Source organism: Pungitius pungitius, chromosome 10 (genome assembly GCF_949316345.1).
Source record: "Pungitius pungitius chromosome 10, fPunPun2.1, whole genome shotgun sequence".
Taxonomy (NCBI): Eukaryota; Metazoa; Chordata; class Actinopteri; order Perciformes; family Gasterosteidae; genus Pungitius; species Pungitius pungitius.
The window spans coordinates 4,103,406-4,668,925 of record NC_084909.1 but is presented as its reverse complement, the minus strand read 5'-3'; the positions used below and the strand labels follow the sequence as shown (position 1 = coordinate 4,668,925).

The 565,520-nt window shown below is 47.0% G+C and overlaps 23 protein-coding genes, 1 long non-coding RNA gene and 2 other non-coding genes across 40 annotated transcripts in view; 15 read left to right on the top strand and 11 right to left on the bottom strand.

The window, feature by feature from the left end:
* The first annotated feature begins 1,464 nt into the window (after window positions 1–1,464).
* ttn.1 (titin, tandem duplicate 1) lies at window positions 1,465–149,053 on the top strand. Its single transcript, XM_062564885.1, has 214 exons — window positions 1,465–1,641; window positions 4,758–4,861; window positions 5,089–5,292; window positions 5,732–6,019; window positions 8,103–8,188; window positions 8,482–8,690; window positions 9,023–9,251; window positions 10,915–10,977; window positions 11,058–11,316; window positions 11,496–11,583; window positions 11,730–11,945; window positions 12,383–12,525; window positions 12,661–12,794; window positions 12,934–13,161; window positions 13,244–13,485; window positions 13,569–13,801; window positions 13,890–14,054; window positions 14,143–14,311; window positions 14,469–16,162; window positions 16,251–16,529; window positions 16,928–17,194; window positions 17,513–17,785; window positions 17,870–18,133; window positions 18,760–19,020; window positions 19,118–19,378; window positions 19,855–20,118; window positions 20,199–20,459; window positions 20,650–20,910; window positions 21,038–21,298; window positions 21,459–21,600; window positions 21,722–21,890; window positions 22,614–22,845; window positions 23,064–23,348; window positions 23,541–23,660; window positions 23,758–23,946; window positions 25,280–25,780; window positions 26,046–26,662; window positions 26,781–26,811; window positions 26,955–27,005; window positions 31,612–31,890; window positions 32,114–32,680; window positions 32,881–33,162; window positions 33,238–33,516; window positions 33,598–33,879; window positions 33,960–34,238; window positions 34,322–34,609; window positions 34,740–35,018; window positions 36,734–37,024; window positions 37,649–37,948; window positions 38,281–38,406; window positions 38,612–38,894; window positions 38,982–39,165; window positions 39,398–39,478; window positions 40,081–40,348; window positions 41,072–41,143; window positions 41,415–41,471; window positions 42,140–42,283; window positions 42,622–42,711; window positions 42,911–43,207; window positions 43,376–43,453; window positions 43,684–44,934; window positions 45,285–45,365; window positions 45,513–45,605; window positions 45,740–45,802; window positions 45,972–46,010; window positions 46,152–46,256; window positions 46,700–46,735; window positions 46,817–48,433; window positions 49,518–49,568; window positions 50,847–51,245; window positions 51,593–51,871; window positions 52,344–52,613; window positions 52,718–52,857; window positions 52,970–53,096; window positions 53,241–53,507; window positions 53,620–53,886; window positions 54,210–54,473; window positions 54,566–54,705; window positions 54,793–54,919; window positions 55,237–55,503; window positions 55,589–55,855; window positions 56,050–56,316; window positions 56,505–56,644; window positions 56,727–56,853; window positions 57,389–57,531; window positions 58,879–59,002; window positions 59,167–59,433; window positions 59,917–60,014; window positions 60,104–60,272; window positions 60,546–60,815; window positions 61,160–61,426; window positions 61,524–61,802; window positions 61,917–62,325; window positions 62,552–62,676; window positions 62,764–63,030; window positions 63,265–63,534; window positions 63,644–63,943; window positions 64,028–64,330; window positions 64,421–64,608; window positions 64,746–64,860; window positions 64,932–65,219; window positions 65,693–65,844; window positions 66,133–66,280; window positions 66,641–66,818; window positions 66,897–67,018; window positions 67,321–67,608; window positions 67,773–68,069; window positions 68,297–68,483; window positions 68,573–68,688; window positions 69,520–69,819; window positions 70,396–70,695; window positions 71,085–71,190; window positions 71,363–71,559; window positions 71,641–71,949; window positions 72,025–72,303; window positions 72,533–72,832; window positions 73,550–73,852; window positions 73,936–74,129; window positions 74,205–74,388; window positions 74,800–75,102; window positions 75,395–75,694; window positions 76,039–76,157; window positions 76,237–76,414; window positions 76,677–76,961; window positions 77,308–77,601; window positions 78,049–78,348; window positions 78,449–78,633; window positions 78,906–79,035; window positions 79,115–79,305; window positions 79,642–80,071; window positions 80,383–80,688; window positions 80,987–81,168; window positions 81,350–81,479; window positions 81,570–81,721; window positions 81,809–81,956; window positions 82,090–82,255; window positions 82,487–82,638; window positions 82,802–83,098; window positions 83,259–83,558; window positions 83,860–84,174; window positions 84,258–84,406; window positions 84,492–84,642; window positions 84,728–85,009; window positions 85,109–85,411; window positions 85,710–86,012; window positions 86,106–86,387; window positions 87,038–87,225; window positions 87,341–87,452; window positions 87,895–88,197; window positions 88,502–88,810; window positions 88,926–89,207; window positions 89,306–89,605; window positions 89,858–90,151; window positions 90,255–93,224; window positions 93,331–93,651; window positions 93,962–94,246; window positions 94,371–94,676; window positions 94,793–94,956; window positions 95,139–95,376; window positions 95,624–95,899; window positions 95,986–96,285; window positions 96,394–96,696; window positions 96,805–97,104; window positions 97,248–97,535; window positions 97,652–97,954; window positions 98,684–98,986; window positions 99,108–99,413; window positions 99,885–100,172; window positions 100,530–100,820; window positions 100,904–101,191; window positions 102,597–102,879; window positions 103,028–103,335; window positions 103,437–103,541; window positions 103,949–104,146; window positions 104,233–104,529; window positions 104,643–105,230; window positions 105,364–105,666; window positions 105,785–123,121; window positions 123,219–123,515; window positions 123,735–124,322; window positions 124,437–124,739; window positions 124,865–125,161; window positions 125,252–125,539; window positions 125,632–125,937; window positions 126,109–126,411; window positions 126,499–126,804; window positions 126,934–128,697; window positions 128,801–129,094; window positions 129,218–129,502; window positions 129,611–129,910; window positions 130,002–132,068; window positions 132,231–132,533; window positions 132,613–132,918; window positions 133,064–133,354; window positions 133,463–133,762; window positions 133,880–134,185; window positions 134,312–134,614; window positions 135,031–135,312; window positions 135,434–136,027; window positions 136,234–136,521; window positions 136,683–136,982; window positions 137,086–137,388; window positions 137,546–137,848; window positions 137,935–138,519; window positions 138,618–138,920; window positions 139,103–139,402; window positions 139,544–140,119; window positions 140,203–140,508; window positions 140,651–141,256; window positions 141,366–146,234; window positions 146,331–146,596; window positions 146,676–146,829; window positions 147,020–147,286; window positions 147,783–149,053. The coding sequence occupies exons 2-214, from the start codon at window positions 4,771–4,773 to the stop codon at window positions 148,073–148,075; spliced, it is 83,934 nt and encodes a 27,977-aa protein (XP_062420869.1). The 5' UTR covers window positions 1,465–1,641; window positions 4,758–4,770; the 3' UTR covers window positions 148,076–149,053.
* Window positions 149,054–150,559: 1,506 nt separating this feature from the next.
* On the bottom strand, window positions 150,560–161,497 carry LOC119228968 (bone morphogenetic protein receptor type-2-like). 2 transcript variants are annotated; one of them, XM_037489021.2, is made up of 19 exons: window positions 160,956–161,497; window positions 160,053–160,201; window positions 157,781–157,969; window positions 157,499–157,708; window positions 157,073–157,180; window positions 156,893–156,984; window positions 156,364–156,594; window positions 156,005–156,119; window positions 155,504–155,664; window positions 155,277–155,424; window positions 155,054–155,190; window positions 154,795–154,931; window positions 154,259–154,451; window positions 154,083–154,167; window positions 153,903–153,976; window positions 153,725–153,829; window positions 153,451–153,642; window positions 152,107–153,166; window positions 150,560–152,005 (listed from the first exon to the last, which is right to left on the bottom strand). In XM_037489021.2, exons 2-19 carry the CDS (start codon window positions 160,177–160,179, stop codon window positions 151,716–151,718), a joined length of 3,654 nt encoding a protein of 1,217 aa, XP_037344918.2. In that variant the 5' UTR covers window positions 160,180–160,201; window positions 160,956–161,497; the 3' UTR covers window positions 150,560–151,715. The 2 variants fall into 2 exon arrangements, with proteins under 2 accessions (XP_037344918.2, XP_037344919.2); XM_037489022.2 differs by lacking the exons at window positions 160,053–160,201; window positions 160,956–161,497 and having other exon boundaries at window positions 157,499–157,730; window positions 157,781–157,822.
* A 6,352-nt stretch (window positions 161,498–167,849) lies between these two features.
* On the top strand, window positions 167,850–184,372 carry mylkb (myosin light chain kinase b). Its single transcript, XM_037489024.2, has 19 exons — window positions 167,850–168,442; window positions 174,388–174,504; window positions 174,832–174,891; window positions 175,650–175,697; window positions 177,096–177,223; window positions 177,650–177,803; window positions 177,995–178,185; window positions 178,259–178,370; window positions 178,615–178,647; window positions 178,732–178,822; window positions 178,904–179,107; window positions 179,219–179,436; window positions 179,693–179,816; window positions 179,944–180,096; window positions 180,189–180,312; window positions 180,534–180,624; window positions 180,706–180,834; window positions 181,335–181,447; window positions 181,553–184,372. Exons 1-19 carry the CDS (start codon window positions 167,995–167,997, stop codon window positions 181,685–181,687), a joined length of 2,673 nt encoding a protein of 890 aa, XP_037344921.1. The 5' UTR covers window positions 167,850–167,994; the 3' UTR covers window positions 181,688–184,372.
* On the top strand, window positions 171,032–173,213 carry LOC134132817 (uncharacterized). The gene is made up of 4 exons (XR_009956996.1): window positions 171,032–171,303; window positions 172,311–172,553; window positions 172,783–172,875; window positions 173,117–173,213. It is a non-coding gene; the product is annotated as an uncharacterized LOC134132817 (long non-coding RNA).
* A 1,400-nt stretch (window positions 184,373–185,772) lies between the features above and the next one.
* Window positions 185,773–190,204, top strand: ube2g2 (ubiquitin-conjugating enzyme E2G 2 (UBC7 homolog, yeast)). Its single transcript, XM_037489027.2, has 6 exons — window positions 185,773–185,925; window positions 186,685–186,720; window positions 186,840–186,885; window positions 188,332–188,450; window positions 189,307–189,447; window positions 189,560–190,204. Exons 1-6 carry the CDS (start codon window positions 185,883–185,885, stop codon window positions 189,670–189,672), a joined length of 498 nt encoding a protein of 165 aa, XP_037344924.1. The 5' UTR covers window positions 185,773–185,882; the 3' UTR covers window positions 189,673–190,204.
* Window positions 190,205–193,031: 2,827 nt separating this feature from the next.
* LOC119228972 (thrombospondin-type laminin G domain and EAR repeat-containing protein-like) lies at window positions 193,032–202,602 on the top strand. Its single transcript, XM_037489025.2, has 15 exons — window positions 193,032–193,124; window positions 194,022–194,086; window positions 194,173–194,334; window positions 194,414–194,646; window positions 195,046–195,136; window positions 196,310–196,463; window positions 198,244–198,375; window positions 198,827–198,944; window positions 199,027–199,141; window positions 199,319–199,499; window positions 200,093–200,151; window positions 200,282–200,458; window positions 200,969–201,147; window positions 201,664–201,765; window positions 201,931–202,602. The coding sequence occupies exons 1-15, from the start codon at window positions 193,049–193,051 to the stop codon at window positions 202,082–202,084; spliced, it is 1,998 nt and encodes a 665-aa protein (XP_037344922.2). The 5' UTR covers window positions 193,032–193,048; the 3' UTR covers window positions 202,085–202,602.
* Window positions 202,603–205,251: 2,649 nt separating this feature from the next.
* On the top strand, window positions 205,252–221,172 carry si:dkey-230p4.1 (trichohyalin). Of its 2 annotated transcripts, none has more exons than XM_062565056.1 (27): window positions 205,252–205,401; window positions 205,988–206,158; window positions 206,380–206,517; window positions 206,595–206,672; window positions 206,763–206,833; window positions 206,920–207,085; window positions 207,172–207,278; window positions 207,716–208,657; window positions 208,828–208,924; window positions 209,157–209,296; window positions 209,483–209,548; window positions 210,269–210,323; window positions 210,489–210,566; window positions 210,865–211,011; window positions 211,122–211,210; window positions 211,326–211,467; window positions 211,541–211,734; window positions 211,817–211,944; window positions 212,300–215,754; window positions 216,072–216,539; window positions 216,609–216,689; window positions 216,817–216,969; window positions 217,045–217,194; window positions 217,285–217,341; window positions 217,422–217,484; window positions 217,568–219,175; window positions 220,734–221,172. In XM_062565056.1, exons 2-26 carry the CDS (start codon window positions 206,018–206,020, stop codon window positions 217,793–217,795), a joined length of 7,434 nt encoding a protein of 2,477 aa, XP_062421040.1. In that variant the 5' UTR covers window positions 205,252–205,401; window positions 205,988–206,017; the 3' UTR covers window positions 217,796–219,175; window positions 220,734–221,172. The 2 variants fall into 2 exon arrangements, with proteins under 2 accessions (XP_062421040.1, XP_062421039.1); XM_062565055.1 differs by having other exon boundaries at window positions 212,300–215,775.
* Window positions 221,173–225,695: 4,523 nt separating this feature from the next.
* Window positions 225,696–236,395, top strand: ccdc141 (coiled-coil domain containing 141). 4 transcript variants are annotated; one of them, XM_062565057.1, is made up of 17 exons: window positions 225,696–225,833; window positions 225,911–226,084; window positions 226,184–226,348; window positions 226,420–226,542; window positions 226,924–227,130; window positions 227,624–227,773; window positions 227,925–228,050; window positions 230,532–230,672; window positions 231,003–231,191; window positions 231,262–231,445; window positions 231,835–231,947; window positions 232,015–232,092; window positions 232,180–232,328; window positions 232,452–232,680; window positions 232,911–233,188; window positions 233,548–234,594; window positions 235,286–236,395. In XM_062565057.1, exons 1-17 carry the CDS (start codon window positions 225,831–225,833, stop codon window positions 235,494–235,496), a joined length of 3,567 nt encoding a protein of 1,188 aa, XP_062421041.1. In that variant the 5' UTR covers window positions 225,696–225,830; the 3' UTR covers window positions 235,497–236,395. The 4 variants fall into 4 exon arrangements, with proteins under 4 accessions (XP_062421041.1, XP_037344912.2, XP_062421043.1 ...); XM_037489015.2 differs by having other exon boundaries at window positions 225,778–226,084; XM_062565059.1 differs by having other exon boundaries at window positions 225,778–226,348; window positions 226,475–226,542; window positions 226,927–227,130.
* Window positions 236,396–238,833: 2,438 nt separating this feature from the next.
* Window positions 238,834–399,538, top strand: ttn.2 (titin, tandem duplicate 2). 6 transcript variants are annotated; one of them, XM_062565048.1, is made up of 220 exons: window positions 238,834–238,972; window positions 241,009–241,112; window positions 241,378–241,581; window positions 242,573–242,860; window positions 242,944–243,026; window positions 243,668–243,879; window positions 244,239–244,314; window positions 244,407–244,571; window positions 245,341–245,577; window positions 245,655–245,741; window positions 246,368–246,610; window positions 246,884–246,943; window positions 247,449–247,707; window positions 248,155–248,224; window positions 248,308–248,511; window positions 248,921–249,063; window positions 249,155–249,303; window positions 249,392–249,619; window positions 250,008–250,249; window positions 250,333–250,565; window positions 250,649–250,813; window positions 250,931–251,099; window positions 251,183–252,879; window positions 252,957–253,238; window positions 253,315–253,581; window positions 253,878–254,150; window positions 254,232–254,495; window positions 254,571–254,831; window positions 254,981–255,241; window positions 255,504–255,767; window positions 255,850–256,110; window positions 256,271–256,531; window positions 256,831–257,091; window positions 257,445–257,589; window positions 257,665–257,833; window positions 258,175–258,406; window positions 258,728–259,012; window positions 259,100–259,225; window positions 259,544–259,732; window positions 261,527–261,577; window positions 277,069–277,347; window positions 277,663–278,226; window positions 286,762–287,043; window positions 287,667–287,945; window positions 288,053–288,334; window positions 288,438–288,716; window positions 288,887–289,174; window positions 289,282–289,560; window positions 289,706–289,987; window positions 290,337–290,615; window positions 291,194–291,481; window positions 291,744–292,031; window positions 292,169–292,459; window positions 292,666–292,953; window positions 293,068–293,178; window positions 293,355–293,640; window positions 293,719–293,902; window positions 293,996–294,079; window positions 294,333–294,600; window positions 294,813–295,067; window positions 295,459–295,668; window positions 295,782–295,859; window positions 295,954–295,980; window positions 296,615–296,671; window positions 296,801–296,848; window positions 297,525–297,581; window positions 297,908–297,979; window positions 298,188–298,256; window positions 298,373–298,450; window positions 298,544–298,615; window positions 298,791–298,892; window positions 298,994–299,236; window positions 299,409–299,501; window positions 301,477–301,527; window positions 305,145–305,216; window positions 305,347–305,436; window positions 305,535–305,630; window positions 305,863–305,907; window positions 306,234–307,814; window positions 308,225–308,275; window positions 308,354–308,749; window positions 308,836–309,114; window positions 309,446–309,715; window positions 309,796–309,935; window positions 310,024–310,150; window positions 315,388–315,530; window positions 316,597–316,720; window positions 316,956–317,222; window positions 317,604–317,701; window positions 317,789–317,957; window positions 318,457–318,726; window positions 318,970–319,236; window positions 319,786–320,064; window positions 320,243–320,651; window positions 320,741–320,865; window positions 320,958–321,224; window positions 321,550–321,819; window positions 321,905–322,204; window positions 322,292–322,594; window positions 322,703–322,890; window positions 323,066–323,180; window positions 323,301–323,588; window positions 323,668–323,819; window positions 323,912–324,059; window positions 324,176–324,475; window positions 324,622–324,909; window positions 324,986–325,282; window positions 325,418–325,604; window positions 325,695–325,810; window positions 325,893–326,192; window positions 326,267–326,566; window positions 326,646–326,751; window positions 326,973–327,169; window positions 327,250–327,555; window positions 327,638–327,791; window positions 327,943–328,067; window positions 328,152–328,270; window positions 328,355–328,535; window positions 328,621–328,923; window positions 329,007–329,588; window positions 329,670–329,972; window positions 330,167–330,323; window positions 330,408–330,550; window positions 330,677–330,795; window positions 330,891–331,068; window positions 331,200–331,484; window positions 331,577–331,870; window positions 331,953–332,252; window positions 332,337–332,645; window positions 332,725–332,951; window positions 333,029–333,343; window positions 333,644–333,758; window positions 333,837–334,145; window positions 334,241–334,422; window positions 334,497–334,626; window positions 334,703–334,854; window positions 335,247–335,394; window positions 335,475–335,695; window positions 336,141–336,237; window positions 336,318–336,614; window positions 336,705–337,004; window positions 337,091–337,405; window positions 337,481–337,704; window positions 337,972–338,122; window positions 338,209–338,490; window positions 338,568–338,870; window positions 339,226–339,531; window positions 339,613–339,894; window positions 340,039–340,226; window positions 340,438–340,549; window positions 340,630–340,768; window positions 341,092–341,255; window positions 341,341–341,492; window positions 341,585–341,741; window positions 341,838–342,119; window positions 342,310–342,609; window positions 342,777–343,070; window positions 343,241–345,245; window positions 345,331–346,018; window positions 346,132–346,396; window positions 346,492–346,818; window positions 346,919–347,203; window positions 347,309–347,608; window positions 347,688–347,990; window positions 348,086–348,361; window positions 348,450–348,749; window positions 348,828–349,130; window positions 349,283–349,582; window positions 349,675–349,962; window positions 350,037–350,339; window positions 351,003–351,305; window positions 351,385–351,690; window positions 352,163–352,450; window positions 352,617–352,907; window positions 353,071–353,358; window positions 353,440–354,027; window positions 354,202–354,306; window positions 354,407–354,604; window positions 354,692–354,988; window positions 355,068–355,655; window positions 355,763–356,065; window positions 356,180–373,273; window positions 373,368–373,664; window positions 373,771–374,358; window positions 374,442–374,744; window positions 374,821–375,117; window positions 375,245–375,532; window positions 375,623–375,922; window positions 376,056–376,207; window positions 376,292–376,442; window positions 376,537–376,836; window positions 377,060–378,826; window positions 379,221–379,514; window positions 379,593–379,880; window positions 379,964–380,263; window positions 380,365–380,699; window positions 380,877–382,608; window positions 382,699–383,001; window positions 383,156–383,467; window positions 383,703–383,993; window positions 384,079–384,378; window positions 384,485–384,790; window positions 384,877–385,179; window positions 385,452–385,733; window positions 385,827–386,420; window positions 386,505–386,795; window positions 386,888–387,187; window positions 387,350–387,652; window positions 387,737–388,039; window positions 388,164–388,432; window positions 388,507–388,822; window positions 388,944–389,249; window positions 389,335–389,634; window positions 389,745–390,320; window positions 390,468–390,773; window positions 390,862–391,244; window positions 391,337–391,547; window positions 391,643–397,672; window positions 397,766–398,062; window positions 398,280–399,538. In XM_062565048.1, exons 2-220 carry the CDS (start codon window positions 241,022–241,024, stop codon window positions 398,570–398,572), a joined length of 82,431 nt encoding a protein of 27,476 aa, XP_062421032.1. In that variant the 5' UTR covers window positions 238,834–238,972; window positions 241,009–241,021; the 3' UTR covers window positions 398,573–399,538. The 6 variants fall into 6 exon arrangements, with proteins under 6 accessions (XP_062421032.1, XP_062421033.1, XP_062421034.1 ...); XM_062565049.1 differs by lacking the exon at window positions 277,663–278,226; XM_062565050.1 differs by lacking the exons at window positions 277,663–278,226; window positions 286,762–287,043; window positions 287,667–287,945; window positions 288,053–288,334.
* Window positions 399,539–402,896: 3,358 nt separating this feature from the next.
* enox1 (ecto-NOX disulfide-thiol exchanger 1) lies at window positions 402,897–436,563 on the bottom strand. 4 transcript variants are annotated; one of them, XM_037488658.2, is made up of 14 exons: window positions 436,300–436,563; window positions 419,567–419,645; window positions 418,890–419,060; window positions 418,538–418,744; window positions 418,064–418,297; window positions 416,625–416,837; window positions 408,823–408,929; window positions 408,017–408,146; window positions 407,646–407,854; window positions 407,073–407,180; window positions 406,635–406,688; window positions 406,192–406,294; window positions 404,405–404,490; window positions 402,897–404,297 (listed from the first exon to the last, which is right to left on the bottom strand). In XM_037488658.2, the coding sequence occupies exons 1-14, from the start codon at window positions 436,462–436,464 to the stop codon at window positions 404,166–404,168; spliced, it is 1,998 nt and encodes a 665-aa protein (XP_037344555.2). In that variant the 5' UTR covers window positions 436,465–436,563; the 3' UTR covers window positions 402,897–404,165. The 4 variants fall into 4 exon arrangements, with proteins under 4 accessions (XP_037344555.2, XP_037344556.2, XP_037344558.2 ...); XM_037488659.2 differs by lacking the exon at window positions 436,300–436,563 and adding an exon at window positions 426,637–427,397; XM_037488661.2 differs by lacking the exons at window positions 419,567–419,645; window positions 436,300–436,563 and having other exon boundaries at window positions 418,538–418,802; window positions 418,890–418,982.
* Window positions 436,564–439,874: 3,311 nt separating this feature from the next.
* Window positions 439,875–442,788, top strand: lacc1 (laccase (multicopper oxidoreductase) domain containing 1). Its single transcript, XM_037489285.2, has 5 exons — window positions 439,875–440,499; window positions 440,663–440,841; window positions 441,117–441,282; window positions 441,598–441,823; window positions 442,110–442,788. Exons 1-5 carry the CDS (start codon window positions 439,914–439,916, stop codon window positions 442,270–442,272), a joined length of 1,320 nt encoding a protein of 439 aa, XP_037345182.2. The 5' UTR covers window positions 439,875–439,913; the 3' UTR covers window positions 442,273–442,788.
* Window positions 442,789–442,893: 105 nt separating this feature from the next.
* Window positions 442,894–450,122, bottom strand: lmln (leishmanolysin-like (metallopeptidase M8 family)). Of its 2 annotated transcripts, XM_037489283.2 has the most exons (16): window positions 449,492–450,122; window positions 448,900–449,003; window positions 448,765–448,795; window positions 448,283–448,365; window positions 447,788–447,905; window positions 447,195–447,373; window positions 446,199–446,304; window positions 446,009–446,103; window positions 445,683–445,800; window positions 445,217–445,324; window positions 444,930–445,117; window positions 444,709–444,841; window positions 444,423–444,582; window positions 444,191–444,321; window positions 443,847–444,057; window positions 442,894–443,574 (listed from the first exon to the last, which is right to left on the bottom strand). In XM_037489283.2, the coding sequence occupies exons 1-16, from the start codon at window positions 449,606–449,608 to the stop codon at window positions 443,480–443,482; spliced, it is 1,977 nt and encodes a 658-aa protein (XP_037345180.1). In that variant the 5' UTR covers window positions 449,609–450,122; the 3' UTR covers window positions 442,894–443,479. The 2 variants fall into 2 exon arrangements, with proteins under 2 accessions (XP_037345180.1, XP_037345181.1); XM_037489284.2 differs by lacking the exon at window positions 442,894–443,574 and having other exon boundaries at window positions 443,853–444,074.
* A 900-nt stretch (window positions 450,123–451,022) lies between these two features.
* LOC119229310 (TGF-beta receptor type-2-like) lies at window positions 451,023–457,996 on the bottom strand. Its single transcript, XM_037489580.2, has 8 exons — window positions 457,878–457,996; window positions 455,317–455,470; window positions 454,324–454,535; window positions 453,366–454,108; window positions 453,011–453,148; window positions 452,795–452,936; window positions 452,279–452,406; window positions 451,023–452,205 (listed from the first exon to the last, which is right to left on the bottom strand). Exons 1-8 carry the CDS (start codon window positions 457,930–457,932, stop codon window positions 451,864–451,866), a joined length of 1,914 nt encoding a protein of 637 aa, XP_037345477.2. The 5' UTR covers window positions 457,933–457,996; the 3' UTR covers window positions 451,023–451,863.
* Window positions 457,997–459,513: 1,517 nt separating this feature from the next.
* Window positions 459,514–476,569, bottom strand: itgav (integrin, alpha V). Its single transcript, XM_037488634.2, has 32 exons — window positions 476,232–476,569; window positions 475,433–475,560; window positions 471,566–471,657; window positions 470,195–470,309; window positions 469,977–470,038; window positions 469,844–469,892; window positions 469,033–469,155; window positions 468,899–468,943; window positions 468,478–468,521; window positions 468,338–468,394; window positions 468,099–468,151; window positions 467,457–467,532; window positions 466,903–467,032; window positions 466,659–466,756; window positions 466,432–466,525; window positions 466,043–466,088; window positions 465,733–465,840; window positions 465,232–465,287; window positions 464,997–465,151; window positions 464,678–464,815; window positions 464,474–464,541; window positions 464,209–464,353; window positions 463,894–463,986; window positions 463,704–463,783; window positions 463,422–463,502; window positions 463,179–463,284; window positions 462,889–463,047; window positions 462,514–462,636; window positions 462,057–462,170; window positions 461,872–461,979; window positions 461,520–461,639; window positions 459,514–461,083 (listed from the first exon to the last, which is right to left on the bottom strand). The coding sequence occupies exons 1-32, from the start codon at window positions 476,396–476,398 to the stop codon at window positions 460,991–460,993; spliced, it is 3,126 nt and encodes a 1,041-aa protein (XP_037344531.2). The 5' UTR covers window positions 476,399–476,569; the 3' UTR covers window positions 459,514–460,990.
* Window positions 476,570–483,448: 6,879 nt separating this feature from the next.
* Window positions 483,449–484,375, top strand: LOC119228885 (olfactory receptor 6N2-like). Its single transcript, XM_037488869.2, has one exon. The coding sequence runs from the start codon at window positions 483,449–483,451 to the stop codon at window positions 484,373–484,375; it is 927 nt and encodes a 308-aa protein (XP_037344766.2).
* A 2,765-nt stretch (window positions 484,376–487,140) lies between these two features.
* Window positions 487,141–487,250, bottom strand: trnal-caa (transfer RNA leucine (anticodon CAA)). Its single transcript has 2 exons — window positions 487,213–487,250; window positions 487,141–487,186 (listed from the first exon to the last, which is right to left on the bottom strand). It is a non-coding gene; the product is annotated as a tRNA-Leu (tRNA).
* A 301-nt stretch (window positions 487,251–487,551) lies between these two features.
* trnal-caa (transfer RNA leucine (anticodon CAA)) lies at window positions 487,552–487,660 on the bottom strand. The gene is made up of 2 exons: window positions 487,623–487,660; window positions 487,552–487,597 (listed from the first exon to the last, which is right to left on the bottom strand). It is a non-coding gene; the product is annotated as a tRNA-Leu (tRNA).
* Window positions 487,661–488,445: 785 nt separating this feature from the next.
* Window positions 488,446–491,984, top strand: dhrs12 (dehydrogenase/reductase (SDR family) member 12). Its single transcript, XM_062565037.1, has 8 exons — window positions 488,446–488,572; window positions 488,875–488,957; window positions 489,240–489,332; window positions 490,345–490,426; window positions 490,751–490,890; window positions 490,972–491,062; window positions 491,348–491,485; window positions 491,706–491,984. The coding sequence occupies exons 2-8, from the start codon at window positions 488,889–488,891 to the stop codon at window positions 491,816–491,818; spliced, it is 726 nt and encodes a 241-aa protein (XP_062421021.1). The 5' UTR covers window positions 488,446–488,572; window positions 488,875–488,888; the 3' UTR covers window positions 491,819–491,984.
* A 421-nt stretch (window positions 491,985–492,405) lies between these two features.
* On the bottom strand, window positions 492,406–497,529 carry wdfy2 (WD repeat and FYVE domain containing 2). Its single transcript, XM_037488952.2, has 12 exons — window positions 497,224–497,529; window positions 496,784–496,851; window positions 496,611–496,684; window positions 495,925–495,979; window positions 495,611–495,761; window positions 495,336–495,448; window positions 495,094–495,220; window positions 494,864–494,969; window positions 494,634–494,735; window positions 494,339–494,469; window positions 494,161–494,269; window positions 492,406–493,869 (listed from the first exon to the last, which is right to left on the bottom strand). Exons 1-12 carry the CDS (start codon window positions 497,358–497,360, stop codon window positions 493,840–493,842), a joined length of 1,203 nt encoding a protein of 400 aa, XP_037344849.1. The 5' UTR covers window positions 497,361–497,529; the 3' UTR covers window positions 492,406–493,839.
* Window positions 497,530–499,486: 1,957 nt separating this feature from the next.
* ints6 (integrator complex subunit 6) lies at window positions 499,487–511,570 on the top strand. The gene is made up of 18 exons (XM_037489300.2): window positions 499,487–499,988; window positions 500,078–500,155; window positions 500,645–500,794; window positions 503,683–503,772; window positions 504,046–504,229; window positions 504,461–504,586; window positions 504,668–504,813; window positions 505,052–505,204; window positions 506,715–506,847; window positions 507,351–507,445; window positions 507,527–507,637; window positions 508,126–508,350; window positions 508,454–508,580; window positions 508,975–509,117; window positions 509,196–509,382; window positions 509,529–509,963; window positions 510,508–510,601; window positions 510,840–511,570. The coding sequence occupies exons 1-18, from the start codon at window positions 499,878–499,880 to the stop codon at window positions 510,931–510,933; spliced, it is 2,682 nt and encodes an 893-aa protein (XP_037345197.2). The 5' UTR covers window positions 499,487–499,877; the 3' UTR covers window positions 510,934–511,570.
* A 257-nt stretch (window positions 511,571–511,827) lies between these two features.
* serpine3 (serpin peptidase inhibitor, clade E (nexin, plasminogen activator inhibitor type 1), member 3) lies at window positions 511,828–514,668 on the bottom strand. Its single transcript, XM_037488868.2, has 8 exons — window positions 514,413–514,668; window positions 514,109–514,300; window positions 513,374–513,619; window positions 513,059–513,257; window positions 512,870–512,970; window positions 512,209–512,295; window positions 512,045–512,128; window positions 511,828–511,930 (listed from the first exon to the last, which is right to left on the bottom strand). Exons 1-8 carry the CDS (start codon window positions 514,666–514,668, stop codon window positions 511,875–511,877), a joined length of 1,221 nt encoding a protein of 406 aa, XP_037344765.2. The 3' UTR covers window positions 511,828–511,874.
* Window positions 514,669–517,278: 2,610 nt separating this feature from the next.
* On the bottom strand, window positions 517,279–522,430 carry LOC119228883 (protein FAM124A). The gene is made up of 3 exons (XM_062565218.1): window positions 521,739–522,430; window positions 520,735–521,596; window positions 517,279–518,856 (listed from the first exon to the last, which is right to left on the bottom strand). The coding sequence occupies exons 2-3, from the start codon at window positions 521,443–521,445 to the stop codon at window positions 518,143–518,145; spliced, it is 1,425 nt and encodes a 474-aa protein (XP_062421202.1). The 5' UTR covers window positions 521,446–521,596; window positions 521,739–522,430; the 3' UTR covers window positions 517,279–518,142.
* A 6,072-nt stretch (window positions 522,431–528,502) lies between these two features.
* Window positions 528,503–531,721, top strand: tsn (translin). The gene is made up of 6 exons (XM_037489607.2): window positions 528,503–528,718; window positions 529,244–529,337; window positions 529,409–529,505; window positions 529,618–529,733; window positions 530,033–530,112; window positions 531,163–531,721. The coding sequence occupies exons 1-6, from the start codon at window positions 528,653–528,655 to the stop codon at window positions 531,382–531,384; spliced, it is 675 nt and encodes a 224-aa protein (XP_037345504.1). The 5' UTR covers window positions 528,503–528,652; the 3' UTR covers window positions 531,385–531,721.
* A 1,106-nt stretch (window positions 531,722–532,827) lies between these two features.
* si:dkey-91i10.2 (uncharacterized protein LOC555224 homolog) lies at window positions 532,828–552,661 on the bottom strand. The gene is made up of 8 exons (XM_037489051.2): window positions 552,353–552,661; window positions 544,567–544,658; window positions 541,535–542,981; window positions 540,008–540,236; window positions 539,190–539,394; window positions 537,839–538,428; window positions 536,403–536,548; window positions 532,828–535,468 (listed from the first exon to the last, which is right to left on the bottom strand). Exons 3-8 carry the CDS (start codon window positions 542,863–542,865, stop codon window positions 534,640–534,642), a joined length of 3,330 nt encoding a protein of 1,109 aa, XP_037344948.2. The 5' UTR covers window positions 542,866–542,981; window positions 544,567–544,658; window positions 552,353–552,661; the 3' UTR covers window positions 532,828–534,639.
* A 2,078-nt stretch (window positions 552,662–554,739) lies between these two features.
* On the top strand, window positions 554,740–557,538 carry eaf2 (ELL associated factor 2). Its single transcript, XM_037489404.2, has 6 exons — window positions 554,740–554,957; window positions 555,405–555,499; window positions 555,601–555,737; window positions 555,818–556,032; window positions 556,130–556,366; window positions 556,530–557,538. The coding sequence occupies exons 1-6, from the start codon at window positions 554,741–554,743 to the stop codon at window positions 556,571–556,573; spliced, it is 945 nt and encodes a 314-aa protein (XP_037345301.2). The 5' UTR covers window position 554,740; the 3' UTR covers window positions 556,574–557,538.
* An 869-nt stretch (window positions 557,539–558,407) lies between these two features.
* The window catches only part of LOC119228466 (sterol 26-hydroxylase, mitochondrial), an 8,651-nt gene continuing 1,538 nt past the window's right edge, over window positions 558,408–565,520 (top strand). The window contains exons 1-7 of the mRNA XM_037488044.2: window positions 558,408–558,654; window positions 561,381–561,626; window positions 562,450–562,640; window positions 563,265–563,464; window positions 564,109–564,306; window positions 564,623–564,786; window positions 565,420–565,520. The exon at window positions 565,420–565,520 is cut by the window's right edge and continues 66 nt beyond it. Coding sequence (XP_037343941.2) covers window positions 561,384–561,626; window positions 562,450–562,640; window positions 563,265–563,464; window positions 564,109–564,306; window positions 564,623–564,786; window positions 565,420–565,520 — 1,097 coding nt within the window. The 5' untranslated portion in view covers window positions 558,408–558,654; window positions 561,381–561,383. The remainder of the gene's footprint in view (window positions 558,655–561,380; window positions 561,627–562,449; window positions 562,641–563,264; window positions 563,465–564,108; window positions 564,307–564,622; window positions 564,787–565,419) is intronic.

Genomic DNA, 565,520 nt, shown 5'->3' with positions numbered 1-565,520 from the left:
CAAACATCTGACCTGAACCCGATAGAATGCCTCTGGGACATTATGTCCTGGTACGTCACTGCTCAGACTTTATCATTTTTTCTCTTTGGGGTTTAAAATGAAGCCCTCTGTAGAGTGAAACTACTATTTCCATCAAAAAAGTGACATCCTTTTTGAGAGATCTGATGCACTTTCAAAGTGTTCCCTTCAGTTTTTTTAATAATAATTTGCAATAATAATTTGATCCCTCAATGATTGTTTAAGGTCGCCACGTGATTAAGAAATGTATGGCCTATCATTTTACTGGTAGATTTATTCCAATAGTAAGACACAGAATATAACTAAAAAAGTGCTTTTGGTCCTGAAGTTCAGAATTTATCTTCTAGTAGCTGTTCTTTTTCCGAAGAATAATAATCATGGAAAAGCTTGTTTTCAATTGAAAACAATTTTAGTCTTTTAGTCTTTTGCTTTTCTACTTTTCAAAGAATCTTTAGTTCACACCGAAACACATACTTTCCAGGGTTTTCTTGTCACGGTTTGGTTCTCCTTCCTGTTTTATTTTGTAGTTTCATGTCTCTTGTGTCTCTGGGTGAGCTTCACTTCCTGCCTTGTCCTGTGATTGCCTGATTGTTTCCACCTGTGTCCAATCACCTGCACCTCCCTAGTGTATTTAAGCCCTGTGTGCCTGTTGTCCCTTGTCGCGTCATTGTTGAGTGTTACTTGTCGTTGGAGCACGTCTCGGCTTCGTCTTATTTGGACTAAAGAGCACTTTTGTAATCCTGCGTTTGAGTCCTGCTTCAAACTGCACCAGCAGCAACTACGAACCCTGACACTTCTACTGCTGTTTTTATGCTTCATTATTAATAGCAATGTTATTAACTTTATCCATGCAGCCTCAATCAGTGGGCTGCAACCGTTTTCACTGAAGCTGAATAGTTAGTCATAAAGAGTGAAGGAAGAGCAGCTGATTCAGCTGCTGGTTTATTGACAGTTGGGTGATGGTTACGGAAGCATTTTACCAAACCACCAAGCAGCTGTAGGACAGCATGCTTGAATCAAAGCTGTAGAAGAAGAGCAGTGTAAACAGAGAGCTGGTTCCTGTGTTGTAACAGGGTGGTGGGGAGGAGGGGGGGGGGGTTGAGTGACAGGAGCAGCCTGGGCCTCCTTATGGTCAGCAGCTCTAAGGACTCAAACCAGCGTTTCTTTGAACTTCTCTGACTCTCTGACTGATTTCATGATCCCACCAGAGAGACTTCTCCCAGATCTGATGGCACGTGTTCACAGATACATACATACACATCAGACCCTCTGCCGGCCCACCAGCAGGGTGGAGGTTGCACAAATGGCTGCCATGTTCCATCATGCCCCCCTGAGGGGCAAGGCCGGCCAATGGGGAGCCTCGGAGCTCTGATGATGCTGGTCTTCCCACCCGGTATAAAGGCCTACGGCACCAGGCCGGCCCTCCTGAGCAGTTGCAGCCTCGGGTGGAGGGACAGCACGGAGGGAAACAGAACTGCACCTTCATAGTGTAGTTTTGTTTGAGTCGGGGGGATTCGAGGCTCGACTGTTCTCATCTCGGATTTTGACCCTCTTGGTGGATAAGAAGCGGCTTCCTGTCAGTTGGGCTCCGTCCCAGCCGTGTGAGGCTCTTCGGGGCACACGGTAAGTACACGGCGGCCCCCGTCACTCGGGTTCTTTGGAGTGTTTTGGGGGTGAATCTGGTGTTTGAGTGTGTACCCCTGTGTGGTGCATTAAGGCGGAGGCCTTGTGCACCAGCAGACAGGAGGACGCCCAGAATAGCTGCTGAGAGTACCAGAGAGGAACGATGGCTTTTTAAGGAAATCAGCTGCACACGTATCAGATGTTGCTCAGTTATGTGCCACATGGTGGCTGTCAATCAACCAGTGGGGGGGGGTGGGGGGCAGTATATTTCTGACCACTGCCATATCTGACTATCCCTGTAAATAGAGCTCATCCACTTTGTGGCAGCTTCAAACTGTTTTTATCGCTCCATTCCATTCCACCACGTTTCTTTGGTGGCTTTAAGAAGAAGCCAATTAAAACACACACATGTATTATACATATGTGTACTGATCGATCAGAATAATCGTCATCCTCATGTCGCTGATGACGCAGAATAAAAAAGAAGCTGTCCTTGTGATACTAAGACCTGAGAGAAGGAAAGAAATCACCAATAACTCTTTTTGATCATCAGCTTGTTGGAACACATTCAGATCTTGCATAAACACTAAATATAAATATAGCGTATGATTAATGCTGCTTCCATTACTTACTAATATTTAGTCATGTTTATTTACAGGCTCATGGTTTTGTCTTCTTTTAACTGTCTTGTATTATAGTTTATTTATATCTAACAATCGGATTATTCTTCACTTAACATTTTTATTTCAATCATTCGATCATTTAATACCTTACATAACTAATAATAAATAGCTCTGAACATGAATAATAATCAAATATTAAAGTAGTGAAACTTCATTTCTCCTGTTGATCCTGTCTGAATCCTGGAATGTTTATTTAGTAATAATTAATACTAAATTAATGCTAAAATGCAGTACTAATTAACAGGTATAATTCGATCAGATTTTTTGTTTTGTTAATAATACAACTTTAAAAATGAAACTCTTTAGATAAAGTCTTAAATACAGAGATATCAAAAGTGCACTACTGTTTTAATTTACCTACATATAGCACATACATTTCTGTACTGCAGCATTACAGTATAAAATGTGTAAAAACAAAACAAAAAACGGTCAAATTTCCACATAAAAGCATTTAGAGCAGGGGTCTCAAACTCATTTCAGGTTCGGGGCTAGATGCAAACCACTTCGACCGAATACGGCCCAGACCAGTACGGTTGAGGGGGGTGGCGGCGCTGATGGTCCGAACGGTACGGCAGGCGTACCCCTCCCGGCGGCCTGACAGAAGTCGTAGTTGTTCAGAAGTCGCAGAGAAGTCGAAAAGACCTCGTACAGATAGTGATGAATTTGTCTCTTTTTTTCACTTGAATTGTCAGAACAGAATCAAATACCAAAAATCAAGTTTCTTTATTTAGGATTTGAGAAACCTTATTCAAATAACTTCATGGTCAACGGAAACATTAAAAATACATGTATTCTAAAATACATAAAGCAGGATCTTCATGACATCATTATAGATTAAGGAAACTAAATACAATTTTAAAATTGGCACGTTTTTCGAATGAGAGACGTTGAATTATTTAAAATCACTCAGATTTTATGAAGGAGACGAATGAAAACAAACTTCTACATTTGTCTTAGAGCAGTTAAGTTCCTCGTAATCAATGAAGAGTTATTGATTACAAGTCAGAAATAATTTCATATTAAGATCTTATTGTTATTTTATTGGCTGTTTGTTTTCAGTTAAACTTCCTCTTCTCCTTCTTTGCATTCTTCCCTATATTCTGCTTTCTCACATTCTTCTTCAAGTTTCCTTTTCATGTTGATTAGTTTGTTGATAAACATTTCCAATTATGCTCTTTTAAATATGAGAACATATTCTTTTCATTGATTAGTTCGTATTGATTGTATCATTGTGTTTGGTGGACTTATTCACACCAACAACCCATAAAATGACATCTTGTGTTCTGATGACTCCGACGGACCTTCAGCTGCCGCTGTCCGTCAGCGTCATCTCCCCTTCTACAGACCCCGCCTCCTCACATTTATAGCTCCGCTCTCTCTTTTTTGAAACTGAAACCTGCAGAGACACTCAGCACATTCCCATTCAGCAAATGGTAAATCTGCACAACAAAAAACTTTTGGTAAAATCTTTATAGTTGTAGATGGTTGAGGTTGTAGATTTTATAACTCAGTGATATTATTGAATGAACAGATTAATCATTCTTGCTGTTTTCTTGAGGAGAGGAATTATGGGTCATCAATGTTTGTTGTTGAGAAAATGAAGAAAAGACAACAGGATGTTTCCTTCGGATCAGATACATCAGTTTACAACACTTCCCCTCACGTAGATTACATCACATGTCATTTAGCTGACGCTTTTACCCAAAGCGACTTACAATAACTGCATTTCAACCATAAGGAAACAAACTCAGAAGAACAAGAAACACGAAAGTGCAATTTTATCAAATAAGCTGATTTACAACTTGTTATAGATAAGAGCCATTATGAATACAATTTAAGGTCTACAGTGTGTTAGTGTTTTAGTGGAGGTAGAGTCTGAAGAGGTGTGTCTTTAGTCTGAAGATGTAAAGGCTCTCTGTGGTCCTGATGTCATCACAGAGCTCCTTCCACCATTTAGGAGCAGGACAGCAAAGAGTCGTGATCTAGTCGAGTGTTTTGCTCTCAGTGAGGGAGGAACAAGCAGCTTGATGTTGGGATGGAGGGTTTGACCATGTCCTGGATGGAGACTGGACCCCATCCATTCACAGCATGCTACGTGAGCACCAATGTTTTGATGTTTTGGATGCGGGCAGCCACTGGTAACCAGTGAAGAGAACGGGCAGGAGGGGAGAAGTGTGGGAGAACTTAGGAAGGTTAAAGAGCAGTCGAGCTGCTGCATTCTGGATGAGCTGCAGAGGTGGAATGGAGCAGGGAGACCTGCCAGGAGAGAGTTACAATAGTCCAGGAGATGACAAGAGCCTGAATCAGTACCTGCGCCACCTTCAGAGAGAGAAGGGGTCTTGTTCTCCTGATGTCCTGATGAGATGAGGCATTGAGACTTGAAGCTGCAGATTCATAGTAGTTTATTTGTTTATTTGTATTTGCTGTCTGCAGGGTCCCGACCAACATGTCAACACGGGCACCGACGTTCACGCAGCCGCTGCAGAGCGTTGTGGCACTAGAGGGAAGTGCCGCAACGTTCGAGGCTCAAGTTAGTGGTAAGAAAGCTTCCTTTACATTTTGCTGGGACACAAACTATCTTGTCGTAGTTTCCTTGGATAAGACAGTTTGTGAGACAAAATGTTAACTGGTATTTAAATGAAGGCAATGTGATAATTAGGTCTTCAATTTGACTTCAGGGAAGACTTGAGTACAATCTAACTGCGTCTCGGGGGCCTGGAGGTTCTTAGGTTTTTGTTCTTGAAGGTCCGTTTCTTCTCTGCAGGTTCTCCACTTCCTGAGGTGAGCTGGTTTCGTGATGGCCAGGTTCTTTCCGCCGCAGCTTTACCCGGCATTCAGATCTCGTTCAGCGAAGGCCGCGCTGTCCTGAGGATCCCCGCTGTGACCGCCGCACACAGTGGGAGGTTCTCAGTCAGAGCCACCAACGGCGCTGGACAAGCCACGAGCACCGCCGAGCTCCTGGTCACAGGTGAGACAGACTTAAACAAGCAGAGAGAGAGATTTGAGTGGAGACAGCATCAACATGTTGTCAGCTCAGAAACGTTGATGTTATATCTTCTAATACAATTCAGTGTATATAATGATGATACAAAAAGTCGCACTGGAGACAGATGCAAAAGAAATGTCCAACAAAAAGTACAAAAATAGTATACGCAGTATAGATAGTCAGAAAGTATTATTACGTTTTATTTGTATTTACTTTATTTTGTAGTGCATCATGAAACCTGCTGAACAATGGCTAACCGTTTGATAAGATCAAATTCATTATAAAAGAGTTAACCACATGCAGTTTACTATGCTATTTTCATTTAGATATTTATTTTTTCCAATATGGCACCGTTATTCAATGTGCGCTACTGATTTCTGATCTCAGTTTGCAACAACAGTGATAATCTGTTTCTCTGCAGCCGAGACAGCCCCTCCAAACTTCCTCCAGAGACTGCAGAGCGCCACAGTGAGACAGGGCAGCCAGGTGAAGCTGGACGTCCGGGTCTCCGGCATCCCGACCCCTGTGGTGAAGTTCTACCGAGAGGGAGCCGAGATCCAGAGCTCGGCCGACTTCGGGATCCTCCAGGAGGGAGACCTGTACAGCCTGCTGATTGCCGAAGCCTTCCCAGAGGATTCTGGGACGTATTCTGTGACCGCCACCAACAGCAGTGGACGCGCTACCTCCACCTCGGAGCTGCTGGTTCAGGGTGAGGCTGATTTAAAGTTTCTGCTTTCCGTAACACCGTTTTCTTCAGAAAAACGTCTTGGATGGATCTTCCCATATTCTGACATTACAGTTAAAAACTCACAGAAAGAGGTACCTAAAGTGCTTTGCATTTTCACCCCCCTTGGACTTCTCTGCATTTTATTATGGTATAACCACAGATTCAAATTTATTTAATTGCGACACAGAACACAGAATAGTCCATCATTTGGAAGTTGAGGGAAAGTTTACATGGATTTCAAATTAATTTACAAATACAGATTTAAAAAGCGTTGAGTGCATATCTATTGGTCCCTTTAATCTAAAAGCCCTCAAACCAATTACCTTTATAAGTCACATAATTATTAAATAGGGTCCACCTGTCTGCCATTTAATTTAATTAAAATGTAAATAATTCAAAATTTCTGTGGAGGCCTCAGAGTTTGTTAGAGAGCATTAATGAAGCAGGGTTAGCTTGTAAAAGAATATCCCAAGCTTTTAACATTCTTAGGAAGCACCAGAACATCCATCATCAAAAAATAGATAGAATATGGAACAACCACAAACCTACCAAGGCCATGCACTCAAAGTGGACAAGGAGAACATTAGAGGCAACCAGGAGGCCCGTAGGAACTCTAGAGGAGCTGCAAAGATCCACAGCTGATGGGTAGAATCTGTCCACAGGACGACTATTAGAAAGACGTGGTTGAAACCAGAGGAAATCCTGTTTGAAGTTTTCCACAAGCCACTTGGGAGACACAGCAACATGAGGAAGAAGGTGCTTTGCTCAGAGAAGACCTAAATGGAACCTTTTGGCGTTGGTGCAAAACGATGTGTGAAGGAAACCCAACACCACCCATCACCCTGAGCACACCACCCCAAAAGGAAAACCTAGTGGTGATAGCATCATGCTGTGGGGATGCTCTGCAGAAGACTTGAGAATGGGGTGCAGCTTCATCTTCAAGCAGGACAATGACCCTAAACATACAGCCAGAGCTACAATGGAAGGGTTTAGATTAATGTTCATGTGTTAAAATGGCCCAGTCGAGGCACACATCTCAATCCATTTGAGAATATATGGCTAGATTTGAAAGTTACTATTCAAAGACAAACTCAATCAAATCTGACTGAGCTTCAGCTTTTTTGCTAAGAATAATGGGCAAACATTTCCATCTGTAGTGTGCAAAGCTGGTGGAGACACTTCCCAAAAGACTTTCTGCCGGAAAAGCAGATAACGGGGTTTCTACCGAGTATTGACTATGGGTGGGATACTTAATCAATTCAATTTTATTTTGCCCAAATAACAAATTAGCCTCAGAGGACTTTACAGTCTGTACATATGCAACATCTTCTGTCCAGAAACCCTCACATAGCACAATAAAAACTCCCCAAAAAATGAAAACCCTTCCATGGGGAAAAAAAGGGAAGAAACCTTAGTGAGAGACAGAGGAGGAACCCTCTCATGGGAGACAGATTACAATGGATGTCATTTGTACGATATAAAATATGTACAATACATTCAATTCCTATAACAGAAATGATTCAAATAATTGCGAGTAGTAAGCCAGGTGTATGGCAGGACCACTGCAGGGACAACCACCATCAGATAGAACCACAATTCACAAAGGCCTGTGGGGAGGGAAATCATTAAGACTAGGAAAGGGTATTGTTGGATGACAGTAATAGTAAATGTATTATAATAATAATAATGATGATGATAGCAGCAACATGTGTTAGCAGAGCTATGGCAGGGGGCAGGAACTTATACGTCCAACAGATCTCAACTTTTCTGTTCTCATTAGTGTTTGTTTCACAATAAAAGTTACTTGGCACCTTCAAAGAACTATGAACGTTGGCTTGATCAAATGGCAAAAAGTATTTTTGAATTCCAGTTTGTAACAGTACAAAATGGGAAAAAAGTTCAAGGGCTGAATACTTAAGCAAGGCACTGTTTATGACATTATGCTAATAAATATATGAATTAAATACTTTTTGGATATTATGAACTTTTTGAGATAATTGTTTTAGGATAATGTTGCTCTAATTTATCAGTTTAAATGCATTAAATTAAACATGTGTGTGTTCAGGTGAAGAAGCCGTTCCAGCAAAGAAAACCAAGACTGTCACTTCCACATCTCAGATTTCACAGACCCGTCAGACCAGAATCGAAAAGGTACAATCTACAAATAAGATGTTTATTATATGTGATGGTGGCGCATGGAGTGGTGTGATGCGCTGGGAACCGCAAGGTTGATGGTTCAAATTCTGGCTGCTCCATGTACTATGTTGAAGTTTCACTGAGCAAGACACCCAATCCCTAATTGCTCTCCAGGCAAAATGTAAACCCTGGGTTATAGTACAATGCAAGTCGCTTTGGATAAAAGCATTAGTCAAATGACATGTAATATCTTATTCATACATAAAGCTTTTAATGTAATCTCCTCTCTCTCCCTTTGTGGTTTTCAGAGGACAGAGGCAAGTTTCCAGGCCAGCGCCATGATGGAGATGCAGGTGGAAGGACTGGAGCTGACTCACAAGACTCCACCCAAAGTTCCTCCCAAACCCATGTCCAAGTCCCCAAACCAGTCCTTGTTGGTCACCAAAGTGACCGGTGGACGCCAACAGTCGCCGTCACCCGTGAGACATGTGAAGGCACCAACGCCAACCCCTGTCAGGTGGGTGAAGCTATAAGTGGTACCTTCAATCCACGTTCCTGATTGCTGTGTACATAACGAACAACACGACAAAGTCACAATATATTTAATGGATGCAGGATTTTTTCCTATAGAGTTGTGAGCAGAATAATGATTGGAAATGTATGACTTCTAATAATACCAATGGATAAAGTACAACAGTGATAAATAAAAAAAGAGTAATAGAGTTTTTTGTTAAATTGGCACTGTAGTAGAAAAGAGGTTAGTTGTGAACGTCAGTGAGCGGGGCGGTGATGTTACTTGAGGTTGGCCCTTTAAAGGCCTGCAACGAGACCTCCATCCCCCGTCTTCAGGCCTGCCTCTCCCACTTCAAGATTCTTAGTCTCCCCCATCAGGCCAGTCAAATCTCCCACCACTGCACGCAGGCTGGCAACTTCCTCTGGCGACGTCCTGCCACCTTGGAAGCGGGGAGACTTTGTGGCCGAGACCAGCTACACCAGCATGACCAGTATGAGCAGCAGCACCTTCACTCAGTTGGGTCAGGAGGAGCGCTGGGAGCAGCAAGTCACCGGGGTCAAAGAGGTGAGTTAAGCTCACCTTATTCTGAAAATGAGAATATAGAGTCTACCTGAGAGGTGAATTACTAGAGGTCAATAAATAAATAAAAACGTTTGTTTAAAAGAAAAGCTGAAAAAAATCTTTAAATCACCCAACTTCTAAATAACTAATTAATGAACAAGAAACTGTATACAAACTTACAAGAAACAAGAAAGTGCAATTTCATCAAATAAGCCAATTTAAGTGCTACAGTTTGTTAGTGTTTTAGTGGAGGTATAGTCTGAAGATGTGTGTCTTTAGTTTGAAGATGTAAAGGCTGTCTGTGGTCCTGATGTCATCAGAGAGCTCCTTCCACCATTTGGGAGCAGAACAAAAAAGAGTCGTGATCTGGTCAAGTGTTTTGCTCTCAGTGAGGGAGGAACAAGCAGCTTGATGCAGAGCGGAGTGTGTGGGTTGGGATGGAGGGTTTGACCATGTCTTGGATGGAGACTGGATCCCATCCATTCGCAGCATGGTATGTGAGAACCAATGTTTTGAACTGGATGCGGGCAGCCTCTGGTAACCAGTGAAGAGAGCTGAGGAGCCATTATGAATACAATTTAAGTGCTACAGTTTGTTAGTGTTTTAGTGGAGGTATAGTCGGAAGAGGGGTGTCTTTAGTTTGAAGATGTAAAGGCTCTCAGTTTAACGTCTATCCCCTAAACCAGAGGTCACTAACTTGCGGACCGAAGTCCGGATCTGGACCCAGAAGACGTACCATCCTGGAACCAGACCAAAAGCTATAAAAAGACGGTTGTGATTTAAACGTGACAGTGCACTTTCCGACCGGCGCAGCTTTGGTCGTCTTTACAGTAGTGGCTTAAAGCACAGACCAATAGCATTCATGTTAAACTATCCCACATTATAGTACTCGACCAATCAAGTCTTTGCATTCCAGGCAGGATGATATTGTCTCCCTACTGCGGACAGATGAGAGCGGTAGTGGCAAATTAAAAATCAAAAGACGAAACATAGCGACGTTTGAGAAGAAGATGAGTAAGGCAGAGAAAGAGATGGCTGAGATGAATAAGGAACAAATTGACAGCGAAAGTAGAGCATTTAATCCATAATGGACGGACTGGTTTCTTTTCATACTACCCACAGCAGCCCTACACCAGTGTCTCATGTGCTCAGAACCTGTTGAAATGTCATCATGAGGCTCATTGAGGTCCTCCGGGTGAGGTGGAGAATGGCCCTGATGCGTTCAGGTACAGGTTTAAAAACCTGGCAGGAAAAACTAGATATTTCTTACCAAAAAAACAGTTAGCATGGTTGATCAGAAACTGACGAAAAATCCTGATGAGAAAAGGAAGGTCAGATAACTAAAACGGAAATGAAAACTCAATGTCGATTCATCTCGACTTCCACCAGCCCCCATAGGAGTGCATGGTGTGTAATCTTCCTTTTCACCCGAGCTTAAATCCTTGTATTTGGAATGACCCTTTTGATAAAAGGTCCCATGTTCTCAACCTTATTGGCCTGGTTTAAAGCCAGGTTTTCTTGCTCAATTGACGACCTAATTCTAACCTCTTGAGCCCATTCAGCCTTCCTCCAATCCTCCCATCTGTCATCTTGTCTGTGTTTAACGTTTAAGAGTCTGGGGTCTTCTCCCGTGTGTTTGCTAACCACTCCATGACTGTTCCTTCAGGTGATCGCGGCAGAAGCCATACCTTCTGCAGAAGGAGCCGTGACTCCGGCCACGCTGGTGTCGGTAAGTTTCCCCTAAACCCGCTAAATGTACTTATGCTCCTGTGGTAAGATAACATCACTTAATTACTGTTTTTTGTGCAGGGTTTAAAGAACACAAACGTGACGGAGGGTGAGTCGGTGACCCTGGAATGTCAGATCAGCGGACACCCTGAGCCTGCCATCATGTGGTTCAGAGAGGACTACAAGATCGAGAGCTCCATTGACTTCCAAATCAGCTACGTGAGCGGATTCGCCCGGCTGGTGATCCGCGAGGCCTTCGCCGAAGACAGCGGACGCTTCACCTGCACTGCCACCAGCGAGGCGGGAACCGTCAGTACCTCCTGCTACCTGCTGGTTCAGGGTCAGTACAACTAGCTAGACAGAATGGCAGTCATTCAGCAATAATTAATAGGCATTGTTCCATATGACTCCAGTAAGACCTTTCTATTGTGCTCTGAATGTGCAGGTCTCTTTTGTTCCCACGTTAGATCTGATCTTTCTATAAAGAATACAATGTGTATAAATGTCTTTCTCCTCCAGTGTCCGAGGACATCGAGAGCAGAGAGGAGATTGGTGAAGGGGAAGCCTCCGCTGTCGTCTCCAAGAAAGTTGATGTGGCTGAAAAACTGTGAGTCGATAAGGCCCTCTATAAGAATATATTTAGATGTATTAACATAGTCTGAGTGAACGTAAACTCAAGAGTCTTGTCTTCTAATCTTTGGGATTTACAGGTGCGTTATAGCTTGGTGGTTCTAAAAGACGTTTTATTTTCAGAGTAACCGAAGAAGGGGATGAGGAGACCATGTCTCTGTTGAGCGGGGCCGAGCCCGACACCGAGACCGAGACCGCCGCACCCTTCTTCATCAGGAAACCCACTATCCAGAAGCTGGTGGAAGGAGGAAGTGTCCTGTTTGAATGTCAGGTTGGAGGAAGCCCAAAACCTCACATCATCTGGAAGAAAAGCGGCATACCGCTCACTACCGGATACAGGTTTGTAATGCCTTCAAACAGTACCAGCCAGATTTTCATGGTTGGAAGAGTAACATTCATATTTGGTTTATTAATGATTGTGCACATTTGCTTTTTACTCTCTTGATTTTCATATTTCTATTGATTTGAATATTTAGGTGTAAGTTGACAGTGTGGATCAAGATTAATCTAAAGTGAACGGAAAGGGAAATTTCTGTTCCTATATTCCGTCAATAGTACGACATATGATTTCATAGTAACTCATACTGTGATAGTCTTCCATTTTTCTTGTATTGCTGCTAAACGTGTGCTAAACGTTTCTCTTGATTGACCCTCAAGATAAATATTATATGATAATGCTGTAAGGGAAGATGAAATGTTTGAATCTTAACAGAAATTAACTCTAAACAACATCTGTGTTGCCTCTAAAATCCTATTTCTTCCTCATGGTCCATCAGATACAAAGTGACTTACAAAAAGGAGACCGGTGAATGTAAGTTAGAGATCTCAATGACCTTCGCCGATGACGCCGGAGAATACTCTGTTTTTGTCAAGAACCAGCTCGGAGAGGTCTCGGCCTCCTCCAGTCTCCTGGACGAAGGTACATTGATATGTCCATAGTTGAACTCCACCATATGCATGAACATGGTGGACAATGGACATGCTTTTTCATGTCAGTGTAGATCCAGTCAAAGAAGAAGCCTAGGTTACACTAAATGCTTTGTTTGCCCGACAGATGACTATGAAGTCTACATGAAGAAACAGGAAGCAACCTTTAAGCCCGAAGTGACAGCCATGGGAGTAGGAGACGTTCCTCCTGTTGTCGTTACGACTATGGAGCAGATGACAACGACCGTCATTTCTGGACAGGTACCAGCATCAAGGACAAACTTTGTATAGATGTCATGTTATCAGGGTCGAGTTGTTTATTCACGGTTAGAACAATTAACTACCATGGAACTTCTGAGTACCTGAACATGTCATATCAAATGTTTCATTTTAATTTCAGGAATTTCATCTTTCTACCATTGAGCAGAGGATCTTGCATGAGTATGAGCTCTGCATTATGAGGGTTACATACAGAGAGCTAGTGACAGAGGATGGGGAGTTGATGGTGACTGCTTCCTCTGCCGAGGCTGTGATGCCCACCTTTGACACGCCTGTCAAAAACTACCGGATCATGGAGGGAATGGGTGTAACTTTTCACTGCAAGATGGCAGGAACGCCCCTCCCCAAGGTGCTTCATTTTTAAAGATTGAACTTGGAATTGTTAATGCGTATCCAGAGCGGCCTGATAATAACCACATGTCATCTTGCAGATTGCTTGGTACAAAGACGGCCAGCGTATCAGAGCCGGCGACCGCTACCAGATGGAGGTCCTTCAGGATGGACGAGCCAGCCTCCGCCTGCCTGTGGTGCTGCCAGAGGATGAGGGCGTGTACACTGCCTTGGCCACCAACATGAAGGGAAATGCCGTCAGCTCTGGGAAGCTCTACGTGAAGCCGTCCAATGCCATGATTCCTCAGCAATACACACCGCAGCCGGCAATGCAAAGGATCAGGTGAGGATTAGGTTTTGGACTGGAGTCTTCCCTGTGCTCAACAGTTTCTATCAGACCTCAATTCTGACAACTCTGTTTCTCAGATCCACATCTCCTCGCTCTCTGAGCCGCTCACCTGGACGCTCCTCCAGTCGTTCCCCCGGACGTTCTCCGGCCCGCCGACTGGAAGAGACTGATGAGGCTCAACTGGAAAGACTCTACAAACCCGTGTTTGTCATGAAACCTTCTTCGTGCAAATGCTCCGAGGGGCAAACTGCCAGATTCGACCTGAAGGTGGTCGGCAGACCGATGCCTGACACATATTGGTTCCATAATGGTGAGTAAAACATAGTGACTCTTCATTAAGGTGGTGCAAGAGAGTTGTTAGCCTCAGAATAAACAAATTCTGCATATTATCTCCTAAGGACAACAAGTTGTTAGCGATTATACCCACAAGATTGTGGTTAAAGAGGACGGAACCCAGTCCCTGATCATCGTCCCCGCCCTGCCACAAGACTCCGGAGAGTGGACGGTCATCGCTCAAAACCGAGCCGGACGGACGTCGGTCTCTGTAACTCTTACTGTTGATGGTACGCAGCTCACCGTGGAATTTCCGCGAACTTGTACTAATAAACGCACTGACTTTGGGGTTTTAATTTCGTTCCATCCTTTTTTCAGCAAAAGAAACCTTGGTGCGGCCGCAGTTCATTGAGAAGCTGAAGAACATCAGTGTGAAGCAGGGCACTCTGGTTGAACTGGCTGTCAGAGCCATTGGAAACCCGCTTCCTGACATTGTGTGGCTGAAAAACAGTGATATCATCTCCCCACACAAGCACCCACACATCAGGCATGGTTCCATTTCAGTTGGGCTAGCAGTATTTATTATTTGATTCTCTGTTGTGCAAACTATTTTTAATTAAATTACATCCAAATTTTATAGATCCAAAAATCTCCATTACAAGTAAAAGTTAAAATATTGAACAAATGACATATTCATCTTCCAGGGTTGAAGGAACAAAAGGAGAGGCCAAATTTCAGATTCCCTCGACAACCGGCTCAGACAGTGCCTGGTACACTGCAACAGCCATCAACAAGGCCGGCAGAGACACCACTCGCTGCAGAGTCAACGTTGAGGTGGACTTTGTTGAACCTGAACCAGAGAGGAAGCTCATCATTCCCAAAGGAACTTACAAAGCCAAGGACATTGCCCCTCCCGAGCTGGAGCCCCTTCATCTGCGCTACGGCCAGGATCAGTGGGAGGAGGGCGACCTCTATGACAAAGAGAAGCAGCAGAAACCACAGTTCAAGAAGAAGCTGACCTCTATCAGAATGAAGCGTTGTGGTCCGGCTCACTTCGAGTGCAGACTGACCCCAATCGGTGACCCCACCATGGTGGTGGAGTGGCTGCACGATGGAAAACCCCTAGAAGCCGCCAACAGGCTGCGTATGGTCAATGAATTTGGCTACTGCAGCCTCGACTATGAAGCCGCTTACGCCAGAGACAGCGGCGTTGTTACCTGCAGAGCCACCAACAAGTACGGAGTCGACCAGACCTCGGCCACCCTGGTGGTCAAGGACGAGAAGGGTCTCGTCGAGGAGTCGCAGCTTCCCGAAGGCAGGAAGGGAGCACACCGGATCGACGAGATTGAACGCATGGCTCACGAGGGAGGACCATACGGAGTCACTGCTGAGGAAGATACAGATAAAATTAAACCTGAGATCGTACTCCTTCCCGAACCAGCAAGAGTGCTGGAAGGCGACACGGCGCGATTCCGCTGTCGAGTGACCGGCTATCCGGCCCCCAAGGTTAACTGGTACCTCAATGGACAACTGATCCGCAAGAGCAAGAGATACAGACTTCGATATGATGGCATTTACTACCTGGAGATCATTGAAATCAAATCCTATGATTCAGGAGAGGTTAGAATATTGGCCGAGAACAACCTGGGCTCGGCCGAACACACAGTGAAGCTGGAGATTCAGCAGAAAGAGGATTTCAGGACTCATCTGCGCCGTGCCCCGGAGGGAAAGGCCATTGAGGTAGCTCCGGAACCAGGAAAGGTACAATTTGATGTAGTAAAGTCTGAGACGCCTCAAGATGACTCTCAGCTAAAAGAGGTGGTCAAGCTGAAGAAGGCTCACAGAATCGTCCGTGAGAAAGCCACGGAGGAGTCGGAGGAGCTGAGGGGCAAGTTCAAGCGTAGGACAGAGGAAGGCTACTACGAATCCATTACTGCTGTGGAACTCAAATCACGTAAAAAGGACGAGTCCTACGAGGGACTGCTGAAGAAAACCAAAGAGGAGCTGCTTCACCGGGCCATGGCTAAGGAGGAGGCTGAAAAGAAGAAGGAAGAGGAAAGGAAACTCACAGCTAAAGCTGCTAAACCAGAGAGGGTCAAGCTCTCAGCCAGCATGGAAGCTCCCAAGATTCTGGAACGAATCACCAGCCAGACAGTCGCACAGGGCGACGAAGTCAAGTTCAGGGTCAGGGTCATCGGCAGGCCCGAACCTGAATGCCAGTGGTTCAAAAATGGTGTTCTGCTTGAGAAGTCTGATCGCATTAATTGGTTCTGGCCCGAAGATCATGTGTGCGAATTGATTATTAAAGACGTCAGAGCCGAGGATTCTGCTAGCGTCATGGTTAAAGCAACCAGCAATGCCGGAGAGACTTCCAGCCATGCTTTCCTGCTGGTGCAAGGTAACAAACCTGGACTTCCAGCAATGTCCTTTTAAGTCTACGCTTGAATTGTATGTTTTGTAACAAAGGATTGATGTTATTGTTGCAGCCAAGACGGTCATCTCCTTCACGCAGAAGCTGGAGGATATCAATGCAAAAGAGAAGGACACCACTGCCACCTTTGAGTGTGAAACCAACGAGCCTTTTGTCAAGGTCAAATGGCTGAAGAACAACGTGGAGATCTTCACCGGAGACAAATACAGGATGCACTCTGACAGAAAAGTCCACTTCCTGTCCGTGCTGATGATTGACATGAGGGATGACGCAGAATTTACCTGCATGGTGGTAGACGAGGACGTCAGCACTACGGCAAAGCTCAATGTGGAAGGTGGGTCAACTCATGAGTGCCTGCAGTAAAAGAAGACCATACCTACCTTGTGCATTTCTGCTTCACGGATGAAGGAGAAACACATAGTTTCGGATCTGTACACTTGCTGCTAACCTTAAATTGGTCGTTTACATTTTGAGGTTGAGTCAGATACAAACAGTTGAAACGTGTGCAACCGTTTGGTTATATACATCCACACCAAGCTTTCATCTCTTTTTGCAGTAAACACACACATATATATATATTAAAACACCATTGAAAGACAATCACACAAGTGAACTGAAATAAAGTTAATCTTCTCCGTGCTGCATTTGCTCAGGTTGGATAAGGCGTTCTCCAGCTGTGTGATGGCCTTTTCCTTAAACAATGATGTAACATCTACGTTATGTCGTAAACAGGAGCTCCCCTGGAGATTCTGAAGCAGCTGGAGAGCACAGAGGTTCCCGAGACCTACTCTGGGGAGTTTGAGTGTGTTGTGTCCCGAGAGGACGCGGAAGGCAGCTGGTTTCTTGGAGAGAAGCTGCTCTCTCCCAGCAGCAAGTATGTCATGTCCTCCCGTCGTGGAAGACATTCCCTGTCCGTCAAGGACGTCAAGAAGGACGACCAGGGAACGTACGCCTTCAAAGTGGGCAGTTTCAAGACAAGTGCATCGCTGAAAATGAAATGTGAGTGATGGAAGTATGTTAAAGTTTTGCATTAAGTTTGGAGCTTTAACTGTCAAGCAATCTAAAAATGAAAATACAGATTGCCATATATTATGCTATCAGAGTTCATGATCCCCTGAAGGAAACCCCCGGTAGGTGAAAATGTAGGATCATCTTCTGCCAAATTGTCCCCTTATGAGTTTGAACATTTCTTTATTTTAGTAATAATGTAAAAAAATTATATTGTCTTTTTTTATCCAATAATTCCATATATTGGAGTGTGAGGACCACTGTTACTTATACGGAACTCCAGTCTGACTTTTATTCTGGTTCTTTCAGTGCGTCCCGTGACCCTGATGCAGCCTCTGACTGATTTGACCATCTGCGAGGGCGACATCGCTCAACTGGAGGTCAAGTTCTCCCAGGAGAATGTTGAAGGAACCTGGATGAGGAACGACCAGCCAGTCTCAGCCTCCAACCGGGTGCACATTATTATTGACAGACAGGCCCACAAGCTTCTGATTGAAGACACCAACAAGGATGACGGGGGCATGTACTCCTTTGTGGTTCCCGCTCAGTCAATCTCAACCTCTGCAAAGCTTCTCATTCAGAGTAAGGCTCCATAGATGTTTTCTAAGAACTTAACTTAGTGTTCTTAACCAAAGTGTTTCATAACATGTTGATCCCTTGTGGTAGCCATCGGCATCTTAATCCCACTGAAGGACACAAGTGCAGTTGAGGGCACCAAAGCTGTCATAGAAGCCAAGATCTCCGCCCAAGACGTCATGTCGGTCAAATGGTTCCACAACGACGAGCAGCTGAAGGCCAGCGACCGAGTGCAGATGGTAGCAAAAGGAGCCAAGCAGCGCCTGGTCTTCAACAGGACCTACGCTTCAGACGAGGGGCGGTACAAACTGGTGGTTGGCCTTGCTGAAACCAGCTGCACACTTGCTGTTCAGAGTAAGAATGTGTCACTACTTACAGCTTAAACACTAATCCTAACCCTAACCAGCGTGAAAAACACAGTTTCTGCTACATTACAAGATTAAAAAAGAAGAAGAGACATTTGTTAGATTTATGCAAAATTGAAAATAGAAGCTTAACATCGGGACACTACCGAACTTTAGAAGCAGGAAATTGAATCCTAGTATGTACTGTGAGTTTCTCTGCAGGATCCTTCAGCAGTGGAATATCCTAAAAATTATGATCTTGTATTTTATTATAAATTCCCAGAACCCAAAGAAGATGACAATAATACATGTTACATTTGCATTTGGTGCCAGTTATTACACTGTGATTCAAGAGGGACTTCCATACAGACAGAGAAGATTGAAATAAGACCTTTATCCTTGTTTAAAGAAACAACTTTACTGGTTACATTTTATTTACGCGACTATCATTGCATGGGATACAAAACACCAGGGAAGCAGATAGGGGTTATGTGTCTTGCTCAGAGACACTTCAACATGGGACATGGAGCAGCCAAGGTTCGACCCCTAATAACCACTCTTTGTTAAGCATCAAAGATGTGAAAAAGAACGGGTTGAGCATTAGTCAAATGAACTGATTCTTCTTCCATCTCTCAGCGGTCCAGATTGTGAAATCCATCAAGGACAAGGAGTGCTCCGAGTCCGAGAACATCACTTTTGATGTTGAGGTTTCTCACCCCGGCATCGACGCCTTCTGGACCTTCAACAGGCAGCCGATCAAAGCTGGTGGGAAGTACAAGATGGAGTCTAAGAACAAGTTCCACAAGCTGACCGTGATGAACGCAATGAAGGACGAGGAGGGCGAGTACATGTTCGCCGCCGGTGAGAAAATGTGCAGCGCTTCCCTCACCGTATCAGGTAAGCTGGACTGTGCATTAATGAGGACTTCTAGTAGCAATCAATCGACTGCTAATTGGATTAGCGTTAACTGACTGGAACTACCTCCCGCCACTAGGTGGCGCTATCAAGAAGCCGTTGCAAGACTTGGTGGTGGCGGACTCGCAGACGTCTGTGTTTGAGTGTGAGGTCGCGAATCCCTCCGCCGAGGGCAAGTGGCTGAAGGACGGCCACCCTGTGGACTACAACGAGAACACGCTGAGCGAGGTCAAGGGGGCCACCAGGCGCCTCATCATTGTGATCACCAAGGCCACAGACGTGGGGGAGTACACCTACCAGGTCGCCACCTCGAAGACCTCTGCCACCCTGAAGGTGGAGGGTAGGTCCCGGTTCAATGAGAGCACAAGCCACACTAAACACGCTGTAGTTGGTGATTAAGGAGCCGTTAGAGGGCAGAAAATTGTGGAACTCATCTAGTTTTGTGTATTTATTAGTACTTTGTTATATATCCAGTTAGAAGAGTTTGGTCTACATTTTATTTTTGTATTTTATTTAAACCCTTATTTAATCAGGAAAGTCCCATTGAGAAATCTCTTTTTAAGGGAGACCAGTAGGGTATTTCACAAAACCAGGATATTTCAGTTATCCTATCAGCGATTAAATGTTGACATTGTTATCAAATTTATCTCCCAAAATGTTTGTATATCTTCAAGATGATTAAGTAAAAATTAAAGTAAATCTTTCTCAAATCCGATCAAATTTTTGCTAAATTCCTCTGCATAGCAGTGGCTGCGTACAGGTGATAAAGAGACAAAGAACCAAAAGCTTGATTACAAACTACGTTTGTCTCCGCAGCTGTGAAGATCAAGAAGACCCTGAAAAACCTGAACGTGGTGGAGACTCAAGACGCCGTGTTCAGCCTGGAGTTGACCCACAAGGACGTGAAAGGGGCGCAGTGGATCAGGAACGGCATTGAGATGCTTTCCAGCGATAAATTGGAGATCATAAGCGAAGGCACGGTCCACACCCTGAAAATCAAGAACTGCAGCACACAGGACGAGTCTGTTTATTCTTTCAAGCTGGGAAAACTGTCTGCAAACGCCAGGCTGAACGTAGAAAGTGAGCGCTGATTCTTTCACTTTTCCAAAGAAAAAACATCAACACAGGAAAATCTTAACTGTACAGCGTTTTTCCCGCAGCCATCAAGATCCTAAAGAAGCCAAAGGACGTGACGTCGCTGCTAGGTGCGACTGCCGTGTTTGAGGTGGGCATTTCGGAGGACGACATTCCTGTGAAGTGGATGTTCAACGAGGCAGAGCTGAGGCCCAACGGAAACTACAGGATGCTCTCCGAGAAGAAGAGCCATAAGCTCATTGTCCAGGACGTGGACGGCAGCAAAGAGGGGGAGTATACTGTGGTGGTGGGCCACCTCCAGTGCAGCGCCAGGCTCATCGTGGAGTGTAAGTGTTAGTATAGCACGGCTCATTAAGGTAGCACTACACACTGGGAATATACAGTGTATGAATGCTTTGAGTTGTTTACTTGTTTTGTTAGGGTTCGTCCCTTATTTTATTATCCTTAAAGCATTGATGAGATGCTTTTCGTCTGGTAGCTGGATGAAACGTGTTGAGACTGTCTCTTTCTCTTTAGCCCTGCGGGTCACCAAACCCCTGAAGAGCGTCCAGCTCCCAGAGACCCAGGTGGCCACGTTGGAGTGCGAGGTTTCTCACTTTAATGTTCCGTCCACCTGGCTGAAAGACGGTGTGCAGATCGAGATGAGCGAGAAGTTCAGGATCGTAGTTCAGGGGAAACTTCACCAGCTGAAGATCATGAACACCAGCAGGGACGACTCTGCAGAGTACACCTTCGTCTGTGGGAACGACCGAGTGTCAGCAACGCTCACTGTCAGCCGTAAGCTCCTCCCCTAATCTGCCATTACTCTTGGCAACACCCGATTCATTGTGATTAATGGAATCGCTTTTCCACAGTATTTCCAGTGGAACGTTATCAATTATCAAGATTTGTTGTTGTTTTCCAGCCATCCTCATCACAACAATGCTGCAAGACGTGAATGCTCAGGAAAAAGACACTGTCACCTTTGAGGTGAACGTCAACTACGAGGGAATCACGTACAAATGGCTTAAGAATGGCGTGGAGATCCGGTCCACGGACAGATGTCAGGCTCGATGCAAACAGCTGAGTCACACTCTGAGCATCAGGAACGTTCACTTTGGAGACAGCGCCATGTACACCTTCATGTCAGGTTCAGCAGTCGCTACAGCCAAACTCGACGTGGAGGGTAAGACTTGAACAAACTGTTTTCCTTTTAGGTCAGGTGGATAGACTCGTCCAAGTAGACCCTTCCCGATGACCACTAATCTCTTGCCAATAACCCTTAGAATGCCCCCAATGACCAAAAAAACTCAATTTTCTCAACAAACCATTTTGATGTTTTTCAGCCCGCGTGGTTGAATTCACAAAACACCTGAAGGACCTGAAGATTACAGAGAAGAAGAGAGCAACCTTTGAATGTGAGGTTTCTGAACCGAACATTCAGGTGATATGGATGAAGAACATTCAGGAGCTGGAGATGTGTGACAGGTACAGCAGCTCGTATTCAACTGTTAAAACACCCTTAAGAATTACACCGATGAATAAAGAAAACCGACATATCAAGAAAATGTCTTCATCAACCTCCTATGTTGTCTTCTGTTTTCTGCAGATATAAAATTACCTCAGATAAGTATGTGCACCGCTTGATTCTGCCATCTGTCCGCCTGTCCGATGCCGGAGAATACTCCGCCGTGGCCGGGTCAAGCATGTCCAAGGCCAACCTAGGAGTGGAAGGACGAGACATCAAGATCTCAGAGCCTCCGTGCCGAGACATCACGGTTAGTGGTTATGATGATCCACACGATTACCCTTACATTAAACCTAGGACTACAAATGATCACAGATTTCTCCTCATGACTCTCCCCAAGATTTTAACCACATAACTCCTGATTATTTCTGGCAACTATTATTTGTTTTCAGTCTTTGAGTCGTATTGAGCTGCAGACACGTGACTTTATTTACCGAAACCACTTTGTTTCGGTCAAAGAAAGAGTTACCGCCGACAAAATACGTCCAGTCTATTAGTTTAGAATCAGTTCTACCCAAGGAAGGTGTACTTACAGTCACTAAACCTGACTAACAGATGGCAAATCAGAAAAAGGAGAAGACTCGAAGGCATGCAGCTACCTCAGAAGTACAACTAGTACTTACTTCTTCTACTGCTAGTACGACTAGTACCACAATTACAACTATAACTAGTACTAAACTTTATATTACTACAAAAATGTATTTTTTAATTCTCAGCTTTTCCTATTTCTATTCTTTCAGCAATGTTTAGAATAATTCCAGCTTTTTTCATTTCTGTACTTTACTGCAACTTTCTGAAGTTAATTTCAGCTTTATGCATTCCAACGCATTTTCAGCAGGAAATGCATTTTCTGGTGATTTTACCCTTTAAAATAACACATTTTATCCACAAAAAAATTTGATGTTCGTTCCTGAATGTAATTTTTTTTTTGAATTATTCTTCCTGGTATTTAACCGTAGCATCCTCTTTGCAGGTTGTTGAGAAACAAAGAGCCACCTTTGAATTTGACGTGAACGAGGACGAGGTGGAGGGCCGCTGGCTGAGGAACGGGGTGGAGATCCAGTTATCGGCGGAGGAGAGGTTCAACTACGTCACCATCAAGAAGCTACACCGCCTCACCATCTCCGAGACCTACCGGAGTGACGCTGGCGAATACACTTTTATCGCCGGCAAGAACCGAAGCACTGTGAACCTCCTCGTCAGACGTAAGCGATAAGCTGACTAGCCAGTCCGCTCTTCTTTTCTTTATCCATTTCATCTTAGCCTCAAACAGTAATTTGATGCTTGTGTTTAGGGATAATGAACCAGAGGAATGAGCTGACAAAAAGTTAAACATTTAGGATGAAATCCTGCCGTTCATAAAGCAGCCAAAGCAGATATGAACATTAAAGCCACAGTCTAAACTTTTCTCCTCTGCCTTCAGTACCGGAGCCGCCACAGATTGTCCGTCAGATTCAGGCCCAGGTGGCGACTTTGGGTCGATCGGTTCGCTTCTCGGTGAAGGTGAGCGGCCTCCCCAAGCCTCAGGTGTCCTGGTACAAAGATTCCCAGGCACTTTCCACCAGCTACAAGTGCAAGTTCCTCCACGACGAGGACGAGCACACGCTGCTGCTGCTGGAGGTCTTCCCCGAGGATGCCGCCATCTATAGCTGCGAGGCCACAAACGACTTCGGAGAGGCGATAAGCTCTGCCCCTCTTACTGTGGAAGGTACCGATAGACAGATCTTAGGCAATGAGCTTGGATGTTTAGGCTTGTTTCCATCTTTACTCCTAGGCGGATGTTCCGATTATGAAGCTCAGATTTATTTAAGGTTGGCAACTGCAAGCTGGTTTTATGAACCAAAGAAAGGATACCTATATGGCCATTGATTGTGTTCTGGTATTTTTGTCTGTCCAACAGTCCCTGAGGTGGTCGAAACCGCTCCTCGTGTGACCGCTCCGGTCCTTGAAGTTCCCATGCGGGACATCCTGGTCACAGAGGGACAGCCTGCCCAGCTCCAATGCACTGTCTCTGGAGAAGGTAGCGACCAGATGTTTGCCTTGACTCAGCGATAATTTATATGACAGTTGTGGTACCAATGATGTCGACGACTCTGAGTTTAACTCTTTGCCTCCAGATCTGCAGATATCTTGGTTCCATGGTGATAAAGAAGTCCAACAGTCAAACACGTTCAGGATATCTCGCTATGGCAAAACCTGCCAGCTGGACATTTCCAGAGTTCTCCTGGACCACGATGGAGACTACTTGTGTGTGGCTACAAATTCAGCAGGAATGGTCAGATGCTCTGCCACTTTGAATATCGACGGTGAGAAATTCAGAGATTGGAACATTAGCAGCTAAACACCTGACATGTTAATCTACAATGAGGCGGTAAAAAGAAAACCAGTGTCGCTTTTCATTAGAAAAAGAACCTGGAATTTTGCGTTAGCCTGCCTGCTAGTGATATAACCGACTGATTTCACCCCAGAAATGCTAATCAAAGCACCTCGAGAGATAAACCCCAACACAACCTGTCAAATATAAAAAAGAAGCATGTTCTAAAAAAAACCTCAAAGAAGCAGCATTGCTGATGGGGCACTGGCGAGGTTTCAGACCTTTGTGTTAATCTACTACTGCTTAGACAAACTAATATGTCCTCTTGTGTTCTTCTCTTACATAGTCTGATCATTTTAGTTTAACTTAGCTCAGCTAAAAATGGGGGAAATTCTGCTTCTAAAAATAAAGCTAAAGGTTTCTCATTTACAGACTTAACAATCTTAAGAGCTAATGACATCACAAACATGCTCAAAAATGGTAACTATCCATGGTAACTATCAAGCTAAAATACCATGAATAATCTAAAAGTTTGATTCTGGATATTAAAAATGATTAAAATCCTATAACCTTTAATGGTATTAACATCTGATTTTAAAGCTCACTGAACAACATCACGGTGATATTTGAAATATTAAAGTAACGTGTTCAGTCACAATGTCTGAGCTGAGAGTTGGCTATTAAGCTCATCACTGTAAAGTGAAAGAACACTGGACTGATAATGAGACACATCTCTATATCTTTGTTGAAGTCTATTTTGAGTGGCTTATTTCTGTGCTTCTGTCTGTTAAAACGAAGAGACCTTTCTTTCTTTACGTGTCAACATCATCTTTGTAAAACTAGCCTCCGTCTTCATTTTGTTTTTAACCACTAGCAGTTCAACTGACTGTTAACATTCGTGAGCATGCTGGAGGTAGCTTTGGATTTTGTTACGTTACCCTCATCTGCAACTTAGGTGTTAATGTTACATGTTCCTTCAGGTGAAGCATGCTCTTCTCTTCCGACATGAAGAGCTCTTCATGTGATGAATCTTTACTTCAGAGGAATACAGCATGGGTCCAAACCGAGCTGAACTCTGGAAACGTAGCATTTCCCAGTACCTCTAGTTCAAACCAATAATCTATAGCAGATTTCTTATTTTGAATTTTGGCTCCAGTCACGCTTGCATGATTGCCATGGGAAACCAGCCACTGTCCCCTAGCTTGCTGATCAGACTGATCTTCAACGCTCCACTCCAGATGCTCTCTTGGCAAACAAGCTGTGAGCTGAAGAAGTCACCATAATGATGTGTTGACCTAATTCTTCTACTCTTTTTTACTGCCCAGATGAAAAAACCTTAGCTAGTGTCAGAAGCACCGGGGCTGAGACTAAACTCAGTCAACAAAGTCATCTGAAGGCTCAGACTGAGACCTTCAGGTCTGTGTCAGTGGGGCAAACAGAGTTTTCTGAGAGGTCCTCTGTGTCTTTGAGGACAGTTGAGGATCAGATGGAGAGCGTGAGCTCTGTGAAGACATTCTCCCAGAGCTTTTCTGACCTCAAACCCCCTGCCGGCCCCCAACTGCTGACGGAAATGAGCGACGTCCGGGTGAAAAGCGGCGACAAGGCGGAGTTCAGCTGCTTGTTTAAGGGACAGCCCTTCACTGTGGTGAAGTGGGATCATAACGGCCAGAGTGTGCCGGAAACAGACCGGGTGAGGAGCTCTGCTACGGGGGGGCTGTTGTCCCTGGTCATACAGGGAGTTGTAGTGGCGGACCAGGGTGTGTACTGCTGCACCGCCACCAACCAGCACGGCCACAACCGCTCCTCCGCCCAGCTCACCGTTGAAGGTTAATCTTTGTTTTTATCAGTCTGTTTCTCCATCTGGTCCATCCACCTCACCTGCTCTTCCTGCTTCTTTCCTTTCTCTTATACTTAATATGTCCTCAGCCTGTAACTCGTTAGAATGTAATTGAATAACATACAGTAGTCTATTCGTCTTTCTTCTGCCTCGCTAAACATATTCCCCCATCCTACTAACCCCTTGAGTGTTGGGAGTCATATCTTTATTGACTCTGAGCGCTAATTCCTCTCCCTAACTTTATCCTCACCCAGCAAAAGAAGCGAATGTCAAAGCAGAAACCCCAATCCCTACCGACTCTGTGCCTAAAGTGTCTCAGACAGACAGGGAGACCTCTAGAGGTCCTCCCGACCAAGACCAGCGGGAGCCCGCAGAGAAGCCGGCACTATCACCTCTATCTTCCCGGAGAACCCACAGCCTCATCAGATACCTGTATTTCCCCGACGTGGTGCCTCATGAGCAGCAAAGTCATTGCCTCTCCAGCTGTCCCGAGTTCCTGGTCAAACTCCCCTCAGAGCTGCTGGTCCGGAACAAAGACGGCAGCTCCTTGAGTTGCCCAATGAAGTGGGCGCCCAGTCCTTTGGTCATTTGGCTTTACAATCGGTTGAATGTTGAGGATTCCATTACTTACTCTCTGAAACACGACGGCCCCCTGTGCCCCGTAAAAGTTAACAGTGTGGGACCCGGACAAAGGGGCTCTTACTCTTTCAAAAATGTCTGCTCAGCTGGGGATGCTGAGGGCAGCACGGTGACGTCAGGTTGGCATCTGCATGCTTCTGGTCATTCTGCTCACTCAAGCTCATTCTCACTGCTTTCCCACACAGCCAACAGAGGCACACTCCTTCACACAGGGACACAGCTTCTTCCACAGGTTTAACCTCTGCGATTAGGAGGGGGCGCTCACCTCGGTGTCCTGCTTTACTGACTAAAAACAAGGGAGGAGTTTAAGAGAACACTAACATTACTCAACATTTTCCAATCAACCACAGGTGCTGCACATTAGGGATCAAAAGGATGCATGTGACAATTCCAGTTAGGAGGAAACAGTCAAAGCAGTTATATGGATGCACGACTTGTCTGATTCTAACAGTCTTGCACCATATGAAACTTTTATGTGCAGTTCTAAGTGGGTTTTTAATTCATAGACGTTTGTGTCTTTACAGTTACGGCAGTGGAGCAGGAACCTCTGACTCAGGTCCAACAGGAAGTGAAAGGTAAATAGGCCTATTTTGTGAATACGTCATTTTATTGTTTTTACTTTGTATTCAGATTTTGGTTCAAGAACGTTTAACTGGTAATTGGGTTTACCTTCAATTCGAAAATGTAAATTCAAAATCATTTTATGAATATATACAATCTGATGTGTCTGACAATGTTTCTTTAAACTAATGAACCACTTGTAACTTCCTCCTGGCAGTGTTTATTAGTGGACACAATAATGTTACAAGAAAGACAGAAATCATAAACCCTGTTTCATGCAGAGCATTGTGGTTGATTGACTTTTCCTTGCAGTCAAATACAAATGTGGATGTTTGAGTCATTCTGTATTCAGGGTGCTTGTCTCACTATGATTGTTCCACTCAGCCATGTCTAGCTCATCGTTCGCAGTGGAGGAGGCGACCCAGGACTCTTACTACACCGGCGTGAAGTTAGCAAATAAAACTAGAACACTTGAACTCCAGTCAGAGTCGAAATGCTTCTCCAGCTCTTTGGTAAAGCAAGAAGAAAAACCACTTTTCCTCAGCAAACTTTCTACCCTGGCCGTGACTGTCGGAGAAATTGCCACGTTTAGTGTCGTGGTCTCTGGGTTCCCCAAACCCGCTGTTCAGTGGTTCCATAATGGACAGACTATTGCGAGCTCGTCCGTTTACACCTTCGTTCACGAGTGGGATGAGTATAGCTTGGTCATTCACAATGTCCAGAAGGAGTTTGAGGGAGAGTACTCGTGCACGGTCAGCAATAGGTTTGGCCATTCAACATGCACGTCGTATTTGCATGTTCAGGTGAAGGAGTCAGAAAAGAATCAACAAGTTGCGAAGGGGACGTTGGTCTTGACTGGAAAACCCCCAGAGTTCACTCAAACTATTGAGTCCCTTGAGTTGTTTGAGGGAGGTCAGGCTTTCCTCAGATATGTTGTGACAGGAGATCCTCTCCCTGAAGTTCAGTGGCTCAATGGTAGCTTTCCCATTCAGGCAAGTGGGTTTCTGATCATTGTGAGCAACCCAGATGGATCAGGCTTCATAAATATTCTGAGTGTCAAGGAAGAGCACAATGGGCTGTACACATGTAAGGCCTCCAACCAACATGGTGAAGCCTCCTGTACTGCCGAACTAGTGGTGTTCCCTAAAAAGGTCCCGCAAGAGCAGACGTTCGTAAGGAAAACAAAAGGTCCGAAAATATCCCTGACCGAAGAAACTACGGAATCCAGATTATACCAGAAAAGAACTCTGTCTGATCAGATGATTTACACAATCAGCACTGGGGACCGGCAGATTATCCCCAGCGAGGAGGTGGGAACCCTCACAGAGCTCGACATCTCTGCCGCCACCCTGCAGCGTGAGCAGCTCACCCACCAGGCCGCAGTCCTGCAGGCTCATGAAATACAGGAAAATGTTTCTCTGGCTTCCTCTCATCCACCTCAGGTCTTAGCCATTCCAGTTAAACAGCTTCACATGGCCACGTTCTTATCTTCGGTCCAGGAGAGACAAAAGATCCCTGAGCAGCACTCTGAGCGCATTCTCAGCCCCGAGGTTATAGAGCTGCGGTTAGCAACAGAGCAGGTATCTAAAGTCATGTCGGCCACTTCTGAAGAGGTCCTCCCCTTCGGCATAGTGAGGGTTGAGGCTCTGACGGACCGGAATCTGAAGCGTGGGAACACACTGAAGGAACCTAGGCAGCTTGTTAGTGGTCACCATGTTAAGTCCACTCTGTCGATCCTCGATGCCGCTTCAGATGTAACCCAAAGGCCAGAGGAAGAGAGGGGTTTCAATGTCAAAGAGGGGGTCAGGATTTTATACTTGGCTCAGTCTGAAGGGCAACTAGCAATCACAGAGAGACACTCTGAGCCTCTGCAGCCTTTAGATACAGCCACCCAGCCCCTGATTGACAAAGAGCACTCCAAACCGGCGGTAGCACCAGTTAGTGAAACTACAGTGTCATTATCCAAAGAGCAGATGTTTAAAATACAACGACCAGAGCAGGAAAGGATCTCCTTTCAGAAAGACGTGTTTTATAAGTCAGCTGTAGCTGCTGAGGAGAAATACAAGCTCCAAGCTGAACAGGCAGGACACCCCCCAGGTTTAGCCACTAGTATGTGTCTGGAGCCTCAGCACGAAGAGGAAAGACTCTTGAATCTGCAGGTTATCAGTGAACAGGATGTTTTACAGTCTGAGGGAAGATTCAGCAGCGAGAACCCTTCTGCAGAGCAGGCGGAGGGCAGGATGAGTCCCACTCTGTTGCATTCGGTGACTCAAGAAGAACAAAGAACTACAATTTGCGAGGCAACCTCAGAGTTCGCAGCAAAAACCGAAGCCACAATGGTTCGGTTGAAGAAAGAGTTAGCGCCGACAAAATACGTCCAGTCCATTAGTTTAGTATCAGTTCTACCGAAGGAAGGTGTACTTACAGTCACTAAACCTGACCAACAGATGGCAAATCAGAAAAAGGAGAAGACTAGAAGGCATGCAGCTACCTCAGAAGAAAGGAGGGTGATTGCGGCAGATTCTCACAAAGATCTGCATGTGTCGGTACCCGAGGTTTGGCCACAGTTTCGCACTGAGCCCAAGCCTTCGAGTATCCCCACGGTCTGCTCGCAGACAATGCAGCTGCAGAAGGAGACACCTTTCATTATTGATGTCCAGCAGCAGCGAGCGGTGGTCCAGCAAGAGGACTACTGGAACCTCATGCATTCCTTGAATGTTACAGACACCCATAGCCTCGAGGAGGGTCACGCTACTATCCTTAAAATCGATGAGAAAATCCAGTTTGAGACCAAAGTTGAACCTCAGCTTCCAAAAAGAACAGTTTTTATAGAAAAGAAGGCTATTGCCAATGAGAGCTGCACCATTTTAGAAGCCGCAGAACAGGACTTTGCAGTCCAGATCCAGGAAGGCCAGTCAGTCCGGCAGTCTGTGCTGCTTGAGGAAAAGCAGGTAATTATAGGAGAACAGTCCAGTGAGATACATAAATGTGGCGGCTCGACTGTCAGCATTGTAATGCAGCCCAAAGAAATTCTGTCTGTTCACGAGTCTCAGGACACTCTGACTCTTCCTAAAGAACTCCACTTTATAATGCAGATCCCCAAATTGTCCAGTGTGAACATCCGCCGACAGCTCAGAGATGCTCTTCAGTCCGCCGTTGCCAGGGATCCACCGGTGTTACTAGCCAATGTCGTGGGAGGGTTACAGGCAGTGGAGGTTCAGGAGGTTAGGGTTCAGAGAGAGCCCAGACAAGCCACGGCCACATATCTGATCACAACCCAGGGAGCCCCTGTGGAGATCACTCTGTCTTTTGAAGGCCAATACCATCAAACAGCAGGCCTCAGGTCTGAACTCCAGGCAGCTTTACATGCAATGGTTTTTCAGGAGCAACCAAGTCTTACATTGGAGCTCCCGGGCACTATGCAGAAGGACCAGCCTCAGAGGGCACTGCTCGGCTCAGCGCCCTCCAAAGAGGTACTGTCATCTGTGGTAGAAACCAAGATGGTGGCAGAGACTGCAGTTGTGTTTCCTCCTGCTGAATCTCAGTCTGTGGTATTCCCAACTGTGACGTCCTTCCAAAGCGCATCGGTTCATAGTCGGCCTGAGATCTGTGAGTCCAGGCAGGTGAAAGGGAATACCGGGGCTGCTGAGGTGACTACCATGGCGCCTGTGGTTGACCTTCCTGTTGAGCATTGTGTGGACATATGTGTCCGCAGCGAAACCAGAGAGGAGTTTCTCTCCGACAAAATCATGATCAGCGAGTCTTCTGACTGTCTGGTAGATTATCCTGCTGTCATTGATCCTCTGCAGGATGTTTGCACTGAGGAAAAGAGCATGGTCTATTTTACTGCCACAATTAAGTACGTCACCGAAGTCACCTGGCGTTTCAATGGCCAGCTGGTGACATCTGGCAAAGAGTTCAGGTGTTCTAAAGATCAGGACACATTCACACTATTTATCGACAAAGTTGTGAAGGAGAGGCATCAAGGAGAATATGTCTGTGAGGCCGAGAATGAAGCCGGTAGGACGACAACGTCGGCACAACTCACTGTGGTCTCAAGAGGTTTGATAATGGACAATTCTTTGATATCATCCACTAACCTCACACCTTGTTAGGATTCTGATTTCTGCAGACCTCAACCAAAACCTTAAACCTTAAATGTTCTTGATATAGAATTGTTGTGTTGAATGTGCTTGATATTCATCATTGGACAAAAATAAAAGAATGTCTTTTAAGGCATCTTTACTTATTTTTAAAGCTAAATAAAATTTTGATGTTTAAGGTGTTGTGGCATCCACTTCCTTCAAGTTCATACATTCCTCCAAATGCACATCTCCCCTTTATACATCCCTTTGACTTCATATCTTTAGATTCCATCTCTTATCATTCCTTGTCCTTTGGTTCTTTGCATGCTTTCTCTCCTTTTCTTACCACTCTTTCAACACCTAAAACCATTTTTCTCCTCCACAGCTACATCAGAATAACTCTGTCACTTTACATCCCAGGTTCACTCCTCATTTCCACCTCCAGCAGAAACATTTCATGTTGCTTCCACTTCACCTACTTCTGTTTATTGACGTGGTCTTTTCTCCTTTCCTTCCCTTCCCCCCCAACACACAGTAAAACCTGTGTTCAGACACCGGATCGTCCCGATAGAGATCAACATTGGCAACAGAGCCAAGTTCGAATGTGAAACTGAGGACGCTCCAAATGTGAGCTTCAAGTGGTTCAAGGACGGAAACCCCATCAAAGATGGTGAAAAGTATAGGATCATCAGTCGCTTCAGTGCTTCCTCACTGGAGCTTCTGAGCCCAAACAAGGACGACAGCGGTGAATACACCTGCAAGGCATCCAATCAGCACGGTGATGAAGAATGCTCTGCCTCTCTCAGCGTGACAGGTAGGAGCAATGCATGTTTTCTTTGTCTACGCTGGTTGTGTTGGGAGCTGTTTTTGGTTTCTCTTTCCTTCATAGGATCGTCTTCTGCTGGTTAAAATGTAGTTAACTTAATCTGTTTGTTTGTGAATTGCTGGTTTGTTTTGCTGCCGGTTTCTCTTTAGTTAAATCAACAGGGTACAACATATTACCACTAATGTGTCTCTGTTTTTCTTAACTCTCATAGAGCACTGCCCACCTGCCTTTATAACTAAACTTCAGCCTCAGATTGTGTATGCTGGAAAGAGGGCAATAATACAGTGTGTAGTAACAGGATCTGCTCCACTGGATGTTGTCTGGCTCAAAGACAACCAGGCCTTACCCAAAGAGCCTGCACACTACCAAACCTCGTGTGACAAAAATAAGCACACTCTTGAAATCCCCAAAGTCAAGCCGGCCGACGGGGGGCTTTACGTGTGCAAAGTTTCAAATAATGTTGGGACCACCGAGTGCAGCGCGGAGCTGCGTGTCATTGACCAGCCCAACTTTGTGAGGACCCTGGGTCCCGTGGCGGCCGTGGTTGGAGCTCCTTTGCAACTGAAGTGTCAGGTAGATGAGGACACTGGAGTGTCTGTCTCCTGGATCAGAGATGGTAGAAAGGTCCACCAGTCTCCAGACTGCAAACTGTCTTTTGAGGATAAGATGGTCACTCTTGATATCCTAAAGACCACACTGAAAGATTGTGGGAATTATGTGTGCACAGTGACAAATGACGCTGGGAGTGCAACTTGCTCCACCTCGGTGAAGGTTCAAGGTAAGAGCTGTTTAGTTAATTTTCCTTGCTGCTGCAGCATTTGAAGACTGTAAAGCAGTACTGAAAATGAACGTAAAATTATTCTGTCATTTCTCATTATGGTGTAAATGCTGCTTCATCTTTAACCACTTCTCTTTCAATGCTGGGTTAATCTTTTCTTTGACTTCATGCTAACTGTTCTTAACCACACACCTCTTCAGAGCCGCCAGTCTTTGTGAAGAGGCTCGAAGCCTCCACAGTGTGGAAGCAAGGCAGCACTGCCCAGCTCCAGTGCTCCATCAAAGGCTCCCCCGAACTCCACACCTGCTGGTTCTTTAACGGCAGCGAGTTGTCTGCCAGTGGCAGACATGAGATTGGGCTAAAAGATGGTGTCACAACTCTTGAGATAAAGGATGTCATGTTGAGTGACAGTGGGACCTTTACCTGTGAGGTTCTTAATGAGTCTGGCTGTGAAAGCTGTAGCACTAAAACAACAGTGAAAGGTGTGTAGACTTAGACCATTAGGGTAGAGAGGCAAACATTCAACCAGTCTAACTGAGCTGTGTGTTCCCCTTTAGAACCGCCTTCTTTCACAAAGGAGTTAACCTCCTTAGAGGTGGTCAGAGGATCTATAGCTCTACTGGAGTGTGAGATTGCAGGCTCTGTGCCGCTTAAAGTGGTCTGGAGAAAGAATAAGAAACACCTGTCTGCAGATAAGAAGTACAGGATTGTGTCACAGGGCTCTCTGACCTCTCTGGAGATCCACTCATTTGAGAGTGCTGACATTGGAGAATACGAATGTGTCATATCAAATGAGGTCGGGTCCGCAACCTCAAAGTCAGTGACTAAACAGAAAGGTTAGTGTTCAAAGAGATACAGGACATTAGATCTTGTTCTACTCCTGCCTACTGTTTACATTGGTATCACTGTGGTTTCAGAGCCTCCTGTGTTCTCAAAGAGGGTCGAGAGTGCTACGGCAGTTTTGGCTAATACAGTGAAACTACAGGGGACCCTGAAAGGCTCAGCTCCCATCACCATCAAATGGATGAAAGACTCTGAGCTGCTCAGAGATGACGATCCTAACGTCAAAATGATATTTGAGGGCAACGCGGCTGTAATGTTATTCTCATCTGTCCAGATAAAGCACGGCGGCAAGTACACTTGCCTTGCCATCAATGAGGCTGGACAACAGAAATGCGAAGCTGTCTTAACAGTTCAAGGTTAGAACGTAGTCATCTTTGTAAGAACTCTTTCTATAATGTAGACGTTCCTAACCTCTAAAATTCCTGTTTTATTATAGAACCTGCTAAGATATTAGAGAAAGCAGAGTCAATCAGTGTGACTACGGGAAATTCTGCTACGTTGGAGTGCAAGATTTCTGGAAGCCCAGACCTTAAAGTGAAGTGGTTGAAAGACGGCAAGGAGATGATCAGTGGCCGTAAATACAAGATGACCGTCAAGCAGAACACTGCCGTCCTAAAAATTCTCTCAGCAGACAAAGGAGACACTTCAGAGTACACAATGGAGGTGTCCAATAAAGTGGGGAAAGACCTGTGCACATGCTCAGTCACTGTTATAGGTTAGTTTGAGCCCAGGATACATTTTTATTAGCACCCTAGAGGAGCGGCTCTTGGTTTATGTTGTATATATTTCATCTCACAGATCGAGCCATTCCACCATCCTTCACTCGAACTCTAAGGAAAGTGGATGCGAGTGTTGGTAGCAATGTTATCTTGGAATGCAGAGTTGCTGGATCTCAGCCGATTGTGGTTTCGTGGTTCAAAGACCAACAGCAAATCCACAGTAATGGCAAATATCAACTTGATTTCAGTGAGATCACAGCCTCTGTTTCCATAAGAGGCCTTGAGCAAAGTGATGGTGGAGTTTATACCTGCCGGGCCTCTAACGACGCTGGAGAGAAAGAGACCAGCGGTACTGTGTCCGTCAAAGGTCAGAGGGGTTGAAATGCCTAATCTTTCATCTGAGATCAATTGGGAATCTAACGGACATATCACAAGTGATCAGATGTTATTGAGAGGATTTGTACATGAATGCTGTTTTTCTTCCCGAACCACTCCAGAACCTCCTGTCTTCACGATGAAGCCTGAATCCCAGGACGCTTCACAGGGATCAAATGTTGTCCTAAAATCAGCCTTTACAGGATCAGCTCCTCTGATTGTCAAATGGTTCAGAGAGGAGAAAGAGATCACAAGTGGAGGCTCATATTTCATAAAGAAAGATGCCTCTTCGAGTTCTCTGGAGCTCAACTCTGTGAAACCCAGTGATTCCTCCGAGTACATTTGCCAAGTGTCCAATGATGCCGGGAAGGTGGATTGCACCGCGGTCCTCTTTGTGAAAGGTGCATTTCATTCTTTCTCTTTAAATAAGCTGAAGTGTTGTTTTCTTCACTTAAACTCTTGTGTTTACTGTACCGGTTCATTTACAGAAGCCCCAACATTTAAAATGAAGCTTAAGCCTTCACAGCTGCTGAAAACTGAGCGACCTCTCAAGTTGTCCTGCAAAGTGCAGCGAACCCCAAATTTGAGCGTCAAATGGTTCCAGAATGACTCTGAGATCTCCTCAGACCTCAAACACACAATGTTCTTTGATAGCTTGATACCGAGTCCCCAGGTAGAGAACTGCTCTGTGGAGGATAGCGGAGGGTATGTCTGCATAGTGTCCAGTAAGGCCGGCACAGACCAGAGCAGCAGCTCAGTTGAAGTGAAAGGTCGATGATTCCAACTGTCAAACACATTCAACATCAACCTAACTGGTCGATTAAACTTTAACTCTGAGAGAACAAAACATAGAAAGTACACAAGTATTAAGTATAATCACTAAGGAGAAACTTCTGACAATAGGACGTATTGCAGAGAATGACACTTCAATTTCTCTGGGGTAAAGCCCTCATGCCAGAATTTATGTTGACATTTTTCACCACCGTGTTCAACTGAGAAGTGCAATACAGTGGAAATAGTCATTATATTTTTAGACTTGCGGGCCAATTAAAAATTGATGGCGGGTCGCAGTTGGCCTTTCGGGCCGTAGTTTGGACACCCCTGGCCTAATGAGACCAAAAGTAATCCGCTTATCTGGTTCACCCCCTTTTGAAATCAGCTGCTTCCTCAATAAAAAGCTGATCACTAGCATCAAAAGGCATAAGATCAGTGTTGAAAACAACACCGTCACTCTCCAAATCTCATGCTGTGAGACCGAAGACGCCGGGTGATGCTAAAAGTGAACAGTCAAAACAACACTTACATCCAAGGTTATTTTTCGACAAGTTACCCGGTTGTTTGTGTCTCCTGATCCCTCACTGGTTTCTTTTCCACTTGGTTTCTCTTTAGTCTTCCATCTGCATTTTTAAGAAAGCTGAAACTTGTACATATACATTGAGCTTTAATGTCCACATGACCATTTAGATCATGCGGACAGTGGAACTGTGTGAATCGAGAGGTATATAAATACTGCTGGCCTCGACTGGAAGGAAGTGATCAGTGTCCCTGGTTGTACCTTGTGAATGAGAAGCTGCCTGGGAGTGCGGTGGCACTCTCCACTTATCAAAACTAAGCCAGTGATATAATCAGGGATCCATCACTTTTGCATCTAACCCTTGTCACAGAAGCAGCCCGCTTCATTAGAAAGCTGCAAAGCTGGCGTTTATATTCGGGTTTGCCGGCATCCAAAGACTGAATGTAAGCTGGAGGAAGGACGGGAGGCCCCTCTGGGCCAGTTACCAGTACAAGGTGAAGAATACAGACTGCAACAGCGTCTTGCGCCTCGGTTGCTGTTTAGGACTCTACACTTGTGAAATAATGGAGAAGGCGCTGACTTCTAGACTAGAGGGTTAGACTAGAGTGTCTACGTAGAAGAAGGAAAGCAGAAGGAAGGGAAACGAGGAATTCTTAGAAACGCCAGTTTGTTCAAAGTGAGGATATTCTGTCTGTTTGCTTTTGGCGGTTTCAAATGTTGTCTGGCAGTCTTTGATGTTCCGCTGCAGGGACAAAGGCCCGGTGGCCTAGTGAATGAAGTCCCAACCCGGCCTTACTCTTTTCTCTTTGTCCCCACTTACAGAGCGCAAAGTGCCTCCAAGCTTTACCAAAAGGCCGTCTGAGTCCATGACGGTTTCAGAGGGTAAGACAGTGAAGATGGAGGGCCGGGTGTCCGGCTCCCAGCCGCTGGAGGTGACCTGGTACAAAGACGACGAGGAGGTCCGTGGTTCCGACAATTACGAAGTGAGCTTCACAGACAACATGGCGGTGCTGAGCGTCAGAAACTCCAGTTCCTCAGATGGGGGCGTTTACACCTGCAAGGCCTCCAACGAAGCTGGAGAAGCTTCCTGTCGGGTCTCTCTGTCCATCTCAGGTATGAGTGGAGGGCTTTTCTTCTTCAGCAATGCTAACAACGTTAGCATCTCTGAGTTTGATTTGAAAAAAAGACTTCTGTGAGCTCGGCTCACAGAAACCAGAAAACTCCAGGTGTTGACTCCAGGTTTTGATAAATATTAACACACTAATTGATGACAAAAATTAAGATTTGAACTGATTGATAGAGGAAGTCTACTTGTCTCACAGACCTTCTGCTGAAACTGGATATTCCTCCACAGAAACCATTCAGATGTGAAGTCACAGGAATTTAAACCACGTTGCTAGGCATCCATCAGAACTGGTAGTTAATCTGTGAGGTGGATGGCTCAAACATAACAGCCTTAAATGAGCAGTCCCAATGTGGTGTAGAGTTTTAATACATTAACCACATGATATGTTTATTTACTTAACATCATTTATAACGTATTTCAGGCAAGATGAGGTTGAATCTAAGAGGTTGAGGTTATTTCTGCGAGAGCAAGTTGCTTTTGATGAATTATTGTAATTTTCATTGAACTTTTATGAATTGTAGTTTTTGCACCTCTGACTCTAAAAGCTGATGTCATTGAGTGTTAAGGTCTAGAGAGCAAGTGTCTATAGCTGCTTCCCCTCCTCCTTTCAGAAGCAGGCCAGCCTCCTGTGTTCGACGTCCCTCTGGAGCCTTTGACGGTGAGCGAGGGTGAGAAGTTGAGCCTGAAATGCGTGGTCAGCGGTTCTCCTCCTCTCACCATCCAGTGGATGAAGGACAGGAGGGAGCTTAAGTCCAGCGGAAATACCAAGATCATGTTTGAGGGCGGGGCAGCGTGTCTGGAGGTCAGCCCGGTGTCCATGAGCGACGGTGGAGATTACCTCTGCAAAGCCAGCAACGCTGCCGGCAGCAGCTTCTGCAAGTCCAGGGTCATGGTGAAAGGTGACGGAAAAGGTACCTTCTTACATTAACAGTTTTTTGGGCCACTTTTTTGCATTATAGACCCGGTTATACCTAAAGAGAAGCTTTTGGCTTATTTTAGCTTTTATTCAGATGAACTCTGCTCCTCCAGTTGATGTTCAGACCCAATGAGACTGATACCATCAGACAGAAAGTTTAATTCACTTAATTACATCTTGGGAGAAGCATCTATATTTTGAGCTCTATCTGAGCCAACAAATGGAGTTTAGTTTGGTACTTTTTATCTTTCCTTGTTGGTGTTGGGTCAGTGTTTTTTTTTATCAGTGGTATTGAGCTACCGGACTCACCACCATGATTTGTTTCAGATAAAGTAGCAAAAACTTCGCCCAGCGAGGCTGCCGCTCCTGTGGCCCCTGCTGCTGTGGCTCCAGTCAAAAGGCTCGACAACCTCTTCTTCATCGAGGAACTTCAGAACATTTCTGTGACAGAGAGTAAGTTGACCACTGGAGGACGCATGTCCTGGCTCATCCGTATATGTATTCCTTAACTCATCAGAGAAAGCCGTCAATCATCACTGACTCGATCTGGATCTGAAGTTTGTAAAGTTTATTGTGTTATTAAAAGAATAAGGAGCATACAAGTTGAAGGACATGAGGTTCACTCAGATCACATGTGGCTCTTTTTCTTTCTCCGCAGAGGGCACCGCAACCTTCATCGCCAAGATTGGCGGTGACCCGATTCCCAGTGTGAAGTGGATGAAGGGGAAGTGGAGGCAGATCACCCCCGGCGGCCGCATCTCCATAGAGCACAAGGGCCAAGACGCCAAGATGGAGATCAGGGAGGTCACCAAGTCCGACTCCGGCCTCTACCGGTGCGTCGCAACCAGCAAGCGCGGAGAGATCGAGTGCAGCGCAGAGGTAGATGTAACCAAGAAGGAAGAGGCGGCCGGAATGGGAGACATTCGGACTAGGCTAAAGAAGTAAGACGGAGACAGAGTTCTTGGGTAGATTTTAGGGTCTTTAGGAAGGATGACACCGGATCCGATCATCTTTTTTGTATTCATCAGGACTCCATCGAAGCAGAAGAGTCCCAAGAAAGATGAAGACCTCAACATTGTGGAGCTGCTGCGAGGTCACGACCCCAAAGAGTATGAGAAGATCCTGCAGGATCACGGCATCCACGACTTCCGCGCCATCCTGCAGGCAGTGGAGTTCCTCAAGAGGGAGAAGGAGATGGAATCCGGAAAAGTGGTGAGAGAGAGAAACCGCCGGAGGTTTGACCGATCCTCATGATGAGGGACATTTATTTAAAAAGGTAGCTGTTTCCAGTTTTTATGCTCAGCTAGCTAGCTGGGTGTATGTTCCTCTTCACACAAGTGTATAAATTAGTTTACTGTTTCCATGTCATAAGAGGAAGCATACTGTAGTGTTATTGTTGGACTGAGGCACAATATTGTGAGCTAACATGGTTTTCCCGCTGCAGGAGGTGGAACATGGCGGCCGGGTGGAGGAGGAGGACATGACCCGACTCCTCCGGGATCTGGAGGGACGCGTCTGCACAGAGGTACCCGACAATGTCTCACCATCAACATTCAGATCCTGGATCACATCCTAGATCCTTGACAGGGAGCGTAGAGGCTCATTTAGGGTTGCTTCCATCACGGGGGGAAAAGACATAGGAGATGTAGGACGTCTGTCACAAGGGCTTTAATGTCCACAGACAACAAACTGTAGTCCCTCCCTCATATTTCCTTCATGTCCTCTTCATATCTGATTCATGTCCCCTTCATGTCTCATTTATGTCTCCTTGATTTCCCTTTTCATGTCCTTGTCATGTCACGTACCCTTCATGTCTTCACTGTCTCATGTGGGTTTTATGTGATTTGAGATGCAGACCTGCAAGTTGGGGCAGAAGAGCTCCTCCACTTGGTAGTCACATGTATCAGATGGAGACTTATGGCACAATGCTCTAAACAGAACCAGAAGTGGGCTATTTTAACTCCTGGGTGGCTAAATCCATGCACTGTGCTTTAAAAGAGTCCTCCTCCTATTATAAGGTTAAAATGACTGAATATGATTTATTTATACATCGTGAATACTCTCATTTATTTTCTTTGAGCCCCTCAGTCTCCAGTCTGGAGTTTAAATCGGGTCTTGAATCCTCAGCCTGTCTCCGTGATCGAGGACATCAGCGACCAGACGGCGGCAGAGAACCAGATCGCCGCCTTCGAGTGCCGGATCCGGATCAACTACCCGGAGATCAGCCTCACCTGGTACAAAGGCACCCAGAAGCTGGACGCCGGAGACAAGTACGACATCAGCAGCGCCGGCGAGCTACACTGTCTGCGCATCAAGAGCTGCCAGGCAAAAGACCAGGGTAGCTACCGGGTGGTGTGTGGGCCGCACATCTCCAACGCCAAGCTCACCGTCACAGGTCAGTCCGTGTGTCCTCTGTGTCTCTACCAGCTACAGAGACCTGTGACCTCATAGAACCTGCTTGTTCTGTGTTTCTCTCACTGCTCCGGCTCTCGGTGGGTAACCCTGACGGTCTGCTCCTAGCAGATCACATTCCGCTCACTGAAGTCCATGCCATTGTCTCGTGGTACAAAAACTCGCAGGAGCTCAGGGAAAGACCCAAATATTCTTTATTATTTTATTAGATAAAACAAATTAAATTGACATGAGCACATATGTGTGAACCTTCAGACGTCACAGACTCGTCGCTCCTTTTTCAACAAGCTTCTGCTGTCGAGGCAGGGGAGTTGATGACCAAACCATAAAAGGCAGGAGTTCATGTCTGTAAATAATGATTTACTCCTAACGCTTAATGATTCAGATTTTAATGTCAACGGTAAATTAATAACAATATTCTCATGGAGTCACTACCCCTCCTGCGATTTATCTTCATATTTTTTGGTCCTTTACGATTTTATCTTCATAAGAACATGTTGGTCCCTGATGGTTTTATCTTCATAAGAACATGTTGGTCCTTCATGGTTTTATCTTCATAAGAACATGTTGGTCCTTCATGCTTTTATCTTCACAAGATGTTGGTTCTTTTTTAGTCCGTCTCGTTGCTGTGTTTCTTCACTAACATTGTCTTATTTGCTATGAATTTCCTTCGTTCCTCCTGTCTCAGCTCACTTTTGTTCCTCAGCAGAAGAGAGAGAACCTGTGGGGGAATCAGTAGAGAGGACTCAGGTGCAGACCATAGAAAAAGTCCCAGCAGGTACAAATGCTCGTCCCTGCTACAGATCAACGCTGCTTGTAGGCGGCATGTTTGTTTCCAGCATAACTGCTTCTAGGAGCTTCTTTTTCTGTGAAACTTTATATGTTTTTCCTGTCTCGTCTGTGTCCCTCATGTTGATGTTTCTTTGGCTCTTCCTCTTATTCTTCAGCTCGTAATAACCCTCAGCTTTGTGTTTGATAGTCGGAAGTAGAAAGTAGGAAGTAGAGCTCAGCCTTCAGAGTTCTAATGTGAACTTTCTTCATCTTTCAAGTTCCTGAGGTTTACAGGAGTCCAGATGGGAAACCTGGGGCTACGCCTCCCGTCACAGGTATCTGCTCACCTCTTCTTCTTGGCACCACCTCCTGTTTGTCCTTGATGTACTTCCTGTTTTGTTCTTTTATTCACGGACCTGAATGATGACGGATTCTTGATGTTGTGGTCAAAGTGACCTCCATGATAATATTTTAAAGAACCTCACATGAAGAAGCTGCATCTCAAAGAGCTGGTCCACACCAGAAGAAGAATGTCATGTTCATATCAAAAGAAGAAGAACGTAACGTTCATATGAAATTAGATTATTATTAATCTTACAGTCATTATTGGCCCACATTATTTATTCTTCATCAAAATAAACACAGATGTTTACAGTCTTTATATGTATTTCCTATTGTCTCAATTTTCATGAATACTCCAAGAATTTATAGGATTCAAAAGGACTATTTACACAATATTTCCATAGAACATTAGCATACTTCATATGCTTGTAATGCAGGTATTTTAGATTCACATTTCTCTTCCTGTCTGTTTACTTTTGTGTCTTAAATCTTAGGTGAGCTCGCTACGATCGAAGCAAGTTTTTTCTTTTCATCTTTTTCGTCTCTTTCTGTTTTCTTGTCTTTTGCATCATCTTTTTTGTCTCTTTCTGTTTTCTTGTCTTTTACTCGCCTCTTCGAAGAAGCAGTGCTCTTGCTGACTGACAATAACATTTCTCTCCAGTTCTAATGAAACCAGAACTCGAACAAGAGAAAGTGAGGGTTCATCTTCAGCCAAAGACTGAGTCAGTTCCCCAGAAACAGAAGCCTGAATTGATGCCTGAACCCGAGGCACCTCAAGTGGAACCTGCAAAGAGAAGACCAGCAGGTAAAGTAGTTCTGCTAGAAGACACCTTCTGTTTGTTGTTGTGTTTCTTCTCTACTAACCTCTTCACACTTTGTTTATTGTATTGTATTTTCTTTGTATCTAACCGTTTAAAGGTTCACAGTGTTTGTTTTACATTCAACTGCTCAACAATCTGAGTAGTACGATAATGCTGCACTGTAATAACAATAATCTTATCATGGATGTAAATGAAAGCTTAATGTTGTGTCTCATCTTTTGGTCTGTGATGACACGCGATATAAACCAATTGGATTGGTTTGTACTGTTTTAGGCTTAGTGGTTACCAGCAAGTTATTAAACATGTCCGATGCTCTTTAAAGCTTTAGAACTACCAGAACCAGAAGAACCTGTACTTCAGCCGACAGCACCACAGGCTACCCCACCCAAGTCTGATGCTGTTCCAGCTGAAGGTATTGCAGCCATTCTCCTCAGGTTTCTTTGTTCTTTGGTTGTATGTCTGTGCAATGTTTTGTTATGTGGAAAGTAATCTTTCAAAAATATCTTTGAGGAACATCTTCAAGCATGTAAGCACTTATTAGAGTGTGACTTGCTCCTTTGGTTTTGATTTGTTTTAATATAGTTAACCATGTACATAAATGTTCTTCAAAGTTGTCTCAGAACCAAAGACATCTGAGCTTGCAAGAAAACCAGATCTGGTAGATAAACCTGAGCCAGAAGCACCGAGGTCTGAGACGAAACCCCAAAAGGTTCTGGAAGAAGCAAAGAAGGCACCAGAAGTGCCAAAGAAGGTAGCAGAAGAGCCAAAGAAGGTACCCAAAGTGTCGAAGAAGGTACCAGAAGAGCCAAAGAATGCCCACAAACTTGTGACTGAACCAACAGCTGAAACAAAGCAACCAGTGCAGAGGCACCAAGCTCCCACACCAGCTGAAAAGCCTTCACAACAAGGTAGCTACATCTGAACATATTTTTGTAACTATTCCTTCTACCTCTTAATCTTCTAATTTACACTCTAGATCTTTCCTTCTTAGCTATCGAGCTAAATCCTCCAAAGTTTTGATGTCTGTGCTGTCGTGTATATTGTCTGTTCACTACATCGTGTTAATGATCAAACAGTAGAGCACAGCGAGATACAACAGGAAACAACTTCTAATGCAGCTAATGCACAGCCGGAGGCGGAAAAACCCATCAAAGGTATGCTGCATCTTTCTCAGGTGCTTTCAGAAGTCATTTACTTATAGTTTGATGAACTGCTGCACAGTTGAGAAGTAATGAGTCTTAATACATTTTACAACTACAGTCTAGTTGTAAAATTAGGTTCACGGTGAAATCTGTGTTTTTCTGTCTTGATGGTTTTTATTTTGTCTTTTCTCTTGGCCATCGCTTCTTTGTGCAAATCTTCAATGTTCTTGAAATGAATCCAGTTCTCTGCAAGACCGATCTTAAGCAAACAACAGCAGTGCTTGAAGACAGCAGGGAGTCGACTCTAAGGACGAGCATTCCTCTGTCAGAAGAAGTTGGACAAAATGAACAGAAAGTCAGTTCTTATGAAAGGGGAGAAGAGGTCACTGAGTCAACTTCTAAAAGGGAGATAAGACAGCAAATGGTTTCGACATGGTACGGTGGAGATCTGAAGATAGAGGACATTAAGCCAGCAAACACTGAACATGAGGCCAAGCTGCAGGACACCCAACCTTATTGCGTAGAAGACTTTCCAGAAGACAAAGCAGTGGACTCTTTGAGGTTCATCCCCCCACCTCTTAAAGAAGCAGACCTTCTTCAATTAAATAGAGACATCGCACCTGTACCTGAAAAGACTTATCCCACAAACAAAGAAGTTCCTCATCCAGACACCGGGTTCACATCCCAAAAAGATCTAGCCTTAAAGATAACTAAAGAAAAAGTCAAGAAACATGTGGAAGCTGATATTCCTTCAACCTTTGCCAAGCAGAGAGACGTCACTGAATCATTTGTATTGGTACTTCACAACAAAGTACTTCCAATGGATGATCTCGTTCAACATGAGATATCTTCTACATCTAAAGAAATCACTGTAGAAGAAAAGTCAAGAGTTCATGAAGAAATCTCTCTCTTCGAGCGAGCCAAGTCTGTTAAAGAGGAAGATGTTCCATTCATTAGATCCATAACTCCTCCACCTGAAAACTTAACACAAGTTCCTCTTTTTCATCCAATGACAAAGGTTTCTCCCAAAGAACAAGTAAAAATCCCTAAAAAGACAGATTCTACAATGCTGAAATCTCCCAAAGCTGCAGCAGAGATGTATGTTAAAGACATAGTACCTTTGGAGGAACCGACTCTTGTGTTTCCTGAAGAAGACCCAGCAACAACATCTAAACCAGCACAAAGTTCTTCACCTGAGAAGAAAGTATGTTCTGAAGACGTTTTACCACCAAAAGAACCTGTTCTGCCTCCATTGAAAGCCTTTGCCGAAGCCAAGGTTGCCCCAACTAAAAGATCTCAAGTTCCCCTGCAGAAGAAAGCTCTGACCCCTGAAAAAGAAACTCTTCTTCCAAAGCAGTCTTCTGTGGCACAAGACGTTATCACAACTCAGGTGGATTCACCCAAAGAAGTAATTACACCTCCAGCAACAAGAGAAGACGACAAGAAAGCCATGAAGGGAACACAGGAGATGCGACTGCAAACTCCTCAGAAAGGTATTCTTTGTCTTTGATAATAGAGCCGTGAAGGCTCCCAATGGTCATAAGATCAACCACTCTTTGAAAGACCCCTCTGTTTAATGTCACTTGCACAGCTTCGCTCTTAAATCTGCTCCATTCCACACTAATTTTCACAAGTTGTTTTCGTCCATTCTCTTTGAACGTGTTTAATGTCAGTTCTCCATGCGGTACGAACCGCATCTTATCATTGCAAGTTTTTGTTTTTCTGAAGTTTCTTCACATCTTATTCTTCTTGTTTATGCCTAGAATTACTTTCTAAATCATCTGTTGTCTTGATTGACCGCGTTGTTGTCTTGGTCTTTATCTTGGTGTCTCGTATTTTAAAGGGTCTCCTCTGGAGGAAAAGGTACCAACGGCACCAAAGCCTTCTGTTCCTGCTGCTGCAGCCAAAGTAGCTCCTCCTGCAGGTAGTCGGTCTGATCTTCATCGGCTCATCAAGAATCGTCCATGTTGTCTGTTTGTGTTCTTTGTGTCTTACTTGCCGCGTTTCTTTCCGAGTCACTAGTAACGTCCTTTTTTCTTGGCTGTAACTTTAATATCTTGTTTTCCCAAAGTTTCTCTACCTGAGGAGAAGACAGATTCTGCACCAAAGCCAAAGTCTTCACCTGATCCTCTTGCTCCTGCAGAGAAATTTGCTCTCCCTGAAGGTAGTTTCTTCTCTTGGTTTTCATCTCGTTGAAAAGTAATTGCCTTTTTTTGCCGTCTACTGTGTCCTCAGTATGCCTCTCTTTATTAATTCATGTTGTTGTTTGGGTCGTGATCTTGGCATCTTGTATTGTAGTGTCTCGTCCAGAGGAGAAGAAACTGGCTGCACCAAAGCCTTCACCTCCTGTTGCTCCTGCAGGTACTTCTGCCCCCTGAAAAACATGTCCTGTTTATGTTGTGTGTTCTAAAAAAAATCCCTCCGTTTTGTTTTGTTTTGTTGTTTTTACAGAATCTTTTCTTGTCATCACACTTAAAGTCTTAATCTTAATGTATTCTCTTGGTCTTGACCGTTGATATTATGTTCTTAGTGTCTCCTCCAGAAGAAAAGAAACCAAATCCTCCTGCAGGTAGTGTACTCTGTTTGTATTGTTTAGCTTCCTCTTTTTCATTCCTCCCAGGAATCTGTTGTTGTGAACTCTTCAAGTTGTCTTTCTGTTGGTTGCTTGTTTATGATCAACTATCACATCTTTGCCAATCATTTGACCAAGTTGGCGTTCTTGTAGCTCAAGTTGCTCCGGTGGAGAAGAAACTGTCTCCAACAGTGAAAAAGCCTGAACCTTCTCCTGTATCAGAGACAATGTCTCCGCCCGAAGGTAACACATCTTCTGTAGCTGTTATTAATGTTTCTCACTTCTAACCGCTCCAATCTTCGTACAAAGCAATCTGAGCTTTGATCTTAGAAACGTAGTGTCCCGTTCAGTCGGAGTCTGTTGGTCTGATGTTTGTATAAACTCGGTTTTATGTCCTCTAATCCAATTCATGAGTATTCCCTTCTAACGGTATCTGTTGAATGATTCCAATTAACCATCAACATCTCTTGATACATCTGGAGTTTTTAATGCTACGCTGTAACATCCTGTTGAACACCTGATGACATCATTGCATCCTAAAACATTTTCAGTAAAAATAATCCTGGAAAATAGAAACCAAAGCATGCCAAACTTTCTTAACTCTTAACTTGTGACCAAATGAAAACCAACCTCTTCTTTTATTTGTATTGTGTGAACTCATGTTGATCTAATTTAAATTCCTGCAGACAAGGGACCGGTTTCAGCACCTGGACCAACTAAAGGTATACAAATAGTGAATCCTGTTTTGTTTCTTATATATCTCTGTGGGTGTTATAAAAGTGTATCTACTACCTCAAACACAGCACAAGCTCTTAGGAAAATGGGTCAAATCCCAGTCCAGGACGCAAAAAATACGAAATCACCAAAGAAGAGGAGTAAGTTCAGCAGCTTACCCAAAGAGACGGATCCAGTACCAGAGGTTGTTAAGCTGAAAAAGGTTCCAGTGAAAGCTACAGACCCTGAGGGACAGGTTAAAACTCAGAAACCAGAAGGGACGAGGCGCCAAGATGAAGAACTAGCGGTAGATCGAGAAATAATAACTCTTGGAAGAACTGAGCGAGTCGTCACTGCAGATGACGAGAAGGCCCAGTTGGGCTACTTTGAGGAGGCTGAAGAGAGAGCAGGTTGCCAGTTCCCTAAGCTTGAAAAAAGAACAACCAAACTGACAAAGGTGGATGAGCAAAAAGACTCAACCAAACTAAAACCATTTGAAAAGTCAGAAAAACCAGAAAAAGAACAAGAGAAGCTCAAACTGAAAAAGCCCAAACAGGAAGATGTAAATTATAGAGTTGAAGCAACGAGGCATTGTGATACAGAAATGACTGTTCAGAGTCTGCGCATTAGACAGAATCATGAGGTTTTAACGCTTGGAAGTTTTACTGCAGCCGACAAGGAATCCAAAATGGGTCTTTTGGAGGATCATGAAAAGCCCAAGGACGAAGATGAGAAATCAAAATGGAGTCAAACTCCTAAAGAGCCAAAAATTCAAGAACCTGAACCAGATTTAACAAAATATAAAATAAATAAGATGCCAATGAAAGAGGAAGAGCTGTGTGTTGTGACACTTAAACCATTTGAAAAGCTTGAGAAACCCGTAAGAGCCGGACCTGCAAAAGCTGAGAACGAGAATGAGAAGACACGGTATACAGATGACAATACATTTAGGAGACTAGAGATGCCTTGTAGAGACCAACCAACTTCTACTATAACACAAAAAAAAGACCAAGATGCTCCATTTAAGAGTCCAGAGGTAACACCTGAGTCCAGCAAAGACCAGAAAGATATACCCAAAGTCACCAAGTCTTTAGAAAAGCCACCAACAAAGGATCCTAGTCAAGCTCAAACTCCTAAAGAACCAAAGGAGCAACAACTTAAGGAAATCGAAAAGACTGCAACACATATAGAAAATACAGAAAGGGAGATCCCACAAAAAGAAAACAATATCCCGAAAAAGGGGGTTGAACTCAAAAAGACCCCTTCGCCTCAAGTGGCTAAAGACAAGGCGGAGGAAAAGAAGCCCTTCAAACCATTGGAGCAACCGAAGAGGATTGAGCTGAAAAAGACTATGTCATCATTATTTAATGAGCAAAGACCTAAAGAAATTGAACACATCCCCACTGAGAAGAAACCAAATGAACAGATTTCGGCAAACGACTCGGTTGAAGCTGAGTTTCCGAAGAAGCCGTCGCCAGAGGTGTTTTTTCAACAAGAACAACCTGGGAGAGCCAGGGTTCCTCTGGTGAAGGAGGTCTCTCCTGGAGCAGTGCAGATGAAGAAGCTGCCCACCCAGCCAGAGGAGGAGGCTGAAGGGGGCGAGGAAGAAGAAGCCTGGGGCTGGGAACTGGTTCCCACTGATGACTGGGAAGGCAAAGCAGATGATGCGGCGTTGGAGACTCCAGGAATGCCCGGCGGCAAACGAGGTGAAACATGTCTCACCTCGTGAACGTCTAAAAGCCCCCCTCGCTCATCCATCTCAAAGCATTCATCTAATCTTCATCTCCTCATCAATAAATCACCTTATCCATCGGATCATCTGGAGCTTCAATCATGTTGTCCATCATGTGTCCGTCCACCCACTGAGATGATTTCATGTTGTCCATCATGTGTCTGTCCAACATCCACCCACTGAGATGATTTCATGTTGTCCATCATGTATCTGTTCAGCATCCACCCACTGAGATGATTTCATGTTGTCCATCATGTGTCTGTCCACCATCCACCCACTGAAAGGATGTCATGTTGTCCATCATGTGTCTGTCCACCATCCACCCACTGAAAGGATGTCATGTTGTCCATCATGTGTCTGTCCACCATCCACCCACTGAGATGATTTCATGTTGTCCATCATGTGTCTGTCCAACATCCACCCACTGAGATGATTTCATGTTGTCCATCATGTATCTGTCCAGCATCCACCCACTGAGATGATTTCATGTTGTCCATCATGTATCTGTCCAACATCCACCCACTGAGATGATTTCATGTTGTCCATCATGTATCTGTCCAGCATCCACCCACTGAGATGATTTCATGTTGTCCATCATGTGTCTGTCCACCATCCACCCACTGAAAGGATGTCATGTTGTCCATCATGTGTCTGTCCACCATCCACCCACTGAGATGATTTCATGTTGTCCATCATGTGTCTGTCCCCCATCCACCCACTGAGATGATTTCATGTTGTCCATCATGTGTCTGTCCACCATCCACCATGTCCTCTTGTGTCCTCCACATTAACCATTAAGTGTTTCACTGATTTTGTTCATGACAACTTCTAGTTCTGTGCTTTGTTTTCCATCCGTTCGTCCCCTTTTTTTAACTAGTCACACGAATCTGTTCATCAGATATTCATCTCCGTCTTCATCCTCTTTTTCTCAGTGACGTTCCCTGTATTTTCTCTTGTGTTTGATTCATCATTTTAGCATTGCTCCAATCTAGGTTGTGATTTCTGCTTAAATACTCAAATAGATAGACTTAAAACTCATCTTATTTTTTGTTGTTCAGATGGAAAACCAACTGAAGACCCACCTAAAGGCAGAGGCCGAGGACTTGGGGGTATGACATCATCCAGAGCTTGCGTGTATTAATGGTTTGCTCTTTGTGTTCCTTGTGCTAAGTAACGTCTGAAGCTTTTTCACGAGTGTCGTATTCTTGTGTTATCCTTCTCAACAGATATTTTGTGTTAAGCTTTGCCGAAAGGTTAGAGGAAGCAGAAGAGCTGGGTATCGAACCTCCAGCATATCTTTGATCTTGTTGCTATTCAGGCAAAATTCTTTTTAAGTTGGAGAAATAACTAAACTGTTGTGTGTCAAGACTAAACCTAAGTTGTTTTAAAAAGTATATACCCAGATCTTGTCTACAGAGAGTCTCTATTCCATCCAATGTAAGCACTCTTTCTTTCTGACATCAGCACGCTTTTCTTAGCGGTATGTCTATTCTGGGACCTCAGAGACTTGTTGAGGGAAAATGTTTCTTATTGTCCAACATATATTTATGTTGTAATCAACTTTAAAGAAATTGGGTAAGTAGGGATATAACGGTATTAATATATCCCTGAAAATGAGTCACAATTCAACAGAGGAAAGGGAGAAGCTAACAGAAGGCCCATAGAGAGCTATAGTGAGACGGCAACTAAGCAAGGTATGAAAAGCCAGGAGTCATCGTGACACCGGGGATGGCAAAAGGTTTAGGACAATATATTGTAGAGACACTATTGTAGAGATCTGGGACAATGGTCTCATGTGTGTGTATGTAGACACTAGGAGAACGGGAGGGCCAGCAAGATAAGGTCAGCTGACCAGACTGAGTCAGTCTAGCATCCACATACCAGATAGAAGGGGCTAGTGAAGGACAAGAAGAAGAATAGTGGGACGACACCAACAGGAGGAAAGTTACGCAGGTAGAATGAAGGGGAGGGCTTCACGCAAGCGAATATTAAAAACCGATGTGTTGAATCATCGAATCGTGGGTGTCTTTCCGGAAAGAGCTTGGTTTATTCGAGGTTTGGCGATCTGTCTGTTTTGTTGTCTTCATCTTTATAGCCGATGGATTTGCAACATCTTTCCCTCTGTTGTGATGTTTGTGTGGTTTGTTGTTCGTCTTTCTTCAGAGAATACTGATTGAAGATCATAAAGTGACTTTGCATGTTTCTATTCTTGACAGAATCTTATGTTCTAACCTTGTTTAGAACATACATCTTTTTAATGTGTCATTACCTCGACTAACTGACTGCCCATGGTGGGCACATGGTCTTAATAACATCCCATAGTCGAATGTCTGACTCTTCTTCACACTCCATCCTCTCTGAAACTAAGTTGATGAGTTTTTCTGCAGCGAGACAGACCCCGTCTCCTGGTGACGGAGGCCGGGGCCGTGGTCTGAGGCCTGGAGGAAAAGGCCCGTCGCCGCCGGAGGAACCCTTTGGAGGATTCAAACTGAAAGCCGTCCCCCTGAAGTTCATCAAGAAGATCCAGGACATCGTGCTGCAGGAGGCCGAGTCCATCGGCTCGTCCGCCGTGTTCGAGTGCGAGGTCTCGCCCTCCACCGCCATCGCCACCTGGATGAAAGACGGCAGCAACCTGCGCGAGGGCCCCAAGCACAAATTCACCTCCGACGGCAAAGACCGAAAGTTGAACATCATCGACGTGCAGCTGTCCGACACCGGCGAATACACCTGTATCGCAAAGAACGCCGGCAAGGAGATATCCTGCACAGCCAAGCTCATTGTAGAAGGTAAACTAGAAAATGTTTGACGGTAACAGTTGTAGGTGGAATGCAGGGGACAGGGGGAGGGGCCTGAGAGATACAAGAAGAAAAGGAGGTATATCTCTAAGTCTTAGTGTCAGATTGGGTTAATTAGTACTAATACCAATCCCCTCTGTAAGGCAGGTAGACTAGACTAGTCGCTAGTCTGCATCTTTGTAGCCTCCATACGCCTTTGCGGTAGACCTGGGCTGGTCCTTCAAAAACTCCTAGGCTGAACCGAGTGCTTTTCTACGGAAGGAGAATGAGAATGGAGGTACCCAGCTTTTATTTGGAGAGCATATGTGGTTCTTAAAATTACTTTTATCTTCATTCAGAGCTGCCTGTGAAATGGCTGAAAGAGCTGGAGCCAGAGACTTCCTGTATGAAGGGTCAGCCCATGTATCTGATCTGTGAGCTGAACAAAGAGAGAGACGTCATCTGGAAGAGGAACGGCGCCCTCCTGAAGAAACTAGCTGGGAAAATAGCCATTAACATCATTGGCATGCAGCATGCCATCACCATTCAGAACGCCACAGAGGAGGACGCCGGCGCATACACATGCGAAGTGGAGGGAAATGAAGATGTCAAGACAACCACCAATGTCAAAGTCATCGGTAAGCAGTCACATGCAAAATTCAATTCAATTCCTTTTATTTTGTATTTCCATTACTAATAATGTTGTCAAACCAGGTTACATGTTCTACAATAATAGGATCGGGAACAATAAGCTAGTTCAGGACCAGTGTAGAGCTGCTAATGCTTTTTTGTGCTTCCTACGTTCTATGATGTCGTGGTTAGTTCTGTCATGGTTCATGCGTAAAATAAGGTACGTCGTAACTGTGGAGATAAGCCCTTCTTCCTTTGCCAAAGAGGCTTGTGACTGTGAAGGAGGAAAAAACACTCATTTGGCAACCTTTAGTAGTTAGTAACCTTTAGTTTATCTCTAACTAAAAGCTCACACAATTGGTATTTGCAAACATGAGAGCTCTATCTACCTCAGACGGAGGTATCCTCATTGTTACTGCTGCTCCAATGCACTCTGTAACCGGATAACCTTTAAAACTCTACCAAACTCTACCTACTCAGAAATCATCAAAGACTGGCTGGTTAAGCCTCTGAGGGACCAGCATGTGAAACCAAGGGCCAAAGCCACATTTAAATGTGAGCTTTTCAAGGACACCCCCAACTGGAAGTGGTTCAAAGGAGACAATGAGGTCGCTCCTTCTGACAAGGTAGATATCCACAAAGATGGAAAGGACGTGACGCTCACCATCAACAACTGCCAGCCCAACGACGTGTCCGACTACACCATCGAAGTGGAGGATCGCAGATACACGGCCAAGCTCACTCTGGGAGGTTGGTGGAATGTGTACAGATCCTCGTCAAATACCATGTGACCCAAAAAGGTCTGTCATGCTGTGGAGTGTTGTGCTGTTAACAACTTTTTTGTGATGTTTCAGAGCGTGAGGCTGAGGTCCTGAAGCCCCTCTCCAGCGTGGAGGTGGTTGAGAAGGAGGAAGCCAACTTCGACACTGAAATATCTGAGGAGGATGTGGCCGGCGAATGGAAGCTGAGGGGGCAGGTGCTGATGAGGTCTCCGGTAAGATCTCAGATGCACCTGATCAGACAGCAGCTTAACAAACAATCTCATTGCTCAACGAAATGCCCTTTTCGTTCCTCCAAAAACTCCATATTTGTTCTTATTATCTCAGAGCTGTGACATCAAAGCTGAAGGCAAGAAACGTTTCCTGACGTTGAAACACATCCAGCTGGATCAGGCGGGTGAAGTGTCCTATCAGGCCCTGAACGCCGTCACCAGCGCCATGCTCAGTGTCAAAGGTATGAATCCGTCGTGGATACACTCTTTGTACTTTTTCTGTTGGTGCCGCGCAACAGAGGAGTTTCAGAGGGAGAACGGTAAGAAAAAAGACTGCTGTGGTTCTGCCTTAGTGAATAACTGACCCCATCATTCGCACCTCCCAGAGATCGAAATGGGCTTTGTTGACCAACTGAAAGACCTCAAGGTGCCTGAAAAGAAACAGGCCAAGTTTGAATGTACTGTCACCAAGGAGGTGTCAAAGGTCATGTGGTTCAGGGGAACAGAGATTATTACCCCGGGCCCCAAATATGAAATATTGGACGACGGAACTAAACACATGCTGATTGTAAACAGCTGTGAGTTTACCGACGAGGCTCAGTACACTGTGGAAGTGTTGGGACACAAGTCGTCCGCTCAGCTGGCAGTGGAAGGTGAGTGGGCCGAGAGAAACACTTCATGCTTGCTGTCGTTTTGATGTCTGTGGCTTTAAAGTGTCTGACGGCCACCAAACCGCTGTGTGTCCATCGACCTCGTTTATTTCAGGCATGAGGCTCAAATTTGTGCAGCAGCTTCAGGACCAAACTGTGAAAGAAGGTAAAGCAGTTCAGTTCGAACTGGAACTGTCACACGACAACGTGCCAGTGGTTTGGTACCGAAACGAGACGAAGCTCCATGTGAGCCGAACGGTGCTCACGAACGTGGAAGGAAAGAAACATACTCTAGAAATAAGGATGTTGTCTCTAGATGATACCTGCCAGATAAAGGCAGAGGCCAAAGGGATTTACTCCACAGCAAAGCTCAATGTCATAGGTAACAGTACTCTTCCTGTCTTCTCTGCAACTGCACATTCATGTCTTTACAAACGTGCTGGACTCATGTCATTACAAGAAGAAAGATACAGTTAACATCTGCGGTCAATAAAATACTTTGAAGATGTTAATGCCGTCACATGGCTTAAACGATCATTCTGGTTGTTGCACACTTTATTCTGAGCCACACCATCAGTCTTACAGGTTCCTTTTGTAATGCTGAGGATGACTCTCAATGGAAGTCTTTCCATAGCGTCCAGGGGTGCAAACGCACGGCTGGGAAGTCAACCATAGGGGACTAACTGGGTCCCTGTTCTGTTCTAGAGGGCGATGCCGTCTTCGTTGTGAAGCTGCAGGATTACACGGCCACAGAGAAGGAGGAGGTGAGTCTGGACTGTGAGCTGAGCAAAGACGTGCCCGTCATCTGGTACCACAGCGAGAAGGAGATCATCGCCTCCAAGTTGATTGTCATGAAGTCGGAGGGAACTCGAAGGTCTCTGATTCTGAAGAAGGCAGAGCAGAGTAATAAAGGACAATATGTATGTGACTGTGGAACGGACAAGACCTCGGCCAACATCAACATCGAAGGTATACATGGTGAAACTGTTCTTCATGTTCTGAGCATGGAGGTGACACTTCCTATCTAAAGTCTTCTTCTACGTTTCTTTTCTCACCTACAGCTCGAGACATCAAGGTGGTCCGGCCGATTTATGGTGTGGAGCTTTTTGACGGAGAGACGGCTCGCTTCGAGGTGGAGATCTCTGAAGATGACGTCCACGGCCAGTGGATGCTGAACAGAGAAGTCCTCAGCCCTTCTTCTGTGAGCGTCTCTGCAGCTGGGTATTCATTAAATTCACTCACAGGCTTCTCTGTTAGTAACGGTAACGGCTTGTTTGTTATTGGACAGGACGTGGACATCATTGAAGAGGGCGGCAAACATACGCTCATTCTGTACAACTGTAAGCTCTCCATGACCGGTGAGGTGGCGTACACCGCTGCCAATGCCATCTGTTCTGCTAACCTAAAGGTCAAAGGTGAGCCAGCGCCAACGTTACCTCATCTTTTCTCTTAAAGGAATATAAAGCAGCGCATTATTGTTTAGGAAGACTGTGGAATTTGTTTCAGTTATCAACGATTCTGTTATCAGTATCAATGGAACATACAGCAATTCAGTGAAAAGTTGTTCATTGAAACCTTTTAAAAATGTTTTAGTCTTTTTAGGGCACAATAATTGACAATAATATCTACATAAAGAGTATACCTCATTTAAATAAGAATTTAGTTCCCCGCATTAGGACTTCATCTGCCCACTGTATCAAAGAAAAATCGTCTCCTTGTATTTCTTCCTCAGAACTTCCTCTGAACTTCCTGACATCGCTCAGTGACGTTCAGGTGTACGAGAAAGACGAGGCGAGGTTCGAGCTGGAGCTGTCCAGACCCCCAAAGAGTTTCCGCTGGCTGAAAGGTCCTCAGGAGCTGCAAAGCGATGACAAATACGAGATGATCCAAGAGGGAAACATGTATGCTCTGGTGATCCGATTGGCCGCCTACGACGATGAGGCCAAGTACATGTTTGAAGCAGAGGACAAGAGGACGACGGGCAAGCTTGTCATCCAAGGTAACTCTGGTGTGCATCTACAGCTCTAAAGGAACCTTTAAAGGATAAGGTTTTTTTTCATGATGCAATGAATCTTTGATTGCAGGTATTCGCCTGGAATTTGCTAAACCAATCAAGGACGTGACTGTGAAGGAGCGGGAAACGGCCGAATTCAGCGTGGAGCTCTCCCACGACAAGATCCCGGTGGTCTGGTACAAAAACGACATCCGCCTTCACCCCAGCAAGGTGGTGCACATGTCGGATCACGGAAAGACCCATGTGCTGGCCTTCAAAGAGGTCACCATCGACGACACGTCCATGATCAAAGTGGAGGCCATGGACAAAAGCGTGACTGCCATGCTCACCGTGCTCGGTCAGTGTTGACTCTTTAGTAGCTGCTAACCCGTTCAGCTTTTTTCTAAAACGGGTTTGTCTGTTAAACAGAAATGTACTTTTGATACAGAGAAGTCTGCTGTTGAAGAAATATTAAGTGTCTCAGTTTGGAAACTATTTGAAGATGGTTTCCTAACAGGTGACTCCTGGTTTTTGACTATAACTCTTCTGCAGAGGGCGATCTCTATTTCACCACCAAGCTGCAGAACTATACCGCCGTGGAGAAGGATGAGGTGAAGCTGGTTTGCGAACTGAGCAAATCCGTTGCTGATGTGAAATGGTTCAAGGACAGCAAAGAGATCATTCCCTCTAAGAACATGGCCATCAGCACCGACGGGAAGAAGCGCATCCTAACGGTCCGGAAGGCAGAGAAGACCAACATCGGAGAGTACACCTGCGACTGTGGCTCAGATAAAACCACAGCCAACCTCAACATTGAAGGTAAATTGGTACATCAATGTCGACATTGAGGTTATAATCTGCTGCATGAGGGAAAGCATCTTCGGAATAGTGTCGGAGGTTAAAGCAGCTGAAAGTTCACTGAAGCACAACGAACAGGAGTTAAATGGTCTGTTTGACAAGGAGCTTTGATTTTAGTCTTATTATCAATATTCTTTCCCCCCACGCAGAGCGCGACATCAAGGTCGTTCGACCACTTTACAGCATTGAGGTCACAGAGACGGAAACGGCCAAGTTTGAGACAGAGATTTCAGAAGAAGACGTCCATGGGAATTGGAAGCTGAAGGGAGAAGCTCTGCACTCGTGTCCCGTAAGTCTTGTGAGCATTTGACCCACCGGCAGTGTTCATAGTGAGGGTTGTTTCATCATTGCTCCTCTTCTTCTTCCTTCAGGATGTGGAGATTAAGGAGGAGGGAACCAAGCACATGCTGATCCTCTACAACGTCCGGATGGACATGGCTGGAGGCGTCGACTTCTCAGCAGCCAACGCCAAGTCCAATGCTCAGCTCAGAGTAAAAGGTGAGACTCTTCTTCACCTTTTCGTCCTCAACTTTTTCAATGAAATACAGAAAAAGCTCAGATTTCCTTAAAGCTCCACATAGACATCAACTCAAAACATTTCCATGTGATTTTGAAGCAATTCTGAGCTCGGCCAGATCTTTTTACTCTATAATATATAAGTAACTATATATGCATTACTCAACATTTCTGGATACAAAACAGTTTGTTTAAGGTTGTTCTGAATATTTTCCCATTAAAATGTTTAAGGGGGTTACTCTATAAAGTTTGAAAATTTGGTAGATGAATAAAACTTAAATATTATTATTTAAATCCATACCAAAGAGTCAAATGGGCCAGTTGAAGAATTACAAGAATGTTATTCATCTGAGAGGGTGTCTGAGGTTCATATCTCATCTTCTAACTTTACATTTGCATTCTAGCCAATCAGCTGCTGAGCTTATTTTAGATGTTCTGCTTTATCTCAAGTGAGCGGGTACTCTCTGATTGGAGGAGGTGGACTTTTAACACATGTCTTCTTCTTGTTCTCCTCCAGCTCGGTCCATTGGTGTGCTGCGTCCTCTGAAGGACGTGACAGTGACGGCCGGGGAGACAGCAACCTTCGAGTGCGAGCTGTCTTACGAAGGTATCGTGGTGGACTGGTTCCTGGGGGGTCAGAAGATGGCGGCGAGCGACCGGGTGAGTAGTTTAAAATATAAATTGTACTTAACTTAACATTTATTAAGATTTCATCAAACTTGTTATTGTTTGAAAAATGTAAAAGGAACTAGATTACGTAGGACTCATATTATGTAAAACTAAGATATAGATGTAGATACCATAATTAATTAATACTATAGGTATATGTGCTTGAAAGAAGTTATTGAACAAAAGTAAATCCTGAAACAAGAATGGAAAGGTTTTTAAGGGGCTGGATGTATTTTTTAGAGCGTTAAAGCAGCAGTTAAAAATAATCTTTTGTTATCTTGAACTCCTTATAAGCAGAAAGAGCTGCAGGTAGCATTAGCATGGTAGCATTAGCATGTTAGCATCGGTCTGCAGGACCTGAGCGACGAAGGGACCTCTTGTCACAACAGATGTTAAAGCCTTAAAAAAAAAAAAATGTATTGATTAATTTAATGCCAGCTAAATGATGTTACAAAACCTAACAACAAAAGGTAAGATTCAATTCAGAATGTTAAATAATATTGCACAAAAAATGAAAAAAGTGAGAATAAAACTTCTATACATTACATACAAGTACAAACAAGACATGCAACCCAGTGGCTCTCAAGGTGAACACACACACAGCCAAATAAAATGAGGGATGACTTTGTAAAAACAGGAACATGGACTAAAAGCCGGATGGTGCTGCAGTTGTTAAGGAAAGAAGAAAAAAGAAAACATCTATGTCAGAGGCACAGAACATTAAAGCATTTAGAGTATGCGGAATACAAAATTTGGTCAGACGCAGCCCGGCAACAACAAACGAGACGGATGCAGGTTGACGAGCATCGACCGACAATTTCTACAATGCTGTAGTGGTTTCAGAGTAGTGATCAGTGCAGTCTGGGTATCCAAGGTAGGCACTGAGTAATTCGAATTTAACAAATGTTTGTTAAATAATTGTATTTAATAAACTTGTATTTGTATTTTGGATATGTATTATTGTGATTCATACATGCAATATGTGTGTTATTCCAACTGTTTAGACAGTGACAAATGTAGCAGTTACGCACAATCAAATACAAAACAAATGGTAGAATAAGCAGTGCTTTTACTGTCCATTCATTGCAGACGACAAACAAAAAAACATGTTGCTCAGGCTCACTTGGATCCTGTATTTAAGCCGTATTGCCGAATTGTAATACAATTTCAATAGTATAGTATAGTAGTTTTAAGAGTATTTTGGTCTGATTTATTTCAGACGTTTATCAAACAATCTCAGTGAGAACATCACTTCATAAAAACAACAGCAACGTAAACGCAAGCTGATCCATAAGCTGATGGGTTTGAATATTAATGATATGATTTTTGCGTTCTCAGGTGAAGACTCGCGTGGCGGGAAAAGTTCACACCCTGACCGTCAGAGAGGTTGCGCTGTGCGAGGCCGGAGAAGTCAAACTCAGCACCAAAGACTTCCAGACGCACGCTAAGCTCATCATCAGAGGTGAGGACCCTACTGGTTCTACTGGTCTTTACTAATTTTCCTAGACTTTGAGGGCCCCACTAGTTCTAGTAAAGCTGGGCTGTGTTGAAACCCTTTTCCGTCCTTTGAGACGAAGGCTTCACAAACAGAACCAAAGAAGCGTGTGCTTGTCTTGACACCTGCAGAGCCGGCGGTTGAGTTCTCCAAGCCTCTGGAGGACCAGACGGTGGAGGAGGAAGTCACCGCCACGCTGGAGTGTGAAGTCTCCAGAGAGAACGCAGAGGTCCAATGGTTCAGGGACGGACAAGAGATCAGGAAGACCAAGAAGTACGAGATGATTGTAGACGGGCGCAAGAGGGCGCTGCTGGTCCACGACTGCTCTCCGGACGACTCCAAGACCTACACCTGTGATGCCAAAAGCTTCAAGACCTCCTGCTTCCTCAATGTGGAACGTGAGTAAAACTGAGCTCTAAATCAGACTTCAGAGTCTCATAATGTTTGATTTAAAATGTTCATGATTAAATGACAAATGAATCATGAACATACATGATGTTGTGTTTAGATGTTATTTTGTATTATCTGAATAAAAAAACTCAAGTTACGTAAATGAGTTAAAAAGTCATTCTGCACTATTTATCCTCCTGTGTGGAGGTTAGTTTTACATAAATAGTGCTAAGTTAAATCTCTCACAAAGGTTAAAATGATCAGTAAATCAAGTATTTACTGCGTAACTGTATCACATCATATGTTATAAGTTATGAGGCCATAATTTATAGAAACTTTATTTCTTATTCTTTACTTCATGTTGAGCCTTCGTACTTTTAAAAGTACTCTTAGCCTCTGTACTTAAAAGTCTACAAAAAGTAAGCAAAGTGTACAATAATCTGTTGAAGCTTTAAATAATCATTAATTTGTCATGTCTTATTCCTCCTCAGCTCCTCAAGTGGAATTCACCAAGCCTCTGCAGGACGTGGAGGTCAAAGAGAAGGAATCGGCTAAGTTTGAATGTGAAGTGTCCCGCGAGATGGCCAAGGTGAGAACCCCCTCCAATCAGCAGCCGGCTCTGCTGCCGCTTGACATCCCGAAACCTCAGGGCTGAGAAATGTAACGTGTGTCCTTCAGGTCCGCTGGTTCAAAGACGGCAACGAGATCCGGAAGAGTAAGAAGTACGAGATCCTGGCTAAGGGGGTCCAGAGGACCCTCGTTGTCCACAAGTCCGCCTTCGACGACGAGGCTGAGTACGAGTGTGACGCAAGAACCTCAAAGAGCTCCGCCATGCTCACAGTCATCGGTGAGGACTTCCTGCTTTATATATAAAGACATGTATGTGTATTGTATTCCTTTGGGCCTGTGGTTTCCACACGTTTTCTGTCCCCTCTTTCCCTCTCTCTCTTTTTCTCTCAATGCCCTTTTATCAGTCTTTGTTACGCTCGTGTACCCTGAGCCGTACCCGGGCAACGCCGGTTTTGCTTGCTTTTTTTTCCTTTCATCTTCGTTGCTGTGTTAAAGCTGGTAATCAGAGTCAATGATCAGGGCAGATTAAACCCTTTTTATCCGGTTCCAGAGGAGGCAGCCCGGTTCACCAAGAACCTGTCCAACGTAGAGGGCACAGAGACAGACAACGTGAAGATGATCTGCGAGGTCTCCAAGGCCGGCGCCGAGGTCACATGGTACCGGGGGGAGGAGGAGTTGCCCGAAGGAGGGCGCTATGAGCATGTGGTGGACGGACGCAAGAGGATCCTTATCATCCAGGACCTGAGGATGGAGGACGCCGGAGACTACAACTGCAGGCTGAGCACCGGTATCAAGACCTCTGCCACACTCAAGCTCAATGGTAAGAAGATGACCTGAAGGACCAAATATTGATTAGCTTAGCATAAAGACTGGAAACCTGAGGGACAGCTAGCCAGGCTTTGTTGAAAAAAAAAAACATCCACTAAAGCTCACTAGTTAACTCGTTTGAGTTGACTTGTGCTTTTTTACATTGAGTTTTCGGTCTTCATGCTAAGCTTCATGATTTGTGAACAGACATGAGTATGGTGTTAGTGCGATGATCTCAAAGAGAAGGATGTGGTGTTTTAGTTCCGATCAGATCAGTTTGATTTGACCTAATGTTATAAACAGTATAAACACTATTTTTTCACTTTGACTCCTCCTTTCTCGTCTTTCTCCCTCCAGAGCTGGCGGCAGAGTTCATTGCCCGTCCTGAGAACCAGGAGGTGGTGGAGGGCGAGAAGGCCGAGTTTGCCTGCTCCGTATCCAAGGAAACCTATGAGGTGAAGTGGTTCAGAGGAGACAAGGAGGTGGAAGCCGGGGACAAGTACACCGTGATCAGCGAGGGAAAGAGGAGAGCTCTAATTGTAAAAAGCTGTGAGATGAAAGACGAGGGAGGTTACGTCGCACACATTGGTGGTGTGAAGGCGTCCGCCGACCTATTCGTAATTGGTAAGAAAAATGTCCTTTACCGAGTCTCGTCTTCCATATCTCGCTCTGGTGATTTCAGAGCGACGGTTCGGTTAACAAAGTTTGCTTGTCACTGCAGAGAAACTGAGGATCATCACACCCATCAAAGACACGGAGGTGAAGGAGGGAAGTGAGATTGTGTTCAACTGCGAGACGAATGCAGAGGGAGCAAAGGCCAAGTGGCTGAAGAACGAGGAGACGATATTTGAGAGCGGCAAGTACGTGATGGTCCAGAGGGACAACGTGTTTTCTCTGAGGATCAGAGACGCCCAGAAGGGAGACGAGTCAAGCTACACCATCACCCTGACCAATCAGAGGGCGGAACACGCAAAGAGCACCGCCAGCGCTAGAGTGACCGGTAATGACAAGGATGCCTTTCACCTCAGTCAGAGTTGAACACGCCTTTAATGTCTACATGGTCTCTAATGTTTTTCTTTGTTCTGTCGATTGTTTGCGTCCTCTCTCTCCACAGCGGAGAAGCTGAGGTTCCTGGATCCCATCGAGGACGTGGAGACCCAGGAGAGGAAGACAATCAGCTTTGTGTGCAAGGTGAACCGGCCCGAGGTGACGGTGATGTGGATGAAGGCTGGCCAGGAGGTAGTGCTCAGCAAGCGCGTGGTCTACCGGGCTGACGGGCTCAAGCACACGCTGACCGTCAAGGACTGCACAATGGAGGACGAGGGCGAGTACACCGCCGTCATTGGGGACGACAAGTGCGCCGCCGAGCTGATCATCAGCGAGGCGCCCACAGAGTTTGCCGCGCAGCTCAAGGACCAGACCATCACCGAGTTCGAGGACGCGGAGTTCACCTGCAAGCTCACCAAAGAGAAGGCTGTGGTGAAGTGGTACAGGAACGGACGGGAGATAAGAGAAGGAGCGAGGTAAAAACAACACTAAGTCTCAGAGTTAAACATTACTTGCCTTCGATCTTTTTGAGATAAATGTGACTGAGACTGAGGTGAACAGGCTAGCTCATATGAGCCTGTCAGACGTGACCCAGGGCACAAGACCGAATATCTCAAGGAGAGATGACGACCATACATAACAAACGCCTCCTTCGATCCGTCAGTAGATTACCTGCTCAGTGACTTTTGACCCCATCTGCAGATATCACATGGAAAAAGAAGGCCGGACATGCAGACTAATGGTGAAGGTGTGCAGACCGGATGATGAATGTGAATATGCCTGTGGTGTGGATGAGATGAGGACCAGGGCCAGGCTCTTTGTTGAAGGTAAACTCTTGTTCTCTTCTCAATATTGTTGCATTGAGGCAAATGTTCCCCTTTTGAATCATCAAAAATTTGTCTCCACCCCGGCAGAGACCCCGGTGGAGATCGTCAGACCTCCTCAGGACGCGTTCGAACCTCCGGGCTCTGACATCGTGTTCGAGGTGGAGCTCAACAAGGACCGGGTGGAGGTGAAGTGGATGCGGAACAACATGATCATCGTCCAGGGAGACAAATACCAGATGATTAGCGAGGGTAAAGTCCACAGACTGCAGGTCTGTGAGATCCGACCTCGGGATCAGGGAGAGTACAGAGTCGTCGCCAAAGACAAAGACGCCAAAGCCAAGCTGGAGCTGGCAGGTGAGTATCTGCTGAGATACATGAGTCACCAATGTAGCACATTTAGGTAGTTTCTCTTTAAGTTCACTCACCATTTATATAAAATATAGTCTTGTTCTGAAGAGAAGTAGAAAAGGATTTGTGGAAACTAGTTGGAAAGAACTGTCAGATGCAGTGACTTAAGGGCTTCAGGTTTGAGGTGCCTCTCTGGTAAGAACCTGAAACCATTTATTGAGTATTCTATCTCCTGTGCAGCTGTTCCAAAGATCAAAACCACTGACCAGAATCTGGTCACGGACGCCGGTAAGCCCTTCGTCATGAGCGTCCCTTATGACGCCTACCCTCGTGCCGACGCCGTGTGGTTCCTTGCTGGCACCGCACTGCCGGTCCAGAACATCGACACCTCCGCCGACAAAACAGAGTTCCGCCTGAAGAGCCCCAGCAAGGAGGACCGGGGCAGGTACAAGGTGGTCATCAAGAACAAGCATGGCGAGGGGGAGGCGTTTATCGACCTTGACGTGATCGGTGAGTTTGTGGATCAAACCATCGACGATGGATATCTACTAGCTTATGAACCCAGAGTAAACCTGTGAAAGTCAGAGCAGTTTTTAAAAGTCACGTTGGTCGTTTCCAGACGTCCCCGCACCCGTGAAGAACCTGAGAGTGGTGGACACTTCTGACGGGGAGGTTAGTTTGGCCTGGGATGAGCCTGAGAGCGATGGCGGAAGCAAGATCGTGGCCTACGTGGTGGAGAGGCGTGACTTGAAGCGGAAAACCTGGACGCTGGCTACAGACCGCGCCGACACACCCGAGTACTGCGTCAGCGGCCTCCAGAAGGACTCTATGTACCTCTTTAGGGTCTGTGCTCGGAACCGGGTCGGCAGCGGACCCGTCGTTGCCACCACGGACGCCGTCCAGGCCAAGAACAAGTTTGGTAAGAAAGGGCTAAAAACCTCTCGACTACACTCGTACGCCGTCTGATCTCTGATCCCTCATGAGGTGTGTTTTCTATCCTCAGATGTTCCAGATGCTCCGGAGAACGTCGCTGTCGGAGGGGTGAACAGGGTTGGTGTCACCATCACCTGGGAGCCCCCCAAGCATGATGGTGGCTCCGAGGTCACCGCCTACGTGATTGAACTACGCGACAGGACCGCCGTAAAGTGGGAGGCGTCCATGGTCTGTAGTGCCAGCGACCACTCGGCCACGCTGAGCGACGTGGTGGAGAACAAGGAGTACATCTTCAGGGTCCGGGCCGAGAACAAGGCCGGCATCGGCAAGCCCAGCGCGGCTACAAAGCCAGTCAAAATCATGGATCCAATCGGTAAGAGAAAACCAGTTTGAACCTTTGTTTTCCATCACGCCTTTAAATATTCAGATCTAAGTTCTTCTGCCTCTTGTGTTGTCCCTTCAGAGAGACCGAGTCCACCTCTGAACCTGAACTACTGCGACCAAATCAAGACGGCCGTCACACTGACCTGGGAGACACCCACCAGCAACGGCGGCAGCTTGATCACCGGATACGTGATTCAGAAATGCGACGACGGTGCCGACAAGTGGCTCCGGTGCAACGCCAGACTATGTCCTGACCTCTCCTACAGGGTACGGAGCTCTATCTTCCATTTAAGATGGATTTAACCTCTGATTCTATTTCCCCACCCGTGATCTCTCAGCTGTGATGGTTCACTCGTTCCTTCAGAGCTGACAGTTGTTTGTTCCGGCTTCCTGTTGTCCTTCAGGTGTCCGGTCTGAAACCTGGTCAGAAGTACATTTACAGAGTTTGTGCTGAGAACGCCGCTGGCTTGTCTGATCCGGCCGAGCAACTCGGACCACTTCTCGCCGATGACCCTCACGGTACGACTTAAACAGCAGAACATCATTGGCGGTTTATGCAAACTAGATATTAAAAATATCTCTCCTGGCAGTTGGTCCGACCTTTGACCTCAGGGGCTTCAGGAACGGCCTGGAGGTGATCGTCCCTCAGCCTCTCACCATCAGAGTCCCCATAACCGGGTACCCGACCCCCGTCGCCAAGTGGACCTTTGGGGAGAAGGCACTGACCACGGAGGACGAACGCGTCTCCATGGTGACAAAGCCTACGTTCACGGAACTGACAGTGACGCCGAGCGTCCGTCCTGACAAGGGCACATACACCCTTTATCTGGAGAACGACGTCGCGTCCATCTCAGGCGACATCGAAGTCAACGTCATCGGTAACAACGGCTTCTCTTTCTCTTTATAATACAATGTTTCAAACGAATTGTTAACAACATAACTACAAAGTATGTTGAAACTCTTAATTGGTCAGATGGTTACCCTCGTCAAGATAAATCCATCACCCAATGCATGCTGGGTAAAGCCTCCAGTCAACATCTCTATTTGTCTACCTTTCTTAAAGCACCTTTATGGGCGACTGTGTGTGAGTGGGGATCGCGGCCTCCTCCAATCAGAGGGTTGTCGGTCTGGTCCCAGGCCCGGCTAACCTGCATGTCAATGTGTCCTTGGCCAAGACACTTAACCCAAACATTGCTCCTCTAGCAGTGTGTGAATGTTAGTTACTGATGGGCAGGTGGCTCTGTGTATGGTAGGTCCTGTCATTAGTTTATGAATGGACAAATGACATGAAGTGTTAAAACGCTTTGAGTTGCCATTAATTAATTTACTTTCTTCCACCTTTTTTTCCCAGCATGCCCTAGTGCTCCTAAAGACTTCAAGGTTGCCGAGGTCACCCGACATCACGTCCACCTGATGTGGGAGACTCCGGAGCATGACGGAGGAAGTCCAGTTACCCACTTCCAGATCGAAAAGAGAGAAGTTTCTCGCAAGACTTGGGCCAAGGTACACCTGTTTTTTCCTTTCATGGTGGTGTCAGAGAACGAGCATGGTCCAACTTTAACTTTAGTTTCAAGAAATTTAGTATTTAAATATTCCTGTTCTTGTAAAAAAAAAACATTATGAATAAAAAAGAATGAGAGGATTGTGTAGCTTTAGAACCAAATTAAATCAAAATGGCAGGATTCCATTCAGTTTGAGGCCACAAAAAGTGTAAAAAATGTGTTATTTTTGGAATCAACAAGCCATGTGTGTCACCCTGTGTTCATTCTTCTCACCTGATGTTTTGTCCAGGTGGCCACTGGCATCCTGGACCTGGAGCACACCATAACTGATGTGATTGAGGGAAAGGAGTATCTGTTCAGTGTCACCGCCTGCAACAAGTGTGGACCTGGAGAGCCGGCGTACATCGACGAGCCCGTCAACGTCGCCTCGCCTGCCAGTGAGTACTTATTCTTCCAGTCCGAGTGGAGCCGGATTCATGACATCGGACCCGTGTAATATTATTGTTATTATAAATGACTGAGAATAGGGGAAAGTACGAGAGTCAAATATAAGTTTACCAGACACCAGGAAAAGTGGTAGAGAAGCAACATTGGACCCATATTGTAAAATCAATTTAATCCCGGAATAAAATAATCCATTATCTATAGAGAATTTACACCTCACGAGGCTCCAATTTTCTTGTTTTTTAATGAAACCAGATTCAAGTTTTCAATTCAATTTTATTTTGTATAGCCTTAAATTGCAAATTACAACCAAGATTCTGACCTCTGTACCATCTTTCCTCAACCCCCCCCAGCCATACCCGATCCTCCAGAGAACCTGAAGTGGCGCGATAAGAGCGGAAAGAGCATCTTCCTGTTCTGGGAGCCTCCGAAATACGACGGCGGCGCCCCGATCAAAGGCTACGTGGTGGATAAGTGCCAGCGTGGTACCGACAAGTGGGAACCTTGCGGAGACCCCATCCCCGAGCTGAAGTAAGACCTTGTAGTTTGACTCCACTCTCAGTCAATATCATGGGACAGGCTGGTATAAGACATGTTCTGCCCTCACAGGTTCCAGGTGAACGGACTCATTGAGGGTCAGTGGTACGCCTACAGAATCAGAGCTTTTAACAAGCTGGGAGCCAGCCGGCCTTGTAGGGCCACCGATGAGATCCAGGCCGTGGACGCCAGAGGTGAGAAGCTACCGGTCCTTCACACTAGATCCTGGCTCATTATGAGGAATAGGAATACTCATGTATTGTGTCGGTAACAAGGTTTATCGCACCTCAATGAAGAAATGAGATGGGAAATTAACCTCTAGAGGTCTTTAGTCAAACACATGAGGCAAATTAGACTCTCAGCCTTCAGCTTTAGACCTCATCATCAGTGATATCACAGGCCTTATCCCACTCCCATTCAGCACCGTGCAGGAATATATTGGGATTCAACTACCATTTGTTTTCTCTGACATTGTACCTCTAAACATCTCCCACAGAGCCTCCAGAGATTCAGCTGGATGTAAAGCTGCTGGCCGGTCTGACTGCCAGGGCCGGAACCAAGATCGAGCTCCCGGCCGACGTCAAGGGGAAGCCGGATCCCCGGGTGAAGTGGACCAAGGCCGATCTGGTCCTCCGGGCGGACGACCGCATCGCCATTGACACCCAACCGGGACACTCCAAGCTGACCATTGGCAACACCACCAGAGGAGACACCGCCACCTACATCATCGAGGCGGTGAACCCCTGTGGGCGCGCCACCGCCACCATTGACGTCAACATCCTGGGTAAAGATGCTAGTGTACTGTCGGCCCTGTAAAACCATACCTCCACCCCAAACTATAGTGGTGTTATCTTTAGCCATAAGGTCCAGTTTAACATAGCATCAATTGAGCAACAACCAGCTTGTCAACTTCAAGATCTTTTCATGTCATGTCTCCTTCTTCTCCAGACAAACCCGGCCCTCCGGCCGCATTTGACATCTCGGAGGTCACCAACGAGTCGTGCGTCATGGCGTGGAACCCCCCCAGGGACGATGGTGGCTCGCCTATCACCAACTACATTGTGGAGAGTCGCCTGACGGAGAAAGAAGAGTGGGTGAAGCTGTCTGCCACGGTGAAACACACCACCTTCAAGGCCTGCAAGCTCACCGCCTTGAAGGAGTACGTCTTCAGGATCAGCGCTGAGAACCAGTACGGCATCGGTGCGCCTGCAGAGCACTCGCCCATCATTGCAAAGTACTCCTTTGGTAAGTTGTTATTTAACTATCCAGCTACATATATTAAGATATAACAGGTTATACAATATAATTGATAATAATTCTTCAAAATGAGAACATGGATTCATATTCATCACATTAAACATGAAATAAAAATCTATGACATAATATGCCTTGTACTTTGAGAATAAAATAAATCAGGTTTGAATAGCAATGGATTTCTTTTACTGAGCTTGTTCATTTCCCACTGGTCTCAGATCCCCCCGGTGCTCCGACCAGAGTCACTCCCTCCGACATCGCAAAGGACGCCGTCACTCTGACCTGGTTTGAGCCAGACGAGGACGGCGGCAGTCCCATCATTGGCTATTGGATCGAGAAGTTTGATCCAGAGAGCGACAAGTGGATCAGGTGCAACAAACTGCCCCTCAAGGACACAACCTTCAGGTAAACCACCAGTGCCGCAGGAGATGAAAGGTGTTTGTGTGTGAAGGACAGACGCAGAGTACGTTTCTCACTCTGACTTCGTGCTTCAGGGTGAAAGGACTCCCCACCAAGAAGAAGTACAGCTTCCGGGTTTTGGCTGAGAATCTGGCCGGATCCGGAAAACCCAGCATTGAAACGGATCCGATCCTCATCAAGGATCCCATTGGTACGTCACATATCCATCAGGGCTGATACACAAACCGCTGTGATCCAGAGTTCATTTTGCTCTTTTTGATTTAGTCTTAGTCTTTTAGCCAAAAATGTTTTAGTGTAGTTACTGATGTGTTGTCTACAGCATAATAGTCTAGCTTACAGTACTTAAGTTGTCCGTTAGATATCCCTACTAGGATAGGTCTATAGCGGGGGGGGGGGGGGGCAAACTTGACTCGTGGGCCACAATTGGTTCTAAAATTTGACGCAGGGGCCGGGCCAGGAACAAATGGAGGAAATGTTTGTGTGAGCTAATATAAATGTGAAAAATGATTACATAAAAGGATTTTGCTTTTAACAAGTAGCAAACCATTATTTGCAAGGCAATTGAACAAATTTACAAGTGTGTAAAAGCTCCGCCGACCAGGGACCAGGGATCTAAGCAATACTTTTGACATGGCCAATGAAAATGTTGTGGTCCTTTTATTATTATTTCAACTGTGAAATTGCTGGTCCCAACAAAAGAGACCCATTAACCGTCCTACAATCGGTGCAATACATTATTTTTTGGGCTTGATCTCAACTGGAACCCCACTTTCTATTGAACAGTCTTTTCTTTCTCTTTCGCTCCTCTTTACTTTTTGGTTTCATGACCAGTCTTTTTCTCCTGTGTTCCTTCACCTGAACTGAGCAGCTCCATCAAAAGCCTCCACCTCGTCACGTGTGCTTGCGCGTCCTTTGTTGCTTAGTAACGGTCCCTGGAGTTCTCTTCAGCCTGCTAACAGTTAGCTACACTGAGACAGCGGAGCGTAATCAGATGTTTATACTAACAATGAATCCTCTCCAGATCCTCCATGGGCTCCCGGCAAACCAGTCATCAGGGACGTTGGAAAGACTACGGCCCTGCTGGCCTGGACCCGGCCGGAGCACGACGGCGGGGCAAAGATCGAAGGCTACATCATCGAGTTACAGAAGACCGGCAGCGAGGAGTGGATCCGCATCGCAGAGGACGTTCCTCAGATCGAGCACCAACTGCAGGGCCTGATGGAAAAGCAGGAGTACTCATTCCGGGTCAAGGCCGTCAACAAGGCCGGCGAGAGCGAACCCAGTGAGCCCAGCGACCCCGTGATCTGCAAAGAGAGACTTTGTAAGTTCACAATGGACGGCAGTGAGGGGTTGAGCTGCACTGTTAGTTGGTTAGTTAGAAAGAATGATCAAAACACACAATATGATAACCATGATTTAATACTTTTAATAAAAAAACTTTCAAACGTTGTTTAACAGAAAGACTAGAACACCGAACAGTGGCCCAAACTAATTTAAGGATGCTATACAAGGAAATAATTGTTTATTATATAAGAGTGCAAGTGTTATTTAAATAAGAGTGCAAGTGTTATTTAAATAAGAGTGGAAGTGTTAATGTTTTTAAACTGGCACTCAAGTCTTAATTATGAAATTTCTAAAACAAGAAAACAAGTAAAGAAAGAACTTACAAAAGCAAAAATGGTTAATTTCCCACTGGTCTCAGACCCCCCCGGTGCTCCGACTAGAGTCACTTATTAAATTCTATTTGTCAACCAGAAAAATAGTTTGCACTCTTTAGTAACATTGTGGATCGATGCTGCTGCATCACATTTCTTCCTTTTATCTGGTCGTGTAGGTTAAGTAAATCACTACATTTTGCTGTACATCCAAGTTTCGATCTCCTTCCTCTACTCAACAGATCCTCCGTCGGCTCCTCAGTGGCTGGAAGTGGCCAATATCACCAAGATCAACGCCACCTTGAAGTGGCAGCTTCCCAGTACCGACGGAGGTTCACCCATCACCAACTACGTGGTGGAAAAGAGGGACGTGAGGCGGAAGGCCTGGCAGGCCGTGGACACCACGGTGAAGGAGCTGAAGTACACGGTGACGCCGCTCAACGAGGGATCGCTCTACGTGTTCCGCGTGGCCGCCGAGAACGCCGTAGGGACAGGAGAATTCTGTGAGCTGGAAGACGCTGTGCTCGCCAAAGACACCTTCAGTAAGTTCTCAACAATTACCTGCAATTAACAAGTGGAAACATGCGGTACTGAGAGAAGAAGCCAAAGGCCCACGTGGCATAGACAATTACTCAAATGGCCGCTGGAGGCTCCAAACAAGAGACTAAAGATAAACCAGGTTTGTTTTACATGGTATTGGTGATTTGAGCTCCACGTTCATGACAACTTCAACAGGAACTATTTTTATTCAACTCGCCAGTTTGGATTATGTTGAGGCTTAAACTTAGGCATAGTTAAGGACATGAGTTAATCACCTCAAGGTCGGTTGTTGCTGCTTGGGGGGATTTTTATCCTAATTTCAAGACCATGCAGAGAAAACATTCAGACAAACTGTTTTTGATATTCATGTTTGTTGTGTACTTGTGTGCAGCAACTCCTGGACCTCCTTATGCCCTGACGGTGGTGGAGGTCACCAAGAGACACGTGGATCTGAAATGGGAAGCTCCCAAGAGCAACGGTGGAAGACCCATAACCAAGTAAGACTACAATCTGCCTTAACTACTGTGTAGACCGACGTGAGGTAATGTTCATTATAAGTGAGATGGGACTGTGTTGAACCTATGAATGTGCTTACCAGAGATAGTCTGGGTTCAAAGGCCATGAAACAACAGCTATGAGACCGTCCACACTTTGTAACCTGCTCCACAGGTACGTGATTGAGAAGAAAGAGAAGCTTGGAACTCGCTGGCTGAAGTGCTGCAAGACTGCGGACAAACAGACTCAGTTCAAGGTGACGGACGTAGATGAAGGCTCCGAGGTTCAGTTCCAGGTCAGAGCTGAGAATGAGGCCGGGGTCGGAGATCCCAGCGAACCCACCGAGATCCTCACCATCGAGGACGCAACCAGTAAGAGACACAGTCATGTGGGTTTGTTTTTTTACTCAGAAGCTTTCAGAGGTAAACTCGGACCTCCTCCTCCGTTTACAGGCGCTCCATCTCCTCCCCTGGAAGTGAGCAGTCCAGACGCCAGCAGAGAGCACATCAATGTCACCTGGAAGCCTCCGGCCAAGGACGGCAGCTCCCCGATCACCGGCTACCATGTGGAGGTGGCCGAGGCCCGTCCGGAGCTCAAGTGGCTTAGAGTCAACAACCGGCCCATCAAGGAGCTCAACTTTAGAATTGAGGATGGAATCAAACCGGAGAAGAAGTACGTCATCAGGGTCCGTGCCATCAACTCCATCGGTGTCAGCGACCCCTCCGAGCTTTCTGACAAAGTCTTCACCAAGAATCCCGATTGTAAGTGTCAATACAACTCAACGTTAACAGTTCAAGCACAAGATTTAAATCCCAATCCTCTCCTCCATCCCCAAGGTGCACCAACCATGGATCTGGCGGCCCAGGACATGGTTGTGGTTGAAGGTGAGAAGCTACACCTGAAGGTCCCCTACCGGGCGATACCTACACCCAAAATGCTCTGGCAGAAGGACGCGGTGGAGTGTAAGGCCGGCGACCGACTCTCCCTGACGGTGGAGATGAGCAACGCTCACCTGGAGCTGCTCAGGTGCACCCGTGCCGATGCCGGCGCCTACGCCATCACCCTGGAGAACAGTCTGGGAACCGCCAGCGGGAACGTTAACGTCAAAGTCATCGGTAGGCCCGTGCTTCGTGTAACTGCTCTCTGTTGATATAATAATACTTCATTTACAGGTTGTTCAAGTTGTGCAGTCCAATAACGACATCTTATTGTAAACCAGTGAGATTTCACCAATGAAGTCCAACACGTTTCACATTCAACACAAATACTCTGCTGGACTGCATGACTTGGAACCTTTGTGGACATAATTTAGTACAGACAGACGCAACGTTTTTTTTATTCCAGGCCTCCCCGGTCAGTGTAAAGACATCGTCTCCGGCGACATCACCAAGAACTCCTGCCAGATCACCTGGGAAGCCCCCGAGGACGACGGTGGCACCCCCATCCTGAGCTACACTTTGGAGCGCCGCGAGGCCTCCAAGAAGACCTACATGCCTGTTACCTCGGGAGAGAGCGCGCTGACCTGCATCGTCAAAGACCTCTACGTCAACTGCGAGTATTACTTCAGAGTGAAGGCTATCAACCAGGTTGGAGCCGGACAATACCTGGAGCTACGGAACCCAGTTGTCACGGAGGACGTCAAACGTAGGTTCACAGCTCTGGGACTTCAGAACATGATCAGTTATCAGTTATTGGGAGCATGTAAGCAACCTGACATTAGCATGTATCACTAACTCTGTTAAGGATAAATACAGAGAAAGGATAAAGACCTGAGGTTGCATTCAATTATCCAAATCTTATCCAAAAAAAAACGTTTTTCTTAGGGCTCATTTAGAAGTCACTGTCTTATCCTGGTTAAGGAGTGCAAGGTCAGATGGCAAAAGCAGAACGTGCCAACCAGGCACAGGTCTGATAAGGATGAGAGACCTGCTCCTCCTCAACGCCAGTTTAGTGCCAATAGAAATCGTTTCCTTTATATCTAACAACAAGTACAAAACGTACTGTTCTTCCTGATGTTGGTCAAGTGTTCTTCAGGCCGACAGAACTGCTCCTGCCTTTGCAAACGCAGCGCTGATACTCAACCTGTGATCTGACAAATAAATCTACCCGAATGAGAGAAGTCATTTGGCTGAATTCTTCCAGACGTCCCCAACCGGGCTTCACATTTTGATCACGTTTTTTCACTTATCCATGTTACGGAACATTATGCTTATCCTTCCAGGCATTTCCAAATCATCTGATAGCAAAATACTATTAATTAAATGAGAAGAAACTTAATGTATATATTATGTCAAACCATGTTGTCTTGGGTACAGAAGCAGCTCAGACATTTACCATCTGTTCTTAAAATCGCTTCCACAGAGAAACCGGACCCGCCCATCCAGGTGGAGGCTCAAGACCCAACATCCAAGTCCATCAAAGTCACCTGGAAGGCTCCGGACTTTGACGGCGGTTGTCCCATCCAGGGTTACATCCTAGAGAAGATGGAGAAAGATGGCGACCGCTACGAACGGGTCTCCCCAAGCCTGTTGCCTGGTCTTTCCCACGTGGTGACGGGCCTGACGGAGAACGTGGAGTACCAGTTCAGGGTGCGGGCCGAGAACGCTGCCGGAGTCAGCGAGCCGTCCCGCAGCACCGAGCTCATCAAGGCTGCCGACCCCGTCGGTAAGACAAACTCTTGCATTAATGCGTTTGCGATCCCAAGAAGTCAGATAAGAAGTAACTACACTTTAAAACCTTTTTTACAGAAAAACCGAAGGTCACCCTCCACGCCCGCGTGCAGTCCGGTCTAAGCATCAAGAAGGGTGCAGAGATCCGCATTGACGCCTTCTACTCTGGCTCGCCGTGCCCCACAGTCAGCTGGCTGAGGAACAACGAGGATGTCACCAAAGAGCCCACCAAGAAGGTGGTGGCCGTGGTCAAAAAGAAGAAGAAGACGGCGGTCAGTGTCCTCAAAGCGACCCAAACGTTTTAATGCTTCACGACATATTACTAGTTAATACATGTTTCTCCTCAGGTTCCTGAGCCAGAGGAGGAGTTTGTGACTCCCTTGCGTGAGCGCCTGGGCCTGGATCAGAACACCAGGGGTCAGTCTGCACTGATGATCCGCGACGCCGTTAGAGCCGACCACGGCACGTTCACCGTCCAGGTGGAGAACACCCACGGCGTGGCCACCGCCTGCTGCGTGGTCAACGTCCTTGGTGAGACTTTGATCCCACTTTTCCTCTGGATTCCTCTTATTGCCATAATATGTCAGACATACATAAGGGATTTGACTTGGCGGTTGGTGCATGACGGCGGACAGTACGACAATGGACAACAAGACGAAATAGTGCAAGAGGAATAAAATAAAAGATTACAATATATTATAAAATAAAATATAATAAATCATGTACGCTTTAACTGCTAAATATAATTAAAAGGGAAAAAACATCAAATCAAATCCACTACAGTTCTTTTTATCAAATAAGGTGACATAAGTTTGTTTGTGAGTTTTGTCTAAATTTTAAAAAATCAAACTTGTTGGTTTAATGAGCCATAAAAGATCACATTTCCATACAATTTGAACTCTACTCGTCCCGGGACTAATTGTTGACTCCGTTCTACCGCAGACAAACCCGGCGCTCCGATCAACTTCTCCTTCAGCGACATCCGGAACACCTCGGTTGTGTGCAGCTGGGAGCCTCCGGAGGACGACGGCGGCAGCGAGATCATCAGCTACACGCTGGAAAAGAAGGACAACAAAAACGAGGAGATTGGCTGGATCACCATCACTTCCACGCTGAAGGGCACCCACTGCCCCATCACCAAGCTCATTGAGGGGAAGGAGTACATCTTTAGGGTCACCGCCGAGAACAAGTTTGGCTGCGGCCCGCCTTGTGTCTCCGAGCCGCTTGTTGCCAAGAACCAGTTTGGTAAGAAAGAGCTGGACAGGCTCGAAGAAATCTGACATAGAACACTAGATATTACATCAATTTAATGAAATACATGCTGTTAACTCATCCAACACTACAATTGTACAATTTATAACCTGTCGTATAGATATTTACAACCAATTTATCTTTCCTTTTTATCACAAATCTCAATTAAGGATGATTTTTATGTATATTGCAATGGTTTAAAAGAACTTAACCAGTTAAAACCCAAATGTTTATCTTGGTGTACATGTCTCCCTTTGTTAAGTCACTTGCTCGTCCCTTCTCTCAGATCCCCCTGACCCTCCCAACACCCCCAGAGTCCACGAGGTGACGGCCAGCTCCGCCCACATCTCCTGGCACGAGCCCAAGGACAACGGCAGCCCCATCCTGGGCTACTGGATCGAGAGGAAGGAGGTGAACAGCAAACACTGGACCCGGGTCAACCGAGCCCTCCTCAACTCCCTGGACGTGAGGATCAGTGGTCTCATGGAGGGACTCACCTACATCTTCAGAGTAGCTGCCGAGAACCTGGCCGGGCCCGGGCCCTTCAGCGAGCCCACCGACCGCACCGTGGCCATGGACGCCATCCGTAAGTTCTCGGTCCGGACCCACAAGCTCATGGAGCAGATGCCCAATAAAGTTTAGAACTAGAAATGTTCTTCTATTTGTTTTCCCTATCAGAAGTCTTAATTGATATTCTGTTTAAACTCATCATGAGTAGCGGCTCCGGTCTCATTGTTCACGTCATTCATCCTCACAGGAACAGATGTTTTAAATGAAAGATGAAATACAAAGACAGATAACTACTTGTTTAATGAATATACTCCTGAAGAAGCACACAAAAGTTACCTTCATGTAGTCCATTCAAATATCCTCTAGTGTGATGGATTCAGATCAGTAGGATTAATCTAACTCTACTCCTTCCCCACTCAGTGCCTCCTGGCCCCCCTACTCCGTGGATCGTGGACACTGGAAATGACTCGGTCCTCGTGGCCTGGAAGCCGCCTCTGTACAACGGTGGCGGGGACATCCTGGGATACCACCTGGAGAAGGTGCAGGGAGCTTCTTCACTAGCTTGTGCCCCGTCGAGGGGTGGACCCGGGGGGTTAAACTCTGTTCTTCTGATCCCAGGTTCTGGCCGGAGAGAAGGAGTGGACTCGCAGCACCGAGTTCAGGTGCAAAGAGCTGAGGTACACCGTGACTGGTCTGACCCAGGGAGCCGACTACTACATCCGTGTCATCGCAATCAATGACGCTGGACCCGGAGTGCCGGGTGTGACAGAGCTCGTCACCGTGAAGGAGCCCGAAGGTACGGACTGTTATTTACTTCACCTGTTCATGTCAGGTTACTTTATAGATATCAAAACAAGAAGAATGGTTAGTTGTTTCAATCTAATTCATCACCTCCTACGTCTGATTAACAGTAAAAGCTTTGAAATCAGGGGAATAGCCTTGTGCTTTTACTGCGAAAGAGCCACAGGACGCGTGACACATTCTGTCACATTCTGTCCATCCTGGAGATGTTTGATCGATTTCAACGCTGAGCCTTTCTGCTGTTTCCTGTCGTTCAGAACCTCCCGTTGTGGACTTTGACTCCTCTGTGAAGAACGGCGTCATCATCAAGGCCGGCGAGCTGCTGAGGCTACCTGCCGTGGTGACAGGCCGACCGCAGCCTGAGGTCAAATGGGCCAAGGACGAGGCCGAGATCGACAAAGAGCGCATGGTGGTGGAGACGGAGGGCAAGAACACCACTATGTTAATCAAGAAGGCCGTGAGGTCGGATCACGGGAAGTACCAGGTGTCCGGCACCAACAGCAGCGGGACCGGGACCGCCGTGACCAAAGTGGATATTATGGGTCAGTGTTGAATGAATCCACAGTTTATCTTTTGTAAAGTAGGAGGACTAACTATGACTGAGACAGAACTGGTTCGTAGCCAGAAGAGAGCAATTGCCATGTGATCTTCAGAGGTTTGCTGTTTGCTGTACAGATCAGAGTTGGACACACTCAGTAATAATTGGTGGTGATTCTTCTTCATATTGGAGGAACACAAGACTTCAAGGTGACAGGAAATCTGTGTCCACGATCCATCCAGAGAACCACTGAGTGACTTAGCTGAGCTATTGTGAAGGATTGCAACAAATAGATAGGTATTGGAGGAAGCAGTATGAGGAAACATGTTTACTTTTCTGTGTATCCTCAGACGTCCCCGGACCGGTGGTCGACCTGAAGACGGTGGCGGTCACCAAGAAGAACATCACCCTCACCTGGTCCGACCCTCTGGACAACGGAGGCAGTGAGATCTTCGGCTACGAGGTGCTGAGGAAGGACGCCAAGATGAAATTGTTCCGCCAGCCCATTGAGACGGCGTCCTGCAAGTGTGACGTTCAGGGCCTGCTGGCCGGTGAGGAGTACGACTTCAGGGTCATCGCCAGGAACAAGTACGGCGACGGAGCTCCAGCGGATCTGGGACCCATCCTGGCAGAGGACCCCAAAGGTAAACCACCATAATAAGACTGACCTTCATGGTGGGAAAAAGAATATCAAACACTGAAGTTAAGGACCTTGAGAAAAAGTTCATCTTTGTAGTTTATTCTTCTATACGCTGAGTCTCAATCCTCACACAGAGTGTGATGTCCGTGGGGGGGACGAGCAGGATCTTAGTCATTTATGAAGGGCCTGGTCAAACACCTGCTCTCCCATTCATCTCCTTCTCCAACACAGATGTATTTATCAAGCTGACAGGACCCCCCTTTATTCTTCATCTTGTTGGAAAAGTGGATTCCTAAAAGTTGAATAGAAAGGGTCAAACAGGAAGAAGAGAAAACTAAAAATAACTAACAGTGATTTTTTGCAATAACACATTTGTGTTATAAACTATATGAAAGACATGGTAGACATGTCATCTGTTCACTGTTGACTGAGCTCCTCCCCATCTTTCCAGCTACTCCATCTGCTCCTGAGAAGCTGCACTACACCGACAGAAGCAAGAGCACCATCACCTTAGCCTGGCAGCCACCTCGCACCGACGGCGGCAGCCCCATCCTCGGCTATTACGTAGAGAAGATAAGGTCGGATGGCAGTGAGTTTGAGGTGGCAAACCGCAAGCTCTTTACCGAGTGCTGCGGGACCATCGAGAACCTGTCTGAGAACCAGGAGTACCAGTTCCGCGTCAAAGCCGTGAGCGAGGTCGGGGATGGAGATGTCTCCAAGCCGATCACCGCTAAGATCCAAGATGATGAAAGTATGAAGCTCTCTCTAAAAAACTTGATTTGTTAGACCGATCTGGTTAAGCAAACCTATCAAAGGTGAAAAGTTTATTTACAGATGTTGTTTCTCCACAGTTTCTCCAGTCATAACCATTCTGAAGTTCTTCAAGAGCAACGCCATCAACGAGAAGAAAGGTTCAGCCATCGACATCCCAGCAGAGGTGAAGGGACTTCCCCTACCGACGCTACAGTGGATGAAAGATGGCGTGGTGATCGAGAAGCCCGAGAACGATGACAAAATGACAATAGAGACCGAAGAGGTGAGAACATCTCAACATCCACAGTACAGATCACTCACGCAGCTTTTGAACTGGAGGGGTGGCCAACTCGGTTGACATCGTGAATTGACCTTAAAGTTAGAGACTTCTACTCAATGTACACTCTCTGGAGTGTCTGGATGAGCGCTGACCTCTGTGTTTCTTCAGGAAAGTTTCAAATTTCAAATATACTTTTCTTTGAAGCTCTCCATGTTTGTAAAGCAGTTTTACTGCCTTGTGTGTGAATCAAGTAATGCTTGCCCTCTCGTCTCCAGGTGACCCGTACCACCATGCGGACTAAGATTGCTCTCCAAGAAACCATCAGACAGGACAAAGGCAACTACAAGCTGGTGGCTGAAAACTGCTTTGGCAAAGCTGAGCACGTCATCCACGTCGAGATCCTCGGTGAGAACATCAAGTTGTTTGATTTGTTTTTTATCTTTTCGCATGGAGCATCTCGTTAACACAACCCCTGCCTTCTCAGACCGTCCTCTTCCCCCGAGGAACGTCGTGGTCTCGGACATCAAGGCCGAATCGTGCTACCTGACCTGGGACGCACCTGAGGACAACGGAGGGAGTGAGCTCACCAACTATGTGGTGGAGCGCAGGGATGCCAGCAAGAAGAAATCTGACTTCGAGGTTCTGACCACCAACCTTTTGGACAGAAGATATGGGGTGAGTCGCTGGCTCCTTTCATCCATTCATGGTGACAACACGCTAAGAAGGTTCATCATACCGTAGGATACACATTGGTCCTGAAAATCTAAATCTAAATCTTCAGTTAATTATAATTCATCACATAGTAAGTTTTATTGTAAGAGGTATTGTATTCAACCTTCTAAAACCAAACAATTCCAGGATAACTTTCTTTAAATGTATGGATTGTGGGCAAGTAAGATCTCAAAGGTTTTCAAATAAAGTTTGTCTTGAAATCTGGATTTCAACCTGACTGGGTATTTTATTAGTATAGACCAAAAGACACAGACCACTGACCTGGTTCTGATCCTTCAGGTCTACAAGCTGAACCTGAACGGACTCTACCAGTTCAGGATCAAAGCCGAAAACAAGTATGGTCTGAGCGACGGCTGCGACTCTGAGAAAGTCCAGCTCAGGGATCCGTTTGGTCTCCCCGGACCTCCTCGGAACCCCAAGATCATCGCAGCCACGGCCACCACCATGACCCTGACTTGGGACCCTCCCCTGGACAATGGCGGCTCCACCATCCAGGGCTACTGGCTTGAGAAAAGGGAGCGCGGTGCCGTCTACTGGGGCCGCGTCAACCGGGCCCCTGTCACAAAGCCCTCGGTGAAGGGCCTGCAGTACACGGTGCTCAAGCTCATCGAGGGATCCGAGTACCAGTTCAGGATTGCTGCCAGCAATGCTGCGGGTGTCGGGCCGCCGTGCGAGTCCAGCGAGTGCCGCTTCGCCCTGGACCCAAGCAGTGAGTGTTTGAGGCGAATCAGAGCAGACCAAATGGCACTTTATTTACCACATGGTGTAAAGTGTTTAAATGCAATGTCACCTGCAGGGATGTAGTAAATAGTATGATTGATGGTCAAACTGTTATTTTAACTGCTAAAATCATTATTATTATTACGATTCTCTCAGATGCTGTCTGACTTGGGGAATTATCCTTTTGTCTTAACTAAGATATTCTAGATGACGTTGAAACAAAGTTTTGGGGTATTTTAAATAAAATGGAATGAGAAGGTTTTTCTCTGGTTCTTAAGTTGGTCTCCCCCCTCCCCTTAGAACCTCCCACCTCTCCCGGATACCCCGAGGTCAAAGATAAGACCAAGAGCAGCATCACGCTCACCTGGAGTCCGCCAGACCGAGATGGAGGCAGCCCCGTCAAGGGTTACATCGTCGAGGTCCACGAGGAGGGCTCTCCCGACTGGAGGCGGGTGAACCCTGCCGACAAGCTCCACCCCTCCACCGAAATCACCGTGCCCAACCTGAAGGAGGGCAAGAAGTGCAAGTTTAGGATCTACGCTGTGAACACCGCCGGAAACTCAGAGCCCGCCAAAACGGGAGACATCCTGGTTCAAGACATTCTGAGTAAGAGAGCAGCTCCAAGTACAGAAACCTGATGGTTCTTGTGAATAATTATCATTTATTATTGTCCTCAGGCCTTATTTAATCATTCATCGTTTAAGAGCCTGAACCAGGAGCTCCAAGAGATTCACATCTTGAGCTTATTGATTTTTAACCAGATGAATCTTTAACTGGGTCCTAATGCATCTGGTTCAGAGACTAAAGACTAGTTTGGATGTAGTTTGCTCTCAGTAAACCTAAACAAACATCTCAGAGCACGTCTTTTTTACAAACTGGTTTTACTGGTGTCTGTTTTCTCCAGTCGAGCCCTCTGTGTCTCTGGACGTGACCGCCCAGGACCTCCTGAACTGTAGAGCCAGAACCCCCATCAGGATTGCTGCCTGCATCACAGGGAGACCCGTTCCCAAAGTCACCTGGACCTTCGATGGAACCGCAGAGACCGAGAAGAAGAACGATCTTCACACACTACCAGTCGACTCCGAGGTCAGATGGATGTTAATGTTACCTTAAGCACCAGCTCTTTGCTTCTACCATATCTACATTACATCACATGTCATTTAGCTGACGCTTTTATCCAAAGCGACTTACAATAAGTGCATTGATCGTCTTATGTCTTCATAAAGGGGTTTTAGAAATTAAACATATGAAACGTGGTTCCTCTTAGATCCAGTCCACAGACACAACTTCGGTTGTTCTGATCCTTGAGAGCAAATTGAGCCACAGCGGCCGTTACATCATCAACGCAGAGAGCATCGCCGGACACAAGGTGGTCAAAGTCAGAGTCAACGTGCTTGGTACGTAAATCATGTTAAATTGTGGGTACTCCAAAGGGAAAAACGATTACAAAACCCGATTGGAAACCTGTTGTTGTTCTCCGCCTACAGACCTGCCCGGAGCGCCAAGAGACCTGAAGGTCACTGACGTGACGAGGGGAACATGCCGACTCACCTGGAAACCTCCGGAGAGCGACGGAGGAGAGAGGGTGAAGAGCTACTTCATCGAAAAGAAGACTGTGGATGGCAAAGCCTGGACCAAGGTCCGTCCCCCCTTCTCCAGGTTTCACATTTGTCCTCTGCTCTCTGAAACAAAAAACCACTAACAATATCTCTGTTGGTGATTCCAGGTGAACGTGGCCTGTGCCGCTCAGTCCCTGGTGGTTCCGGACCTGATCAATGGTCAGGAGTACCTCTTCCGCATCCGAGCTGAGAACCGCTTCGGCTTCGGTCCGCTAGCCGAGACCGACGAGGGAACCAAGGCCAGAGATCCAATCCGTTAGTCTGATCCGATGATTTGTGACCATTTATAACTCTTTTCTAAAGCATTCCTCCAGAGCAATCTGTTCTGACTACCTCAACCGGCAGAAACCGCACTTCTTCTCAACACCTTGTCTTCTTCTGTCGGCAGATCCTCCCGATCCTCCTACCAGGCTGAAGATCCTGACTGTGAGGAAGGGTGCTGTGAAGTTGACCTGGAAGGCGCCGAAGAACGACGGTGGTTCCCCTGTGACACACTACAGCGTGGACCTGCTCTGCTGGGAGGCCAGCAGCACCCAGAAGGAGTCCTGGAGGAGGTAAACCTTTACCCCTCGAGGCCTACATGGGTCCACTGGGGGGGATTCTTAGGACCAAGTCCAAGATACAATAAGTTGTGGCTTTTTGATTGGTTTAGTTCTGATCGGGTCTGCTTTAGGGTAAATCCATTAGGATTTTGTTAACTTGTCCCAGATTGGTGGACAAATTGTCTTCCCCAATCAAAAGCCATTCTGGAGAAGTTTTCTGAGAAGTTTTCTGTTTTTTTTCAGGTGCAACCGGAGGGACGTGGATACCACCAGCTTCAAGGTGGAGGACCTGAAAGAGGGAGACGAGTATGAGTTCAGAGTGGTGGCGCACAACGAGGCCGGACCAAGCCGACCTTCCTCCACTGTGGGACCCATTGTCATCCAAGACCAGACCTGTAAGACCAGCCGCATTGTGAGAGATGTGTCCAGCTGCTTTAATAGACACTTCTTTGTTTTCAATGTTTCACTTCAGCCCATTACAGCAACACTTAGCATCTTATCACTGTTGAACTAGTTGAACAACATACAGTGTAAAGCCCCTCCCCCTTTGTGCTGCAGGCGCTCCGTCCATCGAGTTGAAGGAGTTCATTGAGGCAGAGCAGGGCGCCGACATCAGCATTGTGGCATCTGTCCACGGCTGCCCCTTCCCAACGCTCACCTGGTACAAAGCTCCGCCGCACAAGTCCGAGGACAAGACCGAGGTCCAGTACGATGAGCACATCAACAAGATAGTGTCCGACGACAGCTGCACACTGCTCATCCAGCAGGGGAAGCGTCCCGACACCGGCCTCTACACCCTGGTGGCCTCCAACAACATGGGCAAGGCCTCCAGGGAGATGAGGCTCAACGTGCTTGGTAGGAACGTTAATCTCAATGGTTAATGTTTGTTCATTAATCTTAGTAACGGATTAGAGATCCCGGCACAACTCATCGTGTTCATCTGTTCCATTCAATATTAAGTGTTCTTGACCCCGGAGGTCCGATTAACCCCCCGGTAACCCTGTTCCCTCCTCAGGCCGGCCTGGTCCTCCCTCTGCCCCCATCAAGTTCGAGGAGATCGGCGCGGAGAGGATCACCCTGTCCTGGCTGCCGCCCAAGGATGACGGCGGCTCCAAGGTCACAAACTACGTCATCTGGAGGCGGGTGGCCACCAGGAAAAACTGGGTACCCGTCACCAGCGAGCCGAGAGAGCGGGTGTGGACGGTGGAGAGCCTGATGGCCGGGCACGAGTACGTCTTCCGCATCATGGCCCAGAACAAGTATGGAGTTGGAGAGCCGCTGGACAGCGAGCCCGAGATCGCCCGGAACCTCTACAGTGAGTTCTTTATACAAACCCTGCCCCCGTCTGCCCTCTCCTTCACCTGAGACCAATGACACCAATCATAAATAAGCAGTCAGGAACAATATTTAATCTCACCAATGGCTACAGTCGGATGACTTGCACTTGCTTTTGAATGTAATTAAATATGTCCTTTAGTTAGAAAGGATCGCTACTCCAAGCTAAGCAAGCACTACCAAGTTTTCCCGCTACCTTCCGCGCATGCGGGCTGACACGGCGTCATTTATTTTCCAATGGTGGGCGATCTAACTGCCTTTGACCTTGACCCTTCCTGCAGCCGTCCCAGGTCAGTGTGAGAAGCCCACGGTCTCCGGCGTCACCATGGACTCAATGACGGTCAGCTGGGAGGAGCCAGAGGACGACGGCGGCACACCGATCACAGGCTTCTGGTTGGAGCGCAAGGAGACCACAGGAAAGCGCTGGACCCGTGTCACCCGGGACCCCATCCGCCCCACGGGGATGGGCGAGTCCTTTGTGGTCAGCGGGCTCATCGAGGGCTCACAGTACCTCTTCAGGGTGTCCGCCATCAATGCCGCGGGACCCGGGCTCGCAAGCCCCCCCGCAGGGCCCATCTTCGCCAGAGACCCCATCGGTAAGGGTTTCACGCTGAAATCACACAGGTTAATGTTATAACACACAGAGCAGGAGGGTTAACCGTCTGTCTCACCCCTCTAGCTCCGCCCTCTCCTCCCACACCGAAGGTTTCCGATTGGACCAGGTCCTCGGTGGAACTGGAGTGGATCCCTCCTCTTAAAGACGGAGGCTCTAAGATCCTCGGGTACTGGGTGGAGTACAAGGAGGAGGGCACCGAGGCCTGGGTCAAGGTGACCTGATTTTACCATTGTAATTGGTCAACCGGAACCAGTTTTAGAGGGAACGACTTCCGAAACTTTTGTTTTTGTTTTTCAGGCCAAGGAAACGGAAATCCGAGGCACCCGACTGGTGATCGCCGGTTTGAAGACTGGCGGCAAATACAAGTTCAGGGTCACTGCGTTTAACGCCGCGGGTACCGGCGAGCCGGGAGAAGTCCCAGAGGTGCTGGAGGTCAACGACAGAAACAGTGAGTTACGAACTCATCACCTGATGTTCATGAGCGCATTGATCCTGTGCAATACGGGCTGTAACGTTGAGTTTCCACCACTAAGTTGCCCCCGAGGTCGACCTGGATGCCTCAGTGAAGGAGCGGATGGTGGTACACGCCGGCGGCGTGATCCGGATCATCGCCTATGTGTCAGGCCAGCCTTCCCCAGAGGTTACCTGGTGCCAAGACGGAGCAGCGCTGCCCCCCGACGCCAAAGTGGAGACGACGGCCATCAGCTCGTCCTTGGTCATCAAACCCTGCACCAGGAAACACGTTGGCGTTTACACGCTTACCGCCAAGAATGCTGGAGGGGAGAAGACCAAGAACATCACCGTGGAGGTTCTGGGTAAGAGTTTGTTTTTGTGTCAAAACGATTCTTGAGACTCTTGGTCGTTTTTATTCTTTGAGTAAAACCTGTGTCTGTGCACCCCAACAACCCACCCAGACGTGCCTGGCTCCATCGGCATCCCCTTCACCGCAGAGAACCTCACCAGCGACTCTTGCAAGCTCAACTGGTTCTTCCCCGAGAATGACGGCGGTTCTCCTATCAGCAACTACGTCATCGAGAAGCGCGAGGCCGAGCGCAAGGCCTGGACCTCACTGCACTTTACCGCCAGCCGACAGAACGCCGTGGCTCACGGACTCACCATCGGGAAGTCCTACTTCTTCAGAGTAGCTGCAGAGAACGCCATCGGTGTGGGACCCTTCATGGAGACCGCCGCCGAGCTCATCATCAAGGAACCCATTAGTGAGTTTAAATGCTGCTCTCTGTGGTTCTGGATGTTCAAAGTTTGTTTGAGTATTACATTTATGTGATAGAAACATTAAGAATCTTCAGAAGTAATAGTGGATTTTAAAGTAAAAATAAACAGACAATAAAGTAAAAATATGTCTTCATCTTGAAGGTAATGGCTAGAATTTGAATTTGGGGATTTATTTTTCTCAGCTGTTTTTAACTTAGCCCTCACATAAGAAATGAACATTATCGTACAAAGTGAACTGTATCCCTTAACGATCACCAAAGTAACCATCCGTGCTCGTTTCAGGTGTGCCCGACCGCCCCGAGGAGCTCGAGGTCACCAAGGTCACCAAGGACCTGATCGGCGTCACCTGGAAGGCACCAAAGTTCGACGGCGGCTCTGAGATCACGATGTACATCCTGGAGGCGCGTATGATCGGCAAAGACAAATTCACCAGAGTGACCAAAGAGAAGCTGATGGAGAGGAAGTACAACTATGACGGCCTAAGGGAAGGAGACAGCTACGAGCTCAGGGTCATTGCCGTCAATGAAGTCGGACCCAGCAAGCCGTCCTTCTCCACCAAACCCATCACCTGCAAGGACGAGCTGGGTGAGGACCAACGCTTTTCTCTGTTTCGTCTTTAGAGAGAGTCTTCGTTGTGAACTCCAAATTTGATTTTGTTCTCGCGTTCTCTTATCACAGAGCCGCCCACCATTGAGCTTGACTTCCGCGATAGGATCATCTTCCGCGTGGGTGAGAGTTGCCTGCTGCAGGGCCGCTACACCGGCAAACCTTCTCCTTCCATCACGTGGTACAGAGACGACGAGGAGCTAAAGGCCGACAAGCACGTCATGTTCAAGAACACGCTCACCACCATGTCGCTCGGCCTGATGAAGGCGGAGCGGCAACACAGCGGCAGATACGTGGTGGTGGTGGAGAACAGCACTGGATCCAGGAAGGGACTCTGCAACATTACGGTGGTTGGTACGTGGGAAAAGCTTGTATCTTCTGCAAAGAATCATGCAACTATAGAGGAGGATTCAGCAACCAAGTCTTTTAAGTAAATGGTGAATAGGTACCATCCAAGGAAAACAGTGTCATTAGCAAAACACAGTAATCAAATCCAATCTGTTTTATTTATAAAGTTTAAATCAACACAAAGGTTCCCAAAGTGCTGTGCAATAATAAACACAATGAAACATAATAAATAAAACATCTGTGCACATAAAATCAACAACCTACGTTGTGTTAGAAGCCAAAGAAAAGAGGTGCGTTTTACAAAGAGTTTTAAAATTAGACAGTGAGGAGGCCTGTCTGATGTGCAGCGGCAGTTCGTTCCATAGTTTTGGAGCTGCAACAGAAAATGCTCGGTCCTCTCTGAGCTTCAGGCGTTTTTGGAACCCTCAGGAGCAGCTGGTTAGCTAACCTGAGACAGGGGTGCAGAAGTTCAGAGAGGTACGGTGGGGCAAGACCATTTAGAGATTTAAAAGCAAATAAAAGAATTTTAAAATAAATTCTTGAATGCACGGGTAAACAGTAGATGTGTAGGTGAAGATCGAAGACGTCTGAAATACAAATATTGCCCGTTGTTTGCAGTTAACTTCTTTTTCACAATGTTTTCTTAATCCCTGCAGACCGGCCAACTCCTCCTGTTGGCCCAGTGGTGTTTGAGGAGGTGCACAGGGAGTACATGGTGGTCTCCTGGAAGCCTCCTCTGGACAGCGGCGGCATCGACGTCTCCAACTACATCATCGAGAAGAGAGACACCAACAGAGAAGCCTGGACCACGGTGACGTCTGCCTCCACCAAGACCATATGCAAGGTTGGTTCAGCTGGATTGGCCATGTAAATTCTTGAGGAGTCCAACAACGTGTACTTTAACCAAGGAAGGTTTTTCTGAAATTCAGAGATGCTTACATGTCATTTGTTCCTCTCAGATCCCAAAGCTAACGGAGGGCAAGGAGTACATCATCAGGATCTTAGCAGAGAACATGTACGGCATCAGTGACCCTCTGGAATCCGAGGAGATGAAAGCCAAAGATCTCTTCAGTAGGTTATGTTCATGTTTCACTTCTCCCCAATGCTTTTCAGGAGATTTAGTTATCGATTAAATTTAATTGGAATTGCAATTGAGTTTAATTTTATACTTAACTTTAAAAATCCCATTTCAACGAAATTATTATTATTATTTATTTTTTCAACTTAACTAACCCATAGCTTTAGATCACTAACCCATAGCATATATTTTTATCTTATTCCTGCACTATGTTGCACATATGTTGCTGCACAAACCGCCAAGTCAAATTCCTTGTATGTCTGACACATGATGGCAATACATGTTTCCTGATTCTTGATCCTGAAATTGGACTTTATTGATCTAATTCAACAATTTACTAATACATGAATCCAAAAAAGATAATGCTTTAAATGAACTGTACATTGTACAATGGGGCTAAAGCGAGCTCTGATAACTCTGTTTGACCCCTCTCAGGAGTTCCTGAGGCCCCTGAGATGCCAACAGTCAGGGAGGTTTACGCCACCAACGCTTTGGTTCTGTGGAACCGGCCTCGCGACGGCGGGAAGCCAATCATCAACTATGTCCTCGAGAAGAAGGAGCCCAAAGCAAAGAGGTGGTCCAGAGCCACAAGGGACCCGTTGTACCCGGTCACTCAGTACAGAGTCCAGGACCTGGTGGAGGGGTGCGAGTACGAGTTCCGGGTGATGGCTGAGAACGAGCTGGGAACCGGAGACCCCAGTGTTCCCTCCAAACCCATCCTCGCCAAAGACCCCATCGGTCTGTGTTTAGTCCTTTATTTGTAGCTTATAATCTATTTCATATTTAGAAACCAGCTTTTTGTATGTGCCTAAATATATTCATTTGGCATTTTCATTTAGTATTTATTATTATCTATAATTACGTGATGACCATATATCTTCATTAATAACTAAAACAGCATAAAAGAGACATATATTGATATTTACTGTTTTATATATTGTATAGAAGCTATCACCATATTTTAGTACTAAAAAAAATATAACGCTACATGAAAACCCACTCCTACTTTAAATTCAAGGTCTCTAATGTGTTCTCCTCGCAGTGCGCCCCAGCCCCCCAGTGACCCCTGAGGCCTACGATAAGACCAAGGACTCGGTCAGCCTGAAGTGGAAATCTCCACGCCACGACGGGAAGGGCCGTATCTTTGGCTACCTCGTTGAGTACCAGGCGGCTGGTGGCGTGGAGTGGATTCTGGCCAACGAGACCCCAGAGCAGTGCCCAGACCTCTACTACGTGGTGACGGGGCTGGCCGATGGACAGGAGTACAACTTTAGAATCTTTACCGTTAATGCTGCCGGAAAATCCGACCCTGCCTACGTGAAACAGACCATCAAAGTCCATGACAGACTGGGTAATGTTTCAACAAATTCATCTTTGTGTTTGGTTAATAATAATAATCAACATTCTTAGAAATGGTAAATGACACTTACCATAACTATTTGTAAATCATTTTTCTCCCTTTGCAGAGGAGCCAGAGTTGCTGCTGGACGCCAACATGGCCCGCGACCACCTGGCCATGCTGGGCACCGATATTACCCTGAGCGCCAGAATTAAGGGTGTGCCAACACCCACCATCAGTTGGAAGAAGAACGACGGTGACGTTCCTTCTCACATTACCGTTGCCGTCACCCCCACCGGTAGCAAGGTCTTCATCCCCAAGAGCATTCGGGCGGACTCAGGCAACTACACCATCACCGTGGAGAATGCTGCTGGAAAGAAATCAGCAACCGTTGCCGTACTTGTTCTGAGTGAGTGAAACAACACTTTTTTTTGTCCTGGATGAAAGAAAAGAATTCTTAGGTTATTTGAATTTGGAAAAACTTGAACTCTCTTTTGTTTCTACCAGACAAGCCATCTCCTCCCAGAGACCTGGTGATCTCCGAGGTGACCAGTGAGTCGGCCTACCTGACATGGAAGATTCCCGAGGACAACGGCGGTGCCGTGATCTCCCACTACGTTGTGCACAAGAAGGATGTGGCCGCCGAGCAGTGGGTTCCCGTCTCCCCAGCCAATAAGAAGCCGAGTCTGATGGCTATGTACTTGATGGAAGGAATCCAGTACTTGTTCAGGGTGGCTGCTGAGAACCAGTTTGGTAGAAGCGACTACACAGTAACCCGGACACCCATCAAGGCTCTGGATCCTCTCTGTGAGTAAAATTCAATGCAATGTTGTTAAATAAATTAACCATTTTGATGCTTCTCAATCACAATCCTTTCTCAAGAATCTGTCTGCAATTATAAATGGGTCCATAAATCTCTGGGAATAGTAATAATGACTAATAATGAATGGGTTTTTGAGATAGTTCTGTGCCCTCACATTTCCGAAAGTGTTTGTAAGTTGGCTAATATATATTTTTCAAATATCAGCAATCATTTGTTATACCCTGGACATGTTTCAGATCCTCCTGGCCCCCCCAAGAACCTCCACCACACTGATGCAGACAAGACAGAAGTGTGCCTGGCATGGGAGTTGCCTGACCGCAACGGTGGAAGTGAAATTACCGGCTTCATTGTTGAGCACCAGGAAGAGGGCCAGACCGACTGGGTCACATTCAAGACCGTCAGCAACAATCATGCCCACGTCACCACTCTGGTGGAGGGCAAGACTTACCGCTTCAGAGTCAAGGCTCAGAACGCCATCGGTGTGAGCAGTCCTGACACCAGTGTCCCCATCACCTGTCAAGAAAAGACATGTAGGAAACTCTATTGTTTGTTTGTCATTAGAAATGCTTTTTCTGCTCTCATGCACTAGCGTCAAAAATATCATAACAATGTTTTTGTTTTGTTCTCTTTCAGTGCCACCAACTATTGACGTTGATGTGAAGCTTATTGAGGGTCTTGTTGTAAAAGCCGGTACTGCTATTACGCTTCCAGCCAATGTGACAGGCATTCCCATACCCACAGCCAAATGGATGACTGATGGCAAGGAAATTACATCTGAGGGCCGCTATCACATTGAGACGGCTGGAACCTCTACCATCCTCAGCATCCCTGAGACCCAGAGAGGAGACACTGGGGAGTACATTCTCACTGTGGCCAATCCTTCAGGCAGCAAAACCGTTGCCCTGCATGTCACAGTGCTAGATCTTCCTGGTCCACCAATTGGACCCATCAATATCTCAGAGGTCACCCCTGATTACATGATGATCCAATGGAGAGCACCCAAGGATGACGGTGGCACACCCATCATCAGCTACGTGGTGGAAAAGAAGGATGTGAAGAAGTCATGGGAGCCCTGGTCTGTTGTTAGCTCCAGTGGAACCAGTACCAAGGCCAAAGTATCCAGGCTGGAGAAGGGCCGTGAGTACATTGTCCGTGTCCGTGCAGAAAACAAGATTGGCATTGGCGCAGGGCTCGAGAGTCCCCCCACTATTGCAAAGCACATGTTTAATCCTCCTGGTCCACCTGGCCTGCCAGAGTGCTCTGACATCACTGAGAATGCCGTGACAGTGGAATGGACCCTTCCTGACTATGATGGAGGCAGCCCCATCAGCGGATATGTAATTGAGCGCCGAGAAATGACAGGAAAGTGGATCCGTGTCAACAAAACTCCTGTGCTGGACCTCAGATACAGAGTCTCAGGCCTGTTTGAAGGAAACACCTATGAATTCAGGGTATTTGCTGAAAACGTTGCTGGTATCAGTGGTCCTTCTCCTACATCAAACCCTGTCAGGGCAACTCGTGCCATCACCAAACCTGGACCGCCTGGCAATCTGAAATTGAAAGACTGGAGCAAGTCCTATGCTGATATCTGCTGGACGAAGCCGGCAAGAGACGGAGGCAGTCCCATCCTGGGCTACGTCGTTGAGTTACAGAAGTCAGGATCTGCCCAGTGGGACAGAATCAACAAGGACCTTATCAAGATGTGTGCATATAGAGTCCCAGGCTTCATTGAAGGAATGGAGTACAGAATTCGCATCAGAGCAACTAACAAAGTTGGAGACAGTGAACCCAGGGAGCTGTCTGAGACCATCTTGGCAAAGGACATCCTGGTGCCCCCTGAGGTTGTTGTTGACGCATCCTGCCGTGATTCTCTGACTGTGAGAGCAGGTCAGATCATAAGTTTGATCACTAGGGTGAAAGGCAGACCAGACCCAGAGATTACATGGACCAAGGATGCCCGAGCATTATCCCGGGACAAGCGCACTGAGATGAATAACAACTACCCCCTGTGTGAACTGGTCATCACTGAGGCAGTCAGGTCAGACTATGGTAAATATGCTGTCAATGCCAAAAACAGCAGTGGACAGGCCCAAGCCACAATTATTGTCAATGTCCTGGACACACCAGGGCCTTGCCAAAACCTGAAAATGGCTTATGTGACCAAGAACTCCTGCATGTTTTCCTGGGAGAACCCTGAAGACAACGGAGGAACTGAGATCAACCAGTACATTATTGAGTTCCGTCAGCCCAGCCAGAGAGCATGGTCTGTGGTGTCCAACGATTGCACCAAGCGCTTAATTAAGGCCCCGCTAACCGAAGGCTGTGAGTACTTCTTCCGTGTCAGTGCGGAGAACAAGATCGGTGCTGGTCCTGTCACTGAGACCAAGACACCCGTGCTGGCAGTTGATCCGATTGAGAAGCCCGGTGAACCCATTGACTTCCAGATTTCTGAGATCGGCAAGACGTTTTGCTTCCTCAAGTGGAGGAAGCCTGACTATGATGGAGGTAGTCGCAACCTGGCTTATCATGTTGAGAAGAAACCAAAGGAGGCTGAGGAGTGGGAGAGGCTTCATAAGGGTGCTATCAAGGAAACATACTTCATGGCTGACCGTTGCATTGAAAACCAGATGTATCAATTCAGAGTTCAGACTAAGAATGAGGGCGGCGAGAGTAACTGGGTTACCACACCTGAAGTCCTGGTTAAGGAACAGCTTGTTGAGCCTGAAATCAAGATGAAGCTGGATGCAACACTCGTTGTCAAGGCAGGAGACTCCATTGCTATTGAGGCAACAGTGAAGGGCAAACCCCAGCCAGATGTCAAATGGACTAGAGATGAGAGCACAGCGGAGATAAGGAGGGGCCCCAGGCTTAAGATCGAAACTGGTGCGGACTTCTCCAAACTGCTTCTTACCAGCGCCAGGCGCACTGACAGTGGTAAATACATTGTTACTGCTTCAAACAGTGCAGGAACCAGATCTGCTCATGCAAACGTCAATGTACTGGATAGACCTTGTCCCATCAGGGACCTCAACGTGTCCGGGATCACCATCGACAGGTGCCATTTGGCATGGGAAGTCCCAGAGGATGATGGTGGCTGCGACATCTACAACTACATTATTGAGAAGTGTGAGACCAAGAGGGGAGTCTGGTCAGTCCACTCCAATGCCGTCATCACCAACAAAGCCAACGTCACCCGGCTCATTGAGGGCAACGAGTATATCTTCAGAGTTCGTGCTGAGAACAAGATGGGTCCTGGCCCTGCGGTGCAGAGTGAAGCCATCGTAGCTGGCACCCAGTTCAGTGTACCCGACGCTCCGCAGGCACCAGAGGTCACCAAGATTGCAAAGGTAGAGATGACTGTGCAGTGGTCAGAGCCCGAGAAAGACGGTGGAAAGCCAATCACAGGGTATCTTTTAGAAAAGAGGGAGGAGCATGCAGTTAGGTGGTCGCCCGTCAACAAGGATCCCATCCCTACAACTCGTTTCACGGTTACTGGCCTCCTACCTCTCCATGACTACCTTTACAGAGTCAAGGCTGTCAATGAAATTGGTATTGGAACCCCAAGTAAACCTTCAAGGGCCATCACTGCCAAGGACACAGTTGGTATGTAACCATTATTCATAGTCTTTACATGTTTGTGAACAATTGTAGCTTATGGGGCAATCCGCAAAAACCATGGCTCAGTCATCAAATCTTTGTCTTCTTACAGAGCCTCCTGCGCCACCTACTAACATGAAGGTCCTTGATAGCACCAAGTCAAGCATCACCCTGGGCTGGACCAAGCCAGTGTCAGATGGTGGAGCCCCCCTCATTGGCTATGTTGTGGAGATGAAGGCACAAGGGACTACCAAGAAAGGAGAAGACAGCTGGAAGAGGTGCAATGTTGCAGCTCAGCTGGTCTTGTGCGAGTTCACCGTCTCGAGTCTGGATGACCAGCTTGTGTACGAGTTTAGAGTATCGGCTCAGAACCAGGTGGGTATGAGCCTGCCCTGTGACCTGGATGGTGCTGTGATCCCCAGGGAGATTCTAGGTGAGCACTTTCTTACATTTGCATCGCAATTGTGATAACCAGTTCATATTCCAATCAATTCAATGTAAATCACTCTATTTTTTATAGCCCAAAATCAATCATTTTGGTTTATGATGACAGTAGTAGTAGTAATATGAATAATATAAATAATAATAGCAGCAGCAGGGCCATGGCAGGAGGCAGGACCACAATCTTAGTCCTAAATATGGTGTCTTAGCTGGTTCCATGATGAAATGGGGAAAGGATTGACGTAAATTTGTGATCTGTAATCGCAACATCAAACTGACGCCTCCACTCTTCCCTCCAATAGAGGCACCAGAGATTGACTTGGATGCCAATTTGAAGCAAGGCCTGACGGTAAGAGCTGGTTGTCCCATCAGACTGTGCGCCACCATCCGGGGCAGGCCGCCTCCAACAGTCACTTGGAGGAGGATGGGTATCGACAACGTGGTCAGGAAGGGAAAGGTCGACATCATTGACACCATGACTTTCCTGGTCATCCCCGACAGCACTCGCGACGACTCGGGCAAATACTGCCTGGCGCTTCGCAGTGCTGCTGGAGAGAAAGCTGTCTTTGTCAGCGTTAAGGTTCTTGGTCAGTCCTGGTCTTCTTTTGCTGGTCATGCATATATTAGTTCAATAATCCAAAAATATTATTAGGCTATGTAAGTGCTGAATCAGAATGCAATACAAATGTCATGATCTGTTCATCTTGACAGACACTCCTGGACCTGTAATGAATCTGGAAGCGACCGACATCAAGCAGACATCTGCTATGCTCTCCTGGAGTTCTCCGGATGTCGATGGTGGCAGCGAGGTCACTCACTACATTGTTGAGAAGCGCGAGATGGACCGCAAGACTTGGGCAACTGTTAAGGCCGAAGTAGAGAAGGATAAGATTCCCTTCAAAGTCAGCGGCCTCGTACCGGGCACCGAGTATTACTTCAGAGTCACAGCTGTCAACGAGTATGGTTCTGGGGTTCCTAAGGTGTCACCCACTTCCTACCTGGCGTCGGATCCTGTCAGTACGTATCATCTACTCGTCACACTATGTCCCACCAGAACTCACCCGACCCTCCTTCTTTTTCCATCCATCCATTGCTAGAACCACTTGAACACACCTGCCCGTTTACTTTTTCAGGCAAGCCAGATCCTTGTGAGAAAATTGAAGTTCTTGAGATCACCAAGAACAGTGCCACAGTCGGCTGGGTGAAACCTGCCAGAGATGGTGGTGCCAAGATTGATGGTTATGTCATTGAATATATCGACGTCAAACCTCCTCCAGAAACTCCAGCACCTGTGGAGGTTTGTCTTGTGTTCAAACTGATTTTATTTAGACTGCTGCAAATATTTGTTCATTTGACTTTAAATGATAGTATTTAAAATGTTTTTGCTAAAAAAAACGTCCTTTCCATTTTACAAATATAATCTTATAGAATTATATGAGGCTATTTTTGGTTTTACTCTTCAAATCTCAATTTCCACAGGTACCGGAGGGAGAAGAAGCTCCTCCACCACCTCCACCGCCTCCAGTGGAGGAGGAGGAAGATGAAGAACCTGAAAAAGAAGTATGGAACTCCTACACTACGGTGAAAGGTTTGACAATCAGTATCAGCGGCCTGAAGGAGGGCAAGAAGTACAAGTTCAGAGTGGCTGCTAAGAACATCATGGGCCAGAGCCAATTCACTGAGACAAGGCAACCAATTGAGATCAAGGAGCAGATGTGTAAGTTATTACTTACTTCAGATTGATAAAAGAAATTTCATTAAGAAATTTTTATCATGATTAGGATTCTGTGTATCATTCTTTCTTTTGTTGTTCAATTGATAAACCAAAAATCCAATAAAAAAACTAGCCACTGGCCGAAATTTGTGTTGAAATCTGATGTACAGGAATAGATTTGAATATGGTGACTAATTCCAAGCTGCTCTCAGCTTCCTTCAATAATATCTCGAAATGTCCATATCTGCAGTGGATCCAAAGATCGTCATGCCGGAGACGGTGAGCGCCAAAGCCGGAGCCAAACTCAGAGTGGAGGCGTTGGTTTCCGGAAAACCCACCCCGACTTGCAAGTGGATGCGTGGTGACGACATAGTGGTCCCGTCCAGCCGCCTCGCCGTGCACCAGTCAGGCAGCATGTGTGTTCTGATCATCAAAGGCGTGTCGAGGACCGACAGCGGAGAGTACAGCCTGGTGGCTGAGAACAGCTCCGCAAAGGTGATCGAGACCCTGAAAATGGTCATTAGAGGTGAGTGTTTCGAGATGAAATTACTGAAAAAAAGGACTCGATGGTGGGGATTCTTCATATTTAAATCCGACTTTTATATGTGTCAGACATCCCCGGCCCTCCCGAAGGCCCTGTGGTAGTCAGCGACATCGACTCAGATGCCTGCTCTCTGTCCTGGCACAAACCGCTGGAGGACGGCGGCAGCAAAATCACCAACTATGTGGTGGAGAAATGCGACGTGAGTCGAGGAGACTGGGTAACTGCAACCTCTTCTGGTCAGAAAACTAGCTGCAGACTTGGGAAGCTCATTCCCGGTAAAGAGTATGGATTCCGTATCCGTGCTGAAAACCGCTTTGGGTTGTCGGACCCTATTCAGTCCGACCGGATGGTCGCAAAGTTCCCCTTCGGTAAGTGATGTCACCATTAGAATATTTGATTAACTTCAGATATAAACATCTGGCTAAATATGACAGGTTTTATCATAATAATAATAATGGATTTCTTTTTCTCCCCAGATGTTCCTAGCGAGCCTCTCAACTGTCGTATAAACAAGACCAACAAGGACTGTATGTTTGTTGCCTGGGACAAGCCTGAGACAGACGGCGGCAGTCCCACCACCGGTTACTACATCGAGCGCAAGGAGAGGAACAGTCTGTTGTGGGTGAAGGCAAACGACACTGTTGTACGCACCACCGAGTACCCGTGTGCCGGCCTCATCGAGGGCCTGGAGTACACTTTCAGGGTGTCTGCCATTAACCGCGCCGGCCAGGGAAAACCGAGCAAGAAGACCGACTTTGTCACTGCTAGAACGCCTGTTGGTATGTTTGTCACTGAGACAACAACATAAAAAAAAAACAAGAAACACCCTTTGTTAGTCAGTTAATCCTGGTTCCTTAGTGTTGAACATTTGATTCTGTGTTTTGCAGACACTCCAGGTAAACCTGAGATCCTGGATGTAACCAAGAACTCAGTCACTCTGGTTTGGGCCCGTCCCAAGAATGACGGTGGGAGCAAGATCATTGGCTACTACGTTGAGGCCATGCGGGTCCCAGGAGACACCTGGATACGCTGCAACACCAGCAGCCAGAATGTCCCCAGAGAGGAGTACACAGTGACCGGACTGGAGAGAGACCTGCAGTACCAGTTCAGGGTCATCGCCAAAACCGCTGTTAATATCAGCAAACCCTCCGATCCCACAGACCCTGTGCTGGTCTGTGCTGAGAATGGTGAGAGGTTTTGATTTTACACTCCTGAGCGGGCTGATAAACCAATCACTGCCATGTCAACATTTCTGTTTGTTGAACTAACCCAAAAGGTCCCTCACTGATCCAGGTCTTAACACTTCTTCGTCTTGTCTTGTTAAACGCAGTTCCTCCGAGGGTGGAGCTCAACGCTAAGATGCAGAAAGGCATGAAGGTGAAGGCCGGATGCACCATCCTCCTAGAGGCTGAGGTATTCGGTAAGCCGATGCCCAAAGTGACGTGGAAGAGAGCTGACGACAGCCTGAAATCAGGTGAAGGCCAGATTCTCAAGCACGAAAGGAATCACTTTCAGCTGGAGATGACAGCAGTCACCAAGGATCACACAGGAACCTACACCATCTTGGCCGAGAACACTAGCGGCTCCAAGACCGCAGAAATCCAGGTCATTGTTCTGGGTAAGTACTTTCTATTATTTAAAGTCTATTAGCTGTATTCACGTCAATGCACGATGGAAACACATCATTAGCAGAGTGCTCAGTTGGGGATTTGTCATTGTTTTGTGTCTCCTTAGATGTGCCTGGCCCTCCTGCCACTGCCAAATGCTTCGAGGTGTTTGCTACAAGCATTAAGATGTCCTGGGAGGCTCCTCTGAAAGACGGTGGCGCTCCAATCAGCAACTACATTGTGGATAAGCGTGAAACGAGCAGGGCCAACTGGGCCCAGGTCTCCGCCAAGATCAAAGGCGATGTCTTTGAGATAAATGTGGAGAAGCTGATTGAGGGCCGCGAGTACCAGTTCAGAATCCGCGCAGAGAACGCTTGTGGAGTCGGAGACGCCCTAATCACCGGCCCTGTCATCGCCAAGAACCCATTCAGTGAGTCATTACCACCATTTTCTCTGCATGTTGCATTACAACATCAATTATAGCTGTTGGCGATTCAAACCCTGAGATGCAGATTTAATGTTGGACACACTGACTGTACTGTTCTGTACTGATTCCAGCATACAGACTTACAGATGGCTAAACAGATGGATAGAACTATGCATTAAAAGATGGAGTTTCTGAAATAAACAGAAACAAATTACAGAACCGAATATTTGGCAGCAGTTAACCTTTACAAAGCAGTAATACACTTAACAATCTGGCGCGCTAGCCAGATTAGCCACTTAGCTCAACGTTGGAGTATTATTTGAACGGCTATGTAACAGAACCAACACTCACAGTAACACCTACAGTTAACAAACTTATCAAATTTAGCAGGTAAGTACAGAGTTGAAGTAATGACTTACATTGTCAATGACGAATACTACTTACTATTACTACTGTCCGTGTTGCAGAGCATGTACTATTCGCACAAAGTTTAAAAAGCATGTGCTGTCAAAATAAGATTTCAAAATAAAAGTGTCAATATTATCTCTGTCAGTAAAGAAACATTAGAAATCAGTGCTGCAGTTTAAAGTGGGTCTCATTCTGTGATGTAAATTACTAACATCTGAACCAAACCAGCTTTCTGTCCACATCAAAAGTTTCTCATCACAATGAGTACAGACTTTGTGGCTTGTTTTATACTTGAACACTAAATGTAATATCTAAACTCTCTAGCTGTCCCTGGCCCTTGCGAGGCTCCAGTGATCACCAATGTGAACAAAGACCGTGTGACGGTGAGTTGGAAGGAGCCTGCCGATGATGGAAAGTCCACCATCCTGGGATACCTTGTGGAAAAGAAAGAGACCAAGGAGATGAACTGGACCAAGCTGACTAGGAAGCCAATGACAGAGAGGAGCGTGGAGGTCACAGGCCTCACGGAGGGAGCAGAGTATGAGTTCAGAGTCAGCGCTGTCAATGTGGCAGGGGTGGGCAAACCCAGCGAGCCTTCCGCTGGCACCACGGCACAGAATCCTATCAGTGAGTCCTCTAACCTCAGAAAAATGTGGCCAATTATTTTCTCTTGAATAAAATCAAATAATTGTTGCTCACAAATGATACCTATGTTCAAACTAACATGTGTAAATATTCTCTTCACCAGATCCTCCGGGCCCTGTTGTGAACCCTAGTGTGATAGACACAACCAACAGCACCATTAGACTCACCTGGACCGCCCCCGCAAACGATGGTGGAAGCCCCGTTATCGGCTACCTGGTGGAAAGCAAGAGGACAGATACCACGGACTGGATCCGCTGCAACGTCCCCAGGAACCTGCAGGAGACCAGCTACACCATCCAGAACTTGATCCACAAGGCCGAGTACCAGTGCCGCATCACTGCTGTCAACAAGGTTGGCTTTGGTGAGCCGGCTGAAGTACCCGGGAAGCATGTTGCCAAGGACATAATCAGTAAGTATGCTTTAAATATTCTCACTTGCATTCATTTTGAAGTAGAACAACGTATCATTGACATGACAAGGTAAACACAATTTTCTACTGTCCCACACCTGTTGAATTTTCGCTCATTCATAGTAAGCTGGACTACGGCCATAACGTTAGCCCGATCACGTGGACCATCTTTGAGTAAATTTGTACTACATCACTTGAACAAAGCATTGTCTTCTCATGATGTTTTTTTTTATTATAAAAGGGCACATAATGAGCTTTTTTTTGCTCCATTTTCAATCTCAATAGGAAATATCCAAGGCAAGACAATTTTATTTGAGTAGTACACTTCAACATTAAACATCCAAACATCAAGTAGAGTAGAGTAGAGAACAGTTAAAAAACATTAGTTTCCGAGTCTCGGAAATGGTTAATTAAAGAGAATAAGATGAGACCCTTACCTCACTCATGAAACTGTTCTCTTTGCGTGCTCAGTTCCTCCAGAGGCAGAGCTGAGTGCGGAGCTGAAGGAAGTTCTGGAGCTGCGTGCCGGGGCCACCATGAGGCTGTATGCCACCATCAAGGGCAGTCCGATTCCCAGGAGCACCTGGGCCAAGATGAACACCAACATCAAGGACCGCCAGGGCGTGGTCATGAAGTCCACCAACACTGACTCCCTGGTGTTGGTGGAGAATGTCAACAGATACGACGCTGGCAAATACATCCTGAGCCTGGAGAGTTTGGCTGGCATTAAGATGTACACCGTTGTTGTCAAGGTTATTGGTGAGTGAACGCATTCATCTCAGTGCGTTTGCATTAATTGTTCTCCGCAGAAACTGACTGACACCCACCCATGGTTTTAAGAGACCGTGATTATTACAAGTCATTTAGCTGACGCTTTTATCCAAAGCAACTTACAATAAGTGCATTTCAAGCATAGTGATACAAACTCAGAAGAGCAAGAAACAAGAAAGATTTGATTTCATCAAATAAGCTGATTTACAACCTAGTATAGAGCACACTTACAATGTAAAATTTAGTGCTATAATTTGTTAGTGTTTTAGTGGAGGTATAGTCTGAAGAGTTTTGTCTTTAGTTTGCGGCGGAAGATGTAAAGGCTCTGATGTTGTATCTATCCAGATACTCCAGGACCACCAGTCAACCTGATGGTGAAGGAGTCAAACAAAGATAGTGCCTCCATCTACTGGGACACCCCTCTGATTGACGGTGGCTTTGAAGTTACCCACTACATCGTGGAGAAGCGTGACACTGAGAGAAAGGCCTGGTCCATCGTCTCCAACAACTGCACCAAGACATCGTTCAAGGTTCCAGACCTTGACGCCGGCCGGTGTTACAGCTTTAGAGTGTCGGCAGTTAACGAGCTTGGAGCTGGAGAGTGCTGCGAGACATCCGACTCAGTCAAAGCATGTGGTGGGTTTGATGTTTGCACAATTGCTGCTCCTTTCATTTTCGGTTCTTGCATATACTGACTGCACTCATTCAAAATATTTTAGAGGAACCCGGGCCCGTCTTGGACTTCAAGACACTGCTGGTTACCAAGTATTCATGCACTCTAAGTTGGAAGAAGCCCCTCACTGACGGTGGCAGTCGCATCATCTGCTACGTGCTGGAGGTTCTCAACGGTGACGACAAGTACAAGGAGCTAATGAGGTCCAAAAACATGCAGTACAGCGCCAAGGATCTGGTGGAGGGAAAAGAGTACCACTACAGAGTCACGGCTGTGAATGACTCAGGAGAGAGTGCTGCCAAGGAGCTGAAGGTGGTGGCCAAGGATCAGCTCAGTAAGTGACAGTTCATAACAGTTACAGAGAAATAACTAGTCAGAGCATAGAGGTCCCAGCGGATCTCACCATGGCGACGGCTTGCCCATGGCATGGCAGCTACCCAGGTAGCCAAAATGACCTGGACCAGAATTTTATACATTATTATAATATATTACATTATTTATGTTATACTATGATACAATATTTTATATTATTAAAATAAAACAGACCCAAATGTTACAGTGAATTTGTAGAAAGTCCATTGCTAAAAATGGCAAATTATATTAAATTAAAATAATTAAAACTCTACTGCGAAACAAGACCACTGGTAGCCTTTGACTGAAAGAGTTGTGAGATCTCACAATTTAGAAATCAATTATGGTAAATCTATCAATAGTATTACAAACCATTTCTCCCTCCTAATGCCAACCACTGTCTGGAAGGAAACAGTTTGGTTCTCATCTGACAGCGCATGGTAGCTCGCTTAGCCTTGCAACTGATTAGCCTCAGTGCCTAACGTGGTCCAGTTGCCACTCATTACGGTTTGCCCTAAGTAAACAAAGACGAACCTTGTAACAGGGATTAAAATATTATTTTTAGTTATTTTGGAAAGCCCTCCACCAACGTCCACCAAATGGTGGAGAAAGAAGAAAAAAAGTGTGAGTATGAGGTCCGTTCCTATTTATACAAGACCCACGTGGTGGCTTTTTTCTTTTTAAAACATTCACAGAGCCAGTTTACAATACTTTCTTTATTGTGTGGGTTTATATGAGAAAGACAACTTTGAAGGAGGTTATTACACACATGCAATGTAATAAAATAAACTTCATTCAAATGGCTGGAACAGATCTTTGGAGATGAGGTGGGCTTTGAGTTGTGCAGCAACAAAACAGGTGGGCTCGTGCTGACTAGCAATGTGGCAGGCACCACTGTGGCCCGAACCACTAGAGATAGCGGGCTAATACTCTTTTGAGCTAAGTTGAAAGCTTGCCAGATTTGGCCCATTTTCGGCAGCCATCAACGGGCCAGAACCGGTTTCAGAACCGGTGGCCGATAATGCTGGCTGCCATGTTTCAACCAGAATAAGCCCAATTCTATAATGCCAGATTTGGCCCACATTCGGCAGCCATCAACGGGCCAGAACCATTTTCAGAGCTGGTGGCCGATAAACCTGGCTACGATGTCTCAACCCATTTAGGCCCGTAATAGGGCCGAGTCCACTGGCTGCTTGGGTAACAGTGTTTACTTGGGGGGGAAATGGAGGATGGGCACAACGCTCTTATGACGATTTCATTGATTGGGAGGATTAGTCCTTTCTATCAATCATTGATGACAGTTCTTTGATGAGATATTGAAGATCTACATTTTCTTTAGAGAACCTTTTAAAGAACAGTTTTGTAAAACTAGTTCCTTATTTCTGCAGTTCCTCCAAGCTGTGACTTAAGGGAGCTTCCCAACATGTGTTACATCGCCAAGGAAGGCAGCACCGTCCGTCTGAAAATCCCAATCATTGGCAAACCAACTCCCACGGTCTCCTGGAAAAAAGGAGAAGAGGAGAACCTGACGGACACCGGCCGAGTGTGCGCCGAGTCTTCCGCAGTCAACACCACCCTTCTGATTAGGGATTGCCAGAGGAGTGATGCTTCTAAGTACACCATCACCCTGAGGAACAGCGCAGGAAGCAAGGAGTCCACCATCTTTATTAGGTAGGAATCAAACTGTTACAGGGCAGATTGGGCCCAGATTCAAATAAATGAACAAGAACAAAAACTTGATATCATCATTTTATATTACTGGCTGTGTATTAAATAAGGAAGGTAGAAATAGATTTCCATCTCTCGTCTCTTCTTTCAGGGTGGTGGGTAAACCTGGCATTCCTGTCGGACCCATAAAGTTCAAAGATGTTACGGCCGACGGTGCAACGCTAAAGTGGATCACTCCGAAGGACGACGGTGGCTCCGAAATCACCAACTACATCCTTGAAAAGAGGGACTCTGTCACAAACATGTGGGTGACTGTGTGCTCCTCTGTGGAGACCAACACCATGAGGGTGACTGGTCTCCATGAGGGCACAGAGTACATCTTCAGAGTCTGTGCTGAGAACAAGTACGGCGTTGGAGAGGGACTCAAGTCCGAGCCAATCATTGCCAAACATCCATTTAGTAAGTGACTAAGATGAACTAAGATTCTAAAAGAGTAATGTTTAAATGTTGAACTTACAAATTGAGCTTGTCATGCCTAAAATCTCACTTTTTTTCTTCAGATGTTCCTGATGCTCCACTTCCACCTCAGATCATGAGCATGCGCCACAACTCTTGTTACCTGGCCTGGTCTGATCCCAGAAAGACTGGCGGGTCTCCCATCACAGGTCAGCTTGAACATTTTCACTTACCTGTCTCTTATATTAATTTACATACATTTATTCTTATGTCACTTTAAACCAAGGGTTATCATGATAAACTAAACAAGCCAAATATATCAAGAAGAAAAGCAAGATAGCAGCTTGTCAAAGGTTTCAGTGATGAGCAATGAGTAAATTTGCTGAATAAGTGCAGGGAGGTAGCCCAATTATCACAATCTCTGAATTAAATAGTTTGACTGTTTCTCATACTGCATCGACAGCCACTCATTTCCTTCTTTTTCTAGTCAGAGCAATTTGATACATTCATTATTTCTACGATGTAATGAGAATTTCAACAAGATTACCAGCCCGATCTTAAATGTGAAAGTAAGCTTGACATGGATTTTGTTTTCTCCGCTTGGTGCATCATTCAGGTTACCATGTTGAGTTCAAGGAGAGGAACAGTATGTTGTGGAAGAGAGCGAGCCCGTCTGCCCTGAGGATGCGGGAACATAAGGTCACCGGACTGACGGAAGGTCTGGAATACGAGTTTAGAGTTATGGCAATCAACCTGGCTGGCATAGGCCGACCAAGTGGTCCCACCGATCCACAGGTTGCCCTGGATCCAATTGGTAAGTATAAGAGTGGCGGTTAGAAAAATGACATATTCTGGAATGTATGCACCGATGCATTAATGTATTTGTATCTGTATCACTAGATGCCCCTGGGAAACCTGAAGTGGTCAGCATCACCAGAAGCACAGTGACCCTCGAGTGGACCGAGCCACAGTGCGATGGTGGCCACAGGCTGACAGGCTACATCGTTGAAAGACGTGATCTGCCCTCTAAGATCTGGGTGAAGGCCAACAACGTAAATGTTGTGGAGCCCGCATACACTGTGACCGAATTGCAGGAGGGCTGCAAATATGAATTCAGAATCAGGGCAAAGAACTCCGCTGGCGCCGTCAGCCCGCCCTCCGAGCAGACGGATACTATAATTTGCGCTGATGAATATGGTGAGATATAAAACTAGCACTAAGATGTTGTCGTTCTCACATCTTAATATACCTTCAATTATCATGTTGGCCCGATGCATGATCAATTAAGTCCTTCCTTTTTCCACCAACAGCTGCCCCAACCATTATTATTGAAGCTCAGGTGAAGGAGGGCCTGACTGTGCGAGCTGGAGATACTATTGTCATCACGGCCACAAGCATTTTAGGCAAACCTGCTCCAACCTCATGCTGGTCGAAGGGAGGAAAGTATTTCAAACCCTCTGATCTTGTTCACATTGAGACCACTGCAACTTCCTCCACTTTGTCCGTCAAGTATGCCGGACGAAAGGAATCTGGGGAGTACATCATCACCGCCAGCAATCCCTTTGGAGTGAAGGAAGAAACTGTTAAAGTCACAGTTCTGGATGTTCCTGGAATTCCTGGACCCATCGAAACCAGTGGAGTCTCCTCTGAAAAGGTGACTCTTACCTGGACAGCTCCTGCCGAGGACGGAGGCTCTCCCATCAAGTATTACACCCTAGAGAAGAGAGAAACCAGCCGCCTCCTCTGGACTATTCTGGAAGAAAAGGTCATCGACTGTCACTATGTTGCGCACAAGCTCATCCAAGGCAACGAGTACTTCTTCAGAGTCTCTGCTGTCAACCAGTACGGTGCCAGTGAGGCATCGCACTCTGATGCCGTCAAGATGATTGACAGATTTGGTATGTGCAGTTAATTCAAGTTTCTCAATTCATCTCACATCCTTATGTGTATTTGTGCTTCATCTACATACAGATAAGAAATGTCTCAGACTATTTTAAATCGTGAATGTGTTTTTTCTAATTATGTTTGTAGGTCCTCCTGGTCCACCTTCTAAACCAGAAGTGGAGAAAGTTGATGGACATTCGGTCACTGTGACCTGGAGGAGACCGGCCGAGGATGGAGGAACTGACATCACAGGTTACTGTGTTGAGAAGAAGGAGAAAAGGGGCATGAGATGGGTCAGGGCATCGAAGAAATCCATTGCTGAGCTCAGCTATGCCATCAGTGGTCTTACTGAGGGCTTAGAGTACGAGTTCCGTGTTCTTGCTGAGAACAAAGCTGGCTTCGGAGAACCAAGTGAACCATCTATGCCTGTCAGAACAATAGTTGCTGCTTGTGAGTAAAAAGAGCTAACCGCCTTAGTCCAATAACACATGCATTCTAATGATACAATTCTGAATATTGATTCACCACTGTTTTAAAGAAACCTAACCACTTATTTTATGCCTGACAGATGTGCCTGGACCTCCAATCAATCCAAGAGTCACAGACACAACCAAGAGCACTGCCACTCTGAACTGGGGGAAACCTCTTGATAATGGTGGACTTGAAGTTAGTGGATATGTGATTGAACACAAGAAAGAAGGAACCGAAGACTGGGTGAAGGACACCCCTTCATCTCCACTTAGGATCACAGAGTTTGTTGTTCCCGGGCTGGAAACTGGTGCAAAATACCACTTCAGGATTAGCGCTGTGAATGCTAAGGGGGCAGGAGAACCTGCCGAAACTCAGGAGCTGTTTGAGATCGTAGAGCGTGCAGCTGAACCAGATTTGGAGCTGGATGTTGAACTGAGAAGAACCCTTGTCGTCAGGGCCGGCTGCTCCATTCGTCTCTTCGTGCCAATCAAGGGACGCCCTTCACCTACTGTCACCTGGACAAAGGATTGTGGTTCTGTCCCACGTGCAGTCATTGACAGCACTGAATCATTCACTATGCTGATCATCCCTGAGAGTTCAAGGATTGACGTGGGTAAATATACGCTGACCCTCGAAAACTCTGCTGGAAAGAAGAGTGCCGATATACAAGTGAGAGTACTGGACTCACCTGGACCTCCACTTAACCTAAAACCAGTCAAGATTGATAAGGAAAGCATTTCCCTACAGTGGGAGATGCCTCTTGTCGATGGAGGAGCTAAGATCACCAACTACATCATTGAGAAGAGAGAATCAACGCGCAAGGCTTTTGCTACCGCTATTACAAAATGCCCAGCCACTTCGGTTAGGATTGGTGATCTGGGTGAAGGCTGTGAGTACTACTTCAGAGTGTCTGCTGAGAATGAGTACGGCATTGGTGAGGCAGCTGAAACCGCTGATCCAATCCGTGCATCACAAGCACCAACTCTTCCAGAGAGCATTATTCCCACCGATATCACCAAAACCTCTGTTAGCCTGGCCTGGACCAAACCAAAGCATGATGGTGGAAGCAGAATTACGGGATATGTCCTCGAAGCCCAGAAGAAAGGAACTGATCAGTGGGCCCATGTAACAGCAGTTAAGACCATGGACTTCACAGTGAAGAATCTTAATGAGAAGGAGGAATACATCTTCCGCGTAATGGCTGTCAACAGCTCAGGTAGAAGCGCTCCACGTGAAAGTAAACCAATCATTGTCAAGGATTCCACTTTGCTGCCACAGTTTGACCTCCGTGGTGTGTGTCAGAAGACTGTTATTGCCAAGGCAGGAGATGATATCAAGGTTGAAATTCCAGTTATGGGACGTCCAAGACCAACCGTCTCTTGGCAAAAGGATGGCACGGCACTGAAGCTCACACAGAGAACCAATGTGGAAACTACGTCGGCCACTGTTGTACTCAGCATCGGCGAATGCAACAGAGCTGATAGTGGTCTATACACTTTAATAGGAAAGAACATTGTTGGTTCCGTGACGGACAACATCATTGTCAAAGTACATGATGTACCTGGACCACCCAAGGGGCCGGTCAGTATTGTGGAGATAGCTCGCACCTATTGCATTTTTGCATGGGACACTCCTGAGAATGAAGGAGGTGTTCCAATAAACAATTATGTTGTTGAGATTAGAGACACCACTTCCCAAACATGGACGGAGCTGTCGTCCACGGTCATCCGTACTATATTCAAAGCCATTCGCTTAAACACTGGATCAGAGTACCAGTTCAGAGTGAAGGCTAAGAACAGATATGGGGTCGGACCTCCCATCACCTCATCGGCAGTGGTGGCTGCCTATCCTTTCAAAGTCCCTGGACCTCCTGGTACTCCTGGTGTTGCTGCATTTACTAAGGACTCCATAACAATAGGCTGGAATGAGCCTGTGGTTGATGGTGGAAATGAAGTAATTGGTTATCATGTTGAGAGGAAAGAGAGAAGCAGCATCATGTGGCAGAAGATCAGCAAGAGTCTTGTGAAAGGAAACTTATTCAAATCCTCAGGCCTTGAAGATGGAGCCGCCTATGAGTTCCGTGTTATGGCTGAAAACATGGCTGGAATCGGTAAGCCCAGCAAAGCCTCAGAACCAATACTTGCCTTGGACCCTGTAGACCCACCGGGTCAGCCTGAGCCAATATTTGTCAGCAAGAATGTCATCACCATTCAGTGGACAAAGCCTGAGTATGACGGTGGCTTCAAAATCACTGGTTACACAGTGGAGAAGAAAGAACTGCCTGCTGGGCGATGGATCAGAGCCAACTTCACCAACATCACTGAGACCACATTCACAGTTAGTGGACTGACTCAAGATGCCTCTTATGAGTTTCGTGTTATAGCCAGAAACTCATTGGGGGCAGTGAGCTTGCCCTCTGAGTCCTCAGACCCAATTACCTGCAAAGATGACATAATTGAGCCACGCATTATGGTTGATGCCATCTTTAAGGATGTTGTTCTACTGAAGGCAGGAGAGTCCTTCAGGCTTGATGCTGACATTGCTGGTCAACCAACCCCATCTATGGCTTGGACCAAGAATGGAAAGGAGCTTGAGAACACGATAAAACTAGATGTGAAGTTCACAGAACTAACAACTACTGTGACCAACAAGGACTCTATTAGATCAGACGGAGGTGAATTTGTTTTGACTGCCACTAATGTTGGTGGATTTGCTAAACATATCTTTAATGTTAAAGTGTTTGATAGACCTGGACCACCAATTGGACCTCTTGAAGTGTCCAATGTCAACTCTGATAACTGTGTGATCACCTGGGCTCCACCTGCAGATGATGGAGGTGCCAAGATTGAAGGATACGTGATTGAGAAGCGTGAGTCAAGCAGACTAGTATGGACCAATGTTGTTTCAGACTTGCAAGTTACACAACATAAGGTAACCAAGCTGCTCAAAGGAAATGAATATATCTTCAGAGTTATGGCAGTAAACAAATATGGACTTGGCGAGTCTCTCGATTCAGAACCTACTATTGCAGACAACCCATATGTGGTTTCTGATCCGCCAGGGAATCCTGAGGTGACAGCTATTACTAAAGATTCAATGTTTGTTATGTGGCAAGTGCCATTGAGTGATGGTGGAACTCCTATCACCAACTACAACATTGAAAGGAAGGACAAAATAGGCCTCCGCTGGGTCAAATGCAACAAGAGGAAGGTCAAAGATTTACAATTCAAGGCAACAGGCCTTGTTGTCGGACATGAATATAAATTCAGAATTGTTGCTGAGAATGCTGCTGGCCTGAGTGCTCCAAGTATCTCGAGTCCCTTCTACAAGGCCACTGATGCACTGTACATACCAGGGGCCCCGTGCAACCCAAGAATCTTGGACACAACCAAGTCTTCAATCACTGTCGCCTGGAACAAACCTGTATACGATGGTGGCTCTGAAATCACTGGCTACATTGTGGAGACCTGCATCCCATCTGAAGAGGAGGAATGGATCATTGTTACACCCAAAGAAGGACTAATTGCCACCTCATTCACAATTCTTAACCTGAAAGAGAACCAGGAGTACAAAATCAACATATCTGCCCTCAACAGTGAAGGAGTTGGAGAGGCAGCATCTGTACCTGACAATACCAAGGCAGAAGACAGGCTTCTGCCACCTGAGATGGAGTTGGATGCTGAGCTCCGCAAGGTTGTAAGTCTTCGAGCTTGTTGCTCACTTCGCCTGTTTGTGCCTATCAAAGGTAGACCATCTCCTCAGGCTACATGGACCAAAGGAGATGGTGAACGCATCGAGAGGGCAACCATTGACAGCACAACATCATACACCTCACTTGTAATTGAAAATGTCAACAGATTTGATAGTGGAAAGTATAATCTTACGATCGAAAACAGCTCTGGATCCAAGACAGTGACAGTTCAAGTCAGGGTGCTTGACACACCAAGTGCCCCTCAGGCTCTCAAAATCACTGCTATAACAAAGGAATCTGTCACTCTGACTTGGGAGCCACCTGCTAATGATGGAGGAGTTAAGGTTAAAAACTACATTGTTGAAAAACGTGAGTCCACCAGGAAAGCATACGCCACAGTCAGTGCTAACTGCCATCACACCACCTTCATAGTTGACCAGCTCTTAGAAGGATGCAACTATTATTTCAGAGTTTTGGCTGAGAATGAATATGGCATTGGCCTGCCTATTGAATCTGGTGAATCTGTTAAAGTATCTGAGAAACCACAGCCACCCGGCAAAATCTCTCTGAAGGACGTTACCAAGAGCAGTGTCACTCTCTCCTGGGAGAAGCCCGCGCATGATGGTGGCAGCAGGGTGGGCTGCTATGTTGTTGAGATCCAGCCTAAGGGTGTCGATAACTGGGCCCAGTCAGTGATTGTAAAGGAAACTGAAGCAACTATTCAAGGACTTAATGCAGGTGAGGAATACATGTTCCGTGTCGCAGCAAGGAATGAGAAGGGAACAAGTGACCCACGACAGATTGGGGTACCTGTGGTTGTAAAAGATCTTGTGTTTGCACCTGTTGCCAAGATGTTGTTCACCACATTCAGTGTGTTAGCAGGAGAAGATCTGACAGTAGAGATTCCTTACGTTGCACGTCCCAAAGCAGATGTCTCCTGGGTAAAAGATAGTCAGCCTCTAAAGAGAACCACCAGAGTAAACTTTGGCACCACAGAAACAATGCTGAACCTCAAAATAAAAGAGGCTACCAGATTTGATGTTGGACAATATCATATTACCATTAGTAATGCAGCAGGAGAGACAACAGTGGATATTGGCATCGTTGTACTAGACAAACCAGGACAGCCGGGTGGTCCAGTTAAGTTGGAGGAGGTGACTTCTGACAGTGTAACCATCTCCTGGAACCAACCAGAATATGATGGTGGATGCACAATCAAACACTACATTGTGGAAAAGAGAGACACATCCGCTTCTACTTGGATGGTTGTTTCTCCTAACCTTGCAAGGACTAAAATAAAGGCAGGCAGGTTGAAGACTGGTTCTGAATATCAATTTAGAATCACAGCAGAAAACAGATATGGAAAAGGCCCAGCGCTTCTCTCAGAGTCCATTGTAGCTCAATACCCATACAAGCTCCCAGGACCACCAGGTACACCGTCTATTGCAGTCTGCACCAAGGACAGCATGGTGGTGGCCTGGAATGAACCTGTCAATGATGGTGGCAGCAGCATCTTGGGTTACCATCTGGAACGCAAGGAGAGAAACAGCATCCTTTGGGTCAAACTCAACAAGTCTCTTATTACCGACCAAACCTTCAAGACTGCTGATCTTGAACCAGGCATGGAATACGAATACAGAGTTTACGCAGAAAATATTGTCGGAACCGGCAAAGCAAGCAAAGTATCTGAGGGAAGATTTGCCAGAGATCCATGTGACCCCCCTGGGATCCCAGAGGCTACACATATCACAAAGGAATCCATCACCATTGTATGGGAAAAGCCTGAATATGATGGTGGTGCAAAGGTTACTGGTTACGTGGTGGAAAAGAAGGAGCTTCCTGAAGGTCGATGGCTGAAGGCCAACTTCACCAATGTGATTGAGACCGAATACGTTGCGACTGGACTTGTGATGAACAATCAGTATGAATTCCGTGTAATTGCCAGAAATGCTGCTGGTGTTTTCAGCATGCCCTCTTACAGTACCGGCCCTATAACTGCCAAGGACGAAATTGAACCACCCAGCTTCAGCATTGACCCAGAGTACACACAGACTATTTTAGTTAATGCCGGAGATAACTTCAAGATTGATGCTGATGTTCGTGGAAAACCATTGCCCTCTATCCACTGGATGAAGGGAGAGCAGGAGCTGGGCAACACTATTCATAGAGAAATCAATAACACACCAACCAAAGCTTATATATCTGTCAAGGAAGCTAAACTTTCAGATGGAGGTCAGTACACTATGCTGCTGAAAAATCCGGGCGGAGAAAAGGCTGTACAGGTCAATATTGTTGTCCTAGATAAACCTAGCGAACCACAAGGACCTTTTGTTGTCACAGGAATAACCAAAGACCGATGCTGCCTTGCATGGAAACCACCACTTGAAGATGGTGGCAGCAAGATCTCTCACTACATTGTAAAGAGAAGAGAGACAAGCAGGCTGGTCTGGACTGTCGTTGATCCAAAAGTGGAGAACATTTGTTTGAAGGTCACAAAGCTCTTGGAAGGAAATGAGTACATCTTCAGAGTCCAGGCTGTCAACCAGTTTGGAGTTGGAGCAGCACTTGAGTCTGCACCTGCTGTAATTTCAGATCCATTTGCGGTGCCTGGAACACCTAAGAGCTTGGAAGTTTCAGATATTAAGAAGGATTCAATGGTGCTCACCTGGGAGGCTCCTTCTGAAGATGGAGGCAGCCCTATCACTGGATACATAATTGAGAAACATGACAAAGAAGGTGTAAGATGGACCAGATGTAACAGGAAAACAGTCAATGACTTGACTTTCAAGGTCACTGGACTAATGGAAGGCCATATTTACGAATTCAGAGTTGCTGCTGACAATGCGGTTGGCGTTGGGGAGCCAAGCTCCCCAACTGTGTTCTTCAAAGCACTTGATCCCATCTTCAGGCCCGGCCCACCACATAATCCAAGAGTCACTGACACAACTAGGACATCAGTATTCCTGTCATGGAGCAAGCCTGTCTGTGATGGAGGCAGTGAGATTCAGGGATACGTGGTTGAGTGTTGCCCTACCACAGAGTCACCGGTGCCAGCAGTGGCTCCTGATGAATCCCTGGCTGAAGTCCTGGGTGCCGAGGCACCCACCCTAGGTGCCCCTACCGAGGAATGGAAAATGTGTACACCTCCAACAGGTGTCAAAAAGACCAAGTTTGAAGTTGTAAACCTGAAAGAAAACCAGGCATACAAGTTTAGAGTATGTGCTATCAACAAAGTCGGAGTTGGTGAGAATGGTGATGTTTCTGGAGCTATTGTTGCCCAGGACAGGGCAGAGGAGCCAGACCTTGACATTGACCCAGAACTGCGAAAGATTGTGACCATCAAAGCTGGAGCATCCCTTAGGCTGTTTATTCCTGTCAAAGGAAGGCCCGCTCCTACCATAAAATGGGACAAAGATGAAGCTGAACTTAAAGAGACAGCCCAGGTCGAGGTGACCAGCAGTTACTCATCCCTTGTAATAGACAAGTTGAGCAGAAATGACAGTGGAAAATACACAATCACAGCAGAGAACACCAGTGGAACCAAATCCGCATTTGTGGTTGTCCGTGTTCTTGACACACCTAGTGACCCTGTCAACTTGAAAGTGAAAGAAATAACCAACCAGTCGGTGACACTTGTATGGGAACCACCTCTGTTGGATGGTGGGTCCAAGATCAAGAACTACATTATTGAAAAGAGAGAAAGCACACGCAAGACATACGCAGCTGTTGTAACAAATTGCCATGCTCTTTCATTTAAGATTGATTCTCTCCAGGAGGGTTGTAGTTACTATTTCCGAGTTCTTGCCGAAAATGAATATGGTGTCGGTCTGCCTGCGGCAACTGTCGATCCTCTTAAGGTGTCAGAGGTGCCCCAATGTCCAAAGACCTTGATTGTTACAGATCAAACTCAAACAAGCATTTCTTTGGCTTGGGAGAAGCCTGAGTATGATGGTGGTAGCAGAGTTATTCAGTACCTGCTCGAGGTGCAACTCAAGGGCCAGGAGAAGTGGTCTGGTGTCAACACATTTAAGACAATGGAGACTACAGTAACTAAACTGAACCCAGGAGATGAGTATATATTTAGAGTTATAGCAATCAATGATAAGGGAAAGAGCGACCCCAAAGTCCTTGCTGGTCCAGTGATGACCAAAGATTTGGTCTATGAGCCAGATGTTCGACCAGCATTTAGCAGCTACAGTGTAAAAGTGGGAAAAGACCTCAACATTGACATTCCCTTCTTTGGAAGACCTAAACCAACTGTCTTATGGACAAAAGATGGAGCCTCTTTGAAATTTACTACCAGAGTCAACATTCACAACACACTAACACATACAACCTTGAGCATTAAGGAGGCAGCAGGTGATGATGGTGGCATGTACAGTATACACGTTGCTAACTCAGCTGGACAGAAAGACACAACAGTTGAAATTATTGTTCTTGACAAGCCCAGCCCTCCATCCGGACCTGTGAGGTTTGATGAAATCACAACACAGAGTATCACTCTTTCGTGGGATCCACCAAAGCACAATGGTGGATGCCAGATTTCTAACTACATCGTACTGAAGAGAGATACGACTTCAACAACATGGGAAAATGTCAGCCTCAACTATGCCAGAACAACCATTAAAGTGCCTAGACTGAAGGCTGGAGCCGAGTACCAGTTCAGGATCATTGCTCAGAACCGCTATGGCAAGAGCCATGGGCTGGACTCATCTAGTGTAGTGGCTCAGTACCCATACAGAGAGCCAGGACCACCAGGCACCCCCTTCATCTCGTCTCTGTCCAGAGACCACCAAATTGTTGAGTGGCATGAGCCTGTCCAAGATGGAGGCAGCACAATTCTGGGCTACCATCTCGAAAGGAAAGAGAGGAATAGCATCCTCTGGATCAAGATCAACAAGACACTTATCCATGAGACTGTTTTCAAGAGTCAACCCTTGGAAGAGGGTGTTGAGTATGAATACCGGGTTTCTGCTGAAAACATTGTTGGCATTGGCAGGTGCAGTAAGGTCTCTGAGGGCTTTGTTGCCCGTGACCAATGTGATCCTCCTGGCACACCGGAGGCCATCCATGTTACCAAGGACACCATTGTTATCCACTGGACCAAACCTGAGTACGATGGTGGCAGTAACATAACTGGCTATACTGTGGAGAGGCGTGATCTGCCAGAGGGAAGGTGGGTAAGGGCGAACTTCACTAATGTGATTGAGACCAAGTTCACTGTCACTGGTCTGACTGAAAAGGCACAGTATGACTTCAGAGTCATTGCTAAAAATGCAGTAGGCACAGTCAGTAAGCCGTCCTACAACAGCGGACCAATTACTGTAAGTGATGAGTGGGAAGCACCCAAATTCTCCATTGACCCAGCATTCATCAAGACCATTACCATCAACGCTGGAGAAACCTTCAAGCTGGATGCTGATGTCCATGGCAAGCCGCTACCTACAATCCAGTGGTTCAAGGATGAAAAACCAATCGAAAATACACTCAGACGAGAGATTAAAAACACAAATAACCATGCTATGATTGTCATTAAGGACTCTGTTAGAATTGATGGTGGCTATTACACACTCCAGCTTACAAATGTGGCTGGCAGTGAAACAGTACCATTCCAGGTTGTGGTCCTGGACAGGCCTAGCCAATGCGAAGGACCCCTCCACATCGCTGCAGTAGCTCAAGATAGATGCACACTGGTATGGCAAGCCCCTCTTCATGATGGAGGTAGTCCTATTAAGCACTATTTAATCGAAAGACGAGAGACCAGCCGTCTAGCTTGGACTGTTGTTTGCAACTGCTGTGAAACTACATGCTACAAGGTTACCAAACTACTGGAAGGCAATGAATATATATTCCGTGTCATGGCAGTCAACAGTTTTGGTGTAAGTGAGCCACTGCAGTCTAGTGGAGTGGTTATGAAGACTCCATTCCTACCTCCTGGTCCACCTCATATTGAGGATGTATCCAACATTGCTCATGATGGCATGACAGTTACTTGGTCCGCCCCGGACACTGATGGTGGCAGTGAGATTACCAATTACATAATTGAAAAGAAGGACAGAAATGGAATAAAATGGACAAGATGCAACCGACAGAAAGTCACTGATCTCTCCTTTAGAGCTACAGGCCTAACCACCGACCATGAATATGAATTCAGAGTGTCCGCTGAGAATGTAGTTGGAGCAGGAGAACCAAGCCTTCCAAGTTCATACTACAAGGCCAGTGATCCCAAGTATAAGCCTGGTAGCCCAACATATGTGAATGTGATTGACTCTACAAATAGTTCCATTACAGTGTCATGGGGTAAGCCTCTGTCTGACGGGGGGTGCACCATTCAAGGGTACATTGTTGAAGTCTGCAAAGCTGAGGAGGAAGAATGGACCATGGTTACACCCGCCACTGGACTGCGCGTCAACAAGTATGAAATTACCAAACTGACTGAGGGTCAGGAGTACAGATTACAGGTGTGTGCTTTGAACAAGCTGGGGGTTGGTGAGCCAGCAGCTCTCCCTGGAACAGCTAAGCCAGAGGAAAGGTTGGAGCCACCACAGATCCACCTAGACTCAGAGCTGAGGAAGGGCATCACAGTGAAAGCTGGTGGATCTGTTAGAATCCATGTTCCCTTCAAGGGCAGGCCAACCCCTGAGATTAAGTGGACTAAGGATGAGGGAGACTTGACTGAAAAAGCGGTGGTTGAGAAAGCTCTCAACTTTACACACTTGTCCATTGACTCATGTGACAGGAGCGACTCTGGAAAATATACTCTGAGCCTGACCAACAGCAGTGGGACTGTATCTGAGTTTGTTGTTGTCAAAGTCCTGGACACACCTGGATCACCACAGAAACTTGTGGTTAAAGAAGTCAAAAAGGACAGTGTCACTCTTGTCTGGGATGCACCGCTGATTGATGGAGGTTCCAAAATCAAAAACTATGTCATTGACAAACGTGAATCAACCAGAAAGACATATGCAAATGTGTCAACCAAATGCACCAAGACCACATTCAAAGTGGAGAACTTGGTTGAAGGTGCAATGTACTACTTCAGAGTCATGGCTGAGAATGACTATGGAATTGGCCAGGCTGTTGAAACAAAGGCAGCTTTCAAGGCCTCCGAAGTACCACTGCCTGTTGGAAAAATCTCCGTCACTGATGTCACCAAGGCAACTATCTCACTAGCTTGGGAGAAACCTGACCATGATGGCGGCAGTAGGATTGGAGGCTACCTGATTGAGATGCAACCCAAGGGTACAGAAAAGTGGGGAGTTGCAACAAATACAAAGACGTGCGACGGGACTGTCACAGGCCTCACCGAGGGAGCAGAATACTTATTCCGAATCATTGCTTACAATGAGAAGGGCAAGAGTGAACCAATGGCACTGGCTGCACCGGTTGTAGCCAATGACATATCCATGGAGCCCAATGTTACCATGCAATTTAACACCTACAGTGTATTAGCTGGAAAGGACTTGAAGCTGGAGTTCCCTTTGCTTGGCAGACCCAAACCTAGAGTCTCCTGGTCCAAAGACGGTCAACCTTTAAAGGTGACATCCAGAATCAATGTAATAAACAAGCCAACAACAACTGGAATTCATATTACTGAGGCATGCAAGGACGACTTTGGCAAATATTCCATCATAGCAACCAATAGTGCCAGCACAATCACCAAGGATGTGTCTGTCATTATCCTGGACAAGCCTGGTCAACCAAAAGGTCCAGTAAAGGTTGTTGAAGTGAGCAACACCTTTGTTCATCTCTCCTGGGAGCCACCTGTGTACCTGGGTGGATGCCAGGTAAAGAACTATATTGTGGAGAAAAGGGACACCACCACCCAAACATGGCAGCCAGTCACAACACAGCTTGCTAGAACAGCTTTCAAGGTCACCAAGCTGAAGACTGGTGCAGAATACCAGTTCAGAATCATAGCTGAAAATAGATATGGAAAAGGTGCACCTCTTGACTCCAAGTCCATCGTTGTTCAGTATCCATACAAACCACCAGGGCCTCCGGGAACACCATTTGTCAAATCTGCATCAAAGGAAATGATGATCATTGAATGGAATGAACCAGTAAATGATGGTGGAAGTACTGTTATTGGCTATCATCTAGAAAGCAAGGAGAGAAGCAGCATTATGTGGAACAAATTGAACAAGATGCTCATCAACGATACTCAGTTCAAGATCTCCAATCTAGAGGAGGGTATTGGCTATGAATTCAGAGTTTATGCTGAAAACATTGTTGGCATTGGCAGGTGCAGTAAAGTCTCTGAGTCCTTTGTTGCTCGTGACCCATGTGATCCTCCTGGTCCTCCTGAAGCTGTATCTATTTCTAAGACCATAATCAAAATTCAGTGGACCAAGCCTCAGTATGATGGTGGCAGCAAGGTGAATGGATATATTGTGGAAAAGAAAGATCTTTCCTCTCCTGATGGACACTGGGTAAGAGCTAATTTCACCAATATCATTGACACTGAGTATACCGTCACTGGCCTGACAGAGAATGAACAATATGAATTCAGAGTTATTGCAAGAAATGCAGCCGGAGTCTATAGCATGCAATCCGACAGCTCTGGACCTATTACTGCTACTGATGAAATTGAACCACCAAGAGCTTCAATGGATCCTAAATACAAGGATGTTATTATTATCAATGCGGGAGAACACTTGCTTCTGGATGCTGACATCTATGGAAAACCAATTCCTGATGTCACCTGGCTAAAAGAGGGAAAAGAAATGGACAAAGCCCTACGCATTGACGTCAAAACTACACAGAAACAAGCAGCCATGACCATTAAGGATGTGACCAAGCTTGATAGTGGCCACTATGACCTCGTCCTCAAAAATCTAGGTGGTACAAAAACCTTCCCTATCACTGTCAAAGTTCTTGATAAGCCAGGTCCACCTGCTGGACCCATGAGAGTGACAGGAATTATGGCTGACAGGTGCGTCCTTTCCTGGGCTGAACCAACTCTGGATGGCGGGGCTAGTATTACTCACTATATCTTGGAGAAGAGAGAGACTAGCAGGTTGTCCTGGACAGTAGCTGCACCAAATGTCAAGGGTTTGTACCATAAAATTATGAATTTGCTTCCTGGAAACGAATACATTTTCAGAGTAAAGGCAGTCAACAAATACGGTGTTGGCGATTGTCTCGAGAGTGAAGCCATCACTGCACGCAATCCTTACAAGCCACCCAGTGCTCCTGGAACTCCAGAAGCAAGTCAGATCACAAAGGAATCCATGCTTCTGTCGTGGACGGTCCCAGAACAGACCGGCGGAGCTGAAATTGAAGGCTACCACCTTGAAAAACGTGACAAAGATAGTGTGAGGTGGACCAAATGCAACAGACAAAAGCTGACTGACAACCACTTCAACGTCACAGGTCTGATGACCGACCACTTCTATGAGTTCCGTGTCGCTGCTGAAAACAAGGATGGAATAGGAGACCTTAGTGAATTGTCCATGCTTCATAGAGCTTGTGATGCCACAACACCACCTGGACCTCCACACCACCCTAAAGTGACGGACTACACAAAGTCTTCTGTGTCTCTGTCCTGGGGTAAACCCGACTTTGACGGCGGTGCCTATGTAAAGGGCTACATCGTTGAAATGAGGGAGTATACACCAGTGCCCGATGAAGCAGAGGAGGCGGAGGTAGCACCAGCAATAGATGCACCGGTTGAAAAGAAATGGACCATGTGTACTCCACCTACTGGTACACAAGCCACTAAACTCACCATCACAGACCTGAAGGAGGGCGGAGAGTACCAGTTCCGCGTCTGTGCGATCAACTCTGAGGGAGTGGGGGAGGCCGCTAATATCCAAAGCACAGTAGTTACTTCTGACAGAGTGGAAGCACCAGAGATCGAGCTGGACGCCGATCTCAGGAAGGTGGTGTCTCTCCGCGCAGGTGGAACTCTGCGTCTCTTTGTTACCATCAGGGGGAGGCCGGAACCCGCTGTGAAATGGGAAAAAGTTGATGGTACTCTTACAGAGCGTGCTGGAATTGACACTACCAGTTCATATACTATGCTTGTTATTGATAACGTTAACCGCTTTGACAGCGGTAAATACTCACTCACACTAGAGAACAGCAGTGGGGAAAAATCCGCCATTGTTGCAGTTAGAATTTTGGATACACCAAGTTCACCTCAAAAGTTTTCTGTAAAGGAGCTTAAGAAGGATTCAGTGACTCTTGTCTGGGATACGCCGCTTACTGATGGTGGTTCTAAAATCACAAACTACATTGTAGAGAAAAGAGAATCTGTCCGGAAGGCCTATACCACTGTAACCAGCAACTGCTTGGTCAATTCATTCAAGATTGAAGAGCTGCCTGAAGGTGGAACTTTCTACTTTAGAGTCTGTGCCGTTAATAAATATGGCCAAGGACCGATGGTTGAAACCAAAGAAATTAAAGTGTCTGAGGTTCCGCTGCCACCAAGCAAGGTTCGGGTTGTAGATTTGACAAAGAACAGCGTGACACTGACATGGGACAAACCTGCTCATGATGGTGGAAGCAAAATTATGTGCTACAATGTAGAATTCAAGCCCAAAAGTGGAGATAAATGGGGCACAGCATGCACAGTTAAGGTAACTGAAGCAACGATTCCTAACCTGACTCCTAATGAAACCTATTTATTCAGACTTGTTGCAATCAATGAGAAGGGAAAGAGTGAGCCAAAGGATCTCAGTTTGCCTGTGGTCACAAAGGATGTTACGATTGAACCATCGGTCAACTTACTCTTTACCACATACAGTGTGAAGGCTGGAGGTGACCTTACTTTTGAGGTTCCAGTTAGAGGTAGACCTAAGCCTGTTGTATCCTGGAGGAAGGATGGCCTTCCTTTGAAACAAACATCCTCAGTTACTATCTTAAACAGTCTGACCATGTCCAAAATTATCATCAAAGAGGCTGGCAGAGAACATGTTGGCAAGTATGAGATCACCCTGGCAAACACGGGAGGAACTGTCACAGCAGATATTGGAGTTGTTGTCCTTGATAAACCAGGTGCACCTAAAGGTGTCAAAGTCGATTCGGTGACATCCGACAGCATCACACTCTCCTGGTCTCCGCCAGATTATGATGGCGGCTGCTGCATCAGTAACTATATTGTGGAGAAGAGAGACACAAATAGCCAAGAATGGCAGATGGTGGGAAGTAATGTTGCCCGAACGTCTTTCAAGGCTGGCCGCCTGACACATGGAGCAGAGTACCAATTCCGTATTTATGCTGTCAACCGTTATGGAAAGAGTACATATTTGGACTCACCTGGAATCACTGCTCGGTATAACTTCAAACAACCTGGACCTCCTTCCACACCTATAGTGAAGTTGGCCACCAAGTCCTACATGTTGGTGACTTGGAATGAGCCAGTCATTGATGGTGGAAGCCCAGTTCTGGGCTACCATCTGGAGAGGAAAGAGCGTACTAGCATTCTCTGGACAAAGATTAACAGAGGAATGATTAAAGACACAGAATACAAAGTCAATGGAATTGAAGAGGGCATGATGTATGAATACCGTCTCTATGCTGAAAATATTGCTGGTATCGGTAAATGCAGCAAGGCCTGTGAAGCTGTGGCAGCTAGAGATCCTTGTGACCCGCCAGGCACACCAGTGGTCACTAGTGTCACCAGAACATCTGTCTCCCTGTCTTGGGATAAACCAGAGTATGATGGTGGAGCCAAGGTTTCTGGCTACACCATTGAACGTAGAGACCTTCCTGAAGGACGATGGACAAGGTGCAACTTCACCAACGTGCCCGAGACCCACTACGATGCAACAGGCCTCACAGAGAACAGTCAGTATGACTTCCGTATTATTGCTAAGAATGCAGCTGGATTGTTCAGTGAACCATCCGACAACACTGGCCCCATCACGGTCAAGGATGATGTGGATCCACCACGCATCATGATGGATGTCAAGTTCAGAGAGACATTGTTTGTAAAAGCAGGAGAAACTCTGAAGATTAATGCGGACCTTGCTGGACGTCCCGCCCCTGTCGTTTCCTGGACCAAGGACGGCAAAGAGATTGAGCTGAGAGCCAGGATCCAGATTGTTTCCACAGATACTAGTACTTCTGTCATTGTGAAAGATAGCATCAGAACAGATTCTGGACAGTACGTTCTGACTCTACAGAATATTGGTGGAGCAGTTAACATGCCAATAAACTGCATCATTCTTGATAAGCCCGGACCCTCAGCAGGACCTCTGCAAATCACAAGTCTCACAGCTGACGCGTGCACTCTGTCATGGGGTCCTCCTCAGGAAACCGGCGGTGCTGACATCACACATTACATTGTTGAGAAGCGTGAAACCAGCCGTTTGGCATGGACAGTGGTGAAAGGAGACGTCACGAAAACGTACCTCAAAGTCACAGGACTGCTCAAGGGCAACGAATACATCTTCAGGATTTTGGCTGTCAACAAGCACGGACCTGGGGAGTCTCTGGAATGTGATGCTGTAAAGATAACAGATCCATACACGATTCCCACTGCTCCGACTAACGTGGATGTCACTGCCATAAGTGGTGATTCAATGACCCTTACCTGGCTCAAGCCAGCCAGCAATGGAGGCAGCCCCATCACCGGATATGTGATTGAGCGCCGTGAGAAGACTGGTATGCGCTGGATCCGTGTGAACAAAAATCCAGTTGCTGAATGTACCGCAGTCGCAACCAAACTGCGAAAGGGTTGTGAGTACGACTTCAGAGTCTATGCAGAGAATGTGGCTGGTTTGAGTCCTCCAAGTGAACGCTCTGCATCATTCAGAGCAATCGATCCTCTGGTCGTTGCTTCACGCCCAACAAAGCCAAAGATTGTCAGCTCAACCAAGGACAGTGTGTCCATTGTCTGGAAACAACCCAGACATGATGGTGGTACTCCGATCCTTGGATACAGTGTAGAATATAGAGAGTACATCTGCAAACCAGAGCCAGAGGTTGTTGAAGAGGGAGAATATGAGGAGGAGGAGGAGGAGGAGGAGGAGGAGGTACCAGAATCACCCGAAGAACTTGCAAGATGGGTTGAGGCAGTCCCTCTTACCAAGAGCATGGAGTTCACAATAACTGGACTGAAGACAGATGCAGAATATGAATTCTGTGTCATGGCAATAAACAAAGTTGGCAGCAGTATGCGTAGCTTATGTTCAGACGCAGCCACAGCAATGGACAGAACTGCAGAGCCATCATTTGATGTTGACATTGAGATGCGTAAAGTACTTATTGTCAAGCATGGCACAGCATTTACTCTCAGGGTACCATTCAAGGGCAAACCCGTTCCATCGGTGGCCTGGAGCAAGGAGGCCGTTGATTTAAAGGTCAGAGGAACCATCGAATCAACAGAGTCAAGCACTTCACTGACTATTGAAAAGTCAACCAGAAATGAATCTGGTGAGTACTGTGTCAGCATTGAATCACCACTGGGAACCGCGACACTGCCCATGATTGTCAAGGTGCTTGACTCCCCCGGACCTCCTGTCAACGTTAAAGTTTCAGCAGTTACCAGGGATTCGGCAACCCTCAGTTGGGAAGCGCCAGAGAATGATGGTGGTGATGCAGTGAAGGCCTACCATGTTGAAAAGCGTGAGGCCAGTAAGAAGGCATGGGTCTCAGTGACCAGCAACTGCCACGCATTGACCTTTACAGTGAAAGACCTGCAGGAGGGAGCCATGTATTACTTCAGAGTTATTGGAGAAAACGAGCATGGAGTTGGTGTCCCTCAGGAGGCAAAGGCCGGAACAAAAATTACAGGTAATATATGAACTTTATATGAAGTTTAAAAACATGTTACACAATCTTCAACATTTGAAAAAATTGTCCAAATGAAATGTCCCACTATTTCTTCCAGAGGTACCAAGTATACCGATGAAACTTGGAGTGGCAAATGTTACCAAGGACAGCGTTACAATTGCCTGGACAAGACCGGAATACGATGGCGGCAGCAGAGTCACTAGTTACCTCATTGATGCCCTGGAGAAGGGACAAACCAAGTGGGTGAAGTGTGCCACTGTGAAGACCATGAACCACACCATTAAAAACCTGAGGGAGTGTGCAGAGTACTATTTCAGAGTCCGTGCCGAGAACCATGCCGGACTTAGTGAACCAAAGGAGATGATCATACCAGTTATCGTCAAGGAAATACACGGTACTATCTTTTGACTTGTTGAAATTATTAATTATTTATGTCCCCAGAAAACAGGAGTTTATGCACAAATAATATTATTGTATGTATTGTTTTCTAATTGATTTTCTTCAAAGGTATACATATTAAATAATGTGTGAGAATTTTGTATTACCATGTATTGTTTATGTATTGGTCTTAAAAGCAATGGAATTTTAACCTTCATGTTTTCTTTTCAAACAGAGGCTCCTGAATTTGACATGAAGAATTACCCCAAGAACACAGTCTATGTGAGAGCAGGATCCAACCTTACTTTTGAGATTCCTCTTACTGCCAGGCCCATGGCTAAGGTCACTATGTCCAGGAACAATGTTGTTATCCAGGGATCCAAGAGGCTGCTAACTGTAGTAACTCCAGACAGCCTAATCATCACTCTAAATGAGAGCATTGCAACTGATGCTGGCAAATATGAAATCACCGCCTCTAATGCCGGAGGTACCGCCAAGGTCTTCCTAATCTTTGTTGTGATGGACAGACCCGGACCTCCCATTGGTCCAATCGAGGTTGGTGAAGTCGGAGAAACCACGGTACATCTGAAATGGGCGGTTCCAGAGTATGATGGTGGCAGTCCTGTTACCAACTACATTGTTCTGAAACGTGAAACCAGCACTCCCAACTGGGCAGAGGTGTCAACTAGCATTGCCAGAAGTTCAATCAAGGTGACTAAGTTGACCAAGGGAGAGGAATATCAGTTCAGAATCAAGGCTGAGAATCGCTTCGGTGTCAGTGACCACATTGACACTAAGCCAATCATGATCAAGCTTCCATACAGTAAGTAATTGTGAAAGGAAAATTGTGTGGGTTTTTTGCCCCATGTAAAGCATCTTTGGGTATTGTAGAAAAGCGCTATATAAAAGTTAAGTATTATTATTATTATTATTACAGCTATCCCTGGGCCTCCATCCACACCATGGCTGGACTTTGTATCCAGAGAGAGCTTCACAGTCTGCTGGAATGAGCCGGTCAATGATGGTGGAAACACTGTGATTGGATATCATCTCCAGATGAAGGAAAGGAGCAGCATCCTTTGGCAGAAGGTCAATAAGACACCGATCTCAGGAAACCAGTGGCGAGTTACAAACATCTGCCCTGGCCTCATCTATGAATTCAAGGTGGCAGCTGAAAATGCCGCCGGTATTGGAAAGTTGAGCAAGACCTCTGAAGAGGTTCTTGCTATTGATGCCTGCGGTAAGTGTTTTTAATGTTAACACTTTATGTTATGGTGACCCATAACATTAACATTAAATAATATAAAAACGTCCACAACTAGACTGTTTCACTAGCATTGAGTCTTTCACACTTTCATTTTGCAGAGCCTCCAGCAAATGTCCACATCTCAGAAGTCACCAAGAACTCAGTCAAACTGGCCTGGCAGAGGCCTCCATATGACGGCGGCAGCAAGATTACCGGCTACAGTGTGGAGAGGAGAGAAGCTGCCAGTGGCAGATGGGTGAAGGCCAACTTCACAAACATTATTGAGCTGGGCTTCAAGGTTTCTGGACTGAACCAGGACGAGACTTATGAGTTCAGAGTATACGCCAAGAATGCTGTTGGGTCCGTCAGCAACCCATCTCTCATCGCTGGCCCAGTCACTTGTGTTGACGCATCCGGTATGTATTTGTATGTCATTGTATGTATCTCTTTTTTTGTTTCTTTGATTTAAATATACATTACTTAAGTAAATATCTTGTGTCCCACAGGTGGCCCTGTCATTGACCTTCCTCCAGAGTATCTGGACGTGGTTCAGTTCAAAGCTGGAGTTTCAGTCAAGCTCGGAGTTGGAATCATCGCCAAACCTCTACCGACCATTGAGTGGCTCAAAGACGGAAAAGAGCTTGTGACATCTTCTCAACTGTCTGTTGAAAGCACCACTGACTCTTCTGCTGTGCTGATTAAGGATGCAGCTCGCTTTGACACCGGCTCATATGACATCAAGATCAAGAATGTTCTGGGCTCAGCATCTGCAACTATCAGGATTGAAATCCTAGGTATTTACAAATTCTTGCCTCACCTTTTCATATTTCCATAATTCTGAACAGAATGATGGTCTTGATTAATTCCTATATCTTATAACCCTTAGACAAACCTGGACCCCCTGCTGGCACGATTATATTCAACTCGGTCACAGAAGACAAAATAACCTTCAGCTGGCAGCCTGTGCCCGAATCCGACCAGGGCGGTTTCAAGGTGACCCACTACATCGTTGAGAGGCGTGAAACCAGCCGAGTAGTCTGGTCGACAATTTCGGACAAGCATGAGGAGACCTACGCCACCGCCAGCAAGTTGTTGCGTGGAAACGAATATGTGTTCCGCGTGATGGCCGTTAATAAGTACGGCGTTGGAGAGCCACTGGTGTCTGAGCCTGTCATCGCTAAGAATGCCTTTGGTGAGTTATGGGTTCTAGGACGCTGTGGGCTCACAATGTGAGAATTAAGTTAGAGGAGATTTTATGATTGAGTGTCTACAGCTTTACGTTCCTTTAAATGTCTGCATTAACTAAATGCACTACTCTGCAGTCCTTATTATTTCTTAATGTGTTTGATGTACATTGCTATAGTAACTCCTGGACAGCCTCGTACTCCTGAGGTCAACACCATAACCAAGTCCACCATGGTGGTGGAATGGGACAAACCAGGTGTAGACGGAGGGAGCGCCGTGACGGGCTACTACCTGGAAAGACGGGACAAGAAGAGCTTGCGCTGGATCAGAGTTTACAAAGAACCCGTCACTGGCATCAAACAGACCGTCTACCATCTGACAGAAGGAAACGAGTACCAATATCGCATCTGTGCCATTAACAAGGCTGGAGACGGACCATTCTCTGATGCGTCAGACTACTACAAAGCTGCAGACCCAGTTGGTAAGTGGTCCAACATTCACAGATTTTCCAGCATAACGAGAGATTAATACGGTACACTTCCACTGAGCAAACACATTCTGCTTGCAGATCCACCGGATGAGCCTTGTAAGCTGAAGGTGATGGACTCCACAAAGACCTCCATCACCTTGGGCTGGTCCAAGCCAGAATGGGATGGAGGCAGTGAGGTGATCAGCTACATGGTGGAGAAGCTTGTAGAGGGAGAAACAGAATGGGCCATGGTTACCTCCAGGGGAGAGGTCAAGACCACAGAATACACAGTCCACGACTTACAACCAGACGTCAACTATTTCTTCCGAGTTTCTGCTGTCAACTGTGCTGGCCAAGGAGAGTCTCTGGAGATGATTGAGCCAACACAAGCCAAGGATATCCTGGGTAAATCAATCATACATATTGAAATTGTGAAATGTGTTCAGCATGTGACATGTATGTCTAGTTGGTTTTAACATTGTTCAAATATAATAGTCCCTGTGTGACGATAGGTATTTTTCATTCACTTCACAGAGGAGGCCCAGATTGACTCAGATGTAGCCATGAGAACACACTATATTGTGAAAGCCGGCAAGGATGTGGAGCTGTCAGTTCCTCTGAAGGGGAGACCTGCTCCCAGTGCGTCCTGGAGTAAGGGAGAAGAATGTATTAATCATGACTCCAAATACGAGTTCCACCACTCAGACACTGCTACGGTTCTCGTCATGCGTGAGGTGACCAAGCTGGACACCGGAAAGTACACATTGAAGATCGAGAACGGTGTTGGAGAGCCGAAGTCGCTAACCCTGCACGTGAAGGTTCAGGATACTCCAGCTCAGTGCAGGAACCTGGTCCTTAAGGATGTAACCCGTGGACTAGTCACTCTGTGCTGGGAGGCTCCACTTCTCGATGGCGGTGCTGAGATCACTAACTACATTGTTGAGAAGAGGGACTCCTCCAAGAGATCCTACTCTGCAGTGACAACCAAATGCACGGACACAACATACACCATTGAAGACCTTTCAGAGAAGACATCCTTCTTCTTCCGCGTGTTGGCAGAGAATGAGAACGGCGTTGGAGATCCGTGTGAAACACTTGAGCCTGTGAAGGCCACAGAGACTCCAGGACCAGTCAAAGACATTTCTATGAAGGATTCATCGAAGACCTCTGTTACTCTGCAGTGGCTTAAGCCTGATTACGATGGCGGCAGCATCATCTCTGACTATGTCATTGAGCAGAAGCTCAAGGACGGGGATTGGTCAATGGCAGGAACGAGCCGACAGTGTGAGTTTGAAGTCAAGAAACTCAAGGAGCACTCAGAAGTATTATTTAGAATTGCTGCAAGGAATGAAAAGGGTAAGAGTGACTTTGTTGAGATTGGGCCTATAAAGGTTATTGACTACATCATCACACCTGAGGCAAGCCTTGCCGAGTACCCAAGTGGCCGCCTCAATGTTCGCCTGGGTCACAATGTGCACATCGAGCTGCCATACGTAGGTAAACCCAAACCTTCTATTCTGTGGCTGAAGGACAACCTGCCTCTGAAGGAGAGTGACGTAATCCGCTTCAAGAAGACAGACAACAAAGCCACTCTAATTATCAAGAATGTAACCAAGGAGATTGAGGGTAAATACACTCTGACTCTTGACAATAAAATCAGTAGGAAATCATTCCACATCTATGTCGTCACACTTGGACCTCCATCAAAGCCTGTTGGACCCATCCGCCTGGATGAAGTGAGAGCTGAGAGCATCATGATCTCCTGGGATGAACCCAATGACGACGGTGGTGGAGACATCTCCTGCTACGCCGTAGAGAAGCGTGATGCCACCCAGTCCAACTGGAAGATGGTCTGCTCCAGTGTGGAGGATACTCAATTCAAGGTCCCCAACTTGATTAAGGGTGTCCAATACCAGTTCAGAGTTTGTGCTGAGAACAGATACGGAGTCAGCGACCCTCTCATCTCTCAGATGGTCATTGCCAAGCACCAGTTCAGGCCTCCAGGCCCCCCAGGCAAGCCCGTAGTATACAACATCACCAACGATGGCATGACCATCCAGTGGGAGCAGCCCATCTATGACGGCGGTACCCCTATCCAGGGCTTCCATGTGGAGAAGAGGGAAAAGAACAGCTTCATGTGGCAAAAAGTTAACACTGTGCTAATCAAAGAAACCGATTTCCGAATCTTGGAGCTCATAGAAGGTCTGGAGTACTCCTTCAGAGTCTACGCACAGAACGATGCTGGCTTCAGCCGAATGAGTGATGAGAGCAAGCCAAACATGGCTGTCAGTCCTGTTGGTGAGTGCAGATTTTTTCTATTTCATAAGAAAAATAGCCAGTTTAGATTTGGAGTAGAGTGAAAGTGCTAACATTAATCTAATAATTCCCTGATGTCCTGCAGATCCTCCTGGTCAGCCCGACTACACGGATGTGACGAGTGACTCGGTCACTCTGAAATGGGACGCTCCAAAACGCGATGGTGGTAGCAAGATCACCAGCTATAACCTTGAAAAACGCCAAGGACATGGACGCTGGTTCAAGGCCAACTTGACCGACGTACACGACTGCCTTTACACCGTCACCGGGTTGGCAATGAACGAGCGCTATGAATTCAGAGTGACCGCCCGCAATGCAATCGGGGTTGTTAGTCCTCCGTCAAACTCCTCTGGTTTGATTGTGGTCAGAAGTGAGAACGGTGAGTAAGAAGAACTTGGAGGGAGGATGAATATTAGCAGTTTAACTATTTTGTTAATTGTCTTTGAGTGGCAAGTTAAAAACAAAATGCTGTACTAATCCATGCCCTTACCCTTTAAACTAGCTTCTCCAAACATCGAGTTTGGCCCGGAGTACTTTGAGGGTCTGACAGTGAAAGCAGGAGACAACATCCGGCTAAAAGTGACCATCACCGGACGCCCCGTTCCCAAGGTCGTTTGGTTTAGAGATGATGTTGAGGTCACAAAGAAGATGATGGACATCATCAACATAGCTGGATCCAGCACCCTGTTTGTGAGGGACGCCGATCGTACACACAGTGGCTACTACACTGTGGAGGCTACTAATGGATCAGGAAGCAGGAAGGAGGGCATCCTTGTCCAAGTTCAAGGTACGCAGAATTGAAATATTTACTCTTTATAGCGCAGTGAAGTTGTACACCACTTTTTATTTTTATTTATTCATGTTAACTTCAACCTCACACTCCCGTGTGATGCAGACACACCTGGGGAGCCGGTTGGACCCATAACTTTCAGCAACATTTCAGAGGGTAAATGCACCCTGACTTGGAACCCACCTGAAAACGACGGCTGCTCCGAGATCACGCATTACATTGTTGAGAAGCGTGAGACCGCCAAGATTTCTTGGTCTCTGGTGTCAGACGATTGTGCCGAGTGCACTTTCAATGTAACTAAACTCATCAAGACCAATGAGTACCAGTTCAGGACTTCAGCCGTTAATAAGTTTGGTGTTGGTAGACCTTTGGAGTCCAGCCCAGTCATTGCACAGATGCAATACAGTAAGTGCAAAGTTTCATTTTTTTATATGCATTTTCTAGTTTTCTATATTTCGCGAATAATTTACCAATCTAACAAAATGTTTTCACTCAGCTACTCCTGATGCTCCCGGCACTCCTGACGCCACTGAGACAACAGGAGAGAGCATTACACTGATGTGGACTCCTCCAACATCTGACGGAGGAAATCCCATTCAGCATTACGTTCTGGAGAAACGGGAAAAGAAGACTGTCCGATTCTACAAGGTTACAACCAAGAAGCCCATCGTCGAATGTGCTCACAAGGTTCTTCACCTAACAGAGGACATTGAATACGAGTTCCGTGTCATGGCTGTGAATGACGCTGGTGTTGGAGCTCCAAGCAGCATCTCTATGCCCATCAAGGCTGCTGAGCCTAAGGATATTCCTTGTGCTCCATCTGTGGTCTGCGTGTCTGACTCCACCAATACCTCCATCAGCCTGGAATGGTCCAGGCCCGCAGACGATGGAGGCATGGTGGTCATGGGCTACATCGTTGAAATGTTAAAGGGAGAAGAGACTGAATGGAAGAGAGTAAACGAGGAGCTGGTGGCAGAAACAAATTACACGGTGACTGGTCTACAGACAGGAGCCGAGTACAAGTTACGCGTTGCAGCTGTAAACCATGTAGGCAGAGGCGATGCCACGGAGATTCCCGAGCCAGCTCGGGCTGCTGACAGACTAACACCACCACAAGTGGATCTGGACGCCACCTTCAAGCAGACACACATTGTCAAGCCTTCAGGCTCAGTTTGCCTGGGCATCCACTTCAGAGGAAAGCCAGTTCCCAATGCCACATGGGTAAAAGAAGAAGGCGAGCTGGGTGTCATGTCAGAGGTCAACACTACAGATGGCTACAGTTCTTTAACAATTGAAAACTGTTCAAGAAATGATACGGGCAAATACACTGTTAACCTTGAGAACGCTAGTGGCAGCAAAGCCGTTACATTTACCGTAAAAGTCCTGGACAGTCCTGGACCTCCACAAGCTGTTGCCTTAAAGGAGGTGTCCAGAGGCTCTGTCACACTTATCTGGGAGCCTCCTCTCAATGACGGTGGAGCACGAATCCATCACTATATTGTTGAGAGGCGTGAGGCCAGCCGTCGCACATGGCAGCAGTCTGGTGGCAAATGCAAGCAGCAGTTCCTGAAGATACAGGACCTGTTGGAGGGAGTGCCTTACTTTTTCAGGGTCTCAGCCGAGAACCAGAATGGCATCGGTGAGGTGTTTGAGCTCACTGAGCCCGTCATTGCCACCGCAGAGCCAGCATCGCCAAAGAGATTGGACATCCTGGACACCACAGACAACTCTGTTTCGCTGGGCTGGCTGAAACCCGAGCACGACGGCGGGAGCCGCATCCAGTGCTACATCATCGAGGCCAAGGCAAAGGGTACAGACAAATGGGTAGTGGTTGCGAACACCAGTAATCTCACCTATGTGGTTGAAAAGCTCAACAAGGGCAATGAGTACGACTTCCGTGTGAAGGCCAAGAATGAATCAGGTTCCAGCACACCCAGGGAAACTCTGGCCCCTGTGCTGGTCAAAGAGCCTCATATTGAGCCTGCTGCTGACCTCAGTGAGATCACCAACCAGCTTGTCACATGTAATTCTGGCAAAACCTTCATCATTGATGTTCCCATTAGTGGTAGACCTGCTCCTAAGGTCTCCTGGAAGCTGGAAGAGATGAGGCTAAAGAACTCAGACAGAGTCTCCATCCAAACAACAAAGGACAGAACCAGCATCTCAGTCAAGGAGGCCATGAGAGGCGATGGTGGTAAATACTACCTGACTCTGGAGAACGTGGCAGGAACCAGGACCTTCACTATCGAAGTTAATGTCACTGGCAGACCCAGTCCTCCAACCGGACCCATCGAAATCTCATCCATTACCTCGGAGTCCTGCGTCATTGACTGGCAAGCACCAGAGGATGACGGTGGCACTGAAATCACCAACTACATCGTGGAAAAGCGGGAGTCCGGCTCCACTGCCTGGCAGCTGATCAACTCCAGCGTGAAGCGCACGTCTCTCGATGTTGGTAACTTGACCAAGTACATGCAGTACACATTCAGGGTCTCTGCTGAGAATAGATTCGGTGTGAGCAAGCACACTGAGTCGGAGACTATTGTTGCAGAGCATCCTTTCAGTAAGTACAACTTCCAAAACCTTTTCACAGAATTTTATAGAATAGATGCAGATTTTAAGCATTTCTTCCACTGTTAACATTCATAAAAAATATTTCACTGAATCAGGCTGGCATTAAAGGGACCGTAATTTTTTTTTACAAATTATATTTTTTTCATCACAGCACCTCCTGGACCTCCTACAAGGCCTTCGGTCTTCAATGTCACTTCCAACACAATGACCCTAAAATGGGAAGAGCCCTATCATGATGGCGGAAGCAAGGTAACAGGCTACTGGATCGAGAAGAAAGAAAGGAATAATATCCTGTGGGTTAGGGAGAACAAGATCCCTTGCTTTGAGTGCTACTGCAGTATGGAAGGCCTTGTTGAAGGCCTAGAGTACCAGTTCAGGGTTTACGCCATGAACAGTGCCGGGCTAAGCAAAGCCAGCGAGGCCTCCAAGGGAGCAATTGCTCAAAACCCAGTTGGTGAGTATTTACAGTTTAGGATAACACTATCTAGAGGTGTTTTACTCCATAAATCTGACATGTCTGATCTGTTTTTCAGATTCACCAAGTAAGCCAGAAGTCACAAATGTCACGAGAACCACTGTGTCCCTGAAATGGTCAGCTCCACTGAACGATGGTGGTAGTCCGATTGCAGGCTACATCATCGAGCGTAAGCCCTACACATTGACTGGTGAAGGCCGCTGGCTCAAGTGCAACTACACAAATGTGATAGACACTTTCTATACGGTTACCGCCCTGGGAGAAGGAGAACCATATGAGTTCAGAGTCATCGCTAAAAATGCCAACCAGGTGTTCAGCATCCCCTCAGAGTCCACTGGCTCTGTGCAGTGCAAGACCGACTTTGGTGAGTTCAACCACTGAGATTACATACCATACAATACAAACAATAACATTGACATGAAAGTCTAATCTGTCCTGCAGAGTGTCATCAACACCTTAAGGCTTAAGCATATAGAATGAATTCTAATGTGCCTTTTCCCACCCAATAGAGCCTCCAAAGGCCCAGCTGGACAGCAAACTCCTGACTGAGACTGTCCAGGTCAGAGCCGGTTCAGACCTGGTTCTGGACGCGGCTGTGGGAGGCAGACCGGACCCCAAGGCTTCCTGGGCAAAGGGAACCAGGGATCTAGAGTTGTGTGAAAAGTACAACCTGCAGTATACCGCCACCAAGGCCATGGCCATCATCAAGTTCTGTGACAGAGATGACACCGGAAAGTACATCCTCACTGTCCGTAACGTAAGCGGAACCAAGACTGCTGAGGTCAACGTCAAAGTGCTTGGTAAGATAGATCGCTGGCAGTATACACTCAAAGTATTAGTTGACTTCAAGTATAAGTTTGTCGTAGTTATCTGAATGAGTGTCAAAATTGGTTTATTTGTTTTTCCAGACACCCCCGGAGTGTGTGAAGGCTGCATTGAGATCAGCAAGATCACAGAGGAGTCGTGCGCACTGAGCTGGAAGCCTCCTCTCGAAGATGGCGGCGACGAGATCTCCCACTTCATTGTAGAAAGGCGGGACACCAACAGACTCAACTGGGTCATCATGCACCCCGAGTGCAAAGAGCTGACCTGCAACATCACGGGCCTGTTCAAGAACACAGAATACCTGTTCAGGGTCCGGGGAGTCAACAAATATGGAGCTGGAGTCCCCCTGCAGTCCCAGCCTATGGTCGCCAGAAACACTTTCAGTGAGTGATTATTGTTAATAATATTTCCAAAATCCAAAAGTAATAGACCATTAGACTTAAAGAGTGAATTAAATACTCATATCGTCCAATGCTTTAAACCACCTTCCCTCTCCCCAGCTGTCCCGACCCCTCCTGGTTCTCCAGAGATCTTGGTGTCAGGACAAGACTTTGCCACCATTGAGTGGCTGAAGCCAGAGAGTGATGGCGGCAGCCCGATTGTTCACTACCTGGTGGAGAGGCACGAGAGAAAGAGTGCCCGCTGGGTGAAGGTGAACAGGGACGGAGCTTTCCTGGACACCACGCTAAAGGTTTCTGGTTTGACCGAAGGCAACATCTACCAGTTCAGAGTGACGGCCATCAACAAGGCCGGAGAAAGCGAACCCAGCGAGGTCTCTCTGTACGTTGTTTGCAGAGAGCCAACATGTAAGTCAGATCTTTATAGGTCTTTTGTCACATGACTAATAGGTAACAATGTCTATGAACACATTAGTGGAGGCTTAAAAACATTGCAGACCAATTAATCATCATTCCTGTATCCTCTGTTCTCAGGCACCCCTGCTCCTCCTTCCATCCCTCGTATCATCGACACTCATGCCGACAGCATCAGCCTAGCCTGGTCCCGCCCCGTGGATGACGGAGGAGCTGATGTGATGGGCTACATCCTGGAGATGCAGGAGGCCGGAGATGAGGGGTGGAAGAAGGCCCACGAAAAGACATTACGTGCTGCAGAGCACGTAGTGACTGGACTTTCAGAGGGAAAGAAGTACTGCTTCAGAGTGGCCGGCTTCAACATCAACGGTACTGGAGACTTCAGTGAACCATGCGCTGAAACTGAGCCAGTAGAGAGAATCGGTAAGGAAACTGGAAAAACAACAACATCTGGTACCTTGATAGAGGGATGAGAAAATATGTCCCTTAATACTCAATAGCTGCACAGCAGATATACATTTGGTTTACATTACATTACATGTCATTTAACTGATGCTTTTATCCAAAGCGACTTACATTGCATTATAACCCATGCGTTACATTTTTGGCTGGGGAGCAGTTAGGGGTTGGGTTTCTTGCTCAGAGACACTTTGACATGGGGCAGCCGGGATTCGAACCACCAACCTTGCGGCTCCCAGCGCATCACACTACTCCATGAGCCCCCGTCAACCATTTAAACTTTGTTTAATAAATTAAACATAATAACAAAAAGTATTTAATAGTTTATTAGCATTTTGTCTGGAAAACATTGGAAATAACAAATTCATTATTTCCCCCAGAAATTCCTGACTTTGAGCTTCATGATGACCTGAAGAAGACCATCTGCCTGCGCGCTGGTGGATCCCTCCGCCTGTTTGTGAAAGTTAGCGGTCGTCCCGCTCCCGCCATCACTTGGAGCAAACCAGGTGCTGATCTCCACAACAGAGGCTTCATCGACATCACCACCGGATCTACCACACTTATCATCGATAGGGTTCACCGCTACGATGCCGGCAAGTACACATTGGTGGCCGAGAATTCTGCCGGGAAACAGGAAGTCAACATTCTGGTGAAGGTGTATGGTAAGTCAGTGAATCGAATTGTCATTCATACATACATACATGGGGCTTTGATTTGTTGATTTGTTGTAGAACATTTACATAGCTTTTGGAAATGTTGACAAACTATTATTTTTATTGTTAGATACTCCTGGACCAACTGGACCAATTAAGATCAAGGAGCTCACCAAGGAGTCTGCAACCATTTCTTGGGAAGCCCCAACTGTCGATGGCGGTGCTCCTGTTAACAACTTTATCATTGAAAGGCGGGAGGCCTCTATGAGGGCCTACAAGACAGTCACCACCAAGTGCAGTAAAACCTCGTACAAGATCGACGGCCTCATGGAGGGCATGCTGTACTACTTCCGGGTCCTCCCAGAGAACATCTATGGCATCGGTGAGCCGTGCGAGACTCCCGACGTCATCCTGGTTTGTGACGTGCCCTTGCCGCCACGCAAGCTGGAGATGATCGACGTCACCAAGAGCACTGTAATCCTGGGCTGGGATAAACCCGAACACGACGGCGGTAGCAGACTGACAGGCTATGCCATCGAGGCCAGCAAAATTGGCACCGACAAGTGGATGAAGGTGGCCACGCTGAAGACCACGGACTTTGAACACACCATCGAGAAGCTGAACGAGGGCGAGCAGTACTTGTTTAGAATCAAAGCAATCAACAGTAGAGGAGCCAGCGAGCCCAAAGAGCTGGTTACTGCCATCACTGTACAAGAACAGAGAGGTAACAACGGTTAAACACTGCCTGTTTTACGCAGAAACATTTAGTAAAAACATTACCCTCTTTATGATCAAGGTGATGTGAAACAGGAAGAGAGAAAAATCCAGGCTTATCAAGAAAACTGTGTAGCTGCTACGTTGGTCTCTAGAAATCTGCAGATACACAACAAGTAAAATGTAAACTAAATTTCCATCCTTTTCCTTTTCCAGTAATGCCCATTGTGGACTTCTCCAGTATTCCTCAGAAGGTCTTCAATGTTGTGGCCGGCAAGACTCTAGAGTTGGACTTGCCTATCGTTGGCAGGCCTCCTCCCGTCTGCTCCTGGTACTTCAGAGATAACAAGATCAAAAACACAGATCGCATCAAGATCAAGAGCACCGGCAAGTTCTCTAAGCTGACCATATCTGAGACCACCATCGATGACTCCGGTGACTACGTGCTGGAGGTGAAGAACGTTGTCGGCGTCATCACCGAGGTCATCAAGGTCATCATCCTCTGTAAGGAACCAAAAGGAACATTTTGTTACTTAGTTTGATTAATCATTGCCGATGCTCATCAATGCTGCTGCTTGCAATGAATTAATTTCTAAATGTACACCATTAAGGTCAGACCACCATGTTGACTATAACAATCGCTCCTGTAAATTGCCTTTTATCAGCTAAACCTGATGAACCAACCGGACCGTTCAGGATTGATGAAATCGACGCTACCACCGTCACCTGCAGCTGGGATCCTCCAGCCAGAGATGGCGGAGCTCCCATCAGTGGCTATGCAGTAGAGCAGCGTGATGCTCACAGACCTGGCTGGGTGCCCGTCTGCGATTCTGTCAGCCGACCCACCTTTAAGTTTGAGAAACTGATTGAGGGAGATGAGTACGTCTTCCGTGCAGCTGCCATGAATCGCTATGGCACTGGAGAATTCCTTCAATCTGAGATCATCACCTGCAAGAGCTTGAAGAGTAAGACTTTCTTTTTAAAAAGGTTACAGAAGTAGCTACAAGTATCATAGACACTGTGTCAACAGAGGTATGGTAACGTGTTTCTCTTTCTCCTCCCCCGCAGATGTTCCCGGACCCCCTGGCCGTCCAACCATCTTCGATGTTTCTCGTGACGGCATGACCGTGGCCTGGAACCCACCAGAAGAAGACGGTGGTCTTGAGGTGTCTGGATACATTATTGAGCGCAAAGAAGTCCGGTCAGACAGATGGGTGCGTGCAAACAAGAATCCCATCACCATGACTAGATACAGATCAACAGAGCTCATCGAGGGCCTGGAGTATGAACACAGAATCATTGCCATCAATGCTAGAGGACACAGCAAACCAAGTCTGGTCTCCAAACCAGCAGTGGCAACAGATCCCATCGGTAAGACAACCTTTTCAAAGACAACCTGATTTGGATCTTTGCATTAACCTGATTACAGTGGGGTGGTATCTGAAGTCTTAACAGCGATGGCACATACTCACTAAATTTTTTTGTAGCAGTAGCTAAACATACTGACAAGCTCCTCTTCTCCGCTCAGATCCACCTGGCTGTCCTCAGAACCCAAGGATCACAGATACAACCAAGTCCTCTGTGTCACTGGCATGGAGTCCTCCAGATGATGAGGGAGATGCTAGGCTGGATGGTTACCTGATCGAGATGCAGAAGGTGGGAACCATGCCTTGGATCAAGTGCAACACAACGCCTTCTTTAATTTGCGAGTACACACTGACCAAAATGCCTCAAGGAGAGGAGTTCAAATTCCGTGTGATGGCTTGTAATGCCGGCGGCTCCGGAGAACCTGCTGAAGTTCCTGGAACTGTGTCTGTGACTGAGATGCTTGGTAAGAATTTAGTGTTACATTAACTGCTGTCACTTGTACTTCAAAAATGTGTCGAATTAACTTTAGTAACTGTCATTGCCCTCCAGAATCTCCTGACTATGACCTTGAGCTGAAATACAAAGACGTGTACGTTGTACGCCACGGAGGTGTGGTTAGACTCTCCGTGCCCATCAAGGGTAAACCTCATCCATCCTGCAAATGGTCCAAGGATAGCGGCGCGGTCTCCACCAAGGCCATGATTGCCTCTACAGAGGACGCAAGTGAGTTAGTGATCAAGGGAGCTGAGAGGAGTGATTCTGGAGTGTACGACCTCCTGTTAGAGAATAGGGTTGGCAAGAAGAAGGCCCAAATCAAGGTGAAGGTCATTGGCCGCCCATGTGCACCGGTGGGACCGTTGGTCTTTGAGGAAATTCAGGCCAACTCTGTCAAGGTCACCTGGAAGATGCCTGCAGACAATGGTGGCTCAGAGATCCTGGGTTACATCGTAGAAAGACGCGAGGCGGCCAGAAATGCCTGGTACACCGTGGACTCTAGAGTGACCGACACTCAGCTGGTTATCAAGGGCCTGAAGGAGGGTACCGAGTACCACTTCAAGATCACAGCCGAAAATTCCTTTGGTATCAGCGCCTCTTTGAAGTCAGAGCAGCCACTGGTACCCAAGACTCCTATCTGTAAGTCTTTCACTTCTTCATTCTTAAGTTTCTTTTGATCAGTATTAGAAACCATTTAGTAGAGACTAAAAATAAAACTCACCATTGTTTTAAACTAGGTGCCCCTGAGCCTCCAAGCACCCAACCAGAGATCCTGGACGTCACCAAGAGCTCTGTGGCATTGGCTTGGTCCAGACCAAAAGACAACGGTGGTTCTGCCATCACTGGCTACTTTGTTGAGTACAAGGTGGTATCGGCTGAAATGTGGTCCCGACACCAGACCAAGATTGCTTCCACCATGTTTACCGTGCCTGGGCTCACCCCGGACGCAGACTACCAGTTCCGCATTGTTGCTGTCAACAACATCGGTGAGAGCGAGGCTGGTCCTGTGTCTGACCCGGTCACATGCAAGGATCCATTCGGTGAGTTTCCACAAAATTAAAAGCATCGCTATATTTAATGGGATATTCTCCAATCAATTAGTCAAGTAAACCTATACTGTCTCTTTCTCTCAGTAACATTTTAAAAAAACAGCATCACAATGAAAAAGAAAAGGGGTTGTTAAGTCACAAAATTGAAAAATTACTTTTGTTTTTCCTTCCAGACAAACCAAGTCAACCAGGCGAAATCGACACAGTGAACGTGACAAAGAACTTCATCACCATCCGCTGGCAAGCTCCAGAGTGCGATGGTGGAAAGGAGGTCATGGGCTACTGGGTGGAGTACAGGAAGTCCATTGAGAGTACCTGGAAGAAGTCCAATAAGCAGAGGCTGAAGGAAAAGGAGTTCACCGTGTCTGGACTGGCTGAGGCAACAGAGTACGAGTTCAGAGTGTTTGCTGAGAATGAGACCGGAATGAGTAGACCTCGTAGGACTGCCACGTGCATCAGGACCAAACTGAGTGGTGAGTACACTGAGATATAACAGGGGAATATTTTTTATAAGCATTTCCCCAAACTGCTCTTCAAAAGTAACCTTATCTATGAGACATTACAAAATGAAAGCACACTTTACCAAAATATTCATCCCGGTTTTGTATGTACAGTTGAAACTAAACCAGGCCTGAGAAAGGAAATGGATGAAGTGACTGCCAAGCTTGGCCAACCTGCCGTCATGAAGTGCCAGATTATTGGCAGACCTCTCCCCGATATCAAGTGGTACCATGCCGGCAAGGAGATTGTTGAGTCCCGCAAGTATGAGATGAGCTCCGACGGCCGCAACCACTCGCTTTCTATTATGACGGACCAGCAGGAAGACGAGGGTGAGTACACCTGCAAGGCCATCAACGACGCCGGAGAAGCCGAGACCACGGGCACTCTGGTGTTGGAGGCTGCAGCGTCCTTCCACCCTGATTACCCGCTAAAGGAAACCTACTTCGCCGGCCTGGGATCCACTTTGCGTATCCATGCCGTCTACATTGGGCGTCCTGAGCCAAAGATCATGTGGCTGCATGGAGCAAAGACCCTGGAGAACACAGACGACCTCAATATCGAGACCACCGAGCATTACACACACCTGGTGATCAAAAATGTGCAGCGCAGAATTCACGGCGGAAAATACAGGATTAGACTGCACAACCACTTTGGCAGAGCTGATGCCACATTCAATGTCGAGATTTACGGTATGTTGGTGTGTATTTATTGAAGTAAGTGCCTATGAGTGATAGAGTGCTAGATTTATAAATTACATCAATGCTGTTTCCAGACAAACCTGAGATGCCTCAGGGTCCCATTGTGCTGGATGCTCTCTTGAAGAACTCCGTCATAATTAGCTGGAAGCCACCGCAGGACGACGGCGGCTGCATGATCACCAACTACATCGTGGAGAAACGGGAGGACAAGGAGGGCACAGAGTGGGAACTAGTGTCATCATCCATCAACGGCATATCTTGCCGCGTACCCAACCTCATTGACAGCGCAGGGTACTACTTCCGTGTCTATGCCCAGAATCGCTATGGCAACAGTGAGCCACTGGAACTTGCGTCCCCAATCCTTATCAAGAGCCAGCTTGGTAAATAAATGCTTCAGAATACTTAATTAAATAATTGAATGTTTTACAATGTGAGCTTTAAGATGCAATACACTGCATCAATCTGCATTTTATGAGAAACGTTCTGAAAATAAGTTTGTGATTTATATATTCCGGTCCACAGAGAAACCATCACCACCTCTGTCACCAGTTGTTTCTGGAATCACCAAAGACTCCTGCGTGGTTTCCTGGAAGCCTCCACTTAGCGACGGCGGCTCCAAGATCAAGAGCTACTGCCTCGAGGAGAAGCACAAGAAGGACAAGAAGGAATGGAGCAACTGGACTCCAGTGACCACTGATGAGATCAAACAGACTGTGATCTCCGTCAAGCATCTGACCGAAGGCGCTGAGTGCATCTTCCGTGTAAAGTGTGAGAACCTAGGTGGGCAGAGCAACTACAGCGAGGAGACTGCTCCCATTGTTCCGGCCACAACTTTAGAGATTCGTGCTCCTGCTTTTAAGGAGGAGCTCAGGAACATGAGTGTCAAGTACAAGAGCAACGCTACCCTTGTCTGCAAGATCATAGGGCAGCCGAAGCCTGTGATTAAATGGTTTAGACGAGGAAAGGAGATCCACTCTGATGGCAAGAAGATTAAGATACAAGAGTTCAAGGGAGGCTACCACCAGTTGGTTATCATCGAGGCAGATGAGGAAGACTCCACTGTGTACCAGATCAGAGCCACCAATCAGGGAGGCTCCATCTGTGCTACAGTCTCTCTGGATGTTGAAGGTAAGCTCACAGATACCCATCTTTTCCAATTAGATATTTTCTAACCAATACCAAAACTAATACAAAAATATTTGAAAGATCTCAGTTAAACAATTTCTCTCATTTCCAGTCCCTGCCAAAATTCACCTGCCAAAGAACCTGAAGGACAAAGAAGCCATCCCTGCCCTGCGTGGAGAGATGATCAACATTAAGATTCCTTTCAGCGGCAAACCAGATCCTGTCATCACATGGCAGAAGGGACAGGATCTTATTGACAGCAATGGCCACTACCAGGTCATTGTCACCAGATCGTTTACCTCTTTGGTCTTCACCAATGGAGTCGAGAAGAAGGATGCCGGTTTCTACATTGTCTGCGCCAAGAATAGATTTGGCATTGACCAGCAGACGGTCGAGCTGGATGTAGCCGACGTTCCCGATCCTCCACGTGGACTCAAAGCCAGTGATGTCTCCAGAGACTCGGTCACGCTGAACTGGGTGGCCCCGGCCAACGACGGAGGCAGCCGGGTTATCAGCTACATCATTGAGAAGTGCCCCACCACTGCCGAGAGGTGGGAGCGTGTTGCTCAGTCCCGTGACACCCACTATACAGTGATCAATCTCTTTGGAGGAACAAGCTATCAGTTCAGAATTATCGCTGAGAACAAATTTGGTCAAAGTGCTCCATCTGAGTCCAGTGGACCAGTGATGACCAAAGAGGACAAATCAAGAGTTTTGCTCTACGATAGGGAGGTTGATAACAGCGACCACGTCCCCAGGGGCAAGGTTCACTCTGAGGCCAAGAACATGCACAACAAATATGCCATTGCAGAGGAATTGGGCCGAGGTCAGTTTGGCATTGTCCACCGCTGTGTTAACATCAGCTCTGAGAAAACATATATGGCTAAATTCTTTAAGGTGAGAGGTGCCGATCAAGCAATTGTCAAGAAGGAAATTGCCACATTGAATCTTGCCAAACATATGAACTACCTTCTCCTCCACGAGTCTTTTGAAAGCCCCGAGGAGCTAGTGATGATCTATGACTTTATTGCCGGCGTTGACATATTCGAGCGCCTCAACACAGCTGATTTTGAGCTTAATGAGCGGGAGATTGCTAACTACATCAGGCAGATCTGCTCAGCGCTTGAGTTTCTGCATGCTGAGAGTTTTGGTCACTTTGATATCAGACCAGAGAACATTGTGTACACAACTAGAACCGGCTCTAATGTAAAGATTATTGAGTTGGGCCAGTCCAGGCACCTGACTCCTGGAGACCAAATAAAGATCCAGTATACCACTGCAGAGTATGCTGCCCCTGAGATCCACCAGTCTGACATGGTTAGCACCGTCACTGACATGTGGTCGGTTGGTGTCCTTGCCTATGTGCTCCTCAGTGGACTGAATCCATTCACAGCTGAGACCAACCAACAGATGATTGACAACATCTCAAACGCAGCTTATAGCTACGACGATGAGTCCTTCAAGCAGGTCAGTGTTGATGCATTAGACTTTACAGATCGCTTGATGACAAAGGAAAGAAAGCATCGTATGTCTGCTGCTGAGGCTCTGGCACATCCATGGTTAACCAGACCCGTGGAGGAGATTGGCACCAGGGCCATCCAGACCGTAAGACACAAGAGGTATTACCAGACAATGGTGAAGAAAGAGTGGAAAACTGTTGTCTCTGCAGCTCGTGTGGCCAGCGGAGGCTCCATCAGATCCCAGCGTGGCGTCTTCATCTCCAAGGTGAAGATCGCGCCGTTTGAACACGGCCCTGTCGGGGGCCAGGTCGGCCATGTAGTGGCGAATGAGGGAGACAACGTGAAATTCATTTGCAACATTGAGAACTACGATAGCACGACTGAAGTGACCTGGTACTGTGGCGTCAGGCAGCTTGAGGCTGGTGACAAGTATGAAATCGAGTATGAGGATGGCCTGGCTGTGATCACCATCAAAAAGGTCACAAGAGCAGATGACGGCACATACAGATGCAAGGTCGTAAATGAGTATGGTGAGGACAGTGCTTATGCAGAGCTGTTCGTCAACGGCGTTAGATCTTACCGTGACTTCTTCACCACCCGAGTCGTCAAAAAAACAAAGCGCAGAGTCGACACTGCCAGAATGCTTCAGAAACCACCGGAGTTCACCCTTCCTCTCGTCAATCGCACTTCCTACATTGGTGAGGATGTGCGCTTTAGTGTAACCATCACCGTTCACCCTGAACCTCGTGTCGTCTGGCACAAATCCGGACAGAAGCTCATTCCTGGCGAAGATGACAAAAAGTACACTTTCATCAGTGACAAGGGTCTGTACCAAATGATTATCCACAAACTTGAGAATGAGGATGATGCAGAGTACAGCGTCGTGGCCCGTAACAGGTTTGGGGATGACAGCTGCAAGGCCCGCCTTACCGTTGTTCCTCGACCTAAACCGGCAGACCTCACTCTGAGGCCCATGTTCAAACGTCTGCTCGCAAATGTCGACTGCAAAGAGGGCCAGAATGTACGCTTTGAGATTAGAGTATCAGGCCATCCCGTTCTGAAGTGGGAGAAGGATGGCATGCCTTTACCCTTCGGACCATCAATTGAGGTTGTGCACGAGGGTCTGGATTACTTCATCCTTCATGTGAGAGATACTCTCTGCGAGGACTCTGGTGTATACAGAGTGACTGCGACCAATTCGGCTGGATCTGCCAGTTGCCAGGCAACACTCAAAGTAGAACGTGTCAGCCATGTGAAAAAGGAATACGAACCCAGTGAAAAGGAGAAAAAGTTAATGGCTGGGAAGATGGAGTTAGACAAGAAAGTTCGGCTGTCACAGATTTTGGCCGACACCGTCTTCATACCTTTACCATCGGCAGCAGTGCAAGCTGTCAGGGAGGCAGCCACCATGTTCAAACCCGCTGTGACAACTAAGAAGGGCGAGAAGACCGAGGCTGAGATACAGAAAGAAAAACAGGAGAGGAAGAAACGAGCAGATGAGAAGAGGCTGCGTATGCCCTATGACGTGCCGTCTCCTCGGGTCATAAACCCAGCGGCTCTTGAGGAGGACGTGGAGATAAAACACTTCCAGCCACTTTCTGACATGAAATGGTACAAGACGCTGCGGGATCAGTACGAGTTTCCTGAGCCTATGGATAAAATCAAGCAGAAGAGAATGAAGCGTATCCGCCTCTCCAGGTGGGAGCAGTTCTATGAGGTGCCCATCCGGATTAAGGACCATTATAAGCCTAAATGGCACATCTCGCTGTTGACTCAGGATGACTTGGAGATTGTAAGGCCTGCAAGGCATCGCTCCCCTTCCCCTGAGATGGAGACCTACCACAGGATCAGAAGGAGGTCCCTGGGTGACCTGTCAGATGAGGAGCTACTGCTACCTGTGAATGAGTACCTGTCCATGAAGAGAACTGAGGAGGAGAGGCTGCGTCTGGAGGAAGAGCTGGAGCTTGGTTTCTCGGCTTCTCCACCGAGCCACAGTCCTGTTCGCTTTGAGCTGTCCGCCCTGCGTCCTTCCTCTCCGAAAAAAGTCTATAGTGATGACAAAGAGGGAGACAAAATCTGCAGATATGACTCCTACCGAATTCCGTCAAAATATGACGCCGGCACAAGTTATGTTGACCTCCGCCAGCGGCACGACAAAGCCACATACAAAGCTCCAAGGCAGAAGCAGAAGGTGTATGATGAGAGGGAGGAACAGGAGCTGCTGCGGCCACATAGAACCGCTCAGAGAATGTCCGCTTACAAGAGTGAAATCAAGCGCATGGAGTTTGAGGAGAAGACTCGGACATTAAAAAAAGAATCAACCACCATTTTAACAACATACTCTAAGGACATTGACTCCGAGCACCTGACATCTTTCACCTCTGAATATGTTCCTAAACCAATCAAGAAGCTCCAAATGCCTGAACCCGTCAAGAGAACGCAAACCCCAGATCGAGCTGAAGTTGCCCTTCCTAAAGTGGACTTTGCCTCCAGGTACGAAGAGAGAAAGCAGGCTCTGAGATTGGAGAGAAAATCCGTAGAGAGGACCTTTGAGGCGGGGACACAGTCTCCATTCAGCCTTGACCACACCCCACGTATTACAATCAGGCTGCGATCTCACCGAGTACCCTACGGCTCCAACACAAAGTTCACCCTGAATATCCAGGCCAAACCAGAGCCTCAGGTCAAGTGGTTCCACAATGACAAAGAGATCCATCAGACCAGCAAATACCACATGACCAACATCAGTGGGGTTCTGACTCTCAAGATCAGCAACTGTGAGACTGAAGACTCCGGCACTTACCGCGTGGTTTGCAAGAACACCAAAGGAGAAACTTCTGACTATGCCACATTGGATGTAGCAGGAGCAGAATATGCTGCGTTCTCTTCATTCCACAAAGACGAGGAGCCTCCATCCTCCCACTTGCCAGAAATGACCAGAACAGAAGTCTATCACGTCTCCTCCTCTCAGACAAAGGTTATGGAAAGTTCTACTGAAACTTTGAAAAAGACCACCACTGTTGTTGAAAAGCCAAGTGTTCCTGCCAAGATCCTGAGCAAGCCCCGGTCCCTGACTGTGGAGGAGGGAAGTCTCGCCAGGTTTGAGTGTGATGTGGATGGCGAGCCAGCACCTTCCATCACCTGGCTGCACGAAGGAGCTGTTATTGGTTCCTCGGTCCGACATCACATTGTCTCCACTCAGTACAACTCTTCTTTCGAGATCTCAGCTGTTGAGGCGTCAGATGAAGGCAGCTACACACTGCTGGTGGAAAATGCTGGAGGCAAACAAGAGGCCCAATTCTCTCTGGCCATTCGCAAGTCTGACTCCAAGGAGAAGGTGGTCGCCCCTCCCAGGATCACCTCCCCAGAGGCAAAGTCGCCTCTTACAAAGTCCCCTGAACCAGTGAAATCTCCTCAGAGGGTCAAGTCTCCTGAACCAATTAAGTCACCTCAGAGAATCAAGTCTCCGGTCTCACCAAAGTCCCCAACTCCCAAATCCCCAACTCCAACCACTGTACAAGGTAGGAACACACTTGCTGGCTGAAGCAAATAGCCTTAACAAAGTAAAATAAAATAAATTGTTTCCTAACTCTTCCATGTTTTTCCCCCTTCTTCAGGCTCAAAAAGCTGCATTAGCACAGCTGAAGTCTCAGAGCAAGTCATGAAACAGGAAATAGTCTATGATGAGTTCCTGTCCTCTGTGGAGGAGGAAAAGGCCTGTTGTCTGTTCGATACCACAGACGTGTCTGAGCACTCGGACGCACCACAGATCCTGGTTCAGCCCAGATCCCAGAACGTCAACGAGGGGCAACAAGTCAAATTCACGTGTGAACTTGCAGGAAATCCATCCCCCAAGGTGGAGTGGTTAAAAGACAACATGATGGTGAGTAGTGTACTCCTGAAAGTTATTTGTGGTCTATTTATTGGGTAATTGTATTAAAATTGAAATACTCTCTTTGCAGATATCTGGGTCATCCAACGTGAGATTGAGCAGATCCCTGGCTGTGCACACTCTGGAGATCTGTGAAGCAACGCTGGCAGACAGCGGGAAATACACCATAAAAGCCACCAATCAGTTCGGACAGTGCTCCGCCACGTCCTCCCTCAGCGTCATCAGTAGGTTTCTGCTGTGTCTAAACTAACACAGTTACACACTCTGTGTCTAACATGTCGCTTGGCCTACACTAAAGAAACCCTTTATATTCCACCCAAAGATCAGAGCTTGAGCCCCCTAGCTTGCGCTCTGCCCGTGAACTCGTGCACATTGTGATGTGAGAAATGTGTTTGTCCTTTTGCATCCTTGCAGCACTTGTCGAAGAACCGACACAAATGATAATTGTGGAACAAAGAGTTTCTGCTGCAAGCATGCAGGAAAGTTTATCGAACTCTTCCGTTCTGACGGAGGCAGCCGAGTTCTCGTATCAGAGCATGTCTGCGTCTAGCATGTCGGCCATGACGGCTGAGTCGGTGGTGTCCATGAGCTCCAGCAACCAAGTCATGGAGATGTCTGCTCATTCGCATGCCGATGTCTCTTCCTCCTCTGCATCCTCCTCCTCACTGAGGCTCAAACGAGGTGAGATGCTTCCATGTGTATGGATTCTTTGGTTTGGAAATACAGGATGTACAAATGTTTGTGAGTAAAGACGTCCTGCAAGTTTAATACGTCTGGTATCAACTGGAGACTTTTGCATTAATGTAAAATAAAGGTTTTGAAAATACATTTTCAGTGATGGTTATGAAGAATTATAAAAATAACCGGTCATCTGCCAATGAAGTAGATTATGGACTCATTCCACAAGATGGGACTCAAAGTGAGTTGATTTATTTACAAACATGAAGTTATGACAGTTAAGATTGGACGATACTGGTCTCCAACAAAATGACCGCCAGAGGTGACGTAATTACTTATTATTATACATTACATGTTCAATTATAGCATTGAATAGTAAGCTGATAAGACTACATTAAGCGGTTAATAATCATCCTTTTCTTCGTGATTTTTTTAGTCAAGCTCTCGTTTACACATTTTAATTCTCGACCTCTGACCTTGTCGTCGTCCTCGTCTCCAGGCACCCCCCCGAAGGTTGAAGCCCTCCCGCAGGACGTCAGCACCAAGCTGGGCCAGCCCCTGAGCGTGGCTGGGTTCTTCTCTGGAGATCCCGCACCCTCGGTGCAGTGGGTCCGCTCAGGGAAGCCTCTCCCTGACAAAGACGGGCGGTGTTGCATCGAGACCGGCACCGAACTCTCCACCCTGGTGATCTCTGCAGTGAAGGAGGCCGACGGTGGTGCCTACACCCTTCGGCTCTCCAACGAGCTTGGCTCTGCCTCTGCCACTGTCAACGTCCACGTCCGCTCCATGTGAACAAAAATAACAATTTATTATCCCCCCCTTCCCTCCCCCCCGTTTTTTCTCGCTCTTTCAGGACTTTTTTATTTAGCGAATTAGCAATGACATGGTAAAGTTCTGAATTCCTGTTCTTGTAAATATGAACTATTTTTGCACCAAACTTGACATTAATTTATGCCAAACTAGACTCAAGTCTAACGTTGTTATAAAATGTGCCATATTGGACGATTAAGACTTAAGATTTTTAAACAACTTTTCTGTGACATGTACATAATGTATATAGCCGAATTGAACGGTTATGGGAAATGTATGCATTGTTATTTATGACAATAATATATGAACTGACACTAAGTGAAACTAAGTGTAGTTTGACGGGAGAAAGTTCCTCGAGGAACGAATACCCCGTCAGACGGAGAAACTAAACTCTGTGCCTCAACCACGCGTTGAAGTCTGAAGCTGCCTCGGCGGGTCGAGAGGCTCCCCGACGACGTTACACCACGACAAAGGTCCCCATGAGCTCCCCCCGCGAGCGACACACATATTTATTACAATTTCCTACGAGTTGCACCGCCAGTTTTAAGGCCCCGGGCGCCGTTTGCGTACCCTCGCGTTTATGGCCCCTTGAGCTCCAACCGGCTGACATCAGGACGGCGGCGGAGCGCGAGCGGCACGAGTCGCTCCGCCGCCGTCCAGCAGCGGGTTTATTTTTGTTTTAGGGAGCGCCGCTTCCTCCTGGCCTTAATGAGTAAGAAGTGAAGAGGAAGTGGCGCTGCCTCTTGGAGGATATCTAGCTAGCTAATGTTGAGTTTGTGTGTTTAGAGTGTTTTGCGTGTGTAGCTTTTAGTGGTTTCAGGGTAGTCTTTATTCTCCACGGCAACATCATCTCCTGAGAAAAGACGAGAGGCCCTGCACTTTGATTTATCTGAATATCTGTACCTCATCCTCCTTGAGTTTTATGCATTTCTGATTTAATAAAGCATGATTTCAGCACCACTCTCCTCCCCTTATCGTTCTGTGTTGTAGTCCTTAAATGTGTGGGGTCTATCATTAGAACCAAAGCTCAGCTCCCTTTTACCTTTGCACCCCCCCAGAGGTGAAAAGTCAAAAGAATCAACTTGATTTTAAAAATTAAAAAAAATATTTCATAACTTCCAGAAACAAATACAATTACTAAGTAATATGCGGAAAGAATATAATATTTAGGAAACATTTTCTAGAATTCCTAACTGTCACCACAGCAACGTTAGTATGAAAACATGTAGCAGGCTAATGCTAGCTAACAGATAAGTGAGTGAAACGATTATCTGAGCGCTTCATGTTCACGTTGTTGTCATCATGGTGTTCACATAACTTTATTAAATTACTCGAGATGTCAGGTATACTGCCTCACTTCTACTGCAACAGTGTGGTTTACATAGCTCTCTGGTTCTTAATACGGCTCTGGCAGCAGTTTACAAAACGTGTTTTTTAGAAATTTGTTGCCAGATTTGTATTGGAGCCTATGGGGCTTGAGACAGACTTTGTCTCACTCTCGGGCTCCTTTTAACACATTAAAAGGAACACATCAAACCCAGGCTAGCTGCAAAGAATAAATCACCATGGTTACTTGGCTGGGTTTAATTTAACCTGCTTTGATGCAAACAAGTCAGAGGTAAATTCATCCAGGATAACGTGAATATCCCGGTTTAATCCCTTACCCTGGTTGCGTGCAATACCCCTATGCCCACTAATTACACTCTCTGATAAGTACATATTTATTAATGAATATTATATAGTAATATGATCAAGCAGCTTCGAAGACAAAGACACATCAGAAATAAAATACTCAAATGTGATAACTACAGTTGACATGTAGTCCTCTGCATTGATGACTATGTGAACTACAGGCTGTGAAGGGACTATCCAGACCATGTATATATATATAAAGGCTAGATGTCTCGTCCGCGCTGCCGGCCAACAGAGTCGAACGTCCGGCCATCTTGTTAAAGTGCACTCGCTCACCCATAACATTGTGTTGGTAGTGATCTAAAATAAGTACAGGATGTCCTTTTACAGATATATCTATGATCCCGACCACTCACTAGAACCAGTTAACAGGAAGCTAAATGTGACCACATACAATATAGATTTGGGATTGATCATATCAGAGATATGAGCACGTTGCATACTTAGTTAGCATACATAGCTATTATTCTGCACATTGACCTCATGGAGGAAATGTGAATCACTCTCAATTAGAACATCTGATCACACGCAAAATTCTCAAATTGTACTCTGATACTGTGAAACATACAGCTTCCAGAGCAAGACTGGCAAAGGCTTGGATAACTGAACCAGGGCTAGCTAAACATTGACTAGATCAACCAGAGCCAGCTAAACCATCATTTAATATACATATATATAATACTAATTATTATTATATAATACTAATTATTATTATATATATACAATATCTGTATTTGCATGTTTTAAGGAGCAGTTAGAGGTTTGACACATAACTCCAGAGGATCAACTTAGAATTTATTAAATCAGCCATAAAAAAACATTTCAGAACATAAATATAAAAATGCACCAACTTATTTCAGTCGAGTTCATTTTCTCTTTTTTTTATAAAATATCAAGCCCAACTCCATTAAAACAGATCTGATATTGTAGAAATCTGCTTCTAAATGTCTTTATAATAAAATAATCCCAAACAATCCTAAGGTTCACGGATCCACTTTTCAAAAAGAGAATCACTTGTTTCGATTTTAATTGAAGTAAGTTGTTTAGGTAGAGCCAGTTTACAATTTAGTTATGAATTAGCTGTATGTATAATGTAATATATGAGTGGTTTAACTCGGGGGTTCATCGTTTTTATTCTGATATCGTCTCATCTTTTCATACACTCTAAATAAAGATAAAAACATGAGAGCGCTCTTGCCAAAGGATCCTAAGCACGTCACGCAGGTCACAAGACCGATGGAACGTGGCTCATCCATCTTCTCCACTTGCTTTTTCCTCTCAACAGGTGAAGAACGTGGTTATACATCATGAGCTTACTGCATATAGGAAAGCTTGAAAGCAACAGATTCCTAAATAAATAACCAAATTAATATAGCATGGTTATGGTTAGGATTAGGGGAAACTTATATAATAATAATTCTAACTTTTAACTGACTTTTTTTGCTAGCTTTTAGCCGAACATCTACCTGGGAGGAATCTCCTGGCCCGGGTTACCTGATACTATCAGGGTCCAAAATACAAGTCGCAGTATTTGGCATCCCAGGAAGGCTGAGTCCGATGATTTGACTCTGACTTTCAGCTTGGACCCCGTAGCGTAAAGGTCCATGATGTCCAAGAAATGCTACTAGGCTGCTGTTGCTAGTGGGCGTGGCTTACTGGCTCCAGGTAAGGCCTTGACCCTAGGGAAAAACTTTACCCATGAGGACCATAAGGTACGTTTCTCTCTCGTAGATGTTGGGCCTCCTACTGCAACCCAGTGTGTGGATATTTTATCCCGATAGGTTGGTCTGGATCAGTTAACAACTAAAAAAAAGTCCCAAATCTCTTCCCGGTGAAGCTTCCAAAACTAGAGGTATCCTCCACCCTCAATTTCCCACCACAAAATAGAAGGAAAGAAGTAAAGAAATTTAAAAAGAAATCTGCTCTCTTTTCAGAAGCGGGTCATTCCGTCACGGTCTGAGATTGTGGTCACCTGGGACGCCGTAGCCGCTGTGCCTCCGCCTGCCACCAGAAACACTGCCATGCTGGATTTGGACTGATTTATCTTGGGGATGCTTCCTTCTCCGTGAGGATCGGAAGGTAAATGGTAGAACTCGAAATCCGGTCCGTGAGCCGTGTCTGTGGAGACAAACCAGGAGGAGGGACGCCATTTCTTCAGGGTGTACGGAGTTTTGATGCGACGTTTTATTTTCTCTCCCGAAGATTTCAGACTTCCGTCATCTGTCGGGGGAAACGCAACATGAGTTTAAGTCACAGGTAGAACACGTTTAACAAGGGATGTGAGTAACTAATTGGTTCTTCAGTACTTCCTATGGACTCACCTGAGGAGATGCAGGACAGGTCCAGGGAACAGGGACGATCACGCCTCTGGGCTCGGGCCTTTCGCATCTGGGTCCACAGCACATCTGGAGTTTCTGGATCCAAGGTTGGACTCTGTGGAGCCGCAGGTTCTGGGATTTGAACCTCTAAAACTAAAGCTTTTGGATTCACTACTGGATCTTCCGGATCTGAGACTGGAGGTCTTAGGTCAAGTTTTGGACCATGGGTAAAAGCAGTTGGAAGCAGAGCTGTTGAAGATGAGGTGTTTGGGTCTTGTGAACTTGGAGATCCCTGGGCCTCTGGTGCCTGCACTGGAGCTGAGCAAGAATCTTGATTTCTATGGTCTGAAACCAGTGCAGTGGCAACCAGGTGAGCTTCTGGGCTTCTGGATGACCCAAAGCTTGGTGATGGTTCTGCAAAACAGGCCCTCTGGACACATGGGAATGCTACATCCTGTGCTCCATCCTGTGCTTTTGGCTCAAGGTCCGCTGAAACAAGAGACTCGTTCATTTGCTGACTTGCTGGACCTAGCTCTGGTTTTGGACCTTGACGGACCTCTGAACCAATCATTTTCTCATGTGTGACCTTCAAACTCTGGATTGTCACATTGGATCCCAGGGCCGCACTATTGTTGTTGTTGTTGTTGGAGTTTGAACCTTGGCCCGACCCTACGATGCCCGTTTGTGAATGATGATGACGATGATGGAGAGGAAGAAGCTCGCTCTCGGCCGGTGGATGCTCTCTCTTCAACAGCGGTTCATGTTCGTCCAAACTGGAGTTGAGCAGGTCCAGGTTGTCGCATCCGATGATCCGGCCCTGTATCTTGTCTTCCTCCTCCAGCTGTGGACCGGCCGGGTTGGTTTGACCTCCTCCCGTCATGCCGCTCGTCACCAGGGTGGGAACACCGGCGCTGTAGCTGTTGGTGGTCTGGTCCAACTTAGAGTAGACCCGACCGCCAGTGTTGCCTCTCACGCTGATGTTCTTGGTCACCGTGGTTACCTGAATGGGTGCTACAGGCATGGCAACCATCACCGTGTTCATTTTAGCAACGCCTGTTTCCACCTGAAATACAGAATGTTATGGATTAGTAACACAACTAAATATAAGGTTATTATTATAAAATATTGTGAAGTTATGATTTTCAAACAAAACAAACTGAAGGCTTAAATAACTCTAGAACTCCAGGAAGGTATAAGGAACTGGAATTCTAGTGTTATTTTTTGAGTTTGACTTTTCGGTTCAAAGCTTCATGTATTAAAGTTTCATCCTCTCTAGTGACCCTAAAGGGGGTGCTTTTGGGCGGGGCTACATGCTGATTGACAGGTCTCTAGTAGACCCTCCTGTACCTGTCTGTGGTATGACTTAAGCGTTCCCAGGTTCCCAAGTCGAGAAGAGGCGTCCCTTGTTCTTGGGAGGAGCTGGAGACTGGTGGGCCTGTGAGGCAGGGTCTGCTGTTCGGAAAGGGGCTGAAAGGAGGGGGGAGAGTCGACCGAACCCACAACCTCCTGTTCACCCTGGAGATCCAGAAAAGAGTTCCCCTATATGTAGGACAGGAGCAATGTTACCTGGCACATTCAGAAAGGTATTAGTACTAGTACGAGTAGTACTAAGCCTCTAGACCTGACGGTGCGACAGTCTGTAAGCCTCTTGCTCGGTTGGAGCAAACTGCTTCTGTGAATGCTCCATTCGGATCTCGTCAGAACCTTCTCTCAGGTTTTTCTGGACCTATGGAGACAGGGCAAGAGTGTAATGCATGTGAGGACACCTAGCTTGCTCAGTAGACCATGAAGATACAGACCTCCTCTGCCTTCAGTTTCACAGCATCCAGGTCTTCTTCGGACAGACGTACCGGAACTTTGGACCCGGAGAAACCTGCATCAGGGACACGTTCAGTTCCTGAGAAAAACGTCCATTCTAGACTAACAAGAAACACCCATGTTGGTGTGTATGTATGCACTTTGTTGTGTGTGTGACTTACCAAACTCGAAAATGGAGCAAAGGTTGGTGGCAGGTGGCAGGGTGGTGCTGGATAACACATAGATATCTGATGTGGACGTTCGAGTCTGAGACAGAAAGAGACATATAATAAATAAAGTTAAATATAGTTAAAGATAATTATATATATATATATATATATATACACATAGGTGGTACCTGTGCCTGCTGTCGCTCGTAGTTGATGGAGTTTCGGTTGTTTTCACAGCATTCTGCTGCACTCATGGTCGTCTTGACCACCGCTGCTGTGTTGCCGTCCCCTGGAAGATTCTTGGCCACGCCCACCTGGAGATCCTCAATGTAGGTAGAGGCGGAGCCAACCGGAGAAGGCCACCGGCCCTGAGACAGATTCCTGAGAGGGAAATCAGTTTTTGTGTAGTGCGTGCCTTTGTGTGTATGTCTGCGTGTACCTGTGGTTGTGTACTGCGTCCCTTTGTTGTATATCTGTGTGTACCTGTGGTTGTGTACTGTGTCCCTTTGTTGTATGTCTGTGTGTACCTGTGGTTGTGTACTGCGTCCCTTTGTGTATACAGTATGTCTACATGTACCTGTGGTTGTGTACTGCGTCCCTTTGTGTGTATCTCTGCGTGTACTGCGTACCTGTGCGTGTATGTCTACATGTACCTGTTGTTGTGTATGTCTGCGTGTACCTGTGGTTGTGTACTGCGTCCCTTTGTGTTTATCTCTGCGTGTACCTGTGGTTGTGTACTGCGCTGTGTGTAGTCAGCAGTGTGAGTTCACACAGTCTCTCCTCAGCACACTGAGCAGTGAGCCGAGCATCAGCGTCTTGATCCCAACAATCCTCCATGGTCGCCTTCAGGGAGCGCAAGGCCTACGTACAAGACATGTGAGCACAGGACAGGACAGGTGGGCACAGAGGATAGAAAAGGGAATGTAAAGACAGTTGAGCACAGGGAAGGACATGTGAGGTAAGGGGAGGACAGGGACACCCACCAGGCTGTTCTCCTTCCAAGCCTCAGGGAATCTGGGTCTGAACCGTTCTCTGCCGACCAGAATCTGCATCTCTTCCAAACTGGGATGGTTCCCGAGCTCCTCCTGGAAGGCCAGCTGGTACTCTGGTACTGGTTCACCTAAGCACCCACAAGGTACAAAGTAATGTAGTATTGACACTACACAACGAGTACTTGTAGTATTGTGTTGTGCGGCCGACACTCACCTTGGAACAGGTGAGAGCACCTCCTGAAGCTCTCCCAGTAGAGGAGCCCCAGAGCGTAGACATCCACCTGCTTCAGCGCCGACTCGCAGTCCCTCAGGTTCAGAGCTCCTCCCAGAAGCTCTGGGGCCATGTACCGCACCGTCCCCACCTGCACACACACACACAGGTGAACCCCTCTGACTCTGCTCAAGCCCATGGGATCACCAACACCTGTTGCATCTCCCAACCTCAGATATGGCCACGGTGTCCTCGTCTCCGTGGCGACAGGGATGGGTTCCCGTCAGCCGCATTGACAGACCGAAGTCAGCCAGGACGCAGGACAGGTCTGACCGGACCAGGACGTTCCTACTGGTCACGTCCCTGTGGGCCACCGCCGGTTTGTACTGGTCTGAGGGCAGAGGCGGAAGAGACCAGTATACAAACTGCTCCGAGAGAAGGGACGAGTCTTCCTACTGGTCAGAGAGAGGGGGCCAGTCTTTCTATTGGTCTGAGAGAAGGGGCCAGTCTTCCTACTAGTCAGAGAGAAGGGGCCAGTCTTCCTACTGGTGTAAAAGGAGGAACCAGTATATATACTGGTCTGAGAGGATATACAATATTAACAAAATTAAGCCGTGTTTCCTGCAGTCACCAGCAGGGGGAGCATTGATGCTGTTTGAAGAGATTGTATTTATTTATAACCTTACGACTGCTCCTGATGACAATAAGAGTAACAATACTTCTAATAATACCTCCTTTGTAGAGTTCAGTGTGCAGGAAGGCGAGTCCTCTGGTCACACCGTGAGTCATCCTGCAGCAGGTAGACCAGTCCACCGTGTGGTGAGACAAGTAGCCAGACAGGCTTCCCTGAGACAGGGAGACAGTATTTATGTTCAGGTCATGCGTGTGTGTATAGATAAACACATGTGGCTATAAACAAACATTGTTTATGCAAGTGAAGTAGTTGAGTATCTTCCTATGTGAGTTTGTGTGTGTCTCTGCATGTGTGTCTCTGCTTCTGCGTGTGTTTGTGTGTGTCTCCTTGTGTGCATATGTGTGTTAGTGAGCAGCAGCAGTTCATTGTAGTACTTCTACCTCTGGCACTTCTCACCTGTGGGTAGAACTCCATGAGGATGAGGAACTCGGGCCTCCCGTCGGCCGCCACCCGCTCTTCGGCGCCTAGGAAGCCGGCGAGGTGGGGGTGCTGCAGCAGCGGCAGGCCGTGGACGGAGCGCTCGTTGCAGAAGTTGCGGCGGTGGGCTGAGCTGAAGAGTTTGACGGCAATGCAGCGTTCGTTGAGAGAGCCACGGAACACCGTGGCGTAACGCCCTCGACCAATCAGCTGTCAGGAGGAAGGAGAGCGCCATTAGAGAAGAGCTTCTATATATTATATTACATTTACCATGTTTCATTTTACATTAGTATATTTTATTATATTTCTTATATATATATATATATATATTATATGTTTATATTATATTTAATACACTATATTACATTTATGTTAAGTTGTTTCATCGATTTCTCAAACTTTGAAAATAGGTTTGAGCTAGTCTATGTAAAAAACCTGATGATTTCATCATGATGTCTACACTATAGACTACCTGTTCAGGTACTCTTGTGTGTGTGTGTGTGTGTACCTCCAGTAGTTGCAGATGATCCAGGTCCACAGCACCGTCTGTGTTTGCTGCCTCCATCACATCCAGAGCCGACAGACTAAGCTTCTGCTTCCCTGAATACACAAACAAATGCAAAACTATTTGATTTAGTGTGTGTGTGTGTATGTATGTGTATGTGTATGTGTGTCTGTGTGAGGGCACCTTTCATTGTGCGGTATCCCAGGAACAACGCCACAATCACAACAGCTGCTATGGCAACGATTACCAGGGCAATGAGTGCCTTCTCCTCCTGCCGCAGCGGCTCGTGGTCTGTTGGATGATGAGGAAGTCACTAAAGGTTAATGTCTCCTCTTCTAAGTCTCTCTTAACGGTTTAGTATGTGGTCTCCTTAAAATTCAAACTCGATTTTGATAAATACACAAATAACAAATGTTTCCAAGAGAAGAGAAACCCGCTGAGCTAACGTTAGCAGTGTTTACCCAACCATCATATCAGGGGGCACCATCCACCAACCCACTGGAATTAATTTGGATCTTCCGTTATCAGAGAAACGTAACGTAGGCATCAGCTGGTGTCGTTTTACTCCAATAATCAGACCCCCGCCGCGTAAGAGGCGTCAGATCTCACCCGTCTGTCTGTCGCTGTGCCCGTCGGCCTTCAACAGCCTCAGGGCAGGGCTGTTGGCGGTGGGCAGGGCCTCGGTGAAGTTGGCATTGCAGAGGTCTCGGCTGCAGCAGCAGAACCTGTAGCTTCCGTTCTGGATCTGAGAAGGCATTGCAGTTACTAGGCAGCGGTCGCCATGACACTCCTGCTGGTTGTCAATGTGAGTCCAGCAACCTGAAGATGGGAAGAACGTTGTCTTATTTTAAAGCACATGTTATGATTCAATTGTGTTTGTGTGTGTCTCACCTTGCTTGACTAGGTGTATTTCCCCATCTGCTGTCTTTTCCCACAATCCATAGCAGCGGGAGCCAGGGATACATCGGACCGTGCCGTTTTCTTGCACAGCTCCTCGTAGCTCATTGGTCGGTCCGCTGAGAGGCTCCACCCCCTGGAGCTTGTCAGTGAAGGCACACTGTCTGTGCTCTGACTGTAGACCTGAACACAGAGGGTTCACCTGTCTGTCTGTGCTCTGACTGTAGACCTGAACACAGAGGGTTCACCTGTCTGTCTGCGCTCTGACTGTAGACCTGAACACAGAGGGTTCACCTGTCTGTCTGTGCTCTGACTGTAGACCTGAACACAGAGGGTTCACCTGTCTGTCTGTGCTCTGACTGTAGACCTGAACACAGAGGGTTCACCTGTCTGTCTGCGCTCTGACTGTAGACCTGAACACAGAGGGTTCACCTGTCTGTCTGTGCTCTGACTGTAGACCTGAACACAGAGGGTTCACCTGTCTGTCTGTGCTCTGACTGTAGACCTGAACACAGAGGGTTCACCTGTCTGTCTGCGCTCTGACTGTAGACCTGAACACAGAGGGTTCACCTGTCTGTCTGTGCTCTGACTGTAGACCTGAACACAGAGGGTTCACCTGTCTGTCTGTGCTCTGACTGTAGACCTGAACACAGAGGGTTCACCTGTCTGTCCTCTGACTATAGACCTGAACACAGAGGGTTCACCTGTCTGTCTGTGCTCTGACTGTAGACCTGAACACAGAGGGTTCACCTGTCTGTCTGTGCTCTGACTGTAGACCTGAACACAGAGGGTTCACCTGTCTGTCTGTGCTCTGACTGTAGACCTGAACACAGAGGGTTCACCTGTCTGTCTGTGCTCTGACTGTAGACCTGAACACAGAGGGTTCACCTGTCTGTCTGTGCTCTGACTGTAGACCTGAACACAGAGGGTTCACCAGTCTGTCCTCTGACTATAGACCTGAACACAGAGGGTTCACCTGTCTGTCTGTCCTCTGACTGTAGACCTGAACACAGAGGGTTCACCTGTCTGTCTGTGCTCTGACTGTAGACCTGAACACAGAAGGCTCACCTGTCTGTCCTCTGACTGTAGACCTGAACACAAGGGATTCACCTCGCTGTCTCTGGAAACATTTTGGACGTTAGTCAACTCTTGATGATGTGCAAGAGGACAATAACATGATAGAAGCTGCCTCTGTCAATGTTCTCTCTTTTTGTCCAATGTCCCAACATCTCGTAGGACATTGTTCCACTGATTTTCAGTCTGAACAACACAAACTTAACAGCTGATCTGAGCTTTAACTATGAACCCAACCCAAATCCAAGACTTGGGCCTCAGAGCTCCACAGAGACCCAAGTCCAAGACACCCACATCCATAATAAATATGTGATATTGTAAACTATGTGTTTTGGTTAAGATCATCTCCCCAGAGGATGAACCCCTCTGGATATTTCCTCTAGCACCATCTTCAGGACAAACTTTCATTTATCTGCCTTCAGCTGGTTCAGGTCAAACGTCTGCTATTAATCGTTAAGTCCTTCACAGAGGAATCTGACTGACCCTCCCAACCACTGTTTAGTCTACTGTTACACACAGGAAGGAGGAATATGTGTGTGTGTGTGTGTGTGTGTGTGTATGTCTGTCTTATCAAACACGTCACATGATGAACACAAAACCAAAAATGAACACAGACTGGCTGACGACTGTGTGTGTGTGTGAGAGAGAGAGGGAGTGTTTGTGTGTGATAATTGCAGAAGGAATTAGTTGGATAAACAGGAATGTGAGCTGTGTTCTTGTAATACACCCTACAAACTGTTTTTGCAAGCTCAAAGCAGTGCATGATGGGAGCTACATTTCATGTAGGTGTGACCCGAGGAGATGAAAACATGTTTCTGCCTCTGAACTGAATGGAAGTAAACGGGAATCAAACTCTAAGGCTTCCATATCTGGCAACCAGTTTCAGGGTTAGTTCCTGTTAGCTTAGCATTAGCCTGCAGCGCTTGGATCAGCTAAACCCAGCTGACTTCAGTTGATTGATGATTAGGTTGTTAGCCAGCCAAGATTTTGTCTTCTGTTTTGGTGATAGTAATACTCAGATACAAATATTTTTACTAATCTTAATCCATATTGTTTTAAAAATTCGCTAACGTTTGGGGAGCTTTGATCATAATGCTTCCAGTCAAGGCTAAGCAATGCTAAATGAGCCTGTGCTGTACATTAAAATAAACGATATGAAAATATGACCAGTGAATATGACCAGTGAACTGACCAGTGACGGCGGGCAGAAGCAGGAAACACAAACGCACTGTCAACAAAGCCCCGCCCACAGCCGCCATGTTGGATCCACTTCGCTGGTTCCAGTCCTTGCAACGTCTCACTGAAACGCAGGCGGGCATCACTGATCCTCTGTCAGATTATCTGAAAGAAACAGAAATGCTGTATTTCTGAGAGAAAAACACAGAGAAAATAATAGAATAGTAATAGAAAATAGTTTTTACTTTAATTCAACTTCAGTCCATCCATAATCTCTTATCTTAATATCTATTATTACAATTATTTACATTCATCTCTAAATTATTCCTCGTTTGAGGTAGGCGCTTACTTTGCCCAATGTTAACTTACAATAATTCAAATACTCCAGAGCTAGCATAGCACAGACATGCTGTGATTGGTCGATCTGTGGTAGAGGGGCGGGGCTTAAATAAGGGTTAATTTTAATTGAATTCTAATTCATCCTTATGTTATTGTTATATTGTACTCAAATTACTCAATAGTGCCCTAATTATATAATGTGTGTGTGTTATTTTAACATTAACATATTCTTATAACATCAATAAATCGGCTGACCTTTAATTAGCTAGGATTTTAATATTTCAGTGTGACCTTCATGATCCAGGCGCTCTCTCTCTCACACACACCTGTAATACACACCGCATCATACATGTGGTGTGGCCTGGTGCGTGTGTGCGCCCTGTACAGTCACTGATCGGAACACCTATATCAGATTATTGATCACCTGCGATTTTCATCAGCAGGTAAATTTAACGACGGCGGTAAAACAGCTGAGGACTGAAGGGTGTGGCTCATGCACACGCACACACATGCGCACACACGGTCAACGTGTGACCACCGACAGACTGACCGGTGTGCGCGTGTGCGCGCGTGTTCTTACCGGGAGGAAGACTGGGCGGCTCGGCTGGAGGAGATGGAGCAGCCTGTCTGCTGTCTGTCTGATAAGCTTCGGTTCGGCTCGGCTCGGCTCGGCTCGCCTCGGACTCTCCTCTGCACGTTGGATCCGGATCAGTAGGTATTTGGATCAGAACCAGAGAGTCCAGAGACCGGGATGAGACTGGGTTCGTCTGCAGCCACAGAAACGCGACAGAGTGCTGACGCCACCACGAACTGAGACTCCGGGGGACTGTCAGAATAAAAGCTTGTGGTGGAAGCGGCCCAAGCTGCTGCTTAATGCAGCACGTGCTAAAGCTCATTCATGAATTTATATATATATCCTGGTTTCATGATCAATTTAATTCAGGAGAAAGAAATACTATGCACTATTATCTCAGTAAGGAGGACAAAAATATAATCTTCAACAACTCAAATTCTGCTCTTTTATTTTGAAAGCAACTGTTCTCCACTTCCTCTGTACCAAGGGAGAAAAATCCCAGGCCAGATTAGAATTCTCAAAGAAATGTCCTCTTAACCACTATTTTTTTACCTCTGTGGAAAATGTCACGGGGTCAAGGAAAGGTGGTTAGGAGAGTGCATGAGGAGGTAAGAAAAGAAAAGGCAGTTCTTAGGAAATTGACTCCACTTCCACTAAGCAACGTAGCTGTGATGGACGGAGCGGCTGCAAAGAATTATCTCAGATGACTTTATGTGTTGTTACAGTGCTGAGTCACAAACAACCAGGTTCAAAGTAAAACTTATATATTATATATTAACAACATCAATGAGTTGCAACGGTTACTCACATGATCTGCGTACGTCATGATCGTTCTTTCTATCTTAGTGTGTGTGTGAATGGATGATTACTGAACGGATGTTTCTCACCCGCTGAGCAGCAACTGATCAAATATATGAGGAGGTGAAGCATAAAATATGAAATATGCAAAAAAAGGAAATACAGCAGCTGTAATTAAACAAAGCCTGCAGACAATCACAGACCAACTGAATGCAGAAGGATTTAAAAATATCCACTTACTAGGAAAGTTGTACACTCTGTTTTAATTGCTTTTAATATGATTGTTTTATGTGTGTTTATGGGTTTTATTGCTGTATCTGTGTTTTTGCGCTAAATGTACTGGTTTGATTGTAAAGTCTCTAAGTAGCCTACCATGTAAAGCAGTATATGAATAACATGTATTATTATATAGCCTATACTATGCCTTAAAAGTGAGCAGAGGGAATTGATGTTCCTCTGGAAATTTACCCTAAAGACTAGGCCTCATTTCCCTTATTCATAATGCACAGATATGTTTTACAATATGCACAAATCTCTATAATCTGTGTCTAATTCTAAATTTTTTACAATTTACAATTTAATGGCTCGCACAAAACAAAAGACTGGAAAAGATCCTGGCAACAGGTCAAGATAAAATATAAAACCATTTTGCAGGCTGGTAAGTGCCTTAACAGTTTGCAAATGGTGTAGAAATTACGTACAAAATGCTCACATATTTGATCTAAACTGATTTAACCAGTAAAGAAGAAGGCTCATTTGCTGATTTAACACATGAGACTCCAGGGTTAATCTTAGCCTGGCTGTTAGCCTGGTCTGGAGCAGGCTAGCTGCAAAGAATAAATCGCCATGGTTACATGGCTGGGTTTATTTCGACCTGGTTTCAGAGGAAAATTCATCCAGGACAACGTGAATATCCTGGCTTAATCCCTTATCCCAGTTTCATGCAATACCTCTCTAGAGTTAGCTAGCGCTGTCACGTTAGCTAGCATTATGTTAGCTAGCATCACGTAAGCTAGCATTATGTTAGCTAGCTTTACGTTAGCTAGCATTAGGGTTGCCACCCTTCCCTTAAAATACGGAATCGTCCCGTATTTGGGAATGAAATAGCTGGTGCCGTTTTGAATCAATACGGTACGGGGTTTGTCCCTTATTTTCAGAGTTGTGTTCAATGCAGCATCCCATGCTAATGGGAGGGATCACAGGGGGAAATCGCAGAGTCGTGCCCCACCCGTCCCATAACGTCCGCGCTGCCTCCCACGTGGGCCGTACCATCCCTCATTTGTCTGTACTGAAAGTGGCAACCCTAGCTAGCATTACCTAGTGTTACGTTAACTAGTGTCACGTTAGCTGATGTCAAGTATTACATGCATACATTTCGGTTGATTACATTACATCAAATACAATCATAGCTGTGCATTGGTATTATTAATAATATATGAACTAATATATAAACTGGGTCGTCAGTTTCTTTATAATAATACTCAGCGAACATGATTTAATTATCTGTCTGATTAAACCTCAGCCAGATTATAGGAACATGAAGTGCAGCAAGGATCAAAACATTGATAACATTAATCTTCAGTTTCAATTATTCAGATAAATGAATACAAAGCCAACGCCGCCGCCATGACACCTAGAAATATGTTGAGGCACAAGAAGAAGTTAAACAACAAGATTAAATCAACAGCATTGAATTAGTTAATGAATTTTTGCTATGACATGTGTGTCATGGGCTGCTACATTTGTGCAGTTCATGTTTTATGTGTTTGGTGAAATTGCTTCATTCAGTTGGTCCTGTTTAATGTGAGGAGGCTGTGAAGCTGTAACGTCACCAGCAAGAGGCAGCAGAGAGTAGGGGGGAGAACGTGGGGGGGGGGGGGGTGGAGAAAGAGAGAGAGAACCAGAGAAGAGGGAGATGGAGAGAGAGAGGGGGGGGGTAGAGAGAGACAGGGGAGATGGAGGGAGAGGGGGTGGTAGAGAGAGAAAGGGGAGATGGAGAGAGAGGGAGGGGGGAGAAAGGGAGAGGGAAAGAGGGGGGGCGGGTTAGAGCTCTCTGGTGTCGTGCGACCGTTAAACAAATATGAGCTCTGGAATCCATATAAAGACAAAACATGCTGCAGTGAACAGACACACACACACAAACACACTGAAGCCGACCCATTAAGGGCATCACCCGAGGGAATCACACTGTGTGTGTGTGTGTGTGTGTGTGTGCGTGTGTGTGTGCGTGTGTGTGTGTGTGTGTGTGTGTGTGTGTGTGTGTGTGTGTAAGGGTGTGCGCACACATGGTGGGGACTCCTCGGTCCGACCACCAAATGTTTCAGATTGTTTGGATGAGAGAAAACAAGTGGTACACTTGTAATACCCGTGTACTGCACTACACAACTACTACACTCATACTACACAACAAAGTACTATACTTGTACTACACAATGTAACCTACACAAGTACTATACAAAACAAGTACTACACTTATGCTACACAACACAAATACTATTGTTGGCCTTGTAGTTTTTCAAAATCAAAGGCAGCATTTTAGATTGTGTGTAGCACAATGGGGTTTTTTCAGGGTTCCTCAGGGTTCTGTCCTGGGCCCCTTTACTATTTAGCCTCTATGTAAATAATCTGAGTTGAGCTCATCATAATGAAGTTCATACACGATAAGATAAACAGTAAATAATGAATATAATGGTTTGAAACTACAGGTCCCATCATGCTTTGGGGGATGAAAACAGGAAGTGTGGCCTTAGCATGGGTGAGTCTGATTGATCTGTGATCGATCTCAATGAACCCATCAAGGATCATCATCATCCCATTATCATCATAATTGAACATCATCATTATTTTTGTGGATATTATTATTGTCACTATAATTATTTTTCTTATCCATATTATTAGTATTATGAGAATTATTAGCACTATTATTATTATTACTACCATTGTTTGTTACTAGCGTAATCATTTCATCAATATTATGATTTATAATACGATTTAATTATTATTGACATCATTGTTAGCATTTCCTTTTCATTGGAAGTTATTAATATCATTATTGTTTTCAGGAAGATACGTTTTTCTTCTTGTTATATTTCAATTTATATTTTACTTTTCTAAGGTCATCTAATCAATTTGACTTTTTGTTCAGGGACGTTTGTGCGTTAAGATACAAGTTTTCTGATTGGCTGCATTTTGCTTGCCTGTGATTGGTTGCCTGATTCAGCTTCGTCTGAACTGAGCATCAATGAACTGTTGGAGACGACCAACACAACTTCATTGGAACCCAGAGGCCTAGACACCAGTGTGTGGCTCTGTGTGTGTGGAGGAGTGTGCGCGGTGTGCATGTGTGTGTGTGTGTGTGTGTGTGTGTGTGTGTTTCTGTGTAAGAGAGAGAGAGTTTCCAGTCTGATTCTCACTCGTCCTTCTCCTTATATGGAGTTTGGATTTCCTTTTCTTTCCGCCAACATCTGTGTGTGTGTGTTAACATGTGTGTGCATGTGTAAACAGTCTTTGTTCTGTATACATATCAGGAATACCAAATACATACCTAATCATCTTCAAGTCACTCAAAGAAGTTAGTTAATCAGTGAATAAATCAACGTCATTTAGTTGTAAAAAAGAATACGTTCTTCTTTGTGTGCTGAAGGCATGCGGCAGGCTTGCAGGTCAAAGGTCGCTACGGTCAGAGCCCTGTGAGAGGCTCCACGCTTCTTCACGGTGATGGACGGCAGCAGAGTGACCATGATGGGGGAGCTGACTGGTTGGACCCTGCGTGTGTTCGCTGTGGAATTTCCTGTGAGATCTCCAGGGAGACGTCCGAGATGAGATGAGGACGGATTTACTCATTTCCTGTGTGTTTGTGTGTGTGTCATGTTCTTCTACTTCTTCTACTGATCTGACAGCAGTTGCTAGTTTAAAGTTGTGGGTATAGAAGTGAACTATATCTGAGCGCTCCATATTATGAAGCCAGCAGAGTGTGTGTCTCAGTGTCTCTCTGTCTGTGTGTGTGTTACATAACTATTTTCCACGGAGGCTTTTCTCCTTATAAGCTCTGCTACCTGAAATCAGTTTGTCACCAAGCTGCTTCAACGCTTTGTCGAGGAGCTGCTCTGCTGGTTGAAGTGTCTCACTGATCAGCAATCAATAACCAGGGATCACCTCCTTTCTGCACTCTGAACTCCCTACTCCTCCATTGATCCTGTGTTGATGGTATTGATGAAGGTGCTGTGTGCCTCATAACACCCCCCCCCCCCCCACCGCACGGAAAGGAAGTGATGGAGTGGGAGTTCCTCGAGGACACTGGGACTGACTGGCGTTGAGCCTGGAACCAGTACGAAGAGGGCCGGACCCAGTCCCGGCTCACCGTGAAGGCTTTACTGATCCTGCAGTGGGGCCAGAGCCGACCTGAGCCGACCTCTGACCTCCAGAGGGGATTACAAGCAGCAGCAGAAAGAAGACGTCATATCACTGCTGATCAGGTCCCACTTCTACACAATCCATAAATCTAAAGGATCCAATCAATTCTTCTTTAGCATCAAGCTGGAGATCACCCTCAGGTTAGAAAACACACATTGTGTACATTTAAAAAGTATTCAACATATTGACTGAGTATAAGTATTGCTGTATATATTTAGATATATACTGTATGGTATAGTAGAAGTATCAATGGATGTTGAGTAGACAGAAACATAGTCAAATAATCCTTTATGATTTACAGTGAGGATTAAACTAAAAGAGGAATCACTAGTCCCCCCCCCCCCCCCCATAATCTATCCATCCTCCACATACTGTGTCCTTTGTATGCATCCTGATGGTTCATTCCGGGCATTGAAGTATTTATTAGGAGTACTATTATTAGTGTATGATGGAGTATTTCATGCAGTACAAGGTGGAGTAAAACATGAAGTATAACATGGAGTAAATGATGCAGTATCATTTTGCATTTAAGATGGAGCATAAGTATAAGAGGACTGCAGATGAAGTATATGATAGAGTAAAATATGGAGTATGAAGTGGACTATAAGATGAAGTAATAGGTGGAGTATATAGTGGAGTAAAAGATGGAGTATACAGTGGAGCATAAAGTGGATGATGGAGTTTTTCTGTCTATCAGGAACATGTGGGGCAGTGGAGGGACAGACAGGACGAGAGAACGAGGAGACAACAGTGAGACTTTTTTATTTTTGTGGGGACGGCCTAGAATGTCTCTGTCTCTCTTCCTGACTGTCTGTCTCTCTGTCTCTCTGTTCCCTCTCCTTCTGCTTCACCCTGCCAGTGTCTCTCCCTTTCTATCTGTCTCTCTGTGTCTGTCTCCCTGTCTGTCTGTCTCTCTGCCAGTGTCTCTCCCTTTCTATCTGTCTCTCTGTGTCTGTCTCCCTGTCTGTCTGTCTCTCTGCCAGTGTCTCTCCCTTTCTATCTGTCTCTCTGTGTCTGTCTCCCTGTCTGTCTGTCTCTCTGCCAGTGTCTCTCCCTTTCTATCGGTCTCTCCCTGACTGTCTTTCTATCTGTCTGTCCCACATCCACAGATTCCCATAAAGCTTCTCTAATCCGTTCATATCATCCAAACCAATCAGAGCCAGTATTTCCTCTCCCAGCTGGTTGCCACTGTTTACCCTCTGATGTGTGTGTGTCAGTATGTGTGCGCGTGGAATGTGTGTGTCTGTGTTTGTGTGTCTGTGTAATGTGTGTGTGTGTTCAGGCCGTTCTGGGTCTATGCCCATTAAAGGGCAGTCCAGTTACTTGTGATGTAACATGGACATTTAGAGTCGAGGTCCACTTCCTCCACCCCCCCCCCCCCCAAACACACACACACACAGCGGAAGGGGGCGGGGCCTCCAGAGGGGCTTTAACCCAGCTCTGTTTATCCCCCCCTCTCTCCATCTGTCTTTCTGATCAGCGGTCCAGACCTGCAGCAGCAGCAGCAGGAGGAAGAGGAGGAGGAGGAGCAGCTGCTGGTTCTGAGAGGAGGTTCTAGAGGAGGAGGCGTGGAGCAGTTGAGCAGCAGCAGCCTCGGTGTCAGTCGGCGTGAGGCCAACCAGGAGCTGAAGGAGAACCAGCTTCTCCTGCACCTGCACAAGGAGAAGAAGAAGAAGGGTAACCAGGACGCTCCTCGAGGCCTCCTCAAGCAGTGCGGCAAAGAGACGCTCCGACAGAAGGAGGCGCAGCAGCTCGACTTCTGCACACTTCTGGCCCTGCGAGCTCTCAGAGAGCAGCAGGGAGAGGAGCCCAGCGAGGCCCATCCACGCCCCCCATGGATTTTAAGGCCAACCTCAAAGGCCTCAAGGCCAAGGCGGAGGAGGAGCGCAAGGTCAGCTCCCCCCCGCAGGTCGACTTCCGCGGCGTGTTGGGCAAGAAGGTCGCCGGCGGCAATGGGAGCAAAGAGGCGAAAGGCAAGAACGCCGAGGACTTCCGCTCCGTCCTCACCAACAAGAAGAAGCCGGGGAGCGCCGAGAAGAACGGGGAGAACAACTGCGTGGACGGGGGGATTAACGAGAAGAAGGGTGGAGAAGCAGGTAGAGGAGGTGGAGGAGGTGGAGGGAAGGCACCGGAGTTCGTGGAGAAGCTGAGCGATGTGACGGTGCTGGACGGACAGAGGCTCCGGCTGCAGTGCCGCCTCGCCGCCTCCGACGCCGCTGTCAGCTGGACGCTGGACGGGAAGCTCATCAAGTCATCCAAGTTCATCGTGCTCTCCAATGAAGGTCAGAGGTCACGTACACCCACACAAACTCAACACAAACAGGATTCAGACTCTATTTATAGAAGGCAGAGACAACAGGAAGTGATGACTAGTGATCACATCCCTTTATATCACACATTAATACACACATTAACACATACATTAGTTTATAGATATATATATATATATACAGTATGTATATCTACACACTATGAAACACTCACATACAGGCTAACACACAATAATACACACTCACACATTCTTTGTGTCTGAGAGGACTTCTGAGCAATGATTCAGATGTTTTTATTCATTTTTATTTATTTATTAATCATTTGGTTTATAAAATATTTGAATAAATACTTAATTACTATTAAATGATTAAAGTTCTTTTCATTGATCTACTTGCATGAAGGGTCCCAGAAGGCACCATATCCATCATGTGTCAGTTTAATCAATAATGAATAAATCCCAGAGGTCTGAGTCATCTTTGGTGAACCAATCACAGGAGGAGAAAACTAAACTCCACGTTGACCTTTGAGAGTGAGACAGTAAGAGGGAGTGAGACAATGAGAGTGAGACAGTAAGAGGGAGTGAGACAATGACAGTGAGACAGTAAGAGGGAGTGAGACAATGAGAGTGAGACAGTAAGAGGGAGTGAGACAATGAGAGTGAGACAGTAAGAGGGAGTGAGACAAGGAAAGTGAGACAGGGAGAAGGCGATCTTTGATTTATTTATTTTCTGGACTGGACTGCTGTCTGCTCCTCAGTCGTTCTCCACCAGGATCCTCCTCCTCCGCTGGATGGTTCACGCTCTCAATCCACAGAAGCACCTTCTCTATTTGTCTTAAGGACGATCTTCCTCATCTTTCTCAGGCTTCCTGCTGGGTGTATCTCCCACTAGCCTCCTTACTCACGCACACCCAAGTAGTGCGCAAGAACTTTTCCAGGTCTGAGAAGTATTCTTCCAGGTCCACCCCCTCCATGTTCTTAGTAATCTTCAAGAGGAGCTCCCCCCCCCCCATACCTGCTGGTGACTGTCCCACCGTCAGTGGAGTCCCAGTCAGCAGAGGACCACTCAGCCGCTCCTGTTCTCCTTCCGTTCCTTGACCCCTTCTTGGCTCGAGAGGCCCCTCCGCTGCTCCTTGTCATCCTTCTCTTCAGGAGGGCTTTACGCCCCCCCCCCCCCCCTCCATGTCCTCATCGCTGTTTTCAAACAGCATTTCACCACTGTCTCATGACTTTTCCCCAGCTCCTCCACCCCTCCTTCACCCACCCGAACCACCTGCTGAACCCCACTCATACCTTTTTCCACTCTTCTACTCTGTTGACCAACCTGTCTGACCCCACCCACCTCTTCATTCATCCTCTTCATGAAACGTCTCGTATTGTTAGCGGTGGAAAAAAACACATAAACAGAATCTTCCACTTCCACTTCCACTAAACACCAGGTCGAGCTGCAGGGTCTTGTTGTTAAGGACCATGAGGAGATGTCTTTTGTGTGACACCACATGTCTCAGTAGGGGGGACTTGCTCCTCAAAGAGACCTTACAGGAAACACCACCTTCCCATAACTATGCACAAAATGTACAAAATAGTTTGGACAATTTTGTACAACAAAACTACAACTGTGATTTTTCATAACAAAGAGCATCAGGCATGAAATTGTAGCTCAGTATGAAGCAGCGTTATCTTATAAAAGAATATCCCAAGCTATGAACATTTCACTGAGGACCATAAAATCCATCATCACAAGATGGAAAGAATTCAGCACACCCACAAACCCACCAAGAGAAGGCCGTCCACCCAAAGTGAGCAGCTGGACAAGGTGAAGATGAATCAAAGAAGCAACCAAGAGGCCGATGGAAACTCTGGAGGAGCTGCAAAGATCCACAGCTGATGGGTAGAATCTGTCCACGGGACGACTATTAGTCGTCCTCCATTAATCTGTCCTTTATGGAAGAGTGGCAGGAAGAAAGACGCTGTTGAAACCAGAGGAAATCCTGTTTGAAGTTTTCCACAAGCCACGTGGGAGACACAGCAACATGAGGAAGAAGGTGCTCTGATTGAGACCTAAATGGAACTTCTCTGCCTCGATGCAAAACGCTGTGTGAAGGAAACCCAACACCAACCATCACCCTGAGCACACCACCCCAACAGGAAAGCATGGCGGTGGTAGCATCATGCTGTGGGGATGCCTCTCTTCAGCAGGAAACTAGTCACGTGAGGGAAGGATGGACGGAGCCAAATACAGGACAATCCTTGAAGAGAGCATGACGCTCTGCAGAAAATTTGAGACTGGGGCAGAGCTTCATCTTCCAGCAGGATGATGACCCTCAACATACAGCCAAAGCTGCAATGGAAGGGTTTAGATTAGATTTTAGCTGGAAATGCAGCAAAAGGGGGGTTCTACCAAGTATTGACTCAGGGGGGGTGAATACTGATCCAACATATGTAAACTTTTTCCTCTCTTATTATTGTTTGTGTCACAATAAAAGTTATTTGGCACCTTCAGGGTACTATGCATGTTGTGTTGATCAAACAAATTCAAGTTTGTAACAGAACAAAATTGTGAGTACTGCAATGCACTGTATATTTATATGTGTATATATATATATACACTCAAAAAAAGGATATTGGCTGGTTGTTACATTTACTAATGTGTAACATGTAGAATGAACGATATTCATTAATGTTTTCAATGTGAACGTGATTCAGTCATGTAGGATTGGCATGAACTTCAAAAACGTAACGTTTATTAGATCCATTCATGTTGCGATTAACTGAGAGAATCGAGTAGCCAGGCATGACCGCGAAAACCAAGGCGAAGGCAGTCTTCGTCAGAACCAGATTAAGAAGATACACCGTTGGCCGCACATGGAAAAGGTAAGCAGAAATCCATCACCATCCTTCTAAATGTAAAACAATTATACGTGCATTAATGTCTTCATATCTTAGCTCGTTGTTCTGTTTATGCTATTTTTTATGTAGTGTTATTTTTTACTACATTTAAAAAGGGTAAAGTCCCCACGCGCATGGCTAGCAATGTCGTGTTAGCTTATATAACGTTACGTTACTCCTTTTTGCAACCTACCAATGTGAACGGTGAACAGTGAGCTATTGTTAATGACGAGTTAACGTTTTAGCAATACATTATAAGGTGTTCACGACTAGCTAACGTTGACTTAATGACGTTAGCATACTCCTTGTAGGGTTACATTAGCGCGCTAACGTTACTGCTGAATTTGAATGACAATAAATGACCAAGCACACGTTTCATTTACTAAGAGTAATACTACCGTCATTATATATATATATATATAATGACGGTAGCTAACGTTAGTTTGGAACATGGCCAATAGCTGCGCTCGGCAAATATAGCAGGCCGTTTTACCGACTCTCATAGATAGAAAGATAGCAATGAGTCGGCGGACCATCGGCGGTTCTCCAGAGGCAGTAGAAGATACAGTATGACGTAATCGCAAACACGTTAGCGGCGCACCGCCAGCGGCAACCGCTTCGTTTCCCGGACGGCCAGCCGCCGTTCCGCCGCAGTTAAACCGAAGGCGGCGTCTCCGCGGCCCGCCGGAGGCGAACGCTATTTTGGAGCGATCTGTATATATATTTATACATATAAAAATGTATAGCATGCAGTTTATCTAGAATAATGATTGATCAAACCAGACAAATCTCCATTTCCATTTTAATTCCACATTTCAAAGTACAGTACTGTCATTGGGGTACTGTCAATGGGCTGGCTCCGCTCTGGCCACCCGGCCCCCGCACACTGGTCTGATGCGTCACAACAACCGGGAGTTTTTCGCGCGTCACTGACTTAGGAGGCCTTAACCTCCATGAATATTAATTGATTGTTCTATCTGACTTTATTGCAGCAATTTCTGACTGCAAAAGTGTCCTGTGTCTGCTATCCCCCAAAGTGTGTCTTGGATCAACCTCACTGACTACACCATCCCACTACAAGTCTCCTGGAATTCAAGAGAATCACAACAATCAATTTGCAGTCAAAGTTCTTCTCCCAGCTGGATCTGTACTCTGAAAACCTGATCCAGGTGTATGCCAAGAAAAGTGGAGTTCAAGGGAGAAAGATCAAGAGCATCATGGTACCCATAACCCAGGTATGATGACAATGGAAAAGTTAAAGAGAGGCTATTCTACTCGTAGAACTTTTGTATTTTGTTTACTTACTTGTTGCCTTTATTGGTCGTCTGCACTTGTTGCTAACACTCCTGGATCCCAAGGGTTCACATACTAATTTACACACTGATATTGCATGGTTACTCATTGTGATTAATAAGATGGTTGGTTTAGATGGTGTTCCTAATGTTATTTTATCTGCATACTTAGACTGCCAGCATTGACGTCAGACGAGAATGCGTCCTCAAAGGTCTATGTGTTTACTTGAACGAAGATCCAGAGAAGCTGGTGAAGGAATACACGGTATGTTCATTTACCTTTATCTTTACTTGGGTAAGATCAAATACGATTAAGTTGGCCCAACTTAACTTCTTAGTGTTGTTTTCAACTATTTGAATATATATTTGAATATAGAATATTCTTTGAAAGCCCTAATGTGAATGAAGTTATTGATAGCTGTTTATACAGTAAAATAGTGCAATAAAAATGGCATGTAATGCACATAAGTGAAAAATGATTGCTTTTGTTAACTGTTTTGTCACAGAATATTGAAAGCAGTCAAACAGCTATGGCGGAGACAGTCTTTGCGATCCATGTGATTCGAAAAGAAGGAGCGGAGCCGAGTGATGACCCAGATGAAGTCGGAGTCATTCTGGAGGGGGTGGAAGTGCTGAGCGACTTGGGAAATGTACCCTTTGCAGTGTCAATGTTGCTTGCGCTTGTGTATGCTCTCAACTTGAGCTACCCTCCAGAGCTCAAGTATACTTTTGAAGTTCTGCAGAAAAAAATAATGGAACTAGACCCAAACAAACTATCCATAAAAGGACAAGCTCTCAAAATAAAGCTATCCCGTTAGACACATTATGATGGCTAAAGCAGATTAGACACTTCTGTGTGTGTTTATTATTTTCTGTATTCCTGCGTGTTCACCAGTGCATTAAGTAAGTAATCACAAGGGTTTAAGATGAATGTTGTGAATGTAAGAGGATAAGAGGGATGTTTGTACAAAGACAAAGTCTTCAGAGTTCAGGTCAAGACTGCACTAATAACCACTGTTAGCACTTTCAAAAATGTATTTTAATTGTGTAAGTGTCATAGAAAGTTGAGAAAAGCTTTTGATATGTATGTTTATAAGAGAAGCTGCTCATTAAAACATTATTCAGTGCCTACTTTGAGAAATACAGTTGTATTGCAACATCTCTCATTTGTCTTGTTTCCAGCCAACACAGTTGTATATTTTGTTAAAACTTAGTTTCAGTTGTGGTTCAGGGTAAATGTTAACACTAACATTTTTAGTATTACTATAGCGAAATCATGGAAAGTATTTCAACATAATTTAACTGCTTTCTTTAAGCAATAAGCAATTAAGTTGGTTCACTATAATATACTCGAGTCGGATCAACGTAATTTATTAGAGTTAGTCCAACCTATTTTTCTTGGGCAGGATTAAATTCAATAATTTGGGTTGGTCTAACTTCATTGACTAGCCTACATTTTACTAATGTGGCATTAGTCAAACCAACTGTATTCATTTGAGTTTGACACAACCCAAGAAAATGCGTTGAACCAACCATAATAAATTAAGTTGATCCTACTCAAATACATCAAGTCGTATCAACATAATTTCTTAATGCTCAAAGAATCAATAAAATAGTGTGCAAATCATTTCCATGATTTTATTAAGTTCGTTGAAAGCGTTGTTTTTTTGAGTGTATATAGGTAGCACACCCCAACCTCTATAGAAGTGGCGAGTGGGTGTTTAGGTTCAATTCTCACCCCATAAATATAATATAATGTCATGTTGTTGTGTTGCAGGAGGACTCTGCTCGCTGTCTATAGACAAAGCTCTACCAGAGGATGAAGGACAATATAAATGCAGAGCTGAGAACTCAGGAGGCAAAGCTGAAAGTTCCTGCATCGTTCTCGTTGACGGTAAGAACTTTATTCTGAAAATCAATGGTTATTATTGACCCAACATTAAAGGACCAAAGCTTATTTCAGTTGATATCAATGGAACAGATTGATTAGTCTCAGCGGGGATGAGCGGTAACTGTTTATATATCCGAACACACTCACAACATTGAAAAAAACGTTTATTACTTTGAAGTTATTTATTCATATTATTCCTGTTTACTATTCTCAAAAAGAAAGATGCAACTAAAGACGTTTCAGTTTTTAAGCTCAACAAAGTGAGACAGTTCTCATCTGTACATGTGTTAAACTCTGTCCGTCTCTCTGTGTTTGTCTCATGTCCTTCAGATCCATCAGAAAACTCTCCGGCTGACAAGAAGTCCAAGAAGACGACTCCGACCTCAGAGAGTAAGTTTCCGAAATATGCAGCAGCAGCTTCTTTCCTTTTGTCCCAATAAGGAGCTGCAGACTTGGAGCACTGGTTCCCACACACACAAACACACACACACACACACTAAGACGCACACGTTTCTATTTTAAAGAGTTTCTGTGCATCAGCCACATTACTTCACGTTAGCCATCTTTGAAGAACACATTGAACATATTATTGTTTTCTTATTTGTTCTTTGTCAAATATTTTGTTTCTGTCACTTTGTAGTTTTTAGTGTTTTTAGTCAATGAACTAATAGCAGTTTTGAACTGTTTTAACGTTCTCTGTTCATGAGTGTGATTTATGTGACTGAATGGGGCAGAGGGAGGAGATGGAGGACAGACTTCCTTTTAAGGCCTGGTTCCTCGTCCTCCTGCCTCTCACTGTTCTCTCTCTCCTTTTAAGAAGCTCTTCGTCTTCACGCTGATTTTCCTCAGACTGTCTTGAACTGTTTCAATTGAGGAGTACTCAACAGATTTAAAATATAATTTAAATATTCTGTATTTTTGGTATTGTTGTTGTTTCAGTTTGAGAGGAAGAGAGAAATGTTTTGTCTCTTTTTTTTCATTTTTCGATTCATTAAGGAATTTACAGGTAATTAAACCAGACAGTCCATTTTCTCCGATCAATAGTTCACAGTTCATTCTGATCACTAACTTAATAACTTAAAATACATTTCAAAGGTAGTCTGATTACGAATGAGTTTAATTCCAGAAATACTCTGTTTGTGTTTTAGGTGAAGCAAGAATAAAGAAACCTGCAGCCAAGACTCCTCCCAAACAAGGTGAGACGTTTACATCTTTATACATACATATATACATAAAGAAGAACCACCATCAGGTAGAACCTCCATCAGATAGAACCACTATCAAGTAGAACCTCCATCAGATAGAACCACCATCAGATAGAACCACTATCAAGTAGAACCTCCATCAGATAGAGCCACCATCAGATAGAACCACCATCAGATAGAACCACCATCAGATAGAACCACCATCAGATAGAACCACCATCAGGTAGAACCACCATCAGATAGAACCACCATCAGATAGAACCACCATCAGATAGAACCACCATCAGGTAGAACCTGGATCAGGTAGGACCACCATCAGATAAAACCACCATCAGATAAAACCACCATCAGATAAAACCACCATCAGGTAGAACCACCATCACGTAGAACCTCCATCAGATAGAACCACCATCAGATAGAACCTCCATATCTTTCTAAGACAAAAAGAGTAGCTGATTGCATGTAACTGGTGTGGAGGTACTTTGTTGTCTTTGCCCGCTTCTTTTTGATGTGTCCAACGGAAACTTCATGGTCCTTTGTTGTTTCCACTGTGAACTACATTAACCTTTTCACTCCTGTACGTCCTACAACCAGTGCAATAGGCAATAGTGCAGCGTATGGTGGCTGAGAGGGGACAACAATACGTGCACAATACAACGCTAGTAGGACAACTTGTTCTACTTCTTAAGATGTGCCGTGTGAACTGGTTGCAATGGATGTGTCTCACGGCCAAATGAGGCTTGAGAACCCTGCAATGAGTTTATTATTTTAGAGGTGACTGTAACGGACTGTCTCATCCAGCCAAGGAAACTCACTGAGGAAGAGCACACTTACGCCGAAGCGTGAAATAGTCATTGGGCCCGTGGTCGGTGCACAAGAACCACCGCTGCCGACAATGTAAGCGAGTGTTCTGAGTTTAATGCTCTCATGACACATTAATAAGAATGTATTATTCAACCTTCCACCTTCACCCTTCAACCCACAGGGTGGGGACCGCTTTTACCTCTACGGCAACACTGAAGGGACATACTATCCCAAACGCAAAACAGATTATAATGTGACTACTTAGCGTGATTAAATAGAGGAAATAGAGTTGTATCACAATACACGACTAACAAATCAAATGAATTCAGTACAATTTAAAAACTATTTGACAATATTTATTGTCATGAAAGAACATATATGTGTGACTGCAAATATAAATAATGTTCCCTCAATTGACTAAATAAAAGAAGGGGACGGCTTCTGGGTCCGGACCGCATATATAAATATATACATATGTATATATTTATATATAATATACACATAAGTATGTATACATATACGTTTTTGTATTTTCTCTTTAGGATGTTGCTGTTTTTGATACTGATTATTGATCTGGGTCTGCAGCGCTGCCTCCTCAGATCCTGCAGTTCCCTGAGGACATGAAGATCATGGCGGGGGAGAAGGTGGAGATCCTCTGCAAGTTCTCTGGAGCTCCTCCCATCAACTGCACCTGGTTGAAGTTCAGGAAACCAGTGAGACAAACACATACCACAAACACATGTACACCACACACACACACACATAATCACACCGATTCTTTGGATGTTGACCAGCAGGTGGTCTCATCATGCTAAAGACTGACAATATGATGTCTTCACTGAACGAGATTCCATTAAGAAAACAACTGATTTCTGAATTAAGAAAAGATCTGATGTCATATTAGCTCGGCAATGGTCTGTCAGATGAGACTGGAAGTCCTCAGCAGGAGGTATTATTATTATGATGTCTCCTCTACGTTCTTTTGTCTTCACACAGATTGTTCAATCAACTGATGTCACATGTTTCATATGAGTTGGACACTTTCGTGTGTAATGAAATATGTGAAGAAACAACAAAGTCTCCAGCTTAGCGCATTAATAATTGTCTCTCTGCCCCCCGCCCCCACACTCTGTGATCAGATCCAGGGCTCGGGGGACATTTCTATAGAGAGCAGTGACAGCAGCAGCAGGCTGACCATCAGCAGCGGGCAGCAGGAGCATTGTGGCTGTTACACCATCGAGCTGAGGAACCACGTGGGCCTCCGTCAGGCCGCCCTTAACCTCACCATCGTCGGTAAGTCCTCCAGTACTTCAGTACAACATATGTGAGAAACAAAAATGCAGGTGTGCCAGGTCGTTATAACGATTATGGGATGGATGGTGACATAATGATGATGAACCCTTCTATGTGTTCGGCCTCTGTGTGTAGTTGAGGGGTCAGTGTGCTCCATTGACCTTTAACGTTGCCCCCCCCCCCCTTTTAAGACAAACCCGACCCCCCAGCGAGGGTCCCCGCCGCCTCAGATGTGCGCCGGTCCAGTCTGACACTGTCCTGGTACGGACCCACCTACGACGGAGGCAGCGCCGTGCAGTCCTACAACCTGGAGATGTGGGACTCGGTGGAGCCACAGTGGAAGCTCCTGGCCTCCTGCAACAGCACCTCCTACAACGTACAGGTGGGTGGTCGCCAGCAGCCTCGGCGGAGCTCCACCTCACACAGAGGATTAACATCTGTGGCTCTGCCAACAGAACCTTCTCCCGGAGCGGCAGTACAAGTTCCGCGTCCGGGCTGAGAACATCTACGGAGTTGGAGAGCCGAGCGCCGAGTCAATGCCGGTGACAGTCGGCCTGGTGGATGATGGTGAGTTCAGCTGACCTCCTTCCTCCTAAAGACCTGAGACCTAAACACTAGCCAGTATTAGCTAATGTCAGCTATCGTAGCTAATGTTAGCTATTGTTCGCTATCGTTAGCTATCGTTAGCTATCGTTAGCTGTTATCAGCTAACATCAGGGATCATAGCCAATGTTGGATAATTAAACCAGCATTAAGTCGATCAAACTAAGTGTGAACTGAACTAACGGCTGCTTTTTGGTTTGTCTCACAGATGAGGAGGCCGAGGCAGAGGAGGAGGACGATGGTACGATGCTCAGACTTCCATAAAAGCTAAAAAACAGGGCTCCAGCCAACCCCCTCCAGTGACCTCTGATCTCTGTGTTTTCAGACGTGGACAAGGAGCCAGACTACAGAGACGTGTCCATCAGGACGGACGTGAAGGTGAAGGAGCTGTACGACGTAGAGGAGCGGTTGGGAACGTAAGGCTCCGCCCACTCACCCACAATGCACCTGTTTGTCCACAAGAAGGGAGTGAAACCGCCGCTGTGCCTGTGTGACAGGGGGAAGTTTGGTCAGGTGTTCAAACTGGTGGAGAAGGCCACAAAGAAGGTCTGGGCGGGCAAGTTCATCAAGGCATACTCAGCCAAAGAGAAGGACAACGTCCGGCACGAGATTGGCATCATGAACAGCCTCCATCACCCCAAACTTGTCCAGTGCATCGACGCCTTCGAGGGCAAGTCTGACATCGTCATGGTGCTCGAGATGTACGTTCTTATTTCACTTAACCACATTCACTGATAGCTGACATGCTCGATTGGTTTTGTGCTTACGGGAGCTAGCGCAGTTACTCACAGAACAGATATTCCCCGCCGCAGGATCTCGGGGGGCGAGCTCTTCGAGCGGATCATTGATGAAGACTTTGAGCTGACTGAGAGGGAGGTGATCAGATACATGCTGCAGATCATCGATGGAGTCAGCTTCATCCACAAGCAGGGCATTGTCCACCTGGACCTCAAACCCGAGAACATCATGTGTGTCAACAAGACCGGCGGAAAAATCAAACTCATTGACTTCGGTCTGGCCAGGAGACTAGGTGATCACTGTTTATTGATTTGTTCAATAAATACATTGATACCTCAAATATCAGTGATGCTTCTTTACTATCATGCTAACTGTATTCTAACATTCTGCTAACATTAAGCTACTCTTGATCCTCAGCAAACAAAAGCTCTTTTTCAGAAAGCAGGTTTAGAGACAGCGACATGTGATAATACAGTTTAGCCTAAGAAGTGCTAAAATGGTCATTATTGATTGTTTATTGTTTAATCAAACTTTTTTCTCTTCAACAGAAAATGCAGGAACTCTGAAGGTTTTGTTTGGGACTCCAGAGTTTGTTGCTCCAGAAGTAATCAACTATGAAGCCATCAGTTATCCTACCGACATGTGGAGTATTGGAGTCATCTGTTACATACTGTGAGTCTGTACTTAGCTTAGCACCATTTACTTGTATTCTATTGTCCTTGAGTTGAGCTTTGTTTATTCACTTTGGTTGAGTTTAGCTCAGTTCGGCCCGGTTCATCCTGTGTCCTTTTGGCCTCAGGCTGAGCGGTCTATCCCCCTTCATGGGCGACAACGACAACGAGACTCTGTCCAACGTCACCTCGGCCTCCTGGGACTTCGAAGACGAGGCCTTCGACGAAATCTCGGACAACGGAAAAGATTTCATCACCAACCTGCTGAAGAAAGACATGAAGTAAGCAACCGATTATGGGATGGTTGTTGGCTGCAGCTTGTTGTTCAATAAGCAAGGCTAAAGACGTGTGTGTGTGTGTGTGTGTGTGTCAGGGCCAGGCTCACCTGTGCTCAGTGTTACGAGCACACCTGGCTGAAGCAGGACACCACCACCATGAAGGCCAAGAAGCTCTCCAAGGAGAGGATGAAGAAGTACATCCTGAGGAGGAAATGGCAGGTTAGAAATAGAAACATGAAGCACATTTATGCAGTGTTCCCCAAATGTTCAGCGTGCTGCTTCTCATGTGTTGGTTTCGGATGAGCTGTGACGTCGGTTTTATCTTCATGGCTTCATTAGTGATCACTGATTATCCCTGACATTTAATACAACATCAGTAAAAAAACAGAAGAAAAAGTTGAGCCGTACAGGAAGTGACGGGCCTTCTTCTTCTTCTCTAGAAAACGGGTCACGCCGTGCGAGCCATTGGCCGCCTGTCGTCCATGGCGATGATGGCAGGAGTAAGCGCCAAGAAGGGGTCGCCCACCGAAGGTCAGCCGGAACCCCCAGAACCTCCTCGTGGCACTAGTGTGTTGATGTGTGGTTAATGTGTGTGTGTGTGTGTCTGTGTAGAGGACAACCAGTTCCTAGAGTGTCTGGAGCTGGAGCAGAAGACGGAGTGTAACCCCACCTTCAGCTCGGTGATCAGAGACGTGGAGGTGGTGGAGGGCAGCGCAGCCCGTTTCGACTGCAAGATCGAAGGTACCATCCATACCAATTATTGATGCTGATCATTATGCTGGTTCTTAATGATTCTGATCATCAATACAGGTTCCTATTGATTTTCTCAGAGGGTAAAAAAAAGGTCACATGATCTATTAATTTGGTATTAATTAAATACATCTTTTTATCTCAGGACACAAATAGAGAAGATTTCAAAATTATAAATGAATTAGGGCTGACAAAATCTATGCAATTAATAGGGCCGAGATTATGGAGATAAAATATTTTAACGCGATAATCACAGTTACCGCAACTTTTGTTTACAGAAAGTAAACAAAGTTGACCCCGGAAACGAAACCACTGCTAGCTGCAGTCAGTTTGATAGACAGGACGGACATGACGGTGGACAGAGCTTTTTGCATTGGAAGTAAAACTGGGCAGAGGAATTCCTCCACGTGTCAAACAAGTGGGACGAGTGCGGACACGTGGCCACTTTAGGACGACCAGGAAGGTGTGATGACATGGTAACGTTTCTCCAGGTTTCCCCGATCCAGAGGTGGTCTGGTACAAAGACGAGCAGCCGATCAAAGAGACGCGACATTTTCAGATCGACTACGACGAGGATGGAAACTGCAGTCTGGTCATTTCAGAGGTCAGAGGTCAACTCTCTTATGCCTCACTTCCTCTTCACTTTGTCCTAACCTCCTCCTCACCTTCTCTTCTCTTCCTCTTCACCTCGTCCTCACTTCCTCTGCAGGTGTCGGGCGATGACGATGCCAAGTACACGGTGAAGGCTGTCAACAGTCTCGGGGAGGCGACCTGCACTGCCGAGCTGCTGGTGGAGGTGATGGCTGGAGAGGAAGAGGAAGAGGAGGAGGAAGAAGAGGAATAGGGCATGTGATGGTCTGGACTCCCACAGGAGACAGGTGGAGAAGGTGGGGTTTCGTGATGACCAGTGATGTATGCTAAACCCCGCCCACCTGAAACCTGGAGAACGGAAGCCCTGCCCCCCCTGGTTAGCCTCCATCTATTGGTAGATTTCCTCTGACAGTTTATTACATTGAAAGAGGGTTTTTGGTCTTACATCACATTCAAATATAAACTTATATTAATAAAAAGTTCATGATTCACATCTTGTACAAACACACAGTTCCACTAATCAACAAGTGGAGCTTGTGAGTTCAGAGACACAGTTGTTTTTTCATTCAACCGTTTCCACCATCTTCTGGATATATTAAACTGGGTTAGAAAAGATAACAGAAGGTCTTCTGCATTAGTAGTGACCACCAGGGTCTATGAGAAAACAACTTGAACAATTTCTTCACAATTTATTCCCTCAGTAAACATTGTAAACATGAGTTTATGGTCCCAATCTCTGGTTTCAACTCTTCTTCAATGCAGCATGATGTTCATTTAGTGAATGATGGTCCATTTAGAGTACAACAGACCCTAAAGCAGGGGATGCTTTAGGGGCTGTTTTTATCTTTAACCCCTTTAAGTATCATCAAAGTAAATTGAAACATGTTGGTCACAACGTGTTTCATTCACCCTTTTGGGTCACTTCTGCTTGTTAAATAACCAGACGGCCACAGTTAAACTCTAGAACCTCGAGGCTTCAGAAGGTCCAGAAAGCGATGGGTGACGTCACCGCGACTACGGTCACTTCTTCAGGGAGACATCAGTCACGTGGCCTTAAAGTTTGTTAATTCATTAATGTTTCCTAGATCTCTCAATGGAACTGTGTGTTTGAGCAAATAAGCATGAAGAAATGTTTATGGAAACACAACGACTGATCCTAAATATTCCTAAAATAAACTACAGCTTGGAGGGTTAGAAGGCAGAGACGTTGTTAAACACCAAAACATCCCAGTATCAACTTAGAGGAAACACATTGATAAAGAGGTGCTACTCCTGGTAGCACTCTAATGCTAACCAAATGTGTGCCGCTCCCAGGGCCTCTCCCCCAAATACTCATGGGGGCCGCAGTTGTTCGGGCGTGAGCCTCTATGGAACCAAACCCTGCCGAGCTGGGGCATGTGAACCGTCTCCCTGTGGGAGGCCGGGTGAGGAAGACGATGGCACAACAAAGGCAGCTTCACATTCACAGAGTTATGTCCCTTATAAGCAAGGCAGTTGGGTGGCGTTAGTGGGGTGTTAAATGGAGCGGTAAAGACTCAAAAGCGATTGAACATAACTGCATAATAAACCTCACTAGAACTAATTTCTTGACAGCTATCAAGCATTTGTTAGCTAATGTCACTCTAATAATGTTTTAGATTGGTAGCTTTCAAGTATCTATAAGAAAAGAGTTTGGGTCACGGTTAACTTACAAAAAATAGCTAACGTCAGGAGTTAATTGGATCTGTTCTGAACCTCTAGAACACAATTTGTGAGCAAAAAATCGATAGCTTTGTAGCTAACATCGGCTTAGTGATGTTAGCGCATGCTAGCTGAAAACCTCCCTATTTTTCTGTATTGAAGGTGGCAACTCTAGCTGATAGCTAACGGAGGAGTAGTGATGCTAGCATTTAACACAACAACATAGCGCAACTGAGCTGCTAATGACCCATAAAATAAGTGCCTTAACGTAACCAGACTCTGTGACTGTGAGACTCAGGGAGAGAAAACAATTACAATTACAATGTTATTAGGGCTTTCGCCCGACTTTCAGTCGGCTCAGGCCCTAATAACAACGAAAATTTAATGTGGCGCTTTTTTTTAATAATCACGCTAAGCGCCTTAAAGCCAAATGGAACCACTTTTTATCAAATCACATCTGAGACCTTTTGGGACTACAAAAGTGTTTCCCTTCCTACTGCTTGACAACATGTTATTTAGCGTGTTTTCACAGAATGCTATTTTGAAATATTTTGGAAATACTCGTTGGTACAACTCGTAATCTCACAAGGACCTCACTTCAAAATTATTTGAAACCTCAACTATACAAGATACAAATTGTATTATTACGCTAAAGAAATATATTTCTAATATGCAGACTAATTTTCATATCTCATATATTCATCAGATTTTTTCTTTTTAAAATAACATAATGTCATTATGATTTAAAAAAAAGAATTATTTTAAAAAGTTAAGGTTGAAATGGAACAAGCTCCCAGTGACCTCTGACCCCTCGTGGAGGCGATCAGGCAAACTCTTCTTTTTCACATTCAAGCTCTTTGTTTGTGCTTTAACACAAAAAAGTCAAAAGGTTTTCAACCAAAGAAATGTAATAGTTCACATGTGTGTGTGTTGTGCGTGTGCGTGTGTGTGTGTGTGTGCGTGCGTATGTGTGAGTTTGTGTTTGCGATCATCTATCCTTTAAACTGTTTTTTGTGTTTGCTGTTTGTTTATTTGCAGAATGTTTTATTTTTTAGACTTATTTAATGCACATATGTATAATTGTGGTATTAGCATTCTCTCTCCAGCACTTAGTTTGTCACTGTGGTAACGGCGTGGACCAGTTTGTTCTGTATTAGATGTACGTAGGTGATACTTGTTTCATTTGTATAAACATATATCGGTTTGATGAGCTGCAGATGACATGTACAAGAACACAGAAATAAATCACAAAACAAGCTGCTGTGTCATGTGATGTTTACAAGCACTTTTGGAGGATTACAGATGTAAGTACAGTACTCACAAAAATGAAATAATTTTGAGAAATAGCTGAAAACAGAAATGAGAAAAGGTCAAATTAATTTCAAAATATTGTTTGAAATACAAAAATGAGAGAAGCTGAAATTAATTTCAAAACATTGCTGAAAATACGGTAATGAGAAAACACCGTCATGAACAATGTCAAAGGCTAAAATCATTAAACAGCATAATTTACTTTAATTTTAATGTATAATTTATCGCTTAAAAATCAGTGAATGAAAGAATTTTAATGGACAGAAATGCTTGTATCTGTGCATGAGTCAGTGCCATGCAAGCTAGTGATGGCTAGCCACGCAGGCTAGTGAAGGCTAGTCACAAGGACTAGTGAAGGCTACCCTCGCAGGCTAGTGAAGGCTAGTCACAAGGACTATTGAAGGCTAGCCACGCATTTTTGGGGAGTTTTTCTGTGCGATGTGAGGGTTTTGGGACAGTAGATGACGCATGTGTACAGACTGTAAAGCCCTCTGAGGCTAATTTGCGACAAAATGAAATTGAATGAAATAATCATGTCAAAACCGCAAGAATCGCAGACAAGTTGAATCCGTAAGTGTTTAAATCTATAGGCTCATTTTAAGTGCTTTATCCCTCCAATCAGTCAGACTATATTTGTTTAAATGTGCCTGTTGACAGGTGGGTTCATGGAATGCATTATCATCCAATGAGATGTTGCTGGCGAAGATAATCATCTCAACTCTAATAAAAAACATCATCTCAATGTTTGTATTATTCATAATCATAAATTTGATCAATTGAAGCAGTGAAACATGGAACATCCAGAAGTTTATTAGGAGCTAAATAAACAAACTTTGTAAAGAGCATGAGATACCAGTACGAAAGTACGAAAAGTGGTCGGTGGAAGGTTCCTCTGTCAGGACGGGAGGTTGGGTGGTTGGTGGGTTCCTCTGTTCTCTGCATCGCAACACAAAACATGTAGCAGCATTGATAGCGAAATGATGTCATAACGGATCATGTGATCCCATAGAACGCTCTGTAGTGAAGTTCAACATTGAGTTGTTATAATACAAACTCTGAATATATTGTAATATGCTTCATTTATGGTAAAAATGTTTGTTTAATAATCTTTGAATAAATATATAGTGAACAACTTTTCAACGTCCAGATTAAGACTAATAATAATAGTCCAGACATAAAGACACGCATTCTGTATAATAAGCCATTCATACATGTGTCCGTTTTTTTATATATAAACATAAATAAATGAGAAAACGGCATAATAACAGCACACTGACGTCATGACGTTTCTCCCGCAGCTGTCGTCGCGGTGTGCCAGCAGGTGACGCTGTCAACTGACAAGTGACAGCTGACACCACTTTATGCGCATGCGCTGAGCGCGTGACTCGTTGCGGGGTAAAAGAAAAACAGTAAAACTTGGAGCAGATTTCTGCTTAGTTTTACTGCGTTAAAGTGCGATGGCTGGCACCGCGCTGAAGAGACTCATGGCAGAGTACAAACGTGAGTTAACGGAACCTTCAGCCAACGGGAGAACCGATCACATTGGCTAGCCGCTAAGCTAACAGTCCCGTGAGATCCTGTAATCCTCCCGCACCAGACTCTGTTTAAAACAGCGGATTTAGTGGTATACTTCCTAGGCGGCTGCTTCGTTTATGTATGTTGAGCCATGTTGGGGTTTCTGATGAAGCTGACCTGTAACTTCATGGTTTCCAGACCCCCAGCAGCATAACCGCGATTCCAGGACTCCTTATGTAACTTAACGTTAACGGTTGGGAGCAGCTCGTCAGCGCTCTGAGCCGGTTTCTAGTAGACCGCAGTAATGTGACGTCAACTCTTTAAATAAGAACACTTTGATACAAACACTGTAGCGGAAAGCTTTTTGTTTTGTGTTCCAAAATAAAGATGGAGCTCAAGGAGCTTCGATGCTGCGACTGCCATGTTTGTTACGGTTTGAGAGAGTGCGGGGACTAGCTAGCAATGGCTAATCTGTTAGCTAGCTACTGCTACCAAGTTGACCAGGATGATGAGCCTCCTTTTTCGAAAAGCATGGAGTCCTGTTTCAACATATTAGCTATTTAGGTTGAGCTAAAGTTGTCTGTTAGCTTGTTGTCGTTCGTAGCTGTAGCTAATTGCTGTTAGCGTGTTAGCACATTACTATAAAGTTGTACAGAAGACGTTCAGAGTGTGTGATAGATCGGACGTCACGTTGGTGTTGCAGCATGCTAACCTGAAGCTAACCGTTGTTTACATATGTTGCAGAGCTGACTCTGAACCCACCTGAGGGGATCGTTGCAGGTGAGACAGTCTGAGACACAGCTGAGAGTTTAGAATGTGTGCTTTACCTGTAAATAACATTTACATGCAACGTAATGTGTTCATACTTAACATCAACACTTTCGTGTTTGTTTCTGCAGGTCCAGCCAATGAGGAGAACTTCTTTGAATGGGAGGCTCTCATCATGTGAGTACACATGTCACTGTGGAAATAAACATGATTAAACCGAACATGCATGTAAACACGACAGCTTACTGAGTGAATGCTGACCTCGACCCTTTACTAACGATTAAGAGTCATAATAGCTGTAGCCTGGTGGATTCCCACTGCAGAACCAAACCAAATATAGAACACATTGGCCGTGGTAAACAGTGTCGTCACTGCTGTATGACGTAGCGACAGGTGCAATGTTCGCATAGCCGAGCACACTTAAACCTAGATACCTTTCAGAAAACAAGCATTTTAAAAGTCATCTGATTGTCGTCTTGCAATTGAACCCGATGAAGCATGAATTCAGACTTTCTACACATCGCATCATACTGTCCTCATTTCTGCCTCCTTTTGATCCCTCTCTATCATTAAAACTTTCACATTACTCAAGTGAAGCAACCGACACATGGCTGGATGAACGGGTCTGATGTCTCTGTGACTTCACGTTATTTCAAAGCTTGTTATTTGTAATGCTGCTGTTTCCACTCCAGTGTGTCAGCAGCATCAGGCTGCCCTTCAATTTAACCCGCAACTCATCCACAGTCCAACTGTGTGACATCACCGTCTTCATACCCAATAATTACCTGGAACAACACTAGGGTGTAGCTAACTGGCTCTCTGCTCCGTGGGCCTTGGCAACGATGACATCAGAAAAGGTGTTCTGATCATGAGCCGAACGATTCAGACATTTTGACACACGTGTTTCTGTGTCAAACCGTGAACGTGATGCAACAGCAGAATCACTCAAGACTCACAGCCAGTGAAGGACAGCGATCCAGTCATCGGTTTTCTGGAAGTAGTTAGCAACAAGAGGAGCAACATGTGACGTCTGACCATAACCACACATCTAAATTTAGGTTCCAATGCGATAATCTGCTTGGGTACCACGAAGAACCTCTAGCAGCCAATCCCAAAAATGTATACATTTAAAACATCAATGATTGAAGATGGAGAAAAAACACATTATATCAGACAATATAATATTTAGTCATCTCACCTCACCATGAACCTGAATGAAAATCAGAGTAAAACGTAGTAAATGCCGTCAATTGTAAATCAAATTTTTTACGTTGTCATGGTGACTCCCTGAGGGGTCGGGGCTTAGGGTTTAGGGGGAGGATTGGGTTCAGGCCTCCCTAAAGAACTATGAGAACCTCCTAGGAGTCCAATAACTTATAAAGGCAGCAAACTAAGAACCGTAGATCATCTTGTTAGAACTCTGAACCTATTTAACCACTACAACCCCTTCAGTGTATCCTAGACCTTAAGAAAACCCTAGTTCCTCACAAAGGGCCACAAGAACCTCAAACCATCCTTAGAACCAGGAGAGAATCACTAGATCCCAACATACCATGTTTATTGTAAAGGGTTTGTTTATTCTCCTCACAGGCTTCTAACCCAGTTCTCCACCCTGTGTTTCAGGGGTCCTCAGGATACCTGTTTTGAAGGAGGCGTGTTTCCGGCCGTCCTCAGTTTCCCGTCCGATTATCCTCTCAGTCCTCCGAAGATGAGGTTCACCTGTGACATGTTTCACCCCAACAGTAAGTCACGGGATTGATTCTCCTTCCTACAATTTTGTAGTCGCCATGGCAACAGAAACCGGCTGACGCTGCGCTTGACTGTAAACCCGTCATTTGACTTGTCGGGACGTGCCGTTAGCATGTAGTTAGCATACTGTCATTAGCGCTGTGATTAGTGGACTGCAGCCGGAGCAGTGATGTCCCAGAAGGAAGATGTTCTGAGCGGGCTCTGTGCTGATTAGAGGATGGGACACTGGCGGGTGACCCATCATCATCATCATCAGCACAGACGCCAGCATGGACCTGAGCTTCCTCCTGCTACTAAATCTTCTGATTCTCAATCAGCAAACTGCTGCAGATAACACACAAGGAAGAAAACAGTGAGAAAACAGTGAGCAGAGCTGGAGGATCATTCTGAACTTTAAACCCTGTATTTACACACGCACGCGCGCCCTTTGGTTCTACAGTAACAGCAGCTGTTACAAGCTGCAGCTGCTAAGGGCACGAAGCACCTCCATGACAGGAAGCTGATCTTAGCATGATAACACACCGCCAGATGTGACTCCAGATCCACTGATATTCTCTCTTCCTGCCTCAACGTACAGGAGCTTTAATGCCAATGTGAACATTCTCCCTGAAACTACTCAAATATATTCACAATAAATACATATATGTATTCACTTTACAATAAGTATCCTTTTTCCATATCAATACGCTGACTTTTTCAGTGTCGACGCGTCTCGACTTTCAGTTTCTCAGCTGTCAAAGTAAAAGCCTCTGGACTTTAGCATGAAGGGGACTTCTCGCCTTCCAACTTCTTCTCAACGAAGTGTTTCTGACTTCCTGCTCTGGCACAATCTACCTCCTCCCCATGTAGTCTATCCCGACGGTCGGGTGTGCATCTCCATCCTTCACGCTCCAGGAGATGATCCAATGGGCTATGAGAGCAGTGCAGAGAGGTGGAGTCCAGTCCAGAGTGTGGAGAAGATCCTGCTGTCTGTGGTCAGCATGTTGGCAGGTACAACAACACAACATCACACCTGGATCTCGACTCATGTTGACGTTTAGCTCTGATGCTTTCTCTTTTGTTTCCTCTCTCGTCTCCTCACTCGTCTGCCTTCTGCTCCCAGAGCCTAACGATGAGAGTGGGGCTAACGTGGACGCCTCCAAGATGTGGCGTGATGACCGGGAGCAGTTCTACAAGCTGGCACAGAAGGTGGTGCGGAAGTCTCTGGGTCTTTAGAGCTGAGGGACGCCGCTCTGTTTGTCGCTCACAAACACTTGCTCCCTTTTTGAAGCTGCAGCATCGCCGTGGAAACCACACACACACACACACACACTCTTTGAGCGCTGCCGACACGGACGGATCAATAAACTGATGGACGGACTTCGCTGACCTTCGGATCAATGCAGAATTTACTAAAAGTGGACAAAAGAAGAGGTCAACCGTGATTCAGTGACATCATCAGACCCAAGAGGACTTAAACCAGCACCTTCTTTATTATTATACTATTAGGTGATGCATTCAGATCACATGGCAAACACTGATGACATCTGGACTAAACCAATCACACTAATCAATAAAGATAACAAATCAACCAATGAAGTATCCAAAAGCTCCCTTCTTCTATCCTGAAGATTAAAACGAGCAACGCTTTCCAGAACTAAAAACAATTACGTCCAAAGGTGTCTTTTATTTTGAAAGTCCTGTCAGCAAGGAAGTCACTTAAGTAAATGGTAACCCTTTCACAATAAAGGTTTGTAACACATGGTAATGCCTTGTGATAGTGTCTTCAGAAACTTTAATGCATCAATCGATGGGTTGAGAATGATGCTGATGGAAGTTGGGGTTGCTGATGATGATGATGGAGGAAGAGATGGAGGAGCAAGGTGGTGGTGGTGGTGGTGATCTAGAAGCTTCTTCAGCTCCTTAGTTGGACTCCATGCACTTTATCAGGTTCAGAGAAGCTTTGGCTGCTGTGAGCTCGCTGTTAAAAATGTCTACTTCTGGTTTTAAAGTTCAAGATAACAGTTTGTCTTTTATTTTGAAAGAATAAACTGAGTGGAAATCATAACCGTCTGATCATCACTCATTTATTACTTATTGATTAGGTGGACAAAACAACCTACAGTAAAGGTACTAGTACCACAATTATAAAGACTACTGTAGGCAGTAAAGGTACTGGTACCACAATCTAAAGACTACTGTCAGCAGTAAAGGTACTAGTACAACAATCTAAAGATAACTGCAGTAAAGGTACTAGTACAACAATCTAAAGATAACTGTGCAGTAAAGGTACTAGTACAACAATCTAAAGATTACTGTGCAGTAAAGGTACTAGTACAACAATCTAAAGATTACTGTGCAGTAAAGGTACTAGTACAACAATCTAAAGATTACTGTGCAGTAAAGGTACTAGTACAACAATCTAAAGATAACTGTGCAGTAAAGGTACTAGTACAACAATCTAAAGATTACTGTGCAGTAAAGGTACTAGTACAACAATCTAAAGATTACTGTGCAGTAAAGGTACTGGTACCACAAACTAAAGACTACTGTCGGCAGTAAAGGTACTAGTACCACAATCTAAAGACTACTCTGCAGTAAAGGTACTAGTACCAGCTCAAGACGATGGGTGATGGGTTGTCATTCACATATCTGACAATAGAGGATTATGGGTAATGTACAGACATCAAAGGAGGTTTCAGTGTGTGTGTTTGTGCGTGTGAGATTACAACAGCTTCCTGTCTCAACCTGCCTTCAACAAAAACATCATCAAAGAAGAAAGACCATTAGCCAGAGAATGTGTGTGTTATCGGAAAATAAAAGGCAAATCACAAGGTAATATATATACTTGTATGTATATATATATATATATCTGTATATACAGATATATATATATACAGTTTAAATATATATAAACGTATAAATATATGAGGTTTAGCATGTCTTAGTTCTTATTAAAAGATACAACTAGTCAGATATCCAACTATATAGGTATAGTATCAGTAAACACATTAACACATTAAGAGACATTCTCTCTCTCTCTCTCTCTCTCTCTCTCTCTCTCTCTTCAGCTCCTCCCCTCTCTGGTATATTAAAATAAGGGCAAGCGAGCCTGTGGGCTGCAGGTGAGCTGTCTGTCTCCCTCCTTCTCACCTAGAGGACAGCGTCCTCACAGCGGCTGGAGCAGAAGACGGATTTTAAGAAGATGGACAAAGGTTTAGAGACCAGACAGAACTGAATCATTTGAAGAGTTTTTTTACTGGACTCCTTTTGTTATCATTCTGTACTTTGTGGACAGAAGGACAACTCAGAGACCAAACGAGTAGCAGAGGAAGGGACGACCTCCACTGGGCCGCTAGCTGATCCAGGGCCAGCTGGATGGACTGTGACCTTTGACCCTTTCACCAGGTTTGATTTTCTATTTGAATAAAAGGAGCTTCAGAGAAAATAAGTTTGATGGTTTCAGATGAAATATCTTTTAATTATTTGATCATTCATTATTATAAAGATCTTCTGAAGATTCAAAGACCTCTTGCAAATAGAAGAATACTTTGTGTCGGAAGTGTGTCCTCAATCACCATAAAAACCATCAGCTCCTTCAGATCATATTTTATACTTTAAATATGTTTTATTTATTATCATTTATTTTCAAAAGTATTCCAAGGTTGGACACACTTTCTCATTCAATTTAATGTGTCGAAACGTTTGACTGGTACTGTATATTGATATATATGTACACATGTATACTGAAATAAATACATAAATAAACATAGTAGTGATTATATACATATAGAATTTCACAGTATGCTAGAAAAAAAAACATTTTAATACCAAACAGAAACAACGGTGCTGAAGAGGGAAATATTCTCTTTTACATTCAATCAGCTGCATTTGAATTCAACAACAAGGTAAAATAACTAAAACATTTTGAATAACTGACTCAACGTTTTCATGAACGTCTGAGGAGTAGTTTAAAAAACATGAAACATCAATGATGTAACAGGAATACATAACAGTTCTACTTGAGAAGGCTTTTAGTGACTCAAAGAGCCCCCCCCCTCCCAAAGCATGCACAGTGGCCCCCTCCTCCTGCAGCTCCTCTCAGCTGCAGCCAGAGCAGACAAACCAAACCAAGTCTCAGCTGGACTTCAGGTCTTGCAGGCTCAATCTGGTGTTTTTGTAGGTATAATATTTATATCAGTTAAGTTAAGAAACTGTTGAATTTAGCACCTAATCTTTTTTTGAAGCGAAAAGCATGAGAACGATCATCGTACTCCATCTTAATGTCCCAACATTCAATAATCCTTGAAGAAAAGGAATCCTCCGCTTCTCAGCTTCCTGATGAGGAGCACCTCTTCTTCGCAGTTCTCTGTGTCTTTAAGGGTTCAAAAGTCTTTAACGGTTTAATGTGCATCAAATGACATGTCACAAACCATTATAATAATAATAATAATGTTCATAATCTGTTTCACAGACGTTTGAATAAACTGCTGAACAGAAGATCAGAACCTGCGTACTCCGACTGGATCCAGTCCAGCTGTAAAATGGCATTGGGCGGCGCAAGACCAGAGGGAGAGCAGTGAGGGGGAATCAAGACTGCGTGGTTGGTGTGATGTTAGCGCGTCGCTCCCTGCTGCTCACCTGGGTGATGCTCACCACTGGAGTCCAAAGCTGGAGACCCTGTACTGGTAGGAGGACGCTAGCTTAACTTAGCACAGACACTGGAAACAGTGGGAAAATATTAGCTCAACAGAAGTCCGAAAACAGGACTAGGCGGACTTTCAACTTTCAACGTTCCATGAAAATATGATTTCACCAAAATGGAGGAGGAGTTTTGCTGGCAAAAATGATTTAAAATGAGACCATTATATGTGTTTAGCCTAATCTAGGATGAAGACCAGAGGGCAGAAGAGCCCTGCTACAATAAAAAGAGGGAAAGAAATTTAGTCTTATTTAGTCATCAACCCATGCTGTTGCCTTCACTTGACTCAAGGGGGGTTCAAAAGGTGGAAGCAAAGTCAGAGCTAACGCTAAAATGCCTCTAGGAGCTAAAGCATAGCTAATACGACCTAGAAGATAACTAATAAGACCAGAACTATGAAAAAGTTCAGCAACTGAAAGAAAGTGACGGCCTGTCTCTTCCCTCCTCCATTGATTGATTGTTTTTCCTCTTACTAAACCCCTGGTATGAACAACGTGTACAGTATATGTGGTTGCCGTGTTTCATGTGATACAGACGACTTTGAGCGGCTTTGTGCTTTGTTGAAATGTGAGATCAGTTTCTGTGGATGTCGCCCCCTCCCTCCATTCATCCTCCATTCATCCTCTATTCATCCTCCATTCATCCTCCATTGATCTCTCTGCAACAGCAGAACACACAGACAGCCTCACAGGAGCTTAAAGGGGAATTCCAGCTAAAAACCTAACTCCCTTTGCATCTCTTTCATTTAATTTCTGACACCATTCACATTTACTGATATTTTACATGACCTTGAGGCTGAAGGTCTTGTTCCGCTGGGTAGACATAGTTTACTATTTTCTGTAAATGTACATAGTGTTTGTATAAATATCTTTGTCCTCCTCAGACCTGCTGCCTCTCGACCTGTTGGCCAGATCCCTACCGCACCCAGGACACGCCTCGCCTCCACAGGTAGGCAAGTTGTGGGGAGAGAGAGATGGAAAGAAGAGGGATGAATCACTGCTGGATGAACAAATAATCAGTGAATTGACCATCAGTTGCAGATGGTTCAGTCCAAAGGGTCCAGAGGCCTCAGATTGGTCGGCACTGTGGCAACAACGCTGACTTTTCCCGCCTCTCAAATATTCAACAACTGCGACTATTTCCCTGCTGAGTTCTCATTGGTCGCCACCTTCAAGATACAGAGACTGAGACCAAAGGTGAATAGAATGGCGTGGAACTCGGTCCGGTTGGCTCTGGTTTACTTTGGTTTTACAAAGCCCCCCTCTCTGTTTCCAGAGGAATGAGTACATCTTCTCCATTGTGGAAGAGGCATCTGATTCCCTGTTGCTGGGCCTGCGGGTCTCAGGGAACCGCCTTGATTTCCTGCCTGCGGCCCTTGGTGTCGGTAGGCGGAGCCAACTGAGCTTCAAGGATGTTGGACTTGACGACAACCGCTGGCACACGGTGGTGCTAGCCGTCACCGGACTCTACGCCACGCTGACCGTCGACTGTGGACTTTCTCTTGAGCTGTGAGTAGCTGTCAGACCACTTGAGACTGGTTCAGCCCGGTCCAGCTTAGTCCACTTCAGACTGGTCAAGTCATACTGGTTTGGTCTAGTTGAGCTTGGTTGGTTTATTTTGGTTAGGTTCAGTTAATTTCAGTCTGATTCAGTTCAGGGCAGTTTCATGTGGTTCTGTTAGCTTTATACTGGTCCACCTTTGTTAACGAAGCCGGATTCAGTCCAGCTCGGCCTGGTTTACTTTAGTTAGTCTGTCTTAGCTTGCTTTTAACTTTGGTTCAGTTTGGTTAATTATATTCAAGTAAATACAATCAACAGCATATCCCAGGTCTCTGCCAGAAGAGTACACCAGCACACAGACCAGTTGAGACCAGTAGAAAGGAATCTAACGGGTTTCCTGTATTTCAGTAAACAGGTCCAGCCGTTCCCCAGCGCTTTAAGCACCAGAGGGTCCAGCTTCTTCATCGGCAGCAGAAGGAGTTTGAGAGGACGCTTCACTGTGAGTCGGAATATAGGAACGGGACTTCAGAGGGTCCTTCGTGCTCCAAACCTGAGAGATGCGCAAAATTCCAGAAGCTTTACGATTTGTGTGGTCAACGTTAGCATCAAACATCGGGTTGGATTAGTTTATGTATTGTGTGGTCAACGTTAGCATCAAACATCGGGTTGGATTAGTTTATGTATTGTGTGGTCAACGTTAGCATCAAACATCGGGTTGGATTAGTTTATGTATTGTGTGGTCAACGTTAGCATCAAACATCGGGTTGGATTAGTTTATGTATTGTGTGGTCAACGTTAGCATCAAACATCGGGTTGGATTAGTTTATGTATTGTGTGGTCAACGTTAGCATCAAACATCGGGTTGGATTAGTTTATGTATTGTGTGGTCAACATTAGCATCAAACATCGGGTTGGATTAGTTTAAGTATTGTGTGGTCAACGTTAGCATCAAACATTGGGTTGGATTAGTTTATGTATTGTGTGGTCAACGTTAGCATCAAACATCGGGTTGGATTAGTTTATGTATTGTGTGGTCAACGTTAGCATCAAACATCGGGTTGGATTAGTTTATGTATTGTGTGGTCAAAGTTAGCATCAAACATCGGGTTGGATTAGTTTATGTATTGTGTGGTCAACGTTAGCATCAAACATCGGGTTGGATTAGTTTATGTATTGTGTGGTCAACGTTAGCATCAAACATCGGGTTGGATTAGTTTATGTATTGTGTGGTCAACATTAGCATCAAACATCGGGTTGGATTAGTTTAAGTATTGTGTGGTCAACGTTAGCATCAAACATTGGGTTGGATTAGTTTATGTATTGTGTGGTCAACGTTAGCATCAAACATCGGGTTGGATTAGTTTATGTATTGTGTGGTCAACGTTAGCATCAAACATCGGGTTGGATTAGTTTATGTATTGTGTGGTCAAAGTTAGCATCAAACATCGGGTTGGATTAGTTTATGTATTGTGTGGTCAACGTTAGCATCAAACATTGTGTGTGAATAGTTTAGGTGTTGTGTTCATCAACGTATAAAACATTGAATCTGATTTGTTTAAATATTGTGTGCTTGATGTTTATATCATACATCGGGTCCGATTAGCTAACATGTGTTAATGTAAAGTTAGCATCAACCGTTACCCGATAAAACATACTCACTTTCTGTTTTCAGGGTCTTCTTCGTCAGCTAGTTCTGCTTCCTGGTTCAGACGCCACGCCCAGACTGTGCCCGACCTCTGACCCCAGCCTAGCTGAGCTGTCCATCCCCCCGGTCCTAAAGTCTCCCGCATTGCAGCCTGAGCAGCACGGCCCAGTATACCCATACGGTGAGGAGGGGGCTGTCTCAAAATGACCTCTGTGGCTCGTTGATCTTTAAACAGCTAGTGAGACACCACAGACACAATTTGTTTCTTTTTGATGTGAAGGAGGCTTACAGCTAGCCGCAGTTTTCTGCCACATCAGACAGACTTTTTCTTTTGTTGCTTTTGTTTAGATTGTGACAAACAGAAGATTGTTTTGGGGCGTTTTGTGATTGTCTTTTTTTGCCTCACAGACCAGTTTCATTGTTCTGTCTTCTTGTTGTCTTGATGGTGTGGCGGATAAACACGAGTGGACATGCACGTGTGTCAAGAGGAACAAGTTTGTAATTGGGAGAGAATACGGCCGTTTTTATCGTTGGCTCACGTAATGGTACCAGTCCGCGGCCCGGTGGGGGACTCGTCTAGGTTGAATCACAGCCAGTAAGGGAACTTTTTCTATCCTTTGAACTAAAAGGCTTTGAACAGGCTTTCATAAGCCATTTAGTCCATGGTAAACATGTCTGAATACAACAAAAAACTTCAGTCACCTGAAGAAAGTACTTCTTCTCGCCCTTCCTCAAATCTCTAAAACGTGAACGAACAGACACTTATATGTTCAGCCTGGATCCAGAAACCTGGGTCAGAACCAGTGGACGGCTTCACCTAAGCGACCTCTGACTGTAAGTGGTTTAAGTTGTGACGGGATCAGGGATTCAGTAACCCGAGCTCCCGGACATCTGATGCAATCGAAGAGCTTCTTCCTGTGTGTGTGTGTGTGTGTGTGCATGTGTGTGTGTGTGTGTGCGAGTGTGTGATCGACAGCAGGTGTCTGCCCTACTGTTTGATGTGGCTTTCCAACATAACAGGTACTGACTACCTTGTACAGGTGTGTTCTTGTTGCTGTTACAGTCAATTGACTTTGGAAATTTCACTGCAGTCTCAGATGTTTCAGGCGATCAGATTCATCTCTCTGTGTCCAGTGCAGATCACATGGTTAGCCAAGCTTAGCACAAAGACCGGAAGGCAAGAGGAACACAATATCCTCCCCGCTAATGCTTTGTCCATCCATAGCACTGATTGGCAGCCCCCACGTTTCTGAAAGCTTAATGTGAATATTGTGTCACAGTGAGGAAACTGATATCGAGCTGAAACATGAAGGGAGACGGGTTTCTTTGAATGTTTGTTGAGGTATAGCTTGAGCAGCCTTAGGCTCAGAGACTGAACCCTCTGCAACTCAGTTTAAATAAGCCTAAATCAGGTAGTCTTTTCTGTGTTTGATTTATGTACGGTGAGTGATCACCTGACTGGAAATCTCAGGTGATGTCGTGCTAGCTAGTTGAGGCTAAAGCTAACAGGTTTAAAGAGCATGATACCATGCTAACAGACTGAGGCTAAAGCTAACAGGTCAGAGATGGTGCAGCCAGGAGGTGCCACCAGCCTCCTTGTACCTTGAGAACAGGTCATGTCTAAATAGCTCAGGGCTGTGTATCTTTGGAGATCTTCTCCCTGCAGGTGGTTAATGTGTAATGATGATACATCAGTCTTCTCATGATGAAGACGTGCGGTTGGAGGAGTGACGAGGACCTTCATTACCTTCACATCTGTCTGTCAGCCTCTCACTCAAATACGGTTACTGATAAAGTCGGAAGGTAAAATGACGAATGATAAAAAGTTTGTGGTTCTGTGTCACTGAAGGTTCGTTCCAGAGTAAAAAAGCTTTTGTACCCTAAAGCTTGGAGTGGTGAATGGATATCAGGCATAATGATGATAAACCACATTGATAATAGGTGTTGTTGTCATGCTTTAGAGGCGGAGGCCAGAGTGACTGGGGGTGAGCCTCCTCCATGCTCTGGAGCAGAAGAGGGTCAGCTGTGGTTCAACGCTCAGAAGAAAGGCCTCTTCATCTGTGAGGGGCTCTCATGGAGGACTCTGCTGCAGCGTGAGTCTCCACGTCTACCACAGGTTTAGGTTCATGATGATGATACAGATTTATGGGGAAGAAAAAGAGCCATACCACAATATAGTTTTTGTTTTTACAACTTACAATAAGTGCATTTCAACCATAGAGATAGAAACTCAGAAGAACAAGAAAGTGCAATTTCATCAAAATAAACCGATTTACAACTTGTTATAGATAAGAGCCATTATAAGTACAATTTAAGTGCTACAGTTTGTTAGTGTTGTAGTTGAGGTATAGTCTGAAGAGGTGTGTCTTTAGATGCGTCTACAATGAGGCCTCTGGGTAACACACAAAATAGTAGAAAGGACTCCACAGTCTCCATGGGTTAAGAAGTAACCTGCAGATATCCAGCAAATGTGTAGAAAACCAGTGAAGTTTTGCTTACTGCTTTTAATTATTCTATCTCCTCCACTGTATTACTCGTCTGCAGATCAGCAACGTCTGGACTACGTGGAGGACCACCAGGATCTGTACACTAGCTCAGAGACCTTTGATGTGGAGGTCTTCTCCATCCCGTCTGAAGGTCTGTTCCTGGCTGCAGCCAACAGGTACTGATCTACAAACAGGAAGTGTGTGTCTGACCTGGTGAAGGTCTAGAGGACATGGGGGACTAACCTTCTCCTCCCTTAGGGACTCTCGTCCCGGTTCCGGTATCTACAAATGGAGGAATGGGTCCTTCCAGCTCTACCAGAACATCAGCACTCAGGAGGCTCGAGCCTGGAAACACTTCACCGTCGGAGAGCAGGTGAAAGCTGATTCAAATAAATTCTCTTCTACTAACCAGACTTCTTCCTCTTATCGTTACGGCTGTTTGATCTCTAGCCGTGTGACCTTTGACATATAGTTGGTATTTAAGTTCTCCGTAGAAATTATTTCCTATAGATTATTCTTAACTCTCTAACCCCGTATTTATTGTCATCAGTTTTTCCTGGTGGTGGCGAACTCCGGGGAGGCGGAGCCTGAGCTGTCGGTCATCTACCGGTGGAACAAGCGGCGGCGGCGTTTCCTCCGTCACCAGACTCTGGAGACTCATGCCGCTCTGGACTGGGAGGCCTTCCACATCGACGACCACAGCTTCCTGGTGGTGGCCAATCACAGACGAGGTAAACCCCCCAATAATCCACCTCTCTGACAGTAGATCGATAAGTGTTTCACCAACCAGAATAATCAACGGATCAAATGGGAGGCGTCTTCAGCTGAAGAAGAAAGAGGATCAAAAGCTCCGGAGCGGCTACTAAAGGGTCTGATGAGAAGGAAGACTTCAGAGGGTCCACGGCTCGCATCTCCTCATTAACATCAAACACTCCTCCACCTGCACTGTGGTGTGTGTGTGTGTGTGTGTGTGTGTGTGTGTGTGTGCGTCCTGTAAAGATAAAACACTCATTGATCTGAGCTGAAAGGACGGAAATATTGTTTATGATGAGATCCATCTGAAAGAAAACATAGAAAGAAAGAAAGTCAGCTAATGCAGGTGTACTGTGGTTAGACACACACACACACACACACACACACACACACACACACACACACACACACACACACACACACACACACACACACACACACACGTTTAAAGAAACAGTCCAATGTGTCACCTCAAGCTTCAAATAAAAAATAAAACAAAATATGTAAAACAAATGATACAATAATGTTAAAAAAAAGTAGTAATATGATTCCAAAGTGTCTGTGTCCTCAGCCAGAGACTCAAATCACAACATCCAGAGTGTGATCTACAGGTGGGACGCAGAGACAAAGGTAACAAACACGCCTAAACACACTATGTCCTCACAAACTCACTCTGTCCTCATTAACACGGTCTCTTCTGATCCAACGTCCCTCCTCTGTCCTCTCATCCTTTGTCCTCTTTCATCCCATCTCCCTGTAGATGTTCAAAGTGAACCAGACTCTGTCCACCTCTGGAGCTTATGACTGGGAGTTCTTCTCTGTGGGGCCGTATCACTTCCTGGTTGTCGCCAACACCTTCGATGGTCAGACCACCTCGGTCAGCTCCACTGTCTACGTCTGGCTGGACGGCTACTTCCAGACCTTCCAGAGCATCCCGGTGAGTCTCCACCTGTACAGGTGAGTCTCTACCTACAGAGGTGAGTCTCTTCTTGAATGAAAAGCAGCTCATTAAAATATACATATGTGAAAATGTCTTACTATTTTTCCTGCTCAGTTAGTTCATGAAGCTCCGATTAAAATGGAAAAGAAACCCTCCAATTAAAACACAGGAACCAGGGGGGTGTAATTAATGTGTGCATGTGTGTGTTTGAGGGGGTTTCCAGTAGTCTGTTTGGACTGGTCCGTTCAGGGCGGATCGTCTCACTGAAGACTTTGATTAGATTTTTTTAAAACCACAAAAAAAACGTTAAAGCTTCATGAATCTTTAATTCCTCTTCTGACAGAAAGGTCCTCAGAAGCATTAAAGCTGCTCACGTCTTGTGTAATAGACCCTCAAATAGGCCTCAGGTGACGTGGAAGCCCTGCGGGCCCCCTCTAGAGGCCGCAAGATAAAAGCAGACCACATTAAGAAATCTAAATGAAATATACATTTGATCCTCTCCTACAGACGGTTGGAGCGACAGACTGGGAAACCTTTCAGATCGACGGACGCTTCTTTCTCGCCGTCGCCAATAGCCAGAAGGTCTCCAACCGCGGGCCGAACCTCTACAGCCTCAACTCCACCGTGTACGAGCTGAACCGCCTCACCCAGACCTTCATACGCTTCCAGGACATCCTCACACACAGGTACCAACAACGGCAGCATAGAGACCAACAACGACACCATAGAGACCAACGACAACACCAACAACGACACCATAGAGACCAACAACGCCACCAACAACGACACCATAGAGACCAACAACGACACCAACAACGACACCATAGAGACCAACAACGACACCAACAACGACACCATAGAGACCAACAATGACACCAACAATGACACCATAGAGACCAACGACAACACCAACAACGACACCATAGAGACCAACAACGACACCAACAACGACACCATAGAGACCAACAATGACACCAACAATGACACCATATAGACCAACGACAGGTCAAAATAAAATATAAAAACATTTTGCAGGCTGGTTTTCCTGGTTCCGTGCAATAGCCGTCTGCAAAAACATTATAGTGACCAAAAATAACACTATAGAAAACAACACCAACAACATCATTCTGGTGGTGTTACTCTGGTGGTGTTACTCTGGTGGTGTTACTCTGATGGTGTTACTTTGGTGGTGTTGCGCGCAGTGCTGTGGACTGGGAGTTCTTCACTATCGGAGAGGAAAAGTTCTTGGTTGTGGCCAACTCTCATGACGGAAACTCCTACTCTCTGAATAGTGTTGTCTACAGGTGCGTACTTCCTGTTTTGGGGGTTTGTTGTCTTTTGTTTGTGTTTGTTGATTTTTGTTGGGGTTTGTTGATGCTCATTGGTTTCATTTAGTCTCTTTTGGAGTCTCTTTGTGTGTAATGGAGTTACACTGCCCGTATGCTGGTCATAACGTTTTGTGTTTGCAGATGGCAGGGCTACGAGGGCTTTGTCCCGGTCCACAGTCTGCCAACGTTTGGCTGCAGAGACTGGGAATACTTTAGCATCGATGAAGGCTCCTTTCTTGTGTACTCCAGCGCCACCTCCAGGCTCAGCAAGGTCTTCAAACTCAGGACCTACTGAAAGAACCCCCCCCCCCCCCTTCCCCTCTAGTTTCAGACTTAAAAACACTCCGAAACATCTGCATGAGTCTCAAGACTTGATATGAAGCACTTTTCTCAAATAGATTATTTATAATAAATAGTTTTATACACATATAAACTTGGTACATGGACAGCTAAAGATAACTAGTCAGGCAGCTTAGATGCTAACTGAACGCCTAGTTCAGTCTTACTGGAATACCTGTTTGTATGGTGACTTCCTGTCTGATTGAGTTTCAATACTACATCGAGGCTATGGAAGCCGCTTCCATTTTAGATTCTCCCGACCAATCACAGCTCAGCTTTGTGACACCGTTTTGCTATTGGTCAACGCAATGAATTCTGTTGTCTGAAATTATATTTGTCAAACCTGTAGTTTTACTGTAATTGTATTTTGGTTTTAGATGAAAATGACTGATAAGCTATTATGGAAATGTTAATTCAAGCTGCCTCAGATGTTTCTGATTTATTTAATTGCAATACTGTTTCTTATACACACAGGTCAATGGTTCAAACTGGGTATTAATCTTAATATTACTTTATGTTGAGCGTTCTGCTGCTGTCTTTTTTGTTATTAAATGTATCACTAGAGACAATGTTGGACCCTTAGGTGTCTTTTTAAATGTCATAATGTAGCGAATATATGACGTGTTGTGTTTGCTTGTAAATACCAGATAGCTGCAGTACACAATAATAATAGAAATAATATATTATTTTCATGATAAATAACATGTTGTCTGTGACAGAACAGATTACAGATTAGTAATTATAAAACGGTTTATATCTTCATGTGATAATACATTATCTGATGTTGTGATTTCCGACTGGTTTGATTTCTGATTCACCCATATTTTTAACATTCATACATTACAATAAAACAAAAGAATACAACTTTCCCGTCAAGATTTAACAATGAGTTTATCAACCATATTGGTATATATACACTAAATGACATCACTGTGACAAGATACATATTTAGAAAAAACACATCAGTAATATATGAATGAATAAATGTCTGTTGAACTTATGTTTATGTTGCTTTGGATATTAGTGTCAGGTTTTATTTTCATAATGAATATAATTTGAAACGTTTTGTTTAGTCAATCTGCAAAGTTGTTTATTTTTGTATTTCATTCATATATTTGACTTTATTTGGCATGAAAACTATACAGTTGGTTGATACAGTACATTTTTTCTTAATAAGGTTTATAATTTAATTCAAGTCAACTTGATTTCCCTGTATATCATTGTTTTCTTCATAATGAGATAAAGATGGGTGTTTGAACAACGTGTCGCTGATGAGCGATTGAACCGGGAAGTCTGAATGTGTGAATATCTGTAAACGTTCTAGGGACACTTTCACCCACTCGGTCCACACATCATAACCAACAGGGAGGGACAGCGACGTCTGACGTGCAGTCCCAGATCAATCTAATGTATTGGGAGATAAAATACATTCCTGAAGAGAGTTCCCTTTTCATTGAACCAGTGCAGCCAATTCCTCAACGAGGGAAGACGCTGCAGAATCAGTGGCGCCTGGACGTGACGTTTGTCTCCTCTGTGCTCGGACTGCAGCCGGACTGCTGCAAGCCGCGAGGTTTCTGTGAGACTCGCTGAGGACAGAAACTGAACAAAATAATACGTTTTATTTATATTGCGCTTTACATGTGAGGACACATCTCAAAGTGCATTACACGAGCAGAATCATTAAAAGACATTGAAAATTAAAAGTACATATTCACATTCAGAGGTAGCTAAAAGCAGTTATACTAAGAGAAAGCAATAAAAAATAAATAGGTCTTTAATTTGTTTTTAAAAACTTCTAAAGGCTGTGGCGCCCTCAGGTGGTCGGGGAGGGCATTCCACAGTCGAGGCGCAGTCACCTGGAAGGCCCTGTCTCCCATGGTGCAGAGTTTAGACATGGGTACCTGGAGTTTATGGCTGTCGGAGGAACGGAGATGACGGGTTGGGTTATGTGTAGTGAGTAGTTCTTTAAGGTACAATGGTGCGCTGCCGTGAACACATTGATAGGTCAGGAGACAGATCTTGTAGTCAATCCTGAACCTGACAGGAAGCCAGTGAAGTCTATGGAGGATGGGTGTGATGTGCTCAGATTTTCGCACATCACACCCATCCTCCATAGACTTTATTGGAGACAAAAGTCTCCAATAAATTCGACGCTGGTCGCTTTTGACAAAAATCGCCACGGGGATTTGGAAAGTCAATCTACCAAGCAACGAAGGAGTCTGCACATGCACATATCTTAAGTCAGAATTTCGACTTTCTTAAGTCATAATATCGTAAATATCTTTATGAGGCATCATTTCGCTTTTCATGAATCATCATTTCGACTTTCTTACCCTTGTTTTTTCGTGGCGGTAATGGGCTTCCATAGATGTAGTGTCGCTGTAGGTGTAGCTGGTTGGATTCTGCTTATTTAACGAAAACTACTTTCTTGTTACTTGTTCTTCTGAGTTTGTATCTCTACGGTAGAAATGCACTTATTGTAAGTTGCTTTGGTTAAAAACATCAACTAAAATAATTTTGAAAAAAAAAATGCCCTGCTGGGGAAAATTCGCTTCGCTTTTGGTGTGAACGCAGCATAGTTGTAATTAATTTGCCTTCATTTGCATATTTCCGTAGCTTGTCTCTGTAAATACAGTTATCAATATCATTTCCGCTATCCACCAAATAAACACTATTTCTACACTGTACTCGTTGAGCAAATTACACAAACGTCGGATACCAACTAACTTACAGGTGCAGTCTCAGCTGTGCCTGTGGTGAGTGACACTTTCATAGCGTCTTCACGCTGTGGCAGCAGGACGGCGGTGATGACGAGCGGAGCATCTGAACGCTGATTGGCTTTCGCAAGACAGCGTCGGCCGAATTTTTCGCTAAAAGTTTAAAAAAGCGATTTATTCGCTTAGCTCCTTTCGCCTTTTCACGTCCTCCCCGCCGCCCGTTGAACATTCGCTGTATGCTGGTTATTTGGCCCATAGATATACATAATGGTAGTGATATCATCGCTAGTGATACATCACTTCCAACACAATGTTATGGGTGAGCGAGCTGACTGTGGCAAGATGGCCGCCATGTGCGGACGTTCGACTCCGTTGACTCGATTCCGGTCACGTGAGGTAGCCATCTCCGGGTGAAAGGTCATGTTTCCTGGTTTGAAAATGCTAACAACAACAAAAACGTGTAGCCGGATGACCGAACGCGGTTGTGGTTTTAAAAGGGTTTTATGAAATGTTTTGGACCGTTTTGTATGTGGTGCTTGTGTAGCAGCTCCGCCAGGTGACGTCACGGACTTTTTACAGTTTGTCTCCCTTCTGTTAGCATGCTAACAGGCTAGCAACCGAGTGGCGTTAACAGCACCGTTAGTTCCACTAGATCCTGTTAGTTTCCTCCCGGAGAGTCTCGTCTTTGTGTCCGTTAGCTCAGCCGTTACAACCGATTCCGCCTGCTGTCTGTTGGTGGTGTTAAGCTCTCTCTGCTGTTAATCAAGCCGATTAAAGACTAACATAACCTTGGGAATTGCTATACCTTATACTGCTAATATGGGCACTGAGCTATACTATAACACTGTTTGAGAAAAGGTATAAATACTAATAGGACAGCTCTTTACACCCATCGCGGTACTAATTCTTCTGCTACACAACTTAATATAAATACACACAGATCCTTGCATAAGTATTCTCCTCACATGGACTTTTCCAATTTTGTTCTTTTAAAAACTAGAATTCAAATAGACTGTCATATAGATATATTCATAAGTTACGTGTGGGTATGTTTAGACGGTGTCTCTAGCTCCAGACCTGAGATCAGTTTGTGAACTTTCTTTCTTCTTTATTTACTTGGTCTCCTCCACCTGGTCCACCAGTATTCCTAAGGAGCAGCTTCACCTGTCAGCATGCAGGCAGAGCTCCTGATTGGATGGCAGCGAGAGAAGGCGGAGCTTCAGAGGGAAGTGTGTCGTCTGCAGGAGGAGCTGGCTGAGAGTGGAGCAGAGAAAGAGGAGCTGGAGTCCAGGAGCAGAGCTCTGGAGGACAGGGTGAGGAGGGGAGGGGTGGTAGGAGAAGATGAGGGGAGCGAGAGTCCAGGAGCAGACCTCTGTAGGGTTAGGGTGAGGAGGGGGAGGAGATGGAAGACAAGGTGAGGAGAATGGGAGTCCAGGAGCAGGAAAGGGGAAGGAGAGGGGAGGCGGTCATATGATCTGCTGGTGAATTAACCATTACGTTTCTCTCCCACTTCCCGTTCTCTCTCTCTTTCCAGTTCATCCAGTCATTGTCTCCCTCGCTCGCCCTCTCTCTGCGGGGGGAGAGTGAGCAGAGGGAGTGGAAGAGAAGGGTGAGGGAGGGGAGAGAGAGGGAGGCCAGACAGGCTCTGCTCATCCACCGCCTGCAGAACAAGGTGAGTAGTGTTACCCTAGTACATCAGAGTATTAGTACCTGTTTGTGGTAGTACTGATGGCACTGGTTGTATCTCAGGTCTTTGAGTACAGAGATCGATGTCAGCGATCAGACCTTCACCTGGAGGATGTGAGCAGCCATGTGCTCAGCGCCGAGGTCAGTACTAGTAGTACTAAAAGTACTACTACTACGAATATTTCTTCTCCTCACTGCGCTAATCCAGATGTGTGTTGTGTTTGGGTGTAGCAGAGGATTAGGGATGAACACAGTGACTCCCTGGAGAGCGCCCTCATCCGGCTGGAAGAGGAACAACAGAGGTGTGTATCACACCTGTGTGTGTGTGTGTGTTAGGGTTAGGGTTAGCTAACGGACATGTGTGTTACCTGTGTGTATCTCTTTTCAGGTCTCTGGGATTGGTGGAAACAAACACTATCCTCCAGGAGCAACTCAGCCAATCAGAGCAGGCCAACCAGGCCCTGAGGGAGGAACGCCAGAAGCTGACGTCTGATTGGACCAGAGCGTTAGAGGAGGCGGGGCAGAAAGAGAATGAATGGCGGAGAGAGAGAGAGGTCTGCGATTTGTTTTAACTCTGATTGTTTTGATTTTTCAGGCTGATTCTCTGACCAATGATGTGTTTGTGTGTATTTGCCTCCAGTGTCTAACAGGTCATGTGGGTCAGCACCAGGCTCGGTTACTTTCACTTTGGACATCCGTGGTCGCTCTGAGGAGACACTGTCACACTGTTAAAACCGCCGCCGACAGGTATGGCAGGTTTTGTTCATCTCACAGCGTGACTAGTGTAACTCCTTCTTGTATAGCACAGTCTACACTGATACAACTGAAGCATTTAATGTTTAGGATATATTGATTCACATTCCAATTTTAATGTCTAAACGTTCTTTGAAAGAGCGTCCTTTCATTTTTACGCTATTGCCATTATGAGATCGGTGGCATAAAATGGTCTGAAAATTACAATCATGTCATTTAGCATAATTCATTTTGGTGCAATAATGGCACAACAGTAGTTATAAAGTAGTTATTGGTAGAACCTGGACCAGGTAGCACTTTTGGCTTTCTCTAAAGAAATGTTCTTTCTTGTTGTTGTTCTGGTCCCGCTGGGTTGGATGCACTTGATGCTGAACCTAAATGTCGTCTGTGGACCCACTCTAAAGTTGACTAACCTGTCTCTCTGTCTTCAGGGATCTTTGGCAGCTCAGAGCGGAGTTTTCTCGTCTCTCCTCCTCTCTCCTGTCCAGCTGTGACTCTGTCTCCTCTTCTCTGAGGCTCAAAGCTCCTCTGGTCAAACCCTTCTCCTCTGCCCCCCCAGCTATCGTCCCCCTTACTCCTCACTCACCCCCCACTCTTCAGGACCCCTCATCACCCCTACCTCCTCTCATCGCCTCCTCCAACCTGGGAACCTTCTCCTTAGGAGAAGTGCAGCCCCAAGATGAACAGCAGGAGGAGGAGAATGAGGGACTGGGGGGAGAGAAGAAGAGGTTGGAGGAGGAGAGGGAGGGACTGGATGAGGAGAAGAAGCTGTTGAAGGAGGAGAGGGAGGGACTGGAGGAGGAAAATAAGAGGTTGGAGGAGAAGAAGGAAGGACTGGAGGGAGAGAAGAAGAGATTGAAGGAGGAGAGGGAGGGACAGGAGGAGGAGGAGAAGAGGTTGAAGGAGGAGAGGGAGGGACTGGATGAGGAGAAGAAGAGGTTGAAGGAGGAGAGGGAGGGACTGGAGGAGGAGGAGAAGAGGTTGAAGGAGGAGAGGGAGGGACTGGAGGAGGAGAAGAAGATGTTGAAGGAGGAGAGGGAGGGACTGGAGGAGGAGAATAAGAGGTTGACGGAGGAGAGGGAGGGACTGGAGGAGGAGAAGAAGAGGTTGAAGGAGGAGAGGGAGGGACTAGACGAAGAAAATAAGAGGTTGGAGGAGAAAAAGGAGGGACTGGCGGGAGAGAAGAAGAGGTTGAAGGAGGAGAGGGAGGGACTGGAGGAGGAGGAGAAGAATATGTTGGAGGAGAGGGAGGGACTGGAGGAGGAGAAGAAGAGGTTGGAGGAGGAGAGGGAGGGACTGGAGGAGGAGAAGAAGCAAGAGGTGACCAAGTTGCAGCTCCTTCATGAGACCAAAGTTGCGGAGTGGACAGAACGGTAGATCTTCATTCTTCTTCTGTCTTTTGGTCACTTCCTGGTTCATTTCTTTTTCTGTTCACATTAGTTTTCTTTATTGTTTTTATTTGGATTCTTTTCTACTTCATACTTTTGCTGCTGACCATCAACTTTATTCTAGATGAATGAACTGCTCTCTGTCTGTCTCCCAGCATTGAGGAGCTGTATTGCTCTCTGCAGGCTGAGGACCATCAGAAGGAGGAGCAGAGACAAGGAGACGCAGAGTGTTGTCTTGAATCGGTCAAACTGGTGAGTTAGATCTACCTTCAGAGGTCCGTGTGTGTCCTCAGACGTCTTCAGCCTGGGTCCTGGGTCTGTCCACTATGTTGTCAGTTCCATTTAAAAGTGAACTCCTCCCCACTGCTGGCTTACCTGCCTACGTCCTGAATAAATGATGTCCTCCACGATGAGATGGAACTGACCATTTGAGACACAGCTACTGTGTGTGTGTGTGTGTGTGTGTGTGTGTGTGTGTTCTAAGGGGGCGGAGCTACCTCTACAGCAGCTCGGAGGGGAGAAAACAGATGTTCAGCTCCGACTGAAACAGCTGGAAGACAAACACCAGTTGATGATCCAACGCACACAGCTGGAGCTCACGCATACTCTGGCCCTTCTTAGCAGGTACACACACATACACACACACACACACACACACACACTTCCCAAATTGAATGTAAATTACCACCTCCAGTGTGTGTGTGTGTGTGTGTGTGTGTGTGTGTGTGTGTGTGTGTGTGTGTGTGTGTGTGTGTGTGTGTGTGTGTGTGTGTGTGTGTGTGTGTGTGTGTGTGTGTGTGTGTGTCACAGGGAGCGTGGGACGTCGTCCTCGCTGCGTCTCCGGTTGGAGGGGATGGAGAGAGAAACACTCAGACGGTATTAATATATATAATATACATATATATTATTATATATCTAATGTAAATCAATTTCTATTGAAGGTTTTATTTATTATGATCAAATATATGAGGAGGTGAAGCATGAAATATGCAAAAAAAGGAAATACAGCAGCTGTAATTAAACAGAAAAAGCCTGCAGACAATCACAGACCAACTGAATGCAGAAGGATTTAAAAATATCCAAGTTGTACACTCAATATACACAAATGTACTGGTTTTAATGTTCAGTCTCTAAGTAGCAACATGTAAAGCACTATAAAATGTATTATTATTTAGCCTATACTTTGCCTTAAAAGTGAGCAGAGGGAATTGGTGTTCCTCTGTACATTTACCCTAAAGACTAGGCCTCATTTCCCTTATTCATAATGCACGAATGTTTTACAATATGCACAAATCTCTATAATCTGTGTCTAATTCTAAATATCTTTACAATTGAATGGCTCGCACAGAACAAAATACTGGAGATCTTGGTAACAAGTCAAGATAAAATATAAAACCATTTTGCAGGCTGGTAAGTTTGCAAATGTAGAACACATGAGACTCCAGGATTAATCTTAGCCTGGCTGTTAGCTGCAAAGAATAAATCACCCTGGATACTTTTGTGCAACCAAGTCAAAGCTAAATTCATCCAGGATAACGGGGATATCCCGGCTTAATCCCTTATCCTGGTTGCAATACCACCCTGGTTGTGTTTCAGAGTGGAGGCTGCCGACGTGGGGAAGGTCCAGCTGACGGAGGTCCTCACCCTGAAGGTAATCACTATGTTATAATACAGCTCAAAGTTGTAGTATTATTTATATTAGAAATATAAAATATTTATATAAATATATAAATATTTATATTATATATACTCTCATTATATTAATATGATATTGGTGGGATTGGGCAAAGTCTGTAGTTGTGTCTGTGCTCTGCAGGGGGCGCTGGAGAGGCAGCAGCTGGACCGACAGAGAGCAGAAGAAGAAGCTGCCGACATCAGAGACGCTTTGCAGAAGGTACCAGGCTCTGATGATGTCATCAACTTCCCTGTCACATGTCTGTATACCATTTCACACCAATGCATGCTGGGGACATTTGTGTTCCACTCTGATCAAAAACACATACTCAGCAATGATGTCACCGGGCATGACACAGTGCATGATGGGAAATGCACAATTCGCATTGAGATCAGGATTTGTGAAAAATTCCAATTTCCCGCGTATTCTGAATATTTTCTTTTACACAAATCTACCCAGATTGCATTACTTCTGAGTCCAGCTCATTCTGTGTCATTGTGTCATCATGCCCCCCCAGTCCAGAGACGATGTGTTGAGGCTCTCCTCCTCTGAGTGTGTCTTGAGGAGGGAGGTGGAGGATGCTTGTGATGCTGTGAACAAGATGGCCGCCCTGAACTCCTGTCTGGCTCTAGACAAGAAGGAGCTGAGCCAGCAGCTACTGAAGGTAACGCTGCGGCCTCCACCTGCCTGATGCTGCCTCCACCTGCCTGATGCTGCCTCCACCTGCCTGATGCTGCCTCCACCTGTCTGATCTGTGTGTATGTGTGTGTGCAGCTGGAGTGTGAGCTGCAGGGGGCGAGGTCAGAGGTCACCTCTCTGCAGAGAGAGGTCGACACCATCAACCTGGACTGCAGCCGACTCAGGTGAGTCTGGTTCCCATGACGACAGATGAATCTGAATCTTTAATCCTCAATGTCAGCATTGATTGTCGTCATCAATCACTAACATTGATCATAATGTAAACAATTATGTGTTCAGGGCTCAGAGAGAGGAGGAGGCTGACGTCATTCGTCGACTCAGAGGAGCAGAGAGAGAGATGGAGAGGACTCTGCAGGAGAAGGAGAGACAGTTGCTCCTGCTGATGGAGGAAAGAGGGAGTGAGGGAGGTCAGCTGGAAGAGGTAAAGAGGAGGAGGTGACAGCGTTTCACCTGGTCCATGCATCATTGTTGATGTGTGTGTGTGTGCTCTTTAGCTGTCCTCCCAGCATGCCTCTGTGTGCTCGGAGCTAAAGGAGGCGCAGCAGCAGCTGAGGCAGTCAGAGGAGCAGGTCAGAAGGAGAGAGCGGCAGCAGAAGGAGCAACAGAGGGAGAGCAGGTGGCTGCAGGAGGAGCAGGGGCATCTGCAGGGGCAGAGGGAGCAGCTGGAGGAGGAGGTGCAGGAGCTCAGGTACAGCGCCTGTGTGTTTTATATATATATATATATATAGTACTTTGTGTGTACTTGTACCAGCGTCTCTCTGGCCCTGCAGGAGGCTCTCGCTGTCTCTCCAGGAGCAGCTGGCTCAGCAGCAGAAGGAGCTGTCACAGTCGGAGGTGGAGCGCTGTCAGCTGGTCACACACGTCGTCACGGTGCAGCAGGTCAAAGAGGCCTTAAGAGGTCAGTGAGCCACCTCCATCATTCAGTAGTAGCAGTCTTCACATAAAAGTACTATCCCTGGTATTTGTACTAATGGCCTAGAGGCCTTTCTGTGTGGAGTCTGCGTTCCCCCCGTGTTCCTCCCACACTCCAAAGACCTGCTCTGGGGATTAGGTTGATTGGGAACTCTAAATTGCCCTTATGTGTGTGAATGTGAGCGTGAATGGTTGTTTGTCTCTGTGTTGCCTTGCGATTGGCTGGCGACCGATTGACTCCACCCCCTCCAGCGACCCTGTGTGTAGGATCAGCAGTTTGAAGATGGATGGATGGATGGATGGATTAACAGTAATTTTCCATTTTTTCTTTAACTCTGAAGGAGAAATTGAGTGTCTACGAGGAGAGCTGGAAAGAACCACAGCCGGGAGAGAAGAACAGAAGAGGAGGGGGGAGGAGGAGAAGGAGGCTCTAAGGGAAGAGACTGAGAGGCTGTCGAGGGAGGTGGAAGACTTGAGGAGGAGAAGGAGGGAAGATGAAGAGGAACTGGAGGTCTGGCAGAGAGAAAGGGAGGCTCTGAACGAGGCGCTTGGGACGAAGGACGGGGAGGTGGAGGCGCTGAGGAGGCGCATAGAGGGGCTGATGGAGGAGGAGCAGGACAGACAAAAGGAGGTAGAGAGGCTGAGGGAGGAGGTGACAAAGAGGGAGGTGCGTATAGGCCACATGATGGAGATGATTCAGCAGGAGGAGGCAAGATTGGAGGTGGAGGAGAAGGAGAAGAGGACAGAGGTCCGGCTGAGGGAAGAGGAGGTGAGAAGAGAGGAGGAGATTGAGGCACTGTGTGACCGGATGGAGAGATTCGAACGCGAGAAGGAGATGAGGGAGGAGGAGATTGGGCGATTGAGGAAGGAAGCAGAGGAGGCAAAAAGATGGAGGAGGAGAATGGAGGAGGAGGTTAACATACTAAGAAAAAAAAACTCTGAGCTAGAGGAGGAGAAGAGAGAGAAGGAGATACTGCAAGACAAAGAGGAGTATGATAGAAGGAGAAGGGAAGAGGAGGTAGACCAACTCAGAGGGGAGGTGATTAGAGCAGAGGGGGAGGTGGTGAGGCTGATGGAGAAGGTGGCGGAAGTGGAGCTACTGAGGGTGAGGCTGAATGTGGCCAAGGAGGAATGTGAGGAGATGAAAGAGGAGGTAGAGCGGTTGGAGCGCAGCCTGGAGCGACAGATAAGCGCTGTGAGGGAGAGGGAGGAGGAGGTGGAGGAGCTGAAGGAGCAGATGAGGTTAGCAAAAGAGCAGAAGGAGGAGGGAGAAAGAGAGTGTCAGGAGGCAAACTTCGAACTGAAGAAGAGAGCAGGGAGGGAGGAGCAGTTGGAGGCGCTGCTGAAAGAAGCCCGGCTCCTCCTACAGACAGAGAGGAGTGAGGGACGAGAAAAGGATGTCACGCTCTCCTCTCAGGCCAGAGAGCTGCAGGCAGCACAGGCTGAAAAGGAGGGAGAGAGGAGGAGAGCCAGAGAAAGGGAGGAGGACTGCGATAGGCTAGAGGAGGAGGTGAAGGAGTGGAGGGAGCAGGCTGAGCGGAGGATGAGGGAGATGACAAAGTTGAACCAAATCCTGAAGAAGCGAGAGGAGGAGGCGCAGTACCTAAAAACTATGCTGGAGGAGAAGGAGGAAGAGGATGGGAGAGAAAGGGATGCACTGAGAAGAATTGAGCTGGACAGGAGGAGACGACTGGATAATACGCTGATGGACATGGAGGAGGAGCAGAGAACACTTAAAGAGAAAGTGAGAGGGGTGGAGGAGGAGCGGGAGAAAGAGATGGAAGCACTGAGGAGAGCAAGGGAGCAAAGGAGGACGCTGGATGAAAGGTTAGAGGATATGGAGAGGGAGGTGCAGGAGAAAAGAGTACATCTGAGTAAGACGGAGGAGGAAAAGAGTAAGCTTGAGGAGGAGCTGAAGGAGGAAAAAGAGGAGAAAAGGAAACTGGCAGAAGCTAATAGAAGGCAGCACCTTCTGTTAGAGGAAGGTGGGAGGTCCAGAACGAGAGAGTTGGAGGAGGAGAAGGCGAGACTATCAGTGGAACTTTGGCAGAGTAGGAGGGAGGTGAAGGTTCTCAGGGAGGAGGTGCAGAAGGTGCAGGAGGAGAAGGATTACTTCCAAAAGACAATAATGGCAACAGAGAAGGATATGAACGCTCTCAGAGAGGAGGTGCAAAAGGAGCACACAGAAAAGGAGCATGCCCAAGAGACGTTATTCACAAAAGAGAAGGAGGTGAATGCTCTCAGAGAGGAGGTGCAGAAGGTGCAGGAGGAGAAGGATCAAGTCCAAAAGACGTTAATGGCAACAGAGAAGAATATGAATGCTCTCAGAGAGGAGGTGCAAAGGGAGCACACAGAAAAGGAGCATGTCCAAGAGACGTTAATGAAAAAAGAGAAGGAGGTGAATGCTCTCAGAGAGGATGTACAGAAGGAGCAGAAGGAAAAGGAGCATGTCCAAGAGACGTTAATGACAAAAGAGAAGGAGGTGAATGCTCTCAGAGAGGAGGTACAAAAGGAGCTGAAGGAGAAGGAGCATTTCCATGAGACATTAATGACAAAAGATAAGGAGGTGAATGCTCTCAGAGAGGAGGTACAAAAGGAGCTTAAGGAGAAGGATCAAGTCCAAAAAACGTTAATGGCAACAGAGAAGGATATGAATGCTCTCAGAGAGGAGGTGCAAAAGGAGCACACAGAAAAGGAGCATGCCCAAGAGACGTTATTTACAAAAGAGAGGGAGGTGAATGCTCTCAGAGAGCAGGTACAGAAGGAGAAGGAAGATGTCCGAGCTACCTTAATGACAAAAGAGAAGGAGGTGAATGCTCTCAGAGAAGAGGTACAAAAGGAGCATAAGGAGAAGGAGCATTTCCAAGAGACGTTAAAGACAAAAGAGAAGGAGGTGAATGCTCTCAGAGAAGATGTACAGAAGGAGCAGAAGGAGGAGCATTTCCAAAAGATGTTAATGACAAAAGAGAAGGAGGTGAATGCTCTCAGAGAGGAGGTGCAGAAGGTGCAGGAGGAGAAGGATCAAGTCCAAAAGACGTTAATGGCAACAGAGAAGGATATGAATGCTCTCAGAGAGGAGGTGCAAAAGGAGCACACAGAAAAGGAGCATGCCCAAGAGATGTTATTTACAAAAGAGAGGGAGGTGAATGCTCACAGAGAGCAGGTACAGAAGGAGCAGAAGGAGAAGGAAGATGTCCGAGCTACCTTAATGACAAAAGAGAAGGAGGTGAATGCTCTCAGAGAGGAGGTACAAAAGGAGCATACGGAGAAGGAGCATTTCCAAGAGACGTTAATGACAAAAGAGAAGCAGGTGAATGCTCTCAGAGAGGAGGTACAGAAGGAGCAGAAGGAGAAGGAGGATGTCCAAGAGACGTTGATGACAAGCGAGAAGGAGGTGAATGCTCTCAGAGAGGAGGTACAGAAGGAGAAGGAGCATTTTCAAGAGACGTTAATGACAAAAGAGAAGGAGGTGAATGCTCTCAGAGAGGAGGTACAGAAGGAGAAGGAGGATGTCCAAGAGACGTTGATGACAAAAGAGAAGGAGGTGAATGCTCTCAGAGAGAAGGTACAGAAGGAGCAGAAGGAGAAGGAGCATTTTCAAGAGACGTTAATGACAAAAGAGAAGGAGGTGAATGCTCTCAGAGAGGAGGTACAGAAGGAGCAGAAGGAGAAGGAGCATTTTCAAGAGACGTTAATGACAAAAGAGAAGGAGGTGAATGCTCTCAGAGAGGAGGTACAGAAGGAGCAGAAGGAGAAGGAGCATGTCCAAGAGACGTTAATGACAAAAGAGAAGGAGGTGAATGCTCTCAGAGAGGAGGTGCAAAAATATATACATGTGTGTGTGTGTGTGTGTATGTGTGTATATATATTAATATGTGTGTGTGTGTGTGTGTGTGTGTGTGTGTGTATATATATATTTATGTGTATATATATATGTGTGTATATAAAAGTACTAATATACTCCAGGATGTTTCAACATCGTTGTGAGCCACTCTGCTAATTCCCGTTTCTAGTTGCTATGCTAAGCTAACGTAGGAGCCTTTTGCTCTGTAGTGAAAAAAAGGAAATTAAAAATACGATGGTCACGCTTTGCTCTAAACATGCATCATTCAGGAGAGCCACACAGAGGAGGAGCGTCTGAGGAGAATCCTGAAGGAGGAGGTAGAGAGGTCCAGAGAGGAGGCGGAGAAGGAGAGAGGAGAGGTGGAGGAGCTGAGAGCCAGAGCCAATGCCCTGGAGAGGAGGAGAAGGGAGATGATGGACGAGCTGGAGGAGGCCCAACAGGCAAAGGAGAAGGCAGAGGAGCACATGCGAGATGCCGAGGAGAGGTTGAGGAACAGAGTGGAAGGGGTGGAGGATGAGGAGAAGGAGGTGAAGCTGAAAGCTCTGTCAAGAGAAGTCCAGAGGCTGAGGAAGAGAGAGCAGGAGATTGAGAAGGAGTGGCGGTCAAGGGTGGAGGAGGCAAGGAAGGAAGGGCAGGAGAGCCATTTCAGAGTCACGATGAAGGAGCAGAATGAACGGAGGAAGAGAGGCCGAGAGACAAACAACAAGGAGAAAGGAGGTGGAGAAGGAGGAGGAGAAGTAAGGTTTCTTCTGGAAAATTCAATAGAAGAAGGGGACATGACATTTACATGTTTATTGTTTCTGGAGGAGGAGGACCAGCAGCAGGATGAGGAGGAGGAGGAGGAGGAGCAGCAGATTAGGAAGCTGCTGAAACAAAGAGAAGCTGAGGTAAAGCATTAAACACGTCATTTAAGGACTTTTAATGTAGTAATGATTCCTCACAGCAAGGAAAACTGCACTAATACATCAGTGTATAAAATACTGTTAGAGTGATATTGATGTTGTTGTGGTGAAGGTGTACGCTCTGACTCAGAGGACAGAGGAGCTGGAGAAAGACAGAGATCGTGTCCGATTGGCTCTGGAGCAAACACAGGTGGCTATGATTGGCTACAGGGAGAGAGCCAACCTACAGGAGCAGACCCTGGGGGCGGGGTCTAGCCCAGATCAGGTGAGTCCCTGTCTGATTGGCCGGTCGGCACACGATCAGTGGGAACAGACAAGTGACGGAGGTTTGTCTCACTAGGCGGCCGGAGATAGACTGGTGGTGCTGCAACATCTGGTGGCTCAACTGGAGCTCGATCAGAAACGGGTCCACTACAAGACCTGTCACCTTGAACATCAGAGAGACCGGTTGAAGAGAGACAGACGGGCACTCAGGGACGCGCTGAGACAGGTAGAGACACACTGAGAAATGTATAGACAGGCTGGGAGACACACCGCACAGGTACACATACAGTGTGAAATGTGTGTTGTTTGTGTGTAGGTGGAGGCGGAGCGTTCAAGCTTCAGACAGCAGCTAACTGACAGCACCAGATCTCAGGTGAGACACACACACATATATAATATATATATATATATCAATTTTGTGTGTACATGTGTAAAGCTGTGGTGTTTGTTCAGGAGTCTACAGACACCACAGAAGAAGAACACCTGAGGGAAAGAGTCAGGGAGCTGGAGGAGCAGGTGAGAGCTCCAAAGAGGAGCGTGCCACATGGTTTGGTTTGTCAGGTAGATGCTGATGATGTCACTGTGTCTCCGTCGTTCAGGTCAGCCGGCTACGTCTCTTATTGGCTGCCGACCAGCAGCAGAGGGCAGAGTTCATCCAGCAGTCCTCCAGGAACAGCCAATGGCTGCTCTCTCTGAGACACAACCTCAGGGATTCACTGGACGCCGTCACGCGTTGTCCAATCCCATCCGTCCTGGTGACTGAGACGCAGCGATTGGACCGCAGCCTCAGAGAGGAGGAGCTTAGGTTGTCCCTTAGCCAATCGTAATGCCTGAATACTAAAAACACTTCTGAGAACCAAATGAGCAGAATTGTGAGACCTGAGATACATGGAATATATACATAGACGTTTTACTGTATTTTTATACAGAGTACAAAGTTATCTTTACTCTGCTTTTATACTTCTTTACTTGTTTTATGAGCCAGTTTATAGGTCAATGAGTTTGTTATTGTTTTGTATTTCTGTTTTGACTATGTTTCCTATGATCCTCTAGCTTGGCTCATGTGAGGGTCATAGGTCAACTGTGTTTTTGTGAAGCTCAATAAACACCAAGGCTTTGATAAGAGGTTGTAATTTTCAATGTTGTGATGCTCTGGGCAGCCTCCAAAGAGCGATACAGCATCAGCTGGACAAACCCTTTCTACTCCAATACAGGCTTATAATGTGAGAGTGAATGATTGTTTATCTCTCCATCAGCGCCCAAATGTTTGTCTTTTATTGATATTTTATTGTTTTGTTGTGAAACTGTTGAAGATAACATTACATTTTGAACATAGTGAATGTAGCTATTTAACTACGTTACGCCTGGAACATAGCTAGGCCAGCTAGCTAGCTAATTAAGGTTAAACTTAGCTAGCTATTGATTTAACGTTACAATTAGAACATAGATAAATTAGCCAGCTTTACACTTGCATCTTAAGTTAGCTAAGCTAGTTACCAAGCTAACAGCAGTGGCATACTAACTAAAGAGATATATACATATATAGAGTACCTTCATAGGACCCCACTGTTAAACATCCTTACTTACTTACTTAAAGAGTACTGGTTCAGTACATTCATTTCCTTCAACACGACACTATATTTAGAGAAGGTGTTGTCTCCTCATGACTAACCGGGTCACTTCTTTTCCGGATCGGGTTTCGCCTAATTCTGGTTCTCCAGTGACACCGCTGAGCTAATGTTAGCTCCCGCTATGGTTCCACAGAGTGAGCAGCTTCTCCAGATAACCCACAAGTCCACTGTGATAAGTGCGAGAGGAGTCACTCTGGGGACCTATTCGTGTTCTGTAGGAGACCAAAGGAACTTCCCAGCAAGCAGGCCCGGGTTCCCTGTAGGAACCAGACTTAACACAAGACCGGTTCAGAAGCTTTAACACTGTGTGGGAGAAAAAGAATATAGTCTAGAATAAAAAGGAAGAGAAGAAGAAGAAAGAGCTACTAACAGGGTTTGTTCATGACAACCGGAGAGACTGAGGGATCGCGTGGAGGACAGAAGGAGACGTGTGAAGGACAGAAGGAGACATGTGGAGGACAGAGGAGAAAGGAAGGAAGGATGACTGTAAAAGAGAACGTGGAGCTTCCTGTCACTACTCTGAGTACTATTGCCATCCAGGCCGGCCAGTCTCTGCTTGTGGTCTCAGTCCTGAAGGTTTGTGTGGGTGAAGGTTTGCTAGATGACAGTGAAAATAGGAGACTTTAAAGCCTCCATTATGAATACAACATATCACTGATATTAATCTAAATTAATCCAAACCCACTTATTGTCTTTAAGAACTTTGGTTTGTGGTGGGTCATCAGGTATCAGCAGATCAGAAATTTACTTTGGCCCTAAACCATTCAGTGCTTTATAAACTAGCAGCAGGACTTTGAAGTCAATTTGTGTGACAGGAAGCCAGTGTAAAGACCTGAGAACTGGAGTCATGTGATCCTTTCCTGGTCCTATGGGGACTGGAGCTGCAGGGTTCTGGATCAGCTGGAGTTTTCTGATTGACTCTTTACAGAGACATGTAAACACACTGTTACAGTAGAGTCTACTGAAGATAAACGCATGGACAAGCTTTTACAAATATCATTGAGACATCAGTCCTCTAATCCATGATATTTTCTTTAGGTGAGAGTAGACCCATAATTGGGTCAATCAAATGTGTTTTTTAGTTCTAGGCTTGGTTGCTGTGGAGGTTTTGCACCGAGAGAGTTCCAGGGAGGACCAGCATGTGAAGATTGACTAACTGCTACATAGCTCTCCTGGTTCTTGGTAGGGCTTGTGGTGCTAGTTAGCTGTGTCTTAGCTTGCGTTTGTCCAGTGTTGTGAGTCCATGGTAAAGTGGTATTGTTCCCACACAGTCCATTTACATCCACTTTCACTTCTAGCCAGTGGATTTTTATTTCCAGGATCAAAATCTTCTGCAGAAGTTTGTAGTAGTTGTCGGTGGAGAATTGAGGCATCCCACTGCTACTTAGCTTTAGCTTAGCTGAAGCTCCTAGTTAGCCTTGGCCCAGTAAAAAAACACTTTTAAATGTTGTGGAACATCAGCTAACTCAGCAATAAAATTAATTGGCTGTAGGTAATCAATTGACAATGCGATAAATTGACATATCTTCCTGAGCCGTGCCGAGCTGACACAACCTTCCTCCTTCACGACCTTCCATACTTAGCAAAAAAAAAAGAGGAGATGTTGAGATGGAAGTAGCCTAGCAGCTAGCTTAGCCTAGCAGTGCGTAAAGTGGTCTGTTTGCCCCTCACCCCCCATCTGTTTGACACATGGAGGATTTCCTCTGCACAGTTCTCTGCTGTATGTCACGACTGTTTTACTTCCGAAGCAGAGCTCTCTCCATCTTCAGCTACCACCTCGGTCTCTCCTGTCTCACTGACTGCAGCTGGCGGCTGTTGCGTTTCCGAGGTCAACTTTGTTACTTCCTGCACACCAGGAGTAAACAAAGTCGCGTTGACTGCGTTAAAATATTTTATTGCATTAACTTTGGCCACATTAATTGCAAAGATTACCGCGTTAATTTTGACAGCCCCAATAGGTTTTACATTTATTCTCCATACTTCTTTCTCTTTGTCGTACTTCAGTGATGAAGTTGTTATCAGTCTGGAAATTCTCACAGAAAACATGTTTGGTAGCTTAGAATGATCTGTTAATAACCACATTATATTATTGGTATTGTAATATCAATACCACATCTTGTGTGTGCACATACAGAGTGGGTCCCTAGTCCGCCTCCAGCTGGTCCAGGTTCATCCGAGTCTTTGTGAGATCGGATCAAACCAGATGGAGAACCAGACTCTGATCCAGGAACAACAGCAGCTGATGGAGAAACTCAAGGTCCAAACGCAGCACGCAGCAAAATGGATTCATCAGATCGGACACCTCGGACTCGGGCACATCGTACACATCAGACAGATTGGACGCATCGCACTCATGGGACGCATCATACACATGGGACATATTGGACACATCATACATGGGGACACATGCGACAAATGGGACATATGATATACATTGGGACACCCTGTCCTCTGGACACATGGGACACATGAATAATATAACACCCACGGAACACATCGTACACATGGGACACAAATAACGTACTCATTGTACTAATCGGAAAAATGGGACACAGCAATGCTGTTGAAAGTTCTTTTATAGTCTGCTGATATTCCAGAAACACGAGGAGGAGGTTCTATCAGTGGTGAAGAAGAACCGACAGACAGAGCAGCTGAGAAGGAGGAAGGAATGGATGATGGAGCACAAGAGCGTGAAGAAGAAGCAGGAGGAGGGGAAGGTGCAGCAGGCCATGGAAGCATCTCTGACTGAAGGATGGACGTTGCTTCTCAGCCTGCTGCAGAGACGAGAAGAAGTCCTGATGAAGGCTGCAAACTTCTACTGCCAGTCTGTGGAGGTGAGAAGCTTCTGGAAGTGTGGACTTTATTCACAGCCTTCAAAGATCTCAAGACTACAGGAGGCAGAATGTCTTAGGCCTTATATCCAAGGAAACATTTTAACTCCCAACAAAAGTGCTTAGCCCTACTTTAGCGTGGTTCAGTTTTTATTCATATTTGTTTATATTGTCGTGAGTTCAAGGTCACAAATAACTTTTAGTTTAACATGCTGTTGTTAGAAACATTGTTAATCAGAGACCAGCTTGTGTTATATCACAAAGGACCAAAACTTCTTTTGGTCATGTGACTAATACGATGCGAGAACCCTGACATGGATCCATAGAGTGTGGAAGTCACGTGATCACTTCCTGGTTGGGGAATCAAAAACACCAAATCCTGGAGCTCAGAAGGATCCTCGTTTTGTTTTTGTGACCTGTCATATGATGTCATAGTTCCCCCTGTGAGGAGCAGGAGAGCGTTGGTTGACATTCTCTGGTTTAAGGGGTTTCCCCCCCCCAAACCTCCATCGTCGTGTCTCCATGAAGGACGTTTGATTCAGTCCCTCTTCCCTCAGGCCTTGATGTGAACCCGTAAAGGGCTTAGTGATTCCATTCTAGTCCCCGGATGACCAACCACCACTTTACCTCATTTCCTGTTTCACTTTAAACACATCTGAAAACCTGTTAACATCTCTGTCTCCCTCTCTCTGTCTGCAGTTTGCTGTCAGCATGGACAGACTAGAGGATCCACATTCCAGAATAGACAGACTGACCTACGACTCCCTGAGGAGAGGTAATCTGTGCTAGTGTCATTTATAGTATCGGTAGTATCAGAAGTCATTTGTTCTGGTGATTGGTGCATTGCCATTTTTGGGGGACGGGATGATGTTGGAGGTCGTGAAGCAGGCTGGAACACGACATGATATGGTGGAGGATGTGGAGGGTTGTTGGGGAGCGTAGGTCCCTATTGTGCTGGGAAGGGGATCTGGGGGGTGTGAAGGCTGTGTGTCCTGGTTGGAGATCTGTCTGAGGCCTTTCCAGACTGATGCAGAGCCTCTGCGAGTGCAGTCGTTTGGTGTCTCTGACCGCCTCGCCAAACCTGTGTTTTGACTCTTTATACAAGTCTCTGTCCCCACTTCTAAACGCCTGCTCTTTATCAACTGTAGCATCTGAGTTGAGTGGCGAACCAGGTCATCGTTGTAACTACTTATTATGCTCCATTGAGTTGTGTTCAAGAACAACTTGTTGGTAAAACATATAGGAGTCAGCTCCATTGCTACCATAACCGGTCAGTGACTTTTAATGCTGATATTTGGTAAATACAAACATGTAGCAAAATGAAGCATGGAAGAAGTTATGAATGTCTGATTCAACACAAGTAAGAAGGAAGCAGAAATAAAAGGCTTCTCAATTGATGCTGCTCAGAGCGTCAATCCTGGATTTTGAAGGTGGGGGTTCTGCCCTTTCACTGTAGCATTGTGAGCCCTGTAAACTAGGGTTGCGACAGAAAACTGGTTTAAACTTTTAATGAACTGATTCAAACTGTAGATTAACTAGTAAATGCTTTAGACCGACTGGCTTTAACTGGATTGTTGTAGTGGTAATGAGGTGAAGTTATGAATCAGTTCGCTCTATAATCCCTCCATCTTTGTTTCTTGAATCCAGATCTTTTGCGGAAGTCTCTGCGGGTTTTAATCAGCAGCAACGATCTGCTGCAGAAACTCAGACATCTGCAGAGGGCCGAGGACCTCCAGAGGAGAGGAAGAGGACTCCAGGAGGAGGAGGAGGTGACATTGGGTCAGACTTACTGAGACATATGTTAATAGAAGCTGGAGTCCTCATGTATTCACAGGCTACTTCGGGGACAGTCAGGTATTTACAGCATTAGCATTAGTTATTGGTCATCTCTCCGGTAGTAATGTATAATGTTGTATAGAGTCACCTCCGTAGTCCCACTGAATTACTCCGGATCTCGTCTGCTGCAGTCATTACAAGGATTTCTTCAAATGGATAAAAGACACAATGCTGCTCAGGGGGGTATTTTATTTTTTGATAACGTGTGGATTGATCCTGACGTCTTTTTCCCAGAGCTGCCAGAGTTTCCAGTCCCTGGGGGCGGCGGCTCTGAAGCTGGAGGAGCTGGTGGAGGCGCTGCAGGACCGGAGGAGGAGGACGGACCAGGCCGTATGGCAGCAGCTCCAACAGACTGCGAAGGACCAGGAGGTAGTGAGGTTCACTTTATTGTGATGCGTTCATGCTCTGCTCAGTGAAAAAGAGTTATAACGTTATTGTGACGTGTTCATGGGAATCTGTAAAATGTGTTTTTGGTGATGGACTGCAATAAATCCAGATTAAGGTAGGTACCACTTCCTCCATCAGTAAGGCTGGAAGTAAATCCTCCCTCTGATGGAGAAAGTGAGGCAGGAAGTAGTAGGTGGTGGCAGTGTTGCATGGAGTAGAGCCAGTGCGCCAGGAACCGCAGGGTTGGCGTTTTGAACCCTGGCTGCTTCAGGTCGAAGTGAGCGAGACACCCACCCCCTGCTCCCCGGGTGCCCTATATTACTGTGTGTGATGGGTTTAAAAACAATGTAAGTTGCTTTGGATAAATGCGTCACATGTAATGACATTCTACCAGCAGCCTGAGTAAATACAGTTTTACCGCAGTAACCAATTCAATATTCTTTACTGATGACAGGACCAGAGGAGCTTGGTTCAGGACCAATCCGGATCCACATCAGCAGAGACCTCAGACCTGGAGTTAGAATTCAGAACCCAACCAACTAGACACCTGCACCCTGGATCCAGATCAGACCTTGATTTAGAGTCTCAATCAGAGCAGACAGGAGACCTTCAGCCTGAATCTAGATCACAGGAGACCGGAATCTGTGTGTCAGGATCCAGATCAGTCAAGTCCTGGTTAATCCCAGAGACCACTAAAAACCTGCTGTGTGAATGTAAATTAAACTTGATGGTTGATTCTGGATCAGATGAGACCGGAGACTTGGAGGCTGGATCCACAGTAGACCTGCAATCTTTATTCACATCAGAAAAGAACAGAGTGCTCCAATCAGGATTGAAACCAGATGTGCGGATTGGATCCAGATTTGATCTGGACCTTCCATCCAGAGCAGGCTTGACTTCAGATTCTGGATCCGAGGAGATCAGAGACCTGCAGTCTGGACACAGGTCAGATCCATCTGATTCATGATGAAGATTATCAGCCTGCTTAGCATCATAACAGTCTTCTTCTTTTGGGGTGTAGTGTGCAAGCAGCAGAGCAACAGAGCATGCTGGGAAAGGAGACACTGGGCGGACAGAGCCACGCCCACCAAATGCTCCCGACCAATGGGAGGGTGCAGCTGCTGTCATGTGAGCACCTGGTGGACAAGGTGATGCTTCCTGTTTTGACCTAGGGGTCAAAAGGCCGCCTGCGGAATTTTATAAAATAAACTATATTTGTTCTGATAAATTAACTTTTCACATCTCATTTAAACTCCAGATGTTGACTATGATGTTTAACTGTCTCTTTGGTTTGTTAAATCTGAATATTAGATCCCCAAAACCAATATTTGTCTTTTACTACTTCTTTTAACTCTTAAAGAGCGTCAACATATTTAAGGTTTGAAAGCATTTCATTGTTTTATATACACATCTTTTATTTAACTGAACAAAAAAAGGTAAAGATAAGTATGTCTGTCTGCGTGTGTGCGCGTCGCGTGTCTGTCCGTGTGTTTCTGCGTCTGTGTTTGTATGTGTGTTGCAGATCAGCAGCTGGCTGCAGCAGAGCAGCAGCTTGTTGTCCATCAGCACTGAAGCAGTACGTCAACCTTCTGAAGCCGAACACACTCTGAATACACACCTGCAGCTGCGTACACAAGCCATGGTACACGCACACAGACACACGCACACAGACACACGCATATGCACTTCCTAACTCTACAAGCTTACAAGCTTAACTCTACGAGACTTCACTCATGCTGAGCCCTGAAAGTTTCTATCTTTCTTTGTCTCCAGGCTGTAGGTCAGGATATCGAGAAGATGAAGCAGATCCTGGATCAGATTAGAGATCTGCACGGCAGCGAAACCAGGTCCCAGCCCCCCATAGAGACCAGGTCCCAGCTGCCCCATCTCAAGGCCCTGACGAAGCAGCTGAAGAGAGGAAGTAGGCCCGGCCCTCTTGCCCCCGACCACAACGGTCCCTCGAGTCCTGAACTCTCAGCTCGGATTGATCTGGTCTTGAAGGATCTCCAGAGTTTGAAGAGGAGGATTGAATCCAACCTGCAGCTGCTGAATCCCTTTGTCTCTTTCTTTCGGACAGCCCGGCAGGTCAAAGTCTGCTCAGGGGTCCTCGGACCACTGGAGCCTTGAAGTACTTTGGTTCAGTAAATAAATACAGGATGAGCAGTAAAAGATAATGGATGGTTAGCCTCTATGGGTCTATGGGAGGTAAACATCTAGTTCTTTCAGAAGAGTGATGAATTGTAACTGTGCTCTTCAGGTGGAGAGGGAGATGGAAGAACTCCGTAAGATCTACAGGAAGCGGTCAGAGGAAGAGGAGGAAGAAGAAGCTGGCACCTGCTGGCAGGAAATGCTCCAAAAGATCCTCACCTGTCAGGAACTGGGAGACAATTATGTCCAGACATTCTCCACGGGAACTTGTCAGCTAACAAGGGTTCAGTTGAAACCATGAGGCCTCATGAATAAGTACAATATGTATCTGTGGACCGTGAAGAAGAGTCCTTGCAGATGTTCATTTATATCCGTGTGTCAGGTCTCAACAACGCTGAACCTGCAGTTGCTGGTGTCGGCGGTGCAGCAGACGGTGGAGCAACTTGTCAGAACCAAACAGGAAGTCAACGGTCTGAGGAGTCTGCAACAAAAGCAGATTCGGCAGCGGGAGCAGTACTCCAGGAAATACCAGGAGAGACTGCACAAGGTCTGTGGTAGGGTTGAATCTTCTACTGCTGAGTCATCATACCGGGTGGCCAGAATGCTTTGTGTTTTCAGACCCTGCAGGACTTGAAGTGTGTCTCTGAGATGCTGGACTCCTGCTCTCTGATAGATCTGGGTTCAGAATGGCAGACCTCCAGGTTGATTGAGCGCTTCAGCCAGGCCAGACCATATTTTACTGTAAGTCCTTGAACAGCTGGCATGTTAGCGGGACTCTTTCATCATAAGAACCCTTTTAACTCCAGGGACTTTTTTTGCCCATTGGGTCCTTTGGACTGTTGGCACATTTGAACGGTTGGGTCTGTTGGGTTCTTTAGAGCCTCAGACTTTTGAGGTCGTTTGGACCAATGATTGTTGCACTGCAGTTACAGCTAGAATTTGGGACCATTGGGACTGTGACAATAAGGACTACTGGGTCTTTAGGACTGTGTGGACTACTAAGACTTTTGCACACGTGCGTCTTTAGGAGACCACTGGGTCCATGGACTAACTTTAGGGGCTACTAGAACTTTTGTGGCAAACCTGTTCTCAGCATCAGACAAACTCTGTTTCTTTTTCCAGCAGCTAGACTCCAAGGTGGAGTTCATGGTGAAGAGCTGGAAGGCTCTGAGCAGGGTCCATGACCGGCTGGAGGTGGAGGATTCGAAGGGGGTGAAAGAGGAGGACCCTTCCGAGCTAGTGAAACTCCAGCAGGAAGTGAAGAACAAGATCCATCAGAGCGAGTTGATCCTGGAGCTGAGCAGCAGATTCCACCTCACAGCCAAACAGGTCGGTGATGTTCTTCAGAGGAGCATCAGGAAGAAATATTATGCGTTTCACTCGTTACACATGATGGAGTTTGTAAAGTTCCACCAGGATAAAACATATATGTATATATATACACATCATCTAATTTTATTTACTCAGAGAGCACCGCACACAGATGAAACATGAACAGACAAGGTGCTAGCGTGTTAGCGGTTAGCTCCTCAGCTGCAGCAACTTTCACACTGGTCATGTGATTGATGATTATAGATACGGATATATACGGAGAGTAACTTTTTAAGATTTTACCATTTTTAACTTGTCAAATTGAACCTTAATCTCTGTGAGGATTGACTTGTCAGCAGCCTCTAGTGGACATTACAGGGACTGCAGTTTAAATGTTTAAAAACACTTATTGGATTCTCAATTAAAATCTGATCTGACTCAACAGAGGGTGCATCTGATTGAAAGACCGTCAAAATATTGATCACTAGTGTGTTGTTGTCTGTGTGTCCAGTTGGAGGCGCTGCTCCAGTCGGACCCTTTAACTGGTTCCACTGGTTCATGTGAGGTGGATCAGAGTCGACGAAGAGGGAAACAAATCCAGAGTCAGTTTGATACAGCGTCAATGCTGATGACACAAATCTGCTGTGCCATCACCCACAGTGTGAGTACTTGTACTGCAGTATTGTACTGAAGTACCATAAGGAACTCCTTTACTTTAATATTCACTCTTTGGATGTGATGCAAGTACTTTGTTTACCTCCAGCACCTTGAGTACTAGCAGTACAGGGTGTGAGTACTTTGTGTACCTCCAGGGTATGACGTGTTTCAGAGTGAAGCAGCTGGAGACTCGTCTGGCTTCTCTGGACTTGTGCATGAACGAAACAAATCGCCGTGACGACAAGCTACTAACCCGCCTCCTCCTCAATGACATCATACAGGTGAGAAGAGAATAGACATCCGTGTATATATTATTTACATGGATGTCATACACCTTGGGTACCTGGAAAGGCTGTTTGTTGATGAAAATAAATTAATAAATTACAAATTACCTCCCAAAAAACTCATCATGATTCTTTAATTGTTTGTTGATTATAATCAATTGAACCGTTTTATGTAACCATTAATTATTGGTAAACTTAAATTGAATGAAATTGTTATTCAACCTTTTATTTTACAGTTACCAGGTGAAATGTTTTCTTTACTCTGGTTTTCTGTACACTTTTTAATTTGTTTGTTGTTATACATATAAAGTACAGCTGACTTGATGCAGATTGGAGTTGGGGTGTCCTTCCTTAATGTACTCGTTAGGACGGATGTGTGCGACTGCCTCTCGGTTTATCAGGGTCTAAAAATATAACTAAAGTCAGCAGGACTCTTTTAGATCAGAGCCCATAAAGAGTGTCTGCAACCGGACCTCGTGCTCCACTTCCCCTCAGCGGTTCTATCAGAATGAAATCAATTAATAAAAGTTCTGTTTAAAAGTGGAGGAAGAGTCGTGGATGGTCGGTTCTTGCGGCTGCAGTTCCTCTGATGTCCACCAGGCTGCAAGTGAGCAGTGTCCCACCTCAGTGAATTGTGCTATATTATACTGCTGAGACATAGCATAGATGTTAGCATTGATGCTAATTTAGGGCCATTATAGCCTCCATTTCTGTGATGAACTCAAACAGCAGTTACAGCGTTTTAAAGTACAACTGAAGACTTTTGGAATATTGTGACATTTAACTTTTGTTGAAGTGAAAACACACTAAATGGTTAAAGTTCAAAGATGCCAACAAAGCCAACTTGCAGACCTAAAGCATCCCCTGCTTTATGGTCTGTTTGACTCTAAATGCACCATCATTTACTAAATGAACATCATGCTGCATTGAAGAAGACTTGAAGCTAAAGACTGAGACCATAAACACATGTTTACTAAACGTCACTGAGCAGCAGCTGTTGGAGGCACGAGAGAGTCTGGGGGTGGGGATCCGAAATACAGGCAGACTCAGCCCACTGGTATTTCCCATCATGCACCTGATGCTGCATGTCATTAGCACACTAAGGCCCCCAGGAGCAGCTGAGGCTGACGTCAAAGCCTCTTAGAGTTTGAAACACTACACACCGAAGGAAGTCTGCTCTTTATTTCTGCCTTTCTCTTTTGAAGCTGCTTCAGTGTGTTATTATTTATTATCATTTTGGGTTGAAGATGGTAATAATGATGATGTTGGTAATCATCCTGTTGAGTGAACAGGAATCTGGTTAATGGAGTTCTGACGTTTAACGGCAGTTTGGACGAGCAGGTCCATGAAATCTTTGTGATCCACCAGTAGCCCCAGAGTCGACATGACGATTCTAAGAGAGGATTAAGAAGTTTAAGCTTTGGTTCATATCTCATATCATATGCATGTGTTCTGAAAGAGTCCCTTTGTGGATGACTGAAGGGTCGAGTCACTGACGGCGATGTGCAGCTCGCTTTTAAACGCCTTCTGTTTCGGGTCTCCATGTTTGTGCTCACCACAGACATCAGGTGATCTTGGGTTCTCATTCAGGTTCCCAAGAGGAGCTCCCCTTCATCTCCGAGTCGGCCAGACTAACTGAAGCCGACTAGAGGAACGCCACAGTACTTCATGTTACTTCATGTTGGGCCCTTTTATGATGCTTCCTGGTAATCTCCCTCCACGTTATGGTATTATGGAAAACCTTCATAGCTACTTTAGGGTTGAAGTTAATGGTACTTTTTTATCTTCTTGGTCTTCTGTGGTTGTTGGAACTGGATCTCTTGTGGGTTCTTTTGGTTCTTGAGCGTAGTTCAGTGTACTTCTTGGTCTTCTTTGATTGTCGCTCTATTACCTCCTGGTGGTTCTGAGTAATCTTCCATGTAACCATTGTTGTGTTGGTGCTCCTTACCTTCTCTACATCCAGGGTTCCTCTAGACTCCTCTGTCTGCCTGTCAGTTTTGCTCAGCTGAAAGATCAGCCATCTGACACCGAGGCACCAATGTTCTTCTGGATTTAAACCCCCCCCCGCTCTAAAAATACTCTCATCAGGGCTCATCTACTTGGGTTACATCTGTCCAGAGAGCAGAGCATATGTGTTGTGTGAAACGACTCTTCCTGCTCCCCAGAGGATGAATCCTACTGACCTTCTCCGGCGGGTTTATGGTTTTGGCTTTTAGTTGAATGAATAGGAGAAAACTCATTAGTCTCATTACCATCTATGCAAAAAGCTTAGATGGTGGAAAGTTTCATTCCGTGGGGAACAGGACAATCTGATCCATTGTATAGATGATGAATCATAAACCTGCTTCCTGCCCACAAAACGATCTGTTTATTCATTGAGAGTAAAGGAAGTGAGATAAAGAGATAAAAGATAATAAATTAGGTCCAATGATTGAGGATTATAATAATTGTTTTCACCGTATGTTGGTGTTTTTGCAGCTTCGTGACTCCTTCAAAGAGCTGAAGAAGGGATTCAGCAACCGCAGGTTTATCTTCCTGAAGAGACACGACAGCATGAGGAACCTGAAGGCCACCAGGAACCAGCTGCAACAGGTGGACCTGAACGAGGAGAAGCTGCAGGTGAGTCTGAAGGTCTGAGGTGTGACCCATAAAAGTAATCATCTTTATTGGTTTAGCACAATTGTTTGTTTGTCACAGGTGTTTCAATTTAAATTAGACATTCAATACATTAAATGGGAACAATTTAAGGAAGATGAGATGCATGAGTGTTTAGTCATTTAAAGTATGTCAGACATACTAGGACCACGAGGAGATGGTGAGTGCATAACATTGGACAACAACACAATCACAAGTGGATTGTGAGTATCTGAAGGCGGTTGAAGGGAGTCAGTCAGTCTCCAGGTGAGACAGTATTCCAAATACTCAAATGTAGAGCTTCTGGTCCTGCAGGTGCTCCGAAAACGTCTGCAGGGATTGACCGCCCGGCTGGGGTCAGAGGTCAGGGACAGGGGAGCAGCCCGGGAGGCAGAGGATGCCATCAACGAGCTGCAGAAACAGATGGGCGAGTTTGAGAGAAGTGTTGGCGAACACCAGAAGACTCTGGAGATGAGCTGCAGACTGCAGCGAGCCATGCAGGAGGTGACAAATACTGGCCCGGACTCACATCTGGTGTATTAGTCCACGTTGATGTTCTGCTCTGCGTCAACAGCATCACTCGTGGTGTGAGGACGCCGGCGCCAGCATCACTCGCGTCAGGAAGCTTTCCTCCGAGTGTCGCAGCACAGAAGCCGTGGCCGTCCTCCACCGGCAGTTTGAGAAGTTCGTCTGGCCGACGGTCCCTGAGCTGGAGGACAGGATCCGTCAGATCACCCAACTGTCTGTCCGGCTGCACGGTGAGCATCAGCAGGAACACCAGCAGGAACATCAGCAGGAACATCAGCAGGAACATCAGCAGGAACATTAGCAGGAACACCAGCAGGAACACCAGCAGGAACACCAGCAGGAACATCAGCAGGAACACCAGCAGGAACATCAGCAGGAACATCAGCAGGAACACCAGCAGGGACATCAGCAGGGACACCAGCAGGGACACCAGCAGGAACACCAGCAGGAACATCAGCAGGAACATCAGCGGGAACATCAGCGGGAACACCTGCTTTCACCTGATTCTATTATTATAGGCTTCAATTTCTACAATCTGTAAAAGACTGGCAAATACGAAATAAAACAAAAATCCTTTTAGTTCTGTTTTTATTAGAATTTTAATTATAATTTCATTCAGGGGCGGAGAAGGGGCGGTGCTACACGGAGAAGACGGTCAGTAAACACTACGACATGATGGAGGCCATCAGAGAGCTCAGCGATGCACTGATGGAGCTCGGGACAAAACTGAAGGTGACAAAACCGTTCAAGTAACGGTGTGATCCGCTTATCGTTGACTTTTTACACTACGATGTCATAGCTGGAGGTTCTCAAACAGCAGAACCATAAGGAAGATGAAGAGAAGAAGATGAAGAATAAGGAGCAGACGGATGACATGGTGAAAAAATCCACATTTATTTAACGTGTGATGAACTGACTCTAAGTGATGCTATAAGGATTAAATCATAATCTGCTCCTCTTCCAGTACATCCCCAAGGAGACGGGCCACACCCCTGAGCCGACCGCCGAGCATGATGGGAAGGAGGCTCCAGTGAGGAGGCAGAGCGCAGCCAATAGAAAGCCTCCGTTACAGAAGAGCTGCAGTCTGGATGCAGACAAACAGTCTGACAGCAGGTAGATCTTCACTAATCTTCACCACGGCTACTGTTCATCCTCTGGGGACCGTGACCAGTGAGGAAGGTGCTTCTTTCCTTTAGTCTGTATGAATGGAGGTTGATGGTGTCGTCTCTCCTTCAGACAGCAGTTTCACAGTGAGAATCTCACCTCCTGCTACCGCTCCACCACCTCCGTCAGCCTCTCATGCTCCCCAGCTGAGTCCGCCCGGTGGGTCCACGCCGTACACAGCCAATTACAACTCGAGCGTCAGGCCACGCCTCCTGCCTATGTGATTGGCCCAACGTTCTCCGACATCCAGAGGGCGTTTCAGAAGAAGGAGATGCTCCTGCTCCCAGTTACACAGCTTCAGGTTGATCACCACACAGTTCATTACATGTGGCGTCCCTCAGGTTTTTGTCCTCACTATTAAATCCTGTGTTCTACTGTCAAAATGTTCTGGTCCACTGATTACTGAGCGTGTGGTTGTTTGTTTGTTTCCCTGCCCTCGTTTCCTTCAGTCTGTCCATAACCTGGCTGCCTCAGACATGAGCTTTAAATGAACAAAGTCGGATGTGCACGTTAAACATCTTTTTTACCCAGGATGCGTCGGCAGGATGCTCGTCCGAGTCCCGTGACGCGATGGCGGCCGATTCTCTCTCCGACGACGACTACGACTGCGCGTCGCCCGACGACGTTTCCCTGCCGCCGCTGGCAGAGACGCCGGAGTCCACCGCGGTCCAGTCAGATCAGGAGGAGGACTTCTGTTTCAGCTCCTGCAGCCTCCACGTCAGCCAGTCTGGACGGCAGTCGGAGCCCGGCGGGACCAGTGGCTCCACTGGTGTGGCCCCGACTCCCCCGGCCAGCCGGCACAGCAGCAGGTACCAGGACCGATGTTTGTTGTAGTTCTGTCCCCCTTTGATCAGCATATCAGGAAAATGTATTTTTACTTGTATAATAAAATATTGTATTTATATTGTCCTGATTGTGTTTCCTGCTGTCCAATAAGGAGCTTAGAGCTTGTGTTAGGAAGGTAAACTGATCATAGGTCATCGCAAATATCTATTATGTAGTCATGTGATGTCATCAGCAATGATTCTACTACTGAAGAACCATCGTGAGGAGCAATACGGATCTACTGAACATTATTAAGTATGATGTAACACTGAGGCCGGAGACAGTGAGGACACAAAATAACACGTCTCTTGGAAAGAGTGAGTCCCTGTTGTTTCTTTTACAGCTTCAGAGCAGGGTCCAGTTTGTTTGTTCATAGTCCGCTGACGGCACCTGGTACGAGTCTCCTCACCAGCGTCCTTAGGACCGGAAAGGCCAATGGCCCCCGGAGTGAAGATCTCTCCCCCAGCAAAACCGGGTCCCACAAAGACAACACCCCTCCACAAGACACCAGACCACCGCAGTCTTTCCCCGACTCGAGGAGTGACCTCCATCAGGACCTGAATCCCTTCAGAGCGAGGGAAGAAACCTCCGCAGGCTTCAAACCTCAGAGGGACACTATAATTACCCATCAGCCCTTTTTCTTCCAGTTGTCCCCTCCAGACAGCTCCTTAACCCAAAATGAGACCTCCGCGCGGATCGATCCTGACAGGACCCTTAAGTCCTGCGCACCTCTCCTCCAAAACACCGCCACCCTCCCTCGAGAAACAAGTGTTTTACCGTCTCACCTGGATTTCGGAGGCCACCTTGATCAGGAGGCACTTTCCTCCCAAACTCCCCAAAGCATCATCCCGACCACCGCAGAAGAACCCGTCTCCCTGAGTGGTGGAGGTCCACCTGACGTCCACGACCCTGTCCCTCCAGAGCCAATCAGCATCGAGCAGAACAAGCAGACGGTCCACTCGTTCCACGGGTCCTTGACCTCCAGCCGCACCCCAAAGTGTGTGCATGACCTTGACATGATCCCGAGCAGCGCTGCCAAATCTGCTGCCCCCCCTCCACCCGAAACGCCGATCGGGGCTTTGGCTCCGCAGGCTGATTCGCATGTCCCTCCCCTTTTCTCTCCACCCCATCTACTAACTGCAGACCGAGACCCAAACATCTGTTGGCCCTTGGCCATCCGGGAGGAGGGTAGATTTATTCCTCACATCCGAGGGCCTTCTCCTCCTCCTCCTCCTCCCCCTCCTCCTCCTCCTCCTCCTCCCCTGGCCAAGGCAGTGTCTCTTTTCCAAGGAAAACCCTCTGAACACGGCCCTCCCTGCTTCATCAGGCCCCTGTCTAGAGCCTCCGTCACGGGGGGCTCTCCAGTGATGCTGGAGGTGGAGGAAACCTGGTGGGTAGCTCATAACCATCTCCACCCTAACACACCAGCTGTGTGAGTTCATTAACACGCAGCTCCACCCTAACACACCAGCTGTGTGAGTTCATTAACACGCAGCTCCACCCTAACACTCCAGCTGTGAGGTCATGCTTCACATATTTATGTATCTTTGGGTTTAACCCATCTGTTTCTTTTGTGTTTTTCTGAAATCCATAACTAACAAACGAGTAGTTTTTAGGTCACCTGTAATGAAGTTATCTCTAACATTAAACCTGCCCAGCTGGAGAAGCTTGTGTCCTATTTCTAGTTAGCAAGTACAAGCTAATTTTAGCCCTTCTTTCTAGTGACCACCAGGGTGTGACTCCTCTGGTTCGATAGGAGTTTATGAGAAAATGTAAAAAAAGTTATTGTTGATCTGTTGCATTCTGGGAAAGCGTTTCTGCAGTGTCCGCAGTCTGCAGGTTGAAATGTTCCTTATGTTCACAATGACAGTGTTTGTATATGTGAAGCATTGCAGTTGATACCACTAGTTAGACTAGTTATGCTAGTTAACTGTTTGCTTCGTAACAACACAAGTCTCATGGTACCACATGACCATCTGCCGACCAATCAGCATGTGTGCCGCATCAGAGCTGATGCCGTTGGGCTCGCCATGTGAGGGTCTGTGTTCCGTCTTGACTTCCTGTCACCATTGTTGCTCCAGGTGTAAAGACGGAGCGGCGCTGCTCCCTTGCCAGGACGGGCAGCACTTCCTGTTCACCCCCAAGGCGACCAAGGCTGGCGACGATGATGACGATGATGATGATGATGAGTGGGTGCTGGCTCAGGTGTTTGGTATTATCAGTGTGGACTGGCACACCTGGTTGGGTACACTGTGTGTTCTGCTGTGGCTGATCTACCTGATTCTACTCTGATGAGACTTAGGTGATCAGGGACTTATGGACTTAAGAAATGGATCTGTCCAGAAAACTTGACTCTAAAACCTGTTGACTTCAGTCTGTTTCATCACAGCAGCACCAGCTGGACGTCAAAGGAACTCCAGCTGAACACTGAATTGTATTCATTATTTATTAGTTAACTACTATAATAATATATATTCATGTAGAATTCTGATCACTACTGTTATTGTTGACTATGATTTTCTCTCCTACAGTAGAATAGAACGGATGAATAAAATCATGTTGTGTATAATTTATTCTCATTTATTTATTTAACTTAATGTCTCCGTTCATTCAGATCTGTGATTTAAATTTTAGGGTCAGACTAGTGAAGAGAGGACAATATGATTCCTTCTGCAAAGTTTAACAGCGCAATCATATTGAATTTTAAATGTCAAACGTTTTAAATAAAATGTAAACATAAAATTATGTTGTTCGGGACAATTATAAAGGCATGGTTCAGGTAAGCGGTGAAAAGTGATATATCATATATATCATCCGCTTATTAGGTGTAAGTAATTTGCGTCCCATCTTTCTTTACAAATGGAAGAAAAGTTTAATTTTGACGGAATAGAAACAAGTAATGATAATGATAAAAATAACAAGAATAAATAAAAATTAAAAAAAGGAAAATAAAGAAAAAACAAGTGCAAGGCCCATATGTTTGAGTGTCTTTAATGTCCTGTGGTTCACTGGGTGCACAGTTGCCCTGCGGTTCCTCTTCACACAGCGGGGCTGAAGGAGCTGTTCGGAGCTTCCAGGGCGTCCACCATGGGGGGATCAGGGATGATAGCTTAGTCACCATCCTCCTGTCACCCACCACCCTGGCACACTGCTGGCCTTCTTGATGAGTGTGTTGGGTCTCTTCCCGTCCTATACTGTATTGTAAAGGTTTTTTGCAGGTCTCTTGTTTTTCCTGAAAAGGTTTTCATCAAACCTTACTCTACACCCATTCTGATTGAATACATTTAATGATGAATGCACAATAAAGAGAAGAAGTATTTTATTGAAATAATGTAATCATTTTAAATATATTGAATAACATAATTTAAAGTGGCAAAGTAACAGCTTAAATAATTTAATCATTGATTATAACAATAAATGGAAAGAACAGCAGCCAGTTGAAGACAATAGTTTAGTGATTTGTGAGCGCAGATTAATTAAGATTTAATTGTGATGTTCTCTATTATTCAAAGCTTATGTACTTATTTATTTCCCTACATTTTCTATTTTACTTAATTTTATTTTTATCATTTATTTCCCTACTTAGAAACGTGACCGTGGTTTGGTTGTGACCTCATCACGCAGCACGTGACTCCGTATTTAGATCACGTTTGCTCAACAAGTGCAGACATTTTTTCCAACTGTTATTCAGCAGCAGCAGTTAGCTAACGTTAGCTAACTAGCTAAAAGCTAAAAGCTAGCATCGCCCGCGAAAACACAACAACCATTTACTCAAAGAAAGGTATGAAGATATATTACGTTAAAATATATCAATTGTTGTTAAAATTATTTAATTTACGTAAATATTTTATCTTTGAGTAAGTTAGTACATTTATCAGAAGTAAAGGTATACACATCAGATTTGTTAACTACTAGGCGTGTCGTTAGGCCTATTTTAGGGGGGCTGGAACCCCCCCCCCCACCCCCCACAATAACTTGGCATTATTGGCTCTAAAGAAAATAACATCTTTGTAAATGTTAGTTTGTTAATGTCATTAAATTATACTACTAATGTTAGTTCTTTATAACTATATATGCCTTCTGTTAGTATGTAGGTATCTATGCAAACATCACCTTGGGGCTACGCTCAGTATCAGAAGAGTACACTCAAATTCATGTAGTACAAGTAGCTTTAATAACAGTACAGTATTATCAACTTGATGCAGTTAATAAAGTATTCGTAGTATGTACTAATACCTCATGGTTAATATACTTCATTACAGAAAAAGTACTAACAAATAACAGGATCTTAAAACGGATCCAAAATTGAACGGGAAGCCAGTGTAATGAAGCTAAAATAGGTGAAATGTGCTCGTGTTTACGTGTGTCCGTTAAAACACGTGCTGCTGCATTTTGTACCATCTGGAGACGGGTGATGTGTGGCCAACCCCCACATAGAGTGAATTACAGTAGTCCAGCCGTGTAGTTACAAAAGCGTGGACTACAGTTTCAAAATGTTGTCTGGACAGAATTGGCTTTATTTTGGCCAGCTGCCGCAAATGAAGCAAAACAGCTTTGATCTGACAGTCAAATTTAAGCTCAGGGTCCACTTTAACTCCTAGGTTTGTGATGCTAGTTTTAATACAAGGTGCCAAGGGGCCCAGATCTACAGGTGGGGTCCTAGTGGTGCCTCGAAAAATCATCTTCAAAATCAACTTCTGTTTTTTTATCATTAAAAAATGTTCCGAGCCATCCAGGCTTTTATGTCGTCGAGACAATTGAGTAGTTGTCCAACAGAGTTATTCTTTTTTGTTTTAAGAGGTACATAAATCTGACTGTCATCAGCATAACAGTGGAATGAAATGCCATACTTTCTAAGTATGGAACCGAGTGGAAGCAGATATAGAGAGAAGAGTAGAGGGCCGAGGACTGAGCCCTTTGGGACCCCACACAAGAGGAGCAGAGGAGGATACAGAGTCACCTAAGCTAACACAAAATGTTCGATCCGCTAAGTATGACCTAAACCACTCCAGTGCTATGCCACTGATGCCCACCCACTGCCTTAAACGTGAAATCAATATTTCATGATCCACTGTGTCGAATGCAGCAGTTAGATCTAAAAGCACAAGGATATCACAGTCACCAGTCAGTAGCTAAAAAGATATCATTAAAAACTCTTAAAAGAGCGGTGTCCGTGCTGTGTAAGGTTTTAAAACTGGATTGGAAAACCTCTTGTATATTATGCTCTTCCAAAAAGGCTAGTAATTGAATGTACACAATCTTCTCCAGGATTTTTGAAAGGAAGTCAATTTGGAATTAGGCCTGAAATTAGCGAGAACTGACGGATCGAGTAACACAACTTTAATACAACACTGTATACATTTTGTGTTACAGTAGAAGTATTAATACAATACTGTATAAATTCTGTGTTACAGTAAAAGTACTAATACAACACTTCATAAATACTGTGTTACAGTAAAAGTACTAACTTACAACTCTGTCAAATAAAAGTGCGACAAGTTGCATAAAACAGCTTCCTCAGCCTCCCATGATGCCCCACAGCAGACCAATTGCAGCCCCGCCTCCCACGTGATGTCACGGCGGTATAAAGCAGGCCCGCCCGGGGGGAGTCGGCGTTCCCAGCCTCGACGCCTCGGCTGGAGGAACTGCTGTGAGGAGGAGAAGAACAGAAGTACGGTTCTTTTCTTCTTCTGGACCTTTTGGACTAAGCTCTGTGGATAACAAGACTTGAGGGCCAGAGGAGACTGAAGGCATCCTTGTGCAGACAAGTAAGTGCAATACAGTATTTACACGTCTGACACCTCACACACACTCACACACTCACACAATCAACTTCATTCATTCTGAGCCTCTTTAAACAAAGTCCAGCCGACACATGAGGGGTGATTTCGGTGCTTTTCCCCTCTGAAGGTTATAACGGGACATCCCAGAATAGCCCTGATAGCCCCGGACAGACCCTCACAGGCTTTTTAAGGGAATCAGCAGCACAGATATCAGTTGCTCCTCCAGCTATGTGCCACATGGTGTCTGTCAATCAAACTGAGGTGTGCTGCTGGGGGTGGGAGGCTATTTTTAGAGCTTGGTGTCCTGTGTTAGATAAACTAAGTGTCTGGCTGAGCGATGCGTCACTGGAGCCTTTATTTTGGAGGAGCGTGAACAGCTGTTGGTGTGTTCTTATTTTTAGGTTTTAGTGGAGGAACTCTGGCTGATTTGCAGCTGTCGTATTATGTAGGTTTTCACCCCCTCCCCATAGAACAGATTCCACAAAGATCCATATGGATCTGGAAATGAACCGTACTGGCACAAACACACACGGCCCCGGAATTTCTGTCTTAATCAGAAGACTATATATTTATATATTGCTGTTTTCATTTCTAAAATAACTAAACAAATCACTTATTGGAATAGTTGCTCATTACATTTCTGATCAGACTAATCAATAGTTTATTTAACTATAATAATAACCGAACATTATTATTATTATGAACATAAAAAAGAGTAACTCAAGAGTTACTTCAGTACCTTCTGACCAATCACAGGCATTTTATTACTTTTAATAACCACAAAGAGACCACATCCAGACAATCGGGAAATAGACTGGGCCAATGAGAAGCCAACCAGGGCCGATGAGAGACAACCAGTGCCAAACCTGAACCTCAGAAACATCTGAAGATCTTGAACCCTTTTTTAAAAAACATTTAATAAACCAAATTAATTAAATGTTTATCCAAAACAAATTTACATACAAAATAACGGTCATTGGAATCATCAGTGTTTGAAATTGTATGAGTTTAGAAGAAGGCGTTGCTCAAGGGCAGTTTATCAGTATGTTTGTGACATTTTAGTGTAGATTTATTTTCCAGATGATCGCTAACATTTATTAAACGATCATCTCATTAAACGTTGATTGATCAGGCTTTGTGGGAAATTATATACATTTGTCAATAATTATCATTTTACATCAAATCCCAAATACCCTTTCCACATGTAGTCAATTTTTTAACGTTATTGTAACAAAAGAAGATTGTCACCAAGAAATACAACTGGTTTGATTGAAATGTGAAAAGATTATTTACATCGGTTTCCATTAAATCCATAAAAATCACACATTAAATATTCCTTCATTGGTTTGGAGGTTCATCTTGTTTCAAATTGTGTTCTTTTGTATTTTATTATGTTTATAGTTTTCTATATCTCTGACATTTATTTTAGTACTTTTTAAGTCCATCAAAGATATTTCAACTATTAACTAGAAACTTGTTATTAACAAACTTTTTTTTTTACATTTTACAAAGACTGTGATAAAGAAAACAAACAAACACAAATCCACGTTGCATTGTGGGTAATGTAGGCTCCAGGTTATGAAGAATTGAGTGGAGTGAAAAAGAATTAAGTTTCATCCTTTTAGACTTATTTTTCCTTCATAGTTTTCCTTTATATCAGGAAGTATCTCATCAAAGTACTGTTGTTACTTATTGTAGTATACACGTATATATATAATGATTGATATATATTAATATATGTATATATACATATAGGTATATATGTATATATTTATATGTGAGTGTTGTGGTGATGGTGCTGGTGTTTTTTTTTATTTTAAAGCCATCAAAATGCCTAAAAATGTAATTTTATTTCTCCACCTCTATGTTGAGGGTGTATTTCCCTTTGTGCGGCAGTGTGTAATCCCCAGTGGGTGGTGTTAGTTACTGTGACTCCGATGATCATTGTTTACTCTCTATATCAGTGACTAAAGTAATGTGATTACAGTGTGTAAATAAATAATAAATAAATGTGTCTGCAGGGTGCCGACCAACATGTCAACACGGGCGCCGACGTTCACGCAGCCGCTGCAGAGCGTCGTGGCACTAGAGGGTAGTGCCGCGACGTTCGAGGCTCAAGTTAGTGGTAAGAACGTTTTAATGTTTAAGGACGACACAGTCTATTATTGTTGGTGTAATGATTCAAATACATCAAAACACAGCTGCTGCGGGTATAGTTTAAAAAATAGACAGAATTGATAGATTTAGGATTTGTTGCTAACGTTAGCATAAGGTGCCTCATTGTTAACAGTAGAATGGCCAATTTGAATTCTATTGGAGACATACCAATCCAGCTTATATTCCTCCTCAGTGTCTAAGCATCTCAGGTCTGTTTCTTCTCTTCTCTGCAGGTTCTCCACTTCCTGAGGTGAGCTGGTTTCGTGATGGCCAGGTTCTTTCCGCCGCAGCTTTACCCGGCATTCAGATCTCGTTCAGCGAAGGCCGCGCTGTCCTGAGGATCCCCGCTGTGACCGCCGCACACAGTGGGAGGTTCTCAGTCAGAGCCACCAACGGCGCTGGACAAGCCACGAGCACCGCCGAGCTCCTGGTCACAGGTGAGACATTAAATACCACAAAGAGATGCTAAAAGTGATCAAAGAGATGTTAAACAACCACACAAATGTTAAAAAACTGCAAATATATGTTAAATGAACACAAAGAGATTTTAACCATATCCAAGTTCATGCTTAAGGCCCGCGGCCTTTCAATTATTCAGGTGGTAAACCAATATATTTATATATATATATATATGGCTGCAGCTGTTGCAGCATAGCTTTCCATAAGCAGAATTTCAATTTTAACAAGTGATAAACAAGTTGAACTTGAACCAGGAAGGTTCGCATGTCTCCAATTAGAACTCTGAAGCTGCTTTAATACAAGAATGAGGCTTCATCTGTGTGTATTTAACTCTTCATGAGGTTCTCAGTTCTGATTGGCTAGTTATTGGTCTTTGTCCTATTTAAGCAATAAGGTATGAGACGCTGTACTTTATTGTCCAATAATGTAACAATTCAGGGTATTGTTTTGAACTGTTACATTATAGAAGATAAAGTAGTGCCTAAAGTACCTCATTGCTTTCATAACACAGTTACCAGCAACATAAATAGTAAATAGCTGCCTTTCAGCACAAAAACACATGTCATCAGTCCAGAGACAAATAGTCCCCTACGTGCATGAAAACAGCTTTCGGTCCCTCACCATCTCATTCATTCACATCATGACTTAATTGTCCGGTTGTGAAAGCTCCCCTTTTCCTCAAAACGATTTGGGGATTTCTTAAGCTAAAAGGTAAAATATCAACTAACGGTCGCACAAAATCAAAAACATGTTACTGTGAGTGCGCAGTGATATGGAACAATGGGGTCAATGTGAACAGCAACAGTACATTATCGCTCAATAATGTGCATCCAGTGACTCACTCTCAACCAATCAGAACGCTGGATTTCATCTACCCGTGTTATAATGATATTTAGTCCCGTTTGAATAATTAAAGGTGCCGTAATTGGATCTATAAAACAATGTGTCTATGTCTTCTATGTCCTGCAGCTGAGACAGCCCCTCCAAACTTCCTCCAGAGACTGCAGAGCGCCACAGTGAGACAGGGCAGCCAGGTGAAGCTGGACGTCCGGGTCTCCGGCATCCCGACCCCTGTGGTGAAGTTCTACCGAGAGGGAGCCGAGATCCAGAGCTCGGCCGACTTCGGGATCCTCCAGGAGGGAGACCTGTACAGCCTGCTGATTGCCGAAGCCTTCCCAGAGGATTCTGGGACGTATTCTGTGACCGCCACCAACAGCAGTGGACGCGCTACCTCCACCTCAGAGCTGCTGGTTCAGGGTGAGGCTGATTTTAAAAATCAGATAAAAACATGGCTGTACCCGATGTAGATGGACACGAGCCAACGTGTGTCTGTGCTGCAGGTGAAGAAGCCGTTCCAATGAAGAAAACCAAGACCATCGTCTCCTCCTCCCAGACGTCCTCCTCCCAGACAGGAGTGCAGAGGGTGAGACACATCTCCGTTCTACTTCATGTTTATTTATAAGGCGCTCATCAGTGATGTTTTATCAGTACTTACAGTGACATCTGCTAGCTGGATGCTATTCACCCTCTGATCAACAACCACTTTTCGGGGGTTTGTCCCACGTTTCTCTCTGTGGAAGTCTCTCTGAAGTCCTGCTTCTCAGTGGAAACAGAACCAAGATGCCTAGAAGCAGAGAGACCAACAACATGTTTTTAGTGTATAACAGTTAATAACAGCTCGTAACAAACAATAACAGTTAACAAAAGTTGTTAACAGCTCCTAACTGCTAGTAGAAGCTAATAACAACTCGTAACAGTTTGAAACAATAACAGTTAACAAAAGTTATTAACAGCTCCTAACTGCTAGTAGAAGCTAATAACTGCTCGTAACAGCAACAATAACAGTTAACAAAAGTTAATAACAGCTAGTAGAAGCTACTTGCTCTGTACTTGTACATGTGTAATGACAATAAAGTTGAATCTAATCTAATCTGAGTTAACAAAGGTTAATAACAGCCTGTAACAGTTAGTGACAGTTACTGAAAGTTTATGACAGTTAATAACACAGCTATAGATTAACCTTTCAGATCTAATCAAGAACTCTTCGTTTGTGATCTTCACAAGGTGGAGTCCAGCTTCCAGGCCTCCGCCATGATGGAGATGCACGTGGAAGGAGGAATGATGACTCAGCACTTTGCTCACAAAACTCCCCCTCGGGTTCCGCCGAAGCCCGCCTCCAAATCCCCTTCCTCCTCTGTTTCCAAGGGGACGGGAGGACGGCAGCAGTCGCCTTCACCGGTCCGCCACGTGAAGGGGCCGACGCCCGCCCCCGTCAGGTATGAACCACCTCCCTACCGGTTAACGTTAGCCATCAAGTTTAGTGAACTAGAATCCAGATGATGATTAGAGATGAATTATGATTTGTTTAGCTCTAAGCACATTATTATTCAGCATTACATATAATGGCAATACAAATACAATCTATTATTTAATCATCATTTAAATTGTATGATTTAACATAACAAAGTTTAACCTGTAGTATATTTGATGGTTTATTGAATTCAGAACATTTTTGGGACGATGCAAAAAAAAAGTTTGGATCACCTGATTAAACAATCAATCTATTTTGATCATCAATGGTCAATAATTATTATTGTGGCTACTCTACTCACTTTTTCTGGTTTGTTCTCTGCAGACCCGTTTCACCCATAAGCAGACTATCTGTCTCCCCCATCAGACCAGTGAAGTCTCCCCTCATGACCAGGAAACAGGTCAGACCTTCATCCAGCCTTCAGGTGGTGTCCTCATCCGTAGCTCTGCCTCCTCCTCCTCCTCGTCCTAACATTCACACCTCTTCCTGCAGCTCTCCGCGTCTGCAGAGGTCCTCCCTCCATGGAAGCAGGGGGGCTTTGTGTCCGAGGCCAGCTATGCCAGTATGACCAGTATGACCAGTGTGAGCAGTGTGAGCAGCGCCTCCCAGCTCCACATGGAGAAGCACTGGGAGCAGCAGGTCAGCGCCACCAGAGAGGTGAGCAGGGTGGAGCGCTGCTTAGGGATTGCACCGTGACTGGTGGTTCATTGGTACTGTGTATGTGTATATATATTTAATCTCAATGCTCTCAACAGATTATAACGCACAACAAAAAAAAACTTTTTTGAATGAACATAAATATCATTTTCTGTCATTTGATAGAAAACCCCCCCAAAACATATAACAATATTGAGTTAGTTAGCATGAATCGGCATGAAGCCTGATTTGAATTGTGTGATGAAGCTTCACTTGCTTTGTTAAAAGCTGATGTACAAGTACACAAAGGTACAAGTAGACAAGTTACTTGAGTTGGAGTGTTGATGTGCTGTAAATGCGTCAGGACCAAAAGAGCGTTGCTGTGGCAACCGTGGTTGCGGCTGTGGAGGAGGCTCGAGGTCGGGGCCTGTCTCAGGAGCAGGTACACCAGAACCTCCACCTCTGTCACCTCCTCTTCTACTTCTCCTTCGTCTGCCTTCACCGTGTTCTTCTTCTTCTTCCTTTTTCCTCATTCGTCGTCTTTTCCATCTGCTTTTTTCAAACCACCATATGAAGTCTATCTTCACTTTCTTTTCTAACTGGATGTTCCACTCTTTGTTTTTTCACGATGCATTGATATGTGACCATGTGACCTGATGACATCATGGCTCCCCTGATGATTGTCCTATGAATTGAGTCTATTTCCTGTGATTTGGTGCCACCCCCCCCCCCCTCCCCGACTTGCTGCCATGGAGTCCTGAGCTCTGTGTGCTGCTGTTTGTCTCTCCAGGCCGAGGGGGGGGCGAGAGCCGAGGCGGTGGCCACGGTGTTGGCCGCCGTAGACCTGGCTCGGGTCCTCCGGCCTGTGCAGGCAGAGGGCTGCGCTGCCGAAGGGGAGGAGGAATTAGCCGTAGAGGCACAGCGGCAGGAAGAGGAAAACCGTGTCGCGTTGGAGCCGCTTCCTGCCGAGCCGCTGGCAGTTGTCACTTTACTTACCTCTGAGCAGCAGAAGCTCCGGGTCCCTCAGGTCGGCGGACTCGATATCAGACACATGTCAGACATTAAGAGTCGGACTACTCCTAACCGCTCTGTTGGCCTCTTTAGATTCAGACGTCCAGCGGGGCCGCGTCTGCAGCTCCACATTTCACAGTCTCTAAAGTTTCTGTCCCTAAACGTGAGCTGGGCCACGAGGTAAGAGGAGCAGAGGAGACTCCGCCTTCCTCCATTCCACCTCTAACCCTCCACGTGTTCTGTGCTGTGATCCCCTCTGACCTCCTCCTCACAGGTTCACCTTCTCTTAAACGTTTAGTCTAGTTTGTTCTCACCTGAGTCATCGTTTATTACCCAAACACTGAATTAAAGCTTCTTTAGGGCTGATTTTTATATACAAATATCCATTTTACGTTTTCTCGTCTGACGTCTTTAAATGTCTTAATTATTTATACATAAAAAGTTTTGACAGAGTTTACACTCTCAGTTATTGTTAGTTGGCATAACTATGTTTAATCCCTCTGAGAACATGAGGCAATGCAGCACCTCTTGTGTCTAAAATGAGTACAACAAAAAAACACCTTTCAGCTAAATCATAAACACAGAAGACAAAAACTAATTTACAATTTTTATTTTATTCTTACCACATTCATATGTGAGCACTGTTAAGCAACACTAGACCTGGATGTCGTTAAATACAAGTTCCCTAGTGGAGGTGACGACCGAACAACAGCATGCAGCTGGATAGATGAGGCGATGAGAGGGTTGTTAGAGGAGAAGCAGGACTTCTTCATCTTGGGTTAACGTGTTGTCGTTGGCTCGGTTAGGTCTCCATCGCCGGCTCTGCTATTGCCGCTCTGCACAAAGAGCTGTCCTCCTCCTCCTCCTCCTCCGCCGCTCACAGAAAGATCATCAAGCCCGTCAAGTCTCCCAGTCCGTCTCGCAGGGCAGGAGCGCGCTCAACGTCGGAGGTCCTCCCACCGCCATTCAGAGACAACCGTTTGTCTGAGTCCCGAGTGGGCGGAGCTTACGCAGCAAGTGAGGAGGAGTTTGAGGACTGGGAGCCTCAGGTTGGTCCTCCACCTGTCACCTCTCCTTATTTTAACCCCGTGTAGACTGTCGCCTGCGTTCTCTCTTCAACCAATCACACCCTGCCCTTCATCCCCCTCCCGAAGAACCTTCCTCCTCATCTTGTCTTCCTGTTGACCTTCATCCCTCTTTCCCCTCAGCGGGGTTTTATCTGTTCTAAGGCTCCTCTATTGTTCTCACAGCACTCCACCGCTGACCACAAACTTCTCCCCCTGTTCCCACTTTGACTGCTGTTGTCCTGTTTTTCTCTACAGGAGGCCGCTGCTGTTCCCACCAGAACTCAGGAGACCCTTGTTCCTCCCACTCTTATTGTTGTGAGTACTTCCTGTTTCTTTCCCTCCGAATAATAAGTCATTTCTAAATGAGGTGTCAGATCTGATGGCTCTGTGGGTGATGATGGTGGTCCGTCCTCCATATCAGACATTAAACCTTTTTTTTAATCCTCAGACTTTCAATTGGTGCCATAAACAATTCAATTTAACATGTTAATGTGCTTAGAACCAAATCCTGCACAGCTGAAGACATTAGTGTATTCTGTGTCCTCGAGAAGACATATGAGAACCTATGAAGATCTCTAGAAGACCTATCAAGTTCTCTAGAACAGAGGTCCCCATCTATTTGATTCTCTCATTCTCTCCTAATTACATGCGCTCGTCCCTCTTTACACCCCCCCCCCCCCCCCCACCTGTCGTTCGGTCGGTCTATGATCTATGAGAACCTCTGAAGATATCTATAATACCTCTGAAAATCTCTAGAATACCTATGAGAATATATGAAGATCTCTAAAGGCCTCTCTCTCTCTCTCTCTCTCCCTCTCAGGGTTTAAAGAACACAAACGTGACGGAGGGCGAGTCGGTGACCCTGGAATGTCAGATCAGCGGACACCCTGAGCCTGCCATCATGTGGTTCAGAGAGGATTACAAGATCGAGAGCTCCATTGACTTCCAAATCAGCTACGTGAGCGGATTCGCCCGGCTGGTGATCCGCGAGGCCTTCGCCGAAGACAGCGGACGCTTCACCTGCACTGCCACTAGCGAGGCGGGAACCGTCAGTACCTCCTGCTACCTGCTGGTCAAAGGTGACTTCTAGTTTGGAATCGAGTTGCATGTTCATCTTTGTTAAGAACGTTTGATTGTGTAACCCTAAAAGAGAAAAAAGGCTTTTTTTCATCTCGTTTAGAGTAAGATTTAGAAGTTTAAAGTTGTGAATCTCGCGTCTTGCTACCGACAAGCTTGCATGTCCCGTTAATGTTTGCATCTGTTAAGAATTGTGTCACATTCCTTCACATTTAATTTATTTCAAGGCATTTTCATCAACTCATCTCCAGTCTCAATAAAACCAGCTCAGCAATGCGTGTCTGTTGTTAGTATATTAAAGATATTTTAGAGGAAAGTCTCTGATAAATCGTGAGGGGAAAGTTCATTATTTTGAATCAGTTTGTTTGCATGTTCCTCCTGCAGCCTTTTAAACAGAACCTAAAGTCTTTAAGCTGAGATGTTTCCTCACACAAGTTCTCTCTGTGTAGTGTCAGAGGAGATCGAGAGCAGAGAGGAGACGACCGTCGTCACTGAGGCCGCAGTCGCTCAGGAGAAGAGGTGAGCAGTACGACATCTCGACCTGTCAAGGTTCACGTTGAGATGTCTCGTGTGACTGACGGAGCGATTGCTTTCCCCCTCAGCGTTATGATTGAGTCAAAGGAGCACCGGGTGGAGGTGGAGGAAGTGAGCTCGGGAGAGTCTGCCGCTCCGTTCTTCCTCAGGAAGCCTACCCCCCAGAAACTGGTGGAGGGAGGAGGCGTCTTCTTCGAGTGCCAGGTGGGAGGAAGCCCCAGACCTCACGTCATGTGGAAGAAGAGCGGCATACCGCTGACCACCGGATACAGGTACCAGTCCTCAGCATTCTCCGTACACATTTAGGTGCAACTTCAGGTACGCCACTTGATACTGTTACTGGATCTTCCCGCTTCTCCGTTTTACTACATTTGACAGCTTCAGTGCATCATGAGTCATTGTGCAACACAGGGAAACACAACAAACACTTGACAAGCAAAACAGAAACAACAGGAAATGGCCTTTCCTAGTCAAAGGTCTCTGACTGAACAGAACACATTATGGTCACAATCAATGTTTCATATGCCAATTATCACAATTTCCCTCAATAGTCTAATGAGATAAAATGATGATGTGATGCCTTTTGGAACTGGGGTGGATCTAAACTGCAGCATGACAATCATCGGCTCTGATTTTTAAGATGACAGATGAATAAAAATATCTTTCTGGGGTTTTTTTTAGATACAAAGTGTCCTACAAGAAGGAGACCGGAGAATGTAAGTTGGAGATCTCCATGACATTTGCTGATGATGCTGGAGAATACTCCATCTTTGTGAAGAACCCCCACGGGGAGGCCTCGGCCTCCGCCCGCCTGCTGGAGGAAGGTACCAGCCTTCTTCCATTTAGTAAAAAACATTAGAATGCATTGAAGAGGGCCTCGTTAGGCCGCTGACTGACTCCTGCTCCTCTTTACAGAGGAATATGAAGCCTACATGAAGCAACATGACGTGACGTATAAAACCGAAGTGACGACCTCGGTGGTGCGAGAGCCCTCTGTGGTCGTGAGTCAGTACCAGCTGGAGCAGAGGAGGGCCACGACCCCCATGAGCGTAGTCTCAGAAACGGTACCGCCCTTTATATGCGTAACGTCTTTACGTTAACGAGTTTCAGTTCGTAGTTAATGCTGAACCTTACACGTTCTTCTTTCTGCAGGAATTTATCATTTCAGCATTTGAAGAGCGGATCATCCAAGAGGTGGAGCTCCGCATCATGATGATTAGCTACAGGAAGCTGGTGGTGGAGGACGGAGAGCTGGCGGTTACCGTGGCGGAGGTGGAGGCGGTGCAGCCGGCCTTCGAAACACCAGTCAAAAACTACAGAATCATGGACGGGATGGGCGTCACTTTCCACTGCAAGATGAGTGGAAACCCTCTGCCGAAGGTACTGGACCGTAAATCAGACCAAGCGTGTTTTTACACAGGCGAAGATAAGAATTGATCTTTCTCCAGTCCAGAGGATTTAAAGAGATGTCTCTCAGTGGGGATTTCTTTACAGCATACTGTATTGACATATAGGCAACAACCTTTGATATTTCATATTCATGCTTCGTTACAACGATGATGCAGCAGAATAATAGTTGACTCTAATAGTAGCTGACTTTGGGGTCTGAAACCGTTTTTGTAAATCTTTTCAGCTCCCTAAAAGTGTTGAACTCTCTTGCCAAGTGTCCTATAGCTGTCTGTGTAATCTGGTACTCAGAAGTTTCTTAATTAGAGAAGATTATGTTTTTACGTTTAAGTCGTGGAAAAGTTGTCTTTTCTTCTTGCAGATTGCTTGGTACAAAGACGGCCAGCGCATCAGAGCCGGCGACCGCTACCAGATGGAGGTCCTTCAGGATGGACGAGCCAGCCTCCGCCTGCCTGTGGTGCTGCCAGAGGATGAGGGCGTGTACACCGCCTTGGCCACCAACATGAAGGGAAATGCCGTCAGCTCCGGGAAGCTCTACGTGGAGCCGTCCGGTGCCGTGATTCCTCAGCGATACACACCGCAGCCGGCAATGCAAAGGATCAGGTGAGGATTAGGTTTTGGACTGGAGTCTTCCCTGTGCTCAACAGTTTCTTTCAGACCTCAATTCTGACAACTCTGTTTCTCAGATCCACATCTCCTCGCTCTCTGAGCCGCTCACCTGGACGCTCCTCCAGTCGTTCCCCCGGACGTTCTCCGGCCCGCCGACTGGAAGAGACTGATGAGGCTCAACTGGAAAGACTCTACAAACCCGTGTTTGTCCTGAAACCTTCTTCAATTAAATGCTCCGAGGGGCAAACCGCCAGATTCGACTTGAAGGTTGTTGGCAGACCGATGCCTGACACATATTGGTTCCATAATGGTGAGAAGACGCAAGGTTCTCTTTCTGTAGACCCGACTTTATCGCTCTGCCACTTACAACCGTTTGATCCTCCTTCTCCCCAGGACAACAAGTGGTCAATGACTACACACACAAGATTGTGGTCAAAGAGGACGGCACCCAGTCCCTGATCATCGTCCCCGCCCTGCCACAAGACTCCGGAGAGTGGACGGTCATCGCTCAGAACCGAGCCGGACGGACGTCGGTCTCTGTAACTCTTACCGTTGATGGTAAGTTCTGTTTGGGATGATCTGCTGTGTACGTCCTCGCCATGACATCTAGTCTATGTTCACCAGACGTCATATGTGTTATTTGAGTTATATGTCATCGTATTTCGCAATCCACAGCTCGAGAAAGCCTGACGCGCCCGCAGTTCATTGAGAAGCTGAAGAACATCAGTGTGAAGCAGGGCACTCTGGTGGAACTGGCTGTCAGAGCCATTGGAAACCCGCTTCCTGACATTGTGTGGCTGAAAAACAGTGATATCATTTCCCCACACAAGCACCCACACATCAAGTGCGTACCTTTAATTGATCCTATTCCCTGATCCTTTGACACACGAGTGGTGCTTATCAATAAATCTGACTCATGTATTTCAGGATTGACGGAACAAAAGGAGAGGCCAAATTCCAGATCCCATCTTCTTCAGGCTCAGACAGTGCCTGGTACACTGCAACAGCCATCAACAAGGCCGGCAGAGACACCACTCGCTGCAGAGTCAACGTTGAGGTGGACTTTGCTGCTCCTCACACAGAGAGGAAGCTCATCATCACCAAAGGAACTTACAAAGCCAAGGACATCGCCCCCCCCGAGCTGGAGCCCCTTCATCTGCGCTACGGCCAGGACCAGTGGGAGGAGGGCGACCTCTATGACAAAGAGAAGCAGCAGAAACCACAGTTCAGGAAGAAGCTGACCTCTATCAGAATGAAGCGTTGTGGTCCGGCTCACTTCGAGTGCAGACTGACCCCAATCGGTGACCCCACCATGGTGGTGGAGTGGCTGCACGATGGAAAACCCCTGGAAGCCGCCAACAGGCTGCGCATGGTCAATGAATTTGGCTACTGCAGCCTCGACTATGAAGCTGCTTACGCCAGAGACAGCGGCGTTGTTACCTGCAGAGCCACCAACAAGTACGGAGTCGACCAGACCTCGGCCACCCTGGTGGTCAAGGACGAGAAGGGTCTCGTCGAGGAGACGCAGCTTCCCGAAGGCAGGAAGGGAGCACACCGGATGGACGAGATTGAACGCATTGCTCACGAGGGTGGACCTTCGGGAGTCACCACTGACGACGAATTTGAGAAGACCAAACCCGACATCGTCCTCCGTCCCGAACCAGCCAGAGTCCTGGAAGGCAACATTGCGCGATTCCGCTGCAGAGTGACCGGCTATCCGGCCCCCAAGGTTAACTGGTACCTCAACGGACAACTGATCCGCAAGAGCAAGAGATACAGACTGCGCTACGACGGAATCTACTACCTGGAGATCGTTGACGTCAAGTCTTACGACTCCGGAGAAGTCAGGCTGGTTGCAGACAATCCGCTGGGCACCACCGAGCACACCGTGAAGCTGGAGATCCAACAAAAGGAGGACTTCAGATGCGTGCTGCGTCGTGCTCCGGACCAGAAGGCCGTAGAGGCTTCGCATGACCCCGGCAAAGTCGGATTTGACGTGGTGAAGGTCGACGTGGCAGGCGAGTCTGCGCAGGACCGAGAGGTTGTCAAGCTGCGCAAAACACAGAGAGTCGTTCACGAGAAGACCTCAGAGGAGTCAGACGAACTGAAGGGCAAGTTCAAGCGCAGGACCGAGGAAGGTTTCTACGAGTCCATCTCTGCCGTGGAGTTGAGGTCCCGCAAGAGGGATGACTCCTATGAGGATCTGCTGAAGAAGACTAAGGACGATCTGCTCCATCGCTTGAAAGAGAAAGAAGAAGCTGAAAGAAAAAAGATGGAGGAAGAAGGAAAGCTCACCATCCCTACAATCAAACCGGAAAGGGTCCAGCTCTCTGCAAGCATGGAAGCACCCAGGATCCTGGAACGCATCACAAGCAAGACCGTCACTCCGCTGGACGAGGTTCACTTCAGGGTCAGAGTCGTCGGCAGACCAGAGCCAGAGTGCCAGTGGTTCAAAAACGGCGTTCTGGTGGAAAAGTCTGACCGCGTGTACTGGTACTGGCCTGAGGATCACGTGTGTGAACTGGTGATCAGAGATGTGACGGCAGAGGACTCTGCTAGCATCATGGTGAAGGCCGTGAATGTCGCCGGGGAGGCCTCCAGCCACGCCTTTCTGCTCGTGCAAGGTAAAGACGTTTCACTCAGAATCTCTCATCATGTCCGTCCTTTATGTTTAAGTCTCACTTATATTTTCTCATTGCAGCCAAGACAGCGATCAGCTTTATCCAAAACCTGACGGATGTCAGTGCAAATGAGAAGGACACCATTGTGACCTTTGAGTGTGAAACCAACGAACCTTTCGTCAAAGTTAAATGGCTCAAGAACAACGCGGGGATCTTCTCTGGAGACAAATACAGAATGCACTCGGACAGAAAGGTCCACTTCCTGTCTGTGCTGGCGATTGAAATGAGGGACGCCGCCGAGTACTCCTGCGTGATCGTAGACGACGAGAGCATCAGGACGAGTGCCAGGCTCCACGTGGAAGGTAATCTCTATCTCCACGGCCCCCGTTGGTCTTGTTTAGGTTGATTGGTAGATAACGGCTATGGTTCCTTACCCAGGTGCTGCCCTAGATCTCATCAAACACATGGAGAACATTGAGGTGCCGGAGACGTACACTGGAGAGTTTGAGGTTGAACTGTCCCGCGAGGACGCCGAGGGCAGCTGGTTCTTTGGAGACAAGGAGCTTTCTCCCAGCAGTAAATATGTCATGTCCTCCCGCCGAGGAAGACACTCCCTGTCCGTCAAGGACGTCAGGAAAGGAGACCAGGGGAAATACACCTTTGTATGTGGCGACCTGAAGACCAGTGCCTCGCTGAAGATGAAACGTAGGTTTTGAGAATACAAAATATGTGGAGCGTTTCTTTCTGATTTTGCCATATTAGCTGTTAAACTTATCCGAAAATGATTTTCTGAGGAAACGCTATAGCTCAAGTTCACTAATTGAGCCTTTTTTATCTAATGGTTTATAATTCTCAATTCATATAACGTCTAATAAATATTAAGTAAAACAACGGTAACGTTCATGGATCAAGGCTGTGGTGATATGTGAAGGACACCGATCCTCACGGTGGGATGTTGGGATTTGGTGCGATTTGAGAATATGTTGTTCCTCCACCTTCAGTGCGCTCGGTGACCCTGATGCAGCCCTTGGCCGACCTCACGATCTGCGAGGGGGACATCGCTCAGCTGGAGGTCCGGTTCTCCCAGGAGAACGTTGAGGGAACCTGGATGAAGAACAGTCAGGCCGTCTCCGCCTCCGACCGCGTCCACATCGTGATCGACAAGCAGGTCCACAAGCTGCTGGTAGAGAATGTCACCAAAGAGGATGCTGCTTCGTACTCTTTCGTGGTTCCCGCCCAAGACATCTCCACCACGGGCAAACTCAGTGTTCAAAGTGAGTGCACGAGATGTGAGTGGCACTCCGCTCTAATGGTCACGAGAACTCAAACCCATCGTTTCTGCTCTTTCCTTACAGCCATCGAGATTGTGGTGCCACTGAAGGACGTGTCCTCCATCGAAGGCACCAAGGCGGTTCTAGAGGCCAAGATCTCGGCTCAGGACATCAGCTCCGTCAAATGGTACCACGACGACAAACCGCTGATGCCCAGCGACAGGATTCAAATGGTAGCGAAGGGAGCCAAGCAGCGTCTGGTCTTCACCCGGACCTTTGCCTCCGATGAAGGACGCTACAAACTGGTGGTTGGAAAGGTCGACACCAGCTGCAGCCTGACTGTGGAACGTAAGACTGGTTTACTCTTCTCTTGATCTTGTCTTCAGGTCCAGTCCCATGCTGTAACCATGTTTTTTTTTACAGAGGTACACATTGTGAAGTACATGGAGAACAAAGTGTGCTCAGAGTCCCAGAACGTCACCTTCAACGTTGAAGTGTCCCACCCGGGCATCGACCCGGTCTGGACCTTCAGGAACCTACAGCTCAAACCTGGAGCCAAATACAAGATGGAGACCAAGGGAAAACTTCACTCCCTTATGGTCATTGACGCCATGAAGGATGAGGAGGGACAGTACATGTTCCACGCCGGTGAAAAGACGTCGAGTGCCACTCTCACTGTCTCCGGTATGACTACTGTTACACAATCAGTCAAATCTCAAAGATAAACATTTGTCCTCTCCTCCATGGTCTGCTTCTGATCAAGGAAGTGACCCTGCACCTCTCCACTTGTTGTCTGACGTTCAGATCTGTTTTTTTCTTCTTCCCGCCACCAGGTGGTGCCATCACTCGGCCCCTGCAGGACGTGACGGTAGCCGAGTCTCAGACGGCTGAGCTCGAGTGCCAAGTGGCCAACGCCAACGCCGAGGGAAAGTGGCTGAAAGACGGTCAGCAGGTGGACTTCAACGAGAACGTGGTGAGCGAGGCGGTCGGGGCCGTCAGGCGCCTCGTCATCGTCATCACCAGGCCGCAGGATATCGGAGAGTACACCTACCAGGTGGCCAGCTCCAAGACCAGCGCCCACCTCAGGGTGGAGGGTACGTCATCCACGTTAGCATCATACGAGCTACGTTGTGCTACTATTCAAACAAGATGGGAGATCTGAGAGGGAGGGCTATGTCACAGGAATGTCAACAATTGGAGATAGACGAGTATTCAGCTATGTAGACAGGAAGGTGGATAGTAGGTCATACGTGATCTTTTGGTTCTCCACATGTCCTCTGGCCTCCGTGCCTGACCGTTTAAACCAAACTGCCTTAGAGCACACGTGATCTGAGTCCTGTTTATTTACGTCTCCAGCGGTGAAAATCAAGAAAACTCTGAGGAACCAGACGGTGACGGAGACCCAGGAGGCGGTGTTCACGCTGGAGCTCACACACCTGGACGTGAAGGGATCACAGTGGATCAAGAACGGCGTGGAGCTGCGGAACAGCGACAAGTACCAGATCACCTCTGAGGGCACGGTGCAGACTCTGACGGTGAGGAACTGCGACACGCACGACGAGTCTGTCTACTCCTTCAAGCTGGGGAAGCTGTCGGCCAACGCCCGGCTCAACGTTGAAAGTGAGTATCTGAGCGTGTTCCGGTCGGGGAAGCTGAGAGCCGGTGTGTCCGTCCAGGAGCTAAACGCTCACTTGTCCCGCAGCCATCAAAATCATCAAGAAGATAAAGGACGCCTCGTCGCTGTTGGACGGCACTGCCTCCTTCGAGATGAGCTTGTCGCACGACGACATTCCCGTCAGGTGGATATTCAAAGGGGCGGAGCTCAAGTCCAGCGCCAATTGCAAGATCCTGTCGGAACGGAAGGCTCACAAGCTGATCCTGCAGAACGTGGACGCAGGCAGCGCGGGGGAGTACAGCGCCGTGGTGGGACACCTGCAGTGCAGCGCCATGCTCACCGTGGAGGGTACGGGACCTTTGTTATTATTACTATTGTTAGGATGGTGATGCATGCTGTTAATAATTCTATAATTAAACAACAAACAGTTGTTTAATTAGACAAATCGCAGGTCTCATCAAAATAATCCGTAGAGATGATTCTCATACTTCATATTTTGTCCCTTTAGCCCTACGGGTCACCAAACCGCTGAAGAGCGTCCAGCTCCCAGAGACCCAGGTGGCCACGTTGGAGTGCGAGGTTTCTCACTTTAATGTACCGTCCACCTGGCTGAAAGACGGTGTGCAGATCGAGATGAGCGAGAAGTTCAGGATCGTAGTTCAGGGGAAACTTCACCAGCTGAAGATCATGAACACCAGCAGGGACGACTCTGCAGAGTACACCTTCGTCTGTGGGAACGACCGAGTGTCAGCAACGCTCACCGTCAGCCGTAAGCCACCACGCCGCCATGACATCACATTCTCATCCCACATTCAGGTCATGTTTGGAACTCTCTCCATTCAAAAAAAAGTTGACGCTTACCCGCCGGTTATAATTTCTTTTCCGTTTTTACCAATTTATTTTAGTCAAGTCAAGTGTCTTTCAGGTTCACATTTGTTTTTCAAATGATCCAAATTTCTGGCCTGGATTCGGCTCCATAATGTACCCCCGTAATAAGCAGTACATTGTTTCTTCAATATTGACTTTGAAGCCGATCAGTTGATCAAATGTTTGAATGTTTCTCTGCAGCCGTACTCATCACCTCAATGCTGAAGGACCTGAACGCTCAGGAGAGAGACACCATCACCTTCGAGGTCACCGTGAACTACGAGGGCCTCACCTACAAGTGGCTGAAGAACGGCGTGGAGGTCAAGTCCTCCGACAGGTGTCAGGTCCGCAGCCGCCAGCTTACGCACACGCTCAGCATCCGGAACGTCCACTTTGGGGACGGAGGGGAGTACCAGTTTGTGGCCGGGTCCGCCGCCTCTGCCGCCAACCTCTTTGTGGAAGGTAACGGGAATCAAGTTTACCGGTTCAACCCTGGTTTTACAGCTGTGGTTTATATTTTCAAAATAAGAGTTCTGTTTGGAAAAGGTGAACTCAAACATGTCATTTAGAATGAGATTCAACATCAGGGAAGAAAATAACTAGCTGAATTTCTTTTTTTCCTATTGTATATACAGTATATAACAGTATAATCTAAATAATCTATAAATCATGTTTTCAAGTGTGTTAGCAAGGCGTCCCAATGCTATCGATTGTGACATATTCTGATATTTCTATGCTCTCCTCTGCATTCTGCTATGGGCTCACTTCCTGAAGCTCACCATTAATCAGAGAAACTGCATTTTTCGTCATTTCAGCTCGTCTGATTGAATTCACCAAGAAGATCAAAGACATAAAGATCACAGAGAAGAAGAAGGCCATCTTTGAGTGTGAGATCTCCGAGCCCAACACTCAGGTGATGTGGATGAAGGACGGCCAGGAGCTGGACGTGTCCGGGGAGAGGTGAGTCACCAACCCTTCCTCCTCATCTTATTCCTCCTCAGCCGAGTTGACAGCCGCCGTCTGTGTTGTGTTCAGGTACACGGTGACGGCAGAGAAGTTTGCCCACCGCCTGATGATCCAGACGGTCCGCCTCTCCGATGCCGGCGAGTACTCAGTGGTGGCCGGCTCCAGCGCCTCCAAGGCCCAGCTCACCGTGGAGGGCCGCGACGTCCGCATCGCCGAGCCCGCCGAGCGGGAGCTCCAGGTGGGGAGGCGCTTTAACAGGGGAGGTTCTAACGAGGAGGTGCTTTAACAGGGGAGGTTCTAATGAGGAGGTGTTTTAACAGGGGAGGTCCTAACGAGGAGGCGCTTTAACAGGGGAGGTGCTTAAACGAGGGAGGTCCTTTCACAGGGGAGGTTCTAACGAGGAGGTGCTTTGATAGGAGAAGTGCTTAAACGAGGGAGGTCCTTTCACAGGGGAGGTTCTAACGAGGAGGTGCTTTAACAGGGGAGGTTCTAACGAGGAGGTGCTTTGACCAGCAGAGTCAAAGTTCAGTGGCTAGATTACAGTGACTGACGGCAGGTTTCTCGTTGATCCTCCGTCAGGTTCTGGAGAAACACCGGGCTACCCTGGAGTTCGAGGTGAACGAGGACGAGGTGGAGGGCCGCTGGCTGAGGAACGGGGTGGAGATCCAGTTCTCGGCGGAGGAGAGGTTCAACTACGTCACCATCCGGAAGCTGCACCGCCTCACCATCTCCGAGACCTACCGGAGTGACGCCGGCGAGTACACCTTCATCGCCGGCAAGAACCGAAGCACCGTGAACCTCCGGGTCAACAGTGAGTCAGAACCACCTTCTCACGTTCGATATATGGTGCTGGTGTTATGGTCACATGACATCATCATCTTTTATTTTTAAATTATGCAAAAAGGTGTGCTTAATTTTATTATTATTTATTTTATATTTATTTGAACACATCACAATAACGTTAAAATGTTCTCATCCTCACCGAGCAGAGCCTGAAAGCATCATTGTACTGAATGTGCTTATAATGTGGTTACAAGTAGTACAGATGACATCACTCAGTTCACATCAACCTGCGGTTTGGATGAAGTTTCTCCTCACTGTTCTCCTCTCGGTCCTCCTTCGTCCCACTCAGTCCCGGAGCCTCCTCAGATCCTCCGTCACATGGAGCCTCAGGCAGTGGAGGCCGGTAAACCCGCCCGCTTCTCGGTTCGGGTGGACGGCGTCCCGCGGCCTCAGGTTTCCTGGTACAAGAACCAGCAAGCCTTGACTCCAGGCTTCAAGTGCAAGTTCCTTCAGGAGGGCGAGGAGCACCAGCTGCTGCTGATTGAGGTCTTCCCCGAGGACGCCGCCGTGTACCACTGTGAAGCCAAGAACGAGTACGGCGCCGCCTCCAGCACTGCAGCGCTCCACGTAGAAGGTAGGCGGGGTTTCTAAACCTGCGCAGCTCAAAGACCGGTGTGACCCTGCGAGGGCTTGCAATGATGGAGGTGTGTGTGTCTCTCAGTGTCCGAGGTGGTCTCTCCGGATTCGGCTGCCACCGTTGCACCTCCCGTCGTCACGACTCCCATTGCGAGCACTTCCGCTCGGGAGGGAGAGGCGGCTCGGTTCCAGTGCAGAGTCCGAGGAGACGGTGAGAGAACCGGGTCATTAATCACCTGATAGGCTCATAGATCACCTCAGTCAGAGAAGAGCTGTTAAAGAGGTGGAGGGAGCCAAAATGCAGCTAAAAGACAAGATAACGGGCTGTCATTCATCTGATTGTGACAGTTTATGTTTAATGTTCTTATTATTAGTTTCATTATTATCACAGTTTGATTGGCTTGGTCAGAGTGAAAGAAATGCTCACAGTTCACAAAGTAAACCTGACAATAACAAACAAATAAACAAAAAGCTCCGAAGCAGGAGCCGGTGTGACAGTACCGGTGATGACGGCGTTCTTATTTTTCAGATGTGAAGATCAGCTGGTTCCACAAGGAGAAGGAGATCAAGCAGTCCGACTTCTTCCGGATGTCTCAGTTTGTCGACAGCTGCCAGCTGGAGATCTCCCGGGTTTACCCCGAGGACGAGGGCGAGTACGCCTGCGTGGCCACCAACAGCGCCGGGACGGTGTCCTGCTCTGCCACGCTCAGCCTGGACGGTGAGTCAACTAAACATTTTCAGCTTGAGACACCGCTCACACTGTTAGAGATCATTTGATTATTATTTGATTATTATCTTCCATTGAGTAATGATCATAGATATGAGATAAGAGAATATTATTTACTTATGAATCCTAAATAATGTATCTATGAGCAAACAAAGGACTCGCTGCTGCTTTCAGCAGCACAGGGAGCGACACCACCGCGTGTATTGATTACATGCAGAAGTTGATACAACTCTATTCCCCTATTTAATCACACTAAGTCGTCACATTATGATCTTCCGGACCGCTGCTTCTAGAAATGTTCTCTAACTCGACCTCTTCACATTTTAGTTGAAGAGCCCTGTTCTAGATCATAAAACATCACCATTTATGAAACTAATTTTTTACGGTGTTGATTTACAAAATAAAGCAATCCAAATAAAGGCTGAGGTTTCATTACAGCTCTTAAATAATATTCTACATTCCCATGGTAACGACGCAATGTCACAATGTCAGGACGGGGTCTCTTCTTCTACTTCTTCGTTTCACTTTTGTCTTCTTCACTAAAACTTGTGAAGGTGATGAAACTTAGTCTTCTTGTTTGTGTTGACAAATGAAGAAAAAACTTTCAGAAAAAAACACACAAATCCTCTTTTTTTTCTCCCGAGTTTTCAGGGATGCAGCAGAGGCAGAATGATTGAACTGGTACATTTAGATTCACTATAGAAGTGTGAAAGTCAGACTTCCTGGACAGGGTTATGTTGTTGTAATAAATAATAAAAACACAATCAATCACAACTTGTTAGAAGAACGGATATCTGAAACCTTGTTTAGCTTCATGAGGAGGTTTCTTACTCCAAGGACCTTCAGGACAGGAAGTCACTGCACACGCTTCCTTTCAGGACATGAACACACAGAGGAAAGACACGTCTCCACCAGCTCCACCAGTATGCACAAACCCTCCTTTTGCCAAAAGCCCGCCTTCCTCCAGCCGCTGGCGAGCCGCTCGGTGCGGCACGGCGAAGTGGCTCGCTTCCAGGCGCTGGTGTCCGGCTCGCCGAGGCCCGAGGTCAGCTGGTTCCACGAGCAGAGGCTGCTCCGCCCCAGCAGCAACGTGGTGTTCCACTTTGACGAGGCCACGCGCGCCGCCGTGCTCATTGTGGTCGACGCCTTCCCCGAGCATGCAGGCCAGTACACCTGCAAGGCCGCCAACGCCGCCGGGGAGGCCTCCTGCTCCGCCACGCTCAGCGTAACCATGGAAGAACAAGAACAAGAAGAAGGAGGTAACGGCTGGATCCGTTGGCTGAAAACCTCTAAAATAAACCCTTCATGTTCTGCGAGATTAATTTTCCTCTTCCTCCGTCACTTCTTCCACTTCCTCCGTCACTTCCTCCGCTTCCTCCGTCACTTCCTACTCGTGTCTTGGGCGAAACTGCCTCGCTGCTGGACATTTAACCAAACTCACAAAACCCTGGGATTCTTCTCCTTCCTATCTCCACATCATACTTATCTTCTCTGCTTCCTCAACACCTCTCCTTCCTCATCTCCTTTCCTTCCTCCTGAAGGAAACTCAAACCCCGTCTGCAAATTCTCTTTGTTGAATCTTATTTCTTTTGTTGCTGTTTTTACAGTTTCATTTTGCACTTTTCCAACTGTAGTAGTAGAAGTATTATTATTATTAGTAGTACTCTATGAGTTAATGCCCTTTGCTCCACAGTGACTCACGTCAGAGAGTAGTAGTAGTAGTAGTACTTGTGATGGTCTTATTAGTAGTACTCTGTGAGTTAATGTCTGCCCTTTGCTCCACAGTGACTCACGTCAGAGATGACATTGAAGCAAAGATCGAGCAAGAAGTCAAAGGTAACCTTTTGTCTTTTTCATGACCATTGTGTAGATGATTATTTCTACACAAAAAATGGACCGTTTAATGAAACTGCTTTAGCTTATAAATGCTTCCCTTTTAAAGTATTCCATCAGCAGGCTTTGAGTCCCTGCAGGAGGTTTTTAGGTGAAGAAGCCGTTTTATTTAGTGACCCATCAGACGTGTGGATGCATGTTCGGTGGATTATTTGGATTCTGGTCTTCCCGCAGACTGCTTTTAGAGTGGAACTGTCTATCTGAGGGATCTCTCCACAGCAGCATGTCATCTCTAAGTGTCTCAATAGAAGGTTCATATACTGTTGTGTTGTACTTCCTGCTCAGGTCTGATAATGTTCAAAGGTTTCCCCCCCCCAGCGAAAACTGATAGAACTTTGCTATTGACACTTGCGGTTTGCATCCCAGACTTCGGTTTGTTGTTTTTTGGCATGAAAGTTCTTCTGGTATTTTTTTTTCGCAGGTCACGTATCTTTTAAAGCTTCCATATTTGAAATGCTCTTTAAAAGATATGAGTGGTTCGCTGCATCTGGAACTGATGCCCTTCCTCCTGCAAAATATTTCTTAGCCTGGCTTGCAGATAGTGGGATGTGACTCCTGTGGTTTGCAAAAAATAACACCAGTAAACTATATTAGTTCGAATAAACGCCTTCTCACCCACTCTTACAGCTTCATTTGTTTAAGATTTAGAGTACAAGTTACGGAGAGCTTCGCCTCTCGTTGATACTTGTGCATCATTTATTTATTAAGTTTAAGGATTAGAAAGGGCGTTTATTCTCCTGTCTGCAAGTCAGGTAAGGAATCTTAAAGTATCAGGCAACTATCCAAATCAAAAACAGTGAACGTCTTGGAAACGTTGCTTTTTTAATGATAATAAAATAATTTATGTTCTGAAGAAATTTCCACAGACGAAGGATCAAAACTTCCTGCAGGTTTCTAATAAAAAGAATCAAGTCTTGCGTTTATTCGAACAAATATGGTGAGTGAAATTACTTCTTACGGCATTGTGACTCCCAGCATGCATTTAATATTTCCATTAATTATTCATTATTATTAAAATACTTTCATTTCTGTTTTGGAGGTTGACATTCTCCTTTATATTCACAGAAATGTTTTACCAAGAGAGCAAGAAAGAAGAAACACAGCAAAGCAGCACAGATCTGCAAGAGCTGACAGCATCCTTCTCTGACACTGAGGGCTTCCTCGATCACAGCCTGGTGTCAGCCAATCGCTCCTCCATTAGCTCCTTCACCGAGAACATCAAACCTTCGTTCACCAAAAAACTTAAGTTCCAATCGGTGTTGGAAGGAGAACCAGTAGAGATAAAGTGTAAACTGGTTGCATGTCCTCAGCCAACTATCTTATGGTTTCATAATAATAAATCTATTTCTAAAGAGCATAGACGTAGGATTTGTAGTAATAGCAAGATGCACTTGCATTCTACCAGTCTGGTTATCGATTGTATCAAAGAGAGAGACTCGGGCAGTTATAAGGTAATGGCGATAAACACAGAGGGTTCTGCTGAGTCCACGGCTTCACTTCTGGTTTCACTGAGGGAAGAGCAGTCAGCTAACTTCCCGGGCTTTGTGAGGCGCTCTGCTAAAGGCCATGAAAGCATAGACACCATGGCAGAGCAGAAGAAGGAGAGGAGGTTCAGGGTAGACCTGAGGTGCGTAGGCTCTCCATTTGACAAACTGTCCAAAGTTCATCAGGGAAGGTCTCGATCCAGGAGCTCTCTGGTGCGTACCGTGTACTTCAAGTCTGGTTCCCATGCAAAAGAAAAAGAGGTGGAGAAAGAGTCTAAACGTTTGGAGACGGCATCGGAGCGCGCACCGTCGCCTCCCCCAATGTTTGACCGGTCTGAGCGCTTCAACGACAGATTCAGTGACATCTACTGTGACCAGCGCACAGGTGGCAGGTTCAGTGACAAGTTCAGTGATCGGTGCAGTGACAGATACAGCGAGAGGTTCAGTGACACAGAGAGCCTTCACAGCGAGGTGAGGACTAAACTTACCACGCTCCAAAAAGCTGTCAAACAGAGGAAGAGGCTATCTATTTCCACCATGTCGTCCTCTGAGTTTGAGTCAGAGTCGGTTGCCAGCGAGTCGAGCTATGCAGATTACGTGGAGAGACTCAGGCTCAAGCCCGACTCTCTGCCCGATGTCCAGCAGTTCAATCGCACCTTTGATTCAGGGGAGAGTCACAGAGAGTTTCCACGTACAAGCTCAAAAAGGGATCCCGCTCAGCCTCGTATGAGGCATTTGTTTGAGCCTCAGTCCAGAACCAGGGCCATTCAGATCATGAGAGGGGAGCTGGTTGACACACTTGTGCCTGAGATAGAAAGGAAATCGGGTGCAAAATACTCAGATACACTGGAGCATGAAAAAGTTGAGAGTTTTGTTGAATCTCGGGCAGATTCTGGATTCAAGCGTAAGGTAAGTGAACATCACAGTGTGATGCCCGACCAACCAGGGGAGCCTACAAGGGTTGAGGTTGAGCTACGTCACCCTGAAGTTGTATACTCTGAAACACCAGCATACCCCAAAGCTGCAAAATACACTGAGAGCAGAGATTCCGATGGAGTGGTGCTTTCTGAAGAGGAGGCATCTCTGATGGAGTCTGCTGCGTCTGAGGCGGTCACATCTATCAAGGAAAAGTTCCTCAGGGAAGTAGTGACAAGAGAAGACAAAGCAACAACAGAAACCATTGACTCGTATGAAGTGGAGGGAGCAGAGGAGTCTTTGAGGGCTCACTATGAAAACAGCCTGGATGTCGAACGGATGCAGTGTGAGGAGAAACTCTTGGCCCTGCGGATAAGGAAATGGCAGCAAGGGAGTAGGATGTCTGAAGAGGACATGTTTCAACCCGAAATCGATCTGCCCATGCAAACAGAGATGCAGTACATGGAGACGGCGGGGCGCGCTTACCCCCAGCAGGAAGCGATTAGGAAAGCGGCAACTGTAGAAACAGCTTTCTATAAATCACCAGGAAATGAGGCACGGTTGTTAGATCCCAAACAGGGAAATGTGTTAAAAATAAAGGCAAAAGACAGAGGAGGAGCCGTTGAAGTGTCTGCCTCGCTACTTTCAAAGTCAGACACGGTGGAAGCCACATCGAGACAAGTGGAGGTTGAGGCAGCGCTCATGCCGGAACAAAAATCCCCCAGAATATTACCTAGAGTGGCAAAAGAGGAACCCTTCTTGTCTCTTAGAACCATAGAGGCCAAAGCAGAGGAAAGACTGAAAGAGTGCCCCAGACCAAGACAAGTCAAATCCAACAAAGAGAGGTTCCTGAGTGAGGCTGTAACACCAGAACAAGCTGACCTGTACGAAGACGAGGGAGCAGGGGAGTCTCTAAGGGCTCAGTACGAGAAGAGCCTGGAAGCCGAGCGGATGCAGTGTGAGGAAAAGCTCTTAGCACTGCGGATCAGGAAATGGCAGCATGGTATGCAGATGTCAGAAGAGGAGGTGCCCCACCCCGAAGTTGATCAGCCCACGCCAGCCCAAACTCAGCCTGAGGGTCACATTTACAGCCAACAGGAGGTGGAGAAAAAAGCAACTGTGTTCCCTAGTAGCATTTCAACGGCAGAGTCACTCAAACCCCAAAATAGAGCAGAACAGGACGAAAGACCTGCCCCTGTGCCAGAATTGGAAAAAGAAATACAGGCACCAACATCTCGACTTAAATCCAGAGCAATGGAAGCTGAGTCATCACCTAAAACAAAAGCCAGAGCAGAGAAGATGTTGTTTGAGAAGACGAGCAAAGAGCATGAGCTACAGCTGTCAAGAGAGAATATCTCAGAGCTGAAAAATGAAAGTGAGAAGTTTCTCAGTGAAGAGGAGGCCTTGACCCACCGGATAATGAAGTGGCAAGAGAACGTTCAGTTTGAACAAGAGCAGGCTGTAAAGCCAAAGACCGACAGGGCGGAGGGTTACTCAATCATTCGGGCAGAGACGACCACTGAAGACGGAAGAAATGTCCCGGAACAGTCTGCTTTAGAGTCAGATCTCCAGCCCGAAGTGGTCCACAGCAAAAAGAGCATCTCAGGAAAAACAGCCAAGGACAAGTTCCTTCTAAGTGGCGCGGTTCCAGATAATGTTACAGATCAGCGGAATGATAAGGAGGGTGACCTGCTGACGGAGGGCCGTGAGACAAGGCTACAGAGGGACAGTGAGTACTTTGTAAGCGAGGAGGAAGCAATGGCCCAGCGCATTCTGAAATGGCAACAAGATGTGGTTGAACAGGAGGAAGTAGCTGAACTGGAGTCCCAGTGGGGTTTGGACAATCAATCCAAACAACTCTGGCCCGGATTTTTGTTTGACTCCCACATTCCTCAGAGTGGTCAGCATCATGATGCAATCTCTCGTACAGCCCAACTCAGTTACCTTCCACCGACTCATGCTGATCTTGCAGGTAGAGCCTCGCAAACAAAAACAGCTTCACCTCTTCCACACGCCTCTGGGTACAAGCCTTCTCCCGCACAGAGTGGATTACCACACCATGCTGCTGTGCCTATTTCTGCAAAAGACAGAATGGGTCATGAAGCGTTGCAAATTAAGGGGTACTCTCCAACCCAACACAGTAGCGTTCCATTTGAGGGATATGGACTTGTCTCGTCCTTTAAAGAGGCTTCCAGAGAGTGTTCTTCTGTCAGGAGTCAATCCCCATGCAGTAATCCACAGGAGGATCTGGGAGATGAGGCAGAGGAGAGGCAAAGCAGAGATGAACATCCAGTGATTGTAGATGAATTCAGCAGCCAACGTTTCCAGTCAGAGAGAGGAACAAGGAGAGAGGAGATGGGAACTATGGAGAGAAATGAATGGGGACAAGAGAAGGATTTTGAAGGTGTTAGGAAGGAGAAACATAGTGGAGATGCTTTACGGTCAAAATGGGTTGGTGAAATAAGTGCAGAAAACCTTGGATTTGGAGCCAAAAATGAGGAGGGGGGAGTCCAAGAGGAGTCAAATCCAAAAGAGGGAGTTCACCAATTGGAAGAGCCAAAATGGATGAAAGAAGGGGGCTCCTGTCCAGTATTTGTGAAAGAAATATCTTCGTTTAAAGTAAAAATCGGTGAGATGTCAGAGTTTACCTGCCAATTCCAAGGGGACCCTCCGCCCACAGTCAACTGGTTCAAAAATGGCCACCCTTTAGCCCACAATCCCGACTATGATATCGTGAGCAAATCCAAACACTCAAAGCTCACTGTCTTCTATCCAACAACAGATCACGAAGGATTTTACGACTGTGTCATTACAAACAAATACGGAAAATCTATATGCAGCGGCTCTCTGTCAATCTCTGACAAGAAAGTGTCCAGAGCATCAGGCTCCACTCAGAAGGTCGTCGTCAGAGCAGAGCAAGATAAAGGTAAAGAATATCAAGAGAGCATGGTTGAAGCTGAGCTTAACACCTACATGGATTTATCCAAGGCAACTCTACAGGTTCCTCAGGCGGGGATGCATAGACGCCGCTGCTCAGATGAATCTTTTGATTCCTCACCTGTGGAGATCAGAATCACTGCTGCCACTCCACTGCCTGAGTTGAGAGAGGAGGCCGGGGAGGACAAACCTCTGGCTTTTATGGAGAAAACTTCTGATGTGCCGAGCGGCGATGGAGCCTCTCAGACTGTCAAACACAAATTTACCTTCTCCTTTGATGTGCCTGGCGAAGCTTCTCAGATGGCCAGCGAATTAGAGAATACCTCCTACCCTCAGCTTGTGCAATTCTCAGAGGGCGATGGTTTCACTCCGTCTGGTAGAGTGGGGAGGAGTGGCGTTGGCGTAAACGAGGATGTTATGGAACCTGCTGCATTCCACAAAGCTGCCATTGCTCACACTGAAGACGGCGTCACTCGGCCAAGAAATAAACCCTTGAGTTTAGAAGCTACAAGGGAATTGGCCGAACCCTCTAAAGCCAGTCCTTGTATCTCAAAAGAGCCGCCAACTTTTTCGGGCTGCGGTCTGCCTGCTTCTTCCGCTGTGATAAAGGTTTCTCAGATCAAACAAGCCTTTGAATCAGATTTACCAGCTTCATTGCTGAATTTCCCCTCTCAGGAGGAGCAGAGAAAGAAAATTATTTTCCCGGAGGAGTTCATACCTGCAGTGATCACTTCCATTGAGCAGGAACAAATACTTGAACTTCACTCTGTGAATGCAAAAGGTGCTGATGGACTTGTCAAAGTCAGGACAGCGAGTCCAGGTTCTCCCACAAATGTTCCTCGTAGAGCCAAATCAGATTTCACTCAAACTACTACTCCTGCTTCAGAAAAATCTGTTTGCTCCAAGAATCCTCTAACTGCCATGACCTCCCAGACCACCTTCTCTCAAGTGGGAGACCGCAAGATTTCTGTGATGTCTGGTGATGAAGAGGAACCCGTTTTGGTAGCAAGCCATGGAATTATCAAACAGTTTGTGGAAGAAGTGCAAGAGTCTCCACATCTGGTCAGGCCCAAAGCACTGAAACCTACTGTAGTTGAACAAATGGGGGTCGCTGAAGTGGAGATGAGGGACGACGCCCTTCGTACATTTGACAGAACAAGCAGCTTCATTCCTTTCCAGCCCGAAAAAGTTCCTGCGATAAAACGCTCTGTTAGAACTTCTGCTCCGGCCGAAGAAGTTGTTAAACCGAAAGATATTTCCGCACCTCTCAAGCCTGAGAGACGAAATGCAACTCGAGGGTCTTCTTCTGAAGTTTTTAGTATGGTACTTGCAGGGGAGGAGCTCATTTCAAATCCAGAGCCCTCTCAGGAAAGTGGTGTCTTTCTCAATATGCCAGAATCCCTAATCTATTTGGCGGAAGTAGCAGAGGAGACTGCTCGTGATGCTGCCGAAGAGAGTCAAAACTTGTTTGCATCTTTAAAGGAAACTGGTGGTTTCGGCAAGGCCTCAGCGGCTGAAGCTGGAGGAACAGCAGCAGCAGCAGTTGGCTACATGGAGGAAGAGGAGGTCACTTTTGGCGCTGTGTATGACTTTTACAACCCTCCAGCGGACTGGGGAAGACCACTGTCCCCCGAGTCTGAGATGTCCATAGAAATCGGCAGTACAGTGAGCGAAGAGCTGGCCGAGGCAGCTGAGAGGTTCTACACCCCAGGCTCTTCCAGCGAGGTCTCACAGCACTTTGCGCAGTCCTTCCACACTCCCAAATCCCACATGTCATTCCACACTCCGAGTTCTGACACCCCTGGTGATTTCAGTACTCCTCAGGAATACCCCTTCTCGCCTGTAGATTACAAGCGAACCTCGTCAGGAGACTCTAGCGAGAGGTTCTTCTCTCCCATGCAGTTCCTGACATCCCCCGGCGACGAGGCGGTTGAAACAACACTTCTTGGTATGAACGTGGACGATAACCAATACCTTGCCAAAGGAATCGGATCTCTGGGCCTGGCAACTCTTCAGGAAAAAGTGCAGGGAATCCCCCCTGCCTTCCTCAAACCTCTGGTTAAGAAAAGAGTGTTTGAGAGTGATTCACTGACGTTTTATGCCGAGGTCTTTGGTCTGCCTTCCCCCGAGGTCAAGTGGTTCTGCAACAAAACGCAGCTGGTGGCAGACAGTAGACTCAAAATGGAGAGAGATGGTGACAGCATCTCCCTTACAATTCACCAGGTTCAAAAATCTGACCAGGGGGAGTATATCTGCGAGGCAGTGAACTACATCGGGGAAGCCAGGAGTGTTGCTTTAGTGGTGGTTGTGTCGCAGGAAGTGAGGTTCATGCCGGCTCCACCCACTGTTACCCACCAGCATGTGATGGAGTTTGATGTGGAGGAAGATGGAGACTCCTCCCGCTCTACTTCCCCTCAGGAGATCCTCCTGGAAGTGGAATTGGATGAAAATGAGGTGAAGGAATTCGAGCGACAGGTTAAGATCATCACCATCCCTGAGTACACGGCTGACAACAAGAGTATGATCATATCTTTGGATGTGTTGCCAAGTATCTACGAAGAGGGTGTCGTGGACTTTGTCACCCAGGAGCATGACGACTTGAAAATAGCCTTTGAGGTCACTGAGATGCCTCCGAGGTTTATCAATCCCATCTGCGACATGGAAACCCCCGAAGGCCCCACCGTCATGTTCGAGTGCTCGCTGATGGGGATTCCTTCACCTATCGTGTCCTGGTTCAAAGGCGACAAAAAAATACCCCACAGCAACCAAAAATACCTTCACTTGTCAGACGGAGACAATCACTTCCTTAAGATCTTTAAAGTGGTGACACAGGATGGGGGGGTTTACACCTGCAGGGCGATCAATGTTGTTGGTGAGACTCTGTGTCGCGCCTCTCTGGTGGTGTTAAATGGCAAAGCTTTCTCTGGGAAGACAAGAGGCAGGGAGCTGACTGCAGTGTCCTTGGGAAGCGCCAAGGTCCAGCCACAGAAGTTTGACATGGTAGTCGGAAATGCGTCGTTCGACAGTGAGCAGGTGTCGGAAATCGAGCTTGAGTTTGAGTTTGAGCAAGAGGCGGACGAGTCTCAGCGGGCTGTGCGGCTGGTGGCCAAGACGGACAGCGAGACCAGCGAGCAGGGCGAGCGGTATGTCAGCGTTAACTTCGACGTGTTTGCTGAACCCGCAAAAGACGACAAGATAGAGTTCAAGGGGAAGTCCTCTGACGTGTGTAGCTTCCAGTTTCAGGTGACAGAGACGTCCCCCAAGTGCGTAATCCCGTTGACCGACGTTGCCGCGGCGGCGGGGACGCCGGTTGTCCTACAGTGTCTGGTTAGTGGTAAGCCAAGCCCCACCGCCGAATGGTTCAAAGACGGAGGCCGCGTCACCCACGGCAGGTGCATCATCCAAGAGAAAACCCCTGGCCACTTTAATCTGCTCATTACCAACGTGAGCCAGAGTGATGCCGGGGAGTACAAGTGCGTGATTCAAAACTCAGCCGGTTGCGTCGAGACCGCGGCGCAGCTGAAGGTGTTTTAGAGGTCGGAGGTCTTTACTTTTGCCAATTCTCATTGGTTAAGGTTGTTTTCACGGAACCCCTTGAGATTAAGAAAAATAAATAAAAGACTGACCAATAAAATTCTACAAGATGCTCTACTGGCCAACAAATAAGCAACAACCGTCATTACATTACATGTCATTTAGCTGGTGCTTTTATCCAAAGCGACAAGAAAGTGCAATTTTCATCAAATAAGCCACTTTGCAATTTATATAGATAAGAGCCATTATAAGTACAATTTACATGCTACAGTTTGTTAGTGTTTTAGTGGAGGTTTAGTCTGAAGAGGTGTGTCTTTAGTCTGAAGATGTAAAGGCTTACTATGGTCCTGATGTAATCAGAGAGCTTCTTCCACCATTTAGGAGCAGGACATCAAAGAGTCGTGATCTGGTCGAGTGATTTGCTCTCAGTGAGGGAGGAACAAGCAGCTTGATGCAGAGTGTGCGGGTTGGGATGTAGAGTTTGAGCATGTCCTGGATGGAGACTGGACCTGATCCGTCACACCTATTAACCCTTTAAAAACTTTGATTATTTTGTCAATGCTTTGCTTAACTTTACACATGTTTACACATTGCAGGTATTTGTCTAAAAGCAAGGCTTATCCAACACAGTGTAAAGACTTAAGTTATCTTCATGCATCGAGCGCCTCGTAATGTGGGAAAACCGCTCATGTTTGACTTATATAGTTAATATATATTATTGTGTAAACAGTTGTTTTATTTTCATTTTTTGGTTGGAAAATTATTTTTTATCCTTTAAATGCAAGCTGCTTTGACTTTTTAGATTTCATTATTACATTATAATAAAGTAATGTTTTTACATTACTGGTCTGTAACAACAACAACAAAACAACTGGGAATGTTAGACACAAAATTCTCTTTTAATAAAAACCTTTACAGAAAGTTTTATTTTTTTGTTAATCAGGCCAGGATTTTTTTTCTAATTAACTAATTGGAAGTGAAAGACAGCTTTGATTTGTTGCAGAAGGAACAAATGTCACAGCATTTATTATTAATGTCAGTTCTAGATAAACAAGTCACTGTCTTTAAATATCAAGAGAGCCAAAGCAGTAATTGTCAAATATAATTTGAACTATAGTCAATCTAAAAAACGTCAGATTATATATTCATATCAATTCATATTTAATTTGCTCAGTTTATTGTTCCTTGTGAGTTTTAGAAAGTATTTGCAGTATTAATTGTTTTCAGTGTTTATGCCATTTTTAGGATTTGGATATAGCAAACTGGTAATTCATAATAGGCTAGTAAAATTTTTAATAATGGATAATACTGTGAAACTTTTTAAAATGTTAAATATATGTTTCTCGGTGACTTGTAAATATGTGTAATTTCAGGAGAGTAGTAGTTGACTGAGCAATGGCGTTGAGACAGAGGTTTATTTGTACAGACATCATGTTGGTTTGTCTCAGTTTATACATTAAAGTATGAATAATTGGAAGCTGAAGTCTGATGTTTTTTGTTAAAAAAACAATGTGTTTTGTGTTCAGTTTGTGACGTATTTACAGATAAAATGCAAGTGTCACCACCAACGTTCTAAGAGACTTAATATTGTTGTTATTGTCAATACATTAGCAGATTTAGTTTTCTTACAGTTTTTGGAAATTAAGCTACTTGACAATCATTTTTCATAAAATGAATTTCAATCAATTGGTGATTAAGGAAATGAAATAGCAAATCAGTTGAATTCTGAAATATTACCAGAATGAAAATACAAAATGATCAATACATTTAGGGGAAAAAAACTATATTCTCATAACCTGTTTATGTTAAAGCATCTAATCTCTTCTCACAAGTTCTAGTATAAATGTAGTATCACTGTTGTCTCTTAATCACTTAGTCAACCAATAGGTAATCTGGGGGTTTGTAAACTGAGATGCATTTTTTAAATGTAATATGGAGAAATTAACTAGATTTAATTTAATTAATTCATCCATTTTGTCAATATTTATTATTGATTGGAGAACATTTCGTGGACCAGTTATTACGTTTTGCTTTTATCAATTAAATGTTAATTTTGCAGCTTCTGTGTTGTGGACATTGTTATCAGTCTTGCTCACTATTTCCTGACAGAACGTTGTAGCACCATCGTCACCAGTGTGGAGGAACAAGAGGAAACCTACTTCACCGGTGTCCAGTTACCACAGACAACTAAAACACTTGAGCTCAAGCCAGAGTCAAAACGTTTCTCTTCCTCTTTAGAGAAGAAAAAAGAAAAGCCAGTTTTCCTCAGCCAGCTCTCCCCGTCGGCTGTGACTGCCGGGGAGACGGCCAGGTTCACCATCAGAGTGTCTGGCCTCCCAAAGCCGACTGTTTGGTGGTCTCGCGACGGGAAGGTCATTGAGACCTCCTCCGTTTACAAGCTGATAGAGGAGAAGGAGGAGTACACACTAGTGATCACAAAGGTCACGTCGGAATATGAGGGCGAGTACTGCTGCACAGCCTCTAACAGATTCGGTCAGACGACGTGCACCGCGTACCTTGAGGTGAAAAAGTCAGACATAAGCCAGGCAGAGAATTGGGTAGAGAAGATGTTTAAGGTGACAGGTCAGCCTCCTACTTTCACAGTTCAAATCCAGCCTGTCAGCTGCTCAGAAGGAGGGGCAGTTTCTTTGAACTACAAAGCCAGCGGGGATCCGATCCCCATTGTGAAGTGGTTCAAGGGAGATTTTCAGATCCAGCCAAGTAGAAACTGTGACATTATAACCAACCCGGATGGATCCGGCCTCATCAATATTCAGAGTGTAAAACAGGAGGACAGTGGCCTGTACACATGTAAGGCCTCCAACCACTTCGGGGAGGCCTCCTGCAGTGCTGAGCTGGTTGTGTTCAGAGCGTCCATCTCAATTTCTCACAAACAGGAGCAGCTGACGACGGTTCAGAAGAAAAGCAATAAGGTTTCCTTGTCGGAACAAGCAACAGAATCACGCTTGTACCAGGTCAGCCTGCCAGGCCAGGACAAAACCAGGTCTGATCCGATGGTTTACACTATTGGCACCGAAGACCGGCAGATAATTCCCAGCGAGCAGGTGGGCTCCATTGGAGAGCTCAATATCTCCGCCGCCACTGTTCATCGCGAGCGGGTGACCCACCAGGCGGCGGTGCTTCAGACTCACAAGGTGGAGGAGAGGGTGTCAGCAGTTCTCACACGCCCCCCTCAGATCTCGGCTGTTCCAGGGAAACAGCTCCATGTGGCGACTTTTACGTCGTCCGTTGAGGAGAGCCTGGACTTCACGGAGCAGCATTGTGATCGCATTCAGAGCCCAGAGGTCACTGAGCTCCGGGCAGTCAAAGAAAAGAGGTCAGTGGTTATGTCGGCTGTCGCCAAAGAGATCACCTCACTTTCTACTGTCGGCACAGAGACTCTCGCCGACAGGAAGTCTGCCACTATCAGGCCCACTTCAGAGCCTAAACATACAGTCAGTGGGCATCAGGTTGAATCACAGCTGCCCATCCTAAAAGAGGAGTCTATGGAAATCCCCAAACTACAGGAGGAGAATAGTTATAAGGTTAAAGAAGGTGTTAAGATCTTATACTCAGTCCAGTCGGCAGAGAAAAGGGTGCTCGCAGAGTGCCACGCAACTGAACTGGCAACAGCAGACTCTGCTGTGAAGTCCTCTGCAGGGAAAGAGCACCACCGTCCTGTCTTGGCCTCAGTCAGCGAGGCCAAACAGACTCTTTCTAAGGAGATCAAGTTCTCCATGACGAGGCCAAGTGAGGAGATGGCCCATCTTCATAAAGACAAAGAAATAAAGACAGCTCTGACCGCTGAAGAGATGCAAATGCTGCAGACTGAGCCTTCTCAGCAGCTGCCAAGTCTGGACAGCGCCATGTCCATTCAATCCCAGGTAGAAGAAGAGCATTTGCTGCACCTGCAAGTTATCACAGACCAGGACCTACTACCATCTGAGAAGAGCTTTACCTGTGAAAAACCATCACCAGAGAAGGCTGGTGCCAGAAAGAGTCCAACTCTGCTGCACACCGTCACCCAAGATGAGCAGGTGACGATAGTTTATGAGGACACCTTAGAGTTCGAGGCTAAGGCCAGCACCATGACCATCCAGCCCCAAAAAGTGGCTCCCACCCTGCTGAATCTCCAGTTATCACAACCTGTGGAGGTGCTACCCAAGGAGGGCATCCTCGTGACTGAGAAGCCTGAACAACAAGTGGCGGCACAGAAACAAGAAAAGACGAGAAGGCATGCGGCGACCTTGGAGGAAAGGAGGGAGCTCACGGCGGATTGTCACACGGAGCTGGATCAGTCTGTGACAGGCATTCAGTCCCAACTTCGGACCGAGCCCAGGCCCCAGAAAATCCTCCAACTCTCCTTTCAGCCATTGCAGCTACCGAAGGAGACACCTGTTACTGCTGACTTCAAGCAGCAGCGAGCTTTGGTGCAGAAGGAGGATCGCTCAAACGTGATGCTTGTCCCCAGCGTGGCCGACAGCAGGACCTTAGAGGAGGGCCACACCGAGAGTCTCATGGCCGTGGATAATTTCACCTGCCAGATGGCGGTAGAGCCAAAACTCCCTGCAGAGCCGGTGCAAATCGAGGAGAAGGAGATCTCCACCGAGAGTAGTGTCGCTCTAGAGGCTGCAGAGCAGGACTTTGCTGTTCAGATCCAGGAGGGACAGTCCGTCAGGCAGTCCATAGCAATGGATGAGAAGCAATTGCTTACTGGTGAGCTCTCTCTGGAGATCGGCAAGTCTGAGTCCACCAAAGTTGTTGTCACCACGCAACCAAAACTCTCTCTCAGCGCATCGGAATCGAAAGACAGTCCCGCTCTTCCAAAAGAAATGACTTTTGTTATTCAGACCCCCAAACCCTTAGGTCTGAATATTCGCCGTCAGCTCAGAGATGCTCTCCAGTCCGCAACAGGCAGCGAGCAGCCGGTGCTGCTCGCTGACGTGGTGGGAAGGATACAGGCTTTAGAGGTACAGGAAGTCAAGGTTCAGAGGGAGCCCAAGCGCGCCAAGTTTACGTACCTCATCACAACAACAGGTGCGCCCATGGAGATCACCCTGGCTTTTGAGGGTGAATACCCCCAAACAGCTGATCTTAGGACCGAACTGCAGGCAGCTTTCCACTCTATAGTATATAAAGAAGCCCATGTTCTTACCTCGGAGCAGCCGGGCACCATGCAGCTAGACAGACCTCAGAGGGCACAGGTCACCTCAGCCATTTCTAAGCAAATGCTATCATCCACGGTAGAGACTGTGAGCGTGGCGGAGAGTGCGATTGACTTCACGGCTGTCAAATCTCTGTCTGCTGCACTGAAGATAGAGTCTAAATTGCCAGTGGAAAGTGGTGCAGCTGAGCAACAAGTTATGGTGCAGGAATCAAAGGCGGCAACGATGGAACAGTCCATTCGGTCCCATGTCAAAGTCTCCACAGAGTCGCGTGTGTCTTTTGAGCAGTCGGTGCAGGTGTCAAGGCAGGAAGTGAAGTCGGTGACGGTGAAAAGCACAGAGAAAGATGTAGTAGCGCCCATTGTTACCACCACCTTGCCTCCAACCACTGTCCCCACCAAACAGGTGGTGGATGTGAGCATCCAGCAGGAGCACAGGGAGGAAACCTTTAAAGAGGAGATCACCGTAGCAGAGCAGAAAAGATACCCTGTAATAGTCACGTCCCTTGGGGACTTATCCATCGAGGAAGATAGTGAGGTAACTTTTAGCACCACCATTAAGTACGTTGCAACGGTAAACTGGCTTTTCAATGGACAATTGGTGAAATCTGGCAAAGAGTTCAAGTGTTCCAAAGACCACGACACATACACATTGGTTATCAACAAAGTTGTCAAAGAGAGACATCAAGGAGAATATGTTTGTGAGGCTGAGAATGAAGCCGGCAAGACTTCAACATCTTCAAGACTTACTGTGGTCTCAAGAGGTTTGACAACAGTAAAACTTAGTATGTCATTCATTCATATTCACTTTCTCTGAGAATGACTAATCATTCACACCAATCGGTTCATTTAAGACTTCTGTCATTCTGGTGTCTTTATTCATTTCATAGCTCGGCATGAGCCCCCTCAGCAGGGCACTGGATGGTACTAACTCACTGTGTCTGGTTTGTTCCACATCATTGCGTGTTTAAATATCCACCGAAGACCGGGACCTTCATAGCCAGTAATGGTTGTCATGATCCTGGTCCTAGGGCAATTTTCTTGTTTATTTTTCATGGTCACTTTGGCATGTTGGTGTCAACAGGTTCTGTCACATTTCTTCAGGTCCATTTCCTCAACACATCTTTCCCTGCATGCCTCAGGGAATGGCAATGCTTCATCTTTCACAAACTTTCTTTCTCTATTAGCCTGAACCCTAGCCCCATGATTAATCTTTTACAATGATACCAAACTTTTGTGAAACCATGGGGCTAATGTTCTTGCTTTTATTTCCTCTTCCACAGTCACTCTTATGTCCCCCATTGCTGTACATTCCTCCATTCCAGTCATTTGTTCACTTTATCATGAGCTTTGTAGATTCCATAAGTAACTTTAACCTTTTCTGTCTGCGTGTGCCGCAGTGCCCCCCGTCTTCAGGCAGAAAATCATCCCTCTGGAGATAAACATCGGCGGTCACGCCAAGTTCGAGTGTGAAATCGAGGAGGCTCCGAGTGTGACCTTCAAATGGTATAAGTCCGGCATCGAGATTAAGCAGAGCGAGAAGTTCAGGATTCTCAGCCGCCACACCAGTTCCTCCTTGGAGGTCCTTAACCCGATCAAAGCCGACAGCAGCGAATACAGCTGCAAGGCTACAAACCAACACGGCACTGACAGCTGCACCGCCATGCTCATCGTCACTGGTAAGACCCAGTGGGACACTTTTTTCTCTTTTATCTAAATGTGTCTGCTTGAGAGAGAGAGAATTATATATTTGCAATGTGTTTTCCCATGAATCATGACAGTGGAATTCGAGAGCGATGACTTGTACATGCATTGAATTCTTTTTTGAAGTTGGGCGAGATTTGAAGATGTTGAGCTGATGATGAGCATCACGTTTTGTTTAAACCTTCATTGATCATCAAGTTGAGGCAGCTCAAGATACTTTTCACGTTGGTGTATTGTCCGCTTTTTTATATTTGTTGAACTTATTTGAATGTTCTACCTGCTCTCCATAGAAATGTACCCGCCGGTATTTGTATCAAACCCAGACCCAATGACTTTATACGTGGGCAAACCAGCCATGTTGCAGTGCTCACTCACTGGATCCTCTCCTATGGAAGTTGTCTGGCACAAGGACAACATAGCCATCTCCTCCGGCGGGAACTATGACATGAAATGTGAAAAGAACAAGTACTCCCTTCTCATTAAAAGTCTTGATCTGACTGATCAGGGAGCGTACCTGTGCAAGGCATCCAACAGCGTTGGCACTGCTACCTTTAGCACAGAGCTCAAGGTTATCAACAAGCCCAGCTTTGTTAAGACCGTTGGGCCGGTGTCAGCCGCCATCAACGACCCTCTGAGGCTGGAGGCCCAGGTGGACGAGGACACTGGTGTGACCATCACCTGGACCAGGGATGGCAAAAAAGTCCACCAGAGCATGGATTGCAAGCTGTCCTTTGAGGACAAGGTGGCTGTTGTTGACATTCCTAAGTCCAAGCTGAAGGACTCTGGGAAATATGTGTGCACAGCCACGAATGAGGCCGGGAGCTCGTGCTGTGAGGCCGTGGTAACTGTTCAAGGTAAGATCCTCAGGGAGGTCTTTCCATTGAGCAAATGGATTACTACTGTTCTCAGCCGATTGCCAGCTGACGCTAACAATTTGCACTGCTATCTTCTTGTCTCTTTTGCATTTCTTTTTTCCCCCTTTTCTGTCTTGCTTATTCTGGTTGCTTTTTTGCCTGTTTCTCTTTTGACAATGTATTAAACACTTTCAGAGCCCCCTGCCTTTGTTAGGAAACTGGAACCTAAGATTACCTGGAAACAAGGGATAGCTGCACGCTTACAGTGCACCGTTAAAGGGTCACCAGAACTTCGCATCCACTGGTTCTGGAATGAGAGAGAGCTCAGTGATGGAGAGAAATATACAATCTCTTTCAAGAGCGGAGTTGCCTCTTTGGAGATTAAGAACCTTGTGGTCACAGACAGCGGGACGTACACGTGCGAGGTGTCGAATAACGCCGGCAGCGAGAGCTGCAACACTCTTATAGCCGTTAAAGGTTTGTCAGATCTTGTTTTTACTTACAATAACTGATCAATTCAAAGAACTTGTGTTAACTAAATACGCTTCAATTATTATTTTGACATCCAGAACCACCATTCATTAGGAAAGAGCTGCAGACCGTAGAGACGGTGAAGGGAGCTGCTGCTCAACTGGAGTGTGAGATCACAGGAACAGTTCCCTTTGAAATCAGCTGGTTGAAAAATAAGAAAGCCATCTCCGGCGACCAGAAGTATAAAATAATCGTCCAGGATGCCTTGTCAAGGCTGGAGATCCAGACCTTTGATAGTGCAGATGTTGGAGATTATCAGTGTGTTGTATCCAATGATGTGGGCAAAGTCACAACTAAGGCCCTAGCTAAGCTTAAAGGTAAACCTGAGTTTAATCAATGTTATTTACTGAGGTTTAATCTCATTCTTCAAAATCTGTTTTATAACTCTCAAAATGTATCTATAGAGCCACCAACCTTTTCAAAGAGGTTTGAGAGTGCTACGGCTGTGGTGGGAAATACAGTGAAACTGCAGGGGGCCGTCAAGGGCTCGGCTCCCATCTCTGTTAAATGGATGAAAGACTCTGAGGTACTCAGAGACGACGATCCCAACATCAAGCTTGTTTTTGAGAACAACGTTGTTAGCTTGTCCATAACAACAGTGGCCATCAGCCACGGCGGCAGGTATTGCTGCCAAGCTGAGAACGAGGCCGGCCAACAAAAATGTGAAGCATCTTTGACCGTGCAAGGTCAGTTGGCGTCTTTGATGCGTGGATGCTGTGTGGAGTTCTGTAGGCTCTTGTGTCTAATCTCTTATAAAATAATAATGTCTTATCCCAGAACCCGCCAAAATCATAGAACCAGCAGAGTCCATTAGTGTGACTGCAGGGGATTCTGCCACGTTGGAGTGCACCATCTCTGGAAGCCCAGACCTAAAAGTGAAGTGGTTCAAAGACGACAAGGAGATGATCAGCGGCCGTAAATACAAGATGAGTCTTAAAGACAATGTGGCCGCCATGAAGATTCTTACGGCAGAAAGAGGAGACACTTCAGAGTACAGGATGGAGGTGTCAAATAAAGTCGGGAAAGACCAGTGCACGTGCTCAGTCACAATCTTGGGTTAGTTGTGTTATGACAAGTCTTTGGACCTAAACGTCCACATTCTCTAGTTTCTAACCACAAGGAAACAAACTTCCAACACCCCTTTTGCGAACAACATTAATTTAAAGTATTTCATCTAAACATTGCAGAAGACATTAATTGCAGTTAATGAGGCATGTTTCCTTCTGGATTTTAGCTGAGTGAAAATGTTTGTTAATGCATGAGATGTTTTTTCTTCAACAACCAGATCGGATAATGCCTCCAACTTTCACCAAGTCCCTGAAAAGAGTTGACGGTAACGTTGGCAATGACGTCTCCATGGATTGTAAAGTGTCTGGGTCCCAGCCCATGACCATAGCCTGGTTCAAAGATGACCAGGAAGTCACACCAGGTCCCAAATTCCAGCCTGAATTCAAAGACAGCTCCGCTGCGCTGAGAATCACCCGGCTGGAGAAGGCCAACTCTGGAGTTTACAAATGCAGAGCCTCCAATTCAGCTGGCTTTAAGGAAACCAGCGGCACGCTCTATGTCAAAGGTCACCGATACCCGGTTTTTGTTGTGCCTCAGTTTGTTGTGTCAACGATTTCATGCTAACATGAAATATACTGTGTTCTTGTTCATGGCCTCCAGAGCCTCCAGTGTTCACAGTGACACCTGACAACCAGGATACTATACCGGGAACCACCGTGTCCTTCAGGACAGCTTTCACTGGAACGGCTCCTTTAGCTGTGAGGTGGTTCAGAGAGGAGAAAGAGATCACAAGTGGAGGCTCATATTTCATAAAGAAAGATGCCTCTTCGAGCTCTCTGGAGCTCAACTCTGTGAAACCCAGCGACTCCTCACAGTACACTTGCCAAGTGTCCAATGATGCCGGGAAGGTGGATTGCACCGTGGTCCTCTTTGTGAAAGGTGCCTTTCTTCACCGTTGTGTTCAGCTGCATGAAAATGTCTCTTTTGACACTAACATAATGTCTTCTTTTTGATAACGACTTGTTGACCTCTTCTCTCAGAACCACCCTTGTTTGTGACAAGGCTCGAGGCGACCAAGCTCGTCACCAGCGGCAACTCCGCCAAGCTCGAGTGCAAAGCGACGGGCAGCCCCGTGGTCTCTTTCAAATGGTCCAAGGACGAGAGAGAGATCAGCTCCAGTCCTAAATACACAATGGCCTCCACAGACTTAGTGGCGTCTCTGGAGATTATGAAGTGTGCGGTGGAGGATAGTGGAGACTACGTCTGTGAAGCAGCCAGCGAGGCCGGTAGTGACCGCTGCAGCAGCACAGTCACGGTCAAAGGTGTGATTTACTCTACTACCACTTTCAAGACTTTTACTGTGACATTGAAGACACTTTCTGCGCTTCGGTTCAAATGAAAAATCCTCAGTATTTAAGACGTCACGCCCCCTGGTGGACAGAGGCATGAATGCCACTTGCCTCTCTGTCGGGTAAACGTTAGCGCTGAAAAGTAAATCCAAATAAGCATTTTCAATGTCACAGTGAAACTCCAGTTGATTCTTTTGATTTTTTGCGGTCCAGTGTAACAAGCTGACACACCTGCTGATCTTTTCTAGAGCCGCCATTGTTTGTGCGTAGCATGGAGTCCAGAGATGTGGTCAAAGGCACCGAGATGGTGGTGGAGGGCCAGGTCTCTGGCTCCGCCCCTTTCACCGTGTTGTTTTATAAGAACTCAAAGCTGATCAGAAACGACAAGAGACACAGGATCACTGTGAAGGACGACCTCATGGCACTGCAGGTGCTGGCAGTTGAGGCCGCAGACGTGGGCTTGTACCAGTGCACTGTTGAGAATGAAGTGGGGAAGTCCTCCTGTGATTTTCAAGTAACACTCAAAGGTTGGTTTCCATGCTGTGGGCATGTTTTTAACCCTCCTATTCCGAACTCTGCAAACCCGATATGCTGCCTATTTAGGGTTTATGTCTGTAAAACTCGCAACCATTATTACACATTTTTCAAATTTCAGCCTAATTAAACACACTTTGGAAATTTGTTCACTTATCCGCTGACAACGAAACCGGGACACGAACCAGCACCGCCATTCCACCCCGAATCCGCTGATAGAACACAAGAACAAATCTTTCAGACCGTACAAGTTTTTTTTTTATCCGTTCACCAGCTGAACACGTACCACAGCCCTCTTAATTGTTTCTAAAATCGAAATTTCTAAAGTCTCATAGAAGCACCGTCCTTCCAGTAGAGACTCTTACTTTGCGAGGTTAACGTTCCCAGAGATGCCAATAATATTCTTACAAAATGTCTCCCTGTAGAACCACCGTCATTTGTGAGAAAACTGGAGAACCTCAGCTCCTTGGTTGGCAGCGATGTTTCTCTGCAGTGCTCTCTGAAGGGCTCAGAGCCCATGACCGTGTCTTGGACCAAAGACAACCACGAACTCAAAGAGGCTGAACATGTTAGGATCACGTACGAAAACAGCACGGCTCTGCTGCACTTCACCGGCTTGCAGAGCAAACACGGAGGCAAATATTCCTGCCAGGCCCAGAATCAGGCCGGGAGCCAGACGTGCTCCGCAGTGCTGACAGTCAAAGGTTGGTTGAGCTACCTCGAGATCTCTGAACTAGTTCCTGTGGGGCGTTCAAGCGATCTTTTTCAACTCATGAAATGGAATAGAACGAGTTTCCTGGAAGTAAGTCAGTCAAATGGCCACAAAGGTTTCAACCTCAGTGCTCAGTTCTCTTCATCACAAGTGACGTGTCCAGTGTGGGACTCGTTTGTCACATGATCATTTCATGAGTTGATAATGACCGAACGCATCTTTAGCATTGTTATTTGTAGACCTAAGTTTCCGCCTGTCACCGTGTGCAGTAAACGTGATCAGAGAATCTGTGCTGACTGTGTTGTCTGACGTCTCAGAGCCAGCCAAGGTGACAGAGGAGGCGAAGTCCATCAGCGTGACTCAGGGGGATCCGGCCACCCTGGAGACCCGCTTCTTGGGCACAAAGCCACTGAAGGCCAGATGGCTTCTGGCTGGCAAGGAGCTGACGTCAGGCCAGAGATATAAAATACACGGCACTGACACCAGCTCGGTGCTCAAGATTATTAAAACTGAGAAAAGGGACAGTGGTGACTACACCTTCGAGGTGTCAAACGATGTTGGACAAAGCTCTTGCGAGGCCACAGTCACCATTCTGGGTCAGTCCTTGATGATGTTACCAGGAAAAAATGTTTTATTTAAATACAGCATGCTTTGAGCGTCGCTTCTTAACTAATTCTCTCCCAACAATATCAGATCAAATAATTCCACCGTCTTTTACGAGAAAACTGAAGGCAACGGAAGGTATCAAAGGATCGTTTGCTCATCTGGAGTGTCTCGTTTCCGGCTCCCTGCCGATAACCATTCAGTGGTATAAAGATGAGAAAGAGATCCAGACTGATGAGAAACACAAGTGCACGTATTTTGAGAATGTCGCTTTTCTGGAAATCTCCAATCTGGACAGTAAAGCCAGCGGCAGCTATACGTGCATCGCTCGAAACCAAGCAGGAACAGTGCAGTGCTCCGGGAACTTGTTTGTGAAAGGTTTGTTTGTGGTATTTATTGCTAGCAGGATGACGCTCATCAAAGTTCAGCGACACATTGATAAGGACGTTTGTTATATATGCAGCTTTCACAGGCTCATTACATTGTTTTCTCTCCTAGAACCACCATGCATCCTTGAAAAGTCGGATTCCATGAACGTTTTGCCTGGCACCAAAGTCCAGTTTAACGTGCTGTTCTGTGGCACGCCTCCACTGTCCATCAGATGGTTTAAAAACAAGAAAGAGATTTCATCCAGTGCCGACTGCTCTGTGGTCAAAGACAACACCTCGAGCTCACTGGAGCTTTTCTTTGCTAAGACCTCTGATTCTGGAGACTATGTCTGTGAAATACGGAATGACGTGGGCTCCACCTCATGCCAGGCTGCGCTCTTTGTCAAAGGTCAATATATTTAGATGAGTCTGTAAAAATGTCCCCATCCATCTGTTTTGAATCCAGAATTGGGTCCTTCTCCTTTGACCTGACGATGGACCCCCTTTTGATGAAGCATTCACTTCATAGTTAGTAGTGTTTTCATTAAAAAGGGATTGTAACGATTGCTAACGTGGCATTTAGTTACTGATGCACGTGCTAGTTAGCTAATAATGAAGGCATCTTATTTTGCTTCAAGATATTGACAAAACAACAAATAGAAACACAGCAACTTCAAATTGTCCAACGGCACTTGGATGGAGACATTGTCAACATCACAGAGATCCTAGCTCCTTTCTGTCCTTCCGATGGTCACATGTCTTTTTTATTTGTTTCTCAGAGCCTCCTAAGTTCACACGAACCCCGACTCGTCTGTCCGTGGTCCGTCCCGGTCAGAGTAAAGTGTTTGAGTGCCAGGTGACCGGCACACCTGAGATAGACATCTGCTGGTTCAGGGAAGGCTCTGAGATCAGCCCCAGCGAGCGGCACAAGCTGCTCTTTGTTGACTCCGTGGCCACGCTGGAGGTCTGTTGTGCTGATATCAAAGACAGCGGGCTTTACTACTGCGAGGCACGCAACGAGGCCGGCAGCGAGAGCTGCAGCATGGAGCTCAAGGTCAAAGGTCAGTCGTGTAAGGAGACGTGAGGCTCATTGGGAAGGACTTTTAAGACTATAGTACTGCAGGCAGTGCTTTTCCAGATCCCCTGGATGAACTGCTATTTGTCTGCAAAGAACTGTCCTTAAACTATCTGACTCAACAGATTATAGGAACTTATGTGTCCGCCAAAAGGAATTCACGGGGAACCCTGCTTCCAAATGCACATCAAATGCTGTCAGATTGTTTGTGCCTTTAAATATTTAGAAAAACTTGTGACTGTTGAGAAGTAGTTAGGTGACATTTGTTCCCTCTCATCTCAGAACCACCATCATTCGTGGAAGAGCTGCTTCCCGCTGATGTTGTGAAGGGCTGTAGTGCCTGTTTTGAGGCTCAGTTAAATGGGTCTGTTCCTTTTGAGATAACATGGCACAAGGATGCGAAGGAAATCAAACCCAGTGCTAAACACGGCTTCTCCCTGATCAACAACACTGTGGGTCTAGAGGTACACAAGTGTGACGCCGCGGATGTCGGTGAATACCAGTGTACTGTTGCTAATGAGGTGGGAAGCTGTACTTCTAAGACTACGCTAAACCTCAAAGGTTAGTCTAATCAGAATTTCAAATGCACATTTCTTGTTAAATTGAGGTAATAGCTGACCCCTTTGCTTTAAAATTAACAGAACCACCAGTATTCACCAAGACGATTGAGAACACTCACACTGTTCTGGGTAAAATGGCCGAGTTTCAGTGTGTCGTGGAGGGTTCTCCCACTCTCTCTGTGCAATGGCAAAAAGATGAAAACTGGATCTTGGAGGATCCAAACATTGGGAGAACATTTGAGAACAACGTGGCCACTCTCAGGATTTCCTCCTGCGAGGTGACACACAGCGGGAAATATACCTGCCAGGTGGTAAACCAGGCCGGGCAGGATAAATGTTTTGCCACTCTGACGGTCCAAGGTATATAAGTGCCGACCTAATCATAGTATCAAAGATTTCCATGGTCCTACCTGTAAGAAAACGTACAAATCTTAACTTTGTCTTACATTGTAGAACCCCCTCAGATCACAGAGAAGCCTGAAGTGATAAAGGTTACAGTGGGAGATCCATTCAGTCTGGACTGCAAGGTGACGGGCTCCCCGGAGCTCAAGGTCAAATGGATGAAAGATGGCAGGGCGCTTCAGTCCATCAGACAGCACAAACTGATCTTTGAGAACAACATCAGCTGCCTAAAGCTTCAGTCAGCTCAGAAAGAGGACGAAGGAGAGTACGTCTTTGAGGTGTCAAACCACATCAGCAGCTGCAACTGCAAAGTCAAAGTGATTGTACTAGGTTGGTGTGAGGAACATAAAACTCCTGCGCTTACGTAGCAACGTGTTTAATAAAGCCTGATGACTCTTGTTATTCTTTTGGTGACAGAACAAGTAATTCCCCCAAGCTTCATCCGGCCCCTGGTAGACATTCAGGAGATATTGGGATCCTTTGTTCAGATATGTTGCAAAATATCTGGTTCGCTGCCCATCGCTGTGGAGTGGCAGAAAGACGGGACCAAAATCTTTAGTGGTGTGAAACACAAACTCATTCAGCAGGACAATTGTGTGTCTCTTGAAATGGAACAGCTGGAGAGATCTGACGCAGGGTCCTACTCCTGCAAACTGACCAACGCAGCAGGGGTCTGTGAAGGCAGAGCCTCCCTCACGGTCAAAGGTTAGCTCTTGATCGAACACTTGATTTGTGGTGCAATCCCAAATCCAAGGTGAGTACCTCTTTTAACGACGTCCGACTTGTTCTCTTCAGAACCGCCCAGCTTTGTGACACCGCCCGAGTCCCAGGTGGCTCTGCCAAATGGCACCGTGCGCTTCAAAGGCACCTTTAAGGGATCGCCTCCCTTCACAGTGAAATGGTTTAAGGACGACTTGGAGCTCATGGCCGGGCCCACTTGTTGCACGGGGCTGGAGGGCCTGTCTTGCTTCTTGGAGCTCTACTCGGTGGGCGTCACCCAGAGTGGAGTTTACTCTTGCCAAGTCAGTAACGACGCCGGCTCTGTACGCTGCAGCGCAGACCTTACAGTCAAAGGTTGGATTCGCATCTTTTAAATCAACTCCTGTGTGGCTGAATTCATTCCACATCTGCATCGCTGGCTAGAACTAGTGGTTGTCACAGTTTTTGTGGAACCATCGTTGTTCCTATATCATTCATAAGCTTTTTCTCGGCTGCAGCTTCCCATCCAGAAGTGTTTGTTGATGCACCGGTGTCGCCCACGACCTAACCCCATCATTGTCTGCTCGATCCCTCAGCTTCTGTTATCTGCTCACCCCCTGCCTGTTGTAACCGTCTGGTTCTAAGTAAACCTACATCTTCCACCAGCTAATATGTCTGTATTTCGGCTTTTCAGAACCGCCTGAGTTTGTGCTGAAACTCCCTGCCGTTAAGTTTGTGAAGCAGGGAGAGTTGCTCCGGCTGGAGTGCAAAGCCAGTGGCACTGCCCCTCTGAAGGTGACCTGGTACAAACAGGACACAAAGATCACGGACGGGCTCAACTACAGGACATCCTTTGTTGACTCAGTAGCAGTCTTGGAACTGCTCTCTGCCCACTTTGAAGATGAGGGAGTTTACACGTGTGAAGCTCAGAACGATGCTGGCAGTGTCAGCTGCAGCAGCACACTTACTGTTAAAGGTCAGCATTTTACTGCCGTCCTGATTATCCTCTGACTTTCTGATGCATCTGGAATACCTAACATGCTCCTTTGATCTTTTACATATTACATGGAACCCCCTTAAACGCACACGCTCCTTCCTTCCGTTTACGCCGATTAGGAATAGTCATTGGCTTGTTGGGATTGCCCCACCTTAATCGTGGTTCACACCGCCTTCCCTACAAACACCACCTTAATCGTGGTTCACACCGCTTTCCCTACAAACACCACCTTAATCGTGGTTCACACCGTCTTCCCTACAAGCACAACCTTAATCATGGTTCACACCACCCACCACCTTAATCGTGGTTCACACCATCTTCCCTCCAAGCACCACCTTAATCGTGGAATTAACAAACTCAACCGTCTAGTCCTAGTTTTCGAGATAAAAGTTTGTCATCTCGGTTGGGGAAGTTTTGTCACTATTATATATATTACATGTTATTCATAACTCAGTCTTTATCAACAGATCTGCAAACAGAGCCAGTTAAAATGTAACATGGAGCGTCACTACACTTGCAATGTTGCGGGTTTCAGCTTTAGATTTACTCATGGATCATTTTTCTACGAATGCCTCTTTAACACTTTGCCGATCTTTCTGTAGACCCTCCATCTTTTGTCAAAGTACCTCAGCCGATTGAAGGGCTGAAGGGTAAGGACGTGAGTCTGTATTGCGAGATGAGCGGTACAGCTCCGTTCCAGATCAGCTGGTTCAAAGACAGCAAACCTCTGATGGAAAGCAGGAAGTGTAAGATGGTGAGCGAGGGGAGCTCGGCCACGCTGTATGTCATTGGGATAGAGTCCTCAGATGCCGGCGAGTACGAGTGCAAAGTGTCAAACAGTGTAGGAAGTGACACCTGCAAGACTTCAGTTAGACTCAGAGGTCAGTAGAAATGGCGTTAGTCTCAAATGAAAATCAGAAGTATAGATATCCAGGTCACTTTGTCACCTTGCTGACTTTCCCTTTTGCGCTGTCTGTCTCCTCTTCAGAGCCGCCATCGTTTGTGAAGAAACTGTCAAACATGACGGTGATACTGGGGGAGGAGGTGACCCTTGTGGCCACTGTTAAAGGCTCTGAACCCATTACTGTGTCCTGGGTTCAAGACACGGATCACATTCTCAGGGACGGTGACAACAGGAAAATCACCTTTGAGAACAACATGGTGGCTCTTAAAGTCTTTAAGGCTGATGCAACCACGGCAGGCAAATACACCTGCCAACTCAGAAACGATGCTGGGAGTGTGGAATGTTTCGCTAACTTGACTGTTCTAGGTTTGTAATCATATAATTCTCTCTTTCTCATGCAGTTGTTTCCCCTTTCTTCTGCTGCAGGTTTGATTAAGAACGTGTTCTACTTCTTCTCTGTTGATTTCAGAACCCGCCAAGATAGTTGACAAGCCTGACGCACTGAGTGTGATGGCGGGCGACATGGCCGCCCTGGAGGTCAAAGTGTGTGGAACCCCCGAGCTGACGCCCAAGTGGTTCAAGGACGGTGTCGAGCTGGCATCAGGGAGGAAATACAAAATCTCATTTTCTCAGATGATTTCCAGCCTGAACGTTCTTTCCGCTGAGAAAGTGGACTCAGGAGAATATACATTTGAAGTCATGAACGAGGTCGGGAAGGACTTGAGTAAAATTAATCTCACAGTTTTAGGTTTGTGTCCTCTTCTTTCTTTGAGCTCTAGGGATGGGTATATAATAGCTGTGTCAATATGGTACGCCGTACCTCATAATACCAAACCATATCTTCTTTCTGGGTCATTTTTTCTATATTGCTGAAATTGTGAATTTCATCCTCTAACGTCCGCTTTCACTCCCCAACAGATAAGATCGTACCTCCAACCTTCTCCAGGAAATTGAAGGATTGCAACACAGTCGTTGGAGCGGTGGGAGAGATGGAGTGCAAGGTATCGGGCTCTCCGCCTTTCACCGTCTCGTGGTACCACGACGGGGAGGAGATACAGAGCGGACCCAACTACGACATCGCCTTTAGCAACAACAGCTGCACGCTCAGAGTGTCCATGCTGAAGCTGTCCGACTGCGGAGTTTACAAATGCAGAGCCATCAACAAGGCGGGATCCAGTGACACCAGCGCCACCTTGGTCGTAAAAGGTCAGAAAGACACTCTGAGAGGTGGTACAGTGTAGAGTACAATGAGTAGGTTTACCACATGAAGTTTTCGGGAGTCATATGTTCTTGTCTCCATCCTCCGCTAACAGAACCCCCGTCCTTCGTGGTGCCTCCTCAGCCGGTGGAGGCCATGCCCGGCACCAATGTGACCTTCTCTGCCATGGTGAAAGGCAGCGCCCCCCTCAGGCTCAAGTGGTTCAGAGGAGCCAAGGAGATTCAGTCTGGACAAGGCTGCGAGTTCTCTCTGAAGGACAACCAGGTCCTGCTAGAGCTCTACGCCGTGGACAGATCCCTCGCCGGAGAGTACACCTGTCAGATCATCAACGACGCGGGGAAGGAGAGCTGCCCCGTCAATCTCACCGTCAAAGGTGATCACGTCCTCTAAAGTAGACTGTCCTTTAACGTCCTGGTTCTAGACTACACTCTGTCCTCTAATAACGTCCTGGTTCTAGACTACACTCTGTCCTCTGATGACGTCCCGGTTCTAAACTCAACCCTCTCTTTGTCTCTCAGAGCCGGCGGCCTTCTTGAAGAGGCTGAAGGACGTCTCGGTGGAGAAGGGCAAACCCCTGACCTTGGAGTGCTCGTACACGGGGACTCCTAAAATTACTGTGACGTGGTTCAAAGACGGACAGCAGGTGTTCGCGTCCTACAAGTACAACGTCACCACCACAGAGAGCTCCTGCATCCTGGAGTGTCTGAGCACCGACGACAGAGAGGCGGCGGGGAGGTTCTCCTGCGAGGTGTCCAACGACGCCGGGAAGGACACGTGTTACGCAGCCGTGTCCGTGCTCGGTCAGTCACTGCTTCTGCGTCGTTTTTTGTGTTTGTTGAGGACTCAATTTTGGAAAATATGACTTTATAATCTCTGAAAATGTTTGTTCGATGTAAATTGCAATGAATTTGCTCCGTTGTAGATTTGACTGTTTTTCCAACATGGAGTCCAGTTTGAATGTCTCTGCATGTTCTTTAAAGTTGTGTCAATAGCCTAGCTTAGCTCAACTCTTTAGGACCAGTAGATGCTCAGCTCAAAGCCCATTGATATAGTGCAGCGCTGCTGCTGTGAGCCAATCACGCTCAGTACCCGTGTTGACCAGCAGGGTTCGGGCTTCTCACCTGTGTCTCCTCTTGTTTGTGACCTCAGAGCCCCCGTATTTCGCAGAGCCTCTGGAGTCCATGGAGGTGACGTCCGGGGACGCCGTGTGTCTCAAGTGTCAGGTGGCGGGCACACCTGAGATCAAGGTGTCCTGGTTCAAGGCCGACGGAAAAGTCCGGTCCAGCGCCACCTGTAAGCTGGAGTACGTGAAGGGCGTGGCCTGTTTGAAGCTCAGCAAGGCCACCAAGGCCGACATCGGAGAGTACACCTGCAAAGCAGAGAACCAGATAGGCTGCACCTCCTCCACCTGCAAACTCAACGTTATGGGTGAGCATGTGACTGCTGCCGACCACATGTCACTCGCACCTTTGTCCTTCGATGGTTCCCTGTTACTTGGTTCATATGGACACCGCGTTGTTCTGTATATGTTTAGACTAACAATCTGCTGAAAATATTTATTTATAATAATATCACTTTATCAGTAATTTTTTTAGGGCATAAAAGAGAGTTAAAGAGTTAAATGAAATTGTCTTTTTATTTACACTGTTTTTATTTGTATTTCAACGTTTCTTTGTTGGTGTAAAAAAAAAAATCCTGGCAGTTTTATATTTTGTTTTTCTTATAAAGACAAAGAAATGAAATAGAGTCAGGTAAAATCCTGATGGAAAAGTACAAAGTAAAAATACGGGTGTAAGTAATTACATGTGATCTACGAAGAAAAAGTATCATTATTAGTATTAACATACTAAATAAATAATATTCAGACTCTAAAAGTAATTAATTTGGCGATCTAATGTGTTGTCAAAGCAACAGCAGTTGGTGGAAGGATAAAGTTGCTTCATTATGAAACACTAGTGGAGTTGTACAGTTACTTCAAGTAACTCTTCATCCGTCTCCTCCTCCAGAGGCCAAAACGCCTCCGTCCTTCCCAAAGAAGATCACCAGCCTGCAGCAGACTCAGGGGCAGCCAGTCCGCTTCGAGTGCCGCGTCGCCGGCTCCTCCCCCTTGGAGGTGTCCTGGCTGAAGGACGGCGAGCCCCTGAGTCCGGGGGCGGAGCTCTCCATGCTATACGACGACAACACCGCCGTGCTGGAGATCAGCTGCGGGGAGGCCAGGCACTCTGGGGAGTACACCTGCGTGGCCACCAACGGCGTGGGCTCGGCATCATGCAGAGCCAAGCTCACTCTGCAAGGTCTGTGAGGCTTTCTCATTGGTTGGTTTCATGGCCGAAAGGCCGCTGGGAGTTCAGGGGGGTCATGGGCCAGTGTCAGTTTTATTTTTATTTTTTATTTGTTTTATTTAATTTAACTTGACCTCTCTTCTTCTTCTCCTCCTCTTGATCTTCTTCTGCTGCATGTCTAATGAGGGTTGTCGGAGGAGTTTCTCTTTTGACTGAGACGGTGAGATGTTGTTTTGTTCTCATCTTCCTCCTCTTCCTCCTCCTCCTCGGACAGAACCAAGGTACCCTCCGGTCTTTGACAGGAAGTTGTCCCCTCAGGACGTGACGGTGGGTGACAGCGTTGAGCTGGACTGTCACATGAGCGGCTCTGCCCCCATCAAAGTCACATGGTCCAAAGACCACAAGGACATTCGCACTGGGGGCAACTACAAGATGAGCTGTGTGGAGAACACGGCCCACCTCTCCATCCTGAAGGCCGATAAAGGCGACACGGGGCGATACTTCTGCCACGCCTCCAACGACGTGGGCAAGGACTCCTGCTCCTCGGAAGTCACCGTCAAAGGTATTTTGACCTGGGGTCAAGCTTCCATGCTTCCATCCCCCCATCTTTTCTACCTCTCAGCCCCCTCTGGGAGGCCTTTCTTTGGGTGGAGGAAACACTCTTGCCCCCCCTCACCGTCGCCTTCTCCTCTTACTCAGAGCGTAAAAACCCTCCCGTGTTCACCAAGAAGCCCTCGGCCACCATGGAGGACAGGGAGGGCCAGCTGGTGAAGATGGAGGGCCGCCTTAGCGGCTCGCAGCCCCTCACCGTCAGCTGGTTCAAAGACGACGCCGAGATCCACAGCTCCGACAGATACGACGTGAGCTTCAAGAGCAACGTGGCAGTGCTGTGCATCAAGAACAGCCGCGTGGCAGACAGCGGCAGGTACAGCTGCCACGCCTCCAACGAGGCGGGGAGCGCCTCCTGTGACGTCACCGTGGGGATCTCAGGTGGAGAATGTGCAGCCCATCGTCTTTGTTGCCCACTACCTATTCAAGATTGTATTTGTCAGCTTAATGTTTTTTTGTCATAATTATGCATTTCAAGTTGCTAGCTGTGAAGTAATAATATGATGGTGTTTTAGATTTTGCTTCCTGGACTCTTAGATCTTTTCCCGATCAGTTCCGTGGTTTGAACCGTCTCGTCTCTTCTTCAGAAGCCAGGAAACCTCCGGTGTTCGACGCCCCCCTCAAGCCGCTGACGGTGGACCAGGGCGAGAAGCTGAGTCTCAGGTGTCACGTCTGCGGCTCTGCTCCGCTGAAGATCCAGTGGATGAAGGACAGGAAGGACCTGACCTCGACCGGCAGCACCAGGATCAGCTTCTCCGACGGGACAGCCTGTCTGGAGATCAACCCGACATCCCTTCACGACGCCGGAGATTATCTCTGCAAGGCCACCAACGATGCCGGCAGCGAGTTCTGCAAGGCCAAAGTCACGGTGAAAGGTAAAGACAAATGTCTATTATTATCTATTAGTGCCAGACATAGTCCCCTTCTTTGTGACCATAGTGACCATCGGGCAGAGCCCAGCGCTTTAACGTTGCACCTTGTTGTCTCAGAGACACCAGGAGCAGCTCCGTCTCCTGCTGAAGCTCCGGCCGCTGCTCCAACCAAGAAACTGGAAAACCTCTTCTTCATCCAGGAGCCCGGAACCGCACACGTCACCGAGAGTAAGGCATCACTTTTTATTATACAAAACCCAGCACACATGCATTCATAACATACACAAGGTTTAATACACACTATTTACCTCCAGCAGGTTGTAGCCTGATGAACAAATTTACAAACACATTTCAGCTGTTGTTGAAAAATGAATAAAGATCAGGCTTTACCCCCCGCTCCACAGAAGCCGTCGCCACCTTCATCGCCAAAGTGGGCGGCGACCCGATCCCCAACGTGAAGTGGATGAAGGGGAAGTGGAGGCAGATCACGCACGGCGGGCGCATCTCCATCGAGCAGAAGGGCCAGGAGGCCAAGCTGCAGATCCGGGAGGTCACCAAGTCCGACTCTGGTCAGTACCGGTGCGTCGCCTCCAACAAGCACGGTGAGATCGAGTGCAGCGCCGACATGCACGTGGACGAAAAGAAAGGCGCGGCGCAGCTGGAGGGCGACCTGCGGGCCAAGCTGAAGAAGTGAGTTCCTCACGGTTCAAACAGGGGACTCGTCTAGATTAAAAAAGCTCTGCTCTAATCTGTGAACTGTGTCCTCAGGACGCCTTCGAAGCAGAAAAGTCCGCAGGAGGAGAAGGACATCGACATTGTGGAGCTGCTCAGGAACGTGGACCCCAAAGAGTACGAGAAGTACGCCCGGATGTACGGCATCACGGACTACAGAGGCCTGCTGCAGGCCATCGAGCAGTTGAAGAAGGAGAAGGCGGAAGAAAGTGGAAGACCGGTAAAACTCCCCGGACAGACGGACAGAAACCGATGTCCTCGTGTCTCTGGTGGTCCTGATGGATAACACGGTGTTTGTTGTTGCTGTTGATAGGAAGTGGAACGTGGAGACAGAGAGTCTGATGAGGACATGGCCCGACTGGTGGCCGACCTGCAGAAGAGGATGGAGCGCACCGAGGTCAGGACGCGGGAAAACAAAGACCTGAGATAACGATCATTAGTCAGACACACTTTCAGACAACATTCAGAAAGTCGAGCCATGTCAAGTTTAACTGACTGTTGTAAACCTCCAGAGCTAAAAAGATACATGTCATCATTTCATCCTTTCTTTAAGTGTAGCGACTTTCAACATTTCAGAACACTTTGTAATCAATGAAGGATGCTGTTGAGTCCACCATTGTCTCCACGACTCCTCTTGTCCTCCCCCGCAGCCCGTTACCGTGGTGAAGGACATCTCCGACATGGCCGTCGCCACCGACAAAGAGGCGGTGTTTGAGTGCGAGCTGAAGATCAACTACCCGGAGATCATCCTGTCCTGGTACAAGGGCACCCAGAAGCTGGAAAGCAGCAACAAGTACAACATCAGCATTAGCGGAGACCGCCACCTGCTGACGATCAAGAGCTGCCAGTCTGCTGACCAGGGCAACTACCGGGTGGTCTGTGGGCCGCACATCTCCAGCGCCAAGCTCACCGTCATGGGTCAGTCCCACACACACACTGCTCGGCTACACCTATAGCTCCACTGGAGTCCAGCAGGGAACCACAGTGCTCTTCAGATGTAGAATAAGAATATAAAATGTAATATTATTATTATTGAGGTGACACGTTCATATATAATTGTCTCATCATCTAAAGCTTCGATCCCATGGATGACCTGTAAACAGCTGCATGTCCTTCTCTCTGTCTTCCAGAGGTGGAGAAGCATCTGCAGGACACATCGGGTAAGGAAGGCCAGCCGTGCTGTCTGTCTTGTCAGTTGTCCGTCCCAAACGTAGAGGCTCAGTGGTTTAAGAACGGCGAGCGCTTAGAGATGAAGGGCAGGTACTCATCAGAGACCAAGCACAAGGTTCAGAAGCTGCTGATCCGAGACCTCAGGACTGAAGACCAGGGCAGGTACACCTGCCGGTACCAGAACCTGGAGTCTTCTGCGGACCTGTGGGTGGAAGGTTTGTACGCGAGACCCTTGGACCCTCTAGACGTGATGGATGCTCTCCGTGCACTAACCTCTTCGGACTCATCGCACTCTCAGACTAAAGGTTCAGCCTCTTTCCCCCTCTTTCTTCTGGGATTTGGCCTCCTCTGTCTTAACCCTCTTCACGGATCTCCTCTCTCGGATTATCTCGCAAAATCACGCTCAGCCATCGACATGTCTGTTGTTTCCTCACGTTGGTCTCGACTCAAACCACCCCGTCCCCAACAACCAACCCTCGTAACCGCCCTCCCTGATCATCACCTCTAACCGTGTGGATGTTGTTCCCATTAAATCAACTACTCCAGCATTGTCAAACATTCCCAGCTGTGCTTCCGTTTACCCGTTGCCGTCTTTATCTTTTTTAGCCGAACAAATTCATTTCACCAAACGCATCCACAACATCGAAGTCAACGAGCGCCAGTCGGCCAGCTTCGAGTGCGAGGTGTCCTTCGACAACGCGATTGTTTCGTGGTACAAAGACACCTGGGAGCTGAGCGAGAGCCCCAAGTACAACTTCACGAGCGAGGGACGAAGACATTTCATGGTCATCCAAAACGTGACCATCGAAGACGAAGGTGTGTAGTGCGCCACCGAGGCCCCAAAGGGAACCAAGACCCGCAGACGTTTTCTCCTTCTTCCCCTCATTGTTTCCATGTGTTAAAACGTCTTCATTGATAATCCCGTGTAGGCGTGTACTCAGTGATTGTGCGGTTGGAGCCCAGAGGAGAGGCTAAGAGCACAGCTGAGCTTTATTTGTCTGGCAAAGGTACAGTTTGCAGTCAGATCTTTGTATGTTCTGTTCAGCTTGTGTCTGTTTTAGCGTTTAACGCCTTCTTCCCTCTTCCTCCCCTCTTTTACAGAAATTGAATTAGCAATGGTGCCCTCTGGTAAGTATTTTACTTTCTAGACAACTTTAGTTTACCAGGTACATCTTTAGGAAATCCTCTTGTGCTCCATCTTATCAGTTGAATCTCTGCAGGAACGTTCAGCTTTACAGAACACAAACCATGGTAACATGGTAACCATGATAACCTATCAATGTGGTAACAGAGGACCATGGTAACAACACAAGAACTTGACATTGATTCCTATCCAAATTCGTATTAACGTTCACACCGAAAGCGAAGCGAATTGTTGGCACGAGTAGATTCCTGTAGAACGTGTGGCGTGAAGGACGCAAATGGAGCGAATAATATGCCTCATGCACAGATTGAACGCCTGTAGGTACTTCCATGGTGGACAGCAGAAATGATGTCTTTACGGAGACAAGTGACAAAGTTAAGCCACGCCCTCTTTCCAAATGACGCACTACATGGAGCAAGTTAACGCAAAGCGTTGCTAAAGTCAGCTTTGCTTTTGGTGTGAACGCAGCATAAGAACAAAGGCTGAGCAATGAGAGGATTGCCAAGATGTCCGCCTGTTCCTTCATGATGGAACAGTCGATCTCATTGTTGTAAAGGTTGTTTTTCTTGAATGGTCGTTGCTTTGCACTAAAGTTGTGGTATGTACCATATTGTGTAGATGTCCCAGACTCCTCAGTTCAGAGGCCTGAAGTTCATTCATCAGTGACAATTCAAGGTAAGACTTGAATCAATCAGTTTGAGTTAATTCAGCTTTTGCTGTTGTTGTCGGCCCCACTTGCTTTGAATGCTTTATTATCTTCTGTTCTCTGTAACGGAAACCAACACATGTCTTTGTTCTGTGAAGAATCAGCTGAATATTCGTATCACTACGAAGAAGAAGTGGAGCAGACAGGTACAACATGCTACTTGATTTCACTCCATCAAACTATCTCAGCAGATCTTTGTTTTATTTTGCACCTCACGGAAAAGGATGAAGAAGTGCTTTATAACCTTCATCTAGGACATTTTAAAATGACCTTAATGGTTAAGAAAACGTTTTCTCTATTAAAACATGAAGCAAAGAATACCTACATACTATATAATCCAGTTTGGATTCACATAAGGCTCTAATAATTACACCGAAGGAGTAATAATAATTCATTCTAAGATTGACCCGAATCTGCCTCCCATCATCTCTTATTAGGAAAGTCTTGTTTGTTTTGCTCTTTTTTTCACTCTTTTAACTTTGATCCCGTCTTCATCTCTTCATCATCCTTCCACTAACTTCCAGTCACTTTAGTTCACAAAGTCGTCTCACTGAAATGTTTACATTCACTAAATGAAACATTTGACAAAGGTGATTTTGTGGTTTTGTTTTTGTTGTCTCTTTGTGGTTGTTTTGTGTCTTTTTTAGTTGTTTTGTGTTTCAGTTTTTAGCTTAGAAAACGATGAATGAAACAGGAAGTGACTTTTGGAAATAGGCACCTTTACTTTGTTTGTCTGAGACGACGTGACTTTGTGAAAGTGAGAAACACAAACTGCCTCACGTTTGTTGTCTTCTGTCCATTTTGTGGTCTTCACACCTTCAGTGGAGTTTGAGAGCTGGACCGAAGAGACGGGGACACAGCAGGTGTCCTCAGCTGCAGGTACCCGCCCACAGAGAGACCACGTGTGTGTCTTTGTGTGTCGAGGGGCTCTGAGCTCTGTCTCTGTCTCTGTCTTTGTGTTCTGGTCTGTTTGTTTTATCTGCTAAACTCCTGAAACCCTTTTATTCATGAAGTCTCAAAGGTTATTTTTACAATTCAGTCTCTCCTGGTTCTTCTAATTGGCTCACTTATGAGCAACCTGGTACAAAAAATAACACATTTATCGTGGTTAGATTGAGTCGACGCTTCATCACAAGCAGTAACTTGTCCTTTAAGTTCACGGCATCAAAGATGGTCATTGTGTGTCTTTGTTTTTCCCCCCTCAGTTGCCAGAGTTGCTGTTGAGGAGAAAGTGGAGACCACGACAGTTGAAACGAGAGAGGAAGCCCCAACAAAAGGTAGAAAACACCTACTTGTCTTCTCAGCTCCTCTTGCGCGTCCGTTGTGTTGTTCTGTCCCTCTTTGTGTTTCATTCTTCTCGTCTGTTGCGTGCTGCAGGTAAAGTCTTCACATTTGCACATGCTCTTTCTGTCTTCTGCTGAGTTTCTCCTGAAGGTGATACGCGCCTGTCTTTGTGGTGTTAAAACTTTGGGTTGTCTCTTTAAGTTCTCCAAGCCAAGAGAAAGCCGGAAGAGAAGCCGACAGCTGATGCCAAGGAGCCGTCGGCCCCCAAAGGTACCGGCTTAGCTTCCATTCCTTTACCGCTCTCCGGTTTGGACTAGATGAATGCCATGTGTCTGTTTGACGTTCATGTTTGTGAGGACTCATTTCCTTCTGCTGACATCTTGAAGCAGCGGAGGCCAGAAAGCCAGTGGAGGAGAAGGTCCCTGCCGCTGTAGTCGCAGAGAAGAAGGTTCCTGCTCTAAAAGGTAGAGTCGCTGATGTGAGCTCATTGATCTGCTGCGACGAGGCTCACTTCACCTTCTGTCTGGTTGATCTTGTGTTTGAATGTATCTTAAAAGAATCAGAGGAGGTAAAGGAAGCTGCCGCTGCCCCCCCGCCGCCTGCCGAGAAACCCGGATATCCCAAGAAAGGTACTTGACCTGTTTGAGATGTTATAGCAGCAGCTGTGTCTCTGGCTCGGGGCTTCTCCCCTCTCTTGTGCTCTGTACGGTTTCCTCTCACTCCTTGGAGTGGCTCTTGATGAATCTTAGGCGCTACCAGAACTTCATGCTAATGTCAGCTAATGTCTGTGTTGCCCACCTGAAGATGAGCCCAAGCCTCCGGTACCAGGCAAACCAAAAAGAGTGGCGCCTGCATTTAAGCCGGAGCCTGAACCCGGAGCGAAGCCGCTCACTCCTGCATCCAAAGGTATTTCCTGTTTCTCTGGCGGAGCCGGGTTTTCTCAGCTTCAGGTGTGGAAGCGAATCTTTGACTGTGTGCTGAATCTCTAAACTAAATGTTGCTTTAAGTCCCAGAGAAGCCAACTAAACTACAGCCGCCAAAGGTCCAGCCTGAAGCGGCAGTAAAAATGCCAGAACCAGAGGTTCGACAAACTAAACCAGAAAAACTGGTAGTTGGTACATCTGAGCCTCCTGTAACGAAGCCAGGACCTTCTGCCATGAAGACAGAACTTCCACTTGAACCTGAAGTGACAGTGCCAAAACCAGAACCTCCAAAGAGAAAACCAGAAGCAAAGGAACATCTTGAGAAAGGTAGACCTCCTAATCATCTTTTGTGGTAAAGGCTCTCTTGGACTTCCTTCCTGTGGTCAGTTGTAGTCGAGCTCCTCTTGTCGCGCACTCGACAGAGTGTTTGGGTTTGTCCGTGTCTAGCGGTGCTCTTCGGTTCTTTGACAAGCTTTTAATGTCTGTGAACTCTTTTAAGTTCCGGTTGAGGAGAAACCACCGGAGCCCAAGAAAACCACCAAGAAACCAGAAGCGTCCGCTGTTCCTCCTGCAGAAGAACCCAGACGAAAAGGTACTTTAATGGTCCTCATGGAGGGACAAGCTCTCACTTTGTGGAGTTTAATCATGTCCCCAAGTGTCACACCCCGAAGCCTTTAAGGGTTACCGTGGTAAATATCAAATGTATTGAGTTGAATCTTCTGCTCACAGGAGGATGTTGTGTGAAATGTCTCTTTATTGTGCGACAGCACGTCTTTCACTACTTTTGTGTCTTCAGTCATGTGTTTGTGTCCAACCCTCCTAAAGCTTTGAAGCCCAAACCTAAACTCGCACCCCAACAAGAACCTCAGAAAGTGTTTGAGGAGGCCGAACCTGCACCTGAGAGACGGCCTTCAGGGACAGAAAAGACCCCTGAGAGGGTCCCAGAGAGGACAGTGGAGGAAACTCCAACCAGTTTACCTAAGGAGAAGGGACCAGAGAGGACACCCGAGGAAGTAAAACCTGACCTGGTGTCCAAGAAACAAGCAGAGAGGATGTGTGTAGATAAAACACCTGTGAAGATACCTGAAGCTAAACCCAAACCAGAGCTAGAAGAAAGTCTCTGTGAAGGTAAAGCCTAGCAGACCTCCCCTCTTTAGTGATTATAATGATTTGGTGAGGAAGATGTCTCAGAGAACCCGCCAAGCTTCTTCTGGGTTAAACAATACGAGCACACGTGTGTCTGATTGTACTCTGATGTGAACATAGAAAGGGACAAACTGAACCTTCTCTTATTTAACCTCTACATGTTTGTTTGTTTGTTTGTTTGTTAAATGTCTTAATTCTTCTCTTTTTTTAAACACTCTTCCATGATCTGCATTTGTTCTTATAAAGAAACCAAAAGTAAGAAGATTGAGAAGATTCTTCCGTCGACAGTGTCTCCTTCAGACAAAGGTAGCGACCATCTGAGAACACGACGGAGTTCTTTGTTTCTAACACGGACAGGTGGACAGTCACCTCTTCCAACACTAATGCTTGTCTTTGTGTTTTGTCATCACCTCTTGGCGCCGCCGCATGACGCCTCTTCTTCTTAAAGTGATCGAGCAAAGGAGAGCAGCTCAGAAGATACAGCAAGAGGAGGAGGAGGAACACCCAGGTGCTCGTCTGAGCGAGACCACGATGTCAGAGACAGACGTCTTCATTTCGACAGAAAAGGCCAGAGAAGAGATTTCTGTTACTGACTCTTCAAAGAGGAAAAAAACCAGGTCGGCGCGACAAACCGCCGTCATGGTCCAGCAGACAGACAGAGACACGGAGGAAACCAGCAGAGACACCAGGGCTGCCGAGACAGACAGTGGTTCAGTCAGACAGCTGCAGGACAAGAGAAGACAACAGGAAGTCAGGAAAAGTACTGCAGTCAGAGAAATAGAAGCAGGAGAGACCTGCTCAGAGCAAAGTGAACCCGTTGTTATCAGAGGACAGGAAGTCTCCAACGAGGAATCTGTGGATCATTATGTTCAAGTCACTTCAGATAAACCAGAAGATGAATACAGTACAACTGAGACAATCACAATTCAGCAGACAGAGGTCACAGTGAAGGATGAATCGACACGAGTGGTAGAAGGGAAAACTATTAGGAAAGAGGAGACTGTAGATAAACCAGCTGATGAGGCCGATGAGGTAAAAGCTGAAGAAGCAGTAACAGAAACTCTGCTCCAGAGGCCAAAGGAGACCAAAAAGGAGACACAGTCAGACTTTGTTGCTACAAGAAGTAAAGCAGAGAAGAAGAAGAAGGAGGAATCCAAAGAGGTCCTTCCCAAAGAACAAACAAGTCTTAGAATGGAGGATTGGGTTCAGAATAAACCCTCTGGACCAGCTGCTTCCAGAGGTACCCACAGAGTCTTTTCTAGCTTTCATCTTTTTTATGGACCACCACCAGGGGGCGTCATTTCCTCCCCGTTTCTAAACGTCTCCATGTTCTGTTACCCAAGCTCTTTGTTTCACCTTTGTGGTTTCAACTCTCTGAATGTAAACATCTCACATTAAACTAAACCTTATGTGTGTTAAAGAAGCAGAAGTCAAGGCCTCTTTGCCCCCTGAGACAGTGGAGAGAGAGAAAGGTACAGCAGCACGTTCTCTTCTTCCTCGTTGCTTTTCCCTCTGTGTTTTTCTGGTTTAACTTGTTTGTCTCCTTGTTGTTGTTGTTGTTTTCTCCCTAATCTCTTGGCACCGCTACATGGTGCTTTCTCTTCACACCTCTTAAAATGATCCGTCCTCCAGTAACCGCTGTGCGACAGGCTGGGAGAAGAGGCGGAGCTTCTTCTGCACCAACTCTCAAGGAAATGGAGAAGGCGGAGGAAGAAGAAGAAGATGAAGAAATGAAATGTAAATGTGTGCAACAAGAAGGGATTCTAAGTGCAATGATAGAACCTGACGATGAGTCTGAAATACCTGTTACTGACGGTTTAAAGGGTCTTAAAACAAAAGAAAAGCTCATGACAGAAAGTGATGCTAAGAGGAAGGAAACATGGTTAGTTCAGGATAAAGCTACCAAACAGAAAGAATTTTCTGTCCAAAATACTGATGGTCCAACAGCGAGCATTGAAATAAAAGACATTAAAAAAGATACTAAAGCTTCTCAAAGCAAAGAAAAAACATTCAAATTTACAATCAAATCTGTTTGTGAGGAACAATCGACGATAGAAGCACAGCAGAGAGATATTAACGGACTAGATAAACCCAAAATATCAGTCAGAAAACCTGCAGCTTTGTCCCAAGCCGTTCCACTTAAAGACAAACGTGTCACAGTCCGTCCCATGGAAGGAACTTCTGAGATGAAACCAGACAAGGAAGACGAAATCAGACTCCAAGAACCACTGCCGGAGAGAGAAACCCTTAAAAAGCCTGGGATCTTATCTGAAAAGCAAGATGCTTCTAAGAAGGTGAGACAGCAGACAGCTGTAAAAGATGAGGACCAAGTCAAAGCTGTCCAAGAAGGACCAAAAGAAAAGACAAAACCAAAACAAGCTGACAAACCGTCCTCTGTGGGATGTAAGCGAGAGCATCGTGGAGACGACCTTCCTTCTAAAGAAAAGGATGAAATGACAGAGATGGTTGCAACTGAAGATGAACAACACATGTCTGCTGAGGCCGAGGAGATGACTACTCCTGTTGATGTCAAATCATTGACAGAATCAGATTCTCCTGAAACAAAAGAAACAAAAACAGCCCAAACCAGAGAGATTCAACTGGTCACAAGTACAGGTCAAACATCTAACAGTAGAAGAAGAAGTGAACCCTTTTTGTCAGAAGTACCTGAAATACAAGAGGTTCCACTGAAATCTGAAGATGATCGAGTTCAAGTTCAGCCGCAGGTCAGAGGAGATGAAATCACCAAAGTTACAGATCTATCTTCTCCCACTGAAGAGCAGAAAACAAAGAGAACGTTTTCAACTGAGGACAAAGAAAAGCCTCAAAGGCAGAGACCAATCACAAGAAGAGCTGCTGATGACAATGTCACAGAGCAGCACCACAGTAAAAGAACCTCCTCAATCTCTCCAGCGGTTCAAATATCTCCTGAAGAGCTGCTGGTAGCAGCAGACGATTCACAAACCGAGAGTGGAAGTGATGAAACCGCAGCAGAAAACCATGCACTGAAAGACGAAGCCGCTCAGCAGACTTTTGAGGACACGCAGACAAAGAAGTCCCTAAAAGAGAAACGGCAAAGGTCAAAAGGGCAAAAGACTTCTAAGCAGGTGCTGCCCCAGACAGTCGGAGTCAAACATGATTACAGTGTCGCACAAACTAAAGAGGAACAAGTGGGAAGCAAGTGCCTGCTGGCTGCTGTGATGGACGTTTCATCTCAAACATCTCTGGTGGAGACAGAAGGAGACGTTGAGACGGAGACTCTCCCAAGGTCCACCACACCGCACGAGCAGTTCCTAGTCCATCCGGGTAGAGGTCAGACGGACACAGAGCAGTTAGCTTCCAGAGCAAAGACCTCAACGACATCCAAACCAGAAGAAACACATTCAGAAATGTATAAAACCACCACAGCTGGGACTTCTGTCCCCGACATGGACACCAAGCACGACGAGTCAAAGACCTCCAAGCCCCTAAGAGGGAGAAGAGAGCGAGTTCAGTCCACGGCGGTTAGAGATGAGAATATAAGTGTCTCCCCAACAAACCAGGGACACGTTCCGCAAGCCACATCTGAAAAACATCAGGGGAGTCTACAGTCCTCCAGGGACACTCTGGAGGTTTCATCTGGTAGACAAGAGGTAACAGGTCCAACCCACGGAGATGATACAGCAGCAACCAAACGGAAACAGCTGAAGTCTCCGGAGACATCGGCAGGAGTGTCTGAGTCTGAGACAGAGACAAGAGACGAAACAGAAAGAAAGGCTTTAAGCACACAGGCGATGGACGTAGCATATGAAACACCATCGATTGGGAAAGAACGAGATTCCGTCTCAGGTACTCCGCAAGAAAAATATACTTCCCACGACAATCTATTCAGAGACATTTCACTCCCAAAACCTGAGGCATGCGAGTGTGAAGAGCTAAAGGAAGACAATTCTACAAAGGACCAAAGAGAAGGCAAATCAAAGGGTAAAATACTGGATGACAAGACGAGCAAAGTCTCAGCAGAGTCCACTGCTAGAGGTTCAATGCGAGGCACTCAAACAACCTTCAGTGAAGCCACCACAGAAGGAGAAATTCAGCCAAAGCCTTTCAGGTTTAAAGAGGAAAGGCCTGCCGTTAAAGATGAAATGATGATTGAAAACATTCAAATCTGCCAGTCTGTAGAAACACCTGCCAGTGCCAGAGAATCACTTCTAACAAGTGAAAGAATGTCAGATGAACGAGACTTTCAAGATGATGAGAAACGCACAAAAACAGTTTCTTTGGTGAAAGAAATGAAAGGAAGACAGGAACAAGTCAAAAGCTCACCGTCAGGAGCATCGCTGTTGGAGGAGGAGACTTTGGAAAGAAGACTGAAACCGGTGGAATCCAAGGAAATGAAGACAGAAACCATTGCAGCCAAAGACAAAATCATTAAAATGCTTCAAGAAAAAGGTGAAAAAGCCGCAGGACAGGAACAGATGAGAGTGGTTCCCAGGACCAGGAAGGAGGAAACGTATCCAGAGACACTAGATGAAGTGAACACAGACTCAACAGCTGATGTCAGTAGTGAGCTGTCAGTCAGAGACCCGTCAGTAACAGATCAAAACAAGCCGAGCGCGGGCCAAGTGAAGCCTCCTCCAGAGGCTGAGGCCACCAGCAGAAGGAAGGGAGAAGCTGCCGGGTCCTCCAGAGGTACAGAAGGGAAACCGCTGTGTGTCACCGAGCACGTGTTGTTTGATCTGAGCACCGAGAGTCCTCGTGGAGTTCTTAGGAGTGGCACCTCGTTAGGCGACATCATGTCACCTCACCCATTGTGTTTGGTCAAAGGTCCGCCTTGGACTCAGACCTCCTCTTTAGTTTCTGAAGCACCACAGCTTCATGTCAGGTTTCCTCATCGTCACACTGTTCGTTATGTCCGTTATGTTTCACCATACCTGTGTGTGCCTTCAGGTAGATGTTCCTCTCACACTAGGTGAGATGTTTCTTCCATCTTTAAACTCTGTGTTTGTTTCCAACGTGGTCTTCTTCGTTCTCTATTGTCTCTGCATGGTTCAGTGCTCACCAGCCGTCTTAACAACCGTTCTGATTGTTGTATGATTTCATCTCCAAGCTCCTGTGAAGGAGAAGAAGTCTCCACCACAACTTAAAGAAGCCCTGGTGGAGCCAGTTGCTCCTCCAGAAGGTACACAAGTTCTCTTCTAAGTGTGTTTATGTCTGTGAGTCTGAGTACAATGCAAAGGAGGGGAATGTATCATGTCAGATCTACCATGTGGAGCCTTCTTTTGAAGTCCTTGTGTATCTTGTACTTGAAGCTGTAAATGTCCAAGAAGCTGCCAAAAGGTCAGAGGTCACAGACCAAACCAAGAAGATGGAGAAGAGTCCGCAAGCGGCAGCAAAGCCAGGTATCCTGATCTTCTTAAAGAACCCGCCACAGGAGGGTTGTGCGTTCCTTTGTGTTGTACCTGACATGACTTCCACCCCCTCTGTGTTATGCTTGAAGTGGCCGAGCCGAAGCCTCTCGTGCAGGCCGAAGAACCGTCCAGAAAGGTGGAGCAAGTAAAACCGATCGCGGTGAAGAAGAAAACTCCTGAAACAGGTAGAAGTAATTGAAGTGTTGAGAATAACCCAACTCCCCTGACACACAATGACCTTCATGTTGTGTGTCTGCTGTTTGTGCTGAACACAACGCGGGACACTTGGTGTCTCTACTTCTTATCTGCTTAGTCATGTCATCTTCGCTTCGGAATGTGTCCGGTGACCTCTTTCCAGTTCTGAATGGGTTAAAATGCTTTCTGCTAAATGACCTAATCAAACGTTTTCTGTACTAGATGAAACCAAAGGACCGGTCCAAGCGCCAGGAGGAGTCAAGAAAGGTAGGCTCACAGATCGCCTCGCTCAGCCTTAGGAGCCCCTCCACATTCTCACCACCTACTAGCTCTGATTGGCTGTTAGGTACATTTGTCTAAACAATTTAAAATCATTGTATCATAGATAGTAGTAACGATATTTCACTAGATGTTGACTCCTGTATCCTGTGGAAGTTGTCTCTTCTTTGTCTGCTTTTTATGTCGCTTCTGTGTTACTGTTGTTATGTATTCTTCTATTTCAGAATAATTGTTAAATGATTAGTAAATGTGTTTGTTCAAATCATGTCGTTAGTTGCGTGTCAATTAGTAACGTCAAACCTTTGCTATCTCAGAAATTCTTCTGCACAAAAAAGGTAAAGTTCAAACGGAAGAGGAGGGAACGTTTGAGATTCCCACTTTGAAGAAAATCCCGACGAGGATTAAGGAAGTGGAAGAGGAGCAAGAGATTATCAAACTGAAGAAGATCCCGTCGGTTGCAGCCAAAGTGACCGAAGAAGAGGAGAAACCTCAGAAGGTCACTAAGACTGCGGTCTTTGACCTGGAGGAGGTGGTGCACAGAGAGGAGGGTGTTGAGATGTCCGACGCCACCCGGAGGCCTGCGGAGGAGAGGACACCTCGAGACAAAGCCGACGTGGTGAAAAAGCCTGAAACCGTGACGCCCAAAGAGCAGGAACAGAAAGAAGCTCCTAAAGATGCATGGACACGCCAGAAACCCATTCCACGAGACGAGACACCACAAGATAAGGTCTCGCTGAAGAAAACTCCCAAGGCACCAAAGGAAGAAGAACCTGCTCCGCCAAGCGCAGCCACAAAGAAAGTGAAGAAAGTGCCTGCAGATGAGGCGGAACCAGAGGTAGTCAAACTAAAGCCATTTGTAAAGCCTGCTAAACCAGCAGAGGGGGCTCCGAAGGACAAGAAGGAGAGGCCGGACAGGGACACAGAACCTTTCCAGAAGCTTGAGAGGATTCCCAAAGAGGTGGAAGCCAAAGAACCTCCAAAGAAACCAGAGAAAGCTCCACCAGAGGTAAAGGAGCCAATAGCAAAAGTGCAAAAGCCAGAAGATAAAAAGCAGACTCCAGAGAAGGAGCCTGAGGAGGTTGACGGGCGCACCAAGGTGAAGAAACTCCCAACACAGGAACAAGAAATAGAGAGCGTGAAGCTGAAACCCTTTTCCAGGCCTTCCAAAGAGGCAGCAGAGCCTGAGAAGAAACCAGCCGAGGAGAAACAGAAGAAGCCAGAAGATAAACTGCAGAGACGGAGGACAAGTCCAGAGGATAAACCAAAGGAGGAAGAGCCAGACGCTGTGCCAAAGAAACCGGAGATCCCAGAAGCTCCAGAGAAGAAGACTGAGGCGGCTCCAGCAGAGAAGGTTGTCAAGAAACCAGAAACGGTTCCAGAGGAGCCCAAACCTCTGCAGCTCAAGAAGCGAGTCACACCCAAAGTCAAAGAGGAGAAGGAAGAAGTGACTCCAAAGCCTCTGGCGCAGCTCAAGAAGGTTGAGCTGAGAAAGACTCCATCTCCAAAAGTTGAGAAGCTTAAAGAAGCAGTCCCCGTTGAGAAGATGCCAGGTGTTGATAAACTTAAAAGGATTCCTAAAACGGTTGAAGTGGAAGCCGCAACTCTCAAAAAGGTCCCAAGGAAGCCGTCGCCTGAGGAGGCCAAGGAACCAGCGAGGCCTGAAAAAGAGAGGGTACCTCTGACCAAGGAGGTCTCTCCTGGAGCCGTGCAGATGAAGAAGATCGCCACCCAGCCAGAGGAGGAGGTGTTCGAAGAGGAGGCCGAGGAGGAGGCGGAGCAGGAGGAGGATGAGGCCTGGGGCTGGGAGCTGGTTCCTCGCGACAGTTACGGCTCTGAAGACTGGGAGGGCGAAGGAGAAGAAGCTTCTCTGGAGGTTCCAGGGGTCACCAGGAGAGGTGAGATGGTGGCCGCCCCCCAAAAGCGGCTGAGAGAAACTTCTTCATTTCTTGAATAATCTCTCTCCATTTGTAGCATCACGCCTCCATCGTCATTGTACCTCCTTCATCTGATGTTGAGTGTGACGCGATTGACGCCATCTCTTCCTCGTCTTCATGTCGTCTTCTGTTTGTCAACCTGTCCGCTCGTATCCAACTTTCTGTCACTTGCTCATTTCAATATCACCCATTGGTCCTTCATGTGTTCATCTCCTCACTTCTGTCCCTTATTCATCTCTTCGCAGTGTAAAATCACCTCTAGTTTTTTCATTACCATCACTTTGTATTCACCGATCCATCCAAGGTGTCATGATTTATGTAGACCCTGAAAGCTGATCCCAGTGTATTCATCTGAGTATGTTTCTGAACAGAGGGGCAACCAGCAGAAGAAGCAGGAAGAGGAAGAGGAAGAGGGCTGAAACGTAAGGGAACCCTGTCGTGCTCTTTACCCTACAGCGAGAACTCCTCTTGACATTGAGTCTTGATCATTTGTGTTCCAGCCAAGCAGACCCCCTCCCCCGGAGAGGGCCGAGGCCGTGGTCTGAGGCCTGGAGGAAAAGGCCCGTCGCCGCCGGAGGAACCCTTCGCCGGATTCAAACTGAAAGCTGTCCCCCTGAAGTTCATCAAGAAGCTCCAGGACATCGTGCTGAAGGAGGCTGAGTCCATCGGCTCGGCCGCCGTGTTCGAGTGCGAGGTCTCGCCCTCCACCGCCATCACCACCTGGATGAAAGACGGCAGCAACCTGCGCGAGAGCCCCAAGCACAAATTCACCTCCGACGGCAAAGACCGAAAGTTGAACATCATCGACGTGCAGCTGTCCGACACCGGCGAATACACCTGTATCGCCAAGAACGCCGGCAAGGAGATATCCTGCACAGCCAAGCTCATCGTAGAAGGTATTTGTCTCTTTGTGCCGTAACAACACCGATGGGAGGGCAGAAAAATCACCTGTGTGGATTGTCTTCTTCTTTCCCCCTCACAGAGCTGCCTGTGAAGTGGATCAAAGAGCTGGAGGAGGAGACGTCCGCCCTCAAGGGTCAGCCTTTGTATCTGACCTGTGAGCTGAACAAGGAGAGAGACGTCACCTGGAAGAGGGACGGGAAGGTCCTGAAGAAACAGGCCGGCAAGATCCAGATCAACATCATTGGCATGCAGCACGCTGTGACCATCCAGAACTCCAGCGAGGCCGAGACCGGGCTGTACACGTGTGAAGTGGCCAACCAGGAGGAGGTCAAGACCTCGACTAACGTCAAAATCATTGGTGAGCAACGCGACATCGAAATACTACCAGTATTTCCTTTGGTCAAGGAATGACTTGCAGCACCTCTGGGCACCACGTTTGACCATTTAAAATGATGTGTTATTCATAGGATATGACGTAATATTTTGGATTTTTTTTATATCCACAAGTGGTTAATGTCCCGCAGTTAATTTGGGCTCCGATATGGAGAAAGCCTTGAAGTTCTCTCCTGTAACGTGACCTGTTTTTCTCCTCTGCCTTAGACTGCATATTAGACCTGGTATGTTAGTGGGGCACATTGTGTCTCCAATAGTTGGTTCGACTCTTACTCAGTAACGTTTCACTCCAATAGAAATCATCAAGGATTGGATCGTGAAACCACTGAGAGACCAGCATGTGAAACCAAAGACTGCAGCTACGTTTAAATGCGAGCTCTTCAAGGAGACCCCCAACTGGAAGTGGCTGAAAGGAGAGACGGAGCTCACACCTTCCGACAAGGTGGAGATCAAGAAGGATGGAAAGGAGCTGACACTCACCATCAAGAACTGTCAGCCTGACGACGTAGCAGAATACGCCATGGAGGTGGAAGGACGCGTGTACACGGCCAAGCTAACACTTGGAGGTTCATACCTGAGTTCTAACACTACATACCTTCTGTCAGGTGGCTGATATTTACCAGCACTAATTGAACCTCTTCCTCAGAGCGCGAGGCTGAGATCCTGAAGCCCCTGACCAGCGTAGAGGTGGTGGAGAAGGAAGATGCCGTGTTTGAGACGGAGATCTCGGAGGAGGACGTTGCAGGAGAATGGAAGCTCAAAGGAGAGGTTTTGACCAGATCCCTGGTAGGACTTCATGGACTTCTACTTTTGCCTGGTGGTTTTTATTACTCTTGTGTGTGTAGATGTAAATGTGCTGTGGTGTGTTCACCAGATGTGCGACATCCTAATGGAGGGTGGTGTGCGGAGACTCACTCTGAAGAGCTGCCAGGTGGACCAGGCTGGAGAGGTGTCCTACCAGGCTCTCAATGCCATCACCAGCTCAATGCTCAACGTCAAAGGTAAGAAGGGCTTCTGCTTTCTGGGAGCAGGCGTACGAGTCTATCAGGGCTACGGTGTGTTGGAAAGGAAATGAAGCTGTGAGAGCAGACCTCCTCCATTTAAGAGTCCAATTCAACGTTGGCACCATTTCTTTGAGAGCTGTGAAAGAAGAGGAACGACTATCTCCTCCGATCAACATGGTCTCCTGCGTGTTCGTCCTGTCCAAAGTTTGTCAGTTCATTTCTCTGTTGTTGATGAGGGTCAAATGTCCGTCAGATTCCACAGTGTGTCGGTGTGTGTCGTCAGGTGCAAAGTAGTATTGTCTGTCGTTAAATGTTTTATGTTCTGCCTGCAGTGGCCAGTTTATCATTCAAACCAACACTGTGCTCATGAATGGGTCCCTCCAACACACATGGAATCCCTTAGACTCAGATCACAGCGTTCAGTAACTGATAAACTACCAATAAATCAAACAGGAAAGACAAAGTGCCTGAAGAGGGAAGATTCTTCTCCCATCCTGATCAAAGTGAAGAAGTGAAGAAAGGGTTCGTCATGAGACATTCTGCTGAATGTCTCATGACGAACCCTTGGCGACATGCCGGTTCTTCATGTAGACGTTCTGGAGGCCATGATGCGACTAGCTGTGGGCTCCATCAATGAGCCACAACCTGGTCCGCATGGGGAAGTCGTGGGTGTTTCACATGAAGATCTGACACACCTTCGAACTCCCCTGAAGGGTCCAACCCACACCTGGGCGGCATTGTGAGCTGGTCGTATGTGTTGTTGATGTTCTGTACCTGTGTCACCTTTCCAACCCAGAAATCGAAATGGACTTTGTTGTCCCGCTGAAGGACATTTCTGTGCCTGAAAGGAAACAGGCTAAGTTCGAATGCGCCATTACAAAGGATGTCCCTAAGGTCATGTGGTATAGAGACGCTGACGTCATCACAGCAGACCAAAAGCATGACATCATTGATGATGGGAAGAAGCACATGCTGATTATTAACTGCTGTGAATTTGATGATGAGGACGAATATACCATTGCGGTTTTGGGCAAAACGTCCACAGCTCGACTCACGGTGGAGGGTAAGTGCCGGACCGCCATCACTGGACCTTTGTATGGTTATGACTCCATCGACTTGGTTTGGTCCTCTTTTCAAAATGACTCATGTGGATGTTTTACTAACACGGTTGTAGGTATCAGGCTCAAATTTGTGTTGCCGCTAAAGGACCAGACAGTGAAGGAAGGCACCACGGCTCGGTTTGAGCTGGAGCTCTCTCACGAGGCCGTGCCGGTCACATGGTACAAGAACGATGTTAAGATCCACCCGAGCAGAACAGTGCTCACTCGGCTGGACGGAAAGAAACACGTGCTAGAAATGAAGGAGGTGACTCTGGATGACACGTGCCAGATTAAGGCCGAGGCCAAAGGCATTCCCTCCATGGCCAACCTGACGGTCATAGGTAAACCCAGAATGATGCACCTCTGTCCCGGGTCGTCTTCTTCCCCACAGCTCCACGTTGTGTCTTCTGTCACGTGTTTGTTGTCTTGTTGTGTTCACCATATACCTGTGTATGGGACTGATGTGTTACGTGTTGTTAGTGTGTAGTACACGCGTGTTGTTCATGTGCCGTGGAGAGTCACACCTAAATGTCCCACCACAGAGGGAGACGCCTACTTCACGGTCAAGCTGCAGGACTACACTGCGGTGGAGAAAGACCAGGTGATTCTAGATTGCGAGCTCAGCAAAGACGTGGATGTCACGTGGTACTACGGTGAGGCCGAGATCAAGACCTCCAAGACGGTGTCCGTTAAGGCCGAGGGCAAGCGCAGAACCCTCGTCATCAAGAAAGTGGGAGACAAAGACAAAGGACAGTACGTATGTGACTGTGGAACGGACAAGACAACGGCAACGCTCCACATTGAAGGTAAAAATAACACTGCTCACCCTCCATCTGCAGCCCGTCCTAACCAAACCCCCAGACCTTCTGTCATCACGCGTCTGAAGATAGCAACAAGAATCCCTCCCTCACCACCCCCCTGAAGTTATATTGTTCTTCGACCTTATGTGTGTGTCTTTGTGCTTTGAAGGGTCCCCTCAATAATGTAATAGGTCCATGTAGAACTAAAAGTCTTTGTGACGATCCTCAGCACTGAAGGTCCTTTGGTCTTTCATGGTTTCCCTTCTGTTGTCTAAGTATGTGTTTGTGTGTTGATGTGATGTCTGTCTGAGCGTCTTCAGTAAGAGTCTTTGTCCCCCTCTCCCAAACGCCAGCTCGCCACATCAAAGTGGTTCGGCCGGTTTACGGCGCTGAGGTGTTTGACGGAGAGACGGCGCGATTTGAGGTGGAGCTCAGCGAGGACGACGTCCACGGCCAGTGGAGACTAAACGGAGAAGTCCTCAGTCCGTCCGCCGTATGTGTCCCCTTCAGGATGTTCTCTCTCACGGTTCACTTTCATTTGGACTCGAGCCGGAGTCGTCAAACCTCTCAGGGTCCACATGTGCATCCTGAGAGCGTTTGATCTCCTGCTGGCTACAAATGACAGTGGATCCGGGGGCCTTTTCCTCCCGTCCTCCTGTTTGCTTTTTACTGAAAAGTTTCTTGGCCGCCTGCAGGACGTTGAGATCGTGGAAGACGGTGCCAAACACACGCTGGTGTTGTACAACTGCAAAATGCCTCAAACTGGCGAGGTGGCGTTCACCGCCGCCAACGCCAAGAGCTCGGCTAACCTGAAAGTGAAGGGTGAGCCCCCCCCCCTGTCCCCCCCCCCGTCCTCGCTGCGCCTCTCTAGCGAAGCGCACCGGCTCCTTTTGAAGATCTTACCGTAGTGAGACTGACCGTGTCTCTCTGAATCAACAGAGCTGCCCATCTCCTTCCTCACGCCGCTCACCGACGTGCATGTGTACGAAAAGGACGAGGCAAGGTTTGAGCTGGAGATCTCCAGAGAGCCCAAAAGCTTCCGCTGGCTGAAGGGGTCTCAGGAGCTGTGCAACGACGATACGTTTGAGCTCCTGGTAGAAGGAAAGAAACACGCTCTGGTTTTAAAATCGGCCAGGTACGAAGACGAAGCCAAATATATGTTTGAGGCTGAAGACAAACGGACATCTGGGAAGTTGATAATCAAAGGTAACAGTAGTTGGACGGGGGTTCTGGGCTTTTTGAACCCCACTATTTGTGTGTTCTTTGTGCGTCTCTAGATTTAATCCCCTCCATGTGTGTCCACGTCCAATCTCTATCTGTCAGGTATTCGCCTGGAATTTATCAAACCCATCAAAGACGTGACCGTGAAGGAGCGCGAAACGGCCGAGTTCAGCGCGGAGCTCTCTCACGAGAAGGTCCCGGTGGTCTGGTTCAGAAACGACGTGCGCCTGCACCCCAGCAAGGTGGTGCACATGTCTGAGGACGGACGGGTCCACACGCTGGCCTTCAAGGAGGTCACCGTGGATGACACGTCCATGGTCAAAGTGCAGGCCATGGACAAGAGCTCCGAGGCCATGCTCACCGTGCTCGGTCAGTCAGCTTCCAGAGATGAAGACCCGCCCTTCGCTCACCTGCCGTGTTTCTAAACTGTCGCTGGCCGTTGTTTCTCCTCGCAGAGGGCGACCTGTACTTCGCGGTGCGTCTCCAGAATTACGCCGCCGTGGAGAAGGACAAGGTGGTTCTGTCCTGCGAGCTGAGCAGGGCCGCCGCCGAGGTCCGGTGGTTCAGAGACGGCAACGAAATCTTTCCCTCCAAGAACGTCGTCCTGCAGTCGGACGGCAGGAAGCGCTCGCTGGTGATCAGGAAGGTCGCCAAGAGCCACGCGGGGGCGTACACCTGCGACTGCGGCACGGACAAAACCGTCGCCGACCTGAACATCGAAGGTAACCGTCCCTGCGGCGATGAGACCTCTGGGCCGCCTCCCCTGCGTCCCCCCTCTCTGTACATCTGTGATGGAGACTCAATCACTCAATCATCAAAGTCTAAATCTAATCAACTTGTTTTATAGGTTTTGTAAAAAGAAATGAAGAAGATCCTGTCTTTTTGTCTTCATGTCTCCACTAACATGTCCCTGTGTCTTTGTCTTCATGTAACATGTCTTCATGTCTCCATGTCTTCATATCTTCACCGTCTGTACTGTGTCGTCTGTTTTTCCATCGACTCGGTCTTAACGTCTCTCTAAACCTCTGCAGAGCGTGACATCAAGGTCGTCCGGCCTCTTTACAGCGTGGAGGTCACGGAGACCGAGACGGCTCGGTTTGAGACGGAAATATCTGAGGAGGATCTACACTCCGCCTGGAAGCTGAGGGGGGAGACGCTCCACCCGTCTCCCGTAAGGTTCCACCTTGTTTTGTGGACACGTGTAACGCTTTGAGCCCCGGGTCAAGACTGACAGGTTCTTCTGATTGTTTCAACGGTGGATCTTTATCCTCAGGACGTGGAGATCAAGGAAGAGGGATCCCGCCACGTGTTGATCCTCTTCAACTGCAAAAGGGAAATGGCTGGAAGTGTAGACTTCTCCGTGGCGAATGCCAAATCCTCAGCTCAGCTCAGGGTCAAAGGTGACAGAAATGACATCAAAACATTACATTACAATACATGTGTGTATCCAATGTAAGTGTGATGAATGCAGCCTTTGATCCTGAAGAGAAACAAATCACTCACAGTTCTACTTGTAACGTTTCTGTGCACATGACCAACATGAGCGGAGAATTCAACAATCAGAATTCTTTAAAGATAGAAAATGAATATTGAAAGCTACCTGAGCAAATCACTTGCTTGGAATATGTTCTTCACGTCTCCCGGCTGTCACTCTGCCGCCGTGTTGATCTGGCTTTGAGCCAGGCAGCATGAGACGTTGGGTAACTCCTGCGAGGAGCGCCGCATTCTTTCCTTTTCCAGGAAAAAATGTCCCCCCTTGTGATTGACAGGAGCAGATTGGCCCCCTCCGATGGGTCCGGCAGAGGCGGGCTCCCGGCCAATCGGGGCTGTCGGTTATTTTAAAAACCGAATGCCTTATGTAGAGCAGGACGGCCGTGATTGGCAGAGGCGGGGGCATGACCCCGCGCCTCACTGGTTTCCACGGGTCGCATGCTAATGAGCTGGCCCCCCAATGCCAAGTCCCAGGGAGGCCGTCTGCAGTTGTCCCGAGGGCGTCCAAGCCGGTCTTCAGCTTCACCATGAGGACGAGCCTCTGAGGATTAGCCGGCGCTCTTTGGATCTATTGACCCTTTTAAGGGGGGGGGGCTAATCATGTCTTCTCCCCAATCCAAAGCCCGAGTGATCGTCCTGACGAGACCCCTGGACGACGCCACCGTGACTGCCGGGGAGACCGCCACCTTCCAGTGCGAGCTGTCCTACGAGGGCATCGCCGTCGATTGGTTCCTGGGGGACCGCAAGCTGGAGCCCAGCGACAGAGTAAGTGACCCCCTTCCTGACACACAACACCACCCCCCCGTCCCCCGTGGTCGGTTCCGGTCCAGAGCCTCCGTGTTCAGGTTCTTATAAGGGCCTGCAGGGTTCCTGCACTCGATCTTGGTTCTCAGAGGCTTTTCTGCCCCGCTGGCGTTTCTGCAGGTTATTTTTAACGAGTGTAGGAGGCGGAGTCTGTGGAGCAGGTGGCAACAGCTGCCTGGAGGTGCTTCTCCAGCAGCATTAGTTTGATCATCAACACGTCATTGTTGCTGTTGTTTACAATCATGAAGAACTAAAGTCGACAAATATGAATGTAACGAATGTGAAATCGATAATTCCTGACAGTTCAAAGACGTCGTTACCTCCCAAACTGCAGAACAGAGAAATGCAAACAAAGCCTTGAGCCGCAGATTGAATTTTATCCTGATTCGACTTCATTTAAATAATAATTTACTCTTTATTTATGTTTATGGCGTCTTTAAAAAGCCCACAAACAAGTCTTTCTTGGAGGATGACAAGCTTTAAAGAAACAAACAAAAAGCATATATATACATATATATGTGTATATATGTATATATATATATGAATATTTTCAGTTGAACAAGTAGTCACAAATAGTTGTTGTTATTCCCGTATAAGATAAGATGTCATAAACACCAAATGTTAAATTCCTCTACGGTGGATTATGTTTCCGTGGTCTTGGTGTGAAATACAGTCTGTGGATGTGAGTTGAAATCAGTCTTCAGGTGTCAAAGGTCATGCTGTGTAAATCGGGGGAAAGGAGAGCAGCTGCCTGCTGTCAGGGCTCAGCTGACTCGCTCTTCATGTGCTGAAGAAAACAAGGTTCAGGGAGGAAAGACACAACTGAGGTGTGCGGTTCACCTCGCAGACGGGCTTCTCTGCCTGTAGTCTTCATATTACACACCATGTTCAGGGAAAAAAAACAACAACAGCAGCCTGTAGGTTCATTGGTTCTCATTTGGTATCACAATCAGCTTTTGGCACTTTCCACCTCACATTAAGCGTCTATTAAGGGCACATTAAACCTTCGTAATGACTCTGTGAACAGGTGGTGCTGAAGGCGGAGGATAAGGTCCATAGTTTGACTCTGAGGGACGTCCAGCTGAATGAAGCCGGACAAGTGAGACTCACGGCCAAAGACTTCCAGACGGAGGCCAACCTCTTCGTCAAAGGTAGGATCTACTGCTTCTAATGGACTCTGATGACTCTACTGCCGTCCTTTGGTCTCACCTTTTGGTGGTGATGTCCCAGTGTACTCCTGGGTGGGTCAGTACACTGTGACATCACAGGTGGGCGTGGCTACAGAGGAAACCAGAGACGGCGGGGAAACCCTCTTCCGACTCGTATCACATTGTAAAAATCTGGAGCTGTCCTTTGAGAAGCGTGTGCTTGTCTTGACACCTGCAGAGCCGGCGGTTGAGTTCTCCAAGCCTCTGGAGGACCAGACGGTGGAGGAGGAAGCCACCGCCACGCTAGAGTGTGAAGTCTCCAGAGAGAACGCAGAGGTCCAATGGTTCAGGGACGGACAAGAGATCAGGAAGACCAAGAAGTACGAGATGATCGTAGACGGGCGCAAGAGGGCGCTGCTGGTCCACGACTGCTCTCCGGACGACTCAAAGACCTACACCTGTGACGCCAAAAGCTTCAAGACCTCCTGCTTCCTCAACGTGGAACGTGAGTTGAGTCTGATGGAGGAGATGAAGAACCTCTTTAGGACCAGAAGGTTCTTTTGACTTCTCAATGTAGGAACCCTTTAGTAAACCTCTAGCTCCTCCTGGATAACCCTGGGCCTCCTCTAAGTGAGACTACCTGGAAACCCCCCAAAGGGGATCGTCAAGGAGGATTCTAGTCAGATGTTAAACCAACTCAGCTGTCCCTATAAACCTGAGCCCCGTCTTCCTCAGTCCTTATATGGTCTCCTCCTGTTAACTGGTGGCATAAAATCCACAATGGCAATGGACTTAAAGAGGCTTTCTTAGATTATATGAACTGTGATATGATGAGGAGTAGATGTCATGCTTTTATGATGTAATGGGTTGTCTCGTGGGTCCACAGCGCCACACATCGAGTTCTCCAAGCCGCTCCACGATGTGGAGGTGAAGGAAAAAGAATCTGCCAGGTTTGAATGTGAAGTTTCCAGAGAGGACGTCAAGGTGAGGTTTGCCCCGTCGTGATGAAATAAGAATGAACGTTGTGATGATGTCGATCTGACCTTCTCCTCTCTGCTCACCTCTCTGCAGGTCCGCTGGTTCAAAGACGGAAGTGAGATCAGGAAGGGGAAGAAGTACGAGATCGTAGCTCAAGGTCGCCAACACGTCCTCGTGGTCCACAAGTCGGTGTTTGACGACGAGGCCGAGTACGAGTGTGACGCCAAGACCTCCAAGTCCTCAGGGATGCTAACGGTTGTCGGTGAGGCTCCGATGCTTCATAAATATGATGCAGCAGATGACAGGCTTAAGTCACATTGAGATGATTTGACAACTCAGTGACAATGTCAAATCATCAGATACTTTATTATTATATCTTTTTAGAAAGAAAAGTTGTAATGTGTTACTAGGAATTAAAAACATGCATTAAATAGTAGGGCTGTCCATTTTTTTAACTAATTAATCGCACATTTTGAAATTCATTTATCTCGATTAATTAGGATTTATTAATGTTGTTGTAACAATGTTTTTTTAGATGGAAGTAGCCTAGCAGCTGGCTTAGCCTAGCAGTGCTTTAAGTGCTCCGTTTGCCACTTGCACCCCTTCTGTTGGACACGTGGAGTAACTCCTCTGCTCAGTTTGTAGAATTTACTACATGTTATGGCCATAAAGAAGTTAAAATAATTTAAAACGTCCTCGGGAAGTTCTCAGAGGGTAGAGAAGGTCTCAGAAGTCTTAACGTTCCGTCCCTGTGGTCACAGAGGAGGAGACCCGGTTCACCAAGAACCTGTCCAATGTGGAGGCCACGGAGACCGACAGCGTGAAGCTGATCTGCGAGGTGTCCAAGCCCGGAGCCGAGGTCACATGGTACCGGGGGGAGGAGGAACTGCCGGAGGGGGGGCGCTACGAGCACATGGTGGACGGGAGGAGGAGGATCCTCCTGGTCCAGGACCTGAAGACGAGCGACGTCGGAGAGTACACCTGCAGGCTGAGCTCTGGCGCCAAGACCTCCGGGAGCCTCAAGATCAACGGTGAGGATCAGGATCTTCTCTGAATGTGCTGCTGCTCTCTGGATAACGGTTACAAATAGACATGAGGCTGATTAGCCGAGCGTCAGATAAAGAGTAAAAATGTTTGTATTGTTTGTATTTGTATATATATGTATATGTATATTATGACTGTTGGAACCTGTTTGTTTGGGTCCAGATGAATGAAATTACAATGTGCGTTCTCTCAGGCCACTAACCTCCGACCTCTCGCTTCCTGTGTTTCAGAGATGGCCGCTGAGTTCATCTCCAGGCCTCAGAACCAGGAGGTGGTGGAGGGCGAGAAGGCCGAGTTCACCTGCTGCGTCTCCAAGGATACGTACCAGGTGACGTGGCTGAAGGGCGACCAGGAGCTGGAGGCGGGAGACAAACACCAGACACTGAGCGACGGCAAGAGACGCACGCTGGTCATCACGGCCTGCGAGCCCGGGGATGAGGGCGGCTACGTGGTGACGATCGGCGCCACCAGGGCCAGCGCCGACCTCACCGTGCTCAGTAAGCCCCGCCCACTTGCCTTCAGTTTTTTTAATTGATACATGGTACATTTTTTATACTTGTTTATATATCATTTGTTCATTTGCTTCTTTTCCTCATTTTGAATCAAGTTTAACAACATAGATCGGAAAAATTAAACAGAACCAAATAGAATATTCATATTATATATATTTATATTATTATATATTATTACATATTCCTATTTATATATTTATTATATTATAATATAATAAGTACATACTTATCTTAAAGTCAAAGCTCTGTTCTCGTGGCACACATGGGCTTCCATACCTCTTTGAAATTCAACATCTTTTATATTTTATTGGATTTTGTTCATTTATTAAGTTTGATAGTTCTCAACACGGTTTTGTTTTAGCTTCTATTTAAGTTCAAGTGTAGTTAGTTAATTCAATTTAAATTTAAATGAATTGAGGCTTTTAAATCTAGAAATGAAATACATTTTCTCAATAATTAAGAACATTTTTTGACAAAGCGATGGAGCCCCTCTGGCAGTAGAACCTTTCACTCATCCGTGTTTCCGTCCTGCAGAGAAGCTCAAGGTCATCACGCCGCTGAAGGACACAGAGGCCAAAGAAGGTCAGGAGGTGGTCCTCAACTGCGAGGTGAACTCGGATGGAGCGAAGGCCAAGTGGCTGAAGAACGACGAGACGATATTTGAAAGCAGCAAGTACCTGATGGTCCAGAGGGACAACGTCTTCTCCTTGAGGATCAAAGACGCCCAGAAGGGAGATGAGTCCAACTACAGTGTTGTGCTGACCAATCAGAGAGCAGAGCAGGCCAAGAGCTCCTGCAACGTCAGCGTCAAAGGTCAGTGGCGTCCGGCGATTAGGTCCAAAGAGCCAGTATCAGCTTTAGCATTAGTAGGAATTAGCTTGACTTAGCTAGTCTAAAGTGTTAAGTCTATGTATAAACCGGAGTGAACCGGTACATTCCTCCTGCACCAAGGGAAAGTCCTGATCATGTTGTGATGCTTTGTGCCGCTCAGAGGAGAGTCTGAGGATTCTGGTTCCCCTGGAAGACGTCGACACGCAGGAGAAGAAGACCATCAGCTTCTCGTGCAAGGTTAACCGGCCCAACGCCACTCTCAAGTGGATGAAGGCCGGCGAGGAGGTCGTCTTCAGCAAGCGCGTGGTCTACAGGGTGGACAAAGACAAGCACACGCTGACCGTCAAGGACTGCACGCTGGCGGACGAGGGCGAGTACACCGCCGTGGCTGGAGACAGCAAGTCCACCGCCGAGCTGATTATCAGCGAGGCGCCCACCGACTTCAGCGCGCAGCTCAAGGACCAGACCATCACCGAGTTCGAGGACGCGGAGTTCACCTGCAAGCTCACCAAAGAGAAGGCTGACGCCAAATGGTACAGGAACGGACGCGAGATCAGAGAAGGACCGAGGTAGGTCTCTGGGAACTCTCACAACCCCCAGGACAGTGGGAAGGTTTGCTACCAACATGCTTTAAGCTCATTGGTGTTTATTCCCCCAGATACACGTTTGTAAAAGATGGAAAGTTCTGCACCTTGCGCATCAAGGAGTGCAGACCCGACGATGAGTGTGAATATGCCTGTGGTGTGGACGAGAAGAGAACCAGAGCCAGGCTCTTTGTCGACGGTGCGGTTCTTCGGGGTCCTCAGTAGGAACTTCTCCCTCTTTGCCTCCCTGCTCTGGTTGACCTCATGGTGCATTTGTGTCCGTCCCCGCAGAGACCGCGGTGGAGATCGTCAGACCTCCTCAGGATGCGTTCGAGGCTCCGGGCTCCGACGTCCTGTTCGAGGTGGAGCTCAACAAGGACCGGGTAGAGGTGAAGTGGTTGAGGAACAACATGACGGTGGTGCAGGGAGACAAATACCAGATGGTGAGCGAGGGGAAAGTCCACAGGCTGCAGGTCTGTGAGATCCGACCTCGGGATCAGGGAGAGTACAGAGTCGTCGTCAAGGACAAAGACGCCAAAGCCAAGCTGGAGCTGGCAGGTAAGAGCCTGGAAACACTTCACAGTGGTGCTGATCATGTGACTCTGAAGAATCAAGAGTCTGCCAACAACGTAATAACTATATATTATCGGTGTTGGCAGATCCAGATTCTTTTTGTGTTATTATCGTTAGTATAGCAGCTGGTCTACAAAGAATGTTCCTGCTCATTAGCTGTTAGTGGTGAAGCTAAAGTTATTAGTCGATCTGAACACAGATGGTTGTCTGCAAAATATAAAACATAAACGCTGATGTGGCGCTTGCGATATCTAGTGGACATCCACCAGTCTGTTAAAAGCTTTTTTCTTCCTCCCTCCTCCTCCTCCAGCTGTGCCTCAGATAAAGACCACGGACCAGAGCTACGTCACTGACGTCAGGAAGCCCATCGTAATGTCCGTCCCCTACAGCGCCTACCCGAAGGCCGAGGCCGACTGGCTGTATGACAACCTGACTCTGCCCAAAGACGGCATCCACACGTCCGCCGACCGCACAGAGTACCGTCTGAAGGAGCCCCTGAAGTCTGACGAGGGCCGCTACAAGATCATCATCAAGAACCGACACGGCGAGGGAGAAGCCTTCATCAACCTGGAGGTCATCGGTGAGGCATCACACATCATGTAACTCTGCCTCATGACTCACAGACTCCACAGAACATGTAAACTAAAATGTACCCGCGTGTCTAGACGTACCCGGACCCGTGAAGAACCTGCAGGTGGTGGACACCGCCGACGGCGAGGTCAGCCTGGCGTGGGAGGAGCCAGAGAGCGACGGCGGCAGTAAGGTGCTGGCTTACGTGGTGGAGAGGCGCGACATGAAGCGGAAGACCTGGACGCTGGCCACCGACCACGCCGAAAGTCCCGAGTACACAGTGACCGGCCTCCACAGGGACCCTATGTACCTGTTCAGGGTCTGCGCCAGGAACCGGGTCGGCAGCGGACCCAACGTAGAGACCGATAAGCCCGTACAGGCCAGGAACAAGTTCGGTGAGAACTAGTGGGCTGTTGGCGCCGTGCATACGTACGTAATGCATAAATGATTCTACCGATCTGTCTTCTGTTCTTCATTTCCAGATGTTCCCGAAGCTCCTCTGAACGTGATCGTGGGAAACGTCACCAAGTTCGGCTGCACAGTCTCCTGGGAGCCCCCCGAGTCCGACGGAGGCTCCCCCATCACCTCCTACGTCATCGAGCTTCGCGACAGGACGTCGGTGAAGTGGACGCCGGTGCAGGTGACCAAAGCTGACGATCTGAGCGCCGTCGTCAACGACGTCATCGAAAACAAAGAGTACATCTTCAGAGTCAAAGCGCAGAACAAAGCCGGAGAAGGGAAGCCCAGCGCCGCCTCGCGGCCCGTCAAGATCATGGATCCCATCGGTAAGTCTGCACCCGTGGCTTCAGTGAGGAGCTTCAATATGGAGTCAACCAAAAGGTTGTTACCAGCAGATGTTCAATACATGATCTTTGTGTCCGCGCCCGCTGCAGAGCGTCCCAGTCCCCCTCAGAACCTGGTCCATCAGGACCAGAACAAGAGCTCCGTGCAGCTCAGCTGGGAGACTCCTCTGACCAACGGAGGCAGCATGATCACCGGATACATCATCCAACGCTGCGAGGAAGGCACCGACAAGTGGCTCCGCTGCAATGCTCGCCTCTGCCCCGACCTCTTCTACAAGGTGAGGGTTCAAATCCATCCTGCCTTTGTGGCTGCTGCTCAGCGGTTAACAGGAAGACAAACGTCTGGCTGCTTCAAAGCTACACCCAGTGCATGCCTCTTTGTAGGTGATTCTCCAATGCAATCCCTCTAAATGTGCCAGTGTTATTTCATCTGAACAATATTTTTTGCTTCAGGTGTCTGGTCTGCAATATGGAACCAAGTACAACTACAAGGTGTTTGCTGAAAACGCCGCCGGAGTCTCTGATCCATCGAACCTCATCGGCCCCCTGCTGGCCGACGACCCACACGGTGAGACACACGGGACTGCAGACCTAAGCTGCTCCTTCTCACCTGCAATCTGAAATAAAAAAGCATGATGCATATTTCAGGTTTCATTACCCATCATGCCTCTCTCTCCTTTGCATTAAGTGGGTCCGTCCTTCGACCTGAGTGCCTTCAAAGACGGCCTAGAGGTGATCGTCCCTCAGCCTCTCACCATCAGGGTCCCCATCACCGGGTACCCGACCCCCGTCGCCAAGTGGACCTTCGGGGAGAAGGAGCTGACCACGGCGGACGAACGCGTCGCCATGACGACCAAGTCCACGTTTGTGGAATTGGTCGTTAGACCGAGCGTCCGCCCGGACAAAGGCACTTACACCCTGCAGCTGGAGAACGACGTCCTGTCCGTCTCCGGAGACATCGAAGTCAACGTCATCGGTACGCCGTCAAAGTCTGATTCACTCTCATCACTGTCGTTCACATTTTGGTTTAATATATATGTTTTTGTCCACTCCAGCGGCGCCCAGCGCTCCTAAGGACTTCAAGGTCCTGGAGGTGACACGGCAACACGTCCACCTGAGCTGGGAGGCCCCAGAGCACGACGGAGGAAGCCCTCTGACTGGCTACCAGGTGGAGAAACGGGACTTGTCTCGCAAGACCTGGGTCAAGGTAGGACTTCAACCAATGAATGGAATGAGTTGTTGGAGCTCTTTGCTTCAGTGTTCGGCTTTAACCAGACGTCTCTCTGTCCTCCCTCTCAGGTGACCGCAGGTATCCAGGATCAGGAGTACACCGTCACAGACGTGGTTGAAGGGAAGGAGTATCTGTTCAGAGTCACCGCCTGCAACAAGTGTGGCCCCGGAGAGCCGGCGTACATCGACGAGCCCGTCAACGTCTCCTCGCCTGCCAGTGAGTCAGACCAGCCATCAAAATCTCTCCAGTTCGGACACACAAGGCGAGAGGGGATCGAATAGTCTTAAGAAGTGTCATAAGTTGTTTTCCTACGCTCCCGTCTTTCCCTCCAGCCATCCCCGACCCCCCAGAGAACCTGAGGTGGAGGGACAAGTCGGCCAGCAGCATCTTCCTGACCTGGGAGCCGCCGAAGTACGATGGCGGCTCCGGCATCCGCGGCTACAACGTGGAGCGCTGCCAGAGAGGAACGGACAAGTGGGAGCCCTGCGGGGACACAGTGCCGGAGCTCAAGTGCCAGGTGACGGGTCTGGTGGAGGGCCAGTGGTACGCCTACAGAGTCCGAGCCCTGAACCGGCTCGGAGCCGGCCGGCCCTGCAAGGCCACCGACGAGATCCAGGCCGTCGATCCCAAAGGTACGCAGGGCTTTGAGTTGTAATCCAATCTCTGCACCTCGTATTCTACATTCAGTTATTCATTATGAAGAAGACACTGCATCCATAAAATTCATGAGGTTCTACCAAATGAGAGCCCCTGACCCTTGTCTTAACTGTCCACGCAGAGCCTCCGGAGATCCAGCTGGACGCTAAACTCCTGGCCGGCCTCACCGCCAAGGCCGGCAGTAAGATCGAGCTCCCCGCCGAGGTGACGGGGAAACCCGAGCCCCGGGTCAAATGGACCAAGGCCGACCTGGTTCTCAAACCGGACGACAGAGTGTCCTTCGACACCAAGACGGGACACTCCACCGTCACCATCGCCAAGACCAAGAGAGACGACAGCTCCACCTACATCATCGAGGCCACCAACAGCAGCGGCCGCGCCACCGCCACCGTCGATGTCAACATCCTCGGTAAGCATCAGTTCAAAGTGCACACGGAGACCTGTGGTTAGTTTCTCGTCGGTTGAATGAAACCTTTGGCGTACAGATAAACCCGGCCCTCCGGCTGCTTTCGACATCTCCGACATCACCAACGAGACTTGCTTCCTGGCCTGGAACCCTCCGCGTGACGACGGAGGCTCCAGAGTCACCAACTACATCGTGGAGCGCCGAGCCGCCGACAGCGAGATCTGGCACCGGCTGTCCTCCACCATCAAACTGACCACCTACACAGCCGTGGACCTGGTCAAGTTCAAGGAGTACGTCTTCAGAGTCTTCGCTGAGAACCAGTTCGGTGTCGGCCCGCCCGCTGAGCACCTACCCATCATCGCCAGATACCCCTTCGGTAGGTCACCGGACCCCACACCTGAGGTTTAGTGCGTTCAGGTTCTTCTGTGGTGCAGTCCATCATTGTGGATCAGTGCACCTCGAGGAAAGCCGCGACTAACCTGGCCCCTCCCTCCTTGTCCCCTGTCCTCAGACACGCCTGGAGCTCCTTACAAGCTGGAGGCTTCGGACATCGCCAAGGACTCTGTGACTCTGGCCTGGTACGAGCCTGATGAGGACGGAGGAAGCCCCATCACCGGGTACTGGGTGGAGAGACATGAACCCGACCACGACAAGTGGATCAGATGCAACAAACTGCCCATCAAAGACACCAACTACAGGTGGGTCCACCCGCTGTCTGATGCCTCTAATGCCTTTGGCCCCCTGCGTTGTGTTCCAGTGTGTTGACGTCTGTTGCTTCTGCCCTGCAGAGTCAAAGGTCTTCCCACCAGGAAGAAGTACAAGTTCAGAGTCCTGGCCGAGAATCTGGCTGGAACTGGAAAACCCAGCAAGGAGACGGACCAGATCCTCATCAAAGACCCAATCGGTACAACACGTGTGCATCCTCACCTGGGCTGTGTTCAAGACTCGTTTTCAAGCATTGAAACATCACGTTCTTCCTCCTCCAGATCCTCCATGGCCTCCCGGCAAACCCGCGGTGAAGGATGTGGCTAAGACCTCCTGCTTCCTGACGTGGACCAAACCGGAGCACGACGGCGGAGCGAAGATCGACAGCTACGTCATTGAGATGCTGAAGAGCGGAACCACGGACTGGATCCGCCTGGCGGAGAACATCAATATTCTGGAGCATTTCCTGAAGGGCCTGATGGAGAAGCAGGAGTACTCGTTCAGGGTGCGAGCCCTCAACGTGGCCGGAGAGAGCGAACCCAGCGAGCCCAGCGACCCGGTGCTCTGCAAAGAGAGACTCAGTAAGAAAGAGCGACACTCCCATTCTCCCGACACCGCGAGCCGCCATCTCACAACCTTTGTCTCCCCTCCACAGACCCTCCGACGGCTCCCCGCTTCCTGGAGGTCGTCAGCATCAGCAGGAACAGCGCCGACTTGAAGTGGACGCTGCCGGAGCGTGACGGCGGCTCGCCCATCACCAACTACGTGGTGGAGAAGCGCGACGCCAGGCGCAAAGGCTGGCAGGCCGTGGACACCACGGTGAAGGAGCTGAAGTACACGGTGACGCCGCTCAACGAGGGCTCGCTCTACGTGTTCCGCGTGGCCGCCGAGAACGCCGTCGGCGTCGGGCCGTTCTGCGAGCTGGCCGACTCGGTTCTGGCCAAAGACTCTTTCTGTGAGTCACGGAGCGCGTTTAGTCACTAAGAGGCTTTTAATCGGCAGGACAAAGATGATGAGGGCTGTTCTTGTTTCAGCTGCTCCGGGGCCGCCGTACGCCCTCGCTGTCACTGCTGTGACCAAGAGATACGTGGACCTGCAGTGGGAGGAGCCTAAAAACGATGGTGGCAGACCCATCCTCAAGTAGGTTCTTCTTAATTTTTATTGGCTGGAGATTTAGTTTAAGTCAAGTTTAAAAAGATGAACATGCTCAGTCTTTTATTCGTCTAACTTCTCTCCCTGCTGTGATTTGCTAATGTTTTATACATCTTAATAGAAAAGATTCCATATATAAGACGTCCGTCCTGAGATACATGCTCTGATACATGAAGGTGTGTTTACCTGTCGCTAACTCCGCCCTTCAGGTATTCCCTCGAGAAGATGGAGAAGCTTGGAACCCGCTGGGTGAAATGTGGAAAGACCTCGGGTCCGGACTGTAAGTACCGAGTGACCGACGTCATCGAGGGCACCGAGGTTCAGTTCCAGGTCAGCGCCGAGAACGAAGCGGGCGTCGGCCACCCCAGCGAGCCCACCGAGATCCTCGCCATCGAGGACCCAACAGGTGGGTCCGGCAGCGAGTAACGGCTCGCTGACAGGTCAACGTAGGAGATGAGTCTAAACCTTCCCTCCTGTCCCGTCCAGGCATCCCATCGCCGCCCGTCGAGCTGCACGTGACAGGCGCCAGCCGGGACTTCGTGTCCATTGCCTGGAAGCCGCCGCAGAGGGACGGCGGCTGCCCCATCAGCGGGTACCACGTGGAGATGTGCGCGGCCGGGACGGAGAAGTGGATGCGTGTCAACTCCCGTCCGGTGAAGGACCTGAAGTACCGCGTGGACGAAGGCGTGGTCCCCGAGAAGGAGTACATCCTGAGAGTGAGGGCCATCAACTCCGTGGGGGTCAGCGAGCCCTCCGACATCTCCGAGAACGTCTTCGCCAAAGAGTCCGACTGTGAGCGCGTCTTCCGGGCCTCAACGTGTCACGTCTCCTCTGCATAGACTCTGCGCAGACTAACCTATGCCTCTGGCTCCAGGTAACCCCACGCTGGACTTCCAGACTCTGGACCTGGTTGTCGTGGAAACGGAGAAGCTGCACATCCCGGTTCCCTTCAGGGCGGTGCCGTCGCCCAGGATCACCTGGCACAAAGACGGCAAGGAGCTGAAGGCCGACGAGCGCCTCTGCTTCAGGTCAGGGAGGATTTCAAACTGAAATTGACTGGTTTATGAAGTGTTTGAAATGGTCAATGATGTCCATCTCCGTTTTCCACAAGCCATTGGGACATCTTCAAACTACCTGTTTCCTCTTTTGAGATCTAGTGGGATTGTTTGTGTCCAACAGGAAGGAGTACATTTCCTGTCACCTGGAGATTGACAGCAGCCTTCACGCTGATGCCGGACAGTACAAAGTGACACTGGAGAACAAACTGGGAGCAGCCAGCGCCGCCATCAACGTCAAAGTCATCGGTACCCAATCACACACGTTTGGTTGTCTCTGTCACGTGGATGTCCTCCTCAGGGTTCCCGATTGACACGTCTCTCTGTCCTCAGGGCTTCCTGGTCCATGTAAGGAGATCCTTGCCTCCGAGATCACAAAGAGCTCCTGTAAACTGTCCTGGGACCCTCCGGACTACGACGGCGGCAGCCCGGTCGTCCACTACGTCCTGCAGGTCCGGGCCGAGGCGTTTCACTGTCTTTGAATCAGACATCAGGCGTGAAGGATTCCCACCCTGATTCTTCTTGTGTTTGTGCAGCGCCGGGAGGCCGGCAGGAGGACGTACGTCAACATGATGTCCGGAGAGAAGAAGGTGAGCTGGAATGTCAAAGACCTGATCCCCAACGGAGAGTACTACTTCAGAGTCCAGGCCGTCAACAAGATCGGGGGAGGAGAGTTCATCGAGCTCCGTAACCCGGTCATCGCCGAGGACCAGAAACGTGAGAACCACGTAGTGCATGAAGGTGGCAAGTATCGGTCTGAAGATGCATCTTATGGTCAATAATAATGTTCATCTCGTCCCAGACGCTCCCGACCCACCGGTGGACGTGGAGACCCACAACCCCACGTCCAGCACCGTCACCCTGACCTGGAAGCCTCCCATGTACGACGGCGGCGCCAAGATCATGGGCTACGTCCTGGAGAAGCAGCAGAAGGGCGAGGACAAGTGGGAGAGGTGCAACGACTTCCTGGTGCCCGTCCTGTCCTACACCGTCAGAAGGCTGACAGAGGGCAAGAGCTACGCCTTCAGAGTCAGTGCGGAAAACGCCGCCGGGGTCAGCGAGCCTTCGCGCGGCACGCCGTTCGTCAAAGCATCGGACGCCATCGGTGAGGACGCCGTCTTCTCGCTGAGGCCCAGACGCTCCGATTGAGACCACTCCTTGTTCATTTGTCCTTCTGTTGTCACTCAGATCCTCCCAAGGTGTTCCTGAGCGGAAGCTTGCAGTCCGGCCTCAGCGTGAAACGAGGCTGCGAGATCCGCCTGGATGCCAACATCTCCGGCTCGCCGTACCCTGAGATCACCTGGTACTGGAACAACCAGGTGATCCGGCCCGAGGCGCTGCGCAAGAGGCCCGAGAAACCCCTGAAGAAGAAGGTGGAGAAGAAGGAGGAGGTTAAGAAAGAGGAGGGAGAGGCCGAGAAGAAAGAGGAGAAGGAAGGAGAGGTCAAAGAAGGAGAAGAAAAGAAGGAAGCAGAGGTGAAGGAAGCAGAGGTGAAGGAAGCAGAGGTGAAGGAAGGAGAGGTGAAGGAAGCAGAGGTGAAGGAAGCAGAGGTCAAGGAAGCAGAGGAGAAGAAGGAGGAGACAGCAGAGCCTGAGATGGAGGAGACAGACTACCCAACAATAAATGAGCGTCTGGCCATTGACAACCGCCACAGGGGCTCCTCCTCCATCGCCATCAGCGACTCGCTGCGCGTCGACCACGGTGTCTACATGGTGAAGGTGGAGAACGACCACGGCAGCGCCTCGGCCACCTGCGAGGTCAACGTGCTCGGTAAGGACCACTTCCGTCATGTTTGGTGAATTCCTGTTAAAGACATCCACAGGAATAAACACATGCTTTCTGGCTCCACAGATACTCCCGGCCCTCCGGTGAACTTCACCTTCGAGGAGGTGAGGAAGAACTCTGTGATCTGCAGGTGGAGTCCTCCTCTGGACGACGGAGGCAGCGAGATCCTCAACTACACTCTGGAGAAGAAGGACAACTCCAAGCTGGAGATCGGGTGGAGCTGCGTCACCTCCACGCTGAGGGGATGCCGCTACCTGGTGCCCAAACTCATTGAGAAGAAGGAGTACATCTTCAGGGTGGTGGCTGAGAACAAGTTCGGCGCCGGTCCACACTGTGTCTCCACAGCTCTCATCGCCAAGAATCCTTTCGGTGTGGTGCTTGCTGCTGTTAATGCCGTTAATGCTAAGGAATCTATTTATATACACACATATATATATATATATATATTTACGCATATAGTTAAAATCTACACTATATTATGAGATATAAGCACATGTGTTGGAATATAATAAAAATTACTTGATTAAATCAAAGAATGTTTTTTACATCTACGTCCTCCTCAGAACCTCCTGAGGCTCCTGAAAAGCCGGAGATCAATGACATCACGGCCAACAGCATGCTGGTCACCTGGAACATGCCCAATGACAACGGCAGCCCCATCCTGGGGTACTGGGTGGAGCGCCGCGAGATCAACAGCTCTCACTGGGCGCGCGTCAACAGGTGAGGAAACGACACATTGGTACCTCTCCACCAAACGGTCTCTGCGGGCTCTCTGAAGGCCCCCCTCTGTCACCCGGTCCTCAGGAACATGGTCTCCGACACCCAGCTGAACGTGGAAGGTCTGCTGGAGGGCTTCACTTACATCTTCAGGGTGGCGGCTGAAAACCAGGCTGGCCCCGGAAAGTTCAGCGGTCCCTCCGAACCCAAGACGGCCCAAGCTCCGATCCGTACGTTAGCGGCATGTCTGTCCTTTCCTTTGGTTTTGAGCTGCTACATGTTTAGAACTACTGGTAACAGGTAAACAGAAGCATCGCACGTCTCTAATCTGGATGTTTGTTTTGCTGACGCTGCAGTTCCTCCCGGACCTCCCACTGCCAGAGTGGTGTTGACTACCGACCACTCCATCGACCTGGAGTGGGATCCACCAGCAGACAACGGCGGAGGAGAGATCCTGGGATACCACGTGGATAAGGTCAGATCATGCAGCCTTCTTGGTTTATTTGTTATCAGGCCTTAGACCGCCTTTCGGTGCAGACTTAAGTGTCTCCGTTCTGTGGTGTTGTTCAGGTCATGGCTGGTACCAAGGACTGGTCCAGGTCCACAGAGCGTCCATGGAAGTCCAGGGCCTTCACCGTCTACGGAGTCCGCGAGGGAGCCAAGTACATGGTCAGAGTCATCGCATGCAACGCAGCTGGAGAAGGAACACCAGGATTCACTGAGTCGGTTTTCGTCAGGAACCCTGCAGGTCAGCCCAGAAGAACTAGAAGGAGCTCTTCAGAGTGACTGTGACCGGGATTTCATTAGGTCCATCCTGGTCTCGTTCAGTGACAATGGAAGTCTCATGTATCTGTGTCTGTCCTTGGTTGCCCCCCACAGAGAAGCCGCTGATTGAACTGGAGCTGTCCGTCAGGAACGGCGTGGTCATCAGAGCCGGAGAGACGCTCCGTTTACCTGCAACAGTGACGGGTAAACCCTACCCATCCATCACCTGGACCAAGGATGACGCCAAACCCGACAAAGAGCGCGTGGAGATCCTCACCCAGGGCAACGACAGCATTGTTTCAATCAAGAACGTTCAGAGGAAGGACTGCGGCAAATACCACATCTCTGCTTGCAACCCCAGCGGCACCAAGGCTGCTGCAACCAGGGTGGACGTGATGGGTGAGTGAAGGAGGACTCACACAGGGCTCCATGACACCACTTAACTCAAAATACAGAACGGAGATAGATGGACAACATTGTTGTATCCCCAGATGTCCCTGGACCCGTCACGGACCTGAAACCCGTCGTGGTCACTCGCAAGATGATCTTCCTGAACTGGGACGACCCGGACGATGACGGGGGCAGCGACATCACCGGCTTCATTGTGGAGCGAAGGGACGCCAAGATGCACACGTGGAGGCAGCCCATCGAAACCGCCTCGTCCAAGTGTGAATGCGTGGGCATCATGGAGGGTCAGGAGTACATGTTCCGCGTCATCGCCAAGAACAAGTACGGAATGGGCCCGCCCTTAGAGCTGGGACCCATCAAGGCCGTTGACCCCCAGGGTGAGTTCCAGCTTCCGTTTGATTCAGAAATCTCAAAATTTCTCCCTGATGAGCACATCAACACCTCGGTTTTATTCTGCAGGTCCACCGTCGTACCCGGAGAAGTTCCACTACACGGAGCGCACCAAGAACTCCATCACACTGACCTGGAAGCCGCCTCGCAACGACGGCGGCAGCCCCGTCATCGGCTACTTTGTTGAGAAGAAGCGGCAGGACCAGCAGGCCTTCGAGCCCTGCAACACAGAGATCTGCCCCAACATGACCCTGACTGTAGAAGGTCTCGAAGAGGCCTGGCTGTATGAATTCAGGATCAAGTGCGCCAACCTAATCGGAGAGAGCGAGCCATCCATCCCGTTGACTGTGGTCATCCAAGACGATGAAGGTGAGGAAAGGACTCGACAGTCAAGGCTTGATATGTATTAAATAAAGGCTTGAACCTTTATTCATCTTGTTCCTGTCCTGTCAGTGTCTCCTGAGGTCCACATGCTGAAGCACTTCAAGGGCGACTGCATCACGGTGAAGAAGGGCGAGCCCATTGAGATCCCGGCGAATGTCCTGGGTCTCCCCATCCCGAAGATTGAGTGGTCCAAGGACGACGTGGTGATCGAGGAGCCCACCGACGCTCTGCTGCTGGAGACCGAGGTGACCGGCAGAATGAACGCAAAGACCACCCTGACCATCCCAACGGCCAACAGGAGGGACGGCGCCAGCTACACCGTGTGCGCCTCCAACAACATGGGATCGGCTAAGCACACCGTCACCGTCCTGGTTCTGGGTGAGTGGAAGCACATCGGCACATCCACCCGACACCGCCTGTTTATTGTCTACTGACTCTGTCTTTCTGCTCCTCTCAGACCGACCACTTCCACCCAGGAATGTATCCGTGTCCAACATCAGGGCGGAGTCCTGCTACCTTCGCTGGGACGCGCCGCTGGATAATGGGGGCAGCGAGCTGACCAACTACATTGTGGAGAAGAGGGATGTGTTGAAAGAGCAACCGGAGCCGGAGGAAGGAGAGGAAGCTCCGCCTGAGCCCCAGTGGGAGGTGGTCAACACCACCATCGTCGAGAGGAAATTTGGAGTAGGTGGAGATAATGATATCAGGGTTGTCACAGTGTTTTAAAGCCCCGTTCTCACTCTAACCTTCCTCTCCTGCAGGTGTGGAACCTGGAGACAAACAAGTCCTACTTGTTCCGGGTCAAAGCTGAGAATCGCTATGGTAAATCTGACCCCTGCGCAACGGAGGAAGTCTTAATCACCGACCCGTTCGGTCTCCCGGGCCCACCAGAGAAACCAACCATCGCAGAGTACTCCAAGACCTCCATGACCCTGACCTGGGAGCCTCCCAGAGACAACGGCGGCTCTATGATTGTCGGCTACTGGCTGGAGAAGAGAGAGAAAGGCACCGACTACTGGGCCAAAGTCAACAAGACGCCAGTGAGCAAGAGGGGCGTGAAAGGCTGGGAGTTCCAGGTGAGGAGAACACAACACACACCTAAAGCTGACTCTGAGGGAAGAGGAACGTCTGTCAACTGGACTGATTAAGATCTCCCAGCATTTGTGTTGGCCCTGTATAGAGATGCAATGCAAACTGGAGACCTTAAAATGGGTCAACAAAAACGTTCACGGTGGTCCTTTGTAGACCTTCAGCTCTGGTCCTAGTCTGCCCTGGAAAGGTCCATCACAAACCTAAAAAAAATTCCATTATAGAGCTTGAAACTGGTCTGTCCCAGACCTTTGAGGAGGCCTCCCTCACCCCACTCTTTCTCCCAGGTGACTCGTCTGATTGAAGGATTGGAGTTTGAATTCCGAGTCGCTGCCAGTAATTCTGCAGGAATGGGACCGTTCAGCGGCCCGTCCGACTCTGCCTTCGCTGTGGATCCATTGAGTGAGTAAAAAGAAGGATGGAAAGTCCTAGATGTCCCCGTCCTTTGGAAGATGATGAATAACTGGCTTTCCCCTGCAGCCCCTCCAAGCATGCCCGCTGCCCCCGAGGTGGTGGACAAGACGAAGCACAGCGTGACGCTGTCCTGGAAAGCCCCGGAGAGTGACGGAGGAAGCCCCATCAAGGGCTACATCGTCCAGATCCAGGACGAGGGCTCCTCTGGGTGGGTGAGCGTCAACGACAAAGACTCCCTCCACCCCACCACCGAGTTCACCATGCCCAGCCTCCGCGAGCTCAAGCGCTACCGCTTCAGGATCATCGCTGTCAACGACATCGGCGAGTCCGACCCGAGCCCCCGCACCGGCGAGGTTCTGGTTGAGGACATCCAGCGTATGTGCTCATTGAGAGTGTCAAACAGACTTCAAAGTGTGTCTTATGTCTCTCTGTCCCTCACTGATGTTTCCGCCATGTCTCATTCTGGACAGTGCCTCCTTCCATCTCCCTGGACGTGGCGGTGGAGGACCTGGTGTGCATCCGGGCCGGAGATCCCATCAGGATCCCCGCCACCATCAAGGGCCGACCCAACCCCAAGGTGGTCTGGGACTTTGACGGCAAAGCCAAGTCGCACAGGAAGAACAAAGTGCACACGCTGCCCGTTGACTCCGAGGTGAGCCACAAGGATCTTCTGCTGTAATGGTGACTCTTTTAGATCCGAGTCTGATTTTTAGACTGTGTGTTCAGGTGGAGTCCACAGACACCACGTCTATTGTGACCGTCCCTGTCAGTCTGAGGAGCCACTCTGGACGCTACATCATCACCGCCAAGAACAAGTCTGGCCAGAAACACATCAACGTCAGAGTCATCGTCCTCGGTACGTCTCCGGCTTTTTGTGTTTAGCGCCTTCCTCCGTCTTCTTGTCTCTGACTGTCCTTTGTTCCACCGTGCAGACGTCCCCGGGGCCCCGAAGGACCTGAGGGTGACTGACGTTACCCGGTCGACTATGAGGCTGATTTGGAAACTCCCCGACACCGACGGAGGGGAGAGAATCAAGAGCTACTTCATCGAGAAGAAATGTCTCACAGACAAAGCCTGGACCAAGGTGCTGAGTCCATTCCTCATGCGTCTATTTGACTTTGACTAAAAGTCAATTGAGTCCAAACGTAAAGCGGAAGGACTCCACTTGTTACTCTCGACCCTGACCTCTCCCTGACGTTCTGTAAAAACGTCCTCAGGGACAAACTTTGTTTCAAGGAACCATTTTAACACCAATTGATATAAAAAATGAATTTCCAGCAGTTTTAGGTGAAAAAACGTGTAGTACTTCCTCACCTTTTGTATTGCGCCTGTTTATGTAAATAAAAGCCACAGAGAAAATAAGAAAAAGTAGATCCTTGTTGGTTGTACTTAATGAGCAGAAGTACAGCACGGATCACATGTATTCCCAACAGTCTGTGATGGTTGCAGCTGATGGCCTGTGTGCTTTTTCATCAGGTGAATGCAGCCTGTGCCAGCCAGGCCTACGTGGTGCCGGGTCTGCTGGAGGGTCAGGACTACCTGTTCAGGGTCCGGGCCGAGAACCGGCTCGGATTCGGCCCATTCACCGTCACCGCCGAGCCCGTCCGGGCCAGAGACCCCATCTGTGAGGACAGACCTGCTACTCCACAGACACCTCAGGGGACATGTCGCCATGCTAATCCCTTCTCCTCTTTTCTTCCTCAGACCCCCCCGACCCCCCCACCAAGGTCAAGGTGAACCTGGTGACCAAGAGCACGGTCACTCTGAGCTGGGAGCCTCCCAAGAACAACGGCGGCGCTCCGGTGAAGCATTACATCATCGAGCGTTTGAGCTGGGACACCAGCGGCAAGGAGAAGGAGACCTGGAAGCAGTGCAACAAGAGGGACGTGGAGGAGCTCAGCTTCGTGGTGGAGGACCTGAAGGAGGTCGGTCTGCACCTCATTAACGCAGGCAGCCAGTTTATGACGATCAGAGAACGTGATATATATTGATCCTCAAGTTGATGCATGTAGGAACACGGGGGAGAGGCCACGCCCCTTATGTTACTGGACCCTGGTAGTCTTCATGAGAATCAAAGTTATTGACCTTTTCCGGTCATCATGTCTGTCTGCTGGTGCAAGGTTCATTTTGTCCTGATGGGTCTGAAACCTTTGAATCGAACATTCTGTACACACAACATCCTCCTCTGACTCTCACTGAGGTCTCTTCCCTTTTCCCCCCCATCGAAGAGTTGTTCCTGTGCCGATGTCGCATGTGTACACACTGTACAGCCCTCTGAGGCAGATTTGGGCGCTACAAAATCAAATGAATTGAAAATAAATGCACCTGATTGGATCACTATGAGGTGACTTTGTTGTTGTTGAACTGCAGGGAGGAGAATATGAGTTCAGAGTCAAAGCCGTAAACGCCGCCGGACCCAGCCGCCCCTCCGCCACCGCCGGACCTCTGGTCATCAAGGATCAGACATGTAGGGATCAAGGGTTCTTATTGCTGGAAGTGTACAGGAAGTGTTCTACAGGCTTCTCTAAGCGCCTGTGTTGTCCACAGGTGCTCCCAGCATCCTGCTGCGCGAGGCCATGGAGGGCGAGGAAGACTGTGATATCAGCATCGTGGCGAAGGTGAGCGGCTGTCCGTTCCCCGCGCTCACCTGGCACAAAGCCTCCATGGCCAAACCCGAGGAGAAGTCCGCCGTCCAGTATGACCAGCATGTCAGCAAGCTGGTGACCCAGGACAAGTGCACGCTGCTGATCCAACAGGCCAGCAGGCTGGACAGCGCCATCTACACCCTGACGGCCAGCAACAGCCTGGGCACAGCCACCAAGGCCACCAAGCTCGCCGTGCTCGGTGATTTGATGACTCATGACACAAGTTCACAGGTCTGATAACTGAAACAAGTGATAACAGCGTTCTAAAATACCCCCCCTCCCCCCGCAGGACCTCCTGGCCCCCCCACCGCTCCGCTCAAGTTCACCGAGGTGTTTGCGGAGAGGATCGGCCTGGCCTGGAACCCCCCCAAAGATGATGGTGGATCAAAGATCACCAACTACGTGGTGGAGAAGCGCGAGGAGAACAGGAAGTCCTGGGTCCATGTCTCCAACGACCCCAAGGACTGCGCCTACGTGGTGACCCGGCTAACGGAGAACCACGAGTACGAGTTCCGAGTCATGGCCCAGAACAAGTTCGGAGTCGGGCCTCCGCTGGTCAGCGAGCCGCAGAAGGCCCGAAACCTCTTCAGTGAGTTCAGATCCTTCTTCCTGTGGTGGGATCGGTGATGAATGTTCTGGATCAGGTCTGATGACTCATTTCCCGTCCTCTTGCAGCCGTGCCTGGTCAGTGCGAGAAGCCGACCGTGACCGACATCTGCGCCGGGTCCATGACCGTCAACTGGGACGAGCCCAAGTACGATGGTGGCTCCTCCATCACCGGCTACTTCGTGGAGAAGAAGGAGACCACCGCCAAGCGCTGGGTCCGCGTCAGCCGTGACCCGATCCAAGCGCTGCCTCTGGGCAACTACTGGGACGTCACGGGCCTGCAGGACGGCGCCATGTACCAGTTCAGGGTGATCGCCATGAACGCCGCTGGCTGCGGCCTGCCCAGTGTGCCCTCTGACCCCGCACTCTGCAGGGACCCCATCCGTGAGTAACTTTAAGCCCTCAAATATGTTTGTAGACAGCTCACAGGATCGGAGTAACATAAGTGTGCTTGTGCAGAACCTCCTGGGCCGCCCACTCCCAAGGTGACGGACTGGACCAAGTCCACCGTGGAGCTGGAGTGGATTCCCCCCGTGATGGACGGAGGGTCCAAGGTCACGGGCTACATCGCCGAGTTCAAGGAGGTTAACAAAGAGGAGGAGGAGAAGAAGGCTCAGAGGAGGTTTCTGCTGAGCGGGGATGAGGAGGAGACGGAGCCGGAGAGCGAGGAGACCTGGGAGAAGGTCAGTGGGGTCGAGTCCTCCCAGGAAATGTGTCTGTGACATCACTGCTAGTTCGCAGCCAATCAGGGTCCTGTATGAAACCTACACTTGGTGGGATGTGGAACAATATTTATTGAGAGAGAGACCAAATTTGACTTCATATTGTTATATAGAATGAACTCGCCTCTCATCTCTAAACATCTGACAAAGAGTAAATAAAACCTTTGTGGTGCTTCAGGGACTGAAAGTTGTCGTTGTCTCTGATTCTCACCGCGTATCTCTCTGCAGGCAAAGGACACCGAGATCAGAGGAACCAAGTTCGTGGTGGCCGGTCTGAAGGAAGGCGGGCTGTACCGCTTCAGAGTCCGCGCCGTGAACGCAGCCGGGGTGGGAGAGGCGGGACTTGTTTCGGAGCTGATCGAGGTCAAAGACCGAACCAGTAAGGATGTGATCCGCCTCCCGCTGTCGACTGTTTGTGAACGTTAGACCTTTTATGGAATACAAACCATCCCCTTCCTTGTCCAGTTCCTCCTGAGATGGACCTGGACGCCTCCGTGAAGGAGAAGATCGTTGTCCACGCCGGCGGCACCATCCGCATCATCGCCTACGTGTCTGGTAAACCCGCCCCCCAGATCACCTGGTGCCGGGACGACGCCGAGGTGCCCAAGGAGGCCGTGGTGGAGACGACGGGCATTTCCAATTCGCTGGTCATCAAGAACTGCAGACGCCAACACCAGGGCATGTACACGCTGAGCGCCAAGAACGAGGGCGGCGAGAGGAAGAAGGCCGTCATCGTGGAGGTCCTCGGTGAGTCGCGTTCATCGTAGGGCTTTGTGTCACGTGTTAACGAGAGCGTACCTCACCTCCTGTCCGCTCCCTCCCAGACGTCCCGGGGCCTGTCGGCCTCCCCTTTGCCGGCGAGAATCTGACCAACGACTCCTGCAGGCTGACCTGGTACTCCCCCGAGGACGACGGCGGATCCGCCATCACCAACTACATCATCGAGAAGAGGGTGTCGGACCGCATGGGCTGGACCTCGGTGTCCTACACGGTGACCAGGAACAACGCCGTGGTGCAGGGACTCCTCGACGGAAAGGGCTACTTCTTCAGGATCGCAGCCGAGAACATCATCGGCATGGGGCCCTTCATCGAGACCGACAAGATGGTCCTCATCAAGGACCCCATCTGTACGTCCCACACTAGAACTCCCTGTAGTATTCCATCCAATCTGATTCATCAACAAGCGTATACTCTAAATGTCAGCAGACGTTGAAGCTGGACATTTGGCTCAAGGCTGATTTAAGTTATTTTCTCTGCGAAGAAGTGTGACAGAAACGCGTTTAATTTGTTTTAAATACGGATAGTTGAGTTGAGTTTAAGTAATCATCAACGTTTTAGACTGTGGGGGCCATAAGAGGTCATCATTCAAAATGTCTGACTCAAAGCTAAAATACAAGCTATAAACTTGAGGTAGTTATCAATAGCGCTATGACCACACAGGACATGTCCTTTAATACGTCTCACCCCGCCTGTGTCCTCCAGCCGTCCCCGAGCGCCCGGAGGACCTGATCATCACCGCCGTTACCAAGGACTCCCTCTCCGTCACATGGAGAGCGCCCAAGTACGACGGCGGCGCCGAGGTCACCGGCTACGTCCTGGAGTCCCGCATGGTCGGCCGGGACAGCTTCACACGAGTAGGGGCAGAGACCCCGCTGATGGACACCAAGTTCACCCTGACGGGACTGAAGGAGGGCTCGAGCCACGAGTTCAGGGTCTCCGCCGTCAACCTGGTGGGACAAGGGAAACCTTCCTTCGCCACCAAACCCGTCCAGTGCAAGGACGAGCTCGGTGAGTCCAGTAATCCGATGGAAAGTGATACAGAATTGTGGGCAATAAGAAACCCTGACAGTTTACTGTGTCCCCCTTCAGAACCACCCATCCTGGACCTGGACTTCAGGGACAAGATGATGGTGAAGGTGGGAGACACGTGCACGCTGGCGGGACGCTACAGCGGCAAACCGGCCCCGGCTATCACCTGGACGAAGAATGACGAGGAGCTGAAGGCGGACGAGGAGATCTTCATCCACAGCACCGCGCGCCACCTCAGCCTCAGCATCAGCAAGGCCAAGCGGGAGCACAGCGGGCGCTACCGCGCCAGCGTGGAGAACGCCGCCGGCTCTCGCACGGGGACCTGCACCGTCACCGTGGTCGGTGAGTTGCCTCCGGAGCACGTAGAGATGAAAGAATGACTCTGACATGACAAGGGAGTGGACCCAGAGCAGGAAGGAAGGCTGTAACAAATGAACAGCCAATCCCGATGAAGGACTCACCTGTGTGATTTCTGCCTCCCGCCAGACCGGCCTCAGCCTCCGGAGGGCCCCGGGGTGTTCAACGAGGTCTACAGAAACTACATGGTGGTCTCCTGGAATCCTCCCCTGGACGACGGAGGCTGCGCGGTGTCCAACTACATCATCGAGAAAAGAGACACCAACAGAGACCTCTGGATGCCCGTCACCTCGTCCTGCACCAGGACCAGCTGCAAGGTGGGCACACAGTGGTTAATCCACATGCAGGACGTCTAATACACCTATATCCGTTTTGTGACGTCAGTGGGGCATTATGTTAAAATGTATCATGCTGTTTGTGTCTAAATGAATGACCTCATTCATCCTGACGAGATCTAGCTTCAGATGATCTGAAGAGAGATGTTGATCAATGTTGTTGCCCTCATGACTGACTCCTGCTATCCTTCAGGTGCCGAAGCTGATCGAGGGTCGTGACTACATCATCAGGATCATGGCTCAAAACATCTACGGCATCAGCGAGCCTCTTCTGTCTGCAGAGACCAAGGCCAGAGACGTCTTCAGTAAGTCAGTGAGAAGCTCTCAGCACCCTTTAGAGGGCCACCTGACCCCATCTCATCCTGGGACCTTGTTTCTTTCACAGCGGTGCCCGACGCCCCCAAACAACCCACCGTGAAGGAGGTCCACCACGACTCTGCCCTCATCAGTTGGGAACCTCCTGCTGACGGAGGGAAGCCAATCACAGGCTACATCGTGGAGAGGAAGGAGACCATGGCCCACAGGTACGCGGGAGACCTTTGTGTTTTTCCTCCAGGTTGAGTCTCTAAGTCCTTTTGTTAGAAATAGTGGAATATATAGCTGGACTAGCAACACACTAAAACAGAGGGGGGTCCTAATTAACCTTGGATGTAGGCCTTCATCTTCTCCACCTCAGGCTCCACAAGATCACCCGCAACATCTTTACCACCAGTCAGTTAGAACTTACAATTCTCAATTCAGAACCAAGAAATCATTCAGAATCGGTCTCCCTCATACACCAGCTGCAGTTGGATCTGAAAGGTAAAGTTTGCACTTGTTTGCTTATTACTATCACTTCTGCTTCCAGGTGGGTTCGCTGCAACACGGAGAGAATCCATCCCAAGGTGGAGTACTGGGTGACGGAGCTGCTGCAGGGCTGTGAGTACGAGTTCAGAGTGAGCGCCGAGAACATCGTGGGAGCCGGAGACCCGAGCCCCCCATCCAAACCCGTCTTTGCCAAAGACCCCATCGGTGAGTTCCCCGTCCTGCAGCATCTCTGTGCTTCATGGCTTCCACCCAACCCCTCTCTCAACAAAGCATCACTGCCCCCCGACAGTGAAACCCAGTCCACCGGTGAACTTCCAGGCCATCGACTTCTCCAAGGAGTCGGTGAGTCTCTCCTGGCAGCCGCCCACCGACACCGGCAGAGGGAAGATCTTCGGCTACCTGCTGGAGTTCCAGAAGGCTGGAGAGGAGGAGTGGTCCAAGGTGAGGCTCTAGAGGTCCAAATTCCAATCAATCTGCTGCCCAAAAGATTTACCCGTTTGCTTTAGTGACACATGACCTGCTGCTGTCCCCAGGTGAACCAGACTCCGGAGTCCTGCCAAGAGACCAAGTTTAAGGTGATCAACCTCGAAGAAGGATTCATGTACCGATTCAGAGTCACGGCGGTCAACGCGGCTGGCGAGTCCGACCCTACTAGCTTGAAGGAGCCAATCAAAGTGCAGGATCGACTCGGTAAGGCTTCATTTCTGTGCTTGGGAACCATCGGAACCAACGCAGGCTCAAAGGCTGCTGTGTACAAATATGATGTCACTGTGTTCCACCCCTCAGAGCCCCCAGAACTGATCCTCGATGCTGCAATGACCCGAGAGGTGAAGGCCATGGCCGGCACTCACATCTCTCTGATGGCCACCATCAACGGCGTCCCGTTCCCCACCGTCACCTGGCAGAAGAACGAGGCCGAGGTGCCCACCAGGGCCGACATCGAGACCAGCCAGACCGGGACCAAGCTGGAGATGAGGTTCTGTACCCGCGAGGACTGTGGAGACTACACCCTGACTGTGGAGAACCCGGCCGGTTCCAAGACCGCCACCTGCACCGTGCTGGTCTTTGGTAAGAATTACTGTGTGTATGCGTTTTGGGAGGATAAAGAATCTCATTTATACATTTTATATATTTGAGAATGAGGTTTAGTTAGTTATGTTAATTGCCTACAAGGATTAAGTAAATAAAAATACCAGATATTTATATATTTAAAAGTTCATGCCTTTTGTGAAGTTCCATGCGTGTTATGTTTCTTCAGACAAACCCGGTCCCATCCAGCACCTCCGGGTGTCTGACATCAGGAGCGACTCCGCCTACCTGTCCTGGAAGGACCCAGAGGACAACGGCGGTGTCCGCATCACCAACTTTGTGGTGGAGAAGAAAGACGCGGCAGCCACTCAGTGGGTCCCCGTCTGCTCCACCTCTAAGAAACGCAGCATGATGCTGAGGCACCTGATGGAGGGAACGTCCTACATGTTCAGAGTCGCCGCCGAGAACCAGTATGGACGCAGCGAATACGTCGAGACGCCAAGGTCCATCAAGGCGATGAATCCGCTCTGTGAGTTCCTGCACAGCTAACAGCAGATCACCCTGTTTTTCACAGCGTTTCCAACTGGCTAAAAGTCTGTTCTGTCTGTTCAGTTCTATTCTATTCTGTTTCTATTCTGTTTTGAATAGTCAATTTTACCGGTTCAAAGCAAATTGTTTTTTCCTCCGTCCCTGCAGTCCCTCCTGGTCCTCCGAAAGACCTGCACCATGACGATGTGGACAAGACTGAGGTGTGGTTGGTCTGGAACAGGCCCGACCGCGACGGCGGAAGTGAAATCACAGGCTTCCTGGTGGAGTATCAGGAAGAGGGAGTGAAGGACTGGGACGAGTGGAAGACCGTTAGCATCCCAGAGAGTCATGTGACTGGCCTTGAGGAAGGAAAGACCTACCGCTTCAGAGTGAGGGCGGAGAACGCCATCGGCCTCAGCAGACCCGACACCACTGTGCCTATCCTTTGCCAGGAAAAACTGGGTGAGCTCTCTATCTCACATGTGTTCTTCGTTCAAATTAAAGGTCCACCAATTCTTTCTGATGCATCTTTACTTCTAATGAGACTTGAATTGGCACAGAAAGGCCTGTTCCCTTTTTTGTAACTCGAGTACTGGGGCATGGGGTAACCTCTTCTGTCTATATGTCCACAGTGCCTCCAGTCGTTGAGGTGGACGTAAAGCTCATTGAAGGAATCACCGTAAAGGCCGGCAGCACCATCCGGCTGCCAGCCATCATGAGAGGAATACCCATTCCCTCTGCCAAGTGGACCATCGAAGGTGAGGAAATCACCAGCGAGGGGAGCGTCAAGGTGGATACCGACAACTTCTCCACTGTGCTCACTATTAACGAGTGCACCAGGAACCACACGGGCATCTACCTGCTCACTGTGGCCAACCCGGCCGGAACCAAGACCGTGGCCCTGAGCGTCACTGTCCTGGACGTTCCCGCTGCGCCCATTGGACCCGCTAACATCCTGGAGGTCACCCCGGACTCCATGATGATTGAGTGGCGTCCCCCCAAGGACGACGGCGGTAGCCCCGTCACCAACTACATCGTGGAGAAGCGAGAGTCCAACAAGGAGACCTGGGGAGGGGTGGGCTCCGTCGGCCTGGCCACCAAGCTCAACATCACCCGCCTCCAGAGGGGAGTGGAGTATGTGGTTCGCATCCGCGCTGAGAACAAGATGGGCATCGGCGCTCCTTTGGAAAGCAAGCCCACTGTTGCCGAACACTCCTTTTTGCCACCCAGCCAGCCTGGCAAGCCGCAGCCCTCTGACATCTCAGAGGATTCCGTTACAATCGGCTGGACCATGCCCCTCTCCGACGGCGGAAGCCAGATCACCGGCTACATCATCGAGCGCCGACACAAGGGAGGAAAGTGGATCCGTGTGAACAAGACAGCCTGTAAAGACCTGAGGTACCGAGTGGAGGGACTGTTCGAGGGAAACGAGTACGAGTTCAGAGTGTTTGCTGAGAACATTGTCGGCTACAGTGGCCCCTCCCTCACCTCTGACCTCTGCAAGCCCTGCAGGCCCATCACTGTCCCCAGTCCCCCTGTCAACCCCAAGGTTAGAGATTACAGCAAGACCAACGCCGACCTGGTGTGGAGCAAACCCAACAAAGACGGGGGCAGCCCCATCCTGGGCTACACTGTGGAGATGAAAAGGGTAGATAGTGAAGAATGGAAAAAGGTGAACCTGGATGACTTCATCAAGCAGTGTGCCTACAGGGTCAAGGGCCTGGAGGAAGGCGCCACGTACGCTTTCAGAGTCTATGCCTCCAACATGATTGGAGATGGAGAGTCCAAAGAAATCCCACAGCCCGTCACTGCTCAGGATATTCTGATCCCTCCGGAGATCGAGATGGACGCCACGTGCCGCGATCGCCTCACCGTGCGGGTCGGACACAACATCAACATCATCGGGTACGTCAAGGCCCGTCCGGACCCAGAAGTGCTTTGGTCAAAGGAGGAGGCAGTTCTGGAGAACAGCAAACGTGTCACCATCGCTCAGAACTTCCCCGTGGTGCACTTAAAGATCAAGGAGGCCACAAGGGAGGACCACGGCAAGTATGTCCTGAAGGCCTCCAATGTGGGCGGCGAGGCCTCTTGCATCATCACAGTCAATGTGCTGGACCGGCCCAGCCACTGCCAGAACCTGCACACGACCTACGTCACCAGGGACTCGTGCATGCTCAACTGGGAGGCCCCGAAGGACAACGGTGGATCCGAGATCACCAACTACATCGTGGAGTGCCGTGAGCCCAGCGTAAGCATGTGGTCCATGATCACCTCCCACTGTACAAACCGCAAGATCAAGGCCAAGATGATGGAAGGCCACGAGTACCTGTTCCGCGTTTGTGCCGAGAACAAGATGGGCCCGGGGCCCTGCGTGGAGACCAAGACCCCTCTGCTGGCCATCGACCCCATCGAGTGCCCAGGGGAGCCTGAGAACTTCAGAGCCACCGAGATCGGTAAGCACCACGTCTATCTGAGATGGAGGAAGCCCGACTACGACGGCGGCAGTCCCAACATATCCTACAACCTGGAGTGCAAAGACAAAGATGCAGAGGAGTGGGACAAACTAAGCAGCGGAAATCTCACCGACACCTTCTTCCTGGCTGACAAGTGCCTGGAGAACCACACGTACACCTTCAGGTAGGTCACAGCGCCCAGACTTACTCGAATATCTCCGGACATATTGTAAAGTACTTGATAATAATTATCATTGTTTGCTCTCCAGGGTGCAGACTGTCAATGAAGGCGGGGAGAGTGCATGGGTGAAACTCGCCGACGTCCTGGTGAGGGAGGAGATCCAGAAGCCCGTCATCGACCTGAAGCTCTCCGGAGCTTTGACGGTGAAGGCCGGGGAGTCCGTGAGGATAGAGGCCGCCCTCAGAGGGAAGCCCCAGCCTGAAGTCAAATGGGTGAAAGACAAGGCTGTCGGAGACAACCCAAGAATAAGCTACGAGACTGGAACCGACTACTCGAAGTTCCTTCTGACCAAGTCCAGACGCACTGACACTGGAAAGTATGTCATCACCGCCACCAACTCGGCCGGCACCTTCGCGGCATATGCCAACGTCAATGTCCTGGACGTCCCCGGCCCAGTGAGGAACCTCAGGATCACCGGCATCGGGGCCGACAAGTGCAGAGTGGTGTGGGATATTCCGGAGGATGAAGGTGGTTGTGAGGTGGACAGCTACATCCTGGAGAAATGCGAGACCAGGAGGATGGTCTGGTCCACGTACTCGGCCTCCGTGGTCACGCCATACTGCAACATCACTCGTCTGGTGGAGAAAAACGAGTACATCTTCAGAGTAAGGGCTGAGAACAAGATGGGAACGGGGCCCGCCATGGAGAGCAAGCCTGTCACTGTCAAGACTCAGTTCAACAAACCTGGACCCCCCGAAGCTCCTGACGTCACCAAGGTAAGTCAAATACTAAATTTAACAACAATGGGCTCATGTGAGAATATTGGCCGGGTATCCGCCTAAGCAGCAGCAGTAGCAGTAAGCCACCCTCGTACTGATGTGCTATCCAGGTGAGTAAAGACGAGATGACCGTCGTCTGGGCTCCTCCTGAGAATGACGGAGGGAAGTCGATCACCGGCTACATCCTGGAGAGGAAGGAGAAGAGGGCAGTGCGCTGGGTGCCATGCACCAAGAGCCCCATCTCTGAGAGACGCATGAAGGTCACCAACCTGATTCCCAACCACGAATACCAGTTCAGGGTGAAGGCGGAGAACGAGGTGGGCCTTGGGGAACCCAGCAAACCCTGCAGACCTGTTGCCGCCAAAGATCCCATTGGTCAGTTTGCTGTTGTTGACATTTGTGCTGAGATCAGATGACGTGTCGCCCACAGCAAGCTTTATTGAACTCTGAGTTGCTTTCTGTATTTGCAGAGCCCCCAGGCCCCCCTGCAGGCCTGAAAGTGGGCGACAGCACCAAGACCTCCATCACCCTGTCCTGGTCTAAGCCTGTGTATGATGGCGGTGCCCCCATCATCAACTACAGCCTAGACCTGAGGCTGAAAAGTGACGCAGACCCCGAGAAGCCATCAGAGGGCTGGAAGAGAATAGACACCCACGGCCCGTTGGTGATGACAGAGTTCACCATCGGCCGGCTGGATGAGAAGCTGGAGTACGAATTCAAGGTGTCCGCCCAAAACCAGGTGGGCTGGGGGCGTCACGCCTACTTGAAGGAGGCCGTCTCCCCCAAAGAGGTCCTGGGTAAGAATGGATGCCTGCTACATCGTCCTTCGTATTACGCAACATAATGAATGTTAACAACCCAAATCATCTCTACGTCAACGTGTTTCTATGGTAACAGAGGCTCCAGAGATCGAACTGGACGCCAGTCTGAGGAAAGGCCTGTCGGTCCGGGCCGGCTGTCCGATCAGGCTTTTTGCTGTGATTCGAGGAAGGCCGTCCCCCAAGGTCACCTGGAAGCGTCTGGGAGTGGACAACGTGATCCGCCGCGGCCATGTGGACCAGGTGGACACTATGTCCTTCTTGGTCATCCCTGAGAGCACCAGAGACGATTCTGGGAGATACTCTCTGACTCTGTCCAACTCGGCTGGAGAGAAAGCCGTGTACGTCCGCGTCAAAGTCCTCGGTGGGTAAATAATAATGAGGAGCTGCATTTTTCACAGCATTTGTCTTTGACGAAACCGTATGACCCCAGTGGTTCATTCATTCATCATTTCTTGATCCTCTGCAGACACTCCTGGTCCCGTCGGCGGCCTGGAGGCAACCAACATCACCAAGACCTGCGCCCAGCTGTCCTGGCTGCCGCCAGATAACGACGGCGGCAGCCCCATCCTCAACTACATCGTGGAGAAACGGGAGGTAGACAGGAAGACCTGGAACAAGTGCACAGAGGAGCTGAAGAAGACCAGCTTCAAGGTGACCAACATGACGCCTGGCATCGAGTACTACTTCAGAGTCACAGCCTGCAACAAGTATGGCATCGGAGTTCCTCAAGACTCCCCCAAGTCCTACCTGGCCGTTGACCCAATCAGTGAGTCTCTCAACAGAGCGAACTGCCTGTTTGTTGGTCCCTTCATTCGTCCTAACACATTGCTGTGTGTCTCATCCAGGTGAGCCGGACCCTCCGAAGAAGATGGACGTGTTGGAGATTACCAAGAACAGCGCCACGCTGGGCTGGCTGAAGCCGCTCAGAGACGGAGGAGCCAAAATCAACGGCTACGTGGTGGACTACCAGGAGGAGGGCGCTCCCGAGGACAAGTGGACGCCGTACTCGGTGGTCAAAGACATGACCATCGTGGTGGTCGGCCTGAAGGAAGGAACCAAATACAAGTTCAGAGTGGCCGCCAGGAACTCAGTAGGAGTCAGTCTGGCCAGAGAGGCAGAGGGAGTGTTTGAGGTCAAGGAGCAGCTCAGTGAGTAGACCTCCACCTCCACCTCAGACGGCTCGAACAGCAACGCAACCGGCTGAATATCCGTAGTAACCTTCTGTGTTTCTCCTTCCTTCCAGTGGCTCCTAAGGTCATCATGCCCGACATCGTGACGGTGAGAGCTGGCTCCAAACTGGTGGTTGAGGCCCTTGTGGCGGGTAAACCCTCTCCCTTCTGCAAGTGGAAGCAGGGCAACGAGGACGTGCTGACCTCCGACCGCCTGGCGGTGGTAAAGACGTCGACGACCTGCACGCTGATCGTAAAGAACGTCAAGAGAACGGACAGCGGATACTACAGCCTGTCGGCTGAGAACAGCACCGGCAGGATCAACCAGATCCTCAGAGTCACCGTCATGGGTCAGTTTGAACCACGCAGGCTGTTAGAGCTGACGGAGACGGACCACCACGTGTTTGCATTGATAACTCTTGCTCTGTGTCGCTGCAGACATCCCTGGACCCCCCGAAGCTCCGATAGAGATCACGGAACAGGACACCGACGCCTGCACGCTGCTCTGGAACTCCCCGCAGGAGGACGGCGGGAGCAGCATCACCAACTATATTGTGGAGAAGTGTGACGTCAGTCGGGGCGACTGGGTCCCCGTAACCACATCCTGCACCAAAACCAGCTTCAGAGTAACCAAGCTGACGACTGGCAAAGAGTACAGCTTCCGAGTCCGTGCTGAGAACAGGTTGGGCGTCTCCACGCCCATCTACTCTGAGAAGATGGTTGCCAGACATCCATTTGGTAAGTGGGAGCCAAAGCATATTATCATCGGTGTTAGAGCAGAGAACAATATGTACTGACTCTTGTTTTCACCCAAAGATCCTCCCAGCGAGCCCCTCAATCTGCAGATCAACAAAGTCTTCAAGGACTTTGTTATCTTGTCCTGGGAGCGTCCCAGCAGCGACGGCGGCTCGCCCCTAACTGGATTTTGCATTGAGAAGAAGGAGAGGAACAGCCTCCTGTGGGTGAAGGCCAACGAGTCCTTGGTGAAAGCCACCCAGTACACCTGCACCGGCCTGTTGGAGGGCGTGGAGTACACCTTCAGGGTGTCGGCACTCAACGTGGCAGGACAGGGCAAACCGTGCAAACCGACTGACCTGATCACTGCCAGGACGGCTGTTGGTACGTGTCTCTTCTAAGAGAGCATGACTACTGAAATTGTGTTTCTTTGTTTTATTTTTCTTAATTGTTTAAGAGCTTGTTTTATATCCAAAGCAACCGGGTTCTCCATCCCCCAAAGTTCAGGCGGCATAACTTTGCTTCTCTCCCTCCAGACCCACCAGGCAAACCCGAGGCCATGGATGTGACCAAGAACTCAGTCTCGTTGGTCTGGACCCGCCCCGAGCATGACGGAGGCAGCAAGTTGATTGGCTACTATGTGGAGTACACGAAGCTTCCAGAAGAGAAGTGGACACGATGCAACGCCAACTGCATGAACATCCAGGCGGAGAGCTACGTAGTGAGCGGACTGGAAGAAGGGCAACAGTACCAGTTCAGGGTCATCGCCAAGACTGCCATCAACGTCAGCCTGCCGTCCGAGCTGTCCGACCCCATCCCTGTCATCGCACAGAATGGTAACGCTCCACCCACCCAGGACAAGCGTGAGAGAGCAGTGCTGCTCCTGACATGTGATGACCATTGTTCTCCCTTCTTCTCCTGTGCGCAGTTCCTCCTCGCGTTGAGCTGGGCATCAACATGAAGAACCTGATCGTGGTGAAAGCCGGAGAGAACGTCTTCCTGGATGCCGAGGTGTTCGGCAAGCCGCTGCCCAAGGTGAGCTGGAAGAGAGACGGGCTGCCTTTGGTTCCCGTTGAGGGACTGAAGATGGTGCAGAAGAAACACGTCCACCTGCTGGAGCTCTTCTCCGTCACCAGGAAGGAGTCTGGAGACTACACCATCACCGCTGACAACATCAATGGCTCTAAATACGCCACCATCAAGGTCAAAGTGCTGGGTAAGTCAGAGCAGATGTTACATTAATATCATGTCTTTTATATACAGACAAACTGAGATCTCGATCCCCCGCAGACAAACCCGGCCCTCCGGCCTCAGTGAAAGCCGCCAAGGTGTTCGCCGACCGCGTTAAGCTGCGATGGGAGCCCCCGCTGGCCGATGGCGGCTCTGAGATCATCAACTACATCATCGAGAAGCGTGAGACCAGCAGGGCCAACTGGGCTCTGGTCTGCGCCAACATCCACGGACACGTCACCGACTGCTTGGTGGAGAAACTGATCGAGGGACACGAGTACGAGTTCAGAGTCAGTGCTGAGAACCAGTACGGAACCGGGGACCACATCACGGCCGAGCCCGTCATGGTCAAGAACCCGTATGGTAAGAAGTTCAGTCCACACTACTGCATGACACATAAAAGCAAATAAAGCAATATGATACGAGAGGCTGTACTTTATCGTCCAAAGTACTGTAATAAAGTACTGCCTCTCGTACCTTATTGCTTTTATAACAGTGGTAGCCACCAAACGTTGTGTATCAAATTTCATCAGTCTAGAGGAAAAATAGTCCCGTACGTGCATGTTAACAGCATCGATTCCCACACCATCTCATTCATTCACATCATGACTCCACTTTAATTGCCTCAAAACGATCATTTGGATTTGGATTTGGGTTTTTTCCCGGCGATCGCCACTGAGCTAAAAGCTAAAATATCAACTAAGGGTCGTACAAACAACGTGTTACTTTGAGTACGCAGTGATATGGAACAATGGGGTCAATGTGAACTTATCCCTGAATAATGCACCCAGTGACTCACTCTCAACCAATCAGAATGCTGGATTTCATCTTCTACATTTCATATATAAATATATATATATATATATATATATACATATGCACATTTTAAAATACAAAATACTGTGTATTAGAAACTTTTCCACAAAACACAATTTGAACTTTCTCTAACTCGTCTCTGCAATTTTTAATGTGATGAGAAAAGACAAAACCAAGAACACATGTTCATGGCCTCGTGTCTCCCCTCAGACGTTCCCGGTCCATCCGAGCCACCGGTCATCACCAACATCACCAAGGACTCCATGACGGTGAGCTGGAAGGCCCCGGCCAACGACGGCAGGGCCACCATCCTCGGCTACATGGTGGAGAAGCGTGAGGCCACCGAGCTGACCTGGGCTAAGGTCAACCGCCGGCCCGTCATCGACAGGACCATCAAGGCCGTGCAGCTGACCGAGGGCTCAGAGTACGAGTTCAGAGTCATCGCCATGAACAAGGCCGGCCTGGGCAAACCCAGCGACGCCTCCAACGCCGCGCTGGCTGTCGACCCCGTCTGTAAGTATCCGCTTGGAACAGATTCGCTCCTCAATTTATCTTTTGAGGTGGGAAAAACAACAACGTGTCCCTTGTCCAGATCCTCCCGGCCCGCCTGCGTTCCCCAAAGTGGTGGACTCCACCAAGAGCTCCATCAGCCTCAGCTGGACCAAACCGGCGTACGACGGCGGCTGCGACATCATCGGCTACCTGGTTGAGTGCAGGCGAGTCGACAGCGAGCACTGGAGCAAGTGCAACATCCCGAAGAAGCTCCAGACCACCAAGTTCCTGATGACGGGCCTGATGGACGACACCGAGTACCAGTTCAGAGTCATCGCCGTCAATAAGATCGGCTTCAGTGACCCCAGCGAGGTCCCAGGAAACCACACGCCCAAGGACATCCTCAGTAAGCCCCCAACGCCGCATCATTCCACCTGATTCTGTTTGATGATTCTGTTTGGTTTATCTCACTCTTCAACGGCATGCAGAACAACATGTTTCTGAAACAACTTTTTAAAAGGTCAAAACACTATCAAACATTTGCGTGCTATAGTCGGAACTAAACAATATGTGTTCTTATTTGAGATTTCATTTTGGAAGTGATCCTCACGGTTAAATGAATAAACTAGTTGACAACAAGTTGAAAGTCCCAACTGGTAACAGAGACATTTAGCTTTATAGAACTTCTACTATTTGTATTTTTGGTGAACTTGATTAGCTTATGCTAACTACCTGCTAGCTAACGCAGCCGCCTCGCTGTTTGCAGAACGTCATCTCCAGAATGACTTTAGGAAACAGATATCAGCACCTGGTCACATTGAATAAAGAATATAGGGGCAAACTACCGCTGGATTATTGACCTTCATTCTGTCCTCCAGTCGCTCCTGAAGCTGAGCTGGACGCCGACCTCAGAAAGGTTTTGGTTCTTCGAGCCGGCGTCACCATGAGGCTCTACGTCCCTCTGAGGGGACGCCCGGCGCCCAAGGTGACGTGGACCAAGGTGGACGCCGTACTGAAGGACAGGCAGGGCGTGCTGATCAAGACGTCGGAGTGGGACACCCTTCTGATGATCGAGGACATAAACCGATATGACGCCGGAAAATATGTCCTCTCGCTGGAGAACAGCAGCGGCTGCAAAAGCTACACCATTGTGGTGAAGGTCCTAGGTAAGAGAGTAGGAGACGCACCCTAGTAAGCACGCCTTGGTATGTTACAGGTGAAAAGAAATATGGAAATGCTGAAAAGTCAGGACCTGCAACACAATTTTAATATGCACAAATTCCTCTACAAACGGAACTGGATTATTAATAATTGCCTCGCGTTCCCCGACAGACTCCCCCGGGCCGCCTCTGAACCTGACGGTGAAGGAGACCTCCAGGAGCCACGCCTGCATCACCTGGGACGCCCCGCTGATCGACGGCGGCAGCCCCGTCAAGAGCTACGTGGTGGAGAAGCGTCTGGCCGAGAGGAAGGCGTGGACCTGCGTGGCGGCGGACTGCTGCAAGATCTCCTTCAGGATCACCAACCTGGAGGCCGGACAGGCGTACTGCTTCAGAGTGCTGGCCGAAAATGCCTACGGCATCGGGGACGGCTGCGAGACCGCCGGCAGCGTCCGAGCCTCAGGTAGCTTCAAGTGTTGTTTGTCACACGGTAATGAAGAACAGGGTCACTAAAGTATGCGTGTTTTCTAACTTATTTCAATCTAAGGGAAACACTGTCCTAAATGGATCCAAGAGGTCAGTGAAACCACATGTTTGGTCTTAACTCATCCATCCTCCCCCTTCAGAGCAACCCGGTCCAGTCACCGACTTCAGAGCCCAAAAGACCACCAAGGACTCTGTGGTCCTGGGCTGGAAGAAGCCCCTCAGTGACGGTGGAAGCCCCGTCAGCGCCTACATCCTGGAGCAGAGCGAGGGCGAGCAGAAGTGGAAGCAGAATGCCAGAGGCAAGACCTACTCGCACACTGTGGCCGAGCTGACCGAGGGCAAGGAGTACTTGTTCAGAGTCAAGGCGCTCAACGAGTCCGGAGAGGGACCGCCCATCGAGCTCACCGTGGTCGCCAAGGACCAGTTTGGTGAGAAACCTGTGCCAGGTGTTGTTGTTGTTGTTGGTTTGTCGTTAAAACGTTCCTGCTAAGCCGCTCTTTGCTTTCCAGTGTCGCCCGACTGCAACCTGAGTGCCCTGCACGACGGCTGCTGCGTGGTGAAAGAAGGCAGCACCACGCGCATCAACCTCCCCGTCACCGGAGTGCCTCCGCCTACCGCCACCTGGAAGAGAGGCGACGTGATGCTCGGCGACACTGGCAGAATGTGCGTGGAGGCGTCTCAGGGCGTCACCACTCTGCTGATCAGAGACTGCCAGAGAGGAGACGCCGACACCTACAACGTCCACGTCAGGAACAACGGCGGCTCCAAGGACTGCAAGTTCCAGCTGAAGGTGGTCGGCAAGCCCGGCATCTGCACCGGACCCATCAAGTTCGAGGAGATCACCGCCGACGGCATCACCCTAGAGTGGGCGCCGCCCAAAGACGACGGCGGCGCCGAGGTGTCCAACTACATTGTGGAGAAGAGGAGGACGACGGACAACAAGTGGGCCACCGTGGCCTCGGCCATCCAGAAGACCACCATGAGGGTGATCCGGCTGCACGACGGAATAGAGTACATCTTCAGAGTGTTCGCAGAGAACAAGTATGGGGTCGGGGAGCATCTGAGGTCGGCCCCGGTCATCGCCCAGCACCCATTCAGTGAGTATCTGTCTCCTAACTGCGCCACCTAGTGATACAGGAAAAAACTGCCACAAATGCAACGAATCAACAGAAGTTACATTTTTGAACCGAGGGACATCGTTTTAATACGACTGATAGAGATGAATATGCTGTTAACTATTTGTTTAATTTCTCTTTCTCTGCCTCCTCCAGATGTCCCCGAGGCGCCTGCTCCACCAGAAATAGTGAGCATCCGCCACGAGTCAGCCATCTTGACTTGGGCCGATCCGAAGGACTCTGGTGGTTCCCCGATAACCGGTAACGGACTGTGATGGACATCAGTTTGAACTTGAATCTGTTTGAAGAAAAAATATTAAACACCAGCAATCATAACCAACTGATTTTGTGTTGCCTGTAGGATACCATGTGGAGTTTAAGGAGAGGAACAGTCTGATGTGGAAACGGGCCAGTAAGACTCCTCTGAGAGTGAAGGAGTGCAGAGTCACCGGCCTGATCGAGGGACTGGAGTATGAGTTCAGGGTGATGGCCATGAACATGGCTGGCCTTGGAAGGCCAAGCAGGGTTACCGAGGGCGTGGTTGCCCTCGACCCGATCGGTGGGTTCACTGCTTTGGTTTCTCCTACAATACTGAATGCTTGAATGGAAATAATTTATTTAACGGATTTACTCCGTGTCCTGTCAGATCCTCCTGGCAAGCCCGAAGTGATCAATGTCACCAGGACCACGGTCACCCTAATGTGGACCCCTCCAAAATACGACGGTGGCCACAAGCTGACCGGCTACATGGTGGAGAAGATGGAGGCTGCTGGCAAGGCCTGGATGAAGGCCAACCACGTCAACGTCCACGGCTGTGCCTTCACCGTCCCCGACCTGACGGAGGGCTCTCAGTATCAGTTCAGGATTAGGGCCAAGAACTCTGCTGGGGCCATCAGTGTTCCTTCAGAGACGACAGAGCTTCTGACCTGCAAGGATGAATACGGTGAGCGCGAAACCCATTTGGATTGATTGGTTAAATGACGAGGAGCTTCTTTGAAATCTGACTTTTATCTTCTCTGCAGAGCCCCCGACCATCACTATTGATCCAGACATGAAGGACGGTGTTTCCGTCAAGGCGGGAGACACCATCCGGATCTTGGCCTCCAAGATTTCAGGAAAACCTCCACCAACCGCTGTCTGGTCCAAGGGAGGACGTGAGTTCAAGAGCTCTGACATCATCACCATCACCAGCACCCCCACCTCCTCCTCTCTGGCTATCAAATACGCAAGCAGGAAGAACACAGGGGAGTACACCATCACCGCCAGCAATCCTTTTGGCATTAAGGAGGAACATGTAAAGGTGAAGGTCCTGGATGTGCCTGGACCCTCGGGCCCCATCGAAGCCAGCAACATCTCAGCCGAGAAGTGTACTCTGACTTGGCTTCCGCCAGAGGAGGATGGAGGCTTCTCCATCAAATCCTACATTCTCGAGAAGAGAGAGACCAGCCGCCTACAGTGGACCAAGGTGGCAGAAAACATCATGGACTGCAGATATGTAGCCTGCAAACTGATTAAGGGCAATGAGTACATCTTCAGAGTGTTTGCTGTGAACCAGTATGGCATCGGAGACTCAAGCCAGTCCGGTCCCATAAAAATGGTCGACAGTTACCGTAAGTTTATGTGCTCTAGATGTGGTTATAGTTCTATGATATTTAAAAAGAAGCTTTTAATAGACCAAGGCATAACCAAAATGTTCTCTCTCATGTCGCTTCTGCAGGACCACCAGGCCCACCTTCAATCCCAGAGGTCGATAACATCAGTAGGAACGCTGTCACCATTTCATGGAGGAGACCAGTACAGGACGGGGGAAGTGACATCAGAGGATATTGTGTAGAGAGGAAAGAAAGGAGAGGAATGAGATGGGTGAGAGCCAGTAAGAGGACGGTCCCTGACCTGCGCTTTAAGGTGCAAGGTCTAACTGAGGGAGTAGAGTATGAGTTTAGAGTCACTGCAGAGAACAAGGCTGGATTCGGGGAGCCAAGTGAGCCATCACAACCTGTGATGACCAAGGACATTGTATGTAAGTAAAACTAGACTCAGCACGTTTCCCTGCATCGTATTTTAAGACAGGAGAGTTGATTGTGCTGAAGAAAAGCCATGTGTTTCATTTTAAAATGTTTTCCTTGTTTATTAGATCCACCTGGTCCGCCATCCAACGCCAGGATTACAGACACCACAAAAACCACTGCTTCCTTTGCCTGGGGCAAACCCCACTACGATGGTGGTCTAGAAGTGGAAGGATATATCGTCGAGTACAAAAAGGAAGGGCATGATGACTGGGAGGTGGAGACACAGTATCCATTGAAAGCTACTGATTGTGTCATTGGTAAACTTCAGAAAGGAGGCAAATACCACTTCAGAGTCACCGCCATAAACTCTGAGGGAGTTGGCGAGCCTGCAGAGGTTGAGAACGTGATCGAACTTGTGGACCAGGAGGCGGTGCCAGATTTTGAGCTGGACGCTGAACTCAGGAAAACCCTAGTGGTCAGGTGCCGTGCTTCAATCCGTTTGTTTGTCCCCATCAGGGGTCGTCCTGTTCCTGAAGTAACCTGGAGCAAAGATGATAGCAACCTGAAGAAACGTGCCCACATTGACATAACTGAGTCCTACACTCTCCTGGTTATTCCCGACTGCACCAGATACGATGCTGGAAAGTACAACCTTTGTCTCGAGAACGTTGCCGGAAAGAAGACCGGCTTTGTCAACGTGAAGGTTTTGGACACACCAGGACCACCAGTGAACGTCAAGCCTAGAGAGATCACCAAGAACTCCATCACCCTCCAGTGGGAAATCCCTATAATCGATGGTGGTTCTAAGATTTGCAAATATGTTATTGAAAAGAGGGAGGCCACCAAGAAGGCCTACACAGTTATTAGCACCACATGGCAAAAGTGCTCCTTCAAATTCACAGACCTCGAGGAGGGAGCTTACTACTACTTCCGTATCTCTGCTGAGAATGACCTAGGCGTAGGAGAGCCTGCAGAATCCCCTGAGCCAATCAGGGTGTCTCAGGCCCCCTCAGCCCCAGAGAACTTGTACGTCACAGATGTGTCAGATGACAGTGCTAGTCTGGCGTGGACTAAGCCCCTTCACGACGGTGGCAGCTTGATCACCGGGTATGTCATTGAGACCCAGAAGAAGGACACTGATCAGTGGGTCCATGTGGACACCTTGAAGGCCCTGGACTACACCGTCACAGATCTGGTTCAAGGCGCAGAATATACCTTCCGCATAATGGCTGTTAATGCGTCGGGCAGGAGTGACCCGCGCGAGAGCAGGCCCGCCATTATCAAAGAGCAGACATCTGCTCCTTCCTTCGACCTGCGTGGAGTCTACCAGAAGACGGTCATCGCCAAGGCAGGGGATCGCATCAAAGTGGAAATCCCTGTGCTCGGTAAACCCAGACCTGTGGTTTCCTGGAAGAAGGGAGACATAGGGCTCAAGGAGACACAAAGAATGAACGTTGAAACCACTGCAACGTCAACTGTCCTCAACATCAGTGAGATAAAGAGGTCTGACGGAGGACAGTACTCCATGACTGGAAGGAACATGCTGGGCACAGTGACTGAGACAATCACCATCTTGGTCCACGACATTCCAGGTCCCCCCACTGGTCCCATAAAGCTGGACGAGGTTTCCTGTGATTATGTTCTCATGTCCTGGGAGGCACCAGAGAATGATGGAGGTGTTCCCATCAACAACTACATCGTCGAGATGCGAGAGACCACCGGCACTTCCTGGATGGAGTTGGCGGCGACAGTGATCCGCACCACATTCAAGGCAGCCCGACTAAACACTGGGACGCAGTACCAGTTCCGCGTCAAGGCCCAGAACAGATATGGCATTGGACCATGCATTGTTTCTGAACCAGTAGTGGCTGCGTATCCATTTGATGTGCCGGGCCAGCCGGGCACTCCTGTGATTACTTCTTTCAACAGGGATGCCATGACTCTGAGCTGGAATGAGCCTTCCTCTGATGGAGGTAGCGTCATCCTTGGGTATCACGTGGACAGAAAAGAGAAAAACAGCATTCTGTGGCAGAGAGTCAGCAAGGCCGTTGTTGTCGGAAATATCTTTAAATCATCAGGCCTTGTCGATGGAATCGGGTATGAACACCGTGTTATTGCTGAAAACATGGCCGGTCTCAGCAAACCAAGCAAACCCTCGCAGACAGTGTACGCGCTTGACCCAGTTGACCCACCAGGCAGACCCGTGGCACTGAATGTCACCAGACACGAGGTGACCGTATCGTGGAGCAAACCGGAGGGAGATGGTGGATTCTCCATCACTGGATACACAGTGGAGAGGAGGGAGATGCCTAATGGACGCTGGCTTAAAGCCAACTTCAACAACATCCTGGAAACCATCTACACAGTCAGCGGTCTGATCGAAGATGCAACTTATGAATTCCGCGTGCTTGCTAGAAATTCAGCGGGCGCTGTCAGTGCTCCATCCCCGTCATCTGAGGCAATCACATGCAGAGATGACATCGAAGAGCCCAGGCTTGATGTTGATTCATCTTATAGCAGCAATGTCGTTGTCATGGCAGGAGAGGTGTTCAAACTGGAGGCCAGTGTGACTGGCAGGCCGATCCCATCTCTGGTTTGGACCAAGGAAGAGAAGGAGCTTGGGGATACAGCCAAACTAGAGATAAAGACTGGTGACTTCCACACAACCCTAACGAACAAAGACTCCCTGAGGAAGGACGGAGGTGCTTTTACACTCACCGCCAGCAATCCAGGCGGCTTTGCCAAGTTCACCTACAACGTCAAGGTGCTCGACAGACCCGGGCCACCGGACTCCCTCACTGTTACTGATGTTGCTGCTGAGAAATGTGTCCTTAACTGGCTACACCCAACACATGATGGCGGTGCAAAAATCGAGTACTTCATCATTCAGAGGCGAGAGACCAGCAGATTGGCATGGACAAACGTTGCCACAGACCTTCAGGCAAACAGGTTTAAGGTCACCAAGCTCCTGAAGGGCAATGAATACATCTTTAGAGTCATGGCTGTCAACAAGTATGGGGTGGGCGAGCCGCTGGAGACTGACCCCATCATCTGTACCAACCCGTATGTTCCCAGTGACCCCCCACAGCAGCCTGAAGTCACCACCATTACCAAGGACTCCATGGTTGTGTGCTGGGAGCGCCCCGAACACGACGGAGGCAGCAGATTGAACACTTACATCATTGAAAGAAGGGATAAGACTGGCCTGCGCTGGGTGAAATGTAACAAGAGGACAGTAACAGACCTGCGCTTCAAGGCCTGCGGGCTCACACCAGGACACGAATATGAATTCAGAGTTCTTGCAGAGAACAATGCTGGTCTAAGCCAGCCTAGTCCTTCCAGTCCATTCTACAAAGCGGTAGACAGCATCTTCCAGCCCGGACCCCCAGGCAACCCCAGAGTTCTGGACACGACCAAGTCTTCCGTCACCCTTGCTTGGAACAAGCCGGTGTACGATGGAGGTTCTGAAATAACAGGCTACATTGTAGAGACCTGCCTTCCCGAGGAAGATGAGTGGACAATACACACTCCCAAGAAGGGGTGGACAGCCACTTCCTTCACCATTACCAGCTTGAAGGAAAACCAAGAGTACAAAATCAACGTTTGTGCAACTAATTGCGAGGGAGTGGGAGAACCCGCTGCGGTTCCCGGAACCCCCAAGGCTGAAGACAGACAGCTTCCTCCAGAAATTGAACTTGGAGCCGAGCTGCGTAAGGTGGTCAGCCTCAGAGCCTGTAGCACCCTGAGACTCTTTGTTCCTATCAAAGGGAGACCGGCACCTGAGGTTAAATGGTCAAGAGAGCACGGGGAATCCCTGGACAGAGCTAATATTGAAATCACCTCATCATTCACCACTCTTCAGATCGACAATGTTGACCGGTTTGATGCAGGTAAATACATGGTGACGGTGGAGAACACCTCAGGAAGCAAAACGGCCTTTATCAATGTGCGGGTGCTTGATACCCCCGGAGCCCCTCAGAATCTGTTCATCAAGGAGATCACCAGAGATTCTGTTTCCCTCGTTTGGGATGCTCCTCTCATTGATGGTGGCTCCAGAGTCCGCAACTACATTGTGGAGAAGCGAGAGTCAACCAGAAAAGCCTACTCAACAGTTTGCGCCAGCTGCCATAAGTCCAGTTGGAAAATTGGGGACCTGGAGGAAGGAAAGATGTACTGCTTCAGAGTCCTTGCTGAGAATGAATATGGCATTGGTCTCCCAGTGGAGACTCCTGAATCAATTACTGTGTCAGAGAAGCCTCTGCCCCCAGGTAAAGTGACCCTCCTTGATGTTACCAGCTCCAGTGTCACACTATCCTGGGAAAAGCCTGACTACGATGGTGGCAGCAGAATCACCGGCTACAATGTTGAGATGCAAGGTAAAGGCAGTGAGAAGTGGACCCAGGTCATGGTTGTAAAGACCAATTCGGTCGTTGTAACTGGCCTGACACAGGGAGAAGAGTACATGTTCCGTGTCTCAGCCACCAACGAAAAGGGAGTTAGTGATCCACGTGGCCTTAGTTTGCCTGTGGTGGCTAAAGACCTAGTCATCAAACCGACCTTCAAACTGATTTTCAGCACATTCAGTGTGCTAGCAGGAGATGATCTGAAGATAGATGTGCCGTATGCTGCTTGTCCAAAGGCTACAGCAACCTGGCTCAAAGATGGCATTGTTCTCAAGGAGACAACTAGAGTTAATGCTGAAGCCACAGATAAACATCTTCTCCTGGTTATTAAGGAGGCTTGCAGAGATGACGTGGGCACATACACCATCAAGCTGACCAACACAATTGGAGAAGCATCTACAGACCTCAATGTCATTGTTCTAGATAAGCCTGTTCCTCCCACTGGCCCAATTAAGCTGGACGAGGTTACTGCTGACAGCATGGTCTTGTCCTGGAATCCACCAGAGTATGACGGTGGATGTGCCATCAGTAATTACGTTGTTGAGAAGAGAGACACGTCTACCACTAACTGGCAGATTGTCTCAGCTACTGTGGCCAGAACCACTATCAAGGCCGCCCGTCTGAAGACGGGAGTTGAGTACCAGTTTAGGATTGCTGCAGAGAATCGATACGGCAAGTCCTCCTGCCTGCTTTCTGAAACCATTGTCGCCCAGTATCCGTTCGAAGTGCCCGGCTCACCCCGTTCTGTGGTGGTCCAGTCAGCCACCAAGGAGAGCATGGTGATTGTTTGGGATACCCCAAGCAGTGATGGTGGGAGCAAAATTCTGGGCTACCACTTGGATCTCAAGGAGAGAAACAGCATTTTGTGGGTGAAACAGAACAAACAAATAATCCCAGAAAATAGATTTAAGGCCGTTGGCCTTGAGGAAGGTATTGAATATGAGTTTAGAGTGTATGCTGAGAACATTGTTGGCCTCAGCAAAGCCAGCAAACTGAGTGAAATGCAAGTGGCCAGAGATCCTTGTGACAGACCAGGAAAACCAGAAGCTGTCATTGTGACAAGAAACCAAGTGACACTCAGATGGACCAAACCTGAGTATGATGGCGGCATCAAGATCACAGGTTATGTGGTTGAGAAGAAGGAAGGAGCTGGCCGCTGGATGAAGGCTAGTTTTGCCAACGTCATTGAGCCTAAATTTGTTGTCACAGGACTTACAGAAGATCAGATTTATGAGTTCCGTGTCATTGCCAAGAATTCAGCAGGCGTCTTCAGCCAGCCTTCTGATTCCACTGGATCCATCACTGCCAAAGATGAGGTGGATCCACCCAAGATTGACATAGAAGCTAAGTACTCCCAGGCTGTGGTGGTAAATGCTGGAGATTCATTCCGCCTCGAGGCAGGTATCTCTGGTAAGCCTGTGCCCAATGTACACTGGCACAAGGAGGGCCGAGAGATTTCTGACGCTTCCCGCCTCGAGCTCAAGAACACGGACTTTACAGCTTGCCTCGTGGTTAGAGAAGCTATCCGCGTTGATGGAGGCCAGTACACTTTGCTGGTAAAGAATGTTGGAGGAGAAAAATCTGTTAACATTAATGTCAAGGTCCTGGACCGACCAGGTCCACCCGATGGCCCTATCTCCATCTACGGGGTAACCAGTGAGAAATGCACCATTGCCTGGAAATCACCCCTGCAAGATGGAGGTAGCGATGTTTCCCACTACATTGTTGAGAGGAGGGAAACCAGCCGACTGGTTTGGACTGTAGTTGAACAAAAAGTTCAGACACTGAACCTGAAGATCACAAAACTTCTCCCTGGTAATGAGTACATCTTCAGAGTGATTCCAGTCAACAAATACGGAGTTGGTGAGCCGCTAGAATCTGAGCCGATGATCGCCAGAAATCAGTTTGTCACTCCCGATTCACCGACAGATGTAGAAGTCTCCACAATCACCAAGGACTCTATGGTGGTGACCTGGGATAGACCGACTAACGATGGTGGCAGCTCCATCCATGGATACATCGTTGAGAAACGTGACAAGGACGGTGTGAGATGGACCAGGTGCAACAAGCGGACAGTGAGCGAGCTGCGCTTTAGAGTGACAGGGCTCCTAGAAAACCACAGCTATGAATTCAGAGTTTCTGCTGAAAATGCTGCTGGAGTTGGAACACCCAGTGCTCCCACGGTGTACTACAAAGCATTGGATCCCGTCTTCAAAGCAGGCCCACCAAACAACCCCAAGGTGGTGGACACATCTAGGTCCACTGTTTCCCTGACGTGGAGCAAACCCATCTATGATGGTGGCTGTGAGATTCAGGCTTACATTGTTGAGGCCTGCAATTCAGCAACTGATGAGTGGTTTATGTGCACTCCTCCAACTGGAATCACAGACACCAAGTTCACGGTAAAAAAGCTTCTGGAGAAGAACGAATACCAATTCAGAGTTTGCGCCATCAACAAAGTTGGTGTCGGGGAGCATGCTGATATCCCAGGAAGGATTCTGCTGGAGGAAAAGCTGGAGGCTCCGGATCTTGACTTAGATAGTGACATGAGAAAGATGATCAACATTAGATCAGCAAGTACCCTCAGGCTGTTTGTCCCCATGAGAGGTCGTCCAGCTCCTGAGGTGAAATGGGGAAAGGCTGAGGGTGAAATTAAAAAGACTGCCCTAATTGACAATACGAGCAGCTATGCTTCACTTGTCATTGAGAATGTTGACAGATTTGACACAGGCAAGTACACCCTGACTGCAGAGAATGCCAGCGGAGTGAAGTCGGTCTTCATCAGTGTCAGAGTCTTGGATTCACCTGGCCCACCGGCTAACTTCTTGGTGAAAGAGATCACCAAGAATTCCGTCACTCTCACATGGGAGCCTCCACATCTGGATGGCGGCTCAAAGATCAAGCATTATATTGTTGAGAAGCGTGAGAGCACTAGGAAAGTTTATTCTCCCATCACCACCTGCAACAAGATGTCATGGAAGGTTGAGCCGCTTCCAGAGGGTGGAATCTTCTTTTTCAGAGTCCTGGCTGAGAATGAATATGGTGTGGGTCTCCCTGCTAAAACCATAGAGCCACTTAAGATATCTGAAAAGCCTCAGCCCCCTGGTAAAGTCACTGTGGTTGACGTCACTTGTAGCACCGTAACTCTTACCTGGGAGAAGCCTGAGCATGACGGCGGCAGTAGGATCAATTACTACGAAGTTGAATTGGCACCTAAGGACAGCGAGAATTGGTCCCTGTGCGCCAGTGGAAAAGCATTGGAGACTGTAGTGACAAATCTTCTCAAGGGCGAGGAATACCAGTTCAGAGTTTTTGCCGTAAATGACAAGGGCAAAAGTGACCCCAGACAACTGGCTCAATCTGTTTTAGCTAAGGACCTTGTTATTGAGCCTTTCGTTAGACCCCACATGAGCACCTACAGTGTGCAGGTGGGGTATGACCTGAAGATTGAGGTGCCAGTTGCAGGTCATCCCAAGCCAACCATCACGTGGACAAAGGATGGAGCAGCCTTCAAGCAGACCACCAGAGTTAACGTCACTGACTCGGCACGTCACACCACCCTCACCATAAAAGATGCCACCAGAGAGGATGGAGGCATGTACAGCATCAATATTGTCAATACCCTGGGTTCTAAGGATGCCACTATTGAGGTGATTACCCTGGACAAACCAGGCCCACCAACAGGCCCTGTCAAATTTGAGGATGTCAGTGCTGAGAGTATGACTCTTAACTGGGAGCCTCCGACATATACGGGTGGTTGTCCCATCTCCAACTATGTTGTTGAAAAGAGAGACACCACAACAACTAACTGGATAGTCTTATCTGCCACTCTGGCTAGGACCACGCTAAAAGTGAGCAATCTGAAGACTGGCAGTGAATACCAGTTCAGGATCTATGCTGAGAACAGATTGGGAAAGAGTTATGCAATCGATTCAGAGGCTGTTGTGGCTCAGTATCCGTTCCAGGAGCCCGGCCCTTCGGGCACGCCCTTCGTGTCCACATACTCTAAAGACTACATGGTGGTTGAGTGGCACAAACCTCCATCGGATGGCGGAAGTGCCATTTTGGGCTACCATCTGGAGAGAAAAGAGAAGAACAGTATCCTCTGGACCAAGATTAACAAAATGCTCATCCAAGACTGCAGGTACAAATCTGCTCCTCTGGAGGAAGGCATTGAGTACGAGTACAGAGTCTATGCTGAGAATATTGTTGGCATTGGAAAATGCAGCAAAGTCTCTGAGGTTTATGTAGCCCGTGACCCGTGTTATCCTCCTGGCCGCCCTGACGCCGTGATCGTGACCAGGCACTCGGTGAAGCTGAGGTGGACGGCTCCTGAGTATAATGGTGGAAGCCTCATCACTGGCTATGTTGTGGAGAAACGCAACCTTCCTGAGGGAAAGTGGATGAAGGCCAGCTTTGCGAATGTCATTGAACACGAATTTACAGTGACCGGTCTGACGGAAGACAGTAAATATGATTTCCGTGTCATTGCGAGGAATGCAGCTGGTGCTGTCAGCAAGCCCTCTGAGAGTACAGGATGCATCACAGCCAAGGATGAAATTGAGCAACCTAAGTGTGAGACAGACTCCATGTACAACCAAACCATTGTCATCAACGCTGGAGAGACTTTCAGTCTGGAGGCCAGTGTGGAGGGAAAGCCCGTCCCCAAAGCGCAGTGGTTCAAGGGAAATGTTGAAGTTGAAAACTCGGCAAGAGCCGAGATCAAAAACACAGATTTTAAGGCTTTGCTCGTTGTGAAGGACGCCATCAGAGTGGATGGTGGACAGTACACGCTTGTTGTGACTAATGTGGCTGGAAGTAAGACTGTCCCATTCAGCGTGAAGGTCCTGGACAGACCAGGTCCCTCAGAGGGGCCTCTCACCGTCAGCAATGTGACTGAGGAAAAGTGCTCCCTGTCATGGTTGCCCCCCAGGCACGATGGAGGAGCTAGCATTTCTCACTACGTCATTCAGAAGAGAGAAACCAGCCGCCTGGCGTGGACCGTAGTCTCCAGTGACTGCGGAGCTACCATGTTCAAGGTTACCAAACTGTTGAAGGGCAACGAGTACATCTTCAGAGTCATGGCTGTCAATAAATACGGCACGGGCGAGCCTCTTGAATCACTGCCAGTCATCATGAGAAATCCATTTGTTCCCCCCGGCTCACCTCAGGAGCTTGAGATCACTAACATTACCAGAGACTCCATGACCGTCTGCTGGAACCGCCCGGAGGCAACTGGAGGCAGTGAAATTGTTGGTTACATCGTTGAGAAGAGAGACAGAGCTGGAGTGAGATGGACCAAGTGCAACAAGCGTAGAGTGACAGACTTACGTTTCAGAGTGACGGGACTGACTGAGGACCATGAATATGAATTCAGGGTATCTGCTGAGAATGTAGCTGGAGTGGGTCTACCAAGCCCGTCTACATCTTACCTCAAGGCCTGTGACCCCTCCTTTGAACCGGGCTGTCCCTCCAATGCCCACGTAGTCAATGTGACTAAAAACACCATCGGTTTGGCCTGGCACCGGCCCATCTATGATGGTGGTTGTGAGATTCAAGGATATGCTGTGGAAATTACTAAGGCCGATGAAGAGGAATGGAGCATATGCACTCCACCAACTGGAGTCAGTGAAACCAAGTTTACCATCACTAAGCTGACAGAGCACCAGGAATACAAGGTGCGCATATGTGCCATCAACAAGCTGGGTGTGGGTGAGCCCACCGAGGTCGAAGGAGTCGTGAAACCATTGGATAAGCTCGATCCTCCTGAGGTGATTCTGGATGCAGAGCTAAGGAAAGGAATAGTTGTCCGTGCAGGGGGCTCAATGAGAATCTGCATTCCATTCAAAGGCCATCCTACTCCTGAGATCAGCTGGGCCAAGGAGGACAGAGCATTGCCCAGTAAAGCTCGGATAGACTCTAATGAAGAATGCTCACAGCTCTCCATTGATATCTGTGACAAATATGATGCTGGAAAATACATCCTCAACTTGGAAAATACCGCAGGCACCAAATCAGCTTTTGTTTCCGTTAAAGTTTTGGACACCCCAGGGGCCCCTCTGAATCTGACCGTAAAAGACATTAAGAGGGAAAGTGTCACTTTGACCTGGGAGCCTCCTCTTATTGATGGAGGTGCAAGAATCAAGAATTACCTGGTTGAAAAGCGTGAGTCCAACAGGAAGGTATACTCCAGCGTGGACAGCAAATGCACAAAGACGAGCTACCGTATCACTGGCCTCACTGAGGGGCAAATCTACTATTTCAGAGTCTTGGCGGAGAATGAGTTTGGTGTTGGACAGCCAGCTGAGACAGAAGACTCGGTTAAGACCTCTGAGTCTCCTCTACCAGTTGGTAAAGTCACTTTAACTGAAGTCTCCAAAACATCTGCCTCCTTCTCCTGGGAGAAGCCAGACCATGATGGCGGCAGCCGGATTATCGGCTACTACATCGAGATGCAGCCGGTGGGTTCAGAAGAGTGGGTGGTGGCCGCCACAACCAAAGCTTGTGAGGGCACTGTCACAAGCCTAAGTGCTGGGCATGAGTACCTCTTCAGGGTGTCGGCCTTCAATGAAAAGGGCAAGAGTGACCCCAGGGCTCTGGCTGCACCAGTCACTGCCAAAGACGTTACTACCATGCCCGGCTTTAAGATGGCATTCCACACTTACAGTGTACAGAACGGTGAGGATCTGAAGATAGAGATTCCAGTGATTGGGCGCCCTGTTCCCATTGTCGAATGGAAGAAGGACGGACAAGCTCTTAAGGAGACCACTAGACTAAACGTATCCAGCACACTGTCATCTACTAAGCTGTGCATCAAGGACGCAAATAGGGAGGATTCGAGTAAATACACCATCACAGCCACCAGCAGTGTTGGTACAGCTTCAGAGGAGATCACCGTCGTCGTCCTGGAAAAGCCCGGCCCACCCACAGGCCCTGTAAAGATTGAGGAGGTGAGCTCCAACTACGTCAACCTCTCGTGGGAGCCACCAGAGTATACTGGAGGCTGTCAAATCAACAACTACATTGTGGAAAAGAAAGATACCACCACAACAGCATGGCAGATTGTGTCTGCCACCATTGCCAGAACAACCATTAAAGTAACCAACTTAAAGACTGGAACTGAGTATCAATTCAGAGTGTCTGCTGAGAATAGATATGGAAAGAGTTCTGCCATTGTCTCTTCCAATGTTATTGCCCAGTATTCATTCAGTGAGCCTGCTGCTCCTGGAACACCAACTGTTTCTGCTGCAACCAAGGAGAGCATGGTTGTTGAGTGGAAAGCCCCTACCAACAACGGAGGTAGCCCAGTCATAGGCTATCACCTGGAGAGAAAGGAGAAGAACAGCCTCTTGTGGACCAAACTCAACAAGCTTCTAATCCCAGATGCACGTTTCAAGACTTCAGACCTGGAGGAAGGAATTGAGTATGAATTCAGAGTTTATGCTGAGAACATTGCTGGAATCAGCCCCGTTAGCAAGGTCTCCGAGAGCAGAGTAGCCAGGGACCCCTGTGACCCACCAGGCACTCCCGAGGCCATTGATATCACCAGAAATCATGTGACGCTTCAGTGGACAAGTCCTCAATATGATGGAGGCAGTAGAATCACTGGCTATGTGATTGAGAGGAAGAAGCACCCAGATACCCGCTGGATGAAGGCCAGCTTCACCAACATCATTACTACCCAGTACACACTCACCGGCCTGACTGAGGGCTGTGTTTACGAGTACAGAGTCATTGCCAGGAACGCTGCTGGGATCTTCAGCCGACCTTCTCAGGGCACAGGAGAGATTACTGCCAAAGATGACATTGTGGCTCCAGAGGCCAACATGGATTCTAAATTCCAGAATACTACTGTCGTTAGTGCCGGTGAGACGTTTGTCATCGACGCTGATTATACTGGCATGCCTCTGCCTGAAGTCTTTTGGTTAAAAGATGGGAAAGAGATTGACAAACTCACACCGAGAATGGAGGTCAACACCACCCTCACTCGTACTATCCTGACAGTCAAGGACTGCATCAGAGTGGACGGTGGCCACTTTTCCCTTAAACTTGTCAATGTAGGAGGAGTCAAGATGGTCCCAGTTAATGTTAAAGTTCTGGATAGACCTGGTCCTCCAGATGGTCCACTGGAAGTCAAAGGGGTCACAGCGGAAAAATGTTATCTGCACTGGAACCATCCCTCACACGATGGTGGAGCCAGCATCTCTCACTACATCATTGAGAAGAGGGAGACTAGTCGTTTGTCGTGGACCGTTGTCGAGCCCAAGATTCAGGCCATCAGCTACAAAATCACAAAACTGCTGCCTGGCAATGAATACATATTTAGAGTCACTGCTGTGAACAAATATGGTGTTGGTGAACCTTTGGAATCTGGGCCTGTTATTGCTCGTAACCCCTTCACCGTTCCCAGTGCCCCCTCCACCCCGGAGACCAGCGCTATCACCAGGGACTCCATTGTGCTTACATGGGAGAGACCGGAGCACAATGGTGGAGCCGAGATTGAAGGCTACATCCTTGAAAAACGTGATATGGATGGCATCAGATGGACTAAGTGCAATAAGAAGAGACTGAGTGACCTGCGTTTCAGGTGCAGTGGCCTAACAGAGGGACACTCCTATGAATTCCGGATCTCAGCTGAAAATGCTGCTGGTGTGGGAAAGCCCAGTCCACCAACTGATTACATCAAAGCCTGTGATGCCATTTATCCACCAGGTTCTCCGAATAACCCCAAAGTCACCAACCATTCAAGCAGCACAGTTTCCCTGTCCTGGTCCAGGCCCATCTATGATGGTGGAGCACCGATAAGCGGATATGTTATTGAAATGAAGGAGGCGGCCGGCGATGAATGGATCACCTGCACACCGCCCACTGGTGTTCCGGCTACTCACCACACTGTAAAGCATCTGAAGGAGAATGCAGAGTACAACTTCCGCATCTGCGCCGTTAACTGTGAGGGAGTAGGAGATCACGTGGACCTATCTGGTTCTGTGATCGCAGCAGAGAAGCTGGAGGCCCCTGAAATAGAACTGGATGCGGACCTGAGGAAGATGGTCAATGTTCGTGCCTCCGCCACTCTGCGTCTGTTTGTGCCTATCAAAGGAAAGCCGGAGCCAGAGGTCAAATGGTCAAAGGCCGAGGGCGCTTTGAATGAGCGGACCCAGATTGAAGTCACAAGCTCTTACACAATGCTGATGATTGAGAATGTCGATAGATTCGACACCGGAAAATATGTACTGAACCTGGAGAACCTCAGTGGTTCTAAATCAGCCTTCATCAATGTCAGAGTACTGGACTCCCCCAGCGCTCCTACCAACCTGGTGGTTAAGGATGTAAAGAGAACTAGTGTCTCTCTCTCCTGGGAGCCTCCCTCAATAGATGGTGGGGCTAAGATATCCCACTATATTGTTGAGAAGAGGGAACAGAAGAGAATGGCCTTCACAAGTGTTTGCACCAACTGTGTGAGGAACTCCTACCTGATTTCTGACCTGCAGGAGGGAGGCCGATACTATTTCCGCGTGTTGGCTGTGAACGAGCTGGGAGTGGGTCTGCCTGCCTCCACAGATCAAGTCAAGGTGGCCGAGGCTCCTTTGCCTCCTGGGAAGATTGTCCTGGTTGATGTAACTCGTCATACGGTCTCTCTTTCCTGGGAGAAGCCCGATCACGATGGAGGCAGCAAGATTACAAACTTCATTGTTGAGATGCAGCCAAAGGGAGAAGACAAATGGTCTGTGTGCAGTGAAGTCAAAGCACTGGAAGCTACAATTGGTGGACTCACAACTGGTGAGGAATATTCCTTTAGGGTCATTGCTGTCAATGATAAGGGGAAGAGTGATGCTAAGCCTCTGGCCACCCCCGTGCTTGTGAAGGACTTCACGATGGAGCCCGTCATCAAGCTGTTGTATGACACATACAGCGCAAAAGCGGGAGACGACCTGAAGATCGATGTTCCCTTCAGAGGCAGACCGCAGCCGGAGGTCTCCTGGAAAAAGGACGGCCAAGTGCTTAAGCAGACAACAAGGGTTAATGTCCTCACTTCAAAGACCTCATCCAAGATTGTCATAAAGGATGCAACCAAGGATGATGTCGGGAAGTATGTGATTACTCTTACAAACTCAGTTGGCACCACCACAGCTGCAATATCAGTTATAATCCTGGACAAACCTGGCCCGCCCAGCAACATTAAGATGGATGAGGTGAGCGCTGACTTCATCTCTCTGTCATGGGATCCTCCAACCTATTATGGTGGATGTCAAATCAACAACTATGTTGTGGAGAAGAGAGACACTACCACAACGTCATGGCAGATTGTCTCGGCTACAGTAGCCAGGACATCAATCAAGGTGACTCGTCTCTCTCAGGGAACAGAGTATCAGTTCCGCGTTGCAGCTGAGAACCGTTACGGCAAGAGTTCTGCAATTGACTCCGCTCCCGTTACTGCTCAGTATCCCTTCGAGCCTCCTGGCCCTCCAACCAATGTCCATGTCTCCCATGCCACCAAGTATGGCATGCTCGTGGTATGGGGCAGACCTGCCACGGATGGTGGCAGCCCTGTAACTGGTTATCACATTGAATGCAAAGACCAAAGCAGCATCCTCTGGACCAAGGTCAACAGAGGTCTGCTGGCTGAGAACCAGTTTAAAATGACAGGCGTTGAAGAAGGCCTGCTGTATCAGTTTAGAGTCTACGCTGAGAATATGGCTGGAATTGGTCCTTGCACTAAAGCCAGTGACCCTGTTCCAGCCCGGGATCCATGTGAGTCTCCACGTAATCTTAGAGTCACCAACATCACCAGAACCTCAGTTTCCCTCTTCTGGGAGAAGCCAGAGTATGATGGCGGAATAATGGTGACCGGGTACATTGTTGAGCGTAAAGAACTTCCCAACGGCCGCTGGCTTAAATGCAACTTCACCAACGTGCAAGACACCTACTACGATGTCACAGGCCTCACAGAAGATGTCCAATATGACTTCCACGTCATTACTAAGAATTCTGCAGAGCTGTTGAGTGCTCCCTCGGAGAGCACTGGTCCTGTCACAGTCAAGGATGATGTTGACCCTCCCACTATTATCCTGGAAGATAAGTTCAGACAGCTGGTTGTCACGAAGGCTGGAGAGATCATTCGAATTGATGCAGAAATCACGGGCCGTCCACTCCCAGTCGTATCATGGTCAAAGGATGGGAAGGAGATTGAGGAGAAGGCCAGGTGTGAAGTCACCTCCACCAACTTTGCAACGACGTTGATTGTAAGAGACGCTATTAGGAGGGACTCGGGCCAGTACGTGCTGACCTTGCACAATGTTGCAGGAACCAGGTCTGTTGCTATCAACTGCAAAGTTCTGGACCGACCTGGACCTCCCTCTGGACCGTTGTCGGTCGCCGGTCTGACGGGCGAGAAATGCACCATAAACTGGGGCCCCCCCCAGGAGAACGGCGGAGCGGAGGTTATGCACTACATTGTGGAGAAACGCGAGACCAGTCGTCTCACCTGGACTCTTGTCTATGGTGACATGAAGGCAACCACCTGTAAAGTGACCAAGCTGCTCCGAGGAAACGAGTACATCTTCAGAGTCCGGGGGGTCAACAAATACGGGGATGGTGAGGCCCTGGAGAGTGAGCCAACAAGGGCCGTAAATCCTTTCACTGTGCCCGCCCCTCCCACTAATGTACAGGTCACCTCAATTACCGCCGAGGCTATGACCATTTGCTGGGAAAGACCAGTATCTGATGGCGGCAGCAGTATCTCTGGCTACGTCATTGAAAAGCGTGAAAAGACCGGCCTTCGCTGGTGCCGTGTCAACAAGAAACCTGTTTATGACCTCAGAGTCAAAGCTTCACACCTTCGGGGCGGCGGTGAGTACGAGTACAGAGTGTTTGCAGAGAACTCCGCAGGCCTCAGTGCTCCCAGCGCGGTCTGCCCACTGACAAAGGCTGAAGACCCTCTGTTCCTGCCTTCACCTCCCGCTAAGCCAAAGATCATCGACTCTACAAAGACGACAGCCACCCTGTCATGGAATAAGCCACTATTTGATGGTGGATCCCCTGTGACCGGCTACAGAGTCAAATACAGGAATACTGCAGATGATGAATGGATTACTGCTGTCCAGAATACCAAGAACACAGAGTTTACAGTGGTGGGATTGACACCTGGGGCAGAATATGTGTTTGTTGTTAAATCCATTAACAAGATCGGAGCCAGCGAGCCCAGTCCTGAATCTGACAAACAGGTTGCCAAAGAAAGAGAGGAGGAGCCAGTCTTTGACATCAGCAACGATATGAGGAAGACTCTTATTGTGAAGGATGGTAGCTCATTCACCATGACAGTACCCTTCAGAGGCAAACCCATCCCCGCTGTATCGTGGACTAAGCCTGATATTGATCTTAGAGTTCGTGCTGTCATTGACACCACAGACAGCTTCACCTCCATCACCTTAGAGAAAGCAACTCGCGATGACTCTGGCAAATACACCATCACCTTGTCTAGCGTAGCTGGAACAGCCACCTTGACACTCAACGTCAGAGTGTTGGATTCCCCTGGACCTCCTGCCCATGTACAGGTTAAGGACGTGACCAGGACCTCTGCCACTGTAACTTGGGACACCCCTGAGAATGAGGGAGGAGGACCGGTCAAGAACTACCTTGTTGATATCCGTGAGGCCAGCAAAAAGGGCTGGACCAGGTTGACTGACACTTGCAGCAGACTGACATACAAGGTGATGGACGTGCTGGAGGGCGGAGTCTACTTCTTCAGAGTGACAGGCGAGAACGAGTACGGTGTCGGTGTTTCCGCTGAGACCAAAGACGCCACCAAGATCACAGGTATTGCATCTCTAAGTCAATGTAGCTATATATTGTACTTGTAGACAATGCCCGATTATTTAAACAAAACACATTATTTCCCTTCTTTCTCCAGAAAAACCAAGCCCACCACCAAAGCTGGGTGTGACTGATGTTACCAAGGAGAGTGTGTCCCTTGTCTGGGCTAAACCAGAACACGACGGAGGCAGCAGAGTTACTGGATACTTGGTGGAAGCTCTGGAGAATGGCCAGGAGAAGTGGGTTAAGTGTGGGCTGACCAAGTCCGTCCACTTCACAGTGTCTGGTCTGAGGGAGAATGCTGAGTACTTCTTCAGAGTCAGAGCAGAGAACCATGCTGGCTTCAGTGACATTAAGGAAATGCTCACCCCAGTAGTGGTCAAAGACCAGCTTGGTAAGTTGTCAATCAGGACGATCGATTCGACAATGTGACTGATAGACACTAAGAAACACGCTTGTGTTAAGCCACCATAACTCGTTATGTTCCTTAAATGTTACAGAATCCCCCGAGATCAACATGAAGGACTTCCCCCACAACACAGTGTATGTGAGAGCCGGCTCCAACCTCAAGTGTGAGATCCCACTGACGGGCCGGCCCATGCCCAAAGTCTCTCTGTCCAAGGATAACGTCCCGCTCAAGTCAACAATGAGGTTCAACTCTGAGGTCACCCCTGATGGCATCAAGATCACTCTGCGGGAGAGCATTGCTGGAGACTCCGGACGCTACGACATCACTGCCTCCAACTCCAGTGGAACCACCAAGTCCTTTTTGAATATAATGGTCCTGGACCGCCCCAGTGCTCCGGTTGGACCCGTGGAGCTCTTTGACGTCACAGAGGACAGCGTGAGCCTCAATTGGTTGCCACCCGTATATGAAGGTTGCAGCCCCATCACCAACTACATCGTCCAGAAGAGAGAGACCACCACTGCCAACTGGATGGATGTCTCTTCTGCTGTGGCCCGCTGCACCATGAAGATCATGAAGCTGACCACCGGCCTGGAGTACCAGTTCAGAATTAGGGCTGAGAACAGATATGGAATCAGCGAGCACATTGACTCGCCGGCCGTCACTGTCAGCCTGCCTTACAGTGAGTTATCTTCACTAATACTTTATCAAGTGATTCTTTTTTTTCAATGAACGTGGTTACTCCTTCTGTCGTTTTATCCCCAGCTCTTCCTGATGCTCCATCAACTCCAGAGGTCACTCGCGTAACCAGGGAGACCATCACGGTAGCCTGGAAGGAGCCCCAGTCGGACGGCGGAAGCCACGTGTTCGGCTACCACCTCCAGATGAAAGACCGCAACAGCCTCATTTGGCAGAAGGTCAACAAAATGGTGATCCGTGCAAATCACTACAAGGTCATCAACATCTATGCTGGACTTATTTACGAGTTCAAGGTGGCAGCAGAGAACGCGGCCGGAGTCGGTGCCTTCAGCAAGCTGTCTGATGCAGTGTTGGCTATTGATGCCTGTGGTGAGTGGAGAACCAACGCTTTTCTTAAGCAGTCAACGTCATCAGGTCTTATAACGAGTTCCCATCGTTCTTTCAGAGCCGCCCACCGACCTCCGTATAAGTGACATAACCAAGAACTCCATCAGCCTGGTCTGGCAGAGGCCGAACTACGACGGCGGCTCCCCAATCACCGGTTACGTTATTGAGAAGAGAGATAGCGGGAACGCCAGGTGGTTCAAGGCCAACCTCGGCAATGTCTCAGAAAGCCGCTTCACTGTGACCGGCCTGACCCAGGACGAGACGTACGAGTTCAGAGTCATGGCCAAGAACGCCGTGGGCTCGGTGAGCAACCCGTCCATGACAGCTGGACCGGCCACATGTGTGGACACCTACGGTAGGTCTCTTGTTTTTCACTGTTTTATTTCCCTTAACATTTGATCACCTAAAATGATTAATCACGTTCGATGCATATTTATCCATCAGAATTTGAACTCATCTGCATGTTTTTTTTCATCCTCCAGGTGCTCCGGAGATTGAAATACCTCAAGAGTACTTCAGCGAAGTCAAGCACATGGCCGAATCCAATGTGGAGCTCAAGTTTAATATCACAGCCAAACCTGCTCCCACCATCGAGTGGTTTAAGGACGGCAGAGAGCTTGAGAAAACCGCCCAGCTCTCTTTCAAACACACATTCGAGTCCACCAGTTTGTTCCTGAAGGAAACCACTCGCCACAACTCTGGAGTGTACGAGGTGAAGGTGAAGAACTCCATGGGGACGGCGAGCGGCACCGTCAGGCTGGTCATTCAAGGTATTCAGAGAGCACTGAAAGTGCATCAATGACTGTGATTCCATCCAATCTATCTATGATCCTAACATGTATGCATATGCCGCCCCCCAGACAAGCCAGGCCCCCCCGATGGAGAGATTCAGCTTAAGAAGGTGACAGCCGACAACATCACCATCATGTGGTCGCCTCCTGCTGACGAGGGCGGCGCCATGGTGACGCACTATATTGTGGAAAAGAGGGAGACCAGCAGGGTCATGTGGTCCATCATCTCAGAGAAATTGGTGGACTGCATTGTTAACGTGCCCAGGCTCATCCAGGGCAATGAGTACATCTTCAGGGTCCGTGGAGTCAACAAGTACGGCGTCGGGGAACCACTGGAGTCCCAACCTGTAGTCGCAAAGAACTCATTTGGTAAGCTGATGCTAATCCTGAAAAATGGACTACACTTCTATGTGTTATTTCATATTAGTGCTAACTATGAATGTCAATAACATTTGGGAGCTGTCTCACTTCATCCAACCTGATCCATCTTGCTGCTGTACAGTTGCTCCTAGTGAGCCGTCCAAGCCCAAAGTGACCATGATCACCAAATCCACCATGACGGTGATCTGGGAAAGGCCGGCGTTGGATGGAGGCAGCGACATCGACGGCTACTACCTGGAAAAGAGGGAGAAGAAGAGTCTGCAGTGGTTCAAGGTGTGTTTGCAGTCCTAATCTTTACAGATGTTGTACTTAAAAAAAGCATGTGCAGGCATCACAACATGTTTGTTTGTTGGCCAGGTGGTGAAGGGCACCATCAGAGACACCAGGCAGAAAGTCACCAACCTGTCAGAGAACAACGAGTACCAGTACAGAGTGTGTGCTGTCAACAAGGCTGGAGCAGGAAACTACTCTGAGGCTTCTGACCTCTACAAGGCCTACGACCCCATCGGTATACCTTCATCCAAGCCTCACCATTTCCTCTTATGAGTTGTAAAATGTTAATACAGAGCAGTTGACAACATTCTTCCCTTTGTCCTCTCCAGATCTGCCTGGTGAGCCATCCAAGCTGCGTGTGGTGGACTCCACAAAGACCTCCATCACCCTCGGCTGGGAGAAGCCCGTCTATGATGGCGGCAGTGAAGTCACACACTACGTTCTGGAGCAGCTGAACACAGAGGAAAAGGATTGGGTGACCGTCAACCCGCAGGTCAAGACCTGCGAGTACGTCGTGTCTCACCTCAAACCAGGAAGCTACTACTTCTTCAGAGTCTTTGCTGTCAACTGCAAGGGCAAAGGAGAAGACATCAAAATGTACCAGCCTGTGCAGGCCAAAGATATATTGGGTTCGTATTCAAACAATTCCCTGGATGCTGTTTACACAGAACACAATCCTTTTATATTTGTTTCACGACTGAGATGAAACCATATTTCCATATAATTAGAATGTTTAAATTGAACAGTTTCATGGCTTCTAACCATGACATTGATGCCTTATTTAGCAAACGTTATCTTCTGACGGCGTGAAATGATGTCATTATTAATCAAACGAATGTATACTTCCAACAGAGGAGGCTGATTTGGACTTGGACGTTCCCATGAAGACTCAGTACACCGCCAGGGCGGGCAGGGACGTGCTGGTGTTTATCCCCCTGAAGGGACGGCCCACCCCCAACGTTACATGGCGCCGCTGCGACCGCAACATCGCAGCCGACAACCGCTACACCATCACCAACACTGAACGGGCCACCACCCTGCTCATCCCCAAGGTCACGCGTGACGATCGCGGCAAGTACCTGCTGGAGATTGAGAACGGCGTGGGAGAACCCAAGATAATCTCCGTCTCCCTGAAGGTTCTGGACAGTCCGGCCACCTGCCAGAAACTGATGGTCAAGAACGTGACCAGAGGAAAGCTCACCCTGAGTTGGGAGGCTCCTCTCATTGAAGGCGGTTCGCCGGTCACTCATTACATCGTGGAGAAGAAGGCCTCCACAATGAAGGCCTACCAGGTGATAAATGCCGAATGGGCCAACACTTCTTACAAGGTGTCGGGCCTAGAGGAGGACATAGCTTACTTCTTCCGTGTGTCTGCTGAAAATGAGTACGGTGTGGGCGACACCTGCGAAACCAGCGAGCCTGTAAGAGCCACGGAGACACCAGGAGCCGTGAAGAACCTTGTGATGGCGGACTCCACAAAGTCCTCTGTTACCCTGCAGTGGACCAGACCCGACCACGATGGTGGCAGCTACATCACCGAATACGTCATCGAGAAGAGAAGCTCGGAAGAAGCCAACTGGTCCTTGGCAGCGACATGCAAGCGCTTGAACTGTGAAGTGACGGGACTCAAGGAGAACGCCGTCATGGACTTCAGAGTGTTTGCCAAGAACGAGAAGGGCAACAGTGACTTCTCCATGATCACTGACATCCCAGTGATTGACTTCATCATTCAACCCGAAGCCAGTCTAAGTGACTACCCCAACGGTGAGCTAGCTGTTCGTGTTGGCCAGAACATCCACATTGAGCTGCCCTTCAAGGGTAAACCACGACCTGCAATCAGCTGGCTAAAGGACAACTTGCCCCTGAAGGAAAGTGATAAGATCCGCTTCAGGACCACTGACAACAAGACCGCAGTCACAGTCAGAGGAGCCAAGAAGGAGAATGCCGGCCAGTACACCTTGGTTCTGGACAACAGAGTGATAAAGAATTACTTTGACATCAATGTGACCACTCTGGGGCCCCCCTCAGTGCCGGTTGGACCCATCCGCTTCGACGAGATTAAAGCTGAGAGTATCATAATTTCCTGGGACGAGCCGAAGGAGGACGGAGGTGGAGAGATCACCTGCTACAGCGTGGAGAAGCGTGAGATCTCTCAGTCCAACTGGAAAATGGTCTGCTCCAGTGTCGTCAGGGCCACCTTCAAGATTCCCAACCTGGTGAAGGGAACTCAGTACCAGTTCAGAGTCCGTGCAGAGAACAAATACGGTGTCAGCGAATCACTCACCTCCTCAGAAATCCTCGCCGAACACCAGTACAAACCCCCGGGTCCGGCAGCGAAGCCGGTAGCCTACAACGTCACCAGCGACGGGATGACCATCCGATGGGAGGCCCCAGGCTTCGACGGAGGCTCCCCCATTCTGGGCTACCATGTTGAAAAGAAGGACAGAAACAGCCTCCTGTGGCAGAAGGTGAACTCCTCCATCATCTCCAACAAGGAGTACCGGATCAACGGCCTGATCGAGGGCCTGGAGTACTCCTTCAGAGTGTACGCCGAGAACAAAGCCGGACTCAGCCCCGTCAGTGAGCAGAGCAAACACGCGCTCGCCATCTCCCCCGTTGGTGAGTGCACCCTGCAGAGGGCATCTTTAGTACAGAGGGGGGGAGGGGAGGGAACCCCAACTCACGAAAGTGAACCCAACACGAGGACTTGATATGTGGTGTGTTTGAACCACGCCCCACAGAGGGAGAGAGGGAGAGAGGAGGGGGGGGGGGATCAGACACGTCCTGTTAAATGTGAAAATATTCCCAACTTCTATTTGAATATTTTGAGTAAATTGACTTGAAACACTTCTTTATAGAGTTGAAATACTTTAATGGTTCCCTACTGGCTTAATACTGTATGTGTGTTTATCCAGTACAGAAATGTGTCCAGTCTGTGTTCAAGCTGATTTGCTTCTGTATCACTCGAGGATTCTGCACCATGGATGAATTGCATCTTTCTCTGCTTAACTAGATCCACCTGGAAACCCCCTCTGCATTGACGTAACCAGAGACTCGGTCACCCTGCAGTGGGAGATCCCCAAGAAGGATGGTGGCAGCAGAATCGTTGCCTACAGTGTGGAGCGGCGCCAAGGTAGAGGCAAATGGCTGCGATGCAACTTCACCGATATCTGCGAGACCCAGTACACCGTGACCGGTCTGTCCGCCGGAGACCGCTTTGAGTTCAGAATCATCGCCAGGAATGCCGTGGGCACAGTGAGCCCACCTTCCAACTCCTCTGGATACATCATGACCAAAGATGAGAGCAGTAAGCATCTACAAATGAAAACCACATTCCCGCAAAATGATCACAAGTGGTAGATTTCTGACATCATTTGTTCTCCAGTTACCCCTGAGATCGAGTGGGCTCCAGACCAGGTGACCACCCTGAAGGCTGGTGAGAACATCAAGCTCAACTGCAGCATCACTGGGCGTCCCGTCCCCCAGGTCCTCTGGTATAAGGATGGCAAAGAGATCGACAAGAGGACCATGTATGACATTGAGATTACCAGCGGCATCGGCGCCAGCAGTCTTTTCATCCGTGATGCCGACAGGAACCACCGTGGCATCTACAGCGTGGAGGCCAAGAACAGCTCCGGCAGCAGGAAAGCTGACGCCAACGTCCGAGTACAAGGTTGGTGAACGCCGCTGAGGTATCTGCCGCTGTCACACTGACCCTTTCATGACCAAACTCCTCTAACTTCTGTTTGCCTTCAGACACCCCCGGGCCTGTTGAGGGTCCCATCCGTTTCACCGGTGTCACGGCTGAGAAGTGCACCGTGTGGTGGAACCCACCAGAGAACGACGGCTGCGCCGCCATCACCCACTACGTGGTGGAGAAGAGGGAGACCTCCAGGATCTCCTGGGCCTTGGCCTCATCCAAATGCGAAGCCTGTTCTTTCAATGCTGCCAACCTCATCAAGGGCAACGAATACCAGTTCAGAATCTCTGCCGTCAACAAGTTTGGTGTCGGCAAACCACTGGACTCTGATGCCATCATCGCACAGATGCAGTACAGTGAGTAACGCCGCGTGTGGACATTTCCTTACATAGTGACCAAATCTTACAAACTTCCTTTTCATTCTTTAATTCGACGCATCTTGTGTTCCTGTCCTCAGCTGTGCCCGATGCCCCGGGTACCCCAGATTCAACTCACGTGACTGGAAACAGCATCACCGTGTGCTGGACCAGGCCCAGGTCGGATGGAGGTAATGAAATCAAGCATTACATCCTGGAGAGGAGAGAGAAGAAGAGCCTGCGCTGGGTGAAGGTCTCCTCCAAGAGGCCCATCACTGAGCTGAGACACCGTGTCATCAACCTCACCGAGGGCAACGAGTACGAGTTCCGCATCATGGCTGAAAACGGTGCTGGAATCGGACCGGCCAGCAGTACTTCCAGACTCTTCAAATGCAAGGAGCCGACCAGTGCTCCCAGTGCCCCCACATTAATAAAGGTAGGAGTGTGAATCTAAGAGAAGAACCATCCACACATTGACACAATATTGTGAGATCTATCTCTTAATTTCTTACTATTACTACAGCAGGAACTACAAAATAACTTTGATGTTGAAAATGTAGAAGAAGACAAATTAGTAATTCTCTTCAAACTCTACTCTTTTCTTGTCGATCAGGTCACAGACTCCACCAAGTCCTCCGTCACCCTGGAATGGACCAAGCCAGTCTTCGATGGAGGCCTGGAAATCATTGGCTACAATATCGACATGTGCAAGGCCAGCCTGGAGGAGTGGCACAGAGTCAACAACCAGCTGTGCATCGACACCACTTACACTTCCAAGGGACTGGTTACCGGAGAGTTCTATAAGTTCAGGGTCAGCGCTGTGAATGGATCTGGGGAGGGCGAAGCCTCGGTGATGGCCAGCTCTGTTCAGGCTCTGGACAGACTCACGTCTCCTGAAATCCAACTGGACGCCAACTTCAAGCAGACTCACATCGTGAAGAACGGCGGCACTGTCACCCTTCAAGTCGCCTTCCGCGGCAAACCAGCTCCTCTCGCCACTTGGTCCAAGATCGATGGTGAGCTGCCCGTCATGGGCGATATCAGCACCACAGACTCCTCCTCCACGCTGACCATCGAGGGCTGCACGCGGTACGAAGCGGGCAAATACGTCCTGTCCCTGGAGAACAACAGCGGGCGCAAGGCCATCACGTTCACCGTCAAAGTGCTGGACACGCCCGGACCTCCGGGAGCCATCACATTCAAGGACGTGATCCGCGGAGCTTTGACCATTATGTGGGACGCCCCCACCAACGACGGCGGAGCCCGAATCCACCACTACATCGTTGACAAGCGCGAGGCCAGCCGCCTCGCCTGGCAGGAAGTCAGCAACAAGTCCTCCCGACAGATGATCCGGGTAACCGGTCTGGACATCGGCGTGCCGTACCTCTTCAGGGTGACGGCTGTCAACCAGTATGGCCAGGGAGAAGCTCACGAGATGACGGAGCCCATCATTGCCACGGAGGAACCCGCCCCGCCCAAGAGACTGGATGTTGTCGACACCACCAACTCCACAGCCTCCCTGGTGTGGCTGAAGCCCGAGCATGACGGAGGCAGCCGCATCAGAGGCTACATCGTCGAATTCAGAGCTAAAGGCTCCGACCTCTGGGTCGTTGGTGGAGAGACCAAATCCCAGAAGATGCTGTTGGAGGGTCTGGTTTACAACACAGAGTATGACTTCAGAGTCAAGGCCAAGAACGACGCTGGAGTCAGTGAGCCTCAGGGCACCTTCAGTTCTGTGGTCATTAAAGAGCCTTGCATTGAACCAACCGCTGACCTCAGCAGCATCACCAACCAGCTGGTCACCTGCAAGACCTCCAGCACCTTCACCATCGACATCCCCATCAGCGGCAGGCCGGCGCCAAAGGTCACCTGGAGGCTGGAGGAGATGAAGCTGAAGGAGACCGACAGGGTGCTCATCAGCACCACAAAGGAGAGGACCACTCTGGTGGTGAAAGACAGCAAGAGAAGCGACAGCGGAAAGTACTACCTGAGCCTGGAGAACGCTGCCGGCGTCAAGACGTTCACAGTGACCGTGTCTGTTGTCGGCCGACCAACTCCACCCACCGGCCCCGTGGACATTTCTGGAGTCTCCTCGGAGTCCTGCACCCTGGCCTGGTCCGAGCCAGCCGACGACGGCGGCAGTGACATCACCAACTACATCGTGGAGAAACGAGAGTCCGGCTCTGCCTCTTGGCAGGTAGTCAACTCCAGTGTGAAGAGAACCACCATCAAAGTGACTCACCTCACCAAGTACATGGAGTACACCTTCAGGGTCTGCGCCGAGAACAAGTACGGAGTCAGCAAGTCCACCGAGTCTGCTTCCGTTGTGATCGAGCATCCATACAGTGAGTCCTGTTTTAATACTGGGAAGACCCTTACACTTTCACCATTTCAAATGTCCCCCACTGCCATTCACTTCCACTTCTGCTCCACAGTTGCTCCAAGTCCTCCAAGTCGTCCAGATGTGACATTCGTGTCCGCCAGCGCCATCGGCATCAAATGGGAGGTGCCGTATGACGACGGCGGCAGCAAGGTGACGGGCTACTGGATTGAGAAGAAGGAGAGAAACACCATCCTGTGGGTGAGGGAGAACAAGCTGCCCTGCCTGGAGTGCCACTACAAGGTGTCCAGCCTGATCGAGGGCCTGGAGTACCAGTTCAGGGTGTACGCCATGAACATCTCCGGATACAGCAAGGCCAGCGGGGCTTCCAGACCTGTGGTGGCTCTCAATCCTGTTGGTGAGGGAAACATTGATTGTCTTGAATACGTGACGTAACGGTTCTTTTGATAACTACTAGAACGTTTTGGGTTGAGGGAGGCCGGTTCTGGTAATCCGTTAATCCAGTGATGAAGCCTGAGCTACACCTTTAAACTCCACTCTCCCCTGCTCAGATCCTCCTGGTAAACCCGAGGTGACGGACATCACCCGGTCCTCCGTGTCCTTGTGCTGGACCGTGCCGCAGAACGACGGCGGCAGCAGGATCGTGGGCTACGTGGTGGAGAGGAAAGTCCACTGCACGGACGAGTGGGACGACAACCGCTGGCTCAAGTGCAACTACACCACCATCAGCGAGAACTACTTCACCGTCACCAACCTGGGAGACGGGGAGACCTTCGACTACCGCGTCATCGCCAAGAACGCCACCGGCGTGCACAGCGCCCCCTCAGAGGTCACCGGGCCGGTCACCTGCAAGGACGAATACTGTGAGTCGTCACGTCATCTCGGCTTTCATCATATGACACGTCACTTGTAGCTCCTCCCCTCAACACGAATCCCAGAATCCAACAGTCCAACAGTCTTTGAACATTTAACAAAAAGTAACCACAGGAAGCGGATGATTGGTCATGTGACATCTCTCTGAACATTTTTCTTTTTATGATAGATGTCATTTTAACTGGCTTGTTCTGCACATATCTGATGTTCTCTTCTCTACTGCAGCTCCCCCTAAAGCCGAGCTGGACGGTAAGCTGCTAGGTGAGACCATCACGGTCATTGCCGGCTCTGACCTGGTCCTGGACGGCGCCGTGGGGGGCAAACCGGAGCCCACGGTTTACTGGGCAAAGGGCGACAAGATTTTGGAGCTGGGTGAGAAATACTCGCTGACCTACACCGCCAGCAGAGCCATGGCCGTCATCAAGAGCTGCGACAGGTACGACACGGGCCGATACGTCCTGACCGCCAAGAACGCCGGCGGAACCAAGACCGTGGCCGTCAGTGTTAAAGTTCTGGGTGAGTACCGGAGGAAATACGTCTGCTCACAGCGTGATCTCTGAGGCCTTAGCCCAGTTCACAATGAACCGGCTTCCTCTTTCAGACACTCCCGGGGCTCCGGCGGATAAGATCTCCATCAGCAGAGTGACGGAGGAGAAGTGCACGGTGTCCTGGAAGATTCCTCTGGAGGACGGCGGAGACACCGTCAGCCATTACATCGTGGAGCGCCGCGAGACCAGCCGCCTCAACTGGGCCATCATGGAGACGGAGTGCAAGGCGCTGTCCTGCGTCAGCTCCCGGCTGATCAAGGGCAACGAGTACGTCTTCAGGGTCAGAGGAGTCAACAAGTTCGGGCCCGGAGTTCCTATCGAGTCTGAGCCCATCATCGCCAGGAACGCCTACAGTAAGCTAACAGACCACAACCTCCAGTTTAATCATCTGGTGAATGAATTCCTTCATTGTAATGATGAGTGAGTGACTCTGACCTTGTTCTCGCTCGTCTTCCTCAGCCTTCACCTCCCAACCGGGCGCTCCTGAGGCCACTGCGGTGGGCAAGGAGCACGTCGTCATCGAGTGGCTGAAGCCCGAGAGCGACGGTGGCAGCGAGATCAAAACCTACCTGGTGGACAAGCGGGAGACGAGCAGCACCAGGTGGACTCGGGTGAACAAGAACTTCACCATCTACGACACCCGTCTGAAGATCACGGGCCTGCTGGAGGGAAGCGAGTACCAGTTCAGGGTTACAGCCGTCAACGCTGCCGGAGACAGCCAGCCGAGCGACGCCTCGGCGTACATCCTCTGCAAAGAACCCACATGTGAGCTTTCATCGCCTTTCATCACAGTGTGATGTTCCCCTTTGAAGGGCCAGATATAACACGTATTAAACCGCTTCTCCCCGCAGATACCCCAGCTCCTCCATCGATGCCTCGCATTACCGACACCACCAAACACAGCATCAGCATGACTTGGACCCGGCCCATGTACGACGGAGGCTCCGACGTCAGCGGCTACGTGGTGGAGATCCTGGAGGAGGGAACCGAACAGTGGTACCGCGCCACGATCAAGGCCCTCAAGACCAACAACTACGTGGCCGCCGGCCTGGCCTCCAACAAGAAGTACAGGTTCAGAGTAGCAGCCATCAACAGCAAAGGCACCGGGGAGTTCAGCGAAGCGAGCGCCGAGGTGGAGCCGCTGGAGAAGATCGGTGAGTTGGTGCGGATTCCTACGTCAGGAAATCCATACGCCACGAACGATTTAACACTTTGATCAATAATAATAATTTTATAGTGTGGTTAAACAGTTCCTTTTATTCAAGTTATCACTGATACTGATTATTTTAGTCCCATTGAAAAGATGAGGAAGTGGTGGGACGAGTATTGAAACATTAAAAATACAATTTGTCAAAATGACACTTTCTCAGTGTCACATTTCAGCTTCTTATGCAGCAACTCATCTTACTGTTATCCTCCCGCTCAGAAATGCCCGACCTGGAGCTGGCCGAGGACCTGAAGAAGACGGTGTGTCTGCGCGCCGGAGGAACCATGCGCCTGCTCGTGTTCGTCAGCGGCCGTCCGGCCCCCGTGGTGAGCTGGAGGAAGACGGGCGTGGAGCTGCAGAGCCGCGGCTACATCGAGAACACCGACAGCTTCACCGCACTGACGATGGAGAACATCAACCGCTACGACTCCGGGAAATATGTTGTGGAGGCGGAGAACCCGTCCGGCAAGAAGTCAGCCACCATCTTGGTCAAAGTCTACGGTGAGTCATCGCAAATCTCCTCACTTACCAAATTACCGTAGAAGACGTTTGCAAGTTTACAGCTTCGGTTGTGCTTTTCTTTTCTTCCTGCAGACACGCCTGGTCCTCCAGGTTGTGTGAACGTCAAGGACTACACCAAGGAGTCGGTCGTGATCACCTGGGACGTCCCGAGCATCGACGGCGGCGCACACGTCAGCAACTACATTATCGAGAAGCGTGACGCCAACATGAAGTCCTACAAGACCGTCACCACCGAATGCAGGAAGACGCTGTTCAGGATCAGCGGCCTGGAGCAGGGCGTGCACTACTTCTTCAGAGTGCTGGCCGAGAACATCTACGGCATCGGCGAGCCCTGCGAGACGTCCGAGGCTGTGCTGCTGTGCGAGGTTCCGTCGGCGCCTCAGGACCTGCAGGTCCTTCACGTCACCAAGTCCTCCGTCACGCTGCAGTGGCTGAAGCCGCTGCATGACGGCGCCAGCAGGCTCACAGGCTTTGTCCTGGAGGCCTGCAAGGTGGGGACGGACAGGTGGAGCGTTGTGGCAACCGTCAAGGCCTCAGTGTCCCAGCACACCATCCAGGCCCTAACCGAGAAAGAGCAGTACCTCTTCAGGGTCCGAGCCACCAACAGCAGAGGAGCCAGCGAGCCCATGGACACCGTCACTCCTGTGGTCATCCAGGACATCAAGGGTAAGGAGACATGGCGACACATCCACAGATGATCACACACTCATCACAATTCATTGAAAACCTGTATTCTCCTGTCTATTCCAGTGGTGCCGAAGATCGACTTGTCCAGCATCCCTCAGAAGATCGTCCAAGTGCACCGCGGCAAACCCGTGGACCTCAGGATCCCCTTCAAAGCCGAACCGCAGCCAGTCTGCTCCTGGTTCTTCGGCGGCGTCAAACTGAAGGACAGCCTGGACCGCATCAAGATCGACAGCAACGGGAAATTCACCCACCTCGTCATCCGCGAGACCACCATCAACGATACAGGAAACTACTCGCTGGAGGTGAAGAACGCCGTTGGCACGGCGACTGAGGTCATCAAGGTCATCATCCTCGGTAAGGAGAAACTACAACCTCGAAGATGTGTCTGTTAAGGAAAAATATTTGAGAAGGCTGTAACTTCTCTCTTCCCTTCTTCGTCCGTCCAGACAAACCCGGCGTCCCGGTCGGGCCAGTGAGGATCGAGGAGAACGACGGCGTGTCGGTGACGATCAGCTGGGACCCTCCGGAGAAGGACGGAGGTGCCAACGTCAGCGGCTACGTGGTGGAGCAGCGCGACGCCCACCGACCAGGCTGGATCACCGTCTCCGAGTCGGTGACCCGGCCCTGCTTCAAGTTCACCCGCCTCAACGAGGGAACCGAGTACGTGTTCCGCGCCGCCGCCATGAATCGCTTCGGCGTCGGCAGCTTCCTGCAGTCTGAGGTGGTGGAGTGCAAGAGCGCTAAGAGTGAGTCCAGAGCCCTTCTCTTTTCTGTCCTCTATGTATTCATTGATCTGTGCGCTTCCGGCACTTCTTCTCACCACTCGATGACGCATTAATGCGTTCCTGAACGTCCTCGGGTAGAGAGTTCATCTCATTCGTTTGTGCCCGTCTGTTTGTCCTGTGTAGCCATCCCTGGGGCTCCGAGCAGGCCGGTGGTGCTTGATGTGACCCACGAGGGCATGACCCTGACATGGACACCGCCCGAAGACAATGGGGGCTCCACCATCGCTGGCTACATCATCGAACGTAAGGAGGCGCGCTCTGACAGGTGGATGAAAGTCAGCAAGAACCCCGTCACCATGACCAGGTACCGCTCGTCTGGCCTGATAGAAGGCCTGGAGTACGAACACCGGATCACCGCCATCAATTCCAGAGGAGCTGGCAAGCCCAGCGAGAGCTCTGACATCACCGTGGCCATGGATCCCATCGGTACGTGCTCTTCTTGATCTTCTTTGCTTCCTTCCTGAGAGTCTAAACACCTATTGGAGTATATTTATTTGAATCTTCCAACAGAGCCTCCAGGTCCTCCACTTCAGCCCAGCGTGACTGACACCACCAGAACCTCTGTCTCTCTGGCCTGGCTGCCACCCGAAGAAGAGGGTGGTGCTGTCATTACTGGTTACTTCATCGAGATGCAGAAGGTGGACCAGGTGGAATGGACACTGTGCAACACCACGCCCACCAAGATGTGCGAGTACACGCTCACCCACATGCCTCAAGGCGCCGAGTACAAGTTCAGGGTCGTCGCCTGCAACGCTGGCGGCACTGGAGAGCCCGCTGATGTTCCTGGAGTAGTTAAAGTCCAGGAGATGCTCGGTAAAAATCCATCAATGACACTTTTGTTTTTCAGTCAATATAAGTCACATTTTTACTTTGTTTACAATGATTTAAATGCACATTTTGTCTTTTAATGTTGTAATGTAATCTGTGTCTTCCTCAGGTCTTCCCTACTACGAGCTGGATCACAGGTACGAGGAGGGCTACGTGGTGCGGCAGGGCGGAGTTGTCCACCTGTCCGTGCCCATCAAGGGAAAACCCATCCCTACATGCAAGTGGACCAAGGACGGTCGGGACATCTCGCACCGGGCTATGATCGCCACCCACGATGACATCACAGAACTGGTCATCAAAGAGGCGCACAAAGACGACACCGGTACCTACGACCTGCTGCTGGAGAACAAATGCGGCAGGAAGGCCGTGTACATCAAGGTGAGCGGCTCGATCCCGCTGATACTTCGGTACCAGTAGTCAAATGGAAACTTGACTTCCTTCTACCCCCCCAGGTGAAGGTGATCGGTCGCCCTGACATCCCGGAAGGCCCTCTGGAGTTTGATGAGATTCAGGCCAGATCGGTCCGGGTCAGCTGGAGGCCACCGTCAGACGATGGCGGCTCTGACATTCTGGGATACATCGTGGAAAGGCGGGAAGTACCAAAGGCCGCCTGGTGTACAGTGGACTCCCGGGTCACTGAGACCTCCCTGATGGTGAAGGGTCTAAAGGAGAACGTGCAGTACCACTTCAAGATCTCTGCCGAGAACCAGTTCGGCATCAGCAGATCTCTCAAGTCTGATGAGGCCGTTACGCCGAAAACACCACTCTGTGAGTTTTGCGCGGCGAAGTTTCTGAATGTCAAACTTTGCGGCGTACATGTTGGCCACAATATTATGTCTGCCATCCGGATGTCAATAGGTGTGAATATTACAACCTGCTTTCCCACCAGGCCCGCCGGAGCCTCCCAGCAACCCGCCGGAGATCATGGATGTGACCAAGACCATGGTGTCCCTATCCTGGGCCCGGCCCCGGGACGACGGAGGCTCCCGAGTCACCGGATACTTCGTGGAAAGGAGGGAGGTGTCGACAGAGAAGTGGGTCCGACACAACAAGACCCACATCACCACGACCATGTACAACGTCACGGGTCTGATCCCCGATGCAGAGTACGTGTTCAGAGTGCTGGCTCAGAACGACGTGGGGCAAAGCGAGCCTGGTCCCGCCTCAGAGTCTGTGGTCTGCAAGGATCCGTTCGGTGAGTCACTTGGTGCCGATGGTTGTGCAGATAAAACAAAAAGTTGTTAAAGTGGTGAAAGCATTGAAAACCTCCCTCCTCATAGACAAACCCAGCCAACCAGGAGAGATCGACATCATCTCCATCACCAAAGACTGCATCACCATCCATTGGCTCAGGCCAGAGGAGGACGGCGGGAAGGAGATTCTGGGCTACTGGATTGAGTTTAGGCAGGCGGGAGAAAGTGCCTGGAAGAAATGCAACAAGGAGCGCTCCAAAGACCGCCAGTTCACCATGGGCGGCCTGATGGAGGCCACCGAGTACGAGTTCAGGATCATCGCGGAGAACGAGACTGGACTCAGCCGACCTCGCCGCACGTCCATGGGCATCAAGACCAAACTTAGCGGTGAGCAGTTGTGATGAATCCTTAAGGCGCGTTCATGTTAGGTGAACAGCTCACAGCCGACAAAGGAAAGCAAGGATCTCGATCAAATTCTAACCTTCATCTCTCTTCAGTTGGTGAGGCTCCAGCTCTGAAGGACGAGATCGCGGACGTAACCACCAAGCTCGGCGAGTCCGGCACCCTCACCTGCGGCATCATCGGCAGACCTCTACCTGAGATCAGGTGGTACCGCTACGGCAAGGAGCTGATCCAGAGCCGCAAGTACAAGATGAGCTCGGACGGCCGTAACCACTCCCTCAGCGTCCTGACAGACGAGCAGGAGGACGAGGGCAGTTACACCTGCAGGGCCGTCAACGAGGCCGGAGAGGTGGAGACCAGTGGGCGGCTGCGACTGCAGGCGGCGCCCCAGTTCCACCCCGGCTTCCCTCTGAAGGAGAAGTATTTCGCGGGGGCCGGGACCAGCCTCCGCCTCCACGTCGTCTACATCGGACGTCCCATCCCCCAGATCATGTGGTTCTACGGCAAGAAGCCTCTGAACGCGTCCGAGAATGTTGTCATTGAAAACACGGAGAGCTACACACACCTGGTGGTGAGGAATGTCCAGAGGAAGACCAACGCCGGCCGCTACAAGGTGCAGCTCAGCAACACGTACGGCACCGTGGACACTTCGCTGCGCGTTGAAATCCAAGGTGACACCAAACTTCTGAGAACAGGAAAAAGTGCAAAAGTTTAAATATGAAAGAATACAGTGACTTCTTTCTATGTCAAATATACAAATTACAAATGACTATTGCTAATGTGCGTATATGAATAACATCCAACTTCTTTTCCTCCAGATAAACCGTGCATCCCTGAGGGCCCCATCGTTGTCGACGCCCTGCTGAAGAGCTCCATGGTCATCAGCTGGAAGGCTCCAAAGGACGACGGAGGCTCCATGATCACCAACTACATTGTGGAGAAACGTGAGGCCAAAGAAGGCGAACAGTGGCAACTGGTGTCCTCCTCTGTTTCTGGCACCACCTGCCGCGTCCCCAACCTGATAGAGAGCGCCGGCTACTACTTCAGGGTCTCTGCCAAGAACCAATACGGAGTCAGTGAGTCCCTGGAGATCCCCTCGGTGGTCATCGTTAAGAGTCCGTTCGGTGAGTCCAAACATACTTTGTTTGCCATTTTTGGCTTCTGTGGCATCATTTCTGAGCACAACAGTGACGTTACCTGCTTATTTCCCAGAAAAACCTGGCATTCCACAACAGCCCTTCATTATCAGCTCCACCAAGGACTCCTGTGTGGTCTGCTGGAAGCCCCCAAGCAGCGACGGAGGAGCTAAAATCTCCAGCTACTACCTGGAAAAACGTGAGAAGAAGCAGAACAAGTGGATTTCGGTGACCAGCAAGAAGATGGTTGAGACCAATTACGAGGTCACAGGGTTGATCGAAGGCTTTGAGTACGAGTTCCGCGTCAAGTGTGAGAACCTGGGCGGCGAAAGCGACTGGAGCGAGATCTCAGCGCCAATCACCCCCAAATCCGAGCAGTCTCCTCGTGCTCCTGTGTTCAGGGAGGAAATCAGGGACATGACCGTCAAATACCAAGCCAATGCCACCTTTGTCACCAAGGTACTTTATTTAAGCTATGTTCAGCTTTGCTTTGAAGCAGTCAAATGAGTTATCTCTTTAGTCATTAACGCGGTTATTTTCCCCTTGACCAGGTGGTGGGATATCCCAAACCTTTGGTGAAATGGTACCGCAGCGGAAAAGAGGTTGAGGCCGATGGAACCAAGATTAAAGCCCAGGAGTTCAAGGGAGGCTACTACCAGCTGGTCATCACTGCTGCTGAGGAGACGGATGCCACCGTTTACCAAGTCCGGGCAACCAACTCCTCAGGATCCATCTCGACAACTGCCAACCTGGAGGTGGAAGGTGAGAAAATCGAGGCTCGCAAAAACAAATAAATCTGTGTGAAGTGTAATTCCTCATGTTGAATAAATCTCTAATACATCTCAATTGGATTCCAGTTCCTGCTAAGATCCACCTGCCCAAGGAGCTCCAGGGAATGGGAGCAGTCCATGCTGTCCGTGGTGATCACATCACCATCAAGATCCCCATCTCTGGCAAACCGGAGCCGGCCATCACTTGGCAGAAGGGACAGGAGATCCTCTCCAATTCCCCGTACCACCAAGTCATCACCACGAGGTCTTTCACCTCTCTGGTGTTCCAGAAGGGAATGGAGAGGAAGGATACTGGCTACTACATTTTGATGGCAAAGAACAGGTTCGGGTCAGACAAGCAAACCATTGAGGTGAACGTGGCTGACATACCCGAAGCTCCAAAGGCTCTGGTTGTCAGTGACATTTCTCGGGACTCCATCACCTTGACCTGGCAACCACCTGCCAATGATGGCGGAAGCGACATCATCAACTACATAGTGGAGAAGTGTCCCACCACTGCTGACAGGTGGATCCGTGCTGGGCAGACCAGTGACTGCAGCATTACCATCATCAACGTGTTCGGAAAGACCAAGTACCAGTTCCGCCTCATCGCCGAAAACCGCTTTGGCCTGAGCCCTCCTTCTCCACCAACGGAGCCCATCAGCACCAAGGAAGACAAGTCTGTGATCCGGAACTACGACGAGGAAGTGGACGAAACCAGAGAGATCACCAAGGAGGAGGCTCTGTTCTACAAGGTCAAGGAGCTGTCCTCCAAGTACGTCATCTCTGAGGAACTAGCTCGCTGCCAGTTTGGAGTGGTCCACCGTTGCACGGAGATTGCAACAAAGAAGACCTTCATGGCAAAGTCCATCAAAGTCAAAGGAACGGACCGCGAGTTGGTTCTCAGAGAAATTGAAGCTCTCAACGTAGCAAGGCACATGAATATCATCTACCTGCATGAGTACTTTGAAAGCATGGAGGAGATTGTCCTGATCTTTGAATTTGTGTCTGGAGTTGACATCTTTGAGCGTCTTGGCACAAGCAACTTTGAGCTCACGGAGCAGGAGATTGTCCGCTACCTGAGACAGGTCTGCTCTGCCCTTCAGTTCATGCATAGCCACAACTTCGGCCACTTTGATATCCGCCCGGACAACATCGTCTACACTACGAGGAGGAGCACCACCACAAAGATCATTGAGATGGGCCAGGCCAGGCTGCTGGTGCCAGGAGAAAACATCAGAATGCTGTTCTCTGCTCCGGAGTACTGCGCCCCTGAGATCCACCGCCACGACATGGTCACAACAGCCACTGATATGTGGTCTGTTGGTGTAATGGCCTACGTGTTGCTCAGTGGCCTCAATCCATTTGGGGCAGAGTCCATCACTCAGATGGTTGAGAACATCTCCAACTGTGAATACATCTTTGACAGCGAAGCATTCAAGGACATCAGCCTGGAGGCCATGGACTTTGTCGACAGACTCCTGGTCAGGGACAGGAAGCTGCGTATGACAGCCCACGAGGCCCTGGAGCACCCGTGGCTCAAGATGAAGATTGAGAATGTCAGCAACAAGGTCATTAGGACATTGAGACACAGAAGGTACTACCAGTCTCTGGTGAAGAGGACAGATACTATTGTATCTGCAGCTCGTATTGCCTACGGCGGCGCCTTTAGGAACCAGAGAGGATTGGCCGTGGGTAAAGTGAAGATTGGAACCGAGTACCATGGCCTTCGCACTGGCCCAGTTATGCACGGTTCTGCTGAAGAAGGCGGCCACGTCAGATTCACCTGCAGCATCACCAACTACGACAAGAGCACTCAGGTGTCGTGGTACCACGGTAACCGTCAGCTGCACTCAAGCGCTAAGTATGAAATCACATACAGTAAAGGTTTTGCCAGCATCTATGTGAAGGACATTGAAGAGAGTGATGATGGGGTGTACAGATGCAAGGTGGTGAGTGATGATGGAGAGGACAGTGCTAACGGAGAGCTCTTTGTCGAGACGGTGAGGAGCATCAGAGAGTACTACATCAGTCGCTCCATCAAGAAGATGAGGAGGAGAGTTGACAAGACCAGACTCCTGCAGAGGCCACCCGAGTTTACTTTGCCTCTCTACCATCGCTCTGCCTACATCGGCGAAGACGTGCGCTTCGGTGTCACTATCACCGTGCACCCGGAGCCTCATGTGACGTGGCTGAAGAATGGGGAGAGAATAAAGCCGGGTGAAGATGACAGGAAGTACACGTTCACCAGTGATAAGGGTCTCTACCAGTTGATGGTCCACAACCTGAGTTTAGATGACGATGCAGAATACACCGTCATGGCTCACAACAAGTTCGGAGAAGACAGTTGCAAGGCGCGTCTCACCGTGGCACCTCATCCCATAACTGAGGAGAGCATGAGGCCGATGTTCAAACGCCTGCTGGCTAACGTTGACTGTGTTGAGGGACACAGCGTCCGCTTTGAGCTCAGAGTCTCTGGAAGCCCAACTCCGACTCTGAAATGGCAGAAGGACGGCCGTGCGCTGCAGTTCGGTGCCAAGGTTGTTGTCCTACAGGAGGACGTGGACTGCCACGTCTTGCATATCCGAGATACGCTGCTCGAGGACGCCGGTGTGTACACAGTCACTGCGACCAACTCCGCGGGCTCTGCGAGCTGCCAGGCTACGCTAAAGGTGGACCGCCTTACCTACACCAGGAAAGAGTATAAGAGCGAAGAGGAGAAATACAGACACGTACAGAAGCAAATTGAAAAAACAAACAAGATGGCCATGCAGATTGTGGCCACGGAGGAGCTCGTACCCCTCAACCCAACAGCCCAGGAAGCCATCAAGTTTGCTGCGGAAATGTACAAGCCTGCAGTGGGCACCAAGAACGTTGAAGGCGAGTTTGACATCACGGTGGAGAAGTCCACCACCAAGAAGTTGGAAGAGGAGAGGAGGATCTTCATGCCTTATGAGATACCAGAGCCTGTGTTCCATGATCCCAGAGCTCTGGATGAGGACAAAGCCATCAAGCACTTCATGCCTCTCTCTGACATGAAGTGGTATAGAAAACTTAGGGACCAGTATGAGGTTTCCGAGAAGATGGAGAGGATTGTGCAGAAGCGGCAGAGACGCATTCGCCTCTCCAGGTGGGAGCAGTTCTACGTCATGCCCCTCCCCAGAATCACCGACCAGTACAGGCCAAGATGGCGTATTCCAAAACTCTCTCTGGATGACCTGGAGACTGTGAGACCCGCCCGCCGTTCACCATCTCCTGAATCCGAGATCTCCTTCAGATCCAGAAGGAGATCTTTGGGAGACATTAGTGACCATGAGCTGCTGATGCCTGTGGATGACTACCTTTCTGTGAGGAGAACAGAGGAGGAGAAAATTATGCTGGAGGACGAACTGGAGTTGGGCTTCTCTGCCTCTCCAACCCACAGTCCTGTCCGCAAGGAGCGACGTGCTATGGAAGTTGAAGAGAGGGCACAGGACGTGAGGTACGAGGCCATCGAATTCGCAGAGAAGAAGAAGAAACGCACGGTTTCTCAGTTCATGAGGAGGAGACGGTCACTTTCTCCTACGTACATTGAACTAATGCGTCCAGTCTCAGAGCTGATCAGACCGTCACGCTCCCGGCCGCCCGTGGAAGTAGAGGGGGAGGTTGTGGGGAGGAGGTCTCCCACCCCCGAGAGAACCCGCCCCCGCTCTCCCAGCCCCATCAGGTCCGTTGAGAGGTCATCCCGCTCGTCCTCCAGGTTTGAGCGGTCTACCCGCTTTGACATCATGTCCCGCTACGAGGCCAGAAAGGCCTCCCTGAAGTCAGAGAGGAAATATCAGGTGGTGAGCCAGACCCCGTTCAGCCTGGACCACGCGCCCCGTGTGACCGTCAGGATGCGCTCGCATCGCATACCGATCGGCCAAGACACCAAATTCACCCTGAACATCCAAAGCAAGCCAGAGGCCGAGGTCAAGTGGCTCCACAATGGAACTGAGATCAGTGCCAGCAGTGAGAAATACGTCTTCACCAACATGAGTGGTGTCTTGTCCATCACCGTTCTGGAGTGTCAGGAGGAGGACAGTGGCACGTACCGCTGTGTCTGCTCCAACTCCAAGGGAGAAGCTTCGGACTATGCCACCCTAGAAGTGTCAGGTGGCAGCTATACCACCTTTTCCTCCCGCCGTAGGGACGAGGATGTCCCCAAAGGATATGTCCCCGAAGTCACTAGGATTGACCACTATCACACCACCCACTTCAAGGCTGGCTATGCTTCCCACACCCAGCTTCAGGTGGAGGAGAGCAAGTCTAAGGTCACCGAGACACATGAGGTTGTGTCCCACGAGAGATATGCAGCCTCCTCAGAGAGGTACGATTCGTCCATCAAGTATGCCTCCGCTGATTACCTGTCATCTGAGTCCTCCTACTCGTCGGAAGCGTTTTCTCTGGCCGAGAAACGCACCTCGTCTGCTGCTAGAGTGAAGTCCTCTTCAGCTGAGGAAGTTACTGTCCACAAGGTGAAGCCTTCTCTCTCCGCCAAAATCCTCACCAAGCCCCAGTCTGTGACGGTTGCCGAGGGAGAGACTGCCAGATTCTCCTGTGATATCGACGGGGAGCCGGCACCAACTGTGACGTGGATGCAACAGAGCTGGACCATGGAATCGTCTCAGCGCGTCCAGGTCACCACCACTCAGTATAAGTCGAGCATGGAGATCTCGTGCGTGACGTCCTCCGACGAGGGCAGTTACACAGTGGTGGTAGAGAACACAGCAGGTAGACAGGAGGCGCACTTCACCTTGACCATCCGGAGACCGGTTCCCAAAAAAGAGGTAGAAGCCGTCAGATCCCCTGAGCCATCGGTAAAGTCACCGGAGCCTCCAGTCACCTCACGGCATCCCTCTGTAGCTTCACCTGTCCCCAGCATCAAGTCCCCCGAGCCTTCAGTCAAATCACCAGCTCCAAGTGTGAAGTCTCCAAGTGTCAAATCCCCTGAACCTGCAGGAGTCAAGACTCCAATAGGAGTCAAATCTCCTGAACCAGCAGGAATCAAGACTCCACTTGGAGTCAAATCCCCTGAACCTGCAGGAATCAAGACTCCACTAGGAGTCAAATCTCCAGAACCTCCAGGAATCAAGACTCCACTAGGAGTCAAATCTCCAGAACCTGCAGGAATCAAGACTCCACTTGGAGTCAAATCTCCAGAACCTGCAGGAATCAAGACACCACGAGGAGTCAAATCCCCCGAACCTGCAGGAATCAAGACTCCACTAGGAGTCAAATCTCCAGAACCTGCAGGAATCAAGACTCCACTAGGAGTCAAATCTCCAGAACCTGCAGGAAGCAAGACTCCACTAGGAGTCAAATCTCCAGAACCAGCAGGAATCAAGACACCACGAGGAGTCAAATCCCCAGAACCTGCAGGAATCAAGAGTCCACTGGGAGTCAAATCTCCTGAACCTGCAGGAATCAAGTCACCAATAAGAGTCAAATCTCCAGAACCTACAGGAATCAAGACACCACTAGGAGTCAAATCTCCAGAGCCTGCAGGAATCAAGTCACCAATAAGAGTCAAATCTCCAGAACCTACAGGAATCAAGACACCACTAGGAGTCAAATCTCCAGAACCTGCAGGAATCAAGTCACCAATAAGAGTCAAATCTCCAGAACCTGCAGGAATCAAGACTCCAAGAGGAATCAAGTCCCCAGAACCTTCAGGAATCAAATCCCCTCTGAGGGTGAAGTCTCCTCCTCCAATCCTGTCCCCCAAGAGGGTTGTCTCCCCGCCCACCGTGAAATCCCCCATTCCGAAACCCCCCAAAGTCCTGAGTCAGCTGAAGGCCGAGGCCAGCGAGGGCTCGGTGAGGATGTCCTGTGTCTGCGAGAGCAGCGTCAGGGAGGTGGTGTGGTTTGTGAATGGCAGGAAGCTCTCCCAGAGCAGCCGCTTTGAGATGCACTACTCTGAGGGCTCCTGCAGCCTCGTCATCCACGACCTGGCAGACAGCGACCAGGGAGAGTACACCTGCGAGATGACGTCCGAGGGAGGGGTCTCCAAATCCTCCTTCTCATTTAGCGGACAAGTGTTCCAGTCCATGCGCCTGAAGATCACCGCCTACCACGAGCAACAGCTGGCCATCAAAGGTGAGTGAGCAGCTGCCTCGGGTTTCCATGTAGGTCTGGTCCAACGTTGTGATGATTTAAGAAGGTTAACGTGGCTACCGTTTCTACCCGCAGCCTCGGGATCGATGATGATGAGTCACAAGGAGTCATCATCGTCCATGAGCTCTACCATGATGATGAAGAAGGAAACACACATGATGGAGGAGTCGTCCTCTTTCTCCACGTCCTCCACCTCTGCCCAGCACGCCATGATGTCATCCATGATGGAGTCCAGCTCTATCAGCAGCATGGCGGCCGAGATGAAGCTTGAGACCATGTCCATGTCCAGCATGTCCTCCATGGCGTCTGAGATGTATGCCATGAGTTCCGGCAGCTCGTCCCACATGGAGGGATCTTCGTTCAGAGCCATCGGTAAGTGAGAAGAGAGGTCCCTCCTTGCATCCTCCGGACGTTCAATCCTAGTTACTTTAAGAATCTATTCTTAAATAGCAGCGATTTTTCATATTCATTTCATGTTATATCTCACAATATAATCAGAAATAACTAATGAGAAGGATCAGTAGACAACTAACGAGTGACCTGTAATATCTGTAATTGTAAAACCTCCTCGTCCCACCACGGTCTCCAGGTTCTGCTCCCAGGATCGAGGCTCTGCCCGAGGACATCAGCATCGAGCCGGGGAAAGTTCTCACGGTCACCTGCGCCTTCTCTGGAGACGCCAAACACATCCAGTGGTGCCGCGGCGGCAGAGCCATCGAGGTGACGGCCGGCGGACGCTTCCACATCGAGACCTCGGAGGACCTGACCACCCTCATCATCACTGGGGTGAAGGAGGAGGACGCCGGTACCTACACCCTGAAGCTGTCCAGTGAGCTGGGGTCCGACTCGGCCACAGTCCACATCAGCATTCGATCGGTGTAGAAACCCCAAAAAGCCACCCAATATCCAAAGGTCCCCCTTCCCCCACGTCGATGCCTTTTTTTTATTAGTCGAGCAAAATGATAAACGTGAAAAAGATCTGGATTCCTGTTCTTGTAAATATGAACTATTTTTTCTACCAATCTTGACATTAATTTATGCCAAACTAGACTCAAATCGAACGTTGTTATAAAATGTGCCATATTGGTTATCTCTGACTGAGGATTTTGAATCAATTTTTCTGACATGTACATAATGTATATAGCCGAATTGAACGGTTATGGGAAATGTATGCATTGTTATTTATGACAATAATATATGAACTGAAACTAAGTGAAACTAAGTGTAGTTTGACGGGAGAAAGTTCCTCGAGGAACGAATACCCCGTCAGACGGAGAAACTAAACTCTGTGCCTCAACCACGCGTTGAAGTCTGAAGCTGCCTCGGCGGGTCGAGAGGCTCCCCGTCGACGTTACCGCAACCGAGACAGAACCTTCGTAGATTCGTAAGCGGAGCGCGAGGTCCCAACCGCTGTTTGCTTCCTACCCTCGAGCACGCAGGGCGACCGGACCTCACCCTCCGACCGATCTCGTCGTACCGCCATTTCGATGACGCGCTCACAGTGCGAGCGGCCTGCACTCCCTGAGCTGCCGTGTTCTTTTTGTTTGAGAGCTCCGCCTTTGGCTGGCCGACCGCCGGCTCGGGTCTCTTCTCTGATCTCGGCGGATCGAGAGAGTCCGTCCCCGCCGCTCGGCCTGCAGAGGCGGAGCTGCCTCTCGGAGGTCTGCAGAGTGTTTGTGTGGTACTTTTAGTTGTTTTAGGAGCCGGTCGAGCCGAGCAGCCGGAGCACCAACGGCCGGCGGCGCGAGGACGTCGCTCGGCTCTTTGACCGCCAACAGTCGTAGAGTTACGCAGCCTCCTTGAGTTTTATCCAAGTATTGATTTAATAAAGCATGATTATCAGCACTACAGGTCGTCTCTGCGGTGGTTATTTCTGTTTGTTTATTGTCCTGCTCCTATTTTATTTTGAAAATCACAAGTTCAATCTTCACTCGTGTTTAAACCTTGGTTTTCTCTTATACTAATATTCAAGATCACACTTGTTTCTCTCTAGTGCCTTAAAATTCCACAGAACCACAAATATATCTTTTTTTATTCATTTTGAAATGTCTGCTGTGGATTTGAAGCAGTTTATTTTGATAAAATAACACAATTAGTAATATAATAAGTAATCATCTTAAATCAATGACTGAATCGTCTTATTCTCCACACGAACACACACACTCAAGTACTCACTTTAATCAAAAGTCACAGTAAAGCATCTAATTTAACTCCTTATTCAGCATTTAGAATAATCAGAAATAATGAATAGTTAATAAGCTAGTTTGAGCTCATCATTTGTATCATAAAAATGTCTTGTCTTCCAACAGAATAAAACCTAAGTTTATGCAGCCTGCAGGTGTCAGGATAGGACCAGAATATGAAATATATACAAATATATACAGTGTGTCTCTAGTTGGACTCTCCCACTGTTTCCTTCTCTGGTCGCTTCGGCCCTGTTTGAAGTCCTTTTTTGTCTCTTTGGGTTTCGCTTTGTCCCTTCATGGTTGTTTTTGGTCTCTTTGGGGTCCATGTCTATGTCTTCTTTCTTTGTCTCTTTGGGGTCTTTGTCTTCCGTCTTTGTCTCTTTGGGGTCTTTGTCTCTGCTTCCTTCTATGTCTCTTTGTCTTCCCTCTTTGTGAATCGTCTCATCTTATGAGTCTAGAGCCGGAAAGACAACATGGTTGAGACTAAAAACCAAGCTGGAGACGATAAAAATGAAACTCAAGGATTCAAATTGTCGTCACAACGACTTCACTTCTACACGAAGGAGTCGACACGGCCGACCAACAAAGAGAACACAAAGAGAACACAAAGAAACGGCTAATTAGAGTCATTAGAGAAGCTCTGCTAGAGACACACAAACACACACAGAAACACACACGGTGATGGATGCTTCTGGCCCGTGGGACTTGGCTGCCGAGCTGCTTTCTGTCTTCCTAAGATCATGTGACTGAGGAAAGCATCCCAGCTGGCAGGTTCAGCTTCAGCGGGAAATCACGAGGAGCCGAGGCTGCAGGCGGCGGAGCCGCGGTGCACAAACACTGGCTCGGGGCCCGCCGGAGGGACACGAGAGATTTAAGTGGGGCCTGCCCAGATAAATATTTATCAACAAGTCTTATTTTATTATACATTTCTGTCTGCAGTGAGGAGGAAACATTTAGGTTGAAGACCAGTTGAGCTGTTGCATTCTGGATGAGCTGCAGAGGTCAGATGGCGCTGGCAGGTGGAGCTGCTTGGAGGAGGTACGGTAGTCATGGCGTGAGATGACCAGAACCGTCTGAGTTGTGTTCACCTAATGTTGTGCAGCATTAAGCTACAGAAATATGTTGTTGCTGTGGTGTCGAAGTGAGGGAAAGGTGACAGTCGAGTGTCACACCGAGGTTATAGTAGTCAGGGTGGGGGCAGGACAGAGCTGACAGAGAGTGGGTGGAGAGCACGGTCGTCCTCCAATCAGAGAATTGGCGATTCAATCGCAGGGACTGCTCACCTGTGTGTCGATGTGTCCTTGAGCAAGACACTTCACCCAAACATTGCTGCTGTAGCTGTGATTAGCGCTATTGTAGAGTGCAGTATAAAGTAGTACACAAAATGGCTTGGAAGATGGAGCGCGGTGGGAGGGGGGAATCAAGGAGGTTGGAAAAGATGGAGAAGTTTTCTAGGGTTAGAAAATGAAGATTGAAATCTGGTTTGGTGGAACGGACCTGTGGCATTGTAGGAAGACACAGAGACTCAAGAGAGGAAGACAGGCTAGTGTTGACAGAGTTAAGATGCATGAGAGAGAAGGAGTCCGTTGAAGGGAGGGCTGATTAGTCAGGAGGCGACAGAGGGAGCGATTGTTACCACCGACAGGTACTCAGTCAGGTGATGTGAGAGTGATCACATGGATGTCAGAGTGAGGCAGAGCAAGGAAGCCGGAGAGAGTCTGTCTTGGTGGAACTAACTGGTGGAGGCCCCTTGAGACAAGGTATCTGACATGTGCAGAGGGTGGATACATAATAGAGGAAAGGTAGTCCTGAGACGAGGTGTTGGACATGTGCAGAGGGTGGGATACGTAGAGGACCATTGTGTGAAGGCCTGCTAGGCCCGTAGATATACGGACAGTGACGGATAAGTGTAAATACAGGAGTGTCACCCTCAGACTACTGAATGAAATTACTGGTACTAATACTACACATATCGCATTTCATAGTATCCTGTGTGTTTGTCTCTGCAGCAGAGAGGCAGACGACGAAGACAGGCCTGAGGTGACTCCCTCTGTGGCGTCGGTGTTTGATGTTGCTCTCTGAACAAGAGGAGGAGGAGGAGGAAGAGGAGGTGAAGGAGGAAAACATAGATGACAGAGAAACATTCCCTAATCCGGTTGTAGGTACATTCCCTTTCTTTTGGTTCAGAAAATCCTGTTGTAATAACAATTAAGACATTTGAGCATCCCCTGCTTTATGGTCTATTAAAGACCTGTCAATCAGCATGTAGTCCCGCCCTAAAGCATCCCCTTCTTTATGGTCTGTTTGACTCTAAATGGACCATCATTCACTAAATGAACATCATGCTGCATTGAAGAAGACTTGAAACTAGAGACTGAGACCATAAACTCATGTTTAGAATGTTTACTGAGGGAATAAAACAAGAGAGAAGTAGAGTCATTTCCTCATAGACGTCTATGGGACCAGAGGAGTCGCCCCCTGGTTCAATTCAATTCAATCACAGGAAAAAAATTGACCATCAAATAGAACCACCACCAGATAGGAACAGGGTCCAGATTGAACCATGATCCATGGAAACCATGCAGCTTTGTGTCCATTACATGTTTTCCTCCTTTACTGCTTCCTTTACCTTAAATTTGCTCATCTACTTCCTGTCCAGGGTAGCATGATCGTGTCTCGCCGTATGAGCTGTGAGAGCCATCTGTTGGCCCGGTGCATTTACCAGAAACATGAATACTGCAGCAATGGCGTCTGATGGAGACGTGTATCTTCTTCTCTGATGTCGAACCCAGAGGAGACGGAGCAGCTTTAACTGGAGGACAAACAGCAGCATGGGGGCTGTCGCAGTTAGCAGTTAGCTCCACACGCTCCTGTCTTTGATTTAATAATGCAAACTAATGTGACACATTTTGCTCATTACAGTTGACAGAACAACAACATCAAATGAATATGTTAATGAACCAACTTTTAATCAATGTCGCAGGGTTAAACTGGAGAAATAATGGAATTCATGGCAGAAGCGAGAAGGCAGGATTCATTTTAAAGACCTTTCGTAATGAGACAATGCCCTTTCATATTAAAGTCATCATTGTGAATTAGGAAGAACAAATAGAAATAAAGCCTGGACAGAGACGGGAAAATTAAGCTGTCAGGCAACAGATAAGAATAAGATGCAACGGCGTAACTCCATCTACAGATGTCATGTGACGCTGGTTAGCTAAAGCTAAAGTTAATTGAACGCTGGTGGACTATAGCTAACGTTATTTAACTCTAGCTAGGGTTAGCTAGCTTTAGTTAAATGTTGATTGACTGTACTTTAAATTAGTTGACTCAAGTTAACATAAATTGAATGTTACTTAATTTGACAATAGAAAAAAACACACAAGATTCTGAAAAAAATAGTTGATCATGATAATTAATAAAAATGATATTTTTTTGCCATAAATTTAGGAAATTTAGAATGCTTTTTACTCTGTATTTACTCCAGAGTAAAAAGCATGTAATCAAAACACTAAAGTATAGTTTACTCATAAATTAAGTAAATGGGAGTAGTTTCTGCTGAAAAAAAAGAATTCTCTAACTTTAAGGAAGGAGCGTACAAATAATTTATAGTCTGACAGCATTGAAGTATTTTGAAACAGAACAGCGTCCCCTCATATTCAGCTCCTTCATCTTCTTTCTCTTTCAGAAGGACTGAAAGTGATCAGTTATTAACATATTTAATTACAGATGCAACTTGAGCTTCTTTGTAATACAATAAATCAAATGAAATGATTCTCTTATTTCACCTCTTAAATCATCCTTTTCATTTCATCATATTCAAATAAAGACGTAACTTCAGCATAATCCAAGCTCCTCAGATGGTCTGTTTTGATAGAATCAAAACAAATGAATATTTTGCATTTCCCTGAATTTTTCTCCGGTTGAAAGTATAGCTTATTAATGTTTAATGTTTTACGTCCCAAACAAACTGTCAGAAGACTGTCAGAGAACAATCCATCAGCACCACGGAGAGCGATGACAGATTTTAAAGACAACGTGTCTCGTCGTCCATCCATGAAACGAGAGGAGTGGAATCAAACCGTTCTCTCAAACCAAATGGTGTAAAAGATCAACTTTGGTATTTCTTCTCTCTGGTCCTGATCCGAACTGCCGAGGACCACCATCTAGGTCCTTGGTGTCCCACACGCTGATACAGCACACTAGGCTCAGGACACACACACACACACACCAATAATAGAGTGTGTGTGTCCAAGTCTGTGTGTGTGTGTGTGTGTGTGGTTTTTGTGTCACACTGAGCCGAGGCTGTCGAAGCCACAGAACTTCCAGCGTTTCTCCAGAGTCGCTCCGACGCCACTCAGCTCCTGTCTGAACATGTTGGGGAGACGAACCATAAGACGCTCCAGGTCCACCGCAGACACCTGGGGGACAGGGAGATGGCAGGGGGACAGACAGGCAGGTCATTAAATCATCAGACTGCACAAATGTATATGTGTACAAGTGGATCAAGCAAACGCCGCCATCTCACCTTCGTGTCCAGTCTCTGGATGTAGGACCACAGGTACTCCAGGTTGGCTCCAAACGGATGAACATGGAGGAAGGTGGACATGACGCCTGCAGAGAGAAGACCATTAAACATATTATATATACGTATTAGGGCAGGGAACGTTAACGTGTCATAAATACGTTAACCTAGCAATCCGACAATGATTTCATCATGCATTAAGAGCATTAACACTGCACCTTTAAATGGACATTTTTATATATGAAAACTCTACCAGACGGTTATTTGTAACCACTGCAAATCGGAACGAGGTACTACGAGCCTGTGGTACTACGAGCCTGAAGTACTACGAGCCTGAAGTACTAATTAGTTATTCTTATTATAATACGTAATATTATTAGTATTACATTTTTTGTTTGTCCAATTAAAATAAAATAATTGAGGGGAAAAATGACATTAAGATGTTGCTAATCATTGTAGTTCACTGATTGTTGAATAGAAATAGAATACACAAAAAAGTCGGTTACATTTTTCATCTTCCCCCCTAAGTACGTACAATTATACACAATATTTATTTAATTGATTTTACGTGTCAAAAATTACATACCGACCTTCTTTTTCCCTATTTTTTACATCTTTGTTTTAATATCTGTCGGATTATGACATCATATCGCATTCATACGATTTGCTGGATCTTTTACGTCAACAACATTTTATATATAAATTGTTCATCATTTATGGTTTATTACAACATTACTAACCCCAAAAAAATGATTCAGCTGTGTTGTAATCACAATAAATAGACAAAAAGGAAATATCAACATGATGAAACGTCTGATGGTTTTCTTACTGCATTAATGCTAAGCTATGCTAATGTTCTCAGCGCTGATGTTAATTATCTTAGGAATCATAGATGGAGATTGGTTTCCTTAGTTTAAAGACAAGAGGAGGAGGAGCCTCAGCTGATGAGCTTCAAGAAGAGAAGAAGGTTGAATAAGGTATCAGAGGATCACTCCCATGAACACTGTCCTCCTCCTGAGTGAGTATGTGTGTCTTTAAACGTCTCCTGCAGAATAAAAGCAGGGAGAGGAAGACGAAGCACCGGCCTTCCTCCTCTGCTCGGCTAAGAGAGATAAATGTGCTGCTGAAGCAGTAATGGATTCAGCCAGTGAGACGCAGATAGGGAGCAGAGAAGAAGAAGAAGAGACAGTTTGTGTTTCGGACTGATTCTCTGCTTCTGGGCTGAAGGCCCCCCTGATAACCCCAACCCCCCCCCCCCCCTCCCCTCCCCCACCCACCTATGCTGCTCTATAATGCTCTGCAGGCAAAGAGCCCCAGTCTACCACTAACCCCCCTAAAGCTTAAAGCGTCATTCTGTGCAGTGACCAGCAGGGGGCGACTCCTCTGGTCCCATAGACGTCTATGAGGAAATGACTCTACTTCTCTCTTGATTTATTCCCTCAATAAACATTATAAACATGAGTTTATAGTCTCAGTCTCTAGTTTCAGGTCTTCTTCAATGCAGCATGATGTTCATTTAGTGAATGATGGTCCAAACTGACCATAAAGGGGGGGGATGCTTTAAGGCGGGGCCTAACGCTGATTGACAGCTCTCTCTACTAGAGTTGTATATGCCGTCCCTACATTCTCGTCATATGGTCACTTCACGTTTGCTTGTTGATAAAAAACAAGATTGGCGAGTTCCTGTTCACCTGTAACTATTAGAGAACGTTAGATATACATATATACACACACACACACACACACACACACACACACGTATTCATGTGTACATGAACACAGCTACTGACCCAGCAGCAGAGCCTCCTTCTCCGACGCCACGGCTCCTCTCATGACGACCTCACTCCTCCTCTCTCTGCTGAGGAACGATGAGGGAGCACATCCATTCATCGCCTAGGCAACCACACACACACACGTTACACATATGAAGCAGAGGAGCTGGTATATTTAGCTGATAACACCACACTCTACTCTCTCGGCTCATGCAGTAACTAACAAAGTATTGCTTAGTACACACTAGAGTACTGCTGAGGACAAATAAGCACTAAAACACACCCACGTGGTTCTGAACAAAAAGCTATGTAGCTCTCAGGTTTCGGCTTCTAGTTCAGTAGATCTGAGGTCAGAAGTTCATTTGTGTGCATGTATGTGTGTGTTGTGTGTGTGTGTGTGTGTGTGTGTGTGTGTGTGAGAGAGCTCTCCTTCTAACACTCAAGTAGAAGACTAGCGGTACCGGATTGTGGAGGTCTCCATTGGTCCGGTCCACCACGTCTCCGTTAGCGAGCAGCTGGAGACAAACAGGACGTCAACACACAACAGAGGGGAGCGCTTGTTTTGTTTAGCTGTTGATTTATGGATGCTGCTGTTAGAGGAGTTAATGAAACACTGTCTGTGTGTTTCATGTGGGGAGACAAAGGCCTGATGCATCATGGGACTTATTGGACACAAAGCTATTATTGAGTCGATTCCCTCAACTGTTTTCCTAACTCCTCGTGAACTCTCCTAACCTTCTTTCCTTGACCCTGTGACGTTTTCTACAGAGGTCAAAGGAAGCTTGTTAGGAGGTACTTTTTGGACTATTTGAAACCAGCCCTGAATTCCCATTCAATAAAAGCTGTGAAGAAGAGAGGAGAGGAAGGAGGAGAGGAGGGGAAGGTACCGTCTGACTCACCTGGTCTCTCAGGTGGACGACGCCCCCCTCCAGGGAGCGATGCTCCTCCCTGGCCTCCTCCAGCTCGGCCTCTTTTCGCCTCAGCTGCTCCTGCAGACTCAGGAGTTGCTGGAAGACAAACGTTGAATCTTTAGAGACAAAGGAGATCAGCTGATAATCAGGTGGCTTGTTTTTATCAAACTTCATTGATTGATCAAATGAATGAAGAAGAGGAGGATGTGACCTCACATTACCCAATGAAAATCAATCACTTCTTCTTCTGCGGTGCTTTCTTTGCAACAACAAGCTATACACAAATTATTAATACTATTAATATTCACATATTAACATCAGTAAATAGAAGTTCTATTTCCATCCATTTCTTCACATTTTGTCAGAATTAATAGATACAAATTTGGGAAGTCAAACTCAGGAATTGGGTGGATCTCTTTCTCCTCTGATGGGACTGGAAGCGAGTAGTAAGGTGAACATTGCAAACTGATGAGGAAGAGATTGACGGCTGATCTGTGGCTAAGCCCCGCCCCCCGACAAACTTTCACCAACTGCAAGGGACCAATCAGAAAGCTCGCCCACCTGCTGCATGTGGTGCATGTTCTGCTGCAGCAGCTGGATCGGAACCTCACAGCTGGGAGTCACTGGGGGATCTTCATCATGTCTCCCTCCTCCTCTTCCTCCTCGCTGCTCCCTCTTCAGAAGCTCCACCTCATTCCTGTACGCCTCCAGCTGCCAACGCAAGGAGTCGTTCTCCTCCTTTAGAGACGCATGGGTCTGATCACACGCTCCTGTGGGAGGAGGAGGAGGAGAGAGGAGGGGAAGATGGGTAGGATAGGAGAAGGGGATGAGCGAGGATGAAGAGAGCAGCAGATGAAGTTGAACCTGTAGCCTTCAGTGTGAAGGTGACACACAGGAAACAGGTATTGATGATGTCATCAGCTCATGCGTACCGATGTCCTCAGTGCGAAGCCTCTTGCAGGGAGTGTCCTCCTCCTCCTCTTCGTCCTCTTCTTCAGACATCTCCATCTCCTCCTCCCGTCTGATACCCATGATCTCCTCACTGTGAGCGTTCCTCAGCTCCTGGGACGCCAATAAATGACACACAAAGAGGATGTATATGTATTTGTATATATACAATATATACAATAAGTATTTGTGTATATACAAATACGTATATATCCTCTCTGTGTGTCATTTATATATATGACGGCCCAAGCCGTTGCCATGGCGACACATGTTGACTTACCACGCAGCGACCACTAGAGGAGGACGATCACAGCCGGACTGTCTCATCACTGAGTCTTACCTCTTTCATAAGTGGCTCACCTGACGTATGTGGAGGCTCCAGAGGCTTCAAATTCAATTCAAACAATACAACTAGATGCAATTCATTCAAATCCATCCCAACATGGATGATCAATAGGTTTACCTTTGTGATGAGCCGAAGCTCAACCACACTCCATTCATAAAAACAGAGATTTAACTCGTTTCATTTTATTCTCAGACATAAATGTGACATAACCTCAAAGAGACTAAACACTGAACAACATTCTCCTCATCCATGTTTGATCCACGATGTCTCACGCAGATTTCAGAGACATCAGATCTTTGGAGAGCCCTGTGTCCTGTCTGTCTGCCTCCTGTCTGTCTTCTGTCTGTAAGCTGTCTCCTGTCTGTCTCCTGTCTGTCTGTAACATGTTTCTTGTCTGTCTTGTGGGACTCAGACGTGTCTTCTGAGAAGAGATGGTTCACTAACCTCACACTGCTTTCTCCAAATGTCTATGTTCTTGCGCTGAGCTTTTGAGAAATGGTCCCAAGCCTTTTGCCGGGTGGCAGCGGTGAAAACGGCTTTGATCTGCTCAACTTTGGGGTGAAGAGGAAGGAGGAGAAGGAGGTGAAGGAGGAGGATGAGCAGGAGAAGGGGCAAGAGGAGAAGGAGGAGGAAGAGGAGGATGAAGACAAAGCAAGCTGTTTATGTAGCGTTGTAGCAATGACTGGTGCTAACAGAGGACAAACACGCTGTCCTCGGGACCTCCTCATGTTTTAAAACAGTGTCATCATGAGCTCAGGTCCAGCTACACCGGGCCAGATGGGAGGAGTTAGAGTCCGTGGGCCATTTGTTACCGGGCCGCACCACAGAAAGAATCTTCTAGAATTTTTTGTTGTCCCATTTTTTGTCGCCTCTGGTCCCATAGACGTCTATGAGGAAATGACTCTACTTCTCTCTTGATTTATTCCCTCAGTAAACGTTGTAAACATGAGTTTATGGTCTCAGTCTCTAGTTTCAAGTCTTCTTCAATGCAGTATGATGTTCATTTAGTGAATGATGGTCCATTTAGAGTCAAACAGACCATAAAGCAGGGGATGCTTTAGGGCGGGGCCTAACGCTGATTGACAGGTCAGTTCTTAGTTGTCATTTTAGTAAAATGCTTGTGTGGTTCCTTCAGACCAGATGTTCCTCTGGGTCCTGCAGAATTTTTACCGAGCACATGATGACACAATGTCGAGTCCAGTCAACATTTTAAAAAAGTCACTTTTATCTCCCAATAATAACAAAATCTATGACCATAAATCTCTGACACGTCCTCGACCAACATGAAACACGATGAGCTGTGATTGGAAGCAGAATATTGGTTCTGCAGATGTGTCAATAACAGCTCCATTCTGATTGGTCGGTACACTGATGGTCATGTGACGAGCAGGTCTCTCCGGCTGCCGCCACGTACCTGCGTTGCGTGCTGCTTCACCTGTACGACTGACCTGGGCAACATTTAACCAGAGCGGAGGCGGAGCTTCAGCCTCCTCCTTTTGTTTTACAATGAAAGTGAATTAAAGCCAAATGTCCTGAGGTTAAATGTTGCCTTTGAAAGTGTTCCTCACAAATACTCACCGCTGAGGCGGATTCCTCCTTAAATCTGCATGAGATGATATTTCATCATCATCTTCATCATCAGGCTCCTTCAGTTCTCCGACCCACTTTGTGATCTGGTTTTTGTGTTCCTCGACTGAGCTGTTCCAGGTTCCCTTGGGTTGAAGGCCGCTCCGCTACGTCTCTATGTGGTTTAATTATATTCTTAACCATTCTTTAGTATATTCTCTAGTTGAATCACTTTGTTTAAACTGGTTTTAGATTTTACTTATTTCCTTTTTCTAATCACTACCATCACATTTCTTGGTTCCACTTGCATTTATTCTGATTTTATTTCACTGGGAAGCCTAAAAAACCATAAACACATTTATGTAATATGGTATGAAAATTAACGTTAAGCTGAGGTTGTAGAGAAGTACGAGGAGAGATCATTGATCAGCGAGAGACAAGGAGGAATACTGATTAAATACGAATACCGTAAAAGCACAAAAGTGACATCATCAAACGATGATGAAGTACTAAACTCCTTATGGGGGACAGACCTGCAGCGGGAGCTGGCTTTGAGCATGTTGGGGGTGGGTTGTCATAGCGACATGGCTGCAGAGCCAATGACTCGCATCGTAGGCGAAGTGATGGATGGGACTCGCTGCTTGCTTATTAGTTACATAAATACAGACACTGGTGAGATAACAGATCACATCCAGCACGTCGGCTCGTTAATCCAGACGTGAGCAGCTCCATCTGATCCTGGTTTAACTCTCTTTAGATTAAACCCAGAACTATTGTGAAGGCACATATAGAGTTTTACATCTATGACTAGAAAATGCATTTCCTGCTGAAAATGCGTTGGAATGCAGGCTGAAAATATGAAAAAGTTGCTTAAAGTACAGAATTGAAACAAGCTGAAATACATTTAAAAATGGCTGAAAATACAGAAATTTTCTAAACATTGCTGAAATAGAAAAGGCTGAAATACATTTAAAATTGCTGAAATTACAGAAATGAGAAAAGCTGAAATGAACTTGAAAGAATTGCAAAAAAAGAAATGGGAGAAGCTTCTATGAATTTGAAAACACAAATAATAAAAGCTGAAATAATAGAAATAGGAAAAGCTGAGAATTAAAAAATACATTTTTTGTAGTAATATAAAGTTTAGTACTATAGTTGTAATTGTGGTACTAGTGGTACTAGCAGCAGTAGAAGAAGTAAGTACTAGTTTCACTAGTATTTGAAAGCAATTGTGGTGTACCCATTGTTGAGGTACAGATAATCATTGAGGCTTTTATTTTGAAATAATGGAATTGGGTGGGGGGGTTTGAGAGACAGACTGTTTGTTATTCAAACCAAATGGACTTGGTAAAATAGATTTGTACAGCGCTCTTCTAGTCTTCTGACCACTCAAAGCACCTTAACACTACATAACATCATTCACCCATTCACACACCAATGACAGGACCTACCATACACAGTGGCACCTGCCCAACCAGTAACTAACATTCACACAGTGTAGTCACAGCTAGAGGAACAATTCTGGGATCAAGTGTCTTGCCCAAGGACACAGTGACATACAGGTTAGCCAGGCCTGGGATCAGACCGCCAACCCTCTGATTGGAGGACGGCCGCCCGCGCTCCCCACTCACCCACAGTCGCCCTAAGCTAAGAAAACTAAAGTTATTAATTGATGGGCCTCATCAAACATTACAGTAAGAATTCCCACCATTGGGGTTGAAATACTAGTAGTACTAGTAATATTAGTAGTAGTAAAAGTCATTTTAGTAATACTACCAGTTGAAATACTAGAAGTACTACTAGAAGTACTAGAAATATTAGTAGTGGTTGTAGTACTATTTGAAAGAGCAATACGTATTTAACAAAACAGCTTCATCCTAAGCTTCATGGCTAAATTAGATAATCATTGCAGCTTTTATTTTGAAATGATGGTATTGGGGGAGTGGGTGAGTAGGTGCAGGGGTTGAGAGACAGTATATATTATTTAATAGGCCTCATCAAACATTACAGTAAGAATTCCCTCCATTGGGTTGAAATACTAGTAGTAAAAGTATTTTAGTAATAATACCAGTTGAAATACTAGAAGTACTACTAGAAGTACTAGACATTCTAGTAGTGGTTGTAGTACTATTTGAAAGCGCAATAAGTATTCAACGAAACAGCTGAATCCTAAGCTTTATGTTTAAATAACATAATCACTGCAGCTTTTTATTTTGAAATGATGGTATTGGGTGAGTGGGTGGCGGGGTGGGGGGTTGAGAGACAGTATATATTATTTAATAGGCCTCATCAAACATTACAGTAAGAATTCCCTCCATTGGGTTGAAATACTAGTAGTAAAAGTATTTTAGTAATAATACCAGTTTAAATACTAGAAGTACTACTAGAAGTACTAGAAATATTAGTAGTGGTTGTAGTACTATTTGAAAGCGCAATAAGTATTCAACGAAACAGCTGAATCCTAAGCTTCATGTTTAAATAACATAATCACTGCAGCTTTTATTTTGAAATGATGGTATTGGGGGAGTGGGTGGGGGGGTTGAGAGACAGTATATATTATTTAATAGGCCTCATCAAACATTACAGTAAGAACTCCCTCCATGGGGGTTTGAAATGATGAGAGAAGGTGGAGAGAAGGAGGTCATGTCAGGCTGCACTAATCAGCTAATTAGGATCAGCTGTGAGTCACAGAAAGAGCCCCAGCTCGTTGGCGCGGCAACGGAGCAAGGTGCACTTAGCTCACAGACAGTTACCGAGAACCCACACCTCAAACAAATGCTTCCTGGAGCAAAACTATTTGGAGTAGCCAAAAAATAATTACATTTTGAGCGACACAAGACTCTACCGAACGTTTGAGTGTAGTTTTTATGTCTTTATGTCTTTTAAAACTGCTCTACCAACAGTTTACAAAACATGGACCCTCTCTTGTCTTCCGACTTTGCCCGCACTCTAGCGCTCACTCTAAATTCGAAAAGGACCCCAAAACTAGTGAAACATAATGAGTGGTTATGAAAAAACTATAATAGATATCAACAAGCTGTTTTTTTTAGGAAATTGTTAAGACTTGTGTCAACATTTTAAAGTTTAAATGGTGTCTCTAGCTGAAAGATTGGAAAAGCTGAAAAAGTTGAAAGTTGAAGAAGTTTTGAAAGGATTTGAAATTTAATACATTAGGAAACCATGTTAAAAAGGTTGAAGATATTAATTTATATTAATTCAATTATAAGAGCTAAAAAGCTGAAAAGTCATAGCACCCCTCCCCTGAATGAGCTGAACATTTTAATATTTGAATGGTCTTAATAGCTGAAAGTGTGAAGGAGTTGAAAGGTGCGGCGGAAGAAATAGAATATGAAGAAGATGAACTAGAAAATGCATTTCCTGCTGAAAATGCGTTGGAATGCAAGCTGAAAATAATTTCTAAAAGTTGCTTAAAGTACAGAAATGAAACCAGCTGAAATTATTCTAAACATTGCTGAAAGAATAGAAAAAGCTGAAATACACTTAAAAATGGCTGAAAATACAGAAATGAGAAAAGCTGAAATGAACTTGAAACAATTGCAAAAAAACTGAAATGGGAGAAGCTTCTATGAATTTGAAATCACAGAAATAATAAAAGCTGAAATTAATTTCAAAAAGTTGCTTAAAATGCAAAAAGCTGAAATTATTCAAAACATTGCTGAAAGAATAGAAAAAGGTGAAATACATTTAAAAATGGCTGAAAATACAGAAATGAGAAAAGCTGAAATGAACTTGAAACAATTGCAAAAAAACTGAAATGGGAGAAGCTTCTATGAATTTGAAATCACAGACATAAAAGCTGAAATTAATTTTAAAAAGTTGCTTAAACTGCAACAAGCTGAAATTATTCAAAACATTGCTGAAAGAATAGAAAAAGCTGAAGTACATTTGAAAAGCTGAAATGAACTTGAAAGAATTGGAAAAAACAGAAATGGCAAAATACAGAACGAAAAAAGCTTAAATTACTTATAAACATTGCTGAATCTTTTTCATTCAAACTAAATGAACTTGGTAAATGGACGTGTACAACGCTTTGCTAGTCTTCTGACTACTCAAAGCGCTTTAATACTAGATGACATCTCTCACCCATTAATACATTGATGTCACAACCTACCATACACAGTGGCACCTGCCCATTTGCACAGAATAAACAAGACAGGAGAAGATCCTGGCAACAAGTCAAAATAAAATATAAAAATCTTTTTGCAAATAGTGTAGAAATTACCAAGAGCTTTGTGGCGGTCCCATCAAAAACGCCCCTGGATACTTCCGGATAAGTTAACAGTCATGTCTTGATGATGTCATAGAGATGCGCGGTTTTGTGAAATAAAGATGGACGCATACAGCGCCAATGACTAAAATAAGTACTAAGTGTTTCACTTGGACAATTAAATGTTAGTGGACACACACAAATACTACAGCCCCCATCTCGATTACAATTGTTCACTCCTCAGTGCGCAGTTTCGCCCACCAGCGGACCCCCTCCTCCCCCCCTAACCCCGGCTGGCCCACCGTAACTTTTGACTTGCTTATTAACTGACGGACCTTCTTGCGGTCCGATGAAGGTTATTAATAGTATATTAGGTTGACGCTTTGTTGCGTAAAATAAAGACCAAACGATCTCCTGTCATTCGCGTAAGAAAACAAACTCACGTGTCTGCAGCTCAATCACCGAAGGAACAACGTCACGCCACTCCCCGTAGCTTTTGACGTGCTTATTAACCTACGGACCTTCTTGCGGTCCGCGAAAAGGTTATTAATAGTATCACTCGCGTAAAAAAATAAACTCACGTGCCTGCAGCTTAATGACAACACCGAAGGAACAACGTCACAACCACGGTTTAAGTCTCCAGCGGGGAGTAGCCTCGTTAGCAGTTTAGCTAGCTAGCAATCTAGTACTTATGGCTCTCACATGTCTCAAATATCTTACGGTCCAGCCTCCACATTACTTACGGTCTGCTCATCCCGGGTCTCCGTCCCAACTCACGACACGCACGTCCACACGTACCGTTATCTAACCACGGTTAAACCTGCACGTCCCTGAGCTGCGTCTTTATGGCCATCGATCAACAGCTGATCGCTAATTAGCTCGCAGTGAAGAGAGTGAAGAGATTTAGACAAAATCCACACCTCAAACAAATGCTTCCTGGAGCAAAACTATTTGGAGTAGCCAAAAAATAATGACATTTTGAGAGACACAAGACTCTACCGAACGTTTGAGTGTAGTTTTTATGTCTCTATGTGTTTTAAAACTGCTCAAACAGCCGTTTACAAAAAGTGTACCGGCTGTGTTTTTTTTTTTTAAATGTCGGCAGATTTGTATGGAAGCGTATGGGGCTCGGGGCAGACTTTGTCTCACAACCAGGCTCCTCACGCAAAAAGTAAATAACTCTGACATTCCAAACTTATACGAGTCCAACCAGCACAAGCACGGCTAATGTTTTCTTTTTAAATGAAGGCTGAAAAGTGAATATTGTGGCCGTAAAGATAAAAGTGCCTCTTTTTTTTTTACTGAATCCTCACACGGCGCTCACTCTAAATCGCGGGACAATCCGGAAAACTCCACTCTAAATTCGAAAGAAACCCCAAAACTAATGAAACATAATTAGTGTTTATGAAAAAACTATAATAGATATCAACAAGCTGTTTTTTTTATAAAATTGTTAAGACTTGTGTCAACATTTTAAAGTTTAAATGGTGTCTCTAGCTGAAAGATTGGAAAAGCTGAAAAAGTTGAAAGTTGAAGAAGTTTTGAAAGGATTTGAAAATTTAATCCATTAGGAAACCATGTTAAAAAGGTTGAAGATATTAATTTATATTAATTCAATTATAAGAGCTAAAAAGCTGAAAAGTCATAGCACCCCTCCCCTGAATGAGCTGAACATTTTAATATTTGAATGGTCTTAATAGCTGAAAGTGTGAAGGAGTTGAAAGGTGCGGCGGAAGAAATAGAATAATATGAAGAAGATGAATAAGTCGGAATAAAGATTAGAAGAACAATACTTGGAATGCTTGAAGCATTCCAACTAATAAAGATTAGAAGAACAATACTTGGAATGCTTGAAGCATTCCAACTAATAAAGATTAGAAGAACAATACTTGGAATGCTTGAAGCATTCCAACTAATAAGTCGGAATAAAGATTAGAAGAACAATACTTGGAATGCTTGAAGCATTCCAACTAAATATCACAACCTTCGATAGACTCTAAACTGATGCAATAGTGATATAATACGTACTACTAAATACATTGGTTCTTTCCCTTTTAAAACTCTATATTCATTTACATTACAACTGGCTCTCTGTGTAATTTAATTTTGACATTGTTGGAGGATCAGTTTACTCATACGATATATAAATAAATAACTGTATCTGTAGCCTCCTGAGGTTGAGAGCAGGGCCCCCTCAAAGATCACTTTTAATCCTGCAGACTGTGCTGAGGGCTGAGAGTGCCTCCGTGTAACTGCATATTGGAGAGTTTAAATGTTTATGTTCATGTCACTTGTCTTTTTATGAATGAAGATCACTTGCTGGTTGGTTCCACTGTGGTTTGACTGTGAGAAGACCCCCCAGGAACACAAAGCTTGCTGAGACATGGCGCTGCAGGAGGAACCTACCGTAGAGGGTCTGCCGGACTGGTCTCTACAGTAAAAAGGTTCTTACACTGGTAGAGGATGGCCAGCAGGGCATTCTTGAAGATCTCCTTGGCGCGCTCCATGTCCTCCTCATGCTGGGCCTTCTCGCTCATCAGCCTCCGGACGTGGCTGTTGGCCGACTGGATCATGGAGTAGAAGTGGTTGGCGGTCCGGCGGTTGACTTCGCCGCGGTCGATCCAAGTGAACAGCACCGCCGTCGCTTCGCTGAATTTATGGTCCTCTGAGGACAACAGAAGGACAATTTTAATTATCATAACTAGCATAACTAAATATAAATCAAACCACACACAACTACAGCCAACTGTAACCGTAAACTACACCGAAACTACCGCCGGATACAACCAATCATAATCATCTACAACCAATCATAATCATCTACAACCAACTGCAAACAATCATAATCATCTACAACCAACTGCAAACAATCATGATGATCTACAACCAATCATACTCATCTACAACCAACTACAACCAATCATACTCATCTACAACCAACTGCAACCAATCATACTCATCTACAACCAACTACAACCAATCATAATCATCTACAACCATCTACAACCAATCAGAACCGAGCACTAACTAATGTTAGTAGGGGTCTGAAGGCGTCGTCACAATGAAGGAGGAAGTCGTTTCACAGACATTTAACATTCAGTCGCTCTGAACAAACATACTATTTTATTGCTATTGTTTTAGTATTGTATTACTAATGTATAACTACTGTATTTCCCTTGCATTACTATTGTATTTCTATGATGGTTACTGGTTTGTATTATTGTTCCTTTACTGAGGAACAGTAGTTATTTATGTGAATAAACAATGTGAACACAGCTCTGCTCGCTGTGGAGAAAAACTGCTTTCTGCTGTAAAACAGGATTATTTTCAGTCATTGCGATAAAAATCAGCTACAGCAGGAAATAAGGAGGAGGAGGAGGAGGGGGGGGGTGACCTTCACAACAACATCCACACATCAGACATTGTGCAGAGAGGTTGAGGGCATATATAGATATATCTACATCTACAGTATATATCTATATATATATCATCAATATGAGAGCAGCTTCTTAGCTTGCTAAAGATCAGACATTAATTCAGACTGCGTTCATTTCCATCATGGTTTCCATAACGACGCTGCAGGTTTCTACCCATCACTCAGTAACACCTGTTCAAAGGTCCAACTGGAGAAGAAGAAGAAGTCAACAGGAAGCCACTATTCAAACTGATTCAAGCTCATCTGCTCGCCTTTTCAATCTCTTTAATGAATATCTACTGATCAGTGATCAAACTCATTCCACATCAAGCTGGTGTCAGCTCCTTTAAATCCAGGTTAAAGATGTTTATAAATCTCCTTGCTTTAGGTTCTGCTGTTTTTAATGCTTTTATGTGAGAGTGTGATATGCAAATAAAAGGTCCCAGCATTTCAGCGTATTGATCGGCTCCACTCACCTCTAAGCCGCTCTGCCAGCGTGGCCGCCTCATGCTCAGAGAAGTGCACTATGGGAGGAGGCGAGGGCGGCCTCAGCCGGTCCTCGTGGATCTTGCGTCGGTGGCGCTCCTCCCGCGCCATCAGGCGCTGCTGACATTCCCACTCGTACAGGTCATCCCGGGCCTGAGCAAAGTCCACGTGGATCCTCCCCGAGTCCTTCTTGTCGGTGCTGGAGCCGATCCGCATCCGGTACCCTGGGAGACGAGGCACGAGACAGGAAGTGACCATTAGACCACGTGAGACCTACTGAAGAAGACTTGAAACTAGAGACTGCGACCATAAACTCATGTTTACAATGTTTACTGAGGGAATAAATCAAGAGAGAAGTAGAGTCATTTCCTCATAGACGTCTATGGGAGCAGAGGAGTCGCCCCCTGCTGGTCACCACACATGTTTAATGTTTAATGAGGACACAGAGCCGTGTGTGCTCTCACCTGACAGGTACAGAGTCTTGTCCACCATGAACTCCTCACTGAAGCGGATGTGGCAGAAGTTCTTTTTGCTCTTGCGGATGGCGATGATTTCTCCACACGGGTCAAACACTTCTCTGATGATCTCCTCCGTGGCGTTCTCCGGCAGCCCTCCCACAAACACCGTTTTGCAGCCGGGGGGGCGCTCGCGGGTCGATGGGGGGGGCAGGTCTGAGGACGGCATCGTCAGCGTCATTTTCCTCCTCAGCAGCATCGTCATCTAAATGTCCTTTAATACTGAAAGTATTATTGGAATAACACAAATAAAATGCTGACTGAGTCTTATCAGCACACAGTCCGGTTCGGTTGGACTTACTTGGGTTCTGAGGGAACAACGTGCAGCTCTGGCGGTGGATGATCTCCTTGACGACCGGCATGTCGAGGGGGGGCGGTGGGGGGGGCACCAGGCTGATGCCCGCCATCATTGGGTTTATGGGAGCAATGAGCCCGAGTCCGGGGTCGAACCCCTGGAGACACTGCAGGGAGTCTGCAGGGGGGCCGGGGGGCTACTTCATCACATCACTACTTCAAGTACTGTCATGGTACCAGCAACATGTACTTATACTGATGACAAGTACTTCATCAACTTACATGGTACTATGTCGACAACTGTGATATCTAGAGGACTAATAACAGTAGTATCTATAGTACTAATAACAGTAGTATCTATAGTACTAATAGCAGTAGTAGCAGTATTCTCAGTGTCAGTGTTTCATCTTAAATACTCTGATATCAGACACACACAAAGAGAACACTTTAATCGCGACTAATCACATGATTTTTTTAAATCAAAAATTCAATAATTAATTCAAAAGTAGTGTATTACGCACTTTTATTAATACAAACACTTTAAATAAGGGACTTTTAAACAGCAGTATTGCTTTCACAAAGTAGCAGATACATTTTCAATTAATGTAAGCAAATAAAAACCCAAAGCTGTCTGCTACTCTCTTTACTGTAGAACAAGTCTCCAGCTTGCCTCCACCCGCTCACCTGGGATCAGCTGCTGCCCGCTGAGGCCCACGGGTATGATGCCCGGGTTGTTCATGGTCCTCGAGCCAGACCTGTCCACCTGAGGAAGACAACAGGTAAGAGATGAACTGTGAAGTCACACTGACACTCACAGCTGTAGACTGACAGCAGGCTGCTCCTCAATCAATGAATTTAATCTATGAGGTCACAGAGGTCACAGCTCTGGTGGTGCTGGGTTGTCTCAGACAGTCATTGTAAACAGCTGAAACTTTTCACATGTCCAACATGTTGTCATGGTGACGTCTCTCTTTGCGTGAAGACACAAATTCAGCCTTTTGGTAACAGCCATCTTGTTTTTCATCCCAATCAGTTTAGAGGAAGTGACCATACTGTGGACAATGTAGAGGCGCTGTATACGTCTCTGTTAGAGACCTGTCAATCAGCATGTAGTCCCGCCCTAAAGCATCCCCTGCTTTTTGGTCTGTTTGACTCTAAAAGGACCATCATTCACTAAATGAACATCATGCTGTATTGAAGAAGACTTGAAACTAGAGACTGAGACCATAAACTCATGTTTACAATGTTTACTGAGGGAATAAATCAAGAGAGAAGTAGAGTCATTTCCTCATAGACGTCTTACTGTCTTTATCCTGGTAGATTCACATGTCCAATGAGCCTTAGCAGAGAGATACCTGAAACCCAAACAAACTCAAACACCTGCAGCTCTGCGACTGGCTCACTACGTGTGTGTGTGTGTGGACTTAATGTTCCATCACAGACTTAAAGATGTCCCGTCACCTGTTTCATCGTTCTTTGCACCGTCTACTCAGCTCTACAGCTTCTTCTCTTTTCACAGAAGCAGATTTCTGATTATACAGATTTCTTCACATTGTTTCTCTCAAAGTAATTGATCGGTTCTGTCCATGTGTTATCTGATCGTCCAGCATAAGAGGACAAGGAGGACACCTTCTGTCCTCTCACAGCCAACCGGGCCATGTCCAACCACAGCGAGTGGCTCTGCTCACTTTCACGCTTCATGAAATATTCACAGCTCAATGCGCGTCTGCTTATTATTCATGAGCTCACTTGACATCTCTGAATCATTCACACACTCTCATATTTGCATACTGAGGAACACTGAGGTACAAACACACACCTGGCTGAGTCATCATTTAACCTGCGACTGACACGAGGGATACTACTACCTGCTGAGGTATGCTGTATACTACCTGCTCAGGTACTCTGTATACTACCTGCTTAGGTATTCTGTATACTACCTGCTCAGGTATGCTGTATACTACCTGCTCAGGTACTCTGTATACTACCTGCTCAGGTATGCTGTATACTACCTGCTCAGGTACTCTGTATACTACCTGCTCAGGTACTCTGTATACTACCTGCTCAGGTATGCTGTATACTACCTGCTCAGGTACTCTGTATACTACCTGCTCAGGTACTCTGTATACTACCTGCTCAGGTATGCTGTATACTACCTGCTCAGGTACTCTGTATACTACCTGCTCAGGTATGCTGTATACTACCTGCTCAGGTACTCTGTATACTACCTGCTCAGGTATGCTGTATACTACCGACTCAGGTATGCTGTATACTACCGACTCAGGTACTCTTTTAAGCATGTGTTAATGATGAGCTCATCCTCACAGAGACAACATCCATAAGTCAGAATGAAAGCGTCTCTAAAAGTGTTTGGGGAGATTCCCTCCACATTAAAGCGCTGATGGAGGATGGCAGCGCTCCCTGATGGAGGTCTGTAAACATTCAGCCTTCACAGGCACCGAGGACGTGCTGCTCCTCCTGATGCTGGTAACCCATTACAGACCCTTGTAAAGCTCCTCGGAAGAGGTCCAGGAAGAGCTGAGATGGGGGGATTTCCCATCATGCATCAGCAGTGAGCTGATGAGGATTAATTTCTTCCTGCTTCACTTCATACCTTCAGAAGCATGGCTCTGCTCTGGCAGCGCCACATGCTAAGCTAAGCTACAAATACGGCTCATGGAGCTGCTGACACACAAGACTTTTATTTTGCACATCTAAGCTTTCTGCTTCCATTTGGTTTGTGTGGGTCTGGAGTGAGAAAGACGTAAAGACGCCATAGACGTCTCTGATAGAGATCTGTCCTAAAGCATCCTCTGCTTTATCATCTATTAGAGATCTGTCAATCAGCGTTAGGCCCGCCCCAAAGCATACCCTGCTTTATGGTCTGTTTGACCTTAAATGGACCATCATTCACTAAATGAAGATCATGCTGTATGGAAGAAGACTTGAAACTAGAGACTGAGACCATAAACTCATGTTTACAATGTTTACTGAGGGAATAAATCAAGAGAGAAGTAGAGTCATTTCCTCATAGACGTCTATGGGACCAGAGGAGTCGCCCCCTGCTGGTCACTGCACAGACTGACGCTTTAAGAATTTTTGGAATCAGTTTGTTGTTTAAAGGTTCCACACAAACCAAACCAAGCTGACCTTCACCACAGAGATCTTTAGAAGTGACAGATGTCGTGTTCCTCAGTACAAATGTACGTTGAATTTGACTCGAGGATGAATCTCTTCCTTGTTGGTTTATTCGTCTCTCTACTCTGCAGAGCCTGTCGCCTGACTCCCTTTGTACCCTTCAGCTGAGTGACAGGGTCGCGGCCCAGATGTCAGTCTGCAAATTACTTCTAATGCGGTCTTTGCAGAGGCCCCATTAACCACAAAGAGTGGGGGGGGGCAGAGAATCCAATCGGCTCCAATCAAATCACAGAGTGGAGAAACAAGCCGTCTGAGCTCGTAATGAACTCTGAAGGAAGAGGGCGGCGCTCTGCATTAAACGGGTGAATCAGCATATCAACTGTACGACCACTGCGGGGGGGGGAGAGGCTCCATTACTACAGATGACCAATCAATCAATCAGTCCACGAGTACGAGCATGTTCACATACACAGAGCTACATGTTCTCACTTAAAGCCACACTCAAAGGGTTTATTTCGTAACGGGCTCTTATTGTGAAACTGCAGGAAGTAAAACAGATTGTTGCTATATTTGGATGCTGTTTCCAACAGTAAAAAACAGCGGAAATAAATTGGGAATGAAAATCCAACATGACTCGTTTTACTTAATATACATTTATCAGTAGCCTCTTGTTCATTCGAGGAGCTGTGATCAATGATCAGTATTAGTTCTGATGATGAGCCACAGTAGAACTCATTGGAACTTGTAGTGTTTTTGTTAACTCCTCGGTAAAAACACCCTTAATTAGTTGCAGCCTAAAAATAGCTGTGAGAAGCTGCAGGAAGCACACGCTCATGTTGGTGTTGGTCATGTGACTGCTGCTTTACGGATTCATCATATTCTATTACATAGAAAACAATATTACTATTAATTACTATTACTTTAGCATCTTAAGCTCTGAGTATGTGTGTGTGGAGAGCGGGGGGGGGGGGGGGGGGCTCCATGCATCTCAGTTGTGACTCTGCTGCTCTTTAGTCTCTGAATCAATCCACCGTGCACGGATAGAGATTCATGCAGTGCTATTAGTTTGGCTGTGGCTCCAGTGTCGGATCCATTTAATCCACTTAGAGGCTGAGAGGGGGGGGGGGGGGTGCATGACTGTTGGACTAATAAGAAACAGACAACGAGTAGCGAGTCTACCTGGACCCATCAGGGACCTGGAGGAGAGACTGACCCAGGACCAGCATTCTATCAACAGTGACATCAGTTCACAGCTAAACGCATAGCTCATCATTAATGCTTTGTTTCATGTAATTAAACCATTAAGATTCTCCTTCCGGGGTTTCTCTTGATATCTGAACCCTAATCAACAGGAAGTGGAATCCATAGCGAGGGGGGGGGAGGCAGAGCTCTGACACATTCACACCCGCTCAGAGACCAAGCAACACACAGCGGTCTCAACCGGCCCGGGGGTTCGACCCCCCCAGGCCAGTGAGCAGCGTTTACTGTCTGTGTGTGTTTGGAGAGGGGGGGGGGGAGGGCAGTGCTGAGTAACACGAAAAGGGACCAGATGGTGTCAGAGGAAGAGAGAGCAGCATTCCTGCAGCCGTCACTGCTCCCTGCATTTTAAACACCTTCTGTCCCTCTGCAGGACCAATTAGTGCACACAAACACACACACACACGCGCGCACACACAGCCTGACAATGAGTATCTGCTGCAGACAAAAGAAGACGAGAGAAGACCTTGGAAGACAGGTAGAAGACAATAGAAGACAGGTAGAAGAAAACAAATCTGTGAATAATATATATAATTTATCCATAAGAAGTACCAGACTGATTTGAATACATGAATGAAATGTCTAAACACATAATCTACTATGAGATGAATGTTAAATAAACAACAATGTCGTGCTTTAAGAGGTGAACATCTGGATCAGATGAGACGTTCACTTGTTAAAATCATTACAGATGTCACCGAGCTTCTGAATGAGGTTTTTACTTGTTTGGCTTTTCTGTGTGAAAACCATTAGTTTTGAGTAACAGATGCAACTTGAACATGAATTATTCTTTGGATGTCTGACAGATGGCGGTGCAGCAGAGTGTGTGTGTGTGTGTGTGTGTGCGTGCGTCATGCATCACGTGAGCTGTAGATTCAGCAGCATTTACCAAAAAAACGCTGCATCTTGATTAAAACAGACAGAACTGAAGGTAAAGAACAAAGCTGTGTGTGTGTGTGTGTGTGTGTGTGTGTGTGTGTGTGTGTGTGTGCGTGCGTGTGTGTGTGCGCAGGTGAGAGCAGATATTCATGCAGTGTGACAGCCAAAGCAAACACTCCTCCTCCCGTCATGGCTACAATTCACCCATCCCCCTCCTCTGTGTGTGTGTGTGTGTGTGTGTGGACACACACACTCGTACACGCACACATACCTCAGACCACTGAAATTATGGAGCGAACATAAACAACAAGGAAAAATCCATGTGATGCACTTTAAGTAAGCGATCATTTAAAATTCTGAACAAAATGTTGTTTTATTATAATAATTATGAACTAAATATTTGAATATGTGTATATTTATGTTTATAAATATATTTAAAAGACTCTAAATTTGTGGATGAACCAGGTTAAAGAACTTAATAAGGAATATGGAGTAAAAATTACTCAATTATAAAACAGAATGTGCGCGGGCGTGTGTGTGTGTGTGTGTGTGTGTATGTGTGTGTGTGTGTGGCTGATTGACAGAAGCAGCGATCCTTAGCGGTGCAGTCTGTTCACTTCCTGTCTAATTACAAGTCAAAGTGACTCATTGGTGGTCTGAGCTGTGAGGGACACAGAATTAATATAACGTGACACAGAGTACAGTCCACATGCACCAAGGAGCAACAACAATCATCCAACAGCACAACGCAGCACCTGCAGAACCGAGTTTCACAGCATCACCACGGCAACGCAGGAACATTTGAAACGGCAGCGTGCTGGAGCCACCGTCTTCTCCTCCTGAGTACGTTTAGTTAACTAAAGTAACGCTAGCCTTGTTAGCTTAGCGTAAGGTTTACACTCACATGATGGAGAACGATAGGATGCTTGCTAACGTTGCTAACGCTATAATGTTAAATGCAGTGTAGTAAATGGGTGAATTATTGTAGCCTGTCTTGAGTTAACGTTCACCTCTTCACACACACGATTGTTTCATATCACTATGACACTAAAACCTACGACGTGATCATCGAAGCTCTGGTTTTCTCTTTAGTACGAAGCAAAGGTGCCGTGAGTTTGTCCCTCAGAGGCTGAAGGAGTCTGGACAGAGAGCATCCTCAACCTGCTCCACTTTATTACTATTTTGAGTTACTTCAAACTTTTAAACGCATATTTGAACCACATTTAGTTTTACTATTTAATGTGTTTATTCTGATGATTACATTTGTATTAACTTAACTAAAAAGGACCGAATCCACGAGAAAGGGGCGTAACCACGGTGACAGGGGGGTAAAAAGGGAGCAGGGAGTGAATGTGTGAGTGTTGTTGGGAGGAAGTAAACAGCCACACGTTGTTGTCTCTTTGTTTCCAAGCCCTCAGAGAGTCACATGACAGCTAATGGACGCCCATTCACGCTCCGAACATGAAGCCCCGCCCCTCTAGAGTCAGAGGGTTCTACCTCCAACGGATCAGAGCAAGGAGGTGAAGAGGAAGCGCAGCTCTCCAGCAGCAGAGAGAAAAGCAGATTATGTTGTTTTCATTGTGGACGAACATGTGGGGGGGCGGTGCCTTCTTATCACAACAAACAACAACACCCTGTAAACAACAACGCTTATTCAGCGACACAAACACAGCTATTCTGTGACAAGGCCTGAGCTCTATTCACACACACACACACACACACACACACACACAGAGTCTTACCGACACACACACACAGAGTCTTACCGACACACACACACAGTCTTACAGACACACACACACACAGTCTTACAGACACACACAAAGCCTCCTGTAGCTCATAGAAACCTGTGTGCCTCCTACATGCTGATAACCTCTATTGTCACATTGTGATGTGAAGATGAGCCGGCGTGTCGTTTCGTGTCTGACTGCAGAGATTTAAATGTGACTCCATCAAAGAGGAGGAGGAAGGGGATGAAGAGGAGGAGGAGGAAGGGTAGGAGGAGAAGGGAGAGGAGGAAGAGGAGGAGGATGAAGAGTAAGAGACGGAGGAAGAGGAGCAGGAGGAGGAGCGCACTGTCTGTAAATACTCCTCCGTGTTCTCCTCTGTGACCTCGTCCTCCATGAAGGATTAGCTTTGTGTGAGGCCCAGGTGTCTTCTGGGAGACGGGGCCTCAGAGGACAAGTCAAGGTTGAAGCACACAGTGAATTATTCATCTTGCTGCAGCTCAAGAAAAGGTGAAATATTACCTTTGTTCATTGAATTTATTTATCGACACAAATAGAAGATGAGCTCAGGTGTAAAGACAGGAAACGTCCAGGAAGTGAACTCCGATCAGATCCTTCTCCCTCCTATTGATTGTGTGTGACCCCTCAGATTTATGCGGACGCCGTCTGGGGGGCCCCGACCCTTATTTTGGACCCCCTGGACTAAACGATGTGACTGTGTATTACAGTAATGACAACAAATCGCTGACTCACCTAAATATCCAAAAGTAAAAGCCTCATCTTTCATCGCCTACTTCCTGTTTGTTAGGTGAGTCTCTCGTCCAATCAGATCCCTCCTCCTCAAACGTCCTCCTGCGCTCTCCTCTGCCTGGGTTTTTCTTCCTCCTCCTTGTGTTTTTCTCACTGCACTCTCCTTTTTCTCCCTCCCCTCTCTCCGCCCTCTCCACCAGTCACGGTGATGAAGTGGCCAGCTCGCCGGCGTCTCTGCCAGTAATCACCACGGTAACTCAGACCAGCGCCGCGGCAACGGCAACATGCCATCCATCACCGCCTCCTCTACTGCAGGAAAATGATATATAGAGATGTAAAGGGTGGGCCTGCTGCTCCTCCGCTGTCTACAGGGAGGAGGACAGGAGAGGGAGCAGTGAGGACAGGGGGGAGAGGAGACTAGGACAGGAGGAGAGGACAGGAAGAGAGGACACGAGAGGACAGGAGAGGGAGCAGTGAGGACAGGGGGAGAGGAGACTAGGACAGGAGGAGAGGACAGGAAGAGAGGACACGAGAGGACAGGAGAGGGAGCAGTGAGGACAGGGGGAGAGGAGACTAGGACAGGAGGAGAGGACAGGAGAGGACAGGAGAGGGAGCAGTGAGGACAGGGGGGAGAGGAGACTAGGACAGGAGGAGAGGACAGGAAGAGAGGACACGAGAGGACAGGAGAGGGAGCAGTGAAAACAGGAGGAGAGGACAGGAAGAGAGGACAGGAGAGGACAGGAGAGCACAGGAGAGGAGAGGAGAGGACAGGAGAAGAGAGGGAGCAGTGAGGACAGGGGGGAGAGGAGACTAGGACAGGAGGAGAGGACAGGAAGAGAGGACACGAGAGGACAGGAGAGGGAGCAGTGAAAACAGGAGGAGAGGACAGGAAGAGAGGACAGGAGAGGACAGGAGAGCACAGGAGAGGAGAGGAGAGGACAGGAGAAGAGAGGGAGCAGTGAGGACAGGGGGGAGAGGAGACTAGGACAGGAGGAGAGGACAGGAAGAGAGGACACGAGAGGACAGGAGAGGGAGCAGTGAAAACAGGAGGAGAGGACAGGAAGAGAGGACAGGAGAGGACAGGAGAGCACAGGAGAGGAGAGGAGAGGACAGGAGAAGAGAGGGAGCAGTGAGGACGGGGGGAGAGGAGAAGCTCAGTTTGTGGTTATCTGATCCGCTTTTGTCGTTTTACAGAAAAGGGGATTCAGACGTTTTATGAATTGCTTCATGTTGTTGTTTCAGCTTCATTTTAATCCGTTTATACCAGAGGACACTATAGTATGTTTATATATCAATGTATACATATATATAAATAAAGATCTGGGTCTCTGCAAACCAAAGCTTTTGTCTCATCACCTCCTCTAATTGTGTGTGTGTCTGTGTGTGCGTGTCATCCTCATGGCCTGCTGTTGGTGTTGATCAATCACCAACATGTACCCACGTCCACCTACTGGCACCAACCGTGTTCCACAAAGCCCCCGAATAAATCACTGCTAATGACACCGGGACAAGGGGGATACCGATGGGGGGGGTGGGGGGGGGGTGGTGAGGGGTCTATTTGGCTAAATATTCATCTCAAAGCCACTCAGGATATTCCCTTATGAGAGAGTTTTACTGCTCCTTATTTATTTCATTCAAACACTGAGATGAATGTTTTAAATGTTTTCTTTTGTCAAAACCCCAAATTATTCAGTTTGAAAATATATATAACATATATCTCTATTTTATATATAACAGAGAGGTAAATGTTTAACGCCTGCTTCAAAAATAAACTCATCTATTGGCCCAAAGTGGCTCAAAGTTGCATGCTGGGTAATTAGCACAATTAGCTTTGTGAGGAAAATCCAAAGGCTTCACATAATTCAGAGTTTATGTTGATGGTATTTTTCTGCATAATGGTGATACATATTATGAGAACATTGACTTTAAAGACTTGATGAACCATAGGTGAAAGGAGCGGCCTCAGGCCACATCGTCTGGGTCCAGGTCTGCTTCAGCAACCTGGAACCTAAGTTCAGAGCCGTCTACGGCCTCTGCAGGTGTGTGCAGATGTGCTGCACTGAGTTGAGCCGGCTTCTTTAGAATTAGAAAAGCTGATATGTAATAAAATGATCAGTCCTAACTAAAACCGCTGCTTTGTATGCTGCTGCTTTCTTGTCAGTCACTGATGAGCGAGCTTAGCTTAGCATAAAGACACCTAGCCTGGCTGCGTGACGAAGGTAAAACGTAACCAGGAGCTGAAGGTTTGGATCTGTTCCTGATTAAAAGCATTAGTTCATGGTTCCTGTTTGAGTGCAGCGTACTGGTCTCAGAGGAAATAGCCCCATCAGGAAATAGCCCCATCAGGAAATAGGCCCCATCAGGAAATAGGTCCCATCAAGAAATAGTTCCCATCAGGATATAGCCCCCATCAGGAAATAGGTCCAATCAGGACGTTCCTCCAGCACAACGAGGAGGGACATGGTCCCTGATTGGATGTGATGTTTAAGAGAGGCTACTTTGCTCTTTAAGTGGTAATCCAAACGGTCCACTGCTCCACAGCTCGGCCGACTGACCACGAGGAGCTGAGACCTCCAAAGGCACTTTCTGCTGCCGAGACGTGTGTCACTAAAAGGCAATTCAGTCTTCACGGGTAGCTGCTTAGTTTTGGGTAGGAAGTGTTTTGTAACAACATATATAGTTTAAAGACATCTCTATGATCGATGATGAGGGACACCATGAGGACATGATCTGACACACTCTTCAGCTTGTTGGACAGCAGACTCAGTTCGTCACGCTGATGTGAGAACGGATCTCTCGGTCGCTTCCTGCTGCGACCGGGCGGATCTCACTCTGTCACTTCCTGCTGCGACTGGGCGGATCTCACTCGGTCACTTCCTGCTGCGACTGGGCGGATCTCACTCTGTCACTTCCTGCTGCGACCGGGCGGATCTCACTCTGTCACTTCCTGCTGCGACCGGGCGGATCTCACTCGGTCACTTCCTGCTGCGACTGGGCGGATCTCACTCTGTCACTTCCTGCTGCGACTGGGCGGATCTCACTCGGTCACTTCCTGCTGCGACTGGGCGGATCTCACTCTGTCACTTCCTGCTGCGACCGGGCGGATCTCACTCTGTCACTTCCTGCTGCGACCGGGCGGATCTCACTCGGTCACTTCCTGCTGCGACTGGGCGGATCTCACTCGGTCACTTCCTGCTGCGACCGGGCGGATCTCACTCTGTCACTTCCTGCTGCGACCGGGCGGATCTCACTCTGTCACTTCCTGCTGCGACCAAGCGGATCTCACTCTGTCACTTCCTGCCATCTTGCGCCTCACTCGAATGTTCTCACGTCCCACTCAAATTGAATCCTAGAATAAGCCATCACACAATTTATTACCCTGCGTGACACACAGCAGATTAGAGCCGAGTGCTCGATGGAAACATTCTTGAATGAGAACAAAGGGATTTCACACATAAACACACACGCACACACACACACACACACACACACACACACACACACGTGTCCATAGAGACTTCCTCCAATAAAAAGGGATTATAGATTTTGCTCTGTGCACCCGAGTGTTTCCAATGAAATCACAGCCTCCTCCTGCACTAGTCATTAAAATTTAAACCATCCCCCTTTTAGGCGAATATCCATGTACTGCTCTGCATGCATTAGAGAGAGAGAGAGTGTGTGTGTGCAAGGATGTGAGGAAATTAGAAAGGGAGATAAGAGGAGGTGAGAGAGAAAGTGTTTTCATTCTCTGCAGCTCTGAAGGCTAAGAGACACACACACACACACACAACCCACACAGACACACACACAGAGTCAATCCTAAAATGGTGAGGAGGAGGATGAGGAGGCAGTGAGATGAATGTTAAATTTAAATTTTTCTCTCTGAGCTGATGGTGCAGACAGGAAATACATATTTATGGTGAGGCAGAAGCACACGAACACTCTGCACAAGGTTTGTTATATTTTGTACTTTGTTTTTTTGTCTCTTTGGGTTCTCTAAAGAAAAACATCACTTGACAAAATTAAATCTGAGTCTTTGTACAACTACTCAGGATTTAAGGTACCATAATGAAGCACTGAGTGTTTAAATGAATATCTTTGTTCAGAACAAGGTTTGCAGTTATTAAAAGTAAACAGGAAGGGAAGCCGAGTCTTTTCAGAATAAATCAGTGCATCACTGTGGAAGTAAACCTTCTACTCAGCGTCGTCACACTAAAGTACGAGTACCAGCGGAAGTAGAAGTACACGTTGAGTCTCTGGTACGCCCTTCTTAACCTTTGTGTGGTCGCTCTGCATGGCCTCCGGCTCCTACGGCTGCAAAGGTCGAGGGATGAGATGTGACAACCCAACAACAACAACGCTCACACTTCCTGCTCCGCTCGACACAAACATGCAAATCTATGGGAAACATGAAGATTTAATGAGCAGGGAGGAAGGAATACAGGAAGACGTTGGTAGGTTGCGTCCTTCAGAGAGCAGGGTTTGTCTCTGATTCCAGATCAGTGAGGAAGAGTGCTGATGCTGCACCTTACTTCAACCCGGCACCTGATACCACCGTTACAAATACAGAGATACAACCTGCAGCAGAATGATGCATTCTGGGAGGTAAAGGAAGGTGTGACCAAGACGTAACCTCTGAAGTCAGAGCTTTGTGAGTTAAAGCTGCATTCTGTGCAGTGACCAGCAGGGGGCGACTCCTTTACAACATTGTAAACATGAGTTCATGGTCTCAGTCTCTAGTTTCAAGTCTTCTTCAATGCAGCATGATGTTCATTTAGTGAATGAAGGTCCATTTAGAGTCAAACAGAGCTTTGTATCAACAGTTAGCAGCGTCTCTACGTCCTCCTCAGTTCAGAAATGGTAACTTCCTGCTAGCTGGTTGAGAAAATCTGAACTTAAGGCTTCAAAACCTCCACAAACCAATGGGACATATCCCCATGACGAAGTCCACTTCTTCTAAACTGTCCGTGGGTGAGACATGTCAGAGAGTTGCACTCTGGGAGGTGTAGTGTGGTGTGACATGTGGCTGCAGGGGACAGGAAGCTGTCCAACAGAACTCATCACAGGAACCATTAGAGCAGAAGAAGACGCTCAGAGAGCCATTACTGTCACACTCATACACACACACACACACACAGACACAGCCAGAGAGGGAACAATAAATATCGTGCTTCTCGTCTTCATAACTCACACACATAAAACCCAGATTTCAGAATCAGCACAACTTCCACCTACACAAGAAGTATTTGTCTCTGACGTCACCACCAATGAAGACGAAAGAATGTTCTCTTCTTATTTTTCAGTGAACCTCATCTGGATTGACACTGTACACGTCTCTGGTAGGGACCTGTCAATCAGCATGTAGCTCCGCCTTAAACCACCCCTGCTTTATGGTTTGTTTTTACTCTCAATAAATCAAGACAGATGTAGAGTCATAGACTTCTATGAGACCAGAGGAGCCCCGCCCTGCTATTCCACACACACACAAATACACACACACTGTATCAATCACATGGAGCAGCTCTGATTGGTCAGCGTCCAGTTTAACGTTAAAATGTTTTAATCTATACTTTTGTTCTCAAAAAAACACATCAAGTATTTTGAGACTAAAATTATATATAAAAGATTAATTCTCAGGTTGTTGAGTGTCAGATGTGAGCGTTTGCTTGTTTTATGGAATATTAAATGAAATATATTCAGATTTTTTTACTTACTCTGATACTTGATTAGAGAGGAGTGATGGATTGATTTATAAATGATGAACTAATTGATAGGGTCAGCTGCAGTTCTATATTTATATTATATTTAATGAGTGTGCATCTCCCTCACAGTCCTACTTCCTGCTGCTCTGCAGTCTTCAGCTCAAACCAGATTTACTTGATGTGATGCCAGAACAAGGACCCACATCACTGCGCACACACATACGCACACACACACACACACACACACACACCATTGTGTGAATTAGAAAGCACTTCAGTCACAGCAGCTCTTCCCCTCCGGCTGCTCCTCTTCCTCCATCACACTGATGGGAAATTCTCCTTTGATGTGTTGCCACTCTACGAGCTGTGTGTGTGTGTGTGTGTGTGTGTGTGTGTGTGTGTGTGTGTGTGTGTGTGTGTGTGTGTGTGTTTGTCTTTGATGGTGCTAAAGTGATCTGTTCAGTCGAAGTACAGAAAATTTATCTTTGGATTTTATAATCTTTTTTTATTTTATTCATTGATGGTTAAACTTCGATAATGTGAGATTCTGGTTTTTCTATATATTTTGTAATAGACAATGGATATATTTATTTGACATTAAGTGTATTTCAACCATAGATAGAAACAAAATTCTTAATCTAATGAAACTCTATTCTTGGAGATTATTCATTTCAACACTTTCAAGACAAACACTTCTTCAACCTGAGTGATGATCAGCAGATGGAGCCATAATGAAGAGATGAGCACCTGTGACAGGAATGAGATGAAGGCCTCACACTTGGCTCCTTTTACATCTCACTGGAACTACTTCTGGCCCAAGAAGTAGTCCCAAAGAAAATGACGTTCTCAAGCAGAAGAAGGTTCTCCTCCATCTGACCGCCCCCTCCCCAAACTAACCCACTCAAGGTGCTTTTGAATGATCACTCGGGTCTGATCGGCAGAGCCTGAAGGTTTTATAGGACAGAGGGAGACAGCTGTGGGCCGAGATGATCTGAGTTCACTGCCAACGCACACACACATACTGGATTAGCTATCAGTGTGAGGCCCGTCCTGCTTTAACATGGACTCAGTCCAAACACACAATCTCACACACACATTTTCTCTCTGAGCGTTTACGTGGTTTAGGTTTCTGTCTTCCCCTGTATTTGAATCTGTTCATGTTCAAGTGCATAAAGGAATGACCAGTATTACGCAAAATATAAACAGCTAGTATTGGTCTGTATTCTTTAATATTGATTTAAAAACAACGATCAATAAAGTCAAACACTATAAAACAGAAAACAAATAGTAAAGAATAATAAAATAAAGCCTGTGCATGATGAGTTTGTTCCACATGTGCTGATGTCATTGTCCTTTATAGTCCTTTATTGTTCTTTATAGTCCTTTATTGTTCTTTATTGTCCTTTACTTGTTGTGTGGAGCAGACAGATCTGTTGTGCCGACCTTTTAGCTTCTGGAAGTCCTGAGATCACAAATCAGGACATCAATCTGACAAATACGTTCTCCGGTTCTCTTTCTAACAAATAAAATAAAACAAATTAAACGCATTAGCCACTTTCCGTTACCGAGGGGGCGGCCATCTTCAGGGCAGGACATTTGAATTATTATTATTGATAGCTCAGAGACACATCCAGTTCTTGTCTTTCAAAAAGTCAAGAGTTACAACATTAACATTTATTACATCAAGATAGATGTCATGTTTCCAAAATGAGCAGTTTGAAGGCTGTGACCTGTTCCAAGGTGGTAAGGTCTAAGGACTGAATCCATACCACGCGTTGCATCAATCCGGAGAACATCGTTTTGTTGTCAATGCAAATCGATTGATAATGTTGTGATCTGTAACCAGAATAAACAGACGTTTTTTTGTGTCTTTTGAGGTCCTCCTGCAATGGACACGCCCCCCACGCCCCCACCACCTCTCAGAACACGAGACCCCCAGAGCCGGGCGCTGCATTGGGGGGTGGCATTAGTGCCTGGCTCGTGGGCGGCGGCAGGACAAGGCCCGTTAATCGCATCACAGGAAACAAGAAGCCCGGCTCCAGTCAGCCTCTGCAGAGTGACGGAGGCCTTTTGTCTCCTCCAGTCAGTCGGGGGGGGGGGGGGGGGGGGGTAATGCCGACGCTGTAAGCCCCTCAGCTGCAGCAAGCCGAGGTCATCTGATCCGGACCGGCCTGCTGATGCCGCAGGGTGGGGGCTGGGTGGAGGGTGGAGGGTGGAGGTGTCAGGCTGAGCTGCAGTGACGTTTGGAGACAGATGTTTGCCTCCAGGATACAGCCTCTCTGTATACTGATACTACTAGTACTACTACGACTACTGATACTACTAGTACTGCTACGACTACTAAGAATACTACTATGACTACTGATACTACTACTACTATGACTACTACTATGACTACTGATACTACTACTACTAAGACTACTAAGAATACTACTATGACTAGTGATACCACTGCTAATATAAATACTACTATGACTACTGATACTACTACTACTATGAATACTACTAAGACTGCTACAATTACTACTATGACTACTGATACTAGTACTTCTACTAAAACTGCTATGAAAACTTCTACAGTTATTAATACTACTACTGAGTACTAATACTATGATTAACAATTAGCGCTAATAATGCTATTACTTTAATTAACTTTACCACTATTACTATTCCTAGTATTACTACTACTACCACAGCTGCTACAACTACTGCTACTATTACTACTACTATTAGTACTACGACTACTGCTGTTAGTAGTACTGCTGCTCTTTACAAAATAAAATTTTCAGTTTGTCACAATTAAATTCAGGTGGATCTTAATTCACGATGGCAGAGAAATAAAAAAGAAGAATAAATATGGGTTTGTTTATAGCTTTAGCTTAGCTTAGCTTAGCTTTAGCTTCAGCAGATGAGTACCGGCTCTTTAAGAGGAGTCAGAACCAATAAAATAAGTTCTGGAAAGGTCCGATCAGCAAAAACGTTGAGAGGAACCGATGACGAGTGATCCGAATGTTAATAAGATAACGTGGTAATGGGGATTTGGACCTTTAATTCAGACAAAACAGACGTGTTCTTGGACTTTGAGGAATCGGGGTGTTTGATGATAGAAGAAATAATCAAGTTTATGGTCAGGTTAAGACACTCGATACAAGCTGATTGATCCTAATGAAAGGGTTCATTGTTATAAGGACAGAGACAAGCACTGATGAGGCTCCTCCCCCTCTATTAGGCCATCAAACTTCAGAATGATGTCATCGTTGGACGTTAAATAAAACAAAATTTCCATTTTTTAATTCATGAATCCGTCCCATTTGATCGTTGGTGAGGATGATGATGATGATCATGATGAAGCAGCAGGTGAGTAACGAGCCTTGTGATGCTGAAGGGTCGTCAAGGTGATGGCAGGAAGGACAGCAGATTTGATCTGTCTTCTGTCCTCAGAGACGAGGATATGTGAGACACTTTCCTGTTGATTCTTAGAGACAAAGACACACTAAACACGTCATGTCTGTCCCTGAAACAAGTACGAGTGAGACACTTTGCTGTCTGTCCTTAAAGACAAAGACACACAAGACACTTCATGTCTGTCCTTAGGGACAAGTATGAGCGAGACACTTTCCTGTCTGTCCTCAAAGAGAAGTACAAGTGAGACACAGAGACGAGGATATGTGAGACACTTCCTGTCAGTCTCCAGAGAAGAGTAACGTGAGACACTTCCCGCATGTCCTCAGGGACGAGGACACGTGGGACACTTTCCTGCGTGTCCTCTGTCCTCATAAATTGTCCTATATCACCAACACGATCAAGCTTCAAAAACAAGAAACAGCGTTTGTTAAAGAACTGCTCGTGCACGAGAAATTCGGTGCGTGTGACGGAACCGGGTTTCCCGTTAGCGGGAACCGGTCAGCCGAGCAGCAGCGGGGGGGACAACGGACCCGCGGCGGGGACACCGGGCTCCTCTTACCGGTTCAGAAGCAGAAGATCCGCGCGATGCTCCGCGAAAGAATCCCGCTGCTCCTCCGGTAGAGAGGAGGCGCGTCCCCGAGACAGCGCCGTGCACGGCGGTGCGCGTCTGGTGCGCGTCGGCGGGTACCGACCGAACGATGGAGCGCGAGACGGAACCGATCATCAATAAATGTGATCAGCTGTCATAACCAAACCAGATAAGGGTTCGTTAAGAGAACACGTCACGTGGCCTCAGGGAGGGACTGTCTCTTTAAATATTCAAATGAGCGGATCGATTCTGGGTTCAATAAATCTGTTGTTACCCCACAACAGCGTCAGTCAATCAATAACTATTGATGTATAAATAAATAAAACATAAAAACGCCATCAAACACATTTGCAGGTTTATTTTTTAAAGTCTGAGTAAACACAGAAAATAGTAAATAGGAAAAAAATATCAGATTAATTATTTCTTTAGTTCTTCTCCGGGCAGCTTTTGTCCTCCACACTGAGAAACAACACTTGATTATTATTATTATTATTATTATTATTAAGGGTCATAAAGGTTCCAATTTTCTCACTTTGAATATTCCAGAAGGATCATATAAAGGCTACGTTCCTATAAGTTGTTCTATATAAGTATGCTGTTTATTAATATTAATATGAGTTGTTTAATTCATATTCAATTGAATTGTTTTATTATTATTAATAGAAGTTGTTTTGTGAACATTAATATAAGGATTGGGTGAACTGGGTTTATGTTTTCTATGATTTAATGATGTATTCAAGCAGATAACATGTCAATAAACCTTGTGTGTTATAAGATGTTATTTTGATACATTTAATTATTATGTATCTATTCCATCGTTTTGGCTGCTTTAACTTAAGTTTCTAAGATGATCAGAAGTAGTCTATAAATATTACAATACTATAGTACTTAAACTAATACTAAAAATGATGCACTGTTCAAATTATGCAAATCCCCAAACCCCTTTGTCGCCTCGCAGGTCTCAGTAGATCTGGTTCTGGTATCTGGACCCTGGTCCTGACTCCTGCTGCTGCTATCATTACATATGAATCATATTACTATTACTGTCATCATAAAGTCTCAATTTGGTATCTGTTTGGAATTATTTGAATCATTTCTGTCATGACCTGAATGTATTGTACATCTTTGTGTACATCTTTGTGTACATCTTTGTGTAGTCTGTCCATCCTGAGGAGGGATCCTCCTCCTTTGGGGAGTTGTGAGGGTTTGGGATCTACGGTGGCCGAGAAGGTTCAGACAAATACAAAAGCAACAACACAAACGCAAACGCCACAACACAACACGAACGCCAAAACACAAAATACAAAAGCCACATCACAACCGCAAATGCCACAACGCAACACGAACGCCGCAACGCAACACGAACGGCGCAACACAACACGAAAGCGAAAACGGAAGTAGCTGCCCACGGGAGCGAGCGTATTTTGGAGGAACGGAGCTGGAGGATGCCAGATCGTTTAAGAAGTAAGTGAAACATGATTCCTTACTTTAACTGTAGCCGCAAGGAATCATGTTTCACTTACTTCTTAAACGATCTGGCATCCTCCAGCTCCGTTGTTACGTGCCGACTGGTTTTTGAACCTACTGGTTTGGCTACGCGTGCGTGTTTGTTTTGCCCCGACAGCGGCAGATGTTGTCTGCCTCGGTCACCTGATCCGTCACACATTCGCAAACATATTGCTGAAAATGTTCAAAATGCATCCCATATCCAATGCAGCGATTATGATTGTATAAGTGAGCACTACATCACTGCCACGTATAAAGAAATAAATAAAAGAACATACGTTTATTAAAAGATCGCCACAACCTGGATTCGAACCCGCAGTCGAGCAAAATAGCAAAACTTTATAAGACGGCGGCGCTACGCCGTCGGCCAACCGAGCTGTCAAATGCCGCTACTGATTTCACTACTTATCATGAAATTGAAAATCGTCAGTGGCAAGAACATCTTTTGGTTCAGGGTGAGCCAAGACAACTGGTTTTTGGTGGCGTAGCGTGAAATACATAGTTCTGTCAGGTTTTCTAGCACATTGCCCAAGTAGGATTATTCTCTTAATAACATCTAAACGCGTAGCCAAACCAGTAGGTTCAAAAACCAGTAGGCACGTAACACCGGAGCTGGAGGATGCCAGATCGTTTAAGAAGTAAGTGAAACATGATTCCTTACTTTAACTGTAGCCGCAAGGAATCATGTTTCACTTACTTCTTAAACGATCTGGCATCCTCCAGCTCCGTTCCTCCAAAATACGCTCGCTCCCGTGGGCAGCTACTTCCGTTTTCGCTTTCGTGTTGTGTTGCGCCGTTCGTGTTGCGTTGCGGCATTTGCGGTTGTGATGTGGCTTTTGTATTTTGTGTTTTGGCGTTCGTGTTGTGTTGTGGCGTTTGCGTTTGTGTTGTTGCTTTTGTATTTGTCTGAACCTTCTCGGCCACCGTAGGGATCGGACCATAAAGCCCTCTGAGGCAAGGAAGGAAGGAGGGGAGAAGGCAGGAAAGGAAGGAGAGAGGGAATAAGGAACGCAAGAGAAGGACGGAAGGAAGGAGGAAGGAGGCACTTGGAGTTCTGTCTCTGACGAGGTGAAAGCTGAGTGTTTAGCGCCTCCTTCTGGAGAGAAAGAATACTACAAGAGGTTCTCTAGTTCAACTGAATGATATTTAATATTATGTATTTAACTACTAAAACGACTGTGTACTATGTTATTGTAACAGTACTAACAGTACAGAGTTTTTTTGTTTTGTTTCAGTAGAACAAATAACACCAGCTAGTAGACAGTACTCTGTTAACAGCACTAAAGTATTACTACAATAAAATCAGAGTACTAATTCTATTGTGTTAAAGTAAAGTTAAAGTACACAACAGTTTTATACTTATAATGTGATTGAACTTCTTCTGTTTTTTATCAGGAACAGTGTTGTTGTTCTGAAGTGTTTTAAAGAGAATGTTTCATTTGTTCTGAGAATAAAAGACAGTAGGAAAGGAAAGACACAACCAGACACACAAAGTAACACAACACAGATACACACACAAAGTAACACGACACAGATACACAAAGTAACACAACACAGATACACACAATGTAACACAACATAGATACACAAAGTAAAGTAAAACGGCACAGATACTCACACAAAGTAACAACAAAGTGTCCTCATTCACTTCAAAGCCCTGGTGCTCACGTAGCATGCTGTGAATGGATGAGGTCCAGTCTCCATCCAGGACATGGTCAAACCCTCCATCCCAACATCAAGCTGCTTATTCCTCCCTCACTGAGAGCAAAACACTCGACTAGATCACGACTCTTTGCTGTCCTGCTCCTAAATGGTGGAAGGAGCTCTGTGATGACATCAGGACCACAGAGAGCCTTTACATCTTCAGACTAAACCTCCACTAAAACACTGTAGACCTTAAACTGGACCTATAAAGGCTCTTATCTATAACTAGTTGTAAATCAGCTTATTTGATGAAGTTACATTTTGTTGTTTCTAAAACAATAGAAACAGATGAGGTGATGTAGAAAGTACACCTACAGTGTGTACTTTCAGTGTACTTTATGTAGAAGGCAGCACATCAGGAGGAAGCTGGTCAGATGAGTTTCAGTTCGTGCGTGGAGTTTCCATTGTGGGCGGGGCCAGGCTGCGGGGACCCGGTCGCGGAAGTGTCTCCTGTGTTTCTACAGCGTGTGTTGGATAGCGCGATGAGTGACGCGGTCCCGGTGGACCCGGTGGACCTGGTGGACCTGGTCCACGGCTGCAGTCCGGGCTGCATCGGCGCGCCTCCACCGGGGGATCCCGCCCCCGTCTTCTTGCTGTGCGGGGACCGTTCCCGTGACGACCTGCGTGGCGGGAGCGTGCACGTGCTGGACTCGGGTTCGACAGCGGACTGCTTGTTCCGGTTCAAGCGGACCCTGGACCGGATGGACGTGAGCTCGGTCCGGGTCTTCACCACCCCACGGGGCCGGGACCGCCTGGCCCTCTACGAGCGTTGGCTCTTCACGGCGGTGTACACCTTTGATTACCGCGTGCACGCGCTTACCTGTCCTAGCTGCGCAGGTCCCGCCCACTCGGACCCACCTGGTGAAGCGGTCAGGGTGGAAGAAGAGGTGAAGGCGCTCGTGCAGGGGCTACCCGCACTGGGGGGAGGAGTCCGGGTTCTGACGTCATCCCTGATCCCAGGTCGGTTCCAGAGGGCAAAAAGTTCATTCAGTTGTTAAAGTTTTGATTTGAGTAACAACTTGAAAACTCTTCTACTCCATGTACATCTATCACAGTGCATGACGTACACACACACACACACACACACACACATATATAGTTTATTACTCTCTCTGTCCTTCAGAATGTTTTGGTCACGGCTTCAGCACTCGAAGCGGCGGCGTGACCCTCATCGGGACCCTGTCCTCTCTGAACCTGTTCAGCAGCAGCAGGAGGAGGGACCCCGAGGCCCTGGTCCAGGAGAACCGGCGCAGACTGGCTCTCCATGCCGGCTTCCACCCGCTTCCTCTCCGTCTGGTCAAGGTACTGGACACCAGACTCCATCCACCAGTCCACCCATTTAAAGCCTACAAACACAAAAACGACTAAAACAAGTAGTATTGATAACCAGATCAAGTACAAAAATAAAGAAATCATTTAACTTTCCCATCTTAATGTTTGACAACAAAGACACAAGCAGATGTTTGGTGCCTGACTTTCAGTGAGGAGAGAGAGGCCTTTAATCATGGTCAGATGCAGGGTTATTTAAACAATGTATTTATTATTATTATACCTGCCATGTGCGTGGTCTCCTGCAGGTGGACCACGGCAGCCGTGTGTGGGTGGTGGGCCAGGCGGAGCCGGACAGCTATGACGCCATGGTAACTGACCGCGTCGGCGTGGTGCTGGCGGCGCCGGGAGCGGACTGCATGCCAATCCTGTTCGCCGACCCGAGGTTAAAGGTCATCGGAGCCGCTCACGCTGGTGAAAGCTTGGTTTGTTTACATCTAAGTGGTTTAAAAATTAAGTTTAATAAAGGACATGGAGGGGATTACATTTAGTCTCTGGCTGGATAAACATCCCCCTCTTGTTCTCAGGGTTACATCCAGAAGTTCTCAGATGACACGTTGGCCTATAAAAAGGAGCTGAATCCTTTGTCAGATGCTGTAGTCAAAGTTTCTTCAAACTAAAAGAGTTGGTTATTGATTTCAGAGAGGAGGAGGAGGTAGTAGATGGGACTCACTTAGGGTACCAGCACGTCGCTGTAGTCCCTAAATACCTGTACCTCGCTGTCCTCAGGCTGGAAAGGAACGCTGATGGGCGTAGCCATGGCGACGGTGGGGGCCATGGTGACGGAGTTCGGTTGCCGGGTGAGCGACATCGTGGTTGCCATGGGACCGTCGGTGGGAGCCTGTTGCTTCACGCTGGACAGACAACAGGCTGAGGACTTTTACCGTGTCCACCGGGACTGTGTCCCCGATCCAGAGTCAGTCCAACCCCACGTAGACCTCCGCCTGGCCAACAGGTAGAAACCAAACCATGAGAGGACAGGAGAGGAGAGGACAATCACAATCAGAAATTTAGTCCAATGAGGACAGGCAATTAAAACATCCAAACATGAAGCAAGGAGTGAACAGGAAACAGTTCAAATAGGACAATAGATGCTGATAGAAGACAGCAGGGGACATGTGAGGACAAGATAGAACAGTAGAGGACAGCAGACACGTAATCTGGTCTCAATTCTCCCTTGTGAGTCCTGCTGACTCTGCGTTGGACAGTAAAGTCTGAGTCTACTGTGTCTCCTGTGACAGAGTCCTTCTGCAGAGAGGAGGCGTCCTGCCTGGACACATCCACGACCACAAGGAGACGCAGCGCTGCACCTCCTGCCACCCTGAGGACTTCTTCTCACACGTCAGGGACGGACAAAACTTTGGCACCCAGGTGGGCTTTCTGTGGATCAGGGGGACGGACTGACAGCTGGACACGTCTGGAGACACATCTGGAAACATCTGGTGATTCTATTGTACTACTTTTGAGTTTAAAGGATATACAGATGTTTTTTTTTCCCATTGTGGCATTAGTACTACCACGATGAGACGAGGTCTGTGATCAGGGACCAATTAGTAAGTATTAGTGTTACTGTTGTGTGATTCTAAATATTAAAGACATTCAGAATCTGCTCTGCTGATCAATAACTGATTCAGTCATATCAATGTGACATGTTGAATCTGATTTTAGGACTTTAGTGTATCTCTTCACTTATAAGTGAAACATTATACATAAAATGAATGACAATGTATTGTCATTGTGTCACATGACGTCCTGTTGTGTGTCCGGAAAATGAATGAAATGAATTAGCTTTCTCTTCTATTAAAATCCTCTAAAGACTCCGCCTCCAAAATAAAACACATCAACCATCAGGATTTAATAATTAAACTAAATAAAAGTTGTTATATTCCCACGGGACGTTTTCTTAAAGGAACACATATTGAGAAGCTTTGGTCGTCTCGCTGTCCTACAGAGGACAACGTCCATTTCTGTCCGTAATCAATAACTGAAATATGAAATGTTCTCAGAACAAAAGACAAAGACGTCTCAGAGACAGGCTTTTATTCTGAAACACAAATGTCTCAGAAGATGGCTTTTCAAAAAGCAGCCCTTTTTCTAAAATAATGTTAAGAAATAATACAAATCTTAATCACAGGTATTGATCAAATGAGGTGTTGCCCCTTTAAAGGAATACAAGATAATAATTATATTTCCATCTGTAAACGTCAAGCAGCAGTTTGTTTACATCCTGTTGACACATCAGTCACATGAGAAACTTTATCTTCAATAAATAAAAACTAAACCAGTGCAACAGCTTCTTCTGCTTGTCATATAAATATAATAAAAATACCACACAGCTGCTCAACAGGAAGTAACAAACTGCAAGAAGAACCACAGAAGAGTTTGAGTCGTTGGTCTGAGGGTTCATCCTCTGAGGAGCAAGAGTGCTCAGGGTGGAAGCTGCCGAAAGGTGAAGCGCCTGAGGACCATCATCACCTCCACCCGTGATCCGGTTTTAACATCACGTTGCAATGACTTGTGGGTAATTCCCTTGGGCTAAGTCATATGGAAAGGGTTCATAAAGGGCTCAAAATGAGAGCCTCAAACATTCAGTGGGGGGGGGGGCTCTTCATCAGCTGCAGAGCAGCAGGCCGGCCACCAGGGGGAGCAGGTGGAGCATCAGGAGCCAGAGCGTGATGACCAGACCCTGAGAGCTGGAGCAGGGGTCTAAAACAACCAAGCAACAAACAACAAACAGCATTACAAGGCATTAAGGACAGCAAACTAAAAAAAACTATTCAAATTTAAGGATTTGTTAGGAAACAGATTCTAATACCAATACCACTAATAAAAATAATAGTTGCTAATAAAACATATTTTTACTCCCAAGAAAAAGAGCAAGTAATACTAATATTTATCTTTAATGCACATGTTTATATTAATACAAACACAGGAAAAAAGGCCATATTTTTTATGAATATGTAACTGAAAGCACCGACCAATGGGGTGGCTCCTGGAGGCGTTGGTGGGCGGGAGCTGGTGGGGGAGGGGGCAGTCGTCACAGAAGTCTGAGCAGGGGGGGCAGACCAGGACGCCGTTGTAGACCCAGTCGTGGACTCGCACGCTGACGCTCAGCTGCTGACTCCTCCGCACGCACAGGAACGACTGATCCTGGACCAGCACCTCCAGGCCCCGGGGCGAGCAGCGCACCTGGGGGGCCACAGACACTTTATCGACACCCACACAGATAACTCATCAGTTATTGAGGTTCAGTCTTTATCGACAACCACAAGCAGTCATACAAAAACTTTATCCGAGCAACATTTAAACTCTTTTGAGACACCTTGTAGCAGCCGGAGCCCCAGTCGGGGTACGTCATCCTCCTGGTGCACTGCTCCATGATGAAGGCCGACTTCTGGTACACACACACCGAGTCCGGTCCGTACTGCTCCGCTCCGTAGTTCCTCCTCCAGTCTGAGTGCACACACACACACATACATACACACACACGTCACACACACGTGTGTGTCTCACACACACACAAACACACACACGCAGGTAAGTGAGGGGTTCACCTGGCTGGTTCTCGGGCACCCTGCAGTACGAGTTTCTCTGGTATTCTCCACTCAGGTGCCAGCTGAACTCCTGACTGAATGGACAGAAGTCAGCGATCTCCACGGCCCCCCCGAACATCGCCACCTGGTCCGAGGACACGTCAGGTATCCTATCAAAGTACTGAGAGGACAAAGGGGACACGTCAGGTATCCTATCAAAGTACTGAGAGGACAAAGGGGACACGTCAGGTATCCTATCAAAGTACTGAGGGGACAAAGGGGACAGGTGTGTGTAGTCAGTGTGTACCTGGTACTCCTGAGGCAGCTCCTGTTGGTACTTCTGCAGGTTGCAGACGGCCACAGCCAGCTGGTCCTGTCTGCAGGTGAGCTGCAGAGGAGAAGCTCTCACTGTGTCACAGTACGGAGTCACCGCATGGCGCCTACACACACACACACACACAGTTATGTAGACCAAGTCCTTCCTGAGGAATGATGGGTTAATGTCTCACTGATCAGATCATTGATCACCTCTGTCTCTGCCGCTCCATCCAGAACTTGCAGCTCTTCATGACAAAGTCGCAGCCGAGGCCTCGGCCCCACTCCAGCCTCTCAGCCAGGGCGTAGTCCGCCCAGTACCACCCGCTGTCCTCCATCAGGGCCAGGGTCAGCCTGGAGAACACCCGGTTCTGAGTGTGGGAGCCCGTCATGGCCTCGTTCTGAGGGGGGAGACGTTCAGAGAGGAGAAGGAGACGTTCAGAGAGGAGAAGGAGATATTCAGAGAGGGGGAGGAGGAGAAGAAGTCATAGTAGGTTCACCTCCAGCAGCCTCTTCTCCCAGTGGTTGAGCTCGGTCCCCATCCCGCCCTGGTTCTCCAGCTCCATGCCCTCCAGGATGGGACAGCTGAAATGTCTCCTGGCCTCCTCCTGGAGGAGAGGAGGAGCAAATGGGTACTCATATTATGTATGAATCTAATAAAGGAAATAGTAGGCCCGCCCTAAAGCATCCCCTGCTTTATGGACTCTAAATGGACCATCATTCACTAAATGAATATCATGCTGCATTGAAGAAGACTTGAAACTAGAGACTGAGACCATAAACTCATGTTTACAACGTTTACTGAGGGAATAAATCAAGAGAGAAGTAGAGTCATTTCCTCATAGACGTCTATGGGACCAGAGGAGTCGCCCCCTGCTGGTCACTACACAGAATGACGCTTTAACCCATGAAGCTCAGCAACGTGTTTGACTTTGCGTTTTAGCGGCGAGGTGAAGAGCTCCTCACCACGACCCGAGGAGTGACCAGGACGTGGACTTGGTGTCGGACCATCACTCCTCCTCTGATGTCCCACAGTCGGCTGACAGTCCGGATCACTGCATCGCTCCACTGGTACAGACCCAGACTGACCCAAACACACACACGATATTAATATGAAACTCCCATAACCACATTGTGACTATAAACAAATAGAAACAAGACACAGCTTTATTAAACAATAACTACAGGTTGAAAATTAGAAAGTGAAGAGCAACAATGACGGAGGGGGGCAGATGTCAGTCAGATATGCAGAAGACACAGACACACACATGAAGAGGAGGAGAGCCAGTCACCTCTCGTTGAAGGCCGGCAGGCCGCTGGTGTAGCGAGGAGTCAGGGGGCTGCCCTCGTCGTCGTGGTAGAAGGCGAACAGACCGGCGGAGAACCCCTGAGGAGGAAAACAGAGCCCAGGTCCTACTTCAGAGAACATCCATCCTGTCCTCCAGAGGGGCATCTCAACCTGAGAACAGGAGCATCGCTCACCAGTGCGTGGATGATCTCGTGCTTCACGGTGGAGAGCATCCCTTCGAACTCCTGCGGCTGGGAGGAGATCATGGCGGGGCACAAGTTGGCGTAGCCGGCGATTGGCCTGAGGGACACAGGTCAGGTGGAGGTCACGTGACATGTTCACGGGGCAATGCTAAGCTACAGATAAAAAGCGGTGGTGAAAGGAGGAAGGAACAAATGCATCGAACGAACGTGTTCAAAATGTGAAGCCAGTTGAGGACGTCTGGAAGAATTCAGCAAAACGACTTCTCTCCTTCTGGTAGATTTATTTGTCAGGTCACAGGTCAAGTAACAGCAGAAGCAGTTCTCACTAACATCAGGAAGAACATTATGCTTTGTATTTGTTAGATATAAAAGGAAAGATTTCTGTTGGCCCTTATCTGGCGTTGAGGAGGAGCAAGTCCTCCCCCCGCAACACAAGACGCAACCACATCCAACCCGTGTCTCCTCAAATTAATGTAACATAAAGAACAAAGTGTGAGTGTTGGATGGTGCTTGATGTGTCTCTAACTCTCATCCTTATCAGATCTGTGTTTGCCTGGTTGGCACCTTCTGCTTTGCCCTCTGACTCCTCAAGACAGTGACTCCCTAAATGAGCACTAAGAGAGAGCTTTGATTATCAGTGGCCTGAAGGAAACTGCATTAGTTAGCCGAGAGGAGGCGGGACAAAGGGGGTGGAGCCTAAGTAAGTGACGGTCAGCAATAATGGACGAGGGTGCTGCTGTGTTGACAGGAAAGGATCCATGAGATTAGAACAGTTTATTATCAGTACTAGGTGTCCCAAGTATTAAAAGTATTCTAAAAGAAACAAAGGTGGAACTTCCTGTAACTTTTCCCCTTTACTGATATTTACTCACGTGATCATTTCCTGTCTCTAACATCTAAGAATTACAATCCTCAGATGCATGAACAGTGATGAGGTGATCGTTACCAAGGTGATGCCCACCTTTGGTTAATGATTAAAGAACCCACCTGTCTAGCTGCGCCTCCAGCTGGCAGTAGGCGGCGTAGGCCACAATGTTCTCTTGCCCGCAGCGCTCCGTCGGAATGCCGCTGACGTAGAGTACGAAGTCGGACCCTTCGACCCCGGGGCCGTCTGGGGGCCCCAAGGGGCCGCAGGACTTCCCCGAGTCACTGCACACCTTGCATTGCTAGAGCGGGGGGGGGGCAAAGAGAATTTATGAATTCAGTTCCCTACAGATTTGTTTCTCAGGAGTAATTCCTCCTTTCCTGTGGCGTTCCACAGGGATCCACCAGAGGTCTCATTTGATTCTTTTAAAATACGTTATTTTGTGGTCACAATATGCAACTGATCCTTTCTGTTGTGTGCGTGTGTTTATAATACGGGTAGATGACATCCAGCGTTCTGATTGGTTGAGAGTGAGTCACGGGGTGTGCATTATTCAGTTATGGTATTCTTGTCATCACCAAGAAAAGGTTGTATATATAAAATGATATGTTCATTAATTATATAAAGTGTGTTTGCAATCACTATTTTTAATGAAAACAAATCAAATACACTGCTTTTTTTTGGTTCTAAAGTACAGCTTTCTGCCCTTCCTGACCTGTAAGTGGTGCTGTGGCACAACGACCGGGCCGCACCGCGTCACCTCAGCACAGGCGTCCTGGCAGTACCGGTGGGGGTCGTCCCTCTTCCTCAGGTACTGGTTGGTGGCACATTGTCTGCCAGAGACCATGACGTGTGAGCATGTCAATGAAGAATTGACTGGAGTGAGTCTTTGTGTGACTGAGGTAAACAACACACATATCCACGTTCTAATGGACTTCTTTGAAATACTCCTAACTGCAGAAACACACATTAGCTCACTACAGCGGGAGAAAACATGAAGCAGAGTGTGGAGGTACGAAGGGATCTGAAACATGTAAGAAGTATAAATACAGTGTCCGATGTCTGTGATGTTTCTCATCATGTAGATTGGATTTTTAAACATACAAACATATTTTAGGTTATATGCCGCAGTGTTTTTCCCTGAAGAGGAAGGCTGCCTTCACACATCTGGATGTTGAGTGAGTCCAAACATGTGGACGGGATCACAGACCTGCTGAGCAGCACCGGACCGACCCGCCGCCTCACCCTGAAGGCCCTCTGCAGGTAGTCGATGGCCTGAGGGAAGAGCTTATCCTGAGGAAACACATGACATCACTATTGTCTGGACACTCAGACAAGGGGGCGCTCAACACCAAATTTAATTTAGAAGTAAACAAATACACACACACACATACATATATATATAATATTTGCATCTTCAGTTATCTGTTATCATTACATAATACCTCATAAGCAGATTTACACACATTTCAGAATACAAAAACACTTGATGTTTATTAGTTCCTGTCATGTAGTTAAAATGACGTGTCACCCCTGACGATAACAGCTGTAAAAGCTCCCCAGGTCATTTATATTCCAGTGTAGATCACCACAGGGAGATTTGCATCCTCCCACCAAGCACGCGTTATGCCGCTGATTTGGGGTCTGTGGAATCCAGGAAGCCCAGACCCAAAGTGCTGCTGACCTGCTCACCTTCACAAGCCTCCTCCGGTCCGCAGGGAGCCTGTGGAGACACAGCAGACCTCAGAGACATCAAGACAGCATAATCCTCTGAGACACCAAGACCCAAAGACATGCGATCGTGTTGAAGTGTCCCGCGGTACTGACCGGTCAACGCTGTGGTCGTAGATTATCTTTATCTTCAGCTGAAGGTCTTCAGGGGGGCTCCTCTTAGTCAACCGCTCAGGCCTCAGGTGCACATGGTGGACCACCTAGAAGTTCAGGATTTCTTAATTTTTATATCACTCACTATGGAACACACTCATTATATGTATAATATTTGTGTTGATTTGAAGTCCCGTAGCTTTCCAAATAGGGCACTTTTATTTTGAAGAGACCCAGACGGAAGTCTTGTTGTTACTGGGGAAACATTAGCAGCGTTCCCATTTTAGCCGGTTAGCCTTATTGGTAACTGTACAGCTAATCCCATTTGGGTGCCTAGCTAGCATTACATGTTGCACACTAACATAAAACTGGTCATCATAACATGTCAAACAATACATGTCAATAAATAGCCATACACGACAGTAAATATATCGCACATTGTAAATCTACAGATACGTTACTTAGCCATCAGAGCCAACCGTTAGCATGTCAGCTAGTTCAACCCGTCCGCTGCCAGTGCTGCTGCTAAGCTAAGTTAGCCAGGTTTTAGGTTAGCTTAAGGGAGAATCAGCGAAGCATCAACACCGGGGCTCACCTCGTCTGGAGACGGGACTCGGTGTCTACACGTCCCGTGGCAGCTCACTAGCACCAACAGGACGGAGAGGACAAGGACAGGGCCGAGAAACGGGGACACGGAGGGCCTCGGCTCCATCCTCCGACCGGCCCAGAGGGCGCGACACGGCGACCCGATATCAACAGAACCTCTGCAGGTCCGGTCCCCTTGGTGCTCCTTTCGTTCATCGCTCGTAGGATGAATCAGAACATGTTGGCGATCCCACAAAATAAACGCATCCAGCAGTTAAATCTGTGGACACGAGGACATCCGAGTACAAGACACTGACCGGTTGGATGGAGGAATTTACGCCCGACAGCTGGTTTGTTGCTTGGCGTCAGCTGAGTGAAGAGAACCGGTGTTTCGAAGATCGCTTCTGAACCAGATGAGTGACTCAGCGGTGCTGGGAAACGCCGAACTCCAAAGATCGTCTAATGGAAACCATTCGTGTTTCTGCCACTAAACGACTTCCAGTTTGCGGCGAATTAGCTGTATAGAAATGCAACGTAATTTTAATGTAACAGACTGTCTCGTGTTTAGTGTTTTGGGTTGAAGGTGATTTTTCCCCTCAGTGTTGCCGTAGAGGCAGAAACGATCCCTCGCGGTTGAATAAAATAGATACGCCCGCTTATATTCAGATGAAACCGTGTAAACTTGAACAGTTTGGGGTTTATAAATATTCGATGAAATATTATTAAATAATTATAGGAATAAGAAACGGTTTTTTTTATCATAGTGACGTGTGTATTTAAGTCCACTTAGGTGAATGTCTTTTTACTACATTTGTGCTGCAGTACTTTTTAATCCAGAAACTTCAGATGTAACAATACAACATTTGACTTGATGTAACTCGAGTCGGGCTCTGGATGCAGTACTTTTCACATTACCAGTGCCTTTACTACAGTAACGTTAGCTGAATCCGGTTCCCACGGTGACGAGTTGATGCGATTAGCTTCATCCTTTGATCTCAGACTTCACTAATTCAGTTTGTGAAGATCCTGAGTGGACTTGGATCCACGCTCAGGTCGTTCTGTGTGACCAGACAAGAACTAATGGGGCTGTGGCCCATGTTTACGGCTTCAGTTGCTTTCATAGATTAAAATAATTATCAGCACATATTTGTTTGAGCAAAAGGCATTAAGCAGGAAGTAGGAGATTGTTCGCCTTGCTTAGCATAAAGATTGGACACAGCTAGCAAGAATCTCTTGTAACTCGTGTTTCCCGCCATCTCCAAAGATTTACTTAAATATGAAGAGCTGCAGAAGAAATTAGATCCTTTAACTTTTAAAGTTTCAAATGAATATTTCTACTTCTGCTAAACGTCATAGGAAAACATTTGCTTTTTTACTTTGTTGATTAGATTCTGCGACTGGGGGTTTGTGGACAGGTCGTCTTTCAATCAGATTGTTGGTGGTCTTTGTGTCTTTGGGATGGACACTTAACCCACCATTGCTCCTGTAGCTGTGAGTGTGTGAATCAAGTATAAATAATGAAGCACTAATAACTGGTCAATGACATGAAAGACTTTATTACAAAACAAATGACATATTGTGGAGATGCTTAAGTCGGTATTTGTGTTTAAAAACAAAAAAGCATTTATAATCTTTGGGATTCCTTTAGTATTATCTTGTCATTTTAATTATAAATTTCCAAATTGTTGAATTTTCACAACTTTTTAAATAACTTTCTGTCCATTTTTTTCATACGAGTAGATTATAGAGAAAATAATCCCACAATTAAAGTATAAAACAACAACAACACAACGAAGACCAGCTCCCAAAACATGAAAAACACTTTCAGACAAAATATAAAAACTAAAATACATAAATGCATGTATCTCTGCCAGCAGAACTGCTATGATGAACATCATCAGTTAGCATTAGCCTCCCTGGTCCAATCACCTGTAGACTAGCTGTCAGCATTAGTCCTCCTGTTCCTATTACCTGTTGACTAGGTGTTAGCAATAGCCTTCCTGTTCCTGCCATCTGCTGACTAGCTGTAAGCATTAGCCTTCTTGATCATCACCTGTTGGCTAACGTGTTAGCTGTTAGATTTAGCCTTCCTCTTTCATCACTACTTACCTGTTAGCATTAGCCTCCCTGTTACCATTATCAGTTGATAACCTATTACCATCAGCCTTCCCGTTCCAATCATACTGTTGGTAATCTGTTAGCATTAGCCTCCCTGTTCCCATCACCTGTTGGTAACCTGTTAGCATTAGCCTCCCAGCTGTACATTACATTTTAATTGTCAGTCTCTCGCTATCAGCTGCTAAAGTCACAGTAACATTTGTTGTTTTGAGTGTAAAGGCAGCAGGAGGATGCAGGGCTCGTAGTGTGGGACCACAGTGGAGCTTACATCGTGGAGCTGGTGTGAAGCAGTGAATCATGGGATACCTCTGAGCCACTTGTCTTTGAGTCCTGCTGGGCCATGTGGAGAGGGTGAAGGGAGGAAGCAGCAGAGGAGATAGAAGGACTCTGGTTGTCGCCTGGCATCTCTGAGTCCTTTACACCGTCTCCTCTCTCTTCTCGGTCAGCGCCTCGCCTCGTCTCCTGCTCCTCCTCCTCCTCCTCCGCCTGCTCCTCCTCCTCCTGCTGCAGCACGTTGAAGCGCTCCACCACGCAGTGAGCTGTCAGCCGGGCTTCGGGGTCGTGATCCCAGCACTCAGTGATGGTGGAGCAGAAGATGTCCATCCCCTGGAAGACAGAAGATTCAGGTCAGACAGTTGAACGTGTCAGAAAGACGTTTCGTGCACGTGAAAGTCCTGACCCGGTGCTGCGTCCACGCCGGCGGGATGTCGGGCCGTCCTCGGTCCCTCAGCACCAGGTCCCTCATGCTGTCCACGCAGGGCTGCTCGCAGACCCGAGAGCCAAACGCCGGCTCGTAGCCCTTCACCTCTGACACACACAGAAGCTCACACATTGAGGCCTTCAAATGGCTGCAGGCACGGATGTGTTTCAACATTCATGGTAGCATACAGGTACACCGTATACTACCTGTATGCTATCAGCAAAGTCTGTTTTAAAGTGCAGTAAAGTAAGGTACTCTGTATATACTTCTGTTTAGAACATCAAGGCAACACATTCAACAACGTCAAACTGTTGGTGGATGGATCAGATTGAGGGAAACTTGCTGGTGGCCCCAGAGATGGCGAGATGGCAAGACCAAGATATGTCAAGTGTAGACCATGGAAGGCTCATACAAGGTTGAACAACAGACCCCAAAAAAAACAAACAACATTCTCCAGACCTCGAGCCGAACCGCAAAGAACAGTCTCCGTCTCACCTCCGATGGCGAGGCAGCGGGAGGCCATCTCCCAGTGCACCAGAGCCATGGAGTAAACATCCATCTGCTTGAAGGCCTCAAGGTCCTCCAGGTTCACTCTGGACTCCAGGACCTCGGGGGCCATGTAGCGAGCCGTCCCCACCTGGACAACATAGAGGAGACGTCAAAGTCCATCCAAAGCCTTTGATGTGTACATTCAACCACTTCTCAGTTTACCTGTCCGCTGTTGGCGTAGTCGTCGACAGTGAGGGAGAGGTCTAGTCGTAGTGCCAGACCAAAGTCACACAGGGCGCATTCCCTGCTACTCTTCACCACAATGTTGCTACTTTTTAGGTCCCGGTGGGCTATCGGCACCTAAGGCAACACCAAGAGATGAGCAGGAGACTAAATGCAGATCCGTGGTCCGTGGAAGATTTGGAACGGTTAATCTGAAAGCTCCCAGGGGGGGATTTCGACCAAATGTGGTTGGAGTGGTTGCAAAACAATACCAAGATGGCGGGGGCCAAAATGTCAAACTCAATGCTTCATGAAGATATCAGAAGAACTTTTTCGAGATAGTAGAACGACTCACCTTTGGTATCCCACTGGGCGTTGTGTCGCTATGGAGATGAGCTAACCCTCTGGCAATGCTGGCGGCCATGGCAACCATCTCCTCCCAGCCCAGGACGTTGGCCATGAGAAAATCCTGCAGGTTCCCGAGGCCGTGATAGGCCAGAACAAGCCAGTACTTCCCGAGGGCGTGGCCGGGCAGGCCCCTGTGTTCGGCGGCGAGGAACCGAACCACGTTGTCATGCTCCAGTTTGGGATCAGAGAAGATGGAGCACTCGTTTCTCCATGAAACGTACTCCACGCTCGGAAACACCTTCACCGCCACGGTTTCGTAACTGTTCACTCCCCCCTTTTCGCCCTGCAGCAGACGCGCCCTCCACACTTCAGCAAAGCGCCCCTTACCCACCAGGACCTCCAGCTTGATTGGTAAGGGGCCATTCAACTGGCCCTGATGATCCGTCACGTCACCCATGATGCTGTTGTTGAGAGACAGCACTTTGCCATTAGACTCTGCCCTCTCAGCTTTGGGACCCCTTAAACCGTCTCCCCCAGCCCCCAGACCCCCATGTGGCAGGTCGAAAGTCTGGTAGAGCTCTGTGGTGTGTTTGGTTGACCAGGTGGGGCGTGCAGGAGGACCTGGTTTGTCAGGACGTCGTATGCGGTAGAAGTAGAAAGCTGCCGCGGCAACTAAGGCCACCAGGAGTGGAGGCACCAGGCTGACCACCACCACTGGAATTACGTCCTTGCTGTGCACCTTGGAGAACCCTGCAGGAGCAGAGATGAAACCAACATCTACTCATACTCCCATCCATTCATCAGTCCATAACAAAGCCTCCATTATTCGCCAATCAACAGCTGTGTCTATTCATCCATCCATCCATCCATCCTTCTATCCTTCCGCCCATCCCCCATCCATTCATCCGTCACTCCACCCACCTACTCATCCATCCCCCCACCTGCCAATGCATTCATGTGCTCACCGTTGGCTCCCTTGTCGAAGATGAGCTTGTCGTTGCACTCTTGCTCTCCGTCACAGCCGCACACCATCAGGTCTCCGTCCTCCGCCGGCTGTGGGACCATGTGACACTCGGCGGTGGTGAAGTTCAGCAGCAGGCCCGGGTCGACGCCCTCCAGTGGCAGGGTGGGGTTGTGACACATGGTGTGCACCGTCATGGTGTCGTTGTTTTTTCTCCTGGGGGACAAATGGAGAATGTGTCTCATGGTGAAAATCTGACCGCAGTGTAATAATCATTCATGGAAATAATTGAGGAGATTAAAGAAAGACGACCAAGTTAGTTTTTTTTATCAAAGGAGAAGTAATGTGTAAATTGTATTTGTGAATTAGTTCTCTTTGTTTATTCTATGAGTATAAATCATAGATGTTTATACACACACACAACCAGCGTGTTAAATCCTGATGCATAGCCGAGTTCAAGTCGTTCCTCTCAGGATCCTCGTCCTCTTTGACCTAAATACAGCAGCGTTTTTTTCTTCTTATCGCCAGCTTCCTGCAGCTATCTGGGAGGGTCCAACAGGAAATGAGAGAGGGGCGCAGCGATGGAGGGAGGGGGGGGGGGGGGGGGTTACCCAAACAAACCCACGAGTCTCTCACACAAGATCACATTTTAAAGACGTCCCGGCTCGTGTTTTTCTTTTGACTTCAGCGTTTTATAACAGCTGTTCAGAGGCCAGTGACCTGCACCGTACATCGAATTCATGACCACTTAAAACGCTTCTGCACATTTTACTTCTTGACTCTTTAATTTAACAAAACCGACTGAAACAAAAAATCAAAAAATGATAAGTGTGGTGAAAGAGAAAATCCTGCTTTTGAACTTGAACTTTTGTCACCTTTGATTTACTCGCTCGCCTCAGTCAGATGTCACAAATATATATGAAGCGGTTGGTCTGCTAAGCTGATTGCGATTGGTCCACAGTAACCACATGGCACAAGACGTGATGATGTCACTCACCAGAGGGCCACGCAGATCTCCTCGGTGACGGTGCAGAAGGAGGACAGGCTGCAGTTACTGAAGCAGACGCTGTCTCTGCACAGCGGGCCGGTCGCCTCGCACCACCTGCACAGGTTGAACCTCAGGTGGCTGAAGGGCTGAGACACCGGAGGCCCTGAGGGTCAATGAGAGGGGTCAGAGTCTTCTGAGACTGTCCCCCAAAGACAGAGAGAGGGAGCAGAGTCTCTTGGGGACGTCCAATAAAGGTTATCACAAATAATAATTTATGTATATTCATATACAGTTTATAAAAAAGCTTGGACACAGTGTCAAAGAGTAGGACTTTTACTGTATAAACATATAGAATGTAGTAGTATTAGTAGTAGTAGTATACTCTGTATATATATATATATATATATATATATATATATATATATATTTATGTTATTCCAGAAGAATCGGCAGCAAACTGAATATTTTTTACTGAACAAAGAAAGCAGATTTCACTGTGTGTAGTTGTGTAGATACACAACTACAGTGTGTGTGAGGCTCTGCCACATCATAACAACAGTAGTGATCAGACCCAGATGACACAGAAATGCCAGTTAAAACAACACACACACACACTTCTACACACCATGGACGCACACTCTACCGCACTGCTACATAATTACATACACACACATACAGAACTGAACTGTACACACTACTCTTCATTACCATAACTCACTCTGCCACACACACACACACACATGCACACTCACAGCTGAAGTTATTCCAGATGTTTTTTCCAAACAGAGTTGAAGACAAAGAAAAAAGTTAAACTTGAGAAGCAAAAAGCGCATTTTGATTAGACTCATCACTGTGTGTGTTGTGCGTGTGTGTGTGTGTGTGTGTGTGTCAGGAATAAATTGGAGCCAGAAGTGAGCTGCATTCAGAGCCAAGTTAGCGTCTCACACTCCGCCCTCAAAGGCTCATGGGAAATATCTCAGCAATCCACTCCCTATCTCACACACTCACACATACACACACACGCACACGCACACACACACACACACACACGCGCACACACACACACACACAAACAAACACACACGCGGCCTGAGTTTAAAGGGACAGCTCAACATTTAGGAAAATCTTAGCATTAAGCATTATTTTAGCATATTTATATAAACTAATAAGTAACATTATGTGCTACATTTACATTAATATAAAACAATATACACTGCATGTTTACTAATAAAAACATTATTTACTACTTATATATTAATTAAAACATGATATACTAAAAACTATTATATACAACATTTTATACTACATTCATACTATTACAACATTATAGACATGAACATAAACAGTATTTACTACATACATACCAATAAAAAAATGAAATACTACATGTTCTGTGTCAGTGTGTGTGTGTGCGTGTGTGTATGTGCACGTGTGTGAGGAGTCATCAGGCCATCACCACGTCACCTCACTGTCCTCATTAGGACAAATAAAACAGACTTTCTTTCTGTGCCTGTCGGTCTCCTCTCCAGAGTCCGAAGACAGCGTGTGTGTGTGTGTGTGTGTGTTTGTGTGTGTTTGTGTGTCTATTCATTTTCCAACACACACTCACTCTTTGTTAGATGAGAGATAATATGTTGCTTTAAAGTCATGCTGTGTTCTTTCCTGTCCATTTACGTCCCTTCATTTCTGAATATACATATATATACACTATATATATAGTGTATGTATATAAATGTATGCATATATTTATATATGCTCCCATAGACGTCTATGAGAAAATGACTCTACTTCTCTCTTGATTTATTTCCTCAGTAAACATTGTAAACATGACTTTATGGTCTCAGTCTCTAGTTTCAAGTCTTCTTCAATGGCGGGGCCTAACGCTGATTGACAGGTCTCTAACAGACCATAAAGCAGAGGATGTTTTAGGGCGGGGCTACACGCTGATTGACAGGTCTCTAACAAACCATAAAGCAGAGGATGCTTTAGGGCGGGGCTACAAGCTGAATGACAGGTCTCTAACAAACCATAAAGTAGTGTTTTCAACTTCAATTCTTTAACAATATTTTAACTTCATCAGAACACACAATCAGCTTAGTATGAGAATACTACTAACTAAAAATTAGAGGGAAGAAAGTTCCTTTTTTCTTAGGCCGAAAATGTATATTTAAGTAATTTCCTTAAATTCTAAATTAATTACAGTTTGCAATTATTATTCCCTTATTTAACCTATCAAATAGTCAACTAATTGTGAACTCAAAATCAAATCAATTCAGAGTATCGGTACGTTTTACAGGAGAAAATGGAACTTAAACACACCACCTACACATTAATGATAATACTTGTGTACTTTTACCACAGTTCCTTTAACTACATAAAGCTGACAATACTTGTGTTCTTTTCCTGCAGATATCTTGACTTCACGTAGCTGACAATACGTGTAAACTTTCCCTCGTATAATCCTAATGAAGTACTTGTATTGTGTGGTTCTGGTACTCGTCCCTCCTTCTCCTCCACGAACAGCTGCGGGGATCAGAGGGCGAAAAGCCCGGGGAAGAGGCGCCTCTTACCGGCTGTTAGCAGGACGAAGATCCCGGCCCAGACCCTCCAGAACCGAGCCATCATCTGCGGGGGAAAGAGCGGCGGCGGTCGGTCCGTTGCTCGGTCCTCAGGCCCCGGTACCAGTGGAGACGAAGGCCAGATGTTTTTCATCCAGATGCGGATAAGCCCCGCCCCCCGCCGCTGCGCCTCTGCGTCTCCGCAGAGGAGAAGTACTTCGGTAAAAGTACTTTTACTTCAGGGAAAGTACTTATACCTCAATAAAAGTACTTGAGCTTCAGGAAAAGTACTTATACCTCAGTAAAAGTACTTGAGCTTCAGGGAAAGTACCGAGGGGAAACCTAAATGAGAGTAAAAAACGCGTTCCAAATGATTAACACGTTTTCTGTGAGAAATGTTAACAACAGTTTCCACAATAAAAGAAGTTCTCTGTAACAAGTACGATCATAAAACAAATCAGCATTCAACCAAAGAGTGCAAATACATCCATGTGAAAGGACTCCTTCCAGTCTCAAACTGATTATAAAGGTATTTATGTGTTATATGTTACACACATACAATTCATTTAAAAGAATGTACGTACTGATTCTTTCATTCACTTTCCCTTAGCTTCAGGTACTTCATTTCCAGTGTATTTCCATTTTATACTGCTTCACACTACTACTTTTGTAAAAAGAAAAAATTGTACTTCGTTCTACTTTAATCAAATCATGATAAAATAATATAAGTATTGTACTATTTTTCTTGAGTATTAACATTCGTTAACATCGTACATTGAATAAACAACATTCATTATGACGTGTTGTGCTGCCTCCTCGTGGCATAGAGGTGCAATTTCAGTCAAAGGGAAATTAATCAAATACTATTTCAATCATTTTAGTGATCATAAAGTAAAACACAAAAAGGTGTTTAAAGTAGTCAGCTTTGGTTGATAAAAATAATTTTAGGGTTAGGGTTGATCTTCTTGATAAAACAATAATTTTATCAACTCCATTTTAATTATTTTATTCCTACTGAGTTATGTTTGTCTTATTCTCTTATTCGAACACGTGTTTTTTAAGAGTACATTTTCTTCACAATAAAACCACTAAATTAGCTTTTCTCGTGTTGTTGCTGATAACAGGTTTCAAATGAAGTTTACATTCAAACGGCATCCATGTAGCCTCCAGCCTTCTGGTCCACCTGGGCTGGACCGGTCTGTCCTATGGGGGACTTCCTGCTTGCGTCATCATCTTTACCTCCACTGCGCCCGTTCCCTAGCAACTTGTTGACAGTAAAAGCGTAAAAAACCAAAAATTACAGAGAAGATTATCTTCTTATTGCATTTAATATGCTTAATCTGTGGAGCATGACGTATTTCAGGCTGAGAGAAGAACTCTGAGTCAATAAAGTGACTTTTCACTAATAACTACAGTCTGTTACCAACGTAACGTAACTTTAAGCCCTTCATAAACTAAGATGTGATATATTAGAACATTTCACACATCAATTCTATTAACCTTACATTTCAATTTGGATAATGAGCTATTTCAGTTATAAGCCTGATTTCTAATTTGCGTTAAATATTAGGACTAAACTCTTTCTGCTAATTAGACAAATTACCCATAATGCAACTCTTACGTTCAACATCTTTTACAAGACAGGAAGTGAATCAGTAAATCAGTTTATTTCAGTCCAAAAGTGAAAATCATTCCTTATCAAAGTTATTGTTTATTCTGTAGGTGAAAGAATACATACATCAAAATAAAATATTTCATATATTGTGAATGCCTAAAGAACAGAAAAACACAGATCACGCCTCATTTAAATCACCTCTTTATGATTATAACATTATTATTATTATTATATCTGTTTCTGGAACGACTTATTGGATTTAAGTGAAAATCATTTTAAGTTTAAACGGTGGCATCGTGAAGATTACGTCAACCTATCAGTGTCATCAAAGGTACAAAGGAAGAATAAATACGAGAAAACCCAGAATTTGGAAGATTTTAGTTAAAAATCGACAAAAAGAAGACTAAGAAAAAAAGTGACAAAAAATGAGTTTGATCAATAAATCTCTAGACATCTATACACCATCGGTATATGTGTATATATACTTCTTAACTTCTGCAAACAAATGAAAAATGCTTCCATGGAGTTATTTCATTGTGATTGTTAGATGGATTAAGATATATATATATATTTTAAAATGATCATTAATTTATGATGCAAACCCAATATGGGTGAATTTATGGAAGGTTTTTGTGCAATTTATAATTTATTCACACACAAATATGTTATGAAAAATATCACTAAGAACAAAAGAAGAAAGAAGAGGAAAGAATAAACGTCCCACTGGAGCTGACGGATGGTCTGGAAAGCCCCGCCCTCCTTAGTTACTGTTGCTACGCCGGTGAAGAGGACGCGCTCGGACCAACGTCCTCCCAACAAAACGGAGAAGAAGAAGGAGAGACGAGGCAATGCTACACTGACCTGCTAGCTAGTTAGCTAATGCGCTATTAGCAGCGTATCGCTTCTTCTTTGAATGAGACACAAGGCAGTGACCAGCAGGGGGCGACTCCTCTGGTCCCATAGATGTCTATGAGCAAATGACCTTTGTAACACTCAAGTGATTGGAGACACTTTCCAAAACTCATCGCTCTTCACTGTGCAACAACTTTGTGACACACAACGTGTTGAAATGAGCCGGAGTCCAGTTTGTAATTCTATTCGTGGTTCATACAGAAAACACAAAAAACAGCATCCCAAAGCTCCACCTGCGCCCCTAAACCCCCCAAAGCAAAGACAATATATCGGAGTAAATGTATTAGTGTAACATTAAATCATGCCACCTCTAGGAAACCTTAACAAAAATGGGATTATTACCCAAAATCCTTTGCTCTGCCACCCTCATTTTGTTCTTTGCTGTATTTAGGATTTAGATTTTTAAAGTCTGTTATTGATGTGATATTTAACAACGGTGTTAGGAGTAATGTTTCCCAAAAAAGTCAAACTCTTCTTTCATAAAACAGTGTAAATAAACCATTAAAAATAAACTCCTCAGCAGTAAGCTACATGTATGACATTAACGGAGGCCGAGCCTCTTTTCTTGGCACTGACATTTCTACCCTCCTGACGTCTTCTACGCGTCCGTGTTCCCGTTCTCCTCCGGCTGAAGCTGCTCCTTCTCAGTGCAGTCCTCCTGGGGGGGGCGGACCCGCTTAAAGAAACCCAGCTACAAGGAGGAGGCGACAGAGGAAGAGCACGTTCACATGTTTAATACTGGAGGCGAATCTTTAAATCATAGAGAAACTTAAACATCATGGAGAGGACAAAGAGGGGGGTGAGGTAGAAGAGTAGAAGGATGAGAAAGAAAAGGAGGAAGAAGAGAAGGAGAAAGAGAAAATAGTAGAAGGAGAGGAAGGTGAGGAAGAGGGGGTCCCAGCTCTCCTCTTCCTCGTGTTTAAAACATTACTTCAAAAGGTCTGACGGTTCAGAACAAAAGTTTCAACCAGGGATCCTCTTTTTAGTCTTCTACCTGATGCCTACATTACCCACAATGCACCACAATTACCGATGCTGATGAGCAGCAACCACTTCTGTCTAACCCTAATTTATTTAAGTTGTCATATGAAATCCACCCAATGTTTATTGTCACCTCCTCTTCTCACCTTGTACATGATGAAGATGAGCAGCGCCAGCAGCAGCAGGCCGGACAGAACCGCCAGAGCCACGACCCAACCGGGGACCTGCTGGGGGGGGTCGGCCACCCACATGACCGACACGCTCACCTGAGAGCACACACAGTCAATGCAAACAGGAGGTCACAGGTGAAGGGACAAGCCGAGGGAAACCCTAAACACTGATTGGTTAGCGCTTAGCTGCTAACGAAAAATGGCGGAAAGTACACGTCCTGTCCCTTTGGAGCTGGCTTTAAACCCAGAGGGAAACTAACCCGAACAACATGAGCTACTCTGTGCAGAGCTACTAGTCCAGGTGTCATGAGGACGTGTGGGCCCTCACCGTGGTGCTGTTGGACGGGAGCTCCGACACCAGGTTCTTGTACGGCATCTCGATGACGCTGAAGGAGGCCGTGGCTTGGACCACGTAGGACCGGTTCTGGTTCTCTGGCTGAAAGGGGAGCACACGAGTATGTGTGTGAGGACGCAGGAAGTGATCCCCTCGGAACAGGAAGTGATGACACAAACCTTTAGGAAGGTGTCCACGGCCAGGCGGGAAGTAATGAACAGGATGGCGTTCTTTGTCCTCTCCAGACGGCCCACCTGACACCTGATACGCAGACACTGGGCAGTGCTGCAGTCCTGCTCTCACACACACGGACACACACACACACAGACACACAATCAGTGCTCATTTAGTGAGAACAGTGAGATTCGCACTGAAGCAACCAGTTTGCTTAATATTTTGTTCCAAAATGACTAATTAAGTTCAATAAATTGACAAATATGCCTAATATTTTTCAAATGTGATACAAAATTAAATCATATATGTAAATACATGTATTATTAAGTCCAATAAATGCTTAAATATAAAAATTCAGAATTTTCTAAATATGATTTAATGTGTCAGGCTTCAGTGTGAACAATAATAATCTGTTTAATGTTAGTTTGTAATGTTTGTCTATGTGTGTGTGTGTGTGTGTACCAGAGTGTGCAGGTCGTTCTGTGTGTCTCTGGACTCGAGGTCCCTCTTGTTTCGGCTCCGTCCCTCCGTCTCTCGTTCTCTAGGTGGAACCTTGCTGACGTTCTTGCCTGAGGAGAGCGGGTTCTAACACAGACACACGCACACAAACACAATTGTCATTTGTTATAATCGGTGAATAAATTCTTTATGGTAAAGTTACTCTGGCTGTTCCCTGGATGCTTTTATTGTGAAACTCCTAAAGGTCCTGCTGATTTCTTTCCGTCTTGTTTCTCAGCGGCTCAGGGCATCTTTGCCTTTGACCGCGTCCACTGAACTACACAACCTCCGTTCACAAAGGAAACCCCTCCAAAATAAAAGCGCGGCGGCTCTCCTCACCGACAGGTTGAGGGGGTTGATCTCCCTGTCCGCGGTGCAGTTGATGGGCCCGTCTGTTTCATAGGTGGTGATGTAGAGCAGCGACCCGTTGGTGTAGCGGTACGGCCACTCCACCTCCAGCGCCGCCTTGCTGATGGTGCTCGGCCCGTTGTTCAGGAGCTGAGGGGGGCCATCACGTTATTGATTAGTTTGCTCTTAGTCTACTTCCTGTTTGGAGGAAGCTTTACACACAAGGGTCCTCAAGCAGCGCAAAATGAAATACTATATGGTACTTAGGCGTGTATTTGTACCTCGTAGACATGTTGTATCTGAGGACCCATGTCGTCCCCGTACACAAGACGCTCCTGAGGCTTCCAGTTGGTGATCGGGAGCAGAAACTGACCGGGAGACGCCGACCTGGGACACGGACACACACACAGATTTTTCCTCTTTTAATGTCAGGCTTAAATGACATTCAAAGAATAAAGAAAATAAAGATGTGAGTATTCTAAATAAAGTACATGCAAAGAAAAGAAAGTGACAGTGTGTCTGACCCTCTGATGGAGACCTTGGCGAGGACGGCCAGCTTGGTGACGCTGGAGACTCGAGGACTCGTGTTGTCAAACTGGTTTGAGCTGAAACAATGACGGATTCATGAGGACGTAAATAAAATGTACACAAGAGACGGTTCAAAAGGATGCAGAGGTTCAAGTTAACTGGTCCAGAACCAGTTTAGTCCTGGTCTACCAGTGAACCACAGAGGAGATCTACACATCAATGTATCTGAAACATCTTCTCTCACTCAAAGGTCCTGATGAAGATCTACGGTACTGTACCTGACCATCTGCAAGTCGAACCTCACAGAGGTGTCCTCTTCCGACAGCTGGTGCACGCTGAACTGCAACTCCGCCAGCACCTGCCCAATCACAGAGCGGGAGGAGACAGCAAAAGGAGACAGTGAATTAGGTGTGGGGGGGGGGGGGCACCACTCTCAATGCATCATGGGAAGTGGCTACAGTCACTGACTTTGGTTCCTCCCTTCATGGGGTTTCCCAGGTCACACACCACCACCTTGGTCTGGTTCTCCTTCTTGTAAGCACAAGACAACCTGCTGAGGCTCTGTAAAATAACAATCATCATCATCATCATCACTTTATACGATTCTACTTCACACTTACTTATATTTGTATGAAAATGCCTCACTAAACACATTGACTGGTGGCCTGAAGGGTTTTGGACGCCGTGTCTCTTCAGCCAATCAGAGACGAGACGCTCAATGACTTAAACTAATGGCTGACTTGACCAAGGTTTCCACGGAGACAAGCCCCTCCCCGCCGTTACCTGGCTGCGGACCACCCCGGTGAAGTCGGCCTGCTGCGGCGGGAAGACGTGCAGCTCGGCTTCGTAGGCCCCCTCCCCCAGGTTCTCTGCCCTGACCTCCAGGGTCAGCGCGTTGTCGTCTCCGATGAAGATCTGCTCGCGGTCGCTGAGGCAGAAACGACGAGTCATCACGTGTGCATCAACGGCAGCTTATAACAAACGCACCTATAGATTTATATATAAACCAACACACATAAAACGATCATCATCAGCAAAGCTCTCCTACCTTTTCACAGACAACCTGAGCTCAGGTTTACAGATGTTGTCTTCTCCACAGTCCAACAGGATGTGGGCCTGAGGGAGCGAGGGAGGAGGAGAGGACAAAAGGAAGTGAGCAAGAGAGAGGAAGATACACAAATAAAGGACACATGGATGAGTGATATCATGGGTCCAAAGCTCCAGCAGAAAGGTGAGCACACAGGTGAGTTACCTGCTTGGTGACGTTGGACGGCGCCGACATGTCGAGGATGGGCTGAAGTCCAGTTTGGTCTGCGGCCCTCTGGTGGTCCAGACTGTACTCCATCGCCACGGAGATGGGAGTAATCTTATCGCGAAACTCTCGGTCGTCCTGACAAATGCACACGTTTCCGCTCTTATTTTGAAGGCAGCAACGCTTCTACTATTATTTTGGGGTTAATGCTTGGCATTTACGTTCAGCTATAGAGTTACATCCTTTCAGCTCTTATGTTGAAGGTACACAAACAATCTTGATCTGCTCTCTGGTTCTAGAGTGCGTTTCATTTCCTCACCCTCAAGAAGACCTCCTGCTCCTCGCAGGTCGGACTTTTCCCGTTGGACACCGACATGTTCTTGGCAAACTGTAAGGTCCGACTGTGCAGGAAGAGAACGCGCTTAGTGGCTTCCTTCTGCTTCAGGCGGTCCAATAGGAGGTCTACACGGAAATCTGCAGGACACGACAAGCTCATGAAGCTGCAGAAGATCTTGTAACTGGGGGGGCGTGATGTCTGCTGCCGTTTAACTTACTGAGAGTAGCTGGAGCTCCACGACCACTGGCCTTCAGACAGTACTTCACCGTAAAGCTGGACACACACACACACACACAGTCAACATGGCTGATGAAGAGTGCTTCATCACAGCTTTTCATAGAAGAAAAAGCTGTGAGTGCCTTGTTTTAACGACACCAAAATATTTAAATTTTAAATATTGCTGACGCAAGGAATTGTGGGACGGAACTATCTCCTTGGTCCAGTGGTTCCTTGCTACAGGAGCTAAGTAAGGAAGCATTGAGGCTCCTTTCCTTAGCATTAGAGAAAGAACAGCCCGTATCGTGGCGCCACGTCCACAGATTCAGACCCCGCCCATAAAGCAGGGATACTGTAGACGGCGTCCAGGTGAAGGACATACGTACTTACCGTGTGTGTGTGTTAGGGAAAAAAGAGAGATGGACTAACAAAATAAAACAATCATTATAATAAATCAATGAGTGGAGGAAATGAGGATGTGTCTCGTGAAGTGAAAACTCACCAGGACACCAGAGTGGAGGTACCAGGAAGTAGGCAGGTCTTTTCCTCCGGGTTGATGATCTGTGGCGTCATGTCCAACGTGGCGTTGACACTGATCACTGGGCGAGCTCTGACACACACACACACAGACACACACACACACATCAGCTCGGCAGTGAAAGGGTTAATGAGCGCTAATAGCTTGTATAAAGAAACCTGAAGAGCAGATCTTTGATATCAGAGGTGGCCTCATTAAACTACTGACACACGCACAGCCACAGCAGGCAGGGAGGGGGGGGGGGGGGGGGGGCACACACACACTGTATGGTTACCTGTATAAAACGGCTGTGTCTGCTCCGAACACTCCCACTATGAGATCTGTGGGATGGAGCGGATGAGGAGTCATTACCAGGGTTGCAGAATTCCGGTAATATCCCAAGTTGGAAACTCTCCACAGGATTTAACGGGAATGAGGCGACATGTTGGGATGACTGAACGTAGCCTGTCATATGGAACTAAACCGTACATACGTCCCACTCTCACTGCTGCAGGTCAGCCTACTGTAAGGACACAGCGAGCTCCTCTCTCACTCTCTCCTTCTACAATAATCCTTATTAATGCACCAATTAATAGTTTGTTGTGCTTTGTCGCCTCGCAGGTCTCCGTAGATGGTGGCTGCATCTGGACTCCTGACCTCCTGTGTGTGTGTGTGTGTGTGTACCTGGATATCCGTTCAGGTCTACGTCGGTGTTCCCAGTCATGGAGTAGCCGAAGCTAGCAGGCATGTGACTGGACGCCCACCGTCCCTGGAGGACCTGAGAGACACAACCAGCAACAAGGACGTGGGAGTTTTTAACTTCCTTCCCGTGGAATGTCTCAAGAGTTAAGAGAAACCTGACATCAGTCCAGACCACAGTGGTGAAGCTTCCGTGCTAGCTGTGGTTTTACCTGAGAGGGGGAGGAGTCAGGACCCCGAGGCCGCCCGTTGTGGATGTAGACCACGCCGTGCCGGTCGGGGCCGCCATACGGAGCAGAGATGGCCACATCTAAAGGGAGGAGAGAGACGTGAGGCCAGGCAGGATGGACCCAGGTCTGGTTCTGTGTATTCGATTTTATTCACTTTATTTTGTATAGAAAACTTTCCATGGGGAAAAACTGTGAGAAACGTGAGTGAGAGACAGAGGAGGCTCACCGTTGTATCCGTCCATGTCCAGGTCTCCCAGCGCCGCAATAGCAGAGCCGTACCTGGCGTACACCTCTGAGCCCGTGAGCAGCTGAGGTGGATGGAAGGAGAAGCCCCCTCGACTCAGGTAGACCGACACCTGGAGACACACACACACACACACACATGAATGTCTGTCTGTTATAAAAGGGAAGGGAAAGGGAGAAGAGTATGTGCATGTTAACGGTTCTGACAGGTAGAAGCTGAGTGATGCATTGTGGGTATGATTTCCAATATGTTGTGATCTATGGGCTGGACTTTACAGTTCCCTGCAGTCGGGTTGGAGCTGCATTAAGCGACTGCTAACGCTAACCAAACACTTCCTGCTGCTTCACAATAAAACACATCAACTGGAGAAACAAGCTTTTATTGTGAATCAGCATCCCCAATCAGTTTTTTCAGTTCTGCAACTACTTTGTGGACATGTTAGCATTTAGTATGTGAGCATGATAACTAGAGCGCTAACAGTAGTTCAGAACGAACTGGTTTGTGTGCGTGAAGGTGTGTGTGTGTGTGTGTCCTACCTGTCCCACCTCCCTCAGTTTTCCATCTGACCCTCTGTCCATGAAGAGAGGAGCTCCAACCAACAGGTCCACCATGCTGACAGGGAAAAGAACCTTCATTAACGTTTCTGGAGCTGCACAAGCGAGGAGACGTGTCATCATACTTGTCTCCACCTTAACATGCACACATACTTTCATGTTAAAAATATCATTTTTCTTGTGTTATATCCCTGTATCTCTGGTTTCATTAGGGTCCCAGCGTGCAGCCCCGCCCCAAAGCATCTCCTCTTCATTCCATCACATGTCATTTAGCTGACACTTTTATCCAAAGCAACTTACAATAAGTGCATTTCAACCATAGACAAATAAGCCAATTTACAACTTGTTATAGAAAAAATGGTTTTTACTCAAGTCTAAATGGACCATGATTCACTAAATGAACATCATGCTGCATTGAAGAAGACTTGAAACTAGAGACTGAGACCATAAACTCATGTTTACAATGTTTACTGAGGGAATAAATCAAGAGAGAAGTAGAGTCATTTCCTCATAGACGTCTATGGGAGCAGAGGAGTCGCCCCCTGCTGGTCATACTTTGGTCATAGATGTCCTTCAAACTTCAGCTGGACGTAGAAAGGGACTCTTCTTACATAAGACACTTACCCGTCATTATTCACATCTGAAGCAGCCACCGAGTGTCCGAAGTATGCCGCCATCTGAAGACAGAGAGGAGGGTTATTTATTACATCACAACAAATGAAGATATACAGTTACAATTATTCTAATCATTCCAGCAGAAGGAAGAAGAACTCCTCTCAGGCGTGGTCCTCTGATCAATGACGTCATTGATCAGAGGACCACAGAGCTGAAGAGTTCAGAACCCAAAAGGAATATTTGTTCACCTGAGTTCCTGTGAAGTTCACCATGGAGCCCATGTTGAGGCCGTTGAAGATGTTCACCTGAAGAAGAAAAACCCACAACAGGAAGTGAGCTGCCCTTCAAGATGGTGTGTGTGTGTGTGTGTGTGTCCTCCAACACTCACGTAACCCAATGCGCTGTGTCCTCGAGGGACTCCAGTCACGTAATCTATGGACAGAAGATCACAGTTGTTATGATGAGTAGATTTAAGATAGTATTCTTATTGTTATTATATTCAATGCTGTATACTAATGAGCTTAAAGCTCTTGTCAGGGGTTAAACAGGATAATTCATGCCTAATATCTATTTTATAATCTGGATTTTTTCAAGTTTATCACCAAAACTACATTTTACAGATGACCTGTGAACACATCACAATGATGTAATAAACGTCTCATATTCAGTGAGCGGACCCTGAACGCATCATTAGCTTCATTGCTACTAGGAATGCTAATATCAATAATCCGAATGAAATGCTACAAATACTGAGCGTTGTGTTCATCGATCAATGATCAATAATCGATAATCAGTTGATCGAATCACACCTTCTTTCCCGTCATCGTTGAAGTCTCCGACTGTCACAGAGTATCCTGAGAAGAGATGACAAAACACACCGAACATCAGTGTGTGTGTGTGTGTGTGTGTGTATGTGTGTGTGTGTGTCTGTGTGTGTGGTTACCAAGGTAACTGTCGTCGTACTGAGCGATGGCCGACTTGGTGGCGAGTGTGTTATCGTACGGAGTGATGTAATTTCTGTCAAACCGGGAGAAGATCTCCGTGAGGTCATCAGAGATCAGCTGACCTGAGGAGAGAGGAGAAGAACATGAAGAGAACATTAACAAGAAGAAGAACAGGAAGAAGAGTTTGTTTACAATCTTTAGGGTTAGAAGAACACTCACAACATGTAATTCAAAGAACCGTTGTGAACGAGTGTCTAATCAGAACCACAAGTGTGTGTGCAAGTGTGTGTCTGTTGACTCAGCAGGAAACAGTAATTAGGCAACACAACCCTGAAGGAGAGACAGAAAACATGTGTGTCTGAGCCAGGATACAAGCAGTGTGACACAACGTGTAGTCACACACACACAACCTGCTTATTAAACATTCACCTCTTACACTTTGAGGTTCATCACTCAGAGCCTTGCTTAAGTTTTCACCCACTTTACGCAAACAGTAAGACCAGTAGGAGCTCATTCAGATCGGGTGGAGACCGTCTGAACAGTCATTTTCAAACCTTGTCATAGATTCTCAATGGGATTGAGGTGTGTTCTTTGATTGGGCCATTTTTAAGCAATCGCGTCGGATTATTTGGAAATCATTTGGAAATATATGTAAACATTCCCCGACCATCAGATGATGGAATATTTGGGGTTTATTACATAAAATCCCCCAAAAATGTGAATTTGTGGTTATACCGTGACACCATGTAGAAAAGGGCGTGTATTTAGTCTGATCTCTGGGTGGGGGTTTCTACACCCTCCCTCACTCACCCTGCCAGTAGAAGCTGCCTGGTCCTCCCACCACCACTCTGTTGCTCTTCTGAAAGCAGGGAAAACAAAAGTTAAACCTGTCAGTGATGAAGTACTGTGATTGCGTATTGCAGTGAAAGTACTGCGTAACTACCTTGAGGAAGTTGGCGCTGAAGCCGGCCTGGCAGAAGCCCTGCCCCTCAGGCGAGTTGGCCTCTGACAGAGAAACAAAAACTGAACATCAGATTAAACAGAACAATTGGATGAAACATTATTATTATTATTATGCCGTCTATATACACGCAGTAGTCAGAGGCCTTAGAATATACGTCGCTATGGGCTCTGAGAAGGTTTTTATCTCCAATGACTGACTTGATCTGCAGGGCGAGTACTCCACCACCGTGCTTCCTTTCTTCAGGTAGCACGTTCCCACCGGCTCTCGCTCCGAGACGCCGAAGGTCGACCACTGATAGAGGGGAGCACAGGCCTAGAAACACGAGAACATGTCAGTAGCATGCTGGTTGATGGGTATGTGCAGGTAAACACAGGACATAAAACAATAGTTACAATAAGGATAAAAAGGACCACGTCCAGGTTAAACAGCAGGCAGTATGAATCATAAGAATATTGTATTGTGACTTAAGTATTGTGAGAATATATTGCGACGATGTCGAATTGTATCCGGCCTCTGTATCGTGATAACATCCTATCGGGCCTCTGTATCGTGATAACATCGTATCGGGCCTCTGTATCGTGATAACATCGTATCGGGCCTCTGTATCGTGATAACATCGTATCCGGCCTCTGTATCGTGATAACATCGTATCCGGCCTCTGTATCGTGATAACATCGTATCGGGCCTCTGTATCGTGATAACATCGTATCGGGCCTCTGTATCGTGAGAACATTGTATCCGGCCTCTGTATCGTGATAACATCGTATCGGGCCTCTGTATCGTGATAACATCGTATCCGGCCTCTGTATCGTGATAACATCGTATCGGGCCTCTGTATCGTGCTAACATCATATCCGGCCTCTGTATCGTGATAACATCGTATCCGGCCTCTGTATCGTGATAACATCGTATCCGGCCTCTGTATCGTGATAACATCGTATCCGGCCTCTGTATCGTGATAACATCGTATCCGGCCTCTGTATCGTGATAACATCGTATCGGGCCTCTGTATCGTGCTAACATCATATCCGGCCTCTGTATCGTGATAACATCGTATCCGGCCTCTGTATCGTGATAACATCGTATCCGGCCTCTGTATCGTGATAACATCGTATCCGGCCTCTGTATCGTGATAACATCGTATCCGGCCTCTGTATCGTGATAACATCGTATCGGGCCTCTGTATCGTGCTAACATCGTATCCGGCCTCTGTATCGTGATAACATCGTATCCGGCCTCTGTATCGTGATAACATCGTATCGGGCCTCTGTATCGTGCTAACATCATATCCGGCCTCTGTATCGTGATAACATCGTATCCGGCCTCTGTATCGTGATAACATCGTATCCGGCCTCTGTATCGTGATAACATCGTATCCGGCCTCTGTATCGTGATAACATCGTATCCGGCCTCTGTATCGTGATAACATCGTATCCGGCCTCTGTATCGTGATAACATCGTATCGGGCCTCTGTAACGTGGGTATCGAGAGAGATTTCTGATTGTGGACATTGTTGACAATAAGTGTGAGCAGCTCTGTTAAGGTAAACCTCATCACTGTGACCTCACCAGTATGTGTTCTCCATCAGATCGAACTGACGCACCAAACCACTGCTTGGATTTAAACTCCATCTGAGCTCCTTCTGTATTCCTCCGGTCATCTGGAAAGAGAGAGCACTCCTATGATAAACTGTCATTAAACTGAGAGATAATGAAATAGAATACTTGAAAGTTGCTCCTTGAATGATTATAGATCTATATAGGGTTATAAATATATATCTATAGTGAATATATATCACTACAGGTAAATTATACATTAGCACTGGACTTGTTAAGATATTGATTCAGTTAATTTAACACATGGATCCGTGGGTCTGTGAATACACAGTGAACCATCACTGTACCAACAAAAAACTGTTGCTTGGAAGGTTCCTGTTACAATGCATGCTGTGTAACAAGATTAAACAACATATTAAACGTTATTGACCTGGCAGTGGCAAACAGCTTTGGTTAAGTTTATTTTTTAGTTGAAATATAGAAAAATAATTCTAAATAATTCAACTACTTTGAATTATCAAATTTCATCATTAATGATTAATTGCAAAAGAGATTAAATGTGATTAAAAATGTGAATCGTTGCCTAGCAGAGTCATTTGAGAACATGGACTACTAATTAAAGAGAAATCCTTGTTTCCTAGAGAAAACCTCCTTTTTTAACCTTAAAAAAAGTTAAATTTACCAAAAAGGAACTTAGCTTTTGTGTTCACAGGTACTCAGTGTGGACAAAGATGCCGGCACTTCACCATTTGTCATCTCTGACTTAGTCTACGCATGAAGAATAACCTTATATAGAAATAGTCTATGAAGTAGGTAGGTCATACAGAAGATCAGGATTTATTGGATACTGATCCAGGACCTGATAAAGGTTCCTCACATCCACTGTTCCTGAGATCCGTATGAGCCCTGAGACGAAGAGACAGACCTGCAGCAGTAAAGTAACACGCCCACGGTCCTCCTCCCACACGGAGCCAGCTGGCTTAAGGTCTTAAAGACAAAACCACCAGCAAGCTGAAATAAAAGGAGCCGCCCCCCACCGTCTAACACATGCAGAGAGGGATGGGGGGGGGCTGCGGGGAGTTCCCGGTCGGGTTGGGAAACTTGGGAGTGTTGTCTGCTGGATTTAGAGGTCTGTGTTGAACCGGTCTGAGTAAACAACAACAACAACAACGACTACGCGGATCACGTTGTCAACCAGCCAAGTGCGGGGGGGGCAAGCAGCCTACTTAGCATCTTAACAGGGTCGTAACCACGGTAACAGACTGTTTTTTAAGGTGGTTTGGCATCATCAACCACAAGAACAAAGTGTCTGAGTCAGAGGCTTCTGAAGTAGATGTGAGAGGAGCTGTGGAAGTTCTACTTCAGGTACTCCTATGGGGAACCGGTCTACAACAGGTCAGGAGTCTGCTTCACTGCGCCTCTTCAGGTGGTTCGTTTTTATTGAGCTACTTGTGAACATCAAACTAACCCAAAGTGCTCAACTCCTCCTCCTCCTTCAGCAGGGACCACCGTGTAGACCCAGAACCTCCAGCAGACTAGTCCACCGTGTAGACCCAGAACCTCCAGCAGAGACTAGTCTACCGTGTAGACCCAGAACCTCCAGCAGAGACTAGTCTACCGTGTAGACCCAGAACCTCCAGCAGAGACTAGTCTACCGTGTAGACCCAGATCCTCCAGCAGACTAGTCCACCGTGTAGACCCAGAACCTCCAGCAGAGACTAGTCCACCGTGTAGACCCAGAACCTCCAGCAGACTAGTCCACCGTGTAGACCCAGAACCTCCAGCAGAGACTAGTCTACCGTGTAGACCCAGAACCTCCAGCAGAGACTAGTCTACCGTGTAGACCCAGATCCTCCAGCAGACTAGTCCACCGTGTAGACCCAGAACCTCCAGCAGAGACTAGTCCACCGTGTAGACCCAGATCCTCCAGCAGACTAGTCCACCGTGTAGACCCAGATCCTCCAGCAGACTAGTCCACCGTGTAGACCCAGAACCTCCAGCAGAGACTAGTCTACCGTGTAGACTCAGAACCTCCAGCAGAGACTAGTCTACCGTGTAGACCCAGAACCTCCAGCAGAGACTAGTCTACCGTGTAGACCCAGATCCTCCAGCAGACTAGTCCACCGTGTAGACCCAGAACCTCCAGCAGAGACTAGTCCACCGTGTAGACCCAGAACCTCCAGCAGAGACTAGTCTACCGTGTAGACCCAGAACCTCCAGCAGAGACTAGTCCACCGTGTAGACCCAGAACCTCCAGCAGAGACTAGTCCACAATCAACACGAGTTCCTTGTAGTATGTTGAAGGCTGAGTTCACACGTAGTCTGGTATTTGGTAGAACCGGGCTGATGTTTACAAACCTAATGTGGACTGTGACTCATATTCACGTCTCTACTTTGCACCACATCCTGGTACGAGCTGCTCATTGAGGATGTGATGGTGCATCATGGATGTAGAGCTGGATACAGAATAATTCCAGGCTGCTCTCTGGTCCAGTGAAGCTTTGGCCGGCGACCGCATTAGACCAACAACAAAGGCCTCCATTGTGAGCGGACACACACACACACACACACACACACACACACAACTAGGCCACTCACTTACAGCATTACAGCCAGCGGCAGTGTGCCCGTTTACATCAGCGTGAGTGCAGTGACTGCGTGTTGCTCAAAAGGCACCAGGGGTGAGGGTCAACACCAATGACTACAGAGCAATGGAAGATGTACAAATACCACGTTCAATAAATTAGTATTTGTTATTTTTCACATGTAGAATAATACAGAATCAGTATGTGCGTTAGTGTCCCTTCAGAGTCCAAAGAGGGACGATACTCCACCACCTCCACACCTTCAACCTGGACCTTCAGTGACCTCCAACCTGGACTTTCAATGACCTCCAACCTGGACCTTCAGTGACTTCCAACCTGAACCTTCAGTGACCTCCACACCTCCAACCTGGACCTTCAGTGATCTCCAACCTAGACCTTCAGTGACTTCCAACCTGAACCTTCAGTGACCTCCACACCTCCAACTTGGACCTTCAGTGATCTCCAACCTGGACCTTCGGTGACCTCCAACCTGGACCTTCAATGACCTCCAACCTGAACCTTCAATGACTTCCAACCTGAACCTTCAGTGACCTCCACACCTCTAACCTGGACCTTCAGTGACCTCCAACCTGGACCTTCAGTGACTTCCAACCTGAACCTTCAGTGACTTCCAACCTGAACCTTCAGTGACCTCCAACCTGGACCTTCAGTGACTTGGCATCCACACCTCCAACCTGGACCTTCAGTCTTAAAGTCTTCTCTCAGCCACCAAAACATGTTCATGTCCCAGTCACAACTTCTAGTATCGGCCCGTCTCTCCCCACATTCCTCGATGTGTCCCAACAGGATCGCCCTGCGGTGAGCGAGCCTCGTTGCCAAGACAACGGCACTCGCTGCCCAATGGGATCCCAGGAGTGTGTCCTCTTTAAAAAGTACCTTAAAAACCTAATTCATTTATTCCTGTTTGCTGGCTTTATCGCCTCTTAAAAGTTCTGTAAATAGGAAAGTAAAGACCAGGATTTGCATTTGCTGGATAAACACAACTTTTTAACGTTGTAGAAACATTTTCATGTTTTGTCCCACAACTAAATAAATACTGATCTGTATATTCATCACAGAGAAGACCTCCAGCGGGTTCAAAGCTCGGAGCAGCTGAGGCCAGATTAACAGGGGCCACGGGGTCCCTGCTGTGTTCACTTCCTTTCATTTCATTTCAGAGTAAAACCCAACCCCCAGGTTTTCAAACTAAAAGCGCTTCTAAAAACCCACAAAGTAGCAGCTGATGAGTGTTGATTAAATATGCTGCATTTCGCTCCTTCAGGGCTTCGGGTACCTGTGATGTCGAACAGCAGCTGCTGGCAGTCGGGGGTCTTCCAGGGACAGCTGTACACCGCCCCCCTCTCCTCCACGCTGCTGGAGGGGGTGGTGTTGGCCCGCGGAGCCCCGACCAGAACATTGGACCTGGGGAGCGGGAGACGAGGAGAAGTGAGGGCTTCATCGCACCAAGAGGGTCACTCCCTGTTATGTCATGTCCTCATCTCGTCATGTCGTAATGACATCAAGTCCTCATTTGTCCTCATGATGCCACCTTGTAAACACTAAGGGAGACCCAACGCCTTTAACTAAAAGCGATCGGCCTCCTCCTGATCCCACCGATCACTTGTTTGGACCAATAGAGCCTCAGAGTGACGGGTTAAAGTTGTTTACTTCTTAAATACATACTTTGTATGAAGACATGAAGTAGACTCCATGATGACTCAAAGTTTCAGCAGCAAGTCTGATAACACGAGAGGAAATGAGCACTGAAATACATTTCATATCTGTATGAAACAGCAGGAAACCAGACGCATCACATGAGGCTGAGACACAAGTACACGCATCAAGTACACGCATCAAGTACACGCATCAAGTACACGCATCAAGTACACGCAGTACTCCTTAAAGTCTTAGATGGGGTTAATTCTGTTCTAACTTGTTGGACGTGTACTATCAGAGGTACAGTAGTTTTTATTGTAATGCATCAATGATAAACTCCTATAGTGCTTTGACACTTCTGTTATTGTCGTGATTAATTGAAGTTGCATCCCTATAGGGGGGCGCGCGTGTGCGCGTGTGTGTGTGTTTCTACTCACTGCTTGCCGTTGGGGGGGCTGAAGAAGTCCACGGAGAAGCCGAAGTAGCTCCCGGGGGGACCGGTGAACACGCTCGGTGTGCGCGCGTCCAGGTTGAAGCTTCCGCCGCGTCGGATCCACAGACACATCAGCGCGAGCGCAGCGAGAGCCGCGCGTGTTCCGGACATGGTCGCTGCCCGGCACCGACCGAATTCCGCCGAGGTAGAGGTACCGTTAGAGCCGCGGTGAACCGGAGCTCGGTCCGTTAGCCCGTCGGTAGCCGATGGGGGGGGGGGGGGGACGTGGGGACGCGGGAGCGAGCTCGGGGAGAGGCCGACGGACTGAGGACGAGCGTACAAGTGTGTCAGTTCAGCAGGCGCGCGTCACTCTACGTCACCGACCGCACCGATCCGGTCCCCCCCTTCAAGGTAAAAAGACCGTATTTACGATTGAGAAAACGCATCCATAAAATGAGTGACATGTAAAATAATGACTAGGTTATGTCAATTCAATTCAAATGCACTGAATAACAACTTAAATTCAACCAGTTTCCGTTACTTCAAGGTTCTTAATTGTTAGGTTTAGTCTTTAAATGTTGATTTAGGTAAAAAAAAAAAAAAGACCTAAAAAAGCAATACATTTTCGCTGACTAGTAACTGGTAATGATTATAAATTATCCCTTTAAAAATATCAATTATTCTGCACGTATTTACAAAGAAAGAAAGAAAAACAAACTTTGTAAATTGCAAATTGTCTTCTTTCCTTTCTATTTTTCTCTCTCTCTCTTGTATATATATATATATATATATATATATATATATATATTTACTGTAGAAGATATGAAGGACATATAAATATATGAATACATAATATATACAATAGAAATAGAGTTTCATTTAACACTCAAAGTAGATTCTTAATAGAGTTTAGATGTAGTGCCTTTACTCATAACAGATTATTCCCACACTGTGTGATGACTTTAACTTCAGTAAGGTAAGTAATCAACATGACTGAACACTTCAATCAATAAAAAGTAAGTACTTTAACGGCTTCACATTTACCATGCTTTTATTCTGAAGGCACGCGCTGGCTTCCTGTCTGTCGTGTTCCAGCTTGATGGAACCGATTCCTGACACAACAGGAAGTTCATCTGAGGAACCCAGAGAGAGTTTATTCTGGTTTTCTGTCTGCTTCACAGATCTAATATTTCGCTAATGTTACATTCTTCGTTCGCTAATATTTAATGATGGAAATTAACTCAGCATTTGAGATAGATCGGGTAGGTCGTCATGACAACTGATGAAGTGTGGGGACCCCTGCGTGGGACCTTCTCAACTACAGCGTTTCTCCAGGCAGCAGCGACCGCTTGACAATGACTGTGTCCCCCCCCCATGTGGTCTGGCAGTGGGCAGGATCTGGCCCTTAAATGAGTTTGACACCCCTGTGATTTGAAACAATGAAAATGTCTGTGACTATGGACCAATCTTCTGTAACAGTGAGACCAGTAATGGTTTTATGTGAAATAAACTTTAACCTGTCTACAAACCGTTTGACAGAAGACTGAATGTCTCACTCAGATAATGAGAAGGACAAAGTTTAATGTGTGAGTCGTGTTGTTTTTGGTCTATTTACAGAAACCAGACGAGGCCTTTTGCTCTTATTTGGTCATGAAGCCGCTACGATGAAGTGTGCTCACAAGAATGCGTGGCAGGACTCCCATCTGGAGCGTGTGCTGTGCGTGTGCAGCAGGATAAACATGCTTGAGCGGTTAAAAGCACCATGATGCAGTGTGTGTAGCAGGATTTTGTGTGTGTGTGTGTGTGCAGTAGAAAGCTGGTTCAATTAACATTGTGTAAAGCTCAGCTGTGTGGATTTGGCAGCAGTTCAGTGCCCTCTTCTGTGTGTCTGTGTGTGTGTGTCTCTGTGAGTGTGTGTGTGTGAAACACAGAACTTAATCCCTGTAAAATAAACCTGATTTGTTGACAAATCAGTTCAAGTAAAAGCTGCATTTTTCAAGCATATGGTTCAAGTTGCATTAATAAAGCTATAAAATGAGATGAAGGTACCGGGATCCGTAACAAGAGGGAGCTGCATATATATATATATATATATATATATATATATATATATATATATATAGTGGCTACCCAGAGGAGGTTTGGGTCAGATTCAGGGATAAAACAGGAGGCTCAGAGCCAGTAATCATACAACCAATAGGGTCCTTTTAATACAGGGTCAGGGTCAGGGAGCCAAGCCAACTTTAAACAAAAGGGGTCCTCCTGCTCTGCGGTTTGCTCGACGGCGTCAACGCTCCCTCCGTCCTGTTTGGAGCTGAGGAGGCCAGTGGATCCTAAAAGAAAATGACACATGACATGTGATCACAACAGCCATAAATCGATCTAAATCATCATATTGAAGACCCCGTTTTCTGTTGCCAGTAAAAGCAGCACATGGTACCTTTTTAGATTAAAACAACTTGGTTTTCTATGATGTGTTTAGGGTTTAGAGGTGTGCTTTGAAACGGGGACATACAACCTGTCCATTAACATAAATGTTAACATATTGTTATTCTCTTTGAAGACAACTTCAGCTCTATTCAGAGGCCTCCTATAAGTGAAACCAATCAAAGGACATCCATGGGAATAAATGGTATTTTTGGCTTCACCGTTTGCTCTTTATTGTTAAGTTTGAAGTCTGGCAGCAGGACCCTTCTTCAAAAGTATTATAATTCCTGCTTTTATTTGAGGCAGATTGAGGCCATACATCAGAGGGTTAATGAGGGGGGGGATAATCACAAACTCCAGAGATAAGACAACTATAACAATTCTATTGCCATCTTCAGAATTAAAACGATTGAGCGAAACCTCGCATAGCAATGAAAAGAAAAAGTTTATGGATGACACGATGTGAGGGAGACAGGTTTGTAAAGCTTTTCCCCTGAATTCTGCTGAGCTCCTCCTTAAAACCAGCAGAATGCGATAGTACGTGTACAGGATGAGGGACATAGGGCCAAAGGTGGTGGGTAAGGAGAATATAGTTGCTACTAATCGGTTCAGATCTGTGTCCACACAGGAGGGCTGAACCACAGAACAAAAGGTTAATGGCAGGTTCTGCTCTCAAGAGCATTATGATATTGGTGCTTTGTGTCACGGGTTTTACCCAATTGTTTCCTATTTGTTTAGATAAGCAAACACAATACCAATTGTGATTTGGGCGCTGCACAGACCTACCTGCAGGCCATTGAGCCCTCCGTCGGCCGTAGCCTCCCTTATTTTGACGTTTTACACTGACGTTCAGCCTGTAAACCCTGCCCTTCTACCGCTAATCGCCAGCTCACAAAACTCCACACGTCTTACTGGGCAGCTTGGTAGAGCTTCCACAACCAACACCAAGTGACCTTCCTGTCATACGGGCCGGTGTCCATGACACGCTTCATCACCTTTGCCCATTCCGAGATGGCCGCCTACTATCAAAACCTAACTTAGTGGCATAAACTTCTTCTCCAAACTCTTCCTGTTCACTTGTATCATCACTATCCGTTCCAGATACAGCAACCCGCACCTTGACTGGAAGCCATGTTCTCCCTGGCCTTTTTGGGGTTTCTCAGATGCTGATGAGTTCACCGCCTCGACCCTCGCCTTCAATGCCCGCCGGATCGGATATCAATAATCTTCAAGCCACTCAATCACACCTCACGTAATGGGAGGTTTTGGGGGTTTGCCGTGTCCGCCGACGTAGCTCCCCACAACCCATCGGACTGGCTAGAGGGAATCGATCATTGAGTCAGAGGGATCCGTTTGCAGCGTGATTGATTGATCAGAGTAGTCAAACAGGCAATGGTCAGAGAGCGCTTCTGACAGACGAGAGGCTCGCTGTGTGTTTTGCACTCACGGTATGCGACGCTGATGCTCCGTTTGGTTACGGGGATCGGCATGACTTGAAGTGAAAAGTAACTCGCAAGCTACCAACTCGTTTCTCCAGGCAGCACACTGTGTCCCCCCATGTTGAACGTCCACGAAAAACCTGGACTTGACCCGGACTCCTTGAACAATTTCCGGCCCATCTCAAATCTCCCCTTTATGTCAAAAATACTGGACAAATCGAATCCCACCTCATTTACAACGATCTGTTTCGAGCCAGTTCAATGCGGTTTCCGCGCACAGAACTCAAACAGCTGATGGTCGTGACTGGTCCTGGAAAAAAAACGGGATCTTTTTGAGGCAAAGCGAGCTTTCACAACCGCACAATTAAGGTGGACGCCAACGGACCCGATGCTGTTTACATCCACCTATTTGTCTCTAGACTGATGACATGTGACACACAACGTTTGGTGACTACAACTATTTTGTGCTGAAAGGCAGCTATTTACTTACTATTTATTATGTCGCTGGTAACCGTGTTATAAAAGCAATAAGGTACAAGAGGCAATATTTTATCTCCAATAGTAACTGTTCAAACGATAAAGTACAGCCACTCGTACATTATTGCTTTAATATGTATATATATTATACACTATCACTGTTGAAGGTTTTGTTAAGAGTTAAATAAATGAGTTTAATTGTTCTTGAGGCAACAACCTGTTGACCCCTGTGACCTGAGTTGTAGATGTTGGCTGAGTTGTTTCGGATCAACGAGGCCCCCCGAGGCTGTGACCACTGGGTGGTAATTAGCTCGTAGCATAGCGGCTGTATTTCCGGCCGTCCCCTGAGGTCTGGACACTAGACACTCATTAGTGTTTCATAAGCTGTTGTTATCACCGTAGATTGCATCATATCTGATGAACACACACTAAAACATATTGTTACCTTGTGATAACTTTCTTACCACACCCCCTAAAAGTCTTTCTTGTCACATTGTGGCTCCGCTTGAATAGTTGCGAAACTGTTGATGTGAAATAAACTGCTGTGGCGAGCTGAAAGTTGGTTAGGAGAACTGTGTGAGGAGTTTTGAAAAAGTGAAGTATTGAGAAATGTGTCCTAGTGACTGAAAAAAACTGTAAAAGCTTGAGGACAACCCCCTACCATCCTCAAACAGATGGCCTGACCGAACGCTTCAACCAGACTCTGAAGCAGATGCTCAGGAAATTTGTGAATGACACTGGTACGGACTGGGATTAGTGGCAGGCCTACCTCCTCTTTGCATATAGCGATCATTGAGCCAGCAAAGAGTGAGTGGTGCAACTCAGTGGTCTTAGTGCCAAAGAAGGACGGCAGTATCTGGTTTTGTATTGACTTCAGGTATTTAAAATCCATCTCACATCTTGAATCATATCCTACTCCCCGGATCGATGACCTAATCGGGCACCTAGGAAACGCAAGGTATCTAACGACCTTAGATCTTTGCAAAGGCTATTGGTAGGTACCACTCACGCAACGCTCAAGATCAAAATGTGTCTTTGCCAAGGCTGAAACGGAGTTCCTGGGTTTTGTTATAGGAAATGGGTTGATAAAACCGCAGGTGAATAAAATCCATGCCATCGAGTCCTGTTCACGGTCTGAGACAAGAAAGGAACTTCGGTCCTTTCTCGGCGTGGCGGGATCTTCGTCCCCAATTTCTCTGCCAGAGCAGCGGCCCTCACGGATTGACTGGATCCAGATGTTCAAACCGGGTCCAGTGGACAGAGGCAGCCTTTCAGGACACCCAGCAGGCACTGGGTACCTGGTACCTGGTACCTGGCATTGCAGCCATTCCGGTTCATTATCCATCATACTCCAGAAAAGGATAATTGGATTGTACAGCAGATTACCTCTCCCCAGAAAACTGTTTAATTCGTTCACTTTGCAATCAGCCTAAGTACTATAAATAAGCCACAGGTGAGCTGTCTATTTGAAGTACAATGGAGGGAGCAGGAAGAGTGAGAATCAGACGAGGCTGAGGAAGAAGACGTGGAGGTGAAAGAGTAGGAGGAAGAGCAGGAGGAAGAAGACGAGAAAGTATAGAAGCGAGCCGGAACAAGATGGACAAGGAGGAGCAAGAGGAGAACAAGGAGGGGGAAGAGGAAGGGTATTAAGAGGAAGAAGTAGAATTACTGATGACATCAGAGCTACCATAGTGGACCATGTAATCAACCTCAACCATGGACCCTGAGGGAAGCTGGCCAAAGGGTTCAGCCCAACTCGAGCCGCTACACTGTAGCAAGCATCATAAGGACATTTGAAATGAGAATCGGTTAGTAGTCACTTTGTACTAAGTTTTGTAGCACTGCCATACTCAAATGAGAAACACAACAATACCAGTAAAAGTACTGACATTGTTACTTTACAGAATCTCTAGATGTTCAGATGCTGGGGGCAGAAGAAGAATGTTCACTGCAGAACCAGAGACCCATAGAGTCAACATGCTGGTTGTAAATAATTCCATAAGGCTACGAGAAAACAGCAGCACATAAATGAGGATGACACCACCGTCCAAAACATACACAATGTGAGCATTTCTGTAATATCTCGTGTACTCGTACAGAATCCGAATGAAAGAAATCTACAGACCCTGTAGTCCCAGGACAAAGTGGTGGCAACACAACTATTTGTGCAGCTATATGTAAAAATAGTGTTGTTCACCATCATGCAACCCTGGGCCCATATGACACTGCACATATCGTTACATTCCTACATGACACCTTACATGACATGCTCAGTGACGTCCAGAGACCAGAGCAGACCAGATACGTCATCATGTGGGACAATGTTAGCTTCCAGAGGGCTGCTTTAGTCCAACTGGTTTACAGATCACGACAACAAAGTACCTCCACACCAGTTACATGCAATCAGCTACTCTTTTTGTCTTTGTCTCAATCAGTTGCAGATGTTTTCATACAAAAGGAGCTTTTGTATCGTCATTTACATTTAAAAGGATTATAAATCAAGTAAATTGTAGCAAACCCTAGTCAAACTTAATCAAATTAACCAAATCTGTGGCTAATGAAATTGCCGAGTGGCTAGTAACTTGTGAAAACCACTGGCTGGTGAGCAAAACTGTTAATGTGGGGGGGTGATAAGTCCCCAGAAGCGAGCAGCAGGCCTCCCGAGGTGAGGCTGTTGTTTACATGTTGGTAGATGTTGTCACAGAGACTTTTAATTTGATCCATGGAGGGTGAAGGAATCTTATAACAGAAAGGCTCCACTGAGCCGACCGTTTGACCCTCACTCCGTGAAGTCAGCTGTCAACGGTCCACATCTGGGGGCTGGCTGCATTTATTCTTGAGTACCTGTTTCATAGTCATGGATGATCTCTAAAAATCAATGGATGCTCATCTAAATGTAACATACGTAACTTTTGGTGGGCATGTGGATCTAAACACGTACAGATACGTTTATTTTGTGATCATGTTGACAGTATATATTCTGATAATCTGCAGTAATTCTACTATTGTTTACCTCATCGTGACTCGCAACAACCTCCATCATCCGATGTACACGTTCATTGCAGCTTTGTTAATCAACTCTGTTGTGTTCAGCACTGCTATCTACCCAAAGCTTCTGATGGACTTTCTATCTGAGGAGCAGATGACATCTTACTCGGCCTGTCTCTTCCAGTGTTTCCTTTACTACTCTTTGGATGGTTCAGAGTTCTTACTGCTATCGGCCATGGCTTATGACAGATATGTGTCTATTTGTAAACCTCTGCAATATCCAAACATCATGAAGAAAACAACTGTGCGTGTTCTTCTGGCTGTAGCTTGGTTCTTTCCTGCTGCTCAGATTGCGGTGCCAGTCACACTTGGTGCTAACACCAAACTCTGTCAGTTTAAATTAGGAGGAATCTTTTGCAACAATTCCATTTACAAGCTTTATTGTGTAAGCTCCAGAGTGCTGTCGCTGTACGGTGTGATCGTCTTATGCAATGTTATCCTTTTTCCTGTGATTTTCATAGTTTCTACATACACAAAGATATTTGTAATAACTTACAAAAGTTGTGGGGCAGTCAGGATGAAAGTGGCACGGACTTGTTTACCTCACCTGCTGGTTCTGCTCAACTTTTGCAGTTTGGTAACGTATGATGTCATCACAGTTAAACTAGAATATGAGATTCCAAAAGCTATACGTTTTATAATGACCTTACAAGTGATCTTGTATCATCCTCTGCTTAATCCTATTATATACGGACTGAAAATGACAGAAATTTCCAAACACATCAAGAGGTTGTTTCATAAAGGCGAACACAACTAAGATATCAACAAAGATAACTGATGGATTATTCATGGATTATTTGATCAGAAGGATAAAATGACTATGCAATAAAATGTGTTGTCATCTTCTTCAACGTAATGAATCATTTTCTGCAACGTAATTATTGTATTATCAGAGATGCTATTCAAAGTAGTTTTACTTTGTCTTTGTGCACTGAGGAGATGTAGAATTGTGTCTTAAAGATCACTTTGAGGACAACAGTAAACCACCAGTCTGAGAGAATCAGGGTTCAGAGTCTTTTATATTCTCTTCTAGCCGTACCAAAATTGTGACAACGTAGGAAATAATGCTGTGCGGCGTATGACCATAGATGGTAAACACTTGCTGCTGTGTTTGAAATGGTCATATCGGTTAAACATGCTGACTGAGGAATGGACAGGGGGGACAAACAACAGCCTCAGTTACATCGCCTCTAATAAGGCAGAATAGAGAAGTACAAAAATACATCTTGTGCTATAACTTATCTCATGGTGTGGGGAATGACAGACTCTTTGATGGATCGGCTTTTAATGCGTGCTTAGGGTCTCCAGATATATCAGCGCGAATTGCATATGTGTCTTTTTCCTCTTCTAAATAAATGGGAATCTATTTTTCGCTTGTTTTTCGTGAATCCTCCTCATCAACCAACTCTGAGGGATCCGGACAATGACAACAACAAGTCTTTCATGTCTCACATGTTGGTCTCATCTCTAAATAATAACTGATGTCCCCTTTGTGTTAAAGTCACAGCAGCAAACGCCTTGGCTTCCACATGTGGATCGGATTGACCCTCTGTGACATGCAGCATTTCATTCAGGGTTAGAAACTGTTTCACAATAGAGCGTCACGACTTGGATTCAAAAGTAGAGTGAAAGCCGTTTGGCCGACGGCGTTTCTCCGGGCAGCAGCGTGTCCCCCCCCATGTCGACCCCTGGGAGCGCTCCAACAGACCATGTAAAGAAGAACTGGGTCTGTGTGTAGTCACAATATTTTGAACGCCCGATTAGTTAATTCATGTATTGAAGAATGGCGCATGGGACGTTTATTGAATTGGCATATTCCATATTGAATCATCATTTAGAGGCTACGGTCTGACTGGAGGTTTAGAGGCTGTCATGAAGCGGAAAGCGTTAAAAAAACACATGAAAGGATCCAGTGAGGGCCTCTGAAAGGCCAGGAACGGACTTATTGAGCAAACATTATAAGCATCTTGACTGGAACCTTAACTACAAACCTGTAGGAACCTGTGATGCAGCAGTGGGCTTGAATGGCTTCTCTTCCATCAACCTTTGACCAACTCACTTCTACAAGTCCAACTCTTGTACCTGCCTCTGAGACTAAGCTGCTGAAGGAGGTTTTGGAGGTTGGTGTGGAGGGAGAAGAGCCGAGGGGGGAACCGCTGCTGATGGACCGAGAGGCTGAGACATGTTTCCCCACCTTGACGTGCTGCTTCCTGTCAGACAGACGTTACGGGGTAATCTGTTCCTTATTCCTCAGAACCTGATTGTGAGCGTTTTATGTATCTCAAAACAAATCAAAATGACAGAAAATGCACATAGTGAGGAAGTAAAAATTGTCAAAGCAAAGATTTTAAACCAAATTTTGAACAAACTTTTATTAACTTTTTGTAAAATGTGTTAAATTATTTCATAATTTTATTAATAATTTTATTATTCCTTATTTAAAAAGTACTCAAACAACAAGAAAAGTCTCTTTTCTATAGAACATCATGTCCATCATATGTTCAGTTTATTGTTTATAATTACTCCCAGTTGCCCCCTAGTGGAAGCTCCTAGTGGAAGCTCCTAGTGGAAGCTCCTAGTGGAGGCTCCTAGTGGAAGCTCCTAGTGGAGGCTCCACAGTGGAAGCTCCTAGTGGAAGCTCCTAGTGGAGGCTCCACAGTGGAAGCTCCTAGTGGAAGCTCCTAGTGGAGGCTCCACAGTGGAAGCTCCTAGTGGAAGCTCCTAGTGGAAGCTCCTAGTGGAGGCTCCACAGTGGAAGCTCCTAGTGGAAGCTCCACAGTGGAAGCTCCACTAGGGGGCAGACGAACTCGGTCCTGGTGGTGTGTGCCTGCTTGTGGGTGTAAATGTGTGTGTGTGCAGTTCGATCTAATGTTCACAACTTGTTGTTAATATAATTTACTTATAAGTTACTGTAAGGTTTAAGGTGCTTTTAGTGGTAGAAGAAGTCCAACAGCCGATCTCTGTCACGCTTTAAGGCGTTCACTGTATTTCTGTTTGGTTCTATTTCAGTTTGATACACTTAATTTCTAATGTTTATAGTAATCAGTGTCTTTGATTGGATTCACTACAGATTCAGCACAAATCCAGCACATTCTCATGAAAGGAAAAAAAATATATAAATATTGATGATATTGTCAAATATGTATGTAACGCTATAAAACAAATACACAGATTATTTGAATTAGTGAAATATCATGTTATATACTATTGATATATATATATATATATATATATATATATATATATATATATATGTATATATGTATATATACACACATATTTACATACTCCTCCAGAGTTTGATACTTCTCGTGTTTGGACTGCGTCCTTAAATAATGTACAGCCAATGAGTTATTTCAATGTACGTTTCAGGGATTCAAAAATCACTTATTTTCATTATCCAACAGAACAAAGTTCAGTTATAACCAATGCCGTCATTTTAAGTCCTTAATTCAGATGAAGGAAGGAGGAATCGCTTTTTCAGACGGACTCAGGAGAGACAGTTGACTCCAGTAAAAGTACTGTCAGAAGTGGGATTCGAACCCACGCCTCCATTCGGAGACCAGAAATCCCGTTCAGAGGAAGGCTCTTCGCCTTGAGTCTGGCGCCTTAGACCGCTCGGCCATCCTGACAATGACGGCGATATAACAGCCGGTTTATTATTTCAATGTTCTATAGACAGATCATGTATTGTAGGTGTTTCATTAGTACCAATGAACGTCCATCTAATGAATAATCATTCATATATCATATTTTAATATGATTAACAACTTCACCAGATACAACCAGCATGTCCACGATGACGTACACGTTGTATTCATCATATTCAACGTTAAACGTTAAATCATTAGTGAACCACGTATAGGTTGGCTTAGTTTGTATCCACATGTTAACCCAGAAAATTTATGACGAAATACATCGTTAACAAAAGATTGTCAGAAGTGGGATTTGAACCCACGCCTCCATTCGGAGACCAGAAGTCCCTGAACACAGGAAGGTGCTACCTTGAGTCTGGCGCCTTAGACCACTCGGCCATCCTGACAACTGGGGTTTGAATGAGGAATTGTACATATAAGATTCTGTTATGGAGCTCTTGTCCGCGTCTTAATAGTCGTAATGAGACAAGATAAGTCTCTATAAGAACTACAAAGACCGACACTTGTCGGTCTTTGTAGTTCTTTTGTCCTCATGAAATTATACAGTAGAATAAAAAACAATAAATAACTATTTGTATGTTTCGTTTGAATTGCATTTTGTACACCAACAAAATATGAAACGAAACACTGATAAAGTAGTCCGTCTTCTTACGTGTAGGCGGTAATACACGCAAACGGCCACCAGGGGCGGTAAACACTCACTCACTTCCGGTGTTGTTGTCCGTGACGCCCCGCCCACTTTTTCTACATAACCGTCGCCCGTCGTTACGAAAGTGAGAAGGCAGCAGCATGTCGGTGTACAGCCGTCTGGCTGGTGAAAGGCCTCCAGGAGTACACCAGGTAGGCGGACAGGTGCGCCCGTGTTACGGGGCTTTGCCTCCGAATGGGCCGCTGCGTAACGTAGTCACCGGGCTCATTGTTCATTATTAGTATTGATGTGTATCGCATTTTAAATGACTTCAGGTAATTGTATTACTAATAAAACATTATTATTCATTTATACTTGATGTATAAATAACTGGTGGCGTAAAAGCAGCACTCCAGACTTCTGCTATCTGTTTTTAAAATTATTTCTTACTTATAAATCTACAAAGCAGTTATAAGACACCATTCAGGAGGTCGTGGTTCGACATTGATCGATGATCACCTGATCAATGCTTCCAGGAGCGGCTACGAGGCGGCGGCGAAGCACTTCGCCCCCGCGGACCTGGAGGTGAGCCTCAGCGGGAGGTCCTACGTCATCACGGGGGCTAACAGCGGCCTCGGCAAGGCCACCGCGCAGGAGGTGGCCAACAGAGGTGTGTGTGTCTGTGGTTGTGTGTGTGTTCCAGTAGATGTTCTGGTTGTAGAGCTGGAATCTCCTGGACCCTGAATGCCTCGCAATACTTTCTTTTAAGTCTCATGGTTGGTTTTGTCATCTGAAACCTTTCAAATGTAATTCCTTTCGCACGTATTTAAACCATCTGCTGTTAATGATTCATTCCGTCACTTTAACAAAAACACGGATTTACAGACCACGAGCTGATTAAAAGATCCAGGAGAGGGGTCAGGGGTTACAGAGAGGTGGTTCCGGATCACTGATGTGCTTCCATGTCTGCAGGAGGAACCGTTCACATGGTCTGCAGGAACCAGAGCCGAGCAGACGCCGCTAAGCAGGAGATCGTGGAACGCAGTCAGAACCAGGTGAGAATCTGAGCTGGATTGTCTCCATGCAGCCGACCCTCATCGTTCGGCTTGAACCCCTCGTTCACTCCACTGGGGGAGAGCAGCCAGCGTAGCGCGCTGTTCTCAAACCTTTGCTTTGCTGTTATAAGAGCTAGAGGGTCAAAGTTCAAAGAGCGCTGTTACAAGGAAGTAGGGTTTCCTTAAAGTACTGATTTGTAAGAGCAGCCTTTGTACTTAAGAGAATGGCTCTATTTGTTTTTTTTCCTACTTCAATGTTCCTATTTTTCTGTTCTTTCCCAGGACGTCCACGTCCACATCGTTGACATGTCCAACGCAAGACAAGTGTGGGAGTTCGCCCAGAGCTTCTCTCAGAGCAGCTGTGTTCATGTGCTGGTAGGTGTGTGGATCGGACTGGGGATGAGGAGAGGACGCAGTGGTCATGACGACGTCTCCTGCTAGTTTGTGTATGTTTTGAAACCTCTTATGACCATATGGAGTGAGGATGAGGTAGCGACGTCATATCCGTCTCTGGTTGAGTAGAAACTCCTGCTTTATGGTCTGTTAGAGACCTGTCAATCAGCGTTAGGCCCCGTCCTAAAGCATCTCCTGCTTTATGGTCGTGTGACTCTAAAAGGACAATCATTCACTAAATGAACATCATGCTGCATTGAAGAAGACTTGAAACTAGAGACTGAGACCATAAACTCATGTTTACAATGTTTACTGAGGGAATAAATCAAGAGAGAAGTAGAGTCATTTCCTCATAGACGTCTATGGGACCAGAGGAGTCGCCCCCTGCGCTGGTCACTACACAGAATGCAGCTTTAAACACATGAAGCTCTGACTTCACTTCAGCCAGAGCTCCGTTAATCACGTTGTCTCGGTTCCTCGAAGGTGGATCCGCGCTCAAACTGTCTCGTTATTTTGAATCCGATGTCCGTCATCATGATCATCGCGCGTCATACATCACAAGGCCTACGAAGAGTCCATCACGAAGCCAGGATTTTTTAACTGTACAACGGCAAATAAACTTAAAGGAGCGTCTCTTGTCTGCTGACGAGCAGGAGATGATGATGATGAACACATTTGAGGAGATAATGTGTATTTGACTCCATTTCTGTCGGATGAATTGAACGTACTGTAATTGTCGCTCCTTCATCAATGATGAAGAGCGTGGTGAACTAATCCAGCAGCTCAAAGGAACCAGAGCAGGTTCAAGTTGTTCAATGCGTTGCTATGGTGATTTGGCCAAACCTGCTTCGGGGGAACAGAAAAGCCTGATCTACGTCATGCTGAAATCGATCCGGCTAACTGCGTGAGCCGCGTACGAGGACCGGGCCCTGAGGTGGTTTCCTGGTGTCGATCCGGTTTTGTTGGTGTTTTTCATCCTCTTCTTGTTCTCCAGATCAACAACGCCGGCTGTATGGTGAACCAGAGAGAGCTCACCGAGGACGGGCTGGAGAAGAACTTTGCAACAAATACACTCGGTGAGGACTCTGAATGATACTTGAAACTTCAGGAACTGCTGCACAAACAGGGCTTTTCTGTCTTACACATAGAACATACAGAACCATGTTATTGTCTTTTTTAAATGATTTGTGTGTTCATTTTTCTTCACTCGGCTCCGTTTCATCTGACCTCTGTTATCATGGAACCGTAATCCTCAGTAAAAACTCCCTTTTTTTCTTATTTTATTTTAGGAACATACATCCTCACCACGGCGCTGATCCCGGCCCTCAAGAAGGTTGAGGACCCCCGAGTGGTGGGTGGAGTCTGACTCCTCGTCCATGTGTCTCTGGTTCATGCTGAAGGTGGAACTGAACCTGCAGCTGGTGTCTCCTCTCAGGTCACCGTGTCGTCGGGCGGAATGCTCACCCAGAAGCTGAACGCCGACGACCTGCAGTTTGAGAAGGGGGCGTTTGACGGGACCGCGGCCTACGCTCAGAACAAGGTGAGGGAGAGGCCCTCAGCAGGGAGAGATGGAGGAGCTACGTCAGTGCCGGCTGACGGGGGTTTTGTGTTGTGTGACCAGAGACAGCAGGTGATCCTCACAGAAAGATGGGCCACTCAGCACAAAGAGATCCACTTCTCCTCCATGCACCCCGGCTGGGCAGACACTCCAGGTTCTTCAATTTATTACTTTAAATTTGACTTTCTTTCATTTACTAAAGAAATCAGTTTTAAATATTTACATTTACTTTGACGTTTCAAATGATTTTTCTTTATCTACATTTTAATTAGATTTTATCAGTCTGTTTTGAAAAAGGTTTATTTAATTCTATATTTGTTATTAAATTGACTTTTACCCTCCTATCTTACTTCATCTTTTTTCATCAGAATATTAAATGATTAAAATCGATATACTTTCTAACTATTTATGTAATTGTAACGCCTGCCTGTCTCTGCAGCCGTGCAGACCTCCATGCCGTCCTTCCACGCCAAGATGGAGGCCAGGCTGAGGACGGAGGCCATGGGCGCCGACACTGTAGTGTGGCTCGCGGTGTCCGCGGCCGCCGCCGAGCAGCCGAGCGGCCTCTTCTTCCAGGGTGAGCATCCACCCGCAGCGCTACGTGCTCCGCTGCTAGTTAGCTTAGCCACACCTGCTATCTACACTTTATGATAATAAAAAAAAAACAAGAACTCCATAGTTAATTTCTTATTTTATGAACACCATCAAAACTTCACGTGTGTATCTGCACTGCTTGTTAGCTACGTCGTCCGTTAGCAGGTTAGCTCGTCCATGTGTTTGACCCCTTGTGTTTGCAGATCGTAAAGCTGTGGCCACTCACCTCCCTCTGGCCTCCTCCCGCTCCTCTGCGCAGGAGGAGCAGAAGCTGCTCGCCGCTCTGGACGAGTTTGCCCTCAAGTTCAAACCGTGAAGCCAGTTTGCTCCACAACTCAAAGTGGTGGGTTTTATCCAATGTGTAGATTTAAAATGAAATTGTCCCTCTTTTAAAATGATCATTTGTTTATAAAAACTTTGTTCCCTCGCGTCTTTTTAGTGGAATGAAAAATCAAAACTCAAATAAAACAAACCGTTTTAAACCAAGTCTTCTTCAGCTTTTGTCTTCACAAACACAATTAAATGTGCTCTTATGTAAATAATATCTGTGACAAGTTGTTCATCACTTTAATGACTGCCTGTGTCGAGAATATAGATTTAAATCCAACATGAATATTCTGCTTTCCTCTCCTTGGTCACATGTAATAATGCTTGTTAATGAATCTTACATGTTATTAATATCAGATTGTTCTTTTCCCACACAATTATTGATAAGGTGAACTATTTTGTCTTCTGTTGATCTGATATGCTGCAGAAAAATGTTTAAATGATTAAACTAAATGGTCATTTTGCCTTCTGAATGTGTTCATGTTTGGTTATACAGGCCATTGGTGCTTTCATATTTAAATCTTTCCATGCCTTTAAAGATAATTCTGACCAAGGAGATGAAGGATGAGTCGTCAATCAAGGAATTTGCACTTTATTTACATGATTAGTGGCAAACGGGTCAACTGGCCTCAAAGGAATTCCTTTAAACTCATTTACATCACAGGATTTTATTTTGAAAAGCTAGCATATTCGTTTTGAGTTGGATTTTTTTGTATTCCAGTGAAGACGATGATAAAATACCTGTGTGTGTTTTTTATTTATCCCTCGTTCTTCTTGGCATTTTTTGATTTTTCTTGGAAATATTACAAAAACACACCTAAAACTAAAAGCTGCTGTAGTCTGACCTTTATGGATGAAACATACGCTTGTTTTTAATATCACATATTCAGTAAATACCAACTTAATTTTCAGTTAATTAGTAGACATTCACTTAATATTTATAATCAGTAAATCATTTGTAACGGTTGAGTAAATATTGACTTAATATTCAGTAAATAGGTATATACTATTAAGTCAATATTTAGTAATTATTTACTAACAAATATTCAGTAACTATTTAGTAAATATTCAGTGCGGTTACAACAACAAAGTCACCTGATCAAGAACAAACATAATAATCACAGATACAAACATCTTATTTTCTCTTCACAGTGTCTTGATTCCAGTGCGGTTACATAAAAAAACAAACAGATCCAAATGATCAGGTCTGTCAGTGCGGCCACATGCTGGATAATAAATAAGAGACTAGCGTGCCGTCTGATCGGTATAATAAGTATAAGTCCCACCGGGTCGTCTTACAGCGCAGCATCACGACATCACACTTTAGTTTCTCCGTGAAGTGACACAAGAAGGATTTTCCAAACCTTCAGAGATGGAGACAGCGAGCGGAATAAAGGACGGTCGGAGGTGGAGATCTGACGGGATGTTTAAGGGAGGTTCTCCTCCACAGTTTCACTACAGACCACCGAGCCACGGAATTAACTCTTCACCAGCAGGTTCTGCTTCTGCTGCCATCTGATGTCACAGAATAACACAAACTGGCCTTTTAAAAGTTTCACTCAGTCACTCAACAATATCTAAATATCTATGAAAAACAGTTCAGATATTCTAAATGTTCACAGGCCTGATTTGGATTATTTTAGGTGCTGTGGTGAAACCGAATGGAGAAGAACATCTAACACGCTGCTGCAGAGAGACTATCGGCTCCATCGCTTCAAACGCGCCCAAAAGGGCCTGAATTATCTAACGGGGGGGGGGGGGAACCAGATCCGGTGTGACGTGGTGAGAAGGCCGGTGGACCGTCGCTGCCTGATGAAGCAACTTCCTGTTTCCAGGATAAAGACTCAAGTCCCTGAACCCGCCCCTAAAGAGAGCCAGCTGTCACTCAAACACCCATCCTTCTGTCCCTGACCTCGGGTCAAAGGTCAAAGTGAGGCCCAACCAATGGCCTGCAGGGTCCTCGCCGATGACCAGCTGATCATGAGATTGATCCCGATCCCGCCTCCGAGCTCAGGACACCACAGGACTCATGTCCCACAGCTGAGGACGGAGTCAGAGACAAAGGGTCACTATAACAGTCCCGTTAAAAATGATCATACATGTTAGAAGTTATATATCTTTATTGTCATCACTCTATTATACCACGGCTGTTATTAATAATTATTTTATTTGTATTGGTTTGACTTTATAAATAAATATGGGTTGAAGCATGCATTTAGATTTTTATGTCATTAAATTGCATTATTATTATCAAGTTTTTTATTTTGAAAGTGCTTCTACAACACAAACAACATGTAATGATCCTGTATTCCGGAGCTGTGACCTTCTGACCTTGAGGACCTTGTCGGTGCCGGAGGTCAGCAGGCACCCCGTGGTGGGCTCGTAGTGCATGTGCACGACGCCGTGCTTGCTGTCGTGGAAGGTGACCGTGGGCGCTCGGCTGCGGGACAGAGAGCGTGTCAGAGAGGTTCTGCGTGAACGGGTCGGGTCGGGTCGGGTCAGTACTCACTCCTCGTCACTGATGGACTCGTGGCAGCCGTCGCAGACTCGCACCTCGAACTCGAAGCCCATGAGCGGGATGGTGGAGCGGCGCGAGGAGCACTTGGCGCACACGGCTCGGCCGCACTTCCTGCAGTGATGCTGAAGAATGACAACGAGTTATTCATTCATACAAACTCGGCCTGGACAGGAAGTTCCGCCCACGGCCAGGTGATTGACAGCAAGACCCTTGATGGAACAGTAAAAGGAACAATAAAAAAGGGATAGAAATCGGTCATTAAATGTAGATTCATTGTTTTGGTCACCTGTCGGAGGCCGATCTTCTTACTGTCCCACATCTGTTTGAAATTCCAGAAGAAGGGCTGCTCACACTTCTGACACGAGTCGCTGTCCAACCACTCGGGGGTCTGCGCACAGCAACACAACTTTGTTTAAACTCAAAACCATCAAGTCTCTCTTCTACTCCTCCACTACTCCCCCACCCTCTCCTCCCCTGCTCCTCTACCTCCCTCCTCCTCCTCCTCCTCCTCCTCACCTCTTGCCTCGTTACGTCCATGTTCCAGATGACGATGCCTCCGTCTGCGCTGCAGGAGATCAGCTGACGGGTGTGTGAAGCGTAGCAGAGACCCTGAACCTTCTCACTGCAGGGAGACAAACACACACACACACAGAAAGACACACACACACACACACACCGTCAGTCAACCAATCACCTGTCACCATGGGACCAAATATTCAGAGTGGTGCGTTCAGGGGACGTCTCACTTGTGTCCCTGCAGCTCGATGGCAGTGCCTTTACGCCCTCCGATGTCCCACATGATGATGGAGTGGTCCGAGCTGCCAGAGAACAGAACCCTCTGGACCGGGTCCCAGCACAGAGCCGTCACATGACCTGGAGACACACACATTCAAAGATACACCGATTTGGTCCACATTGAGTTGATGTTGTTTTGCAAGTTGTGTGTGTGTGTGTGTGTGTGTGTGTGTGTGTGTGTGTGTGTGTGTACCAGTGTGTCCTTTGAAGGTGGTCACCAGGCTGCAGCTGTCCTGCTCCAGCTTCAGAATGGTCACCTGACCCGACTGGTCTCCTACAAAGGCGTGTCTGGTCTCCACGTCGAACCGAGGAACGAGTTAAGGTCCGTGAAGAAGAAGCTGATGGTGACGATGCATTCCTGGTCCATGTGGTTCAGTGTGAACCACATTGTGTAGGACGACCAGATCAGCAGGAAGTAGTTATTTGCCTACGGAGAGGGGGAGGGACATATCTCCATGTAAAGGATACTGTAGGCCGGAGACCCAGGCCGCCGTGCGGTACGTCCCCAGCTGCTGACCGCTCTCCGAGCACAGCCAGTTGAAGTTCTTGTCCTGGCCGGTGCTTAAGAGCCACTCCATCTCCAGCACGAACAGGACCACTGTGACCCGGCCCTGATGGGCTGCACCCACACACACATTCCTGTTAGTTTTTCGGTCTTTCTACACAGAAAACAGATCGGGAATCAATGAATTCAAATACAATCACTAGCGCTCAACTTTCAACGAAGATTTGACCATAAAATAGGCACACACACACACCCACACACACACTTCCCGTCTCACCCTGGTAGGTGCCGGCTGGGGTCATCTTGTTGTAGTCTTCTGACAGGAGGAATTCCTGAAAGTCAGGAAGTGGCCAGAAAAGTTCACACTTTGAATTGTAATTTAAACAATGTAGTTACACTTGAAAATTACAAATATAACCTTTCAAAAGGTCTACAATTCACCCAAAACATATATATAGATATATATCAGGAAGTAGTCATGTCTCTGTAGTCCAATCAGAAGCAGTCATGTCTTTGTAGTCCAATCAGAAGCAGTCATGTTTCTGTAGTCCAACAGGAAGTCCACAGAGGGGTGTTTACTGACCGGTTTTATACAGACTTTAAATCAGACAATCACTTCCTGTATGGGAACAGGAAGTGTTAAAAAGCTGAGTCTTAGTTTAGGACTGGGTTCAGCCCTTCCTCTTACAGAAAAACGGATAGTTCCACTTTTTTTAAAAGTCACTGACTTCAGTAGATCATCATATCCATGAACCAGTGGAGAGAAGAACAGGGTAATGCCCTGAACGTTCTAAGGTCGGCCTGACATTAAAATGCTCTGCCGGGACAACTTGTTCCAAAACAAACAACTCCAAAAGCAACACGTGGAGAGAGCCAGCATGGCTCACACAACCGATGCACTCAAGTAGATGTTCCTGTTAACACACAGTCAGAGAACATGACGGTAACTCAAGTGGGACTCACACAGATGCTGCCGGTGTCCATCCCCACGGAGAGCCTCCTGGTCTCTGGGTTGAAGGACATGCAGGAGCACGAGGCTTAACACAAACAAGGGGGACAGGGAGAAGAATTAGACTGGTATTGTTGGAGGTCAGACCTGGATCAAACAGAATAAACACAGGAGCAGGACCACTTACTGGAGAGCGTGTGGTAGACACTCGGCCAGTACTGACCGCTGTCTCTCTTCAGCCAAACCCGGATTGTCCTGTGGGAAGAAACGAGAAGGTTTTAGAGCCTTCTGGAGGTTCTTTTTTAAAGACAATAAACACACAAAACTTCTGGTTCCCATGCAGAGTGTATCAGTGTGAGGAGAGAAATAAAAAGGGCTCTTAGTCTAACTACTGTGACCCCGACAGGGGCCCCGAACCAGCGGCTGAGCACCGATGCGTTTAAAACTGGTTTTGTTATCATGCAACTGGGTCAGCTGACTCTTTTATAGAAACGTTAGCAGATTCTTTTACCATAAACACACACACACACACACACACACACACACACACACACACACACGCACGTAAATAAGCGGAGACACGGTTGTCCCGGAACCACAGGTTCGGAGGCTGGTTCGGGCTCGTACCTGTCCTCGGACACGCTGATGACGCCGTCCTCCTTCGGGATGATGACCGCCGAGCTAACGACATCTTGGAATGACTCGATCGTGCTCAGCAGACATGGCGTCCGAGCCTGCGGGCGAGGCTGTCTTTCGGCCGCCATGAGTCGGTAGTGAAGCGCAACCCTCCGGTCTACATAACCGCTCGTACCGCCAGCCTCGGCTACTTAACGTTAGCTGCAAGCTAGCAAGCTGTCAGCGGTGTTGTGACGGTTGCCAGTCAGCTGACAGCACACATCCGCGTAAACAGGAAACACTTCCTGTCTACAAAATAAGACGTCCGATTGACAGTTTTAAGTATTATTTAAAAAAAATGTTATAGTAATATATATATTGACTCAAAAATATAAGAAATCTATACAAACATCAAAAACAAATACATTATATGAATCCTGCTACTGGAACTAATCCTACTACTACTACCACTACTACTAGTACTACCATCACAAGTACTAGTACCTCTACTAGTACCACTACTGGGACCACGACTGCTACTACCAACCCTACTACTACTAATACTACTACTACTACTTTTACCAAGCCTACTACTAATACTACTATTACAACTACTACTACTTCTACCAAACCTACTGCTACTACTACTACTACTAGTACTATAACTACTACTACGTCTACCAACTCTACTACTAGTACTACAACTACTACTACTACTACTTCTACCAACCCTATTGCTAGTTTCTACAACGACTACTACTACTTCTACCAACACTACTGCCACTTCTACTACTAGGACTAATACTATTACTACCAATACTAATACTGCTACTACCACGACTACTACCTCTACCAACTCTACTACTTTTACCACCCCTACTGCTACTACTACAACGACTACTACTACTTCTACCAACCCCACTGCCACTACTACTACTACTGGAACTGCTACTGCTACTATGACTACTACTACTACCTCTACCAACTCTACTACTACTACTAGTAGTAGCTACTACTACGTCTACTACTACTACTACTGGGACTTCTAGTACTACTAAGACTACTACTACCTCTAACCAACTCTACTACTCCTACTAGTACTACTACGTCTACTACTACTACTACTAGGACTGCTACTACTACGACTACTACTACTAATGCGTGTTTGTACGCGTGTGTTGGTGTTCATAAGTGTGTGTGTGTGTGTGTGTGTGTGTGTGTTGCTCCACAGAATTCTCTCCACGGCCCGGATGTTTTCTCTTATTTTTTGCGGATGTGGGGATATTTTTTCGAGCCACATTATGCAAATGATGTTGGACAGCCGCGCGCGACTGTCATGTGACACGTAAGCGCGCGGACCGTAGCATGACGTGTTAGAGAAAATGCTCAAGTGGCTGAGACGGATCATTTACATGCTTTTATTGTGAAAAATTATCTTTGAAGGGAAAAAGAGAGGAAGCTTGTTTAAAAGGACAATGATAGTACTGTACAGTACTAAGAATACTAATGATGGTGACAATAGTAAATATATTGAACAGAATAAACCTATGAATACAACAATAATTATTATTATTTATAATAAATAAAATTAAAAAATAAAACTACAATTATAATATTAATTATAATGACAACAATTACCATGATGAAAAATGTTATCTCCTTATTTAAAAGAGACATTTTATGTGACATAACACATGTTTGCATGAAGCAAAAAAGAAGTCTTATTGACTCTCACTCATAAAATAACAAAGACTCAGTGTTCATGTCTCATCTTCTAGATTGTTGTGCAGAAGGAAGACAAGTCTCGCCTTCTCATGGAGATCCAGGATGTGCGCATGTCAGTGCAGAACCTTTCCTTTTCTTTGGCATGAAGAGGGCCGTCTTTGCTCTTTGGTTGCATTCCAGGTTTCATATGTTAAATATGTTCTTTTTTAATGTTAAATATATATATTATAGATATTTGGGGGGTTGTCGTTAACAATAAACACCGGACAGCCACCATTCTTAAATAATATGCTCTCAAACAGTCACCACCCACATATGTTGTGTTCTCCCCATATAATGCATGAACAGGATATTTTCCTGGCACGCATGCGCAGTAGAACCCTTGTCCTGGGCCCTTTTACGGAAATGGTAATGAGCGTGCTTCAGGAGGGCCAATGAACTGGCGAGTTAGTCCTCACACGTGACGCTGACGGACCGCGTGGGGATTGAGGAGGGTTAGGGGCGGGGCCTGCATCGGAGCTTCGGGTAAAAGCGGCGCACGAGCCGCAAACGCATTCAGTGTAGGGCGAAGCAGGGGTACACAATGAGGGGCAACTTTTACTACTATGAAACTTAAGAGTAATGGCAACATATTGTTTAAAATAATTATCAACATTCCCTCGTGAATTCATAACGTGCCCCTTGGGTTTGACTTTTTCGTAGTTTCGTTCTCCCGGAAGGGGCTTCTACACTCACTGTTCGTACACTTTTTTTTCTTTTTCTCGGTAAAGAATGTGTGAGAGACATTTAGCAAGCTAATGCTAGTTAGCGAGCTAATGCTAGCTAGCTAGCATAGCCAACTAGCTAGCTGAGAGGGTGACAGAGGCGGCGGGAGAACAAAAGGTTTTTTTGTCCGGTTGTACCGACACCGGGTCCATGCAGAGCGGGTCGCTGCCATCACAATGCCGGTACTACTTTTCCTGATAGACACGTCCGCGTCCATGAACCAGCGCACCCACCTGGGCACTTCCTATCTGGACATAGCTAAAGGCGCCGTGGAGACCTTTATGAAGGTACCGTGAGAACCCGGCGCGGTGTACCGGGGAACTTCTGCTCGGTGTGTTTGTGTGTCTCTGTGACTTAACGCTCTCTGTGTCCACAGCTCAGAGGCAGAGACCCGGCCAGCAGAGGGGACCGGTACATGTTGGTCAATTATGAAGACGTTCCGTTCGGGATCAAGGTAGAGTTCTTGGCTTGTGTTTGTGTAGTCGGAGTCATGTCCTCCTCATCATCACGTCAGTTATTGTGTACTAACTCCCAACATCTACAGGAGGAGCTTCTCTTTAAAACATGGCCGACATTTTGTTTCAGTGTGAGCAGCAAGGAACTCTGGGTGTTATTTATACAGGGAGGAGGAGAGATCTGAGGGGGGAGGAGATATCGGAGGTGGGGGGAGAGGAGGAGAAATCTGAGGGGGGAGGAGATATCTGAGGTGGGGGGGTGCAGGGGGTATCTGGATGGGACTAGGACTCTTATTTATCTGAATTTTCAACCTGTAGTCTTTTAAAAAAAAAAATGTTTTTGCCACTCAACAGGACAATTTACACAAATACAAATTCCTATACATTTTTAAATGTATACCTTTTTTTTAAATTTAGACAATTCTGTATTTTTACATGAATGTATATACATATTGTTGATCTGTCTGCCCCCATGTGTGTCCCTCCAGGCCGGGTGGAAGGAGAGCCACGCCACCTTCATGACGGAGCTGAGGAACCTTCAGGCAGCAGGTCTCACCTCCATCGGCACGTCTCTGCGGACGGCGTTTGATTTGCTCAACCTCAATAGATTAGTGACGGGGATAGACAACTATGGACAGGTACGTAGTTCTGGTGTCCCCCCACACACATATTGTCCCCGGCCCAAAGTCCTACAAGCATCAACCACATTGAGACACCCCCCCGCCCGCCAACCCACACACACTGTCATGTGATCATGTCACAAACACAACAATGTATGAAACACTGTAGTTTTATTCCTGATTCTTTTTGTTTAAGTACATTTTTACCCTAAGCGCTGCATATTTATTAACCACAGTATGATATATATATATATATATATATATATATATATATATATATATATGCTCTATAATATACAGATATATTATATTATACAGGCCAATTTAAGTCTGAGTGTGTCTCCTCAATTTTCACCTAAAAGCTTAAATTTAAACGGCATAATGATAGTGCACCACCTTCGGTTGTTACTTAAAGCACGAGTAGACTACAAAGTATTCTAGTGGCCTCTTGTGTCTTTACAGCCAATCAGAGTTGACGTGATCCTTATGACTTATATCACTCGTCCATCTCAATCTGCCCCTCACACACTGGCAGGTTTTGAGGCTCCCTCTGACTGCACGATGGTTCGGTTCTGTCACATCGTCACGTGTTTGAGGCTCTTGGACATTTTGATAAACCACCCACAAGTCATTGCAACGTGACGTCAAAAATGGGATAAACAGTGAACGCAGGGAGAATAGATGAAGGTGAACAAGAGGAGGCACACATGTGTTCAGACTGTCATGTATACATTTAGAACATCACGGATTGAAGATGAAGAGAAAATCACATGAGATCAGATATTGTCATCAAAGCAATTTTGACCACAAAAACAAAACACTATTTCAAATTACCTCCCAATTTTGTAAAACCAGAGAGTGAAACGAATTCGCCTCAATTATCAATCATTTTTTTGGATGTCATGGTGACGTGACAAATATTTTAGGCAGCAAAGTGCTGTCCCCTCATATTTACACAATTTGAAACACTCACAGCCTCTCGCTCCTCCACTGACCAGGTGACCTCAGGGTGGAGATCGGGCCTGGATTCAAATTGTCAAATGTTCTCATGAAGGGTCCTCACTGAGTGAAAGGAAGTAGAGTAGTGGACGTGGAGCTGTTCCATTCTCTAATGCTAAGGAAAGCAGCCTCAAAGCTTCCTTACTTAGCTCCTTTAGCATAGGAACCACTGGACCTTCCTTTAGTAAAGGAAAGGAGATTATTCCGTCCCACAATTCCTTGCGTCAGCAATATTTAAAAAGTGTATCATTGGTCCGTTCAGGAGGAATAACTATGACGTAGAAACAGATCGTGTGAGTAACTCGTTTGTTATTAAAATGTTCCTTTGAAGCTGGTTGGTTGTGTTGTCTGCATGACTCACACTGTAAGGACACCTGAAGGCATCTCACATGCTTCTTGTAGCCGCTGCAGACTGACGTCACCAACATGCGTCTCCTACATCACAACTACCCAGCTCAGTGGAAGTGCAGTCAATTCCTAAACAACACTTTGTTGTTTCCTAACTCCTCTTAAACTCTCCTAGCTGTCTTTCCACAGAGGTCCAGGAATAGACGTTAGGAGGTAATTTCTTTGACCATTTGAATCCAGCCTGGATTTGGCCACTGACCCATTGATGGTCTCCATTAATTCATTCACTGTGGTTAGAACCAGGATAATCTGTGCATATTGGTTTAGTACAGCTGTAATACAGCAACAGACATGTCTCCATAGAAACACACCTCATGATGATGAACGTAGACAGGAAGCCGATTAGTTTCTCTCGATGTGAGACTTGCACACCAGTGTGACCTGCCGTTCATTTCATAGGAAGGTGGCTACAACAATAGAGGGACATGTGTAGCGACTGCGCATGCTAAATAAGAATAACCCATTTCCAGTGAGGGGGGGCTAGTAGTCGGTCCGCTGGTGTTATCAAACATTGACCCGTTTCAGGCTTCATGAGCAAATACAGAATCCCTTTGTGTTGATTTCTAAAGCGTCGCATTAAGACATAACTTTATATCACTTTATTTAAGTATCTATTGTAGGTCGCTGTGATGTGCCAGATTCTCAATAAAGAAACAAGAAAAAAACTAACGACAAACCCACGGTCATGAAGATACTCATTTTACGTTACATGGACTTTGCATGAATACTCAACTGAGCTCGGCTCGAGCCGCTCTGAAAAAAGATCCTACCTCAACGACTGGGGGAACCCGCTCTGACAGGAACCTGCCACAGACCACTTTTCGCACTCGGCGTCACTCAATTAAGGGAAAAGTGAAACAACCACCGACATTTTTGTCTCGTTAAGGAAAGTTCAAAAAGATTTAGTCAGTTTTATTTTCAAAGCTCCATTTCTGTCTCGTCTTAGTTGGTCAGAAAGGTCGTTAAACATTTTTCAAATGAACACTGTTGCACAACGAGTACATAGCAGAAACAGCTCATTATTGGTTGATGGATGAAACAAAGGGCCGAGTTGGAACGATGCGAGTAACGCTTTCCATCAAGATGAGCCTGTATTTTTTTATGAATTCAATTTACTGCCGGAATAAAGACAAAATTAATCACATCGGATTGTTCTTAATATAAAGACAATACCTGTTGTGTCAGTGATTTCATAATAAAATGTGGGAATCAAGAAAAACTATATAATTAAATTTGAGATTTTGTAGTGATTTCGAGTTCTTTAATTTTCATATAAAAATGAATGATTTTGATTACACCTGATAAAACGGATTCTCTTGTTTCTTTAAGACCAAAAGAATCTGAAGACAAGTGTAACGTTTAACCTCCACTATGAAGAGGATTATCTTATGTCTAGACATTCAGACAGTATCTGCTCTCATTTGTGATAACTCAAATTTTAAATCTCTTAAGTCGTATTTTAATTCATTGTGATCAATTTTTCCTTTTTTCTTTTGCAGGGAAGGAATCCCTTTTTTCTCGAGCCTGCCATCATAATCGCCATCACCGACGGCAACAAGCTGACCAGCGGCGGCGGAGTCCAAGACGAGGTGAGTCGACACCGAGTGATCGAGCGTTCCATTCTGCTCCTTCGTCTGCTGGTTGGTTTGTGTTGTGAAACATTTAAAACAACACAAACCAACCAGCAGATGAAGGAGCAGCGAAGCTGGTCTGCTGTGTTTAGGAGAGCCGAGGTACCATCTTCAGACTGAACAATTTAACAGTAATGTAACAACCAACCAGCTAACCTTGAACATCGAGCCGCCTCCTCCTCCTCCTGCTCCTCTGGCCGTGACTCCTCGTTTCCTCTCCGCTCCTTTCAGCTCCATCTTCCCCTGAACACGCCGCTGCCGGGTAGCGAGCTCACCAAGGAGCCGTTCCGCTGGGACCAGCGTCTGTTCGCTTTGGTGTTGCGCATCGCCGGCAACGCCTCGGTGGAGCCCGAGCCCCTCGGCGGCGTCCCGCCGGACGACTCTCCCATCACGCCCATGTGTGAGGTCACTGGAGGTAAGAGGCTCATGTCTGCGTGATGTCAGCAGCTAGCTAGCTTGCTAATTCCCCTGTTTCCTACTCGCATGGTGACATCGTTGTACTTTACCTTCGCCCAGTACTCCCACCGCACTAATATGGCTAGCTGCTAATGCCGCTAGCTTGCGCCCTGTGATTATGTGTGTGTATATATGCATATGTATTAGAATTCATAAATCTGTTATACCAATGATTACATGCTTGTTGCAGGACGTTCCTACAGCGTGTTCTCTCAGCGCATGTTGAATCAGTGTCTGGAGTCTCTGGTGCAGAAGATCCAGAGCGGAGTGGTGATCAACTTTGAGAAGACCGGACCTGATCCTGCTCCTCTAGAGGGTGAGAGAATCCTCCTCCACCTTCATGCCTCACAAGCACGGCCTTCTTAAACGGTGAAGTCAGCTGTGTGTTTGTGTGTAGACGCTGAGGTGCTGAAGTCGGGTCCTCAGACGTGGCATTGCTGTCACAAGCTGATCTACGTGCGACCAAACCCTAAAACCGGCGTCCCCATCGGCCACTGGCCGATCCCAGAGGCCTTCTGGCCGGACCAGAACTCCCCCACCTTGGTGAGAAACTCTTCATCTACGGGTTTGAAATTTGTAATATCAGCTGAAAATAAATAATGACTATGAAGTAAGTATCTCAGAGCTGAAGCAAAGTTCAGCTCTGAGATATTGTGTAAGAATAAAAAGGGTGGGTGTCTTATTTCATTATGAGGATTTTCACAGGATGTAAATGTTGATGATAACATGCTCTATAACAGTTTTCCCTTCTATGCCCCCCCCCCCCCTCCTCCCCTGACAGCCCCCCCGCTCTGCCCACCCACACGTCCGGTTCTCCTGTCTGGACGCCGAGCCGATGGTCATCGACAAGGTTCCCTTCGACAAGTACGAGTTGGAGCCGTCGCCCCTCACTCAGTTCATCCTTGAGAGGAAGTCTCCTCACACCTGCTGGCAGGTACGTCCAGGCTGTGAGGTCTGACCTAGAGTCATTTCCTACGGTGGCCGAGAAGGTTCAGACAAATACAAAAGCAACAACACAACCGCAAATGCCACAACACAACACGAACGCCGCAACGCAACACGAAAATACAAAAGCCACATCACAACCGCAAATGCCGCAACGCAACACGAACGCCGCAACACAACACGAAAGCGAAAACGGAAGTAGCTGCCCACGGGAGCGAGCATATTTTGGAGGAACGCCCACGGGAGCGAGTGTATTTTGGAGGAACGGAGCTGGAGGATGCCAGATTGTTTAAGAAGTAAGTGAAACATGATTCCTTGCGGCTACAGTTAAAGTTTAACTAACGTTAGCTAAAAGATACGTGGCGCCATTTAGCTAACGTTAGTTTGTTAGTTAAATAGCCGCAAGGAATCATGTTTCACTTACTTCTTAAACGATCTGGCATCCTCCAGCTCCGTTGTTACGTGCCTACTGGTTTTTGAACCTACTGGTTTGGCTACGCGTTTAGATGTTATTAAGAGAGTAATCCTACTTGGGCAATGTGCTAGAAAACCTGACAGAACTATGTATTTCACGCTACGCCACCAAAAACCAGTTGTCTTGGCTCACCCTGAACCAAAAGATGTTCTTGCCACTGACGATTTGCAATTTCATGATAAGTAGTGAAATCAGTAGCGGCATTTGACAGCTCGGCTGGCCGACGGCGTAGCGCCGCCGTCTTATAAAGTTTTGCTATTTTGCTCGACTGCGGGTTCGAATCCAGGTTGTGGCGATCTTTTAATAAACGTATGTTCTTTTATTTATTTCTTTATACGTGGCAGTGATGTAGTGCTCACTTATACAATCATAATCGCTGCATTGGATATGGGATGCATTTTGAACATTTTCAGCAATATGTTTGCGAATGTGTGACGGATCAGGTGACCGAGGCAGACAACATCTGCCGCTGTCGGGGCAAAACAAACACGCACGCGTAGCCAAACCAGTAGGTTCAAAAACCAGTCGGCACGTAACAACGGAGCTGGAGGATGCCAGATCGTTTAAGAAGTAAGTGAAACATGATTCCTTGCGGCTACAGTTAAAGTAAGGAATCATGTTTCACTTACTTCTTAAACGATCTGGCATCCTCCAGCTCCGTTCCTCCAAAATACGCTCGCTCCCGTGGGCAGCTACTTCCGTTTTCGCTTTCGTGTTGTGTTGCGCCGTTCGTGTTGCGTTGCGGCGTTCGTGTTGCGTTGTGGCATTTGCGGTTGTGATGTGGCTTTTGTATTTTGTGTTTTGGCGTTCGTGTTGTGTTGTGGCGTTTGCGGTTGTGTTGTTGCTTTTGTATTTGTCTGAACCTTCTCGGCCACCGTAATTTCCTCATAGACGTCTATGGGAGCAGAGGAGTCGCCCCCTGCTGGTCACCACACACAATGCAGCCGTTGGGCCCCGGGGGGACAGGGGGGGGGGGGGGGGGGTTTCAGACCGTTTGTCTCTGACGTGTGCGTCCGTGTTGCAGGTGTTTGTGTGTAACAGTGCCAAGTACAGCGACCTGGGTCAACCCTTCGGCTACCTGAAGGCCAGCACAGCGCTCAACTGTGTCAACCTGTTTGTGATGCCCTACAACTACCCGGTGCTGCTGCCGCTGCTGGGTGGGTTCTAGTGCATCCATGATGTTTGATCAAAGCGGAACCAGGTTATTTATTTATGCCGTGGTCCCAAAAATCATTTCAACACTGTTCACTGCGAGTCAGTAAACCATTAAAAATACTCAATTTTATACTTTGTTTTAGTAATTGGTATTGTTGGTTATTGTACTTCATAAAAACACACAAAATGATAAGATGATAGAATATTCTTTTGTTATTAGAGTTTAGTGTAAGGACGTTTAACAGATAATAATTCCTCTGATATTTATATTCATGTGAAGAAATCTAAAGTGTATCACTAAGACTGCATTTTACAGATAACACATGAACACATCACGATAACAGCCTGAATGCATCATGCGTAACTTAAGAGAACTTCTGTATGTTAGCCGTTAGCCGCTAGCTGTGCGCCTATCGTCGCTAGCTCCTCCTCCTGTTGATCTATTCACCAATTGGTTGATTGCGACGTGACATCATCCGTTGTTCCATTATGTCTTTTCTTGCAGACGACTTGATCAAAGTTCACAAGTTCAAACCAACCATCAAGTGGCGTCAGTCCTTTGAGAACTACCTGAAGACGATGCCTCCGTATTACATCGGGGTCAGACAGCGTCTCTCTTCATCTGTTCGTCTTTATCCGTCCAGCTCGAGGTTTTCACCGCTCTTCTTCCTCTGTCCGCAGTCTTTAAGGAAGGCCCTGAGGATCATGGGAGCCCCCAACCTGCTGGCCGACAACATGGAGTACGGCCTGAGCTACAGCGTGGTGACCTACCTGAAGAAGCTCAGCCAGCAGGTGAGGAGCCTGAGCAGCAGTAACACAAGTAGAAAGAGATGTCACATTTATGCTATTCAAGATAAAACAGGGACGTTAAGTCAGCTGGTCTTATTGTGAGTGTCAGGTGTCATCTGAATGTGAAATGTTTTGACCGTCAGAACTTCTCCTGATTATTTATTTAAATACTAATATTTGGTCATAGTTGAGATGCTGATTTAAAGGTGAACAGGGTTCCGGTCAGAGAACACGACCACATCTGTTTGTGTCATTATTTCAGACTTGCAGATGGATAGAAAGATGGAATTTCTAAAATAAACACAGAAGAACGGATAATTGTCAACTATCCAGATGAGCTATTATTTATAAATAAGTACAGACCAAACACCATCAGTAAATGCACTTAAGAGCCTGAGTAGGCGTCAATGACTCGATCTGACTAGACTGTTGTGTAGCACGTATACGATTCAGTTTGCAACGCGCGGTAATAACGTTCCCCCCCTTCGCAGTCCAAAATGGAGTACGACCGTCTGATCGCTCTGATCGGGAAGAAGCAGGCGCCGGAGGCCGGCATCAAGGTGCGCTGGCGAGGAGGTGGGGTGGGGGGCGTGTCTCTGGCCCAGAGGAGGGACTTCATCCATCAGCTGCTGAGTCTCTCTGGAGAAGCTCCGCCTCCTCCCACAGAGCTCAACCCGAAAGAGTTCCAGGGCTTCCAGCTGGCGCTTCTCAACAAGGTGTGGTTGTGGTTGTTGGATCGAATGATGGCTCCCCTCCTGAAATCCACGGTGTTTATGGTGCTTCTGTGCTGGCCTCTGACCTTCTGTGTGGCGTCTTCAGGACCTGAAGCCTCAGAGCTTCAGGAACCCCTACGACATCCCCCGCAGCCACCTGCTGGACCAGCTTAGCCGCATGAGGAGGAACCTGCTCAACACCGGCGTCTGCTCCCTGCGGGGGCACGACTCAGGTCAGTTTATAGATCGATCAATGCATCAATCAGCATTCTGAACCAAGAGATACTGCACAATAAATCAAGTCTTGCAGCACTGAATACAGTAGCAACAACAAAGAGATCAAATCTATCAAATGTGACGTACGAGTCGACAACGAACTTTATCATTGAACGGCCGCGTTGCTCTATTATCGGTTTATTATGCATCGCACAGATGTTGGAGTTGTGTGTGCGCACCTGGAGTTTGTGCACGGCTGCTTGTGACAAATGTGTGTCATTTTTCAAATTAAAATATTTTTCCGAAAATAAAGTCAAATGTAAAAAGTAAAGGCTTAGTTTCTTGCGGTGTAGAGAATAGGTTCTGTAGTTCTGTAGTGAGTAACGAGGTTGATGAATGCGTCGTTAACAGACCAGCTGCACAGCGTGCCCATTGCACAGATGGGGAACTACCAGGACTTCCTGAAAGCCGCCCCCCAACCCCTCCGGGACGCCGACCCCGAGCAGCCCAAACGCCTGCACACCTTCGGCAACCCCTTCAAGCTCGACAAGAAGGTAACGCCCCCCCGCTCCCTCCTCTCAGCACAAGGGACGCACGCCGTTAGTAACCTGTTATTGTCCCTCCCCTCTCAGGGCATGATGATCGACGAGGCCGACGAGTTCGTGACGGGACCCCAGAACAAAGGGAAGCGGCCCGGGGGGGATGGAGGCAACATGGCGGGGGGAGGTCCCAAGAGGCGGCGCTGCATGTCCCCACTGCTGCGTCTGGGACGGGCCTACACGCCCCCTGTGACGCCGCCTGCTAGCCCCCGACCGGCAGGTAAACACGCCCACACACACACACACACACACACACACACACACACACCTGTGCTGCTGCGTCCCTTCTGGTGGTCTTTTGACTCCACAAAGCGCTTTAACGCGACAGCACGAGGACTTTAAATCTTTAAATCTCCGACCCTGCAGACGTGGACCTGACTGACGAAGCACCAGAACCAGACCTGATCCTCAACCACCTGGACCAGAACCACTACTGCTCAGATGGGGGCTCGGACTCGGAGGCGGAGCTCTCGTTGCTGGTCATCGACCACAAGGAGAACCATGCGGACCCTGAGGACCTTGGGCCCGGGAGGGAGGAAGAGGAGGACGAGGAGGAGGACGAGCAGCAGCAGCAGCAGCAAGAGGAAGAGGAGGAGAAAGAAGATGAGGAGGAGGAGGAGAACGGAGGTGGACCGGCGGTACCATTCGGCGAGGAAGGAGCGGAGCTGATGCTCCTGGACCAGCTGCCGCCTCGCTACCTGTCTCCCACAGCCCTGAAGAAGCACATCGCCATGGAGACCACCAAAGTCAACAATGAGCTGAGGACGCTCATCACCAGGGAGATCAGGAGGCCCGGCAGACGTACGTCCGGTACCACAGCCGTCTTTACCGGGTCACATGACTAACCAGAGTAGGATAGGGGACCAATAATGGAGCTCCTCTAGCTGCTGTAGTGACCGATATCCGCCACCAGGTGTCATTGTTAGTTGAGTTTGAATAGTCTGACGTTATAACGATAACGATTTGATAGAAAATAGCTTACAAAAATGAAAAACGGTGCTAAAGACAGATGCCTGTTGTCACGGTGACAAACGTCCTGAAAGACGGGGCTTTTTATCTGTGAAAGAACACCACTAGATTATTTACTAAATCAATTAGACGTTCAGCACTGGATCCTAACAAACACCACAGTGGTTTATAATCACAGAACTTTAAAGCATTCTTTCATTCTTTTTCTTTCTGAATATCTCTTTGGCCTTAAGATTGAATGACATGTGACCTACGATGGCCGACCAATGAGAGAGCATGAGATAGAAAAAAGCTCCTTTAATATAATCCAACAGATGTTCTTCCTGACTGGACTCAAAACTGACGAGCCGGTGAATAAGTTCTCCTTCTGTTGCAGACTACGAGAGGATCTTCCTCCTCCTGAAGCAGATCCAGGGCACTCTGGAGACCCGACTCATCTTCCTCCAGAACATCATCAAAGAGGCAGCCAGGTACTTCTGGACGGTCCTCGTTACATCCTCTGAAACCACCTGTATATATAGTTTGTTTTTACCAGACTCTGTAAAGCTCCTTTGTGAAACTATGACATCATCATTGATTTGTCTTCACACCTCGTATTTCTTCTCTAAAAATGTTGTATTTATAGATTTCTGATTGATCGGAGTTCTCTGCTTCTAGTCATGGTGCTTCTGTTTTATTTCATATCATCTAAATGGTTTTGTTCTTCAGGTTCAAGAAGCGAGTCCTCATCGAGCAGCTGGAGAACTTCCTGGAGGAGATCCACAACCGATCCATGAGCCTGAACCACGTGGACTCGCTCTGAGACCAGCTCACCTGGCGGTTGACTCGGACCTTTTGGGTTTGTCTCGTGGAGAAGGCGGAGCCAGCCCCAGAGGGGCGGATCCAGCCCGTGTTTCTACACTCCAATAAATGAAGCGCTCCTAAAGTTCTTGAGGTGAATCTGTCGGACTGGAGGTGAATCGTTAAGTAATAAATCATTTGATCAGCTCAGGAACTCACAGCTTCTCACTCAGCAATAACAGTTGTTCCTTCACCCCCCCCCCCCCAAAGTATCCCACGTAACCTGTCCTGTCCCAACATGCTGCCAAACCCCCCCCCCCCCCCCCCCTTCTTGGCGATGCCGTGAAAGCTTGTGTACATTTGAGAATGTTTATTTAATGTAATTTAAAAACACCTTTTTGTTTTATGTCTTGGTTTTGTTAAATCTTCTCAAATTTACACAAAGAGTCCGATCACCAGAACCTGCCATACTTGTCTCTGTTTGTGAAGAGGCGGCTACCAAAAGAGTATTTTGAATACACTGTAAAGATGTAAATAACCCGAGAGTACTTATTTAAAGAGTATGTTCAGAGGAAAACGGCCTTTTTGTAAGTATTTCCATGAATAAAGTTTCTATTTTACACTGTGAAGGCTTGTGTAAATAAAGTGTGTAAAGACTAGACCGAGTGTTTCATTGGTAATATGCAGTAGAATATACTGCCACTATAGTAATATTTAGGTAGAATATACTGTGATTATACTTCCACTATAGTAATATTTAGGTAGAATATACTGTAAATACTTCTATAAGACAATAAAGCACCAAAACACAGAGCGTAAAAACATGTAATAAAATTTTATTTACAGACATTTACAAAAATATTTTCCCTCTTCCTGAAGTGTCCACAAATAAATATTAGTGTGTGTGTGTGTGTATGTGTGGAGGGTTGTCTGTCCTCCTGTATGTCTCTGTCCTCCTGTCTCTCAGGCAGCTTGTTGTTCTGCTGGGTTCATCACTCGACCCATGAACCAGATGGACCCTGAAATTAAATGTATTAGTGTAGCTGCAGCTCAAAGAGCATGTTAGTGCTTATTGAGACACGTTAATGAGGCAGCGCCTCCTGCTGGCTGCACAAGGAGGCCGCGTTGAATACCTGTGTTAATGTGTCGCAGCAGGAATAAAAACGGCCGGTCGGCCTTGAAAACCGGAGCTCTGGATCGCTTGAGGAGGACCATGGCTGAGGAACCAGAGCACAGCGTTTATCAGCATCGTGCGTCACTCTGCGGCATCCTGCAGTCACCACAGAGGGCGTCTCACCGGTAGCAGCCGCCGCCTTTGTCCCGTCCTCCGTGACGTCGATTCCCACTTCGTGGAAAGCGTCGGACACGTAGAGACTCTCCGTCACTGCAGGAGGAAACAAGCCGTCAGCCAATCGGTGTGAGGAGGAGGAGCTTCCTGAGGAGGCTCAACCTGCCACGCCGACGATGGAGAACCTCTACGCAACCTCTGCACAACCTCTGCACAACCACTGCACAACCTCTGCTCTCCATCAGCCAAGAAGTTCAAATCAGGCCCTCTGCTGAGATCCATGTGTTAAAGCTGCATTCTGTGTAGTGACCAGCAGGGGGCGACTCCTCTGGTCCCATAGACGTCTATGAGGAAATGACTCTACTTCTCTCTTGATTTATTATCTCAGTAAACATTGTAAACATGAGTTTATGGTCTCAGTCTCTAGTTTCAAGTCTTCTTCAATGCAGCATGATGTTTATTTAGTGAATGATGGTCCATTTAGAGTCAAACAGACCATAAAGCAGGGGGTGCTTAAGGGCGGGGCCTGACGCTGATTGACAGGTCTCTGACAGAGACATATGCCCGTTTCTACGTCCTCCTCAGTCCATATATGGTCACTTCCTCTTCAGTGGTTGATACAAAACAAGATGGACGGAGGCTAAATGTTCCGAGGCCTCGATGCACTGACCTGATATTCCGGTGAAATCCGCCAGCGTCGGGTCGAAGGCGTCGCTGACTCCCAGGGCGGGGAGCACGGACCTCAGGTTGAACCTGTTCTGCATCCTGAACCTGCGAGGCACCAGACAGGAAGTAGTTCAGTACCTCCGACAACAATCAGAATCTGGAATAACAACCTGTTTGGGGTCACAACCGTTACCTGGGTAGGAGCACGTCCATCTTGGTTCTGCGCAGACCGGCGTCCCAGGAGGCCAGCTGGCGGGCGCTGAGCTGGACCTCCAGCGAGGACAGCGGCGTCTTCCTGTCGCTGGGCAGCACCACCTGCAGGCTGAGGGAGCGGCCCAGGTACGGCAGCTCCAGCACCGTGTAGCGCTGCTCCCCCGCTGTGCGGAACTGACCTGAGTTAAAATGAGTAGTGAGTCAGAGTCTGGTGGAGAAGTTTCACATGCTCTGGTTCTGAGAAATGTCCACTGGGGGCTCCCAACACGTCTCCTCTCCGGGAAACGTCTCTTACCAAAGCCCACCTCGCCGGCCTGGTGCATCATGGGTACTTTGATGGCGGTCCCGTCGGAGAGGAGGAAGGGCAGGTTCTGCGTGCTGCTGAAGAGGAACTGTTTCTGCCAGACGCCCCTGAACGCCACCTTGTTGACCAGCGCCATCTGCAGCCGCTGACCCCACAGCGGGGCCTCGGGTTGGGCCTCGCCGGAGCCCGACGGCTCCCCCCCACCGCTGCTTCCTGCCTGGAGGGACCACGCCTCCTCTGGGGGGGGGGGGGGGGGGGGGGGGCTTTAGTTATAACTCAACGAAACAACCAGGGGTTAACCGATTCATTGTTGTCAATCATAAAATAAAGTGTATCCTCCTACACAGTAATCAGTGATGATGACATCATCGATGACATTATGTTTTGACGTAATGATGTTTCACATTGTCAAATGTTCTCATGAAGGTTCCTCACTGAGTGAAAGGAAGTAGAGTAGTGGACGTGGAGCTGTTCCATTCTCTGATGCTAAGGAAAGCAGCCTCAAAGCTTCCTTCCTTAGCTCCTTTAGCATAGGAACCACTGGACCTTCCTTTACCAAAGGAAAGGAGATTATTCCGTCCCACAATTCCTTGCGTCAGCAATATTTACAAAGTGACGTATCATTGGTCCGAACTTAACAATTCAAATCCAGCCCTAGTATCTGGTCTCTGGTCTCTGATCATGTGACCAGACAACAAACACTATATTAGTCACTGATTTTAATACCGGCGTGGCGTCCCGTGAGGTCGGCCCTCAGCACGCCGCCGTCGGTCCACGCCGCCACGCGCCGCGCGAAGTCGCTCTGCAGCTGCACGCCGCTCTGCAGCAGCAGCGTGCAGCTCTGCTGCAGAGCGGCCGAATGGCTGCCGTTACCGGCGTCTCCATGGGAACGCAACAAGAAGTCCTGGACCCGGACGTCTGCAGGACAGGACGACACAAGGAGACATTATTACACGCCTATAAATGTATGTTATTACATATCTGCTCTGTGAAGTTTTGCCCCACTGGTTCCCTTCATTGTTTTCATCACCCTTCACGTTGAAGCCCAGCGTGGCCTCCAGCTGAGTCAGCGTGTTGGCGCGGGCCCCCAGCTGCAGCAGCCCCAGGGACAGGGACACACTGGCCGGGGACACCATCAGGTTGGACACGTTCTCCGTCCCGGCGAGCGCGCGGTAGAGACGGACGGAGAAGCGTCCGTGCAGCTCCGCCATGCTGCCCTGGAAGAGGCCCTCACAGAGGCTCCCCTCCAGCAGCCAGAGGCCCAGCAAGAGCGGCAGGAGACGCATGTCCCCCCCCCCCGCGGGACGGAGGAGACGAGGTGCAACTAATTCCTCCTGGAGGGCCACGAGAAGGACAACAGCAAGCATACTATGAAGTATTAATACGTTGTATAAGGTATACGTTTCTTCATCTTCTGTTGAATATTAAATATTACTCTACACAGTACTGTACTACTATTACATCACCAAATATCCCTTAAATATGTGTAATATTAAAGGTACTCAATCAAAAATACTAATAATACATGTAAACATTTGGCATTCAAAATAGTCACAGAAATTGCAAAGAATCATCTAAATATTCCTAAAAGACCAAAAGTAGAAGTAAACGTTCTGCAGAATAATAAATAGTACAGTAATAATAATAATAATACTTTTATTTCTCTTTTTACTTCATCAGAATATTTTGAGTGAAGTTTATTAAAGTTCATCAAGACTTTTTGTGTCCAAGGTAAAATGTTACTGTGATGATGTCTCACCTGAGGACAGGTGAGGAGTCTCCAGCGGATCTCTCACTCAGACTCCAACCATCCAGCCTGTTGGTCCCTGGTCCCTGGTCTCAGGACTCTGGTCTCTGGTCTCTGGTCTCTGGTCTCAGGACTCTGGTCTCTGGTCTCTGGTCTCTGGTCTCTGGTCTCTGGTCTCTGGTCTCTGGTCTCTGATGTCCACTGGTCTCTGGTCTCTGGTCTCTGGACTCTGGTCTCTGATGTCCACTGGTCTGTGGTCTCTGGACTCAGGTCTCTGGTCTCAGGCCTCAGGTCTCAGGTCTCTGGTCTCTGGTCTCTGGTCTCTGGTCTCTGGTCTCTGGTCCCTGGACTCTGGTCTCTGATGTCCACTGGTCTGTAGTCCGGTCCTCTCTCCCAGCCTGGCTGCAGGGTTGTGGTCCCCCGGTCTCTCTGAGCCGGTCTGTGGTCATGAGACTGCTGCTGGTCTCTGGCGGCGATGTCCGTACCACGCCTCCCGGGTTCCTGCCTCCCTCCGCGGGGCCATGAGAGCCAGGCGCCGGGAGGCAGGACCCGGACCCGCAAATCCCAGACCGGGACGCACACGCGCTCACGAGCTGGAGGCTTTTCATGAGAAACATGAAGTGATCAGTTGTATGTGACGTATGATGTATGTTGTATGTTATATGTTGAATGACGTATGATGTATGTTGTATGTTGTATGTTGTATGACGTATGATGTATGTTGTATGTTATATGTTGAATGACGTATGTTGTATGTTGTATGTTGTATGACGTATGATGTATGTTGTATGTTATATGTTGAATGACGTATGTTGTATGTTGTATGTTGTATGACGTATGATGTATGTTGTATGTTGTATGATGAATTGACCCATAAATATCATCTAAGATACAAATAAATACAAACATGTATCTTTGTATATAAACACAACAGTATTAGTGTGTCTGTGCGACGCCTCCACTTCTCTCACAACTTAATCCGTCACCAACGGAGACCGACCCCGACCTTTGACCCCGGAGGGGGGTAGAGGAGGAAAAGGAGGAGGAGGAAGAGGGGATGATGAAGTGTGGTATTTATGACGGATCATAGTCAAGAGTGAAGATTATTATCAAAAGACAAGAAAAGATTGTTTTATTGTGAAGTTGCCTCAGGATTCTCTTCTGGGATGAAGAAAAAAATAAAAAAAAGGAGAAGAAGATCATAATAGCTCACACACACACCAGCCTGGTGTGATTGACAGGTTCAAGTCCCGCCCCTCAATGGACCAGACGCTCGTTATCCTCCTACAAAGTTATATTATCAGACATCATTCTCACAGGGGGATGAAGGTGAGGCTGAAGAGGATGAAGGTGAGGACGAGGAGGATAAAGGCGAGGATGAAGAGGATGAAGGCGAGGATGAAGAGGATGAAGGTGAGGACGAGGACGAGGAGGATGAAGGTGAGCACGAGGAGGACAAAGGCGAGGATGAAGAGGATGAAGGGGAGGACGAGGAGGATGAAGGCGAGGATGAAGAGGATGAAGGTGAAGACGAGGAGGATGAAGCCGAGGATGAGGAGGATGAAGGTGAGGACGAGGAGGATGAAGGTGAGGATGAAGAGGATGAAGGTGAGGATGAAGAGGATAAAGGTGAGCTGTTTTTGTGAAGTAACATCAGTGACGATTGTTATCTAAGAAAGACGTAGAATGAAGAGAAGAAGAAGACAAAGACGAAGGAGAGTAAAAGAGACGATGAAGATGAAACCAGAAGAAGAAACACAGCATTGTGTCGGTGACAAAGGTCACTTGAGATGCTGGGCTGTGATTGGCTGACGGTTGTGGCCTACATCCCTTCGGGGGATTATGGCTCTGCCAGGTACGGAGGATTACACACTGGGGCTGGCACTGAGGGGGCGACAAGGGGGCCCCAGAGCATCATGGGAAAAAACAAAGCCCGTCTAAATGAATCAATACAAATAAGAATCTGAGGAGCAAACTTTAGTGTTTCATTTGTTTTTATTTAAATTCATTCATTCATTCACTGATAATATCCATTCATTCATCCATCGGGTGGCCGGGGGCCACAGCTCCAGCAGGGGACCCCAAGCTTCTCTGCCTGGGGGGGTCCAAGGCTTTCCCAGTGCAGACATATAGTCCCCAGGGAGGGGGGGGGGGGGGGGGGGCTTCCTTACCAGATGCACAAACCACCTCATTAATTAAGCATATTTTTAATTCGTACATTTAACAATAAGTTTGTACGTAATGAACGTGATTATTTGGTCATTGACACTTCCAGATTTGTCGGAGGTTTCACTGAAGAAGAAACAGACAAACAGATGTTTTGTCCCTTAAAGTTAGAGGTGATCATTTTACAGGTGGATTCCAGTGTAATGTGAGATGAAGGTATTTATGTTGCATTATAACACAAGACATTACTACCAGAACACTGCAGTTATATTTCATTTATTTGTTATTTTGTATTCCCTTTTTTATACTATGCGTTTGATTTGGTTATTAATTAGACAGTTGAAATTTCTTACTTTCTCATCAAATAAATAAATAAATGACAAGTAATGTGTTAAATACTAAATCCTGTTCCTCCTTTTGACCTGCAGGTAAAGCAAATTATCTTTATTTGGTGCTATTATATTTCCCAGTTGAATGTTAATATTTCAACTTGTTCAACTGGTTGTATTTGAAAAAAGGTAATAACTTTTTATTAGCTAAATGCTAACTGCTACAGCTAACCGCTAAGCAAAGCCTCGCCTCCTCCCACCATGACTGAGGCTCCGCCTCTTTGGATTCGATCCAATAATCAAACTGAAAATATGATGTAAAAAAACTCAAGACTTTTCAGAGTCATTTCAGTAGAGAAAAGTTAAAGAATCTTCCCCTTTTTTACGTGTTCTTTGTTTTTTACATTCTCTCAGTACAATAATGACGCCTTAAAAGGAGAAGGAGGTGTGAACCTTTAGGAGACGCGTACTGCTCCTCCAGGCATTTAACCTCCGAGACACAAACACAGGAAGAAGCATCAGATGTAGAACTCCTTCTCCTCCTGCTCCTCCTCCTGCTGCTCCTCCTCCTCCTCCTGCTCCCCCTGCTCCTGATCCTCCTCCTGCTCCCCCTGCTCCTGATCCTCCTCCCGCTCCCCCTGCTCCTGTTCCCCCTCCTGTTCCTGCTCCTCCTGCTCCTCCACCCGCGCGCTGATGACGCTGCAGCAGTCCGACTGGTGGGAGGAGCCATCGCTCGGAGAGGGAGTAGGAACCCCCCCCAACGAGGTGCAGGCGGGGCATGTTGGGATGCTCCCCCACGGAGGGAAGGCCCCCATCTCTCCAGCTGGGGGGGCGGGTTTGAAACAGGCGGAGACCACGCTGAGGTCCACGCTGCCCCCCGGGTTCACCATGTCCCCCGTGTCCACGTCCGTCTCCCGCGCCCCAATCAAAGCGTCCAGGTTGAGACGGAAGGGCGGGACGAGGAAGGGGCTCCGGTGGAGGGAGGGGCTCCGGTGGAGGGGGCCGCGGGAGGAGCGGGGGGAGAGGGAGCCCGACCTGTGGCCCCTATCATCAGGCATCCAGGTGGAACACTGGTCCTGCTGCTCCTGGTGGTCCTTGCGGACCACGGGGTGCTGGACTCGGGGGCGGGACGAGGACCGGTGGTAATGCCGGCAGTTCCTGTCGGAGGCGGAGCTCCGGAGGAAGGTGGAGGGAGCCGAGACCGAACCAGAGACGGGATGAGACGCTCGGACCTGAGGGACAAAGTGTGAGTAATACAAAGTCTCTATTAAGTTCACCTCGTTAAGCTGACTGCTTGTTACCAGGTTTGTTAGAACCAGGTCACAACCTCTGGTTCTGTAGAGTCAGGTCAGAGCTTCATGAGTCAAAGCTGCATTCTGTGTGGTGACCAGCAGGGGGCGACTCCTCTGCTCCCATAGACGTCTATGAGGAAATGACTCTACTTCTCTCTTGATTTATTCCTTCAGTAAACATTGGAAACATGAGTTCATGTATGTTCTATGTCGAGATGAGCTCTGAACTTGTGGGGTAAAAATCAGTAAGTATGAAATATACTATTAGATTATTTGTTGATATTTGAATCCTTCCTTGTTCTGGCTGCTCAAATGTGTTTCTGCAATGAAGTGATCAGCTTTGTATATGAAGCTAAGCTACCGTTTTCCTCTGTTCACAGTCTTTGTGCTAAGCTAACAGCTGCTAGTGACTTCATGTTTAATGTTTCCCTCTGATTACACAATCAGTGCTAAGCTAAGCTAATTTGCTTTACACCCCCTTTCAGACATCGATGTGGCGGCTAATCGGCCTGCAGAGCCGAAGGGAAGTCACCATGTTTGAGAGGATGCTCTGACTGCAGGACATGTGGCAGCTTAGCTTAGCATTTTTCAGCATCATGCATATGGTTGATTATCACACCAGATTAGCTCATTAATTTCCAATCCCAGTAATGGACTGCTGCTTAATCGGCTTGCTGCTCATGTGCCCTCTCTGGGAGTGATACGGCAACGAGTCTGTGTGTGTGTATGTGTGTGTGAGGTAGTTAAATTAGTGAATGTGACCTTGTTCCAGGCTGGATGAAGCACAGGTAATGATAATGATGATGATGATGATGATGGTGTGTTGGACCAGAACTTTAAGCTGCTTTTTCTCTTCTTCACAATATTGTGGTTATTGTATTTCATGGGCCTAATTATGAATGCAGATTGTAGTATTTAACTGTCCTGCAGCCTTCATTTTTATTTTTTATTTAGTCTATGACAGAGAACAGACTATACAGAGATAAAATAAAAGATAATGTGCTTTAGCTTTGTCTTGATTTAGGAAAACTGGGAAACAATATCTTCTGTTCCTAAAGTTTGAGGATGAATTTCTCCATTAAAGACCAAAAGGGTTCACTTCACACCACATTTCATCAAGTCAGCATACAATATTATCACCATACGATATTATCACCATACGATATCATCACCATACAATATTATCACCATACGATATTATCACCATACTGAGGTCACAATACGATATTATCACCATACGATATTATCACCATACAATATTATCACAATACGATATTATCACCATACGATATTATCACAATACGATATTATCACCATACGATATTATCACCATTCGATATTATCACCATACGATATTATCACCATACAATATTATCACAATACGATATTATCACCATACGATATTATCACAATACGATATTATCACCATACGATATTATCACCATTCGATATTATCACAATACGATATTATCACAATACAATATTATCACCATACAATATTATCACAATACAATGTTATCACCATACGATATTATCACAATACGATATTATCACAATACGATATTATCACAATACAATATTATCACCATACAATATTATCACAATACGATGTTATCACCATACGATATTATCACCATACTGAGGTCATAATACTATATTATCACCATACTGAGGTCATAATACTATATTATCACCATACTGAGGTTATAATACTATATTATAACCATACTGAGGTCATTATAGGATATTATCACCATACTGAGGATATTATCACGTGTCATGTGTAGATGGCGATACAGTATAGATTCCACTCCTCACCTGCAGCAGGATCTTGTTTCCATCGTAGTCCTCCGTCCGCCAGCGGACGTCACTAATGGGGCAGCAGGGCCGAGGAAGAAGGGGCACCAGTGCCCCAACATCCGGCACCCTGACCTCCATCACCGCTGCCTCCAGCGCAGCGGCCCTCTGGCCCGTCGGGAGCCTCTTGAAGGACAACTGGACCTCCATCTCAGGGTTGGAGTACACCACGAAAAAGCAGAAGTCCTCCTTCCTCTGCGCCGGCCCGCGCTGCAGCAGCAGCTTGTAGAGCCGCACCATGTGGACGTAGTTCTCCTGGCGGCAGTACACGGTGAACCGGGCCACCTCCTTCCCGCAGTTGATCTGCCGCACGGCCCACAGTGGCGTGCCGCTGGACAGCGTGAAGAAGTCCTGACTGCAGGGCGACAGCATCGGGGGGGCGTTGCTGACCTCCTCCGTGTGGTGGTAGCGCCAGGGCGGCCTGCGCAGGACGCGCTGCAGCATCAGGGCCTGCTCCTCCTGCAGGAAGACGATGACCGCCAGGGCCGGCCGGCCGCCGCTCTGACGGCGCCTGGGCCCCGAGAAGGAGGCCCGCTCCGAAACCCGCAGGAGCTGCAGCTCGGGGTGAACCCACGCCAGAACGCCGTCGGCGGCTCTCTGCAAAGGCTTCCTCTGGCCGGGGTCAACGATGAGGTGAACGCACACCAGGAAAGGATCCTGGAGGTCGTCCATGAAGAACTCAGCTCCACATACGACCAAGGAGACGGGTTAGAATCATCAAACGAGTCTATCACAAGGTGGATTATCAGTCAGGTCATTGGTTCCTTGCTCTCCTGTTTCTCCCAGCATGCACTGGGCCTTTATACTTCATGTGCACTTGGAACTGTGAAGAATCAAAAAGACAAGGTAAACTCCATAAAACAGGATTATAATCATCTAAAAAACCCTTGATCCAAACCCTCAAGTATTAAATGTCATAAAGGATCAAAGGCTGATATTAATTAATAATATTACTAATTGCTTACATGTGTTTCTAAAACATGTGAAAACTGAAGGGACTCAGAGGACTATTTGTCATCGTTTGATCGAAGGCTCCGTGTTTCACACATTCAGTGTTGGCTTCTTCTCACTTCCCCCCCCCGCAGACCCAAGGCAGCTCCTCCACCACGCCTCGAGTGACAGTATCAGGTCATTCCTCAAGCCACTTGGAAGGTTCCAGACCGCAGCCAGGGCGATGCATTCAAGGGCCGATGCATTCAGGACCTCAGGGACCTCTGGGACCTCCCAGGTTCCTGCGCTCTCTACCTGTTGGGCCTCTGGGGGACTCGACCCGCTTGGTCGGGGCTCTGAGGCCGGTTTGGGGAACAATCGGTGTTGTTGTCCTAGAGGGAGGGGCCCGGTCTCGTGAGGCCTGCTGGCCTTTAGAGGAACGAGAGGTGACATTCTGTAAATGTGGGATCAGGTACGCGGAAACTTTAGAGGCTTCAAAGGGGAGCGACAGATTTAGTTTTGGGCTTTAAAAATAAGATTTAACGTCATGATCAGGAATCAGGAATCGTGACAGACATACAAGGAATTTGACTTGGCGGTTGGTGCATGACGGACATTTAGACATTTAGACAACAAGACATAGTGCAAGGAATGAAATAAAATATAATTCTGTGGGTTAGTTTAAAAAGAATAAGAGTTTAAACAGTTTAAAAATGAAATGTGTCTCCTCTTCTACAAACTACAACATGGTGGCCTTTGATTATAAGAAGTAGACCTGAATCCTGTTTTCATCAACTAGTGAACAGGAAGAGACCATATATGGATTGAGGAGGACGTAGAGACGGCGTCTATGTCTCTGTCAATCATTGTGTAGCCCCGCCCTAAAGCATCCCCTGCTTCATGGTCTGTTTGACTCTAAATGGACCATCATTCACTAAATGAACATCATGCTGCATTGAAGAAGACTTGAAACTAGAGACTGAGACCATAAACTCATGATTACAATGTTTACTGAGGGAATAAATCAAGATAGAAGTAGAGTCATTTTATCATAGACGTCTATGGGAGCAGAGGAGTCGCCCCCTGCTGGTCACTACACAGAATGACGCTTTAAACTCATGAACCTTGTTTCTCTCCTTCTCATAGAAACGTGTCGTTGATCCAGTTCTCAGAAGAAGAAACGTGAATAATCTAAGTCCCACAAACAGTCTACAGCTCACGTGTGAACCACACACACACACACACACACGCACACACACACTAAACTAATAAAGCGTGAGGAGGAAACAGAGGAACGGGTCTGTTTCCTGCAGCAGGAGGTTATCAATCTAACTAACAGGGTCTGCAGTAGAGTCAAGGGGGGGGGGGGGGGGGGTCTGTGTGTGTGGGTGTGTGTGTGTGCGTGTGTTGTCTGACAGCAGAGACACCTGACAGGTTTCAAAAGGACCTTTTGTGAGAAGAGGACGTTGTCATGGCACTCCGTGCTTTTGTTTGAAGTCTCAAGTTTGGCATTTCTGATGACCTTGTGCAAGAAGAATATATAATATATAACCTTTCAAATATATAGAAATGGGTGGTATTGACAACAACAGAATATATTGTGCTTGTCATGTTAATATAAGAACCCAAATAAAGACATTTAAATATCAGTGGATCAAATACTATTATTTATGTATTATACAATATAAATGAGATTCACTTCATTTTAAATGATAGCTGGATCTAGTACCATAATAACATAGAGTCCACGATGTTCCTTTCAGGAGGTTTATGGACAGAAAAGGAAACAATAAGAGACATCAAATAGTCAAACTTTACTACATTACATTTACATGTATTGTTTAGCTGAGGCTTTTTTCCTTATTGAGGATATTAACAATAAGTGCATTTAACCCAGAGGGAAAAAACAGAACAACAAGAATCAACAAAGTGTAACTTCTTCAAGAAACTAGAAACTGTCATGTGGACAAATAATGACATCATAAAGCATCATCCTGAATTCACTAACTGTTGAGGGTCGGAGTGAGAGTCAAAGGTCACACACCCACAGAGGCCCTGCACTACAACACCAGTAGAGACATACCACAGAAGAAGAAGGTGAAGCACATCTTTGCCTATTGGCTGAAAAAAGAGGCAATAACATTTATTTATGTTTTACATTGTTCACCATGAACAATAATAATAATAATAATAATAACAACAGACTTGTTGTTTTAGAGTGATGGAACTTTAATATCTGATTGACAAAAGATGTGCCACTTCTCCTGAAATATATTAAACATTACAGTTTGCCTTTCAAACGCCATTTAAGATTATCTGATCTCATTGGTCACGAAGGGAGGCTCTCGTGGCGTCACTCGTCATCAACGTTCGTCACGCCGTGACATGACGTCATGTTTTGATACACTGAGACATGAGAACTGGGGCCTGTTTCAATAAGGAGGTTCAACCAACTCTGAGTTAAAACTTGAACTCTGAGTTGACTTACCCTGAGATGGGAAACTCTGAGTTTTCGGTTACAGAACAGCTGAAATGAGTTAGTTCAATCAACTCTGAGTTGACCTACTCTGAGTTAAGCGCGTGCACCACAACTATAAAAAGCCATTATCAATGGAGCGCAGATATTACGAGTCACCATGGCAACAGCGCCAGACAAAAAGAGGTCTTCATATTTTTCACCAGCAGAACTGGATGTGCTTATGCAAGCATATGGAGAGTACGAACATATATTTTAAAAAAAAGCAACACGGCTGCAGCGGCGAAGGACAGAGAGTTAGCTTGGGAGAAAATAGCTGCTCGAGTCAATGCGTAAGTTTACATTTGAATTACTGTTATACAGTGTTGTGTGTAATTAATTTCTATGTAATCTAAAAACTGTAATTTAATTCCGTAATTTAAAGTAAAATCTGATGTAATTGCATTAAATGCTGCATAAACTATAAAGCAATTCTGTATAAAACAATAGTGGATTTAACATCAAATTTTAAAAGATATATTTTTTCAAGAATAATTCATGCAATTGTATAATGTTTATTTGAAAGCATTAAAAGTGCAGTTTCTTGTCTCTCCTTGTATTGTTCAAGTGGTTGAAGTTGATATGGGATTTAGAAAGTAATTAGTAATAAGTAGACCAATACTTTCTAGAGATAGTCATTATTACATTAATCTAATTACACTGTTGAAGAAGCCAGTTGTAGTTAGTAATATAAGTGACTTGCCCAACTGTTATAATATCAGAAGTGAAACTGGAAGAAGAGTGTGTTATTCAACCTAATTTTAATTTTCATGTAGGTGCAATCTTGCACATTATTACTGTGGATGGACCTCCTGTTGACATAGTCCGCTTCATTTTCGGAAGGTGCAATGATGGGAATATGTGTGCCATCAATGCATCCAACCACATTCGGAAATCCTAAAAGGAATTCTATTATTAGTTTACTTCCAGGGGTCGCAGCAATATGCTCTTAACTGAACGTCATTTATCAGGTTAGCCTCATTTAAACCGATTTATACATCACTGACCTGCAATCCTGTGAAACTCCTCTTTGATGGCTTTCACGGGTTTGTGCCCAGGAAACAGCACAAAAATTTGGAGAAAGCGCTTAAGAGCGAGGCACACTTTCCATACAACTCTGCAAACAGTAGCCTTACTGATATGTTCTGCATCCCCAATGTTATACAGAAAACTACCATTTGCAAAGAAACGTAATGCAACGCAAAGCATCTGCTCGGATGTTAGAGCACGGCCGCGATGTCTGATGTTTCTGATGTAAGGATGGATGAGATTATGGATGTATCTTATTGACTGTAAAGAAAAACGGTACCGCTCAAATAAAAATGAATATGGATATGACAAAAAATCCACTCTGGGTCTCAAAATCCTCTCCCGACGTAAATGCAACTCCCTACGGATTAATGCAGCCTCTTCATCCACAGGATCGTCCATAAAAGGACATGCCATTTCATTCACTTGATTTGATGCGCTCTGCGTGACTGAAATGTGCGCAATGAATGAATACCGAAAGAATGAATGAGGTGATTAAATACCACTTCCTCTTTAAAAAAGGGGAGGAGACGAAATAAACTCTGGGTTTCCCGAAGAAAACCTGCTCCCGACCAGGTTAGGTTCACAGAGTAAGTTGCCATGGTAACTGACTCTGAGTATAAGTTACCTCTCTTTCTGAAACAGGCTTGACTTACTCTGCTTTCTCAGGTTTAACATACCTCCCATTCTGAAACAGAAAACTCAGAGTTTCCCTCATTTCAGGGTTAACATACTCAGAGTTTTCACTTAACCTCCTTTCTGAAACAGGCCCCTGGTGACATGTGCTCCGATAACTAGAGTTGAATTTGTGAAAACGCACTTTTATCGCATTAGTTTCGCATCTGAAGACATAATAAAGTATAACTATGATATTCGTGGTTCACGCACTCACCTCCGGTCTCTGCTCCTGAATCCACGCAGTCATCTTCCGCGGAGGGGTTCTCCATCCCAGAGGAGCATCGTTCACAGGAAGCTCCTCAGAACCCTCTCGAACTCCTGACGAGGACGGAGCCGAGCAGCAGGCTGCCGAGACGGCTTCAGGGGCCGTGGGACATCTAAGCACTCACTCAAAGTGCATCAGAAAGTAAGTGGTTGATTGTATGTTGATATAATCTCACTAAACGTATGACATGGTACAAACTTTATTTCAAAAAGTCATTATAGTGTTTACACAAGTTATTATCTTGTTTGAATGGAGCCCTTGACGTCATGCTAGTTTTTTTACGATATTGTTTTAAAAATGAGAAATGATTATTTAGTTACTCCGATTTCTGACTTTCTTAAATGATTTAAATACAAAAATTCCAATAGAAGAAAATTGACTGTAGATTCATTCATCTTATTTCATCCCGCATCAGTGACGTCACTGTGATGAAAATACACGCTAAACACAGCCGTCAAACATCAGCTGAGTCTTTTTTCGAGCAGCACGTGAACGCAGCATTAGCAACACGCTGCTTTAGCGCCACCAACTGGGACAAAGACGTAATGCAGCACGTGAAACTATCCACAATAAAACGAGCAAAACGCATCTATGAAATTTTTCTCATAACTTAATAAACATACTTTTTTTCCTGTCTGAAATGTTTGCCACTGTTTCTTATCAATGACCATTGATTCAGATGTTAAGGTCTATGAATACAATGTTACATTTATCCCCAAAAATCTTTTTGATGTTAATATTCAGTTGTCATACTTGTATATTCTCTGCAACATGTTGGGGTGCTTTAAGCTGGACCCAAGAGCAGGTTGGGAGGATGTTTAATCTGAAAAAAACAGAAAATACAAAAACAAACACTTCGGTTTACGGATGACACAGAGATTCAATACCACTGAGCAAGAGTCTTCTTCTTCTTCTACAGCGATAACAGCGTTTACAGCCATCTACTATACAGGAGTGTGTAAAGGGACTCATGGCGAGGCCAAACTATTGTTCAGGAAAAGAATCAAATGAATAAGTAACTAAGTAAGTCATTCAGAAACGTAAAAAGCTTTTATCCCGTGTTCCTCTAGAACATAATTTATCATTTTCAACTTCAACCTCTCGCCATTTCATTCTTACAAGTAAATAGAACATGGTCAACACGTTCCTTAACATGACCTTTTCCTGTCATCTTAAGTGTGGAGTTAAGACCTTTATGACCTAATCTTAGTCTGGTTTGTAGACCACTTGCTCTCTTGTGTCAAAGCCCCAAAGCAGAGACTCTTGTCCCTACTACCTGGCTTTGTAGGTTCAGGGTCAGATTCCCATCCATCTTGGCACCAGCAAAACTTCCATCTGTCATTTGTTCAAGGAATCCATAGTATGAAGAGTTCAGGTAGTTTTGGCAATACGCTGCAAAAGAACGTTCATCTGGAAGTTCTTTCTTTTCATTTAATAGTTCTGTGTCTATATTTAGTGATGGAAGCATCACTCACAGTTAATTCCATACTAATGAGTACAGATTTTGATTCCGACCTTTGATTTTTGAAGAAAGTTGTTTAAACGTGCCACAGGTTTTCCTAAGTGTGAAGTAAGGCCCGTAGTTTTCTAGATTACTTGGATTCTTACCTGGTTTTAATGAATGCAAGAACTGACAGACTTTATTAAACAGATAGAGGACATTTTCCAATACTTTGTCTGGAAGTTGTCTTAACAAAGCATAGCAGAGATGATCACTTCCTGGAGAAGATTATCCAGTGATGTTCAGAGCCATTTTGACTTCTGACATATTACTGTTTACTTTCAGTATTTCTTCTTTCCTTTTCTTGAATCTATCCTCCAAATGATTGTCTTTATGGATAATTGCAAATATTTGACCAAGTAACTTGGCTTTGTCAGTGTCTAAAATAGCTTTGTTCCCTTCTTCAATTAAAGTGGGAACGTGATGAGTGTTTCACACACACACACACACACACACACACACACACACACACACACACACACACACACACACACACACACAGGGAAAGACACAAGATCTTCTATGTTGTAAAATGTATGTTCAGTACAAATAAAAACATTATAGTATCATGGATTGTGTCTTTATTTTTGTATGTAAATTAATGCATGCAAATTCATGAAAAAAAGGGAATTATAAAATGATTTATATTGTATTTGTTGGTTTATTTGAAATAAACCAAAACACACGCTTTCTCATACAAATGTAGATCTGTAAAGTGTCATTTATCAATATTTATTCATTATTGATTGTACCTTTCCCGCTTTAGTACTGAAATTCTAACAGAAATATTTTCGACGACAATGTGACGTATGATGACGTCATGTCCTCGCGCCACACAAAGCAGCGGCGACGGTTCTACTGCACGTTGATGTTTTTTTGTGTACCAGTTTAGCCCACTAGCTTAGCCCACTAGCTTAGCTCACTAGTCTAGTCTACTAGCCCGACCTGGCCGACAGCAGAGATGTCTGTCACCGAGATGTTCAGCTACATTCAGGGCTCCCTGAGCGCCGACCAGGACGTCAGAGAGGTGGGCAGGAGGCGGCTAGCGGTGTTAGCTCCCGTTAGCTAGCGGCTCGCTCTGGAGCCGCACTTTAATGACAGAAGAGCTGCACCGCGTTACGCGGCTCGGCTCCATCATTTTGCTACGCTGGTGGTTTTCTTTTCGCTCAAATATAATTCACATGACGGCCTTCTTCGGTTATATTTTTGAAGACGCAGAGATGTTGGACCCCAGACTTGATTTAGAAATAAGTGACTTTAGGACTTAAAGCCGCCCTCGTTACCCCTCCATGTGCAGATGTCCTTCGCAGCACTTTTACACAAAATGTTTATCTTTAAATAAATGTGACTCAAAATCTTCTTCAGAAAAGTAATCTAATTGACCATGCGAATGAACGATTTCATTGTATTAACTGGAAGTTGTTTCTTGCCCAGCAGGTTCGCACGTACAGGGACGATAGTTTGGATGCATGATAACTGTAATCAATGCAGAACGGAAGTAGGCTGTGATAATGCAGAAGATGTTGTATTAATAAACCCCACGTTTTTGCAGGAGATCCGTAAGGTGGTCCAGACGTTGGAGCAGGCTGCCAGAGAAATCCTAACAGTCCTGCAAAGTGTCCATCAGCCGTCCGGCTTCAAAGAAAGTGAGCGTTATGATCCTGTGGTCAAGCCATTGAGGAAGCATGTTGTCTTCATCGTTATCTCCTCTCATCAGTTCCCAGCAAATGTGCCAAAGCGCGGGAGTTGTTCTGCACGGTAAGGACTCAGCTCGGCGAGCTGAAGACAAAGTTCCCCGTGGAGCAGTACTACAGGTAGGAGCCCTCATCGCCGTGGTTACCGTACTTCATTCTCACACGTCAGTATGAGACAGAAGGCTCGTCTGTTGGCCTACGGCGTTGAATAGAGACTCTCTTCACTCTTGAGGTTCCACGAGCACTGGCGCTTCGTCCTGCAGCGCCTGGCGTTCCTCGCAGCCTTCGTCGTGTACCTGGAGACGGAGACGCTGGTGGTTCGGGAGGAAGTGGCCAAGATACTCGGCAGTAGGTTCCCGTTTGTGAGAGAGAGTTAAGATCAGAACTGAATGAAGAGGGTTGTTGTTTGATTATAGCAGCTGGTCCTCAAGGATTCTCCATCATCCCAAAAATGACTTTAACCCACTGAAGCCAGTAAACCATCAAATATGTTGAACTTTATATTTTGTTTTGGTAATTAAATTGTGTTTTTTTTAATCTTCTTCATATAAACACACACTTAAGAATAGATCTGTATTATCCTTATTCTCTTGCATAATGATGGGCAGTACGCATCAAGGATCAATAACTCTTATTGCTGTCATCAGTCCAGGTGGTGAGGGAGAAAGGCTTCCACCTGGACGTGGAGGACTACCTGGCAGGTGTGCTCATCATGGCCAGTGAGCTGGTGAGTTGTTGTTGTTAATGTGGATTCCTTGAGGTGGTGTTGCTGTTATTTTGTCCACGTTGATTATATCAATGAGGGTTGGTAACTGACAGGTCTCTGGATGACGTCCTATAGTGACACGTCCCTGGATGATGTCCTATAGTGACACGTCCCTGGATGATGTCCTATAGTGACTCGTCCCTGGATGATGTCCTATAGTGACACGTCCCTGGATGATGTCCTATAGTGACTCGTCCCTGGATGACGTCCTATAGTGACTCGTCCCTGGATGATGTCCTATAGTGATTTGTCCCTGTATGATGTCCTATAGTGACACGTCCCTGGATGATGTCCTATAGTGATTTGTCCCTGGATGACGTCCTATAGTGACGCGTCTCTGGATGATGTCCTATAGTGATTTGTCCCTGTATGATGTCCTATAGTGACACGTCCCTGGATGATGTCCTATAGTGATTTGTCCCTGGATGACGTCCTATAGTGACGCGTCTCTGGATGACGTCCTATAGTGACTCGTCCCTGGATGACGTCCTATAGTGACGTGTCTCTGGATGATGTCCTATAGTGATTTGTCCCTGGATGACGTCCTATAGTGACGCGTCTCTGGATGACGTCCTATAGTGACGCGTCTCTGGATGACGTCCTATAGTGACTCGTCCCTGGATGACGTCCTATAGTGACGCGTCTCTGGATGACGTCCTATAGTGACTCGTCCCTGGATGACGTCCTATAGTGACGTGTCTCTGGATGATGTCCTATAGTGATTTGTCCCTGGATGACGTCCTATAGTGACGCGTCTCTGGATGACGTCCTATAGTGACGCGTCTCTGGATGACGTCCTATAGTGACTCGTCCCTGGATGACGTCCTATAGTGACGCGTCCCTGGATGATGTGTTACGATATGTTGTATGCAGTATATTATATTTTGTTTGTTTTTCGACATCTATTATTGTTTCCTAGCATCTCACCTTATGCTGTAGTGTGTTAAACTAGTCATCTTGTCTTATTTGGATCAGCTGTGATCTCCTGTCTCCCCGGTGTCTTTCCTTCAGTCCCGGTTGGCGGTGAACAGCGTGACGGCGGGCGACTACACGCGACCGCTCCGCATCTCCAACTTCATCAACGAGCTGGACTCTGGCTTCCGGCTGCTGAACCTGAAGAACGACCCGCTGAGGAAGCGCTACGACGGCCTCAAGTACGACGTGAAGAAGATCGAGGAGGTGGTGTACGACCTGTCCATCCGCGGCCTGGCCAAAGAGGCGGGGGACAAGTAGCGGCACCGGGCCCCGGGTTCGGCCGAGTGACTGAACGTTGGAGGAGGGTGGGGCGACCTGAGGTCCACTTTGTTGTTGTTTTTTTAAGCTTCACCAGTTGTTTGCGGAGCTGATTCTGGATCAGCTGGTCAGATCTCGTTACTTTGATGTTAAATCTTATTCTTGTCTGTTTAATTTCCAAAGGAAACGAACCCTTCTGTGCAGCGGGGAGGTCTTTTTTTCCCTATGGATTCAGATTTGTTATATATAGTTCTAAACAAACCCAGGAGCCTCGTGGGGGAACCATTCGACTCATCATTCGATTAAATGTGGAATTCAATAAACACGTTTTACAGCATTCCAACCAGTTCTTTCATGGTTTCTGTCTTTGATGAAGACCTCTTTATTGATCTTGTTTTATAAAAGAGGCTACAGGAGCATCAGAGCCCTTCATGGCCTCTGAAGAATGTGGTACATCAAAGAGGATTTCCACAAGATAGCAGGTAACTTGCTTTATAGATTATAAAAGAGTTAGTAGGGATTTCTACATTTGCAAACTTACCGGCCTGCTCTGTTCTGTATGAACATTAAATTGTAAAGATATTTTGAATTGGACAGTTAAGAGATTTGTGCATATTGTAAAACAAATTCTTGCATTGGGAATAAGAGAGATGAGGCCTAGTCTTTAGGGTAAATATCCAGAGGAACATCAATTCCCTCTGCTCACTTAAGGTATAGGCTAAAATATTTTATATTAGCATTTAGCACATGAACAGCAATAAATCCAACACATAAAACAAGCATTGAAAGCAATTAAAACTGAGTACAACTTTCCTAGTAAGCAGATGTTTTTAAATCCTTCAGTCGGTCTGCGATTGTCTGCCAGGTTTTTTCTGATTAATTACAGCTGCTGTATTCCTTTTTATTGCCTTTCATGCTTCACTTCTTCATAGGTTTCCATCATCAGTTGCTGCTCAGCAAAAATATGCCGCACGCGTCTTCTCCATTTGTGCACTTATCCCAGCTATGTAAACCTGGATTGATTTAGCTCCACCTTCTAATCCCGGCTTGATGAGCCGATCACACACAAGTCAAGTTCCGCTTTTTCACTTGTTCTGGATTCCTTTCTGGATTCTATTTTCGTGCAATACCCCCAGGACTCTTTCAATCTGAAAAATGAAGTTTCTACAACTTATACATTTGTACATTTTCCGCGACGTCAGTTTATAAGCAAACAGCAAATTGCAGACGCTGATTTATTTAAATTCTTTTTAATGTAATCACACTATATTACACTGTGGAAGTGGGGCGAGGGGGGGGGGGGGCAATACATCAAGTCTTAAAAAATGCAAATGAGGGGAAAAAAACGAAACCGTTAGCTGCTCAGCAGGCTTAATATTTTCTTGTTGTCATGGAGACACAGTGATCCTTTGCTTCTCTTAGCAGAAAACAGTTTTGAGAGTTCAGTTTTACCGGCAGCTCTACAGGACGGTAATAAAGTGCATTAAATACAAAATAAAAACGTCATAAATAATCAAAACACACAAAGTAACATAATTATATTGCCTGTCAGTCGATGAAGCAAGTGAGTCGGTCGTCATGACAACCGTTGCTACAGTAATCTCGCAACAGTAATTGAGTACCAAGGCACAACTGCTCGTCGCTGGGTCAGATGATGTCACACGATGTCACATGACGTCTGTTAGAGGTCAAGATACAGAGTTCTTCATCATTTAGAGATTAAAACACCATCAGATGGATCGATCTCATGTTTCAGTGTTTTCAAAAGTTTTCTTTGTTTCGGGTTCGGGGTCATGTGACAACGTTTCTTACCTCATTTATTTCTTTATTATTGATGTTGGTTTATTGATTGAAACAAGCATTTAGCTAATTGTTTAAACTTCCTGTTCCCCAAATGTTGCTTTCTTTCTAATGGTAGTTTAATGACTAGCTCACACATTTTATAGGCCAAACAATCTGAGTGATTACAAACCATTTGGATTATCTTAACTCTGGACTCCTTTAGGTGAACCAGTAGCTGGGATGATCCCGTGCTACTTGTTTTGGGTTATTGGTGTCACATGGGTTTCTCATTTTAAAACATTGATGCAGGAAGTCGACTGCGAGCAGTGAAGGTTGTCATACCGCCAGCGTCCAGACAGAAACCGGGAGAAGACCAGGAGCGACCAACCCCCCCCCCTCTCTCTCCTGCCTCTTCATAAAAACAAATGACAACACACACTCTCTCTGGCAGTCGGCCATGTTCCACTCAAGTTCTTCCTTGTACGCTCCTCTGGGAGAAGACGGTCTTTACAATCATGGTCGACTAGCTCAGCCCAAGTTATTTTATATTTTTTGGTTGTCCGGGAATGCGATGTTTCCTTTTAACAACTTCGGACTTCGTACATAACGCGTAGCTTTGTACAAATTTAATTATGACGATAAAGAATTGTTTTTTTTCCAAAATATTTAAATCATAGAAACAGAATGGGAGGACAATGGAGATAAAATAGTGTTTTGTCAATTGAGCGCTACAAAAGATTGTCGTTAGTCGTCATGGTGAAGACGTGCGTCTGCGGGGGCGTAGGCATTAGCTTGTTGGTAGTGAGGCAGAAGAAACACTAGACCAGACCATAATACCGCTGGGCCACAAGCATAGCATTAAAGCACTTCGGAGTCAGCAAGCTAGTTTGCTAACTAGCAAGCTAAACCCTAGCTAGCAAACCTGCTCGTCCTTCGGAGCAATGGGACCGCTGTTTGGTTCAGTTATAGCTATCATGCTACAGTAATAGCAACGACTAATGTGGTGATCTTTCCTACGCTGTGACGAGAGAGCACGGATGTAGCATTGAGTTGTTAAAATGGTACTAATTCAGCTGCTGGCTAGTTAGCTAACTAGCTTGCGGACTACACAATGCTTTGAGGCTACATGGACCTAGCTAACTAACTAGCACAACGCTGGCCAGTTAGCTAGCTTGCAGATTCCACCATGATTTAATGCTACTGCTTACAGAAATATCTTTCATTCCTTGTTAACTTTTACTGTCTACGCTTCCTAACTTGACCCATTTTGCTATTGAAACCGTTTTCCCGCTGCTACGGTTCTGGTCCAATCCGGTACACATAAAATTGTCTGCTCTGACCACGACTGCTGATGTGATCAAAGCAAGATTGTCTGTTCTACTTCTATGGTTTTCAACAGCGACGACACTCAAAACCGCTTCCCGGTGTCCGTTTAGTCCAGCGGTTTTGTACAGGACAACATGAGGTCAAGTCTCAGGAGCGGCTCTGGTTTGTGTTGATCATGATGTTGGGCAAGGCGTTGCGTCTTTTCCTCCATGTTCCCAGGTCCCGCGTGTACCTCTTGACCTGGTGGAACCACTGCTGCGTGCAGGATTTGTCTAAGGCGCGGAAAACAAAAGACTCCCGCCGGATGTCGAGCACTTCGAACGTGTCCTCGCAGTCGGGATCCGCGGACACCACGCAGTTCCCCAGGCGGATGGGCTCCCGGAGCACGGCGAACTTCCCGCTGCTTTTGTCCTTGATCAGGACCAGCACTCCGTCCCAAACGCTGTCGCCACCTCCTTCCCCCCGCACCACCGCGGTGTTTCCGCCCTGCTCTGGGGCTTCGCCGGGCCGCTGTATTCTCACCATCAGCAGACTCTGGACGTTTTGGAATTTGAGGGCTTTGCTGCCCTTTTTCACCCACTGACCGTCCGTCGGCTGGGACAACTGGAGTGGCCCCTCCATGACGAACCGTGTGTTCTCCCTCGCCCAGCCCACCGTCTTCATTGACACCTCTCGCATCTCGATGTTGATGACCTCCCTGTTTTTGCGGCTGTCGCGGCGGAATGAGCGCAGGGACCAGGTCACTCCATTGCCCTCCTGCTTGGTCTTCATGTTGATGTGCTCCAGGTGGGATTCTACTCGACTTTTGGCCTCGCGGAGACGCCCGTGGTCCGGGTGGCACTCAGCAGTGACCTTGATGATGCGGCTCAGCAGGAGCGGGTACTTGGTGACCCGCTGGAGGGGCGACATGAGGAAAGAGCGTAAGTTCATGCGCCGCAGCGCCGTGTTGTCGTTCTGGGAAACATCCAGGAAGATTCTGAGAAGATAGAACGAGAAAAATGATCAAGAAGAAGTCATTGTCACTCGTTGGTTTGCGTTTTGAAGATTTTGGTTCAACCAGTGAACCAGGAGTATCAACATCTGGACTGAGGAGGACATAGAGATTCCCTATACGTCCTTGGTAGATACCTGTCAATCAGCGTTAGGCCCCACCCTAAAGCATCTCCTGCTTTATGTTCTGTGTGACTCTTAATGGACCATCATTCACTAAATGAACATCATGCTGTATTGAAGAAGACCTGAAACTAGAGACTGAGACCATAAACTCATGTTTAGGGAATAAAGAGAGAAGTAGAGTCATTTTCTCATGGTCTATGGGAGCAGAGGCGTCGCCCCCAGCTGGTCACTACACAGAACGACGCTTTAACACAAGATCCTTTGACTTTACTTTAAAGCAGTGATTCTCAACTGGTGAAAAAAAATCCTCCTGTGATTTTATTTTGAAGGGACTTTTTTAATGCAGCGGAGTGTCGTTTCTTAGTTTTCCGGCTCGTCTGTCCATGTTTTCAGCAGCGTGTGCCATGTTGGGTCAAACCATTCTGATATGGGGGAGACATTGGGTTTTTAGGATAATTAAACATCCTGAATATAAAATGATTGATTTTGAATAAATTTGAGAAGTTGAGAATGTTCCTCGATTTGGGTCGCGGCTTGTCATTAAGGGGTGATGGTGGGTCCCGGAGCCAGACCAGTTGAGAACCACTGCTTTAAAGAACCAGAGGTTGCTGCCTGTGAAGCTCAGGCTGGGTTGACTCGTGGCCAACCCGTCTAAAAATATGAATCGTACCAGCTCTTCTCCAAAAATAGACCTTCTTCTGAATAAATTATATTGTCTTGTCTTCTTTTGTAAAAAAACAGCCAAGTCAGGAACTTTACTCCCCACTCACACACTAATGTTAGGAAGGATCTACCTGAGCAGCTCCTTCTCCTTCTCCAGTGTATTGAGCATGTTGACAGAGGTGGATTGTTGCAGGCAGTAGGTCTGGAAGGCCGGCAGCATGTTGACGAACTCCAGAAAGATCTCTCCTATGTAGACCGTGAGTAGGTTGTGATCTCCCTGAGGTCAAACCACATGAGAAAATCTTAATGTCTCGCTTAAATATGTCTCGCACTGGAAAACAACTCCTCTTTGTTTATTGTTGTTTTCTAAGCCTGAGTGTTGCTAGACATTTTTTCTAGGAGATTATTGACCATCTCACTATCATCCAGTTGTTGTAAAAAATCATTCGCATTATCATCTGTTGTTTTGCTAATCCATTTAAGGACTTCTTGGTCATACAAATTGTAAGTAAATTATGCACCTTGCAAACAGCATTCGACCAGAAATTGTAACCTCATATTCAATTCTCTAGTATTCTGTTCTGGAGATGTTCTTCAAACCTGATTTGTATTGCAAATGAAAATTTGACCAAATCTGCCTTTTTCCCAGTATTTCTGTAAAATAGAGGATGAAGCCGCCTTGCTTACTACCTTTCTACCTACCTTCCTTCCTGTCTAAGTAGCTTCCTTTCTTCTGATTTACCTTCCTCTCGACAGACCTTCCTGTCTCCCTACCTTTCTACTTACAGACCTTCCTGTGTCCCTACCTTTCTACTTACAGACCTTCCTGTCTCCCTACCTTTCTACTTACAGACCTTCCTGTCTCCCTACCTTTCTACTTACAGACCTTCCTGTCTACCTACCTTTCTACTTACATACCTTCCTGTCTACCTACCTTTCTACTTACAGACCTTCCTGTGTCCCTACCTTTCTACTTACAGACCTTCCTGTCTCCCTACCTTTCTACTTACAGACCTTCCTGTCTCCCTACCTTTCTACTTACAGACCTTCCTGTCTACCTACCTTTCTACTTACAGACCTTCCTGTCTCCCTACCTTTCTACTTACAGACCTTCCTGTCTACCTACCTTTCTACTTACATACCTTCCTGTCTACCTACCTTTCTACTTACAGACCTTCCTGTCTCCCTACCTTTCTACTTACAGACCTTCCTGTCTCCCCACCTTTCTACTTACAGACCTTCCTGTCTACCTACCTTTCTACTTACAGACCTTCCTGTCTACCTACCTTTCTACTTACAGACCTTCCTGTCTACCTACCTTTCTACTTACAGACCTTCCTGTCTACCTACCTTTCTACTTACAGACCTTCCTGTCTACCTACCTTTCTACTTACAGACCTTCCTGTCTCCCTACCTTACTACTTACAGACCTTCCTGTCTCCCTACCTTACTACTTACAGACCTTCCTGTCTCCCTACCTTACTACTTACAGACCTTCCTGTCTCCCTACCTTTCTACTCAGCAGTACCAACGAGAGCTTTAAGGGAATTCCCGTGTGAATAAACACCTGGTGAAAAGCCTGGTCGATGCTGTCCTGCAGATGTTCAGTGAAGCGGTCGTTGACGTCTATGAGCTCCTGGACGTTCCCGAAGACCACAACGAGCTGCTCGGGCGTCAGCAGGCCGGCGCTCTGCATCGGGCAGTAGAACTCCTCCCGAATGATGCGCAGGTCCTCGCCGTAGCTCAGCTCCGTGTTCATGAACTCCAGGATGGCTTCCTTGCGCTCGGTGCGCAGCTTGGAGCAACGCTCGCACATGCGCTCCCCTCGCTCCTTGGAGGCCCCGTCCCTGAGTCCGCAGTCCGGACAGGGTCTCTGGGCCTCCCAGGCTCGCAGGGAGGCCGATGGTCTCTTCCATGTGCGGCACAGGCCACGGCCGATGCCGCTGTCCACGCGCTCCACCTCGCCCCCCCTGTTCCGGCGGTACCGGCGGGGCTCGCTGTCGTCCTCCTCGCGCTCGTCGCTGAGGCCCACCACGCCGCTGTCCACGCTGAGACTGCTGATGGTGCTCCAGCGGTGCTGCCCCGGCCGCGTCACGCCCAAACCTGCATGGCGCTCCTCGCTGGGGGGTTCAGAGCGACCGCGGAGGGCCGCCGGAGCTGGGGAGAGGGGGCAGAGGGGGGAGGGTTTGGTTCATTTGTGCGGCTGATGTAGACGCACCACATGTCAAACGACTACAGGGGTTCAAACTGTTGAGCTGCATACATATTGTAGTGTAGTTTATTTCACAAGGTTACATTTGTATATTAACTGAGGGTGCAGCGTCACAGTGGAACACGCAGTGGTCAACAGAACTGTGTGTTTGGAGGAGGGCGACCTCTGGGGCAAAGGTCAGGATATTCAAGCGGTCTTAGGACATTGATGTCTGGATGTAGTCACAGGAAGGAAGTCATTTTAGTTGCCTGAAGTTAAATCACTGCAGTACTCAGGAGAGGATTTATGTATTTCAACCATCAGCAGATTAAGATAATCCTGAAATACATTGCTGTTTCTAAAGGAGAGGTGCATTGTGGGGGCTTGAGTGATTTGCTCACAGGATACTTTTCATCATTAAATTACTAATTAAAGTCAGTTTCAATATTCAATCATTCACTTTTTTCAATAAGGTTGTCTAAAAGAAAACTCCACACTCTATTCAAGTTAATTTGTTAGTTAAAAATATCCCCTTTATTTATGTAATTTAACCATCAGCCAATCATAACCGAGCTATGACAATGCATGAAATGGGAGAAATGCATTGTGGGGCATTTTATGACTTCTAGTTTCATAATTAAACCTCCATGTCATCCTCAGTGTCTCAAAAGCCAAACAAAAGTGTGAAGCATCACACACGGATGACAACTAAGGTCCGGGAACTCACCGCTGTCCCGGTCCCGGTCTCGCCGGTGGCCGTGCAGTCGCGCCGCCGCGGCGATCTTCATCTCCAGCTGTTTGCGCTTGGAGGCGTCGGCCGGCATCGGGTCGCTGTGGTGAGGCCGCAGGCGGCACTCGCGCTGCGCCCTCACCGTCTCCGCCAGCTCGTAGGCAGCGTCCGAGCTGGAGCGCCGGCAGCCCTGACCGGCCTGCTGCAGGGGGGGGGGGGGACACGTGTCAGTCAGATTGCTGCGTTGCTATAGCAACAGATGAACAGGGCGAGCCTCCTCCCAAAAGGAGGCGAGCGACGAGGACGACGTCTTTCATGTCGTTATGTAACTTCTCTCCGATTCGCGCAGGGCGGACGTGAAATCCAGGTTCTCCACCGAAGGGCGAGAGCCTGAACGCAACACGACCTCACACACCCGACAACCCCCCTCAGGGGTCCGCCGAGCTCCTGAGAGGTCGTGGAAATCAGAGGTCATCGCTACCCCGCCCCCCACCCCCCCCCCCCCAGGCAGGTCTCTGGGAGGCAGCCCTCACAGCCAGCAGCAATCACTCGGAAATGAAGCAGAATAATTCATCTTCCTCTGAATTATCGTCGCTACGGAAACGAGGAGAGACGAGCAGCGGATTCTGTTCTCTGAGGCACCTACAGGCGAACGAAGCGGGGCTCCATGGCCGCTCTGCAGAGAGGATTCATCTCTCAGGGAATGCCTGATGTGTGATGTGTGAGTGTCGCAGTCTGCAATCCTCCAACACGACGGACCTCCTGCCGACGAGGACTAAGCCACGAGGAAAAAAGGAAATAAATGAAAAACTTACGCATTCTCCTGCTTCCTCTCCTTCTGCTTCCTCTCCTCCTCCTCCTCCTCCTCCTCCTCCCGTGGGCGTCTCATTGTCGTCGCCAGCCTCAGCTCTGCAGGCCGTTGCTGCCGTTGCTGACGTTGCCATGGCAACGGGAATGGGCTGCCAGTCGGCGGTGATGTCACAGCCCCCGTCCCGATCACCTGAGAGCCTGACGGGGGCCTCGCCGGAGATCTCTGCACTGCAGCTAGAGGGGAGGAGGGGAGGAGGGGAGGAGGAGGGGGGGAGGGGGGCGGGGGGAAGAAAATGAAGAAAAGTCAGGAGGGCTGAGATTGTAATTCTGTCAGAGCGCTCGCCTCCTTCCATTCGTCCTCCTCTGCTGCTCGCATGCCTTTCTGCTTCCCGCGGTGCCACCCAACCCCCCCAAAACCCCCTCTTCCTCACCTCTAACCCTCCACCCCTCAGGAGGAGAGCAAATAGGTTAACAGACTTAAGCACCGGAACCACACACACACACACACACACACATACATCGCACAACCAGTACATGAGAAAGACACCTTGAGTAGAGCAGTACTTATAGGTGTAGGAGTATTAGTACTAGTATTAGTACTAGTGTTAGTAGTAATCTGCAGCCAATGACTGTGACCAATAGATGTATCCTAGCATTTTAAATAAAACCTTAGACAGAACTGTGAATCAATCATCAGCTCTCCTGCCACCAATTGATCAGTCGAGCTTCACACATGCAGCATTCAATTCAGCTTCCACCCGTTATTAGCGACACAAGCTCGATCGGCTGTATTGATCCTCCACGGACAGAAATAACCGTGAGGAAACTCATCAGTTTGAGGAGATTATTATGTTTAACAGACATGAGATCTGGACCTTTGGAGGGTTGGGGCACAGGGGAACAGGACCCGGACTGAGAGGTTCCCTGAAGGCTCCCTGGTGGGAGGAGACACTACAGGAAAGTTTATCGTAGTAACTTAAAATTCATATGATTAAAGAATTGCATCATTTGATGAATTGTTAAATCGTCAGTCAGCAGTCAAAATAGAATTAATTAATCCTGGTCAGACACTCTCCGTCTGAACGTTGCCAGGCAACAGCTGGTGTCCCGATGATTACTTCAGCAGATCAGAACGGTTCATCTAGCGAGGCTAACTTGTAGGCCAATGTTATCTAAGCTAACATTGGCCTAGTCGGTGCCACAACGTCATACCGCCATTTTCCCTTATTTAACTACACCTAAAACACAGCATCACGGGGCGACTCCTTCGGTCCTATAGAGGTTTACTAGAAAATGACTCAAAGCAGGGGATGCTTTAGGGCGGGGCTACACGCTGATTGACAGGTCTCTACAGATACTGACACAACTTCTCTACGTTCTCCCCAGTCCACATTTGGTCACTTCCTGCCATACAGAAAATGTTTCATGTATCATCCCTAAAATAACAATAAAAATTTTACTTTGCTATAATATTGTTTGTTGTCTTCATTAAAACACTAATGAATCAAGATACGCCCCAACCCATGACTCACCTCTTCTTGATGAGGTCGAGGGCGGAGCCTATGAGCCCCTCCTTCATCTTGTAGATCTTGGCTCCGTAGCTGGACAGGTCCGTCCCGTCCAGGAGGAGCGCCGGGCAGCAGCTGGAGGGCCGGCCCTGGTTCTCCCTGCAGGGAGGGAAGGGCACCGACCCGGCAGGTCCCAGGCTGCACCTCCTCCTCCTGCTGCCGCAGGAGGATTCCTGCTCTCCTGCTCTCCCTCCGGCGAGGGCCCCACCCTGGGCAGGGGCCAGGGTCTGCAAGGGCGAGCGTGGGGATGGGCTTGTGCAGATGGGGGTGTGGGCGATGACGGAGGCAGGACCCGGCGCCTCCTTCGAGTCCTCTGGCCTCATCCCGCCTCCTCCGCCGGGAGGAGGAGCCTCGCGGTCAGAGGGTCCAGATCTTAGAGAGCCGGCTGTGCACTGCGGGTCCTGGCCCCCCTCCATCTGCCTCATCCTCTTGAACTCCTCAAACGTAGGGATGTGGAGGCGTCCCGCCAGAGGTCTGGGGCGCTCAGACGGAGGACCCGCCCTCCCCCCTGCAATGTGGTCCGTTGTGTAGGAGGTCTTCAGCTCCTCGGGGCCCGCTGGGGGGCCGTGGGGGGCCAGGTTGGGGCTGCTGTTCTGCCGCCGGAGCTGCAGGCGCCTGAGGACCTCCCGCTTGAGCTCCCCCGGGCTGGTGAGGCACGTCGAGCGTGGCGGCCTGGCCCCGTCAGCGGTCAAAGCCACGGGCGGGGTCGCCGGAGGCCGCAGTGGGAGGGGCTTTAGATGCTCTGCGGAGGACCTGGCGCTGTGGAGGCGGAGCTTCTCCCTCAGGCCCTTCCTGGCGTCCCAGTTGTCGACGCCAACAGGAAACAGCAGCTGAGGGAAAAGCGGAAGATCCTTCCTGGGCAGCGCGAGTCGAGGGTAAAACGCCGGGCCCTCGTGGTCCGGGACCGGTCCGGGGGCCCCTGTCATGGACCCGTCCGGGGGCCCGTCGTACCAGTGGCTGGTGGAGGTGTAGTGGAGGATGAACTCGCTGTCCGTGCTCCCGAAGGGGGCGCCACTGAACCCGCACAGGCCAGAATCCGCCACGGCGTTCCAGTTCAGGTTCTCCATGCTCCTGTAGGGCCGGTTGCCTCCCGCGTAGCAGCAGGGGCCCGGAGCCGGACCCAGGGGGCCCGGCCGGCCGGAGCAGTACCTCAGCCCCAGGTTAGTGAGCAGGGTGCTGCTGTTGCACCTGGACATGAGCGGGTAGAGGGGCCCCTGGAGTCCTGGGTAGTGATGGAGGCCGGGTCTGCGTCGGGGGTCGGGGGACAGCGGGTGGTCGGCGATGCAGGGCTCCATGTCTTCAAAAAGTTGTTGTTGGTGGTGGTAGAGGAGGAGGAGGGTGGGGTAGTCACATGGTGGTGGAAGCTTCACATCTGGTGTGGCTGTGGGCGGAGCCAAAGGCCCTCACACACCTGCAGAGAACCCGAGAGGTTCACATGTTATTACGGTAACATGAAGATTGTGTGTGGACTAAGCATCCCCTGCTTTATGGTCTGTTAAAGACCTGTCAATCATTGTGTAGCCCCGCCCTAAAGCATCCCCCCCTTCATGGTCTGACTCTAAATGGACCATCATTCACTAAATGGGACCAGAGGAGTCGCCCCCTGCTGGTCACCACACAGAATGCAGCTTTAACTCGGGTTTAAAGCTTTACCTTAAATTGTCAGAATATAAATAATAACATGTTGACGTGTAGATGGCGCTAGATGGTGTGTCAGAGGATCACCTAAATTATAGGAATCCATCTTGTTATTGTATTGGATGTGATCATAACAAAGATTTAATCTAAAAACTAATATAAAGCAGTATTAAAAACACTAACAAATTGTAGCATTAAATTGTAATTATAATGGCTCTTATCTATAACGAGTTGTAAATCGGCTTATTTAATGAAATTGCACTTTGTTGATTGTGGGTTTGTGGTTATGGTTGAAATGCAGTTATTGTAAATCGCTTTAGATAAAAGCGACAGCTAAATGACATGGAATGGAATGTAACCCTGGAGGACTTCTAAGAGTCACCAATAAGCCTCCTGCTCGCTGGGGGAGAACCTGAGGAACCAAAGGTTCTACTCGAGGAACTCCTCTCTATGAAACGCTCCTCAGACACAAATCTGTGAGTCTGCACATCAGAGAGAAACTGCTGATGTGCGCTATGTGCATGTGTGTGTGTGTGTGTGTGTGTGTGGCAGCATCCTGCAGCGTGCTTCTCTCTTCTTCTGTGGTTGAATTACTGGCAGGATAAAAGCTCTCTGGAGGGCAGCACTCTCTCTGCTCACTAACGAGAGAAATAACTCTTCCCTCCCAGCAGGGTGTAAATGAGCCCACGTTCTCCCAGCATGCACTGGGGCAGGCTCCACACACCAGCGACTTGCTCTATCGGAGCGTCTCTGTTATTTACCGTTCTTCAGAGAGGAGGAGGTGAGCGAATCCGAGGTTTCTTTTGATTCTTTGAAGCCTCACGTCTGGCATTTTGACCGTCGCTATCTTGTTTTTTTTAAATTTCCATCTTGGTTTTTGGATTAATTGTTACAACAAAAGCCTCTCAACCATACGGTAGTCTTACGGTAAGTATGTAGTGTCATAACTCCATCTCTGATGTTAATAACAAACTAAACCGTTAAAAAATCGGTTGAAAATTTAGTTATGGTTACTTAAAAAGTACCTGTATCATTGCCAACACAATGTTATGGGTGAGCGAGCGACTGTGGCAAGATGGCCGCCAAAAACAGACGTTTGTCTCCGTTGGCCGGCATCGTGGACGAGACATCTTCGTTTATTTATATCTATGCACGAGACATCTATGTTTATATATATATATCTATGGATGAGACATCTATGTTTATAGATATCTATGGATGAGACATCTATATTTATATAAGTCTATGCTCACAACATTTTCACAGTGTTCCTGTTTATGTCCCACTTCAATGCTTTTATTGTGTAGGGGTGCCCCCCCGGTTGCAAAGACCGGTTCAGTCTGGTCCTTTAAACTCACCCCATCTTAATCAAGCGTCTCCTCCAGCAGGTCATTGGATCAGATCCCAAAGGTTCCTCTCCTTCTACTCCTCGTCTCCACGTGGCCTCCAGCTACAAGTAAAGAGAGAGAAGAAGAATATCAATCAATGAGTCTGAGCTGATCCGTAATCAATAGATCTGCTCGACTAGAACCTGCTTCCACCTCGCCATGACGATAGAAACCAACGTGTTCCCCCAGGGGGTATGACAGTGCTGCACAGAACCAAAACCATAGGACCACAGAACCAGAACCACAGGACAACAGAACCAGAACCATAGGACCACAGAACCAGAACCACAGGACCAGTGAACCCAAACCACCTGACCAAGGGACCAGAACCACATGACCACTGCACCAGAGAACCAGAGAACCACAGGACCAGAACCGGAGGACCACAGGACCAGAACCACAGGGCCACAGGACCACAGAACCAGAACCAAAGGTCCAGAACCTTAGGACCACAATAACACAGAACCAGAACCACAGGACCACAGAACCCCGTACTCTCTCTTTTCTTCCATTGATCCTACAAGTGTTCATGAGATCCCAGATTGGGTCCACAGAGACCAGAGGAGTCCTCTTGGTCAGTAGAGTCAGAACCGGTGGAGGTACCCGTTTTCTCTCTCTGGGGATTTACAGCAGGAAGGAAGCACAAAGCGGTTTGAATCCACTATCTCCCCATTTGCATCATCTGATACCCAGAATGCACCTCTTCTCCTGGTGAGCTGGACGAGAGAGCTTCTCAGATAAATGAACTGAGGCATTGTGACATCATGAGGAGCAGTTTGGAAGATGCTCATTTGCATAATTTGAGGCTCCTGGGACTTTCTGCCTCCGGAATCTCCTGAGAACATCCAAAGAAACTTCCTTTATCAGCCTCATTGATCTAGTGTGTGTATAACTACGTGTGTATATACAAGTGTGCACTGTGCATGTATAAGAGTGTGGATTGGTGTACTTCCTCCTCTGTTAAACCACAAGCACCTTGATTCAGTCTCATGCTCTTATTGTGAAACAACTGGTATTATTTCTCACGCCATTCTGTTCTTCATCCTCCTCCTCCTCCTCGGTGTCTGATGGCTCCTTTTATCTCGTCTGAATATGAAAACACTGAGGTCTAAGTCCTACTAAGTGGTTTTCTCTTATTGTATACATTTGTAGAGTAACGTTTGGATCAAAGCTTCATACGAACCGTTGAATGAGGAGAAGTCATAATCCATTCTGACATCTGAAGATCTTCATCATCATCATCATGAAGTCAAATGTTTAAGATGACAACTCCCAAACAAGCTAAACCCTCCTTCTTCTTCTGTGGTGCCAGCTCGCCTGCTGCAGCCAACGACTGGAGAGCAAACGCCTGTTACCATGAGCAGCGTTCAGCCAGGAGAGAGGAGGCAAGGAGAGAGGAGAGGAGAGGAGGAAGCGACTGATGCAAAGGGGCCATCACGTGACACGTGGCAGTAAAGATAAACGTGTTTTATTGTTTTATTCTTCCTTCATCTCGCATCCTCTCTCCAGAAAGTCCTTATGTGTGTGTGTGTCGCACCACAGGCTTCCACCCCATTGATTGTGCACACACACGCACGCACACACACACACACACACACACACACACACCAGATGTAACCGTGGTACCGATTGATTACAGTCCCCAGGTGATGGTTTGTGATCCTCTCACAGAAGCTGTTTGATAGAAGCTGTTTGAGGCTAAACAGTAAGCAGGAGCAGTGGGAGGAGGGGGGTATGAAAAGAGGAGGAGATGAAGAGGAGGAGCAGTGGGAGGGTGAAGGGGAAGGGAAGGGAAAGGAAGAGGAGAATAGAGGAGAATGAAAGAGGAACAAAAGGTAGAGAAGATGAGTACCGATGAGTAGCGATAAGGAGCAATGAGGAGTTGTAGATGAGGAGGAGAAGCCCGATGGAGGCTGTGCTTTTGCATTATTCATGTAACAGCCTACATTACCCACGAGCCTTAGCTGGTGGATCTAAGTCACGTTTTCCTCGGATCATCTGACACCAAACGTCAAAATAAAGCTGACCTCTGACACTGGAGCCACCTCCCATTCAGATTACTCCTGCTCCTCCTTTTGTCTTCAATCTTTTGATTGATGACAGACTGGTTCTGTGATTACTGAGAATCAGCCTCATGTGACCTCTTAAGTTCAGCTACTAAGATTTATTTGACAGATGGACAGAAATCTGAGCAGCTGGAAGAAGCATCAAGATATTAACAATGTATCAGTGTGCTGATAACAAGCCTCTGAGGACCTGAATCAATACTTACCAGTAGAATCTAGACTTGTATCCTCCTCTTGACTGAAGAGGATGAAGAGTGTAGATTCTACTGGTCCAGGCTCTACATGTCTAAAATTCTGCAAGCTTGCAAGTCTACACTTCCAGCCCTGAGCCTAAAAGTCTGCAGCACACATGTCAAACTCGCGCCAGGTGACAGGACGGGCTGCCGGACACCGGCGGCGGGCCGGATGTGGTAAGAGTCTTATATTCATTTCAAAGCTTCAAAGATTCAGCACACGCCAAGCTAACATCAACCAGGAGATTCCAAAAGGGACTTAACTTCACATGCACAAGCTGGCACAAAAGCAGATACAGTTTTACAGCCTACATGTCCTAGAGTCTACAGGTCCTAGAGTCTACAGATCTAGAGCCTACAGGTCCTAGAGTCTACATGTCCTAGAGTCTACAGGTCCTAGAGTCTACAGGTCCTAGAGCCTACAGGTCCTAGAGTCTACATGTCCTAGAGTCTACAGGTCCTAGAGTCTACATGTCCTAGAGTCTACAGGTCCTAGAGTCTACAGGTCCTAGAGCCTACAGGTCCTAGAGTCTACATGTCCTAGAGTCTACAGGTCCTAGAGTCTACAGGTCCTAGAGTCTACAGGTCCTAGAGTCTACATGTCCTAGAGTCTACAGGTCCTAGAGTCTACATGTCCTAGAGTCTACAGGTCCTAGAGTCTACAGGTCCTAGAGTCTACAGGTCCTAGAGTCTACAGGTCCTAGAGTCTACAGGTCTGGAGCCTACAGGTCTGGAGCCTACAGGTCTAGAGTCTACAGGTCTAAAGTCTACCTATAAGTCCACAAGTCTGCAAGTCTTTGACAGACTTTTTACTTCATACATTCAGGAATGATCAATATTTACATGGATGCAAAGATAGAAATGTGTTGTCTTATTATTGTGTGTCGATGAATAACAGTGACACATCTCTTACTCTTGACTCAAACATGATCCATATATGTTTTATACATGTGTGTGCACATGTATTGATTAGAGCCCCGTTGCCATGGTTACGTCTGTAGTTTACATGCGGAGGCCGTGGTATCAACGATCAAACACAACAGCGGAGCTAGCAGGAATCCAGCGATAATAAAATAATAAGTACAATAATATATGGATCTTCTGTTTAAGAGTCACATGATCTAAACAAAGAATATTAATAAATATATAAATAAGGGAAGATGTGGTAAGAAATAAAGCGTCGCGTTACACCTGCTGACTTCCCTCCACATAAATTATTGAGAGACTCCTCTGCTTTGTCCACTACTACACCTCCGAGTGAGCAGAATGCACCATTCAGAAAAATAACGCACAAACACATCCACTCATACACATACACACACACACACACACACACTGCAACAATGGTGTTGTATAAAATACATACAAATATCACATGCTTTCTCTGGTTCTGCAGCTACAAACTCACATGAAGGAAATCAATGCTTTTCTGCAGGTCTGTGTATTCCCGTCTGAAGTGGTGTGTGTGTGTGTGTGTGTGTGTGTGTGTGTGTGTGTGTGTGCGTGCACACTTGTGTGTGAGAGAGAGCCCTCACACTGGCTATTGTCACAAGAAGAAGGAAGCGGCACTGAGCATGCTCAGACATGAGCGACCCTCGTGGTTGGCATGGCAACCAGAAAGCGGCAGCAGACGGAGCAAAGGGCAGCAGGTGCTGCTGCGTTCTTACGTTTCCAAACTTGATTAATCCCCGAATCTGGACTAAGAGGCGGAGCCTCAATGGCCCCCGATCAAGAACCGGTCCAGAGTCGTTTCTTTTCTCTCCGATCAAAAGGACGACATATAAAACAAATTGTGGGTTGTAGCCAGGAGATAACGTTCTTTAAAAGTTCTTTAAAGTAAAGTCAGATCTTATTGTCTAAAAGCTGCATTATGTGTGGTGACCAGCAGGGGGCGACTCCTCTGGTCCCATAGACGTCTATGAGGAAATGACTCTATTTCTCTCTTGATTTCTTCCCTCAGTAAACGTTGTAAACATTAGTTTATGGTCTCAGTCTCTAGTTTCTAGTCTTCTTCAATGCAGCATGATGTTCATTCAGTGAATGATGGTACAAAGAGGGGATGCTTTAGGGCGGGCCTAACGCTGATTGACAGCGTCTCCACGTCCTCCTCAGTCTGGTTATGGTCACTTCCTGTTTACTGGTGACCAACAAACAAGACGGACAGAACACAACACATGAAACCATCCACCAACCAACGAGAGACGTCACAATGACAACGTCTTAAACACAAACTACAGTCGCAGCAGCTGACAGAGCGATTTAGAAAAAGGCAACAAGTTTGTTGTCTCATAAAAGTCTCCCGTCCTTTAACAAGGCTCAACAGGTCATTTTAATATGAGATATTTAACACATCACAGGAGATAGTGACTAATAGGTCAATGAAATGATTGATGATGTGTTTCATGGACCATGTGGATGAATTAAAAACGCTCCCCTGTGAGACTAAAAAAGATCATCTGGTCTTATTTTGAAAGGATCACGTTCACATTATCCTGACAGAGGCTTTTAGCTGGTCCTGGTCCTGGTCCTGGTCCACACCGAGGTCACCATCCTCTTTGATAATTCACCAGGACTCAGTGGGTTTAATAATTCACAGACAAACCTCTTAGCGAGTGGAGGAGAAGCACTGGGGGGGGGGGGGCTTTTGCTCTCTGAGGTCAGCTATATTTAGCTGCCGATGCCCTGGAGCAGAGAGGTCAGCCCTCAATGGTCCAGTCAGGACTCCATGGAAGACATCCTTTTTGGGGGATGCATCTCATCAACATGAAACCTTCTGCACTACAAAGACCACGAGGCCCGATTAAAACAAGACGGCGCCGACATGGTGACAACGCAGAGTGAGGACGTGGCTGTCACCACACAGGATTGTGGGTAGTCACCATGACACCGTGAGTGAAAAGAGTTCATCTGGGGGGGGGGGTTGAAGCCACGTACAGAGTTCACACAAAGCCTGGCACTGTTGGCTCGGCTGGGGGGGGGCGCGCATTGTTTTTGCTGGGGAGATGGATATGTCTGTACACACCGAAGGGGGTGGGGGGGAGGGGGGTGGGGGGTGACGGAGGATGACGCTCAGTGACACGCAGCAGGCTCTATGTGAGGAGGGGACCTGCACATGCTGATTGGTAGAGATGAACCAGAGCAACATTAAGAACTCTAATCAAACCGAGACGGATCAGAAGCAGAGTGGTGGAGTGCAAAGTGGGGGGGGGCGGGGGGGGGATTAACACGATGGAGGAACTTAATCTCTAAAAGTACCCGTCGGTGGACGAGCCTGCAGGACGTTGTGTCTTTAGCCAAATGCTAACTCTCCTGGGATCGGACCTCATGAGGAAAAGCTGGAACCACATGATGATCGATTCACGACTTCCTGTTCAACAAATCGATAAGCACCTCGGATCCAAAACACCAGCAAGAGCCCCTATGAAGTAATAATAATCTGTAAGAGCAAAAGTAGATAAAGAGGAATAAAACCAAGTGGCAATATATACGGAAATAACAATATAGTTTATGCATTTATATTCACGTTAATTGTTTCATTTGTTTCTGTTCTCTTATTTGTTCTTTAAATGAATATGTTCTCTAAAAATGGTATTCATTCATTTATTTTAATAATGGAGTTTTTGCATCCCTCCATGCATTCCAAGCAGATTGAAGATCAGCCTCTCTGATTGTGCAGAAGCTGAAGGTTGAGAGACAGACAGGTTTCTTGTCTCTCTGACAGCGCTCCTGCAAAAAAGGGTTGAGATGTCCCCCACTCTGAGAGACCATCAACGTCTCTCTGTCCTCTGCCTGTATTTAGAGCTTGTTACTAGTTGGGATGGGGTCGTCTTCTACCCACAATGCTGTGTGGTAGGGGTTTGTTAAAAAGGTGTGGGGGGGTGGGGGGGGGGGGGGCGTGCTCACATGAAGCAGAGGCAGAGGCAGACCTCTTTAAAGTAAGCTTCATGTGTTTAAATCCTATGTGGTGACCAGCAGGGGGCGACGCCTCTGGTCCCATAGACGTCTATGAGAAAATGACTCTACTTCTGTGTAGTGACCAGCAGGGGGCGACGCCTCTGGTCCCATAGACGTCTATGAGAAAATGACTCTACTTCTCTCTTGATTTATTCCCTCAGTAAACATTATAAACATGAGTTTATGGTCTCAGTCTCTAGTTTCAAGTCTTCTTCAATAAAACCTGATGTTCATTTAGTGATTGATGGTCCATTTAGAGTCAAACAGACCATAAAGCAGGGGATGCTTTAGGGCGGGGCCTAACGCTGATTGACACGTCTACCATATATGGTCACTTTCTGTTTACTGGTTGCTAAAAAATAAGATGGCGACATACGTAACGGTGAAATAGAGGCTTCAAAAAACCCAACGAGAGTAGTTGCGTTTAAATAAGTCGTTATTATCCTACGTTATTTTAGGTTGAGTTCACGTCGCAACCTGCTCAAACTAACTGATGATCACTTTTCTCAAATAGCTCATTCTTCTGAAGTTCCACTTTGATGTCTTTCAGATAAACAAAGGACGAGACCTTGCACACATTCCTCTAAATACCGGGACATCGTCCGTCCCTGAACGCCTCACATTCCAAGCGGCTGCCTCCGAAGGCCTTGGAGAGCGAACAGATAACGGAATAACAGGACAACGTTCCGTGAGAGCTTTTCCAGTTACGTGACCCTCGTCAAATATTCATGATGCAGATGTTTCACAGTTTTCCTGGAAAACAAAGAAGCTCCTGCAGAACCCCCCCCCCCCCCGCCCCCCGATCCCCCACCCCGCTGGTGTGTTCTCGTATGTTCATCAGCAGTATCTGAGAGCAGGCTGGACGTCAGCCAGCCAGAACTCCCATCAGCCCCGGGGGCCCTTCCAGTCACCTGCTCGCACCCACCTGCCCAGCAGCCAGGTGCCCTGGGGGAGTTTAGCGACTCTCTGGGGGGGGCTCCAGTCACACCTCCTCAGAGAAGACCTCCAGACGCCTCAGATGTTTCCTGAACAGAGCTCCACCTTCACGCCCATTGCGACCTCCATCACCTGCATCACCTTCATCACCTTAACGAGTCAATCAGGAAGTCACAAACCCAACGAGACCTTTAATTTGATGCGAGACTTCATTCCAGAGGACAAAATAACCACATTCCACGTTGTGGATTCTCTGTTATTATGGGATGTGAAGGTGAGACTGGCTGCATGAACCAGTGGAGCTTTCAGTTCCATCACATGGTCGTCTTCAGCAGATATGAAACCTCTCCACCTCCCCTTGATGAAGGAGGCGTGCTGCACGGACCCAACCTCACATCGTACGCACCGTGTGATGTACTTCAGCATTTAGTCCTGAATGAATAAATGAGATCTGAAGCTTCTGTTGCTTATGGTTTAAAACGTGTCGGCTTCAGGGGGCATCGTAAAGCGGATACCTGTCTCCTCGTTCCCCCCCCTTTGATGATAACACAATGTCGGTGTACTCACTCAGAGTGAAGAGCGGGACCCGGTCTCCTCCATCATCTCCATCACCTCCTCCACCCGGATCCTCGCCGCTCCTCTTATTTCCAACACCTGACGCGGTCTTCAGCCCGGGATCGAAGCTTCGACCACCGGGACCGGCATCGAGCCCACGCACGTCCTCCCGTGGGTTCTCTGCCCTTCCCTCGTGCAGGTCTGAGAGGTTCGTTCTATTGTACCGGAGGATCCCGGATACACGACCTCTTCTCCTTTGCGGGGTTCTCCTTGGGAACAGTGCTGCGTTCACGTGCCGCTCGTAAATCCCACTCTCACGGGTTTGACGTTGTGAATGAGTCCTCTGCGTTCTGGTCTGATGACGTCGCGTGTTAGTGATGACGTTTGCGTGATTTAAAATGTACAAAAGATGTGTTTTTATTATTGTTTGTTTGTAGGTCATCTTTTTTACTTATTTTGAGATACTAAATCATTATTTGTAGATTGTTAGTCAATATTTTATTTTTATTTATAACGCATTCATTCATTCTCATTTCATGAAGAATATTGAAAATATTTTTTAGAGGAATTTGTTTGCTTAATAAAAAGTAAAAATAAGGAATTTATGAGGGTTTAGTGGTATAAACCCACAGTGATAAACATCATAAGGAGATTTAAAGTAATACCGTAATCAAAAGTGCCATACAATATAATAACAGTTAGCAACCCAAATAAAAGAAAGATATCAACGACTGGATCACTAAGGTATTTCATTTATAAATTAGTATTTATAATCAAACTTTATTCATGGAGCACCTGTCAAACTGACTATAATCTAATCTGACGAAATGTTGTCTGATTGTAACATTTCCGACAGCACGTGAAGGCCGCATGGCCCATAGCACCATCACTCCAGCCCAGCTGTTGATTGGCTCAGATTAAAGCCCCCCGCCCCCCGCAAAGAGCCCGGATGAGGGTGGTCTTTATAACTCAGTCTGATCCGGGTGATTCTACAAACACTTGCATGATGTGTCCATATGATTCAAACCATAATGTTCTTCTCTTCGAAGAACCACAAGTTTAATACTATGACGACTTTACATGTATTGTATTGTAATATCCTACTTTAAGGATTAAAGTAAATGAAACAAAATATTAGAAAATATTGTTTCAAGTCTCTAAGGAGTGTAACTCACCAATAATACGTTTATATTTGACCTTGAACATTCAGCGCCAAAAGTGAGCAAATGAAGAAACAGAATCTCTTTAATGTTATTAATGAGAAAATAATATGAGACCAGGAGCCTCTTGTCGGTTGCTTGGTAACCGTGAACCCGACTCCTCCAGTAGACAGACGATCTTCTTCCTCACTGATATGTGCTCTTTAATTAAATACATGTTCCTCTTAATGTAGTGATGAAGTGGTGAAGTTTCATGTTGATATCTGCTCTTTAATTCAATAAGTGAGAGAGAGGTGGAGGAGAAAAGATGAGGAAGATGTGGGGGGGGGAGGTGGGGGAGAAGAGATGGAGGATCAGAGGATTGAGGAGAGGTGGAGGAGAAGAGGTCTGAGAAGGAGATTATTATTCACCAGTCAATCTACAGCTGTTTGTCATAATAGCAATAATAAAAATGTTTACAGCTATAATAGTAATAATAATAATTATTACAGCTATAATAGAAATAATAATACAGAATAAACAGAAAACAAAATAAGGTAAAATACATTAGTTTGAAACAAACCAAAGAATTAGAGAGATAAAATATACTTCATTAGTCCTGCATTGGTAAATCATTTTGCTACAGCAAGATAAACAAGAAGAAGAGATTCAAATTGAATACTGAATTGAAATCATTACATTCAGTAGAATTGAATCGGTCTATTTAATTATATATTTATATACTGGAAGCTGATTTTATTTGGAATCTATTCTATTTTCCAAGAAGAATATATCAAATATCTAATTAAGAAATGCTAAAATGATTTCCATGCTGTGGTCACTTTCTCTAGAGGATTCTGAACAAAATGAAAACAGCACAAAGCAGATGGATGAATTACTGTAAGTGTCAGTAATTATGAGTGGGACATAAAACAACAAAGAATACAAATACATAAACTGAAAGACTAATTAAAAAAGGAGAAACTAATCATATTTAAAGAAAGAGATGAATCTAAGTGACTCTAGCCTGAGTTTAGGCAGGTCTTGAACAGATAATTCAAACATAATAATAAATATTCACCAGGAATATTCTATTACTCGAAATTGAAACATGAATTTTTATTGAATTAATCGTTATTTCTTGTTTTATGAGATAAAAAGAAATACAGCTTATATTGAAAAAAACATGACATTTCCCTTGTGGCTGTCGCGTCGTCCCAAACACCGTGATTGACGGACAATAAACCAATCGAAGATGGGGATGGAGCGCACGTCCAATCATAACACGGCGGAGGCGGGAAAAGCGCTCTGCCGTACATGGACGTCCCTTGAACAGAAAACAGCGGAAAAGTTTCCTGCTCGTGAAACTGTCAGAATGAACGGAACCGCGTATTCCAACTTTGACAACCAGGAACACACGTTGAAGTTGGGGGAGACGTTCGAGAAGCATCCGAAGAGCGGCTACCACACGGTGCGGTGTAAGTACCCGGATCGAGAGCGAGACGTCTGGCTTTTTACAGGGGCTAACAGTAGCATGCTAGCAATAGCATGCTACTGTTAGCCTTGTAGCTCAAACATTCCGAGGCAGCTGCTGCTGTGTTAAAAGTAGCCATGGTGATGTCATCAGTCTGTATCCGCATGAATACGATGTTAGTTGTGTCTTTTCGTTGTAGTTTTGTAGAGTTACTCAATCTATAACAAACCTGAGGATCCAGGTTCAAAATGATAGCTCCCTTTAGCATCGCGTCCGATTACGCTACTGCCGTCTGGTGGTAACTGTGGCCAACTGCACCACTAATGTCTAATCCACTATATTTCGGTAAGTAATGATTATATATCTAAGCTACGCTTAGTATTGAGGCTTTGATGTGTATATATATATATAATTTATTTAGGTGTATAATACTTCTACCTCCGTGTGACAGATGACTTCAAACCAGCCTCCATCGATACAACATGTGAAGGCGAGCTGGAAGTGGGAAAAGGAGAGCAGGTCACCATCACTTTACCCAATTTAGAGGTCTGTGTGCTGGGCTGAAGAGCTTATTACCAACATTGAAACTTGTTTTGAAGAATCCAAGTAACCCAATGTGACCCATTGTTTCTGTGTGTGTTCTTCAGGGTTCCAGCACTCCCGTAACGGTCTTCAAGGGGTCCAAGAGGCCGTACATGAAGGAGTGCATCCTCATCGTGAACCACGACACCGGAGAGTACCGGCTGGAGAAACTCAACAGCAACATAGCCGTGAAGAAGACCAGGTGAGGACTTTGTTTGTTTAACCAGCAGAATGCGTGAATGAGTGCAGCTCTTAAGAGGACGTTGCTTTGTTTGTGGGCAGGGCCGAGGGCAGCAGTAAGGTCCAGTCTCGCCTGGAGCAGCACACCAGCCGCCTTAGCCAGCAGGTGAAGACCACCACCACCCCCCCCACCAGCAGCAGCAGCACCACCACCCCCCCCTGCAGCAGCAGCAGTAACAAGACCTCCACAAGCTCCAAGAGCTCCCCCCCGAAAGAGAAGGCGTCCCCATTGTCTCCCATGGACGACATCGAGAGAGGTGACGTGCAGATTGAATTATCTGTTTGATGTGGATGGAGTTGTTCTACGTCAGCTCCCGGCGGTGATGGTGTCGTGCGTCTGCTTCCTGTCCACAGAGCTGATGGCGGAGGCTCGAGTCATGGACCAGCTGAGCAGCGGCGACAGCTCCTCCGACTCCAACAGCTCCTCGTCCTCCAGCAGCGAGGACAGCAGCAGCGACTCGGAGGACCAACGCGCTCCTTCTGCTGCTGCACCCGCCGCTCCTCCGCCGCCGGCCAATCACAGCATGCCGCTCATCAGCAGCAGCAGCAGCCGCGACCCGGAGGGCGGAGCAGGACTCCTGAGCACGCTGAGTGAGTAGCTCTCTGCTCGTCTGTGTCCTTCACAAAGAAACCAGATGAGCCTGAGATTTTAAAAAAAACGTAGCAAGTAGCGGCGTGACCAAGTAAGCTCACCTGCGTTCTTCCAGCCGAGGGGCCTGATAAAGGTGTCTAAAAACCAAACCATGTGTTGCAGAGAACGACCTCCAGCTCAGCGAGTCCGGCAGCGAGAGCGACTGAACACGAGGAACCGTCTCCATCTGGACACGAGCCTCCCTCTCTGCACAACCCAGTAGAACCGTGTGCATCTCCCCACCAGCTGCACCGTGGACCTCACCTCCGCCCCCTTGTGGTGCGTCAGTGGGGAAAGCGACCAATGGGAGGGCGGCGTTGGGCTGGGGGCGCTTGTGCCTTCTCCCGCGTTAGTAAACCTTCTGTTCTTGAGTCTTAATCGTTATTGTGAAGTCTCCTTTTTGCTTTCTCAAACCCAACTGCAGGAAGGCCAGACGCGTTTTTCATTTAAGCTGCTTTTATTTCAGTTAACACACACAAAGAAGCGGCTGGGAGTCACAATGTGCCACTGCTGCTTTTTAACGTCTCTGCAGCTCTGAGATGTTTCCTGTGAGCTTCTTCTACAGCTGAAATAACCCATAACAGTTGAAGTGAACCTTATATCCTTAACCTTTCTGAAGCAAACTGAGCCTGAGATCTCTGCCAACACACCAGACCGAAGCAGAGATTTAACCTCTCACATCACCAGAGTTCTTCTCCATCTGTGCAACTTTGGGTGATCAGAATTCTGTCCTTTTTTTTTTTAACTATTTAAAACCATCACAGGTAAAACTAGTAGTGAAGTTATATAGTAGTACGTCAAACAACATCCCCTCTAAGGCTCTGTGAATATTGATTTATTAATTGAAGATCTCTCTTATTGTGACGTTTCAGTACTGAAGTGGCTCTGATTTCTGGTGAAGCAGCACCTTGTAGCTTTAAACCTGCAATACTTGAATCAAATTATTTATATTTACAAATATACTCGACCAACGGCGGATCGCTTAATATTTGATGTATAAATATATATATAAATAGTAGAGCAACTGGAAGTGCAGGTTTGTCGACTAAGGCTCCAAACCAGCTGCATGTGGAGGGACTCAGCGTGACGACCATTTCTTTTAGGCTGAGTAAAATAAAGATTTTAAGAAGTTTTGGGGCTTTTGCAGTCTTGATTTCTTTCATTAATTTGGGATTTTACATTGTATTGTATACATCTTTTATGAATCTCAGCGAATATACAAGTTCCTTCCCCTAAATCTACAACTTTAAGTACATTGTATGTTATGGGTTTTGCTGTTGTGAGAAGCTAAATTCATAAACCATATTACAAACACTTCAATATTCAGGTGATACAGTTGTGTTGCAGTAGAATGAGTCGCCCCCAAGTGGCTGAAAGAGGTAAACGCATTGTATAGAAACACAATATACAGATATACTGGATTATTACTAAATATGCAAGCCATGCATATACACAGAAGACCTCAAGTAAAAGATGTACTTTATACTGTGGTACTTCCCATAGGTTCATGATGTATTTTTGCATTTGAGCTGTAATGAATTAATGTTTTGTTAAACTATATATTTTTATTAGATAAATCATTGTCTAAATGAATCCGCAAAGAGTCGTGATCTAATCAAGTGTTTCTCCCAGAAAGTGATATTTCAGGTTCATAACCGTGATCCATTTATGTTCATAATATGAAGTATTCACTATGTACAAACCATTCACAGCCTCAGTAAGAGCACATGCAGAACATCTTTGCACCCAGGGGGGTTCAGGTCAAGCCATTTTACTATGATAACTAAGATGTGGTGTTGTATTTTATAATAAACATTTAAATCAGTAGATATTCGAGTGACTTCTATTAATAAAATAAAAAGTTAAAGTGAACTCTCCCCGCTGTCGGATCAGCGGCCTCTGTGCCGCACTGCATGCTGGGACATGCAAAGGATAGACCAGACGTGTCCTCCAAACCAAACCGGCTCGGAAGACCCGACGGAACGTCGCAGCGGAAGTGACGTATGCGGTCAACGAATGCCTCCTTAAGGATGCAGCCATTGCGTGACGTCACAGAAAGAAGATCACTACGGGAACCAAGCAGGTTGAAATAAGATCTGTGGCGTCAAAAACTAAATACATATTCAAGCAAGTTACCTTCTGGATTAAAGGCCCAAATCATAATTGGTAACCAAGAGAAACCTGAAGACACGTCGACGACCAAAACAAACTGTGACGTCAGCAGTTCACACACACCAAAAACCCACAGGTAACGTGGCGGCTATGTTCTCTATCACCTGTGACTGAAAGCCCACCTGTCCTGCTATGTCTGATACCACGTAGCGAATGTACGCTAGTTAACTAGATAGTTATCTCGCTAGCTTACATCCGGGTAACAGGGAACACGTTAGAACAGAGGTCACTATCGGGACGGATCCGGACCCAGAATCCGTCCCATGCGGATCCGGACCAAAAGCCCAAAAAGACGGTTGTGATTTAAACGCGACTGCGCACTATTTGACTGCGCAGCTTTGGTCGCCTTTACGGTAGTGGCTTAACGCACAGACCAATCGCGTTCAAGTTAAACCATTCCACGTGACCCGACTCGACCAATCGAATGTTTCCATTCCAGGCAGGATGACATCAGCGGTGTCGCAAAGTCTCTAAGCTGAGTTCACTTTTTAATGTGAACTTAATGTAACGTAAGTAATAGAATTCACTCGAACATCTACCGATAGAAATGTTATAATATGATATATAAAATCACATGTGTTTTTTAATTCACATGTGTTTTTTAATTCACATAAGACTTTAGAACAAACTCTTAGTTATAACGTTATATACTGCAGACAGACGAGTTATAACAACTCAGTTATAACGTTATAATATAACTCCGTCATGTATCCGCCCCTAATTATTAGCGAAAAGTCACTTTAATGACTAGACTTTCACAATTTAGAGGTTGACGCTGTGACGGTTTTATAAATAGTTTATACTTCATATTATGAACACAAATACAATCAAGTTATGAACCTGAAGCATCACTTTCGAACGTTTGTTCGTGATGTGTCGTGAACAATTCGTTCACTTTGAACCTCACAAGGACTCTGCAGTAACGACGGGAGATTGGTTCGGTTCCTCAGCGCATCGGAATTGTTCAAGGAACCGGAAATGATTCGTTCATCTTTGTAGAGTCTTTGGATCCTTTTCTCCTGACCTGCATCGATCTAGTAGAAGAAACCGCTCCCTCGGTGGATGAGTTGACAAGTAATAATTACAGGTTTTGTTATTTGAACTTTTTGTTGAAATTGACGAGTGACTTGAAAAAAGCTTCATTTATTTTACCATCAATTTACATTGAGTTGTGTTTTATGGAGCGGGAAAGTAATTCTAAATTTGTGAAGTATTCTACATTAACTGATTTTAATTTTTTAAAAACCGGAAAATGTTCTTCTCTCAGCCTGAAATATATCATGCTCCGGAGGAGAAGCGTATCTTCCTAAATTAAATGAAAGAAGAAGTTTATCTTGTTTATCTGTACTTTTATTTTGGGTTCATCTATAAAACAGAGTCTTGACGAATGCTCAAAGTTACAAAAGTCCATTTATTGCTTGCAAGCAGGAGGTCAAATACACAAGCAGGTATTCACACACATGAAGGTCATCCTCAGTGGCAGGTATGAAATGTTGTAAACCAAGTTGAGATTATAACCGAGGTTGAGATGGAGTAACAGAGCTCCTTTGTTCAAGCATTCATGTGAAAATGTCCTCCTTCACACAGCTGCAAAAGACAACTTTTGAATCACCCTTTTCTTCTCACATTACTTCAATACAGACAATAATCACTCTTTCAGTATAAGACTATGTTATAACTTATTTTTTCATTTAATGAGGACCAGCCCAGGTCTACGAAGGCTGTAGGCTACAAGGATGCAGCCTAGTGACTTGAGACACAGCTAAAGTCTCAATAAAAAGACGGAAGGAAGTAAAGAACCATGGCAACGTTTGAGAAAAAGATGAGTGAGACGAAGAAAGTGAGAGAAAGGGACGGTGAGACAAATGAGGAACAAATGAGGATAGCAAAAGTAGAGCATTTAGTCCTTAATGGACAGACTGGTTTCTGTTCATTCTTCCCACTGCAGCACTAAACCAGTGTCTCATATGTTCAGAACCCGTAGAAACATCATCATGAGGCTCAATGAACTCCTGCATTCAGGTACATGTTTAAAGGTCTGGAAACACTAGATCTTAATTCTCCCACTTACCAAACAAATATATAAATATATATATTATATTAAATTGTTTAATTGTTAAAATTAGTTTAGATTTATTATTTATAATTTGTTGAGACTGTAAAGTCCAACTGTGAAGCAGAAAAGGGGAAATTAAAGCTTATCTTCCTGTTTTTTCTTGTTTTTTTGCACTTTATTTGAACATGCAGACATATCCACATTTTATTCATTATATATTTTTAAATGCAGCCCTACTTTTATTTCGTTAATTGAGAGAACATTATTTATATTTGCAGTCACACACAGCTAATAAATATTGTTAAAGAGTTTTAGAATCATCCAGAATTTTTTCGACTCGTGTGTTGATTACATACAGATGTTGATACAACTTTATTCTTCTATTTATTCACACTAAGTCGTCATATTATGATCTTCTGGACCTTTACTTTGAAAAGTTATTCTATAGTTATTTAGTTTATTGATCCCCAGCCAGTTATTGTCTGCATGGACCTTCCTCTTGCATCTATTCAGTTATTTATTTACCTGCTTGTATAAATAAGTGCATACCTTCTCCTCTGCCCGAGCACGTCTCTGAGTACAGTGACACATCAGCTGAGCCAATCAAAATGCATGTGGTGCTTCATAAGCCCGGCTGTGATCCGCAGCCCGTCACAGCTCATTATCTCTGCACAGACGCACCGGAGCCTCCAGGCCCGGACCAGACTCCACACGCTCTGTAACACCCCCCCCCCCCCCTCCTGTAGGACATGCTCAGCAGGAGCACAGCCAGCCTCGGCCTGCGGCTGCAGCGCCGTGGGATCCGGAGCCTGGCGGTGGCTACGAGTCCCGAGCCTCACGGGGACCGACACGCATCCACCTCCACCTCCTCCACCGTGACGGCACACAGCAGCCCCCTGAAGACCATGGAGCAGCTGGCCGGCCCCAGCCTGCTCACCACCCTCAACTGGCTCTTTGTCAAAGGATATTTCCAAACTACGCAGCAGATGCAAGTAAGCCGGCGAATGACCCCGATACTTCCTGCAGCCCCATAGTCTACTGTGTGTTACCATAGTTACAGTCACAGACACATCTACTGTGTGTTACCATAGTTACAGTCACAGACACATCTACTGTGTGTTACCATAGTTACAGTCACAGACACATCTACTGTATGTTACCATAATTACAGTCACAGACACATCTACTGTGTGTTACCATAGTTACAGTCACAGACACATCTACTGTGTGTTACCATAGTTACAGTCACAGACACATCTACTGTGCGTTACCATAGTTACAGTCACAGACACATCTACTGTGTGTTACCATAGTTACAGTCACAGACACATCTACTGTATGTTACCATAATTACAGTCACAGACACATCTACTGTATGTTACCATAATTATAGTCACAGACATCTACTGTGTGTTACCATAGTTACAGTCACAGACACATCTACTGTGTGTTACCATAGTTACAGTCACAGACACATCTGTGTGTTACCATAGTTACAGTCACAAACACATCTACTGTGTGTTACCATAGTTACAGTCACGGTAACAGACACATCTATACTTTTTATTTTTGATGATATATAACGTGATTTCTATGTGAAATGTTTAAAAACAGGGCGTTGATTGAACAAATTAGAAAAGCAATCTTATGAAAGATGAGTTCATTCTTTGCGAAGTTAATGCCCTGTTTTCTTCTTGAAGGAGTCCCCTCTATGATTTATCCTTTAATGGAGGGTGTTGTACAGCCTGGGTGTTAGAGGTGTGTTAGAGCTGGTCTGGGGGCTGGTTCCTCTGACCCGATACGTGTGATTGACAGATCGAGCACAGACGGATCTACGGGCCGCTGTGGAAGTCCAAGTACGGCCCGCTGGTGGTGGTGAACGTGGCCAGCGCCCAGCTCATCGAGCAGGTCCTGAGGCAGGAGGGGAGGCTCCCGGTCCGCAGCGACATGCCCCACTGGAGGAGCTACAGGGAGCTCCGGAACCAGGCCCACGGACCCCTGACGGAGTGAGTGAAGCCCCCTGCTGCTTCAGAGTGGAATCCTCTGTACAATGAGCAGGAAGCCTACTTAGTATTTAGGACTAAGCTTTGGGAAGTACACAAACTGCTGGACGCACTGAAGCACTGGTTGTTAGCCCCCCCCCCCCCCCCCCAGACCCTCCCAACCGGCCATTTGAGGAAGAAGAAGGAAACCGTCCTGCTTCTACTCAGTGTTCACGTCCTGCGCCTCTCGGCTGCAGTGGCCTACTTTTTGAATGTTTTCTATGGTGTTTTGAATAAAGCCAAAACATTTTCATGTGTAACGCACGTGGCAACAAATTCTAAATTCTGAGAAGAGGTCACATGGTTCAGAGACACAGCACACACACCAGATCGGCTTCCAGCAGCTTCAACCCTTTCCGTCCGACCTGTCGGGTGAGCCCGGGGTGGGGGGGGGGGGTTGCGGGATCCGGCCTCACTGCTTCTTCTTCTCCTGACGCCATGCGGCGGATGAAGTGAGATGGAGGCTCCTGAAGGCTTCAAAGGCCCTGCTTGTGTTTTTTTCTTTCACTTCATCTGCTTCCTGCAATGTGTTTTTGTTTTGGCATATTTTTAAATGTGATGGAAGATCACATGTTTATTTTTCTGCAGGATGGGGGTCAAGTGGCTGCGGATCCGCAGCATCCTGAACCCTCGGATGCTGAAGCCCAAGCACGTGTCCTCCTACGCCTGCACCATCAACGAGGTGGTGGGAGACTTCATCCGCCGCGCCGCCTGGCTGAGGGAGACCGGCGGGGGGGGGCTGATGGTCAACGACCTGACGGCAGAGCTCTACAAGTTCGCCTTTGAAGGTCAGCAGAGGGCAGGAACATCTATTTCCTAGTAAAAGAACATTCATTCATATTACACATGTATTTATTCATAATACATTGTTATATTCTCTATATATTGTATATTCCTCCTGTACGTTCGGAGCACGTTGGAGGCCGTTCAAAGCGTTCATCGATCGCTCGGCCTTATCCAGGTTCTCGGTAGATGTTTCAGGGAGTTGTCTCTGACCTCGACGTCCGATTAGATACCAGCGGTCCAAAGGTCCCTCACGTGGACTTTGACCCTTTTCTCAAAGCACCACATGGCAGATCTTTGTGTATTTATCGGATGTTTATAGGTATATATGCATTTATATGTATGACCCTATATGTTTTATGTATAAACAGTGACTATGAAAATGCTTATTTTTATTAGTCCATCATTTGTTCTTTGATTCCACATTGTTTCTTTATTCTTTTACAGTTTTTTCTTTTTGTTAGAACGAAGCCAGGACTCCAGCGTTCATGTTTGTTCAGTAGAACGTCCTGTAATCGCTCATTTGTTGATGTTAGGGAGTCCACATGTCTCAGTTTGTCTACTCAGATCTCCTGGCCTGTCCCTCAGAAGCTTGCAGCCACCTAATGATGAAAACAATTCCAGTAATGATGGTTTCCTCTGAACTCAGGGATCTGCTCCGTGTTGTTCGAGACCCGCATGGGCTGCATGAACGAGGTGGTTCCTGAGGAAACCCAGAAGTTCATCTTCTCCGTGGGGGAGATGTTCCGTCTGTCTCCCATCCTCGTCCTCATCCCTAAGTCCTTCTGGCCCTACACACCCTTTTGGAAGCAGTTTGTGGCGGCCTGGGACCACCTCTTCAAAGTTGGTGAGTCAAGGCGGTGATGTCCACAGTAGAGCCCTGAGCTTCTCCTCCTGAGTGTGATGTCCACAGTAGAGCCCTGAGCTTCTCCTGATAAAGGCCTCATAAAACGCTTTATTAAACCAGCTCAAAGTCACGAGACTCCAGCGCTCAAAGTCCACTTTTGTCATCTAGTGGACGTTCTGGTGGAGGGCTTGTTGTCCCGTGATAAACCAGTCTCTGGTGTCCTATGTCTCCCCTTCTTTTCAGTTTATCTCATTTGACTCACCCGATCTTGTGTCTCCTTCAGTCTTATCCATGCCATGTCTTCTGTGTCTCGTAGCTGAAGAGCTGGTGCAGCAGAAGATGGACGAGATCCAGGAGAAGGTTCACCTGGACCAGAGCGTGGAGGGAGCGTACCTGACGCACCTCCTGCTCAGCGAGCAGATGACGGTCACCGAGATCCTGGGAAGCATGACGGAGCTCCTGCTGGCCGGAGTCGACACGGTGTGTGTGTGTGTGTGTGTGTGACTTCACATGTTCCTCTGGGGGACCAACAAGCCTCGGGACACGGACACAGAAAGCCTTATGTCTCTTTGTAATTGTCTCTCTGTGGTGGTCTTGTGTCTCTATGGGGTTCTATTGTGTCGGTTTGTGGTCGCCTCGTGTCTCTTTATGGATCTGTTGTCTCTGTTTCTATTGTGTTTCTATCTTTTATCTTTGTGTTCGCCTCGTGTCTCTTTGTGGTTCTATTGTGTTTCTATTGTGTCTGTTTGTGTTTCTATCTTATCTTTGTGTTCGCCTTGTGTCTCTTTGTGGTCTCCTCCTCACTCTTTGTGGTTCTATTGTGTCTCTTTGTTGTTCTAATGTGATCTTTGTTGTTCTATTGTGTCTCTTTGTGGTTCTCTTGTGTGTCTTCGTGGTCTCCTTGTGTCTCTTTGTGGTTCTTTTGTGTCTCTTTGTTGTTCTAATGTGACCTTTGTTGTTCTATTGTGTCTCTTTGTTGTTCTATTGTGTCTCTTTGTGGTTCTCTTGTGTGTCTTTGTGGTCTCCTCGTGTCTCCTTGTTGTTCTAATGTGTCTCTTTGTGGTTCTGTTGTGTCTCTAACACATGAATTCAGACGTGTCCTCTCTGCTGCAGACCTCTAACACCATCGCCTGGACTCTGTACGAACTGGCCAAGCGGCCCGAGATCCAAGAGCAGTTGTACCAAGAAGTGATCAGCGTCTGTCCCGGGGACAA

Coding starts and splice junctions, on each gene's coding strand:
- LOC119228972 (XM_037489025.2), top strand. CDS start 193,049: ATGTTAGCGCGTCGCTCCCTGCTGCTCACCTGGGTGATGCTCACCACT. Junction 195,137..196,309: donor GTTTGAGAGGACGCTTCACT/GTGAGTCGGAAT, acceptor TTCTGTTTTCAG/GGTCTTCTTCGTCAGCTAGT. Junction 201,766..201,930: donor CTGAATAGTGTTGTCTACAG/GTGCGTACTTCC, acceptor TTGTGTTTGCAG/ATGGCAGGGCTACGAGGGCT.
- LOC119229310 (XM_037489580.2), bottom strand. CDS start 457,932: ATGATGGCTCGGTTCTGGAGGGTCTGGGCCGGGATCTTCGTCCTGCTA. Junction 454,536..455,316: donor GAGATCTGCGTGGCCCTCTG/GTGAGTGACATC, acceptor TTTGTCCCCCAG/GAGAAAAAACAACGACACCA. Junction 452,937..453,010: donor ACTACGCCAACAGCGGACAG/GTAAACTGAGAA, acceptor TATGTTGTCCAG/GTGGGGACGGCTCGCTACAT.
- itgav (XM_037488634.2), bottom strand. CDS start 476,398: ATGTCCGGAACACGCGCGGCTCTCGCTGCGCTCGCGCTGATGTGTCTG. Junction 461,980..462,056: donor CCGTGGACACCTTCCTAAAG/GTTTGTGTCATC, acceptor CTCCCCTTTCAG/CCAGAGAACCAGAACCGGTC. Junction 461,640..461,871: donor TCCCGTCCAACAGCACCACG/GTGAGGGCCCAC, acceptor GTGTGCTCTCAG/GTGAGCGTGTCGGTCATGTG.
- ttn.2 (XM_062565048.1), top strand. CDS start 241,022: ATGTCAACACGGGCGCCGACGTTCACGCAGCCGCTGCAGAGCGTCGTG. Junction 327,556..327,637: donor CTTCGCCAAAGAGTCCGACT/GTGAGCGCGTCT, acceptor CTCTGGCTCCAG/GTAACCCCACGCTGGACTTC. Junction 340,769..341,091: donor AAGGAGACCATGGCCCACAG/GTACGCGGGAGA, acceptor TTCTGCTTCCAG/GTGGGTTCGCTGCAACACGG.
- ints6 (XM_037489300.2), top strand. CDS start 499,878: ATGCCGGTACTACTTTTCCTGATAGACACGTCCGCGTCCATGAACCAG. Junction 506,848..507,350: donor GGTGCTGCTGCCGCTGCTGG/GTGGGTTCTAGT, acceptor CTTTTCTTGCAG/ACGACTTGATCAAAGTTCAC. Junction 509,118..509,195: donor CCTTCAAGCTCGACAAGAAG/GTAACGCCCCCC, acceptor CTCCCCTCTCAG/GGCATGATGATCGACGAGGC.
- enox1 (XM_037488658.2), bottom strand. CDS start 436,464: ATGATCGGTTCCGTCTCGCGCTCCATCGTTCGGTCGGTACCCGCCGAC. Junction 419,646..436,299: donor GATCTTCTGCTTCTGAACCG/GTAAGAGGAGCC, acceptor TGTCTTCCTCAG/GTGGACAGGTCTGGCTCGAG. Junction 408,930..416,624: donor GCTGGCCATCCTCTACCAGT/GTAAGAACCTTT, acceptor TTCACCCCAAAG/TTGAGCAGATCAAAGCCGTT.
- LOC119228885 (XM_037488869.2), top strand. CDS start 483,449: ATGGATGCTCATCTAAATGTAACATACGTAACTTTTGGTGGGCATGTG.
- mylkb (XM_037489024.2), top strand. CDS start 167,995: ATGGATTTTAAGGCCAACCTCAAAGGCCTCAAGGCCAAGGCGGAGGAG. Junction 178,186..178,258: donor GCACCTCCTACAACGTACAG/GTGGGTGGTCGC, acceptor CTCTGCCAACAG/AACCTTCTCCCGGAGCGGCA. Junction 178,823..178,903: donor GTAGAGGAGCGGTTGGGAAC/GTAAGGCTCCGC, acceptor CCTGTGTGACAG/GGGGAAGTTTGGTCAGGTGT.
- si:dkey-230p4.1 (XM_062565055.1), top strand. CDS start 206,018: ATGCAGGCAGAGCTCCTGATTGGATGGCAGCGAGAGAAGGCGGAGCTT. Junction 208,925..209,156: donor GTCTTGAATCGGTCAAACTG/GTGAGTTAGATC, acceptor GTGTGTTCTAAG/GGGGCGGAGCTACCTCTACA. Junction 216,970..217,044: donor CGGGGTCTAGCCCAGATCAG/GTGAGTCCCTGT, acceptor TTGTCTCACTAG/GCGGCCGGAGATAGACTGGT.
- dhrs12 (XM_062565037.1), top strand. CDS start 488,889: ATGGTCTGCAGGAACCAGAGCCGAGCAGACGCCGCTAAGCAGGAGATC. Junction 489,333..490,344: donor GCAGCTGTGTTCATGTGCTG/GTAGGTGTGTGG, acceptor CTTGTTCTCCAG/ATCAACAACGCCGGCTGTAT. Junction 490,891..490,971: donor CGGCCTACGCTCAGAACAAG/GTGAGGGAGAGG, acceptor TTGTGTGACCAG/AGACAGCAGGTGATCCTCAC.
- ttn.1 (XM_062564885.1), top strand. CDS start 4,771: ATGTCAACACGGGCACCGACGTTCACGCAGCCGCTGCAGAGCGTTGTG. Junction 20,911..21,037: donor AGCAACGCTCACTGTCAGCC/GTAAGCTCCTCC, acceptor GTTGTTTTCCAG/CCATCCTCATCACAACAATG. Junction 79,036..79,114: donor CATCCACGTCGAGATCCTCG/GTGAGAACATCA, acceptor CTGCCTTCTCAG/ACCGTCCTCTTCCCCCGAGG.
- ube2g2 (XM_037489027.2), top strand. CDS start 185,883: ATGGCTGGCACCGCGCTGAAGAGACTCATGGCAGAGTACAAAC. Junction 186,886..188,331: donor GAATGGGAGGCTCTCATCAT/GTGAGTACACAT, acceptor CCTGTGTTTCAG/GGGTCCTCAGGATACCTGTT. Junction 188,451..189,306: donor TGACATGTTTCACCCCAACA/GTAAGTCACGGG, acceptor CTCCCCATGTAG/TCTATCCCGACGGTCGGGTG.
- ccdc141 (XM_037489015.2), top strand. CDS start 225,887: ATGAATTGTAACTGTGCTCTTCAGGTGGAGAGGGAGATGGAAGAACTC. Junction 231,192..231,261: donor TGCAGCGAGCCATGCAGGAG/GTGACAAATACT, acceptor CTGCGTCAACAG/CATCACTCGTGGTGTGAGGA. Junction 232,681..232,910: donor TCCCAGTTACACAGCTTCAG/GTTGATCACCAC, acceptor TTTTTTACCCAG/GATGCGTCGGCAGGATGCTC.
- wdfy2 (XM_037488952.2), bottom strand. CDS start 497,360: ATGGCGGCCGAAAGACAGCCTCGCCCGCAGGCTCGGACGCCATGTCTG. Junction 495,980..496,610: donor TGGACACCGGCAGCATCTGT/GTGAGTCCCACT, acceptor CCTGACTTTCAG/GAATTCCTCCTGTCAGAAGA. Junction 493,870..494,160: donor GCACCGACAAGGTCCTCAAG/GTCAGAAGGTCA, acceptor CTCCGTCCTCAG/CTGTGGGACATGAGTCCTGT.
- lmln (XM_037489283.2), bottom strand. CDS start 449,608: ATGGAGCCGAGGCCCTCCGTGTCCCCGTTTCTCGGCCCTGTCCTTGTC. Junction 446,305..447,194: donor CTGGAGGCGCAGCTAGACAG/GTGGGTTCTTTA, acceptor TGTGTCCCTCAG/GCCAATCGCCGGCTACGCCA. Junction 444,058..444,190: donor GGGGCTCCGGCTGCTACAAG/GTGTCTCAAAAG, acceptor GTGGCCCCCCAG/GTGCGCTGCTCGCCCCGGGG.
- si:dkey-91i10.2 (XM_037489051.2), bottom strand. CDS start 542,865: ATGGAGCCCTGCATCGCCGACCACCCGCTGTCCCCCGACCCCCGACGC. Junction 540,237..541,534: donor CTCGACCTCATCAAGAAGAG/GTGAGTCATGGG, acceptor CCTCCCCTCTAG/CTGCAGTGCAGAGATCTCCG. Junction 535,469..536,402: donor AAGGAGAAGGAGCTGCTCAG/GTAGATCCTTCC, acceptor CTATCTTCTCAG/AATCTTCCTGGATGTTTCCC.
- LOC119228968 (XM_037489021.2), bottom strand. CDS start 160,179: ATGCCCGCCTGCGTTTCAGTGAGACGTTGCAAGGACTGGAACCAGCGA. Junction 156,985..157,072: donor GGGATACCGCACAATGAAAG/GTGCCCTCACAC, acceptor TTGTGTATTCAG/GGAAGCAGAAGCTTAGTCTG. Junction 155,665..156,004: donor CACTGAACTCTACAAAGGAG/GTATTATTAGAA, acceptor CTCTGCCCTCAG/ACCAGTACAAACCGGCGGTG.
- lacc1 (XM_037489285.2), top strand. CDS start 439,914: ATGAGTTTCAGTTCGTGCGTGGAGTTTCCATTGTGGGCGGGGCCAGGC. Junction 440,842..441,116: donor TTCCTCTCCGTCTGGTCAAG/GTACTGGACACC, acceptor GGTCTCCTGCAG/GTGGACCACGGCAGCCGTGT. Junction 441,283..441,597: donor CATCGGAGCCGCTCACGCTG/GTGAAAGCTTGG, acceptor CGCTGTCCTCAG/GCTGGAAAGGAACGCTGATG.
- serpine3 (XM_037488868.2), bottom strand. CDS start 514,668: ATGCGTCTCCTGCCGCTCTTGCTGGGCCTCTGGCTGCTGGAGGGGAGC. Junction 514,301..514,412: donor GCTGGGCTTCAACGTGAAGG/GTGATGAAAACA, acceptor CCTGTCCTGCAG/ACGTCCGGGTCCAGGACTTC. Junction 513,258..513,373: donor GGCCGGCGAGGTGGGCTTTG/GTAAGAGACGTT, acceptor ATTTTAACTCAG/GTCAGTTCCGCACAGCGGGG.
- eaf2 (XM_037489404.2), top strand. CDS start 554,741: ATGGAGCGCACGTCCAATCATAACACGGCGGAGGCGGGAAAAGCGCTC. Junction 556,033..556,129: donor CATGGACGACATCGAGAGAG/GTGACGTGCAGA, acceptor TCCTGTCCACAG/AGCTGATGGCGGAGGCTCGA. Junction 556,367..556,529: donor AGGACTCCTGAGCACGCTGA/GTGAGTAGCTCT, acceptor CATGTGTTGCAG/AGAACGACCTCCAGCTCAGC.
- LOC119228883 (XM_062565218.1), bottom strand. CDS start 521,445: ATGGACGACCTCCAGGATCCTTTCCTGGTGTGCGTTCACCTCATCGTT. Junction 518,857..520,734: donor GAAACAAGATCCTGCTGCAG/GTGAGGAGTGGA, acceptor TTTGTCCCTCAG/GTCCGAGCGTCTCATCCCGT.
- tsn (XM_037489607.2), top strand. CDS start 528,653: ATGTCTGTCACCGAGATGTTCAGCTACATTCAGGGCTCCCTGAGCGCC. Junction 529,338..529,408: donor GCCGTCCGGCTTCAAAGAAA/GTGAGCGTTATG, acceptor TCCTCTCATCAG/TTCCCAGCAAATGTGCCAAA. Junction 530,113..531,162: donor TCATCATGGCCAGTGAGCTG/GTGAGTTGTTGT, acceptor TCTTTCCTTCAG/TCCCGGTTGGCGGTGAACAG.